Source organism: Taudactylus pleione, unplaced genomic scaffold (assembly GCF_031769625.1).
Source record: "Taudactylus pleione unplaced genomic scaffold, aTauple2 ptg000201l, whole genome shotgun sequence".
In the NCBI taxonomy this organism is placed as follows: Eukaryota; Metazoa; Chordata; class Amphibia; order Anura; family Myobatrachidae; genus Taudactylus; species Taudactylus pleione.
Window position 1 is genome coordinate 15,315,161 of NW_028284603.1, and position 576,716 is coordinate 15,891,876.

At 43.2% G+C, this 576,716-nt stretch overlaps 1 protein-coding gene across 1 annotated transcript; it reads left to right on the forward strand.

Moving 5' to 3' along the window:
- The first annotated feature begins 19,199 nt into the window (after nt 1-19,199).
- SRBD1 (S1 RNA binding domain 1) lies at nt 19,200-285,390 on the forward strand. Its single transcript, XM_088477514.1, has 22 exons — nt 19,200-19,325; nt 26,131-26,204; nt 26,938-27,085; nt 29,165-29,290; nt 38,121-38,465; nt 40,475-40,641; nt 50,974-51,091; nt 51,174-51,312; nt 53,934-54,030; nt 62,799-62,940; nt 69,685-69,788; nt 73,477-73,584; nt 88,931-89,088; nt 101,232-101,328; nt 111,700-111,807; nt 128,331-128,422; nt 184,995-185,077; nt 253,858-253,964; nt 257,471-257,647; nt 264,207-264,380; nt 279,988-280,172; nt 284,575-285,390. The coding sequence occupies exons 2-22, from the start codon at nt 26,131-26,133 to the stop codon at nt 284,862-284,864; spliced, it is 3,039 nt and encodes a 1,012-aa protein (XP_088333640.1). The 5' UTR covers nt 19,200-19,325; the 3' UTR covers nt 284,865-285,390.
- The last annotated feature ends 291,326 nt before the right edge of the window (nt 285,391-576,716 follow it).

The following is a 576,716-nucleotide window of genomic DNA, read 5'->3' on the forward strand; positions in this document are numbered from 1 at the left end:
TGATGATGACTGGCCATCAGCTCTCCACATGGTCAGCCATAAATCATAAGTAGTGAAATGGTATTTCTATTTACCTCACAAAATGAAGCATTTTTTTTCCTTTATATATTTAGGGAGACATTGGGGCTGAGAGTATAGGGATGTATATGCCCACATGGCACTGGCAACACCCACACAGCACTGGTCACATCTCCTCTGCTTCTCATACTAGGCCCCTTCTCATTTTCAGCTCCAGGCCCATGTAGCCCTCAATCCGGCCCTGTATATATATATATATATATATATATATATATATATATATATACGGTATTACGGTATATATTTCACATCCCATCCCATGCTAGGACTGATACAGTGGTTTCAAATAAGGAGAGCGTTGTTCACACCTAAAGCAATCAATTCTGGAACCTGTTCCGTTTTGACATTTTGTAAGAATCTGAATTAACGCACTATTTGTTTGACATAGATAGATAGACATGATATAAATAGATAGATATGAGATAGATAGATAGATAGATAGATAGATAGATAGATAGATAGATAGATAGATTGATCGATAGATATGAGATAGATAGATAGATCTATATGAGACAGATAGATAGATAAATAGATAGATAGATATGTGAGATAGATAGATAGATAATAGATATGTGAGGTAGATAGATAGATCTCTCTATACACACATATTTTCTATAAATAGCATAATCAGCTATAAATAACTAATTACTACATGTGCAACCAACTTACATGTCAGTGTGCATGATACTGAAGTAACACAAACACATAGGACACCTTAAATATATTATTATATGTATGTATGTATATATATATATATATATATATATATATACATATATTAGTATATATTTCACACCCATCTCACAAGTTGTGATAGTTATTTAGGTGATGCCTGGGATGTGATGTGACCATAATATAATATTAACATCATCACATCCTGGGCATCACCTAAATAACTATCACGACACAACTTGCACAACTTGTGGGATGTGATATATATATATATATATTTGAGTCCTATGTCACATCATGTGGATAAGTTGTGACTCGCACAGTTTCACTGCCAGTCGCGGCCGCTCGCGCCAGTCCTGAAACAGCCCTGCCACCCCTGCCCCTTCTCCAATTCCCTTTCTGGCTCCTGCGCTGGACTGGTGGCTGCTGGAGGCGGGGCCGTGAGGTGCCACTCAGGTGCTCCGCAATGCCCCATGGGAGGAGCTGCTGCGGCTCGGCATGCACAGCAGCCCTCCCTCGGCCATTTCACTGCTGAATGAGCTTCTGCGCATGCACAGAAGCTCATTCATGACAACTGCCCGTTCAGAGCTGAGCTTGATCGCGATAGCGCAAGTTTCCCGCAGTCCCGGTGGCCCAATCCGCCCCTGCACAGAGGGAAGGGAAAGTGAGCAAGGAGCATGGAGCAGTGAGCTAGGATGGGAGCGGGAGGCTTTGATGAAGTAATGAGTCTTGAGAGCCCGTGTGAAGTTTTGTAGAGAGGTGGAAATTCTGATAGGGAGATGGAGAGTTCCAATGGCAGGGAGCAGCACGGGCAGAGTCTTGGAGGCGAGAGTGGGAGGAAGTAATCAGTTGGGTGGAGAGGCGACAGTCATTTGTTGAGTGAAGCGGGAGGACAGGAGTGTAAAGGGAGATAAGGTCCAAGATGGAAATGGGAGAGGATTGGGACAGGGCTTTGTATGTATTAATTACACCTCGCTGGGAATACTGCATGTAGCTTTAGTGACCATATTTCACACATCTCTATACACTGTTACAACATAACACAGTGGGCCTGATTCAGATCTGCACCAATGCCGATATTTCGCAGTATGAGTGTTTTTTAGTCATTGCGCATGTGTGAAAGCTGAAATTGTTCTGTGATCACCCACACACAGAGGGTTCACTTGCAAAGTGAGTGACAGATAGTCAGCGTTTGGGGAGGTAACGGAGGGGGTGGTGGTTAAAATAATGCAGAGGTGTCGGGCCGTTTAAACACTGTTCTCAGGGCATGCATAAATTAGCCACTGTGTCATTGCTCACAATAGGAGAGCCCTCTGTGTGTCTGGAGACCTGACACATCTGTGGCACCTTAAACTTACTCAGAAGGCTGATGGCCGAACGATTTGTTTGTGATGTTTCCGGGTTTTGTGCGTGAGCGATGGATTTGAGATGTTTCAGTTGGCGTCTCTAAGCACTGGATGGCGAATGAGTCATTAGCATATTTTCGCTATTGCGATCCGTGAGCTATCACAGCTGCGATGGCATTTGCATACAGATCTGAATCAGGCCCAATGTGTACTATACATGACGCCTGTCCATCATGTTGATAACATAATTCTAAATATTAAATTGAAATTTCGGCCTAACGTTTAAGTCTAAACTGGTGACAATACATTTTTGTAAAAGAGGATGTAAAAAATAATTTGACAGTATCCCTAAAGCTTCTTATTTGGGTTTACACTTTGTTAAACTCAGGGCTCGATTCAGACCTGCTCGCTAGATGCGTTTGCACACTCCCAGCGTATGCAAATCTGGCAAAGGCAGGCGATCGCACGGCAAGGCATTAGGACGCCCACTATGTTTTAGCTAGCAATCGCTCTGTGTATGCAGACGCCCACCAGCCTGTTTTAAGACGCCCACTTTCCCACGTCATCTCCAGGAAGTGTATGCAAACACCGGTAACATTGAGTACCATCGGATGTGATCGCAGCACTTCTGGTTGACCATACCCTGCCGCAAGCACTGCGAGCACTTCAGTGTGAAATACAACCAAGTGATGTGTACTATGATGCTGCGTCTTAATTATGCACGCCTCTAAAATGCCGTTAAGACTCTCAGGCACGCCAGCGTTCGCACCACCACTCCCCGTTTCCATCGACCATCCTCTGTCACCACCCATAAACGGCTTCTCCTGTCACTCATTCTAGCGAGCTGTCTATGTGCAGCGAGCGAACACTGCCCGATCGCACGGACTAGTTCGCGCACGTGCACTGCGATGCGTAGGCATCGCAGATTGCAAAAATCGGTTGCGAGCGGGTCTCTTATCGGGCCCTCAGTACCAATGCAACAATTTTAAGGTGCCATTTTTTTATTTGCCCTGGATATCATCACCCCTTGTTACGCCTCTTAGCTCTATTCTAAATATATTGCAGATCTGTATTTTTCATTGTATGTTAATCCTTCGTAAATCCTCGGAGATCAAAAGGTTAAATGTTGCATTGAAAACTGGTCAATTATTAGAACTGTGCCTGTGTTTCATAAAATAATAAAATGTCACATCCTGAAAGCCTGCCGCTTACTCTTTGTTACTTAGCACAGCTGTATAACTTATGTAGGAGTGAGAAAAATGCTAACACAGAAGGGAGTATGTGTTACATTGTAAAGTACTCTAGTTCTGTGGCTTCACGTAGTGCAGGTACCGGATTATTGGAACGATGATCACAGGAATACTGTTACTCTTTTTAGCTCATGACCTTTAAATGCCCTGAGGTTTCAGAACACTTTACTATAGAGGAATTGCGCAGCCTAGTGGCAGCAATGTGCAACTGCACAAACAAATTCAATGATTTATTTGACTTATAAGAGACCCTTCTACCTATACTCAGCTGAGACAGATGCTTTTTTTGGGGTTGAACCATTACAGCCTCTAAGTTTACTAGGAGTTTTAGTGTCATCATTGAGGCATGAGAAGAGGCAACATGAGGAGTTTCATATGAGGTCTGTAAATTTTCCCAAAGTATTAGTATTCTATTTGTATACAGCCATGGCCAAAAGTTTTAAGAATGACACAAGTATTGGTTTTCACAAAGTCTGCTGCTTCAGTTTTTATGTTGGCAATTTGCATATACTCCAGAATGTCATGAAGAGTGATCAGATGAATTGCAATTAATTGCAAAGTCCCTCTTTCCCCTGACAATGAACTTAATCTCAAAAACATTTCCACTGCATTTCAGCCATTCCAAAAAAGGACCAGCTGACATCATGTCAGTGATTCTCCCGTTAACACAGGTGAGAGTGTTGACGAGGACAAGGCTGGAGATCACTCTGTCATGCTGATTCAGTTAGAATAACAGACTGGAAACGTTAAAAGAAGGGTGGAGCTTGAAATCATTGTTCTTCCTCTGTTAACTATGGTTACCTGTAAGAAAACACGTGCAGTCATCATTGCTTTGCACAAAAAGGGCTTCACTGGCAAGGATATTGCTGCTAGTAAGATTGCACCTAAATCAATCAAGAGCTTCATGGAGAGAGGTTCAATAGTTGTGAAGAAGGCTTCAGGGCGCCCAAGAACATCCAGCAAGCGCCAGGACCATCTCCTAAAGTTGATTCAGCTGTCGGATCAGGGCACAACCAGTGCAGAGCTTGCTCAGGAATGGCAGCAGGCAGGTGTGAGTGCATCTTCAAGCACAGTGAGGCGAAGATTGGAGGATGGCCTGGTGTCAAGAAGGGCAGCAAAGAAGCCACTTCTCTCCAGGAAAAACATCAGGGACAGACTGATATTCTGTAAAAGGTACAGGGATTGGACTGCTGAGGACTGGGGTAAAGTTATTTTCTCTGATGAATCCCCTTTCATATTATTTAGGGCATCTGGAAAAATGATTGTCCAGAGAAATAAAGGTGAGCGCTACCATCAGTCCTATGTCATGCCAACAGTAAAACTTCCTGAGACCATTGATGTATGGAGTTGCTTCTCGGCCAAGAGAGTGGGTTCACTCACAATTTTGCCTAAGAACACAGCTATGAATAAAGAATGGAGCCAAAACAACCTCCAAGAGCAACTTCTCCCTACCATCCAAGAACATTTTGGTGACGAACAATGCCTTTTCCAGCATGATGGAGCACCTTGCCATAAGGCAAAAGTGTAACTACTGTAAGTGGCTCAGGAAAAAAACAACTACTTTTGGGTCCATGGCCAGGAAACCTCCCAGACCTTAATCCCATTGAAAACTTGTGGTCAATCCTCAAGAGGCGGGTGGACAAACTAAAACCCAGAAATTCTGACAAACTCCAAGCATTGATTAGGCAAGAATGGGCGGCCATCAGTCAGTATGTGGCCCAGAAGTTGATTAACAGCATGCTATGGCAAATTGCAGAGGTCTTGAAAAAGAAGGGTCAAAACTGCAAATATTGACTCTTTGCATAAACTTAATGTAATTGTCAATAAAAGTCTTTGACACTTATGAAATGCTTGTAATTTTACTTCAGTATACCATAGTAACATCTGACAAAAAGGTCTAAAAACACTGAAGCAGCAAACTTTGTGAAAACTAATACTCATTCTCAAAACTTGTGGCAATGGATGTAGAGCCTATAGACATTATATATATATATATTGTGATAGGATCACTGGTAAAGTGGTCTGTGGCAGGAACATTTGTCCCAGATTCCTGTCTTTTGTGTTTTAAACCCCCAGGAGAGAGTCTGCAGTGTAGCAGGCTTGAGTTTCGGCTTTTTGAAAAGCCGGTTTGGGACCTGAGGGTTGTGGGTGAGAGGAGAGGGAGGGCTCCACCCACGGCCACTCCAGGTTTTGGTTCTCACAGCCTGGTAACAGGCTTGTTAGTTTTCCACCTGAGAGTGGCTAATATAAGCCTAGTGTGTTGAGGGCTGATTGTCTCACCTGGGAGAGCAGGCAGGGAGTTTGCTCAGAGAAACTTGAAAAGCCTATTTGTGAGTACTGTGCTGTGCTTTGTTGCTGGCGAGGGCATTAGGCCCTGCCAGGTTCTGGTAGTGAGGGAACTACCTGTGAAGTTAGTGCCCCGACAGGGCTAGGATTTATATTTATGTTTTCTTTATATTTCTGTCATTGTACAATAAAGACTGGCGCCGACCAGCTTGTACTTGCATCCAGACTGGTGTGCTGCTTCCCTGCTGCTGTGTGTGTGTAAGGAAGGAGTCCTCTACCCAGGAGAGGGACCCCCTAACCTAACTGTGTCACAATATATATATGTATATATATATATATATATATATATTAGGGATGTACAGGCTCGGATAGGTTCGAGTTTGCACGCCGAGTTCGGATTTTTCCCTCCAAAAAAACGGAACTCAGAAAGAGGCTAAACGTCATCTTGCATGGACAAACATCATCATTCCTGGACTTTTGTCCAGGAATGATGATGTTTGTCCATGCAAGATGACGTTTAGCCTCTTTCTGAGTTCCGTATTTTTGGAGGGAAAAATCCGAACTCGGCGTGCAAACTCGAACCTATCAGAGCCTGCACATCCCTAATATATATATATATAAATATAGTCACTGGCCTGCAAAACAGGAATTAGTTCATTTCTTGATAAATGCAACAAATGGTAGTTCTATAGCTTTCCTTCATAGGTTTAATAGCATTCCTGGTCCAGCTGAGGGTCACGAAAGGCACTTATAATTCCCTCTGCCTTACAAACTAACTTTTCAGTGCACGTGCGTGAGAGGTAGGGATGGCAATCGACCATTAATGATTCATAATCATTGATGGTTTATGGCCGATTTAAAATGTTTTTCCCATTGATGGGGGAGAACCAGATGGTTTCTCTCCATCGATGGAACAGCATAATCATATATTACTTTACAAGGTGCCACCCGACACCCGCGAAGCCCCGCCCGTGGTTCTGATTGGCCCACGGGCCAGTCTGTCAAAAAACAGGGTTGACCTTCGGTTGGTGAAACCATCGATGGCCATCCATTGCATAGTTGATAACCATCGGTGGCCATTTGCTATTTTTTTTTTTTAGAAATTCTTTATTTTCAGAACAAAAACACATTTTTGTAAACGAAAAATCAATACATAACACGGACTGTATATATAAGAAACATTACACACATATACAGACATATCCTTACATACAGACATCTGTTTTTGTAAAGAGAAAAGAAAAAGAAAAATACATACAATAAAATAAAACAGAGAGAGAGTAAGACAATGGGGGAAAAGGGGGAAGGTATGCAGATAGACCCTGAATGCACCGAAATCCGAAATAAGACAATTTATTTCCTTTTTTCCCATAATTAAGAATGTGGAATGAGGGCTGCATATGAGGCAGATGATTTAAAGTCAATCCATTTGGACCAAATAGCAGTAAACTCAGAGTGTTTCTCAGGGGCTGAATAAAGAACATCATCCATTGTCATATAGAAGTCAAGACGTTGACACCATTCCCAGACTGTAGGAGGGGTCCGGGAGCGCCAATGCACTGGGAGTACCGCCCTTGCCGCATTATTAATATGACTAAGGAGGGACTTTTTGTATAGAGAGATCAGGTCAGATGTATGTGAGAGCAACCAAAAATCCGAGCCAGATGGAACAGTGAAGCCTAAGATCTCCGAAGCCAGGGCTATTATTTTACCCCAGAAGGGGATAATTAGTGGACAATCCCACCAGATGTGCATCATCGTACCCGTTTCCCCAAGACATCTCCAACAGAGAGGAGACACCGTGGGATAGCATTTGTGGAGAATGACCGGGCAACGGTACCATCGTGTCATGACCTTATATTGTGTTTCCAAAACCTCTAAACTGTTGGAGCACGCATTAATAACTAGAAACACTCTGTCCCAATTGATATGTATATCTTTTTTAATAAAATCTCTATCCCAGGCCTTTACAAAAAGAGGGTCTCCAGAAAACATGTTATGTAATAAAATCTTATATATACCCGAGATTATATGTGTAGGAGGTTGCCGATGCGAACACATAGATTCAAAGGATGTCATATCTCTAGCAAATACTGAAGGACCCCCCAGAGAAGAGACAAAATGTCGGATCTGAGTGTAGGCCCAGAGAGATTGGGTTGTAAGAGAGGTATTGGCACATAGATCTGAAAAGGGTACGAGTTTACCTTTGGCCACAAGGTGACCAGCTCTAATAATCCCTGCAGCAGACCATATGGAAGAAAACCGCCCAGAATTCCCAGGAGGGAAAAGGGGATTGTATAAGATAGGGGTAAGAGGAGATATCACTGAAGATATTCCGGGTTTTACTCGCAATTTTGTCCACATTTCTAAAGTAGGGCCCACTGTTGGGTGTGCGGAACGAACAATTTTGGAACACCACGGCAAAGTACTCAGATGAAGATTAGACGATTCTGACTCCAGCTCCACCCACTGCTTACCCACTGTACCCCGAGTCCAATCTAGAACTCTACCGAGTATAATGGCCTGATAGTAAGTGGATATCATTGGTAATTGTTGGCCTCCCTGACTTTTCTGCCTAAAAAGCACTTCATGTTTAAATCTGGGCTTCCTACCTCCCCAGACAAATTTTCGGATGAGGGTATGTGCTTCTGACAAGAAGCTTGAGGGAAGAGCAATCGGTGTGGCCTGCAACAAATATAAGAGGCGCGGAAGAATATTCATCTTGATAATATTTAGGCGGCCTAGCCACGAAAACTTTTGCAAACTCCACTTATCCAATTCTTTACGAATAGAAGTGATCAAAGGCGTATGATTAAGGGCAAACAGGTCACATAAACATCTAGGAACAAATATGCCTAAGTATTTAAGAGAAGAAGTCTGCCATTTAAAGGGGAAGGAGGTACCAAGTGCAGACACTGTCTCGACCGAAGCGGTAACATTTAAGGCAACAGACTTACTATAATTAATCTTAAAATTAGAGAGGTCACCAAAACGCTGGAATTCTTTCATTAAATTAGGGAGAGAGGTAACCGGATTAGTTACTATTGCTAGCAGATCATCCGCAAAGAGGGCAAGGCGATAATCCCATGAACCCACCTTAAGACCCGTGATACTAGGATTCGCTCTAATTGCTCTTGCCAAGGCCTCCATGCAAAGTACAAAAACCAAGGGAGAGAGAGGGCAGCCCTGACGAGTACCATTTGATATGTTGACTGGGGCCGACAAGATCCCATTCACTCGTATCTGGGCCGAAGGGGCTCTATATAGGGCCAAAATTTTAGAAAGGAAGCTTGCACCCAACCCTAAGCGATTCAACACCCCTGTCATGAAACCCCAATCCACCCGGTCAAAAGCCTTTTCAGCATCGGTGGAGAGGAGCACCATGGGAATATCAGAGGAGACTGCATGGTGTATTAAATCAAGGACTTTGGTGGTATTGTCCTTCGCCTCCCTACCCGGGACAAAGCCCACCTGGTCAGAATGGATGATAGATGGGAGATGAGGCTTAAGCCGATTAGCTATAAGCTTTGCATAAAGCTTGACATCTACATTTAAGAGAGATATCGGGCGATAACTCGCTGGTAGTGATGGATCCTTGCCCTCCTTAGGGATAACCGTAATGTGTGCTGCAAGCGATTGATCTGAGAAAGGGGTATACTCTGAAACTGCATTACAGGCCCGTAACAAAAGAGGCAAGAGAGTATCTTGGTACGCCTTATAGTATGACAGTGTGAAGCCGTCAGGACCAGGGCTCTTTCCGGATGGGGAAGATTTGATGGCAACAGATAATTCGTCTTCTGTGAAAGGGGAGTCAAGAGCCTGTGTCACCACTTCGGGGAGAATAGGGAAGTCTATTTCTTCCAAATACTTCTGAATCTGCAATACTCGAGCTGCGTGATCTAAATTCGCATTATCCGGACCTAGATTATAGAGGGCAGAGTAAAAAGTCTGAAAGACTGCTGCAATGTCCTTGTCGGTATGACAGAGATTACCTGTATGATCCTTGATACGTTGAAGATAAGTCAGGGATCTCTGAGCTCTAAGAGCCCTTGCCAGCATTTTGCCTGGTTTGTTCCCCCAACGATAATATTTATGGCGGCATCTTCGAAACCCTCTCCTAACCCCTTCATAAAGTAAATCATTAAGAGCGTCTCTAGCCTTTTGAAGTTCTACAAATACATCAGAGGACATAGTAGATTTATGGGTAAGTTCGAGCATCTGGATTTTAGATAACAACGCATCCCTACACTCAGTTTTCTTTTTTTTGAGATAGGACCCCAACTGAATACATTTCCCCCGGACAACACATTTGTGAGCCTCCCAGATTGAGACTGATGAGACATCGTTGGTGACATTATGAGAGATGTACTCTCTTAGGGTTTCCCCAATTTGATCTTTACAGTAAGAGTCTCGAAGGAATTGCTCGTTAAACTTCCAGTTCCACTGGCGAGAAGGGGGATCACGCAGATACAAGGTTAAAAAAACAGGGGCGTGGTCAGAACCAGTAATCTGCCCAATAGCGGCATCTGCCAGGAGATCTAGATGGGAATGATCTACACAAAAATAATCAATGCGTGAATAAGAATTATGAGGGGAAGAATAAAAAGTGTAATCCCTCTCTGATGGATGTAAAAGTCTCCAAGTATCTACCAACTGAAAATCGTGCAGGGTCAGCCTGAATTTCCTAACCTCTCTAAAAGAGGTGCGTGAAGAGCCAGAAGTGGTGTCAAGAGAGGGCTCCAGAGCCCAGTTAAAATCTCCACCAACCACTCGGATGCCCTCCAACTGATCTTCTATCATTTCTAATGACTTACGTAGAAAGCCAGACTGACCTTTATTGGGTACATATAAATTTACCAGAGAATATTTTTGATTAGCTATGGTAACCTTGACCAATAATCCCCTACCGTCCCCAATATGGACCACTGAGGTATCAGAGAGCACCAAATGTTTAGAAAACAATATGGCCACCCCTCTAGCCTTGGCTTCGGAGAAATCATTGAAGTACCCCACTGGGAAATAACGAGATCGTAAAGATGGCGCCACACCTTTCTTAAAATGCGTCTCCTGGAGAAAAGCTATATCCACCTTATCTATATGTAACGTATGCAGAAGACGGGATCTTTTCTCCGGTATATTAAGACCCTTTACATTGTGAGAAAAAATAGTTAACTTAGCCATATTTAAAGTGTGTAGGAGAGTGTCTCATTTGTCGGATACAAGGAACAGTTACCTGCATGCAGAGAGCGTCTACCAGCAAAAAGATATTGGGAGAAGAGGGGACACATAAGAGCCAAAAGGGAAGGAAGACAGGAAGAAAACAAAGGAAATACAAGGAAAACATGGAACAAATCCTAAAAAACAAAGGACATTGTAACATCAGATTAAATCTCAATTCAAAACTGAATATATTAGTGTAGTAAGAACAGAACTCCGTAATAAAGGCCATGGAAGCCCTTAAGGGGTCCATGGACATTGTATACACAACGGAGTAGGGGGAAATAGGAGGGTAATAGTGAACATGACACCCAAATAGGTCCCTTTTTGTTTTAGGACCTATCTAAATTAGAGTAATATTAAAGCCAAGTATTCGCCTAGATCAGTAAAATATATAAAATCAATAGGAAAACATTAATCTAGAATATTAAAAATTAACATGAAATAATCAGGTTAAACAAGAACTGTTCATGGGCCATTGCGACCCACATAGACATCTAGCAGGATCGCATTTAAATGGAAGTGAAAAAGTGTTAAGTGACCTACAATGTATAGGAAAGACAGCAAAGATCAACAAGTAGACCACAAAAATCATCAAGCATAAAATAAAATGTTACGGACCATAATAACTGTCCTGATCAGGTAGTTTCCTCACTTTCAGCTGTAGGATCTCTTCCCGGTCTACGTCTGGAGCCTCGGGCTTGCAGCCAGAACTCCCTACGAGGTGGCACGGGGGCACTGGTATCCAATAAATCCAGCCAATTGGGGACTGAAATAGTAGGCAGACCCAGAGAAGAGCAAAACTGGGGCAATTCAGCAGGTTCTCGAAGAATATGGAGCTTCCCCTCATACATTACTTGCACACTTAGCGGAAAGCCCCATCGGAATTTAATGTCCCGCTTATGTAGTTCCTCTGTGAGAGGACGGAGAAGGCGCCTCTGTTGGAGCGTTGACCACGAAAGGTCCTGGAAAATCTGTACTGGACATCCATTGAAGTCGATCTCCTTTGTTTGTCTGGCATGTCGTAGAATTTGCTCCTTAACCTTATAATAATGCAATCGGCATATAATGTCTCTGGGTCTTTCAGAGGGCATACCTTGAGGGCGCAATGCCCTATGGGCTCGATCAAAATGAATCCGTGCATCAGGATCAGCATGTAAAAGTTCATTAAATATTTTGGTGAGAGCATCTTCAATTCCCGACTGAGGAATATCTTCAGGAACCCCCCGAATCCGCAGATTATTTCGTCTACCCCTATTGTCAATATCGTCCAATCTACGCTGCATCGCCAACAATATACTGGAGTGGCGGGAGAGCAAGGTGTTACATTCGCCAAGCTGGGTATCCACAGATTCCACATGTTCTTCCAAGGCAACCACTCTCTCTGCCACGTGGGTGAGGTCTGAGCGGATGGAGGAGATATGAGTCTGGACTGTTTCCTGAATCCGTTTTTCTAGGGATTGCAGATCTTGTTGAATGTCCTGCCGAGTCGGTAAGGACCGTAAATGTTGCAGAATCTCCCCTATATCGGACGATTGAGAAGAGGCGGGTGGGGTTAAATGAGGTGAATGAGACTCCTGGTTAGAGCCTCCATCTGAGCCCCCCGATGCCATGTGTGGAGAGGCTGAACCTGTTGAAGTACCAGTCGGAGGGGCAGAAACAGCAAATAGAGTATGGAATGCAGAGTTAGATGATTTCCTAACTGGAGTGGCGGCCGGGCGTTTAGCTGTATTCTTCCTCCCCATGAGGATACATATCAGAGCGGATTGGCACAATAAGGAAAAGGCGGAATACCAGGCTTAGCAGAGAGTGGGTGTCATATTTCAGGTTCCCCTCAGTGACATGTTGTTATATCATGGTTGAAGCTGTCAGGGCATGCATTGTAGGGCTTAATATCCACAGAGTGCAAGGAGGCCATCAATCCAGCACACAAGCTCCTTTCATGCAGGTTATCAATTTAAGGCTGATTTGGGCAAGACAGAGTCTCCAAGGGCCAGTACAGGGCTAAGCAGATTGGGCAAGCAGCAACCTGGTCAGGGCTCATATACACCTGCCTGTGCCACAGGCCTTATTCCGAGGAGCTTCTGATTAGCAGTGTAATGTAATATATAGGAGGCCTCAAAATGGCCGCCACCCGCGATTCGCGGCAATCGCGGCAGCTTCCTAGAGGTCTCAGAGGCTCAGGAGGGGTAAGTATAGTCTACCCTGGGGTTCCGGCAAGGCTGTAGAGGGTAGACAAGCGGCGGGCAGAGCGGCAATTCTCCGCGACGGCACTGGTCCAGGACGCGCCGGCGGGGGGGGGCGAAATTTAGCCTGCGGCTTCTGGAGGCGACCTAGGCCGCAGGTGAATCGGCGCCGCGAGTCCGCCCACGGAGCCCAAACAAGAGGGGAGCGGCTCCTCTAGTGAGGAGGAAGAGGCCCAGGCCCCTCAGGGTAACAAGGTGAGACAGGGGGACCTGTATTTAGAGGGACTCTCCAGGGAGCTTAGAGGAGACACATCCACACTGCCCGACAGCTAGGCCACGCCCCGCCATTTGCTATTTTGCCATCGATGGTAACCACACTGATGGCCATCCCTAGAGGAAGGTTTTGCACTCACAGCTCCAGCCGTATTCCCAATGCATCTGATCCTGCCACGTGCAAGGAGGGGAGGGGTTGCATTTGCTAGCTTGCATTGAGGATGGACATTGGAAGCCCACCATCAAATGATGGCTGGACTTCCGCCTTCAAAACTTTTGATGAAATGGTAACTAACCATTGCATCAAAAGAATTAGATGGAAAAAAATATTATTAAGTTTAGCACAAGCACAAAAAAAATGTGTTTGCACATGCCCAATAGCACCCCGCGGCCGTAGACGATTTTAAACAACTGAATTCAGCTATATTTTAACATCGGATGGCCATCGCCTCTACACCACACGATGGCGTCTACCATCGGACAGTCATCATCGAATGGTGAAAAAATTGATAGTAGTGAGACATCAGATGCCGATATCCATCCCAAGCTTGTGTATGTGTATCAATTGTAAAGTCCAACGGAATATGCTGCGCTATATAAGAAACTGTTAATATATAAAGTAAAATAAATGCCTTAAACTCAGATTAGGTTGCAAAATTGCAATATTTTCCCAATACATTTTGCGATTATGTTTGCATCCAACTCTGACAAAGGTCCTAAATGCATATGTGTTTAAAGATTAGTTATTAATAATTGAAAGTGGAACATGGGTACAATCTATTGTGTTAGGTAAATAGTACATTATGTTCTTATTTCAATCTTCTGTAACTAAATTGTTTACCCCAAGCTATAGGGTGCATTGAATGCAGTCAAGAGAGATGGATCTCTCCCATATTGGAAAAGGGTCTCTAAGCTCCAGAGATGAAGGAAAGAAGATCACATCTTATAAGAGAGAGTATAAGTAAGAGAAGGGAACCTGTTTCTACCTTTTGGCTTTGTCATCACTATGATCAGTACTAAAATGACTTAGGTGAAATGAGCAGAAACTAAAAAATTGCAATTGTCTCACATTCTAATGGTGCATAAACACGGTCAGATATGTCAGATGAATGATTTGAACGATTTTACCAACAATTTGCACGATTCAATGATATTAGACTGTATTGAAATGAATGGAATCGTCCAAATCTGACTGCACACACATCAGATGTCAGATATCTTTATCTGACAAGCGGGAACGTGCATCGCGCATCGTTGCAGGCTCACATGTCAGATTTTCTTTCAGATATGAACGATTGAACGAGTTTTTAAATCGTTATCGTTCAGATCTGACAGAAAATCTGACCGTGTGTATGCACCATAACTTCTACGTAACTAAATATAGGTTGACTAGCTGTCCCTCCATTCCTGGCTACATGCAGGAAAATAATAATTGACTGGTGCCACCTGCTGGTCAGAATGTGAACTGTGTATCATATAAAATGGAAGTTTTGGACAATCCAGTCTTCACCTCATTGGTACAATAAGTACATCCATTCCTCTGATGGCAGTGAATACGATCCTACCTAGAACCTAAAGCATTTAATGGTACCTTTACTTGCACTGCTAGTCATCTTGCTGCCAATTCAGTGACTGCATGAGGAAACACAGGTGATTGGTGTCACCCCAAGCTGCTTCATGTAATCAATGTGAAAATGACTGACATACAGACATGTAGGAGCCAGGCAATATGAGGAACAGGAGACATCTGTGCCCCCTCTAGTCCTTTCATTATACAGTGAGCAACTTCATCTGGATTTACACTCATGCTCAGGGCTGTACCTAGGGGTCTGGATGCCCCTGGCAAAGTGAAGGACTTGATGCCCCCCATCATCCATATAATAATTTTTGCTTATAATTTGGCCAGCCATGCCCTATAAGGCAAATTATTAAAGACCCTGCCTGTCAAACCTTAAAATGTAGAAGGGAAAGATACATTAGTGGGAGGTGGGACTGTACAGTAACTGTGGCAGGAGGGAAGGGGTGTTGGGCAGGAAGGATGGGAGAGAAGGGACAGGAGAGGTGTACAGGGTGAGTCTCCCATATCCAAATATTCCAAAATATGGAATATTTTTAGCATGACTGAGATAGTGAAACTTTTGATATTTGATGGTTTAATGTACACAAACTCTATTAAGGCACACAATTATTAAAAATAAAGTATAAAATGACCTATAGGCTGTGTATAATGTGTATATGAAACATAAATGAATTTCATGTATGTACACAAAGTTTGTTTGAGCCACAAAATTATTGAAAATATTGTATAAAATTACTTTCAGGCTATATGTATAAGGTGTATATGATTCATAAATGCATTCTGTGTTTAGATTTGGGCCCTATTCCTAACACATTTCATTATGGTATGCAAATATTCCAAATTACGGAATATTCCGATATCCAAAATACCCCGGGTCCAAAGCATTTTGGATATGGGAGACTCAACATGTAGTAGCAAAGTGGAGATGAGGGGGTAAAGACCGAGGGGCAAGATGTGAGGCCTTGTAGGATCTATGCAAACATGAGGCAAATTATAGAGAATGAAAGGAATGCATGAGCTGAGTTACAGGATAGAGAGTGTACAGCATGACATAAAGCAGAACCAATAAGAGGGGGCATTACCTTATAGCCCAAGCCCATCATGTCTAAGCTATGAAGGCAGTGATGCATCAAGCTGCCCTATATACAGGAGGGAAATGGGATCTTCTAAAACACTAGTCACATCCCTCCATGACCTGGGCATGCCCCCTCTGCAGGGTATAATCAGAACAATATGAGCTTTCTCTTTACTAACAATACCAGTGCATAAATGCCAGTAAGGTAGCTTACCCCCACTGTGGTGATGGGGCACCTCCTGGGGTCCACTGCCCAGTTCTAGTGGTGACAAGGTCACAGATAGCAAGTCATGGGCTCCTCACTTCTAAATCTTCAGTGCACAACCTCCCTGCGATGTGCTGTCTCAGTACAGCTGCCAGATTATATATAAGACCTGCTCATTAAGATACAGAGGCTGCGGTCCGGCATTAGACATGAGATGCTCTGTACCCCTCCCCACCACTGATTGTCAAGAATCCATACATTGTTGAACAGAGCAAATGAAGCTCAATGTAATGAATAATAAAGGTTTAGAATAGGTCATTTGGGTAGCAGGGATTGGTATGAAATACTGCCGGACCTACAGTATGTCCGGTAGTTCAAATCCTGATGCCGGAAGACCGGAAGCAGTGAAGTTCCCGACAGCTCCAAAGGTGAGTATTTACTAACCCTACTCCCCCCCTAACCCTCCCTTAGGGGTGGGTGACTAACTGTAACCTCCCTCCCTAGTGCCTAACCCTAACCCCCCCTTCCCCACAGCCTAAACCTAAGTCTCCCATGGGGGGGAAGGCCTAACCCCCCCGGGGGTGCCTAACCCTAGCCCCCCCTTCCCCTAGCCTAAACCTCTCTCCTGGGGGGTGCCTAACCCTAAGTCCCCCCGGGAGCCCTAAAACCTAACCCCCCCCCCGCGGCTGTCCGCGCCTGGCTTACCTTTGTTCGGTATGCCGGGCGTCGGGCTCCCGGCGTAGGTCTAATGACAGGCGTCGGGTATTTTGACACCTGTCGTTAGTACCTTGCTGAGGTTTGACAGTCGGGAAGCCGGCGGTCGCCATTTGGACCGTCAGCTTCCTGACTGCATCCTGGGTAGCAGGCTGATCCACTAGTGGTGGGAAGGATGAGAATTATACATATATATATATATATTGCTTAATACTGTATAATAATAATTTGGAAGCCTAATGAATAAAACAAAAATTAAAAATACATTTCAAATAGTCAGTAAAAATGAAAAGGTGCTATCCTGGCAAATTTTAAAAGCAAGACTTTCGCCACTAATGACCTTGGCAAAGCACTGTCAGTGCTGGAGGAGGTAGAGGGATCTAAATCGGAACTGGTATGAAATACGGTTCGATTCCCGTCAGCGGCAGCCCGACAGGAGCAGAGTGCGACGCAGCGGAAGCCCGACAGCGCTGGAAATCCTGATCGTGGATAGGTAAGTATTTACTAACCTAATCCCCCTAACCCTCCTTAAGGGTGCCTAACCCTAACTTCCCCCCCAAGTGCCTAACCCTAATCCCCCCTCTAAGTGCCTAACCCTAACCACCCCCTGCCCCGCTGCCTAAACCTAAGTCCCCCGAGGGGGTGCCTAACCCTAAGTTCCCCCCGGGGGTGCCTAACCCTAACCCTCCCTCCCCCTAGCCTAACCCTAACCCCCCCGGGGGCGTGCCTAACGCTAAGTCCCCCCCCGGGAGCCCTAAACCTAACCCTCCCCCCCCGCGGCTGTCCGCTCGCGGCGCCCAGCATCCCTACGATCGGGATGCCGGGCGCCGGTTTCCCGGCGTCGGGGAAATGCGGGCGTCTACATCTAGGCATTTCACCCTTGCCGGGAAATGGCAGTCGGGAAGCCGGCTGCCGGTATTTAGGCAGTCGGCTTCCCGATTGCCTCCCATCTAAATCTATTCCTGTTTACACGCCATACACTTTTTAAATGGGACAGAGTCAGGGGCGGTTTAAGAGAGAAGGGGGCCTGTCTGCAGTCTCCTTGCAAGCCCACTCCTCTCTCGCGGCGCAGTACACTCTGTCGCTGTGCCAGAGTATAATGTGCATGCGCAGGTCTCTGGGAACGCAGCACCCACGCCATGTTCCTCTTACCTACCCCACTGCGTATGTGCCAATCTCCGGGAAAATAGCCACAGCGCCATTTTCAATGTGATTTCTGAATCACTGACCCCGGGACTCCGGAGAGTTGAGTATAATATATGGGTGCAGGGTGTGCAGTGTGGTCCCGTAACCACCGCACGGGGTGGGTGTGTGGCGCCACATTGTGGCCCAGCAACCTGCTGTAGAAATTGGCAATTTACAGCGAGGGACGGGAATAGGATGATCTGATTATATGTGAATTGACTCATCCAACCTCCTGGATCTCACTTCAGTTGTGAAGTGGGCTGCACTGGGAGACTGACTAACTCTGTGGGGTGGCCAGAAAAGTTCACCCCCCACCCCAAAATTAGGTCTCTCCCAGACTTTCCAGGAGAGTCGGCAAGTATGCCGCACACTGTATGGAGGTGGCGATTTGCTCAAATTTTGCCATTAACGCAATATCCCCACCATCATTGGCGCAGCCCTTTTCCTTAATTCAGTGATACGTATCCTGAAATTGCCGCTTGACAAATAGCCCCCCCCAGCTTTAGTTCCAATCTACTTCAATAAAGAGCTACAAAGTACCAAACCCTGTGCTATAAATCCTGCTGTAACGCTGCATACACACGTGAAGATTTTCTGTCCAACCATCCAACTAGTTGATTGGTTGGAATGAAAATCTGGTAACGTATGGGAGTAACTGATCATAAGCAATTTGCTCCTAAATACCAGAAAATGGACAAAAACTGTTTGAACAAATTATTTATATCAAACATTTAACAACTTGTCTGATGTCCATTTTCATCTGTTTTCTGGCATTTAGGAGCAAATTGCTGATCATCATTTACTACCATACGTTACCAGATTTCATTCCAACCAAACAACTAGTTGGATGGTTGGACAGAAAATCTTTACGTGTGTATGCACCTTTAGCAACAAAACCAAACAATAACTGCACATTTACTATTATTGCCAGAATTATGTATTATGCATAGTTTTGTTAGTAATACGCAGGTTATAATTGTAAATACAGTCAGCTTAATTTAAAGCTATACTATCGGCTCGGCTGTAGGGTATGTCATATTTTTTCCCTAATACAGTTGGTATAAGCTAAAGCGCCAAACAATTACAAAAGCGTTCAGAAATGATCGGGCTGTAGTTGAGTTTTGGTCCTCAGGGCGGCCCGTAGGCGAACGCAGCTGGAGAAGGCGGGGCGTGGAGAGAGCAGGGAGATAGAAGGAGCCGAGATACAGCGGCAGTGGCTTCCGCCTTCCGTACACTGGACGTGGCTGCCGTACAGTGAGGTCAGGAACACATCAGTCTGGATCCTGGGCTATATGACTGTGTTATATGTGTGTATGCAGTGCTGTGGCTTCAGTGTACCAAGCTCTGACAATAATAGCGCCATGCCTGGGTAGAGGATGCCCAGCTGCTGCCGTATTGTACCTACCACCAACCCCCATCCTCATTCATACCACCATATGTACTACAGTATATTCAATATCAGGAGCCACTAGTATCCTTTGTCCTCCATAAGTTTATATAGACTTCACATGAGCAGCTGTTCCTCTGGGAATTATAAACCTCTATTAAAATATTTGCTGGGTATGTTGAGTATATCTAGGAAGAATGGTCCCATCCTATAGGGTTACACTTAGAGAACGCTGTCCTTTCTCCATTACTGTAGTGTAATATACAAGGCCGGATGCTGTTTTAAAAAAAAAAAATAATAATTATAAGAACTTTGCCACAAGGGCATCCCATATCGCCGTCGTTGGATAATTTCCAAGAACGCTCTGTTGCTGGGCATGGGTGCGCCCACGTACAACACGTTGCGGGCTGCATCTCCCAGTATAACATGAACTGAGGAACTGGTCATAGGGCAGAGATTTAGTTGAACGATTATCGGTGATCTGCGCAGGCGTCTGTCACACTGCGCATGTGTCACGTTTCATCACCATAGTCGTTCACAGTGTGGATTTATTTTCAAAGTGATTGAAAGGCAGGCAACGTATGTGGGTGGCAACGGGGGGTGGGTATGTGCGTGACAAACGCAGATGTGTGGCGACTGGGCTTGTCACAGCCGGCGTCTGCCATCACGTATGCAGAAAAAATTGCTCCAGCATCTCATTTCCTGCAGCCATTCTGTACTTCCATAGGGTTACTCAGAAGGTCCGATTGCTGACTCATCTGCGCCTGATTCTTTGTATGCAGTTGTTATGATTTGCGAAGCCGCCGGTGGGCGTCTCCAGCCGGCAGCTGCATATTTCCACACAGCCGATGCGTACAAATTTGCAGCATTAGCGTCTATCTCTGAATCAGGCCCATATTGCCATGATAAATTTTAAATAGTCCCCTTGATTATGATCATACTGTATAAGACTCGAAGATGTAAAATGTATCTTAGACACAAATTCTAACTAGATTCCCAAGTAATGGGATTTTTTTTTTTTGTATGAGAACACGGCTTAACTGGTATGGCTAATAGAATCATCTGACTCTGTGTAAGAAACACAAGAGCAGTCACAGGTGACGCTGGTTAGAAATGGGTCCAGGGTCTTCTATCTGAATACTTATGGGTACTGTTGGCACCTTCTTCATAGGGTTAAAAGAAATATGAACTCATAAAACTGTACACACCCTTTCTTCTTGTGACGGCAATGTGAGCCCACTAACCACCAAACATGCATTTGCATACCCGCTCCCCACTGCTGATTATCCTTGTTGGAAGCAAGTATATAACCATCTATAGAAGACAAAGTGCTGTATGTGACACCTTTAATAGTGACGGTATGATAATACAGCACAACGGGCAACGTGAACAACCATAATTTGGAAAATCTAGCATGCGCCGACACACGACATTATAATGTCCTCTGGTAAAGCGCTCACATTATAAAATATATATGGGATAGATGTATGGTAACTGTGTACATCCATTTATGAGTGGGTAATGCTGGCCGTACACCTGCATGATTTCGGGCCGATTGCCCGATTTTCGACGAGTCTTACGATGAATCGTGTAGAAATAGTGTATTTTTGGTGTAGGATATGATCCGATGCGCGCTCCCGCAGCTCTTAAAATGGATCGTATGATGAGATGTGCAGCCCATATTATCCATCGTATCGTGTGTAGATCGTACCTTGTATTTTGTGCATGCGATGCATCGCGTGTCCAATCATGTCATTTCAATAAAGTTTCCCTGATGAGCGCGTGAGGCACACCATCGATCGTACGACAGATCGTGTGCAATGAAAAACAACAAATCGCGCCGCCGGGACTGCCAGGGAGCTCTGGGGAATCGTATGTGAATCTGATCTTATGCTGGTAGTGCAGGCGTATGGCCAGCATTAAACAACTACAAAAGAGCTACTTGTCCATATGTTATGCTTATTATATAAACACTAAGGGGTATATTTACTAAACATCGGTATTTCAAAGCTGCCAATTCTTTGCAACTTTGATTGCTGAATTTATAGAGTGTAGTGTTCTGTGCTGTTAGCAACTTATCACTAAGCTCATTAATGTATTGGTGGATGGTGCAATTTATATAAGGCAATAAAAAGTTGTTTTTTTTTGTTTCACCCATGCAGTTCTAGAGATATACTGTAAGTGTTCCCAAATGCCTGAAACTACCCCACGTTGTGGACGACCTGCATCTATCCAAAGACTATTGTGGCACTAGAATTTCTGAAGTCAATGTTATTTCTGGCTGGTGTGCGAGTACAGATAGATAGCGCTCTGTGCTGACTCCCTATCACACCGCATGCAGCAATGTGACAGCAGCAGTTCTTACCTCTGGGAGCGACAGTTCGAAATTGCATGGAGTTCTATGCAGTTTCGATGGGTGTTTTTGGGAGGTAACTGGGGGGTTGCTAACAGATGCGGATATTCTGCGATGTCTGATCGTGTGGCTATAGTGTGTCTTTGTACACACATTGGCAGATTAATGACTCAGTCGGTGGGCGTCTGCATAACGGTGGGTTTCGTTCTGATCAAAATGAAATAGTACACACATGTGACCAATATGAGTGATGTACAAATGAACACACTTTATTTGCAAGTAACAAACAAACAATTAACAAACAACATACAAAGTATACAGTATACTCAACTTTTGTCTTTGTATTCAAATGACACCGGTAAATCATCATCTTCAGCATAAGATGTACTTCATCTTATCTTCTCTCTGGGGAGCCCATCGTTTCCAACGCCCAGGTTATTCAATTTACACTGGCAGCACCCTACTGCAGACTCAGGTCTACCATGAGCTAAAGGGTCCTTTGTGTACCTCTGGTTTATATACCCTAGTCTGGGGTGTTGGCTTTCCGGATATTAAGCCCATATCAGTTACATACAGTGCTAGGTATCAAGCACTCATTGGTCCAGCATAGCATTGACCAAACTTATCTCTCTTGCACATGCTCCGTAAGGACTAAGATATATACTACCAGACAAAGACATACAGTAATGACGTATCCTAGTATGTATGGAGATGAACTGTTTCAAAGCTCCTTTGTGTGTAGAGTCTGGACATCACTGCTAATTACCCATAATGCTTAACATCTCTACACAGCTTACGATGGTCATTCCAATGGAATGTAGCTAACTGATAAGAACATAGAAGCTATGAATGGCTCATTATACTTCTAGTTGCAATAGAAATGACAGGTAGAGCTAGGCCTCAATTTATGTCTTTTTTGACCCCAAAAGGTCATTTGACCATTCTATGGAAAGACTGCAATTGTATTAAGACAATCTCATTTCAAACCTCAAGAGGCCTAGCAAGGGGTATATTTGTTTGTAACTTATATGCCTATGTAGAAATTAACTATTTAACTCACTGATTACAGCGTCTCAATTCTATGCCCATTGGCTGCGGCATTAGCATAATGACGCAGTAGCAGTCACTTCTGCAATTGCTTCCACCTCCTGAATCACCCCCTCAGTTTTCTTATCTCCTTTGCATGCTACAGTGGATGGAGAGTATACTCTGATTCGCACACAGATACGAATGCTAGCGCATTTTAGGAAACTGCGCATGCGCCATTGCGAACATATGCATCTTTACGTATCTCTGGTAGATTTTCAGTTGGATGGATCTAGGTTATCTCTCTGCATCCTGGGCGTGAACTTGGCAGCAACTTGGCATACGTGTGGGAGAGAACTGTCTTGTGGGAGTGTCGTAGGCATGTAGCCAGAGTTGCACTATATTCTGAGTCATGCTTATGCAGAGGGGTGCCTGTTTAAACATAGAATTTGACGGCAGATAAGAACCACTTGGCCCAACTAGTATGCCCCATTTTTAAACATATTGTTACCTGAACCCTTATTGATCCTTACTTCTTCTGAAGGTTATCCTTATGTCTATCCCATGCATGTTTAAATTGCTCTACTGTCTTAGCCTCTACCACCCCTGATGGGAGACTATTCCACTTGTCCACTACCCTTTCTGTGAAGTAATTTTTCCTCAAATTTCCCCTGAACCTACCACCCTCCAGTTTCAGAACATGTCCTCTTGTTCTAATACTTCTCTTTCTTTGAAGAATGTCTCCTTCCTTTTCCTTGTTACAACCCTTTATATATTTGAATGTTTCTATCACGTCCCCCCTTTCCATTCTCTGCTTCAAACTGTACATATTAAGATATTTTAGTCTTCCCTGGTACGTTTTGTGGTGTAGACCTTGCACCATTTTAGTTGCCCCTCTTTGTACAGTCTCTAATGTATTAATATCCGTCTGGAGATATGGCCTCCAGAATTGAACACAGTATTCGAGATGAGGACGTACCAATGACCTATACAGTGGTATTATCACTTCTTTCTTTCTGCTACTGATTCCTCTCCCTATGCAACCAAGCATCTGACTTGCCTTCCTCATTGCTTTGTTACAATGTTTGCTTGCCTTTAAGTCACCTGAAATAGTGACTCCTAGATCCCTTTCCTCTTCAGTAGTTTCCAGTATAGTACCATTAATACTATATTTAGTCTTTGGATTTTTGAGACCCAAGTGCATGATCTTGCATTTTTTTCATTAAACTGTAGTTGTCACGTTCTTGACCATTCCTCTAGTCTACCTAGATCATCAATCATTTGTTTTACCCCTCCTTGTGTGTCTATCCTGTTGCATACCTTTGTGTCATCTTCAAAAATGACACAAAGGTATGCAACAGGGTAGACATACAAGGAGGGGTAAAACAAATGATGGATCATCTAGGTAGACTATACTATCTAGGTAGACTATACTTTCCCTTTAATACCATTTGCAATGTCACACATAAAGATATTAAAAAGCACTGGTCCAAGTACAGATCCCTGAGGTACTCCACTGGTAACATTTCCATATTGAGATTGCACTGGGGTTAACTACAACTCTCTGTTTCCTATCCTGCAGCCATGATCTTATCCATTCAACTATCTTTGTATCAAATCCCACATTTTCCAGTTTTTTTTTAACAGTCTGCGATGTGGAACAGTGTCAAAAGCCTTACTAAAGTCTAGATAAGCTATATCTATGGCCCCCGCTTTATCTATTTCCTTAGTCACCCAGTCAAAAAAGTAAATAACATTTGTTTGACATGATCTCCCCCCAGTTAATCCATGCTGCATCCATGCTGTTTGGGATCCTGCAAATTGCTGGATTTGAGATAATCTACGACTCTTTCTTTTAAGACTGTTTCCATCAATTTCCCTTCTACTGCTGTAAGGCTCACTGGTCGGTAGTTGCTTGCCTCTTCCTTGCTTCCACTTTTGTGCAGTGGGACAACGTTTGATTTTTTCCAGTCCTGTGGAATTACTCCAGTAGCTAGTGACTGGTTGTCATATCTCTTGCACCTAGCATAGGATAGGTGCAAGTGCCGATAATAGTTATGCCAGCTGCCCTTGCAGATGGAGGGCTTGCAGTGGTGCAGTCTCAGATCCGCGCGACTACAAATTGATACTCTCATTAGACTGGCCCGGACTTTCGTCAGCATTTCGTGCAACTCAGAATTAGTCTATAAGTTGGAAATTCAATTAGCCATGGGGTGTGCTGCTGTGCGGATTTTGATCCCAGGGAGAGTGCTGAGAGTTATTCAGTTAGGAGTCCCCGACTAGCCCAGAGGGAGCACTTCACACAGATTTTTGCTCGCAGCCCCTCGGAGGGCTTAGATTCGATGGAATAATTATGGCCCTGGGGTCGGGATTCAGGGCCTGATTCAGACCCGGTCGCAAGCGCTGAGCGCTCGCAACCGGTTGATGGTGACCCACAGGGCATGACGGAGCCAGCTCTGTCGTGCCCATGCGCAAGATCCGGCTCCGGGTCTCGCACCAAAGGGGGCGAGCTGTCGATGTTGAGTGACAGCTCGCCCCCTTTGGTGAGCGGGCCGGGGGGGTGGCTGCCCAAACGGAGGAGTTCCCATGAGAACGCCTGCCGTTTGGGGGCGGCCCCACTGACATCACAAGTGATGTCAGTGGAGAGCATCCAGCTCTGTTAGAGCCAAAAGCTCTCTGGGGCTTGGGGCTTGCGATGAACGAGACCCTACCACAAGGGTCTCGTCGCAAGCCCGATGGTCTTGACCATTGCGACCATCATCATGGCCGCTCGCTATAGCTGTGGGTGGTCACCCACAGCTATGCGAGTGGCCAAGAGGCCGCACCAAAAAAAAAGCCCGGCCCTTATTCAGAGCGAGCGGCTCTGAATCAGGCCCTCAGTCTTTTTGGCGAATGGCACATTGCATCGTGTGAGCACAAGACTCCTTGCCAAGTGTTACAGCTTCTGATTTTTCTGATTTTTTTTTTTTTTTATGACTTTACGTCAGTATCGAAGCTGGATTTACAGCAGCAAATTTTTGTTTTTAGGGGAAAACCAACCTGGATGTGTTTATTAAAAATATCACACCTTTATATCCAGCTGCTAAATCCCCCAAAAATCTGCACTTTTGACAAATGGTAAACTGTTACATTTGCTACTCTGTCCTTACTAAGTACAGTATGCATCTGTCCATATGTGCTAACATACCATATTAACAAAATAATTTTCTATTGGCTTGGAAGCGATTTGTGTTGTATGTTTCCTCTTCCAATATAACAAGCTCAAAGATCATTATCACCTTTGTGGTTTCACTTTTAGATGTCTGAATTACCCAAAAGAGCGAGACGGACCACTGCGGCCCCAAAGCAGGAACTGTCTTTTCTGAGTGGATTGTGAGTAATCTCTGCAAGTTATATTTATTAGGGCAAATTTTATGAGAACTGGCACAGAGAAAATGTGTTGTCGACCAATAAGCTTCTCTTAATTTTGCACCGCTACGTCTGATTGGTCGCTCATTTCATAAATATTCATGATTGTGTACGAAATGTTATTTCTGCTTACATTTAGCATCGTAATAGTTATTTTGTTCTGTAACATGCGCTGCTTAATTTTAGGGGGCGTGGCCAATTTGCATCCACGCCCTAATGGTACTGCATGGGGTTGTCCCTGATCTGCTCTGAAAAGCAAGACCCAGCTAGCATATATTATGTGGCATCTACCTGTGGCTTTAGTTTATGAACGCAAGGCTTGCGAAATGTCTGACAGGTTTTTGTGTGTGTGATATAAGAATTGATGATCTTTGCGTTTGCTGAATAAATGGTCAAAGCTTGGGAGGGTGATAAATTACGTATTATCATGCTGACATTTCTGGGCTATGGAAAGAGAGTGTCCATTTTAAAGATGGCTTAAAGGACCCTTAAACCTAAAATACATTGCCTTATATTAAAGCACTAAAAGCACTATATGCTATCGGCTAAAGTCTGCAGAATGTGGCTAAAAATCACTGACATTACTGACAGGAAGTCTGCAGCGTTTAGGAAAATAACCCCCCACCCAATGACCACAGTGATGAATTGGCCAAAACAGCAAAGTTTTCCTTTTGTACACGTATAATGTTACTACTAGGTCGGATTCAGAAGAAGACTCTAAAGAGGAGGACGAATGGATGCCAGAAAAAAAAGCCCCTACAGTAAAAAGACAACCAAAGGCGGCTAAAGGGCCTGTAAAGAAGCCTGCAGCAAAACCGAGGACTACAGCTGCCCCTAAACGGAAGGTAAGAGATGGGAACTGTGTAATCCCAGGAAAAATCTCATCTATAGGACCCATGTGAATGTGGGAGTAAATCTGTTAAAATGTTGTCTTGTTACCATGCATCTGTCACCTGCACAACGCGGAAGCGGCCATTTTGTTGCTATGAATATGGAGCCTATAAATACCCTAGATGTCAGTGGCATCACAGTAAATGTAGTGCCTTGCCAAGCATCACATCTTCCAGAGTCTGCAAGGCGGCATTGAACCCCCTTCCTTCCGAAATCTTAGTTACTGTGAGGTATGTCCCAGTGGTGCCACGGGTTTATTGTAATTTGAGAGAATGCGTTCTCAGTGATGGCAGTAGTTCCCTATGGGGGGGGGATTAAATTGCTTCTTGGGCGCCCAAAAGTGCTATTCAATTGTTCAGATCGGGCGCCCATTATTTCTGCTCATCCCCTCCTGAGGTGGCGAGCAGAAATGTGCGAATAGTCTGGCTTTTGGTCGTCCAAACTGCCTTTTTGGCAGCGTGCCCAATAGTTTAGACGGGTTTAGCTGCTTAACCCGTCTAAGCCCCGGTGCATTTGGGCGCAACATGTGGAAAAAGTAATGGGTGCCCAAAACAATTTTGCCCCCCGATTTGCTGTCACTTTAGACAGGAGATCGGTGCGAAAAAACTATTGAAATACCTCCTATGAACTAATCACCTATTGGTTGACCTCATAAAATGGTTGTCTTTGTGTGTAGTCTACAGGTGTTTTACGTTTATCTAACTAATATTGAATGTAATTGTGTGTGACAATGTAATAGCAATGATCAATATTATTACCCTGAGACACAATGATCACCTATATATATTGCTGCACACCATGCAAATAGAAGAAACCCCAATGGACTTGATAGGCTTTGGTTTTCTACATAGAGATCACTTAGTCAATTATTAAGTATTGCTAATTGTTATTCACTGCAATGTGTTGACCATGCAATACATTTTAGTACCCATATTGTATATATTGTTTAAACAAATGCAGAGACATACTGGGAGAAATGCGACTAGTTCTATAAAGACCCGAACAGAATAAATATATATAAAGAAAGAAACATCACTTCTCTCTGCATTTGGAGCCAGTTACTTAAAGAATCTTAGAAATTGTAGTGGTGTATTTGTGCCTAGTGCAGGTGGAAGTCTTAGGGGGGAATTCAGCTGATGTGCCACCACAATGTTTGCCACATGAGTTGGCGCCACAGAATCATTGTATCACCGTAATTGTGACAAAATTCACAATGTTGATGGCTCCCCCAATTACATTCCAAATGCACTTTGTGGACATTGCTGAGAATTGAATCCCCCTTTAGTGTTCTGCTATACGTTTCTATTGGTAATGAGCCTATAGCGTGTACCATGTCTGGGCCCACTGTCATATTATCAGGACGTTTTATTGGTTTCAAACCAGTATAACATCGTCTTTTCTTGAATAGGGCGTAGCCATGTCAGATATTAGTGTTCCCACTAGGCTTTTTCAGCGGGGCTAGTCCGATTTGAAGTAGCTGAAATGCGTCCTGCCCTTATGGCGGCGTTCCGCTGAAACGGTCATCCCCACCAGGGGGGAAGGTTCGGTGAAAGCTTGGGGGCAGCCCAGCACCTCCATCAGTGCTGGGCATGCACTCTACAGTGATGAAAAGAGGGCGTCCTTTTCTAGTGATTACGCCACTTTTTTGGGCTTGTACAATAGCAGCAGCCAATCAGCTTGTACAATAGCTTTCATCTTCTAGAATATACCAGATACATGATAGTAAGAATCCACTTCTCCTTTTTAGACGTTTTAGTAAATCTACCCTATTATATCTGTTAGTCGAGGAAGCATAATGTAAAGCCTTCGCTACCTAATGAGACCTGGGATTCCCCACATTTCCTGTGTAACCCAGTGTCGTACACATGGAATCACCTTCCTAGCTTGCCATCTATTACTTATCAATGAAAGATTGTGGTCTGACTGAGCAGTGTTACAGCTGGCATCGATATGTGAGGCTGGCTATCATATTAAGCTGCCAAACATTCTCTGCTCTTGTTTGTCTAATTGTCTTTCTTTATGATTTTCTCTAGCCCGCCTCCAAAACAATCAGCAAAATCTCCAGCGCTGGTCAAGAAGACACTGGACCAACTTCTCAGGACAATGATAGCAATGTCTCTGAGTTTAAGGAGACCACAGGACCCTTAATCAAACAAGAGGTAACATGTCCACATGCATGAATAATAACAATAGGAAAACTATTTAGTTGTATTTCTTTATTGTTATTGTCATAGTTTATTTTTTAATTTCTACTTCAGGATCCATAGGGTATCCACAGGATACCTTGGGGTATAGGTGATGACGTCAGGCATCGGGCACCATAGAGTTACGTTTTCAGCCTCCCAGGATGCACTAGGGTCCCCCTCCTATACCCCGCCCCCGAGCCAAGGCATCGTGCCCGGACGGAGTCGGATGCACCTGTTTAGAGGGGGGCTAGAATTGGCCCCTGAAGCTTTCTACAAGCAGCTGCGGCTGCTCATCTGGATGTACAGCATGGACAGTCAGTACTGATGTCCATGCTGTCTTCCCTACACCCCCGCAGGTACCAGAACGCGGTACTTACCCGGGGATGCTGGTAAGCATCTGGGGTCACAGCTAGCGGTTACCCCAGATGTTTGGGACCATGGCCGGATTCAAGGGGGCAGCAGGTGGTCCAGAGTCCCCAGGCAGGGGGCTCCCTGGGGACTGGCTGCAGCGTGGAGTCACGTTTCGGACCTGCGCTTCCACTACCCCCCTGGGACAGCGGACCGCAGCTGAGCGGTAGCACTGCGGCGTCCCAGGGGTTAATTGCATGCCAGGGGAGCGCGCCTTCCCTGTAACACAGCCGGCACCTCCCCCGCTGCACACAGCCCTCTCCGCTCTGCTGACTGGCCCTGTGGACGCTGAAGATCGGTGGCATCGCGGTCTGGGGCCCCCGGCATACCTCTCCTCCGTTGGTTCAGGTCTGTGTATGCAGCGCTGTGTCCTACTAGGCCCTGTGTCTGCGTAGTTGAGAATCAGCGCTGATAGTGCAGGAATTGATTTCTTTGCATGGTATGTGACTTCTGCTAGCGTCTGCTATCTGTGCTTTCACTTTCTACTGTCAGCCTTTTCACTGTCCCTGTTCTTCTTCTGCTAAAGCCCTTGCGGTGCGGTGCTTGCAGGGTGGTTCTCCTGCTATACTAACAAGTATCAGTGAGAGGGGTCACATACTTACCATCATGTCTGAGAGTGACTTTCCTCTCCAGCTTTTGTGTACTAAGTGTAAGGTACCAATAGCGGAGGGGGAGGGTAACGCGGAGGGGCTATGTCGGCAGTGTTATGTATTGGCGCGGCCAATTACTGTCACGGCTCCGGTACAGGAGCCGCCCTGGGCTTGTTTCGTCAAAGCGCTTACAACCCTCGTGGGCCAGATAGCTCCGCAGCCTACCTTCCCACAGATGGGATTGTCCCAGCAGTCAGTGGTGTCGTCGCCCATGCAGGGTTTCCCGAGACAATTGATGGTACCCCACAGTCTCCCTATTTCCCCTCCCCAGGTCTCTCAGGTTAATTAGCTGACAAGCTCTGTACAGCATTTGTCGGACGTGTTACAAGGGGAGTCTGTGTTGCGGCCTCACAAGCGTCTGGTGGCGTCTCTGTCTGCTCCTTATGAGGATGACGACGGGACGTCTGATGATGGGGAGATTCTGGATCTTTCTGACCCAGAACCTCCCCGTACTAAAGAGTCGGACGCTAAGTCTAAGGTTTATATTCCTGGCCTTATTCGTGCAGTCTGCACTGCTTTAGTTATTGAGGATGATGAGCCTCCGGTGTCAAAATCCAAATAGGCCTTTTTCAAGGATGTTAAGGGTGACTCCACAGTGTTTCGGGTCAATTAGTGGACCACTTAGAGGAGGCGTGGAAACATCCAGACAAACGGTATCAGCCTCAAAGGCGTTTAGCAGTGGCGTATCCGTTTGCAGACAATTATTTTGCTAAGTGGGAATCCCCGCCACAGGTGGATTCACATGTGACACGCCTGGTCCGAAGTGCCACGTGGCCCATGCCCTTCATGTCCTCCTTAAAGAATGCCACGGACCGTAAGGTGGAAATCTGCCTAAAGTCAGTTTAATCCCTTGCGGGAGGGGGGGGGGGGGGGTAGTCAGGCCGGCTATGGCCATTTGTTGGGTAGCCAGAGCTATGGAGCGCTGGGCAGATACTTTAGAGGCGTCTTTTGATTCCGACTGTTCGGCTGAACAGACCGAGTTGATAGGCAATCTCAGGGATTCGGCCACTTACATTAACGAAGCGGCTTTAGATATCAGTACCCTGACCTCACGGATTTCTTCGGCTGCAGCGGCGGCTCGTCGCACCTTATCTTGGAAGGCGGACGCTGATTCCAAAAAGGGCCTGGAAGCCTTGCCTTTTAATGGAGAAGCCCTATTTGGTCCGGATCTGGACAAAATTTGACTGGCGGCAGTCAAATCGGCATGTCTCCCATCTGCTGCAGTTCCTTCCAGTTCTGGTACGTCGTCCTTTCGGCCTTACAGGGCCCAGGGTAGGCCTAAAGCACAGTCCTTTCCCTGACAGGCTGGCCCCAAGAAGTCGGCCAAGCCCCGGAAGCAGGCCTGGAGTACCAGACGTCCGGCCCCTAAGTCTAATGACAAACCTGCGGCCGGCCTGATGGTCTGGGCCTCCCTTTGGGGGATCCCAAAGTGGGAAGCCGCCTGCTACGGTTCGCCCAGTGTTGGTCGGTAACCACGACAGAAAGTTGGATTCAGGAGGTGGTTTGTCACGGGTATGCCCTCTCCTTCCGGCACAGGCCCCCGTCCCGATTCTTCACCACGGGTCTTCCATCAGACCGGAACAAAGCCACGGAACTGCGGAAGGTTTTGCATACTATGCTCCAGGCTGTAGTTATAGTGCCTGTTCCTTTTACCCAGAGGGGCCTTGGTTTCTATTCCAATCTGTTTTTGGTGCAGAAACCCAATGGGTCGTACCGTACGATACTCAACCTCAAAGCACTCAACAAGTCCTTGCGGGTGCCGAGGTTTCGGATGGAGACCCTACGGTCCATCATTATGGCGCTGGAACCGGGGGATTACATGGTGTCGTTGGACATACAGGACGCTTATCTGCATGCCCCTATTCTTTCGCACCATCAACAGTTCCTCAGGTTTGCAATCCGCAACGATCACTTCCAGTTCCGGGCGTTACCTTTTGGCTTGGCGACAGCATCACGTGTGTTCACCAAGGTGATGGCGGTCATGGCGGCTTCCCTGCGGCTGCAGGGAGTCCGCATGTTGCCGTACTTGGACGACCAACTGTTGGTAGCAGGATCTCCGGAGCTCCTTCTACACCATTTGGATCTGACGATTGCAGTACTGAATCGGCACGGCTGGTTGATAAACTGGCAAAAGTCCACCCTGATCCCGTCTCAGAGGATTCTGCACCTCGGAGCCTTGTTGGACTCCAGTCAGCAGAGGATCTTTGTGACGGGGGAAAAGATCTCTGCCTTGCAATTGAGGGTGCGCAGTTGTCTGCAGTGTCGCCATGTGTCTCTTCACTCAGCAATGAGGTTACTGGGCTCCATGGTGTCCGTATTCGACATGGTGGAATATGCCCAGTTTCACTCCAGACCTCTGCAGCAATTGATCCTGTCCAAATGGAATGGACTGCCTCAGAGTCTGAAATCCCAGACGATGGTGCTCACTCTGGAGGTTTGCCTGGCCCTTGCTTGGTGGTTGCAGATGACCACTCTCAACAAGGGTCGTCCGTTTTGGGTGGCAAACTGGGTCCTGTTGAAAACGGACGCCAGTCTTCGGGGCTGGGGAGCGGTCACGGGTCCACACTTGTTCCAGGGCAGATGGACTCAGGCAGAAAATGAGCTTCCAATAAACATTTTGGAACTCCGCTCCGTTTTCATTGCTCTCCAGCAGGCCCATCGGGTTCTCCAGGGTCTTCCCGTGCAGGTCCAATCGGACAACGCCACAACCGTGGCCTACATAAATCGGCAAGGAGGAACCCGAAGTCGGGCAGCACTCGTAGAGGTGTCCCGCATCCTGATCTGGGCGGAGCGCAATCTCCCGGCCATATCAGCGGTATTCATCCCGGGAGTCCTCAACTGGGAGGCCAACTTTCTCAGTCGCCAAGACGTTCATCCGGGGGAATGGTCCCTGCTCCAGGACGTCTTTCAACTTCTGGTGGACAGGTGGGGTCTTCCAGAGATCGACCTCATGGCGTCACGGCACAACAACAAGTTGCCGATGTACGGGTGTCACACAAGAGACGAAAAGGCGTCTCTGGTGGATGCTCTGTCCGTCCAGTGGAAGTTCCGGTTTGCTTATCTCTTTCCTCCGTTTTTCCTTCTTCCACGGGTAATCCGGAAATTCGAACAGGAAGGAGGGACGCTCCTGTTGATAGCTCCCGCATGGCCCAGACCGCACTGGTTCTGAGACCTTCACTGTCTGTGGACAGTCCTCTGCGGTTGCCGCTATGACTGGACCTTCTGTCACAGGGTCATTGTTTTCACCCGGACCTGACTCGGAAACCGTCTTCAGCAAGAATATACCATCGTGTGTGGCATACATTCTTCCAGTGATGTCGACCGAGAGGTTATGCACCTCGGGAGTTCCGTTTGTCTAGAGTGCTAGCCTTCCTACAAGTGGGACTAGACCATGGGCTTCGCCTTGCTTCTTTGAAGGTTAGGGTTTCTGCCCTGTCTGTCTGGTTCCATCGTAGGATTGCTACAATCCCTGATGTGCGCACCTTTTATGCAGGGTGTTCTTGCAAATTCAGCCGCCATTTGTTCCACCGGTGGCGCCTTGGGATTTGGCGGTGGTCCTGAGGGCTCTCCTGAGACCGCCGTTTGAACCACTGGGCTCAGTGGATCTTAAATGGCTAACAGCTAAAACTGTTTTCCTTCTGGCCATTGCTTCGGCCAGACGTGTTTCTGATTTAGGGTCTCTCTCTTGTAGACCCCCTTTCTTGATTTTTCAGGGGAACAGGGCAGTGCTGCGCACTCGTCCGGATTTTCTTCCCAAAGTTGTTTCCCGTTTTCATATCAACGAGGAGATCGTTGTGCCGGCTTTTAACTCACCTGACCTTTCAGTGGATGAGACTACTTTGGATGTTGTGCGGGCCTTAAGGATTTATGTTGACCGCACTTCTTTGTTTAGGAAGTCGGACGCCTTGTTAGTCCTCTATGGCTTCCGTAGAAAGGGTTGGCCTGCTTCAAAGCAAACTTTGGCAGCTTGGATCCGTATGGCAATTTCAGAAGCTTATCTTCATGAAGGCCTGCCGGTTCCATCTTCTGTGAGGGCTCATTCCACTAGGTCTGTGGGTCCTTCGTGGGCAGCTCGACGTGGTGCCTCTGCAGTCCAGATCTGCAAGGCGGCCACATGGTCCTCTGTCCATACCTTTGTGAGGTATTACGCGTTTGACACCTTTGCCTCTCAGGATGCTTCCTTCGGGCGGCAGATTCTCCTTTCAGCACAGGAGCCTCCCCACCCTTGAAAGATACTGCTTTGGGACATCCCCAAGGTATCCTGTGGATACCCTAAGGACCCTGAAGTAGAAAATATGAGATATGGTAAGAACTTACCTTTGTTATCTCTATTTCTATGAAGTCCATAGGGTTCCACAGGACTCCCGCCCTGTCGCACCTGTGCTGCAGATGGGCTTTACTCTGGTCACCGTTTTTTCCGTCTCCCTCTGGTGAGAATGTGATTCTTGTGTGTGTCCAGATCTTTTTTCTCTCTCTTCCTTCTCCTCCTCCGGCCTATGGCTTGGTACGTAACTGAGATGCTTTGGCTCAGGGGCGGGGTATAGGAGGGGGACCCTAGTGCATTCTGGGAGGCTGAAAACTTAACTCTATGGTGACTGATGCCTGACGTCATCACCTATACCCCAAGGTATCCTGTGGAACCCTATGGACTTCGTAGAGATAACAAAGGTAAGTTCTTACCATATCTCATATTTTCAGAAAGACAAATATGTGTACACACGCACATTTATGTATATGTGTGTGTACGTGTGTATGTATATATATATATATATATATATATATAGTCACAAAACTGCCGGCACTCATTCATCTGACCCCGTTGCCTTAGTCCAATGTATCATAGAAAAATCCAAAGCAAAGAAGGCACTCAGGAGGCACGGTTCATAATACTGCCAATGATGGGGACGGGTGCCCACCAGCCTTTTCAGCTGATCAGTTTTTCTCATAGACCCCTGAGGAAGACCGACAGTGATCAGTTGAATAGGCTGTTCTGCATCTGCCCCCTGTCATTGCCTGTATCATGATGATATACTGAGTAATGCCTTCCATTATCTATTGAAACTGTAAGTGCTGGTCGTACACTTAAAGGGCCTCATTTATCAATGAGTGATATTCTTGTTATCACTCATTACTAATCTTGAGCTGTTTTGCAGCGCCTTATGGAGGTATTGATTCCTAATAGTCGCTAGTCGCTATTTAGCGCTGCAAGTCGCTTAAGAAAGAATAGCTTTCCAGTCCAATCGTGTGGTTCCAAAGCACAAAAAGTTATTTATGTAAAGAAAAATTAACACGATGAAAGATTTAACAATTAGAGTAAAAAGCAATAAAATAGTACAAGCCGATGCATATGCATGCGCACTGGTCCCAGTATACAATTATCAATCCAGAAGTCTGTGATCATCAAAGAGGATGTCTGAACACGGGGATCGGGACACAGCCTATATACCTTACAGAGTTCAGAGTTAACAAAGGGACTAGTTGACGAGTTTCCATTGGTTCTTGCTTCTGGATAATCTGGTCATTGGTTGGTTCATACGGTGTCATCAGGGGCATGGCTCAGTCCTCCAACAGTCTCTTTGTGTAGTTTCCCTCTGAACAACTGGTTAAAACTAGCTACAACACTGCACATATGTAATAACATTCTAAGCAATAACTCCCTATCATCCATAACTACGCATGATGCAACTTCTTTGCCGATAGATACGGATGTCTGCAAATAAACAGGAATTTAGTATGATACCAAACATGACATGTCCACTATATTCTAAACCTTAGATCTCACTTAAGTACATTTTACATCATAATTATTAACCAACAAAACCTTTAATAACTCTGGTTATTAACTTATAGTGTGTGGGAACCATTTTATACATATGCGTTCGCATATGTGCGTCTTTATATTGAAATGGGAAGTGTTCGTATGTATGTATGTGAATACGCATGTGAGCGTCTATGTGTACGCATGTGGATACACATACGAGCGTCTCTGTGTATGCTTATAAGTTTGTGTGTGCGTTATGTACATCAGTGTATGTGTGTGTGGTGGATTTCGCATTTGTGCGCATCAGATTGCGCCGACGCAAAGTAGCGTTGTGGTAACCCATCGTCAGACCATAGACGATTAGATCGTCAGATAATAATTGCAAGCGATCATATCCAATTATTTGACTTTGACAGAGGGTACACGCGGTCAGATATTCTTCACGATATTAACGATGGAAAAAGACCGATGCGCGTGCCCGCATGTCAGATAACGATATCTGAAGTCGTCTGTGTTTGCAGTCCAATTTGGGTAACTTCATCATTTAAATACTATCAGAAATCGTTCGTCGTTAATGAGATCGTTGGTAAAATCGTTCATCGTTGATCTCACAAGTCTGGCCGTGTGTATGCACCATTACACAGTACATAAATGAGCACACAAGAAAACAGTTAATAGTAATACAAAAACTAAACAGGACAAGGACAAGGTTTATACACATAGCTTAGCTGCATAACACAAGCAGCAGGGCCTCAGCAACCAAGTGTTAGGTGCCAATTGGGGAGTTAGGAGTAAATGATAATATAAGTAGGGGGAGGGCCCTGCTCGTGAGAGCTTACATTCTAAAGGGGAGGGGCAGACAGACAGACGCAACACAGATGGGGTAGATAGTGAGGAAGGAGCATGGAGCAGTGGGTTAGGATATGTGCTGTGGAATGTGTGTGATTAAGATGACCTGATGTTATGTCAAAATTAAGTCCTTAATTCATCTATCTCTATGTCAGAATATAGGTGGTTGAGAGTGGAGGAACAGGAAAGGCAGGAGAAAGAAGCAGAGGGTTGGAAAGCAGACTGATGAGAGAATATTTTTTGTTAATATATATCCTTTGTATTAGTGTACAATTGTTTTGTTATCCCTGTACTGCGCTGTGGGCACCTTGTGGCACCATTTGGGTTATTGAAAGACGCATTTTGTGCAGAAGCAAATTATTATTATTATCATTTATTTATATGGCGCTGCAATTGTTCCGCCGTGACTTACAAAGTACATAAACAAATAGGTGACCAGTGACTTACAGTACAATACAATACAGGATGAGGACACGGATAATATACATTGCTACATTAGCGACCATAACACCCACATAAGCAGCATAGCTTAAGCAACCAAGTGTTAGGTGCCCTAGTGGGGAGTAAGAAGTAGATGAAAGTAAAGTAAGGAGAAGCACAAGAGGGTAGAGGGCCCTGCTCATGTGAGCTTACATTCTAAAGGGGAGGGGCAGACAAACAGGTGTGACACAGATGGGGTAGACAGGGGAGGAAGGAGCATATGTAGCAGCAAGTTAAGATGAGAGCTGGAAGGCTTTGATGAAGTAGTGGGTCTTGTGAGCCTGTTTGAAGGATTGTAGAGAGGTGGAGAGTCTGATGGGAAGAGGGCGAGAGATCCAAAGGTGGGGAGCAGTATGGGCAAAATCTTGGAGGCGGGAGTGGGAGGAAGTAATCAATTGGCATGAGAGGCGGCGTGCATTTGTTGAATGAAACACAAGCAAATACAAAAGGGACCATTTGCTGCACTCTTATACAGCAAAGCATCACCCCATCGTCTAAATGATAGGATAGCAGAGGTAGAAGAGTTTCCTACACTGCTGAATAGATTTTTTTCTTTTTTATCGTTCTCTCTGCTCAGTTATGTTAATACTGTAATTTAAATGAAGTACAAAATACCAGTAAAAAAAATCTCACTATGTTTCTTAATTCCTTGCAGAGAAAATCAATATCTCTTGATCAGCCTATTAAACAGGAAAAGCCAAAGAGAGTAAAAGCCAAGAACCCGACCCCGCGGAAGGCTGGTCCAAAGCTGGTTAAAGTGAAGGCGGAACGGAAGAGTTTCGGCATTGAGGAATGCCCATCTACCAGCAGCTTGACCATGGACATACAGGTGAAAGACGAGGGTGCCCCAGTGGAGGAGGAGCCATCGGATGATTTCACGTTTGGCGGCCCACCTGTGAAAAAACTCAAGACGTCAGCTGATCCTGCTGGGAAGCCAGTAAAATACAGGGGAACCAGCTCCGACACTGATAGAATAGACATGAACTGGAACTTTGTAGAGGTATGGATGGAAGTATATTAATGTAGTTCCTACAGTGACTGTAACTCTAGATAATGCATAATAGAAGAATAGGTTGGTATTTAATTGGGCTGTCTGAGCATGGGTGACTTCTTGTCTATTAGTTTATTTTATCTTTGGGTTGGAACTTGTGAAGGATAGACGTCACATTGCTCTAGGTTGTATGGTTAATTGTCACTGGCCACAGAGTTATGTTTCATTAGTCTTGTTTTTTTTCACTTGTCTTGTGTCATTGCATTGTAGTTACCTTTAGAATGTATCACACACAGCCTTTTTTTCATTTATTTATTTAAAGAAACCTCACATTCACCAGTACCATACCACAGATTGTCATATATAAAACAACATCTTTTAACCGCTTAACTTGCGTGGTCACATGGAATGCAACAGCAGCCAGCTAGGCTTTTACTACTAACACGGTGTAATATTACAGGCCATGGGGCCTATGGACACGGGTAGGTCGTGTGACACCCCAACGTATATTTAAAAAAAAAAAAAATTTAAATAGCGTTCCCGCTAGGCTGTTTACCGCCGGTGAATGGATGCCCGGCATTTATTCACAGAGACATGAGCGCTTGGGGGTAGCCCGGCAAGTCCGTAAGTGCACGCCCCCTTTTCCCATGGCCATGCCTCTTTTTTGGGCGCGCCAGAGTGCTTTTTCTCTAGGTACGGAGCCCTGGCCGACGCCGGACCTAGAGGAAACGCTATTAAATACATTTTAAAAATATGTTCTTAACTGATTTAATTAAGAAATCAACCTGACAATTTCTGAGGGGTTTTGTGGGAAAATATTAGCTGGTTAGGTAGTTAAAGTGACGGCCTTCAGGTGCAGCAATGGGACCCAAAACCGATTTTGTTTTCTTTTGGTTGCGATCTTTACAAACTGAACATGGGTTGTGCCATAGAACATGACCAGAGACACATCACTGTGTGACCTGATCGTAGATCTGTAGTCTTCCTGCTAGGCTATTTGAGCAGGGCGCCGGGCCCTGCCTGTTTTAGAAATTTTTCTGGAGCACCTGGGAGGCTGACTCTGTAAGCATGACAACGTTTTCAGATGCTGCGATGGTACACCACACAGCTTTAGCATCACGTCCAAAAGTTTTCCCTTCAAAATGACAAAGTGTTTCCTCCGCAATGTTCAGCCCTCTGCCCGAAAAAGTCAGAGAGTGAACACTAGAATTGTGTCTATCAAGTACAGTCTTGAAGGAGCATTTATTTACTTGTGTTTGTTTTGTGACAGGGTCCATTGTGCATGTAAACCCCAATCATACAGGATGTGATGTACCAGGAAATGATAATGTGTATATGTGTTATTGCATCCTGAGTGGCTACAAAGGTCCTCTTCAGGGGATTTCTCCAGGGCTGAACTCTTATTGAACTAAAGTGATTGTTGATCTGTACACTTGTTGAGAGTTATACACTGAATGCAGCATTTTCACATCTGATTGTAGCTCTGTACACTTGCTGAGAGTTATACACTGTATGCAGCATTTTCACATATGATTGTAGATCTGTACACTTGCTGAGAATTATAAACTGAATGCAGCATTTTCACATCTGATTGTAGCTCTGTACACTTGCTGAGAGTTATACACTGTATGCAGCATTTTCACTTATGATTGTAGATCTGTACACTTGCTGAGAATTATAAATTGAATGCAGCATTTTCACATCTGATTGTAGATCTGTACACTTGCTGAGAGTTATACACTGAATGCAGCATTTACACATCTGATTGTAGATCTGTACACTTGATGAGAGTAATACACTGAATGCAGCATTTTCACATCTGATTGTAGATCTGTACACTTGCTGAGAGTTATACACTGGATGCAGCATTTTCACATCTGATTGTAGGTCTGTACACTTGCTGAGAGTTATACGCTGAATGCATCATTTTCACTTCTGATTGTAGATCTGTACACTTGCTGAGAGTAATACACTGAATGCAGCTTTTTCACATCTAAAAAAAATAAATCTTTCTTCAGGTGTTATCGGAAAGGACAAATGTTGAAGCCTGGGTTTGCTCAAACCTGATCCAGCTCTTTCAGGATGAGAACACAATTCCCTTTATTGCTCGCTATAGAAAGGAGCTGATTAACAATCTAGATGCAGATGCTTTGAGAGAAGTACAGCAGAGCTTGGAGGAGTTACGGTAAGATTTAATTACGGTAAACCAAATTATTGCACCCAGTGTACTAGAGAAGATGTTAGCAGTCCTAGCTGTAGAGAGAGGAGGTTGCTAGTGCCCGTGGTTGCCAGTGTGTGCTGAACAATACATGGTGTGATTTATAGTTCAATGACAGCTGAGTAATAATGCAGAATTATGTGAATATAAAATGGTTTTCTTCAATATTCTATTTCTGCTTTAAACGGAACATCTAGAGTATAGAAATAGAGATAAATCATCTTAAGGTCAGTGGAAAGTTTCTGTGGCAGATGGGAAGCTGCCTGGAAATAACAGCACTAGGCACTGGCACACCTCCATGTTCTTTTTTAGGGAGAAAGCTACAGTACTCCCGGCATATTCTGCAGTGTCCAAGGTCTTCCCAAATTAACTAAATAGTCACATTGAAATGTATTTTGTAAACTTATAAAGTCCTCTCCATTTTCAAGTTTATACAGTGTGGCAATCATTTCTTATTGAAAATTATGATTTTTAACAATTTCGGGGTGATGCAGAGCTGGATTCAATCGAGGTTTGCAGAGAGAACCATGTTCTCCCCATGCTATTTTTCTCTGGCTATATTTCTCTGCTGCCTGACACTGTGACTCTGCCGAAAGTCGCGCTGCACGGATGTTTTATATAGAAACGTTAGCGCAGAGTGACTTATTGGCCACATCACAGTACAGCTCACTGCCCGGAGCAGCCCATGCAGGAAGGATGTTGACGGCTTCCACCTCATGCTAGACCCACCCTGCCCGAGCCACCCCCTGCCGAAAGGAGAGTGCCGGCTGCCTCCTGCACCTCGGCCCAGCTTGAATTGGAGGCAAGAATTCGTACTCCGGTGCAACAGGACATTTACACGTAGGCAAAATTCAGAAAGAGCATGGTGACACTGCGTCGTGCTATGCAGAATTGTGTGTACGCGTAATTACGCCTATTTCCACAAGGTACTTGTGACCCTAGAATAGGGCTGGTGCAAGTGCACACTTATAAATTTAACAGCTATGAAACCAAGTGTATAGATGGGAGCGGACTGGCTGCAGAGATGCGCACACAACTGTGCATATGGGTGACGACTATCTGTATGTAAGAGCTGATTCTGAGCCTGGCACATTTTTCCATCTGTAGCCACAACCGCCATCATTCGTTTCTGGACATGCACCCACTCTATGTTATGAATCTCGCTGTGTGGATAATGATAGCCACTCTGCAGAACCTAAGATACGGGTTGAGCCACCAATGATGCCCCCTGGACTTATATCTCAACAGTGCAAAATTGCCAACCAAATCCGTGAGATAGGGGAGTTGCGATACAGTAACATAAAGGCAACACGCAGACTGGACAGGATAGACCATATCAGGAAGGTCAGAATTCAGGGAGTGGGTCTTGGCAGGCACATATCCAGAAACAGTGGTCAGTAAATGGGCAGGTAGCGGCCAAATGGAGGTCCAAGAAATGTAGCAGAGGTGATACACAACAAAGAAGAACCAAATATCTACAAGGAGCACAACACACCTAACTGACAGGGAAACCTAACACCATCAAAGCTGGAAATGCACTGAGTGTAGTTATGTAGGCTTTACCCAATCAGCTGCTAGGATGGAATCATGTGAGCATCCACATGGAAATAGAGCTTGATTGATCAGCTGTGAAGCAGAAGCCCTGAAAATTTGTGAAATCAGGGCACGTGCTCTGTAATTAATTTCTGAGAACTGCTGAGCTGTAGAACCAGGGTGAAAAGCAGTTGCTTAGTAACCTCAGTACACAAAAAAGAAATCATAGATAACAGACAGATCAGAACAGCAAAACGTAAGGTCCGTCTAAAACAGGCATCACATCTCCATCCACACGCTACAGAAGTTGGCTTACAAGCCCAAGACACTTCCATAACACTCCCACTAAAGGGAACAGTTTACAGACCCTCCAACATGACCCCTTCCACCAGATACAACAGCCTCTGATCCTGAACTTCCTTCTTAATTTATGATGCAGACACCTGTGTAGAAACTCCTTTCGACTCAATTAACTAGTTCAACACAGGTGACTGCAATTATAAATTAGGTGGGAAGTCCAGGAGCAGGGAGCATTTTGTACCTGGTGGAAGGGGTCATGTTGGTAGGCAGTTTTGTGGGATCGCATGGTCGCTACCCAGAAATGATCCTTTTCATGGAAAGAGTGTTCCTATCAATCCTTCCACGATTTCCGTCCATGTGCCTATTACTGATTCGGTGCATGCACAGTCACCGAATTCTTTCCATGGTGCATGCGGGGGATGCTGAATGCATCCGACTCAGGATCAGGCCCTTAGTTCTGTTATGATTTGTATTTGAATGTTGCTGGTGTGATTTGGTTATATGTTTATATTCAGAATCGGATGACTCCACAGGATCTGAACATTTTTCTTTTTCAAAGTAGTGTCCTTCATACTCTATACACTTTTACATTTTTGATGCATTTTCAGTTCCTTCGTCACAATAAGCTGAACCCGTTGGAATGAGATGCCAAGTGAAGGCGAAAGTTTGCGTAAAGTTAGCCTTCTGTAATGTTACAGCGGTGGATGGTCTTCCAGAATGTGCTTAGTCAGTCACTCACGTATTACCCTCTTTAAAGTGCTCCCGCCACTGAAATACGGCAGCACGGCTATTGGTTTCTCCACCGTAGGCTTGCCGTAACATTTCATGAGTTTCATTTCTGCTTTTCCCATGTTTAACACAAAATTCAATCATACATCTGACGTAATCTCACAGACACGTCTTCCTCATCCGCTATGTTGAAACGTACAAAGATCTTCCACTCCCTGTGACCATACAAAGAAGACTACAGCAGTCCAGCTGCAGGTTCAGACACATCGATGTATGAGCTTCACAATAACTAGCATGGCGTTACCACATCTAACTATGGGACAGAAAATCAGAGGCAGTCTCATTACATTTCAATCAGCCCTCGTATATAAAATCAGATGTCCTGACTGATTGACTGACTCATCAAAGCCCAGCCCAAGCCCCTGGACCTAGAAACATGAAAATCGGGGAGTATATTCCTTCCAGGGTGCCCATTCCTAGTAGGTGCCCACTAGGACGTGATTGTTCGGAATTCGACTCCTAAGGGGATGAAAAGGGCTAAAATGTTTTGTCCCCCTGTGCAATGTCCTGTCTGACTGACTCATTATAGCTGTAGCACAGTTCTTATTCAAACACCAACTGTCACCCCAAGTGCTGCCAAACATCACTGGCAGTTGAGGTAGGCTCCTCTATTTGAATAGTGAGGGAAGGGAACGTGTTACTACAGAGGTGAGAGGAAAATGTGTTACTACAGATGTGTCCACATACATCTATCCTCCATGGGCTACAAGTCGCACCACACAACGCGGGAGCTCCGTGTGCCTCGGTAGCGCCGAGCATCTTTCGTGCGACTTTTTACATTCAAATGCGTCTTATTCACACAGTGATATAGCTAGCACAAGCAGTTGATTAAAATGATATCTAGCATGCCTATATTCTTTGTGCATCTGTGGGTGTATCTGACATGTGAAATGCTACGTTACAGTGTAAGCGGCTGTAACACTGTAACGTAGCGTTTTGCATGCAGATACACCCGCAGAAGCACAGAGAACTTGGGCATGCTGCATATCATTTTAATCAGCAGAAACTGCTTGTGCTAGTTATATCACTGTGTGAATAAGACACCTTTTGAAGGTAAAAAGTTGCACGAATGACGCTCTGCGCTACAGAGTCACGCCACGGCATGGCACAATAAGAAGGGCTGATTAACACACAAGGAGGCTAGATGTATGAGGACACATCTGTACACAGGTGAGGGAGGGGAATTTCAAATGTGTTACTACAGAGGTGAGAGAGGAAAAGGTGTTACTACACAGGTGAAGGAGGGGAATGCCAATTGTGTTACTAGAGGGTGAAGGAAGGGAATGTGTTACAATACGGGCGAGGGAGGGGAATATGTTACTCCAGAGGTGTGGAAGGTGGAATATGTTACTCTACAGCTGAGGAAGGGGAATATGTTACTCCAGAGGTGAGGAAGGGGAATAAATTACTACAGGTGTGAGTGAGGGTAATGTGTTACTACAGGTGTGAGGGAGGGGTTGTATTTCTAAACGGGTGAGGGAGGGGAATGTCGAATGTGTTACAACACAGGCGAGGGAGGGAAATGTGTTACTACAGAGGTGAGCGAGGATAATGTTTCACTACAGAGGTGAGAGAGTGGAATGTGTTAGTACGCAGGTGAGGGAGTTTAATGTCTTACCATATCAGTAATGCATTACTATAGAAGTGAAGGATTCACTTGTTACTGGAGAGGTGAAATGGATACAGTAAATATCTAAGGTCTGCCTTGGTAAAACTGGGTACAGCTGCTTATATATATATATTTATATATCAATATCTTTGGTATAATTGGTTAATCATACACCTGACTATAATTCTACAAAATCCCTGACTTTGTGTAAGTGGACATAGAAGAATTTATGCTGTTTTGAAGGCAAAGGGTGATCACACGAAATATTGATTTGATTTAGATTTCTCTTCTGTTTAAACTATATATATATATATATATATATATATATATATATATATATATATATATATAATATACTTCAGGGTCCATAGGGCTCCACGGGAAAACAATTGGGTGTAGGTGGGACCTTGGAGGACTGGACACCAACAGTAAAGCTTTTCAATCCTAGGATGCTCCGGTCCTTCCCCCTATAACCCGCCCACAGCCTGAGGGCAACTCAGTTTCGTTGGTGTCTGGCAGGAGCTGGGTCACCATTTTTAACAGTGGGGCTGCTTCAAGCAGCCCAAGCTTATTTTAATGATTTGAATTTTATTTCAACTATTTTACACTGAGCAGCAGAAAAAGACTGTCCCTTGGACATCTGCGCGACACCAAGGCCCGACTAGGTACTTCTGGTGGGGCTCTGAGGGGCTAGCTAGCAGGCTTCCCCAGCCCGGAAACCAGGGGACAGGTAAGGCGGATCCCCCTTGCGAGGGCCCGCATCTTTATGCAGTCTAGTCTCAGGAGATGGACAGGAGGCGCTGATGTGGACACTGGTGCGCCCACGACTCCACTTGACCACCGGGGCATTATTATACTGGCGCAGAGGCATATTGATAGGCCAGGGGACCCGGTGGTTAACGTCAGCACGGGGAGAAGGCACTCTCCCTGCAGTCCCTCCCCCAGCTCAGGGCGCCATTACACTGAGCTGCTCCTCCCTCACCCTCCGCCCCCTCAGAAACGCACGTCAGCCATATTCTGCTTCACAAGTTTCCGGGAAAGCTGGGTCCAGTCTCCCTGTATACCTCTGCCATGGGCCAGGTTATACAGCGCTATAGCCTACCAGCCACTGCAGTCTGTATAATTGATTGTAGTGCCAGGTGCAGATATATAACGTTTTTCTCTGTGTTTGTATGTGACTTGAGCTAGCGCTGATCTCTACTTTCTATACTGTCAGCTTATACTGTACCTTTCCCTTTATTCAGATTTACCGTGACATACTAAGGTATAGGGAGTTAATTGTACCTCACATCTCCCATATATATTTGTGAGGGCTGTCACATACTATATAGCGTGGTTGCACGCTACACTGCGCCATATTACACATACTGCAGGGTGTTCACTGCCCTGTATCATAATATGTATTTTTTTTTTAACCACTTTTTTCTTTATTGAAGCATCAAACGACACATAATAAATAGATTAAATTATATTATAAAATTACAAAGCATTTTAGAGTCAATTATAACATCACATATTTGTTTACAGTAGAAGAACAAAATGGCCACAGCAGGTACTCCCTGCAAATCCTTTGCCTCCCCCATGAGTAAACGTACTGTCTACCTCAGTACAGAGTTTGGCTAATAACTCAGCAGTTTTTCAGCAAATGCTGCAAAAGGAAAAGCCTTTACCTACTAAACCTACTAAACCTGCTGTGTTATCTTCCCAATACACCTAGTTATCTGATTCTGATATATCATCTGGGGAGGCAGAAGACGCAGACCTCTCTCACTCTGGCTTCATCTCTGGAGACGGGGAGCCACCCTCTAAATTAAATATACCTGCTCTGGTTAGAGCTGTAAAATGTATTTTACAAATAGAAGAAGAAGAACCCGCTCCTAAGACAAAACAACCACTTTTTAAATGACAAAAGCTAGTTTTACCAGAGTTCCCTCATTCTGATCAGCTATCTGATCACATGAGTGAAGCTGGGTGGCAAAAGCCATTGAGAGTTGGGCCGAGGCCCTAGAAGAGACATTTCCCCCTGATGTTGCAAGGGAACAACTATCCTACATATCTCACATTAGAGATGCAGCCTCCTACTTGGGAAGAGCAGCTATGGATACGGCTCTCATGGCCTCCAGGATATCTGCCACTTCGATAGTGGCCCGCTGTATTGTTTGGCTCCATTCCTGGAAAGCAGACTCAGTCTCAAGAAGGGCTCTGGAGTCTCTTCCTTATTCTGGAGATATCCTATTTGGTCCAGAATTAGATATATTTGTGACTACTTTGGCAGCTTCCAAGACGGCGTTCCTGCCCTCTATATATAATACAAAGCTTTGGACGTCATCCTTTCGGTCCTTTCGTCTTAAAGGAAAAGCTAAGGGTCAGTCCTTTCCACGACAGCAGGCATCAACCAAGGCCTCCAAGCCTAGGGCCAAACAAGCCTGGGCCACTAGACGTCCACCTGCCAAGTCTGAAGACAAGCCTACGCTTGAAGGGGCGGGACTCCCCCGGGGGCTCCCAGGGTGGGAGGCTGACTTCTTCAATTCGCCCAGGTCTGGCGTCAGACTACCTCAGACACCTGGGTAAGAGAAGTGGTCTCCCGCGGATATGCTCTATCCTTCCTAAGGTGACCCCCCCCAGCAGTTCTTTTCCACAGGGCCTCCATCGGACCCAAGCAAGGCCCTGCTGCTCCAAAAAGCCATTCTGTCCTTACTGAATTAATAATTCCAGTCCCCTCCTCACAACGAGGCAAAGGCTATTATTCCACCATTTTCCTGGTTCAGAAGCCCAACAGGTCTCATCAGCCAATCCTCAACCTCAAATCTCTGAACAAGTTTATCAGGGTGCCCAGGTTTCGTATGGAAACCCTCTGCTCTATTATCCTGGCTATGCAGCCTGGGGATGTTATGATGTCTCTGGACATTCAGGAAGCTTACCTACATGTACCTATAGCGACTTCTTATCAACAATATCTCCGGTTTGCTATCCTACAGCAGCATTACCAATTTCAGGCCCTACCGTTTGGCCTCTCAACTACTTAGACGACCTCTTGCTGTTGGCCAGCTCCCCAGAGATTCTTCACCTCCATCTGCAGGTCACAATTGCCTTCCTACAAACGTACGGGTCTCTGATCAACTGGAAAAAGTCTTACCTGACACCTTCTCAAAGAATGGTGCATTTAGGAGCCTTCTTAGAATCTCAGGTTCAGAGGATCTTTCTAACAACAGACAAGATATCCTTAATACAACACTGAGGGCCTGATTCAGAGTCGGACGCTCTGAATCAGGGCCGTCCTTCTTGTTTTTCAGAGCGGCCTCCTGGCCGCTCGCATAGCTGTGGGTTACCACCCACAGCTATAGCGAGCGACCATGAAGATGGTCGCGATGGTCAAGCCCATCGCGACCATCGGGCTTGCGACGCGACCCTTGTGGGCTCTCAATTGGGAAGCAGATTTCCTCAGTCGTGACAACGTGCATGCAGGAGAGTGGTCTCTATATCCAGAAGTCTTTCAGCTCCTGGTGGACAAATGGGGTCTGCCGGATGTGGATCTCATGGCCTCAATACACAGCAACAAACTTCCAGTATATGGAACCAGGACAAGGGACCCCTACGCAGCCGTTGTGGACGCCTTGTCAGTGAAATGGACCTTCCATTTGGCATACCTCTTTCCCCCAATATCCCTGCTTCCTCGAGTTCTTCGGAAGTTCAAGCAGGAAGAAGGCACAGTCTTGTTGATAGCTCCGGCTTGGCCCAGACGCCATTGGTACTCTGATATTCAGAGTCTCTCCATAGACGTTACTCTTCAACTTCCTCTACTAGTAGACCTGTTGTCTCAGGGTTCATGTCTACATCCGGACCTAGCCCGTCTGTCTTTAACATCTTGGCTCTTGAGACATCCCTCCTAACGGCGAAGGGATTTTCCAGCTCTGTGGTCCTGACCATGCTCAGAGCACTTATACTGACCTCAGCCAGAATTTATCACTGAATATGGCATACATATTTCCAATGGTGTGCTCCTAGAAACTATGACCCTCAAGTTTTTACGGTTTCTAGAATACTTGCCTTTCTACAGGCTGGATTAGATCTAGGCCGCCGCCTAACATCTCTGAAAGTACACGTCTCTGCTTTGTCCATCTTGTTCCAGCGCAGAATTGATCCTCTACCGGTGTTCACACCTTCCTGCAAGGTGTTCTATGTATACAACCTCCCTTTGTCCCTCCTGTGGCTCCAACCTCCATTCGAACCCCTGGAATCAGCGGATGTCAAGTGGCTCACTGCAAAGACTCTGTTTCTTCTGGTTGTCGCATCTGCCCATAAGGTATTGGATTTAAGGGTGCTTTCATGTCGCTCCCCCTTTCTAATTTTTCATCGGTACAGTGCGGTTCTTAGAACATGCCTGGACTTCCTTCCCAAGGTGGCCTCCCGTTTCCACCTAAATGAGGATATTGTGGTTCCGGCCTTTCAATCACCAGACCTCTCGACAGCTGTGGCCTCTTTGGATGTGGTCCGTGCTCTAAAGATCTACGTCGACCGCACTACTTCCATCAGCCCGACGTGGCGCCTCAGCTGAAAAGCTATGCAGGGCGACCACCTGGTCGTCTGTCCACACCTTTCTTAGGTTTTATGCCTTTGATACATTTGCCTCTCAGGATGCTTTGGAACAATCCCATTGTCACCCTGTGGAGCCCTATGGACCCTGAAGAAGAAAAGGAGAGTTATGATAAAACTTACCTTTGTTAACTCTTTTTTTTTTTTTTTTTAACATTCATAGGGTCCACCGGGCACCCGCCCTGACGCTTCTGGCTTCTATGGGTTTCTCCTCTTGGTAACTTCTTTCCTTCTCAGTGTGTGAGTGTGATTCTTCAGTGTACCAGTTTTCCTTCTCTCTTCTCCTGCTCCTGCCTTGGGCTTGTTAACAAAACTGAGTTGCCCTCAGGCAACTCAGGCGGGGTATAGGGGGATGGACCGGAGCATCCTGGGATTGAAAAGCCTTGCTGTTGGTGTCCGGTCCTCCAAGGTCCCACCTACACCCCATCATCTCCCTGTGGACCCTATGGACTTCGAAGAAAGAGAGTTAACAAAGGTAAGTTTTACCACAACACACACACACACTCTCACTCTCTCACTCTCTCTCTCTCTCGTTTTAGAAAAAGAGTGAACTCACCAGGCTTTTTTTCAAAATAGAAAAGGTATACTCAGCATTTTTTTCTTCGATCTGGCAGTCGTAAATGGTCAACGTTTCAGTCCACGCAGGGACCTTTCACAAGACCCACACTATGTGTGGTTGCTGTACAGGTTGTGGGTCTTGAGAAAGGTCCCTGCGTGGACCGAAACGTTGACAATTTACGACGGGTGTAGTAGGTAATACCGCCGGCCGCATGGTTCAAATCCGGACAGCGGAAGCCCGGCAGAGGTGAAGATCCCGATCGCTAATAAGGTAAGTATTTACTAACCCGGGTTAGTAAACCCTAACCCTCCCTTAGCGTTGCCTAACCCTAACCTCCCCCCGCCCCCAAGTGCCTAACCCCAACCTCCCCCTCCCTGCAGCCTAAACCTAACTCTTTCGGGGGGGGGGGGGGGGTGTCTAACCCTAAGTACCCCCGGGAGCCCTAAAACCTAACCCTACCCAACCGCGGCGGTCGGCGCACGGCTTACCTTCGTTCATTATGTCGGGCTCCCGGTGTAGGTCTAATGACAGGTGTCGGGTTTTCAACGACTGTATTAGTACTTTGCCGGGATTAGACAGTCAGGAAGCCGGCGGTCGGAATTTAGACCGTCGGCTTCCTGACTACTTCCCTTTACGACTGCCAGATGCAGGAATAAAATGCTGAGTTTACCTTCTCTATTTTTAAAAAAAGCCTGGTGAGTGCGCTCTCTTTTCTGAAATGATTTATAGTGGCCCCATCACTGGACTAAAGGCCTGAGTTAGGCACCCCAGCAAAGATGTACAGTATATGCATAAGTGAGTGCTGCTCTATTCCTGATGTGTGTGTGTGTATATATATATATATATATATATATATATATTACCTGTAACGCTGGCTCTAAAATCAATTTCAACAATATTTTATTTTGCCGTTCAGGTCTGTTACCAAAAAAGCTCACACTCTTATAGAGAGACTGAAGAAAGAAGGAAAGCTGAACTCCAGCTTACAGGCGGCCATGCTGAACTGCAGATCTATGGATGAGATTGACCATGTGGTTAGTACACGGCTCTAAGCGCAGCTGATACTCGCCTGTGTATAGTGCTTTACTATAGAACTAACACTTCTCTACTATGCAGTACACTCCATACAAAACTGGAAGCAAAGGAACCAAAGCACAAAGAGCCAGGCAACTGGGACTAGAAACTGCGGCCAAAGCCCTGATTGAAACCCCGCAACAGCTCAACCTGCACATGTACATTAAAAATAACATGGAAGGTAAATATGACATAGCAATTAGGAGACCATTCCCCGCTTTGGTTACGGCTTTGCTCCATGACACAGCTCCACCTAGAGACAGGCTTGAAATCAATATGATAAAGTATTAGTAGCTGATGATCTTTTCTTTTATGTAATTTATTAATATGAACTGTAATGAAATATAATAATACAACATAGACATCCAGCAAGGCTCAAAGTATCTTAAGCTATCAGCGTATAGTATCTTGTTCATATTGGCCTAACTTGTTATAAATATGTTGGCCTGAAATCGCTGTCCTTGGTACTCCGAATTATTGTTAATGTCTTAATGCAGGGGTCAGGGAACTTTTTTTTACCTTTCACCCCAAAATATATTTACATACGCCAACGTTACCCCCTTGATTTGAAAGGAAGGAAATCATATAGTATTGCCCCCATATAATGCCCCTGTAGTAGTTAGTGCCCCCATAGTTATGTCCCTGTAGTAGTGCCCCCATATAATGCTGGAATTAGTAGGCGCACCATTTATTTTGTGATCTGATTAGCTGTCTTGTTTGTCCCCCCACATATGCATAGTGTGGGAATTACTGATGTACAAAACAAGGATTGGCTCCTCTTCCTCTATACATGCAGAATCAGTGCAATATCTGGCTTTTATTTAAGAATTATAGTCATCAAAATACATTTATTTTATGCATTGCTTAAAGTTTGGCTGGTTGCTGTTACTCTGCACTTGAGGTGTACTATAATGTTAGTCACTAGAGGGCAGTGTTGTACAACAAACTGGCAGTGGTACGATTTGCTTATTACAGTACCTTTATCAGAGACCTATATTTCACAGTTAGTTTGTTACTTAATGTATCGTGTTGTTTTCTTGTTTTTGCTGTTTTGCATTTGTGATTATACAGCATAATTTAAATGCTTATTGAGGCCTGCTGTGTGTAGATCACCTGTTTAGATTCTTGTGTGTAATACTTGTCTGCAGTAATTGCAGTCTGATCTCAGTGCTGTAATGCATGATCCATAGTAAAACAAATGACCTGTAGTAGGGCTCAGGGATGGGCCATATGCACAGGTGCTAGGAGCACAATAAGCCATTAGTAAGGCTTAACAAAAAAATATCAAGGGACAATGAGGTTGTAAATAATTCTCCGGCTACAGGTGGGCTGGGAATTGCCTCACAGGTCACCCATAGTTGTGCAGGTGAGGGATGGCACTGCGGACTGAATGCTCCTCACCTTGTGGCTTTGTAATTGTATACCAGGCCTCACTGGTCACATCAGCAGTCATATAGCAGAATTCCCCACAAAGCTTCATGAGAATGAAGGACAGAAAATAGTTTTTAACATTAACGTCCTACGTGAGGTAACATCCACCACCTCAGTATGATCTACTACATCTCCTCTTAATAATGTTCTGCCCGAGGTTTCATCTACCAGCTCAGTATGATCTGCTACATCTTCTCTCATTAATGTTCTGCCTGGGGTATCATCTACCACCTCAGTATGATCTGCTACATCTCCTCTTATTAATGTTCTGCCTGAGGTATCATCTACCACCTCAGTATGACCTGCTACATCTCCTCTTATTAATGTTCTGCCTGAGGTATCATCTACCAGCTCAGTATGATCTGCTACATCTTCTCTCATTAACATCCACCAGCTCAGTATGCTTTGCTACCTCTTCTCTCATTAATGTCTTGCGTGAGGTAACACCTACCAGCTCAGTATGATCTGTTACCTCTCCTCATTAAGATTCTGTGTGAGGTAGCCTCCACCCGCTCAGTATGATCTGTTACCTCTCCTCATTAAGATTCTGTGTGAGGTAGCCTCCACCCGCTCAGTATGATCTGTTACCTCTCCTCATTAAGATTCTGTATGAGGTAGCCTCCACCAGCTCAGTATGATCTGCTATGTCTTGTCCTGCTTGAGGCAACACCCACCAGCTCAGTATAATCTGTTACCTCTCCTCTCATTAATGTCCTGCGTGAGGTAACTCCCACCAGCTCAGTATGATCTGTTACCTCTCCTCTCATGAATATTCTGCAGAAGGTGTCATCCACCAGCTCAGTATGATCTCCTACATCTTCTCTCATTAACACCCACCAGCACAGTGTGATCTGTTACCTCTCCTCTCATTAATGTCCTTCATGAGGTAACACCCACCAGCCCAGTATGATCTGTTACCTCTCCTCTCATTAATGTCCTTCATGAGGTAACACCCACCAGCCCAGTATGATCTGTTACCTCTCCTCTCATTAATGTCCTTCATCCTTCATGAGGTAACACCCACCAGCTCAGTGTGATCTGTTACCTCATGAAGGACAGTAATGAGAGAAGAGGTAACAGATCATACTGAGCTGGTGGGTGTTACCTCATGAAGGACATTAATGAGAGAAGAGGTAGCACCCACCAGCTCAGTATGATCTGTTACCTCTTCTCTCATTAATGTCCTTCATGAGGTAACACCCACCAGCTCAGTATGATCTGTTACCTCTCCTCTCATTAATGTACTGCGTGAAGTAACATCCAGCAAAAATGACCCATAAGGAGTGTGGGGAGGGAATTCTCTGTAGCGGAGTGAATGCTAACATTGTCTCTGTGGAGGCCACTATACCATTTTTTTATTTTCTGTCAAAGGTCTTTCAAAGCTTCAAGATATCGAGACAGGAGTGCAGCACATCTTAGCAGACATGATTGCGAAAGACAAGGACACGCTGGAACACATCAGAAACCTGTAAGTACTAACGCTCACTCTCATTCACCCTGGCACACTAACATTGTCATTCTCACACTCACTCACTCGCTCGCTCACACACACATACACACTCTCACACACTCACTGGGATGTATACCGACATCCGACTCTCGGCAAGGGACTTAAGATAGGCGTCGAAACACCGAAGGACACCAGACCGGACGAGGTAAGTCCGGGGTGGCCTTAGCGTTTGCCACAGAGGGGAGGGTTAGGTTTAGGGAGCGAAGCGGGGTTAGGTTTTGGGGGGGGAGGTTAGCAGTAGGTACCCCTATGGGGGGTTAGGATTAGGATTAGGCACTCCCCGTGGGGAGGTTAGGGCTAGTTACCCTGGCAGAAGGAGCGCACTCTGCCTTGTTCAGGCCATCCTAGGAGGTCATTCATATTCCTGGGATATTGACATTGCACTTACTAAAGCTGGCCACAAGGCAAACATTGTACCTGAAAACCCACTGAGGGACCGGCGCTCAAAAACACATTTAGGACAGACCTAATTTCATGGTTTTTTGTGCCACAGTTTCAATTATGATTTATTAAAACTTTCTGCCAAAGCAAATTTTTTTGGTTCTTTCTATGCATGTAATAGTAATATATTAAAATACACAACTTTCTTCTTCAGGGTCCATAGGGATCCACAGGGATACCATGGGGTGTAGGTGGTTGGAGCTAACCGGGCACCAAACAATCAAAGATTTAGCTCCCAGGATGCCCCAGGCCTCCTCCACATATACCCTGCCCCCATCCAAAGGCAGGTCAGTTTGAGTTTGGTGCTGGCAGGAGCCGGGTCACACCTTTAGACAGGGGGAAGCTTTATTTTTAATATTTTTATTTATTTTTTTTTCTTTAGAGCAAGCAGCGTGGGCGTCCTAATGGGCGCCTGTGCTGCTGCTCCAACAACCTTCGCCGGTGAGCGGTTCGGTGATTACGGCAGGCACCAGCTGGGCTTAGCTATCTGCTTCACTGGGGACCCAGGGCTGCAGTCGGACAAACGGCGAGATAAGGTAAAGTGATTCCCCGCTTGCAGGGAATTGCGTTCTATGCAGTCCTTATATGGAGACTAGCTGGAGGACGCTGCAGTGGGGTGTCCGGTTCACCCACATCCCCACTAGACCACGGGGCATCTAAAAGTCTGGCATCGGGGACTGTTTGTTGAGGCCAGCAGCCCCGGCTATTGATGCAGCACTGGGGAGGTGGGCTCTCCCTTGGCAGCTCCTCCCCCAACTCAGGGCGCGGTCCTTCACAAGAGGTTTCCCGCCTGTGAGCTGTATCTCATCCTCATCCTCCTCCCACTGTGAGACGCTCAGTAGCCATTGTGCAGAGCATTGCTGGGGCTACAGGTCCCAGGAGAATCGGGTCTGGTCTTCTTGTATACCTCTCCCCGGAGCCAGGTTATACAGCGCTCAATCCTACCAGCCTATTAAGGCTTGAGTAGTTGATTCAGTGCCCATTGCAAGTATATTTACAGTGCATCCGGAAAGTATTCACAGCGCTTGACTTTTTCCACATCTTGTTATGTTACAGCCTTATTCCAAAATGGAATAAATAATTTTTTGTCCTCCAAAATTCGACACACAATATCCCATAATGACAATGTGTAAAAAGTTTTATTATTTAGATTTTTCGCAAATTTAATAAAATTAAAAAAACTAAGAAATCACATGTACATAAGTATTTACAGCCTTTGCTCAATACTTTGTTGATGCACCTTTGGCAGCAAATACAGCCTCAAGTCTTTTTGAATATGATGCCACAAGCTTGGCACACTTATCTTTGGGCAGTTTCGCCCATTCCTCTTTGCAGCACCTCTCAAGCTCCATCAGGTTGGATGGGAAGCATCGGTGCACAGCCATTTTCAGATCTCTCCAGAGATGTTCAATCGGATTCAAGTCTGGGCTCTGGCTGGGCCACTCAAGGACATTCACAGAGTTGTCCTGAAGCCACTCCTTTGATATCTTGGCTGTGTACTTAGGGTCGTTGTCCTGCTGAAAGATGAACTGTCGCCCCAGTCTGAGGTCAAGAGCGCTCTGGAGCAGGTTTTCATCCAGGATGTGTCTGTACATTGCTGCATTCATCTTTCCCTCTATCCTGACTAGTCTTCCAGTTCCTGCCGCTGATAAACATCCCCACAGCATGATGCTGCCACCACCATGCTTCACTGTAGGGATGGTATTGGCCTGGTGATGAGCGGTGCCTGGTTTCCTCCAAACATTGACACCAAAGAGTTCAATCTTTTATTTCTCATGGTCTGAGAGTCCTTCAGGTGCATTTTGGCAAACTCCAGGCGAGCTGTCATGTGTTTTTTACTAAGGAGTGGCTTCCGTCTGGCCACTCTACCATACAGGCCTGATTGGTGGATTGCTGCAGAGATAGTTGTCCTTCTGGAAGGTTCTCCTCTCTCCACAGAGGAATGCTGTAGCTCTGACAGAGTGACCATTGGGTTCTTAGTCACCTCCCTGATTAGATGGCTGGCCAACTCTAGGAAGAGTCCTGGTGGTTCCGAACTTCTTCCATTTACGGATGAGGGAGGCCACTGTGCTCATTGGGACCTTCAAAGCAGCAGATAATTTTCTGTACCCTTCCCCGGATTTGTGCCTCGAGACAATCCTGTCTTGGAGGTCTTCCTTGGACGTCATGCTTGGTTTGTGCTCTGACATGCACTGTGAAGTGTGAGATCTTATATAGACAGGTGTATGCCTTTCAAAATCATGTCCAAACAACTGAATTTAGCACAGGTAGAATCCAATTAAGCTGTAGGAACATCTCAAGGATGATCAGTGAAAACAGGATGCACCTGAGCTCAATTTTGAGCTTCATGGCAAAGGCTGTGAATACTTATGTACATGTGATTTCTTAGTTTTTTTTCTTTTTTTTTTTTTTTCTTTTATTAAATTAGCAAAAATCTCAAACTTTTTACACGTTGTCATTATGGGGTATTGTGTGTAGAATTTTGAGGACAAAAATGACTTTATTCCATTTTGGAATAAAGCTGTAACATAACAAAATGTGGAAAAAGTGAAGCGCTGTGAATACTTTCCGGATGCACTGTATATGCATTGTATGTGACTTGTGCTAGCTCTGCTGTTGTGATATAATGTCTTAAACTTTCTGACTGTCAGTTACTGTATATCTATCCCTGCTGCTCTTCTACCTCCTTAACTACCAGGTGTATAGGGGTTCATTATTACTTCACTTTTACCTGTATTTGTGAAGGGTGTCACATTGCATTACTAGCTTTACACTGTGTGCTGCTGGCTGGTTATTACTAGAGGCCCCCATACACCTACGCGATTTTTGGACGATTAGACGTTTTTCGATTTGCAGTACGATCAATCATGTAGAAATCGTGTAATTTTTAACTGTGATATGATACGATGCGCGCTCCCGCTGCTCCTTCAATCGGATCTTATGATCATATGTGCAGCACATATGTTCCATCGTATCGTGCCGTTTATTTTGTTAATGCGATCCATCGTGCAGCAATTCAAGTAATTTTAAAATGACTGTTTCCCTTATGAGCCTGTGAGACACAGGATCGATCTTACGACAGATCCTGTGCTAAGAAAAACAACAAACATGCTGCCGAGACTGCCAGGGAGCTCCGGGGAATCGCAGGGAAATCGTATGATGAATCTAATCTTATGCTGGTCGTGTAGGTGTATGGGCCCTATTAGTCTTCTAAAGGCAAGGGTAAACAGGACTCTGCGGCCACTGTGCTGGTTACTTGCTTATCCTGTTCAGCAGGATTCCGTGCAGGACAGTCTGTGTGCTATTTGTTATATACCACCTCTCCAACCCACCATACCAGCCCCTGTCCAGGAGCCATCTCTGAGTGTCTTCCTTATCCCAGGTTATGACGCAGCTAGTGGACCACTAGTCGGCCCCCACGCTGTCTCCCACCATAGGATACCCACAGCTGTTACAGCCTACTATGTCAGTACCCCTTATGCATCCTCCTTGGATGGATGTTTTTGCCCAATCATTTCAGAATATGGCTCAAACGTCTGCTGCCTATCAGCAAATGTTACAGACAGACAGACAGACCGTTAGCTGCCAAAGCACTCAGTCCACCCAGCTTTTGGATTCTGATGCATTATCTGAGGGGACAGATGATGCACAGGGTTCTGTCCCCCGGTTGCTTTCGGGTGAGGAGGACTGTCATTCAACAGTGGATGTCCCTTCTTTAGTGAAGGTGGTTAAATCAATCCTGAATATAGAGGATGATAAACCGGCCCCTAAGCCTAAAACCCTGGTGTTTAAACGTCAAAAGGTGGTTAAGGCTGAATTCCCTCAATTAGAATAGCTCACTGTGCTCATGGTGGAAGCTTGGCAAACTGTTCCAGGTCCCAAAAAGACTAGCGTCTTTTTATCCTTTCCCTACTGTAGACTGTACTAAGTGGGAAGTCCCTCCCACTGTTGATTCGCATGTGGCACGCTTAGTCAGAAGTTCTACGCTGCCTTTACCATCTACATCCTCCCTTAAGGATACCATGGATAGAAAACTGGAAACTTGTCTCAAGTCAGGCTACTCGCTTTCTGGCACTATTACTCGGCCGGCTATGGCCGTGGCCTGGATAGCTAAGGCTATCGAAGGATGGACAGAGGCCTGCCATCAGACACTATCAGGGAACAACTGGCCTACATCTCTCATATTTAGGAAGTGGCATCTTATTTGGGAGAAGCTGCGTTGCATACTGGACTCCTTGCCTCTAAGGCATCTGCGATCTCGGTAGTCACCAGCCGGGTCCTTTGGCTGCGGTCCTGGCAAGCGGACACTGAATCCATGAAGGCCCTCAAATCCTTACCCTTCTCTGGAGACAGGCTGTTCGGCGCAGAGTTGAACAAGAATATGGCTACTGTGGCAGCCTCAAAATCTGCCTTTCTGCCATCAGCAGCTGCCCCTAAGCCTAGGCTGTCCTCTTTTCGGTCCTTTCGTCCCCAGGGTAAGGCAAAAGGACAGTCGTTTCCCAGGCAGACTAGTTCTCACAAGATCACAAAGCCGCGATCCAAGAAGTCTTGGTCGGTCAGACGTCCAGCTTCCAAGTCTGATGGGGCGGGCCTTCTCCTGGGGGATCCCAGGATGGGAGGCCGACTTGATTGATTTGCCGACTCTTTACATCAAACAGCAACAGACGCCTGGGTCTGAGAAGTGGTCTCTCAGGGGTACGCCCTTACCTTTTTGAGGCATTCTCCCCAGCAATTTTTTTTGTACAGGTCCCCCATCAAAGCCCTTGCCCTCCAGGACGCTATTTACTCCCTGCTACGTTCAGGTGTGATAATACGGTTCCTTCAGCTCAGCGAGGAACTGGTTTTTATTCTACTTTTTTTTTTTTGGTCCAGAAGCCGTACGGGTCTCATCGGCCTATTCTGAATCTCAATCCCTCAACAAATTTATCCGAGTGCCCAAGTTCCGCATGGAAACTCTATGATCAATTGTCCTGGCATTGGAGCCTGGGGTTTTCATGGTTTCTCTGGACATTCAGGATGCATACCTGCATGTGCCTATTACTCCAACCCACCAATGATTCCTTCAGTTTGCTGTTCTGCAGCAACATTACCAGTTTCGGGCGCTGCCCTTTGGTCTCTTAACGGCCCTTCTGTTTTTTACCAAAATAATGGCAGTCATGGCGGCCCACCGCAGGCGTCAGGGAGTCAGAATCCTGCCATACCTAGATGACCTCTCATTCTTGTCACATTCACTGACAGTTTTACAAAACCATCTCCAGCTGACAAATGCCTGTCTGCAAGTACAAGGCTGATCCATCAATTGGAGAAAGTCTTTCATCACAGCGGATGGTACATCTGGGTACACTCCTGGATTCTCGAATACAAAGGATCTTTCTGCCAGCAAACAAAATTTCGGCACTGTACTTGCGCTTGCGCAACTTGCAACACAATCGAAGGGTATCCATTCACTCAGCGATACAGATCCTGGGGTCCATGGTATCCACCTTCGATATGGTGGAATACGCACAGTTCCATTCCAGGCCCCTTCAACAACTGATTCTCTCCTGGTGGAATGGGCAGTATCGTTTGATCCGGTCCCAGACGATCCTCCTCTCTTCGGCTTTCCCTCTCATGGTAGCTACAGACGTCCCATCTGGACAAGGGTCGCCCCTTCTGGATTTCAAATTGGGAGCTTCTCACTACAGCTTCCAGCCTTCGCGGATTGGGCATGGTATCCGGTCATCATACTTTTCAGGGTTGGTGGACAACCCAGGAAAGTCGCCTGCCTATAAACATTCTGGAGCTTCGAGAGTATACAGAACGCTCTCTCTGGTGCAAGACCTTTTCCGCGGCAGACTGGTCCAAATCCAGTCCCGACAACACAACTGCGGTAGCCTACCTGAACCATCAGGGAGACACGCAAAGTCGGGCAGCCATGCGGGAGGGAACACACATACTGGTCTGGGCTGAACGTCATCTTCCGGCAATCTCGGCAGTGTTCATCCCTGGAGTATTTAACTGGGAAGCAGACTTTTTAAGCCATCAGGACATACACAACGGAGAGTGGGCTCTCCACCCGGAGGTCTTTCAACTTCTGGTAAACAAATGGGGCCTACCAGACGTAGACCTCATGGCCTCACGTCACAACCGCAAGGTCCCCAGGTATGGGTCCAGGACCAGAGACCCCCTCAGCCATCTTCGTGGACGCTCTGGCAGTGAGGGCCAACTTCAATCTCACATACCTCTTTCCTTCGATCTCCCTCCTCCCGAGAGTTCTCCGAAAGTTCAAGCAAGAAGGCGTGATAATGATAGCTCCAGTCTGGCCCAAGTGCCATTGGTTCACCAACTTACGGAGTCTCTCCATAGACACTCCCTTTCCACTTCCTCTATGGCAGGATCTGTTAGTGCAGGGCCCTTGCCAGCACTTGGATCTATCTCGTCTGTCTTTGACGGCGTGGCTCTTGAGTCATCCCTCTTAAGAGCCAAGGGCTTCTCTCGCTCTGTGGTCTAGATGATGCTCAGGGCGCATAAGCCTTCCTTAGCCCGCATCTTTTACAGAGTTTGGCACTCATACTTTCAATGGTGCTCCCCCAGATGCTATGACCCTACAGTTTTTAGGGTCTCCCAGGTGCTTGCCTTTCTCCAGGCTAGGTTAGACCTCGGTCTTCACCTGGCCTCCCTTAGAGTTCAGGTTTCTGCATTGTCAGTCTGGTTCTAGGGAAGGATAGCTCCCCTGTCTGATGTTAGAACATTCTTTCAGGGTGTTCTCCACCTTCATACTCACTTTGTCCCTCCGGTGGCCCCGCGGGATTTGTCCTTGGTTCTCCAGGCTTCTCCGTTTGAACCTCTTGACTCAGTAGACCTCTAAAGGCTGACTGCGAAGACGCTCTTTCTCCTTGCTATCTCCTCTGCCCGAAGGGTATCTGATTTGGTATCGCTCTGCTGTTGCTCCTCCTCCTTGATCTTTCATCCGGATAGAGCTACCCTCTGTACCAGGGCTGGTACCTCCCTAAAATGGTATCCGGTTCCATTTGAATGAAGAGAATGTGGTTCCAGCAGTTCATGCTCTTCAGATCTACATGGATCGTACCAACTCCTTTAGGAAATCAGATTCTCTCTTTGTGTTGTATGGCTTTCACAAGCGAGGCTGGCCAGCTAACAAACAGACTTTGGCTCGATGGCTCCGCATGACAATCTCTCAGGCCTGCACGCAAGCTGATCTTCCTGTTCCAAACAGGGTTACAGCACATTCTACTTGGTCTGTGGGACTCTCGTGGGCGGTTCGACTTGGCGCTTCTGCTGAACAATTGTGCAGGGCGGCCACGTGGTCTTCTGTCCACACCTTTCTCAAGTTCTACACCTTTGACATCTTTGCTTCTCAGGCTGCTTCCTTTGGGCGAGGGGTTCTCCTTTCTGCTCAAGAGCGTCCCCACCAATAGGGGAAACTGCTTTAGGACATTCCCATGGTATCCCTGTGGATCCCTATGGACCCTGAAGAAGAAAATAAGAGTTATGGTAGATTTACCTTTGTTAACTCTTTTTCTTCGAGGTCCATAGGATTCACCTGGCTTCAATGGGTATTTATCTCTTGTCACTGATTCCCTCATCTTTTGTGAGAGTGTGTCTAGTGTGTACTGTTCTTCCTTCTCCCCTTTCCTGCTCCTGCCTTGGGCTTGTTCACAAAATTGATCTGTCTTTGGCTGGGGGCGGGGTATATGTGGAGGAGGCCCGGGGCATCCTGGGAGCTAAAGCTTTGACTGGTTGGTGCCCGGTTAGCTCCAACCATCTACACCCCATGGTATCCCTGTGGATCCTATGGACCTCCAAGAAAAATAGTTATCAAAGGTAAGTCCACCATAACCCTTATTTTTTATATTACGTTCACGAACTGTTAAAAAAAAACGGGTAGGGTAGAAGGCCAGTGTTAGCTCCTGGTGGCTAGCAGGAGTCTGGCCATCCCTAGCAGACCTGTATAATGTTTCTTGGCCATTCAGAATTTAATGTTGTTATTCTTTGGCTACTTTTAGGTACATCCTATGCTCATGTAATGTGTATCTTGCATGTAGAAGGGGGAACAGTCACAGTGCAGATAAACTTGAAGTTATAAAGATATCTTATTGGCTTGCAGTGTTCTCGATATTGTAAATTCTCCGTACAGATTGGACAGACGGAGTGATGTCACAGCTGGCATTACATGACCTGCAATTTGCGTGCCGTTCTTCTCCTGTGTACTGAAGTGACTTATGACAGCATGTTTATACAGTTTTTTTGTTCTCAACCATCTATTGTTCTCGTTCTGTTTTTAGCTGTAAACAGAATTACGTCACCATCCATTCCACACTGGCTAAAGCAACAGGAAAGGAGAAGGAAGGAAATGTGAAAGATGTGGACAAATTCCATTTATATCACAACTTTACCTGCTGTATAAATAGAATTCAGCATCATCAGGTAAACACAATATTCTGTTCCAGTTTCTGTATATATTAAATTGGCAAACAGTTGTGTATAATGGTGCATACACACGGTCAGATTTTCTTCAGATCTGAGCGATAATGATTTAAAAAATCATTCATATCTGAAGGAAAATCTGACCTATCTGACATGTCTTAACGATGAACGATGCACGTTCCCGATGGTCAGATAACGATATCTCACATCTGATGTGTCTGCAGTCAAATTTCGACGATTCCATTCATTTTAATGCAGTCAAAAATCGTTCACAGTTCAAATCGTTGGTCAAATTGTTCATCAAATCTTTCAATCGTTCATCTGACAAATCTGACCGTGTGTATGCTATAATGATTGAAAGATTTTGCTGCCTTCTCCTCTTTCACAGATTTGGTGCAGCACAGTTGCGTGTCTTCTGTATAGGATGACACTACAGCTTTCCTGTCATTGGGATGCTCTTACAGTGCAATATATATGAGCTCCAGTGACTGGGAACCAGTCATTGAAGCGTCAGTAAAACATAATGCTTAACAGTCAGTGGTCAAAAAAAATGCTACATCCAGGCAAATTAAAAGCTAGCGCTCCAGACGGGTGCAGCTCATATGTTTATTAAACAAATAACATCCCAGCATGTTCATAGTCATGGATTAGTGTTCCCGCTAGACTGCGGACAGGGCAGGGGGCGTGTCATTGTGACATGCTCCCAATTCATCACACTAGGGGGCATGAATGCTGGGCCTCCCCCAAGCTCTCCTCTCACGTGGCATCTCTTCACCCTGCGCTGATCGGTCACTGCAACTTTTCCCACCCGCGGGACACTCCTGTTTTAGCGAGCAGGGCACATTATGCCCCTTTAAAATCGGGCAGGTTGCGGCGCCTCCGCTAAAGTAACCAGGCGGGAACCCTATGGCTTATCGGCCCCGGTCACCTAGAATTATGGTTAACATGACTGCGTGTGTCCAGCTCGGTGACTTTGAAAGAGGGATAATTGATTCTGTGACAGCTCCACTGGTTCATGTTTCCTGTGCAAAAGTATCCTTGTTGATGTCACTCTGGAACACGGACGGGAAAATATCAGCAAAAGGGAATACTTGGTGGGAGCGTAAACTCCAGGAATGTTATATGCGTGATCTGAGGGATTAGGGGATATCCAGAAAAGACCCCTGGCATAGCGTTTCCTACAACCATCAATCACTTGCAATCCTTGTGAAAGAATGATGCTCCTGCGCCATTCCCGACATTGGTAGACGTATGTCATGATGTATACAGGCTGCCTGGTTGCAAGTGGGAGCTCAACTTCATTTACCAAGTTATATTGGTATATACTCACTAGTGCGTATGCTCCAGATTGTGGCTGATCTAGCTCTGCCCTTCCCAAACCTTAAGTGAAACCACATACAACCTACATAATAGATGTAAAAACATCATTGCACACTAAAACAAATAAATAAAACCACAAATAAAAAAATCAGGAGCTTTTTACCTCTGTGCCGATACATGAAAATATACAGAAGTCACTCTCTTTTTTTCCCCCATGCTATATGAACAAGCTCATATTAAAACATGAATTGCAGATCTCCAAATACCCAGGGGCTGTCACAAAATGTCCATAACTTAGTACAGTTTAGCATCCGCAGCGTATGTGCCGGTTTACACCAGGCATATGGCACAAACGCTCATGCCCTTATCTATCTATCTATCTATCTATCTATCTATCTATCTATCTGTCTGTCTGTCTGTCTGTCTGTCTGTCTGTCTGTCTGTCTGTCTGTCTGTCTGTCTGTCTGTCTGTCTGTCTCTCTGTCTGCCTGCCTGCCTTCATGCTTCTCTGTCTGTCTATCCTATCTATCTATCTATCTGTCTGTCTATCTGTCCCGTCTCCAAGATGCATGCACAGTGGGAGCTGGGACGTGTGCTTGGAGATGGAACAGACCTAGCTGGAGAGTATACACTGTCGGACTGCTGGAAACGGAGTAAGTATGAGAGCATGAGGGCAGGCTAGGGAGGAGATGGGACAGGGCAGAGCGGGCATGACGGGGCAAGACAGAGCAGTACAGAGGGGGGGCAGGAGATAGCAGCACAGAAGGAGTCGGAGTGAGACGGCACACCACGGATGGGGGAGAGGGTTGGCAGACTGGGATACAGCAGCAATATAAGTGGGACGTGGTGGGGGGGGCAGACTGAGGTGATCCGGCATATACCCTTTTCTAGTTCATAATTATTTGTTTTACTTGCAAAATTCTATTTTGATATGATCAATAGCAGGGTCCTCTTGCTTACTTCTTTGTCTGTTACCCCGTCTTGTTTCATTACTGTTTTGCTCCCAAATGTACAGTGCAAAGGAAGATGCTGTCGCTATATAAGTACTGTAAAAAAAAATTATATATGATATATAAAATATCTCTGAATGTGTTTACATTTATGTGTAATTGTGTGTTTATACATATTTATAGGCCAAATGGTTAAATATATACAGATTAGGGGTTTACGGGAATACTGAGAAATCGTAGCGTGTACTTGGTATACAATTCTCTTCATAAAAAGGTACATAATACAATAATGTGGTAAAAAAAACACTGATCTAAAAGAATTATGTTTGTGACTAACACAACAGCAAATATTGCAATACATTCATTTATTTATTTGAGGGTTACACATTAAAATCCCACTTGTAAACCAGCACAATGCATGCATAACCGGTATCAGGGCATGGTTACAAAGAAGACAGAAGTGTAACTTTGACAGATGAGAGCTTTGGGACATAACGGCTGTCTCTTCTAGACACTGAAATGGACTCTGAATTCTTTATCTGTGACCCTGTCTAATCCTTCCTTGCTCGCCCTGTCCTCTCTTTTCTCCTCGCTGGCAAAGTCAAGTGTTGCTGGTGTCAAGACCCATCATCTTTCAAGTAGGTGCCAAGTTGCTGGGCTTAAAGCATTAGGTTTGGTTGCAGTGGCAAACATTTTAGTCTGAGACCCGCACAAAAGAGAGCTTTCTAATTACACTTCAAAATGTATTTTTTTTCCTACCTCACCATATTACATTTCACCTTTTTTTCTGGGAACACTGCCAACTGAAATACATTTAATGTGCAGGTGTTAATAGTATTGACTCATTAGTTTGTGGTATTAGCTTATAGTAAGGAGTTGTTTTTCTCAGACTGCTCACCTCAGACATGACCTCAGTATTATAGATTTTGATTACATTTAATTTAAGGAACAACACGGTTCAGAATCTAACCTCTAACGGCAGATCTTTTACTTTCGCCACAAATAAATCATTACTGCACAGAGAATTGCTGTTTAATTGAAATTCTATATCTTTTTATGTTCTCTTGAATCTTTTCATTATTTTTTTTTTTTATGTTCAAGTTATTTTTTCTAAATGTATTTTTTAATGCAATCGCTATAGTTTATATTCAGGTCTCTTAATTGCTAATAGAATTTATAGATTTTATTTAACGTTGAAATAAAAGGTTCTGCAAGTGCTTGCCCTGGATACAGTTAGGCAAGCTTTTCTTGTTTTTTTTGTAGCAGAAAACACGATATGTCAAGTCATATTGTCATTATTATTATTTATTATAATAGTTTTATTATTATTATTTGCTATTTTGACTGCTATGATATGTTTATACTTTTGAACCTGAGGATAAAAAACGCAGGCAAAAGTATTTTATGAATTTTTTTTTTTTTAAAGCTAATGAATGATTTAATAAAAAAAAATGTGACTGACAGAACTCATATTTCCAAATTTGTAATTATTTAATTCTATTAAAAGCTATGTAGCTGTCATTGGACCAGTGGTGATACTTTTAGATTGTCCAGTGCTAAACCACCTAATATAGACTTTAAATTTACTTTTGGGGATAGGGACTCACAGCACACCTGGTGCCATTTGTTTTTTACATTTTTTTTTTTTTTTTTTTTTTTTTTTAGTAAATACTTGCACCTTCACAGGTACAATCAAAGTCCAAAGGAACATAAAATTTCAGATTTCTCTAGTAAGATTGTAAAAATAAAACATATGTTATTTTTTGTATTTGTTATTTTGTAAGTACTGTATAACCGTGTCGTTTTCCTTTAAGAAATGTGTTGGAAAAATCTCCTTTCAGTTTAAAAACAAAAATAAATAAGTTCAGTCTTTTCATATAAAAAATGTGATCTGGCAATGGTGGTACCCGATGCTATAGAATTTCACATGCATTTTTTACTCTATTTCTTGTTCAGTGATATGTCAGGCTTAGTATGTCACCAGCACTGTAAAGTTGAGGAATATAAATTGTTACTGTGTCCCGAGGTGGTTTAAAAATGTTGCATTTAACATATGTGACATGTCTGAGTTAGCCAGTGATTGAATTAAAGATCTTGATTGACACAGCAATGTTGGTAGTGACAGTGCTTTGGGCCTCTGAGTACAACCACGTGTTAACCAGCAGGGGCAGCGCAGGCAAACTACTTACTGTACTTCCTGTCTGACTGTGGCTGTAATCACTCGTAACAATCTGTTCTCAATCATTATCACGTCCAGAGTAAGTAGTAAGTTACAGTGTGACATAGAATATAGAGACAGGCAAATCAATGTAAATTTAAATACAGATTAAGGTTAATGGTTAAAGAAAAATACATGTATATACATATGTTTGTATATATGTACAATGAACACACACATATATATATTTTATATGTATACGTAGAGTATATATATATATCTATATGTATGTATGTGTGTTTATATTTATTTTATATGAATACCGATACACACCTGTACTTTTACACTGTGGCTTCAGTTGCGCCAAATAGCCAACTCTCTCCGAGCATCTTTCTTATTCGCAATAATAAAACAACTGGGAGCCATAAAACTACATTGCTGGATTGCACTGATCAATTTGATGTGCAACATTTGTACATCTGTGTGCGACTGAGTCTGAATCTGTGTAAATGTGGATGCACTGTGGACGTTTGTGAAACCAATACCTGTGCTGTTAAAGTTACAGCGTAGCGTCCCTAGTACACTGTGAGTGGCTTTTCTCTATGTCTGATGCGACTCACATGCAAAAATATTTCTATCTTGTGGATCTGGACTTGTATGTATATGCACACACGTATATATACACAAATACGTATAATGTGTGTGTGTGTGTGTGTGTATATATATATATATATATATATATATATATATATATATATACACACACACACACGAGTGTGTGTGCTTGTTGCATACAGGGGTTTTTTACTAGTCAGCCAATTAGCAGCGACTTTTGAGTCACTGCAAAATGCGATGTTCATCCTACGACTTTGGCCTCTGAATCGTGGTATATATTAGCCTTATGTGTGAACCCACTCATTGCTGTCGCCTTTTCAGTGATTTTTATGTTTAAAAAAGAAAATAAGGGTCCACCCCCATCCCTCCCCCAAATTAAAACCAGCAATGGTGCCTAGGCTGGTATTTGAAAATGTGGCTGAAAAATGGTATTGCCACGTTTTAAAAATCGAATTCTATGTACATGATATGAAAAGTGCATTAACAGCATTTAGGGATAAATGAACCCTCAACGTTTCCTGTCCCTGGTAAGTAATAATTTCATAAATCCAGTAATGTTAATACTCAAGAGAATCTCTATTGTACCAAAACAGAACGCTCACGTAAACTTGCTACTGAAAAGTGCATAATATTATTGTTTTTGGATTACTTTTTAATGTAAAATTAATTTCCAAATAAAAAAATCACTTTGATATGAAGCCCGATTAAACATTTTCTGAAATTTTTCGAGCGCCATATAATCAAGCTGGGGTAAGACCATTTTATTTAATGAACCATTTCTCCTATTTTACATATTCAGTGTACGGTACATTTTTATTTTGTTTATTTATTTAAAAAAAAATATATGATATATGGAAACCTTCATTGGGCTGTTTTGCTGTGAAGCCTTATTGATGGCCATGTCTGAAAAATCTGATGACCTCATATTTCGTAGTTAGTATTTTCAGCCTGAATTTATGACAGCTGCCAATTAGTGCACTTTACATTTGTATAGATTTGTTTTCATAAGGAAATGTCAGAAAATATGATGATCATAACTGAATTTGTGAAATGTGTTATCACAAAGCTGTTATTGTACCAAGATAATAAACGCTGTCTGCGGGGAGTAGAAACCAATAAAATGTGACTAAGAAGATGGCGCTAAATGTATGTTCTTATCCAAGATCCAAATTACGTTTGTGTATCAGCATCCCAACCCATTCCTTATTATTGCCCTTTCTCTGGATTCATTTACTGTTTCTAAATATGTAATTTATTGTGAAAACGTACAATGAAAATTACATTTGGAAATTGTAAAAGTCTATGCTGATGTATCTGGTAGGTTTGCAAGAGCGAATTATGAGGATCAATCCGAACTGGTTTAGGGTCTGGCCAGTAGGTTATAATCAAAAACTACGATTGGTGGTGACGGACTCGAAGATACCTGACGCTGTAAATATGTTTGAGCATTATTATGTATATATACTGTGGTGTTCTTGTGTAAATTAAAAAAAAAATGCAAAACAAGTTTTTTTTTTCCCCTATTTTACAGATACTCTAATATGATCAGTATTCGTATTCATAGTATTACTTGTGAACCTGAATGTAATCAAAGCGAGCTCCAGCAGAATGTCAGAAAGTGCTTATATGATGTTGACTTGATAAGTTTATCTTTTGGGTATTCGTTTGTCATCTGTCTTTGCCATTTATGTTTGTGCTCAGATTCTGGCCATTAACCGTGGGGAAAATCTGAAAGTCTTGACAGTAAAGGTCAACGTTCCTGACAGGGCGAAGGATGCGTTCTGTAGGTGGTGTGTGAATGAAAGGTCTGTATACATTCAGTCTTATTCAGCTCGTACTGTAAAGCTTCTTCAATGTTCTGGCACATTATAGTGAGAGCGATTTAATACTATTTGTTAGACTAAAAAGCCTTTTTATTTGTTTTAATTGTATGTACTTATTTCATTTTTTAACCTTTTATTCATGTTTTGTGCGGCACGGCCACACTTGTTACGATCTGAGAGAAGACAATGCTCGGCAGCTGTTTAAATAAAAGAAAGCTCGTCTTTTATTTTGAACTGTAGAGTAAAACTACCTATGTAGAGATACTTTGCTTGGTCCAAGGAAAGACCGTTTTATTGATGTATTTTTTATTTTCTTTTAATTAAGCAATTTTAAATAATGGAGGATTCTTCGCTTCTAAGCTAATTTCACCCAAATTTAAGATCTTAAGGTGCCTACACAATTAGCAATTTTTTACACGATCTGTCCGATTCCGACGCATCGGAGTGACAGATCGTGTAAAAAATGCCCAAGTCGTGAGTCCCCACTCATGATGCGATGCGCGTCCCTTGCTGGTCGCACATCGCATCGTCAGATCTGCCGTGCTGTAGGGCAGATCTGCCAATCTGGGACACACATGCACTGGAAAAAGTCTGGATGCACGATAGATCGTTTGTAATTGGACACTTTAAACATCAAATCGCGTGCAGAGCTGCCGGGGAGGACTTTCAAGGGAAATCGTACACATCGAGGGATCGTGTGCAGATCGGTAAGTATGTAGGCACCTTTAGTGTTTGGATGAAATTAGGTGGGATAGAATGTAATGTGAAATGATTGTTTACATGTACTTCAGTGATTAGGTAGTCACCCGATGCATTTTGTGGTCCCGAGCATTAGATCCTCCCTTCTGTTGGGATGAGCCTTGCTCCATTGTCCATTATCAAATCATCTGTCCCGTAAACATCTAAATTGCATAAAAGAACATGAGTTTACAACTCATCTTAGTATGGGCAATACAAGACATAATAGGAGCCTGCAGGATCTGCCGGTGGAGGTATGCAATATGTGGCATTTTATTCTACGTCACCTGATTCCACAAGAAAATAGTGTTAAGTTTACTTTACCTTTTAAAATGGTGTTTTATGTTCCCTTTATACATTGGGATTTTAGAAGTAGGAGATGCCAGCTAAATTTACTTTATAACTGCAGTCTAGCGCTGACAACTAGAGGTAGATTTACTAAAGCTTCGAAAAATAAAAACTTGTGGTGTTGCCCATAGCAACCAATCAGCTTCTGTTTATCGTGTTCTAGGATGCAATAGAGAAATGATAGTTACAGTAGAATCTGGTTGCTATGGGCAACTCCACCACTTTTCTTTTTAGAAGCTTTTGTAAATCTACCCCCCTAGTTTCTCTGCAGCTCGTTTCCTGGCTGTAAGGTTTTACAGTATGTCTACAATCATACACTGTGCACCCACTGCCCTGTGCACCCACTGCCCTGTGCTAACCGACGCCTATGCCTGACTAATGCCCAGTTTTCGAATAACACATTGTAGCAAAGTATATGGTAATTTATTGTAATAGTAAATCACCTTTTCAATTATATAGGTACCAATAATAGGTATAGAAATTAGAATTGTCAACATTGTCAAAGGCTGTAATTCTATTGGCAGGTCTTGGAGAGTTGTAGCTGCCGGCGCTGGACTGTGATTATAAGCTATGGTTAGGAAGAGTCCACCACTAAAGTCTTACTTAACTATGGGGCGATACAGGAAATCGTGACATTGCATGTTCAGTATGCTTGTTTAATAGATTGCCCATGGCCTAGTAGAGGTGGTTCTTTTCCTCCATAACTTTGTTCTGCATGATGAGATCAACCTAATAACACATAGCTCAACAGTTTAAGTTTTCCTCTCAGAGAGGAAAGTTGGGGTTGTGTGGGAATGGAGAGTGTATTTTATTGATCGAAAATATGATAAAGCATTTAGACCTTTACAAATATATTGTGTATGAAAAAAGAAAACTTACAATGAACTAGTCTTCTCTCCAGAAAATGTTGCCAGCCGGGTGGCATTAAGAAGTAGCTGGGTGGGTGTAGTGTAGTCTGGCTGGACACAGATATAATTTTGAAAGACTCTTGCCGATGTTGTCCCTGGCTGGCAGAGCCCAGATGTAATTGTGGCCAGTGCTGCCCGCTGAGACACAGTACTGCCCGCTGAGACACAGTGCAAGTGTGCATTCTCCATCTACCCTCTCTGCAATGTTCCCACTGTCCAAACTGCGCCCTGCCTATTAAATACGGGGAAGGATCTCTCTTAATGTGCCTGTCTCAGTAAAATAGTGCAGCACAATTCTGATTTTGACCGTCAGACCACTGAAGCATGATAGTTTCGGGTGGCATAAAAAAAAGCCAGATGGAGTACGCGTGAAATTGATCCTGCGGAGAACACTGTGAACCCTTGTCATCTAGCTCATGCAAGATATTGTAGTGTTCATTCTAGCACCCTACACCTCTCACAACCCGTGCAGTTCTTCTTTCCTGCCTGGCATGTCGCTCTCTGCTCTGGTGCTACCAGCACCCTCCGGTCTGTATCTATGAAGTTTGTTGCATTAGCTGAGTGTGCTAGAAGCACCAGAGCAGAGAGCGACACCCCATACAGGAAAGAGGCACTGCATGCAATGTGACATGTGCAGGGTGCTAGAATGAACACTACTATTGTGCTCTGAGGTCAACAATTTCAGAAATGCTCCTGGTGATTTTTTTTATTACAACAATGTAATGTGCACGGGGGAGTTAGAAGTTTTGTCTCTCCTTCCTCTTGTTTTTCTTGGAATAACGGAGAAAATACTGAAGCTCACAATAAATTTGATCGGTTTCTATAATGAGCTGCCTGGGATTTGGACTTTACTGTCAGTAGATGACCAATCAGTAATAGGGGGACGTACAACAGTGGTTCTTAATTCCAGTCCTCAAGTACCACCAACAGGCCCCTGTCTTGTGGATTTCTTTATTCATGCACAGGTGAGTTAATATGTTTTTTGGGTCAATAATTATCTCACCTGCTTCCACAGACAGAAATCCTCAAAACATGACCTGTTGGGAATACTTGAGGGTTGTGGTTGGGAACCACTGGGGTAGGGCATACGTTACTTTCCTCTGCCATTGGCCTTGCTAAGACATCTGTGTGACGTGTAACATGTTATAGACTGGGGTCTCCGAATCCAGGAGAACCGACTTCTTCTAGGCTCCATTCCACATCATTGCGGCCACTAAGTCCAAGGTACAAGTTGATTCGATATAGGAGAGTCTTGTAACCATCTCAAGTCTCCATTTACAGTTCCTGTACTGACAGAATAATTGTTATCTCCCTCACTGCAAACTACTATTCTCATTTATCAACGACTTGGGTTTTAAAGAGCTGGCTGTCTGGTGTGCATAGGCACAATGCCTCTTTAGTTAGTATATCTCCCCGAAACAAATATATGCAGGATAGCTGTGAATGGAATAACTTTGCATTGTGGGCTTAGCTGTCCTTTGTTGTGTTGAGATTTCACCTGGTGTGTTCAACTTATGATAAAAGTTTTACATATGTTAATAATTAGTTGACTAGTTTTTTACTTTCTCTTTGTTAAATTCAAAGTAGAGGCAGCTGGACTTACTTGATGAAATAATACGCTCTTAGTCTTACATTGCAACAAGTATTCACTTTTATTTATTCACATGTTTCTGAAGGTGGAGACCAAAGCAGTTTGCTAGACCTGAGCTAATGCAAATACTGCATAATTCAGTGGAAGACTCCTACAAGCGTCTAATTTACCCACTTCTCTGCAGAGAGTACCGGTATGTAACTCCATATAAAAAGAAAATACGTGTGCATTGGCATTTCCAGGTACTGGAGATATATGTGGCTGTGTCTGTACAATGTGGCTTATTTAAATAATCAAAAATTCATTATTGTATTTAGCTGTACAGGTATAATATGTATTAAAGTGTCTGAATCTGAACCCAGTGGTATGAGCTTATGTGATAACTACATTAATATCAGTATTAGTTTTCTTCTGCACTAAATGTATTTATTAATGGTTATTTTATATATCACTCACATACTGTGCGCAGTGCTTAATAGAGAGTATTTAGTCATTGACATTAGTTTCTGACCCAGTGGAGCTTAAAATCTATATTTCCTACCACGTGTGTACACACGGTTTTTGGATTGTGGGAGGGAACCAGAGTCCCCAGGGGAAAACCATGCTAACACGGGGAGACCATACAAGCTAAACACAGATGAGGTTCTTGTTGGAATCAAACCTATGTATCCTGTGCTGTAAGGCAGCAAAGCTGACCATTGTGCTAACATGCTGCCCAACAATATATGTCTGTGGCTTCGATTTTCTGTTTCCAATCATAAGGAAAACAATTGTTTCTTCCAGTTATTCTTTTATATTTTATTTGATAACCATATAGTCTGTTTGCATTATATCCTGTGTTTACTCATAAGGTAATGATATGATAAGTTTCCAGCTCATTTGACTCTATTTTTATCTTCCAGTTCTTAGTAGAGATGTGCAGGTTCGAATTTTCCTGCCAAATTCAGATTTTTTTTTTCCCGCCAAATTTCAGGTTTCAGAAAAAGGCAAAACGTCATCTTTCATTGACAAAAGTCTAGGAAAGATGATGTTCGTCCGTGAAAGATGACATTTCACCTCTTTCTGAGATCCGAACGTTGGCGGGAAAAATGCTAATTTGGCGGGAAAATCTGATCCGAGCCTGCACATAGTTCTTAGTGCATACTTGCAAGATCTATTCGCAGTACATACAGTGCAAAAGTAAAATGTTTTTACTTAAGGGACAAATTGTTCCCTACAGATGAATGTTCTATAAACCAGAAAACACATTGGGCCTGATTTAGAGTTTATGGGGTATATTTAATAAAAGTGAGAGTGTTTAGAAGTGGAGATGTTGCCCATAGCAACTAATCAGATTCTCCTTAACATTTAACTAGCACCTTCTAGAAGATAATAGCTAGAATCTGATTGGTTGCTATGGGGAACACCTCCACTTCTAAAAACTGTAAAAATATACCCCTATGAGTCCAGCTGACCTCCAAAATATCTGCTTTGTCTTTCGGCACAAGGAGGATTTTGAGGTTGATGTAACTTGCGCCTGTGACCTAAAGAGGCAGATTGGGGCCATGCAAGTTAGTTACAGCAGTGGTTTACTTACATAAATGTAGCATGCCCCCTTGAGGTGAGGTCTATTTTTATTAATCTTACATATCCAGATATGCTCTTGGAAAACATAATTTATGGCTCTTGAAGCTGTGGTGTAGATTTGCATGCTGATCATTATTCTTTGTAACTTTACTTGTGAAAGATGACGGTGAGTGCCAGAGTAATAGTGTTAAGTATATTGGTAGAACCTTTAATCTTAGCAAGCCCTGCTAGTCATTGACTTCTTTCCTATTCAAGAAAGTAGGGGGAAAAAACGCTGTACCCTCTACAGATTGGGCCCAGGGCGTAGTAACAAAAATTTTCATTGGGGAAGCAAAAGGCCAAGGACTACTATAGGACCAGGAGCCACTTTTTCCTCACGTTTGGTATCTCGTTTTATGACAGTTAAATTTCGTCAGTGTTTCTGGGGTTGGCCAACCCCAGTTTCATTGTTTGTTTTACTGTAATTGTTTGTTTTATACATTGTTACATAAATATTATTAATATCAACTACCAATTAGTACAATAGCTGTTAGAAAGATAAATCTTTCCAATTGTTCATCTTAAAAATGTTAATCTTTCATACTCATGAACCTAGTTTTTATTCCAATTTCGTTGACAGCCTAATCTCATTTTATTGGGAGTATTTTTAAACCTATAGTCGCTGTCCCTGATTATGGTATGTGCTATAATATCTGGTATGTTCTACAATCTGGCGACAATGAGACTGCAGCTATCGTTTTTAAACAGGCCGCAATCATTCGCCCTCTTTGTTCCATTGTCGTACAACTTACAAGAACAGTCAATGGGAAGTGCAGCTTCCTGGTCTCGTGTGTCTGCTTATGCTTACTGCAAATTGTGATAGCGAATTGAGTGGGGTTTCTAAGAAAGAAAGGAAAAAGCATTTGCAAGAAGAAAATGTACACAGAACAAATGTGAAGATAACATCATTTTTGGAAAACAGTTGGCAAGTTCAAATAAAGTTATTATCGCTTCATCCCCATTTTCATTTAATTCATCCCCATTTGCTTTTGTGTTCATGGGTGGCGGGGTGAAACCACAGTGTTTTGCCACCCGACATATATCATATGGGGGCAACTGCCCCATATGCCGCCTAGTTCCTACGCCACTGGGCCCAAGTCCATCTGGGCCTATAGCTAAGATCTAATTAGATATGGCACATTAATATACTTACATGTATCTGGCAGATAGCAACAATTAACTATGAAGAATCATGCATTGAAAAATGGGAAACAGGGACTTGGCCTGGACGCCATTGTGAGAGACGATGTGTGAACATTGATCACCAGATCTGCATGAAGTTAAGTTGTTTCTGTATGACTCCTTGACCCCCTCCCCCATCCCACCCGGGACACAGAAAACCCTTGTTCCCGAGCTCAGATCTTCATGGCTACTACTACAGCAATTGATCACCGCCCCCACATTTCCAGAGGAGCCGCCATCCATCTTGCAGATGTCTATTCACAATTGACACAGTGCTGGGCATTAGGGTGACGCGCACTGTCTGGGACTCAACATCTACCCCCAATGCCAAAGTTTACCCCTCCCCCCTCATAGGGGAGCTGTTCTGCAGATACTCAACGGTTATTGGCTGCGATTGTGCACTGTTAGATTGGGATCCTTACTGCATATGCTGATGCAGCAGATCCGGAAGAGACCTGCAGTTGCTCTTCCTTCTCACTAGGCAGCAGTGGGAGAGCCCACTGCATGAATCATGGCAGCGTTGCCTCTGCACTCCCACTCTGCAGATCTTGGGCTTCACTATTACTGCCAGACTATAGCTCCTACTTATGGTAGGGGCATATTTATATGCTCCCAGTACTGTTAATACTTTGTCTTCCTCACAGGAACTGCCCATTGCACCTACGGCCACCCTCCACTTGGTCCTCTAATAGCTCGTCGCACTTGAGTAGCATTGCCATCTGCTCTGCACCCTTAGACACTTATGGTTTTATTGTGACAGTATTTTTGTATCGTACTTCTGCTCCCATTTATTGTTTGCCCTACCTTCAGTGTCCTGTGGAGACTTATGCTGCTTTGTTTTCGCCCTATTGCTATTCCACAGTTTATTGTACTCCACTGATGTGCTCCATTCACATCTACTGGTTGCTGGATATTTAAGTGTCTATTTACTAAGCAGTGTTAGGAGAGAGAGTGAAAAGTGATAAGGTGCCAGCAAATCAGCTCCTAACTGCCATCTCACAGGCTGTGTTTGAAAAATGACAGTTGGGAGCTGATTGGCTGGCACCTTATCACTTTTCACACTTAGTAAGTAGACCCCATAATGTTTTACCACTTCTGTTCTCAGTCAATCCTCAGCTCTGTCCCCAACCGTTCTCAATTATAATGGCCTAACCGACTCTGCATGTGACCCATGACCATTGACTCAACCACTATGGAGAATTGTGAGTGACGGCCACTGACTCTGTTCATGATGACAAAAAATAACGCTAAACTGTTTTGCTTGTGATGGCTATGATTGAATCTATCCTGGTCGTCGGGGAGGGTCAATATAGTCAAGTTGAATATCTTACCTAAGGTACAATATGTTTTCCCAACCCCCCAATTTCAAAACAAAGCTCCTCTTCTGATCTTTCTGAGGTGGGGGGGAGGGATATAAATAAAAGATAATACATCATATTCTGAAGCGGTCACAAAGTATGTGAGGAGATGGTGTGTATAGTATACAAATACACATATTACTAACAGACAAAAAGACACATATAGCATCATATTAGTAAAAAAAATAAATGACAATTAATAAAATAACATAAATATAGTTGGTAAAATGTCTGATAGGTGGTAAAGCAAAAATAATTTAAATCCTCGAAACAAGCCATATAAAAAATAAAGTTTGGGTCCTTATAGTAAGTGTCACTAATGGACAGGTAGCTTGGAGCTGTAGTATAGTTTGTACAAATCAATAGTATCTTGTTTGGATATAAAATCCTTCAGCTGTAGGGCTGGGCTTGCAGTCTTTGGCAAGATGTGAGTTGTGGTGAGCTGCTCTATTGCCGTTAACAGTGACAGGTCCCATGCAACCTCCCAGAGTGTCCATCCAGACTTGGTGTAACAAAACAAGCACAAGAGTTCTGTACTGAGCAGAGAGCACCGCAACCCGTGAATGTGGTAGGTTGGATCAGTTCAGTGGAGGCTAGGGGTTATATTTACTAAAGTCTGGGTTGTTAGAAGTGGAGATGTTGCCCATAGCAAGCAATCAGATTCTAGCTATCATCTTCTATAAGGTGCTAGATAAATGTTAAGTAGAATCTGTTTGGTTGCTATGGGCAACATCTCCACTTCTAAAAACCCAGCACTTTAGTAAATATACCCCTCGTTATCCATGGCTGAGAACCTATTGAAGACAATAGAGCAGAGAACTTTACTATCAACTTTATGACTTTATTCTCTCACTTTTGAGTCCTAAGTCTTTCCACTGGAGGCTGTTTGGGGAGGGACCCTCCTTGACGCCTGATCTTCCAACTTTACAAATTATGCCCAAAAGCGTCCTCTCCTCATCTTCTTCCCTTTGCACGAGCCTGGAATAGAGAATTAATATCGAAGAAGAGCAGACATTTCAATTCACATATGCCAGTTCTGTGCCGGTACTGTAGACACAATATAAAATTCTTACCAGGTGGTCCTGCAGCCCAACTCTCCTCAACAGAATGATTTCTAGCCTCTATGATTTCTGTGGGAGGTGTAATCAGCCCCGTGGGTCAGCTCTTCATACCGGTGACAGAGCTACTTGTTGTTGGGTTTTTGGCAAAAAAGAGTGAGACATGTCTGATGCAATAACAGTGCTTCCTCGTCCTTTTACCCCTGAGTTTTGGCTTCTGAACCTAATGGACTCACCTACCTGATGAAGATGGTGAGAGCCATTATTCCTTTTTCTTTGGAGATCAGTGGCCCCATCCCACAATCTTTCAGTGGTTCAAAAGCATTAAAATCTAAATGATAATGGCTGGAGCTCACGTCTTCAACCTTAGACTAAAACTCAGAATTTTCCGTAATATCGTATGACGGCTTGAGAGTTACAGTTTCTGACACAAATAAAACAGGTTTACAGTCGACCCCTAGCAAACGATAAAATAGGGAGTTTACAATACATGAACTAGGCCTACGTGATTACGGCCAAGTAATGTTGGGTGTACTCACAAGACTGTGTTTGAAGAAGGCGTACGTAGGTCAGTATCCTGGATGTGGATACCATGCTGGACATCTAGAGGGAATTTTGCCTCAGTTCTTTCTCATATAAACCAAATTTGACATGGAGAGGTAAGTAGGCCACTTCCAGTTCTCACTGCCGCTCTCCTCCCCTCGTATAACTTGTCTTTGACACATCTTTTTATATCATAGAAGCGCTTATAACAATTCTATACTCCTTTTCACTGTGCCAACTGGATTAACAGCAGCAAGTACACCTGTCAAAAGCTGCTTTTTTGAGGGGCAATAGGTCTTTGCAGCTAGGCTCCCCAATAGGCTCTAATTTGCGTTGATTTTCATTAGCACCATCCAAACCGCTTAGTATTACATCCATCAATTTGAAAGGCAAAATAGCAATCAGTTTGTGAATTCACCAACGTAAAACTCTCCGCAAATATGGAGGTTATTACATTTCCCCTTATGTTTTTTGCCACTTTTCAGTCCCAGCTTTGGCACTTGCAGCTTTTAGGCGGCCGAAACCTGTGACATCAAAGGTGAGCCCCAGCAGTTGGTACAGATATGCCTTGCGCAGACTTATATTCTGCACCATCCCAAATATTGCTCCTATACTTCTACCTCAGTGCTTGGGCTAGTCCATCAGTGTAGGGATAACAGGCAACAGAGCAGACCCAGTCTCCTGGCAGGACACATACAATTCGTGGGTACAGAAACTGTGCATAATATACTATGCCCAAACGCACTGGTTTAATATATGTTTTAGTGTTTGTGGCATTAACCTCATTTACTGTTATTTGCCTATTGATGTGGATTTGTTTCACGGCATTCAGTAAAATTACAAATACAAATACTGTTCTGACATTCCAATTTAGCGTGCTCACATTTATTTAAGGAGGACGCTATATAATCGTTAAGTTGATTTCACAAAACTTTTGGAAGATTATCAAGAATTTTTGTTTGTTTCTGATCTCTTTAAAATTTCTGGAATAATTGAAATGTCATATGTGATAGACATATATATCCAGTAGCCTAAATATGGTGTACATTTTCTGTATGGTGTACCAAATGTCACTCATTGTCAGCTGCTTCGTCCAATTCATCAAAAGGATGCTGTGCTGAGCACCACCCAGATTACAAGCCTCATTGCCAAATATTCATATTTGTGCTCCCTCCAGATGTACTTGTATAACCAAAAAATTCTATCTAAAAGCAGAACATTTCCTTACCCCATAAAACGTAGCCCTGTGGTGCTTTAGAAGCGGACTGCGAACACACAGTACCAGCACAAGCTATCCAAGGTTTCTGGTGCCAGCAAAATAGTTTATTATTTAGTGACAGGTGGGGAAATATTCACATAGATTTGTGGAATTACTGGCCCAGTGCAGCACTTGTTATTGCATTACATTTCATTATCCAACCTTCTAAAACTCATATTGTCTTTCACGTCTGAAAAATCTGCGCTTGTTGCTCTTGGCACTTTGCAACATGTTTTCTTAGGATTTTTTATGCAGATAAGATTATGGAGTTTATGCTGAAATATCTTGGCTTTCAGTTCGACAGAACCTGCCATATTAGCGCCCTTTACTATGTCAATAATGGTGTTACAGGATACAGGCAGACGTTTAGGTATATGGTTAAAATGGTAATATGCAATTTGCAGCTATAATGACTTAAAACTTGAATACTGAAACAGACGATGAAAATGAAATGGGCTGCAGTGTTTAAAGGGGTTTTACGCTTTATTGTTTAAAGTGCTTCATGCATTATAAATAATTATATTTCTACTTCAGGGTACATAGGGGGTCCACAGGGTTGACCTTGGGGTATAGCTGGATCTGGATCCACTGGCACCACGCAGTTAAAGCTTTGCTGCTCCCAGGATGCACTTGGGTCTGTCCTCCTCTATACCCCGCCCCCGAGCCACAACACCTCAGTTTTAGTTGGTGCCCGGCCGGAGTTGGGTCACCCTGGGCAGCCCCTAAGCTTTATTTTATATTATTTTTAAAGAAGATTTTATTTATTTATTTTTTACTATCTTCAGAGCGGCAGCATCAGACTGTCCATCTGGACGTCCACGCTGCCACTCCAACAGCCCCGCTGGCGCTGCAACGCCAGTACTGATCTGGGGATCGCAGCGGGACCCCGGAGTCAGTACTAGCTTGGCTCCGGGACCTCCCACTGACTGCTGCCGGACGCACGGGGCCAGGTAAGCCGCGTGCAGCGCTTTGCGCTGTGCGCGGGGGAAAATGCAATCTTCGGCCAACGATCTCTGGGGACAGACCGGCGGCGCTAGTAGCGGCGGCGGGCTCCCCCTTCATGGCATACCCCGCGTGACCGCAGGACCACCAGGGAGTAATGGCTGGAAGGGAACCAGCGTCCCTGGGGTTAATCACTAGCCAGGGGAGGCAGCCTTCCCTGGTTTAGCGGCTCCTCCCCTCAGCCCAGTGCGCCTTCTCTCATGCGTGCTGGCGTTGTTGGGCTGTTCCTCTTGCGGCCACTCCTCCTCAGAGCTCTCCGGCGGCCATCTTCTTGTGGCTAATGCAAATCTCCCAGGCGGTGCGTGGACCAGTTCCCCTGCGTACCTCTCCCCTGCAAAGGACAGTGTTCGCAGCACTATAGCCCTCCCAGACACTGAATCTGGGAGGTTGATTGTAGCGAAAGGTGCAGTGAGTATAACTTCTCAGCATGGTATGTGACTTTTGCTAGTGCTGCTGTCTGTGCTTATTTCTACTTACTGTCAGCCTATACCTATCCCTTTCCTTCTCCTACGGCCCGCAGGTGCATGGGGGAGGGGTGTTCTTTCTGTGTACCTCATTTATATAGATCTACGTATTTGTGAGGTCCGTCACATACAGTGGTGTGCTACGCAGTACCATATTATGGGCTGTTTGTGTTGCATGCGTGGGTGTTATATGCCTCACCTCTTTTCGGTGATATACTTTTATTGCAAAAGTTATTGTGTCATGTCTGATGAGGAGAATGAGCGCTCCGTGGCTCCTGTGTTGTTTTCCTGCCGGCGCTGTTCGGCAGGGGTTGATAGGGTGGATTTGTCTCAGGACGTTCTGTGCGGGCAGTGCCAGCTGGTACCTGGTCCCTCTAAACCCCCGGTGGCGCAGGATCCTCCTTGGGCGATGTTTACACAAGTGCTGGCGTCAATCGCGCACCGGCTTGCAGTCCCTTCTAGGGCGTTGCCCCAGCCTACCATTCCCCGGGTGTTACGCATCTGGTGCAGTCTCCTCCCGGGTCTCAGACTGTGGGTCCTTATGCGGGATTGCCTGTATACGTGCAGTATCCCACGGTGACGCAGCAGTCAATGGTACCCTTTCAGGGGTATCCTCAGACGGTACTCCCTCCCTGGGTGGATGTCCTCTCCAGCTCTGTTCAGAGCCTCGTCATTGGCTTTTCAGTCAATGTTACACAGTGATTTGCCCCCAAAGGCGTCCAAGCGACCCGTTCCGGCTTCACTGGTGGTGCAGTTCACGGACACGGATGTGTCTTTGGATGACGGAGAGATCCATGAGGACTCTGACTCGGATGCCGGGGCGCAGGAGGTGGAGACTGTCCTCCATTAATGTGCCGGCATTAGTTAGGGCAGTGCGGGCCATCCTTCATATAGAGGAGGATGCGCCGGCTTCCAGGTCTAAGTACCCTAATTTTAAAAAGGCCAAGGTAGCTTCGACTGTTTTTCCCCTGTCCGACCACTTGACGGATCATATGGCAGGGGCCTGGCAGTTGCCCAGCAAGAGATTCCAACCGCAGAAACGGTTGGCATCCAACTATCCTATTCCTGAGGCTCATTGCAGGAAATGGGAAACTCCGCCTGCGGTGGATTCCCACGTCACCCGCTTAATAAAAAGCGCTACGTTGCCTTTACCGTCTATCTCCTCCCTGAAGGATCCCACGGACAGGAAAGTGGAGACTTGTTTAAAGTCTATCTACTCTCTCTCTCTGGGGCTGTGACCCGTCCGTCCATGGCCATCTCTTGGGTGGCTAAGGCCATCGAGAGCTGGGCCAACGCTTTGGAGGATACCTTTCCGGATGATGCTCCGGATATCCAGAGAGCGTTGATTTTACAAATGAGGGATGCGACTTCCTACATTGGGGAAGCATCGTTGGATGCAAGCCTGCTGACCTCTAGGGTGTCGGCTGCAGCTGTGTCGGCGCGTCGGTCCTTGTGGCTGCGGTCCTGGAGAGCTGACGCAGAATCCAAAAAGGGCCTGGAGGCTTTACCTTTTAATGGAGAGTTGCTTTTTGGTCCAGACTTGGACAAACTAGTGGATACTCTGGCTAAGTCTAAATCAGCCTTCCTCCCTTCGGCTTCAGCACCTGCCAAAGTACGGAGCTCTGCCTTTCGGCCTTTTCGAGTTCAGGGCAAGGCCAAGGGTCAGTCCTTCCCGAGGCAGTCGGCGACCAAGACCGCCTCTAAGCCCAAGAAGCAGGCCTGGAGTGCCAGGCGCCCTTCTTCCAAGCAGGAAGATAAACCTTCTGCCTGACGGGACGGGCCTCCCTCTGTGGGACCCCAGAGTGGGAGGCCGACTTCTTCAATTTGCCCAGTGCTGGCACAATACCACCACGGATGCCTGGGTTCGAGAAGTGGTCTCCCAGGGGTACACCCTGTCTTTTCGGCAACAGACCGCCCCACCAGTTTTTCTGCAGGAGTCCTTCTCAGGACAAAACCAAGGCTTTACAGATTCAGGAGGCTATAGAGTCCTTGCTGAAAGCAGGGGTCATTGTTCCCGTTCCTCAATCACAACGAGGGACGGGGTACTATTCTTCTCTGTTTCTGGTTCTCATCGCCCTATCCTCAATTTGAAGTCTCTGAACAAAAACCTCAGAGTTCCCAAATTCAGGATGGAAACATTACGTTCCATCATTCTGGCGATGGAACCTGGGGATTACATGGTGTCCCTGGATATTCAGGACGCCTACCTCCATGTTCCTTCATGCACCTTTGCACCAGTGGTATCTGAGGTTCGCTATCCTTCAGCAGCATTATCAGTTCTGGGCGCTACCCTTTGGCCTCTCCACGGCACCAAGGGTATTCACAAAGGTTATGGCAGTCATGGCCGCACATCTTCGGAACCAGAATGTACGGCTGCTGCCGTATCTGGACGACCTCCTGTTGCTGGCGAGCTCCCCGGAGGTACTGCTTCAACATCTCCACCTGACGATCGCTTGCCTGCAAGCGCTCGGGTGGTTGATAAATTGGAGAAAGTCCTCCCTGATTCCATCACAGCGGATGGTTCATTTGGGAGCCCTGCTGGATTCTCGTCAGCAAAGGATCTTCCTGACTCCGGATAAGGTCTCCTCCCTACAGCTGCGGATACACAGTTGCCTGAGCAGTTGCCGCCTGTCGGTCCATTCGGCTATGAGAGTTCTGGCGTCCATGGTGTCGACATGGTGGAATATGCCCAGTTCCATTCACGGCCCCTGCAGGGGCTGATTCTATCGGAATGGAACGGGTTACCTTACCGGATCCGCTCTCAGATGCTGGTGTTGTCCCGGGAGGTTCGGCAGTCTTTGACTTGGTTGCTTCAGACAGCTCATCTGGTCGAGGGGCGCCCCTTTTGGATCCCGGACTGGGTCCTGCTCACGACGGATGCCAGTCTTCATCCTCGGAGTCCTCAATTGGGATGCGGACTTCCTCAGCCGTCACGACGTGCATCCCGGGGAATGGTCGCTTCACCCAGAGGTGTTTCAGTTACTCGTGAACAGATGGGGGCTGCCGGAGCTGGACTTGATGGCCTCCCGTCACAATCACAAGTTGCCCGTTTACGGGTCAAGGACAAGAGACGCAGACGCATGTCTGGTGGACGCGCTGTCGGTGAAATGGACGTTTCACCTGGTGGATCTGTTTCCTCCGATATCCCTGCTTCCTCGGGTCCTGCGGAAATTCAAGCAGGACGGCGGAACGCTCGTGCTGGTGGCTCCGGCGTGGCCCAGACGTCCTTGGTACTCCGATTTGAGGAGCCTCTCCATCGACGCTCCGTACCTTCTTCCTCAGCGTCAGGACCTATTGTCTCAAGGGCCCTGCCTTTACCCGGATCTGGGTCGGCTGTCTTTGACGGCGTGGCTCTTGAGACAGCCGTCTTGAGGTCTCGGGGCTTCTCGAGTTCGATTATTGGTACCATGCTCAGGGCACGCAAGCCTGCTTCCGCACGGATTTACCACAGGGTGTGGCGCACTTACTTTCAGTGGTGTGAGTCCAAAAGCTATGATCCTCAGGTGTTCTAGGAGTTTCTAGAATCTTGGAATTTCTTCAATCAGGTTTGGACCTTGGGTTACGCCTTGCCTCTCTGAAGGTTCATGTGTCCGCTTTGTCCGTGTGGTTCCAACGACAGATTGCTACACTGACAGATGTTCACACCTTTTTCCAAGGTGTTCTCCGAATCCAGCCTCCCTTCGTGCCTCCTGTGGCTCCTTGGGACTTGGAGGTGGTGCTACGGGTCCTGCAGGGACCTCCTTTTGAGCCTCTTGAGTCAGTGGAACTCAAGTGGTTGACATTTAAGACCGTTTTTCTCCTGGCAATTCAGAGGCACACGCTATTTGCATGCGCTCGCTCTGAATCAGGGCGTTCCTATTTTTTTTATATTCCAGCCTCCAGGACGCTCGCACAGCTGTGGGTTATCGCGACCATCGGCATTGCGAGCAGACCCTTGTGGTAGGGTCCGTCTCAGCACTCGCAATGCCAAGTGGACTTCCAGCTCTAACGAGTGATGTCAGTAGGGCCGCCCACAAACGGCAAGTATTCCTCCGGGAACGCCTACATTTGTTCAGCCACCCCCCCTACCTGCCTACAAAACGGGGAGAGCTGTCGATCAACATCGACAGGCGCCCCGTTTTGCTGCGAGCTCCGGAGCAAGTGAAGGTCTCACTCGTTACGGGGCTCGCGCACTGGGCCACCATCGACCCGCTTGCGAGCGGCTCTGAATCAGACCCTCTGTTCAGTAGATCATGCAGGAAACAAGGGTGTCACATAGAACACAATCAGCCGTCAGTTCTCATAAGTTTGTGTCAAGCGCTTGTTGACAATGGAGCATTTCCTAACGGTTATTTTTGTTCCACTTGGCCAGATCTCAACATTATTATTATTATGGACTAGTAATGCTAATATAAGTATAAACTGTTTTGAAAAATAATTTTGCAGAAGGACGTCGTGCGTGCCTGAAAATGGGGTGTGTCCTTAAGATGCCCCCCCGTTTTGTCACTACAGGCGGGCTTGCCCAGCACTCAGAGATGCTGGGCAGCCCCAAAGCTCTTTCTGCTGAGTGAAAAGATAGAGTGCGCATGCGCACGGGATCTATTCACCCGACGGTGACTGTTGTTTCACCGTAACTTTTCCCACCTGCGGGACACTGGGGCAGCAGCTGGCCGGCTGTTTCAGTGGGGCACCGCCATAAGGGCAGGGCACATATTAGTGTTTCAAAATGCAAGGGTGCGGCAGGAACACTGAGAACCTATGGTACTGTACACAGCAAGCCACCAGAGGGAGTCTGTTATATAGTGGAGCTGGGCTGAAGAGAAGATCATTTTTATTTTACTGTAAATGTTATGGTAATGCTGACACTAAAACAAGCAGCGCTTCAATGAAATTACTGCCGAACTGCTTGGTAAATAAGGTCTTACATAAAGAAGCTTGGGGGCCCGGTCACGTATTCATAGAACTTGATAAGTGAACCCTAAATTTGTTAGCTACAAAAATCTATCAAGCTTTAGCAAACACGCTTTGGACTTCTAATAAATTACTAAAATATAAAAAAATTATTATAATGAAAACATAATCTACTCTACTCTCCTCTCTTCCATGTTGACTGTCTGACATAGACAAACTTTATATTAAATGAAACCAAGGTAAATAACCTAATGGGTGGTTCTCTGTGTGACACACGGGACATTTACATACATTCAAGTACATGAATTGTGTCTAAACCACAATTTCTACAGGTAACCGTTTCTTCTGGAATTTGAAAAATCTCTGCATGATGCACAGGACTCATAATTAATATAATACAAAATTTCCAAAATATTAAAGTAGTTGATGAAATAAAATACAACATGGTCTCACAGTGGCCTTACAATTTGCCTGATATTAAGATTATTATTATTATTACATTTTATTTATAGGGCACCACAAGTGGTCCGCAGCGCCGTACATACAGTAAAGTGTACACAGAACATTACATTACAATACAGTAACCAAAATATAAACAGAACACATGTAACAATTAGCAACACAATTCTCTATACATAGTACAGCTCTGAAGGTGAAGGCTGTCATAGAAGTGCTAGAGAAGAAGGCTGTGAGACATTGGGGAGGAGGACCCTGCTCTTAGGAGCTTACAATCTAGGGGAGATAATTAAGATATAATTAACCATCAGCAGTGACCAGGTATTTGCCTGATTTCAAGCGACATTGCTCAGCTCAGCTGTGCTACACAAGTATCACTGCATCTACACAGACGTGATTGACATTTGCACAGACCTTGCTGAACCCCCTTTGAGTTTAGCAGCAAAATCCTAGGTTATTTCACAAGAACGCGCATCAACCCGGGATTTTGATAGTCTGAAAGGGGTCAGGAAAATTAACCCCGGAAGCGATCTAGGGTTGGACACGAGTCGACTCGGGTCACAGTGTATTGTGAACGGTCCGACCCGGGTTGTGCCGCTTTCCACCCGATTGGCTGCCTTCAGTGGCGCTTGGAGATGATATAATCTCCAAGCGGCCACTTAACGCCGGATAGACCCGGATAATGGAAGATCCTAGATTAACCTGGGTCAGCGCTGCAGTGTGAGTGGGGTCTGACCCGGGTTGCAGCTGTTTTGGACCCGTGTTCAAAATCCCGGGTCGGACACAGCATTTCTAATCTGGAAGTGGTATAACATTGGTTCACACCCCATTACAAAAACCCCCCCTACCATCTGCACTGAATGTTATACAGACACCATTGTCTCCTCATATCAAGCTGTCATTAGCAGCTGAACACCATCCATGAGTTTTTCCAAATTCTCACTGCCCTTCCACCAGTTACTGCTAACTGCACCTACACAAGTCTCCCCCAAATTTCCTCCAGTTAAGGCTCCTTTCTGTGTCCTGTTTAAAAGCACTTTGACTGCGGTGATTTTATGTGGTCATAGAATTTATCCGGAACATCTTACGTATAGTTTACAGTAGGGGCATATTGCACCATATATTTATTTTTATATAGATGGTACAGTTAATATAAGGCACAGTACATAGACTATTTTCATGATTGGTTAGTTTAGAGCAGGGGTCTTCTTTGGAACTACACATCCCATCATGCACTGTCACCTTTTTGATATAACAGCATGTAAAACTATGGCAGTGCATGCTGGGATGTGTAGTACCACAGCAGCTGGAGGGCCAAGGTTGAAGACCCCTGGTTTAGAGAGACAAAGAGACTTGGGCAAAGTCACAGAAAACTGGCCCTGGGATTGGGACGAGGGTCACCAGCGAACCTCCGAATGTCATTACATTTACATCTCCTGTAATAACCACACATGAAAACCCTGCATGTAGTCACATAGAGATGGGGAAGGTTTATACTTGTGAATGTTGCTGCCATGTTGATCCTTACATTTAGATAGCTATATCCATGACAGTCTGATATGCTAGCCTTTTGTAATGCTGCACATAGTTCCGACAGAGTTATTTGCAAGAGTCAAATCCATGAAGTTTGTTAATATGAATTTTTATTATATTCCATCAGTGTGGTAATCTTCAGCTTCAAGTTAAAGTCTTAACCTGTTAGTTTTACTCTGTATTCTTACAGGTCAAAACTAACTTCAGATGCCGAGAAGGAATCCATTATGATGTTCGGAAGAAACCTGCGTCAGTTGCTCCTTGCGAGTCCGGTTAGAGGACGTACTTTATTGGGTGTCGATCCTGGATATAAGCACGGCTGTAAGCTGGCCATCATTTCCCCCACCAGTAAGTTTTTCCGCTGTTATTGTACTTATTCAGACCTGGCATATGCATCCTCGGTGATTGTGATTCTATATTATTTATTTATTACCAGTTACTTACATAGTGCTAACATATTCCTTTGCGCTTTTGGCAGGATCCTTACACTTAGATGCTTGCAGACCACAATTCCAGCTAATGAATGTCCTGGTCACATAATAATTTAGGCATGGTGTCTCTCCAGCATATGCGCTGCCATAGAGCGATAACATTCCATGGTGTGTAAAACTCTTATCGAACCACTCATTTTCTGTTGTTCCTTTACATGACACCCCTTCACTGGGTGCCTTCCACCATACTGGGTAAATAATTGAAATACCCACCCCTACTTTGTTGGCTGACGTTGGGGTATGGAGGAGCTTTTAAAAATTTAATTGAAGAACTTCCTCTGGGCTTCTTGTGATGCTGCCAGTTGCTGCTCCTCCACGTCAGTGGTAGGCTGCTCGCTTCACCCAGGAGAGTGAGGGCATTGTGGGGTGGGAGAAAGTGCAGGAGCTCCTCGCACCCTTCAATTGCCATGTGTCTCTTGTGACTCAGGTATTTACCCTCACTGGGAAGACTTGAAAGGAGTTTATCTTTTTATTTATTCAGAGGCTGTAATGAGTGTTGATGTCAACAAGACACGGGAAAGAATAAAGTGGTTTTAGGTCTCATGTGTGGCTCATCTGTGACCCCCAGAGGCATGTAGGCAGGGTACACACTTCTCTCAGTTCATCTCCCATGTCTGAGCATTCCAGGCTGTGAAAGGCGCATCTGTATATTGATCAGGGGACACGATTGATTGAGCTTCCAGTTTGCTGGAATAAGTATTAAAGATGGGGATTAGGGGGTTATAAACTAGGGTCATGGATTTGTGTTAGGGATTGTGAACCCTGTTTTGAGATTGGGGTCTGATATATGCTGAGGAGAAGGGATTGTGTGTGAAATGTGATGGAAAGGGCTTGAAGTGGCCTAAGGGTCTATTTACTAAGCAGTGTTAGGAGACAGAGTGAAAAGTGATAAGGTGCCAGCCAATCAGCTCCTAACTGTCATCTCACAGGCTGTTTGAAAAATGACAGTTGGGAGCTGATTGGCTGGCACCTTATCACTTTTCACTCTGTCTCCTAACACTGCTTAGTAAATAGACCCCTTAGTGTTATAATGTATATTCTGATAGTGTAGCTGTACAATATGAAATATACTGGGGTGGTCTCTGTGACATATCATCCACATATACTTTATATAATATAATACAGTATTATGTTATGTGATACTGACGAGCTGATATTGGCTTGATGATATAAAATATTATGATCCCTACTGAGTGTTGTAGTCTGGTACCATTTTGGTTGTAGGGAATGTAAAACCATATAACATTTCAATATTGCATTGTTATGCTACATTATTCTTTTTTTCAAGCCTTTAATTCATATAAAACGTACGCAAGCTATGTGATGCTGACTAGGGCTTATTGGCCTTATCATTAGGGGCCTATTTATCAACAAGTTTTACCATTCGCAACGAGTGATAAAACTTGTTTTGTATGATAATGGTGCTCCAGCCAATCAGCTCCCAACTGTCATCTGTTTGAAAAATGACAGTTGGGAGCTAATTGGCTGGAGCACTATTTATCATACACAACAGAGTTTTATCACTCGTGTATGATAAAACTTTTTGATAAATTGGCCCCATAGTGAGATTAGTTCTTGCTGAGCATTATAGTTTAATGCTATTTCATTGGAGGCAATATTGAGCCTTTTGCCATTCTGTTATTAAGTTTTTGCGCTTCATTATTACACTATTATATTATATTTGATACAGTATGAGGTTATGTTATGCTGACAATTTAATCTGGATAGATCATGCAAAATGCTGTGTCCCACTGGGATATTGAACCATTTGTTATTTCACAGTTGTGCTGTCTTGCTTCATTGTTCTAGTCTAATATTACATTTCATTTAATATAGTTTGAATTCTTAACTCAGGTTGGGTACGGGATCCCGGCGGCCAGGATGCCAGCGGTCACAATACTGATAACGGCATCCTGACAGTCAGAATTCCAACGCCTACAGGTAAGTACCCCTACCATAACCCTCCCACCCCATAACCTAACCCTAACCCCCGCTCCCTGCAGCTTAACCCTGACCCTCCCTTTCCGCAGCCTATTCCTGACCCTCCCACCCGCAGCCTCACCCTCCACCTCCCACTCCCCCCCTGCAGCCTAACCCTATCCTTCCCTCTAGTGCCTAACCCCTACCCTAACCCCAAACCTAATACTTACCATTGGTATGCCGGTAGTCAGGATTGTGACCACCGGCGTCCCATCCCCTTATCTCTACCCCACTACACATCCACTCCCAGTTCATGCTCAAATAGTGTACACCAAACATGGCGTTTTAAATATGTGATTATAGTGTGTTATGCAATAGGCTACGTAGGTATTTGCATGTTTGTCAAATTTTACACAGCCCTATAATATATGATGAGTTGCTTTCATGTAGCCCGGTATTCACATCACCTGCTGCAAAATTCAGCACATTGTGCTTAGAAGGGGGACAGATTAAGCTCTTCTGTAGGTCTTGCTTAAATATCCATAAGGACAGAAACTTTCCTTTTTTCCCCCAGTAAATTGAATATTCATGAATAAGTCCCCGTAAGTGCCAGTTTTTTCTCCCTATTTTTTTTTCTGCATTCCCCAAAAAATAAAGGCCCTCATTCAGAGCCGCACGTTAACAACAGTACGCTCGTTGCGTTCCGATGTTGACTAACCGCGCATGCGTCGGTGTTACACTGCGCATGTGCGTACGGCAGATTGCGAGCTTTTTTTCTCTCGTTCCTAAAATAGCGTACAGGAAGTGACATGTCAAATGTGATTGACAGAACAGGGCGTTTTTGGGTGTTGACGGGGGTGGAGATGAAAAAACGCAGGCGTGGCGAGGCGTTTTTGGGGCGTACATACATTAGCAGATGCGAACGTCAAATGTGTTCGGACCGTCTCATACGTCACTGAAACATCCGCTTTCCCTTCAAAATGCTCGCACAGCTTAGGGTCAGGATTACTCGACCACATTGGCGATGGCCTTCTCCTCCGTCCCGGGACTCCACGATGGTGCAGCGATTAATCGCGGCTGGTCAGTAAAGTAATTAGTGTTGGATTGAAATCCGGCTTGGTATGTGTTTGGAAAGCAGTTTATTGGGATAGCACAAAAGCGTACGCAGGTGGAAATCAGAGCTGCTAATGTCATGATTACACAATCAATTAGCGTACATTTTTGGGGTTTTATTTTGGCCACAATTTGTTGGTTATGGCCTATTGTAACAATAATGTCATCATCTTTTAATTAGCTCCCCTTTTTTTTGGTTTACTGTGGAATTTGCATCGCTATGTGATTTTTGAAACGTTCCTTAAAGAGGCCTTTTTTTTTTTTTAAGAGGGTCAGTTTTTGCCTTTAGGGCCAGGATTAAATGTAACCCATTTGTACAATAATGTCACAATACAATGTCAGTTTTTTGTTTTTAATTTATTGTTTAAACACAAACAAATTGGCCTAATATTTTGTTGTCTTTTTTTGTGGCCAAGATATTTGATCCAAAAAAAAAATAACCATAACTGCTAACATAAGCGTAAATACAAAATTTAAAAACATTTCACAAGAAAGGAGAGGGAAGTTTTGACCAGAAAGGAATATGAGCCAAGCACAGAAGGAGTGTGGGAAAAGTCGCCATTGCTGTCACCGTTTTCTCGCCCGTTTGGCTGGGTGAGGGTGGGCGCCAGACCGGGTCCGGGATGCCATCGGGCTGGCCTGTCCAGAGGCAGATGTTGTGGCCTCTGGACTAGGCACAGGGCTAGGCACATTTGGAGGATTGCCTGATGTTGTGCCAGAGGTGGAGGATCCGGATGTTCCGGCAGGAAGGGAGGTCGGCTCCACCATGTGCTGGCGAACGAGCTGCTCCAGGGCATCGGCGATGCGGATGTTGGCCCTGGTATTTTCCGCCAGGGCCTGAGCAATGGTCACGTTGGCCGCAGCATTTTGCTCCAGGGCCTCAGCCACCCGTATCAGACTGGCGTCCATCCTCTGCAGAATCTCCGTATGGCAATCCGATTTGAAATTGAGTTCTGTGAGGAGGCCCACTGCCTGCGAGGGGGCACGCCCTGGACTGGCTTCTGCAGGGTCCTCAGCCGGATGTACTGGTTCCTCCCCTGCAGAGCCAGCAGAAATTCTGCGGCCAAGGCTCCCCTCTGGAGCAGACTCATCCGCCTCTGTCTCTGTTAGGAAATTGGAGAAAAGACTCACATTAGAATCTACATATTGGCACAATAGCATTTCAGAGTTGGTGACATCACAAGACTTACCTTGGCCAACATGAGGAGCCGCAAAGTCTGGCATGTCCGTATCCATGTTGGACACGCCAAACACCTCCACAGCCTGCACACACCCCTGTGCCATCTCTTCTAAGTCTGTCAACTCCAATGACACAGGGGTGGGACCCCCACCTGTCCCCCTTGCATGCCTAGCCCTGTCGGCAAGTTTTTGTTTGAGACGATATTTGAAGTCTGCCCATCTGTGGAATGAATTTGGAACCATTATCCTTTTTTTTACAATGGGGTTTGTTTATAGGATGGGAAAGTGTTTACTTACCGCCGTTTGACATCCCGGGCTAGACGGACATAATCACCCACCCTATTGACAGCAACGGCGACCTCCTCCCACATTCTCCACTTCTGGCTTTGGCTCATATTCCTGGCTGCCTGGGGCAGGATGTCAACGCACTTCTGGATCAAAACCTCCATCTCCTTGCTTGTGAAATGTGGCTGCCTTTTTTTTTTGGCAGCTTTGGCGGGTTGACTGGGGCCAGCAGTCTCTTCCATGTCATCCTCCTCACCTATTTGGGTAAATATTCAGATTTAGCCACTTCACAACTTGACCAATATATTTGTTTGAAAATAATCATGGAGACAAAATGCATGAAGGCCTTACCGCCGGATTTTTGGCCATTGTTGCCCTGGTCTGAAGCCATGTTTCTGCTTCCAGAATGAAAACAACCAGAAATTCAATGTGATTTCGTGACGTATTTATACATGCGTCCTTTGTTTGCGGCCGCATCATTGATTGTGCGTCCCTATGATTCATCCTTAATTTGTGCGGGAAAATAAACACTATTTATGGCTTGGTGTGTGTGGAGTCGAGGTGGGGTTGTTGGAGTGTTGTCGGTTAAGTTGTTTGGATTTGGTTGTTTGCGGTTGGAGGATTTGGCAGAGTTGATTTTTTGTTTGTTTTTGCTACAGTTCTTTTGTTTTTCCGTTGACATTTTTTTCCTTTTTTCCACATCCTTTCCTGATTTGGTAAGTTTTGTGCAGTCAAATTTGTGGCCAATTGGTGTCTTCTTCTGTTTTGTGGTTAGTTAATTTTTTTAACACTCATTTCATCTTTTTTAGTTTTTTTGGTTTTCGGACCCAAAGAAGTTTTTTTGGGAAATCTTATATATTCGAGTTGGGTAAGTCCATTTTTTGTCTTGCATTTGCGAATTAATTACCACATTTTTGACTGTTGGTGTAGTGACTTGCATTTGCGAAATAATTACCGCATTTTTGACTGTTGGTGTAGTGACTTGCATTTGCGAAATAATTTACGCATTTTTGACTGTTGGTGTAGTGACTTGCATTTGCGAATTAATTAACGCATTTTTGGCGGCTTATTCATCATGTAATCCAGTTTTGCTTTTCCCTTTTCCATTTTTTGGGTCCATTTGAACCCTATTTGACGTACGGTGTGCAATGTCGTTTTCATCGATGGCCAAATGTGTGTTTCCGCTATTTTCTGTGTTGTCTTGCAACAATTTGAATAAAAAAAAATCACCCTCTAAATTTTTGAAGTCTCATTGTTGGCTTTTTTACAGTTTATACGTATCATGACAATACCCCGGCATGTAAGCAGCTATGGATGGTATCAGAAAGCTAAGTTGTTTTTTGTTACTTTTGGGGTGGGTCAAAAGCCTTACATTGTAAACTTTGAATTTCAGGTAGATCTGGGGCGAATTGTTCTGGCCCTGCTCCCGGAAGACGACCAAACTCGTCCCAGGCGTAGGCATCGTAGGCATGCAAGGCCCCAGATATTTCGAACACGTGTCACCCTTTTTGGAATGCCCGATGATGAGGTTTTAAGACGCTACCGTCTACCTCCCAAAATCATCATAGACACTCTCTCATTAATAGAAAGTGATCTTGAGCGGCAAATTGACAGTCCAACAGCAATACCACCACTGACGCAATTTATGGCGGTGTTACATTTCTGTGCCTCAGGATCGTTTCAAACAACGGTGGGAATAGTGGCGGGCATCTCCCAATCCTCCTTTTCCAGGATCCTGAGGGCAGTGATGGAGGCACTTTTCAAGCACCTCCATCATTTTATTAAAATGCCTTTGGATATGGGTGCCCTTAGTGTGGCCAAGGCCAATTTTTACCAAATAGCTGGCTTCCCACACATCATAGGGGTTGTGGATGGTACTCACATACCACTTCAGCCTCCAGCACGGCTGGAGGCAATATTTAGAAACAGGAAACACTATCACTCCCTGAATGTAATGGTGGTATGTGATGCCTCCCTCCAGATCCTGTCCCTGAATGCTAAATTACCCGGAAGTGCTCATGACTCCTTCGTCATCCGGCAATCAGGGATATGGCAGAAATTAACCAACCTACAAGCTGGTGATGCGTGGCTTCTGGGTAAGTGGAGACCTTTAGTACATAACAATGTTAAGCTTGATACACAGTGTTCCTGATGTGGTCTATTTTTGTTCACAGGAGACAGTGGATACCCTTGCATGTCCTGGCTGCTCACTCCTTATTTGGCTCCCACACCAGGGCCACAAAGTGCGTATAATTCCGCACTTACAGCCACCAGGCAAGTGGTGGAGCGCTGTATCGGCCTTTTAAAAGGCCGATTCAGATGCCTCCACCGCTCTGGTGGCGAGCTCATGTATGTGCCGGATATGGTGTCGAAAATTGTGGTCCTGTGTGGGATATTTCACAACATTGCCATAAGGAGTGGTGTCCCAATGCAGCCAGAGGATGCCTTACCTGAGGATGGCCCCCCCGAGGTTGGTCGAAGGTCAGTATGTGGGGGGGCCATACGCGATGATGTGGTGGCCAGATTTTTTAGGTAAGTTTGAACAAAACTCCAGTGTTTATACCTAATGTGTTTGTGTTTTTTGGCGAACATCTAATTTATTTATATTTTTCTCACCATCTTCTGTTTGTTCACATAATCTTTGGCACTCCAACGCTCACTACTTCCTGCTACCCTTACCAAACCTGGATCTGGTCCTTTTGGGCATATATTCTGGAACCCATATCGCAACGCCATGTTTGTGGAATCATGTTGGCATGGTCCTTCGTCAACCAGTTCTTGATTTTGTGTTTTTATTTAATTATTTCTTGGTATGTGTTGTATTTGAATTTATCACTGTGTATTTTTTTTGGGAGTGACCACTTTGTTTTCTCTGTTATGTTGTGAATAAATGTTTGAAGAGTGAAATGGTCTTCCTTTTTTGGAACGTTAACAGCAAGTGTAACCAGGTTAACACAAGTTACATTTGACTAAGGGGTAAACCAGTACTGACGCCAGTTGAGCTAAACTGAAATATGTTTTCAGCTTCCCAATCCACACCAAAAGGAAGCCTGGCCCAACCTTGGGATTTGTAAGATTGGCCTAAGCAGCTTGCACACCAAGTAGGAACCTGGAAAATGTAGAAATATGTAATTGACACTACACCCAAAAAGGGAAATGACATTGTTACTGTTATGTGTTTCTTGTGTCTGTTTGACATACAAAGACAAAACACAATCTAACTTTTAAAAAAGGGAAATCCTTGCAGGAACAGTCTACTTATGTCAGGCTAAACTATCTTGGTTTTGGTTTTTAAAAATGAGCCACAACGTATATTTGTCTTAATAAATTTAATTGGAAAATAGAACAAAAATAAAAAAACTAATGCCGAAGGAGGCCAGACAGCCGGTCGAGGGCCACCAGAATGCCGATGACATGTTGGCGCATCTGCCCCACAACATCCGCCACCTCTTGCCGACGCCTCTGTTCCTCTGTGGGTGAGAAAAGTGTGTGGGTTAATACAACAATAGGGAATCCACAGAAAAATAAAAAAAAACAACCAAATCACTCCTAAACCCAAAAACAAAAATAAAAAGGGTGGCCTGGCAAAAATACAAGGCCTAGGTACAAATTCCCACAGGTATGATATGTGTATGTTTAAATCACCAGGAAGAGGTAAAGGCAAACCTTCACAATCAACAAAAGTCAAGCCACAAAAACACGAAGAAAGGCACGACACATGATTACATACAAACACTTTGTGCTTTAAAAAAAAATAAAAAAAAACATACCGGGAGACAAAACGGGAGCTCCGGGCAAACCTCCATGATCCTCCTCGGAGGATCCGTCATTACCCAAAGATTGGGGCGGAGTTATGATGGACTCCGGGGAGGGGGTAATTGGAAGAGGGGTGGGTGGAGGAGAGGGGGAAGTGGGACGGAGGGGAAGGAGGCCCGACATTTCCGGGAGAGGGTCTGGGAAGGATGGGGAGGAGTGGGGAATAGGGGAAAGATTTGGGGTGGAGTGTTGGCTGGGGGTTGGGGATAGTGGGCGGGAACGCCGTCTGGACGGACGGTGACGGCGGAGTCTTGGCTGTCCCCCTAAAATATGTCAAAGAAATTGCGTTTAGTTTATGGACAAATCCGGGCAACCAAACTAAAAAAAAAAAAAAAAAAAAAAAAAAAGCCAAATAGCAGTAGAATTAATAAATCAGAAATAGAGGGGAAACATGCACACGCAGATATGAGTACAAATAATAAATAGAACAGACAGGAAAACATGCACACGCAGATATGAGTACAAATAATAAATAGAACAGACAGGAAAACATGCACACGCAGATATGAGTACAAATAATAAATAGAACAGACAGGAAAACATGCACACGCAGTTTGCCCCACAAACACAAACATTAAAACCACAATACATAACACTTACTTGCCAGGATCTGCATGCGAAAGCATGCCAGCAAGCGGGGCGTTCGCCGTTGCAGGTCGGACCACCTGCGCTCCAGCTGCCCGATGTTGCGGCGTGAGCCGAAGGACCGCAGGCGGGACCGTACCTCCGCATACGCGGAGCGCTTCTGCCGGTTGGTCATGGGTTGAGGCTGGCTGGTGATCCGGCGATCCATGACCTCCGTAAGCACCAGCAGCTCGCGCCTGGTGAATGCGGAGGCTCTCATGATGGCAATGGTGTTTTTCTTAAAAATCATTTTTGATAAAGTGTGTAAAAATTTTCTGATTGGCTAATGTATTTTGGAAATTAACAGGAGCAATTTTATTGGTTAGTGTATGAGTCTTGTGTTCGACAGGGCCAGAAATCTCTGGAGAGTTATGATAGGCTTGATGCAGTGACATGCGTAAGCAAATTTAAATAAAGAAATGAACCCAGGGAAATATGCGGGGATCCACAGCAATAGTACAATTGTTTAATTGTGGTTCACATGTTTTTTGAACAATAAAAGCGAATGTTTCATCCGTACGTATTCTGCGGGTAAACACAAACACGGACAAGAGTAAAGTTTCTTGCATTGTGTTGAAAAAAACAAACAATTAAGCTAATTGATACATTGATTGGCATGATACGATTGATGGAGGTAGGCAGAATAAAGGAGCAGGTAATCGACATCTGACAAGGCCACTTCCTGTTTATACTTGTGCGTGCGTTCCTTTCAAGCCATTTCGGGGATGTACGCTCGCTATTTTGTACGCTCGTTAGTTAGAGGAGGGGTCGTCAGAGTTTTGGGAGGAATTTTAGATGCGAACGAAAATACGAGCGAGCCATTGAATTTAAATATCTTTGTACGTACGCCTAACGTACGTGCGCCCGCTTGCGAGTGGGTCTGAATGAGGGCCAAAGTTCAAACTTTATTGTGTAATCTCCCTCAAACACCTGCTATATAAATATATATATACCATTTACATCAGAGTTTCCCAAACTCTGCCATTACTGTCCAGGTTTTAGTGATAATCCATGCTTGAGTCCAGATGGGTAAATCAAATTGACTGAGGTACTAAATATGTCACCTTAAACCTGTACTCTTAAGAAGGAGTTTGAGAAACTGATCATTTATATCATGACTTACAGGGGGCACACAAGAGCAATATTGCATAGGACTGCCGGCTACCATGGTAAAGTGTTTAGGCCTCGTTTCCGTTGTAAAGCCTTGGTAATGACGCAAGAGATTTCTTATGATGGAATTGAATTCCTCGGCTCCTATCTTTTAACAGGCATCTGGTGTGTTCTGTAACAAGAGGCCTCACACCATGCATCTGGGAGAACTTCCATCAATGTTGTATATGTATACACTGAAGGAGTCCTCCGTGTGCTGGGCTCTATCATTGTTACCATTAGGTGCTGACCAGGGGACCACCTCTTGGGCTTCTCGATTTAGCACCCAGTTTCTGTTTTAGATTATATGGATACTGCTCATTTGGATGCATTTGGACACAATTCAGATTACATGCAAGTCTAATCGTAGTCCCAAACTTGAGTATGCAATGGCATTCCTCAGTCCCTAATTGTATGCCCAGTCCCCAAGCCTAGTTTACAGACCTTACTCCAGTGTCTAATATAGATGTGTCCTTACAAAGCTTTGTTAAAATGGCGCCAAAGACCTTTCAATCTGGTTCCACAATGATGGTTACAGTGGTGCGCCATGTTACTGGTTCATAATGAGCGAGTTCTCTGAAAAGGTTTCTGTTTGTCTAAAATATGCTAGGAAATTTCCGAAAATCCAAACAAAATAACTGAAACCAGCAAAAAAGTTTAAAAATTTAACAGAATATTCGCCAAAAGTACCGAAGAGCCTTAAGACTTCTTGCGGTCCGTTCATACGACTTACTGTGTGACTAAACTTGGAAAATCAAGTTGTAGATATACTGCAGTGATGACATATGTGACAAAGAACAATGTATAACAACACGATTTTCCATCTTTAGCCACAAGTCATGGATGAATCGCAGCATTGACTGTCATAATGTTCTTTGCTGCTTTTTTGTTAATGTGTTGAATGTTTTGCTACTTTTGTGCAAATTTTCGCAGTTGAAAGTTCTTAATTAAGTATAGAGCAGCAGTGTGAAAATACTCTCTGCTAATACCTTAGCACGAGATGGTGTCATTAACAGAATACACCACCTCCTACGTGACCTGGTGCAAAAATTATATTTCTTGTATGGAGTCAAATTACACTGCATTTTTACTGGTATTTCGATTTAAAGAAGAGTACGGTGTTTTGTGGTTAGTTTTACAATGTCAGCACATAGGGCCAATGTAATAGGGTGAGAGTTAGACAATGTGAGCATTTACCAGTTAACTCTCACATTGTTCGAGTGTTATCTTCAAAATGGGAAAACATCTGGATGAGAGTTTAAATCGTGAGAGTTTTTGAGGCTAAAGACATGGGAGTTTGCCGGTTGACTTTATTACATTGGCCGAATTTAAAAAGTGTGAGAGCTTACTGCTAAACTCTCACATTTTTAAACTCTCACCATGTTACATTTGGCACATAGACTTCTTCTTTGTGTATAGTGTTTTATATGGACGTAATATAGCAGTATATAGACATATACCTGCTGTGCATAAACTGCCCCCATCCAACTCACCACTATGGCACCTGTATACAAGAACTCTGGCTGGAACCTGAATGATCGGCTTTCATGAGCTGAACCAAGACATAGCAGGGCCATCATATGTGGTTAGGTGAAGTGGTCATAAAGCTTTAAGTTGAAATGCTTCAGGAATCTCATGAACTCTGTAACACTACAGTTCGGCTTCTGAACGACAACCTCCCAGAGTAGAAGCCAAAGAGAGCATACGGTGTAATTACAGTCACATGTGTGATGGAGCCCAGAGAAGGGGGCAACACACAGGAAATATTATTTCAGTGCAACTTTAACTGGAATAAGTACTTAGTGTTCCCATAATACTGAAACATTCATACAGGTATTAACTATGTTTTAGTTGTTTACAGTTAGGATTCATGTTCATGCATTCCTTCATGCTCATTTGTGTCTTGTTGTTTAGATCAAATCCTGGCCACAGATGTTGTTTATTTGCACACGGGACATGGACGAGGGATGCATGAAGCAGAGAAAATAAAAAGACTTTTGCTGCATTTCAAGTGAGATAATTTAATCCTTCAGTTATTCTTTCACGTTGAAATCATTGATTGGTTGCACGATGAGATTACTATTGTAACTTGCATTGTGTGTGGTTGGTTTATGTCATACTTGCCTACTTTCTCTGAGTGTCCCAGAGACTCTCAAAGTCTAGGACAGGATCATGGTGACGGGAATAGTTTTGCCACATACTTCCATGCTTGATGCTTGGACCTCCCTTCCAGGATCTGGAGGAGAGGTCCAAAAAGTAAATAAGTCCAATAAGTATGCTCATATAGTGGTTTGTGTCGAGAGAAATTTGACATTTTGTACTTTTTGAAAAATATATATTTATTTTTTAATTAGTATTTGGGCTACGAGGCTTTGGGCGCTGACAGTTGGGAATAAATCCTTTATATCTGTACATTGCTGGCTATAGGGCAGATGTATCAAGCTTTGGAGAGAGCTAAAATTGAGAAGTTGTAAAAAGCAACCAATCAGCTTCTGTCATCTATCTTGCACAGTCTATGAAAAGACAATTAGAAACTGATTGGCTGCTTTGGGCAACGTCTCTCTCCAGGGCTTGATACATCGCTCTGTGGAGGAGAAGACAGGGTGTCAAGCAGCCAATGAAAGTTGTATGGGACGGAAAGGGGGTGGGGGGGGGCACTGTAACTGATCATAAAATAGAATCTTTTTTATACTGTACTAATTTGAAGAAAAAAAAGTAGCAATATCTTTGTAAAAGGACTGTGACCTCAAAATGTCGCTCCTTTTCCTGCTGTCAGCTCTGCCAGACCTGACCACACTTACACCCCCATCATTCCACACTACTAAGGGGGTCATATCAAACTCAAGCTGTTGAATTGTAAGAGAATTACCTTAAAATGGTTTATTTGGTTTTATGTGGCGTTAATGGGAGAAAGCCAAAATGTTGGCTTATTGCTGTAGAAATGATCTAAGACATTTTTGTAGAAACTAAAGTGGTTCAGAAAAATATAATTATTTTATTTATATAGCGCCACTAATTTACGCAGCATTGTGCAGAGAATATATTTCAGTCCCTGCCTGTTAGAGGTCAAGGTTACTAAGTTAATGCTGTTTTGGTTTGATCTTCTTTTATATAAAATGCCAGGGATCCTTTAAGGTGTGTACATGTATACATATGCGTATGATATCAGTGTTTACATGTCTGTATTTGTGTGTGGTGAGAGTGAATGGCAAGATGGCCAAAGAGACCAATGGAGGGAGTGAGTGAGTGGCAAGATGGCTGAAGAGACCAATGGAGGGAGTGAAAGTATGGTAAGATGGCCAAACAGACCAATGGAGGGAGTGACTGTATGGCAAGATGGCCGAAGAGACTAATGGAGGGAGTGAAATTGGCAAAGATGGCCAATAGACCAATGGAGAGAGTGAAAGCATGGCAAGATGACCGAAGAGACCAATGGAGGGAGTAAAAGTATGGTAAGATGGCCGAAGAAACCAATGGAGAGAGTGAAAGCGGAAAAGGTGGCCAAAAAGACCAATGGAGGGAGTGAAAGCATGGCAATATGGCTGAAGAAACTAGTGGAGGGAGTGAAAGCAGCAAAGATGACTGAAGAGACCACTGTAGATAGTGAAAGCATGGTAATATGGCCGAAGAGACCAATGGAGGGAGTGAAAGTATGGTAAGATGGCCGAAGAGACCAATGGAGGGAGTGAAAGCAGCAAAGATGGCCGAAGAGACCAATGGATAGAGTGAAAGCATGGCAAATTGGCCGAAGAGACCAAATGAGGGAGTGAAAGCTGGAAAGATGGCTGAAGAGACCAATGGAGGGAGTGAAAGAGTTCAATTTAGTTACTTATAATTAAGCAACTAACAAAAGGGTATTCAGTTATATTTTCACTACATTAATAATATATACATTCATAAGCAATAATAATAATTCAATAATTCCAGAATGATAAGTTAATAAACCTGAGAGTAATTGCAAAACTCAGTAATTTCTTTAGATATTCAGCAAACTGCAGGATAAGACATTTCAAAACACATGGACTATCCAAAGTAGTATATTATCCAGGTGTATATCTGCTAGCAATAAGTATGTAATAGAATGCATCCAGGATACTTAGCAGTTGAAGAAACCAGCAATCCATCCTAGGTAGCTTGGAAACAGTTGGAAAAAGGGACCAGGCAAGACAAGGAATCCTGTGGGAGAGACAGCCAGAACATAACAACCCACACAGGCCCAAGAGCCAGCACCTGAAACTGCTGGCAAACCAATCACTGTCGACCGACCGTGGGGAAGCAGCGACTATTCGTATTTGAGCCCTTTTTGTACAGATTCAGGCTCAGTCACACACAGATGTAAAAATGTCGCAAATCATGGTGGTCCTTGTTTGCTAGCAATACAGCTTTGTTGCTTCCAGCAGTTTTATTTCTGTGAAGAAGATGCACATTTTGAGAGAGAGGCCGGTTGGCGCAGCAGAGTCACCTGGAACCCGGTGTGCTAAGAGGGTCTATTTGGAGTGGCTGAAGCCACAGTGTTAAAGGAAACATCTCTAGTTAGACATGACAAGTGAGGGTTCCCGGCACTCACTACAAATAGAATAGGGGGGTGGGGGAAGGGCTGCAGATGTTAGATTAGATTCCCCAGGATCTAAATATTCTACAGGTATATAAAAGAGTACATATGTGTAACTTACCAGGCACTGTTCCGCAATCCCACCCGCAGCCCGCATTGTCCTGCTAGGGGGTGAAAGGTTGGGAGGATAGCATAGCAGAGCAGTGGTGAATGGATGCATGCAGCAGCCAAACACCAGTGGAAGATGCTGGGGGCAGACCAGCAGCTTGGAAAATGCCCCCAGTGTGAAGAGAAACGGGGACATGATACGTGGACATGCCCCCAGCTCGGTGGTGGCAAAAAACAGAGGGGAGTGAGTAGGGGTCTAGTTGAGCCTGAAGACCTCCCACTCCCATTGTTATCTGCCAGCATGCCTTGGCGGTGGAATAGTTGTTTACATGTGGACATCCTGTAATTCTCTCACAGCCACATGTGCTTACACACATCCATCAGCGTGCGTCTATTAGCTATGTAAGACATTTATCTAAACTATTTGTGTTATAAGTTGTCCAACTATGCAGTAATACATATAATTATAACAATTCTGAAAGTCAAAAATACAGACCAAAACAAGTACACTTATAGCAGAACTGTTTATTGATACATAGTGGAAGCAGCCATTTTGTGGGTCATGTGAATCATAAGAATGCAGCCAGTCTGTTACAGACTGGAATTTTTGTGGACCTGGGGAGGAACCAGGAGTTGAAGCAGGGACAGATTTAAATTGGAAAGTTGGTTGTTTAATATGGATATTAGTTCACATGAAAATATACAGATAGTACAGTAACTAGAGTCCCAATGTAAATAAACTTAGAACCGGGGTATGTGGATGCTAGGAAACTGTAGTGGGAGAGAACAAAGGCAATGTCCAGAAAAGTGGCAGAGATGTTTGAAGTGAAATCCAGAAATTATGTAAATATGGCTGAATGAGATATCCTGTAGAATGACTTAATGAAATATCCAGATATCCTGTAGAATGGCTAAACGAGATATCCAGATATCCTGTAGAATGGTGTTAAATAGAAAGGGGTTAACAACAGGTTCAGAACACAGGAGTGGGTAACCTGTGGGAGACCGAGCAGTAACCACCGGACTGGAGGCTGTGGGACTGGTCAGAGCGGTGCTGGGAGATCTGTGGTGGCCGATTAGCTGACAGGAGGCAGAGGTAGCACCGGAGCAGGAACAAGGCTTAGTAGCACAGGGAACTCTCACAGCAAGCTGTAAACACTGGCAACTACAGGGATCTCCAAACCCCCTTAAGTACCCAGCAGCAGAGCGTGAGTGGCTGGGAGAGATCACCTGATGCATCAGAATATGCTCACTATGTCACATGCCCTGAGACAAGATGGCCGCGCCCAGACACCCGCGGCACTGTGATGCCGATAGTCATACCGCTGCCAGCATGACCCACCGACATAAGACCCCCGCACGCACCCAGCGCCAGTCTCCAAGTGCCAGCTCCCCTGCTGGGAGGACCACGCCACAGCACTGGTAAGCACTGCACTGGTAAGCACCGCAGGCTCCTGGGGAGAGATACCCTGGTTGTGACACAATCATTGCTTTAGTAACGAGTGATGTTGTGAAGAGATCAGGCTTCAGCATGTAACACTGCTTTTTTTAAACTAATATTCAAAAATAATTATAGTACTGTAATAGCCGTTCCTGTCGGAAGGGATGGGAGTGTTTACTACAGTTGATATTTCCAGATGGATTCCATTTTGTGCTTAAATTCTAGTCACAAAGCACAAGACAATGGCAGCAGGTACACTGAAGAGGCAGTAAACGTCTCAGCACGTTTTCTAGCTGATAATTTGAAATAGGTTAATTTGCTGGGCAATACATGATAGATAGCACAGTAATAATTAAATCTGAGGTAATTATCATGTTTCCAGGGCAATACCTGTTAAGTTGTTAAGGGATAATTGGAGAGAAGCTAATTGATCAATTACATGTTAATTGAATTGACCCATAGTTTTGTGGTCTACGGTCCTTGTTATTTGTGTTTTCTCTATTCAGTAATGAAAACTAGGTCAGTTTAGTTGCTTAAAATTGTGTATGGACTGAATTGTTTTGTATTGACAATTGTTTATGAAGGTGAAAGCATCTTCAGGCCATATGCATTTGGGAATGGAAAGTGGCTGTATCACATATAAAACACGCAGCATTAGTGGGTATTCAGCTTTTCATTAGCGAATGTGTCTGTGTGACTTGATGATCATAGCAAATGGAATTTCTGCAATAGCTCTAGCCTTTCAGTTTGACTTGTCTGCATTTCTGGCATATTAGATTTAACTCTTAGTGCCACCATGCTTAGACTCGACATGTACTTGACAGGGAGGAACCACACCATTTACTCAGAAAGAAGAAATACAGGTGCTCAACTTAACCAAATTAACTGATTGTATATAAATAAATACATTTTTGCAATGAATAGAGGTTTTTGGCATAATCTTGGCCAAGGTTATGGGCCTACCCACCACATCCGGGTAACCTCTGTCGGGTAGGTCCCTAACATACTAGGGTTCAAATCCAGAGCACAGGACACCTCCAAGCTGGCCCAGCTAAGCCGCCCCAGGGCACCGCCATAGTAAGAAAAGTGCAGTGTAAAGAGATAGTTAGGAGCAGCCACTGCTGCATATAAGGAATGAAAATAAAAAAGTGAAGTACATGTATAATAAACAAACAGTGAAGGGTTAAAATGTGTTATAATGCGGTGCTCTGAAACAGATCAACCAAAGCAATCCAGGGGGACCCGCACCCCAAAAATGAACCAAAGCTGCACTACACAGTCTAAATATTTGCAGGACTTACCTATATTGTGCCTCTGACTGGTGTGCTCTAAACCAGTGGTTCTCAAACTCTGTCCTCAGGACCCCACACAGGTCACGTTTTCCAGGTCACCCAGCAGTTGCACAGGTGTTTTCATTACTCACTGACACATTTTAAAAGAGCAACAGGTGGAGATAATTATTTCACTTGTGATTCTGTGAGGAGACCTGCAAAACATGCACTGTTTGGGGTCCTGAGGACCGAGTTTGAGAACCTGTGCTCTAAACCAATATAGTAGGGGTGCTAGTGGAAAGTGTCTCAGGCTTTCCAGGTGTGCAAAGCAATGCACTGATTGGATTTATATAGGAAATGGACCTCAGACTGCACACCCTGAACATATATATATAATTGGAGGTGCTACCTGTGGAGACAATTGATATATATGTATATATATAGTGATTGTGCAGAGCGAAAAAATTTGTGGGTCCCAGGGATTCCTCACTTTATAAGATTGGGGTCCTACTCCACTGTTTCTAGAGGTGAGGGCAGGTGGCATTTGGGACAGTGCTGGGGGCTGGTAGCAGTTGGGGTAGAGAGGATTAAGGGCAAGCAGCAGTTTGGGTAGAGCTGGGGGTAAAGGCATGGAGAAGATGGGGAAGAGCTTGGGGTAGAGGGGAGTAAGGTCAGGCAGTGCTGGGGGTAGGGAGGGGTAAGTGCAGAAAGCAGTTGCGGCAGTGCTGTGGGGCAAAGATGAGGCTAGGAGAAGGCAGTGCTGGTGGTAGGAAGAGGGCAAGGCAAGTATATGTGCAGTGGGCATCTGTGCAGTATGTATGTGAACAGTGGGTATGTGTGCAATATGTATATCTGCAGTGGGCATCTGTGCGGCATGCATATGTGCAGTATGTATGTGTAAAGAGGTCTGACAGTGAGGGGAATAGTACTGCAGCAGAGAGCGCTCTCTGTCAAGGTGTCACAGGGGAAAAGATATGGCGCTGATGCAGGCCATTTGGATGGCTTTACAGGCTTTCTGTAGACGCAAGGACGCAACTTTATTAATGGTACAAGAGTCTTGTCAGTACAGGGTCACAGCCTCTCAATATGGAGCTATTTCCTCGGGTCACAGTGGGAGAGGCAGTGGAAGGTGGAGGCAGAGGGTGACAGAGGACATGTATGACAGGGAGAGGCAGTGGGTGAGTCTGGTTTGCTACTATACAACTGAACTATTTTAGTTTAAATGGACTCCCTACACCCAGGGGCTGCACAGTGTCCCCACCCCTGCAGACCCATAGACAAACACCCCCCAACACAGGCACAAGGGTACGTAGGCATGCCAGTACAGAAGCACAACAGTAGCAATATCTGCACTGGATCTTATAGCAGCTGCAGGAGTGCAGACTGTGACACACTTGTCAGACTGTGAATCCAAATAAATCAGCTGCACTCCGGTTCAGTGCCACTATATCACTTCTATCATATATCATGATGATAATGCAGACAGCGGGCTTGGGACTTAGGAAAAGATATGCTACAGGTGGGGGAAAGAGTGTCACGTTAGGGGTAGGGAGAAATGTGTTAAGTACAGGGGCGTTTGTGTTATAGAGGAGAGAGTGAAAAAATGTGTTCTCAAAGACCGTGTTAATTTGTGCTCCCATTAAGTAAGCACAATCTCATACACCCCCCACCTCCGTCGCGGTCTTGACTTGTACCTGCCGAGAGCAGCTTCGGTAAAGTGCGGCATCATGGTGACAGGCGGCAGCGCTGTCCTCCTTGATCTGGCGCCCAGAGGAGTGATGGTAGCGTGGGGAAAGAGAGGCAGCCAGAGGCAGTCTCCAGGCTCAGGGATGAACGGCACTTGATCCGCGAGGAGACAGGAGAGCCTGGCGGCGTCACGTGAGCGGAAGGAGGTCTCAGACGCTTGCGCCAGCGTTAATTGGTTGGGGACTCGGAGACGCTGGGGAGTTTATTGATACGGCTGCTGCTTAGTGCGTCCTGCAGGACCCGCTCACTTTTTAAAAGTGAGTCCCTCACTGCCAATATTGCGTAAATACGCGCTATAGCAAACACTGTGTGTGTGTATGTATATATATATATATATATATGTTCAGGGTGTGCAGTGTGAGGTCCATTTCCTATATCAGTTAAGAACAGCTAAGGTATAAACACATGGTTGGATGAGTTATACCCCTTTTCCACTAACCCGAGTTTTTGCACGTGAGTGTACAGCAACCCGGGTTATTGTGCTGTGTGAAAGGGCAGGGTTGAAATAAGCCGGGTTGAGTGACCCGGCATTTCAACTCTGGTCACGAGAAGGGTTGAACTCGTGTTCAACTCTGCTTGTGATGCAGTGTGAACGGGTAACCCGGGTCGATGCAGCCTGGGTCCCGTTCTCTGAATAGGAAGAGCCAGATGATATAATCTCCAAGCGCCGACTCATCATGTTATCCAGATGACTTCATCGACCTGGCAATATTTATGGGTCTTGCCGTCTGTCTGTAAGGGGTCTCAGCCTGGTTGTACTCGGGATGAGCGAGAGTACATAATCCCGGGTGTGACCCGGCAGTCAGATGGAAAAGTAGTAGTATCCAGGGGAATGTGAGGGAGAGGTTGCACCTCTGGCAGCCCTCTCTATGCTGCACATGCAGAACCCTGACTCTGCTGTGAATACTCTGTTCGTTTGAACTGCTGTTTCATGTAAGCTGAACTGTTGTACTTAAACTGTTGTTTGCCGTGTGTAAGAAGCCATGACACTGACTCTACCATTTCAGTCTGGAATAAAAGCTTACTTGTTTGCAACATCTGAGTCTCCCATTGGTCGTCTGGAACGTACCCGCTACACTTGCCCAGAGAGCCACCTCAAATACAATCTACATGAGGACCTCCCCTCTCATAGAGTGCCACTCCACATACAATCTACATGAGGACCTCAATACTCGCAGATGGCCACTCCACATACAATGAGGACCTCCCCTCTCCCAGAGTGCCACCCCACATATAATCTACATGAGGACCTCCCCTCTCCCAGAGTGCCACCTTGTTTACAATCTAAAAGAGGACCTCCTCTCTCCCAGAGCGCCACCCCACATAGTCTGCAAGAGGATCTCCCCTCTTCCAGAGAGCCGCCCAACATACATACATGAGGACCATAGGCGAAACTAGAGATCTGGTAATGGGTGGTCCCAGTTTTAGCACCATGTCAGATATTGGGAAAAAAAAACACCAGTGGCGTCCTTCCCCATAGTGTCACCCTGTGGAGGGCGTTGCCTTGTGACAGGGGGCGTGGTCACTTGAGAAGGGGGAATGGCTTCGCAGCCCGAACCCCAGTGGTCTGGTGTGTGGAAGAAGTACAGGTGAGCACTGTGCCGGCTCCTTCACACTGTCAGGAGCCGAGTGCTGCATTTAATGCTACAGTGCAGCACCCGGCTCCTGTCACCTTGGTGTCACCCCTAGGCGGGTTTTTGGGACCCCAGTCAGTTTTGAAAGTCTTTTCTTACCTATATGGTGGTTTCTCTACAACAGGGAGGAATTTGAGCATCACTGGGCAGCGTCTTAAGCCGGTATTCACTATTCATGTAAGTGATCACATTATCTGGAAGATGCCTGTTTACGTAGAAATATAACCCATGTCATCATCATAACCAGATAAAATATAGTGTAGTAACAAGCTTTTGTGCAAGAAAAATGTGAATTTCCTTGATCAAACTTCTATCTCTCTCCAGGCTCCCCTGTGTTACTCCAGAACTCCCAATGTCTCCATCCCCAGGCCCCTCTGTGGTTCTCCAGGTTCTCTGTATCTCTTTATCTCCAGGCCCCCTTGTCTCTCTTCATCCCCAAGACACCCTGCGTCTCTCCATCCTCAGGCCCACCTGTGGCTCTCAGTCTTATTCCACCAGCGTCAGTGTGCGTCTCTCTGCCCCATTCCCCCGACCCCAGTGTGCATCGCTCAGCCCCATTCCCCCTGCCCCAGTGTGTGTCTCTCTGTCCCAGTGTGTCTCTAAGCCCCATTTCCCCGACCCCAGTGTACGTCTGTCAGCCCCAGTGTGCACCTATCTGCCCCAGTGCGCCTCTCAGCCCCATTCCCCCGGCCTCAGTGTGTGTCTCTCAGCCCCATTGCCCCAGCCACAGTGTGCATCAGCGTCATTCCCCAGCCCGTGTCACCCCAGCCCTGTGTTAACTGCAACCCCGCCCAGCCCTTTGCGGTCAACTCCAACCTTTCCCCCCAGCCCCCTGTGTAGTCTGCTCCAATCCCCCACAGTATACAGTACATGAGGACCTTCCCCTTCCAGAGTGCCACTCCACATACAATCTACATGAAGACCACCCTTCACCCAGAGTGCTAGCCCACATACATACATGAGGACCTCTCCTTTCCCATAGTGTCACAGCACATACAGTATACATGAGGACCTCCCCCTTCCCTAGAGCCACTCCACATACAATCTACATGAGGACCTCAATACTCGCAGAGGGCCACTCCACATACAGGCTACATGAGGATCACCACTCTCCCAGGTTGCCACCCCAAATACAGTCTGCATGTGGACCTCTCCTCTTCCAGCCTGCCACCGTGTATACAATGTTCACAAGTACCTCTCCTCTACCAGGTTGCCACCCTGCCTACAGTCTTCACGAGTGCCTCTCTTCTCCAACGTACCTTTCCTCCCCAGAGCACCACCTTTCAATAGAAGCTACACAATTTCAAATAATACTACTACCTATTGTAAACCATTGTCACGATCCAGCATTAGCTGCTCCAGGTCCAGCAATCATCCTGGTTCTCCCAGGTTGTCTCTCCTGTTGCCAATAACTTTGTGATATAGTTTATTTTATGTCAGTTTTAAATGTATCCAAAATGAAATATGGATATGATGAAATGTTAAGAGTTTCCATTTACTAAATTTCTTTCTATACATTTTGCAATTACACCCACATACACCACTGCAGAAATCCTGTACCGGCATCTAAGTAGGAGAACTTATTTTTAGGGAATAATTACTATAACTTTGTTTTTCTTTCCATTTCAAGCTGTCATACAATTGCTATTGGGAACGGAACAGCATGCAGGGAAACGGAGAGATATCTTGCTGACCTAATTCAAAGAAAATTCTTTGCACCCCTGAATGTAGTCTATTGGTAAGAATTGTCTTATATAAGTTTGTTTCGTACTTTACTGGTCTAAGAAATACAACAGTGTTCTGCAGAAGTGATAACTTCACAGCAGTGGTGTTGATCCCCTAACGCGTCTGCCATATCATCACCGCACTCTAGGCCAATGTCATTTCATTTTTATTTTTTTGTGCTCCTTTAAGGACAACATCTTGCGCTAAGGTTTCGTAACCCTGTAGTGCATTTTCGCAAAAGCAATACACGTGTTCATACGAGCGCTACCGCTGACCTATGCTAGCAATTGCAAAAATTAGCAAAAGATTAGCAGAAAATTTGCAAAACAATTTAGCAAATAATTTGCAGAATATTAGCAAACTATAAATGTTAGCAAATATTTGTTCTTTGCTTATTGTTGTTTGTCATGTAGGTCATTATGCCGTAGAATCATTGTATGAGGTGTGGTTATTAAATAACCAGATATAATTTTCAGTTTAACATTGGAGAGAACTGCTGTCTATAAACTAGATACATTGCTGCTGTATTGTGATGACGTGGACGACTTGTGCTGTTTTGCCAAACGGATCCATGCATACACTAGAGTACTGACTGGCTTGGCATTGGCGTGCAAATGCTGGTGGGAATTAAAAGCTGCTCTTGATGACATTTTAATTTTAAACAGTTATGTTTTCGTTTCCTTACTATAAGCTGTTTGATTTAGTTGAATAAAGCCAGAATAAGCACCTGTAGGATCGTTCCTTTCAGAGTCCTTGTTTGTTGCTATGGATTGCTGCTAAATCAGGATAAAAGATGGCAATGTGCGCCAGGAGCCCTCCCTTCTCTGCCCGATCTCCTCCTTGATTATTTTCTTGCTAATCACTCCAAAGACTCCTCATATGGGAGAGAGAACTGTGCAGCATGTGCTTAACATATCCCAAAGAGACTTCATGGAATGGGAAAATTGTACTTCACTCTCTGCTTTAATTCCAAACCTTAGCGCAGAATGCTGAATTGCACATCATTTTATTCCAATACAAAATGTGAAGGTCCACCTGTTTCCTGCATGGCAGCTCTCATACATTCCTCTCTTACGTGGATCCTGTGATGTCCTGAATAGTGCTCAACATTGCAGGAAATTCAAGTGCACTGCAGGCTATCCACTGCTTCACAATAGGTCTCTGTTATAAGTCATGGACCAACCTATAATCTTCCATAGTCAGTGGATCTTCATGGAGAGAGCTGAGCTGCGCCAATGGTGATCGACAGAGATCTTTGTTATTTGTGGGTGCTAGGACCCTGATAATACAGCAAAATAATCGGGGTTCCAGAACAGGGATACATCCCAAGTGCTTTTATGGGTAAGAGAGGGATTTAGTAAACACTTTTTTTTTTTTATATATATCCCAGAAATAACATGGCCTTTTCTTTCATTGATGCTCAATAGAGTGTTTTCCTTGAAATATAAAATACACAGTAGCAGTGATAAAAAGTTAAGACATATTGTAATAAATGTTATCTATATAAACAAAAATAAAATCCTAATAAAGCAGGAGAAGGGGCCAGTCACCTGCTAGCTGAACAGATGGAAATAGGAGTACAGCTGTATTCAGTATGAGTCTGAATATAGTATGCCATGTATACATTTGTCTTTCAATAGTTTATCCTTCTAGGGGGCATATTTATAAGCCTTATATAGCAGGAAATCCCCCGAAAACAGACGTTTTTGAGGTATCCCCGCAAAAGGTGAGTATCCCCTGGATGTAAGAAGGAGGCCCACAGCACCTGCCGTGGCCCCTCCATTTCTGATCACAAAAGCAGCCCCGTAGGTTTCTATGGGGCTGCTAAATTATCAGATTTCCTTTGCATTCCGGAGCCTGGCCCCTGTATCTAACGCCATCTTCAGATGGGACTAGCCCATTGTAGCCTCTCTTTTCTGGGATATCCCTCCCAGTCAGGCCCTGGGGACAGAGCTTCTTGGGAAACTCTTTTTCAGCAGCAAAGAAATGGTAAATGCATGTGGTCATTTTCATTACCACACTATGAATTGGGAAGTGATTATCATGTCCCCACTGCAGTTTTTGGTGATAAATACCCCCCTAGGAAAAATAAGGTATCTGGTATTGTATGTTTTCTTTTTAAAGAAACCTTACAGGATTAGGATACCAACACCTGGCAGTAAGTATCCTAAACCTCCCTCCCTGCTGTCTAAACCTAACCCTCCCCCCCAGTGCCTAAACCTAACCCTCCCCCCCAGTGCCTAAACCTAAACCCCCCACCCCACAGCATAAACCTAACCCTACCCCCCCTAGTGCCTAACCCTAAGCTGCCCCTGTGGCCCACCACTCCCCCTGCACACAGTCACGCACACAAGCTGGCACACTGGCAGGCAGTCATGGAGAGACAGCGCCGGTGATCACGAGGCAATCAGAACTCACGGGTTGGTAGCCAATCAGCACTGGTGGCTCCTGATTGGCTGCCAGTCTGCGAGGTCCAATTGGTTCGCAACTGGTGCCAGATAAAAATTGTACCGGTGCTGTCTATCCATGTCTGCCACTGCCTTTCGGTGTGCCAGCTGTGATTAGCTGGTGACCTGTCCTCAAATCCACAACTGCTGGCTGCACAGGGGGAGGTGAGAGGCTGCAGGAGGGACACAGGGAAGTGAGTTTCTGGGGGGGACATAATGTGTAAGGGGCACTACTACTGTGTGGAATAATGTGTTATATAGGATTCTACTACTATATGGTATAATCTGTAAAGGGTATTTCTGTGTGGTATATTGTGTAAGGGGTATTACTGTGTAGTGTAACTGGCATTACTGTGTAGCATTATGTAAAAGGGCCACTACTACTGTGTTTTATGATGTGTATAAGGGGTACTACTGTGTGGCTTAACCTGAATAGGCTCTGTGTGGGGGCAAATGTATGTGTTTTGTTTTTTTTACCTCTGGGGGCGGGGCCTTTATGATCTTGCTATGTGGCCCACAAAGTTATAGTTAAGCCCTTGCATGCAAACACAGGCTCTGGATATAACGGGGTGGCCATATCAGTTCCAATCTTCATTGTTTTTGTTGTTGGAATGTTTAGAGGTATGTTATGAAAAGATTAAAAAATGGTGAATGTCCTACAGCGTTTGTTTAAGCACACTGATTTGCAGCACAATTTTATTCACTTATGTGATATGATCTTCTGCGTATGGCTTTCCTCTTAAATCATTTAGGCACTGTTTTCAAAGCCAGAGCAAAAAAGTAATAGGAAGCAACTTTTATGTTGTTATGGGGTATAGCCAGATGCAAAACTACAGCCAACGCATCCCCTGGGGTACGGAGGTGAGGGGGGCCTGACCATAATGGTCCAACCACAGTCCTGGTCTCTACACTGCTCCTCCAAGCATGAGGCTGCTAAATCTGGCATCGTGGGGCTACTATACGGGGCACTGAAATGTATGTGATGGGCATGCTCAGCTTAAAGCTATATGCGGTGGACAATTGTAAGTGTTAAATAAAACACTGACATCTAGTGGTCACATTAATGTAAAAAATTTAAAAACTCTGGCATTGCATTGTCACGCAGTGGCTTGAATCTTTCTCACGTGGTAGTGCCAAAATAAACATGGGTAGTAAAGCTTACAATTGTACTCGTGATTTTATCCAGTGGTGAAAGAATGGGGGTCAGGTATTAGTAATAAGACTTATTGGAAGTTGTGAATACACACAGATCTGAAATGTCTGTGACTGCATATTAGCCGGTGGACGAACATGAGTATTATGGCCTCTATAGCAGAGCTCGGCTCCTGTTTCTGCACTGTATTTCTATGTATAGTGACTTGCTTTCACGGCTGCTGAAAGTTTTATTAGACTTCAGAGATGTAATGTCTTCTCACCTGACTCTACACGACAGGACCTGTTCTTGCATCCTGTCAATACACAAAGTGGGGGCACCCACAGGTAACTGTCACCTTTAGGCCTGTGAGGTGTCAAAGCAGCTTTTCTCTCCTCTCACCGGTGTCTGAGGACGTACATTTCTCCCCAGGACGAATGTGCAGCAAGCAGCTTTGCTCTGATCGCACAGCCTGGCACTGGGTTGATGTAACAGGCTGTGAGGTTTTGCTCTTTTCAAACGTGCGGTCTCCGTGCAATCCTCTGTGTGGGTCTGACATGAGCACACGCTAGCGTTGTCTTTCCTGCCTCCTAGCATGACGTGTGAAGCTAAAAGTCTCTGACACCTGCCATTTGAACCCTTTTCCTACTGAAAAATGTCATCATTTTCAGACAAGCTAAAGACAGATATCTGATTGTCCTGCCTCTTATAAGGATGTTCTCAGGGCATGGTTTATAGATGAATGGACAGGAGAGACAGCGCTGCACAGACTCGGCATCACATAGTCTCTGGGATCTAAGGCTGCCGTTGTTAGGCTGAGTTACTCTATAAACATTCGGCTTCTCTTTCCACTCAGTGTTTTGTGATTTCCGCTCTCCAGTGGATGTCGGCTTCACCTGTCACAGAAGAAAGTCACACATTATTATTACGGACATGCATGCGGAGGTTGACAGGTGTTAGATATAGCAAGTGCAGTCAGGTCTTCTGAATATCTTTTTGCAGCCTGTTGTTGCTGTATGAAGTAAGCTTTTTTTAGGATAGATTTTATACAACATCTGTGTGGAATTGTTCCATTTCTTGTTTTATTTTACAATACGTTTTACAGTATATAACATACAGTATGTAGGCCCGCAGGTGCCCCTATTGTACCAATCTTGGCCACTACAGTGCATCCGGAAAGTATTCACAACGCTTCACTTTTTCCACATTTTGTTATGTTACAGCCTTATTCCAAAATGAAATAAATTCATTTTAGTCCTCAAAATTCTACACACAATACCCCATAATGACCACGTGTAAAACGTTTTTTTGAGATTTTTGCAAATTTAATAAAAATCGAACAAACAAGTACATAAGTATTCACGGCCTTTGCAATGAAGCTCAAAATTGAGCTCAGGTGCATCCTGTTTCCACTGATCATCCTTGAGATATTCCTACAGCTTAATTGGAGTCCACCTGTGATAAATTCAGTTGATTGGACATGATTTTGAAAGGCATACACCTGTCTATATAAGGTCTCACACTTGACAGTGCATGTCAGAGCACAAACCAAGCATGAAGTCCAAGGAATTGTTTGTAGACCTCCGAGACAGGATTGTCCTGGGGCACAAATCTGGGGAAGGGTACAGAAAAATATCTGCTGCTTTGAAGGTCCCAATGAGGCCTCCAGTTTGGAACCACCAGGACTCTACCTAGAGTTGGCCGGCCGTCTAAACTGAGCGATCGGGGGAGAAGGGCCCAAGTCAGGGAGGTGACCAAGAACCCGATGGTCACTCTGTCCGAGCTACAACATTCCTCTGTGGAGAGAGGAAAACCTTCAGGATAACCATCTCTGCAGCAATCCACCAATCAGGCCTGTATGGTAGAGTGACCAGACGGAAGCCACTTCTTAGTAAAATGCACATGGCAGCCCACCTGGAGTTTGCCAAAATGCACCTTAAGGACTCTCTGGTCTGATGAGACAAAGATTGAACTCTTTGGCGTGAATACCAGTCGTTATGTTTGGAGCAAACCAGGCACCGCTCATCACCAGGCCAATACTATCCTTACAGTGAAGCATGGTGGTGGCAGCATCATGCTGTGGGGATGTTTTTCAGCAGCAGGAACTGGGAGACTAGTCAGGATAGAGGGAAAGATAAATGCAGCAATGTACAGAGACAACCTGGATGAAAACCTGCTCAAGAGCGCTCTTGACCTCAGACTGGGGCGACAGTTCATCTTTCAGCAGGACAACGACCCTAAGCACACAGCCAAGATATCAAAGGAGTGGCTTCAGGACAACTCTGTGAATGTCCTTGAGTGGCCCAGACAGAGCCCAGACTGGAATCCAATTAAACATCTCTGAAGAGATCTGAAAATGGCTGTGCACCGACGCTTCCCATCCAACCTGATGGAGCTTGAGAGGTGCTGCAAAGAGTAATGGGCGAAACTGGCCAAAGATAGGTGTGCCAAGCTTGTGGCATCATATTCAAAAAGCCTTGAGGCTGTAATTGGTGCCAAACGTGCATCAACAAAGTATTGAGCAAAGGTTGTGAATACTTATGTACTTCATTTTTTTTTTTTATTAAATTTGCAAAAATCGCAAAAATTTTTTTACATGTCATGTCACTTGCAATCCTTCCTAAAATAAAAATGAAGCAGCTAACCGCTAAATATACAATATTGTAGTTTCTGTACCTATTCTATAAATCAATGAATGAATCAATCAATCAGTGGTCTTGTTAAAAGACAATTCCGTCTTTCTGTAATATTTTCTATATTAAACTAATTTGCCCAAAATATGTCTGCAGTATGTATGGTCCCTCAGCATGTCTCAACCAGAAGACATATAAAGAACATCCAATGTTTTACACTGATTAAATATAGAACGGAGGTATATTGCTCACCTTAAACTGGTGATGTTATCGGCTTGGAAATTAGAATACATTACCTTATTTATCCAAAAACAGTATTTTGACCATAAGAGCATGTTATATGAACTTAATGCCTAATATAAAGAACATTTGTTTGCACTCACAAAAGTGATACAAAAATCTGAGCTAAAAAAACACCTATAGCATAGGTTTTCAATCCAAAATACAATAAAGATACTGTTCCTCTCCTTCACGTGTAACATCTGATGTCACAGAGCTCCACCTGCTTCTTTAGTCAAGTCCTAAATTGTAAGGACTATCTGAGAAGCAGACTTTGTGAAACGCTTTGAAGGATATGACTAGGACTTGTGTTATGTCTCCGATTGGAAATCTATTTCTGTTGGTTATACAATTTAAAGGAAATATTAGTCCCAGCGCAATCACAATATCAAACCTTATACATGACCATAGAACTCTGATGATTTAGTCCAACAGAAATTCATGTTAAAGTCCTAGTTCAATACAAGGGGTCAGTTCAATTAGCTGCAAGTCTGGCGAAGAGCCAATGCAACGGTGTAGAAACGGACCCTCATCTCACCCGCTTCTCTCCCCTGTCTCATCCTAGACTTGCAGATTTTTATACGGAGCCCTATGGGCTCTAACCAAATATAAGAGAGTCCAGGGCTTCCGTAAGCCAACTCACTGCTACAGTAATTGAATTGACCCCTTGCTGTCTGTTGGGATTAGTTACCACCCTGCTTCCCACCCCTCAGACATTATAGTTACAGAAAATATAGAAAATTTGGGCATATCATAAATTTCTTTCAGTCTTTCAATTCTCATTCTACCATATCAATGGTTGCAGGAATTATACCCAAAGAAATAGAGAATTACTTTGTTGTGTCTCTTGTACAGTAGGATTCTGTTTTCATTTGTGTTCTTTGTGTCTTTTACATGACTTCTTTTGGACTAAATCATCAGATGTGCCCCATTTCTATCATCATGTATGTGGCTTGATGTCATTGGGACCAAGATTTTCTTTATATCATATAAGCTATTGTGTTTAGAAGTGTGCTGGTTTAGGCAGCTATTACTATTCACCACCCCTCACAAACTGTGTCTTCACGTCTCTGTTTTATGAAACGGCCCACCTCCCCGCCCCCAAACTGTGCAGGCTGTCACTAAGCCAATGTCTGCAGCCGCACTTTGTCCACAGACGCAGGACCAGATCTGCACATGTGCAGTGTGGCCCCTGGGCATGGGCTGTTCAAAAAGCATCGTTCACTTGCAGCTCATATCACCCGAACGTCCACCTCTGAATCAGCCCCACTATCACTAGCTTAATATGAGCAATTTACTGTACCTCCGTTCTACATTCCACACTTTGGGCTTGATTCAGAGATGTACATTCATCCGATGATAAACGTACAGTCCTGATGTTGAGTGGTCTGAGCCGGACCCTATACGCATGTTCGGAGCGGGTCCTGCGATCTCGCTCGCAGACCCTCCAGAGTCTGCGTCGGTGAATGCAGATTCCTGCCCTCTTAAGAGTGACAAGCACCCGGCTAGGGTGCGGGAAGCTTCAGCTCCCGCAGCCTGACCAAAGGCGTGGCCGTCAGTCGCGATGGTTGCGATAATGATCGCAAATGCAGCAAGTACAGGTAGGTGTCTGAAAACTCCTTCTGCATTTGCATCTGAGATGGACGGAATTACACAGCCGCTAGTGTGCGGCTGTGTAAATCCGTCCATCTCTGAATCCGTTTTATTCAGTGCACACTATTGAGTGTTTTTCCTGTATTTCTTCTGGCTGAAACATGTTGAAGATGTTCATCAATCACAACTTTCACCTATTATAGGCGAGTATACTGGCACAATCGGTAGAAGAATACAATACATCCTGTTTGTTATGATGGTTCTTTTCCTTAGTATTTCATTTTTTTGTGTCTGCAATAATTGTTGTTTTTGCTGTTATCTATGAAAACATTAAAACAAAATACAAAGTATTGTCAAACTGCATGTCTCTTACTAACACAGATTATTGAATTCAAAAATATGTGTTTACGCACCATATATACAATGCAATTTTTGCTGATTGTCTCCATTTACAGGTGAGTGTATTTTGAAAAGTGGATTTGAGTGACAAATCATGCTTCTTTTATATGTTCACTGTCAACTCGGTGACTTTTACAAGGGATGGCTGAGTTACCTGGTATTACTATTATTTTTTCTGACCAGTAGATGGCGCTAGTGTCATATTTTTTTTCTACTGTGTAGATTTAAATTTTTATATTTTGTTTTTTACCTTGTTTTAGCTGTGTGAACTTTTTCCAAAAATACAACTGCATTCCCTTGATTGTTTAGAAGAGATGGGATAAATTATACAGAAAGTAGTCTGTAGAGTGCATTTAGGATGGAATTCACTGTGATTGTTAAAACAAAAGTACCTCTGCTTGTTCCTTTGCTTTTATCTTGTCTGATTGGCGCTCGCTGCATTAGGTATAGGGGTGTATATTCCTGCACACTATTTTATTCAACATAACGTGTAAAATGTGCATATATAAAAAAAAAACACAGATTCCTAACATTGTTACCAACAGATATTTTAATCGTTACATAACTCATTTCCCACAAAACAAAACTAACTAAACTAAACTGAAGTCACTGTTGGGTTAAAGTTGTTTCACTATCCAATTTTAATATTGAGGTGAAAACTTTGCCTGTAAACTACAGCCTTATCCCGCTGCCAGTCGCTGGGTCGCTCAGCTCTCGCAGCTATTCAATACACCGCGCAGTTTGGGCGCGCTAAGGAATTCTTCTCGCACCCCCCCTGGGGATGCAAGGAGAAATCCGACCAAAGTGCTGGGTGCACGGCTGTTTTTCTACATAGCGCGGCGCTAACAGCCACGTGCCCGGCACTTTGGTCAGAGAATGCCGGTTACTGCGCTTTCACACCCTTGCAAAGGCGCGATGACTGCAATAACCGCCATTTTCTGACCACACAGCGCACTGAATTGAATAGCTCCAGGAGCTCGCTCCCGGCGCTATTCAATTCGCCTTGAATTGAATCGCCCCCATTGTTACCAACAGATATTTTAATTGTTACATAACTCAGTTCAGATTTTTATTTATTTATTTTTAATATCTGTGTTACATAGCGTTTATAGTGGATAGCTGATTTTACCAATAACAATTTGGCACAATTTATTATTATTATCATCTCTGTTTTGTTACTGTTATTGATTTGTCACTTTTAATTGTTGCACACAATAGGCCTTAGTATTATAACTCTATTGGGCCAGGTAGCCACCATTGTTGCGTTACTGCTTGTTATTTGTGTTATTACTAGTCTTTGGAACGCAAACGAAACACTACCACAATGCTAGTAACTAGTTCGCCTGTATTATAGAAAACACTAATAAATTGCTTTTAATTAGGAGCGTTTGAAACCTTGCTCATAGCATTGCCTGTATAGCCTGAGCCCAGATATATGATTGAATGCTACAGGAGATGTATAAAGTGACTATCTGATGATTTAATGAATGGTTCTGTCTCCAAATTCACTTTATACTGAAATACAGAAACAAAGCAGCTTGTACATCTAACACAAGCTAGCATGCTCAGACACTTATTGATTCAGCTTAACCTGTCTGAAATGCTCTTATTGAATTGATCAATTAGCACATACAGTACATGCCCAGATTATTACAGTGTTGTAGTGTCCTGAATTGATTTTTAAAAATTGTTTTACATGTCAAATCTGCCCAAGTACGGTCACTCCAAAACCTGTCCGTTCTTCTAGAAGCATTGTGAATAAAGCAGTTGAGAAAAACATCTTGAATTATTTTTTTCTTGTATTGAATATATATATAATTTTTATTTATTTATTTATTTTTTCATTAAGAAGACTGACATAGCAAGAAAATATTGTAAAATATAATCCCAAATCTGACAGTATAGCAACATAATACTATCTATAATAATGCAGGGATATTCAATTATTTGCAGCCTTTCTGAACCATTTGGTTTCATCGTCCTGTACTAGAGATGGTTCAGGAGATGTCATGGGTTAAATAAATGCAAACGCCTAATTCCAGTGAAAATCTGTTAGTCGTGTTTAGGATTCAGTCTCCTTCTACAGTGGGTGTAAGAATTAAATATAGTACAGTGATATATTTACAACAGTGTTAGAACCTTTTTAGGTTATTTTTAACAACAATAAATCATTTTGAAATTAGGGGCATAAAGTAGCCCCTTCAACTATGGACAATGAAGAGTGATCCATTATTCATTAGCATGTAGCCTTCGTTTAGGAGGGACTAGTTACATCAGTGAGGCACTTTGGATATCTTTAATAAACAAGAATATTACAATTTGTTCAAAATAGTATGGTTGAAGTTTATGGAATGTTAGAAAAATAACTAAAGCATTTTTGGTAGTCCAAGTTCAATTTTACTGAATTTTCTTATGTATTATATTTAATTCGTAATATCACTATTTTATAATTGTATTAATGAAGCACCTAATTCTAATCCTGTCAGTATTGTTTATTGTACATGAGTCAGATTAGCCAATTAAAACAAAACAGACCTTGCAGAATGGAATTGCAGCATCTGCATATTACATCTATTCATTGCTGTGACTCACATCTACTGTATGCTTCTGGTTCTTATAGTAGCCATCTCTCCCTCTGGACACGTCTGGGTCGAATCTGTAAACTAGTATAGCTGTAGGATAGCTGTTTTCTGGCTGGAATCTCAATTGATCCTAATGGGAAGTTTTTGCTGATAGATGTCCTCTATACAATATATGGTATGCAGTCAGAAAGTAGACATTCACAATATCGACAGTTAGATTGTCAGATTTAGGGTTAGACTGCAATTAGGGTTAGATTAGGTTACGTTTACAAGTAAAATCCCATTGCCGACACATTCACAATGTCAACATTATGTCTGTGTCGACATGAATGTTAATATGGTAAATGTTGATATTCAAACCATATCGACATTATGCTGTCGACATTCTGAAAGTGAACATAATATACCACACTAGAGTTTGAGTTCGGCTGTTTCATAAATTCCATAAACATAGAAATGTCATAGAAATGTAAAATCCCCCAACAGAAAAAAACTTTATTTTTTGTGGATGGGGTTAGTTATTTTGTTATTTTTTAAGATTTCACTATAACTCAGTTAATACTTTTGAAACATCTGTCATATCACTTCTGTCCCGTCTCTACTCTAAGTTGTACAAGTTCAACTTGTGAAGTCTTTTTTGATCAGTTTTGTTATGTAGCCTGGGCTCCATCATCAGGGCTGTAGAGAGCAGGGCCGGGTACTGTAGAGGGCATGACCTAAATGTGGAGGCGTGGTTATGCCCTCTACAGCAGGCAGAGGAGACTGCTGCTGCTTAACGGCTACAGCCTACCTGGACCCAGCACAGCAGATGGGGTAGTGGCGACGGACTCGTTCCCCACAAGGCCCCTCCAACAAGCCTGGGCACGGGTAATTAGTACACAATCCCACCCCTTCCCTTCCTCGGCGCCCCTGACCACCATAGTAGACCTTTTCTGAAAGTTTTTTTTTATTTTATTAATAGACTTTCAAGTTAATGTCTCTAGAACTGTACACAGGTCTCCAGGTGAGAGTTTGCTATGGGAATTATACATGCAACACAGTGACATAGTGGTTATCATTGTTGTCTCACAGCACATGGGGCTTGGGTTCGATTTGTGTGTGTGTTTAGACTGTAATCTCCAATGGTGCAGGAAAACTGAGCGTACCCAATGTGGCTGCCTCGCCCTCTGCAATAATGTAAAGTGCTTTGAGGCCTGTTGGAAGATAGGTGCTATATAAATAAGGAATTATTATTGTTTATATATTTATCCTCTTCCTGCTACTAATATCTCTTCCTATTTTACTCGCTATTCCCACTGCTTAGTGACCTCATTTACATTACATAGCAGTAATAATGTTCTACGTCTGGATTTTGTGTCACTTATAACTTATTTTACATTTTGATGTATTCAATTACAAATGCAGTAAGACATCCCTTTCCTTGTAGACCACAAGTAATATCACTAGTGATACATTACACAGAAGATGACCTAGGACTGATCGTTTCAGTTATCCGCCTGTTACCAGTCCTTTCTATGAGCTTACACAATTATCTGCAACTATGTATCCTCAGCCCATTTTTCATTTAGCTATCCTTTAGTGATTTACAAGTATTTTTACTTTCGATATAGTTATTATGGTATTACCCTATTACAGATGTGTCCTTGTGTACCTTTGCTCTAATCATGGCAAATAGCCCCGTTTGATCCGCCACAGACTTGGCAATTTTTTTTGTTAAAATTTGCATCAAAAATACATTGTAGGCATGCACTGACCACTGGGATGGCTGTAGTTGTACTTATGTGTGCCACTAAGTAAAAAATCTGTGTAAAAAAAGACTTTGATACGAGTGGCCACAGCCGTTGCTCCCGCCACGTTTATTATGCATAATCTGCGACTTTATACACATTTTGTACCAATTCCTTTGCAACAAAAGTAGTAACCTAGCGTTGCTGGTACACTGTGAGCGGCTTTGTATGTGGCAACCATGCAACTAAGATGTAATATTTAAGAAAAAATATACTGAGCTAACTGTGGTCAAGCATGTAAGTCGCACCAAGCATCTTGCGCCAAATGACAAAAAGACGCTATGTGTATGAGGACACATCTGTAAATATCTTGACAGAAATCAAAATAAGGTATATCCAGTAATTTATCACTTAAGTTACGACTAGGGAGTTCTATTTACTAAGCAGCGACTTTTGTAATGCTCTTTGTTTGGCTTTTAACTGGATTGCCGTTTTAATTTTCAGGGTTAAGCACTCCGATAATCCGCAGCTTGCAAAGCAGCTGCTTAGTAAATTTTTGCTTAGTTTTGACTGACATGATCCCATAGCAGCAATCCCACACTGCCTTGGACATTGCAAATTGTTTGACTCTACATAGTAAATAGTAATAATTTATTTTTTATTTTTATGATTCCATTCATTTCCATGCTATTGATGCGAGATTCACAGATCTATATTCATAACAGACTGCCTTATTTGTTTGGTGGTATTACATTTGTCAGCCTCAGCACACCACTGTCCTGCAGAGATTGGTTTAAAAGTGTGTTTAATGGTGCTTCAAGTACATTTCTTTGTTTTTTTATTAGTTAATTGTGATATGTATGTTACTTATTGTTGCCTTTTGCTGTAAAATACATGCAGCAGAGATAGGCAACTTGTGTCTGTTCAACTGTTGCTAAACTACAGGCACTGATTGAGCCAATTACATAAAGCCTGCAGTTTTTTCACATGTATTTTGGGATTATTCCAGATTAGTCTTGAAAAACAAATGTTATTTTTGGATGAAAGGTGACCTATGTAACAGGATGGTTAATTCCACCAAGATGTTTCTTCTAATTAGACATTTTCAGTATACTGGCCACCAGAAAGTGGCATATAAAGTACTGTAGCTGTGCAAGTGGTAATAAAGTGAGTGCGGCTCCCTCTACTGGTCTATAACTATTTGTTTTTTTCTGATCACATAATTTTTATTAAAGAATGAAAGAACATCCAAAAATATCGAATAAATCACAGTAAAATAATAGATGTCAGAACCAATATTAAACATTCTACTGGTATACAAAAAATAACACGCTGAATAATAAAACATAACTTGGGAAAAGTTTTAACAATAAATTTTTTTCTAAAATAAACAAAAATATAGAAAAAGAGGGGTAGAAATTGTGAAGCATAAAGGAAAGACAAAATAAGAGGATCACAATATGCAATAGCATATAATTTGTTATTAATCCTCAGAAATCCAGAAGGGTGGAAGGGGCAGGGTCGAAAACGGGGTCTTTAACTATTTTATTTTACATGTTAATGGCTGCAAAGTCAGTTTCCTGCAGGTAAGTTTTCCCTCAGGCTCTTTTTTCTGCTTTAGAACACCATAGATCTAACGCAAATTAATCATTTATTGGTCATGTGTTATATGCAACATATTTTGAAGATGTAAGGGATGGGAGGTGGTCATAGAAGCTGAAGCCGAGGACCCTGTCAGACCGAATCTAATTCTTATCTTGCTGAGCACCAAGTTGCGGGTGGTTTGTACTTATATTTTTTAAACAAATTGGAAGTGAGAAATGGTTTTAAGATACCATAAAAGTCTGAGAAACCCTTTGAAAGATTGCCTTAATCGATTGGCTTGTTGTAGCAGAACCATAGGCTCCATATTTGTGAGACATTGTGGAAACTTCTGTTTAGATAAATGGATGCGTTCTCCATTAATACCTTTTCTCTCATTGTGGACTATGAGTGGCGTCCCAGCTCATATCTTGGTGTAGCAGGTTGCTTTGTGGTCACCAATAGAGCGAAAAATAATTTTTTTGTTGAAGGACCCCTGATGGTTCACATTGACCATAAATAAGGTTGTGATGCCCTCTTGAAACTAGAATAAAAATGAGACTAGGACATTTAAAGTTGTCCCTTAGGAAGGTATGAAGGGAGGGGAGAGAGATCGTTTTAAAGGGATGCCTACAGTGATTCTAAATGCGGCAGGAAAAGGTTAGGACAGAGTTGAAACCATCAGGGCAGTTGTCAACTTAGCCGGGACACCAACAATCAAGAACAGGGAAAGTTTATCCAACATGATTTGATGTAAAGCAGTCTTTTGCCTGACTTTGGTCAGATGCTAAAGAATGATGTTTAATATCCAGAAAACCCCTTTCTCCATTGTAAGTAGCAAGTCTTAAGTTTGTAAAGTTTGTTTTCCAGACAAACTGGACAAAACATCTTTGCAACTGAGGTAAGGTGGATACAGGTACCTGGATCGGTATCGTCTGGAACAATAGCAATACAGAGATCTCTGTTCGTTGGCTTATCTAAAATGGGTGCAGGGTGAGTGGTGCACACAGGCCTCTGGGTCCAGGGGGCCCCACACTGCACACCCTGCACCATATAATTATAATTACTCCCTGCCTCGGCCAGTGCTACAAACAGAAATCATAGGAAAATATTGCGGCGCCCATTTTTCCGGAGATTTGCACAGTAGAGAAATCTCCAGAAACACAGATAGGCCTGAGCATGCACAAAGGCAGTGTCTACTGCGCTACTAGAGACTAGCCCACACGAAGGCTGCACACGGGCCCTCCCCTCTCTTAAACCAATTATCTCAGTTACATATATTTGCAGGCATATGGAAAGCCAACAGCAATTGCAAGGTGTCTCTGCTGTTGTGTTGCTACGCTACCAGATAATAGCACCAATTTGGGTGCCATATGGTTACAAATGTATAACTGAAATCTTTGCATTGCTATTATCAAGTAGGATGTAAGGGGTATATTTACTAAAGTGCAGGTATTTTGAAGTGGAGATGTCGTCCATAGCAACCAATCAGATTCTAGCTATTTATCTTCTAGTAGGTGCTATATAAATGTTAAGTAGAATCTGATTGGTTGCTATGGGCAACATCTCCATTCTAAAAACCTGCACTTTAGTAAATATACTAAAGTCTTAAGTCTCTTTAGCTGGGCTGTTGCAGTGTGCTGAGCGAACTTTCCTGTGTAGATTAGCCCCTCCCTTACATGCACCTGTGATGGACCAATAAATTGATTGAGCAACTTCCATTCTGAATTAAAAAACTGGAAATGTATATGAGGGGCAAGAAAATGTAATTCATGATTTAATGTTGGTCTGAAAATTACAGTAACACACAAATGATTTGATAAATTCCTTAAGTACTTATTCTTCGGTGTTAGAGATATGTGTCTCTAAGCGCGTCATCACATTTGTGCTTTTCTTCGCTGTGTTGCTGTCGCACTTTTTTTCAAACAATTCTTGTTTCATTTTCTATATTGGATCTAGACAGTAATAGCTAAATTGCAGATAAGAATACACATCAAGCATACATCACATGCATTTTACTTTCATCTTTAATAGCATTTTTTTCTTGAGCTGAAGACAAACTCTGAAATGCCAGTGGATATTTACCCTTAAAGAGCAAGAAAGTAATCAGTGCCCAGAATATGGGGCTGTATTAACTAATATACCTATTATTTTATTTTGCAGCATTACTAATGAAGCCGGTGCATCTATCTATAGTGTAAGCCCAGAAGCTGCCAAGGAGATGCCAGATCTAGACCCTAATCTACGAAGTGCAGGTACGATTCCTTGTACGATTCCTTACAGCTCAATAATTTGGTTGCTTCCTCCAATGTTCTCAACTGCCTGCTTATATTGCACACCGTAGACATAATGGGATATAGGGCCTGATTCAGAGCTGGACGCTATTTGCGCTCGCTCGTTCAGAAAAAGGGGCTGGCTATTTAAATGAACCGTTCGCTCTTTGCTGTCTGTTCACGCCTCTATGTCTGAACGAGCGAACAAAACATGCAAACGTAATTTTGAAAAAAAACGCCCCCTGACCGCTCGCATCATACGTCATGTCCGCTATTTATTAGATTAATCGAAAGGCGTCTGAACTGCTCGCTATTCTTGTGGTTGTTTTTTCCTACCACAATCATGCGAGCAGTTCTGACTATAAAACAACCAAGTGACGTGGTCAATGACGCTGCTTTGTTAATTATGCACACCCTTAAAACGCCCGTTTTGACCTTTAAGCACGCCTGCATTCGGATTTTCAAGCACCTTCCCCTGTTACCACCCACAAACGCCTCATTCTGTCACTCAAAATAGCAGGCATTCGCTATTTAGCGCGCACACGATTTTCGGCCGCACTGACTGGTTCGCGCATGCGTATTAAAATCCGTACGCATGCGCAGTTGTGCGAACATCGGTAGGAACAAACGAGCGCCCGCTTACGAGCGGCTCTGAATCAGGCCCATAGTCAGGATCCTGGCAGTCAGAATCCCGACGGTCATAACACTGCCTCCGGAATCCCAATGGTCATCACAACACTGGCTCCGGAATCCCAATGGTGAGGTATAGGGTTATGCTGCGGGAGGGGGCAGTTAGGGTTAGGCTGCGGGATGGGTTGGTTAGGGGTAGGGTTAGGGTTAGAATAGTCAACAACGTATGTCAGGATTTTGACTACTGGTATATCGTACCCAACCTGCAAAAATATACCAATAGTTTACTGTATAGAATGCAAGTATGTCTGTTATAAGAGATTCGCCTCTGAGGCATCACAAGTGGGCACAAAAAATTTAGCTTTTAAATACTATTGATGGCTACTGAGTCTAAACACCAATGCCCAGTCATTTCGTGTTAGAACAGGCCGTGGATGATTTGACATCATAGCTACCATTATCCAACATTCAAATATTTGGTTCAAGTGCCTTATTTCATGAGCCCAGTACTGCTAAAGTAATTGTTCTTTGCAAGTAAGCAGGCTGAATAAACAATAGGAAGATTTTTTACATTTGTACTTGCAGATCTGTAACTATTGGTGAACACATATGCAACCACCCTATACAAACATAATACATGTTACTGTAAAATAGCATCACAATTACTTACTACTTGAGCCCATCCTAGGTGTTATTCTTTATGGACACACTCTAGTAGATAATATGTTTCTTCTTATCTTATTGACAACTAGGCAGTTATCCAGCCCTGGCATCACCCCGATTTTGGCGGGCACACACTGATGCAATGGCAACATAGTTTGGGAATGGTAGAATAACACATGGTCTTTCCTTTAATCATCGAGAGTTCAGCGGGAACCACAATCCTTGGATGAGATCTGTGTATTCTCTTCTGGATCCTCTGCTGATTGTGGCTAGGCAGTGAAGACCTGAATTGCCTGACCTGCCAAATACTATTATGTCCAGTTTACATATCATCTATAAGTGCTAGCAATGCGGGTAACATACTGGAGGCTGTTATAAGAGAAAAATTATTGCTTTTCTCCCCTATGCAAATATATCAAATGTTTGATGCGCTCTACCATGGAAAATGATTGAAATCCTATTACTATACTCTTTATTTTGATATTATCGTTAAAGTAACGTTTCTCATAATTAAAAAAATAGCTTTTTTAAAAAACATTTTTTTTATTGATTTTCAAAAGTGTATGTGAAAGGGTTACAGAAAGAGAAAAACAAAGAGGGTGCGGGTAGGTAGGGGATTCAGTATATACTCGTAGTTCACTCATGACTTTATAAAGTACAGCAATAATAGAATGTCCAGTTTGTCAGGCTGCGAAGTGGAGGGAGGAAAGGGATTGGGTCCAGGAAGGCATTTTTAGAGAAGGCCAATGCAGGAGAGGAGGCCAGCAGAAGTATTAAAGTAAGAGTGAGTATTTATGTGCTGGGAAGACTGAAGGATCATAGGGGCTTAAAAAGTAACACCTACAAGAACCAAATTGCTCTCTGTACACCATTATTACTATAAGGCATAGATTTCTATAATTGATATATGAAGAAATACAGTATGCAAGTTAAAGGATAATGTGCCTCCTACTGGGAAATATAGGAATATACAGTGCATCTGGAAAGTATTCACAGCGCTATTCACTTTTTCCACACTTTGTTATGTTACAGCCTTATTCCAAAATGGAATAAATTAATTTTTGTCCTCAAAATTCTACACACAATACCCCATAATGACAACGTGTAAAAAGTTTTTTGGCGATTTTTACAAATTTAATTAAAAAACAACAACTAAGAAATCACATGTACATAAGAATTCACAGCCTGTGCTTTATACTTTGTTGATGCACCGTTGGTAGCAATTACAGCCTCAAGTCTTTTTGAAAATGATGCCACAAGCTTGGCACACCTATTTTTGGGCAGTTTTGCCCATTCCTCTTTGCAGCACCTCTCAAGCTCCATCAGGTTGGATGGGAAGCATCGGTGCACAGCCATTTTCAGATCTCTCCAGAGATGTTCAATTGGATTCAAGTCTGTGCTCTGGCTGGACCACTCAAGGACATTCACAGAGTTGTCCTGAAGCCACTCCTTTGATATCTTGGCTGTGTGCTTAGGGCCGTTGTCCTGCTGAAAGATGAACCGTTGCTCCAGTCTGAGGTCAAGAGCATTCTGGAGCAGGTTTTCATCCAGGATGTCTCTGTACATTGCTGCATTCATCTTTCTCTCTATCCAGACTAGTCTCCTAGTTCCTGCCGCTGAAAAACATCCCCACAGCATGATGCTGCCACCACCATGCTTCACTGTAGGGATGATATTGGCCTGGTGATGAGCGGTGCCTGGTTTCTTCCAAACATAACGCGTGGCAATCACTGAAGAGTGTTCAATCTTTGTCTCATCATGGTCTGAGAGTCCTTCAGGTGCATTTTGGCAAACTCCAGGCAGGCTGCCATGTGCTTTTGTGGCTTCTGTCTGGCCACTCTACCATACAGGCCTGATTGGTGGATTGCTGCAGAGATGGTTTTCCTCTCTCCACAGAGGAATGCTGTATCTCTGACAGAGTGACCATCGGGTTCTTGGTCACCTCCCTGATTAGGGCCCTTCTCCCCCGATCCCTCAGTTTAGACGGCCGGCCGACTCTAGGAAGAGTTTTGGTGGTTCCAAACTTCTTCCATTTATGGATGATGGAGGCCACTGTGCTCATTGGGACCATCAAAGCAGCAGATATTCTTCTGTACCCTTCCCCAAATTTGTGCCTTGAGATAATCCTGTCTCGGAGGTCTACAGACAATTCCTTGGACTTCATGCTTGGTTTGTGCTCTGACATGTACTGTCAAGTGTGGGACCTTATATAGACAGGTGTATGCCTTTCAAAATCATGTCCAATCAACTGAATTTACCACAGGTGGACTCCATTTAAGCTGTAGGAACATCTCAAAGATGATCAGTGGAAGCAGGATGCACCTGAGCTCGATTTTGAGCTTCATGGCAAAGGCCGTGAATACTTATGTACATGTGATTTCTTAGGGCCAAATGTAATAGGGTGTCAGTTTTGGTAAATTGCGAGTTTGGTGCTAAACTCGCAATTTTACACAACTCTCCAATGTAATAGGGTGTCTGTTCACTAAAACCCACATTTTTCAGAGTTACTAAAACTCCCCATTCTCAAACTCACATCCAGATGTTTTCATATTGAAAACAATCAACTCGCCCAATGTAATAGAGTGTCTGTTTTAGACTCGCAAATAAAAGATTACCAAAACTCCCCAAATATTAGACCTGCTTCAGGATAGCGAGTACATCCTGAGCAGGTCAGATTAACACAGAAACATGCACATATCCATGAGATACGTGAAAGTTTTTGTGTGCACTATGTTAAAGGTTGTAAATGTAAAAAAAAAATTACGCGCACCACCCTCCCCAAAAGCATAACCAGCCCCTGGCTTTATAAAGCATGTTCTGGTTCTGAAAATACAGGGGCCAAATTGCGTAGGGGGCCCCTGTATATTAAGAACCAGCACAGGGCTTTGTAGAGCTGGTTCTGGAAAATCAGGGGACAAAACGAGTAGGGGTCCCCTGAAAATTCCAAAACCAGCACCGAACTCTTTCTAGCGGGGGGATAATGCCACAGCCAGGGAAAAGCTTTCACCAGTTTCCCCGGCCAAAGCATAATCCCTGACCGCTAATCAGTCCAGGCCGGGGATCCCTGGGGAGTTGGGTACCCCCCCAATAAAGGGGTACCCCTCTCCTGGGAACCCCAGGCCTAGACTGATAGCCCGGGACTATCCCCGGCACCCTAGGGCGGTGGGTGCCGGGTTGATAGTGTAAAGTGTAAAATAAAGGTTTCCATATTGTCTTTAGTTGTAGAACCACAAGTACCAGCAAGCCTCCCCCGCATGCTGGTGTTTGGAGAACCACAAATACCAGCATGCGGGGCATTACGGGCCCGCTGGCACTTGTAGTTCCACAACTAAAGGAATACGTAAATAAACAAACATACACCGTGAAAGTAAAATTTTAATAAAACATACATGCACACTCACACATACTCACCTAGTATCCGAAGTAATCTATAGGGGCACCTGAAAAAAAATCCATACTCACCTTTCCTATGCGTAGATCGCATCCAGTTGTCCAAGTAGGCATTCCAGGGGTTAAAAAAAAAACATCGCAAAAATATCTGATCCATGCCGGACACAGCAAAGGTATGTGTGTACACATACCTTTGCTCCGCGTAAATGACCAGGGCACACGTGTTCCCCGTCATTGAAGAGGCCGCCAGCCAATCAGGGAGCATCTCCGTCGGAGCAGCTCCCTGATTAGCTGAATGCGGCCAGGCTGTGTGTCCCATAGACTTCAGTGGTGAGAAATCCCCTTTGAAGTCTATGGTGGGAACCGCTACATCGTAGCCGCAAGGTTAACTCAGGTTAATCTTGTGGTTACATCACTGATACAATGTACCCAACTCCCTAGGGATCCCCGGCCTGGACTGACTAGCGGTCAGGGATAATGCTTTGGCCGGGGAAACTGGTGAAAGGTTTTCCCTGGCTGTGGCATTATCCCCCCGCTAGAAAGAGTTCGGTGCTGGATTTGGAATTTTCAGGGGACCCCTACTTGTTTTGTCCCCTGATTTTCCAGAACCAGCACCAGCTCTACAAAGCCCTGTGCTGGTTCTTAATAGGGGTGAGCGGGTTCGGATTTCTGAAATCTGAACCCCCCCCGACCCCCCCCGATCCAAGTCATGCTCGACTTTTTCCGCCTGACTCGGATCTGAAATCGAGGCAAAACGTCATCATCCCGCCTTCCGGGTCTCACGGGTTTTGGATTCTATATAAGGTACCTGCGTCGGCGCCATTTTCTCACTCGGCTGTGGACAGTGAAGAGGGAGGGTGGGAGTTAGGGCTGGCTGGGCTGTGTAGTGTAGTGTAGTGCAGAGTAGTGTTGTGCTGCGCTGCGCTGTGCTGCTGTTGTCCATAGGCGCTGTGTCCACTACTTCAAAGTCCATAGGGGCTGGCTGGACTGTGTTGTGCAGTCAGTTGTCCATAGGGGCTGTGTCCACTCCAAAGTCCTGTGCAGTGTCCCAGTCCTAAAGGGGTGCTGTAGTGTTGTCCAGGGGGTGCTCAGTCCGTCAGGGGTGCTCCCCCCGAGTGCAAAAATAAATATTTTTTCTGTGTTTGTGAATTGTGTGCACTGTGGCTGCACGTGCATCAACAAAGGAGCAGCGCCAAGTGTGCGCCTGTGTCCCATAAGTAAAAGGCCGGCTGGCTTGTCCGTTAAAGGGTGCTGTAACCCCCAAAGGGCACTCCAAACAAAATAAAAAAAAATATTTTTTTGTGTTTGTGAATTGTGTGCGCAGTAGCCGCACGTGCATCAACAAAGTAGTGCCAAGCGTGCGCCTGTGTCCCATAAATAAAGGGCCGGCTGGATTGACCGCTAAAGGGTGCTGTAACCCCCAAAGGGCACTCCAAACAAAATAAAAAAATATTTTCTGTGTTTGTGAATTGTGTGGGCTGTAGCTGCACGTGCATAAACAAAGGAGCAGCGCCAAGCGTGCGCCTGTGTCCCATAAGTAAAGGGCCGGCAGGCTAATTTCTTAAAGGGTGGTGTAACCCACAAAGTGTACTAGTCTACAACAAAAATAAAAAATTATTTTCTGTGTTTGTGTGCGCCTTAGCCGCACGTATATATCAATATAACATAAATGGAGGACCAAACTTTCTCCGATACAAATAAAATAGGGAAAGATCAAGAACCACTTCCTCCTAGTGCTGAAGCTGCTGCCACTAGTCCATGACATAGACGATAACATGCCATCAACGTCGTCTGCCAAGGCCGATGCCCAATGTCATAGTAGAGGGCACATACAATCCCAAATGACAAAGTTCAGGAAAATGACCTTGAAAAAAACATTTAAATCATCTGAAGAGAAACGTAAACTTGCCAATATGCCATTTACGACACGGAGTGGAAAGGCAAGGAATGGCTAAGGTCTTTCCCTATGTTCATGACTAGTGGTTCAGCTTCACATGACAATGGAAGCCCTCCTCCCACTAAAAAAATCAAACGAGTTAAGCTGGCAAAAGCACAGCGAAGAACTGTGCGTTTTAAGAAGATATCACAAATCCCCAAGGAGAGTCCAAGTGTGGTGGTGGTTGCGATGCCTGACCTTCCCAGCACTGGACGGAAAGAGGTGGCTCTTTCCACCATTTGCACGCCCCCTGCAAGTGCTGAAAGGAGCACCCACAGTCCACTTGCTGATAAGCAAATTGAAGATGTCACTGTTGAAGTACAACAGGATCAGGATACTGGTGTAGCTGGCGCTGAGGAGGAAGTTGGCAAGGAGGATTCTGATGGTGATGTGGTTTGTTTAGATCAGGCTCCGGGGGAGACAGTTGTTGTCCGTGGGATGAAAAAGCCCATCACGTTCATGCCTGGGCAGAAGACCAAACATTCCACCTCTTTGGTCTGGCAATATTTCTATCCAAATCCGGACAACAACTGTCTTGCCATATGTACCATATGTAAAGGTGAAATAAGTAGGGGTAGGGACATTAACCACCTAGGAACATCCTCCCTTATACGGCACCTGCAGCGCGTTCATAAAAAGTTACTGTCAAGTTCAGAAACTTTGGCTGAGACCGTAAGCAGTCCAGGGACATCTAAATCCCGTTGTCCTGTTGTATCCAAGCGCCTGCAAACCACACCGTCAACTCCCTCCTCGTCAATTTCCTCCTTAGGATCGGCAGTAGTCGTGCAGGCCATGTCACTGGCATGACTGACTCTCCTATCCGGGATTCCTCCGGAGGATCCTGCATTGCTACGCCTCCTGCTGCTGCTGTTGCTGCTGCTGGGAGTCGTTCTTCATCCCAGAGAGGAAGTAGGATCACCACTACTTTTACTAAACAATTGACCCTCCAACAGTCCTTAGCGAGGAGTATGAAGTACGACAGCAGTCATCCTGAAGCAAAACGTATAACTGAGGCCTTGACTGCTATGTTGGTGTTAGACGTGCGTCCAGTGTCCGCCATTAGTGCAGTGGGATTTAGACAATTGATGGAGGTAGTGTGTCCCCGGTTCCAAATCCCGTCTAGATTCCACTTCACTAGGCAGGCGATACAGAGACTGTACAGAAACGTCAGAAAAAGTGTCCTCAGTGTCCTGAAAAATGCCGTTGTACCCAATGTCCACTTAACCACGGACATGTGGACAAGTGGAACAGGGCAGACTAAGGACTATATGACTGTGACAGCCCACTGGGTAGATGTATCACCTTACGCAGCAACAGCAGCAGCGTCACCAGTAGCAGCATCTCAGAAACGCCAGCTCGTTCCAAGGCAGGCTACGCTGTGTATCACCGGTTTCAGTAAGAGGCACACCGCCGACAACCTCTTAGAGAAACTGAGGGAAATCATCGCCGAGTGGCTTACCCCACTTAGACTTTCCTGGGGATTTGTGATATCTGACAACGCCCCCAATATTGTGCGGGCATTACATCTGGGCAAATTCCAGCACGTCCCATGTTTTGCTCACACAATAAACTTGGTGGTGCAGAATTTTCTGAAAAGCGACAGGGGCGTGCAGGAGATGCTTTGGGTGGTCCGAAAAATTTCTGGCCACTTTCGCCATTCAGCGACTGCGTGCCGAAGACTGGAGCGCCAGCAAACACTCTTGAACCTGCCCCGCCATCACCTGAAGCAAGAGGTTGTGACGCGGTGGAACTCAACCCTCTATATGCTTCAGAGGATGGAGGAGCAGCAAAAGGCCATTCAAGCCTATACATCCACCTATGACATAGGCAAAGGAGGGGGTATGCACCTGACTCAAGCGCAGTGGAGAATGATTTCCGTGTTGTGCAAGTCAGTTCAGACACTGCCAGCTTGAGTCAGGTCATTCCCCTCATCAGGCTTTTGCAGAAGCAGCTGGAGAAAGTGAAGGAGGAGCTAAGACGGAGCGATTCCACTCGGCATGTGGGACTTGTGGATGAAGCCCTTCATTCGCTTTGCCAGGATTCCAGGGTGGTCAATCTGTTGAAATCAGACCACTACATTTTGGCCACCGTGCTCGATCCTAGGTTTAAAGCCTATGTGGTGTCTCTCTTTCCGGCCGACACAAGCCTGCAGAGGTGCAAAGACCTGCTGGTGAAAACACTGTCAGCTGAAGCGGAACGTGACACGTCAACAGCTCCTTCTTCATTTTCTCCCACAACTGGGGGCTGCCAGGAAAAAACTTAGGTTTCTACTTCAGGGTCCATAGGGTATCCACAGGATACCTTGGGGTATAGGTGTGACGTCAGTCGCTGGGCACCATAGATTTAAGCTTTTCAGCCTCCCAGGATGCACTAGGGTCCCCCTCCTATACCCCGCCCCCGAGCCAAGGCACCCCAGTTTAGTTGGGTGCCCGGCCGGCGTCGGGTGCACCTGTCGGAGTGGGGGCTAGAAGAGCCCCTGAAGCTTTCTTCAGTGCAGCTGTGGCTGCACATCTGGATGTACAGCATGGACAGTCAGTCCTGACGTCCATGCTGTCTTCCCTACACCCCCGCCGGTACCAGAACGCCGGTACCGATCCGGGGATGCTGGTGAGCATCTGGGGTCACAGCTAGCGGTGACCCCAGATGTTCCGGACCATGGCCGGATCCAAGGGGGACAAAGGTAAGCAGCGGGGTCCCGCGGTGGGTCCCCGCTGGTCACATGGTCCTAAGTCCCCAGGCAGGGGGCTCCCTGGGGACTGGCTGCAGCGTGGAGCCAGGCGACCAACCTGCGCTTTCCACTACCCCCTGGGACAGCGGACCGCAGCAGAGCGGTAGCGCTGCGGCGTCCCAGGGGTTAAATGCATGCCAGGGGAGCGCGCCTTCCCTGTCTCACAGCCGGCGCTTCCCCCGCTGCACACAGCCCTCTCTGCATGCTGCCGACTGGTCCTGTGGCAGCGCTCCTCCCCCAGGCCAGCCTCCTCTCTGCTCCTCGGCGGCCATCTTCTCCAGAACGCATGGTGAACGCTGCTGGAAGCGCTGGACGGAAGCATCGTGGTCTGGGTCCCCCCGCATACCTCTCCTCCGCTGTGGCTCAGGTCTGTGTATGCAGCGCTGTGTCCTACCAGGCCCTGTGTCTGTGTAGTTGAGTGATCAGCGCTGTTAGTGCAGGAATTGTTATTTCTCTGCATTGTATGTGACTGTGCTAGCGCTGCCTGTAACTTTACTTCTCTAAACTGTCAGCTTTATTACTGTCCCTGTTCTTTCTGCTAAAGCCCTTGCGGTGCCGTGCTGCAGGGTGGTCTCTCGCCTATTTAATACTTAATTGGTGAGAGAGGTCACATACGTGGTGCCATCATGTCTGAAAGTGATTTTCCCCTCCGGCTACAGTGTACCACGTGCAAAGTACCGTTAGCGGAGGGGGAGGGTAGCGCGGAGGGCCTTTGCCGGCAGTGTTTGTCCATGGCGCGGCCTATTACGGTTACAGCACCGGTACAGGAGCCGCCCTGGGCTTGTTTCGCTCAGGCGTTAACAGCTTTAGTGGGCCAGTTAGCTCCGCAGCCCGCGTTTACTCCGATGGGTTTGTCCCAGCAGTCTGTGGTGTCGTCACCCATGCAGGGGTTCCCACGACAATTGGTGGTACCCCACAGTCTCCCTATTTCCCCGCTCCCGGGTTCTCAGGAGCCAGCGTGGGTTAACTCCCTGACGAGTTCTGTACAGCACTTGTCGGATGTGTTGCAAGGGGAGTCTGTAATGCGGCCTCATAAAAGGCCGGTGGCGTCTCTGTCCGCTCCTTATGAGGATGACGAAGGGACGTCTGATGATGGGGAGATTCTGGATCCTTACGATCAGGAACCTCTCCATACTAAGGACGCTGATGCTAAGTCCAAAGTATATATTCCTGGACTTATTCGGGCAGTCCGCACAGCCTTGGTGATTGAGGACGAAGTTCCCCCAGCGGCTAAATCTAAGTATGCCTTTTTCAAAGATGTGAAGGGCGATGCCACAGTCTTTCCTCTTTCGGGTCAGTTGGTGGACCATTTAGAGGAGGCGTGGAAACAACCTGGCAAAAGATACCAGCCGCAGAGACGCCTGGCGGTGGCTTATCCGTTCGCGGATAATTATTTTGCTAAGTGTGAATCCCCTCCACAGGTGGATTCTCACGTGACCCGTCTTGTCCGTAGTGCCACATTGCCGATGCCATCCATGTCCTCCCTTAAGGATGCTACGGACCGCAAGGTAGAAATCTGCCTGAAGTCCGCTTATTCCCTTGCAGGGGGGGCAGCACGGCCGGCTATGGCCATTTGCTGGGTTGCCAGAGCGATGGAGCGCTGGGCGGATTCATTAGAGGCTTCTTTTGAATCCGACTGTCCAGCAGAACAGGCGAAGTTGATTGGCAATCTCCGTGATTCGGCCACCTACATCAACGAGGCGGCTCTAGACATTAGTACTCTGGTGTCTAGAATCTCTTCAGCAGCGGTAGCTGCTCGTCGCACCTTGTGGCTGCGATCCTGGAAGGCGGACGCAGATTCCAAGAAAGGTCTGGAAGCGTTGCCGTTTACCGGAGAAGTTCTCTTCGGTCCGGCTCTGGATAAACCGATTGTGGCCACTGGATTGTCCGGATTGTCCGGCTCTGGATTGTGGCCACGCTGGCGGCAGCCAAATCTGCTTGTCTCCCGTCGTCCTTTCGGTCATCTAGGGCCCAGGGCAGGCCCAAACTACAGTCGTTTCCTCGACAGGCTGGCCCTAAGAAATCGGTCAAGCCCCGGAAGCAGGCATGGAGTACCAGACGTCCGGCCCCCAAGCCAGATGACAAGCCTGCGGCCTGACGGTCCGGGCCTCCCTTTGGGGGATCCCAGGGTGGGAGGCCGCCTGCTACAGTTCGCCCAGTGTTGGTCGACCACTACGACAGACACTTGGGTTCTGGAGGTGGTTTCCCACGGATACGCCCTCTCCTTCCGGCACAGACCCCCGGCTCGATTCTTCACCACGGGTCTACCATCAGACCGGAACAAGGCTACGGAGCTGCGGAAGGTATTGCACACTATGCTCCAGGCTGGAGTTATAGTGCCTGTTCCATTCTCCCAGAGGGGCCAGGGTTTCTATTCAAATCTATTTTTGGTACAGAAACCCAATGGGTCATATCGTCCGATTCTCAACCTCAAAGCACTCAACAAGTCTTTGCGGGTCCCGAAGTTTCGGATGGAGACCCTACGGTTCATCATTCTGGCGCTGGAACCTGGGGACTACATGGTGTCATTGGACATACAGGACGCTTACCTGCATGTCCCTATTTTTTTGCGCCATCAACAGTTCCTCAGGTTTGCAATCCGCAGCGACCACTTCCAGTTTTGGGCGTTACCTTTTGGCCTGGCAACAGCACCACGTGTTTTCACCAAGGTGATGGCGGTCATGGCGGCTTCTCTGCGGCTGCAGGGAGTCCGCATGTTGCCGTATTTGGACGACCTGTTATTGGTGGCAGGATCTCCAGAGCTCCTGTTACGCCACTTGGACCTGACCATTGCACTGCTGCAACGGCACGGCTGGCTAATCAACTGGCAGAAGTGCACTCTAATCCCGTCTCGGAGGATTCTGCATCTTGGAGCCTTATTGGACTCGGGACAGCAAAGGATCTTCGTGACGGAGGACAAGATCTCTGCTTTACAGTCAAGGGTGCGCAGTTGTCTGCACAGCCGCCGGGTGTCCTTACACTCGGCGATGAGGTTACTGGGCTCCATGGTGTCGGTGTTCGACATGGTGGAATACGCCCAGTTTCACTCCAGACCTCTGCAGCACCTGATCCTGTCCAAGTGGAACGGGCTGCCTCAGTCTCTGAAGTCCCAGACGATTGTGCTCACCCCGGAGGTTCGCCTGTCCCTTGCGTGGTGGTTACAGACGACCCACCTCAACAAGGGACGTCCGTTCTGGGTTCCAAATTGGGTCCTGTTGACAACGGACGCCAGTCTTCGGGGCTGGGGAGCAGTTTCGGGTCCACACTTGTTCCAGGGCAGGTGGACGCCGACAGAAGCGGAGCTTCCAATAAATATCTTGGAACTCCGTGCGGTCTTCAATGCTCTCCAGCAGGCACAGCGGTTTCTCCAGGGTCGCCCGGTGCAGGTCCAGTCGGACAACGCTACCACCGTGGCCTACATAAACAGGCAAGGAGGAACTCGCAGTCGGGCGGCTCTCGTAGAGGTCTCTCGGATCCTGGTTTGGGCGGAGCGCAATCTTCCGGCCATATCAGCGGTCTTCATCCCGGGAGTGCTAAATTGGGAGGCGGACTTTCTAAGTCGCCAGGACGTTCATCCGGGGGAATGGTCCCTGCACCCGGACGTTTTTCAACTACTGGTGGACAGGTGGGGTCTTCCAGAAATCGACCTCATGTCGTCCCGGCACAACAACAAGTTGCCGGTGTACGGGTCTCGCACAAGAGACGAAGGGGCGTCTCTGGTGGATGCTCTGTCCGTCCGGTGGACGTTCCGGTTCGCATACTTGTTCCCTCCGGTCTCCCTTCTTCCACGGGTAATCCGGAAATTCAAACAGGAAGGAGGGACGCTCCTGTTGATAGCTCCCGCGTGGCCCAGACGGCACTGGTTCTCAGACCTTCAGGGTCTGTCCGTGGACAGTCCTCTGCGGTTGCCGCTACGACCGGACCTTCTGTCTCAGGGTCCTTGCCTTCACCCGGACCTGACTCGGCTGTCTTTGACGGCGTGGCTGTTGAGACGGCCATGCTGAGGTCCCGGGGGTTTTCCAGCTCTGTGGTGCGTACCATGTTACGAGCTCGGAAACCGTCTTCCGCGAGGATATACCATCGCGTGTGGCATACGTTCTTCCAGTGGTGTCGACCGAGAGGTTATGCACCGCGGGAGTTTCGTCTGTCTCGGATTCTCGCCTTCCTGCAAGCGGGACTAGATCATGGGCTTCGCCTTGCTTCTTTGAAGGTACAGGTTTCGGCCCTATCTGTCTGGTTTCACCGTAGGATTGCTACAATCCCGGATGTGCGCACCTTTATGCAGGGTGTTCTCCGCATTCAGCCGCCCTTTGTTCCACCTGTGGCGCCTTGGGATTTGGCTGTGGTCCTGAGGGCTCTCCAAGGACCGCCGTTTGAACCACTGGGCTCAGTGGATATTAAATGGCTAACAGCTAAGACTGTTTTCCTTCTGGCCATTGCTTCGGCCAGACGTGTTTCTGAGTTAGGGGCTCTTTCTTGTAGACCCCCTTTCTTGGTTTTTCATGGGAACAGGGCAGTGCTCCGCACTCGGCCCGAGTTTCTTCCCAAAGTTGTTTCCCAGTTTCATGTTAACGAGGAAATAGTTGTTTCGGCCTTTAACTCACCGGGTCTTTCCGTGGGTGAGGCCTCTTTGGATGTTGTGCGGGCCTTAAGGACTTATGTTGACCGCACTTCTTCGTTTAGGAAGTCGGACGCTTTGTTTGTCCTCTATGGCTTCCGTAAAAAGGGTTGGCCTGCTTCAAAGCAAACTTTGGCAGCCTGGATCCGTATGGCTATTTCTGAAGCTTATCTTCATGAAGGCCTACCGGTCCCTCCTTCTCTGAAGGCTCATTCCACTAGGTCTGTGGGTCCTTCGTGGGCAGCTCGACGTGGTGCCTCGGCAGTTCAGATCTGCAAGGCTGCTACGTGGACCTCTGTCCATACCTTCGTGAGGTATTACAGGTTTGACACCTTCGCCTCTCAGGATGCTTCCTTCGGGCGGCGGATTCTCCTTTCTGCACAGGAGCGTCCCCACCCTTAAAGGATACTGCTTTGGGACATCCCCAAGGTATCCTGTGGATACCCTATGGACCCTGAAGTAGAAAATATGAGATATGGTAAGAACTTACCCTTGTTATCTCTATTTCTACGAAGTCCATAGGGTTCCACAGGACTCCCGCCCTGTCGCACCTGTGCTGCAGATGGGCTTTGCTCTGGTCACCGGTTTTCCGTCTCCCTCTGGTGAGAATGTGATTCTTGTATGTGTCCAGATCTTTTTTCTCTCTCTTCCTTCTCCTCCTCCGGCCTATGGCTTGATAACTAACTGAGGTGCCTTGGCTCGGGGGCGGGGTATAGGAGGGGGACCCTAGTGCATCCTGGGAGGCTGAAAAGCTTAAATCTATGGTGCCCAGCGACTGACGTCACACCTATACCCCAAGGTATCCTGTGGAACCCTATGGACTTCGTAGAAATAGAGATAACAAGGGTAAGTTCTTACCATATCTCATATTATCCTAAGCAACCCGCTGGCGGTGATGCAGGGCAGGCAGGACCAAGTTTGGACATCTGGTCCGGACTGAAGGACCTGGCAAAAATTTCTGACATGTCTACTGTCACTGCATATGATACTGTCACCATTGACAGAATGGTGGAGGATTACATCGGTGACAGCATCCAAGTAGGCATGTCAGACAGTCCGTACCTGTACTGGCAGGAAAAAAAGGCAATTTGGAGGCCCCTGTACAAACTGGCTCTATTTTACCTGAGTTGCCCCCCCTCCAGTGTGTACTCCGAAAGAGTGTTTAGTGCAGCCGGGAACCTTGTCAGCAAAAGGCGTAGGAGGTTGCTTCCACAAAATGTGGAGAAGATGATGTTCATAAAAATGAATTATGAACTCTTCCAGGGAGACCAGCCTCCAGAACGTACAGAGAGACCTGTGGTGGTGGATTCCAGCGGGGACGAGTTAATTCTCTGTGAGGATGTACAGAACACTGAAGAGGGTGAGGAATCGGTGGATGAGGAGGATGAGGACGACATCTTGCCTCCGTAGAGCCAGTTTGTGCAGGGACAGATTAATTGCCAGCTTGTTTTGTGGGGGCCCAAACGAACCAATCATTTCAGCCACAGTCGTGTGGCACACCCTAGCGCTGAAATGATTGGTTTGTTAAAGTGTACATGTCCTGTTTATACAACATAAGGGTGGGTGGGAGGGCCCAAGGACAATTCCATCTTGCACCTCTTTTTTTTCTTTGCATTTGCATTATGTACAGTTTGGGGCCTAGTTTTTCAAGCTGCCATCCTGTCTGCCACTGCAGTGCCACTCCTAGATGGGCCACGTGTTTGTGCCGCCCACTCGTATCGCTTAGCATAGTCATCCAGCTACCTCGGTGCAACCTTTTGGACATAAAAACACTATTGTGAGGTGTTCAGAATAGACTGGAAATGAGTGGAAATTAAGGTTATTGAGGTTAATAATAGCATAGGAGCAGAAAAACCCACAAATTCTGTGATTTTAGCTGTTTTTATGCTTTTTAAAAAAAAATAAAAATACAGATCCAAAACACAAAACCCAGAACCCAAAACACGGAAGGGTGGTTTTGGCAAAACCAATCATGATCCAAAACACGAAGAAAGATCCAGATCCAAAACACGAAAAGTGGCCGATGCACACCCCTAGTTCTTAATATACAGGGGCTCCCTACGCATTTTGACCCCTGTATTTTTAGAACCAGTAAGGCTTTTGGGGAGGGGGTGCACGTCTTTTTTTTTTAAAAACACACAGAAGCCATCACGGATCTCACTTATCTGTGATGGTTTCTCTAAAACTCGCTTTTTTTTAATATTAGTCGCATTAAAAGGTGTCATTTTACATAGGGAAAAACTCGCCTACACTCGCAAATGCAGTAGCCTCGAACTGAAAAGTTCGCAGGCTATTGAATTTGCGAGTTTCAGTACAAACTTGCACTTTTTAAAAGTACGAGAGAGTGCGAGTTTGTACTGTTACTAAAACTGACTACCTATTACATTTGGCCCTTAGTGTTTTTTTTTTTAAATTAAATTTGCAAAAATCTCAAAAAAACTTTTTACACGCTGTCATTATGGGGTATTATGTGTAGAATTTTGAGGACAAAAATTTATTTATTCCATTTTGGAATAAGGCTGTAACATAACAAAAGGTGGAAAAAGTGAAGCGCTGTGAACACTTTCCGGATGCATTGTATGTAGTCACGGAGAGCTTTTGTGCTTAAACAAGTACAGCCAGGATGACTATGGGCAAACCAAATTTTACCCCAACACAACTGTCATATGTTTTGAGGAGTTCAAGTAAAGGGGTGGCCTAAGATGGGGAGCCAGCCGTCCCCGGTCCCAACACAACTATCAGATGGTGAGAGGGGCACAATAGCCCGTCTTCCAGTGGCCGATTACCTGGGATAACAGCCCGTCTTCATATTTCACCACAATATCAATGCCAGTGGTTGATATTACCGATCCCCTGGTAGTGTGGTATCAGCAATGCTCTGGTACAGAATGAGGATATACCCCCCGCATACAATCTACCACTTGTACTGGCCGGTCACACTTACCGCCCACCAAACCAAAAGGGAAGGGAGGGAAGATCAGATGAGGGAGAGGCTGATCTTATCACTTGCATTCCCTTTTCCTAATTCAGCTTTCAACCCTGAACAGCAATTAGTTGTTAAAAAAAATTGTAAGCTGTTTACTCTGACTATGCTTAGCCTCAGGGTCCATGTGGAGTACACACTTGGCCGACTAAACGCCTTCCAGCTGACAATCAGGCTTCTGTCCCCATTTATTAACCTTCTTTTTCTCCACATTCCCTTCCTGGCATTTTATTGTAGTCATAAGCAACAAGAAGCTGTGTATAGCCACATTATAAAGCAGGCAGGGTTTATACACACTCAAGAGTGTAAAATACAATTCAAATGTAAAGATTGGATTATAGTAAACCGTGCGCACATATGGGGATACACTGCAAATTATGGATGAATAGTAGGTGTAAGCAGTGAGCCCACGTGGAGATTCTCCGTCTGTAGCATCCACACCCCTTCACATTTTGCAATGGGCCTTGGCTGTTGAGTGCCCTTTGATGTTAGGCAAATTACATATTTTCATACTTGCTAATACTTTTACTTACACCCCAATGCTTATGATAACAGATAAAGAAGATAAAAAATAACTTTCCCAAATGATTCAGCTACAAACGAGTCCTTTTGACATAGGTGATGGAGCTACCTTTACTGCTCTGGGTTTGGCTGCTACAGGGTCTGACTAATGTTGCACACACAGTCAGATTTGTCAGATCATCGATTTCGTTGAACAATAACGATGAATGATTTCATCAACGATTTTGTGAACGATGAACGATTTCTGACAGTATTAAAATGAATGAAATTGTCCAAATCTTACTGCAAACACAGTCGATGTCAGATATCGTTATCTGATATGCGGGAACGCGCATCGTTGGTAGATGCATGCCCAACATGTCAAAGATATCAACGATTGAACGATTTTTACAATCTGACCGTGTGTATGCAGCATATGAGTCATGCAATACTGGGTCATATTCCCAAAACCCCCTTCTCTGTTCTCTTATAAAAACAGAGCTGAGGGCAGAAGGATGGGAACAGCATCGCCAGGCACTCCCCGAAATTTTGTGGTGCGGCCTAAGAATGCTTTTTCCCCACTTTTCTTGTCTCCTAGTCAGCTGTACATTAGAACATACATCAGTGAGTGGCATAATGACAGTTACACATTCAAAGTAAAATTATTTATTACATTTAAAATTGATACAGAATTATTTTAAATAATAATACTACTTTTCCTATTTGGTCAGTGATCCATCTGGTGGTATTTCAAGATATACACTGATTAGGATATTTAATTCAGTTACAACATTTTTTTTACAATGTTGTGTGTATATTTTTTCACTTAAACATATTAAACAAGAGCTTAATGTACATAAAGGATAATCAAAAAAGAAACAAGAAAATCAAGAAAAAAGCAACATTATATGAACAAATATCCATTATGGGGCCCATACATCAGCAATCAGAAAAAATATGATTCTGCGTTTTTTATCCCCTGATTTCGCCATTCTCCAACCCACCAATATGTACCCAAATATTACAGATAGCTTTTAGTGATTTGCAGATCATTTTCAGCAAATAAGAGATCTGCCAATCATGAAGGCTCATCATTTTACTAGTGACGGTCGGCAAATCGACTGATCGTTTACTGATTCCGATCACTTTTTGGTCGGAGAACCCCACACATTGCAGATATTTCTACACAATCACCTGCAAAGCGGGGAACTTTCCCAATTGTTGTTGTATCCAAGTTTTCCAGTATCATATAATGAGTATAGAAAGTAAATATGCAAGGGGAGTTAGGGAAAGGACATGGGACACAGGAGAGTTCTCGAAAAAATAGGTAGAAAAAGATTTCCAAACCTTAATCAAAACTTTGGGTTAGGTTTACGGATTGTAATAGCTAATCCCATAGAACTTAAAAAGGCAAACAGAAATTAAATCTTTAGGAAATCAATCTAGTTTAGGAAGTGAAGGGGAACTACATTATACTGTAATTGGAAGGTGCTTTTTTATCATATAAACAATAAACCAGAATGCGATTAGGACAAATTGTAAGAATGGAGTATTTGTTAATTTTTTTATGTTTGTCCTTCAATATTTTTTTTGTTCTTGTGCTACATTTTTTGCAGGGACATATTAATGGGAATCGCTATAAACTGTGACTTGGTGGGAAAATGTATCAAACCTTAAAGTGGAGAAGTTACCCCTAACAACCAATCAGTTTCTAGCTATGATTTAGCTATCACAGTCTATCAAATGACAGTCAGAAGGTTGCTATATGGTCAACTTCTCCACTTTATCTTTCTCTAACCTTTGATACATTTCCCCCTTAGATATTACAGTGTATACACTACATATGCTTTATCTCTTTAGATATTTCTATTATTCTTTATTAATACCAACATAATCCATAGGTAAGGGAATAAATCAAACACATATTGATGTCTTATGTACTATAAACTGTAGCTTATTAAAATAACAATAGATATTGGTTCCGGAATCGGTATGTATGACCACCGGACCTCAGACCGGCGGATCAAATCCCGACGCCGGAAGGCCGGCAGATGAGGTTCCGACTACGGTATGTAGCTACCCTAACCATCCCCTCTCTCCCCCCCTAACCCTAACCCTCCTTTAGGGGTGCCTAACCCTAACCTCCCCCCCCCCTAGTGCCTAATCCTAACCTCCCCCAAGGGGTGCCTAAATCTAACCCCTCCGCGCGCACCATAAACCTAACCGTCCCTGGAGGGGGTGCCTAACCCTAACCTCCCCCCCAGGGGTGCCTGACCCTAACCCCCCCTTCCCCTAGCCTAACCCTCCCGGGGGCTTGCCTAACCCTAAGTCCCCCCGGGAGACCCTAAATCTAACCCCCTCCCCTCGGCTATCTGCTCCCGACGCCCGGCTTACCTACGATCGGTATGCTGGGTGTCTGGATTTCGGCGTGGGGCTAATGATAGGCGTCGGTATATAGACGCCTATCATTAATCCCATGCCGAGATTTCAGTATTGGGAAGACGGCGGTCAGCATTTCGACCGTCGGCTTCCTAACTACATCCCATTGGTTCCATTACAATACCGTCTGCTACAGACTTTTTCTTAAATTAATTTTTTGTTACATGTACTCAAATCAGTGATCTTTGGTCAATCAGACTTTCTAGCAGTGTGTATCTAATGGGCACTAAGGGATCATCTTCAGGGGACGGGTGTATGTAGCCCACTGCCTCCACTTCCACATCATAATGCCAGTTACATACTGTATATGGAGGTTCACATAGGTTAAAGGACAAATGGGCAGCTCAAGATAATGTCTTCTATTGTCTTACTAAATGTTTTTACAGTTTGCCATTAACTCACCGTTTTAAATACATTGATTATAGTTATAACCATGATTTCCCCGATGCTTTTAGTTTTACCAATAACAATGGAGTGTTTAGTTAAGCTTCCAAAAGTTGATAAATAGGTAACAAATGGTTATTTGGCTCTGTAAAGTAGGTAGCTTGTTAAAAGTGCAGTGGTATTACATTGTCACCTTCTATTTGCTGGTGGCGTGTAACAGACACTGGGGAATTATTTATTTCAAGGTGCAAACTTTAGAAATGCCATTTTGTGTCACTTTGCAGATGAGTGCCTTAGGACACAGTGGGACATTAGGCCGACTTCAGTAAATAATAAGTTGCAGGTAGAGATGCAAAGTCCAGAACTGTCACTGTGACAAAGAAAATTAAACCTGGTGATATCATGCAGTTTAATGTATTGCGATGTTTTCTTGGGGAAAGTCAGCCTAAGTGCGGATTGCATGTGTGGGGCTCAGTGCTTTAATGTCAACTTCAGATAATTTGTTCATCTTTTGTAAAAGAGCACTGTTGCCCTTCAGCTGGTAACGGTGGATTTTCTTTTCTAGCACTTGGTGAATTGTAGTGTCCTTTCTTTACCTCAGTTCTCAGAAAAACTGTCATTACTCATGAAGATATTTATAGTTTTAACTCTTTTCTCTTTGCATGCTGCCATAAGTCTGAAGATGTCCATCCCACTCATGTCCCTGACTTCATGTAAGATAATATACTACTCTGTGTCACTATAGCCTATTTTGTGGCAGTCATTGTGTATAGAGCACAAATATTTCCAAAAAAATTGTCATGAAAAAATGTGTTTGCTTTTACCGTCCACAACACATTGACCCCTGTATAGGGAGCTATCATCTTGGTAATCCTTTGTCTGTGCGTATAAAATGGAAATCTAATCTGTTGAGGACCCATGGAGCGTTAGTCGGAGATTGAAGTCCCAGGACAAATCGCACTATAATTTAAGATGGAAAGATGTCGTTCAGTCCGTTATGTGGGGGTTGTGATCATTTGTGCTTCTAGCATTCCTGAAGAATAGTTTTGAACATATATTGAACGGGTTGGGTACGGGATGCCGGCGGTCAGAATACTGACACTGGCATCCCGATAGTCAGAATCCCAACGCTCAAAGGTAAGTTACCTAACTCTCCCCCTAACTCACATCCTAACCCTCCCCTCCCGCAGCCTAGCCCTAACCCTAATACTTACCATCGGGATCCTGGTGCTGTGAATCCAACTGCTTTTGGTAGTATGTTAGTAAATGAGCCTCCAGGACTGCTTAAAATCAGTATTCTATTTGATAGGAAGGGCTGGAAGATCATAAAACGATTGTACTGGGGCTGAGATGGGTCGGGGTGAAAGAGGGTCATCATCACAAGATGAAATTTGGGATAATATGAAGCAAATGTGTTTGCAGTATCTTGATATTTTATACCTTAAGTCGTTTATTGGTCCGTGAATCCGGCTTCTAGCATGTTGTTCTCTGAGTTTGCGGACTTGATGTTTATTTGCCCTATTGCCTTATGTATAGATCTAACGATAAAATCTGTTAAGAGCTTTCTTAGCCTGAAGCAAGCACAGAGTGCGAAGTTGGTCTCCAAGGTACTTCATCTCCTTCCTTCTTCCTTTGAAAAAACATAATGTTATTTTGGACCGTAATGTGAACATACAAAGATTTGTTTCTTCTGTACAATTAACCAGGCCTTCTTATTTTAGTCGTCGTTATGGTAAGAACTATAATAATGCAGATAATCGTGCAGAAAATATACAACCACAATTAGCAATTATAATTATTTGTGTGACATTTTTGCTAAGGTTTCTACATGCGAAGAGCGACGTTACAGTGTCACATCCGCTGACACTGTAACGTCGCATTTAGCATGCAGATACACCCGCAGTTTCACACAGAACATAGGCATGCCACATATCATTTTAATCAGCAGAAGCTGCTGTGCAAATAAGACACATTTGAAGGTAAAACGTTCAGCGCTACCGAGTCACACGGCACTCACTTGTTATGTGTATTCAGTGTTCCGCCATATTCAGTGCTCCGCCGGACACAGCAGGTACCCCCAATGTCTTCCGTAATCCAGTGATGCTCTTGTTGTTCCCACTGAAGCAGTCTTTTATATACGGGCACATTCTTGGCAGTTAGCAAACACTTCTGATAAGAGCAAGAAGATCATTACTTGACCATGGCAGTCATCTACTCGCTGGGTCTGGTGGAACACCAGTCCCTGAATGATTAACGTTTAAGTTATGGAACCAACCAGAACTGAAACAGTTTGGATTGGGGTGAGGAATCCTTTCAAGAGAATCATATACATCCTGTACTTGAGGGAAGCATTTATGTTATATGTTTCTAGATCAGATATTGTGGAAACAAATCCTAACTCCATAAAGTAGACTTCCTGAGGGGCCACAGAAAAGTTGTAGCTGTCCTCATCTGATCTGTGATCTGTGTACTGGCTGGACACGCATGTGCTGAATACTGCGTAAATGTGTTTGCTGTGATGAAGCACTTTTTATGTCTCCTGAGAAGTGTAAGTAGTTGCAGTCAAAAAAATTAAATATGGTACTGGCCCCTGGAGCCATAGCAGCTGTCTACAACTGCGTACATATACACCGCATCGGACACAGATCACTCAGATAGGCTGGCGTAACTGAGACGCCGGAACCATGTTTCCTCCATATGGGATCGCAGACATAGGATGTGCACCCCCGAGACGGTTGAAAGATGCCTGATTTTTTTTAGCCGACACTCCCCGTTGCCTCCCTCAAATGCACCCTGACTGTCAATCACACTTCAAATAAAGTCTTTCAGTGTGCGACTACATTAATGTACCCAAGCGCATGCACAGTAGCAAAAAATTTCTCCATTTGTGAAAACTCTACATAGCGTAAAACCCTGAATTGGGACTATTATTTTTATATTGATATTGTTTTCAGGAAAGGCAAATGAAAATAAATCTTATGATCATTATTATCATTAATTGGTATAACAGCACCATACTAAGCAGCCCTTTCAAGAGAATATTTAAACATTCACAACAGCCACTTCCAGCAGGTGGGAGCTTGTTTTCCGGCAGAAAGAGGAAGTGCTGTGTGCACGGGAGCTCCGAGAAAACATCCATTTACAGGCTGGTAGACTTCCGCTGTCCCAGCCGTATGATAGTCCCAGGGTGACATTTATTTGCAGGCTGGTGCTTTTACTGCATGGAATATCATGTTTCCTAGAAAGTCCGGTGAGCTCAATAAGTTATTCTGACTTATGTATGACTGGCTGTTATGAGGAATGTATGCACCTCTTAAGAAGAGCTTTTTTGGGGATTTTTTTTAATAAAGGAAAAGTCTTTTTAATATACATCTGGCATGTCAGTAACTGTTTTTCCCAAATGTGGGTGAAACATTTGAATATTTTGGTCTTTTTGCTCTGGACATGCAGTATATGTATACCAGGTTGAAGTAAGTACAGATACTCCTTTGGATTTTATCCCTTTTTTGTCTTGGATGGATATATACATATATATATATATATATATATATATATATATATATACACACAGTATATACTATGTTGAACTAAGTACATACATTCCTTTCTGGATATGAACCACATTTTCTCTTGGGGACTTGTTTTGAGAGATATATCATGCTGAATTAAGTACATAATTTTTTTGTGGATTTTCCCTTGGGATATGATCTAATTTTTAAATAATAGAAATCTGAACAGGGAAGCAGAGCTGTTTTATTTTATTTTTTTTAGTTTTTACCGGTGTTATTTGACAGAGGGGTTGGACTGTCCTCTATGAGAAAAGACAGCTGCAGCTACTTAAGAAGCACTTTTATTTGGAGAGTTATTATTGTATTTGGTGTTTCTGTGTTTTCTCCAACCATTTGATTCTCCGGAGAGCGGCATCATAATGTTCAGTTTTCATGAAAAACGAAAGAATCTTGTAAAAGACATATTTAAAGTAACAAATGTGTCCAATAATTAAATGGATGAAGATTTGGATGGGATAATAAAGAAACTACAAAAATTATTATTGAAGGAGAGTAGACTGCATTTAAAGAAATTACCCACCTTTAATACCAGTTCAGAAGCATTTAAGCAGGAGTGGTACAAATATTGGACTCTTGTTCTTTTGCCCCTTGCAGTTGATCGTGAAAGATAGAAGAGAACATTTACAGAGAATAGAAAAGGAAATAGATATTTTAAGTAGTTTGATCCATCCATTTAGAGAGTTAAAGGACGGTAAAGAGATGGAGAGAAAAATAGTGAATAGAATGAAAAAGAATGAACAGAAATTTATAAAGAAAAATCTGAAAAAATTCTGAGATAACGAGGACTTCTCAAAGGGCTTACATCTTCAAGAATTTGAAACATATGATAGACCCTCTATGAGTTTAGATATGGAGGAAATTTCACCTGTAAATGAGACCAGTAATAGATAAAAGGATAGTATACAACCCTCTTGCTATGTAACTCCAAAATAGAAATATAGAAAACATTGTAGAGAAGATTTAGGTAGAAAAAATGAATGGATACAAAGAGGGAATGAAATGGTATAGAGATCATCGTACAGATGGCAAGATGCGGAACATTTTAGTTTCCAAAGAGTTAGATTCATCTGCCTCCCGAACAGCGAGGCATCATTACCGCCAGTCAGGGATTACAGTATACAATCGGTATGAACCATTAAGAACTTTAGGGAGAAATATAGTGGTAAAAATATGTCCCCTTTTTTAGGAAGAAACACAGCAACCAGATTTGCTCAATGGAGGTTCTGGAAATAGCCTTAAAAATGCAGAAGAGAAAACGGGGCAAGAGGGAGGTCTTGTTAAGAAAAATTTTTAAATAAACTGCAGTGGAAGGAGAACAACAAAAGTTTAAAAGGAAGAAGCTCAGACTAAGATATATAATATTAGTCCCCATAAATTATCAGATATAGAGGACCAAATATTGATGAAAGGTTAAAAGTTTGCCCATATCAATTCTGCTAAACCTTTTGAATTGTGGATACACAAAGATTCCTTAGGAAATTATGGTTCAAGCGTTGTTTTTTCCATAAGGATAATATGGAAGTAGAAGATGGAGAGGAATAGCCTAATGCCTGTTTAAATAAATCAAAATTTCACAAAAAAATCCACTTTTAATTAAAGTAGAGGGTGTTTTGTAGAAACATATGGAAAATTAGTGTTGAAAGATTTTGAAAAAATGTGTGAACAAGAAAATATGGGAAAAAATATAAGTATAATTTAAATAAAGCTGAAAAAGAGGCTATGAAAAAGTTGAAAAATAACCGAAGTATCACAAATAAACCCTGTGATGGGGGGTGGTAATGGATACAGATAGTTATGAAAATAAGGTTAAACTTCTATTGTCAGATACAGAAATGTATATCCCTTTAAGAAAAAATCCAAGTCATAATATAAAGAAGAATCTGTATGCTTTTGTAGATAAGTATAATTAGAAGGGAGTATTGTCAGAAAAAGAAAAAGATTTCTTGAAGATTGATGATCCAGTGTTACCAGTTATATATGGACTTCCAAAAATCCATGACAGGGGCCTCCAAGCAGTTAGACATGTCTTATTAACTGAACAGATGGATTTAGAGCTACAACAGTTCATTTTGGAAGGAATAGATTTTATTCTAAAAAATAAAAAAATTTTCTTGAAGGATACGTATTATTTACAGTGGTATGGGATAGCGATGGGCACGAGGTTCGCCCCCAGTTTCACAAACATATTCATGAGCTTGTGGGAGGAGCTTCGTATGTGGCGAGAGCTGGGGGCGGGCCTCGTATTCTATTACCTCTACATAGATTATGTAATTTTTGTGTGGAGGAGAGGTGAAGATACACTTTTGATATTTCAGGAAAGGTTAAACAATAATGATTTTGGAGTGGTACTTACGCTTTTATAAAGTGAGAATATGGTAAATTATTTGGATTTGACAATATATATTGAGGATTTGAAAATATGTACAAAGAATTTTAATAAACCCACAGACAGTAACTTCTTCATAAGTATGGATAGCAAGCACCACCCAAGCTGGTTGAAGGGGGTACCCGGTAGTCAATTCCGTCAGGTAAAAAGGAATTGTACGAATGATGGTATACATAAAGAACAGGTGGATGATTTGAAATATCTATTTTTATGTAAGGGATATAAAGAGGAAAATTTAGAAGCAAGCCTTCAACTGTAGATGAGATTTAACGAAAGTAAAAAATGAGAAACAACAGAGTTTTCATGTTTATTTGTGACCACTTTTAACAGTGATTATAAGAAAATTTAAATTATTTTAAGGAAACACTGGCATTTTTTGAAAACTGACCCAGTATTAAAAGAAATAATATCAGAGTGTTTGTAATATGTAAAAGTTCCCAATCTTTCAAAAATATTCTAGTGAGAAGTGCGTTTCCTCCAATACAAACCTTAACAACACAAATAAAGTCAAAGGGTATTTTCAGGTGCGGCCTGTGTGTGGGCTGCAGGAATTGTAGAAGTAGTGAAAGAAACAAAATGACAACTTTTGTATCTAAGTTTACAAAAAAGCAATATAACATCAACCAATGTGTAACATGTAACAGTTGTAATGTGGTTTATCTGATACAATGCAAATGTAGGAAACAATAGGTAGGGTGGACCAGCAGACCTATTAAAGTACGTTTAGGAGAACATTTAAGAAATATTCGTAATGGATTTCAAAAACATTGTATGTCCGCACATTTCAAGGCTAACCATTTGTGTTTTATTAATGATGTAATAAGTTTTAAGATTATTGAACAGGTTAAAGGGAATTTCAGAAGAAATGATAGTAATATTGCATTAGCCCGTGCTGACATGCGCTGGATATACGAATTACATACTGTACGTTACAACCAAAAGGCCTGAATAGTGAATTTGAGTTGAAATGGTTCCTTTGATGTTTAGAATTGTTTCTTTTTTGTAATGCTAGTATGTGAATAAGACTTTTATATGAGTAGAGTATATAAATTAACACATAAAAATGTGTATGAAGTAATTTTTTAAGGCGTGTATATGTTTTTAAATGTTTACGGCAATATGTATGACAATATAATGACCTGGTACGAGCATACCAGATTTTTTAGACAGTGCATAAATTAGGGTATAAACCACATCCACTTGTGCCTTGGCAAAGACCTGATTCAGGGTGGAAACGCGTCGGCAGCAGGTGGAAGTGGGTTTTCCGGCAGAAGGAGGGAGTGCTGTGTGCTAATTATCAAGCCAAGTCAGCGTTTTACACGCCAGGAGCCACACTATAGGAAGGCCAGCGGTCTCTGCCGCACGGGAGCTCCGGGAAAACAACAGTTTACAGGCTGTATGAAGGTCCCAGGGTGACATTTATTTGCAGGCTGGTGCTTTTACCGCATGGAATATCAGGCTTCCTAGAAGGTCTGTTGAGCTCAATAAGTAATTCTGTCTGACTTATGTATGACTGGTTGACATGAAGAATGTATGCACGCCTTAAGAAGAGCTTTTTTGTAATTTTTTAATAAAGGAAAATTCTTTTTAATATACATCTGGCATGTCAGTGACTGTTTTTCCCAAATGTGGGTGAAACATTTGAATGTTATGATCTTTTTGCTCTCTACATAAGTGTATACCAGGTTGAACTAAGTACAGATACTCCTTTGGATTTTATCCCTTTTTTTGTCTTGGATGGACGCATGGAATATCAGGCTTCCTAGAAGGTCCGGTGAGCTCAATAAGTAATTCTGTCTGACTTATGTATGACTGGTTGATATGTGGAATGTATGCACCCCTTATGGAGAGATTTTTTTAATAAAGGAAAAGTCTTTTTAATATACTGTACATCTGGTGTGTTAGTGACTGTTTTTTCCAAGTGTGGGTGAAACATTTGAATGTTATGGTCTTTTTGCACTGGACATATATGTATAATAGGTTGAACTAAGGGCCTGATTCAGGTTGGTTCGCAAGGCTGTGTTCGCACATACCCCGCTCACTGCAAAAATTTGCTAATGGATGCAATCGCAGCACTATACCAAGATGCCCATAACTGTATAAAACCTGCCCTCTTCCTATGATATGCATCCGCAAGTCGGCAAAAACATCGGTACCATCGAGTATCATCGGAACCATCCACACAGTTGTGGTTGACCTGACCCTAACGCAGAAACTGCTAAACTTCCTGTCGCCGTCTAGACTTCTGCCAGCGTATGCTATCGGAGGGGCTTAATTATGCACACCCCTGTAACGGCGTTTAAACGCTCAGGCATACCTGCATTCTCTGACCACCCCCCATCACCACCCTCAAACGGTCACTTCCTGTCAATCACTGTGTGAAGACTCAGCGTGCTCACTGAGATCGCTTCCCGATCGCTGTGGCTGGTTCGCTCACGTGCACTGCTTCTTATACGTATGCGCAGAATGCAACCATCGGCTGGCTGCTTGCGAACCAACCTGAATCAGGCCCTATGTACAGATACTCCTTTGAATTTTATCCCTTTTTTGTCGTGCATATATAGATATGCTACGTTGTACTAAGTATATAGATTCCTTTCTGGATATGAACTACATTTGTTGTTTTGAGAGATATATCATGCTGAATTAAGGGCCTGATTCGTAGCCGCTCGCTATTTGCGAGTGCACGCTCTGAATCAGGGCGGGGAATATTTATTTTTTATTTTTCTCCTGTCCACTCTCTAAGCTGTGGGTGCCCACCCACAGCTAGTGCGAGCGGGCTGGAGATGGTCGCGATTATCGCGACCATCGGCATTGCGAGGAGACCCTAAGTTAGGGTCTCAGCACTCGTAATGCCGAGTGGACTTCCAGCTCTAATAGAGCCGGAAGTGCACTACTGACATCACGAGTGATGTCAGTAGGGACGCCCCCCCTACCCGCCTACAAAACGGTCAATGAGCAACATTGACAGCCGCCCCGTTTTGCTGTGAGCTCTGGAACGAGTGAAGGTCTCACTCGCTACGGGACTCGCGCATGCGCGGCGTGCGCACTGGGCCACCATCGACCCGTTTATGAGCGGGTCTGAATCAGGCCCTAAGTACATATATTTTTCATGGATTTCCCCTTGGGATATGAACTCATTTTAAATAATAGAAATCTGAACAGGGAAGCAGCACTGTTTTATATTTAATTTTTTTTATTTTATACCACATTGGAGTCTGTGTCCCTTTGGGCCTTATTTAGAGGTGGATGTAGACACTGCCACGTCTGCATCTATATGCTAATGCTTAACCAAGTATTTTGTACGGATATGCCCACTTGCAGACGTGCTAAACCATCTCAGTGCATCTTTAAACACACCATCTGTCGAAGGTTGCACCAGCCCTATTGCAGGTGCATCCTATGTCAGTTCTACTGCATCTTCAGAAGCAGTCGCTGTCGGCGTCTCCCCCCCATCTGCCTAACTACTTTGTTACCAGGAATTACCACTGAAAACCATGAAGCTTGCATCCAAGTTTGTTCCGCGTCTCCCAGTGGTAACCATAGGGATGCATGCACGGTGCCACTCGAATGCATGCGCGTTACTTCCAACATCAGGTCAGATCCTATATATCTAGTTGCTTGAAATCATGTAGTGGCACGAGATAAAGGCTCATCTGCTTATGCTCCTGGACCCTCTTCTCCCTCGGTCTCTATGACTCTGTCCTCTCCTGGCTGACCACCTATCTAACCATTCCTTCTCTGACTCCACCTCACTCCCTCTACCTGTCAGTGTCCCACAAGGGTCTGTTCTTGGTCCACATTGTTTATTAAAGTTTTCCGGCCCTCGTAACTTTCCCTCGTCTCTATCCCTCCACCATGTATTCATCCCAGTTCACCCTCCAACTGTTTACACCCTTCACACCACCACTGCTCCGCTTATTTCTTTCCTATTTCCCTTTCAGTGACTGCTGAATTTAGTCCCCATGCAACTCTCCAATGCATGCAATATCAGCAGTGAGTTACTCTACCCTTGCCCCTGTTCCCAATCTGTGTTGTTACAGTAATGCTATGTACTTTGCTATGGTTAGCTGTTGTGTATTGTAATTATGGTCTGTTATTTACAATGCTTTTATGTTTACTGTCTTGTCCGGTGATGCGGACACTTTGTGGTGCCATGTAAACAAAAGATGATGATAATCTACATGTGATTAGACCACTAATGATGGTTTGAAGAGGAGTGGATCCTCGATTTGTAACAAAATATGTAGAGACACTGCTTATGTCAAGTTGAGAATATGACTTTTATTACTTTATTTAGTCATGGTTTATCATCAGGAAAAAAAACAGTGGCTATATATAGTGTTTTCAGTATAGGATTTCTAGGGTCTTATTACAATCCCTACTAGCACCCAACTCACTGTGCTGTGACTAAGGGTGCCCTGCAGTATATCACAAAGGAAGTCTAGAACTTCTGTGCGTCTGTACCCATAGGATAAAGGGACCGATTGACTATATTTTAATCTGATAGGATAGCGCAGGCCTAGCCAACCTGTGGCTCTCCAACTGTTGTGAAACTGAGTCCCAGCATAGCCCATCTGCTATATTTTATATTTATAGGATAGAGCAGTGGTTCCCAAACTGTGCGCCGTGGCACCCTGGGGTACCTCGGGACACTTGCAGGGATGCCTCAGGTTAGTGGTCCAACGCCAAATCAATTTATTTATGGTCAATGCAATGTAAATATGTGTACAAACAGAAGCTCAAACCTGTCCACCACCAAATAACTGAACCTAAGGATGACAAGTTAGCACAATTATTTCACTTTACTAAATTTTTTTCTGAATTTCTCAATGTCAAAATTTTGGCTTAGGGGTGCCGTGAAAAGAATGCCGATACTCTAGGGCGCCGTGTTTCAAAAAATTTTGGGAACCACTGGGGTAGTGTTACAAGTCGCTGTCACGACTTGACCCTTTCAGACAACTTTTCAAGGCAGGACTGGGTTACTCATGTTTTTCCTGTTGCTAGGCGATCAGCATGCCTCAGGAAGTGATGTCGCTCCACTAGTGCAGCTTGATTAATGCTTCAGCCTATTTAACCTCACTGAACTATTGCACCTGTGCCGACTATATTGGATTTGTCTCTCCTTCGGCAGCTGCATGGTCAGCATTTCTTACCTGCTACAGGGACTCCGAGGCTTCTTCTAACGCCCGACGGCTCCTGGTCATCCTCCGCTCCTGTTGTCCTCGTGTTGCCTCGGGTTCTCCTAGCCGCTGCACCAGCTGGATTCCGCTGACACCTGACGCTGGAGGAAGCATCCGTGTGCAGATCAGCTTCTCAGAGGACCCCCGTATCACTGCTGCTTCAGTTTCTCCGTGCTGGCTTCAGCTCATGTAATCGCAGCGCTAGCAGCAAAACGTCACAGGAACATCGGCTGCCTATACTGCTTTCTCCTCAGCTCCTAGTTCCTGGCTTGCTGGGGAATTCCACAACCTCCTGCATTATCTGAGCTGTCTTCGGCTCAGCTAGCCGCAGCTCCCATCGCTCCCCAGCTTCATCAGCCTGTTGGCTGCTCCAGCTACCTTTTGACAGCATCATCGGCTAAGTTAGCCGCACCATCGGTCCACTGACCACAACATTGGCCTAAAGGCTGCATCATCGGCAAAGTTAGCCGCACTATTAGTCCACTGACCGCATCATTGGCCTAGAGCCTGCATCATCGGCTAAATTAGCTGCACCATCGGTCCACTGACCGCATCATCGGCCCAGAGGCCGCACCATCGGCCCATTGGTCATACCATTAGTCCACTAACTATATTATCGGCCCAGAGGCCGCACCATCGGCACAGTAGCCGCACCATCGGCTCACCAGCTGCAACTAAGACAATTGGCCACACCGTCGGTATCTAACTACTGAAACAACCAGACCCCATCTCTCCACTCTTCTGGACTTTAAACATTACCCTTTTAGGTATAGCAGCATACTGTAACATTATAGTCGGCCTGAAAAATTTTGAGAGAACTTTGGGGTTATCATCATCCTTATTATGGAGCAGGGACTGAATCCTGCCTAGGTTCTGGCTGCTCAGATTCAAGTTCTTACCCAGAAAGTGCAGGAACTTTCTTTACGGGTTGAAGAGAATCGTCCACCAGTATATCCAGTTTCTCCACTAGAACCTAAAATGAATTTACCTGATCGCTTCTCTGGAGATCGTCGACAGTTTTTAAACTTTCGGGAAAGTTGTAAACTTTATTTTCGACTTCCTTCCAGTCTCTTCAGGTACCCAATTACAAAGAGTGGGATTAGTCATTTCTTTCCTTCAGGGGTATCCACAAACCTGGGCCTTGGATTGCCTTCAACGCATACTGCATTGCAGTCCGTGGATTCTTTCTTTACGGCATTAGGTCTATTATATGACGACCCAGACCGCCCTGCTTTAGCAGAGTCTAAATTACGCACTCTCAAACAGGGTCAGAAAGCAGCAGAGAATTATTCCTCAGAATTCCGTAGATGGGCCACTGATTCTGGCTGGAATGATCCGGCTCTGCGTAGCCAGTGTCGTCTCGGTCTTTCGGACGCAATCAAGGACATCCTGGTCCAACATTCACCTTCGGAGTCTTTGGATGATCTAATGCAGCAAGCCATCAGAATTGATCGGCGCCTACGGGAACGTAGGCGTGAACAAAACCTCCCTACTAAGTTTCCCTGGGTTTTCTCATGGATTCCATCTCCGGACACAGAGGAGCCCATGCAGATCAGGGCTTCTCGCCTGTCACCGGAGGAAAGAAGAAAGTCTTTAGGCCTTTGTATGTACTGCCATGACAAGGGTCATTCTGTCAACAGTTGTCCACTCAAGCCAGTAAAACATAAGGCCTAGGTGTTCGGGAGGATTTGCACTTGGGCCTAGCATCCATTTCCTCCAAAAATTCTATTCTGATTCCTACCACCATCCAGCTCGCAAATTCCATCCTTACTACTTCAGCTTTTTGGATAGCAGGGCAGCTGGAAATTTTATGGACATTCTCTTCTTCCCCACTCTGGGAGTTCCAGCTATTCCTCTGGAACAGAAGATTTCTATTTGTGGTTTAGATGGAGGTTTAATCTCCTCAGGCCATGTTGAATTCATAACACCTCCTCTCCGGTTCTCCGTTGGTATTCTGCACTCCGAGACTTTGTCATGTTATCTTCTCCATTGTCCTTTAGCTCCAGTTGTTCTTGGTTTCCCATGGCTTAGGGACCATAACCCTGTAATTGATTGGCAGTCTGGGGAGATTGTGAAATGGAGTCTGGGTATTCCATTTCAGTCTGTTCGTTCTACAGTTGCAGAGGTCCATCCGGATATTCCATCACAATACCAAGATTATGCTGACGTTTTTTCCAAAAGAACTTGCGGATGTCCTTCCTCCACATAGACCCTATGACTGTGCAATCAACTTACTTCCTAACGCTAAATTACCAAAAGGACGGTAATATTCCCATTCAGTGCTAGAGGAAAGAGCTATGAGAGAGTACATCGAGGATGCCTTGTCTAAAGGTTTTATACGTCCGTTCAGATCGCCTGTAGGAGCTGGATTCTTCTTTGTTGGGAAGAAGGATGGATCCCTTCGTCCCTGCATAGATTATCGAGGACTTAATAACATCACAGTGAAAAATTCTTGTCCTCTACCTCTCATTCCTGTGCTATTTGATCAACTACATCAAACTAATATCCTTTCTAAGATTGATCTTCGTGGTGCATATAATTTAATTCGTATCAAAGAAGGGGATGAGTAGAACACAGCTTTCAGTACTCACTCTGGGCATTATGAGTACCTGATTATCCAATGTATAAAAAAATATATAACAAAAAGCTTGCGCTCCAAATTCACTGGTGCTGCACTGACGGCGAGGATGGTCACCAACAACCTCTAAATCAATCACAGTCAAAAATACAGTACTTGCAGTCAGTTGCGCTCCTCTAGTATACAGGGAACCGAATTCCAATGCCTTTTCGGTTTTGCTAGTAGAACCGTTATCTAAAAAATACTTCTACGGTATTTCCAATATAGTCCACCTTCTTAAAATCGAACCATTTCTTCAACAGGGTATAAACATATTCTTGTCACCTCAAAAAAAGAATATATAGGCCAAGAATAGTGAAGCACAGTTTATTCATTAAAATACACTTAAAAATGAACAGCCCATCAGCAAAGCAGCGTACCACAAAGTGTGGGGTGCAGATCAACACACACCCAAACTAGCCAGAAAACAGTCACCTCCCGGGTAAACAGATTACTGCAATTCCCCTTGGTCACCTTCCTTCATACAGTGTCACTTTGATCAAATGCTGCTCCTTCTATGGACCCACCACCGACGCGTTTCTGCTCCTTACGAGCCTTTAGCAAGGTGTAAATGTTACACTTCCCTTCACTATGGCACTATATGATGTTAGGAACCATAGAGAATATAGTGTCCGGATCATGGTGGTTATCGACTAAAAGGTCTGGAGGTCTAGGAGTAGATTGAGTTGTTGAAGTACTGTGCGCTCCATTACTTGGAACACACACCGGGATATAGAAGCCAGAGTTATGGTCAGAGGTTGTTAAAGTCACTAGCGGTGTGCGTCCAGCTGATAGTGTGTGATGCGCCCGCTGGGAAGAGAGGGTGATCCCCGACTACGAACTCTGTGAGTAGAAATATAATGTTATGAGGAACTCGGAACCGGAAGTAACGTGCGTTCCACCGAATGGAACGCACGCGAGTACATGTGGTATTTTAATACGGATATTTTAATGTGTATTTCTAAGATTAAGCGTCGACTGGTATGAAGTATGTATCCAATATAAGAGGACAACAAGGTAATATCATTGGGGTATCAGTATTTAGATATCAGAAAGTTGATCAGATAGAAGGGTCAATTAACCAATGGGGAGTTGGTGCAGGGTATATATCGGAGTGAAGGGAAGTGTAACATTTACACCTTGCTAAAGGCTCGTAAGGAGCAGAAACGCGTCGGTGGTGGGTCCATAGAAGGAGCAGCATTTGATCAAAGTGACACTGTATGAAGGAAGGTGACCAAGGGGAATTGCAGTAATCTGTTTACCCGGGAGGTGACTGTTTGTTTCCTGGCTAGTTTGGGTGTGTGTTGATCTGCACCCCACACTTTGTGGTACGCTGCTTTGCTGAATAAACTGTGCTTCACTATTCTTGGCCTATATATTCTTTTTTTTGAGGTGACAAGAATATGTTTATACCCTGTTGAAGAAATGGTTCGATTTTAAGAAGGTGGACTATATTGGAAATACCGTAGAAGTATTTTTTAGATAACGGTTCTACTAGCAAAACCGAAAAGGCATTGGAATTCGGTACTCTGTATACTAGAGGAGCGCAACTGACTGCAAGTACTGTATTTTTGACTGTGATTTATTGTTGTATACCTGGACGACATTTTGATTTTTTCTCAATCACCTAATCAGCATTATTGGCACGTCCGTCAGGTACTTCAAAAGCTGCTAGAGAATCATTTGTACGCTAAATTACAGAAATGTGACTTCGATGTTTCGCAAGTTTCCTTCCTAGGATATATCATCTCTTCTCAGGGTTTTTCTATGGATCTTCAGACGGTCGAAGCTATACTGAACTGGGTTCAACCAACCTCCCATAAAGCCATCCAGTGGTTCCTTGGGTTTTCGAATTATTACCGCCGATTCATTAAATCATTCTCTAGCATTGTGGCACCCATTGTAGACCTGACCAAAAATGGAGCAGACACTCTAAATTGGTCAGATAAGGCGATCCAATCTTTCAAAACCCTCAAGATTGCTTTCACCCGGGCACCAGTTCTTCGACACCCTAATCTGGATCTTCCGTTTGTCTGAAGTGGGAGCTGGAGCAGTGTTGTCACAAAGGGACCCTGTTGATGATGAATGTCACCAATGTGCTTTTTTCTCTCGCAAATTTTCTTCTGCTGAACGCAACTACGACGTGGGTAATAGAGAGTTGTTGGCAATCAAATGGGCTTTTGGGGATTGGAGACATTGTCTGGAGGGGCCAAGCATCGGATTTCTGTTTTAACAGACCATAAAAATCTATCCTATATTCAGTCTGCCAAAAGGTTGAACTCACGCCAGGCACGTTGGGCATTATTTTTTACGCGGTTTAATTTTCTCATTTCTTTCAGGCCCGGTTCGAAGAACATCAAGGCTGATGCCCTGTCCAGAAGTTTCGAGCCTATTCAGCAGACTTCTTGTTCTAATGAAGATATCTTTCCAAATTCTCTCTTTCATTTTGACTTAATCAAAATTTAGTGGACCTTATTCAAGCCTGTCAGTCAGAATCACCTCCGAAGAAGCCATCGGGTCGATTGTTTGTCCCAGAGAGGTTCAGCAAAGTTGTTTTATTGAATTTTCACGCTTGTAGGACTTCTGGACACCCGGGCATCAATAAAACATGTGAATTACTCTCTCGCTCTGTTTGGTGGCCGTCATTGACCCAGGATGTGCGAGAATTTTTTTCTGTCATGTGAGATTTGTGCTCGAAATAAGACACCTCGGACTGCTCCTTTTGGCTTATTACTTCCACTTTCTATACCTAAAGACCGTGGACCCACATCGCCATGGATTTTATCATCGATCTTCCCATCTCTGCCCCGATGTTTTGTGGTCTGGACGGTGGTGAACCGATTCAGTAAGATGGCTCATTTTATACCATTACAAAAACTTCCCTCTGCCAAGGAGCTTTCCAGTTTATTTCTTCAACACTTCTTTCGGTTACATGGCTTACCGTTCCACATCGTATCAGATCGGGGAACACAATTCGTCGCACAGTTCTGGAAGGTGTTCTGTGCTGCGTTGGGCATTGACCTCAGCCTCTCCTCGGTTACCAACCTCAATCTAATGGACAAACTGAATGTGTCAACCAGTGTCTCGAACAATATCTACGTTGCTATATTTCCAAGTGTTACAATGATTGGATATCGCATTTGCTTTTAATAACTTGTGCCATTCTGCATCTACGGTATCTCCTTTTTTTGTGTTACTGGACAACACCCAAGGTCTAACGCGTTTGACTCCTGTTCACCAGTCACCTCGTCTGTCTCACGGCTTCGTAATATTTGGAGGAAAGTTCATCTAAGTCTTCAAAAGGGTTCTCTTCGCTCCAAGAGAAATGCGGACAAACATCGAAGACCATGTGAATTTAAGAGGGGGGATTTGGTGTGGCTCTCCACCAAGAATATCAGGCTCCGTCAACCTACAGTACTCAGAAGTTGGGGCCTAGATTTATTGGTCCATTCCGTATTATCTCACAGGTGAATCCGGTAACCTTCAAACTTCAGCTACCCGGATCTGCCCGTATCAATAATACCTTCCACTGTTCCTTACTTAAACCAGTTTTCTCTTCTGCTAGATTTAGAGCTAGATACTCCTCCAAACCTACACCTGTTCTAATTCACGGTCAACATGAGTTCATTGTGGAGAGGATCCTGGACTCCAGAATATCCAGAGGTCGTCTTCAATTTTTATTCCACTCGAAGGGCTATGGTCCGGAGGAACGTTCCTGGGTTCCTGATACTGCATTACATGCTCCCAGGTTGAGAAGATGTTTCTTTCTGGATTTTCCGGATAAACCAGGTTCTGGGGGTTCTTTAACCCCGCGTCACGGGGGGGGTACTGTTACAGGTCGCGGTCACGACTTGACCATTTCTGACAACTTTCCCAGGCAGGACGGGGATACTTCTGTTGTTCCTGTTGCTAGGCGATGGGCACGCCTCAGGAAGTGATTTAACCTCACTGAACTATTGCACCTGTGCCGACTATATTGGATTTGTCTCTCCTTCGGCAGCTGCATGGTCAGCATTTCTTACCTGCTACAGGGACTCCGTGGCTTCTCCTACCACCCGACGGCTCCTGGTCATCCTCCGCTCCTGTCGACCTCATGCTGCCTCGGGTTCTCCTAGCCACAGCACCAGCTGGATTCCGCTGACACCTGACGCTGTCACAGGAACATTGGCTGCCTCTACTGCTTTGTCCTCAGCTCCTAGTTCCGGGCTTGCTGGGGAATTCCACAAACTCCTGCATTATCTGAGCTGTCTTCGGCTCAGCTAGCCGCAGCTCCGATCGCTCCCCAGATTCATCAGCCTATTGGCTGCTCCAGCTACCTTTTGACAGCACCATCGGCTAAGTTAGCCGCACTATCGGTCCACTGACCGCAACATCGGCCTAAGGGCTTCATCATCGGCTAAGTTAGCTGCATCATTGGTCCATTGACCGCATCATTGGCCTAGAACCTGCATCATCGGCTAAATTAGCTGCACCATCGGCCCATTGGCCATACCATTAGTCCACTAACTATATTATCGGCCCAGAGGCCGCACCATCAGCTCACCAACCGCGACTAAGACTGTTGACTATACCATCTGTCCACTAATCAAATTATCGGCCGCATCATCGGCACAGTAGCCGCACCATCGGCTCACCAACCGCAACTAAGACCATTTGCCACATCGTCGGTATCTAACTACCGCAACAACCAGACCCCATCTCTCCACTCTTCTGGACTCTAGACATTACCCTTTTAGGTATAGCAGCATACCGTAACAGGTAGAGAGTCTCTCAGATATATTTCATTTTCATAGGTTAGAGAGTATCTCAGTTACATTTTATCCTTCTAGGACAGATGTACTCATGGCTATTTTTATCTTCATTGGATAGAGGATCTTTCTGCTATATTTATGTTTTTAGGCTAGAGCAGTGTTTTTCAACCACTGCTGTGGCACACTAATGTGCCGCAAGCGATTGTGAAGTGTGCCGTGGTGGTCAGCTCAGCACACTTGTACTGTACTGTGTTTTTGTCCCGAGAAGGCCACTGTAGTGTGTTTTATTCTTGTGGAGGCCAATGTAGTGTGTTTTATTCCTGTGGAGGCCAATGTAGTGTGTTTTATTCCTGTGGATACCAATTTGTGTGTATTATTTTATGTGGGAGCCAATGTGCATGTTTTTTCATTGGTCATGCATGCCGCATCCCTGGATAGTGTGCCTTGGCGATTTCAAATCTTATGTAGTGTGCCTCGAGTTGAAAAAGGTTTAAAATAACTGGGCTAGAGGGTCTTTCAGCTACTTTTTTTGTAGGCTAGAGAGTATCTTGGTTGGTATTTATCCTTTTCTCTATATTTATTCCTCCTAATGTAGAATGTCCCTTGGCTATATTTTATCCTCATAGAATATAGGTTCTCTCAGCTATCTTTTATCATAGGATAGAGGGTCTTTTGGCTATATATTAACCTTATATGATAAATGCATTATATGCTCTATTCCATCCTCATAGGTTAATGGATCTCTCTGCTGTATTTTATACTCTAGGATAGAGGTCTCTCGGCTATATTTTATGCACATAGGATAAAGGATATCTCAATTATATTTTATCATCACAGGACGGATGCATTCATGACTATTTTTTATCTTCTTAAGATTGAGCATGTTTCGGATATATTTTATCCTCATGGGATAGTTGTACTGTATGCTGTATTCTTCGTAAAATTTAGCATCTCTCGGCTTTATTTTATCTTCATAAGATAGATCCACTGTATGCTGTATTCTTCATAAGATAGACATTGCTCAGCTTTATTATATCCTCATAGGAGAGATGCACTGTTGGCTAAATGTTGTCCTCATAGGATAGAGCAATTCTAGGTTTTATTTTATTCTCACAGGACATGCAATCGCAACTATTTTTTTTATCTTCATAAGAAAGGGCATCTCTTGGCTATATTTTTTCTTTATGGGATTTATGCTATATTTTATGCTCATAGGGTAGGGGGTCTCAGCTATATTTTATTCTCAAAGATGTATGCACTCTGCTATATTTTATCCTCATAGGATTTATGTACTCTGCTATATTTTATCCTCATAGGATTTATGCACTCTGCTATATTTTATCCTCATAGGATTTATGCACTATGCTATATTTTATCTTCATAGGGTAGGGGGTCCCTCGGCTATATTTTATCCTCATAGGTTTTATGCACTCTGTTACATTTTATCCTCACAGGGTCGCGGGTTTCTCGGCTATATTTTATCCTAATATGATAATTGCCCTATTGGTTATATTTTATCCTTCTACCCTCATGGTTTAGATGCACTCTGTTATATTTTTTGTCTCATAGGATAAAAGGTTGTTCCATTATATGTTATCCTTATAAGATAGAACATCTCAGCAATATTTTATCCTCATAGGATAGAGTAGGATCTCTGCACTGTATATTATCCTCGTAGGTTAAAGGGTCTCTCAGTTTTACTTAATCCTCATAGGATAGATGCACTCTATGCTATAACTCACACTCATAGAATAGAGAGTCTCTCATGTACATTTTATACTACAGTATTTATTTGATAAATGCACTCTATGCTATATTTTGCCTTCATAGGGTAGGATGTCTCTCAGCGATTTAGGATATCTCTCAGCGATGTCTCTCAGCGATTTATTATCCTCACAAGACAAGACGGTCTCCTGGCTATGTTTTATCTTTAATATCTCAACTGAAACATTTCCTAAGAAGATAAGAAGTAAAAGTCTGGGTTCATGTTAAGACGGCCTAGAACTAAATATCACGTTTAATTTAATGCAGTTATAACGTATATTTTTGCATCAGTCATAACAAGATTTTGTGCTGCAAATAGAAGAACGCTTTTTTTTTCTTACCACGGACGAGTCAATTCTGGTATTTTCTTTTGGAGTAATTTGGAAGTGGGATCAATTTTTCCAGTAATTACATACATGAAGCAAATAAATGTAGTGGTCTTTATTTAGTAAGATTTCCTTCACGCTTTCATACAATACTCTAGTTATACTGGCCAACGCAGTTCAAGACTGCCAGACCTGTGAAATGTTTGCCCTGGCGTGCAATCAGAGAGAAAAAAACAAGTAATCTCAATCCTGCTTCGTTATGTTTCTGTCCTTAGCTTCGGAATGTGTTTTATCCTGGCAGCTGAAACTCTGGTGGTGCTAAAACATTCAGACATGGCATGTTCCTGGTTGTGGCAGACTGAGGTGATGAAATATATGGGGCAACTCTCTGTCTACTTTAGTTGTTGTCTTTTTTTTATTATTTTTTTTTATTTATAAAAACATTTTTTTAAGGTCATTTTGATCAGGAATTTTTCTTAGCATTATTACTGCTAACACATGCCAAAGTAACAGTTTATAGTTAGTTAATATTACCAACACTCGTGATTTATTTTGTCAGCAGCCAATTAACCTACCAGTATATTTTTGGACTGTGGGTAGAAACCGGAGCTGTGAGAGGAAACCCACGCAAGCTTGGGAAGTTAAGAGAAGCTCCTTCCAGAAAGATAGGGACCTTGTTGGAATTGAACTCCTGATCTCAGCTCTGTTAGGCAACAGTGCTAACCACTGTCCCACACTGAGGCACCAAATGCATATTTTAAGATCCAGTCGAATGATTTACCTTTTCAGAAAAGAATTGGCCCAATACAGAACAGTATTTTTTTTGCTATGAAAATTAGCAGTTGTCTGGCGATTGCTGCTTGAATCCTAAGATTAGGACGAATTGTAATCTTGATAAAAACCCTTAGGATTTAACCAAGTATTGAATCCATAATTCTGTACTTCTGTTTATTTTCTTTTCAATTAAAGTTTTGTCTGTAAATTTTCTGTTCCTGCTTGTTCCTGCCCCGTAGTAGTCAAAAACATGGCAACCGCCAATATCACGTCACTGACTAGGGAGTTTTCACACCACGTTGATGCACTGTGGCATTGAGATTGCCAATGCTTGAAATTGTGCAGGAGATATTCTGAACCATTCCTCCACAAGAAAGTCCCTGAACTAATAGTGGTGGAATATGCTCTCTCAGACTTCATTCCAGAATATCCCATAGCTACTCGGTTGAGTTAAGACCTGTTTACTGATGAGGTCATGACATTAGTATCAAGCTCGCCAAACCATTAAGAGGCTACATGTGCTATGGAAGGGGGTATTCTCACTATGGGCCATACTCAGTTAGCCAAGAAAAGTGCAGTTTGGAGAAAAGTTTTCGCCGATTTGGACTTTTCGCCTCTCCAACTTATTTCCGTATTCAATTACAGGAGTTTTTGTGGAAAAAAAACAGGAGAAAAGTTTTCTCTATGTATAGGCAGGCGAATTGGAAGTGCAAAATCGCTATTTTGGGGAGAGAATGTGGTGATTTGGTCCAGAACCCTTTGGACATCCCCCCTAATGACTAATCAGTCCAAAAAATGTGGAGAAAATGAAAAAAGTGTTGGAAAATGGGTAAAAAGTGGGGGGGCCTGGTACTTTCGGGGTTGTATGGATGGGACAGGTGTTTCTTGGATTGCACGAGGCTGCAGCAGGTGTATTTTTAAGATATTTTAAATCTTCACTTTAGAGACTTCAAAATATGCTATTACCCATTTTCATGTACTCCAAATTTGACCTTGGTACTTATTTTTACCCAAAAAATTGCTTTCTATAATTTTTCGGCACTTATGCATATAAGCATGTAACAGCCAATTCTGACACTTTAAGAAATGACAAAACACTATTATTAGGGCTATTAGAACACATCTGTATTGATTTATAATGTTAACACAGCTTTTTCTGGGGTGCAGACTGATTTCCCCCCAAATCTTAGGGACTTTTCGCCAGTTTCGCATTTCGCCTGTTTGCCTTTTCACTTCTTTTAGAATGGAATACGGAGATAATCGGGAGCACGCAGGGAAAAAGTATCGCCTAAAAACACGCGAATGCGGCGAAAACATTGCGGCTCGGCTTTTCGCGGCTAATTGAATTCGTCCCTAAGTAAGAAAGAAATGCTACTACATGCAGTCATTCCACATTAAGGGGAGTATCCAATTAGGTGTGAGGAGAGACTTTAAAGTTCCACACTCCCAGAGTTACTAAATTATCCAGATAGATATTTAGATTGGGGTATTTTCTTACCCATCATCTGCAGGTAATATTGCACACATATTGAAGTTGCGATTATACTGCATTAAAAATTAATGGTAAGGTCAAAATCCACATTAAGGGGCGTATCCAATTAGGTGCGAGGAGAAACTCTGAGTTCCACACTCCCAGAGTTACTAAATTATGTGTGTGTTAAATCCTTATGCAATGTGCGGTAACTCATAGATTACACATTTTCCACATTTGTCTGTGTGTTTTTCCAAGAGGGTGCATTTTGACAGAGACGTTTCATCGTAGCTCCTGAGGTTGTAAGGAAAAGTGCACCCTCGGCGCATAACGCACGGGAAGGATACCTAATTAAATAGGTCTGAGCTGCCAATTAGCGGCAAATTGCCCCTAAGTAGCGATTATTATTGACTTTTAAGGGAGTGACTTTACAAAATCCAGGGATGGTAAGGAATAGACAACTACAAACAAAATGCAAACTAAAACATTAACCAAACAAATACTCAAGACGATAGAAAACAAATGAGTGCATATGTGATGCCAGCCTAAGTCTGAATCTGTATACGAAGCACGGAACAGAACTTGCATACAGATATACAAGTGACACATATCAAATTAATCAGTGCAGTCTCGTAAAGTGGGTTTGTCCATTGCATTGCAACTAATATGCATTTTCACGCGAAAAAGGATGCTCAGTTCAAGCTGAATCGCATGACACCTGGCGCACAGAGTAAGACTGTTTGACGCCAATGCAGCATTAGTGTATGAGGACACATCTGGATCTATTTTATTCAGCAAAATGATACACAGCCTTCAATATAAATGACAAAAGTTGGCTTTGCGTGCTCTTTTACAGGCAACATAACTTTGCTGCAATCTTTGTCATTTTGGAATTGTAATTTTTTCTTGTATTATTCAATTAAATTACATATTCAATAGTAGCATCCGATCATAAAATCAGCAGATGTAAAATATTGCCATGCATAAGTAAACCTTGTAACTAATACTAATAGAGCCTAATAAATAAAATAAATGATAATATTGGGTTAGCTTGAGTAGGTTCTATTATGCCACTTTGTCACTAGATATTCTCAGTAATCTCAACACTGGTAAAATAACAGTAGGAGATTGGTACCTACCAGGTGATACTGTATGTATAAAGTTAAGACTGACATTGAATTGGTACAAAAAAGTCATATTTAATAATATACTAAAGTCCAATACCATATAACTAAAAAGACTACTGGAAAAAAAAGTTGTTGTTTTTTCTGAAATACTTCACAAACATATGTATTAAAAGTGATCCTAAACAATAAAAAATATGTTAACACAGATAGATATTTATGTTGGGGTATTTTCTTACCTTTCGTCTGCAGGTAATATTGCACGCAAATTACAGTTATCATTATACTGTATTAAAAATGAATGGTAAGGTCAAAATCCAAAGAGATAAGAGTACTTTATTTTATCTGCATAAACATATGGCCACTGTACAACGTATGTGACATTTGTGGACAGAGATGCTTGTCAACAAAGGATCCTTGTAAATTATATTAAAATCCTGGCAACTATGATATTCAGGTAAACATGCAGAAAATACATATTTTCTCTAGTCAATAATTTGTTGCTGCCATTTAAGGGAAAATAAACAGTCTCTTATTCTGTGGTTATGGAGCGCCTACATTTAAACATTTCAGGGTCATGTAGCCTTATATGCACTTTCATTGAGCAGACGTACAATTTCATAGACCTAGTGTTCTATCACCAGCAATAGGGAACTATACATGTCTCTACATTAATAGACTCCAGGGATTAAATCACAATGTTGAGCTTAGAAGAATGTTTTATTCTTTTTTTTTTTGTTCACCTGGAGTTTGGATTCAGCTAAGATCTTATTCACTTTCTCTGCAAATCAGTATCAGATTCTTAAATTTCAGTGTATCTTACATAGAACCGCTTGTCACTTCCAGTACTGTAAATTATATGAATACGGAGGGAAGATATTGCAAATCTAATCTAAGCATTTGCTTGATTTAATATGTAACCAGGATCCACGTTGTAAGTTATTGTGCCATGCTCCGTTTATTTATTATCTTGGGCTTTTTAGTAAAATTGTAAATGTAACCAGTGAACACAACACTTGGACAGTTTGTAAGCAGTGCTCCCTTGCATCAGTGACTTACAGTAGCTAAAGGCCAATCATTTTGTTTTGAGGCCCCCCCTCACATTTCCTTATCGCTAATGACCCCTACCATACGCACAAACAGCAACATATTACACCTAATTTATTTGCAGCTGTTTCATACATACTCCTTGTCTTTCTGTTTTTTTTCTGCAAATTGTTTATTGTATGTTGTCTTACCCATGTGGCTGTCCACCCATGTATTTTGCCTACTTTGTCATACCTGTTCACCCCCTGGTGTCTTGCCTACTTCCTCTTGCCTGTCCACCTTTGCTTGCTTCCTAATGCCTGTCTACCCTTGCTTCCTAATGTCTATTCACCCTTGCTTGCTTTTTTGTGCCTGTCCACCCTTGTTTGCTTCCTAATGCCTGTCTACCCTTGCTTCCTAATGTCTATTCACCCTTGCTTGCTTTTTTGTGCCTGTCCACCCTTGTTTGCTTCCTAATGTCTGTCCACCCTTGCTTGCTTCCTAATGTCTGTCGTACTAATGTCTGTCCACCCTTGCTTGCTTCCAAATGCCTGTGCACCCTTGTTTGCTTCCTCATGCCTATCCACCCTGATCTCTAGCTTGCTTTCTAATGCCTGCCCACCCTTGTCTGCTTCCTAATGCCTGTCCATGCTTGTTTCTTGCCTGCATCCTCATGGCTGTCCATACTTGTCTCTTGGCTGCTTCATCACACTTGTTTTTTGCCTCCTTACTAATGGCTGCCTACACTAGTCTCTTGTCTGAATCCTTTTTCTGTCTATACTTTTATGTGGCCTGCTTCATCTTGCCTGCCCTCCCATGTCTCTTGCCTGCTTGCTTATGACTTTCCACATTTGTCTTTTCTATCTTCCTCATGAATGCATTGAGTAGCATATCGGTGCGTATTTGGGCATGGTGGCATTTGATAGTTCTTCTACATCTTATACTTTGTCAGAGTCTACAGCTGATTTAGAAGAAATAACGTTCTGTTCCAGGGGCTCAGTAAGTAAGCGACTGGCTGGGGATTGGGCCATTGAGGTGTAGGTGGTAATAAAAGCCTGTATTATTGAGGCACGGTAATCAGTAGTGATGCCTCACAGTGCTGGGGTCTTGAGTTTGGTTATGATCAGTGGCAGATTTTAACTAGTAGAATCTGCCGCCCCCATTGAGCTGGAGATCTAGCACTGGCTTCACTGGAAGTGGAATCTCATTAGAAGCACTATCTGCTAATCACACACAGGACAGTCCCAGGAGGAGGCTTTTTCTACCCCTGGGACTGCCAGCCCAGACTGCAATCAGCAGATAGCGCTTCCAATGTGCAACCACTCCCCTGCCTTTCCGTCAGCCCTACCTGGCTTCTGGGAGCTGCAGCCAATGCAGTCTCTAGAAGGTTGGTATTTGTGCTGATGTGCTGGTCCCAACATCTGCCAGGTGCCGGAACAGTTGGAACGCCAAACTTCAGTATGGGCAGCCCCCCTCACCGAAACAGGGTAGGATCTGCAACTGGTTACGACCAGGGCCATATTTCTATATTTTGTTCAACCTGTGTGTGGATTTTCTCTGAGTGTGTCGGTTTTCGCCCACACACCAAAGACATACTCGTAGGGACAGAAGATTTTAAGTTCCATACAATGCCAGCGCTGGTGTCCAGGTTACCCATCCATTTATCGCATTAGCGACATACGCATATTATATGAAAAAGTCGGTGGCAAGTCACATGGTGAGTCTTAGTTGCAAAGTCCGATGCGCACCAAGCCAGCCTACTTGGCACGATTTGAGGATGAGAGAATGTGGAAACATCTGTAGACAGCAAAATCAGTCTGCTTTACTTCGGCACTGTGTACTGGGAAGTGAGTAAACACAGTGTCAGATTTACAGATATTCGAAGGGACTCGCCATTCGGAGGTCGAGCCACCGCTGTGATAGTTCTAGCAGAGCAGTGATTTTCAACTCGCAGCACACCGTACAAGATGTTAATATTGCCAAGGCACACCAATAATGCCACGCCGCCTCGTCTCCATTGGTACGGCAGAGCCATCCGGAAGAGCCCAGCGCTGCAAGGGCACGAAGTTAGGATTTAAACTGCAGGGGGCGTTTCTGAGCGGTGCTTCTCTGGCGGCACACAGAGTTACCATTGTCTAACACATCCAGCAGCAATCAAACAGCTTTAAAAGACTACTGTGAAAATCAAGCACACGATTGATGTGGAAATACTCAATATTGTCTCAAAGTGAAGTAAGCATTGAAGAGACTGACTGCCATTACAGTAATGCTATATCTGGTATGGGATAGGAAAAGCCAGGGGGGCTTCCCCGTAGTTGCAGCAGCCACAATTTTAAAGAAGCAACTTTTGTGGTGCTTGAGTAATAGAGACAGACATCGGGAAAACATTTACCACCATTAGAGGAGGTGCTTCTCCAATTCATAAGGCTTTTTCTTGGGGGTTGTCTGCTTCACATATGTATCTGGGTCAAGTTGGGTTTAGGCACTGGGATGGACAATCTCTTTTAGACCCATAATTCTCCAAAGCCTCAAAATAAATAGCTTCTACCATCTGAGCATGTCCATGTAATGGATCGAATGACAAATGGGATATTCTCTTTGCAAAGAGTGTCATAAGACCGGCTAACATAAATCTCAAAGTATTTGACTTTGGAAGCTAACCACATACACATAAAACACTTTAATACATTTATTTTTAGATTAATATTCCAACCAGGGATGTAACAGGGCCCGTACGGGGGACATACCAGATTGTGGTTTGTGGTATGTTTGCAGGATTCTTGTCTTATGTGACCCCCATGCTGTTCTGTACAGTAGAGTTGTGGGGGGGGGGGCTGTGGAGGGGAATGCTACTCTGCAACTTACCTCGGTGGCCTGTAGCTAGTTTAGAACAACTAAGGGCAATGGCAAGACAAGGAGGGAGTATGGCTGGAGATGTGTTGAGGGTTTATAGGTGTGTATGAAATTGGGAAGAGGAGGGCTGTTTTTTTTATTTTAGAAATGTGTATGTTGGGTTCACAGCAATTCAGCACCTGAAATTATGACGTAAAGGAACTAAAAATAGCGATTGACTCTACCATATAAGTTGTGTGATCACATTTACATGGCTGGACACATTTTTGCATAAGAAAAATCACGTTATACAATTTTATTTGTCACTCAAGCCACCTTCTCGGACTAAAATTCTGGGTATTACAAATATATATATATATATATATATATATATATAAATCCAGATATTACATACTAATAGAACATGTTTGTATACATCTTGCTTTTGTGTTATATGTTTAATAGTGTGTGGTGCCTCATTAAGCCCTCATTAAATTGTGTATATGTCTATTATGTGCTGAGCAGCTTTATCATCATTCTTTGTAATGTTTTCTTTTATAATTTATTTGTAAGGAGCCATAAATTCCGTAGTGTTGAGTGTATAGGATTATTTGGGTATACAGTTAACAATGCAGACAGAAAAAAATGCATTATTACATAACAAGACTTGAGAAGAGATATCCCTGCTTTCAAGAGCTTACATTCTAAAAGGGTAATAAGGGGACACAGAGAGGGCATGTGGGTGCACAATTTGGAGATTTAGGAGGAGGTGTGGCAGGCTTCAGTGAAAAGGTGAGTTTTCAGGTCACGTGTAAACCCTGGGAGGCTTGGCGAAAGTCAGATTGTGGGAGAAGCACTGCAGGCGGGAGTTAGAGGAAGTGATCAGGGTGTTGGAGAGGAGGCTGTCGTTGGACTAGCGGATCATGCAAAAGAGAGTGTGAGTGGAGATGAGGTTGAAGATGTAGAGGGGGGTATATATATTGTCTCACTTTCTCTTACCACATTGGAGAATAACATAAACATTATAGTAAGATACAGTACCTTGGATTACATACAGTAGATGAAGTCTGATGCTGTTTGTCGGTTCTTAAGTCTCAACGTCATTTTACAAATACTTTAAATGTCTTGTTAGTAACAGAAGTGCAGGAAACAGTTTTCCAGAAAATAGCGTCTTTGGAGGGTTTATCCTATTGTGCGTTAGAGATAAAGTACATTTAAATAGCTTTGTGTTGTATATTTAGTGAAAAGGCAGGTTTTTGTCTTAAGACCTGTCTAGAGGCTGCCACTATCACTGTTTGTTACACCAACAATGAGAACTGCAGAAATTCCCCTCTGACCAAATACTGAAATAGTAGCATTCCTGTATTAATGCATAGTGGAGCTTTCTGCTAAGTAAATCATGTCAGGCATAGCTGTCACCATCCTTTATTTTTATTGCAATTCCTATTCCATAAATTTGTTACTGGCATTGTCCATGTTTTGGGTGCTCCTGTATAGAGTTAATGAACCTACTGCGTGTACAGTAGGTTAAAACTGGACATGTAAACAAGCAGGAAATGAATGGACAGAATATAACATAAACTAGCCAATCAGACCATTAAACTGCTGAGAGTGGCAGTTTACTTAACCTCATCCAGGTTCTTCTTACCTATGTACGAGCATGATTTAAGAAGAAAAGAACTATAACTGTATGAGACAACAGCACAGGGCAGTGATATAAGGCTTCGATCAGACTGGTATATGAAAATTGTCGTGACAAGTTTCAACTTACAAAGTGAAAAATGCAGATAGCTTATAATTAAAAAAATTTTTCAATTAAAACATATATAAATAAAAAAAATAAACATAACAATTTAACACAGTATTAAATTAACACCATAATAGCAGCCACTATACCATAGTGAATATACCAATTGCTGTATTATACCAGTCTTAGCAGTGTCTAACAAGACCCAGAAAAGTATACACAAATAACAACAATGTAGATCTAATAACTGCACTCTCCTTAACCTGCCAATAAGACCCCTTGGTGTAGTAGTGTCACCTTACACCCCAAAATAATTCCGATAATGAAACAATATCACCAATATAATCCACAAGACTATATTGGTGTATTGTTTCATTATCTGAAGACCCAGAAAAGTAACTGTATATGTACCTTCAGAAAAATGTTACCAGTTCAAATGATCTCAATTGGGGTAATTCCAGGAGGTCCAATTGCTGTTCCTGGTGAAATTTCCTATTAGGACAAATGCAGGAGTTTGTAGAAACTATTATCCCAATAAAAACAAACATCCCCAAATGGACAGTATTATCACCAAGGCACTTACAACCATCTCTCAGGACGGGGATTCAGTGTAAGAAGGTGTGACAGGTCCCACGGATCCCTCAGACATATTGAGGTTGGAGCCAGAGTTGTTCCAATGTCCACATGCATACAGCAACAGTTAGTGTAAGATCACCGGTCCTGCAAACACAGTAGTGTTAAGACCGGAATCAAAAGTAGGATCAAGTAGTAACACTGTCAATTTGTATACAGCAGCATTTAGTTTTAGTTCACAAGTCATTTTAATCTGCGGCAATGTGAGAAGTAAGCATCAAGTAACGCGTTTTGTTACAATGTTCATGTGACTTGTTCAGATGCCTCTGAGACCAAGTTCCACTTACAAATTGAAAAATGTCCATTGTTTTGCTGGGTGCAGTTCACTCTCTGTGCACTCTCCAAAATGGCAGATTAAAAAATTAATACATTAAATATATCTAATGTAAAAAGTTATAAAAGAGTCTATTTTGAAATATTTTTTCTTTAACAAAAAAATCATAAATAACTCACAAATATGAAAGTCAGTTTGGAAATGTACTTCGAAACAGCTGTTGACCAATTATATTTAACAAAGACTTTGAGAATAGTTTCTTAACATATGTTTTATTGACATCTGAAATTACATTTCTACAGTTAAAAGTGCTTTTTTTAGGACAATTATTTGGGTGTGCTATGTGCTAATTTTAATAAGTTTACAAGCCTTTAAAATTTGTTTTTTTGTTTACCAATTCAATAAAATTGTTAGTTGAGGAAAAGGAAAAAAAAACAATTTATGTTTAAAATGTCAGTTTTAATTTTTAGAATTGTTTAAAAGAGTATATTTGATTATTTATAAATGAATAACAATCATTATTACTTTATTATACGAGAACATTTTTATTAATTCTGCCAAAAAACAAACAAACTCCACAATTTTCAGATATGCCTGGTTTCATGTTTGCATACAATCTTTTGAAGCCTCCCTACTTCTTCACATAATTACTTTTCTGGTGTATTGTTGTTTTATTTTTTTAATATATTGTCATTTTTTGGGGGGAAGATTTTTGTCAAGCTGATCTTATGTAGTACCATTTGACACAGCACAAAACAGTTATTTTTTTTTTAGTGACATTGTCATTTATATTGTTTTTGAAATGCGTTAGATTAGTATCATGCTTTGATCCCATCCAATGGTCCTTTCCTGCTGGTTGGTATTTCTACTATTCATTATGTACCATAAGATGTGCATGCAAAAATCTATTCCGGATATACCAACGTAAAGAAGATTCACTGATGGCTGTTCATTATTTTGATGACTATAATGTAAATTTGTAATATTACACCAATACATAATGTTATTATTATGCTTCTAATACACTGCAGAAACATTTGTACAGAACCTGTGTATTAAGCAAAGAAATCTTTAACATAAAATTTAACATAGAAGTTTTCCCTTTGTTTTTTATATCAAACAGTAAACTGGATGAGTCTATGATTTTTCAAATGGATGCAACATATTTTTAAAATTAGTTGCGTTTTATGATTTTTAATTAGAAATAATGTCAGAGTAAGTGTTCAATGTAACAAGGTTATTGTTTTTATTTTTTTTTGGATGGGGTGGAGTTGACAATAATTTTAGAGAAACTGTGAAAAATAAATATTGTGCAGCAGGAACACAGGTGAGTTTAGCTATAGAGTTATGCTTGCGTATTGTGGCTGGCGCTGACCCTCAATCTGTTTAATTCATCATGCTCGAACAAAGAACGTGTGCGAATGTTTCAGTTCACTGTGTTTTATGAAACTTTTAAAGATGAAAAAAAATCTCTCCCTGTGCCAGAATAGAAGACTACACTCTGACAACATCTCCTATTGGTGGTTACCTGGATTCATAAGAAGACAAGGATTTTTTCCAGTTCAGTTACAGGGTTAAAGAGCTTAGCCAGATTGCAAGAGCTGGAACTGCTCACATTACTCTGCGCTCCTTCCAAACATGCTAATTTAACGTAATCTAAAATCATGTAGCACACACTAAATAACTTAATCTAACATCATCTTACATCTGGTAAAGTTTATAACAATCCATATGTTCCCCCATAGTTACAATGCATTGACACACTGAGGACTGAAGGGCAGTAGACTCCACATTTAAAACCACTTCAAACTAAAGAGTTGCTCATACAATAGGAGGAAAGTGTAAAAGTTCCTGGTTACTTGCTTATTTATTGATTTTTTCCAAATATTTTACGAAGCTCTTAGTTTTGGATTAGAACAGATATTGCACACTGGGATTTATTTAATGGAACACTTTATTAATCATGGATTCCAATACGTGACAAGACTCTTATTTGTTTAAATTGGATTTGTTATAAAACAGCCTATGTACAGGAAGTATGTCAAATGAAGTTAGGAATATGGTTCTTCAGTCCCTGATATTTTATAAGCAATGTTACATTCCTACAATCGCTTAAAGGGCTTGTTCACACATTTTTATGTTCCTCTGATGCCTTTGTTAGCATTAAAATGACAATACATTGCATACCTAAGTTATGCGAACAGATGTAAGAAGAAGAAAAACTAGCTCATAACCTCTTTTATGGTAATTGTGCTTTAAACAAGATTGCGGAAATAACCACAGCTACGTTAGAACACTTACCCCTCACAATATATAACCCTCACTAGTATGCTATCATGCAGACCAACCTGGAGTTGGCTAATGTTAAGGGGATCTGATAGAGGGCAAAAAGCACAGTTAAGAATAGAGCAGCAGTATTTCCAGCTGCACCATGCAAATAGTATCTGACACATAAGTTATGCACGATTGAGTACAAGTTAAGTCACACATATAATTGCCCAATTTGGATGTCACTAGTTGCTCTAAGCAGGGTCGTAACTACCAATTGGCCACCCTGGCACTCTTGGTGGGTGCCTTTCTTGTGGGAGGGGGGGGCTACGTTCAGCCACCCACAGATTTCAACCCCTGAAGGGCCCCTTCCTGAGGCAGGGAAGACTCTCTGCAAATACCCCACCCATGCCTTTTTTTTCCGAGCTACAGACTCTAGGCTCTGTAACTGAACTTCCATGTTGTGGCCCAGAAGTATAGCATGTGACATCCTTCACTTTGCCAGGGCAACTAGACCCCTAGATACGCTACTATCTGTAAGTAGAGTTACAGCCATACACATTCTATAAATCATAACATTTTAAACACATTTACTAACATATAATGTATTGATCCAATCAATTTAGACTGTCTTAGGTTTATCAAGGGGAGATATTAGTCCATTTGCAGAAGGTCACTGGAGAAAATGCAGCATGTGGCCTGTATTACAGAGGAGACTAGAATGATAACCCCCCCAGAGAAATGTAAAGCATGTCCCTCCTAAGAAATGGCAGCATGATGTAATGGATTCCTAGCTCTCTGAGCAGAATTACTTTGGAAGAGAAACAACAGTTATTTTGTAATATTTATGTAGAACGGTCTTCACTTGTTTACTAAGCCCAAAGCCCTTCACACAGCCTGAACTTCTTTTGTGTTAAGTACTATCCCTGAGATGTTCAAGCTTTGCAAATTGTAAGGGAAAGATTCCAAAGGAAATATGATTTTAAATTCCTTGTAGTGTTTTGATTGTAAAATGATGTGTAAATTAGGGAATTGTTGGTATAATACTTTGTTTTGATTGACATAAACCATCAAATATTTAAAAGGTTTCAATGTTTTAAATATAACACCTATTCCTCAAGTCTTAACTATCCTTGGTAACAGCATATCTGTCACCAATATTCTTTAGAAAGTAACCCAAGATAGTGAGTTCACTGAGAAGGAGACCTGTAAATTAAATTAGGAGCTAGTGATATCATTATAAAGGATCCCTTCTATTATCTTAGGTGCTACTGACTGACACCACTGAGAAAGCAACCCGTCAGTTTATTTAGTTGTTGGTGACATCTCTGGGAAAGTGGCCCTTCAATTCACTTAGGCGCAAGTGACATAACTGAGAAAAGGGCACATCATTTTCAGTCAGGTGCTAGTGACATCAGCGAGCTATAAAGTAGCTGCTAGTGAGTTGATGAACAGAGTATAGGTCAGTCTACTAGATCATCCCTCCCAACATTTTGAAAAGCAAAATCTGGACAAAATAAGCTGTGCCCACAATCCACCAAGAAACAACTAACTGTAGCTACATGCATGGTCACTTCCAAAAGACCACTCCTTTTAGGTAATCTGTTGCTCATGCGTTAATGTCACCAGGTCTTTGTGAATTGATAGGCTACATCCATTGTATGTTGGTGATAGGTACTCTATATTGGGTGAGCTATACATATGCGTTTGTCAGTTCTGATGGTACAATGACAAGATATACAGAGTGAAGCGATTATTTTGAATGTAGAAACTAATTTTCGGTGCCAGATTAAGAATTTGTCCTTGCTATTCTGCAAATCAATTAAACAGAGCCAGGGTGATTTGGGTCAGAAAGAGGGGGGTATGTTTGTCTCAAAGTTTTTACCATATTGTAATGCCGCTGTTGTTTATTGAATTTGAACATAATATGCAAGGTCATTGAAGGATTGGTGGGACACAATGTCAAGTTAATTGTGCCCTCATTTTTGTATATCCAATTGTTTTTGAAATGTATACAGTTTATTGCAAATTGTTTGGGTTATTAATTGTGAAGCTGCTGAAATATCCAAATGCATAAACTAAAGTTTTATATATGGTCAGATCATTTTGTATGGGCTATTGGGAAGCTGTTAATTATCTCTGAATCTCATTTAGTTTTAAGAGTGTTAATCGTTGTTTAGTGTTTTTATGAGGATACAAGTTGGGTTTATAATTATTATTTATTTTTTTAAAGCCTTTTTAAATATTTGAGCAATTGTGCAAGTATTTGCAATTGAATTTCATATGAACACTGCAGTGTTGTTCCTGTACAGAACTTATTCTATTAGAAAGTGTAATTCAAAAGTGAAGTGTTTAATGTAAACAAATATTACCTAGTCTGGTAAAAAAAAAAAAAAAAAGTACAAGTTGCTTGCACGGTTCCTTCCCCCATGTACACACCCAACACCTCAGCAAGTCTACTCCTAAATTTACTCCCATGCAGACTAATCCACTCTTCAGCCTATCCAAAACTTCCATGTAAGCCCCTGCTTCATCAAACAGCCTAAACTTAACCTTTCAAAAATTTGCTTGTAAGAAATAAAATACATTCACTGTGAGCTAATTTCCTAGGGTGAAAAAAATTATCTGCATGATGTCTTATCAATGTGTTGAATCTGCAAAATGCCATATCCATGCTTTAAATCTTTAGGTAAAAAATATATTTTGGGGTATCTGTGCCACGTAATTGCCATTGCTCCCAACATGCTTGCTGGGAAAAAAAACTTGCAGTCTGGGAGCTTAGGTTTAGCCCGCAGAAGGGGAAAATGCCCCATTTAGTACACCATGAAATGGTTTGTGTATCATTCTGTACGTGTATGGGCATTCCACCCAAAATGAGATACTTCGTTTTGGATATAATTATATGAGATATGTTAAACACCTGAATTTATGGTCCAATGGGCTTTGCAATACCTCTTATGGAATAGTGGCCTAGATACAAATATAGCCTGCTTAGACCTTAGAGGTGTTGTGGTAACCACCGGATGAGGAAGTGCAGTTGCCACCAAAAACTTTTATTTTGTTTTGGTTGAAGTTGTTTAACATTTTAGTAATGTTTAGTGGCATGCTGAGAGCATTTTATCAACAATTGATGATATTTGTTTGATTTATTTATTGTTTTCAAATTGTACTGGTTGTTATGTTTAAAATATCGAGATTTAAAAACAATTTTTACTCTAGAAAGCGTACATATTTTTACATAGTATTCTACATTTACAACAGCTGTATTTAGTGTGCTAAATATAATACACCAATGAAGATATAAATTGCTTCAGGTATGTGGGATTTTTTTTAAACATATTTATAAAGTGACCTTACATTTTTCTATACAATTTTTTAGACAAAAGGGGGTAATTCCCAAATATTTGTCTGCTTTAAATGAACTCCTTCAGTGAAATGACATAAAGTAATATGAACTAGGAAATCACAAACTGCTGTAATTATATGGTACCAACTTTTGCATAAAACCACGTTTGTTTGCCTATTGTTTTTCTTTAGTTTCCATAGCAAGACGTGTACAAGATCCATTAGCTGAGCTTGTGAAAATTGAACCCAAACACATTGGTGTTGGAATGTACCAGGTAAGGCAGTGTTGACTATTTAATCTCAGTAATCCATCATTTTTGGAGTAGCTACTAAAACATTGCTTTTTAATTAATAGAGAAGTGTCGCAAACATAATTCTTGATATTTAGTGTAAGTTATTATACTAACTTGTATTTTAGTGGTTTTACAATTTAGTATTTTGAATTACTACTTCAAATGATATAGAAAAAAAATTACATATTTCTTAATATTTTGTATTTGTGTGTACATTTGTGGAATTATTTTATTTTAAACTCAAATTAGTAACTTGCAATAGAAACATTTTATAACCTTCAAAACAATCTAATTAGATGTTTACAGTAAGGTGATTCTATGAGCTACCATTATCTAAATCTGTTGTGTTTGAATTCTGTAATGTGCTATTTAAAACAAATATCAGCCTGTTTATGGCTAAATATACACAAATAAATGCTCCTTTTTATTCTAGAAATCTTTAAAAGTTTTATGCACAGGTATGTGGAACAATTTTATGTGCCAGTTGCATGAATAATTAGATCTATTGCTTGCAAGTCTTAGAACCATATTTTGTAAGAATTTCTGCAGAGACATTTTATTTTTTAAACCACTAAAAAATATATTAAAAAAATAAACACTTTTATGAATTCTATGGTGGACACTTAAAATACAAAGATGTCGGAAACAAAATTCAGTACAATCCAGAGACCAACTGTCCATTTAATTTACTACAGTCTGTGTAGTTTTGTTGAAAGGATCTGATTTCATTGGAGTGTGGACATATGATATCGTGGTGATGTTCAGTAATGCTAATTGATTAATGACTGGACACTTTTATGTAATCCTGCACAGTTGTTAACATATTTATTATATATATACCGGTCATTTGCAGCATTAAATGGCATACTTGTTCACATGGTTTATTAATTCAGTTAACTTAATATTTAACCTCTCAGGACTTTGCTCTATTTTCAAGAATGCAGGATTTGATTCTACATGTTAGACAAATGTCAGTGTCGGGTATTTTTGCAGATCTGCACATTTCAGTATTCAGGTTCAGTTACCCTAAATGAACATGTAATGCAATAAATTATTATTTATTGCATTATCTATCTATCTATCTATCTATCTATCTATCTATCTATCTATCTCATTATTAACCAGCAATAAGTCTTGCTGGTTAATAATGAGATTCCACAAGAAACGTGTATTTCTCATATACCGCAACAATTATCTTTTCGCATCTTAAAAGGTAGGGTTTTTTTTGTCACCTTGTTTCCTAAATATATAAGTAGCTGCATAAACCCCATGCACGGGTAGTTATTAGTAATTTAGAAAAGCAAAGTTGAGTGTCTGTGAATTATGCAGGGGGGCAATTTATAAAAAAGTGTGAAATTGCCATGACCCATAAAAACTCATTCTTTTTTTTTCTAGTATATGTTAGGGAATTAAACCAAATATCCGTACATCAGAAATAATAAATGTTTCCAGTATCGTTGCTGGTAGGGAGACATTTCATATGTTTCAAGTGATGTTTTAATGTGGTACTTGAAACATCACAAACTAGATCACATAGTTGCAGGAGACTATGAGACTAATCTAACATAACCGATGAATAGTATTTTGTGTAAAAGAAAGTTAAAACATATTCGAGCATTGAAGAGTTACGTACAACAGTTATTGTTTTAGATTTCTGTCTTTGCAACATCCCCTGTTGCAGAAGTAGATTCTGCCGAAACACCTTAGTTGGTGATATTTGGCATCTCGCCCAGAACACTTCACTTTAGTAAAATGTAGGGTGAGGGACACAGCTGCCTTCTAGCAGTGTACTGTGTGGATGTATTGTCTGTTTCCCAAAGGAACATTAGGTTGGAATAATAGTTTGTAGTATTTGCAGATCTCATCGTCTGCGTTAAGGATACAGGACCTCATTCAGAGGCAGTCGTTAGTTGCAAGCGGTCGCACTGAATCAGGGTGGCCGCTTGCATCCTGAACGGCCACCTCCTTGTCGATCGTTAAGCTGTGGGTTACCACCCACAGCTTAACGACCGACCATCGGGGCTTACGACCAGACCCTAAGGTTGGGTCTGGGCACTTGTAAGCCCCAGGGAGCTTTCTGCTCTGATGGAGCAGGAAGCTCCCCACTGACATCACTGATGATGTCAGTGCGGCCGCCAACAAAACGGTAGGCGTCCGTTTTGGAAAACACCCCCCCCCGGCCCGCCTACCAAACGGGGGGCAGCTGTCGATCAACATCGACAGCCGCCCCTTTGGTAGCTAGCTCCGGAGCGACAGAGTTTCTCTGTCGCTCTGGGGCTTGCGCACGCGCAGTGTGGCCGCTGCGCGTGCGCAGGCCTAACCATCGAGTCGGTTACAAGTGCATTGGCGCTCGCGACCGACTCTGAATAAGGTCTATTGTCTCTTGTTCAATGGTTGCAGTAGGATTGGTACTGTTGCCGGTGCAGTTTGAGAGAAGGGGGCCCATGTGCAGTCTCCATGCAACATCCCCCCCTCCTCCCCACTCTGGCAACACTGTAGACTCTGGAAATGCGCCACGTTCTTGGTGACTTCTATACTGAGCATGCGCAAATCTCTTTGAAAGTGTTTTTAACATGCACCATTTTCCGGATGATTTCTGCAGCGCCAGCACGAGATGAGTACAGTGCATCCGGAAAGTATTCACAGCGCTTCACTTTTTCCACATTTTGTAATGTTACAGCCTTATTCCAATATGGAATAAATACATTTTTGTCCTCAAATTTCTACACACAATACCCCATAATGATAACATGTAAAAAGTTTTTTTGAGATTTTTGCAAATTTAATTAAAAAAAAAAAAAACCTAAAAAACCTAAGAAATCACATGTACATAAGTTACTCAATACTTTGTTGATGCACCTTTGGCAGCGATTACAGCCTCAAGTCTTTTTGAATATGATGCCACAAGCTTAGCACACCTATCTTTGGTCAGTTTCGCCCATTCCTCTTTGCAGCACCTCTCAAGCTCCATCAGGTTGGATGGGAAGCGTCGGTGCACAGCCATTTTCAGATCTCTCCAGAGATGTTCAATCGGATTCAAGTCTGGGCTCTGGCTGGGCCACTCAAGGACATTCACAGAGTTGTCCTGAAGCCACTCCTTTGATGTCTTGGCTGTGTGCTTAGGGTCATTGTCCTGCTGAAAAATGAACCGTCACCCTAGTCTGAGGTCAAGAGCACTCTGGAGCAGGTTTTCATCAAGGATGTCTCTGTACATTGCTGCATTTATCTTTCCCTCTATCCTGACTAGTCTCCCAGCTCCTGCCGCTGAAAAACATCCCCACAACATGATTCTGTCACCACCATGCTTCACTGTAGGGATGGTATTGGCCTGGTGATGAGCGGTGCCTGGTTTCCTCCAAACATAACGCCTGACATTGACGCCAAAGAGTTCAATCTTTGTCTCATCAGACCAGATCATTTTGTTTCTCATGGTCATGAGTTTCTTCATGTGTATTTTGGCAAACTCCAGGCAGGCTGCCATGTGCTTTTTACTGAGGAGTGGCTTCCGTCTGGCCACTCTACCATACAGGCCTGATTGGTGGATTGCTGCAGAGATGGTTGTCCATCTGGAAGGTTCTCCTCTTTCCACAGAGGAATGCTGTAGCTCTGTTCGAAAAGAAATCCATCATGAGTATCATGTTAACAGGTGAAGAGACACTGTTAACGCATAAGCCTGTGAACTTATAATGGATTTTATGTGTTAACGCATGTTAACATGTTAATTTAACAGGTGTTAAAAAGGGTCTCGGGTGAAAAGGGCTGGACTTGAATAGCCCTAGGCTACCACCCTTTTTCATCCTCTGTAAATTAACTGGGCTAATTGAATTCGGCCCATAGTATTGTACAGAGTTTCCCAAACTCCACCATTACACTACGGGTTTTAAGGCTATACATGCTTGAGCACAAGGCGACTTAATTAGTGCCTCAGTCAATTTGATTTAACCATCTGGACTTAAACATGTCTATCCTTAAAACCTGGACTGTAATGGTGGAGATTGGGAAACTCTTGTATAGTATATCCACACAAGTAATTTTTTTTATAAATGGAGACATATGGAAACAATAAAAAACAGATTATCTTAGATCTCTTCTGTCATGGAGTAAATGAGGTCAAGCAATATCCAATGCTGTCTTCATAACAATACACGGACGGTCATCGAATTGAAACATAGCCCCAAAGCGTTTCATCCTTGGTCACACAGGCGTAAATAAGACTTCATTAGTGGCCTTATATACATATATACACACCATCTACATAAAAAATATCATACAAACTCGGCACTCACTTGTTTTTCAAACTGCAACTCCTTTGAATACAGGGAATGTTGGTTCCAAAATACTGCAACAATTTGTCAAGCTGACCACCACTTCACGGTCATTCCCACCTGGCCAATCCCTACACTGATTCTCAGATAAATGTAAATAAAAAACAAGTGAGTGCCGAGTTTGTATGATATTTTTTATGTAGATGGTGCGGTCACATACCAAGGGCACCCCAGATGGTTGAGTGCTGTGGATTAAGCCTGTCATTTATTTAAATTTTGCGGTCACACTTGCTAGGGCACCGTTTTTCAAATGTTAGGCAAACTTTTTTTTGTCTATATTTTGTCTCTTTAAGCCAGGACCCATATTCGTGTTTAAAATGTATGCAAGCTTGAGCCCAAGATGGCAGACCAAGATCATTTATCTGAGAATCAGTGTAGGGACTGGCCAGATGGGAATGACCGTGAAGTGGTAGTCAGCTTGACAAATTGTTGCAGTATTTTGGAACCAACATTCCCTGTATTCAAAGGAGTTGCAGTTTGAAAAACAAGTGCATGCCGAGTTTGTATGATATTTTGTATATATATACACTGAACTAAGTATAAAGTTTTTGGGTTCACTTTTACTCTGAGGACCATACCCCTTGAGACTCTTCCAGTGCTGCTGTTTGTAGTCACCTGACACTCTCTTAAATCCTCCCAATCCTATTGTTTTTTTTGTGGTTGAAGGAATAATAGGAAAATATATATAAAGAAAAAAACTGTGCTCTCTCTTATTAATTACTGTAAAAAGATAGACTGGATTATGAATATTATTTCATGAAAAAAAACACCTAAAATCAATATACAATAATATCATGCATAAACCAATATGTAGCCAAGTTTTCAATATAAACATAAATAAACTGAAAAATAAATATATATAAAAACACTGTACAGCAGCTGGCAATTAGCGTTTGTTCAATTGTCCAGTAAAATGCACTAGTGCAAAGTAACCTTTTCCTATTATAGCCGCCTGCAAATAACCAGCAATTTTTGGAATATCACATTAGTTACATTAGGAGTTGCAAATCATTTAAGCCATATATTTACCACCGTGAAGTCCAAAAGCTAGAGGGTTCCTTAGCAGAGTAGAGTCATAGAGCAATATTGGATCCCTTGATTTTGGTGGACTTGCATTATCTGTGATGGTAGGTATGTAGTAAGTAGTGTTTCCCATGTAGTGTCCAATTAAAAGTTCCAGGGCTTGGTCCAGGTATTATAGATGTGGCCTGGGCTTGGCAGATGACAGGAGAATCCATCAAACCCGAATGAGTACTGCTACCTGTAATGTTTGTTGTAGTGGAATAATGATCTGTGGCTGTTTTTCATGGTCTGGCCACCTGTGTTCCACTGAAGGGAAAGTATAATGCTATAACTTACAGTGATATTCTAGAGATTTCTGTGCTTCCAAATTTGTGGCAACTGGGGAAGGTGCTTTCTTGTTTCAGTATGACAATGCCCCCTTGCACAAAATTAGGTCCATCAAAAAATAGTTAAATGAGTTTGGTGTGGAAGAGACTTGATCTCAGTCCAATGGAACACTTTTAAGATTAATTGAAATGGCAGCTGCAAGCCATCAGTGCCTGACCTCACTAATGCTATTGTAGCTGAATTCATCCCTGCAGCCATGTTCCAAAATCTAATGGAAAGTCTATTTATTGGAGACTGCTATAGCACCAAAGGAATGGACCAAGGGCCTGATTCAGTATGGATCGCAACTGCGATTGCAATAGTGATTACGCACATGCAGTGTCACTGCGAAGATATGCTAATTCACTGCGATCGCTATGCCGTCGCAGCACAACATAAGGACGCCCACCTTACCTTACACACATTCGTAATACTTAGCAAGACTGCAAAACCATCGGTAACATCGAGTACCATCGCAGCCGCACACACTTGCACAAGCTCTGACCTTACTCAGGAATTGCTAACCTCGTCGCACGCAGTGAGTACACAAGCTGCATATGGCATGGCAGTGGATAATTTACGCATGCCCCTGTAATGGCGTTCAAACGCTCTGGCACACCTGCATTTCGCCGACCACCCCCCCATCACCACCCCCAAATGGTACTTCCTGTCAATCACTCCGTGATGGGTCTGCGTAGTTACTGCAATCGCAATCCCAATAGCAGTGAAATGTTCTCGCACTGCGATGCATGTGCAGAACGCAACAATCGGCCTATTGCTTGTGTAATCGCAGTTTCGATCCTTGCTGAAACAGGCCCCAAGCCCACAATAATGCTTATGGTTTTAGAATGAGAGCTTTATGAAGCATATATGGGTGTGTTGTTCAGGTATCCACATGTAGATTTGGTCATATAGAATGTATATGGTACTGTGAAGCCATGAGTATATTGATATGTTCGGTTTTCACTTGGTTCTTTTCTCCAAGTTCGGATTAATCTTATTGACTTTCTAAATCACGTGAGAGCTGTATCCAAACACAACCAAGTAAAACAGAACTGCTCATCTCTAAAATGTTTACCTTCCCCTCTTCCTCCCATCTCTTTTTCCCTCTTCTTACCTTGTCTTTCTCTCCCTGTTCATCCCATCTGTCTCCCTTCTCTTCTACCTACTGTATCTCCTTTCTCCCATCTCTTTCCCTCTTATCCATTTTTTCCTCCCATCTCTCTCCCGTCTCCGCCTCTTCCTTACATGGTCTCCCCATCTTTCTCCCCTTTCTCTCTCACCTGTCTTCCACCCATCTTTCTCCCCTTCTTCTCATCTCTAGCTATCCTCCTCTTCCTCCTGCCTTTTGCTTTCTCCTCCTCTTCCTCCCATCTCTAGCTTTCGCCCCCTCTTTCTACCATCTCTCTACCCCTATTCCTACCATGTCCCTCATCCTTTTCCTCCCATCTCTTTCCCTGACTTCCTCCCATCTATCTCCCCTTCTTCCTCCTATCTCTCCCACCCTCTTTTTCCCTTCTCTATCTCCCATTTATCTTTCTCTTCCTTCCTTCCTTGCACTTGGAGGGAAAGGGAAGGAAGAAGAGAGTTAGAGCAATAGCTTAAGAAACAGGGTCGGATTAAGGGTTGTGGCTGCCCTAGGCTAATATACTTATAGCATCTCCCTTCCCTGTGCTTTGAAATACAGAGAGAATCCCAGTGACCACAATACGAGAAAATGAGCAACCTCATGGACATGTTTAATTACCATCACATCATCAACAATTCCATTCATGCTCATTAACCCCAAAATTACTGCCCTTGATCTCATCTAAAAAAAACATTTTCATATTACACCATAAGACCATTTACCTCTTCTCTCTTATAACAGAAGCCAATAATCATAACACACTCATTCTTAACATAAATTTACGTTAATTAAACTTTATCCAGCCCCACTCACATGTTCCCGTTAAGATGTCCAACAGCACAGCTTTTAGTGTTCATTCTAGCACCCTGCACCTGTCACAACCTGTTCAGTTTCTCTTTCCTGTCTAGGGTGTCGCTCTCTGCTCTGGTGTTTCTAGCACACTCAGATAATGCAATAAACTGCTTAGATACAGACCAGTGTGTGCTAGAAAAGTTTTTTTTATGGCCTATGGCGAATCTGTGGCATAATCCAAGTTCCGACACACTCCAGTTCAAACTGATCAGTCTATTGATTAGGCGCTGCTTTGTACAATTTAAAAAGTGTACGTTATCCCCTTGCACCTATGTAGAGCTAGCCTTTACACATACAGGGATATTCAATATGGGAGCGAAAACATAGTTTTTGCATTAATATCGGAGGTATGACGTCATTATCGCAGGTTTGACTTTTACCCCGTATTCAATTTCAAAGACTTATCGCAGTTTTGAAAAGTCTTTGATAAAAAACGGGGATAACTTTTCACCATTGAATAGGTGTCGAAAAAAAGTGCAGAATTGGGGTTTAGGGGTGCAGGCTTAAAAAAAATAGCCTGCACCCCTGGGAATGACATTTAAAAAAGAACTGTGTCAAAAAAAGTTTTTTAAAAAAATATAGGGACACCCCAAAAAATTAATTTAAAAATTGGGGTGAAAAAAAAAAAATGGGAAAAAATTGTTTAAGAATAGGGAAATAGGTTCAGGGCTCTTCTGCAAGTATGCGGCAGGTGTTTTGAAGAATAGAATTATAGCGGCAGGTGCACAAATGCAGAATTTTTAAAAACTTACTTTAGGGACATCAAAATATGCTAGTACCCATTTTCATGTACCCCAAATTTGATGGGACCACTTAAAACAACGAAAAAAATAACCTAAGTGCTCTTCTGCATCACTTCTTCAATGTCGGGAAAAAAACACCTGCTGCGGCTATTTAAATCCCCGACTTTCAATTAAAGGCTAAAATGGGGGTACCCATAGTGATCCCCCATGTTTTTACAACTTTAGGGGGGTCATACAATTTTTTTAAGGAAAGATTCGTCACTTTACGCAAATCCATCTTCGGAGTTTTTCGTTAATTTTATATTGAATACGGGGATAAGCGGGAGCGCGCCCGATACTTTAACGCAGGCAAAAACTCCGATATGAAACGTTAACTTCGACAGTGAAGTTAACGTTTCATATTGAATACCCCTCATAATCAGAATGTGTGAGTATTATTTATACACTATAAATTTTATATACCTGACAGAAACACATTCTAGGCTCAGAAAGTGTTGGCCTACTCTTCTAGATTATATTAAGCAAATGTTTAAAATTCATATTGAACCCCCATCTGACAATTGTATCATCTCAGCTGTGTCTGTTCAACAGACTCTGTTGTGCTTATAAATTTCCACTGTAGCCACTATTAATTCTAGCAAGCAGGGGCTGGCTGGCAACTTTTAGCCTGGGGGGCAAATGCATGCAGGCGGCCCTGGCAGAGGAGTAGCGTGTAGCCAGGGTGTCCGAAGAATATGCGTGCTACGGCGTCCCCCCCCCTCAAGTGTTCCAGGGAGGAGGCGGGTCCATATGGGATTAATGTAAGGTAAAAATAAAGATTAGGGCAGCCCCCTGTCGTAGTGCCCCCAGTAGTAGTAGTCCCCCCCTTTGTAGTGCCCCCATTAGTAGTAGTCCCCCCTTGTAGTGCCCCCAGTAGTAGTAGTGTCCCCCCTGTAGTGCCCCCAGTAGTAGTTCCCCCTTGTAGTGTCCCCAGTAGTAGTAGTCCCCCCCTTGTAGTGTCCCCAGTAGTAGTAGTCCCCAGTAGTAGTAGTCCCTCACCCCCCTTGTAGTGCCCCCATTAATAGTAGTAGTAGTCCCCTTATAGTGCCCGCAGTAGTTGTAGTCCCCCATCCCCCTTGTAATGCCCCCAGTAGTAGTAGTCCCCCCCTTTATAGTGCCCCCAGTAGTGCCAGGACCCCCCCCCCCCCCGGTAGACACACATAATACAATAAACACTTACCTGAATCCCCGCTCCCGCCGCCATCTGCTCCTCCGTCTGTCCTCCCGGGCCGGGCCGCTCTGCATTATGGGAGAGACGTCATATGACATCATGACGTCTCTCCCATTGCCCACTGCGGGAGCCGGAAGATGGAACGACTCCCGCAGTGGGCGCAGCAGCAGCTAATGAGAGTCTGACAGACTCTCATTGGCTGCTGCTTACAACAAACACACAGCTGCCGGAGCCGGCGGCTGTGTGTTTGTCAGTGTAGCGCTGACCGAACTCCGTCCGGTCAGCGCTACACACGCGGTGCAGTCTGTGTCACAGTGACACAGACTGCACCGGCCCGCGGCCCGCATGACGCTGCGCCACTGCTAGCCAGTAAAGTTAAAGCTCATTACTGGTCGTGCAAATAAAAGAAAAAAGAAATTAGCTGATTTCCCCTCGTTTACCAAGTGGGAATGAGTCAATAAACTCTGTAATCATATCTCTACAAGATCATTAGATTCAAGTACCATGTTATGTTCTGTGCTGAACAGAGCATTTGTTAAATGTGCCATATCTCTTGTAACTCCATCCAATCTCATCAGAGAAACCCTGAGAGTTTGCTCTACATGTCTGAGTGACTCACCTCTCTATAGCAGTGACTTATTTGTGTCTATATACAGATCCAGAAGTTCATTTGCATTTTAGATGAGATCAAGGGCAGTAATTTTGGGGTTAATGAGCATGAATGGAATTGTTGATGATGTGATGGTAATTAAACATGTCCATGAGGTTGCTCATTTTCTCGTATTGTGGTCACTGGGATTCTCTCTGTATTTCAAAGCACAGGGAAGGGAGATGCTATAAGTATATTAGCCTAGGGCAGCCACAACCCTTAATCCGACCCTGTTTCTTAAGCTATTGCTCTAACTCTCTTCTTCCTTCCCTTTCCCTCCAAGTTCAATCAAATACTCCAATAGGCTGTGCCATGAATCTCTACATTCATGTGAGTGGAAGCAGTCTTACCTCAGAGTGTAAGGGGATGGGCACCAGGAGGGGGCAGGAGCCATGTATACTACAGCTACAGTGCATGGCCCCTACAAGAAGTGGGATCAGGACCCCAAACAGTTCATATTTTCCAGGTCAACTAGCAGGTGCACAGGTGTATTCATTACTCACTGACACATTTTAAAAGATCCACAGGGGGTGCTAATTATTTCACTTATGATTCTGTGAGGAAACCTAGAAAACATGCACTGTTTAGGTTCCTGAGGACCGAGTTTGAGAACCTGTGCTCTATATGACCGCCTTCCCTCAGTATTACATCTCTGCCTCCCTGCTTGGAATTAAAAAACATAAAAAAGTCAGAAAAAAGTCAGGTGGCCCAGTAAGGTGAACGAGTAATCAGCTTCTATGGTGCCACCAACTCCTGACACCCTAAGCTGCAGCCTGATTAGACTATTGGTTGATCAGTCGCTATTAAGAAAGAATCAGGGTCTAGAGAAGGTTTCTAAAGGATGATTGAGACAAGGGTATTTTTGAAGGAGGAAGGAACTAAGCCAGCATAGAAGGATAGGTTAGGGAGATGAGCGTGGTAGGCAAACAGCAGATGAGTAAGAAAGCAGAAGATGGAAGGAAATGATATTGAGGTGGCTGATGGTAAGGGGATGCTGACTTTATATAATTGTTTAGCATGGGGTTGGGTGGATCTGTGGGAGGAAAGCATGAATTTGAAGTGAAGGGAGTCTGTGAGTGCATTACTTCCTCCAGTATCGTTCAGCTGTGCAGACACAATTCTGGAGGTAGCGAGTGAGTTTAAAAACCAGTGCTAGAGTTTAAAGCTATGTAGTCTGAGGGTGACAGCTGGAGCGGAAGACTGAATAGCAGATGTGAGGTTGAAATTATAAAGTGACAGCTTGTTCAGGAGAAAAGGGTGTCTAGGGAGGATGATATAAAGACAGTTTCAAGGTTGCACTCGTTGAGTGTTACCTTGTGGGAGGGAGTAATGACAGAGGGAAAGGCCAATGGAGAGAAAATGGTAGTAGGAATGAGGGGATGGGAAATTAGTAGTGTCAGAGGGCCTGATTCAGTTTTGATCGCAACAGCGATTACACATGTAGTGCATGTGCGTGAGCCGGCCACTGCGATCGTTCACAGTGGTGAGAGAAAACCAAATCCAGAAAGTGACCACTCTGAAGGAGCTCAACCGCCCCCACAGCCTGCAGTCTTTACTCTAAATATCACCGGAGCCTCATTGGACATTGTGGTCAGCCAGGAGCCGTCAATAACGCTACCTACATACTGCATACCGCTGCCTCTCACTCCAGGCCCAGCCGCTGATCAGATGCCGGACCACAGTGTCTCCTTCCACCACGCAGGAGTCTCTGTGCTGCAGGGATGGCTGGTCCATTACCCTGCTTGCTGATTCAGACAGGCGGTGTCTTCTTCAGCCCTAGTCACAGCGATCACTGGGGAGTTCAAACTGCCGGAACATGCTGCAGATATCAGATGTCAGCCCTAATCCCAGATGAACGTCTGGCAGACATTTTGTAGTGCAGGAGCTCCCAACGTTTTCCACCTGGGTTGACCAAGTAACACATTCAGAAAACTTACTGTTCTGCTTTATAATCTCTCTAAGCAGCTTTTATATTTTTTTGCTTTTTAAGTGACTTTAGGTAATGCGGGCTTTCCCACCTGCTCTACAACACTTTTCCATGGAAGACTGATTTTTTTCTGTTATCTGTACATTTTTCCTCTGACTCTCATTTTACTAGTGTATTTGTCCATCTTGCTATATTGGGGACTTATTTTTCTCCGTTACCTACACCTTAAGAGGGTTATGGATACATTCATTATGCCACCTAAACCGAGCAAGATCCCAGCATCCTAAAACTGGCAAGAAAGAAGATCCCCCCCCTGCATGCTGAAACATTGGCTGTCATCCTCCGCTGTCTCCAATAGTGCAGCTTTGCCCTCTCCACCTATATCTCAATCATGCACTATGTCTCCTGTTTTCCTGTTAACATATGCTGACATGGTCCAAGAGGGGGTTTCAAGTCTCACACCCCAAGAGGGGTTTCCCAGAATTATGCCTCAGGAGGAAGCTTTGAGTAGCCTACCTGTTCCTGATGGGAATTTTCATTTGTCCACTTTTGAATACGCTTCACAAGCTTCAATTTATCAGAAGATCACTCCTAAAGTTTCTTGTATTAAGCAAATTCCTCAGGGAGCAGATAATTGCATGGAAGGTTTAACCTTTGTAATCACAGGAGTCTTGCAATCTATTAAGAATGATGAAGCCAAGTTATTAATAGAGAGCTATGGGGGCAAAGTTACAGGAAATATTGCAGAAAGACCAACTACCTTAACATGGGTCGCGATAGTGCAGAATCCAAGCGAGTGAAAGCAGTGAATCTTGGAGTCAAGCTTATTGATGTGGACGGCTTGTTTAAATTAATTGACACCTCATCTGACAAGGAGTCATCTTCTGAGCATAGCATCTTGATGAACAACTGTTTGTGTAACATTAATTCTACCCTGTCGTTGGATTCTAACAATTCTCTAACGCAGGACTCGCCTGATACTTTGTCGTCCATAATTTTGGATGGAGAAGTGACCCAGTACACCGCATTACTTAAGCTATATGAAGCCCTAATGAGAGCCGATCCGTCTTGTGGTATTACTTCCACCAATCTTGTCAAGTTCCTTATCTTGAACTTTGGAGGAAAAGCTTTGGAGTGGGCTAACCCACTCATTGAGTCCAAGGATCCTATCCTACTAGATGTGATGCCCTTCAGTGCAGCTCTGATTAAAGATTTTCATGATAGTTCTATTCCTGCTCGTGAGCATAATCTACTTCTCAGGATTCTTTGAACACTCCTGTATACATTCTTTTTGATGGAGACATGGACTCAATATTATGCACTACTTGAACAATATATGGCCTTAATGGGAGCGAATCCTTCATGCGGTATTACAACCTCCAACCTTGTTAAATTCCTCCTTCTTAACTTCAGAGAAAAAGCGTTAGAGTGGGTTAATCCACTCATAGAGTCCAAAAACCCTATACTTTTAAATCTGAGGGCTTTCAGTATGGTTCTCTCTAAAGAATTTTCTCCCTCATGTCTGCCTTCTGGTATCTCCTCTGACGAAATTTCTAGTGCAAGTTTTCCACCCTCAGAACTCGGATACACCACTCCCTTCTCAAGATTGTACAGTATAGGATCAATCAGTCTGAAAGAAGAAGGCTCGAAGGAATATTAAGAATCAACAATCTGACACTATCAGGGTTGGTTATGCTGCCCTCTGTTCATCTCCAGAGTCCTCCATGATTTCTAGTCATTTCAATTCTTCCATTCTTCCATTAGATACGGACTTGGAGTCAGAATTCGACCCTACACAAGGCAATGTCCCGTTTCCTAAGGATCCTTTGTTTTCTGAGCCTATTCTTCCGAGCCATATATTCCCCAAGGAGTTGCCTATGAGAACGAAGACTGTTCAGAAGAAAAATCCACCCTTTCATACTAGATATCAACTGAAGATTGGTAAATCTACAAGTTCCTCATACTGAGGGTCTGAACATTTTTATTTTTTTTCAGTTTTTCTGGTGTCTCAAGTTTCGATTTCTTGACATTTTTCTGAAGACTGATAAATCTACAAGTTCCTCATACTGAGTCTGAACATTTTTTTTTTCAGTTTTTCTGATGCCTCAAGTTTCAAGTTCTTGAATTTTTTCTAGTGCATTCCTAGGTGTCCGGAGTGCACCCTGAAAGGGGGGTGTGTGGCCTGGGATAGGCCGCGACTCCACCTCCACGCCGGCATCCTTGGGCTTAGGCGTTCAGTCGCTGACAGTGGAGGTGAGTGGTGACTGAGTATTCTCCCCGGGGTCTGCTAGGGCTTCCGTGCATGCATCCTGGTTCCTGTGATAGTGGGCATGGGCGCAGCCATGTTGGTCCATATCACCTGACTAGTCTATCCCAATGGTAGTCCTGCAGTCACTCAACTGATCTTCTGATCAACTGCCTAGGGCTATTTAGGTTTGACTCCAGGAAAAGGAAGTTGCCTGATCAACGTCATCTCCTCATTTACTTCAAGTCTTCAGGGTTCCAGAGACTGAGTACTACTACTTCACTCCAGGCATCCTATTGTTTTCAACTTTCAGTGTTTTTCAGCGATTCTCTCTTCAGAGTGTAGTTCAGCTATTCATGCTGATTCCCTGAGTTATAAGTATGTTCTCTCATGCTGAATTCAGGTGTGCTATCCAGCGCTCTCCCTGTGTTACATGTTTCAGCTGTTAAGCTGATTACCAGTATTCTGAGTTTCCCTTCTCATGCTGATTTTCCTGAGTTACATGTTCACCTCTCACATAGTTACAGAGCAAGCCTGCGATTGGGTCTCTATCAACTCTCAGTACACTCCTGTATCTACATTCCCTGTGTTCCTTACAGCAAGTCAGTCTCAGGATCTCCTGTGTCTCCCAGAGCAAGCCTGCGTCTGGTTCATTTTCAGCGTTTCCAGTACCACTCCATTTCCAGTGTTTCCCAGTGCCCATTCCATTTCTACTAATCCCCAGTTAGTCTCATTGCTAGTAATCTCCAGTGCACAGCTTCCAGTAACTTCCAGTGTTATTACATTTTGAAAAAATTCTAAGAGCTATTTTCTAGTATTATATTCCTGTCTTCTGCCACTCCCAGGGGGCCGCAACCTGCTCACTTGTGCGGCGACACCCAAATCCGAATAGGAGGGGTCACTGGTGAAGACCACCAAGTGGGTTAGACTCCGCGCCTCTGGGCAGGTCTAGCCAAACCTGGGTTTGGCCGCAATAAGAAGACCTTTTCACTGTCACCCCCATCTGTTGCTGTCCCTAGTGCCCGGTTGTGACACCTACATACTGTACAACACTGGATGTCTCTCCCTTTATTTTTAGCCGTCATCAAATTGTATTGTTCCCTAAAACTAGCTTATCCTCTCCAGGTGCTTCCTTGCTTTTTATCTAAATCAGATACTACGGAATGTACTAAATCTTTCCAATAATTTATATGGAATCGCAGGAAACCATGGATAACTAGGAACAGATTAATTCAACCCATGAATAGAGTTGGCCTAGGTCTACCTGACATAACTACATTCTCTCAAGCAGCAGCTTTTCCATATATATTTCTGATTGGTGTTTGGGTTATGCTCATTTTACTAATCCACTTTTGGAGGAAGCCTTGTTCTCTCCCTACTCCCCTGTAGCCCTCTTACATATATCTCGCTCTAAACTTCCCAACATATTGGTAAATAATCTTTCATTTAGAGACACCTATGCGGCTTGGCTCATAATACATAAACATTTGGGTTCTAATCCTTACTTTACCAAGTACTTACTGTTGTGGGGCAATTTTTGCCATATCTCAGCATATTTCATTACACTTCATGGAGAAAAAGATGAATTGCAGCAATCCGTGACATATTTGATCCTGGGGGATGAATTTACTCCTTTCAGGAACTTGCAAATCTGTTCACTATTCCCAACTGCAGGCTAGACATTATGCATTTAGTAAGTTACCCCACAACACCTTCTGCCTTTCTCTGACTTGGTTTCCCATTTGTTTTCTTTTAACTCTCTGTAATTCTCGTAAATTTAAATTATAATTTGTGTACTATGATTTGTTACCAACTAATTTTGAGAAGTTGTGGTCTCGGGTGTGGACAGCTTAGTCTCAAGACTTCCTGGATTTCTATTCCTCAGATCGCATTTTGTCATTGATTCCATCCACTATGCATTATGTAGGCTCTGCTAACCTACAGGAAATCCACATCACATTCCTTAAAAGGGCTTAGATTTTACGGGCGAGATGTAATCGCACACATTTTCAGAACTCTCCCTATGTAATAGGGTGTGAGAACATGCAAACTCACATGTTTCTCACTCCTCCGCAACTCGCAACGGCAAAACACGAATCCAGATGTTTTGCCATTGTAAGCTTAGAACTCTTGGGAGGTTTTTTCGTTCGCAAACTTTGACTCATGGATGCCCACACTTATTTCTTCCACACATGCCCCCTTTCTTTCAGTATTCATTATGCTGGATAGGGAAGTTATGTTGAGGAAATGGTTCTCTCCAAACTCTCCTTCATTGGAAATGGTTTAAGCCGATCTACTTTTCATACTATACTTTAACAGACGTACAGCAATGCTCGATATTGAAATGGGCATAGTCAGATTAAAAAAACTGGCACCACAACCACATCTGCACAAATCATGAAAGTCTTTGAAAACACCATATGGTCCTTATTATGTAATCTTACTTAAGATGTTTCTCTACTTCTTACACTTTTGTATGCTTCAGGTCAGGACTTGACAAATACTGGGGGCCAGGTTGCCATGGCGACCAGATTTTGCTCCCTGGCAACAAGATTATTTGGGTTGGGAGGAAGCAGATCCTTGTCAGCCCCAGCGGAGATTCGTGGGCGTGACTGTAATGTGGAGGACAGACACGTGCAGAGTGCATGCACCAATTCTGCTGAGCTGACTCTTCCTTCTCCAAACTCCGGCTGTATAGTTCTCGCCGGTAAAAGGATCTATTTGTGGTCAGGTAAGGGGGTTTCAGAAGGGGTGGCGTAGCCTAGCAGAGACATGGACGCTCAGGGGGGCTTAGCTGAGGAGTGGCTGCAGGGAGTTGTTTGAAACCGCATCTCCTTTCCACAACATGGTGCTGCTGACGATGATCACCCAGGTGGCGGACGGGCTGCTTTTTAGCGGCCTCAGTGTAGGAGGATAAGCAAGTAGGTGATGGTTACAGAGGGAGGACGTGGAGACGTGTTACATGGATGGGAATGTATGTATCTGTCCAGTGTAAGTTGGGATCCGCCTGACATGTCTTTGGCAGTTGCAAGTTTTGCAGGAGCACGTGTGTCTGATGGTAGAGGTAGCCGAGCAGTGGTGTGTGGCTTCGGGGGGTAGGGGTGATTTGCCAGAGGCAGCAGAGCAGTACACCACTGCGGGGGGTGGTTTGTTTGGGTGTAGTAGAGCAGCGGTGTGACTGGGGGGGTGGTGTGCCTGGGGGTAGCTGAGCTGTGGTATGGCAGTGGGGAGTGGTTTGTCCAGGTGTATTTCTGACACCATTTTTTTTAAAGTAATGTAGTCCATTATAAGATTTGGGGGGGGGGGGGCTGTGCAGGGTAGTGGGCGTGGCTAGGTGAGGGCCGGACCATAGTGTGTGTACTGTAGCTGCAGCAGCTGAGTAGCACACAAAGAGAAGCGCTGCTTACTCCACTGTCATTTCATTAATAAGACTCCTGCACCTTTCTCCAGGGTCATATACTTTTGTCCAAATGCTATTTTTTTATTATGATGTGTGCATTTGGGTCCTACTGTGGCATAATAAGAATTGTGGTTCTACTGTGTTGCATAATGTGCATTTGGGCCCCACTGAATAGCCTATTTTGAATTGGGGGCAGGTATGGGCACGGGGCAGAATCTGATGACCATTGAAGAGGCATGTGTGGTGGTAACGGATGATGGTCTGGCTCCTAAACTTTTAAGCTGGCTCCTAGATTTTTAAAAAAAATTGTCGAGCCCTGCTTTAGGTAGCATATAAAACTTATCTTTTTAGTTGCTGAACGATGTGGTTATCTTCCCCTCCTCTCCAACCACCCGCTCCTGATCCTACACTTGTCTCCTTTTCACCATATATATATATATATATATATATATATATATTAGGGATGAGCGGGTTCGGTTCCCTGAGAACCGAACCCACCCGAACTTCGGGGATCCGGGGCGATCCGAGCCCAAGCTCGGATCTCCCTGTCTGCCCCGGATCCCTCTCCCGAGGCAAAACCTCGAGATCTGCTGTCGGATCTCGAGGTTTTGCCTCGAGCGGCCATTTAAAAAAAAATGCCTTTGCCTTTAATGGGCAAAGTGCTGATTGGCTGACAGAGCCGTCTGTCACGGCTCTCAGCCAATCAGCATTATGGTGCTCATTTGCATGTAGCACGGACTCGTGAGATCCGTGCTACATGCATCTGTGTGATTGACAGTGACACAGAGCACAGATGGGTCAGTGAGACCCGTCTGTGCTGCTGTGTATTTCAATGACACAGATGCACGCACGGACCAGGAGATCCGTGCTACTTGCATCTGTGTCATTGACACAGAGCACTAACGGGTCCGTGAGACCCGTCTGTGCTGCTGTGGTAAATAAAAAAAAAAAAACCTGTGTAAAAAGAGAAAAAAATGGCGTCCTCCCCCCCAAAAAAAGAGCAACCAGCCCCGGGCATTAGTGACCCAGTGCTGGGTGTGCTTAAATACAGGGGACAAACGACATAGGGGTCCCCTGTACTTAAACACAACCAGCACCGGGCTAGTCAGAACCAGAGCTGGTTGCCAAAATACGGGGGACAAACGACGTAGGGGTCCCCCGTATTCTGCGCAACCAGCTCTGGGCTCTGATCCGGTCCTGGTTCTGGAAATACAGGGGAAAAAAATGAGTAGGGTTCCCCTGTATGTTCCAGAACCAGCACTGGACTTTTTCTAGCGGGGGGCTGATGCCACAGCCAGGGGAGCCCTTTCACCGGGCCCCCCAGCCGCAGCATCAGCCCTGACCGCTAGTCAGCCCAGGCCGGGGATCCCTGGAGAGCTGGGGACCCCCCCAATAAAGGGGTCACCCTCTCCAGGGCACCCCAGGCCCAGGCTGATAGCCCGGGGCTATCCCCGCCACCCCTGGTGGCGGTGGGTGGCGGGTTGATTGTGTGGTGTGGTGTAAATAAAGAATATCAAACATTGTCTTTACAAGTAGAACTGCAAGTCCCAGCAAGCCTGCCCCGCATGCTGGTACTTGGAGAACCACAAGTACCAGCATGCAGGGCATTAAGGGCCCACTAGTACCTGTAGTTCACCTGTAAAAAAATGTTTAAAAAAAACACAGGACACACACACCGTGACAGTATAAGTTTATTAAACATACATACACACACACACATGTACACATACTCACCTATGTAACCCTGTAGCATCGGTCCACTTGTCCGGTAAAGTATCCATAGGGGACCTGTGAAAAAAAACATACTCACCATCTCCTATGCGAGGTTCTGTCCTCTTCGTTCCAAAGTAGGCATCCCCGGACTTGGCAAAAAAAAAAAACGAAAACGCGATCCACGAACTTAGTACCGTTCTATAGAACGGTACTTCCCGAATGAGAGCTTAGCGGCGGGGTATCACCATGGAAACCCCGCTGCTAAGCGTTCATTGGCTGAGAGAGGCCATCTCCCGTCTCTCTCAGCCAATGAACGGCTCCCTCCATTGTAGTCAATGCTGGGAGCCGCAAGGTTATTAAAGTTTACCCTGCGGTTCCCACCATTGACTACAATGGAGGGAGCCGTTCATTGGCTGAGAGACGGGAGATGACCTCTCTCAGCCAATGAACGCTTAGCAGCGGGGTTTCCATGGTGATACCCCGCCGCTAAGCTCTCATTCGGGAAGTACCGTTCTATAGAACGGTACTAAGTTCGTGGATCGCGTTTTCGTTTTTTTTTTTTTGCCAAGTCCGGGGATGCCTACTTTGGAACGAAGAGGACAGAACCTCGCATAGGAGATGGTGAGTATGTTTTTTTTCACAGGTCCCCTAGGGATACTTTACCGGACAAGTGGACCGATGCTACAGGGTTACATAGGTGAGTATGTGTACATGTGTGTGTGTGTATGTATGTTTAATAAACTTATACTGTCACGGTGTGTGTGTCCTGTGTTTTTTTAAACATTTTTTTTACAGGTGAACTACAGGTACTAGTGGGCCCTTAATGCCCTGCATGCTGGTACTTGTGGTTCTCCAAGTACCAGCATGCGGGGCAGGCTAGCTGGGACTTGCAGTTCTACTTGTAAAGACAATGTTTGATATTCTTTATTTACACCACACCACACAATCAACCCGCCACCCACCGCCACCAGGGGTGGCGGGGATAGCCCCGGGCTATCAGCCTGGGCCTGGGGTGCCCTGGAGAGGGTGACCCCTTTATTGGGGGGGTCCCCAGCTCTCCAGGGATCCCCGGCCTGGGCTGACTAGCGGTCAGGGTTGATGCTGCGGCTGGGGGGCCCGGTGAAAGGGCTCCCCTGGCTGTGGCATCAGCCCCCCGCTAGAAAAAGTCCAGTGCTGGTTCTGGAACATACAGGGGAACCCTACTCATTTTTTGTCCCCTATATTTCCAGAACCAGGACCGGATCAGAGCCCAGAGCTGGTTGCGCAGAATACAGGGGACCCCTACGTCGTTTGTCCCCCGTATTTTGGCAACCAGCGCTGGTTCTGACTAGCCCGGTGCTGGTTGTGCTTAAGTACAGGGGACCCCTACGTCGTTTGTCCCCTGTATTTAAGCACACCCAGCACTGGGTTACTAATGCCCGGGGCTGGTTGCTCTTTTTTGGGGGGGTGCACGCCATTTTTTTCTTTTTTTACACAGGTTTTTTTTTTTTTTTTTACCACAGCAGCACAGACGGGTCTCACGGACCTGTCATTGCTCTGTGCCAATCACACAGATGCATGTAGCACGGATCTCCCGGGTTCGTGCTACATGCAAATGGGCACCATAACGCTGATTGGCTTCCTGTCTGCCACTGCAGTGCCACTCCTAGATGGGCCACGTGTTTGTGCCGCCCCCTTGTGTCGCTTAGCATAGTCATCCAGCTTCCTCGGTACAACCTTTTGGCCTAAAAACAATATTGTGAGGTGTGAGGTGTTCAGAATAGAGTGGAAATGAGTGGAAATTAATGTTATTGGGGTTATTAATAGCGTAGGAACAAAAAAAGGCCCATTTATGTGATTTTAGCGGGTTTTTTTTATTTTTTAAGAAAAAATCCAGATCCAAAACACAAAACCCAGAACCCAAAACACGGAAGGGTGGTTTTGGCAAAACCAATCCAGATCCAAAACACGAAGAAAGATCCAGATCCAAAACCAAAACACAAAACACGAAAAGTGTCCGGTGCACACCCCTAATATATATATATATATATATATATATATGTCTTTTCTATTTTTTCTTTTCTTCTCTCTGCTATTCTTCTTCCCATTCTAACTATAACATTTTTTTTTCTATAATTGTTAAAATTGCGGATTTATTTCAACCGTTGCTTCTGTGTATTGCTAATCTAATTTAGACTACTGTTTATTTCTGTCTCCCAGTTTATTATGCTCTATTTTGATGCATGTTCCTACAGATGATGACTAATCCTATGCAACTTTATTTCATCTGGAATTCATGCTTCCTTGTATCTGTAACCACCGATGTTTATACTTTACATCAGTATGTCACTTTTGTTTGCATTTACATTCTTTACTATGAATAAAAAAAAGAAAAGAGGAGGAAGATAGAGACCTGCATAGAAGCACCAGCATCCATGGGTTTGTCAACTGACACCCAGGATGAGAAAGGGAATGTCAGGGTAGTGGGGTTGCGAAGTTCTCAAGAAAGTGAGGTACCATGGAGATGACACCATGACATGAATGTATATGTGTATATATATATATATATATATATATATATACACACACACACACACACACACGCGATAGCTTTATGTATATTGCATTATGATCCTCTGGGTACTTATTATACATTGTATTTTTTGCTTGGAATGTATAACCTTTTTTTTTTCATCTGTGCCTCCTGCTTTAGTTATATAACATCATTATTTTCTTTTTGCCTTGTTGATGGTGGTAATGTCTGTTCCACAAAGTTGAAAAAAGTCCAAACCAAATATCTTGCCAGAATCTGAAGCTCTGCTGTGTCTCCTTTCAAACCCAGGAAATGGACTGTATATTATATTACAGTCTGTATATTCTATAAGCACCTACTATACGTATGTAATGCTTTCCTTGCAGTAACTGGAAGCTTGACAGATGTGTAAAATAACTAGAAGAGATGAGTTTTGTCCATTAGGGCTCATTTCAGTTGTGACTCTGATATTTTGGAACCACACATGATTAATGTAGGTCCTACTCTATGATGATTATTCCTTTTTTACTCAAATCACTAATGTAAATCAACTGGGCATTGTTTGTGCTTATTAAAGAGTATTAGGTTATGACACGTCTCATGAGCAGGGGCCTCACTTCGCTTAGTTTTCTCGTCCGCATTTATTTTGTTACACCTTGTATGGCCCTATTTTATGTGTATCCTTACAAGTCAACTGCAATAATTATAGTACAGTTCAATATTTGTTTTAGCATCCTACATGATGTTGTATTTTGGGGGCTCTCTCAGTTAATAAAGATGGTGATAGCTGTGGTTCTGCATTGTATAGAAGTAACATTTTTGCAAATTCTGTTAAAAATAAAAAACATTTTTTAACACTATAATTACAATGGCTGTATATTAATCTATGGGACTTTGAACTAAAATGTTTAGCTATTTAAAAAGGGCAAAACATAATTACAAATTGGGCAAGTGTTAACAAATATTTTTCTCGCTGTATTTTGTGACAAATTGTATTTTACTAATGGGATTATCAAGTTCAGTTTTCAGTCCATTATCTGGGCAAAATTTCTCTCATTTTTTTATTTTTTATTTGTATCTTGTCCATACTCTTTCCAGCCTAATCGATCTTCCTACTTGGCCAACCTCTTCTCATCTTTAGTTGTCTCACCAGGTTTATGCTATTCTCTCCTTCGTTATTCTCGTCTATGTCCAGCCTCTTCCGATCTTCGGTTATCTCATTAGGTTTACTTTCTCCCATTCTCATTGATATTTCACCGAGTCCACATTATTCCCATCTTCTATTCCTCCTACGAGTTTTACACTGCCCAAATGAGGTTTACACTGCCCAAACTCCAGTCAGCTCCCTACAGGTCCACCTTCTTCCCATCTCCTGTCATCTCAGTCTTACACTCTCTCATCCTTAGTCAGCTCCTTCCAGGTCCATATTCTTCCCATCTCACAGGCTTACTCTCGTCCATCCTCAGTCAGCTCCCTCCTGGTCCACCACTATCCCATCTCCTGTCATCTCACAGGCGTACACTCTCCCAACCTCCGTCAGCCCCCACCCCTGGGTCCACCCTCTTCTCATCTCCTGTCATCTCACAGGCTTACATTCATCCATCCTCAGTCAAACTCCAACCCCTGGGTCCACCCTCTTCTCATCTCCGGTCATCTAACAGGCTTACACTCTCCCATCCTCAGTCAGCCCCCCACCCCTAGTTCCATCCTCTTCTAATCTGTCATCTCACAGGCTTACACTCTCCCATCCTCAGTCATCTCCCCCGGGTCCACCCTCTTCTCATCTGTTATCTCAGCAGGTGTACACTATTATAGTCTTGACCACCTGTATACATAAACAGTCTTCAAACCATCAGCTATCTCTCTATTTACAACTTATACACAACCTCTGTTATCTGCACAGCTTCAAACTCTTCACAACATTTAATTCCACACTCTAGAGCCTCACTGCTTAGCTTCAGTTATCTCCTCTGGTCCATACTCTACTCTTCAATTATCTCTTTCCAAGTTTACAATTACCACATTATTATTATTATTATTATTATTATTATCCTTTATTTATGTGGGGCCACAAGGGTTCCGCAGCGCCTCATAAAGTACATTAACAAATGAGCAAACTCGTAAAACAGCGACTTTACAGTACAAGACAATACAGAATAAGAACATGGTTTATAAACATTGCTGCAGCGATCATAACGCTCAAAAAAGCAGTAGGGCGTCAGCTACCAAGTGTTAAGTGCCCTTGTGGAGAGTTTTGAGTAGATGATCGTATGAGTGAGGGAAGGAAAAGCACATAAGGGAAGAGGGCCCTGCTCGTGAGAGCTTACATTGTATAGGGGGGGCAGACAGACAAGGGTGACACAGATAGGGTAGACAGTGAGGAAGAAGCATATAAGCAGCAGGTTAGGATGAGAGCTGGAAGGCTTTGAACTAGTGAGTCTTTAGAGCCCGTTTGAAGATTTGTAGAGAGGTGGAGAGTCTTATAGGGTGGAGAGCGTTCCAGAGGTAGGGAGCAGCAAGGCGAGATCATGGAGGCAGGAGTGGAAGGAAGTGGGGGCGTGTAGGGGGCGTGGCCTAATCTTGAAAGGCATGGCCACGCCCCCTTTGGAAAAAACCCATTTGCGACGCAGCGCTGCGCGCTGGGGAGGGGGCGCTGTGTGCCCCTCAGCCCGGCACACAGCCAATGGGCACGATCAGCGTGATCGCTCCCCCCTTTGGCATAGGAGACTGCTCGGGCTGCTGCTTTAGCAGCCTCGGACAGTCTCAGTGCAGCCCAGCACACAGCAGCGTGTGCTGGGCTGCTGTGGATGGGGAGCTGTGTCAGACCCGGGTAAGTAGTACCCGCTCGCGGCTTCCCTCCCCCCACTCGGCGCCCCTGTGTACGGGCGATCGTCTGATTGCCCGTACATTCTTGCCGATGGACAGATATGTCTGCAGACATATCTGTTCATTGGCTGTGCATCACAGCCGATGCGATATGTCTGTGAACAACGTTGTTCACAGACATATCGTCTGTACACACTGGCCGACGATATATTGGCCGATCAATTGATCAGCAAGTGTGTACCCAGCATACATAAGAGTGATCCCTATGTTCACACTATACCCATCTCCTCTGGTTCAAACTAAACTCAGCCTTACTGTAAATGTCTTTCCAGCTAGAAGATGCAATTTTGTACCATGGGGGTCAGATGTAAAACATGTGGTCAGATTTGTGGTTGAAAGGAGTCTGGATTTAACTTTACATTGCAATATAAAAATAAAGCTATCCAGTATTTTTTATGCCCCATGCAAAAGCAGCCAGCACTTTCCCTGCATGCAAAACAAAAAATACATTTATGCATTTATACAACCTACACTCACATTTATCAAGGTGCAAATTTGCATTCCTTATTTGCTTTGGTCCTAACGGTAAGGGCCGTATTCAATTAGCGGCGAAAACGTCCGGTTTTTTTTTCGCCAAAAAAAGGGGCGAAAACGGCAACAGGTGAAAAAAAACTGGAGAAAAGTTTTCTCCATCCCAGACCAGGTGAAAAAAAATGCTAAATCCCTATTTTTGGCTAAAAATTTAAGGATTTCCTTCAGAACCCTTTGGACACCCCCCCCCCCCCCCCCTAATAATAAATTACCGGGAAAAAAAATCGTAAATTGCGTACTTAAAAGAAGAAAAACGACTGCACAAGTTTTTGGCGCAAAAAGCTACCGATTTCACAGCTAATAGAATACAGCCCTAAATGAGGCTAACAAGGTGCATATATGTAGGGGAAGCAGTCGGGAAGCCGACAGACGTAATCCCGACTGCTGGCTTCCCGACTGTCTAATCCCAGCAAGGCACTAATGACAGGCGTCGAAATCCCAACGCCTGTCATTAGACCTACGCCGGGAGCCCAACACCCGGCTTACAGATCGAAGGTAGGCCGGGCATGGACAGCCGCGGGGGGAGAGGGTTAGGTTAGGGGCTCCCGGAGGGGAGTTAGGGTTAGGCACCCCCATCGGAAGGTTAGGGTTAGGCTAGGGGAAGGGGTGTTAGGGTTAGGCACCCCCCCTGGAGACTTAGGTTTAGGCTGCGGGGAGGAGGGGGTTAGGTTTAGGCACTTAGAGGGTGGTTAGGGTTAGGCATCCCTAAAGGAGGGTTAGGGTTAAGGGGTAGAATAGGGTTAGTTAATACTTACCTTTGTACGTTCGGGATCTTCAACCCTGCCGGCCTTCCGCTTTCGGGATTGGGAATCACACTGATTCCATATGTAGAATATATGTCATCCAGCCGTACCTGCACATTATAGGCCAGGAATGGGGAACCAGATTTCATCCGGCCCGGCCAGCTGTGGTGCTCTCCCCCTCAGCTGCGCTCTCTCCCTCAGCTGCGCCGGCTTACATTGCTTGCTCACAGTCCACTGCCTACTGGAGGATGTCATCCTGCCAGCTGTGGCGCTCTCCCCCTCAGCTGCGCTAGTTTACATTGCCTGCTCACAGTCCATTGCCTATTAGAGGATTTCATCCGGCCCGCCCAGCTGTGGTGCTCTTCCCCTCAGTTGCTCTCTCTCCCTCAGCCGCGCCGACTTACATTGCCTGCTCCACAGTCCACTGTCTGTTGACTCGGCTTCCGAAATTTGCGTTCCGCTGTGGAATGCAACACGGAAGCTGTTATCTGCTCCTGCTAGTGGGCACTTCCAGGTGCTGTTAGCTGGGAGAGATGGACCACCAGGACCGGCTGCTGCTGACAGTGACCGTTTCTACCCAACGTAACACAGCCGCGGCCGCTGCTGACACTGATTCCTCCCTCCCTCACTCAGACTCTGACAGCCTGCCGCTGTTCAGGGGAAAGAGGAGGACTAAGCATCAACACCTGCAAGAAGCTAAAAACGCTTGGATCCAGGGGCTGTGGGCAGACTGCGTAATCTCCATAGGTCAGTACCACTGCAAGACTGGCTGATGTACTCACCCTGCCCGGTAAGTGTCCTAATACCTCCATTCCTCCCCAGTACTATTTAATATAAATGATTGCAAGCCCACTAGGCCAATCTTTGTCACATCTTTGCAGCTGTATCCTATAGTAGGAGCTATATGTAATCTCCATTATCTGTCCTGTCTAAAGTCAGAACTTCAGCATCTTAAATAAAAATGAAAATTTTTCAAGTTCTAAGTAAATTATTATTGTTTTTATCATGTGAAGCCTTATGTACGTTATGTTTTTTTCCTGTGGGGGCCAATGTGCTTAATTTTTTTCCTGTCATTGCCAATCTGTAAGTTTGTATGGCCCCGAATGATTTTATAAAAATCACAATGGCCCTTGGCAGAAAAAAGGTTCCCCACCCCTGTTATAGGCTATATATTTATTTGTACTATTATGTCACTGGGCACATTTTAGTCTGGGGGAAAGTACAAATTACTGGCCAGTGAGCAGCAGCTCATATTTAAAAGGTAATGTTAGGTATAGAATACTGTCGCTGTAATCCTCTTCGTGTTATCACCATCTCAAAATGGCAATAAAAGGGTATCAGTTATGGAAAAATAAAGCTGTTTTTCCAAAAGTTAGAACGTTTTTTTTTCCTCTGTGTTTTTAATTATTATTATTTTATTTGTTATTTAATACCCAAGATTCGGCTTTTTAATTTTCTAAACATGAGCCAAAGGACAAAAGACTGACTGACAAAGTGGTAATTTCCAATGTTCAGCCGCACGGGAATTTTTATTGGGAAATTGTAGCAATAAAGTATTTTCAATTGCTGTTATAAGTAGCCATTGAAATGTTTTGCTGCTGCTGCATATTGATAAATATACCCCTAAATCTCCCAGAAATTCCAATAACTGTAATAACCTGCCTGCCATTTTCCACTGCTACAAAAGCAACTATTTTTATAGACCACTTTAATAGCACACAGCAAGTATTCAGTGGCGGTTCTAGGTGCGGGCAAGCAGGGCAACCGCCCGGAGCGCTGCACGCTGGGGGCGCAGCAGCAGTCACCCCGTCGGCGCCTGCTCGCCGGGCCGCTCTGACCCGCCCGGCCGCTGCCATATTTACAAACTGTACTGCTCAGCAGCACTAACTTCGTGCAATTCAGCAAGAAAAACGCCTTCTTACCTATTTTGACCCATGCAGGACACCGTAGTTGTAGTCCTTCTGCCGAGACTCTTGGTGTGGGCATTGGCATGAGCAGGTAGTACACTGCACAGTCACTCCATCGTGCCTCACAGCACTGGCACTGCAGGTCATACAGAAATCGGGACAGCTGGAGTGGACAGATCACATACTGCCTGGCTCCCTGCTGATTGCACAACACAATTACTGCTCACTGAGTATTATATTATGAGTGCTCTGAATGCTGTGGAATTAGCATACTTAAGTTATACCATGAGCATTCAGTAGTCCCTGCTTCAAAAGTTGGGGCAGTGGTATCTGCCAACTTATGATGGACAACGTGCAAAATGCTTTTTTTTTGGGGGGGGGGGGGGGGAGAAACTTTTTTTTTTTATGTATAAGGCTTGCTGCATTGTGAAATATAGTGTTTGCCTTTTTTTAAGTGATTATTCCATCCCCTTGTGCAGCAATTATTTGGGTAGATGTATGAAGGCGGCACTCTAAGTGCCGCTATAACGCTTCCTGCTTCGCCTCTTTACCGAGGCGCAGCAGGAAGCACTACCGATGGGATGTAAGAACATCTCATCGGCCGGAGAGGGGGAGCGTTAACTCCCCCTTCCAGCGCTACCCGCTAGACACAGCAGCGCATCAGCCTAGTGCTGATGCGCTGTGTCTCTGTCCCGGCCGGCTCCACTGAGCATGCGCGGGATCTCGCAAGTATCGCGAGATCCCCGCGTGCAGCCTGGAGCCGGCAGCAGGGACAGCGCTGTCCCTGCTGTGGGGATAGGCTAGCGCCAGGCTGTAGCTGTCGATAACGACAGCTACAGCCGGCCGAACGGTCATGCGGTATGACCGTTTGTACATGGCCCTGCCGCTCGGTGCTGCTATCGTGTAGATAGCAGCGCCGATAATGACAGGGACGCATAGCGCCGCTGTCATTTACCACCCAGACCCCCGATCATACATCAGGGAGAAGCGGTATCAGCGCACATAACGTGCGCTGATACAGCTTCTGGGCTTCATACATCTACCCAATTATTCGGTAAGATCCACTGTCCTCCAGCATGTTCAGTAGATAGCATTGTGTAGTACAAACTGCTTATTTCTAGAGCCAATATTGTATGTATGACAATATCACGCCCTTAGAGAGTTCGCAGAAACGTAACATTTATTTATTAACAGTTATTTATACTTCGCACATATATTCCTCAGCGCTTTCCAGTGAATATTTTAGTCTCTGCCCCAGTACAGTTTATAATCTATATTCCCTAACACATGCTCACACACATTCACTAGGGTTAATTGTTTTTGTCAGAAGCCGACCAGTATGTTTTTGGAGTGTGGGAGGAAACTCATGCGAACACAGGGAGAACATACAAACTTCACACAGATAGTGCATTGGTCAGGAATTGAACTCATAACCTCAGTAATGTGATGCTAATAACGACGCCATCCATGCAATGTCTTTTCTTTTTTGTGCCCATAGCCACGCCCCCTATCAGGTCACACCCCCTGAGCTCAGGGCGCCAAAGGAAACTTTCACCCTGAGCTCCGAAAAGTCTAGAACCGCCCCCTGCAAGTATTGCCTTTCATTCATATTGCCGTGTGCTTGCATTTTAATGAAGCTTCAGTTTCCACATTGTGTGGCGGCCATTTTAATGTGATCTGAAGCTATGGAGGTTCTAGTAATGTACAGACACTGAACCTGTGAAAGAAAAAATCCCAGAGGGTTCAATAGCCTTTACATTTTGATGATCGGTAAATTAGTTTTAGACTAAATTGGCACCAATACACAGGGCCTAAAATGGAGTTAAAACAGACGTTGGTTGGTATGGACAGATCTTGTATGTGGTCATTGTCCAGCTGCACTAATGGTATTCAGCAGGGTTCAGCTAGATTTAGCCATACACTAGTATATACTTATATCGAGAAAGTTGAAAGAAGTCCAGTTGTCTATGTATTGTGCGGACATCTTTAGAACGTTTCTCTGAGTGCAGTTGCATCGAAGGCAGCGAGAGTACAGCACATCAGGGGAATAAACATAAGCATTCTAATGGTACAAAGACGAGACCGAAAAACTTGGAGGACACCCAGAAAGATAAATCAGAGTATTTAGCAAAAGGTATGTAAGAGATAATAACTAAAAGTCATCTGAAGGAGTAATACCCATTTAGTATCTGGTTACGTTTGCTAGGTAATATGCTTGGTAATCTTTTACATTTGGACATGTACCAGAGTGTGAATTTGTCTCGGAGTGTCTATAAACCCAGATGCACATGACAAGGTTTTGCTTTCATTTTGCAGTTTGCTGTAGTCTAAATCTGGCCACAGTCAATGGTCTTTAGCAAGTATAGGAAATATTGTTTTAGAAACTCAAATCAAGTTTTATTAGATAATGATTAATATCTGTGACCTTTTCCTGCATTTGCTCTATAAATACACAATCTTCAGTGTCACTCATTGTCTAGGGTTTCATCGTTGCCCCCGCTTTCCATGACATAGTTTGATTTATATGAAATCAATTTAATAGCTACTCCAAGCAGAAATTAAAAGTCTCTTAATCCAGACTTACGCTGTTTGCTTTCACAACTGTAAGTCATAAGTAATTAATTTTCTTTGGAAAATTAGTTCAGTAACCATTCCCAGTAGCATCATTTGTTGACATAAGGTTATAGATAGTTTAATATTTTTCTTCTGCACATAGGCCTCAACCTTGCAAGACCTTAATTCAAAACAAATATACATTCGCTCAGCTGCAAATAATTCAGGCTTATTTCAGATGAATGTTGTCTTTATTTTTATCATACAAAATATAATTTCTAGAATGACGTGAAAACCGGAGGATTGAACTTCCAACCTGCAAGGAAATAGTTGTTTTTTTTTTGTCTTCTGTTATGATTGAAAAGCTACAGAAATCTGTCAGTTGTAGCTTTCATACAACCTTTTCACGTGTTTGTTATTCTAGTAGCTTGAAGGATTGGAGGTCCTTTTGTTTTGTGATTTAGTGGGGAATTTTGTTCATCATGTCACTTGTCCACCATCCCACACTGAAATGTTGCAGGATAATTTCGAGTTTTACAAATAACAGAAATACTATGTTATTTATGGATTAGATATTTAGATTAGTCACCTGAAATCACTAGATGGTATAAATTAGAGACAGGTAACTTGTGACTTCTAATGGTTGTGGAAGAAGAGGTTGACAATTCATACTAGGACCTGTAGGTGCACTGGATAGTCATTGGTTGTCCACGTTTGTTGTAAGGCATATACAGACACACACACACACACACACACACATACATATGTGTGTGTGTTGACAGGCCATAATAATACACACTGAGTGATGATATACGCATGCCTTCAGTGGACAGCCAGTACATTGAAGTACTGAGAGGGAAGGATCACTTCTGTAGACAATAATAGTTTAAGCAAGTGAGGAAAGGTAACATACAGGAGTGTTGAATCGTAAATTGAGAAGAGCTTTGGATGTTGCCATGACAGGCCCAAAGGAAGACATAATGGATCAATGTCAGTGGTAGGCAACCTGAAACATTAAATTAATCAATTTATTCAATGAAAGACACCATTCTGTGTTAGCATTTCAGAAAGCATTTTAACCCCTTGCTAAGGACTAGTGGGACTCATCCTTGCTTAAAAGGTCCCTCCCTATAGTTGCTGTTGCTCAGACCTGGGAATGGGCTGTGCTAGATTACATCATTGCGCTGTGACACAATGATGCCATTAATCCCTGCCCTTCCAATCAAAACACTACAGAAAATGTTAAAAGCCAGGAAATAAAGGAGGAAGTATTAAATGTCCCCTATCTGCCCCATCCTAGCACTCCTTGCTTCAAGAAATTTGTGGATGCAAATATCACCACAACCGTATCTTTAATTCCTTTCCCTCTTGGTATTGCACGTACAAGCGCTTTAAAGAATCACACATGTATCACTCCTCTGTGTTAGGACTCCTCAATTCCATCAGCAGGAACCCTCTCCCCTCGTGGCCAAATGGACAGTATATTTCCAAATGTAAAACCTTTTTTATTAAAACATAAAAGCAAACATGCATAGGTAAGTATTTGAACATAGTGTAAAAATGACCTACTACTGAAAAAACATTTGAAAAACTGAGCCTGTAGTAAGATGGGAATCCTTATGATATAATGTCACAGGTACAGGTCCCAGAGCACATCCTGTCTTTGAGAGTCCCACTGTAGGAGTATACAGAAAATGCTCACCTCCTGCCAATGCATTTTGACTTGGTCAGTCTTTGACAAAGTGTGTTTGTTTTTTAGATTTTTTTTTTTTGTACATGCATGTCAGGAACGTACGTAAGAAGTTAATTAGAATTCAGTGATCCTGCACCCAACAAGGTAGTACTTCCAATAGGAAGCCACTACAAGTGACAGTGTATCCAATGCAGTCACAGACTGCACTGACTACACTGAGGTGGTGGATTTTACCTGGGGGGCTGCAGCCTCACAGCCCCTAGGCAAAATCTACCACTGATCCATACCTATAAATAAAACCTATTCTTTAAGTCTAACTATCTTTGTCAATATCAACATGTAAAAGAAGGAAGCAAGATGGTGTAGTTGTTTTGAATCAAGTCACCCTCCGTGAAAGAAACATAAAGGCGGCAGTCCTGGTCACCTTATTATAAACCTGTGTACAGAATAAACATTTTTATTTAATACTATAATAAACTGTCAGTTGTAATAGGAACACTAAGGATTAATGTGGAAAAAAATCACATTTCTAGACAATCCCAAATGAATACAGTAAGTAAATATATATATATAAAAAAACACATTTTGTTTCTAAATCACAATTCAATCCATGTTGAATCATTGCATTAAATTGATATATCCATTTAATCTCGCATTTAGCCAACTTGATATCAATATTTGTATTCTCTTTCATTTCAGCAATGCCAGAATATTCTTAATATACTATGCTGAGCACCCTTGGTTTGTTTTAAGATGGGATAACAAAAAATGGCTTAGAAGACCCTTTTTGTTATTCCTGATAGGCTCTTCTAAGTGAGTTTTTAAAGGTTTAGAGATTTTTCCAATATAACACAAACTGCAGAAATATTCCGTAGCATATATGACATTTTTTGTATTTCATAAGCACTTTTCATTTATTTATTATATAGGTTTGGGGCTATTCTATAAATAAATTTAGGTCTGTCGGGTAAAATTTCCTTTTTAAAAAAAAAAAAATGTATCATCAAAATCGGTCAATGCGTTTTAAAAAAGTTATACTTTTTAGCATTGTTTGTTAGATTTTTCATTATAAATGGATACATCTGAACAAATCCTTTGTAGCCAATTAAATTGACTAAAATCTTTCACATAGCTTACATATATGAATAGGTCGTTTTTATATAATTTTTAGTGTGAATCAATTCATCTTTAACATAACTTTAAAATTGGATTGTTATTGAAACGAGTACAAAATTATTAAGTCCTGTTTTTTGCCCTTCCACCAGAACACTAGCTTTGTCCCATAGCTATTACCACTTCAAACATACAAGTTCTCCCAATGGTCCCTGAGTAGAATAGTTTATCTAGGGGTAAGCCTGGTGCCCATTACATCCCCAACTTGTGTATGTAATATAGGGTCTGATTCCAGTGTGTCATACACCTCCTGCTGCATTTGCATATTAGCAAGGAAGGAATTGCAAAGCTGCCTGCATGCAGCTTTGCAATTCTGTCCTAAACTGAATCAATCCCATAGTTTGTTAAAATGAAAATAGTTATTCAAAAATAAAGGGGATGCTTTCAATAATGAATCTCTTTAACTGCTTATCCTTAATGCTTATATTTATTTTTTTGCATGCATTTAATTCTTGCTTAATTAACATGTATAATGACATTTCATCTGCTTTGAGTAGGAAATCATGATTCTTCCAGAACCACTTCACGAGACTGCACTGACTAATTTGATATGTGACACTTGTATATCTGTGTGAGTCTGAATCTGTATACATAGTGCTACAATGCCGCAGATTCTTTTCACACCAAGTTTCGTTGTACAGATTCAGAGTCAGTCGCACACAGATATACAAGTGTAGCATATCAGATTAATCAGTGCAGTCTCTTGAAGCGGTTTTGTTGCATTGAGTTACGACTAAGACGCATATTTGAGTGAAGAAAATGCTGCAACGCTCGGTGCAGCTCACTCGCGGCTAAGTGTGCAAGGTCACATTTGTAACATGCAGTCTCCGATCCTGGTGTCCAGTATACAGTGTAGTGTAGAGTCTATATTGCAGTATGTAATGCAGCATCCCCACCTGGAGATCATTATATCATGCATGCAGATGGTGGCACCTTGAGTAAAGATCTCACCTTTGAGCAGACAAAATTGGTCTGGACAGTGACTGGTACAGTACGATTCTGTCAGTTATCTGGTTGGGCATATCGTGTATTGTTAGCTTTGTGAATTCCATGCAGAGGATACCTGTAAAATGTTACACAGAAACATTACAAATAAGTAAAATACATGTATAAATTAAGTAGGCTGCTTATGGTTTAAATCTTATCTATGCCCCTTATCACTATACAGTTTGAATCCAAAAAAAGTTAATTTGTCACTGTGATGGATAAATCTCCATAGCAAACAGAGTGGGTTATAATAAACACTTCTTCCAAATCAGGTTTGAAAAGCATTAGGTGCTCCTTTCTTGTTCTGGAATAGAAGGCCCTTGCCATGTAATAAAATGTATTATAGCACACAGAACTGTTTGTGGGCACCAGAGCAATACTTTTATGTGCTTACGGTTTCCTCCTTATTGCATTTTGGCATGGTGCACCTCACCTGCTATGGTTGTTGGGCCCAGTGTAATAGACTGAGCTTAACTATGAAACACCCCTTGTGATGCTGCATGGGATGTTTCACGCTCTTCTAATCAAGAACATTATTGTGTAATTACACCGTGTTGCAGCTCATAGTGGTTGTTGTGTGTTTAAGAAGACTGTCCCCTACAGGTCTGGTAAATTTGGTGTCACTTTTGGGGGATGTTTTTACTAAAGGTACTTTTTTTTGCTCCAGAAACACAACATCCTTGTTTATCGATTTTGATCGATTTTAAATTGATTAAAATCGAGCTTTAGTAAATATACCAGCTTTCTTTACAAATGAGAAACTGATTCTGAGAATGGTTTATTATCAAGTTTAGAGCATTTTAAAGCTGGTGCGTGCTTTTAATTAAATTGTAGCAACTATGTTATTTGCTATGCTGTTTAGTGATTAAAGACTCGGTGGAGAATGGGTGCATGATTTTATCCAGAAAAAGTTTATTAATACCCCTTTGGAGATGTAAAATCCCGTCTTCAACCTGGCTCGGACCCGTGACACTGAGCACGGATTCAAGCTGGGCTACCCCTTTTACAGAAGGGTGTCAACCTTGGTCGTCGTGCTTCACACTGGACCCGGGTCTTACAGTCGTCCGGCATGTCATCTCCAAGAATTACTGTCTCTGGCCAATCAGGTTTTTTTTAGGCGTGACCTGGGTCATCAAGACCCACGTCACACCTTTCAGACTTGAGCCAAACTGAGTTGCATGTCTTGGGACTGTCAACCCGGGTCAGACCTATCACACATATGCCAGACTCGGATCCATGCGCGTTCACATGCAAACACCCGGGTTTTTGGCTTATGTGTGACGGGTAATATTGTAAATAAAAATGAGAGCACAATGCAATGTATAAGCTTACCCCCACTTTCCGCTGCGCTCCTGTTAAAAAGTAGTGTGCCAGAATAGCCTGCAATCACAAGCAGCAAATCACAAGTCTCACAGGAAACAGCAGCTGAACAGCTGTGGAGCTAGGTCAAAAAGTTTAAATGGCAAAGCATGGCATGTCACTTTCATTATCAGTGGCCACATGCACCAATTCGCAATTTCTAATAGTGAGTTTCATTAATATTAAAAATGGTATCTTACATTTTCCTGTCCAAAATCAAGTGTAGTCTATCCTGGCCTGAAATATAAAAATACACAGTGATACATGCCACAGATCTGTGGTTTATATTAATATTATAATAATGTCCTAGATGAAGTCAATAGACTTGTTTCATTGGCGGCATTGAGAAATGACCCAGGTCATAAACTATTTTGGTACACACTGACCTACATTGTGTCGAGGCATTAAGAAAGTTTCATAACTTTTTTTTTTTCAATGTCATAGCATCATATATTATGCTGGCTACACTTGTCCTTAAAATGAATCATGTGTATGTCAGTTTCTATATATGGAATGCATTACTTCTTTCAGCACATGCAGTTGTCACATTAACACAGCGCAGGCTGTTTCTGGAGTTCCGTTAGTGCCAGATGTCACTGCAGTGTTACAGGCCCTCAAACACCAAGAGAATTACAAAGAAAATATCTAATGACAAATGGGAAACATTTTTCTTGCTGATAAATCTTTTGCCGTTAAATGCATTTAAATAACTAGTGGGTACAATAAATTCTACTCGTAACCAAAAGCTGTATTTTAAAAGCGGAGTAACATCAAGGACGTTTATTAGTGGGTTTTCACTGGTGTGTGTAAAATAAAATTACATATTGAATAACGCAAGTTATAAAAGTTGTATTGCTCCTATTGACTTTATTGCTACTGTGGTCGTTTCTTATATAATTGGTTCATATAATAAACACCAAACATAAACTATTGGGAAAATAAAGGTGTTTTTTTTCCCAACTTTGGATAGCTTTAAATTATTGGTTTAATTATGTAAACTTTTGCAACTTTTCCGAAATATGTTAGCGATAAAACAGCAATCTGTGTTGTTATTGCCTTGTGTCAAACCCTACAGCAAAAATAACCAACTATGCTATAAACAAGTATATGTAGAAAAAAATAAAAAGCATTTAATTTTGAGTTGTACTAGAGCATGCGTGAGAAAATGAATTAAAATTACCTGAGGGTGGGAAATCCACGTTTGGTCTTATGCCCAACCCTCTGCCAATTCTTCTGCCTCTCCTCCTCGACAAACATCCCAATTTACGCCTTAAAATTACTCTAAACCAATAACTATAGTCAAGTTATCATAGGAGTCCTGTCACTGTTAGATTTACCAGGTGCAGTAGATTTAAGTAAATAGCTGCTGATATTTATGGGCATATTTATCACAATCCGCATCTCAGATTGTGATGGGATATGAAAATTTTGCCCAAATTGCGATATTGAAATACATTGCAAGGATGTCTGCGAAAAAGCTCTGTTTCTGCGAATCCTCTCCGCGCACTTCTGAGGATATTTTTTGCAAAAAATACCCTGACACCATGCCTGCACCGCCCACAAAAGCCCCCCCCCTTCAGTGCCAATATCCCATTTCCCCCGTCCCGCGATTTCCCCTCTTAGCTAACACTTACAGTACCTGCATGGTGATCAGTGATCTCCATATCTCCGATCAGCTGACCTCCTGCATCCAGCAACTTAAATTCCAGCACAGTACTTGCATAACTCCATCTCCAGATAGTGTTATTATCACAGGGCTCCATCTGAAACAGATCGCATTACCCATTACAGGAAAATGCGATCTGCTTACTAAGAGAATGCAAATTTAAGGGCTCTGAGTCGTTTTTTTACGGAAACTGTTCCAAATGCCCTTTAATACATTTAAGTGATACTAGGGTGTGAAAACACCCATTCTCACATTATTTTAGTAAAAATAATATTGATAAATATAGTGTTCACTCTAGCTCCGGCGGCAGGCAGGGCGCCGGAGCCAGAGAAGGCAACTTTGTACGCGCGTACGAAAAGGGGGCGTGGCCATTGAAAAGGGGGCGTGTCAATAAGACGCGTCCCCTTTTCGTCACTCTTGGGGGCTTGCCCAGCACTTACGGACACCCCGGGCAGGCCCCAAGCGCTCATGCGCCCGGCGTCTATTCTCCGGTGGTGGCAGGGTCACTGCACATTTCTCCACCCACAGGACACTGCGACCCGCGGGTGAAGACGGCACCCGCAGGCTGTGAGGGCAGGGCGCTTTTTGCCCTCCTTCTGGAGGTCAGGGTGCTTTTTGCGCCGCGCTCCGCTAAAACAGCCTAGCGGAAACGCTATAAATATGCCCTTAAAGTTTTTGATTATATTCAGTATTTTTTTTGTAGCTTTCTTTCTCTTTTTTTTAGTATGTTGCTCTCTATAGCCACAGTGACACCTACAGGTTGTAAAAGGTAGTTAGCACAATAACTCCCAATATTCTGCATTCAATAGCTGGGACAAATAAGAACATTTCCCTGAAAACAACCAGTATCTTCCTCACACAATAAGCAAACCTTATTACATGTATGGTGTAGCTGCAGTGACCATCTGAAATTGAGGCTGTTTTAAGATATAGCGTTTTTGTCGTGTTATATTTACATATATTTGTGCTCAGTATATTGTTTTGTTTATAGAACCTCTGTTTATTTTCCATCTATTTTATAATAATTTATGTTTACACTTCAGTACTGCTACAGTACAGTCTGGATATATAATATGTATATATTACGTGCCAGGAGACAGGGAAGTGCTGTGCCGATTTTTAATGTTCAGTTATTTGCAGAGAGTACACTAAAATGCTCATGAGGAATTATCTGTAATGCCAGAAAGATAACACCACAGAAAATGCGCTAACAAGTGCCCAGGAAGACATATTTTTGGCTACGCAGAGGCCACCAAGAAGTCTATTATAACTGACACTTATTCTGTTGAGTTTTTCTTTCTCAATCCTATAGTCAGTCTAAGTAGATAGACAAAGCCAAGTGAAAACCAGTTTCCTCAGCACGGGGGCTATTTTTTCAGGGAATCTAATACAAACCAGATGTCCTGAGGAGACCCAGAGTTTTCTCTCTGCCAAGCATCTCATCAGAGGTCATGGTTCTGGGCTCAGGGCCCTGCTCGAATTCTTTCACAAATTGCTATTCGTTGAGGTTTTTAATCCTAATGGAAAGAATAATGTGCTTGTAAAATCTGCAGTTATTAAAAACACAGCCCAGGTACCGAGGACATCAAATCACTGCATATTTCATTTCAATAAACAGATTGCTGATGAACACAGCAAGGTTCCTCGGAGAACTGCAATTGTGTGAATTGGAGTATTATCACTGGGTGACTCCCATTGAGGTCAGTTGAAGTGTGCAGTGTACCTCCATGACTGACAGTGTCAGGGTTTAACAAATGCTCCCACTGTGTCTGGCTTCCGCTCTCCCTTTACTACAACATACTGCTCAATATAATATTTTATTTCAATGTAAACTATGAATTAAATGAAAAGGTAAAAATAGGCATTTAAAAATGTGAATGCCTTTTTTACGGACTCTTGTGTTAAATGTGCAGACCACTAACGTACAGTATAACCTGACAGTTATTTTACAGTATAACCTGACAGTTATTGTGGAACTACAAGTCCCATCATTTCCTACTGAAACCTGTAGCACAATAGCTGGAAAAGGGATCTTTTGACTCCCTCGGCAGGCTCAGCTACACGTTATCATAGCTGCCAAAGGATCATGGGAGTTGCAGTTTGGAAAACGAAAGGTCATCATAGTCATGTTTGTGTATATAATTATTTTCCATATATGGTGTTGTGTTAGGATTGTGGGGTGTGGAGGGCTCATTATCCCCAGTATTTCAATATATAGTCGGAGAAAAAAGGTAGAATAGTATAATTCTGTATTATGAGTGGTGTGAGTGATCAAATGGTGTAACAAAGAAAATTTCTATATTCTGCAAACAACATACCATAGAAAAATGCTATATTCTGTAAACAACATACCATAGAGAAATTATGTATTCTGCAAATGGCATACCAGAGAAAAATGATAGATTCTGCAAATGGCGTACCAAAGAAAAATGATAGATTCTGCAAAAAGTACCATAGAAAATTTATAGATTCTGCAAATAGCGTACCATAGAAACATGATAGATTCTGCAAATGGCGTACCAGAGAACAATGATAGATTCTGAAAACAATGTACCAGAGAAAAATGAAAGATTCTGCAAACAACGTACCAAAAAAAATTATAGATTCTGCAAACAACGTACCAAAAAAAATTATAGATTCTGCAAACAACGTACCAAAAAAAATTATAGATTCTGCAAACGGCGTACCAGAATTTTTTTTAATATTGTGTTCAGGTACCATATTTAATGGTATCTTTTTGCAACACTCAGATAACAGACATAGCATAGTATTTTACACAGAGTTCAGTAAAAAGTACATACATAAAATAAAAATGTAAAGGTTTGTCTGTAAGTCCACCAAAAGCATCACACACACAGTTTATAATCATAATTTTTCCAACAAATGTTTTAATGTACAACTGACTAATGGAGAGACATGTTGAAAGTAACATTATTCCAGCAAATATAATAATCCCAGAATATATATATATAGAAGCCTAGGACAGAATAGAGGTGAGACATGAGCGAAGCATCAGGCATTAATAGAGCTGTGCATGAATTTGGAATCCTCTTATATGGAGATCTATCCCATGTGACCAGGTTTATAGCAAACTGAAGGTTAAGAGCAGATAATGGAAATCGCATCTACAACAAGGCAAGTGGCACAGTGTACAACATTTACATCATGACGTTAAAATGGCTACTACCTGTCTGCCCGTTTCCCAGCGTCACAGCTTAATACATAATGTGGGCCTAATTCAGAGATGGACGCAATGCCGATATTTACGCAGAACGAGCGATTGCTTGCTAATGCACATACGCGAATGCCGCACTGCACACATGCAGCGATTGTGTTGCGACTATGATCATATAGAGGAACCATTCGCAAAGTGAGTGACAGGTAGTCAGCATTTGGGTTGATGATTGCTTGAACCAGATCAGCCAGTTATAAGAGTCTTTAGGAAGCAGGCACTGCATACTTCTCCCCCTACAATGTGCTGAACATTTGGGGGCTGTAAAGTACAATGCATTGTTGCAGTTCTTACTAAACCAATATAATGATCAATGCTAGTTAAATCTAATGTATTTAGCAGCCATGTACTCTTAATCTTTTTTTATTTTAAAATATGCTTTAATTTTTACAAGACCCAGTAAACCAAAATTACGGTGTCACTCCAATTAATTGCAAAGGGTACGAGTTGCCATTGCCACGGTGTTAAAACGCCGGCAACGGAACCGCATCTTGCACCCCTTGCGGTCCTCTCTCGAATTCGCTCATTTTTGCTTACAGCACTATGGGGCTGCGAGCAGCTTTCAGCGATTTCAGGCTGCCGTAAAGCGTGGCTGTTGCTTTGCTGACTCGCACCCGCGATGAATTCGCAGGTAATTGGATTGACCCCTATCTGTCCCATTCCCATGCTAAAGGCTGCCATGTTTAAAAACCTGTTTAATTAACTGGACAATTCCTCACCCTCCTAGAACCATGAAGAAGATGAGGACAATCTTACAAAGAAAATGCTTTGAAGGCAAATAAATATCCCTGTAGCAAGTTGAAATGGCAGACTACAGGGAAGGTTTCTTTCATGCTACCAGTAGCAATAAGGAAGAATTCTTGATCAGCTGAAAAAAAACTTTTTTTTTTTTTTTTTAAATAAATTAATAGACTTGTTCCCAAAGGACTTCACATGCACTCAGCAGACAGATGTCTTTACTTCCTTTATACAAGGAAAATAGTTGGACTGTCCTCTGATTGGAATGATGTTAATTTTGTGCCTTTGGTAGTCTGTTTATTACAGTGGAGAAAGTGACAGGTTTCTGGCCACAGCTCTAACACAAAGAGAAATTGGAAGGGATTAGTCAAATATAACACCTACAATGTACAGAGAACACAGAGGTTATTTCTAACCCCATCATAAAGATCCTTTATTCAGCAAAATGTAAGTGTAAAGTTCAGTATTGTGTTTTATCATTTAGAAATTTCTGCTAACACCAGGTCAGTAAATTACATTTATCCAAATAGTCAGATTCACATCATACAGTTTAATCCACATTTAGGAGTAATGAAATCAGTAAACATTTGGGGGTAACTTTACTAAATTTAGGTTGATTTTAATTGATTAAAAAGCGATCTAAAGCCATCAACATCAGTATGTTTTCAGGGGCTAAATCACACATTTGCTAATACTTAAAAATAAGATATAAAAAATCATATGTTAGTAAATGTGTCATTTAGCCCCTGAAACACAACATCGATGTTGATCGATCTATGGATTTTTAATCGATTAAAAACAACATTTAGTAAATTTACCCATTAAGCTGCATACACACACAACGATTTAGTAAATGAACGATTTTAGTAAACGATTTTCGTTAATTTTTCCCTTGAAAAAATGAACGAAAATCGTTTACTAAAATCGTTAATTTACTAAATGTAATGAACTATTTTTTTGAAGTACAAACGATTTTTGCATATTCCCTTACAGAAAATCGTTGAGTTGGTCAGTCTGACTGAACTACAAAAAATAAACGTGAACACGCATTAACGATAATTCGTTCATCGTTTTAACTCAGGTGAACGATTTTTTCAACGATTGAACGATAAACAATATCGTTCTCGATAATCGTTCAAAAAATCGTTGTGTATGTATGCACCTTATGTGTTGCCTGAGCATATTTATCCTCCAAAAGAAAATACTGTTCTGGGACAATTTGGGGAAGTGATGAAGAACAGCATACAACTTCCAGTGATCGTTGCTGATGGATGGGTGAATGTATGTATGCTGCCTAAATGGGGCTCGATACTCTCCCTCCCTATCCCTCCCCCGATACTTGATCTAAACAATCGAAATCTTCATAATAGCAAGAGTTATCCGAGATTAGAGTTAGTCAGAATACACATACCAAATGAGGAAATTGTTACTCTTCAATTGTCCATATATACAGGTAAACAACATATCGTGTGTATTGCATCTAGTACAAGCGAATTGGTACTGTGTGCAGTGGTTATAAATATATTCAACTCTTGTGGAAAAGTTAATTTCTAAGCGCACCTCAAACAGGTAATAAAAACCACCAAAACACAAACGTGACACATGATAAAGACAGTTCTAATAAAGTGCAATAAAGACCGTCTTCATGACTTAAATGAAGTTGGACCCAGCAGAATATTAGAAGGAATAATTTTATATTTTAAATGAATGAAGGCGTGCTCCTAAGGGGGACGTATGTTTGACTTTAATGTAAATGATGTACAGATCTATCTTACAGTGGGGTGTCCACCCCTAGGGAAGTGAAATGCACCAGATGCACAGTTAGTACACTTTCTTCAGTTTAGTGATCCTAACAATGACATCAAGGGTGAAAACTTCAGCAATAGTTATTAAAACCTAGATGCTTCATGGTTATGAGAGACAACAGGCTGCTGTGCAGAGTGAGTACCTCCCAACTGTACCATTTTAGGCTGGCAGGTACGCCATACGGCATTACTCCCTATATCAGGTCACCTGTGTTTTCAGGTTAGAGGAGGCCCATTACGTGAGGGGAGGTCCCTTCGTTTTCTGTTCCTCTTTTCAGCTGGACACTGTTGCCAGGTACCTGTGTGTATACAGGCGTGTTAAGACTGCTAACACAGAGCGGAATTCAATTGTATTCGCGGCCCGCATCTCCCATCTAAAGTGACAGGAGATCGCGGGCCGCTATGCAATTGTCCAAGATGTTCGTGCTGATCGTGCCCATAGAGGTCAGGTTTAGCCGCGTAAAGCAGCTAAACCCGACCAAAGTGCTGGGCGCTATCGCGAAAAGTGATGTTTGGGCGCCCAAACATGTCACTTTTCGCACATTTCAGCTCTCATCCCCCAGGGGCTGCGAGCTGAAATGTAGCGCTGGCAGCTCATCGTGCCCAACAGGAGCAAAAATTGAATAGCTCCGTCGGGCGCGATAGGGGCTAGAAAGGATTGAATTCCGCCCACAGTCTTTTATCTATGCAGATTTGGTGGTAAATAATTATTAAGCTGCATACACACATAACGATTTTTTGAACGATTATCGTTAAACAATATCGTTTAACAATAATCGTTTGAAAAAATCGTTCACTTTCTGAATCAAACGATGAACGATTGTCGTTCATGCGCATTCACGTTTGGAGTTCAGTCAGACTTGTCAATTCAACGATTTTCATTAAGGGAATATGCAAAAATCGTTGTTCAAAAAAATCGTTCACTACACTTTAAAAATCTGACAGAAAATCGTTCAGAAAATCGTTGGAAACAAAATCTTTGTGTGTGTATGCAGCTTTAAACATATATCATTAGCTGGTAGGACTGGACTTGGATAAGATATTAGCAAACTCATTGGCAAGACTCTGCAATCTAGCAGAATCCACCACCAAACAGGATCCATAAATCTATTCTGGCTGCTCTTTTCTTGTACAGCAGTACCCACTCCCATTCCAGATCATTAACTTGCTTCTATTTCAGTAAGAAATTATTTTAGAGGCAATGCAGAGCTTCCTAGACTAGAACAAACATCTTTTTGTCATTATGTATTGCATCTTTATACTGTAACTATCAAACCCTGGCCAAGTGAAGTGAAGTAGCTGTGTCCAAGTTACCGCAATGTTCTTAAAAACAGTTTTTACAAGTCTTTTTGGTTCTTTATAGTACCAAACAAACAGCAGAAACAGCCACTTTACTATTTGGAAGTTAAGTACAGTACCCAATGAATCTCTGTTCTGCTAATGGAGGCCCGAGAATGCAGCCTGTCAGCTCACTTGTGATTTAATAGGCTACATTCTCAGGGACATGTGTACAAACACAAAATTGCCGCCTCTCTAAAGTGAATGACATTACATTATTTAGAAATGAGGTGTCCTCTTACTAAAGGGTATTAATATCCACTATAGCAACATGCCGCTGAGTGCAGAGGTAGTTTACTAAACAGGGTTGGCCAAGCAAATTAGGAGTGTATGCTGATAAGTGGCAGATGCTATGTTAAAGAAATAAACCTGCATAATGCCTCTTTCTAACCTACTGCCTGTCTTCCTCTTACTGACTTGCGGTATATGAGGTCCAGCTGCTGAAGGGAATACCCAGCTACTTTACTTGCACTGTGACGGGCGGCACAATAAATTATCCCATAACCTAATCCTAGGTCCCTCAAGTGCATTTGGGACCCAGGGCCTACTCTACTCGTTGTGTCAGCTGACCTTTGAGTGTTGGTGCAATATTCTCCCAAAGGTAAATGGCTGCAAACAATGTGTCAGGATGCAGCCTGGGATCGGCCGTTACTCACGTCTGTGATGGCGTCTTCAGGCTCCTAAGCGTCCGGACGTCGGCCGCGGAGACAGGTAGTGGCTGAGTATTCTGCCCAGGGAATGCTAGAGCTTTTCATGTGTGCATCCTGGTTCCTGCAGGTGCAGTCCTGGGTGCCGCCATGTTGGTTCATATCATCTGATCAGTATCCTCGTATGGTAGTACTGCGGTCGGTCAGCTGATGTCTCTGGCCAATGACCAGCTACCAAGGGATATTTTAAGGCATTTCCTGCAGCAGGAGGTTGCCTGTACAACTTCGCTCCTATAGTGGTTTCCTTCCCAGTGAACCCTCCTTGTGACTACCATCGCTATTCAGCTATTCATTCCCAGCGCTGACTACCACCGCTGTTCAGTGTTTCATACCAAGTGCTGACTACCATCGATTCCCAGTGTTTCATATAAAGTGCTGGCTACCATCGCCACTCAGCATCATAGGGCAGCATAGACGGTGTAATGGTTTGCATTACTGACGGCCCTAACTGTGTGGAGTTTGTATATTCTCCCTGTGCTTGCGTGGGTTTCCTCCCACATTCCAAAAATATACTGGTAGGTGAAATGGCTCCCAACAAACATTAACCCTAATGTGTATGTGTGTGAGCATGTGATAGGGAATATAGGCCCTCATTCAGAGCCACTCGCTAGCAGCAGTACGCTCGTTCCGAGCGATGTTCGCACATCTGCGCATGCGTACGATTTTTAGTACGCATGCGCGAACCAGTCAGTGCGGCCAAAAATCGTTTGTACGCAATATAGCGTGTGCCTGCTATTTTGAGTGACAGAATGAGGCGTATGTGGGTGGTAACAGGGGAAGGTGCTTGAAAACGGGGAGTGGAGATCCGAACGCAGGCGTGCTTAAAGGTCAAAACGGGCGTTTTATGGGTGTGCATAATTAATATAGCAGCGTCATTGACCACGTCACTTGTTTTTTTTTTAACTCAGAACTGCTCGCAAAATAGCGGTTGAAAAAACCAACCACAAGAATAGCGAGCAGTTCATATCCTGCTCGATGTACTCGATTAATCTAATATATAGCGGACATGACGTATGGTGCGAGTGGCCACGGGGCGTTTTTAACAAATAAACGAGCGTATGTTTTGCTCGCTCGTTCAGACTTAGAGGTGTGAACAGACTGCAATGTGCGAACGGATCATTTGAATAGCCACCCCTTGTTTTTGAACGAACGAACGCAAATAGCGAACGGCTCTGAATGAGGGCCATAGAGTGTAAGCTCCACTGGGGCAGGGATGGATGTGAATGGCCAAAATACTTTGTCCAGGAATGATGATGTTTGTCCATGCAAGATGACATTTTGCCTCTTTCTGAGTTCCGTTTTTTTGGAGGGAAAAATCCGAACTCGGTGTGCAAACTCTAACCTATGCGAGCCTGCACATCCCTAATATATATATATATACTTCTTAGTAAATGGTCCGGCTCTCCCTGGAGGAAGGAGTTACAGCCTGGTGCCCGCACGAGCAGGGGACAATGCAAAGCATACAGGTTAAGTGCAGCACTCCTGGCTAAAATAGAATGCACAGTCTTACAGCGGCATGGTAATCAACGTTTCAGTGCTTTATTTACAGTAGCACTTTCATCAGGACTAAAGACATATACACATAACTCACCTTATAACCCACACCAAGTGCACGTCATAGCCCGTGAGTTATGTGTATATGTCTTTAGTCCTGATGAAAGTGCTACTGTAAATAAAGCACTGAAACGTTGATAACCATGCCGCTGTAAGACTGTGCATTCTATTTTAGACAGGAGTGCTGCACTTAACCTGTATGCTTTATACATATATATATATATATATATATATATATGAAATTTATTTTATTTTTTTTACTTGCCCCTGAAATTTATCATGTCACAGATACACCCACCATTTTACACAGCCATGTCCCACTTAAAAAACTTAAGACTACCATTAATCATTGCTGACAGTTTTACTCATCAGAGACCAACTCTGCTCACGCATTTCAAAAATGGTAGGTTGCCCTGGTTAGGTGAGTGTACATGCCTGCTCCTAAGCATCATCATAGACTATTGCAGCTTAGCATGAAGTTGCCTTATGCTTCAGACTTTGTATTGCAATATTTTTTTTTCTTTAATTTGGTGACTCAAAGTGAACACGCAAATGTTTTTTTTTTTCTCTACCCTCCTTTGAGAATATGACCCAGTGAGTGTTTACGAGTTCATTACTACCGGCCTAATTGCGGGTGACTTGTAAATTGCAGGAATAATTCAGCCATTTTATTTGTCTGTAGTTTGTAATTGCCGATTTATGAGGGGTTTCTTGTAAAGTGCCTGCCAAATTTGCATGACTTCAAGGAAGGATTTCTCTTTCTTTTCTATTACGGTTCTGAAATTGGCTGGAGCATTATACATCTCTGATTTCAGGATCCCTTGAGGAGTCTCTTACTGTGTCTAATATTTTTGCAAATCACATTTTTTTTGAAGGTATTCTCATCTGTCACTATAAGCATTACATTTAGTGTCAAGGTGCTTTTTGAAAATCCCGTTCGTACCCTTAAATCTTTTATACAATATAACTGAGTGCCACTTTGAAAAGAAATGCATACTTTGGCCAGGTAGTTAATATGCCGGTGACGGGATGCCAGCCGCCAATATACCGTTGCCGGAATCCCACCGCCCGGCAAAATGCCGATGCTGCTATCCCGAAGGGGATCAGGATACCGGTGTCGGCATCCCGACCTCCGGAATCTCGAAAGAAGGATTCGGGTAAGTATCAGTGTTAGCCCGGGGATGGGGTGTTAGGTTTAGGGACCCCTGGGGGGAATAAGGGTTAGACCCCCCCCCCCGGGGAGGGTTAGGGTTAGGCTGCGGGGAGGGGAGTTAGGGTCAGGCACCCCCTGGGGATGGTTAGGGTTAGACTGCGGGGCGGGGGGTTATGGTCAGGCACCCTTCCGGGAGGGTTAGGTTTAGGGTGCGGTAAGGCATTACCGGGGCGAGGTTAGGGTTAGTCACCCCCCCAGGAAGGTTAGGGTAGGCACCACTAAGGGAGGGTTAGGGTTAAGGGACGGAGAGGGTACTTACCTGCCCCTATCGGGATGTTCACACATCAGGCTTTTATTCAGCTGCCGGTATATCATACCCATTCCCTTTGGCCTCTGGGCTCCATGGCATTAAGTGTAGGAATATCTGGAATTGTGCCGAAGTGGCGCGGTGCCATTCCTCCACATGATAGCACTCAACTGATGCCTGCTTGATGATATCCTGCTCTATGGGGTTCTGGTAGGACCATATTTGGTGACACTGACTGCTAGCATCATACCACAGAGTTGTTTGCTTGTAAATAATGTATGGATATCATGACGCCAGTGTATGCTCTTCTGCCCTTTGCAGTAGATGTTTTTTTCCTCTGGAGTTCCACACCATTAGGAGCCTGATTCTGAGTTGTACGCTTCTTGCTAAATTTCAGCATAATGCGCATGTGTCGCAGAAAGTAATTGGCGACTGCTCATGCGTCGGATCAGGCATACCTAACTGGACAGAGATCGCACATGCAGACAGAGTGATCGGACCACTTTACATTAAATGGGCATTTCTAGGCAGTAACTGGATGGTGATCATGTGAACACACAGAACTGTTCCGTCTTGTGGGAGTGCCATGGAGGGTTGTGAGCATGGAAGCCAACTTCCTTGCTCGATCGTAGCAAGCAGAAAGAGGTAGGACGTATGTTCCAGATAGAATTTTGCATCCAGCATGGTCTGGATGAAAGTCCAGATACTAATGATTATGGTTGTAGACAGAAAAACAGTGGGCTGGATAGCGACTATTCGACATACATAAGCAGATTCTCGCAATAGTATAAGGAAGTAAGAAGCCTGCCTCTGCCATATGGAAAAGCTGCTCAGAATAAGGTCCTAGATGTATGGTTTCCCTGCCCTTCATCTTACATGCAGTTACAAACAAATGCGGCTAGAAAAATTGTGTGTCATACAAATCCACTGATCCTTATGCCGCACTGACTAGCGGCGAAATACATGGTTTACTCTGTCATCCACACTAATAGCAGCGATATACATGGTATACTCTGTCATCCACACTAATAGCAGCGATGTACATGGTATACTCTGTCATCCACACTAATAGCAGTGATGTACATGGTATACTCTGTCATCCTCACTAATAGCAGCGATGTACATGGTATACTCTGTCATCCACACTAATAGCAGCGATGTACATGGTATACTCTGTCATCCACACTAATAGCAGCGATGTACATGGTATACTCTGTCATCCACACTAATAGCAGCGATGTACATGGTATACTCTGTCATCCACACTAATAGCAGTGATGTACATGGTATACTCTGTCATCCTCACTAATAGCAGCGATGTACATGGTATACTCTGTCATCCACACTAATAGCAGCGATGTACATGGTATACTCTGTCATCCTCACTAATAGCAGCGATGTACATGGTATACTCTGTCATCCACACTAATAGCAGAGATGTACATGGTATACTCTGTCATCCACACTAATAGCAGCGATGTACATGGTATACTCTGTCATCCTCACTAATAACAGCGATGTACATGGTATACTCTGTCATCCACACTAATAGCAGTGATGTACATGGTATACTCTGTCATCCTCACTAATAGCAGCGATATACATGGTATACTCTGTCATCCTCACTAATAGCAGCGATGTACATGGTATACTCTGTCATCCACACTAATAGCAGCGATATACATGGTATACTCTGTCATCCACACTAATAGCAGTGATGTACATGGTATACTCTGTCATCCACACTAATAGCAGTGATGTACATGGTATACTCTGTCATCCACACTAATAGCAGCGATGTACATGGTATACTCTGTCATCCACACTAATAGCAGCGATGTACATGGTATACTCTGTCATCCACACTAATAGCAGCGATGTACATGGTATACTCTGTCATCCACACTAATAGCAGCGATGTACATGGTATACTCTGTCGTGCACACTAATAGCAGCTATATAGATGGTTTACATGCTGCTGAGAGAAAATTATGTCAGTTCCATTTTCCTGCAGTCATCTCAGGCTGTATATTTTAGTGCTTTCCCTGTGGACAGCAGATGCAGTGCAGCATACTGTATACTGTAGAGGTATACTGGAGAGTTCTTGTAATGCACAGTTCTTTAATGGTTGTAAAAAGAACATTTGTGAGGCAGGGGCGTATTTATAATGGGTGAAGGGTGTGCGGTGCACACGCGCCCCTGGGTCCAGGGGTGGCCCGTACCGCACACCTTGCACCTATATTATACTTACCTGTTTGGAGTCCCACGTCGGCGACGGTGTCTGCGCTGTAAAAACAGCTGGAAAGTGGCCGCCGCGGCCATTTTCCCATCGTTTTGCATATGCGCAGTACAGGGAGAATGGCCGCCGTAGCCATTTTCCCGGTGACCTGCGCATGCGCTATAAACTCTGGGCACACTCTAGTGCCCAGAGTCTATCAGTGCGGCGCTGGCCGTGCTGCGCTGAGTACGCTGGCGGCCGCCGGACTGAGAGGAGGGGGCCCATGATAGAAACTGCACACAGGCCCCCTCCCTCTTGAACCGCCCCTGTTGTGAGGGATGGGGGAGTCTCATGAAATACATCCTAATTTAGTTATACAAGATAATAAATGATAGGTCAACCTGCTAGGTGAGATATTATACTTTTGATATATTTTTAATTACGTGTGGTGGCTCAGTGAGCAAATTCATAGCGTTAGGCACCAAATGCAAGTGCACAGTACCAAGTAACTCTTTGTCGCAATTGCTGTTGCAATACAGCTACTGTATATGATTTTTTTTTGCTAATATTAACTGAAAATTAGACTGCTCATAATGTTTTCTTACTGCATATTTTATTAAATAGTGTTTATTTATACATGGTCAATCATATCATGCAGCAATATACAATATGCAAAGACCATGCAATATTGTACTACCATACTAACCCATTACTTGCGCAACCATATATTTTACATTGGAAGTTTAAGCTTAAGTGACTGTGCCCTAATATATTATCATTCTCATCTGTCCTGATCTTATGGTCTAAATTCCCTAAAACATGGGTAGCAGGGCGAAAATGTGCCCTGGGCTGGGCCCACCACCCAAATATGATGTCACAATGAGAGGCAGTGCAGTCGGGCCCAAGGAGTAACAGTTGGGAGGTATGGCTATACAGGTTGAGGATGGGATGCGAGCTCTCAGGATCCCCGCGGTCAGAATCGCGACAGGGTTAGGATGCTGACACCTGTCAGTAAGTATCTTACCCCTAAAACTATCCCTCTCTCCCTGCTGCCTAAACCTAACCTACCCCCAAGTGCCCAACCCTAACCCTCCCCCTAGTGCCTAACCCCACTACTTACCATCGGGATGCTGGCACCGGGATTCTGACTGGTGTAGCGATACCGGTGCCAGCATTTTAAGTGCAGACATCCTGACTGCCGGGATTTAAACTGCATCCCGGCTGTATAACTTTTTGATAAAGCCTCATATTGTGGGAGCGAAATATGTCAGAAGATTATTATCACGCTGCTACTGTACTTTTTTCTACAAGATGTTTGCTGTGAGCATCACCCTTGTTCTTTCTGGAGATCATAAGCATCGGTGCACCTTGCATAGTACTTCAGTCTGAGAGGGAGGTGCCGCAGCTGTGAGCTTCAGAGAAACATTACAATCCGGGTGGCCACCTGCATATTCACCGGACTTGGGATGTCAGTATACAGCCAGAGCTTGTGGTAATAAAGTGTCCATCACTCATTCATCAGTCTGAGACTGTACTCCTAGTATATAACACACTATGGGACTTGTTCATTTAACTCTTTTGATACCTCGGAATCCTGAGGACCTTAACCGGCTTCTATAATAGCTTTGGCAGTATGCTATACTTTTAAAGGGGCATTAACCCTATTAATAACCTCAACTGTGCTTTCTTATGTGTTTATATATTTGTAGTGATTATTGCAGATTTTTTATTTTTACAGGTATGATACATATTCATTAAATTGCTTAACTTAAAAATAGCGTTCCTGACATTCTATTTCTGCCATACTAATCAACATGGTATTTTTTATGAACGCAGTTCCTTATACATTCATTTGTAATGATATTTAGGTGTCTTTATTTGTCACTGAATTTTTTACTGACTGCTTACCTGAGTTGTCATTTGCATGGTTGTAGAGATTTATATGCTGAATACAGTGCTGGGATGGAGGCAGTCCTGGCCCCTGTGACATAAAAAAACTATTTCCAATTAAACTGGCTGATTTTGGTACCAGTTGCAACATATTAGATTCTATTGTACAGTGCTTATTGCTGCCACTAGAATCGGCACTAAATTGCATCGCCCATTCCCTTATTGTGACCTGTTGTAGCTGGTTACTTCCTATTTGGAGGGCTACATCTATCAGACTAGACACCCTAGGGGCAGTACTGAGGAGCTCATTCAGACCCGGACGCAACACAGCGCACTTTCGCAGCCGTCAGGGCCCGGGTATGCAAATTCCGCGATCGCACGGCCAGGCTTATGAGAGAGACGGCAGAGTGATCGCACGCCGGTGTAATGACGCCCACTCTTCTTTCTTAGCACACGTCATCTCCAGGAAGTGTATGATTATTCAGTAACATCGAGAGCCATCCCCGCCGCAAGCACTGCGATAACTGCAGGCTGAAATAAAACCGGGGGATGTGTACAATGACGCCTTCATGCTAATTATGCACGCCCATGAAACGCTGTTAGAACACACAGGCACGCCATCGTTCACACATCCACACCCCCGTTTTCATAGACCATCCCCTGACACCACCCACAAACGGCACTATATGTCACTCAATTTATTATTATTATTATTATTACCAGTTATTTATATAGCGCACACATATTCCGCAGCGCTTTACAGAGAATATTTGTCCATTCACATCAGTCCCCGCCCCAGTGGAGCTTACAATCTATGTTCCCTATCACATGCACACACACATACACACTAGGGTCAATTTTTGTTGGGAGCCAATTAACCTACCAGTATATTTTTGGAGTGTGGGAGGAAACCGGAGTACCCGGAGGAAACCCACGCAAGCACAGGGAGAATATACAAACTCCACACAGTTAGGGCCGTGGTGGGAATTGAACCCACGACCTCAGTGGTGTGAGGCAGTAATGCTAACCATTACACCGTCTTTAGCGCTCAGTCTGTGTACTTCCAGCGACCGATTCCCGATCGCTAAGACTGGCTTGCGCACTGCGGCTTATACGCATACGCAGAATGTGAAAATCAACCAGCTACAAGCGAACGCCGCGTTGCGTCCGGGTCTGAATTGGGCCCTGAGTACCTATAGTGGGGCACTACTATTACAGTTACCCTCACACTTCATCATGTGACTTCAGCTGTGTACTACGGTTACTATACTGTTGGATACAAGGAGTGTGGCACTTAAAGTAATCTGCGTATGGATATCCAAAACGGCTGTTCAGAACATTGTGCACCCATGGAGATAGGGGTGCCAGTCGAATATTGGAATTTTGCATCCTTATGGCACAATAGAGTTGTTAATGGTCAACTTTATAATCTGCCTTTATTTTATTGGCAACTGTTTCAGCCTCAAACAGTTACCCATTTTGTTATTTTAAGTACCTATTTGCAGTTTTGTCCCCCGTTTTGTCATTGATATTGTAAAAAGAAAAAAAAAATGTCCATCTAAAATTTCACAAATGAAAAAAAGATCCCGTTCAAACAAAATTTGTGTTTCCACTTTCAGTACAAAAAAAAAAAAAACACTCTTACTTTTTAAACCTGCAGCTGGTTATGTCTGCAGGAGTTCCCACTTATGGGCAGCTTTGATTGACATCTTGAAATGGCAGCTTTTCATGAATAGCTGTTAACTTGTAGAATTCACTTATGGCTCTCAGACAGACTTACTTTGTTCTACTGTTGGGGGCTGTCCAATATAAACAGGACCTTGCATCTGAATTTAATAATGCTGCAAAGTCCATAGAGAAAACTTTTTTTTTAATTTTTTACACTTAAACTTCTGATGCGTTTTTGAACCTGAGATTTAACCTAACATGCTTACTGCGTGATAATTGCTTTAATTGCCCCTGTCACACTTGTGATATTTTCCTGTAAATTGCTTAGGCCAGTCTTTGTAGTGATATCTTTTTGTAGCTTTCCTTGCTCAGTGCAGTTTATTTTACATCACCCGGCCTGGCAGGGAGGTGTCAGTAACTTACTACAATGTGATGTCTGTTTGATATTGCTATACCAATTGACTTAAACGCTCTTGGTAAAATGTTTCAAAGCTACAATTTTCTGTTCATTGCTAAATCCAAGCTGTAACCATAGTTGAGGTTGCCTGGCCTGTCATGTATATGTGCTCCATAAGCAAGCTTTACCCAGTGATGTACTCTGCCCTGTTGATTATCTAGCAGATTGTGATATCTGGATAAAGCGTCCAAAATTTTAGAAATCATTTTTTATTTGATATTATTTCTGAAGTGTGTAGTCTTCTAATTGTCATCCATTGTAAGATCAAGCTTTGTTTATTCATCTAAATAAAAACAAAACTACTTTACAGATCTTGAGGGTGTGCGGCTAAAATAGTATAGTAAGTTGAATCCGTTTATAGATCAGCATGATTTTAGGTTTTAGATGTTCATTGTGATATTAGCCCATACTTGCCGTCTTTTCAAAGCAGCTGGCCACTTCAGGGGGCGGAGCCACACTCCTATGTCATTAGGCCCCGCCCCCATCAGGCAAAATGCAGTGAGGAGGGGGCAGAGCAAAATGACACCCCTGGGGGCTCACTTAGCATTTATGAAGTGCTAAGCCTCTTCACTGCCTAGAAAACTACCATTTTATTGCTGCACGCAGTGGAGGCACTTGTCAACTACAAATCATTCCTGTCCTTGCAAGATCAGGACAGTTGGGAAGAATGATTCTGATGTTTCCACCATCTTCTGTTTGTTTTGTGTGGAATGCAGTCAAATATTAGGTTTCAACCAGGTCCCAAGTATAATCATTAGTGGATCTGAAATTGGAATATAAGTTACAGCTGTATGACAAACAGCCACCTTTAGCCTAGACTTGGTAGTGGAGATGTGCATTGTAATCTGTGGGCAAAGTTCCTCTGGTTTCTTAAGGGCTGTGATATACAAGCGTGATGTATCTACATTGCTCAGCATACTACTGTTACTATCCAAACACTCATTGCAGCTTCCCAGTGACTAGATTGGTGAAAACTATGGTCATATATATATGGACATCCAAATTGAAAAACAAATTGGTGCTAGACCAAACAGGATTGCAGTACATTTGAAGGCGACTAAGATTTTGCTAGACTGGCGCGCTATGGCAATTTAGTCGGTGTTGCCTATGTAGATCAAATTGGCCATACACGTCTTGGATTGCTAAGATCACGCATATTTTAAACTTTCCCAGCTGTCAATGCAAAACTCTATATGTACAGTTCCCACATGTGACCACATTGATGTGGTATCATGAGCAATAACCTTTCCATCTCACTAGCGAGCAGGTGGGAATTTCACCACAGATATAGACACATGATCAGACCAAATGTTTTACTATTAATGTGCTGTAAGCTTAAACTTGTGAAATAGAGCATCAGTAGCACAGACGGTGTAATGGTTACCATTACTGCCTCACAGCACTGAGGTCGTGGGTTCGATTCCCACTACGGTCCTAACTGTGTGGAGTTTGTATATTCTCCCTGTGCTTGCGTGGGTTTCCTCGGAGAGCTCTGTTTTCCTCCCACACTCCAAAAATATACTGGTAGGGTAATCGGCTCCAGACAAAAAAATTTACCCTAGTGTGTATGTGGTAGGGAATATAGATTGTAGGCGCCACTATGGCAGGGACTGATGTGAATCAGGCAGGGACAAGTATTCTCTGTAAAGCGCTGCGGAATATGTGTGTGCTATATAAATAACTGGCAATAATAATCAGTATTAGATGCAGTAATGGCAATGGGTGTGTGTTTCTCCAAAGCTACAAGCATGCCAGGGAACGGTCCAGTTGAGTTTGTCAGACGATCACCATCTGTCTCCATGTGTGGGTATCTGCCAAACACAATGACAGGCAGTCCTGTGACCCAGATCCTGGCACTAAAGAAGATACAACGTACTAGCCTGTGTGTGGCCAACATGTCTCTGCCGGTTAATCAACATCCAAATAGATTGCTTTCTAATTTATAAGTGTTGATTCTGAGTTATATAAAGTTAAGGATGTTCTGTCTGAGTGTTGGCAGCCTGCAGCTCCAGTTATAATTGACCCATCATTGTTAAAAAAATAAATAAATAAAACCCCCACCAATGTATAATTTGTGGTGTATAGCACTAGATTAAGTTATAGGGTTTATTACACTTCAGTTTTAAAAATTGTTGATGGGGTTTCAAAAAGTAGCTTTTACCAACGTCACTGGTTTAACTATTGAAGATCCATTCATAGTCACCCTTTTTCGCTTTCTTTTTGGAAAAAAAAAAAACATTTGAGCAAATTTAATAGATCACAGATGTTACTACAGCCTCATGAAATAACATCCGTTTAAAATGTTATGCTCACTGTTTTTCTGATTTATAAAATACAAGAGAACACTCTTCTGAGTGGCAGAGCAGCCTGTACCTGGTGCACTAACCCCTTTGAAGTATTTTACTAGGTTCTAGCTGAATACATTTCCTCACATTGTAGATGCTGAATTTCCAGATGTGGCCAAGCTTTTGCGAATGTGTGTTAAATATTGGGGGGGCTCTGGTGAAGCCGAACTATATGACTGGCATTCTGCTCACTTTATACATCCATAAACAGTTTATTGTTATGGTTCTTTCAAAGATATTTTATATATATTAAGTTGCCTTCTAATGCAACAGTGTAACATTTCATTGATGAATGTGTACATTAAAAGTTCCTGCCGTGTTTGACTTCTGTTGCCTGAAAAATGCGCCCAATATAAATATTATATCAACATTATTATGCCGCCATTGGCTCTGTACATCTGTTACATTGATACACGAGAAGAATGTAAGCATTGACTTTTGTACAAGCCTTTTATTACTGTGATAATAATGACACAGATATAATATATACATTTATGTATTACAGCAGCAATTTTCATGTCCTTGTACTAACCCTTACATAGCCAAAGACCCTCCTTCTGTACCCAGGACTCGGGTCTAATCGTCTACGTCCGGTTGTTCACTGACGTTGTGGCTGTGTAAAAACACAAGTGCTATCAGCACGTCAAACCGTACAGTATATAAGCATGATGCATCTGCACATGCTTATGTGGTTCAGCTTTGTTTTACCTATGGTTGGTATGTTCTGGATGCGTTTGCACATGTGTGTCTACAATTGAAGTGATACAGAGGTTTTTCCCATTCATGTCAATGGGTTTCCCAGCTTTTGAATTGCATGTAGAAATACAAATAAAATGAGTGTGCTAAGCTGTTCAAGTTAATTTGAGAAGCTTCGCACATTAAATAAATGGATTAATTATAATTGGTTAGACCACAAGTGAGGAGTGCCTCTTCTATATTGATTATCACCCCAAGCAAGACAGTATATGCAGGTTCCCACTAAAGCAGAGGGAAATGGAGTGTGGGTTACCCCTATAGGTGTGGAGACCAGGGTGGACAGCCTGTACGGGTTCCTACTATTAACATGAAAACCCACAGTGTGGAGTCACCTGGTCAGTGCGGTGATAGAACGTCTGTGTGTGCGGGGTGCCATAAACACAGGTTGGTCCTACCTCTCACAGACTATCACTGAAAAATTCTATTATGTGTAATGTCCTTTGCATTTGTAATGCAGTTGGAAAGAATTGTAGTCTGAATGGATTTTTTTCATAATTAGCAGATGATGTGCTTAATTTGTAATCCAAAGGGACCGGACTCTGACACAGGGCCAAAAAGCTGAAGTTTCTGGTTACTTTCAGCAGCAATCACAGACTGCGCAAGCTGGACGGAGGATAGGAAATTGGGCTGCACTCTCCATCGATCACTATCTCTGTGAATTGGGTGTTTCTGTGCAGCTAACTTGTGAACACATCGAAAAGATCCATCTTTTGAGATTGTCATGGGAGTCTCCTGGGCATGTAACCAGGCTACCATTCTTAGTTTGTGGTATATGCGTACAAAGAAGGGAATGCCCATTTCTGATAGATCTTTTGCACTCATCATGGAGCGGGTGATACCAATTATGAGGTCGCGCCTATGGATGAAGAAACAGTGGGCGGTGTGAACATATGAAGACGGAGAGATGCTCGCATTATCATAAGATAGTAAATCTGGCTGCCATGGACCTCTGCACTTCCAGCTGTAATCCAGTTGGATCTTCTGTAGAGCCTCTATGTATGGCGTTATGGAACCCTTATAAATACAAAATAATAATTTCCTTGTAATTCAGCAGAATTATTCTCCATGTAACACAAATTAATTCTTCTTGTAATCCACTGGATTTTTGTGACCTTCGGGCACCTGAGTAACCCTCAGGTTACTCAGGATGTCTGGGAAATTCACGTTGCCAGGGCCAGTGATGCTGCGTTCAAGTATGCAGCCACTGCCTTTAGCATGCCCAGAAAACGCAGCCCCATTGCTGCCCCCCAAATGCCAGTAGCATGTCAGTCATGTTGTTACGTTTGAGGCACTGCACGCAACATCACAGCCCCAGATTGCATGTGCGCAATGTGGCTCCTGCGCTGATCTAAAAACATTGGAGATGTAAGTAAACATTGGGTTTACATACATTTATGAATTAAGCCCATAGTACCAACGATACAGTAGCTTATAAGTGTGTTTTTTAATCTTCACACGAATGGAATTTTTTTTAAAGACTCTCCAAGATCTGTCTACCACGTACACTGATGGCGATACCTCAGAGAAGACCCAAGGGGTGTAAGCTCAGCATATTATTTAGAGACCAGTGGGTAAATTTACTAAAGTTCGATTAGAGATTCATTTTTCTGAATCTCTGAAATCTCCTGAGTTCGAATTGAACTCGAACAGCAAACTCCCTTAGCAAATCTCAAATTTACTAATAATGGATTTTGCTCTAGATTTTCAACTCAAATTCGATCTTGTTTTAGTTTAAGAAGAACCTGCTGTTCGATTTTGCATTTTTATTTCCAAATCGAACAGCAAATCCCAATCGAACTTCAAATACCCAAATGAATAGACCTGCTTCATGATTTAATTTTCAGCATGAGCAGTTCTATTTGACACGGATACTGTACATGCATACATCAGTGAGATGCATGCATGTATCTTATTGTAAAAAGCTTGTTTAGAGTTAATGTTTTTTTAAAAAAATGACGTTTGGTCCCCCTCTAAAAACAGAACCAGTCCCGGACTTTTCATAGCCAGTCCTGGTTGTGTAAGTACAGGGGAAAAATTGCATAGGGTTCCCCTGTACTTAGGGCCTGATTCAGAGCTGAACGCTCTGACCAGAGCGCTCGCTCTGAATCAGGGCCCTCCTCCATGAAAATGGAGCGGCCTCCTGGCCGCCCGTATAGCTGTGGGTGGCCACCTACAGCATATGCGAGCGGCCAAAAAGATGGTTGCGATGGTCTTGACCATCGCGACCATCGGACTTGCGACGGAGACCCTGCGGTAGGGTCTCCCTGCCACAAGCCCTGGAGTGATTTTGGCTCTATCAGAGCCAAAATCACTCCCACTGACATCACTAGTGATGTCAGTGGGGCCGGCTTCAGACGGTAGGCGTTCCCATGGGAACGCCTCCGTCTGGCAGGCATGCCCACCAAAGGGGGCGTGCTGTCAATCAACATCGACAGCACGCCCCCTATGGTGCGAGACCTGGAGCGATGGAAAGCCCGTCGCTCCCCGGGTCTCGCGCATGCGCACGATGGAGCTCCCTCCGTCGTGCGCATGCGCAGTGGGGAACATCGACCCGCTTGCGAGCGTCCTGACGCTCACGAGCGGGTCTGAATGACCCCCTTAGTGCAATCAGCACCAGGCTCTGATCCGGTCCTTGTTCTGGAATTACAGGAGAAAAAATGCGTAGGGTGCCCCTGTAATTTCCACAACCAGCACCGGACCCTTTCTAGCAGAGGGGTAATGTCACAACCAGGGAAACCCTATCACCGGTTCCCCAGCCGAAGCATTACTCCTGACCACTAGTCAGCCCAGGCCAGGGATCCCTGGGGAGTTGGGGACCTCCCCAATAAAGGGGTCCCTCTCTCCAGGGCACCCTAGGCTGATAGCCCGGGGCTATCCCCGACACCGCTGGAGTGGTGGGTGCCGGGTTGATAGTGTAAAAGTGTAGTGTAAAAAGATAAGTGTAACCATTGTCTTCACGAGTATAACTCAGGTCCCAGCAAGCCTCCGCCGCATGCAGATACTTGGAGATCCACAAGTACCAGCATGCAGGGCATTAAGGGCCCGCTGGTACCTGTAGTTCACCTGTAAAGAAATGTTTAAATGAAGAAAATACACACACATACTCCCCTACATTACCTGGACAGGTCCTCTTCTCCCTGTAGGCATCCTTGGTCTTCGTAAAATAAAAAAAACAAAAAAAAAACTGACCAGCGAACTAGATACCAACCGCGATGGTTGATACCTCCCGAATGAAGAGCTCAGATGTGGCTTTTCCCTTTGTAGTGCCGTGTCTGAGCGTTCATTGGCTGAGAGAGGTCAGCCCCCGCCTCTCTCAGCTTATTTTCTGCTGGATGCCCCTGCTATCACCTATCCTGAGGTGGCGATATCAATAACATGATCCTTTTTAAATAGATTAACTCCCATGCAAAGCCAGTGAACCTGATACGCAGTGACGGCTATCCCCAGCCCTGGGTTTGTTAAATAAAATAATGGCCTATCTTTAGGAAAAAAGCCAGTTTTCATCGGACATAGGGCTTATCTATCTTTATTATGTATACCCCTATATTTTTTATACTTTTATATTTTATAAAGAACATGTGAGGTAAGTTGAGGCCTTGGAGTTCTATGGTGATGAGAATGAGGAGTTGGCAAATATGGCAGTGTGCAGATGGATAGAAAACTTAATTACAGCCCTGCATTGGGGTCGTAGGGCTTTGTCAGATTGGTCAATATTTCTGAGAATGCTGCCTATCAATTCAGTGGCATCACTGAAGCAAAGTATTCACACATGAGAGCAGCCATTTTCTAGGATAAAGCTTTAATCCATGAGAAAGCTTTAATCAACAGGTTCTTCAAGAAATAAATGTCTGCACTCTCAGTCATGTCAGTAGTTCCTTGTTAATTATTAAGTTGCATTCTCATAAATATTAGAATAGCCTACTATGGATGCACCCACTCTGCATAGAAGACGGGGGCATTATAAGCCATAGACAACATCTGTCCTGTTTTTCCTTTTCAGTACATTGATATGTTGTGTAGTTGTGGAACACAGATCTAAATGTATGTTTTTACTGGTATTTTAGGGCAAATAGAATGAAACTCAGAGTTTGTGCAGTCTCCTGTCTGGTCTGTGCATTTCATGGGTCACTCGCCATGTGCCATCGTTGATTAGTGCTTTGAACTGCCACATGCCAATCAAAAGGAAGAGGATATTTTATATACGCACACGGGTAGAAGAAATGCCCTTTATTTGAAATCACATGTGCTTTCCATGAAACTCCTCCTGCAACCTTTTTACTTTCCATGTCTATGCTTTCTCTTGCCTCCAGCTATTGCTCCTGATAAAAGACTTAGCGACCACTTAGAAGGAATTCATGTTACTTTTAAAATCTCTAAGGATGGTTAAGCCATTTTATCCAGACCCTACTGAGGGTGATCTTAACATTAGTTCATTATAATAATGCATTTTATTTCTGTGTCTTAACTATTAATATTCCACAGTATGTTTGGAAAATAGGAGTGTTCATGTACTTGCTGAAAAAAAACATATTTACTCTTTAATGGTAACATAAACTGAGTCTTGCATCAAATAGATATACATTGGTCTAACCATTTCTAATTGTCTTGGCTGCCAAAGTGGATATTTGCTGTATTGAGTAAGTAATGGTAATCTGCCATGAGAAGAAGTGATCACCAGAAGACATCAGTACGCCAGTTATGCACTGCTCATCCTCCGGAACCTGGCGCATTCAGGAACGAGCGTTGCAGTGTTCTGCATTTCATTCTCCTCTCCAGTTGCCACTAAAGGGGTGTAACTGGGCTGTAATGGGGTATTCACATGTTACTGAGGCACAGCATTGATGCAACATACCATGGTGAAAGTGGGACATAATTGGCATGGCCCATGTTCCAGTCTGGCCATTCCCATTCTGTCCAAACCACACCACAGTTTGATGAGGTTGCACCAAAATGTGTATAAGCCACATCCTTTTTTGACCTAAAAAATCAGGATAGTCTTGTGAAAATTACTATTTCGGATTATGCTGTAGACAGACATTTTGTGTGCTGGAGTAATATTAATAAGAAAGTGAAAAAGAAGCGTCTACTAGTGTCAAAAAATTGAATCAAACACAAGAGTGAAAAAAACTGGTGATAGATCCACTACTTATCTGGTAAGATGTTCTACGGTCATATGACCATTAATGAAGGATATGAAAAAGAAAAATAACAGTGTGTACTATACCACACTGTGTTTTACTTCATACAGCCCAATAAACAATTAGACCCTTTTTGGGATCATTTCTTTCCCAATGGAAGAAGATTTTTTAAAGACACATTCCAGGGTCAAAATAAATTTAAAAAACCAGGTTTAATGATACAGTGACAAACAATGGTAAAAAAACACACACATGCAAGAATTAAAAATAGTAAATGCTTATCTGTCTCTTTAAGGGGGGGGTCAAGATACAAAAATCCCAACGCGTTTCGTCTAAGACCTCATCAAGGGGATAGAGACAATGTATCAAGGTGCTGTGTTTATACCTTTGCACGCCGGTACGCTCAGCCTGGACGTGGGTCTAGTTTAGGCTGTATTTGGTCTGCAGTGAAGAAGCGGTGATTTTTTGGAGCTGTCATACATGCAGCGCACAGGTAACAGCCTTATCATATAACAGGCAGCGCTTCAATGACATGTACAATTGTACAGTGCATACAGGGGGAGCAAGGAAGGAGAGGTGGAAGGAGGGGTGCTGCTCTCTCCAAACTGTGGCGTGTTCCTGTCACTCTGCCTGCCTTTTACTTTTTTTAAAAAGCGCTGCTTGTTATATGATTGGGAAAGAAATGTTCCCCAAAAGGGTCTAATTGTTTACTGGGCTGTATCCCACATTAATTGTCATATGACTGAAGAACATCTTACCAGATAAGTAGTGGATCTATCACCAGTTTTTTTCACTCTTGTGTTTGATTCAATTTTTTGACACTAGTAGGCGCTTCTTTTTCACTTTTTTACAATTGTTTGTTGTGGGTGCCATACTCTTTCACTATATTGGAACTGCCACTCAATTATTTTTTGAGGTGTGTCACATATAGTAATTTATTTATTTAATTTCTATTTTATATATATTTGAGTGTTACACTATAATCAGTGCCCCTCTATATCCCCTACACTATATAATATTTATAAGAAGTAAGCATGGTTTAGTGCAGTGATCCCCAACCCGTAGCTCGCAAGCTACTGGTATCTTGCAGTCTTAATTTTAGTAGCTCGCCTAGCTGCAGTACAGCCGGGTCAGTTAGGAGGGTTGCTTTCCTAGCTGCAGTACTGATGAGTCAGCTAGGAGTCCACTAGGTGGAAGTGGCCTCTGATGCATGCTCCCCTGTGGCATCGACACCGTGGGTGGAGCCACTGGGAAGCGAGTCAAGTAATTGCCATAGCCGCTGTGATCACCTGACGTGCTTCCCCGTGGTTCCACCCATGGCGTCTACGCCATGGTGAAGTGGCATAATACGTAACAAACACCTCGAGTGACTCCTGCTCAGCCCTCCCGTAAATCACACAGCAGCCCTGCCTATATCTTTTGCTCCTCTACTGCACTTACCTCCTTGGAGCTGGTAATTAACAGTGAAATGTGCCTGTTCTTTAAACTTTATTTACAAATTGCAACAATATCACTGTATTAATTAAATGCATTGTTGTTTTTTATGAAACATTTTTTTTAATTTTCATTAAATGACCTACAATTGTCCGGTTACTAGCCAGATTTTTTAGTAGCTCTTTAGGAGGTATACTGTAATTTGTCTCGAGTAGCTCACACCCCAATTAAGGTTGGCAGCCACTGGTTTAGTGGTTAGCATTACTGCCTTACAGCACTGAAGTCTTGTGTTCGATTCCCACCACGGCCCTAATTGTTTGGAGTTTGTATATTCTCCCTGTGCTTCCATGGGTTTCTTCCAGGTACTCGTTTCCTCCTACAAGTCAAAAATATACTGTTAGATTAATTGGCTCCTGACAAAAATTAACCCTAATGAAGCGCCTACTAGTGTCAAAAAATGTAATCAAACACAAGAGTGAAAAACACTGGTGATAGATCCACTTCTTATCTGGTATGTCATATGACCGTTAATGAGGGATATTAAAAATAAAAACAACATAGTGTGTACTATACCGCACTGTGTATTACTTCATACAGCCCAGTAAACAATTAGACCCTTTTGGGGATCATTTCTTTCCCAATAGGAAAAGATTTTTTAAAGCCACATTCCAGGGTCTAATGTGTATGTACATGTGGTAGGGAATATAGATCACATAGGACTGATGTGAATGGTCACCTCTTCTCTGTAAAGTGCTGCGGAATATATGTGTGCGCTATATAAATAACTGGCATTAAATAAATGACTAGAAACCACTAATATAAGTCATCAGCTGAAATTCAAAAATGACAGTTACAGAATTTCTTATTTGTTTTAGTTAATGTGCTCAGTTTCCTGCCAGAGTCAAGACTGAGTACTTCACCCCTCCACCAGCTGATATATTACATTAGCAAATGGAAGTGATTATCTGGTTCAGTATTATAGTGCCATCAGACTTTGGCTAGGGGGAAAATAACATACAAGTACAACTTTGTAGTAGATGTAGTGATTAGCACAAATTTGGATTTATCATATAGGCAAACCGAAGCACGTGAGAGCCGGATAGCCAATAAGATGGCATTTTTGAGATCCAAACACAACTGAGTAAAATTAACCTCTCGTCTCATATATATATATCGAATTAGTATGTACTGCTGGCTGTCTGGATGCCTCCTGTCAAAATACTGCCAGCGGCATCCCAGTGGTTGGTATCCCAACAGGGGTCGGGTAAGTATACTTACCCTTCTCCCTTCTAACCCTCCCTTGTTGTGGCCTAATCCTAACCCTCCCCACCCCGCACCCTAACCTTCCACGTTAGTGCCTAAACCTAAGTCTCCCCCTTTGTGCCGAAACCTAATCATCCCCCCTTGGTGCCTAGCCCTAACTCCTCCCCAAATCTAAACCTAACCCTGCTCCGCTCCGCTCCGTCCTTCTGGATTCTGGTGTCGGGATTATCGTCTACGTCAGGGCTGGGGAACCTTTTTTCTGCCAAGGGCCATTTTGATTTTTAGAAAATCATTCGGGGGCCATACAAAATTATTAACTTTAAATTTGCCTCCTATATTTGGTTAAAAACTTTATTAACTCACCCTTAATGCGATGGCTGTAAGTAACTGCTTCTCTGTGGTATGTTGCCAGGCAGAGTCTGGAGGGGCAGTCCCTATGGATGTGTGACAGGCAGATTGATCAGGCAGCCCTGGGGTCCTCTCAGTCCTAACCAGCCTGATGACAGCACTGACTATACGCACCCCCTGCTGTGCCACCACTGCCTGCTTGCCCGCGCTGTTAGGATGAGACCCTGCACTAACCAGCTCAATGGCAGCCATATGACAGCCCTGATTCTCTCCCCCCCCCGCCCCCCCCCCCCCCGTGTGCTGCCTGCCTGTCGCCGCTGATGGGGAGAGAGCCCTGCATGGCACTCAATGACAACTCTGGCACCCTGATCCCCCCCCTGTGCTACCTGCCGCCGCTGATAGGGAGAGAGCCCCTGCACTAATCCACCCGATGACAGTCCTGACACCCTCCACCGCTGCGCTACCTCCCGCCGCTGATAGCCGATGACAGCCCTGACACACACACCCTCCCCCCGCTGTGCTACCTGCCGCCGCTGATAGCGCAGCGGGGGGAAGGGGTGTGTCAGGGCTGTCATTGGCTACCAGCCGCCGATGACAATCCTGACATCCCCTCTCCCCCGCTGCGCTATCTGCCGCCGATGACAATCCTGACATTCCCGCTGCGCTACCTGCCGCCGTAACATCCGCTACACTACGCTGATTCTGCTGCTGCCACTGAAAGCTGGGCCGGGCTGTATACGGCCCGCGGGCCGGAGGTTCACCACCCCTGGTCTATGTCTATCTTAAATCCCGTGTCGGACTTTCAGTGTCGGGATTCAGACCGGCGGCATGCCGTCCACCGATCTGATAACTGCATCCCATATATAGATAGATTGTAACATTTAGTTTTGCTAAATATTACACAGCATTACTGTTTCTCCACCTATGTCCCTAAAAGTTCATGTTGTCTTTACCAGTTACCTCCTACTTCCCATTTATACTGTATGTGTTTCTATATTCATTACAGGAAAAGCTTTTCCAGGTATTTGTATTTAGCAAAATAGATGCCAAAGTACAGTCTGGGAATTAGAAGACTATGAATTAAATGCAAATATTTGCAAGAGGTATAGACATTTTTTTATTAAAACGAAGAGGCATGTTGCCAGGTATTTGCCTTTCTAATCGGGCCAGTATCTGCCGCGGAGTGGCTGAGTTGCTGTACAGACTATTGAGCATAGGTAGACAGACAAGGGGCCTTCTCCACGCTCCAGTTGCTCATAAACACTGACGTTGCTGATAGATACTAGCACCTTGTGTTGAGTGATGTGTGAACCGCTGTTGTTGCGCAGACACAGCATCAGCGCAGCTTTGAGGTGTGGCCGGATTACCATGGTGATGGAGACTGGCTGAGGCTGATCTAAGGGAGCTTTGTTCACAAGTGTCACGGCAAGGAAACCCAGGCATGCATTTGTTAGAAGTGCAATTCTTTACTAATTATATAAATATTTGCCAGCTCAGTGACTTAGTTCTGATCGACTGTAGAATGGATATGACCTTAGAATATACTACTTTGTAATTAAATAGGATGTGCAGCTTTAAGGGGTCTACACAAATTCTACACCCACTTACCAGTAAGGTGGCAGCTAAAACTGCCCTGAGCGATACACTCGCCCACCATGCACCCACTTCAGGAGTCACTACATAAAGGGCTCAATACAACTTTGAGATTGCTGTGACTGTGAGAAATACATTTCATGGATGCTGTACCTGTCAGAGTGGGTTCAAGTTGGTGGGGTTAGCTGAATTGCTGTATAATTATGTGGCTGACAGAAAAGAATCAGCGCATGGTTTCTGGGAGTAATGGGCAACAGACGGCCCTTCGAGCCTTCACCTGTGGCCCCCATCTCTTTCCACTCCTTTTCTCTGCTGTACGCTCTGTGGGCTAGCATAACTGCCATGTACCTGAAGCCTAACTCGTGGCTCCAGCTCCTTTTGAATAGGAGTGCTCACAGGGGGTGAAGCTTCAATGGATCATAAAAGAAGAGAGAATGATCTGACTGAACTTGATATTATTTGCTGCCTGGAGCAACTATCACCTAACCTCCTCTGTGAGATGTGCCGTTCTCCACACGATGCAAGGAGGTCACATAGCACACCTGAGACCTGAGAAGGAGGAGCATGTGGTCTTCTTACTCCAGGGCAGGCCTGTCCAACCTCTGGTTATGAAACTACAATTGCCCGCATGCCCTGCCACAGTTTTAGCATTCCCTAATAACAAAACTGTGGCAGGGCATGCTGGGACTTGTAGTTTCACAGCAGCTTTAGAGCCACAGGTTGGCCTGGTCTGTCCATTTTTCCTAAGGCTACAGGCCTGCATATGATGCCCTTGAAGTGTATCAGGTTGCCCATCACTGGTATTGGGGGGGGGGCTTGTGCTTACAACTGCACCATGAAGACGGATGTCTACAGACACAGCTGGAAGCAAAAGGAATCCTGCTTCCTGTTTTTCAATGTACCTCCGTCCTATCTTGGGTTTACTTTCTGCTTAACCAGATTGCCAAACTTAAAGAGTAAGGTCATCAGTAACCAACAGAAATCCGATTGAAAACCAAATGAAAGTCAAAACAGCAGAGGTGTAAAGTGATATTATAGCTATAAAACCACCAGAATAAATGGTTTTCCAGGATTTCCACTGAAACTTGCTGCAAACTAAATGTAGAGCTCTTTGTGGTCTGTCACCAGCCCTTGCTGTCCAGGAGCTAATAGGTTAATTATGCAGGTTCATTGTCACTGTCATTATAACACAGCCTGTAAAGTTAATCTCTACCTCTGTCTTCCAGCATGACGTCTCGCAGGTGCTGCTTAAAGGCACCCTGGACAGTGTGGTGGAGGAGTGTGTCAGCTTTGTGGGGGTGGATATAAACATCTGCTCTGAAACTCTATTGAGGTAAACACAGCCTTGTACATTGCTTCACCTTTAAATTTACTTTGAGCTTCCCAGCATGGGAGGAGTAATACTGCAAACACCCCGATGCTAGCACCTGCTGCCGGGACTCTTCTATTGAAGCCACACAATGATGATGTACTTTGTGCACTGCAAGCTATTAGTTTAATGCTGTTTGTCTTTCTCCAAGGTACATGATATTTAGCGAGAACACACAGGCACTGGTTTATCCACTGATCCTATGAATGAATTTATATTACAATTTCTCCGTCACTTATTCACTATGGAAGAGACAAACATGCTTCACGTCTATATTTTGATATAGAAAGGTTTATTTAGATACCAAACAAAATCATCTTATTGGTTTTAACAAGCAGGGGCGATAACCTATGGAGAAAATATAAGTGGCATCTAATTATGTTCTTTCCTTCAATATTTCCTGTTACTGTCTTGCACAGCCACCCTTATTCCCCTACAGACCCACCCTTATACATTTTCAGTTGCATTTAGTTACGGTAGAGCTGTGCTGTCAGCATGTTAAACCTATGGTTTAATATAAAGGCCCGTATTCAATATGTTTCACATCCGCAATACTTTTTCGCTTGGTGGACTTTTCGCCTACATCGCGTGTTTTGGGTGCAAAAACTTTTTGCGTGTGTCCCCACGATTCCCCATATTCAATATGAAAGTACGCGAAAACGGCACCCGGCCATACTTGAACAGGCGGAAACTCCTCTCCAAAATGGGGTAATTAGCCTGGCAGCCCCCAAAAGATGCACTGACATGGGGGATCACTATGTATACCCCCGAATTGGCCTGCTGAAGGTATTTGGTATTTTTAAATAGTCTCAATAGGCGCTGTTTTGCGTATTTGCATAAGTGGTGAAGAATAGCATTTTATTTTATTTTCTGGAGACATTAACTAGTCCCTGCAAATTTTAGGTACCTGAAATGGGGGGTAGCATATTTTAAAGTTGCTAAAGTATCGTTTTAAAATACGTAAAAAATCCACCTGCCGCAAATGCCAGCAATCAAAAAAACATATGGGGTTTACTTGGGGAACCCCCTGGAGTCTAGTTCGCTAGTTTTTAACTTTGTCTCCCAACTTTTTTTTTTGCCCCCAAAATGAAAGTAAAAATTTGGGGTGTTCTTAAGTCTTTTTTGTTTACCTCTGGGGGACTGTCTGAAGGCTGCACGGGGGTTCCCGCAACGTTGCACCCCAAAACCCCAATTTTGCACTTTTTTCCGCTTGCTATTCATAAGCGAAACTTTTTTGCCTATTACATTGCATTGACTTTCCGCCTAGGCGAAAGTCTTTCAAATTGAATATGGCGATACTTTTCCGCCTGGCGAAAGGACGTCATTGGCGAAACTTTTTCGCCGATCTCGGTTTTTCGCTCCAAATTGAATAAGGGCCATCCATAGTTGGCAAAAGAAAAACATATTTTTACCAAACATTAAGCTGGATCCAATCTCTGTTTTTTGTTTTTTTTCTGAAACTGTATTTTGTTTTTAGATGCTGGAGGTGTTAAGTCTATGTCCATTGTATGTCTTGTATATTACAATCACATGTATATTTGGATTCCCCTGAATCTTGGTTAAAAGTATTGCTATTACTATTAGTCCCGAATGAATCCTTTTAGCACTCTGAGCATAGATTATAGCATGTACAGTGGTAACTGCCAGTCCAGAGTATTTTAGATTTTTGTTTGGTGTAATCAATCTGTCTGTCTGTCTGTCTATCTATCTATCTATCTATCTATCTATCTATCTATCTATCTATCTATCTATCTATCTATCTATCAATCTCTTTGTGTTTCCATCTTTATCTAGTCATCTATCTATATTCATCTTTGAATATCTGTCTATATATCTCCTTGTCTATCTATTGTCTGTCTATCTGTTTATCTATCTATTGCTGGGCATACACTGTCAGATAAAATGCATATCAGACCTACAGACATTTGATCTGAAAGCCAGATTTTGTGGCCGTGCATTGTGAGATGTGGGGAGGAGATATATTCACAGAGAAGGAACAGGACAAATGCTAGCCGGTCCACTGCTGCAGCGTATACACTTCCAGATGCTGACGACCAATTATCGGATCTATCGGACATGCTGGATGATTCGGCATGTCCTACCTACAGATAAGTGATCGGTCGTACAAATCCACTGTACAGTTAAGTGGCCGATCAGCCGATACTGGCGGATTGACCAGATAATTGCATAATGTATGCCCAGGATATCTATGTATCTCTGTCTAGTCAATCTATCATCTATTTTTGTCTATCACTATCTATCTATTGACATCTGTCTCTGTCTATATTTCTATCTATCTGTACACAAGTCATTTTTGAGTGACACCAGTGTGCTCCGTCCCTTTCCTACTACGCATGTTGAGCTGGTCCTCCCTCCTCTTTCCCTTACAGTGGAGGCTTTATTCGTCACTCTGGAATCTAGACCTCCTCATACCAGATAAGCCAAGCACTGCAACTGTTATCTGCTTTTGGTGCAAGTTATAATTGTGAGCAAGACTTCAAGACAAACAAAACATAGTTCGTCCTGCTCGCAGTAAATTAACATTACAAAATTCTGAAGCAGGTCTTATGCTGGGCATTCATTATCACAGGGGTGGGGAACCTTTCTTCTGCTGAGGGCCATTTTGATATATATAACATTATTCGTGGACCTGGTGCAGGCCAGGCCCCCTCTGTGTGATGTCACACAGGGCAGGGTCACAATCGCCAGTGATTACAACAATGCCTGGAGCATTCTGGGAATGCTTCGGAGAGCTGTAAGGGCAGCGGTGTGATGGTCTGAAGAGTCCTAAGGACGCTCCAGGCAGCACTACTGCATAGATTCTGGCTGCAGTGTGCCATTCTAGGCACCCAGCTAGCCAGATGAGGTTAGCAGAAATGTCTTGTCAGACCGAGAGATATATTATCTGACAGCCTGAATCCAGCAGATCTCGTGGCCATACACTGAGAGATATTTCAGTGTGTATGGCCACAATATCTGCTTTCCTCCCCTGTGAAGGAACCGGGGAAATGTGGGGCGGTCAGACGCAGCAGTGCAATGACTGCCTGATGCTGCTGACCAATCATCAGACCAGTCGGGCACGTTGGAAAGTTTTTCATACCCGACCATCTAATCATCGCTGATCGGTCGCAGACATACACTATGCAGTGGATCTGCCCGTTCCACCAATAATCTGCGGGTCAGGACGATAATTGCATAATGTATGCCGGGCTTTAGTTGCCAGACTATAAATTACCAACCTTATCTGAGCAAACTGACTTCAATTAAGGAAGGGCCAGGAAAACACCAACATTTTTTGTCCCCATCTGCTACTGGTCTAATTGTTTATACTGTGTATGTTGTAGTGGTGGTGGCAGTCTGGAACGTTTTTTGGCTTGTAATGTTAAATGTTTGGCACAAAAAGAGAAAAACATTGGTGTAGGAAATAACTTTGTTTTAATATGATTTTTTTCTTTCTTTTGCGGTCACAGGCACATTGCAGGGTTGAATGCAGTTAGGGCTAAGAATATAATTGAATGGAGAGAGACAAATGGATCTTTTATGAACAGAGAGCAGCTCAAATGTGTAAAAGGGCTGGGTCCAAAATCCTTCCAACAATGTGCTGGCTTCATTAGGATTAACCAGGAGTACGTCAAGAACCTTTCCAGGTAGGTTTCCAGGTCACCGGAGTGTGCCTACGGACTACGCCAAGCTGTTCTCCAATTCCGAACACCATAATGAAAACCAGTGTATTCCTTACAGGCAGATTAATGTCCTGCACCGCCCCTCAGTATGTGAAATAGGTCCTAAATATTACATTTAGTTTTGACTGCAATAATGTATTGGCTAACCCAACCTGTTCCAACTGCATAAACTGTGGGCTTTACAGCTCATCTGGCTAGTCTAAGGCTGTAAATGTGGTTTCATGTATTGTGCTATAGGAATCCCCAAATATGCCATTTTATTATGTATATATTACAGCCCTTTACCATTCATTAAACATGTGCTGGTGTATGTACATTAGGTGTAATAAATACATATGTATTGTCCAGGTGCATGACACCCAACCAATGTTGTGATGCACAGTCCTTTAAACTTTTGGTTTGAAATGGACATAAGAGTTTGATATTGAAGTTTCAGTTTACATCTCTCTTTCCATGTAATGTTTATAAATCGTGCATCATTTAATGCTTAACTAAACATTAGAAATAAAATGTATTATGATTGTTGCCGTATTGCAAGTTCAAAGCCATAAGTTACCGCAGCGCTGTAGTGGAAATCCCTAGTCACCAAACAAATTTTGGTCATACTGTACTGAAAAAAACTAAATGGCTGCAGTGGCTTCATCCAGGGTCTTAGTCAAATTGTTTCATGATTTATGATGCAGCAGAGATTAACACGGTGTCTAAATTCTACAGCACACCTATGTCATTGTCTAAATAAGTGATCATATATGATAATCAGCTGTCACTCACATTATCAACCTCTGACCTGGTAGAGAGAATCCTGGGATGACGCTGTGCATATTGTTTGATTAGGTGACAGACCTATGGGAGATGTATCAAGCCTTCTTAGGCGGACAGATGGAGAAGTTGCCCATAGCAGCCAGTCTATAGACTTCTATCTATCATTGTATAGAATGTACCTGATGAATGATAGCGGGAAGCTATGGGCAACGTCTTCACTTGTCCTCTTTGTCTTCCCCTCTAATATTCAAAATAGACCTTTACAATATTTAGTCCAATTTAGTTTCCTTCCTTCTGCTACATTACCCCCCCATCCTGTGCCCCCCACCCTTCCTCCCCAAATATTGGTTCTATGCCCCTTAATGTTTGAACCTTTTCTGTTTATTCCTGGTTTCTAATATGGCAATTTTTTGCTTTGTCTCGTTTTCTTATATGTACCATGTGTTCTTTTTCTCCATATGTTTTGGTCTCATGTTTTTGTATTATGTTCACACGTATAACTATTCTTTGTCTTCTGTCAATAAAACATTGTTTAAAAAAATTAAATAAATAGAAATTCACAGGGTTTACAATGTGTTAGGACACTCTCGTTTATGTTTATTTTGAAGTAGGTTTCTTGAGTTTTAGAAGCTTCTTTGTTGTTTTATTTTTTTTTCTCCTGACAGTGTGACACAGCTGCACAGGGGTGCAAACTTGTTGCGCACAAATTAGGAAGACTGTTTGGAAGACAGTGGTATGACCAGAGGTGGGAAGCCAAACATTAGCTTTATATCTTAGTTGCAGAGCAGCCCTGTACTTGTGTGATACCCATGGTATGACCACAGGTGGGAAGCCAAACGTTAGCTTTATTTCTTAGTTGCAGAGCAGCCCTGTACTTGTGTGATACCCATGGTATGACCAGAGGTGGGAAGCCAAACGTTAGCTTTATTTCTTAGTTGTAGGGCAGCCCTGTACTTGTGTGATACCCATGGTATGACCAGAGGTGGGAAGCCAAACGTTAGCTTTATTTCTTACCTGTAGCGGAGCCCTGTACTTGTGTGATACCCATGGTATGACCAGAGGTGGGAAGCCAAACGTTAGCTTTATATCTTAGTTGTAGGGCAGCCCTGTACTTGTGTGATACCCATGGTATGACCAGAGGTGGGAAGCCAAACGTTAGCTTTATATCTTAGTTGTAGGGCAGCCCTGTACTTGTGTGATACCCATGGTATGACCAGAGGTGGGAAGCCAAACGTTAGCTTTATATCTTAGTTGTAGGGCAGCCCTGTACTTGTGTGATACCCATGGTATGACCAGAGGTGGGAAGCCAAACGTTAGCTTTATATCTTATTTGTAGGGCAGCCCTGTACTTGTGTGATATCCATGGTATGAGCAGAGGTGGGAAGCCAAACGTTAGCTTTATTTCTTAGTTGTAGAGCAGTCCTGTACTTGTGTGATATCCATGGTATGAGCAGAGGTGGGAAGCCAAACGTTAGCTTTATTTCTTAGTTGTAGAGCAGTCCTGTACTTGTGTGATATCCATGGTATGACCAGAGGTGGGAAGCCAAACATTAGCTTTATTTCTTAGTTGTAGGGCAGCCCTGTACTTGTGTGATATCCATGGTATGACCAGAGGTAGGAAGCCAAACATTAGCTTTATTTCTTAGTTGTAGGGCAGCCCTGTACTTGTGTGATACCCATGGTATGACCAGAGGTGGGAAGCCAAACATTAGCTTTATATCTTAGTTGTAGGGCAGCCCTGTACTTGTGTGATACCCATGGTATGACCAGAGGTGGGAAGCCAAATGTTAGCTTTATATCTTAGTTGTAGTGCAGCCCTGTACTTGTGTGATACCCATGGTATGACCAGAGGTGGGAAGCCAAACGTTACCTTTATTTCTTAGTTGTAGGGCAGTCCTGTACTTGTGTGATATCCATGGTATAAGCAGAGGTGGGAAGCCAAACGTTAGCATTATTTCTTAGTTGTAGGGCAGCCCTGTACTTGTGTGATACCCATGGTATGACCAGAGGTGGGAAGCCAAACGTTAGCTTTATTTCTTAGCTGTAGCGGAGCCCTGTACTTGTGTGATACCCATGGTATGACCAGAGGTGGGAAGCCAAACGTTAGCTTTATATCTTAGTTGTAGGGCAGCCCTGTACTTGTGTGATACCCATGGTATGACCAGAGGTGGGAAGCCAAACGTTAGCTTTATATCTTAGTTGTAGGGCAGCCCTGTACTTGTGTGATACCCATGGTATGACCAGAGGTGGGAAGCCAAACGTTAGCTTTATATCTTAGTTGTAGGGCAGCCCTGTACTTGTGTGATACCCATGGTATGACCAGAGGTGGGAAGCCAAACGTTAGCTTTATATCTTATTTGTAGGGCAGCCCTGTACTTGTGTGATATCCATGGTATGAGCAGAGGTGGGAAGCCAAACGTTAGCTTTATTTCTTAGTTGTAGAGCAGTCCTGTACTTGTGTGATATCCATGGTATGAGCAGAGGTGGGAAGCCAAACGTTAGCTTTATTTCTTAGTTGTAGAGCAGTCCTGTACTTGTGTGATATCCATGGTATGACCAGAGGTGGGAAGCCAAACATTAGCTTTATTTCTTAGTTGTAGGGCAGCCCTGTACTTGTGTGATATCCATGGTATGACCAGAGGTAGGAAGCCAAACATTAGCTTTATTTCTTAGTTGTAGGGCAGCCCTGTACTTGTGTGATACCCATGGTATGACCAGAGGTGGGAAGCCAAACATTAGCTTTATATCTTAGTTGTAGGGCAGCCCTGTACTTGTGTGATACCCATGGTATGACCAGAGGTGGGAAGCCAAATGTTAGCTTTATATCTTAGTTGTAGTGCAGCCCTGTACTTGTGTGATACCCATGGTATGACCAGAGGTGGGAAGCCAAACGTTACCTTTATTTCTTAGTTGTAGGGCAGTCCTGTACTTGTGTGATATCCATGGTATAAGCAGAGGTGGGAAGCCAAACGTTAGCATTATTTCTTAGTTGTAGGGCAGCCCTGTACTTGTGTGATACCCATGGTATGACCAGAGGTGGGAAGCCAAACATTAGCTTTATTTCTTAGTTGTAGGGCAGCCCTGTACTTGTGTGATACCCATGGTATGACCAGAGGTGGGAAGCCAAACGTTACCTTTATTTCTTAGTTGTAGGGCAGCCCTGTACTTGTGTGATATCCATGGTATAAGCAGAGGTGGGAAGCCAAACGTTAGCGTTATTTCTTAGTTGTAGGGCAGCCCTGTACTTGTGTGATACCCATGGTATGACCAGAGGTGGGAAGTCAAACATTAGCTTTATTTCTTAGTTGTAGGGCAGCCCTGTACTTGTGTGATACCCATGGTATGACCAGAGGTGGGAAGCCAAACGTTACCTTTATTTCTTAGTTGTAGGGCAGCCCTGTACTTGTGTGATACCCATGGTATGACCAGAGGTGGGAAGCCAAACATTAGCTTTATTTCTTTGTTGTAGGGCAGCCCTGTACTTGTGTGATACCCATGGTATGACCAGAGGTGGGAAGCCAAACGTTACCTTTATTTCTTAGTTGTAGGGCAGCCCTGTACTTGTGTGATACCCATGGTATGACCAGAGGTGGGAAGCCAAACGTTAGCTTTATATCTTAGTTGTAGGGCAGCCCTGTACTTGTGTGATACCCATGGTATGACCAGAGGTGGGAAGCCAAACATTAGCTTTATATCTTAGTTGTAGGGCAGCCCTGTACTTGTGTGATATCCATGGTATGACCAGAGGTGGGAAGCCAAGCGTTAGCTTTATTTCTTAGTTGTAGAGCAGTCCTGTACTTGTGTGATATCCATGGTGTAAGCAGAGGTGGGAAGCCAAACGTTAGCTTTATTTCTTAGTTGTAGTGCAGCCCTGTACTTGTGTGATACCCATGGTATGACCAGAGGTGGGAAGCCAAACGTTAGCTTTATTTCTTAGTTGTAGTGCAGCCCTGTACTTGTGTGATACCCATGGTATGAACAGAGGTGGGAAGCCAAACATTACCTTTATTTCTTAGTTGTAGGGCAGCCCTGTACTTGTGTGATACCCATGGTATGACCAGAGGTGGGAAGCCAAACGTTAGCTTTATTTCTTAGTTGTAGGGCAGCCCTGTACTTGTGTGATACCCATGGTATGACCAGAGGTGGGAAGCCAAACGTTACCTTTATTTCTTAGTTGTAGAGCAGTCCTGTACTTGTGTGAAATCCATGGTGTAAGCAGAGGTGGGAAGCCAAACGTTAGCTTTATATCTTAGTTGTAGGGCAGCCCTGTACTTGTGTGATACCCATGGTATGACCATAGGTGGGAAGCCAAACATTAGCTTTATCTCTTAGTTGTAGAGTAGCCCCATACTTGTGTGATATCCATGCAGTTTTGCATGGCTGTATTGCACTCATGTAGAATACACGAGCATCAAATAGAAAGGTTTACGTTGTCAATGTATTTTAGCTCTAATAAAATAAGTAAAAAGGCCTTTGTTTTATGGTCCAAATGCAGCCTACAATACTGCTGCTACTTATAAAAAGTGAGAGGTTCCAGCTGGCTATTGAGTGCATGCAGTAATGCCTAGGGGACTGCAAGAGGTATTCAGCAATGCTAGTCACTGGGTTCCTGTTGAGTGATGCTTCATATTTTTACTAATGATGTTGGTGTATATTATTTTCATGGGCGAGTGTTGGTATGGTCCTATCAGAATTTGTGTCCTAAGAGTTCCAGTTTGTCTTAAGTACCAGAATGCTATATTTTCTAATAACGCAGCAATTTTTATACACTTACAGAACACCTTGATGGCTTCTAGTGCCCATATGATTCACAGCAGCGAGTGCATTATCCCATATGTAACACACCGTTCTGGATACATTGTAACCTATATTATGAGTTTGGCTGTGACTTTAGCGGGACAGACTTAAGGCCTCATTTATCAATGAGTTTTATCATTCTCAACAAGTGATAAATCTTGTTGCGTATGATAATGGTGCTCCAGCCAATCAGCTCCCTACTGTTAGATGACAGCTGGGAGCTGATTGGCTGGAACACCATGATCATACTCAACAAATTTTATCACTCATTGTGAATTATAAAACTCATTGATAAATGAGGCCCTTTGTCAGTTATCTCAGCACCCGGTAAAAGGTAGGTTAAACTAATGAATGACTCTGATCAATACTCATATTAGAGCGATTTTGGGGGAACTTTGTGGTGCTGATTCCGAATATGACATCGGTTTTGCTAGATTGGTTTTAATGTTTGAGATACACAGATGAGAAACAAGAAAAACACAATCGACAACTGTCCTCTAAACTGCTGGTTGGGCGACCAATCATTTCTATATGGAAGGGGAATATTCTACAATGATCGCGGAGTGAACACCTAGAATTTTTTCGTGTCTCACCTAGAATATGCTGATAGATTCCCATATGCACACCTTATGGCTATGTTCCCTATTACATGAGGGTATCCATTATCGTAAAATACCCTAAATTGGTTCCAATACCCTTGGCAACTAAATAACATTTCTTTATTTGTTGGTCTGCGTTATTTTTATAATGATTATAACATTTACTGTACAGAAAATGCTTTATACAGCAGGCATAGGTAACCTATGGCTCTCTTGCTGCTGTGGCACTACAAGTTCCAGCTTGCCGTTAGCCCCTGACCTCTGATATGGATTGAAGTTTGATGTAGCTCATGTAATAACACACTTGTGGTGGAATGACGAATAGTCAAACATGTAATCATTGAGTGATTGTTTTGCTTTCTAAGGGACCCGTCAGGCTGCCAGGCCTCAAACCGTGCTGGATCAAGTGTATCAGTCACCCAGGGCACCGTATCAAAACAAGGCAAAAAGACAGCAAAATCTGCAGCGAACGTGCCTGCCAGGCCTAACCCACTGGATCAAACCTGCGTACACCCCGAGTCATATGGCATAGCAATGAGGTAAGGAGTCATATTGAGGGGAGGCTGCTTAAACACACAGCCAGCTCAATTTTACAGTCTGCAAATGTTTCCTTCAGTTTAATTTTCTGCCCTTTTCATTTTGCAGAAATATGATTTCGGGAGAATGACACATTTAATATTTTGAACAGTAAAACTCTACATTACACTGGAAATTATTTCCAGTAGACATTACAAGTCAGTGTATATTGTTAAAACCGAGGTGTAACTGGAGCTTTTTGGACGGCAGTGCAGAATGTATACTTGGATCCTCCAGAAGAACGCTTATGGTGTAAAGCAGCGTATATGGTGTTAGCAATTAGATGGTAGCGATACAGGGACACTTTAAAGCTTTATTTTATAACCAAAGAGCTGTAATGCATGACTGTATATGGCATCACAGAGTAGTACATAGTCATACCCCGTAGTTACACTAGACATTTGAGGCATTAGAGTTCAAGGACATTATCACATCCAGTTTTGATTTCACTAGATTAAGATTGATCTATTTCTCTTTTGCGACTGTATAACTTTCTCTTTCGGAATGTAACTATCAGTTTTACCAGTCAGTAAATATACAGTAACATATTTATGTGTAAGGTCTGATCAGAGCCGGCCCCAGGTCTACTAGCAATCTGTGCAAGAAATTTTGGAGCCCATTAATCACTTAGCTGACAATGGGCCTGATTCAGAGCCGTTCGCTATTTGCGGTCGTTCGTTCAAAAACAAGGGGTGGCTATTCAAATGATCCGTTCGCAAATTGCAGTCTGTTCACACCTCTAAGTCTGAACGAGCGAGCAAAACATACGCTCGTTTATTTGATAAAAACGCCCCCTGGCCGCACGCACCATACGTCATGTCCGCTATTTATTAGATTAATCGAGTACATCGTACAGCGTATGAACTGCTCGCTATTCTTGTGGTTGGTGTTTTCAACCGCTATTTTGCGAGCAGTTCTGGCTATAAAATAACCCAGTGACGTCAATGACGCTGCTGTATTAATTATGCACACCCATAAAACGCCCGTTTTGACCTTTAAGCACGCCTGCGTTCGGATCTCCACTCCCCATTTTCAAGCACCTTCCCCTGTTACCACCCACATACGCCTCATTCTGTCACTCAAAATAGCAGGCATTCGCTATATTGCGAGCACATGAATTTCGGCCGCACTGACTGGTTCGCGCATGCGTATAACGATCCGTACGCATGCGCAGATGTGCGAACATCGCTCGGAACGAGCGTACTGCCGCTAGCGAGTGGCTCTGAATGAGGGCCAATGTTTTTTCGAAAAACCGCTCAGAAATTGTCTTTTTTTTTTTTTTTTAATGAATGAATTAAGTGAAGAACATGTATTTCAACTTATCCAAAATAATTTAATTTAATAAAAAAATTTGTTTTTTAAAACATCGGAACATTAGATCACCACCATCGGAACATCGCGACCATTGCGACTTTCATTTTCACAACCGCTTCAGGCACCAGGTACACTTTTGGCAGTAAGGGGGAGTTAATTTACTTTTTCCCAACAGCTGCTAATCATTGCAACCGCTGGGTGGGGGTCCTGCTGTGCTGACTGATCTCTTCCTGCAGCCGCCCACACTGTATATCTGACTGGTCGTGTTATTGCGACCAGATCAGATAACGCACAGCCTGGTGTGGTCAGTAAAATGAGACCAGGCCAGGCAAGTGGTTAAGTACAGATCTGTCTTCACTCTTCTTTGTCGCAGAACATTTGTCTGAGTCACAATGCGATGCGAGTCGGACGCCCCAGCAGACTGTGCTGATTAATTTGATATGTGGCACTGTATATCTGTCACGCCAGGCATATCGCGCTGCATGGTGTATTGAGGCTAAATGAGCAAGGACACAGCTGTATATCCATAATTAATACTTTTATTATTTAAATTTTTATTATTACAAAAAACAGACATTGGCCTCCACAGGGAAAAATATAACACACTAATCTTGATAGGAAAAGAAAACATTCACATATTCCTGACAGGAAATAAAATACATTGGCCCCCACAGTTAAAAAAAAAACTGGTGGCTGGTGCAGAAGTTGACGCCAGTCTTGATCAGTCGGGAACCTGGCAGCGGCCATGCTACGCCCTCTGTGGGGTGGTGCCCCTGTTCGGCCCTCAGTAGGAACAGCCCTTTTATTATGGTGATATGAAATCCCAGTGCTGTAGATTACTGGTTACCTATAACATGCATAGATGTAGTATATAATAGTACAGTCTCTGTCAGGCATAATGTTTCCTCAGCTGACTGGCTACATGTACCACTTAATTATACACTGTGGCATAAGTTGTGCCATACAGACCCTCTCAGCTAGACAGGTCCCAGACGACTTATTCGCGCCGAGCATATATTTCATTCAAAATGTCCGTCTTAGTTGCGTAAATAAAACAGCTGGTAGTGACAAAACTCCTCTGCTAGATTACACTGATCAGTTTGTTGTGCGACATTTGTACATCTGTCTGCAAATGAGTCTGATCTGTGTACGGAGGGCCAGGATGCAGCCGCTGCGGCTTTTTCTCATCCATCTTCTGTTGCGCTTTATCTTTGTATGTGTGTAAATGTATTTCCTGTGCGGTTAAAGTCGCAGCCCCGCGTCTTCAGTAAAGTGGTGTTTTGCAAGTTGTAACATGTAAAGAAATAAACACTTGGCTACACCACTCAGGGCCGCTCTGTCACGCCGGGCGTCTTGCGCTTTATGGCGTGTTTAGGGTAGGTGTATCAGGACACATCTGTATATCAATCAATCAATCTTATCTATAGAGTACAGTGGTGCTAATGCCTCTATCTACACTTCTCTGTTAGGATGTATTTCCTCACCAGCACTGAAGCTTGCTGACTAGTATTGGTCTTTAGCTGGACATACATTCTTTCATACAGTGTAAGACATAGGGGTACATTTACTAAAGTGAGAGTTTTTAGAAGTGGAGATGTTGCCCCTAGCAACTAATGAGATTCTAGCTATTATCTTCTAGAAGGTGCTAGTTAAATGTTAAGTAGAATCTGATTGGTTGCTAGGGGCAACATCTCCACTTTCTAAAAACTCTCACTTTAATAAATATACCCCTTAGGGAGAGTTATTGGCAGCTTACATTACACTTTCTCCATCTCGTTACGCTGTTACATAGTGCTGCTAGGGCATGATTCGGAGTCCGATACAGTCATGTCCGAATTTGCGTCCGGCCACGGCAACCTACAGGATAAGATATGCTAATTAAGCCATCTGTCCGTCGATTTCATGCGTCCTTGTCGCAGCGCCCACTGGTTTTTTTTTGCATCCACACTTCAGCCGTCATTATTAGTATCGTGACGAGAGATCCGTCAAAAACAGGCATCCCAACACCTAAATCAAGCACGGAAGTTTGGTTACACGCCCGTGACACTCCCATCGCAGCCGCTCCATGCGTCTTAACACTCACCGCCCAGAAACGTCCAATTGATGTTAGTCACTGTTCGCTCGAGATCCAACACAGGGCCTGATTCAGAGATGTTCGGTGTTGCAGTCACAGCTGCAATTATGTATGCTGCGGGGGGAGTGATTGTTTGTAAAATAGCCCCCTCCCCTAACAGTACTTAGATGTCCACCGGAGCCATTGCAAACAGCACCGCAACTGCGTGCACATTCGTAGTCCATACTAATAATCGCCCATGTGAATAACCCTATGGTGACGCAGCACGGGCGCCTGGACTGAGGAGCTGGAGCCAACTCATATACGTAGGAGATCGCAGACGCCTGCCGCGACCGTCCATGAAAACGCCACTAACCCGCCTGCATTTTGCAGACCACTCCTCTGTTTCCTTCCAGAGGAATTTTCTTTTTTGAAGCATCATTTGCTGAGAGTACACGGGAAGAGAGGGACCATAGATCCAATATGTTGAGCATTCGGCTTTATTGTCCTGGCTGTGTTACACATCCTATAAAGCCTGCTGGCAGATCCCTGCACAATTCATTTCACTATAGTAGAGGAGTGTGTGAGCGTATAGCTGAGTAGCCCAGGTTCCCTTGCACTGGTTCCCTTGACTTCCATAGAGATTGTTAGTATATAAAGTGTCTGATTTCGTGGACATCTGTAGCTGAAAATGATTTAACACACAGTACGCCATTTCTAGAAGTTAGATCCATAGAAAAGACAAGTGGATGTTTCTTGCTGTATGTGATATTATCATGGATGTACACAAGTATTTCCACACTTAAGGACATCTGCAGAGATATGTCTGTGTAATGAGGTTTATGTTCTGTATGGTTTTAAAAACTAAAAGAAACCTTGTAAAATTAGCTCAAAATGCATATCTAGTTCACACATACTGCAGGTGTCTGTCAGTGTGTAAGGGGTGCTGCAGGTGTCTGTCAGTGTGTAAGGGCTGCTGCAGGTGTCTGTCAGTGTGTAAGGGCTGCTGCAGGTGTCTGTCAGTGTGTAAGGTTGTGCTGCAGGTGTCTGTCAGTGTGTAAGGGCTGCTGCAGGTGTCTGTCAGTGTGTAAGGTTGTGCTGCAGGTGTCTGTCAGTGTGTAAGGGCTGCTACAGGTGTCTGTCAGTGTGTAAGGGCTGCTGCAGGTGTCTGTCGGTGTGTAAGGTTGTGCTGCAGGTGTCTTGTCAGTGTGTAAGGTTGTGCTGCAGGTGTCTGTCAGTGTGTAAGGGCTGCTGCAGGTGTCTGTCAGTGTGTAAGGTTGTGCTGCAGGTGTCTGTCAGTGTGTAAGGGCTGCTGCAGGTGTCTGTCAGTGTGTAAGGTTGTGCTGCAGGTGTCTGTCAGTGTGTAAGGTTGTGCTGCAGGTGTCTTGTCAGTGTGTAAGGTTGTGCTGCAGGTGTCTTGTCAGTGTGTAAGGTTATGCTGCAGGTATCTGTCAGTGTGTAAGGTTGTGCTGCAGGTGTCCGTCAGTGTGTAAGGGCTGCTGCAGGTGTCCGTCAGTGTGTAAGGGCTGCTGCAGGTGTCTGTCAGTGTGTAAGGTTGTGCTGCAGGTGTCCGTCAGTGTGTAAGGGCTGCTGCAGGTGTCCGTCAGTGTGTAAGGTTGTGCTGCAGGTGTCTGTCAGTGTGTAAGGTTGTGCTGCAGGTGTCCGTCAGTGTGTAAGGAGTGCTGCCGGTGTCTTGTCAGTGTGTAAGGTTGTGCTGCAGGTGTCTTGTCAGTGTGTAAGGTTGTGCTGCAGGTGTCTGTCAGTGTGTAAGGGCTGCTGCAGGTGTCTGTCAGTGTGTAAGGTTGTGCTGCAGGTGTCCGTCAGTGTGTAAGGTTGTGCTGCAGGTGTCTGTCAGTGTGTAAGGTTGTGCTGCAGGTGTCTGTCAGTGTGTAAGGGGTGCTGCCGGTGTCTGTTTATGTGTGGAGGGTGCTGCTGGTGTCTGTCAGTGTGTAAGGGGTACTGCTGGTGTCTGTCAGTGTGTAAGGGGTACTGCAGGTGTCTGTCAGTGTGTAAGGTTGTGCTGCAGGTGTCTTGTCAGTGTGTAAGGTTATGCTGCAGGTATCTGTCAGTGTGTAAGGTTGTGCTGCAGGTGTCTGTCAGTGTGTAAGGTTGTGCTGCAGGTGTCTGTCAGTGTGTAAGGTTGTGCTGCAGGTGTCTGTCAGTGTGTAAGGGGTGCTGCCGGTCTCTGTTTATGTGTGGAGGGTGCTGCAGGTGTCTGTCAGTGTGTAAGGGGTACTGCTGGTGTCTGTCAGTGTGTAAGGTTGTGCTGCAGGTGTCTGTCAGTGTGTAAGGTTGTGCTGCAGGTGTCTGTCAGTGTGTAAGGGCTGCTGCAGGTGTCTGTCAGTGTGTAAGGTTGTGCTGCAGGTGTCTGTCAGTGTGCAAGGTTGTGCTGCAGGTGTCTGTCAGTGTGTAAGGGCTGCTGCAGGTGTCTGTCAGTGTGTAAGGTTGTGCTGCAGGTGTCCGTCAGTGTGTAAGGGGTGCTGCCGGTGTCTTGTCAGTGTGTAAGGTTGTGCTGCAGGTGTCTTGTCAGTGTGTAAGGTTGTGCTGCAGGTGTCTTGTCAGTGTGTAAGGTTGTGCTGCAGGTGTCTTGTCAGTGTGTAAGGTTGTGCTGCAGGTGTCTGTCAGTGTGTAAGGGCTGCTGCAGGTGTCTGTCAGTGTGTAAGGTTGTGCTGCAGGTGTCCGTCAGTGTGTAAGGGGTGCTGCCGGTGTCTTGTCAGTGTGTAAGGTTGTGCTGCAGGTGTCTTGTCATTGTGTAAGGTTGTGCTGCAGGTGTCTGTCAGTGTGTAAGGTTGTGCTGCAGGTGTCTGTCAGTGTGTAAGGTTGTGCTGCAGGTGTCTGTCAGTGTGTAAGGGGTGCTGCCGGTGTCTGTTTATGTGTGGAGGGTGCTGCTGGTGTCTGTCAGTGTGTAAGGGGTACTGCTGGTGTCTGTCAGTGTGTAAGGTTGTACTGCAGGTGTCTGTCAGTGTGTAAGTTTGTGCTGCAGGTGTTGGTCAGTGTGTAAGGGGTGCTGCCGGTCTCTGTTTATGTGTGGAGGGTACTGCAGGTGTCTGTCAGTGTGTAAGTTTGTGCTGCAGGTGTCGGTCAGTGTGTAAGGGGTGCTGCCGGTCTCTGTTTATGTGTGGAGGGTGCTGCTGGTGTCTGACAGTGTGAAGGGTACTGGCGTTGTTGTGAGGAGAGTCAGTGTGTGTATCTGGACGTGTGTGAGACCCTGTGTCAGTAGTGTGTGTGTTCCCTGAGTGTGTGGGTTGTGTGTAGAGCATGTTGCAGCCGGGAGAAGAGCACTGGAACACAGGTGAGTGCCCACAAAAAAACCCAGCAACCATTTTTATTAATTTGATACCATGGGTATTGGGAGCATGCATGCCCACTGTAATCCAAAAGTGGTCACGAGGTCTGCCTAATTTTTAGCAGCCAACTGAAGACCCATTTTTAAGAGTCTTAGCCTCTGTCCTCCCTTCATAGAGTCAGTAGACTGGACAAGTCACAGTCACATCAGTATCTCCCTTCTATCACCTAGTTAGGAGCTGTCCAGTTATGTGCTACCTACACTGTGGGCTTGAGTCATTACGGATCGCAACTGCGATTGGAATAGCGATTACGCAGGCAGCATCACTGCGATAGTATGCTAATCCATTGCAGCCGTTATGCCGTCGCAGCACAACATAAGGACGTCCACTTTACCTTACACACATCTGTAATCCTTAGCAAGACTGTGAAACCATCGGTAACATCGAGTACCATCGCACCCTTGCACAAGCTCTGACCTTACTTAGAAATTGCTAACTTCCTCGTACACCATGAGGCCTACGGCTGCGTATGGCATAGCAGTGGATAGTTTATGCACGCCCTTGCAATGGCGTTCAAACACACTGGCATGCCTGCATTTCGCCTAACGCTCCCCCCCCCTGCCCCGTCACCTCCCACAAACGGCACTCCCTGTCACTCACTCTGCGATGGGACTGCGTAGTCACTGCATCGCAGTGGCTGATGCGTGTGCAGAATGCAACATCGGTGTTCCCACACCTCTTAGTAGGCACACTAACATGGGTAGATTGTATTGTTTGTGTATTGTATTTACAATATTAAATAGGGAGTGTGGTAGAATATGTTGACATGTTCTGAATGTCAACATGCAGGGCCGGACTGGCCATTTGGCACTTCTGGCAAATGCCAGAGGGGCCAATAGCTAGGTGGGTGGTCTTGAACGCTTGGCAGGCGATCTGCTCGGCCAGCATGCAGAAGGGGACGTGCTGTGATGCCACACCTCCCATAACTCGCAACACACCCCTGTGTGGATACGCCATAGTTGGGTTGACACGTGTAATGTTGGAATTCACAATGTCAACATTGTCAGAATGTTGACATATTGACCATGCGTATTTCCATTGCGGAGGTGAGTATGCCTAACCTTAACCCTAATCGCAGCCTAACCCCTACATCGTCAAAAATTTGTCTGTCGTAATTCTATTGTCGACATTCACAATGTTGACTTCCTGTCATTGTCAACATTATGAATGTCAATATTTTGATAGTCAACATACACTATCTCGGCCATTCTTACACTGCCCCTCCCTCATTATTATTTCATGGTGCTGCAGTGTTGTGGAGCTACAGCCCCAAGCATACAGCCCCAAGCATACAGCCCCAAACATACAGCCCCAAGCATACAGCCCCAAACATACAGCCCCAAGCATACAGCCCCAAACATACAGCCCCAAACATACAGCCCCAAACATACAGCCCCAAACATACAGCCCCAAACATACAGCCCCAAGCATATTTTACTGGTTGATAATGTTATGAATATAAATGTCACAGGGAGAAAGTGCTGTCACTGTGCAGTTCCCGGGGCTCGGCTAATGGAAAGGAGCCCCCCAGTAATGTTATACTGCCGGTTATTTTATGTCCCAGAACCCTGCACTAGGAATCAAGCTAGAGACTTGTGGTGTACAGTAGCTTTAGAGTTATTGTGTAGTTTCTATTGAATCCCTTTGTTATTACTTACGAGTAACAGTTATTATTTTTGCTAGAATGTAGCAAAACAACTTAAATATATCATGAATTAGTTTAGTAATTGTTAGGATTGAATTCTGGGGACCCACCCTAAATATCGGGTCACAGGTTTTACTCGTTTAGTCACTAAGTGATTCCTTCCATGAGAAAATGAATTTCACATATCTCAATAATATGTATAATTTAGGTGCTGGCATTTATTAAACACTGTCAACATTAATAACAAGTAATTAAAATATGTGATATATTCACGATGCCAAATATTTTCTGTTTCTTACATCTTTTTTATCCCTTTAGCGTGGTACATTAATAGCTAATACATATTTTACACCACATAACAGCTTATAATGATTTTTGTTGTGTTTTGCAAGAGCTAGTGTTGCACCACCATTAATCTTGGGGCATTGGAACAGAATGTAATGGGGGTATCGCATTGCATTACTGTAACACATGATACTGTTTACTCCTGAGTCATGACTTGAGCTTACTTTGCAGTGTACAGGGTAACCACACAAGGATGTCTCCTGTTAACCCTTAAGCTGCATCATTCTGAGATATAAAAGATATGGAAGCATGAGGTGATCATGACAGACCAGTAGATTACAAACTACCTAATCACTCAGTTCCTGGCTTATTCTCAGTCTGTTAAGATTTACAGCAGTTGTTTCTACCAGATTTTCTATACGTCTTTTGACTTTACCTATCAAAATGTCAGTAATAGCGTACATATTAACATCGAAATGTATTCACAGGTTTTTAAGGGTCCTCGATAGTGTCAGGCGTGCCTCTTCTTTACATGTGCTTGTTTTCTTAATCATAAGTCCCCATTTTCTTCTCGCCCCTGACCGCACAGAATAATCTCCTTGCCAAGCTCAAACGGTTTAATTCACCAATACAGAAACTCATTAATTATTACGTATTGATGGATAACGCCACCCAAAACTCCGTTTTGAGCTAAGTGCAAAGTTTAATTCACAGCTGAACACTTCTGTACTTGCTACGCTCTACTTTCTGGGTTTAACTCCACACCAAGTTCACCCTCCGCTCTCCTTTACGCACTTCCAGTGGAAACAAGCCTGACAGGTTTTCATTCACCTGAATTGGAACTTCATGGGGGAGGGGCATCGACAACTGCCTGGTTGAGAAGGGGAGATGTGGGACAGGTAAATCCTTCAGGGACCCTGTTGGGTGCAACAAACAGACTGTAGCTGCCTGATATATATATATATATATATATATATATATATATATATATATATATAATCTTTTGCTTAGAATGGCTTTCTTCCTTAAACTGATCATCACTTTAGTTCTACGCAATTTATGTTTTTAGGCTGAAAACAATCTGTAGATCAATTCTGTGGCTGCCCAAAAATGTAATCTGCTGCAACAAATATCAAGCATCGCATGCAGTTATCATAGAGGACATCTGCCTGCTCAACGCATTTACATATATATGTGTGTGTGTGTGTTTGTCATTTTTTTCTTATTCGCCTTTGTCATACATTTTTATGTTACTTGACAGTTTTTTGTAATTCAGGAGCATTAGTGGTAGAATTAGATATCATGAGAATAAATATAAGAGAAATTAATGTTTATTTTGTTATTTAATAACTTGCACATTTTGGCGTACACGCAGAAATTAATAATTACACATAAAACTGCAGATGTAGACTTGACTTCATTTATTAATACAGGATTACTAGCAGAAATGGAGATCTAAGATAAGGTGATTTTGTTCATTTTAGTTTTCCTGCCTATGTATAAAATGTTCTTAGGTTTTGGTGTTTCTTAAACAAATGACACTATAAAATAACAGCAGTCAAGTTCTGGTCAAGTAGATAATTATATCACATCTTCAAGTAATGTATACAGCTCGAGATTTCTCCAGCCTCACTGCTGTCTAACTACTCTATGCAGACCAGGTATATTTAGAACTAAACAAGGACAGTGTATCCCATTTCAGCAAGTTCACAGTCTAGGCCATAAGCATAAGATATCAGATTCCTGCTCTGTCACTCATCCTTCCTTCCTACCACTAAGCTGTCCCTTGCCTTCTTATGTCCCTTGCTATAGTCTCCCTACATTAAGTGCTTTTCACACTTTCTTTCTTATACTTACCATTAATTTCTTTTATTTATATGGTGCCACCAAGTGTCCGTAGCGCCGTACAGGGAGAAATACAATGATATGACGAAACAATACAATATAAAAGGTTTAACAAACAATACAAGGGGAAAAATAAAACACTGATATAATAAGCATTCGGTATGAAATACCGGCTGACGCATGGCCGGCAGTTCAATTCCCGGCAGCATCAGCCCGACAGATGCAGAGATCCCGGCAGCGGCAGCCCGACAGCGCTGGAAATCCCTATCGTCCCTAGGTAAGTACAAACTAACCTAACACCCTAACCCTCCTTAGGGGTGCCTAACCCTAACCTCCCCCCCGTGCCTAACCCTAATCCCCCTCTAAGTTCCTAAACCTGACCCCCCCCCTTCCCCGCTGCCTAAACCCAAGTCCCCCGGGGGGGTGCCAAACCCTAACCTCCCCCCGGGGGGGTGCCTAACCCTAACTCCCCCTTCTCCTAGCCTAACCCTCCCGAGGGGGTGCCCAACCCTAAATCCTCCGCGGGTGCCCTAAATCTAACCCTCCCCCAAACACCCCCCCGGCGCCCGGCATCCCTTCGAACGTGATGCCAGGCGCCGGTCTCCCAGCGTCAGAAAAATTGCAGGTGTCTAGATTTAGACGCCTGTCATTTAACCCTCGCTGGGCTATAGCAATCGGGAAGCCGGCTGTCGGGCTTACGTCAGCCGGGCTCCCGATTGAATCCTTATAATAATACACCTGAGTGACAATAATTAACAGTAGCACTCAGCGAGCCAGTGCCCTCGTAGAGGAGTCACGAAGAATCAGCGTTGCTGACAGTGAGTGGGAGTGCATTTTAAGAATGGGATAGTGCAGGGCGAGAACAAGAGGGCAGAGGGCCCTGCTTAATGACAGCCAACAGTATAGGGCAGGGGTAGGCAATGTGTGGACTCCAGTTGCTGTGGAACTACACATCCCAGCATGCTCTGCCACAGTCTTTCTGTTAGGGCATGCTAAAACGGTGGCAGTGCATGCTGGGTTATGTAGTTTCACAGCTGCTAGAGTGCTTCATATTGCCTGCCTTTTGTCTAAGGGATGACACTCTTTACTATCCTGCAATAAGTTGTCCATTGACCATTCACTCCTGCACTAAGTTGCTGCATTCAGCCTTCTTGCTCATTTATCCTGCTATCTATGACCAGCCCAGCAGGAGCATGTTACAGGAAAGGGCAGGTACTTGTGTTGGGAATGGGAATTAGTGAGTTTTTGTTTTTTGGAAAGCTATAATAGCACACTTGGGATGACTGACTGCAGCTTTCCCAGTGTGCTGAACCGCAAGCGACCTGCCGGAAATGTCCATAATACGGATTTAAATGGAAAAAAAGCCCCTTGGCAACAATCTAATTTATGTCATCTTCCTTCGTAATATCCTCACCTTGAAGTGCTCTCAAAATCAAGTCATTATTTAACTGTCTTCTTAACATTGACTTTTAAAAATAGAGCCAATCGATACAATGCATTATCAGTAAAGCATTACATGGTGCTACTTATTGATTGCTCTCCTGTCTTCAACTTTATCCTAGGCATCCTCAATTCATGTTTGAGCAGAAACTGGATATTGGATATCCAGCCATATTCAAGTTCCTCAAAGTCTGGAAACAAGCAGGGTCTGGCAACATCCTGTTTTAAACTGGCCGGTTCTGTTGGTAGCAATTTTGCAATCGATAGCTTAGTGTTAATGCTGGTTTTCCCTGTATAAAATATGACCCTGTTTGAAGGTGGATAATCTTTTCAAGTAAACTCTGTGTATGGACGTAAAACTTGCATTTTAAAAGCAAGAGACAGTTTTCAAAGACTTCACCGTTTTTTTGTTTTTTTTCTCCTGATGTGTAAGGATATTGTAGAATCAGAATTTCATTGATGTTTTCCTGGCGATGACTTATCCATCCGGTAATTTAGTTACAGTGCTTATATCTCTCAGTGTATGTAACGCAATGATGTTTTTAGCATTCTTCATCATCTTTAGATGTGGTGGAGCAACAGTCATGTTTTAGTAATACTTATAGTAAAACGTATGACTAGCCATTAAATCAGACATTTTCAGATCTGTCGAGGCTTGAAAAAGAATGAGAGTATACAAATTGTTGGTAAATGTATTTATTTTTTAATAATATACATAGTAAGAATAGTCATGTGATTAAAATGAGGTTTCCTGCTGGGCCTGTTTCCAGCAACATTTGCAATACGCCAGTATAAGAAGATCGCAGGGTAAGATAATCAGACAACTAATTGTGTCTGTAAAATGCTGTAGGATTGTAGTGTTATGTTTATGATCTCTGAGCCACCAGAAATGCAGAAGTTTAGAGCCACAGTAGGACAGTAATAATAAAACTACACAGGTAAGAATTGTCATGTGCATGGCCCTGTTGCACAGAGCATGATCATTATGGGTCATTTCAATTAGCAGAATATAGGAGCACAAACATGAATCATATCCTACTCAGCTAATCATGTTCAAACACCAATTGTAGTTTCTGCTGCCTCTAGGCATAAGCCTACTTTGCCTTATGCTAAATCTGACCCTGTCCTTGTATACATATATTTGGAAAGAAGATTTGCTTTATACTGTGTGCATAGTACCCAAGCGCATTAAAGTAGGCCATGAACAAGTCTTCTGTTGAGGTATGTCATTCGTGCATCCATTAATTAGCACAATGCACCACTATTAGGTTAAAGACTTAGGGGCCTCTTCATTAACACATAAAATTCTCTGGAGTTAATTAGGTTTAGAACTCACATGAAATTCTACCTAATTACTGGAGGAATTCATCATTCCTCCTCTCCATAAGTATCTATTCCGAAAAGCTGTAATTTTTGTGATGACAGCTTTTCGGGAAATAAGATACTTTTCCCTGCCTGCTCTAACTTACCGCAGCTGTAATCAGTGCTGCGCATGCGCTGTTACACCCGTTTAAGCAGCACTGCCTACAGCTGTGGTAATTCTGTCTCCCCCTTTCCCCCGACACTCACCTCCCCCCTGTCCCCCACTTACCTGGAAACTGCAGCCGCCTCCGGCTCCGTCTGCTGTGCGGACATTGTGTTCTCCCGGCAGAGCTCAGTAAAGTTTAGAAAAAAAGATTTTTATTTTTTTTTCTAAACTTTACTGTGTCCTGCCGGGAGAACACAATGTCCGCACAGCAGACGGAGCCTGAGAAGCGACCAGAGTGACAGAGGGAGCCTGCTAGGAAGTGTTACCTGCTATTCACCACCTGACAGTGGCGTATAGTAACACCATCAAATTTCAAAAATACATAATTTTCAGAATTTGATGAATAGCATATAATTTTCCATATCCCCATACTAGTGTATGGGGAGTGTGGAAATTAACGCAGGCGGACTTAGCCAGGAGATATTAGTGATATCTCCTGTGTTAAGTGTCTTCATGAATACTAAAGTAATGGTAATTAAGGAAAATGTCCTTAAAAACTTTATTTTAGTGTTGATGAATAGGCCCCTTAGCGTAAACTCCATTTATTTATGCATCATGGTGTTGAGGACCTGGAACTCACATGAACAGTAGTAAGGTGTTTTTATTTCATGTAAGATAATTACCATTGTCCCATGTAAAGGAATACAGTCTATGTACCACTGTTTCATCAGTAACAAAGATTCCACCAACTTATTTAGCCTAAGTAAAATCATTTCATTGCTAAAATAATGAAGAGTAAATAAGAGTAATACAAATTAAGAGCATTGTATAGGACTCATATGAAAAGTAAATATTTGAGTCTTATATGTAGACAAATGACTCCTACACAAGGTGAGATTTAGCATTTGGCACAGAGGTCCTGTGCATATTATGGCAGATGAGATGCAGCCCTATCCAGTGTATCTACCAGTTATCGGGAATTGATCCTGATGATTATAAATTCTTATTGATGCTTACTGCGGCAATAAGGAATTAAGGATCTCTGGAATTCACCAAACACACATGCAGGGACAGGGACTCTAATCGCATCTCGTCCCAGCAATGTGTAAGAATTAAAGTTATTACTATTGTGACCACTTTACTTCTGTGCATGTACGGAGATTACCGGCTTAGGATACCTCTCCTGGAATATGTTGCAATGTCTAGTTTTTAGGCTAAAGTAGCTAACACCATCGTCAGACCACACATGTGCAAACAAGGATAACTGGGGAGGCCTCTCCTGATATATGTTGCAATGTGTAGCCCTTAGGCTAAAGTAGCTAACACCATCATCAGACCTTACATGTTGTAGTGGAGATACCGGTGGGATCCTTCATATCCCTCTCCAGAAAATTGTTGCGGTTTGTAGCCCAAAAGCTACAGTAGTTAATGCCAACTAGGGATGGCGCTAGCTATCAGTGCTTGGTAAATTTGGCATTTTAGCGGTGCCATTAGAAAACTATGGGGGTTGCTGTTGCAGTCGAAAATGGAGGGTTTGCAGCAGAATGCAGAGATGTATGCTGCAGTTCTCCCCCTTTTAAATCCTTTGGATAGTTTTTGCAGGTATTTCCCAAAAATAGCTGCTTTCAGGGGATTTCCCACAAAATCCCCTTGGTAAATATGCCCCACAATGTGTATGTGAAACGTGTCCCTATTTCATCAGTTGTGTAATATTGACAGAGGGAAAGACACATTTCAACAGATGTATATCAGTTCAATTTTGTTCAAATACAATAATGTAGGCTCTCGGGCTTTATGGTGGAGAGAAGACCTGGGCTTATAGAAGCTTGCACCAGTGTATGGATGTTATGTGTTACTCATATCAACCAATCAGATTCTAGCTATCATTTATCTGGTATATTCTGTCAAATGATAGCTAGAATCTGATTGTTTGTTATGACCAGCACCTCCATTATTCTCTTTAGGAGACCTAATAGATATCCGCCATTGGTGTGAGTGCTTCCTTTCTCTCATCAATAGTTACACTCTTTGTGAATATCTAACACTTCATCTTTCCATTACTGTATAGTGTCAATTTTCTGTATATATTTCCTATGATCTGTGCTACCTGTTATATAACATACATCTATAGCTGGCTCCAGCCCTTCAGTAAACTAGTGTTTGCCCATTACAGGTTTCTAGTCGTGGTGGGTGGATGTGCTGATAACATCGGGACAGAGAACCTACAGAAGCAAATTAACGGATTCATTCAAAGAGAAGGTATCAATACTGTCGCTGAAAAACTGAAGACAACAGAGCTCACATTACAGCTTATCATCGATGGCCTCTGCCAGCCTGAAGGCTACGACCTCCGTACAGGTACCATAAACAGCTTTCATGCTTCTAATTACACTGACTGCAACCTCAACACTTTGCTTTGCCGAATTGCTGCTAGCATACGGGAAAGTATACCATAGACATAAACTATGGTATAGTGGTATCTGTCACCTGTCTGCCTGCTCCTGTCACATGTTCAGTACTTTCCAGACCTCACTGTGTCTCTATTGATGCCTTTTGCCATTAGACCACTCCATGCATTTTATAGATACGGAATTATTACACTTGAATAAAGCTGAACAATAGGCTCCAAGGAAAGGTAAAATGGTAATGGGGAAGAATAGTGAATTCATTGCATCTCTTCTCAATGGTGAGATCCTCATGTAGTCCCGCGAGTACCATCGTAACAAGTAGATTAATATAACAACATTTCTTTACAGTCATCCCCTAATGGTAACATTTGACAAATAGAAATGGGAAATAATAGGGTTGAACTGTCATTCTGTGCATCACATGAAGCAGGTCCGTTTACATTTTAGATTTCCCTAGTTGAGACAGGACAAATCAATGTATAGTGATCCCAACATTAACCAGTCCAAGTTTTATAATTATCCACAAAGACCTATTTCTCCCAGGGGATGCAGTCGGCATCCCGGCGTGCGGGATGCCGACGGTCTAAATACCGGCACTGATTCCCGACAGGTCGGGATCCCGGCACTAGTATCACGACCGTCGGCATCCCGAATGGTAAGTATCGGGGTGCACCGGTAGGGTAGCGTTAGGTAGCAGGGTTAGGTTTAGGCATTAGGGGGAGGGTTAGGATTAGGGTGCGGGGAGAGGGAGGTTAAGTTAGGCACTAGGGGGAGGTTAGGATTAGGCATTAGGGGGAGGGTTAGGATTAGGGTGCGGGGAGAGGGAGGTTAGGTTAGGCACTAGGGGGAGGTTAGGTTTAGGCACCGGGGAGGGGGTCTTAGGTTTAGGGTGCGGGAGGGGGAGGTTAGGTTTAGGCACTAGGAAGGGGTGGGGGTTAGGTTTAGGCACCGGGGAGGGAGGGAGGGTAGGGGTAGGGAAAAGACTTACCTTGCGTTCCTATGGGTGTCGGTATTCTGGCTGTCGGGATACCGCTGTCGGTATTCTGAACACTGGCATGCCGACAGCCGGGATATCATACCCAACCCCCTCCAGAGCATTTCCCTGTACATGAGAAGCTGGGGCTCAGTGCAGGAGACGGTCACATCCAGTATGAGTATGAACGAGTTTTCTTGCTGCAAGTTTGTACGCAGCGGCTGTGTGAAATATGAGGATGTTGCAGCCACCGGGATTTGTATTGAGACACCGCCGGCTTTGCAAGTCAAAGTGACTGCGTACAATAACACAGCATCAGTTTACTAACATTCGCTAAATACCGACACATTCAAATTTGCGTTGCCACTCAGACATGTACCATATGCCAACCACAGTCACTATCTTACATACATATCACAACATGTTTTACGGCTTCTGTAGAGAAAAGTAATTATACTTTATAGAATGTATGTACATTACAGGGCCGTATACATAACCTTAAAGCCCTTGGGTATGACATAGTAACAGTATAAGATCGCAGGTATCATACATTGGACCAACATAGCAAAGCTGTGACCACTTCACCAGGGAGATCGGTCAGGGCCGCCTGTATTCACATTCAGATTTGCATTTATGAAAACAGTAATATTAGATTATACCTTTCATTGCCTAATATCAGAGCCATAGTATACATAAGAACAAATAATAACAACAATATGGAAATTACATTTATAATTGTTCGTTAGTGTTGCCATTGGTTATAAAATAATAACATGTACAAATAAAACATTCCCAACAGTTATAATTAGGTAAATAGCTGCTCTAGTACTAGAAGCAATCCTAGAAATCGGCGAATACAGGTAGACTATACATTAGAGATTTTCTTTTGAATTATTTCTAGGCTTTTAATACTCTTATAATATACATTAATTCCAGCACCATATGAAGCTCTATGTACACGTATATTTTTTTATAATAATACTTATTTAGCATTTTTTTTCTTCTTTATAACCTTTATATGGTGTTTATCTTTGGGCTATACAAAGGGATCTTCTCTGTACAAGTATTTAGAAGAAAGTAATTTTTCATGAGAAGCTTCAAAAAGAAAACGGCGTTAGACTAAAATAATAATAATCCCTATTTTAATATTAGTCTTGTAGCAGGACACCATATCCTCTCAATCTGAACTTTTACAAAGACTTTGATTGAAGAGATCAGTGAAAACTGTATTTCTTTTTCTTGATCGCTCTCATAAATCACCCATTTATCACATTCAGCATCAACCGTCCCAAGAAATAACATTTATTCCTTGAAGTCTGCCCTGTCATAAGCTAACCACAGTCTTCCAACCGTCTCTGGTGGCTTTATTTAATAAGTGCGCATTTCTTGATTCACAATTTATATGGCATGTAATTTATTTTCAGATTTGAATTCATTTCCTGAATATGTGGTCGCCTGACCACAAAAATGAGTTGTTTCACAGCACAGCTTTCCTCCTTGTGCACTTATGATTTGTGTTTCTTTATAGATGGTCCCTAGATGATTACAATTATTTTTTTTTTGTTATAGGATTTATAACGATTATTGTGGCGGTATTAATATTCAGTCTCTGCTAAAGGGAAATGATGTGTTTTAAGAGAAATGTCAAGTTTTCTGTATTTTCTTATTTCTATATATAATATAATGCTAAAAAGGGTAACCATCTACCTTTAGTTCTCTAACTGGACTACAACTCTCAGCATGCCTTATCTGCCTCTGAGTCAATGTGTGGTTCTCTAGTGACCTACTAGTATGAGCATGCATTAAGTGCTTAGCTTTTGGTAAAGAAGAGTTGGAATGTGTATGGAAATACTGTAGATATTTTGTGTAGCTGTGAGCCAGGAGAAGTGGGCAGTACTTTGAGTAGATCCTCTTGTCGTCTAGGATTAAGTTTAACAATTCAGTGATACTGTAGGTGTGTTCCTTTTGCCTAAGAATGCAAAGTGCTTTTAAAGGTTATTGCAGCCAGTTAGAATTTGAGCTATGACTAACCTCCATTATTAATTGCACCGAAGTTTCTATTTTATACTCAGTACCTTCAAAAGGTCACCAGTCTGCCCACCTTTTTGATCAACAACGACCCTATCTCTGTTCATAGTCTACAATTTTCTACCACATTCTTCTGTAAAATGAATGGCAGCACCCTGCCATCTGCTAACATAAAAATAATCACCTAATCACAGCCTATTTAATTTGTTTCCTAATAATAACCAAGTTACCTATCCCCCTCCTCTCATTATTCTATGTCTGTGTGTTCCTCCAAGTTCGTTCACTATTGTCTTTCCAGTGACACTTACCTATCTCCATTCTCAGTTACACAACATGAGTATATGATTGTCCATATTTCAAAAGTATTCACTCTTCCATTTCTTCCATCTTCCCTCCTTTACTCTGATCCACCCTCCCTTTCTTTCGTCCACCCTCCCTTTCTCTCGTCCACCCTCCTTTTCTCTCATCCATTCTCTCATCCACCCTCCTTTTCTCTCATCCATTCTTTCATTCACCCTCCCTTTTTCTCATCCATTACCCCCCACCCTCCCTTTCTCCCATCTGTGCTCCAATTCTCTCATCCACCGTCCCTTTCTTCCATCCACCCTTCCTTTGTCCCATTCTCCCTCCCTTTACACATCCACCGTCTCTTTCTTCCATCCACCCTCCCTTTCTCTCGTCCACCCTCCTTTTCTCCCATCCACACTCCCTTTCTCCCATCCATTCTCTCATTCACCCTCCCTTTTTCTCAACCATTACCTCTCCACCCTCCCTTTCTCCCATCTGTCCTCCCATTTCCTCATCCACCCTCCCTTTCTCCCATCCAACCATACATCTCCATTCTCCCATCCACCCTCTCTCTTCTATTGGGTATGGTATGAAATGTTGACATTCAGAATGTTGATATGGTGCATGTCAGCATTACATTTTTTATACTGTTAGTGCCCTACCTAACCCTAAACCTGGAATGTTGACATTGTGACTATCGACAGCCACCATGTCGACATAATGGACATGTTGACATTATGTCCATGTCGACATTGTGATTGTAGACACGTTCACTGTCGACATGTCGGCCATGTTAACATTCTGGTGTGGACATTTCTTTTCTCCCATCCACCTTCCCGTTTCCATCCTCATTCCAATTCTCCCATCCACCTCCTCCTTCCAATTCTCCCATCCACTCTTTCATTCTCTCGTCCATCTTCCCTTTCTCCCGTCCGCTCTCACCTTCTCTTTTCCATCTTTATCCCATTCATTCTCCAGTCCATCATCCCGCCTCTCCAAACAAAATAATAATGGGGGAAAGTTCTGATTTATAGAAGCAATCATCATTTTGTTCTTTTTACAGAATTTGACAAAACAGATTTCAAAACCAATATTGTCTGTCTGGAAGACCTGAAGGTCGGGACCATCCTAACCGGGAAAGTAGAAAACGCAACATTGTTTGGTGTTTTCGTTGATATTGGTGTGGGCAAAGCTGGTTTAATCCCCATGAGATATATATCGGAGGAAAAACTCTCTAAGGAGAAGAGGAGAAGAAGTCTCGGATTAGGACCTGGAGAACGAGTGGAAGTTAGAGTACTAAATATCGACATTAGACAGTCGAGGATATCTCTGGAACTTTTGCGTGTTTTATAATGTTGTTGGATGTTTTCAGCTGCTACTAGTAGAAATTGTGCTGTTCTGACATCTAAAGTGCCTCCGTGATTTAGGATTTGGAGCAGACATGCCAGTCAGAAATAAACTCTGGCAGGATACATTGTTATTTTTGTAACGCCAATATTTAATCTCACATCACCATCACACATGTCTGAAATGTCCTCTCCGTGCTTTTTATTTCCCTCTATTATTAGCAGAACCATTGAGACTGGGAGCTTTTGAACCCTCCAACTATTAATATTAATTGCAGCACAGCAAGACCTTAGTTCATGATAATGTTACCGATACATTCCCACTAATGTTATCCCAAATAATATTGTGATTTTTTTTTTTTTATTTGAGACCGGTTCTCTTAGTTGTTATTTTTTTATATATATATATGAGCAAGTAAAACCTAGTTTTTCTTATGGGGAGTTTATAATGGAATGTGCACATTCTGCTGTATATCTGCAGTGTTGCTCAATGTGATAAAGGTGATTTATCCTACTTTTTATGTTTCCTTTGTGTCTGTATAATGTTATAGAGTAGATATTAACAGGTGACAAATTGTTCAGGTGGTGAGTATCAGGGAATATTTAGCACCTGTGAGGGTATGCAGTCGGGAAGCCGGCGGACCTAATCCCGACAGCTGGCTTCCCGACTGCTTAATCCCAGCGAGGGTTAAATGACAGGTGTCTAAATCTAGACGCCTGTCATTTTACCAACGCCAGGAGACCGGCGCCCGGCATACTGATCGAAGGGATGCTGAGCACGGATAGTCGCGGGGGGGAAGGGTTAGGTTTAGGGTTCCGGGGGGGGGACTTAGGGTTAGGCACCCCCCCGGGAGATTAGGGTTAGGCTAGGGGAAGGGGGGTTAGGGTTAGGCACCCTCGGGGTGGATTTAGGTTTAGGCGGCGGGGAAGGGGGGGTTAGGTTTTAGGCACTTAGAAGGGGGATTAGGGTTAGGCACCCCAAAGGGAGGGTTAGGGTTAAGGGGGGGGGAATTAGGCTTGTTTATACTTACCTTAGGACGATTGGGATTTCCTCCTCTGCCGGGCTGCTGGTGTCGGGATTCCACCGACGGTAGATCATACCGATTCCCCATCAGGTTATAATGCCCAAAGTGTTGTTGGACAAAAGGTGTGGCTGGTATATGATGCCTTCCCCAGCACACGTACCTTTCCAATTTCCGCCATTTAAATAATCCGGCATTTTGGTGGAGGGGATGAGGGTGGTAGGAAATAAATGACCACGTGTTATGCAATAACACTGATGATGGATTTTATGTCATGCACTAAAACATTAATGTTTGCAGGTTGCGGTTTATGTAAGGTATATCAGTAGACTGTCTGATATTTATAAATGTATAAGGTATTGTTTCAGTATTATGTTTTATTAATGAAGTACATTTTTTTGCAGCCATAGCAATAAATACACGTGCTTTCACAAAGAGTCTTAGCAGGGTGGCAAAGATGCCCAATAATCAGTATCTATAATGGGTGCACACAGGCTTTGCACCCATTTATATATTTACATCTCTGGCGTCAGTGCAGCACAGATTTGCACATGCACAGTACAGAAGTCACTGGGAACGTGGCACGGAGGCCATGTACCCGGAGACCTGCACATGCGCATTACACCATGGCAGGCCAGAGTCTACTCGCAACTGTGCAGTGCTGAGAGCAGGAGACCCTTTCATGATGATGCAGCCTATCAATTCACTAGGAAGTAGTGACATCACTGAAGCATGATGGCAGTGATGTCAGACGGCACGCTTATATAAAATGCTAGTCACCATCTGCTTATAAATAATAATAATACTGGAAACTCATTAAAAAACTTTTTTAAAACAATAAACACATGGGGGCATATTCAGTTATGTGAAGAAGTCGCCGTAACGGATCCCGGCGGTTTCTGCTCGTTACCTGCAGATTTACTATCTTCTCTGTCACTTTCTGTCAACCCTTTATTTAAATATATGGCATTTACTAATCAAAAAAATACAGCCTAAAGTAATGAGGCACTTTCTCACTAATGCTAGTTCACCTCACAAAATGGCTGTTTCCACAGTGTGTGGGCAGTAGGTCCCCTATAAAGACACTGCAATCATGCTGTAGAGTCAAAGCAAATTGCAGGCTATGGCGCTGATTCAGATTTGGGAGCAAAGCAAAAGAGCAGGTAACTGTGTCATGTGGGGCAGATATAAAATGTGCAGAGAGATTTAGATTTGAGCAGTGGTGGCTTTTACCTAGGGGCTGCAGTTCTCCCCCCCCCCCCCCCCTCCCAGGAAAATCTGCCACCTCAGTGAGCCAGTTGCAGTCTGTGACTGGCTACACTGCGACTGGCAGTGGCTTCCCATTGGAAGTGCTAACTGCCAGTCACATAAACAACAGGCAGTCTCAGGGGCAGAGTGTCTCCTTCCCCTGGGACTGCAAGTCCAGGCTGCTATTAGCAGAGAGCAGTTTCCAGTAGGAAGCCGCTCCTCTGCCTTTTCTGCCAGCCCTACTCGGCTCTTAGGGGCTGCAGACAATGCAGCCCTCATGTGTGGCTCCCTGCCGCTACTGCGCATACGCCGGTTCCGGCACCTGTCAGATCGCAGGCCAGGAGGCAGGAGCCGGTGAGTGTTGTTTCTTCTGTACCCTCTCCATCTTGGCAGCGACAGCCCTCTCATCTAAGACGGTAGGAGCCGCCGCTGGATTTGGGAGGGGTGTGTCCAAGCGCAAATCTAAATTGCAGTGTAAAAATAAATCTGTCCAGCATTTGCGGGCTATATGCAAAAGCAGCCAGGATTTACGCATAAAAAAATAAATATGTGCACCTCTTGCATTGTAATGTAGTTTTGCCCAGGTGCAAAATGACTTTTATTTGCTTTGATCATAACCCAGAAACAAATATAGGAATGAGATATTTTCTCCAGGAACCATTATACAGAATTATCTGAATTCACCAAAGGGAAAAAGTAAATGAATTACTGCTGCTTGGTGATCATTATTACCAAATAACTACTTGTACAGTCACTGTGAGGAGCACTGCTAGATAAGATAATAAGGATTGGAATGTAATAGTGTTCCCTCAAATTATGCTGAGGAACAATTTTAATGAGGAATAGGGGGAAAAAAATCCTAAATGTTTCTAGGCTACAGTACTTTTTTGTTGATGATTGAATTGTGTTAGCCAGGCTAAGACAAGATAACCTATGTTGCAATTGTTGCTCTATGTAATATTATTGATGGGACACAATGTGCCTCACAGCTTACATGTAATTACATAAAGTACAATGTCATAACATGACAATCTTTCTACGCATAGGCGAGCAGATGCATTTTGATGCTTGTGAATACCACCAGACAGCTTACTTTTCGGATTGTGTAGAGCACAGGTTCTCAAACTCGGTCCTCAGGAACCCAAACAGTGCATGTTTTCCAGGTCTCCTCACAGAATAACAAATGAAATAATTAGCTCCACCTGTGGATCTTTTAAAATGTGTCAGGGACTAATGACTACACCTGTGCACCTGCTGGGCGACCTGGAAAACGTGACCTGTGTGGGGTCCTGAGGACCGAGTTTGAGAACCACTGGTGTAGAGTATGGAGTTCCCTAATATGGGTGCTGTATAGCAGAACACCTAAGCTCCAAAGGGTTTTAGGTGGACAGTGGGGGTGCCTTTAGTTTCTCTGTTCTCGTGGATCATGGTGGTTTCAGGGACTAAAATACTGTATCTCTGATGTAACTGGGACTCCATTATGTCCAGCCTGAAAGTGAGCAAATCAGAATTATAAGAAATATTCCATTTTACAGGCAAGTAGCAAGGGAAAAAGTACTAATGACATGTAGCCATACTAAAGGCTTGTTGTGGATTACAGATGTGTCCTCATAAATCTAGCCTCAATATGCCATGAGACGCCAGACATCTTTTCTTCCCGAACTTGCGTCTCAGTCACAATGCAATGCGATTAAGATGTACCAGGATACTGTGCTGATTAATTTGATATGCGACACTGGTATATCTGTGTGTGGGTCTGTATACGAAGCACAACAGAACTTGGCGTGGAATAAAAGCAGTGCTCGCTTTGTCATAGTATTTTGTATATAGATTCGCACAAATATATACAAATGTCACATATCATTTTAATCCATGCAGTCTCCCGGTGCATCTTAAGGGGCACATCCACTAGACGATCTACTCCCTGTCCAATCTAAACGATTTTCCCTTGATTTTTTTCCCTTGAAATTTTATCTTTCAGTCTGAACGATTTGCAAAATATTTGTAAACGATCTTTAATAGATCAAGTGAAATTGACCTGCATGTTCGGTCGACTGATGAGACGATCAAACGACCAGCGGGATCGTTAATGACCAAACACTGCACGATTTATAAATGATTGAACGATAACAACGTCGTTATCGTTCAATCACCTGCTAAAATCGTGTAGTGGATGCCCCCCTTAAGTCACATTGCATTGCGACTAAGATGCATTTCTGGGCACAAAAGATGCAAAAAATGTGCAAGCAGAGTAGTACGGGACCTGGTGCGCTGAAAGGGGCTGTTTGTTATTGCAGCAACAATGTACGAAGACACAACTGTAGCTACCTGCAAGCTCTTCGTCTAGCATGCCTTGGTATAGGGGACATTGCAGTAATCCAGCTGTGAACATACGTAGGTAAAAATATAATCCTCAATGGGAATCAAGTGTTTTATTCTAGCACAATTTTTCAATGATAAATGTTAGCATAAAGCACAAATTAATATCATATCCAGGTACTGCTCTTCATTTCTGTACACTATACTTCTAGGTCCACTCCCTTGTTAATTCTGTTATCAGCCTCTGTTCTTCAACCACACCCCTTCCTGTCATCCAGCTGCCGCTCACCAGATTACACTTTTGCACTTGTAGATCAGTTTAGCAGATGATGAATATTCATTTTGGATCTATAGGACAAATACAGGTGGTGCCTAAACCTAACCCCCATGTCCGCAGCCTAACCCTAAACTCCCTATGGTGCCTAAGCCTAACCCTCCCCCCTCCTGCGGCTAACGGCACACTATACTTACGTTCGGGATGCCGGCTGTCGAGATTCCGGCAGCGGCAGCTCAGCTGATGTCAGGATTCCCAACTGATGTTCTGGCCACGGGTCGAGATTCCGGCGCTGGGTTTTTGACCACCGGCATCCCATGCGGCATTAAGCTGACTACATCCCATATTAAACAGCTGTCATTCATATACCCTTTCTCCTATTTGGATGTGAATACCCTAAAATTAAAGATGATACTCAGCACTATAAAGCCATATTTAGTATAAAAATATACCTTGAATATGTTTTGTTAAACAGTTAAAGTAACAAAAATTGTGTCAGTGTCCAAACAGAGCCGGCCATAGGCATTCTAAGTAAATGCCTAGAGCATCTGGAATGCCTAGGGGCATTCCACGGCTCTGTAGCACCCACCCCCCTGCTGCCGCGATCAGAGCTCAGCTCCGATCTGTCAGTGCAGCAGTCAGCCAGTCAGGTGCATGTCAGAATGAGCTTCTGCACAGGAGACGGGGAAGATGGCCGTGGCCACTCCTCCCATGGTCCTTTGCGGAGCAGACAACTCACGGCTCCGTCTCCATATTAGCCAGCGCCCACTGCCCATCGGACCAGGCATTAGAAGAGAAGACAAGACACCAGTCCACTGGCCCAGGAGTCAAGACAGTCCCGGCGACTCACACTCCAGCCTGGCTAACCAGAGACCACCTGATAAGAGTAAAGTCTAAGGGTCAGTTAGCTCAGGCTGTAAGAGGGGCGGAGCACTCACTGGGCAGAGAGGGGTGCAGGCTATATGTGTGTGTGTAAAATATATGTGTGGGATGAGTATGAAATACCGATAGTCAGGATCCTGGCGCTTGTTGGTTGATATGCTAACCCTCTCTCTACCCTAACCCTCCTTCTTTGGTGTCTAACCCAACGTCCCCCCCTAGTGCCTGAACCTAACCTCCCCTTCCCCGCCCCCTAAACCTAACCCTCCCCCTTAGTGCCTAACCCCCTAACCCTCCCCCCAACCCCGCTATTTATCTAGAGCATCCCGGCGGTATGGATGCTGATGCTGAATGGTGTCGGTATGCCAAACACATCACATATATGTATATATATATATGTGTGTGTATATAGGTGTGTATGTGTGTATATATATGTATAGAGAGAGAGGACATCGGGGACAGAGGCTGCAGGAATAGAGCAGAGGGATAGGAGACATTAAGGACAGAGGCTGCGGGCACAGGGAGAGGAGATACCTGGGACAGAGGCTGCGGGCGCAGGAAGAGGAGACACAAGGGACAGAGGCAGGGAGGGGAGACACAAGGGACAGGCTGCAGGCATGGAGAAGAGACCCCGGGAAACACAGGTTGCGGGAAGGGAGAGGAGACACGGGACAGAGGTTGCGGGTACAGAGAGGAGACATTGGGTACAGAGAGGAGACATTGGGGACAGAGGCTGCGGGCGCAGGGAAAGGAGACACCAGGTCCAGAGGCTGTGGGAACGGAGACTAGACACTGGGGACAGAGGCTGTGGCCGCAGGCGAGAGACACCGGGGACAGAGGCTGTGGGCACTGGGAGAGGAGACACAGGACAGAGGCTGCGGGCATGGAGAGCAGACACCGGGGACAGGTGCTGCGGGCACAGTAAGGAGACACCAGGGACAGGCTGCAGGCGCAGGGAGAGGAGACATCGGGGACATTTAGATGAAAGCCATGTTCAATTCTGCTCTAAACTCTTGTGAATCATTACAGAAAACATAAAATAAATTAAATATTTCCAATTTTTTAAAAATAGAAATTAAAATAACTTTACAAATGCAGCCTCAGGTGACAGAACACCCCTGCGATATATACACTTGCTGATATTGTAATCAATAGACAATAATTAAATGTTACAAATCTAATAAAGCAGATCATGCTTTCCCATTATCTCATGTTATTTGCATTATTGATCAAATCATTAACCTGCACTTTCCATGAATTCAGAACTGTACTCAATTCACTTTTAACAAACTCCAATCTGGCCGCAAGCCTGTGCATTCAACCCCCTCCATGGTGGGGATCGGTATGAAATCCTGCCAGACGTCAGCCCGGCGGATGTAATATCGACGCTGGAAGCTAGACAGGACTAGATCCCGACACGGTAAGTATCTAATCTATCCCTAACCTTCCCCCCCCCAACCCTCCTTTAGGGGTGCCTAAACCTAACCTCCCCCCCAAGTGCCTAAACCTAATCTCCCCCCAGGGGTGCCTAAATCTAACCCACCCTCCCCGCATCCTAAACCTAACCCGGGGGGGGTGCCTAATCCTAACCTCCCCCCGGGGGTGCCTAACCCACCCTTCTCTTAGCCTAACCCTAAGTCCCCAATGATAGGCATCAGGATTTCGATGCCTATCATTTGTACCTTGCCGGGATATGACAGTCGGGAAGCCAGCAGTCAGCATTTCGACCGTTGGCTTCCTGACTGCATACCGCATGGACTGTAGCACAGGTTTGTGAATGGCATCCCAGAGTTGTGCACACCCAATGTTCACAAGTACATATATGCAAATTGTGCAGAAGAAAGTGAATTATACTTTCATGTTATCCGGCAGCCGCACAGGTTTCAGGTTCTCATACATATTGCTTTGTTTAATCATCTGCCTCAGCAGGCTGGAAATTGTGTCTCCCAAATGGCCCTCACAGCTGCAAGAGCTGATTGACAGGCCCATTCGGGAGGTGCCATTGCCAGACTCCAATAAAGAAGGGTCTTGGGAAAATCTTAAGGTAATTATTGATGGGCAACAATACACTAATCAGACAATTTGCAAAATGAATCCCACATTCCCTTATTATATTAGCTTTCTTCCCTGTTTGTGTTTGTAGGGAAAATGTACAACTTCAGTAACCTCCTGTTTCCCCACAGTCCAATTACATTTCCCAAAGGGTCATACATTAGAGGGAAGTAATATTGGTAGTGGCTTGTAATTAGTTTTCTTCTTGTCTTTGCCACATTCGCTTGCTGGTTGAGTTTTAAACTGATAAAAGCAGAAAAAAGCATTAAATGTAATGTAGTGTTATTATTACACAGTAGAACATAAACGTGTTATGTACATAGTTTTCTTACTTGTTCCTCAGCCTTTTAGCTATAGATTGTTTAATTAGTCTGTGATGTGAGATTGGTGCTGTTACACTAATTAATATGACCAGGCCAATGCCTTCTGTTATATTTCCTTCTCATCCATTATCAACTATCTCATGGAAACAACTACAGTACTACTAAACATACCGGTATCTGTGATATCTTCCATACTGTTACAGGACACCTCCCATGATGCATCCTTCGGCTGAGGTGGGCACACATCTTCAGTGGTGGTTGGGTATGAGATCCCAGCAGTTGAGATGCCGCTGGTCAGAATACCGACAGCGGCATCCCGACACCCATAAGGAAAGAATGTAAGACTAACCCTTACCCCTAACCCTCCTTCCCAGGTGCTTAACCCTAACCTCCCTCCTAGTGCCTAAACCTAACCTCCCTGCACCCTAGACCTAACACTCCCTTCCCGGTGCCTAAACCTAACCCTCCCCCCTAGTGCCTAAACCTAACCTCCCCCTCCCCGCATTCTAAACCGAACTCTCCTCCATAGTGCCTAAACCTAACCTCCCCCTCCCCGTATCCTAAACCTAACCCTCCCCCCTAGTGCCTAAACCTAACCTCCCCCTCCCCGCATTCTAAACCTAACCTCCCCCTCCCCGTATCCTAAACCTAACCCTCCCCCCTAGTGCCTAAACCTAACCTCCCCCTCCCCGCATTCTAAACCTAACTCTCCTCCATAGTGCCTAAACCTAACCTCCCCCTCCCCGCATCCTAAACCTAACCCTCCCCCCTAGTGCCTAAACCTAACCTCCCCCTCCCCGCATTCTAAACCTAACTCTCCTCCATAGTGCCTAAACCTAACCTCCCCCTCCCCGCATCCTAAACCTAACCCTCCCCCCTAGTGCCTAAATCTAACCCCCCCAAACCCTCCCCTCTAGTGCCTACCCTCCCCCTAATGCCTAACCCTGTATCCTATCCCTCCCCCTAACTCCTGTCGAAGCTGGATTATTGGCTGAGACAAGATCAGTTTAAAATTGAATCGCAGCGACACCATCTTGCGATTGGCCGCAAGACGCCATTTTGCGAAGTGGCCGCCTAGGCGCCATTTTGGATGGACTCACATTTTAGTACATGTGGCGATGTTGCCATTAGCGTCATGCGAATGCATCTGTGACCATCATCATATGTTGCGGCGATTCACTAAAAGCCTATTTCATTACTTCATTACGTATTATAAGGGATATATTCCAGAAATGGCTTTACAGTATTGCATTAAGCAAGTGGCCAGGTGACAACTGGCTTGTGTAGATAAGCTTCCTGCATAGTGTTTGCCCACTACGGGTGGTCTGGCTAGAATAAATAAGCAGGCTTCCTGCAATGACGTGATTTCGGGGGCTGGAGTGTCACCTTGGGTCTGTCTCTTGTAGTTGGGATATTTTGCATTTTCACACAAGAGACCGACAGAGGTATCTTTCCTTTGAACACAGGAAAGGTGGGAGAGCCTGTTGACAGGACATGTAGAACAATCTAGAAAATGTTAGAGACAAATGCACTCATCTTCATACACACATTAAATATGTCTTTATATCAAACCCCGAATACTCACACATTTCATATTCACACATAAGGTTCAATAAGCATCAAAATGTATGATTTAAGTTGGTTAAGTTAGTTTAAATGCTGAGAAATAAAGGTATTTGATAACTAAGGTATTATACATGATAAGCAAGTTGTGTTTGGTTTTGTTCTGATGCGTACGCTTTTTACAGCATTCTGGTGTTATCGGTGGAGAGATCGCATCATGCAAACTCAAGTTATGGATCGCAGAACTTACAAGCAACAAAATGTTTAAATGTTACAGAGGGCATTACTAGAAAGATTCCCCTGTTGTTAGAGGCAGGGAGAGTCTATTTGAACTAGCCTGTTAAATGTGCTGTAACATATGCTTGTCCTCTGGGAACCAATGACATCAGCAAGAAACTTCCACATTGTCCTGTTTTAGTCTGGGGGGGATAAATATGTGTGCCCGGATACTGTTTTTTTAGTCCATGCTGAATGTTGTATGAACTGAAGGTCTCTTACTGATGCCTATCTCCGTGTCTGGAGGCGCAGCGTATGTATACTGTACTTGGGTCTGTATTATTTCCTTTTACGCCTAAATTGTGTATGTATCAATTGCGTGTAACTGACTGAACTTTTACCTGAATAATACTTGTGCTTTGGAACCACAGATTCCACTCCTGTCTTTATTTGTGGTCAGACTGCGTACGCAAATTGGCGTTATTCTTAGAGGTTTATAGGAAGGATTTTAGAAAGGTATAGGCAGGGGTATATAGAGGGATCCTGACAATGTCGGGAATTTGGCGCCAGTATTTTCCTCGTCGGCATCCCACACACCGAGATGCTGACAACACCCCCTCCTGTGATACCCTTCCCAGGTGTTTTAGAACTATGAGGGGAATGTATAGAACCTTCTAAAGACTGGACATATAGAGAAGTTATTCATATCAACCAATCAGCTAGTACTTATCAAGGTATTGAATACTACATGTCAATAAGCATAATGTTGTCATGTGAATGTCGATATCATCATGTCAACGTTGACTACTGTATGTCGACATTTATCATGTAGACAGTGATGAAATGTGGACATGGAAGTGTGGACATGTTTATAATGTCGACATTTCATCCTGGTGGCCCAGCAGTGACTTACCTGCTCCTAAAGGGCGCAGCGGCTCCAGCATAATCTTCCGGGTCCCATCGGTCATGTGACTGACAATTTCAAGCCCAGGGTTGAAATTGTGTCTCCCAAATTGCCCCCCCAGCTGCAAGAGCTCTGTGCGGCCGCAGTGCTTGCACACCCCTAGTTACGGCCCCGCTCAGTGGTTTGCATTTATTCCCATCAAGGGGGATGCGTTCGGCATGCCGGCGGTTGGGATGCCAATGCTTACATTACCGGCGCCAGAATACCGACACTGGTCAGAATCCTGACCGCTGGGATGCCGAAAGGTAAGTAGCGAGGCTGGGGGGAGGGTTATGTTTAGGGTTAGGCACTAGGGGGAGGGTTAGGATTAGGCACTAAGGGGGGTGGGTTAGGTTTAGGGTGCGGGGAGGGGGAGGTTAGTTTCAAGCACTAGAGGGGGAGGTTAGGGTTAGGCACCAAAGGAGGAGGGTTAGGGTTAGGCACCAAAGAAGGAGGGTTAGCATACCGACCAACAAATGTCAGTATGTTAACCCTATCAGTATCCCGGCGTCGGTACTCTGCCCGCCAGGATCCCGACTGTCGGTATTTCATACCGATCCCCATCAAGGTCCTTGTCTGTGTGTGTGTGGTGTTTGTATTTTCTCCATGTATCTTGTTTCCTCCCATATTCCAAAGCCATACTGGTAGTATAAATAGCAAATTAACGCCTGTGTGTGTGTCCTGTAGGGAATAGATTGTACACTCCACTGCGGCAGGATATAACGTGTCAGTCATAGTATGTACAAATTCATTGTCATACAATACTAACCAATTTACAGTCCTTAAATACACTTCCAAGTTAAACACCAACAGTAATCCAAGAAAGATGCGTTCCTTTCACTGTGCCAGCACAAATTAAACGTCACTTCAAAAGATAATGCTGGGTATTTACTAAGATTACATTAAAATGCGTAATTGCAGTATACCAGACATTTGCTTTTATTATTTACTAAAGCTTTTTTTTTTTATGTAAGTATTCCCCTAAATACATGGAACAGTCCTCAATACCTCTTTTCTCCCTGTATCTAACGTGAGTAATGTCGTTCTAACTATTTACCCGATACTTTCAAACATCTGCAAATGCAACTTGGAATAATAGTAACATATTGATAAAATATTTGGATTCCAGCATCTCATTGTATTTGTCTAATACGGTCCATTAATCCAGGAAAAACAAATACAGCTAAATAATTGACATGCAAATTTATTTCTTATTATTTTTTTATTTACTGTTAATAAAACACGTATCCAATTGATAAAATATTATTAAAGCTGACAGCCCTTAAGTGATCAAAGTAATAAATATTAAAATGAGATTGCAGGCATTGCAGAGTGTCGTGGTAAGCCTGCAGCAGCAATAAGAGGTACAGGTCTCCAGCCCCCAGATGGGGTTGTGAGTACATTTCCTTCTAAATAATTAACCCCCGATTCAAAGGAGCTGATTTTGCACTTTTGTAGTCACTTGTTCAAGTTCAGAAGATTTTACAGATTAAGTAGATGCACCCTGCAGCAAGGCAGCTAAAGCGTTCTGAGGAGAAAACATCACTGGAGGCCTCTGGGATGTTCCCCAGAGCTGACAATAAGCATATTTCTGTTACTATTTGTAATGTAAACAGGCACTTGTCCCCTCAAGCCCGGGAATCGCTGATGAGGAGAGGATTCCATTGAGTGTAGATTTTATTAGCGGAATTCATAATAAAACAAAAATAAATTAAAGGAAAAAAAACCCATGACATCAGGATAATGTGATAATTAGACATGCTGCAGGGAAAAAAAACAACCTTGGTGCTGTAAAATAAGCAAGCCTTCTATATGAATGCAATCGGTCACAAGCGTTCACCTGTAAATGCTTTTATTTTCCAAAATATGGGCAGTTGTCAGGGCTATTTTTAAAAGAAATCCCAAAACATAGGGCCTCGGTTTTCCTATCCACAGCTAGTTTTATTAGCAGCACGAAAATAAACAAAACATAAAAGTAAATCATGATCTGTCCGGCTCTAACTAAACAAAATGATTCCCTGTCTCAGAGTGAAGGGACCCAACGTTCCTTTCACAAAATAGAAGTCTTAAGTACAGCACTTACTATAATCAATTTCTTTTTTTTTCTGTAGTTCAGAGTAAGCCCCTCCCTTTACAAGCACCTGTGAAAAACCATTAAGTTGATATGAGCAACCACTATTTTGTATTGCTGTTCTTAGAGGCATGGATGGGACCAGCATTGGGAGGGTGTGCTGGTTCCTGTAGTACTATTTGGAGGTTTCTGGGGTACCGCCTAGTTGAATTGGCTCTCTACTTAAATATATTTATGTGTGTGCTGTTATTATGCGGCACAACAGTATGCAATTATATGGACCAGATTGGGTGCTATTATTATGTTGCATTAGAGATTCCAGTACAGAGGAGCCTTGATGCGGCCCGGTGCTTAACCATGTATTTACAAATATATGCAACAAAGACCTCTGGATTTCTATTATCATGTAGTATTTAAACCTTTTTGCTGTTTTTTTTTGCAGTGTGCTGGAGGTAAACCTTTTTATCTTTTTCTATATTCACTGTCTCAACAGGTCACTGAACTGTTCCCCAGGCAGTGAGAGACTAACTACAAAGACTAACACACCCTTTATCAGCATCTCACAGGTGGTCTGGCAATCAAGGCTGATAATCATTTTCTGTCCACTAGTCAGAAGCTAAAAACCTGGGGTATATACACTGAAGTGCCAAAGGTCATGGGGTAGATTCCTAATATCATGTAGGGCCCTCTATAGCCCGGCAAAGTGCAGCAACTTGACGTGGCATAGATTTCACAAGTGGATGGAAGACCTCTGGGGAGACATTTACCCATGCTGTCTGGATAGCTTTTCAAAGCCCCCTAATATTTTTTGGTGCAGGGGTGCGAATGGACCTCTCCACCATGTCCCATAAATGCTTGGTTGGGTTCATGTTGGGGAAACGTGGTGGCCATACCATTCATTGGAAATCTCCAAAATGCTCCACAAACCAATTCTGGACAACTTGGGACCCATGGCAGTTTATTATCCTACTGGAATATCCTATCATTGTGGGGGTACATAAAGTTCATGAAGGTCTGCAAATGGTCATCAAGCAACGCAACATAGCGGTTACCAGTCAATGACGTGTTCAGGTGGACTAGCCATGTGAACACACCATTAGGGAACCACCACCAGCCTGCACGGTGCATTGCGGTAACAATGAATGCTGAATGACCGCACAACTTCGGAAATGGAATGTCCTATCCGTCAGGCACCCACTATCATGCCCCGTTCGAACTCCCGATAATTCACGCCACCTTGCCATGAGCAGCCTAGCCGGTGTTCAAACTGACTCACAAGATGTCAGATTACAACTGATGCAGGTCTGTCATTACAAAGATGTCACAGTATGGTGACACCATCTACCATTACCTTTACCTACTGCTATCCCATGACTTTTGGCACTTCAATGTATATCTGCCCTTGACAAAGTTTCCAGTTTCTTTGTCACATATCTTCCCTATTCTGTTTTGGCCTATGGGATGAAACACCTGTAGCCCCAAAGCAAAAACAATGGGACAAAGGATCTGCATTGGCCAGGTGGATTCCTGGCTATACTGAAAACTTTAAATTATGCAATGCCAAGAACTATCCTGTTATTTTCCCATTGATCTCTTCATTTTCAGCTATCCATGTCAATGGAGCATGATCATTAATCTAAATTTGCCCCCAACAGGTAGTCCCTTAGTGTTTCTTATGCCCACTTAATTGCCAGTGCTTCTTTTTCAACAGTGGCATAACTTCTCCTATGTATATTCAGTCTCCTTCATAAATAAGAGGATGCTCTTCACCATCTTGCTTTAGGACAAAGCACCTAATCCCTACATCTGAAGCTTCTGTCTTCATGATAAATTCAGGTGTCATCAAAACTGGTTGAGTGCACAATGCTACTTACAGCACCTAAAAGCTTTTTCTGCCTTAGGATTCCACTTAACCAGAGCCGTAACTAGACTTTTTGGTGCCCTGTGCCAGAAAGAGCATTGGCGCCCCCCTCATTTTTCAAAGGCACATAATACACCCAAAACCTGGGAATGGCCTCATGGGGGAGGGCCAGGGAAGAGATGGGGGAGGCCAGGAGATGCTGGGGATGAAATAAGAGGAAGCTAAGTGAGAATGATAATAAACAGAAATTTAACAGGCCCAAACAGCGCCCCTGAACTGGCCGCACTACCCTAGCTACGGCCCTGCTCTTAACTATAACTGACTGTTTCCCCTTGGTAATGTCAGTCAGAGGGACAGCAATGATGGCTACATAGGGTGTAAACCTTCTATAATAACCCGTGATTCATAAGAATGCTCTCACCTGCTTCTTATTTAGGTGTTGTGGACAATTTTGTATTGCTTCAGTTTTATTAAGTTGGGGCTTTATCAAACCTCTGCCTATGGTGTATCTAAGATACTTCACCTTTTCCATCCCTAAGCAACAATTTTTGGGTTTGCTGTCAATGGTGCATCACAGACAGATTCCAACACTGCTTGTTGTAACCGGGGCAAGTGAGACTGCTAATCAGGACTATAGATGACTATATCAGAGATAAGCAGCAGCACACTGTCTATGAGACCTTAGATTGTATCCATCATCATTTGAGAAGTGATGGGTGCCCCATATAACCCAAATGACAACATCTTATATTGGAACACACCCACCGGTGCAAAATAAAAAACTGTCTTTCCTTTTGCGTTGTCTGTAAATGGCACTTTGGTACCCTTTGGTTAAGTCTAGAGCAGGGCTCGACAAATACCGGGGGCCAGGTCGCCATGGCTACCAGATTTTGCTGCCTGGCTACTAGATTTTGCAGTGAGGGAGGAAGCAGATCCTCATCAGCTCTGGCAGAGATTCGTGCCTATAGTATTGCGGTGTTCATATCATGCACAGAAGCACATGTGCTGAGTGTCGCCTGCGGTGACTGCTGTGCATCTGTCCGTCCCGGCCTGCGCTGACGACTCCTCTCCATCCTGGCTTGCTCTGATCCCTGCTGTCTGTCCCAGTCTACGCTGAGCTTTCTGTACATCCTTGCTGTCTACTGTCTCCTATCTCCGGCTGCATAGAGCTCTCCGGTAGTAGGGTCTATGGTGTGACCACGAGGGAAGGGGGTTTTGTTGTACTTTCTGGCACCATTATTTTATGCGAAATGTGGTGCGTTATTACTGGAGGGTGGGGGGTGGAGCAGGGGAGCTGTGTAGAGCAGTGAGGGGGGCCTCCATTTTACTGTATCCATTCAACTGTGACCATTTTGTGGACTAGTATAGTGTGTATAACAGTTGCATAACACACAGAGCTGTGCTCCTCACTCCTGTAATTTTTTTTGAGGGGACGGTGGTCTGGCTCCTACACTTTCATCCTGGCTCCTAGATTTTAGACAAATTTGTCAAGCCCTGGTTTAGAGTGGTTAAGTGCCATGCTGTTTCCAGCCTTTCAATAATTTCATCCACACAAAGCATTGAGTACTCATCAAACAGATACACTATTTAACTTACAGCAATCATTGCCGAAAAATAAGCTCCTGCCAGGTTTCAGAATGAGTACAATGGGACTTGACCATTCACTTTATGACTCTTCCAACATTTTTACATTTCTTTAGACTCCAATTCCTATTGGGCTTCTGGTATTGTATATGGCTTTAGGTTAACCTTAACTCATGGTTCAGTGATTATGGGCCTGATTCAGTGAAGTGCGCTAATGGCATTGCAGCTGAGTCAGTGTACGCAGCTGCTATGTGAAAATATGCAAATGCCGCAGCTGTCGGGAGATTTACTGAGGCTGCCCACCTGCAGCTTTGCAAATCCAGGCATCTGCTTACACAGACACAGCATCATTCAATTGTCACAGTCAGAGGCAGGCTGGGCCAAGGGGCAGGGTGACATCTGCCCCCCAGGCCGCTACAATTAAGTTAGGGGACCGCCGGGTGGCTGCAGCCACATCACATACTCTGCGGCCAGGAGACAGAGAGAAGAAATTCCCCAACTGCTCCTTTTATGTTATTCATACAGCCAGAGCGACTGGGGAGCATCTTCTCTCTGTCTCCCGGCCTCTTGTCACATACCTGTGATGTAGCCACAGCATCCAGCTGTGTTTCGCAGGATGCTGATTGGTGGATGGCTCTAGTCCCATTCACAGTGGTGGGATGTCTCCCTACACTGATTGGTGGATAGCTCCAGACATCCACCAATCAGAATTCAGAAGGCTGCAGGAGGACTAGACAACGAGAGGGACTGATTGCAGCAGGTAAGTATGCTGAAGGTTCAGAGTTCTATGGTTGGGTTACTTCACAGATCTGAGGTCTAGGTACTATGGGAGAGAGAATAGATTTGCACCATAACTTTTAATAAGAAGGGCAGGCAGATTTTGGGGAAGATGTTTAATAAGAGGCTATTTGTGGCATTATTTTTAATTATGGAGTTGTTTGCTTGTGTGCATGTGTTGGGGGGGTCGTCTAGTGCATTATTTGTATTAAGGGAATTGTGTGTGGCAAATCTGTGGTTTGATTTTTTCATGAGGGAGGAGGGGGATTATCAAATTTGAGGTACAGCTTTTAATCAGGTGCGTGGGGGGTCATATCTGGGGTAGGAATTTTAATAATGAAGGTTTGTATCTTTAAATTCTGGGATCTGATTTTAATCAAAGGTTGGTTACATCTGGTATAACATTTTTAATGAGTGAGGAGAGGTGGTCAGATTTGGGGGTTTATTTACTAAATGTCGGGTTCTAAACCCAGCGCTTTTGATTGTGTAAATGGCCAAAATATAAAAGGGCAATGCTTATTACTACAGGTGTTGTAGTTAATTTACCGGCGGCCGGGGTGCTGGCCGTCAGAATCCCGACATTGAAAGGTCGACTCGGGATTAAAGATAGGCGTCGAAATCCAGACGCCTATCTTTAGCCCGACACCAAAATCCTGACAGCCGTCATCCCGAACGAAGGTAAGCGGGGTATGTTAGATGTTAGCCGTATAGGTTTAGGGACCCTCAGGGGGAGATTAGGGTTAGGCACCACCAAGGGGACGTTAGGGTTAGGCACCACCCTCGGGAGAATTATGTTTAGGGTGTGGGAAGGGGGGTTAGGTTAGATATTTGATACAACAAATCTTGACGTACTGCCGTGTGAGGTTATTACAACTGACTATCAGGCTCTACTGGGTTTCCATCACCCACTTTTAGATTCTCTCTAGTCTTTATCAGAGTAGGGTCTTTTATTGTTCCGAGGCAAATATATATTTTCTCACTTCAAGATCAGCTGGTCCAATAATATTTTCTACTTCATTAGGAGGTACATCATTCTGTGCCCCACTGCTGTTATCCTCATTTTCTGACTCCCCAACCATGCTTGGAAAAGGGAACACTTCAGATTCAGGGAACTTTCCCACCGCCACTGTATCAGTAACATTAAGAAACTGATCTAGGTTATCTACTTCTGTCATAAATTGGGTTTCCCACTGCTTCCAGTAGTGGGAAAAAAAATCTCTCCCCAATATACCATTATACATCAAAGAAGGAACCAATCCCACAATGACTACAGGACCACACTGTGTTTCTATGTTCACTTCAGCAGTATCATAATGCCAAGTAGATTAGACCCTTGAATACAGATTACACTAAGTTTTTCCCTGACGTTTTGAGGGGTTCACCAACTCGACTTTTATAAGATAAACCAGGCTACCAGAACCTAACAGAGCTTTTACCCATTTGCCTTCTACAGTAATTATATACATTTGTTTATCTGGCTCAGCCTGTCGGGCTGCAAGAAATATACTCTGCGGTTTACATAAGCAGTAGCACATTGCATAGGTTCAGAGGTAAGTGGACAATTAGAAGCAATATGGCTCAGGCCACCCCATCGAAAACATCTGGTCATATTTTTATTCAGTCTTTTATGAGGCGCGAACACTCCTGGCACAATTGGCCAATCTCCGGGTTCCTACCGCCTCTGGATTTTTAAGTTCATTCCAACACTTACCACCATTTTTCTCTGGAATAGTTTCACCAGAATTTACTGGAGATCGCCGTTGTGGGACTAGGGGCCATTGGACTATATTCAACAGTTTTTGCTGCCACATACCTCTCCACCATTTTAACCAGCTGGACTGCTGATTAGGGTCCCTTTGGTTCACCCACTTGCGCAGAACTGCAGGGAGTGACCATAGATATCAGTCCATTAAAACTCTTTCCATGATCTGGGGCTATATTAAAGTCTCTGGTTAGATGTATTATTCGTTTGGTATCCCCAGCAATTAACTCATTGTGACACCCAAATGAGTTAAAATATGCTATTTGCAGTTCCCCTGACAGTGCCAAAAGGCCTGACTACTGATGTTTAGGCGAACGTTCATTCTCCGCTGTTCTTTCGATACTTGTTAGATAGGCTTCAACATCATCACTATTGTCATCGGCTTCAACATCATCACTCTGTCATCTTTTGCAAAATATGACTGGCCCGTATAGAGATGGAGCTAGTTGTGACATCCATAGAAGCATTTCCATACAGTGCTGCAGAAGCATTTCCATACAGTGCTGCACCACCTTTTTCAAGGCTCCTCTTTCTTAGCACTGCCTTCTCCGGGTCTCCTCAGCATCCAATTTTTGTTGCCCTCGTCCATTCTCAAAGGCTAATTACTGCACCCTAATAACTTCTTCCTGAGCCACTGTAGCCTGTAGCAGCAACTTGACTTTGTCTTCCATGGTATCTCGTGGTGTAGGTGAGAAGGAGAATCTGGCTCCCCTAAGCATCTGACGATGACACCACCTGGAATTTCACAACATACAATTTTTTTGCTGTTGGGAAAAACTTGTCTGTCGCTTTACATTTTTCTATAAAAAATTTTTGACAGCAATTTAGATGCAGTTCTTGCATTCTCCACCATGTGTGGCAAAATCAGGGTAAGCGTGCCGTATCCTGGGGTAAACACTTTCACTTGTCATGCAGCAGCCAAATAGTACACCCATTCAGGGCACTTGGTACAAGTAACCACAGCTTGTTTTATTAGCAGCACAAAAATAAATAAAATATCAAAGTAAATATTGGCCTGTTCAGCTCTAAATAAACAAAATGATTCCCTCTTTTAGAGTGGAGGAACTTAACGTCCCTCATGCAAAACCTTAGTCTTTAGCACAGCTCTTACATTCAGTAATCACAGTGCTTCTAAACAGGCCTCTGACATGTTCCCCAGGCAGTGTGAGACTGACTACATAGACTGTACATAGACTGGCCTATCCTTTATCAGCCTAGTCTGGCAATCGAAGCTGCTAATCAGCTTTTGTCTGAGACAGAAGCTAAAAACATGGGGCATATATATCTTGACAATCTTTCCAGTGTTTTTGTCACTCCACCATTTGTAGAAAAACACCAATGTGTTTATTATTAGGCCTAAAACAAAGCCAAAAATAGCAGCAATGTTTTGAGCATAGTTCTGCCCTTTATCAAGGCTTGAGAAAGGGCAGACCTTTGCTAAAAACATTGCTGCTATATGTGGCTTTGCTTTAACCACTTAACTAGCAAAATATTTTTTCCAAAAATTTTGCCAATAAGATTTTTTTTATTATCAAATTATGAAAGTTATAGCTACTGTAAGAAGGGGTTGGATGTGAGGCCTGAGCCTTGGCGGCTGCCGGGTGATTGCCTTCCAGCAGATGCCACAGGCATCTCTGACAAGTTCACATCAGATGCAGCTGCGTCAGTGACAGCACAGTTTGGCATGGTCACAATAGAAGTCAAGATTCGTCAGAGCAGAAATGTTTTTGCAGTCTTTAGGTGTCCATCCAGGTTTGGTGATCCTATGCCCACTGTAGTCTCAGGGCCTGATTCAGACCTGCTCGCGAGCGCTCGCATGCGGGTCGATGTTGCCCAAGTGCGCATGCGCACGATGGAGGCGGCTCCGTCGTGCGCATGTGCGAGATCCGAATAACGATGGCCAAGCCGTCGTTATGGGTCTCGCACCAAAGGGGGTGTGCTGTCGATGGTGATTGACAACACGCCCCCTTTGGTGGGCGTGCCGGGGGCATGGCTGGCCAGACGGAGGCGTTCCCATGGGAACGCCTACAGTCTGGGGCCGGCCCCACTGACATCACTAGTGATGTCAGTGGGAGTGCTTTTGGCTCTGATAGAGCCAAAAGCACTCCAGGGCTTGCGGCAGCGAGATCCTACCGCAAGGGTCTCGTCGCAAGCCCGATGGTTGCGATGGTCTTGATGGTCATGCACATCATTTTGGCCGCTCGCTATAGCTGTGGGTGGTTACCCACAGCTATGCGAGCGGCCAGGAGGCCGCTCCAAAAAGTAAGAGGGACGGCCCTGATTCAGAGCGAGCGCTCTGTCAGAGCGTCCGGCTCTGAATCAGGGCCTCAGTTTCTGGTTCTTCGCTGACAGAAGTGGAACTCGGTCTGGTCTTCTGCTGCAGTCAGGTATCATAATATATGTATTATAAAACTCAAGAACTGGGATCACATATGTACAATTGCTAAATCACAGACATATTTAAAAAGCACATAAGTGTTTAGAAAAAAGTGTCACTCATGAGGAGTAAATCTAAATAACTTTTTGGTATAGAAAGCATAAAACTACATAAGCACAAAGCTCAGTAGGTACTGTGACATCATTCCTTTGAAATTACAACTATGATGGAACTAAACTTGGCCATATAAACAACTGGGTCTAATAATGTGATAGAAATAGCAGAGTTGTCTGCAGAGGTCAGAAATAATGTAGATGTCTCATATAAATTAAGTATTGGGTGGATGGCCAGTTCTTTTGGTGTCCTGAATGGCATTAGCAGACAAGTCACATTCTGGAAATACAATACAGTGCTTGCCTCCTTTTTCTTCACCTCCAGAGAGAAGATGCACCTGACCACTTTGGTGGCGGAGCTGGGACCTTTAAGTCATCAGGTCCCATCCTGGTGTGACAAAATGCAGTGATGCACTGCATTTTAGCCCTACACCCTCCCTACGGACCGGCGATTATGTCCCTATCCTTCCCACTTCACTAGGAAGTTGGTGAGATGCAGGAGTTGCTCCCACTCTTCAGAGGGTGCTCAGCTGCAGTAGCAGTCTGCCTGGACCTACCGCAGCCCAGCACACAGCAGCAGTAGTCAGTCCTCTCTCTCACTGCCCGATGTGCCACTGCCTGTTAAAGGGGGGAGGGGAAGGGGGGGGGATGGACCCAGGCCGACGTAGGGCCCCTCCAGCAAGCCTGGGCCCATATAAAGAGTACTCCTTTCTCGCCACCCCTGTGAGCAACTTCTCCACTGTATCTGTCTCAAAGGTTTTATACATCTGCCCACAGAGGAGATGGATAAAATAAATCCACAGAATACTGGAAGATGGTAGACTAACTCAGAATTAGGTAGTCCAAATGTAGTGGTGTGATAGTCGATAATGATAGTGGTGGGGAGCCACATTTGTGAGCTTAGGGCTGGAAATGGGTTGTATATGAGAAATTTGCCATAACCTGTACATGAATTGATTGGACGTGTTACTTATGTTGGATGCAATTTGTAGTACTTGCTCTTGGGGCTCACATGCACTTAAAACGCACTTTGTTCACACTGTGCGCTTAACGCTGTATCGGCCACATGGTGGGTGCAGCTAGTACTCCTGCTTTCATATGTGTTCTCTACAGTACATTTATCTTCCATACTTATATTACAGATGTTCATGTAATATAGACGGTTCTATTGTTGGTGCTTCACGCGCTTCAGAGAGCATGTATATTTTTATCAATAAGAGCAATGACCTTGTTATGTGAGAACATGCGTTCTTAGTAGAGATGTGCGCAGATTTCCGTGTTTTGCTTTTGGCAAAACCACCCTCTAGTGCTATGATTCCCAACCTCGGTTCCTCAAGGCATGCTAACAGCCTGGTTTTAGTGAAATCCATGCTAAAGCACAGACGGTTAAATCAAAATAACTGAGGTACTAATTAAGTCACCTGTGCTCAAGTATGGATATCCTTAAAATCTGGACTGTTAGTGTGCCTTGAAGACCGTGGTTGGGAACCCTTGCTCTAGTGTATTGGTACTTATTTGGATTTGTTTTTTTTTAATTTATTAAAATGGCTAAAATCATGTAAATTGGACATGTTTGGACCATACTTGCCTTCTTTTGAAAAAGCATTTCAGGGAGATTGTGAAAGCAACACCTATGAGCGCGACTGTAAAGTGGACGTGTACTGCTACATCTGAGAGGCGTGATATAACATGGCCTTGCAGCCAAATGTAAACGAGCCCCAAAGCAGTTAGTAAGATCTACTTGTTGATGAAAACATACTGATACTTTTCAGAAAATGCATGTAGCCATAGGGATCATATATGATACTAATGATCCCATTTGAATGTATATATCTGTTTTTTAATATATAACAGCTTCATAATGCTTGTAAGGTGCAATCAGGGAGATTGTTAGGGAGTCAGGGAGATTGGTACTATGTCAGGGAGTCTCCCTGACAATCAGGGAGAGTTGGTAAGTATGGTTTGGACCTGTTTACATGCAATCCAAAACCGAGATTCGGTTTTTAAACCCAAGTCCAAAACGTACAGCAGACCCAAACCTGGACTCTGTTCTACTCGGAGTCCCAAAAGTGATCGGAGATGGGACTCAACTTAACTCAGAACCCCTAAGTTTGGGTGTGTTTGTTTTTCAGGAAACCCGAACCGCACATCTCTAATTCTCAGTAGCTGCTGTAATAATATGTATTGTGTAATAGTGCTAAATCTCTGTATAAAGTGCAGTGTTGGTATTTTTGGTTCAGTAGTAAGTGCAGCAATATGTGCCTGATTCAGAGATGAGATCGCAGATGCGTTTTCGTACACAACGCAGCTGCGAAAATATGCTAATGTCTGCAAAGAACACCCAAGCATAAATACGCCGACTGCTGCCTTCTTACCTGCGTGCGACGACGCATACCTGCAAAAAATCGCTACCATCTATACACATCTGCAGCCATATTGCCCTTGCGGTAGGTCTGAGAAGTCGCAGACTCAGTAGCTCTCCTCTCATGCAGAGGGCTCTCATGCTGCGTATGCACTCGCAGTGGCTGGTTTATGCACGCCCATGTAACGGTGTTTGGACGGACAGGCACGTCTGCGTTTTTCAAAACACACCCTCGTCACCCCCCCAAATTCCTGTCAGTCACTGTGCGATGTATTCCGATGTGCGACCGTAATCGCAGTGCGAATGCAGTGCAGCTTGTACGCAAGTGCACTGGTAAACAATCACTCCAGCTGCATACGTAATCGCCATTGTGTTCATCTCTGATCCGGCCCTATGTCCAGAGTTAATAGTATTAAGGCATCTTTCTTCATCTTTGCCCTTAGTCTGCATTTGTCAAAAATCAGCCCAGCTAAATCCATCATGTTTATCCCCCTATTTGCCCTCGCTTCCGGAATGCCCAGGAGACGCACAACATTCAGACAGGTCTTCCTGATGCCTGAGAGAGCGCGGAGCCTTCCTGGATCCCTCCCACTTCTATAGTGAAAAGGGATGAGGAGTGATGACGCGATCCACTGCAATGCCCCAGATATGCTGCGTCATTCTGCGATTTGTGGCATTACGCCATGTGGGACTTGGACATGTTTGTACAAACATTATTTACTGATCTCTGGGCCTGATTCATCATGGATCGCAATTGCAACAGCGTACGGTCCGGCCGATGGTGCGTACTGCGCATTCATAAGCAACGCAGTGTGCGTAGGCCAGGATTGTGATAGCACTGCGATTACGAACGCAGGCAGAAAGCCACTGCAGAGTGAATGATGGGACATCAGCATTTGGGGGTGGTGACGGGGGAGTGGTCAGAGAAACGTAGGCGTGCCTGTCCGTTTGAACGCCGTTTCCTGGGCATGCATAAATTTGCCACTGCGACGGCATACGCAGCTTGAGTACTCACTGCTGTGTGCGACAAGACTTACAATTTCTGAGACAGGTCAGACCTTCTGTAATTCTGCGCGAGAGGCCGGTGTCACTTGATGTTACTGATGTTTACGCAGGATTGCGAGGTCTTACGGATGTGAGAAAGCAGTAGTGGGTGCCTCTATGCTGACTGAGCGGTTGCAAACATTAGCATATTTTTGCAGCAGAACTGCGTGCGTAATCGTAACTGCAATTGCAATAGCAATCCGTAATGAATCAGACTCTCTATTCATATATTATTATCATTTGTGTATATGTAAAAATAAAATACATTGCACGTGTATATAGGGATCATTGTATTCGTATGGACTGGTTCATCCATTTTAAAGTACATTTTTTTTATTCTGAAGGTCTGCTGTAATATAAAAGTGTACTGATTTGCTGATAACATTTAAACGCCAACCTAGTTATTTAATATTAAGAATCATGTTAGTTTATTTGAATTATGTCTTGTCAAGCTAAATCTCATTACACCACTCATTTTATAATAATTTTAAGTGGTATAAATGCATAATTCTCCAGGGAAATGGCTGATTGTCGAAAGACACTCTGTTATATAATACCATTACATTAATTTTATTAACGCACACTGAAAAATCATAACCAAGCAAATGGACTAGCTCATTCCACTAAACAAGATACACTAAGTTCTGATTGATGGAAAATTATTTCTTTCCACTTGCCAGAAATGATTGATTCTCCAATACTTATGTAACAGCTGCTCTACAGATTCATTTTTACATTTAGCACTAAAGCAGTTAAGATTTTAATTATCCGAGAGAGGGTGAGATCTGTATTTAGTATATAATTATTATGTATTATCATGTACCGGTAAAAGTTAGGATAGTTAACAGGCAGTGGAAGTTTGTATTTTATGCTTCCTGATTTAAAATAAATTATTTGCTTTATTTTGCACTTTACTTTCAGTGAGTGGCTGTTAATGGAATGTAGTTACCATCCCGGTGGTCGGGAATCAGAATACCAGTCCGGGAATCCCAACAGCAGCCGGTATCCCGGCTCCAAAATCCTGAACGCCGACATCCCGTCGGAATGTATTAGGGTTAGATTTAGGGGTTAGGATTAGGCACTAGGGGGAGGGTTAGGCTTAGGCTGTGGAGGCGGGGGGTGTTAGGCTGCAGGAAAGGTCGGTTAGGGGGAGGGTTAGAGTACTTACCTTCAGGTGTCGAGATTCTGACCGCCGGCATTCTGACCGCCAGAAACCCATACTCAACCCGTTACTAGTAGAAGTTCTTGGCAACAACGGTCAGTGAGGACTGTGCTACTGGCAATGTGTGGTGACTCTCTTGGGCTGAGATAACATTTGGGCACTCGTTTTCACCTGAGATGTATTGGGCTATATTTCCTACCTCCCCCGAGGGATGTTGGCGCTCCTGTAGCCAGCAGGTGGTCCATCCTGACAACTTAAACATACTGTCAGAGCACGCATGATCTCACAGGAATTCAGATTTGGAGTCTCCCCTCTATTTCTTACTCCCCAAACCTATTTCCCACATATCTCGCCCCACACAGAAACTTATTAAATATATTTTAAATGCATCCAAATTGCCTTCCACTGGAAAATGATTTATTCCGGCCACTATTTCCACCACCGGGGCAGTATTCTGTATGGAATGTATCACTGCCACCTTACATGACACCCCAGAACACTTAACAGCAGTGACGTGCAATGAGGTCAATGGCTGGGGGGCAGACATGGAGATGGGTATGAGTGCTGGGAACATGTCTCACCCCCTACTCACCGTAACTCTCTGCTCACTATACTAGGCTTCAGTGTCCATTGATTCTCCTACCTGCATCACTGTGACAGCTCTGATCTAAATACTGCAGTGCACTTCCTGGTCACATGACACATCCAAGGTGTCCATCAGTGCTCAAGGCAGACCCCCCATACTCAGAGGCATGCCTCTGTTAGCTCTCTTTCTGTGCAGCTTACTGCCAATGGTGTGGCCCCGCCCCGAGCTCTGCAAGCAGTGCCTGACTATACAGAAGCGAGGCTGAGCTGTTGCTGCCTTATCTCTTGTCTCCCTGTAGTCCCAAAGAGCACCACAAGGCTGGTGACTGTTAACTATAAAAATGATTACAATAAACAAAGAAGATATTTATAAGGTATAAATATATTGTTTGTATTATTCTAATAATTTTTATATCAAATCTCAGGAGTATGATAGGGGAGGCTCAGCCTCCCCTGTCTACCTTGACTGCACATCCCTGCTTCACAAAGGTTTGGCACATTTTGAGGCCAAACCCCCACTGTCCACTGTCTATTGCTATTTCTCAATAAATGCAGAGACTATCCTGCCTCCCACCTACCCCTATACACCCAAGGCATGCAGATATTATATTATTGTTGATTTACTGAGGACTATGTCTTACTTCTGAAGGCTTAAGGTGCCTACACACTGTATGATATTTTAAACGATATTGCCGTTTACCACCGATAGGAATGACAAATCTTTTAAAATCTGCCGTGTGTACACACGATAACGATGCTGATGCGCGCTCACGCTGGTCGTTGGTCGCGGTCTGTGATCTTTTGAACATGCAGAAAGATCACGACCTGTCTTTCACGATTTGTCACACATTGTTCCGTGTGTATGCACGATGAACGATTTAATGGATGACAAACAATTTGTGCCAGACGATGACGGACAGAGACAGCAGCGTTGGATTGTGTTGGTTTCCCTGATTGATTATGTGAGTATACACACCAATGTTTATTTCACAAAGCATCAATGTATTCCTCTGGCCCAGCAATGTTATGCTACTGCCCACCAATGTTTATTCCACTGCCCACCAATGTTATTATTTTCCAACATCCACCAATGTTATGCCACTACCCGCCAATGTTATTATTTTCCAACATCCACCAATGTTATTACACTGCCCACCAATTTTAATTTCATTCACACACAGGTCACTGTTTTTTTTTATAGTTAATTTTTTTTAGTGAGTTTCTTTTTAAGAAACAGTGACCTTTTGTGTGAAAGAATTTGGTATTTTCTTCTTTTTGTTTTCTTTTACCTTAAACCTTAAAATGCAATGCAAAGAGTTAAACAAAAATAACTACATTTTAATGTATTAAAAAATATAATAAACAATAAACAGGTTAACATTTTAAAATTTTAAAACATTAAACCAGTAAAAACATTAAAATAGCAAGTGTATATAAAACCTTTTTTTAAAATTTTTTTAACAGAGATATGGCTCGTGAAATCCTGCGGGAATTTCTGGAAAATTACCCTGAGCCACTCTATGGTATATGGGTCTTGCACAAGAAAAAATGTGTAGTGTTTTTACTTACCCTACAATACTGGTACTTCAGCAAATTCAGTCTGCAGTCTCAGGAATGATGTTCCCCAAAGTCTGAGGGGAGATGAGGGTCCCAAACTTCAGGTCTTCAAGTGACCTCCTTGTAACTAGGAACCTCAGGGTAGCCACCAGCCTCTCCTCAGCAGGAATGACCCTCAGCATATTAGTATTCTCCCTCCAGATGCAAGGAGTAACCAGACCAAGCAACTCCTAGAAGGCAGCGTCATCCATGCGCAGGAAGTTGCGGTAGTTATCAACAGCGGAATGTGGGAGCAAGTGTCCCTCCTCATCAGCCACTCCTTCGTCCAGCAGGACCTCACCCTCCTCCTTTGCTGAGCCCTCTCAGCTTCACACCAACATAGGCTAGCAGAAGTGTATAGCGATAGGAATCCGGAATGCAGGATAGAATGCAGAACAAACACACTTTGTTAAGGCAAGCCAAAAACAAAGCAGCGCAGTAAAGCAATGTACAGTGTTCAGCAGGTATACACCAAGCCTCACTAGTCACAGAGCAGAACTGCACAGAGGCGAAATGGTGCCTGCTTTATATACCCTCTTGATAGTACCATCCTTTATTTACATTTCCAGAAGATGCATTGTGAGTTTGTTTGCTGCCAAACGATATATTGTTAACGATCCATCTATATCTTTTGATTGGTGGTACAATCCTTCCATGTGTATGCACAATATCGTTTGTCCGGGTGTGTTCAGGAGTTCAAGGGAAATCGCTAACGAGATCGTATCGTTGCCTACATCGTACAGTGTGTTGGGGCCTTAAGTCATTTTCCCAATGCTGTATTGTTATCTCTCCTTTGTAAGTCTGTTGTGATCCTTGTCATATCCCCCTCTCGCTTCCTCCTTTTTCCTCTCCCTCCCACCCGTCCTCCTTATTTTTTTGCTGTTTTGTTCTCATGTAAATCATCCGCTTTGTTTTACTATAAAAAACATTCCATAAAAGTTTATTAATTATTATAAAAAAAATTTTTTAAAGGAATTGCTGAGCTACACCTATGCTATGTTGTGGCTCCTGGCCTACTTCTACTTGTTAACAAGGCAGTTTCCTCCACTCTAATTAAATATGTTTTCAAAGTAATGAAGGGCTGCATTGTGGGTTTGTTGTACACCATGTAGGTGTAGGATTGTAGAGGACGACCGACCACAATGTAGGTCTACTGTTAGTATATATATTGCTCTGCTGTCTGCACAATTCTATATGTTAAAGGGTGTGGATAATCAACTAGGAAGTAATTCTACCATTTGGACAATGTTTTAGGGGTTTCCAACCCTGAATATTATCCTTTACTTATATGATGCCACAAGGGTTCCACAGCGCCTAACAAAGTACAAAAACAAATGTGCAGAACAAGACAACAGTGACTTGCAGGACAAGTGCATGGTTTATAAACATTGCTGCATCTGTGATCGTAACACTCAAATATGCAGCAGGGTAGCAAAATCAGGTGCTGTTGTAGGGCCTATGCAGTAGATGATAGTATAAGGGAAGGAGAAGCACTTCAGGGAAGAGGGCCCTGCTCATGTGAGCTTACATTCTAAAGGGGAGGGGCAGACAGATGGGTTACACAGATGGGGAAGACAGTGAGCAAGGGACAGAGGGAGGATGTAGTTATGAAGTCTCGATCCCGACAACGTAATCTCGGCAAGGGATTTAACATACGTGTCGAAATACCGTTGCCTATGTTAATCCCGATGCCGGAACGCTGAGGACCCCAGACCGATCGTTCTCTCTGCCGGGTAAGTATACACTTAGCCCGGGGATGGGGGGGGTTAGGTTTAGGGACCCCCGGGGGAACTGGGTTAGCCTAGGGGAAGGGGGGGTTAGGGTGAGGCACTAGGTGGGGGGAGGTTAGGGTTAGGCACTAGGGCGGAGGTTAGTGTTAGGCACCACTAAGGGAGGGTTGAGGGGGGGGAGGGGGAAGGTTAGAATACTTACCACCAGGCGTCGGGATCTTCACCTGTCGGCCTGTCACTGTTGGGATTTTGACGGCATTTCAATCCCATTGCACAGAGATTTAGTATGAGAGATGGATGGCTTCGCTGAAGTGGGTTTTGAGAGCCCATTTTAAATTTTTGTAGAGAGGTGGAGAGTCTGATAGGGAGAGAATTCCAGAGGTAAGGAACAACATGTGCAAAATCTTGGAAGCGGGAATTGGGAGGAAGTAATCAGTTGGCAGGATAGGTGGATGGGAGTGTGAAGGATGATAAGGTCAGAGATGCAATTGGGTGAGGGCTTTGAAAGTCAGTGTGAGAAGCTTGAATTGGGTTCTGAAGGGGAAAGGAAGCCAATGTAGGGCTTGTAGGAGAGAGGAGGCAGATGTAGCACATTTAGAGAGGAGACAAACCGGGCAGCAGCATTGAGGACAGTTTGGAGTGGAGAGAGGTGGAGTCAGGGAGGCCAGAAAGGAGATTACAGTAGTCCAATCTAGAGATGATCAGTGAGTGGATGAGAGTCTTTGTAGCATCCAGAGTGAGAGAGGGTCTGATCCTGGAAATATTTTTGAGATGGAAATGGCAGGACTGTGAGAGGTACTGAATGTGTAGTTTGAAGTAGAGGGAGAATTTCAGGATAACTTAAAGACAGCAGACTTGGGGGGATGTGCCGTCAATAGATAATTAAATTGTGGAAAGTGGTTATGAAGGAGGGTGGGAAGATGATCAGTTCAGCCTTATACAAGTTAAGTTTAAGAAAGCACTGGTACAGTGATAGCAAAAGGGACAGTTGGAGATACGAGTGAGGAGATAGGGGAGGAAAGGTAGATCTTAGTATCATCAGCATAGAGCTGATATTGAATTTTCAAAAGAGCTGATGAACTCACCTAAAGAGAACGCATTGAGGGAGAATAGGAGAAGTCCAAGAACAGAACCTTGGGAGATACCTAATGTTAGTGGAAATTGGAGGGAAGTGGGGTCATGAGAGGAGACAGAGAGGTAGGAGGACAGCCAGGAGAGGGCAGTATCACGTAAACCAAGGGAGTGAAGGATTTGCAAGACGAGGTCTTCTCCAGTAGGAATCCATAGGGGTACCTGTAATAAAAAGTCCATACTCACCACTCCTATGCGATGTTCTTGTCCTCTTCAGGCCCTGTAGGCATCCAGGGAGTTAAAACGAAAAACCTGAAACCATGCCGGACAGGAGGTAAGGTATGTACATGTTTACACATACCTTTCCTCCGCATGAATGACTGGGGCACACGTGTGCCCAGTCATTGCAGGAGCTGCCAGCCAATCGGTGGGTTTCTCCGTCGGAGTTGCTCGCTGATTGTGTGTGGTCAGCCTGTCTGCTCCATAGACTTTAATGGTGTGAAATCTTCCATTGAAGTCTATGGTGGGAACAGCTACATTGTATCCAATGATGTAACCACAAGATTCACCTCAAGTAACTTTGCGGTTACATCATTGGATACAATGTAGCGGTTCCAGAGCCGGATTTAGACCTCATGGGGCCCTAGGCAAGTTACTGGTTTGGGGCCCCCCTCCCACGAACAATCCATATCACTATATACATATTCCTTTCATAAACATGTTTGTATACACAGTTGGCTTAATGTACATATTTAGAACATGATATAATATAAATATATTTAATGTGATCTAGTGACACCTACTGTAATAATAGTGCATATATTACAGTAGGTGTTTCTGAAGCAAGATCTATCTATCTATCTTGCTTCAGAAACACCTACTGTAATATATGCACAGTTATTACAGTAGGTGTCATTAGATCACACATATATATTGTCCCTCCAGCCAGCCCCTACAGTGTTCCTCCTCCCAGCCCCTACAGTGTTCCTCCTCCCAGCCCCCACAGTGTCCCTCCTACGAGGTTCCGTATTGTCACCCCAGTCAGCCCCCGCAGTGTCCCTCTGGTATTGGCGGCACTCACAGGACTCTCATCTTTTATAAAGAAACACACTCACAAGAATTGAAACCAACGTTTCAATTCTTTTTCTATCACTAGCGAAACTTCTTATAATGTATTGAATCGGTTTATATTATGCGTGTGAGAGATTGTTTCTTTATATGAGAGTTCTGGAGACTATAATATACAGTACAAATGATACATATGTGAAGGGTATCTAGGCACATTGTCTAATCTTGGTAATTGCTTGTCGATTTGGGACTAGGTAGATAGATACAAGATAGATCTACTATACCCAATCTATTTAGATATATAGATATGTACATATCTATCTATATAGCTATATAGACACACACATATATATATATATATATATATATATATATATAGTGTGTGTACCTTGTTGCTGCAACATCTACTGTAATTTATGCAGTTATTACAGTAGGAGTCCTAGATCCTATAATATATATATATATATATATATATATACATACATATATACATATACAAACTCCACGTGGTGCAACACTCCAGGCTAGTAAATAAATTACACATACAGCAGCATACCGTGTGGCAACGTTGTAGTGCCCTATATGTGTGTCCTGACGAAAGTGTCACATATATAGGGCACGGCAACGTTGCCACACGGTATGCTGCTGTATGTGTAATACTCTGCGGGCACCCGGTGTAGAACTTATGTAATGAATACACACATATTTATGAAATTTTATATATATATATACACACACTCTCTGCTTCCTTAAATATGTGTATATCCATAACTTAGTATTTTTCAACAAAGACTCTCATGTGTAAAACATCAGTTCATCCCTAACCTGTTCTCTCTTCTCACACACTGTCTGCAGCACAGTCTCCAGTCCTTCTGCTCAGACTCCTCCTCAATGTGAGCTGGGGCTGTGCCAGGGCCGGGCTGGCTGAGCCGGGCTTGCATGCTGTATCACAGGGGGCAATTGATGTCATGAAGCGGCGGAGCCGTGTGACGTCATGAAGGGGCGGAGCCGTGCGACGTCATGACGTCGCGTGGTGCTCTGTTGGGAGCTACATTTGCAGAGGCTGAGTACGGAGCCCAGCTCAGGGCCAGTATTAGCGCTATTATTGACCTGAGCACTGTGCTCAAGCCAGTAATAGCAGCAAGACTGATGCCTGCCTTTGTAATTGTCAGGGCCGGATTTCATAGGGCCGCGGGCCCCCTGGGTCCCGCCGGGCCCTAGGCAGGCGCCTAGGTTGCCTAGCGGTAAATCCGGCCCTGAGCGGTTCCCACTATAGACTTCAATGGAGATTTCACACCATTGAAGTCTATGGAGGAGATGGGCTGACCACACACAGCCAATCAGCGAGCAGTTCTGACGGAGATGCCCTATGATTGGCTAGTGGCTCCTGCAATGACTGGGCACACGTGTGCCCCAGTCATTCACGCGGAGGAATGGTATGTGTAAACACATACCTTTCCTCCTGTCCGGCATGGTTTCAAGTTTTTCAGGTTTTTTTGTTTAAACCCCCTGGATACCTACAGGGACCGAAGAGGACAGGAACATCGCATATGAGAGGTGAGTATGGATTTTTTATTGCAGGTACCCCTATGGATTCATACGGGAGAAGGGGAGATGATGGCATCAGGGATACTAGGTGAGTATGTGTGTCAGTGAGTGTGCATGTGTGTTTTAATAATATTGTACTTTCAGGGTGTCTTGTCTTTATTTTAATATTTATTTTGCAGTGGAACTACAGGTACCAGTGGGTCCGTAATGCCCAGCATGCTGGTACTTGTGGTTCTCCAAGTACCAGCATGCGGGGGACGCATGCTGTGACATGTAGTACCACAGCTAAAGACAATATTAACACTTCTAATTTTTACACAACACTACACTATCAACCCGAAACCCACCGGCCAGGGGTGCCGGGGATAACCCCGGGCTATCAGCCTAGGGTGCCCTGGAGAGGAGGACCCCTTTATTGGGGGGTCACCACCTCCCCAGGGATCCCCAGCCTGGGCTGATTAGTGGTCAGGGGTAATGCTTAGGCCGGGGAAAATAAAAATAATTTTCATATGTACACACAGAAACATGCACGTATCTCATGGATATGTGCATGTTTCTGTGTTACTCTGACCTGCTCAGGATAATCTCACTATCCTAAAGCTGGTCTATTGTTTTTGCGAGTTCTCAGTATGAAGTACTCGCACAATTACATTGCCCGAGTTCTATCTAGAGAATGGGAAAACATCTGGATGCGAGATGTTTTTTGCGAGTTGTAGCAAAGCCCGACAAAATGTGAGTTTTACTATAGTCGCACCCTATTGCATTTGCGAGTGAGAAAAAAATACGAGTTTAGCAGTAAACTTGCATTTTTTTACAAATTCGCAACCTATTAAATTTGGCCCTTCATGTCTGTTAGAGAAAACTTTAAAAATGATTAGGGTTGCTCACATTGGCCCACACCTCCTACTCTATGACATAAAAATCCCTTGCATGCTTGTGCCCAAAGAGTTGGCTCCTATGACTGTGTCTATATAAGGCTGATTGTTGAAGTATTCACATAACTTTGAGAGTTGTTCTCCTCTGGCCATTCTCTGTGTACACTATATGATTTACAGTCAATATTTGTACCACTATTGAGATAATGTTACATACAAGCATTTCTATTACATAATTTTTACGTAGAAATTTTTTTTTTATTTGCATATGAAGGGTAGCAATATATGAACACCTTGTGTTAATGACATTTATTATTTAAAATAAAGTATTTAATAAGAGGATTTACAATTTTTATTGAAAAATTTAAGTTTTTTCTTTTTACAATTTTTAAAAAGTTTAAAAACAAAACAACAACAACAACATCCCAAATAGTGATTGACAAAACCCCCCACATATTTAAATATAAAAAATCTGGACAATAATGTGCATTTCAGGCCCTTTTGTAATTATGGGGTAAAAAACCAAAATGCTTTTCCACAAGCAGTAGATTAAGCGAAATTGGCAGGACCTATTAATGATATTCAAACAATGATGATTTTTTTTGCAGTATGAAAATATCTAGACATATGTGTATGATCATGTTGAAAACTGCATTTTCAAATGTGCATATAAAGCCAATAGTGATTTTTTTTTCTTATTGCTACTAACCAGGAAATGAAATTGGAAAAAAATATATATAATTTTCTCTGCGCAGGCCTTTGGGGATACCTTATGACTATTTTAATCTTTTGCTTATAAAATAGTTGGCTCACCAGTATTCAAGCATATGGCTTATCAATCTAACTTCACATTTTAAATCTATAGACATTTATTGCATTTACAGTTACTCAGTTACAAGATTTAATTTTATTTCTATAATTAGTTTTGTACTGGAGAGATATTTTTATTTTACCATAAATAATTGTTTCCTATTATGTATTTACTTCAATAGAAATTATATTCAATGAGAATTACTCCTTCATGGAAGGCAGGAATTTTTGACAAATAACTGTTCATATTTCTGTCTAATTCCTCAGGCCTTTGTCTAACTTTAAACATGATTGATCATAGATTTATTTTAATTAAACACATCATCAAGAAATAAAAATAAGTATTCGTAAAGTTTACATCAATTGTCAGACTTTTTACATCAAGCGTCTGTATCCAAAAACAATTAATTTTTTTTACCAGCCTTTAAAAATACATTTATACAACTGAAAAGTCATCCAAAAATATAGCTTACCACATAATTATTTTCTTGTAGCAATCAAGTGTGTGTTGATGGACAGATGTCTACTATTAATATCTAAAGGCAGTACTAAAGGAAGGTAATTTCCGAAGTGCACGGCAAGATGCCTTGGGTTTATACTCAAGGTGCAAGCTTATTCTCCACACGGTGGGCCTGATTCAGTGGTGGATGCAGTTGCCAGAGCCGTAACTAGACATTTTGGTGCCCTGTGCCAGAAAGAGCATTGGTGCCCCCCCACCCCATATTGTAAACAGGAACAGCGTGCATCGTGTCCTCGTAGGGAAAGGGCATGGCCATACTATAGTACCCCCAATTATGAGATACAGTAGTGCCCTTTATTCACATTACATTGCATAGTAGTATCCCTTTTACACATTACGCTACACAGTAGTAATGCCTTTCTTACAGATTATGCCACACAGTAGTATCGCCCCTTGCACATTATGCCCACAGTAGTAATGCTCCTTACACTTTGTCAACAGTAGTAATGCTCAATACACATTATACCACACAGTGCAAATCCCCCCTGCCCCCTCCCCTTACACATTATGCCATATATTGCAAATCCCCCTGCCCCTCCCCTTACACATTATGCCAGCCAGTACAAATGCCCCCTCCCCTTACACATTATGCCAGCGAGTACATATCCCCCCTGCCCCATCCCCTTACACAGTATGCCAGCCAGTACAAATCCCCCCTGCCCCCTTCCCTTACATATTATGCCAGCTGGCACAAATCCAGAACAATACAGCACACTTACCTGTATACCTAAGTTCCTCAGAGCGTTACTACGGGAGCCGGGGGGAAGCCACAGTCTGTGTCTGGCACTGGTAGTTGCAGGCATGACCCCAGCACCATGGGAAAGGCTCCTCAGCAGCTCAGCTGGTGCAGGGCACTCTGGGACTGGATTAGGTCTCTCCCGACCCAGCCCTTTCCAGATGACACTCACTAGCACTGACTACAGCAGATGGGGAGGGGGCGGACCACAAGTGAAAGGCTGCTGCAGCGCTGCCCACTGAAATGTGTATTTGTAGCGGTGCATCTGGCAGATCAGGAGCCGGGCACTCCGCTATTACACATTGTAGCGGGCAGTACTTTGCTGTTATTGCAGGTGGTGGCGGCCAGCTCCGCCCACAGGGCATGTGCTCTCTGTGAAGGCGAACCGGCTGCAACACCCTAGTTACGGCACTGGCAGTTGCATTTGCGACTAGGATTTCTGGACGCAAAAATATACTAATGATTCTGCCTGTCTTGGGTACAGAGACGCCAACCATTGACGTCTCTGATCCTCACACGTATGTATAAAAGATGCAACATTGGTCGCACATCGGTCGCACCATGGAACTTCTAAGCAGCTCTATGGTGTCTCAGAATGTCTGTCCCCTTAACTTAACTATTTATCACTCACTTTGCGAATAAAACCTCACTGCATCTGTCAGTAACCAATCGCCGCAAGAGTGGTACAATAATGAGTGTCTACAGGCAACAGAGAAGCATGGTGGAGGTTCTTGAAACTTTGGATCTGCACTTCAGCAAATGGAGTTGGGGATTTGGTCAGGATTAATGGTGTCCTCAATGCTGAGGAATACAGGTAGGTACTTATCCATTATGCACAGGCCCAGCGACAGGCGGGGACAAATGGAACACGTACCAGGCCCTTAGATTGCAAGGGGCCCCGCCACCTCAGGAATCTCGGAAACCCAGTTAATGTGTCCCCCTTGCCTCTGCTGTATTCAGAGGAGACAGAGTAGAGGGAGGCAGGTAGCCGGCAGCCTGGAACAATAAAGTTTATTTTGTCCCAGCGCAGTATGCGTGGCGTCACGCCACTGGATCTTAGAGGAACAGGGTCCAAGCTGTCAGGAAACAGGAGCAGGCTGCAGGTAAGTGGTGGCGGGGAAAGAAAGAAAGACACAGGTCGGGCAGTGGTTTTTGGGGCTGGGGAGACATGGTTCGGGTGGTGGTTGGGGAAGCTGGAGATGAAGTGGCAGGCAGAATAGAGATTAAGAAGACACAGGGCTGGAGAGGCACAGGAGCTGGAGCTGTGAGACACTGCCTGGGATTGTGAGGTATAGGGGCTGAGGTTGCTGTGAGACTCTGGGGTTGTGATACTGGAGTTGTGAGATGCTGGGGCTGGGGTTGTGAGGCACAGGGGCTGGGACACACATGGGCCGGGTTTGAGACTGATAGACACAGGGGCCGAGGCTATGAGACACAGTGGCCAACCTGCATGTACTGTACCTACTGGAAGAGGATGGGGGGGCCAAAAACATGAGTGTGCCAGGCCCCAACATTTTTGTTGCCGGCCCTGATTATGCAATACCATCAGGGAGGCGTCTGATTGGCTCTAAATTTATTCTGCAACAGGACAACTCCGAACATACAGCCAATGTCATTAAGACTCAGGTTCGTAACTAGGGTGGTGCGACATGTGCCATCGCACAGGGCAGGGGGTGCTCTTCAGGTCTGTATATTATCTGTTTATAATCATTCTCACTTGTAGCTTCCTCTTCTTCTTTTATCCCCAGCATCTCCTGGCTGCCCTTATGTCCTCCCTAACGGACTTCCCCTCCATCTGTCCACCTCCCCAAGCACCTTCAGTCACATCCTCTTTTATCTAGCACACACATTACAAAATACTGCCATACCCAGGACTCAAACTGATCACCTCTCACATGGCAGTCAGACACCTTACACTTGGAGCTATCAGCCCTACAATTTCTGATGGCAGCCCTGAACACAGCCACAGATGTCCGACCCAGGTGTTACCAGTACACCAAGAGTACCCTTGCTGGTGAGTTCAGCTGCCGGCGCAGGTTATATACACAGATCTCCCTGCCGCTGATATATGCTGCATATACACTACAAGTAGCACTCTTTCTATACCTTTAGTCGGTGATCTACATTGTCAGCTCCAGGCTTGTACACAGCTGTTCTAATGGACAAATCCTGCTGCAGTTGCAGCTTCGCCAGTGCTCTCCTACATCTAGAGCTGGTGAGCTATACTGCATAATTATTATGTATCATAATTGCGGCCATTGGATTCACCCTGCATTTGCCAGTGACACCTGGATAACAGTGGTGTAAAGAGATCTTCATCCCTTCATCATTGCATGGGACAAATCAGGTTTGTCATCGCCCTTCCCCATGAGGGCACGTCCCTTTTTCAGACGTGCATCTTATGTCTCTTTTTGAAGGGGGGGGAGGTATAATGTCCCTTTCTGGCCCAGGGCACCAAAAAGTCTAGTTAGGGCTATGTAAGAACTATCTTCAGCGTAGATCAAGGAGTCCTGGAAGTTATGATATGGCCCTCACAGAGCCATGATCTCAACATCATCGAATCTGTCTGGGTTTACATGAAGAGACAGAAGGATTTCAGCAAGCCTACATCCACAGAAGATCTGTGGTTAGTTCTCCAAGATGTTTGGAACAACCTCCCTGCCGAGTTCCTTCAAAAACTGTATGCAAGTGTACCTAGAAGAATTTATGCTGTTTTGAGGGCAAAGGGTGGTCATACCAAATATTGATGTAATTTAGATTTCTCTTCTGGACTTAGATTTCTCTTTACTTTGCAGCATTTTTTGCACACCTGCCTTTTGCACAGTACTGTGTGTGTGTATATATATATATATATATATATATATATATACACTCATACTTTTATATTTACTCTTTTCATGGTCAATAACATATAAAAAAATCCACAATTTTAAAGAAGAAAATAATATATAACTATTCAAAACCTGCAGAAGTAGGCAGAACCTGTCCGCCTACTTCTGTGACCTCACAAGTTGGCGAGAAGTTGTCTGGTTTGATTCAAAATTTGTCAGGTCTAAGGAAAAAGTTGGTTAGATGTGTGGGGCAGCATTTTAGTTGGACAGACAAGTTGGACGGTTGGTCAGTTGGATGGTTGGAGGAAAGTTGATCTGGTGTATAGGCCATACAGCTTAAGGGATTACTGTATTAACTATGGGAAATGTCGCCCTAGATTTATGTATTTGCAGCATGCCACTGCAGTTCATGACAATTACTTCTGATGAAAAACCAACCCCTAGAGTACGATGGATGCAAAGTAAAAAGATGGGAGACATTTATTTATATTCACACCACCTCCAGTTTTTATTAATATATTCTAGCATATAACTCCCTATGTTTTATGACTATTTTTTCTTGTTCAGTTTGAAAGTTTCCACATGAAGAACCTTGTTACTTGCAATTGTTGTGAATGAGAAACCTAAGTGCAGTCAGGAAGTGAGTGACTAACATTGGAAACACTAATATTTCATCTAAACCATAGTATTGCTGCCGTGTACATTTTCCTCCCTTCACTGCCAATTTTTTTTAATATAATTTAGCATTACCCAAATAATGCAACACATATTAAACAACGGACAAAATACATTTGTGAAAGTTGACTCATCTCTAGTTATTGATATTCTTACCCATTAGATAAAACAAGTCACATAAATGGCAGCAACATTGGGCAATAGTTTGTAAAATCAACTTTTTTTCATTAATGCTGTTTTATGTACATATGGGGTGTGGTATGATTGGTCGACAGTTATCATGTTGACATACATGAGAATGTCAACATGAGCATATGCACTTAGCATGTCAGCAGTGACCATGGGCTTGATTCAGAGATGAACGCTATTGCACAGCCGCTGCGACTTTATACGCAGAGGCTCTGCAATAATATGCTAATGCTGTAAGAGACGCCTACTCTGCGTGTACATCGCTCATCTGAGTAACCCTCCGGCAGGGGCTGGCTGGCAACTTTTAGCCTGGTGGGTAAATTAAGTCAATTGGACCCGGCTTTTCTACCAGTGCACGGCAACAGAAAATGGACGTGGCAAGAAAACTGCTGCCATGGTTTATCTTATAGGGATGCGTGTCATTATGCTAAGACTCTAAGGGCCCCATTTAAGAACATACCTATATGCCAGCAGCATATTTAGTTCAGTATTGCAGTGATAGTAACGAATATGCCACTTGTATTCATCATTACATACCTTGCCGGCGAAGTCCAGTGACGATCCCCCTCCTCAGCAGTGTCTTCTGCTGTTGCTGGCAGCCTATCAGGTGCATCAGCCCTGGGTGAAGGGGGTGTGGCCTAATCGTGGGAGGTGTGGCCATGCCCCCTTAGAAAAAAATTATAATTTTTGCACGTTGGGGAGGGGGGCACTGTCAGCACCTCAGCCCGGCACCTAGCCAGTAGGGGGCATGATCAATGTGATCGCTCCCCCCACAGGCATAGGAAACTGCTGCTGCTTAGCAGCTGCCAGCAGTCTCCCAGTACAGAGTAGCAGCTGCAGCAGTCTCTTATGCCTGTGGGGGGGAGTGCCCCCCTGGATTTGCGGTGGGCTGAGGGGTTCACAGCGCCACCATCCGCAGTGCCGCTTTGAGATGCAACTGGTTTTTTTTCCCGGGACCAGGATGGCTGTTAGCGGCCCTGGTCATGCGTATGACACTTTCACCTGACGGGGATCCCGGCAGTACCTAATAAGCGCTGAAACCAGAAAGGCTGCTGCCAGGTTCCCATTGCTGGCAATGGGGACCGTATCGCTCTCTGTATCTAAAGATGGTGTAAACAATACAGTGACAAACAGCAGTAAACTTAGATTACTGCGTTTTTTAAATATTGAAAGGAGAACATTACCCGTTTAGTGAGTGCCAAACGGGTCATGTCTCGTTAATAAATGGAGCCCTTAGTTCCACACCAACACACTTTCTCTGCAACAACACAATGGTGGGCTTGCAGTGGCTTTCCTCCACCACCCTGGTGCACTCCACATCTCTGGCATTTCCTCATTTGGCACCATAAAATCTCTTTTTTCAGTTCCTCTTCTCCTAACTGCCCCAATAAGCCAATGACTTTTAACACACTTTTAGATTCCTGGGAAAGGAAACCTGACTACCCATTGGTCAACTGCGGCCATCTTTTTGTAGTCTGCTATGGGGACAGCCATTTTCTGTTAGCCCTGCTGCTCAGCTAGATCTCTATAGCTGTGGAACAGCAGCCAGGGAGAAGATGCCTCCCACAGCCAGGCGGCCCCGGAATACTTAAATTGTACCAGTCCACGGGGCAGATGACCCTTAGGTTACTCAGGATGGCCAGTGTTTTCATGCTGCTGGGGCCAGGGAATCTGTGTGGAAAGATGTAGACACTGGCCTCGGCACTCCTCGATAATGGGGCCAACACGCCTCGTTTTCAAGAACGCTGTTGGTCACCACCCAGTGCCCGTCCCAAATGACCGCAGCATGCCAATCATGCTGCAGCTGAGGGGGCACTATGATCTTGCAGAACGAGATCTGACATGCGCAGATCTCACACCATCGGAGAAGTACGTAAACCTTCCGGTTTACATACATTCATAATGTTGACATTCATCATGTATGATATGTCGACATGATGAACTGTTGACAAATCACCCCTGGTAGTCTACTGGAGTCTTACCTTCTCTCAGTGGCAGCAGTGTACATCTTCTCCCCCCGCAGCCTAACCCTAACCCTTCACATGGCGACATTGCAGTTGTTGACATCAAGGAACCATGTTGACATTCTAGTGTCGACTTTTTAGAGTCAACATTACGAAAGTCGACATGTTAACTGTCGATTGTGTGAATGGCTTCCGTACGCATGCACATTTTATTTATTAACCGTATTTATATAGCGCACACGTATTCCACAGCATTTTACATATAATATTTAGTCTTTCACATCAGTCCCTGCCTCAATGAAGCTTACAATCTGCATTACCTTTGTCGAAGCTGAGACAGGATCGGTTTAAAATTAAATCTGTGCAACGCCATTTTGCGAATGGCAATGAGACGCCATTTTGCGACTGGCCGCCCAGCGCCATTTTAGTGAATTCACCCATTAGAAGTACATACGGCGATGCTATTATATAGCGTCGTGCGATTCCCATGCAATAGAAAGAAGTTAAAAGTCCTCACCACATAAATACAGTCACTAAAACATATAAAATGATTATCCCTGCAAAACACGTACCATGGTGCACTCCACAAACACGTAGTCGCACAGCGCTAACTAGCGTCTTTTCTGAATTCCCCAATACTTACACACTGCACACTTACATAATAGGTTCCCTAGCATTAAACTGTAATATTCAAGGTTTATTCAGTAATTATTAATGTTGTGTAATAAAGGTTATTTGATATCTAAGGTTTAGTACATGGTAAGCAGACCGTGTTTGGTGTTGTACTGATCCACTCTGTATCAACAGATTTCCGGTATCATCGGTGAGAAGATCGCAACATGCGTCTGCAAACTATGGACTATAGAGAGTTAAACATTAAAATGTACTCAGTAATGTTATCAGCTTAGATTAGCATGCAGCGGGAAAAAGGACACAAAGGGCTGTTGGAGGCTGTTTGTGTCCATTCGAATTGACCTATGAACTATACTGTAACAGAAGAACCAGAAAGAAGAACCAATGGAATCATGCCAAACTGTTCTATTGTATTGCCTATCCCTGTAAGAGTATAAACTTGGATGCCAGTCTTCTTGCTTTGCTGTTGATGGAGGTTTCTATACTGATGCCGGTATCTGGGTCCAGAGCGCGTGCATATGTAACAACTGTACCTTGGGTCTGTATGATTTATTTGCGCTAATTGTCTTTAGATCACAGCGTGTAACCATCTGTTTTTATATTGAATAATAACTTTTTGTGCTTTGGAACCACACTCAAAGTCTGAAAGCATTTATTTCTTGTGCGACTCATAACGCTAAATAGCGACAATTATTAGAAGGCATAGGCAGGATAGTAGAAGGTATAAGCAGGATTTTAGAAGGTATAGACAGACAGGAATCGGTACCTTCCACATATAAACACATATATACACTAGGATTATTTTTTGTTAGAAGCCAGTTAGTCTATCAGTATGTTTTTGAGAGGAAACCGGTGTAACTGGAGGAAACTGGCGCAAACATGGGAAACATGCAGACTCCACACAGATAGGGCCTTGATGGTAATCAAACCCAAGACCTCATTGCTGTGAGGCAGCAAGCTAACCATTGTACCACCATTCTGCCTGTCTTTATAAAAACTGGTGATGCTATCTAGCCACGATACTAAAATCCACATACTACTGAGTAGGTAATGTCTAGTGAAAATGAAAGTAATTGATTCTTCAGGTAACAGGAATAGCAGGTGCACACACTATAGGTTCATATGAATTCAGGAGGACATGTATCAAACTTTTTAAAGAGGTAAGATGGAGAAGTTTCCTATAGCAACCTATCAGCTTCTAGCTACCATTTTATAGAATGTACTTGGATAATGATAGCTAGAAGCTGATTGGTTGCTATGGGCAAATTCTCTACTTGTACTCTTTAGAAAGTTTAATACATCTCCCCCTTAGTCCTTATGCCATGCAATGAAAAAAAAAGGCTTCATATCACGATGGAACGTTTTCATTGCCCAACATTCCTAAAACGTGTTATGCTAGTTCACATAGTTGCCTGAGACTGAATAACGTGTCTCAGGCAACATGTACTGTAGTTTGTATATTTGCTGTAGCTCCTTCCGCCCCATTGTTAATCCGGCCCTGAGGTTAGAATAAGCATACCTTACATTGCAGCATTTCACATCAGCAGATAAAGTTGATAACTGACAGTTCTCTACAAAATGGTGACTGTTCTACTAAAGCTCAGTGACATCACAAAGGCTGTTTTATGATGTAACAAATCACATGGTCAGTATACTGAAGTGAAGAAAATCACCTTCTATATGCATTTTGCCATTGCTATATATCTATAATCTATTTATAATCAATCCTTATTTAGGTTAAATTTATTTTACGTTAAAAGGTCAGTAGACATATTAATAGATACAATCGATAACTGACAGTTCTATAGCAACTAACATGATCAGTTGATTGAGATTGTTCAAAACATTCTAACTGCATTTCACCATTGATATCTATCTATCTATCTATCTATCTATCTAATAGAGATTAGAGATGAGCGGGTCCGGTTCTCAGAGAACCAGACCCACCTGAACTTCGCGATCCGGGACGGTTTTGGATACTATAAAAGGTACCTGGTGATCGGCACCATTTCACTCCGACTGTGGAGAGTGAAGTGAGCAGACAAGCTGTGTCTGTCCAGGGGGTCTGTGTCTGTCCAGGAGCTGCTGTGTCCATCCAGGACAGGGTCTGCTCTGTCCATCCAGGGATTACTGTGTCCATCCAGGGGTTGCTGTGTCCATCCAGGGGCAGGTGCTGTTGTGTTCATTCAGGGCAGAGGCTGCTGTGTTCATTCAGGACAGGGGCTTCTGTGTCCATTCAGGGCAGGGGCTGGTGTGTCCATCCAGGGGCTGCTGTGTCCATCCAAGGGCAGTGGCTGCTGTGTCCATACAGGGCAAGGGCTGCTGTGTCCTTCCAGGGGTTGCTGTGTCCACCCAGGGGCAGGGGCTGCTGTGTCCATCCAGGGGCTGCTGTGTCCATATAGGGCAAGGGCTGCTGTGTCCATCCAGGGGTTGCTGTGTCCATCCAGGGGCTGCTGTGTCCATTCAGGGGCTGCTGTGTCCATCCAAAGGTGCCCAGTGTAAAAAAAATAAAAGCTAAATAATATAAAAAAAAATGTGTGCTATACCCAGTATACTATATATATATATATATTTTTTGCTGTGTTGCTGCCAGTTAGACCGCAGTGTAATATTCATACACGTATTGTGACACTATAAGTTGTAGTACAGTGTAATTTTCATACATGTAATGTGACACTGTAAGTGTAACCGCAGTGTAATATACACATATTGTGATACTAAGTGGAAATGCAGTGTAATATTCAACACGTATTGTGTGACACTGTAAGTGGTAGTGCAGTGTATTCATAAAAAATATTTTGACACTAAGTGGAAACAGTGTAATATTCAACTAGTATTATGAGTCACTGTAAGTGGTAGCGCACTGTATTCATAAAATATATTGTGACACTAAGTGGTAGCGCAGTGTTTTACTCAAAAAATCTTGTGACACTAAGTGGTAGCACAGTGTGTTATTCTTTTCTTATTCATAAACAATATTGTAACACTATAAGTGGTAGTGCAGTGTTTTACTCTTAAAAAATCTTGTGACACTGTAAGAGGTAGTGCAGTGTTTTACTCATAAAAAAATCTTGTCACACTAAGTGGTAGTGTAGTGTTATTCATTTCTTATTTATAAAAAAATCTTGTGACACTAAGTGGTAGTGCAGTGTTTTACTCTTAAAAAATCTTGTGACACTGTAAGTGGTAGTACAGTGTTTTACTCACAAAAATCTTGTGACACTGTAAGTGGAAGCGCAGATTGTTATTTTTTTCTTATTTATGAAAAATAGTGACCCTGTAAGTGGTAGCACAGTGTTATTCTTTTCATATTCATAAAAAATCTTGTGACACTGTAAGGGGTAGCGCAGTGTTTTACTCAAAAAATCTTGTGACATTGTAAGAGGTAGCGCAGTATGTTATTCTTTTCTTATTTATAAAAAATAGTGACACTGTAAGTGGTAGCGCAGTGTTATTCTTTTCTTATTCATAAAAATATTGTGACACTGTAAGTGGTAGCACAGTGTTTTACTCTTAAAAAATCTTGTGACACTGTAAGAGGTAGCGCAGTATGTTATTCTTTTCTCATTCATAAAAAATATTGTGACACTAAGTGGTAGCGCAGTGTTTTGCTCTTAAAAAATCTTGTGACACTGTAAGTGGTAGTACAGTGTTTTACTCACAAAAAAATCTTGTGACACTAAGTGGTAGCGCAGTTTATTTTTTTATTATTTATAAAAAATAGTGACACTGTAAGTGGTAGCGCAGTGTTATTCTTTTCTTATTCATAAAAATATTGTGACACTGTAAGTGGTAGCACAGTGTTAGTCTTTTCTTATTCATAAAAAATCTAGTGACACTAAGTGGTAGCGCTGTGTTTTACTCACAAAAAATGTATGACACTAAGTGGTAGCGCAGTATGTTATTCTTTTCTTATTTTTAAAAAATAGTGACACTGTAAGTGGTAGCACAGTGTTATTCTTTTCTTATTCATAAAAAATCTTGTGACACTAAGCGGTAGTGCAGTGTTATTAATTTCTTATTCATAAAAAATCTTGTGACACTAAGCGGTAGTGCAGTGTTATTAATTTCTTATTCATAAAAAATCTTGTGACACTAAGTGGTAGCGCAGTGTTTTACTCTTAAAAAATCTTGTGACACTGTAAGAGGTAGCGCAGTATGTTATTCTTTTCTTATTCATAAAAAATATTGTGACACTGTACGTGGTAGCACAGTGTGTTATTCTTTAGTGTTTTACTCTTAAAAAATCTTGTGACACTGTAAGAGGTAGCGCAGTATGTTATTCTTTTCTTACTCATAAAAAATCTTGTGACACTAAGTGGTAGCGCAGTGTTTTACTCTTAAAAAATCTTGTGACACTGTAAGAGGTAGCGCAGTTTGTTATTTTTTTCTTATTTATGAAAAATAGTGACACTAAGTGGTAGCGCTGTGTTATTCTTTTCATATTCATAAAAAATAGTGACACTGTAAGAGGTAGCACAGTGTTATTCTTTTCTTATTCATAAAAAATATTGTGACACTAAGCGGTAGCGCAGTGTGTTCTTTTCTTATTCATAAAAAAATATAGTGACACTAAGTGGTAGCAGAGTGTTATTCTTTTCTTATTTATAAAAAAATATTTTGACACTGTAAGTGGTAGCACAGTGTGTTATTCTTTTCTTATTCATAAAACATATTGTGACACTGTAGGTCATTGATACCACAGTGTTATATTTAAAAATGAATGATTAGTTGAGAGGAGAGCAGGAACCACATACTAGTGCTGGAGCTGCTGCCAGTGCCACCAGTCATGACGATACTAGTCCGTCTACATCATCTACTAAAGCCGATGCTAAAATCAAAGAACCAATCTTTTACAGTGGTAAAGAGAAAACTTCAAAAGGAAAGTTAGCTGCAGAAAGACCAAAAGGAAAGTTAGCTGCAGAAAGACATAAAATTGGCAATATGCTTTTCACCACATGAAATGGCAAGGAAAGGCTAAGGTCTTGGCCTTTATTTATGACTGTTGGGTCTGCCACTTATGATGATGTAAGCCCTTCTCCCTGTAGACATTTAAAAAAAATTAAAATCGTTAAGGCATAGGAACCAACTGTGCGCTCAGAAATGTCACAAAGCCATGAGGAGAGTCTAAGTGTGTCAGTGGGTGCCATGTGTGAGCCTGACCTTTTCCAAAACTGTACTCGAAGAGGAGCTTCCTTCCACAACTTGTGCATCCTCTGCAATGTGGGGATGAGCAGCACAAGTCAACATGCTGGCATAGAAATTGAGGATGCTTCTGTGGAAGTGCACTAGGATGAGAAGGATATTTGACGCTAGTAAGGATGTTGATAATGAGGATGTAGCTGATGAGGATGTTATTTGTGCAAATCAGGCCCCAGTGGAAACGGTTGTTGCCCATCATAAGGAAAAGCCCATTGTCATGCCTGGGCATAAAACAAAAAAATCCACTTTTTATGTGTGGAATCATTTCTACCCAAATCCAGACAATTGTCAAGCCATCTGTACCTGTTGTCATGCCAGGGATCCTAACCATCTAGGAACCTCCTCCCTGTTACGTTATCTACAGCGCATCCATAAAAAGTGTTTGCAAAATTCACAAACTTTGGCTAAAAAAGTCACAACAAGCAGTCCAGCATCAGCTAGCTCCCTGATCCAAGCACCTGCCATCTTCACCACCAACACCTTCATCAACAATATCCTCAATCATGATCGTAAATAGTCCTGCATCCAGTTTGATAAGGCTAACTTAGTCCTCCCTTATTCTTGATTCCTCAGAGGAATCCTTGAACACTACACCTGCTGCTGCTGGGAGTGGATCTTCATCCCAGAATGGGACCAGGATAACTACTAGTAGTAGTAGTAGATCTAAAACAACAATTGACTGCTAAAAAAATCCTTTACAAGGGGGAACAAGTATGACAGCAGTCACCCAGTTGCACAGCGGATCACTGACGCCATAACATCTATGCTGGTATTAGATGTACGTCCGATATCCGCCATTTGTGCAGTGGGTTTTAGACAGTTAATTGAGGTCCTGTGTCCCCGCTACCAAATCCCATCGAGATTCCACTTCACTAGAAAAGCAATTCCCAGCCTGAACAGGGATGTTAAAAAAAACTTAATTAGCGTCCTCCAAACCACTGTCCACTTAACTACAGATATGTGGACAAGTGGAACAGGACAAATGCAAGATTACATGACTGTAACAGCCTACTGGGTGGGTGTATTGCCTTCAGCACCACCAACAGCAGCATCTAAGAAACAGCAGCTCATTCAAAGGCAGGCTACTCTGTGTTGTTACACCGGTTTTACTAAGAGGCATACTGCTGACTACCTAATATTGTGTGAAGATGATGTTCACACTGATGAGGGTAAGGAATCGGATGATGATGGGGACAACATCTTGCTTCTGTAAAGCCAGTTTGTGCACAGAGAGATCATTGCCAGCAATGTCAGCTGCCCATTGGTAGCTTGTTTTGTTGGGGCCCAAACAAACCAATCACTTCAGTCACAATTGGCAGTCCCTGTCGCTGAAGTGATTGGTTTTTTAAGCTGTGCATGTCCTGTTTACTATATACAACAGAAGGGTGGGTGGAAGGGCCCAAGGACAATTCCATCTTGCACCTCTTTTGTGACGCTGCTCTGATGCTTCCTTTTTTTTAAATTTTGTTTCAGACTGTATTTATTTCAACTAAAATCACAAATAGGTACTGTATACTTGCAAAAGACTCATGCCATTTTTCAACCTTGATTTTTAGATACCAACCTGGTGGGCTTGGCTTTCCTTGATCATAACAGCCATATTTGGTCAGATGCAACTCAAACACCAAATGGAGAGGATATTTTGTCATGGTACCTGGAGATGTTCCCCCTCCTCCTCTCCCAACCTTCCCAAGCACAATGATAGGAGATGTTTAGTATCAGACTTTAAAATCCATCTGCCCCCTTCCTGTTCACTTCCATTTTGTGTGCTGTCATAGACATCATCTCCTGCATGCCCGTTTGATTCTTTGGAACCAGCGAGAAGTTCCACTGGGGCAAGGACTGATGTGAATGAGTAAAATATTTTTTGTAAATGCCTCCCCTCCTCCCTCATAAATTTGCTTCGCAATCAAAAAATGAAATTAAATTTACTACTAATCAACCCTTCCTTTCCCTGCCATCGGCTACATACATACTCCAGCTCCCTCAGGCCTCTTGAATAATAAAAACATTTGTTTCTTGATATGCCATGTTGGAAGTTGAACAGCTACAGCTGCTGCAATCTTTGACATTCGGTTGCTGAATTCTGAAAATGTCCAGAAATGTTTATGGCCACAGACAGCATTTCCTGCATGCCCCTTTAAGTTTAAAAAATATTCTGAACCACCAAGTTTATTTTGTGGGAAAAACATGGGACATATTGTTCACCCATGCTCTCCCCTCCTCCCTCATAAATTTGCTTCGAAATTAAAAAATGTAATTAAATATACAATGAATCAACTCTTCCTTTCCCTGTTTTTAACTACATTCATACTCTATCTCCCTCAGGCCTTTTGATTAATGAAAACATATGTTTCCTTATGTGCCATGTTGGGGTTGAACTACCACATGTTTGTGCCGCCCACTGCTGAAGCTTAGCTTAGTCAGCCAGCTAGCTTGGTGCAACTTTTGGCCCTAAACTGGATGAAAACAATATTACGAGCTGTGAGGTGGTCAAAATTGACTGGAAATTAGTGGAAATTAATGTTATTAAGGTTAGTAATACTGTAGGAACAAAAAAGCCCAAATTATGTGATTTTAGCAGTTTTTATCAATTTTATAAAGAAAATACAGATTCAAAACCAAATCCAGATCCAAAATCTTGAAGGCGTTATAGATCCAAAACCAAAACACAGGAGTCGGCGCATATCCCTACTATCTATCTATGTTCAAATAAGCTTGCTATACATAGGTAATAGGAATTGTAGCAAGGTCGGGGAACTGGTATCATCTCCTGGGGTAAATGGCACTGCGCAGCAGCTGAGAAATCACACAAAGTCCACTGGTCTGGTGCAACTGGTCTCCGCCAGTTTTATTAGGCAAACAAACAAAATAAACAGAAATAAACACCTTGCCGTCTGGCACTAACTATACAGAAGTGATCCTAGCTCACTAATAAACAAGGTATTAGAAGGGTTTTTCAGGTTTCATTTACCTGCTTTCATCAACCTCATTCTCACACAGAGACACGAAAGTCTGTCCTTTCCCCAGGCAGTGCCTCCCTGTAATGATCAGCCTCACAGCACTAAAAACAGCCACACAGCTGAAAACCCTAATTAGCCTCCTGTTAAGCTACTAACTCAAAAAGCTCCTAACACAAACACCTTCGTGAGGTTTCAAAAGACATAGGTCAGGAATCTGGGGCAAATATACCTGCCTTCCGATATGATGCCAGTGACCTTGTCACATATCCCCCTCCCCTGTTTCGACCCAGGGGGTGGAACACTTGCAGCCCCCAAAACAAAAGATGCAGGACAACACATCTGCATTAGCTAGTTCGTACCCAGGCCTATGTTCCACAGTAAATGTAAATTCCTGGAAAGCTAAAAACCATCTTGTTACCCTGGCATTTTGGCCTCGCTTTACAGACATCCATTTTAATGGTGCATGATCCGTTACAAGCTTAAACCCTCTGCCCACTTGATGGCCAATGCCTCTTTTTCAACAACAGCGTACCTTTTTTCATGGTCATTGAGTTTTCTGCTCAGATAAACAATGGGGTGCTCCTCCCCATCCCTACTTTGAGACAACACTGCTCCTATGCCTACCTCTGAGGCATCTGTCTGAACCACAAACTCTTGAGAAAAGTCTGGTGTTATCAACACAGGTTGTGAACACAAAGACACTTTCAATGTTTGAAACGCTTCTTCAGCCTCAGGGCCCCATTTCACCAAGTTAGACTGTTTCCCTTTTGTAAGGTCTGTTAGTGGCACCACTGTGGTGGCAAAATTTGTGATAAACCGTCTGTAGTACCCAGTAATCCCTAAAAAAAGCTCTAACTTGTTTTTTGTTTACGGGACGGAGCCAGATTTGTATGGCTTAAATTTTGTTTGACTGGGGCTTAATCAAGCCTCTCCCTATGGTGTACCCCAAGTATTGAACCTCTTCCATTGCAAGGCAACATTTCTTAGGGTTGGCTGTCAGGCCGGCCTTCCTAATTGAGTCCAGTACCGCCTGTACTCTGACTAAGTGAGATTCCCAGTCTGGACTGTGGATTACCACATCTTCCAGATAGGCCACTGCATACTGTATGTGGGGTTTCAAAATTCTATCCATTGTATGTTGGAAGGTTGCTGGGGCACCATGCAACCCAAAAGGCAGCATCCTATACTGGAATAGCGCTTCTGGAACAGAAAAGGCTGTTTTCCTTTTGCTTTATCAGTTAATGGTATTTGCCAATAACCTTTTGTCAGGTCCAGTGTGGTGAGATATCTGGCTGTCCCTAGCCTCTCTAGTAACTCATCCACATGTGGCATTGGATACGCATCAAATTTGGAAACTGCATTTAACTTACGAAAATCATTACAGAAGTGTAGGCTGCCATCAGGCTTCGGAATCAGAACTATGGGACTGGACCACTCACTATTAGACTCCTCAATGACACCAAGTTCTAGCATATTCTTAACCTCTTTAGAGACAGCCTCATGCTGTGCTTAAGGAATTCTGTATGACTTTAGATTGACCTGGCTCTGTAATAATATCATGCTTTATTATGGCCGGGCAGTGCTGAAAACAAATCTCTGTTCCTAATAAGCAACTCCTTAGCCTCATTCTTTTGAGCGGCGGACAGGGTTTCGGACACTTTTACTTCTGGAACCAAAGGGACTGACTCTACTGGTGGGCTTGGTTCAGCTAACAGAACTAACCTATCTTTCTAGGATTTGATACGGTTAACATGGCAAATTTGTTCAGGCTTCCTCTTGCCTGGTTGGTATACTTTATAGTGAACTTTACCCCTCTTTGTCATTTGATACAAGAGCTCATTGTTAAGGGCCATGTTTGGAAACATAAGCCTGCTATCTGGGTCTAATGGGTTCCCGTTAACAACTTTCAAATTTTTCTGACTCTTATCAAGGAGGAGTCTTTTAACTGTTCAGAAGCAAACAAATCCTTTCTCACTTCAAGGGGAGGTATGCTTTCCGCCCTATCACCTCTGCCTCCTCTGGAGGAGGTACCTCACTTTGTTTCTCATCATCTACCATTTCCCCAGCCATACTAGCAACAGGGCAAGCTTTTGAGGGTTCCAGGGTCCCACCTACGGTCAGCACATCGCCATGATGGTCTACTGGCTCTATACTGTTCGCCTCTGCAACCACACGGGACTTCCACAATTTCCAAAAATGGGGAAAGTCACTCCCTATTATCACATCATGTACCAAGGAAGGGACCATTCCCACATGAACCACAGCTGAACCACAAGGGATCTTAATATTCACTTCAGCAGTATTATAATATCGGGTGTCACCATGTATGCAAGTTACACCAACAGTTGTTTGCTGGCCCTTTAAAGCATTTACCAACCCATCTTTCACAAGGGTGATTACACTTCCTGAGTCCAACAATGCCTTTACCCGGTTATCTCCCATAACAACCTCACACATTTGTTTTTCTGACTCAGTTGAAGGTGTAACAGTACAGGCTAACCTGGCAAAGAAAGACATTCTGCGACGTTCAAAGATAGCATCACATTGCATAGGTTCTTGAACAACTGGACAATTAGCAACAACATGTCCTGACACACCTAAAACATTTAATCACATAACTGTCAAGTCTTTTAGGCATGTGAGACCTTTCTGGCCCCACTGACCCATCTTTAAACCGAGCACTCACAGTCTCTTCAGTTTTAAGTTCTCTTAACCGCCCAGGACCCTTTTCCCACAGAACAGTCTTACACGGTTTCAATGCAGTGTACTGTCGTAGATCTGGGGGCTGCTGAGGCATAGACAACAGTTCCTCTGCTGCCAGATACCTTTCTACCATCTCCACTATCTGGTCAGCTGTCTTAGGATTCCCGTGGCTCACCCACTTGCATAAAGCCGTGGGCAGGGACCTCAAGTAACGGTCCATGACAACTCTTTCAACCATCTGAGGTCCAGTTAACGTCTCTGGTTGTAACCATTTTTTGGTTAGGTGAATTAGGTTGTGTATTTGTGAGCAGGGAGGTTTATCCAAGTAGTACACCCAGCAATGCACACGTTGCACTCGGACCAACAAGATATCTCCCAGGCGAGTCAGAATTTCTGCTTTTAGCTTTTCATAGTTCAAAGCATCCACCGTGCTTAAGGCAAAGTATGCTTTTTGAGGCTCGCCGGAGAGAAAGGGGGCCAGCAATCCAGCCCACTGATCCTTAGGCCAACTCTCCCGCTTGGCCGTCCTCTCAAAGGCAGTCAAGTATGCCTCCACATCATCAGTCTCTGTCAATTTTTTAAGGAAATTGCTTGCCCTTATGGAGCCGTTTTGAACATTTGAGAAAGCATTTCCAGGCCGTGCTGCAAGATGCTGCACCACCTCTTTTAGGACCTCACGGTCTTCATGCTGTTGCCGCCGGGTCTCCTCAATATCTAGGTGATGTTACCGCCGTGCCTCCTCAACCTCTAGTTGATGTTACCGCCACCCCTCCTCAACCTCCAGTTGATGGTGCTGCCACGCCTCCTCAGCCTCCAGTTGATATTGCCGCAGTATCTCCTCAATCTCCAGTTGATGTTGCCTGGTAGCTTCTTGCTGTACCCTTGAGGCTTCTTGCTGTACTGATGTTGCTTGTAGCAAAGCCTTGACAATATCCTCCAAATTGTTGGGCTTTTCCAGCAACTTTGTAGCCTGTTTCACTCAGGACATGTATCAGTATTGGTTTCCAGCAAAAAGGAAGGTCTGGCCTTTTAAATGAACCAGATTCCACATCTCTGCAGGCAAATCACCACCTGGACTTGCTTCTATGTGTGAGGCAGCACAGCTTCCAGCATGTCCCACTGTACAAAAACCTCTGAAGAGTATCACACCTGCAGTTTTACTCTGTGCCACATTTAATTTCAGTCCAGACAGACACAGACCTGCTTCCTGCAGAACTCTCAAAGCTGCTGCTGTCTTCACTTATGTGCAGACCATTAATGCCCGCATTCTCCACCACATATAGAAAGGTCAGGGAACTGGTACCATCTCCTGGGGTAAGTGGCACTGCGCAGCAGCTGAGAAATCACACAAAGTCCACTGGTCTGGTGCAACTGATCTCCCCCAGTTTTATTAGGCAAACAAAATAAACAGAAATAAACACCTTGCCGATTGGCACTAACTATACAGAAGTGATCCTAGCTCACTAATAAACAAGGTATTAGAAGGGTTTTTCAGGTTTAATTTATCTGCTTTCATCAACCTGATTCTCACACAGAGACACGAAAGTCTGTCCTTTCCCCAGGCAGTGCCTCCCTGTAATGATCAGCCTCACAGCACTAAAAACAGCCACACAGCTGAAAACCCTAATTAGCCTCCTGTGAAGCTATTAACTTAAAAAGCTCCTAACACAAACACCTTCCCGAGGTTTCAAAAGACATAGGTCAGGAATCTAGGACAAATATACCTGCCTTCCACTATGAAGCCCAGTGACCTAGTCACAGAATATTAACAGATACAGTTGATAACTTACAGGTCTATTGCATACTTTTCAGGGAGATTGTAAAAGCAACACCTATGAGTGCAGCAGTAAAGTGGGCATGTACTGCTACATCTGAGGTCTGAGGGACGTGCCATAAAACTGACTCACATCCAAATACAAACGAGTCCCAGAGCAGTTAGTAAGATCTATTTGTTGATGAAAACATACTGATACTTTTCAGAAAATGCATGTAGCCATGGGGATCATTGAGCCTTATAACCAATACAGGGAAATTATACTAATAATCCCATTTGAATGTATATATCTCTGTTTTTTTAATATATATAACTGCTACAGTACATAATGGGGGTAAGGTGCTATCAGGGAGAATTCTAGACTCTCCGGGGAGACAGGGAGATTGCTTTATTTCAGGGAGTCTCCTTGACAATCAGGGAGAGTTGGCAAGTATGCTTTATTGGCAGTCACATGGTCAGTTTATTGAGGTTATAAATCATATCAACCTACCTGAATTTCACCTCTATCTATCTATCTATCTATCTATCTATCTACAGTATCAATACATCTAGTAGGTTAAAATAAGCTTACACAGGGCCGGTTTCTAGGTGCCCTAGGCAAAACTTCTCATTGCCATCCCTAATTACTTACACTAACTTACATTGCCGTCCCTAAATCCCCAATACACTCTTTTAATTAATTTACATAAAATCAGGGAATTGACATCCAATGGCACTACAGCTGCTGCAATCCACTTCACATAGTACTTACAATGCATTGATGTGTCTTGTTTGTATATGACTGCAGGTGTTAGATACAGTACCCATACAGGACATTTACATATGTATGTGCACACACAACACACAGACCCAAACTGGGCAATTACTTCATGCACTGTGTCTATTCGCTCTACTTGGAAATAGACTACATGCAATGATTAGCCCTTGTGCATGTATATAGAGGAGAATACATGGTGTGCAAAGCAGGAGAGCAAGTGCGGCAAGTGTACAGCACTCAGTGCCAGTGCTGACAGCTTCATGACTAACCCTTCCATGCCAGGCTGTGCAGAGACATGGGGCTGCCGCTAAGACACTAGCTAGGAAACCAAGAGCAACCTATTATACGGGGTGGTTATTCTGAACAGGAGCCCGACACTTACCCCTCATACCAGGCATGTTAAACTCATCTACCCCAGCTGCTTCCCATCTCCCCTGTACTTGGCCAGAGAACCCGGAACACCCCATTACACCCCATTACTCCTTGGCCACCTCTAGTTTGCCCTAGCACCGCAGATTCCAAAGAAGTACAGTGCAGGGCACCCGGCTCCTTCGCGTCATTGACAGCCGGCTGTACAGTATGGAGGCTGCCATGTTTTCTCGGGCAGGCACACCTTGGTATTATTCAGCTTATCGTGCAGGTGCATTCATCCTGATCAAAGAGAGGAGAGTCTAAAGTGCCCACCTGCAGTCAGTGAACTTGTTTGAGTAATGTGGATGTTCTACCCCAAACGTAGGTAGAAAGTCAAACTCTATGGCGCTGGAAACAAGTTCTCGGCTTAATTTATGTCTCTCAGCCAGCCTAAGTGGGCCGCCCGCTCGGGTCATGGTGCCCTTAGGCAGCTGCCCAAAGCTGCTTAATGGTAGCACCGGCCCTGAGCTTACACTGGAAGGTTAGAACACATATTAACAGATATCTATCTATCATCTAAGAATATTTATATCTATCATCTAAGAATATTTTCATATAAAATTTAGGTAACACTAAGTATACCTTACATTGCAGCATTTCACATCAGCAGATAAAGTTGATAACTAACAGTTCTCTACAAAATGGTGACTGTTCTACCAAAGCTCAGTGACATCACAAAGGCTGTTTTATGATGTAACAGGTCACATGGTCAGTATACTGAAGTGAAGAAAATCACATCCTACATTTATTTTGCCATAGCTGTATATCTATAATCTATTTACAATCAATCTATTATTTAGGTTCAATTTATCTTACATTACAAGGTCAGTAGACATTAACAGATATACAGTAAGTGATAACTGACAGTTCTATAGCATCTAATATAATCAGTTGATTGAGATTGTATATCAAACCCTCACTATATTTCACCATTGTTTTCTATCTATCTATCTATCTATTTATCTATCTATCTATATATATATATCTATCTATCTATGTTCAAATAAGCTTATAATACACAGTTAATAGAAATATTAACAGATACAGTAGATAACTTTTGCATCTATTGCAAGTCTATTGCAAGTCACATTTTCAGTTTATTAAGGTTATAAATAACATCAACCAATCTGAATTTCACCTTTGTTAGCTATCTATCTATCTATCTATCTATCTATCTATCTATCTATCTATCTATCTATCTATCTATCAATCATTATTTTTATATATAACAAGGCTGTTTAAGACGTAAAGAAGTCACATGGTAAGCATACTAAGGTGAAAAATCATATCCTGTGTGCATTTTGCCATTGCTATCTATCTATCTATCTATCTATCTATCTATCTATCTATCTATCTATCTATCTATCTATCTATCTAGTAGGTTAAAATATGCTTACACTGCAAGGCTACTTACTACACATATTAACAAAAATCTATCTATCTATCTATCTATCTATCTATCTATCTATCTATCTATCTATCATCTAAGAATATTTTAATATAACATTTAGGTTAGAATAAGCTTACCTTACATTGCAGCATTTCACATCAGCAGATAAAGTTGATAACTGACAGTTCTCTACAAAATGGTGATTGTTCTACTAAAGCTCAGTGACATCACAAAGGCTGTTATATGATGATAAGTCACATGGTCAGTATACAAAAGTGAAGAAAATCACCTCGTGCATGCATTTTGCCATTGCTATATATCTATAATCTATTTACAATCAATCTATTATATAGGTTAAATTTATCTTACATTACAAGGTTACTAGACATATTAATAGATACAATTGATAACTGACAGTTCTATAGCAACTAACACAATCAGTTGATTGAGATGGTATATCACACCCTCACTGTATTTCACCATTGTTATCTATCTATCTATCTATCTATCTATCTATCTATCTATCTTCAAATAAGCTTATAATACACAGTTAATACTAATATTAACAGATACAGTAGATAACTTCAGTGGCGTAACTAGGGCAGGGCGAGCGGGACACGTGCCCTGGGCGCCGTAGGACAGGCGGCGCAGGGGGGAATCACCGCCGGCCATGGTCCAGCCTATCCTAGTTAGGCAGTGTAGCGCTACACATTTACACAGGACCGGCGCTAGGCTTCCCTGCGCCGGTCCTGTGCTGCACAGCCGAGCCCCTTCCCTCCCCCTGAGCGCTTACCCAATAGTGCCAGGAGGAGGGTGGGAGGCAGGAGGAGGGTGGGAGGCGGGCTCAGGCTTTGCAGTTTGACACACACATCGCCGCCAGTGCAGCAGCGATGTGTGTTTTAACCAGCAGCCAATGAGAGTCAGGCAGACTTAGTAAGTCTAACTCCTTGTGAATCAGTCATGCCATGCAGACCTCTACTGACTCAGAATAAAATGAGACCATTACTGTGGTTAGTTAGTGTATAAAAAAATATATTTTTAAAAAGAAAGAAAAAGCACATTACTGCAGACTCTCATTGGTTGCTGCTGCTGCACACACATCACCACCGCGCGGCGGCGGCGATGTGTGTGTTAACCAGCACCCAATGAGAGTCAGACACTCTCATTGACTGCTGCAGCGCCCACTGCAAGAGCCGGGCTGGAGCTCACTCATGAGCTCCGCCTTCCGGCTCCTGTAGTGGGTAATGGGAGAGATGGCCCTGCCTCTCCCATAATGCAGAGCACGCCAGCCTGGGAGACTGCGCGCTCTGCATTATGGGAGAGGCAGGGCCATCTGCTCTGCTCTGCATCTGAGGCAGCGAGAGCAATGACCGGAGCCGGATCGTGGATTCAGGTAAGTGTAATATTTTTTAACATTTTTTAACTTGTGTCTGCACTACAGGGGCGAGGGGAGGGGGCACTGCATTGGGGCGGGGCTACTAGTGGGGGCACCATTACTAGGGGGGACCTCTACTGGGGTGGGGCACTACTGGGGACTACAACTGGGGGGCCACTGCTGGGGGCACTGCATCGGGAAGGGGAACCTCTACTGGGGACTACTACTGGGGGGGAACTACTACTGGGGGCACTATATAAGGGGCTTCCTACTAGGGGCACAAGGGAAACTACTACTGGGGACACTATATAAGGGGCTTACTACTAGGTGACCACTACTGGGGGCACTAAATAGGGAGGACCTCTATAGGGGGCACTGGATAGGGGAGATCACTACTGGGTGCCTGCATAAGAGGGACCACCACTGGGGGCACTGCATTGGGGGGGAACTACTGCTGGGGGCACTATATAAGGGGTTTATTACTAGGGGCACTGAACTTGGGGGACCACTACTGGGGGCACTAAATAGGGGGACCCACTACAGGGGGCACTGTATAAGGGGCACTGGATAGGGGGATCACAGCTGGGGGCCTGCATAAGGGGGTACCTGCAGGGGGGGAACTACTGTTGGGGGCACTATATAAAAGGCACTCCATAGGGGGTACCACTACTGGGGGCACTGCATAGAGGGGACTACTACTGGGGGCACTATATAAGGGGCACTGCATAAAGGGGACCACTACTGGGGGCACTTCATAGGGGGGACCGCTACATGGGGCACTGCATAAGGGGGACCACTACTGGGGGCACTGAATAAGGGGAAATAATGAGGGGCTGCATAAGGGGGACCACTACCGGGGGCATTGTATACTGGGGGTACTGTATAAGGGGAACTAATGGGTTGCTGCATAAGGGTGACCACTACTGGGGGTACTGTATAAGGGGCACTACTATGGGCCTGCATAAGAGAGACCACAACTGGGGACATTGCATACTGTGGGGGTACTGTATAAGGGGCACTACTGGGGTTAAGGTGAATATGGAAAGGAATGTTCAGAGAGACATAAAGGAGGGGGGTGTCATGTTGACACGCCCCATTTTTAAGTGACCACGCCCATTTATTGGCGCACACACATAGGGGGGGCTCCATTGTTAAGTTTGCCCTGGGCTCCAAATACCGTAGTTACGCCACTGGATAACTTACATCAACCTACCTGAATTTCACCTTTGTTATCTATCTATCTATCTATCTATTTATCTATCTATCTATCTAGGAGGTTAAAATATGTTTACACTGCAAGGTTATTTCATATATTAATAACTATCTATCTATTTATCAACTAAGAATATTTTTATCTATCTAAGAATATTTTCATAACATTTAGCTAACACTAAGCATACCTTACATTGCAACATTTCACATCAGCAGATTAAGTTGATAACTGACAGTTCTCTACAAAATGGTGACTGTTCTACTAAAGCTCAGTGACATAACAAAGGCTGTTTTATGATGTAACAAGTCACATGGTCAGTATACTGAAGTGAAGAAAATCACTTCCTGCATGCATTTTGCCATTGCTATATATCTATGATCTATTTACAATCAATGTATTATTTAGGTTAAATTTATCTAACATTACAAGGTCAGTAGACATATTAACAGATAAAATTAATAACTGACAGTTCTATAGCAACCCAATCAGTTGATTGAGATTGTTGATCACACCCTAACTGTATTTAACCATTGTTATCTATCTATTGTGGTAGGGACAGCAGGATTTCACTGGTTTAAATGTGGAACAGCAGTTGAAGATCGATCTAGTCCAGGTTTTCTTTAAGGTCAGAGATGAACTAAAGGTAGGCTGATTAGTAGCACCTGTTAGCTAGCTTTAAAAATGTTGTTTCTGCACAGGGATGATGATCCTGACGGTGAAGTAGTTGCCCAGGTTATAAGCCCGGGGGTGATTAGTGTGCTGTTTGCAAGATTCTGTGTACCAGCCTGTAACATCTTGCCTGTGAACACTGCACTGTCTTATATTCCTACCTGTGGTGAGAAAATAAAAATCTGTTGGATTTTACCAGGTCTATGTGATTCTTGTAACATTTTGCGCCCGAACAGGGACGTTGCTGGATACTACTATGCAGCAAGAGCCCAGATACAGTGACTGGATCCACCCATAGTGGCAGTGAGATGCATTGCAGGACCCTACCCACTGCGCAGCATTTGTGAGTCTGAGTTGCCTTACTAGTAGCTGGCTAGGTGAGTGTGGCAGGCCAGCCATAAAATGGCAGTTGTTCACAGTAATAATCTGTCCATGTGTATATACAAATTGTGCACAATATAAAACTGCTTAATTCCTGTGTATATATCTGGGAGCCCAGTGAATGTAGTGCAGTTTTAAGGGAAGTCAGTTGATATAGATTGTTGGCTTGCAAGAGATAGTTAATTAAGCCTGTTATTTTTGTCCACAAAGTGGAAAAGCAGGGTAATATGGAGGAAGGTATGAAAGTGTTTGCTGAACTGGTTGCAGGGCAACAGGCTCTGGCTGCTGGGCAACAAACTAAAATTCAGATATTACATGCAGAGTTAACTGAAATGAGGAAAGGTGGGCATGAGCGAGAGGTGTTACAGAAGCTTGCCCCATCTGATGACATTGAAGCTTTTCTGTGCACCTTTGAGAGTACTGCTGCACATTTAAATTGGCCTGAGTAGGAGTGGGCTGCCAGACTTGCTCCCTGTCTCACAGGGGAACCTCAGAAAGCATATGTTGATTTAAACGTGACTGAGGCAAACTCCATCTCCTGATGACAGCAGATGGTCCACGTCAGAGTTGTCATAAGAGCCAAGCTCTGGTGTGTCCCAAAGTTTGGTGGCTTTAACACCCTCCTTGGCCAGTGAGCAGCAGGAGGGGAGTGAGATCGAGGCACAGTGGGTTCCTGTTAGCAAGGAAATGTCTTTGCAGGACTTTGGCTAAGACCAACAGAATGATGGGAACTTGATAAATGCATTCGAAAAATTTGGAGAGATAAATGGTAGAGTAATCACGGCTTTACCAGCAGAAGGTGTACCATACTTTGCATTGAAAAATTATTTGTTCTATAGTGTAACATATTTGCAGGGTAAGAGAGTAGACCAATTGTTGGTTCCCCAGCATCACAAGCAGTTGGTATTAAGGGTGGCTCATACACACCTGTGTGATGGCCATTTCAGGGAGGAGAAAACTTTCCAGAGTATTCAGTTAAGATTCTTCTGGCCCGGCATTCATGCAGCAGTGAAAAAGTATTGTCAGGAATGTCCAGTGTGTCAGAAGATAGCACCCTGGCCAGGGTTTCGGGCACCCTTGGTTCCCCACCCTTTCATTTCTGTACCTTTTGAGAGAATTGGTATGGATCTGATGGGGCCGGTGGAAATATCTGCTCATGGGCATCAATACATATTAGTGGTAGTAGATTATGCCACAAGGTACCCGGAGGCCATCCCGCTACGTAACATGAAATCTAGCACTATTGCTCGGGAGTTATTGATACTATATATCTGTCTGGGAATACTAAAAGAGGTTCTGACAGATCAAGGTACCCCTTTTGTATCTAAATTGATGAAAGATTTGTGCCGACTGTTAAGGGTAGATAAGATTATTATCTCAGTTTATCACCCACAAACGGATGACCTAGTGGACAGTTTTAACCAGACCCTTAAACAGATGACAAAGAGAGTGGTGTCACAAGAAAAGTGAGATTGGGATCTACTCCTGCCTTATTTGATGTTTGCAGTTCGTGAGGTGCCCCAATCCTGCAAGGGGTTCTGGACCTCATTCAGAGCCGGTCGTAGCGGCCACACGGTCGTACGGGCTTCGACCGCAAAATCCGATCGTACGGCAGGTCGATCGTAAACAAAGTGACGCCCATTCGTTAGCACTGCACCTCCTCTAGCTACCGACTGATCTGATCGAACCACCGAGACAGTCGTAGTCAGGCGCTGTCAGTCGCTGTATGCTAATTATGTTCTGATGTTTGCGGCCGTATGTGTTGTATTGATGGTCACATGTCATGTTTACCTGGACTATCAATCAGCTTGTTATTAGCTTGTTGTCAATTATCTAATTAAGATTGTTTAACTCTTGCTGTTCTTTTTAACCAGTTTTTTTTCATGTGTCAATAAACTTTATTGTTTTTTTCGTGGGTGTTTTCTCTGTTCTCTTTTTTTTTCAAAATTTCCAAAACAAAGTAATGTTTATTATATGTGAATGTACTGTTGCTAATTGTGTTAACTTTAAAAATGCATGTGCATTTTGCGTTAGGATCATTTGCACTCTTATGTTTGCAATTGCACACTGCGTGTTTTATCCAATCAAATCTGACCTTATTTTTCGGGTCACATGATTAAAGGATTGTCCAATAGTGTTTTTTTTTTAGGAAACTGAGTAAATATTTTAGCCAATCATCTTTATTTTACCCCATGTATATTTCATGTTTTCTGTAAAATCGTCCATTGCCATCATGAGAGCCGCGGCCTTTACCCGTAGGGAATTGATGATCCTCGTTCAGATCATGGACAAGCGGATTACGACAGCCCAGCCTCCAATTTCAAACTGCATAATATGGGCGGCCTATGCGGAGGTGAGGCGAGCCCTTCGCAGTGCGTGATACAGGCGCAATATAGCGCAACTAGAGAGGCGGTGGTCGGACCTGCGCCGCCGGTCACCAGTCCTTTTGAGAAATTTGCGGGCGCGACTATGCAGACATAAGTATGCGTTTGTATAAATGTTATAATTAGTGGACTGTTAAAAATGTATGTTCCTTTTCCAATTCTTTTAGTAAATGTAAAAAAACCCTCCTGAATGTTGTCCCTATTGTCCTGAATGTGTAAAGTGTACTTGTATTGTGTAGCCGAAAGTGAAAACTAAACTTATTTTTTTTTAATATCTTTAAATTTTAGATACACAACGGAGACAGAGAAGGGCCCGCAGATTAGGAGGAAATGCAGGTCCCAACCTGCAGCTCTCCCCCTCACCTTTCCCATCCGCTCAACCCAGCCCTCCCTCCCCACCACCATACTCCCCCAGTAACCCCCCCTCCCTCTTCCAAACCTCCCCTAGTATTCCGCCCTCCCCTGCCCACTGATCCCAAATCTCAACTCCCGTGCCCGAGTCCTCATCCCAAATATCCCCTCCCTTTGATGTTTGCCACTCCATTTCCCCTCCCACCATTCCCCCAACTCCAACTTACTGCCCATCTCCAGCACCATCTCCTGCACCATCTCCATCGGGTGCTTTGTTAGAATGCTCTGATGGTATGTGTTTTTTAATATTTTGGTTTTGGTTTTTTTTGTTTGTAGTGTTGTTGTTATCCTTGTTTTTTTACACGTTTTGGCGGTGTTTTTTTGTTTTTTTTCAGTATGGGTGTCAAAATCATTGCGCAGTAATGCTGTTATTCAATATTTTGTGCTTATGTTTTGTGGCTGGCCCATTTTTTTTGGGGGGGAGCCCAAAAATGTATGCCTTTTGGGGTTTCCAAAATGCTTTTTATTTGGTGTCAAAAATGATTACATTTGTATTTGTATTTTTGAGTTAAATAAAACATGTCACAGAACTTGGAAAGGTGATAGGAACCAGACTAACCTTGTTAATGTTGTGTACACTGTGTTTAAAATGTACTAAGATGTAACTTCTTTAGGAAAAGTGATGTTTGCCATAGCAAACAAACACATTTTAGTTTTGGATTATCAAGAACATTCTAGAAGTGAATACGTGCAGTGTGTTTTAAGGATATGGCCATCATGACTTAAGAATACACCTCCCAGTGTTTTGTTAACATCCTAGGGGTTTTTTGCTTATGCCACATAGTTAGGGTTTCCAATTGTTTTTACACCATAAAAGTTTCAACAGATTAATAATGTTGTGTGGATGAAACTTTCAAACACACCCTTACATCATTGTGTTTTCACACTTTTTGGGACATTGACTAATGTTTAATGTTCAAATGTTGGACATTTTTTAGATGTTTTTAACCTACAAATACATTTTTCTGTCCACAGATCTAACCCACATCATGGTGGACATTCGGGAGGAGCTGAGAAGAACAAGTGGCCATTTGCTGCAGGCCTACTGCTGCCTCCAGTGTATTGTGGGGAGTCTGGAGAGATTTTAATTTTTTTTTGTTGTCTTTGTCCATTTATACATTTTCGTTATTACAGTAAAGTTTATTTTGGAAATACATTTGTCCTCTTTTATTTTAAAAATTAAATGCTGTAATTCAGCATTTCAAATACTTTGTGAACAAAGCTGGGTGCCTTTCCATAGTGTAACAATTTTAAAAATGTTTTGGTAAACCTTAATAACATTTGCAGTAATGTTTTTTAATAGTTTTGTTGGGGGTTGCCCTACATTATCCACCTCAAAATAGCTTTCCCTAAAAATTTACAACAAACATTTTTATTTAGGAACATCATTTATTAACTAATAAACATGTTGCCAACATGCTTTTAAGCGTAAAAAGCATTTCATCACAGAATCACACATAAAAAATGTCCACAGGGTTTTTCAAAATAAAAAATCTGGCTTAGTCAGACATAAAAAAACAATATTATAAAACAAACATAAAATTTTGGGGGAAACACACAAATTAATAAAACAAAAGGCACATTAACTAAACATGTTGTGGTATATCCATGCAAAATTTGTTAGTTGTCCAAAAACAGTACAGGGTATTGCCAATGGGTTCCATTAGTTTTGCAGTTTTGGAAAGTGTTGTGATTTTGGTGGAAGAAAAAAATAAACAAAAATTAGGTACACCTTAAAATACATTTGCTCTAGGTGTTAAAAACAAAATAAATGTATAAATTATTACCTAAAAAATCGAGAAACAACAGAATCGCGTCTGACTCTCCCCGCCAGCATCACAACACCTTCCTCCGGGGGGGCCATCCTCTGGCAAGGCATCCTCTGGCTGCATGGGTACTCGACTCCTTATTGCAATGTTGTGTAAAATCCCACACAGGACCACAATGACAGAAACCATGGCCCTGATTCAGACCCACTCGCAAGCGGGCGCACGTACGTTAGGCGTACGTACAAAAATATTTAAATTCAATGGCTCGCTCGTATTTTCGTTCGCATCTAAAATTCCTCCCTAAACTCTGACGACCCCTCCTCTAACTAACGAGCGTACGAAATAGCGAGCGTACATCCCCGAAATGGCTTGAAAGGAACGCACGCACAAGTATAAACAGGAAGTGGCCTTGTCAGATGTCGATTACCTGCTCCTTTATTCTGCCTACCTCCATCAATCGTATCATGCCAATCAATGTATCAATTAGCTTAATTGTTTGTTTTTTTCAACACAATGCAAGAAACTTTACTCTTGTCCGTGTTTGTGTTTACCCGCAGAATACGTACGGATGAAACATTCGCTTTTATTGTTCAAAAAACATGTGAACCACAATTAAACAATTGTACTATTGCTGTGGATCCCCGCATATTTCCCTGGGTTCATTTCTTTATTTAAATTTGCTTACGCATGTCACTGCATCAAGCCTATCATAACTCTCCAGAGATTTCTGGCCCTGTCGAACACATGACTCATACACTAACCAATAAAATTGCTCCTGTTAATTTCCAAAATACATTAGCCAATCAGAAAATTTTTACACACTTTATCAAAAATGATTTTTAAGAAAAACACCATTGCCATCATGAGAGCCTCTGCATTCACCAGGCGCGAGCTGCTGGTGCTTACGGAGGTCATGGATCGCCGGATCACCAGCCAACCTCAACCCATCACCAACCGGCAGAAGCGCTCCGCGTATGCGGAGGCACGGTCCCGCCTGCGGTCCTTCGGCTAACGCCGCAACATCGGGCAGCTGGAGCGCAGGTGGTCCGACCTGCAACGGCGAACGCCCCGCTTGCTGGCATGCTTTCGCATGCAGATCGAGGAAAGTAAGTGTTATGTATTGTGGTTTTAATGTTTGTGTTTGTGGGGCAAACTGCGTGTGCATGTTTTCCTGTCTGTCCTATTTATTATTTGTACTCATATCTGCATGTGCATGTTTTCCTGTCTGTCCTATTTATTATTTGTACTCATATCTGCGTGTGCATGTTTTCCTGTCTGTCCTATTTATTATTTGTACTCATATCTGCGTGTGCATGTTTTCCTGTCTGTCCTATTTATTATTTGTACTCATATCTGCGTGTGCATGTTTTCCTGTCTGTCCTATTTATTATTTGTACTCATATCTGCGTGTGCATGTTTTCCTGTCTGTCCTATTTATTATTTGTACTCATATCTGCGTGTGCATGTTTTCCTGTCTGTCCTATTTATTATTTGTACTCATATCTGCGTGTGCATGTTTTCCTGTCTGTCCTATTTATTATTTGTACTCATATCTGCGTGTGCATGTTTTCCTGTCTGTCCTATTTATTATTTGTACTCATATCTGCGTGTGCATGTTTTCCTGTCTGTCCTATTTATTATTTGTCCTCATATCTGCGTGTGCATGTTTTCCTGTCTGTCCTATTTATTATTTGTACTCATATCTGCGTGTGCATGTTTTTCTGTCTGTCCTATTTATTATTTGTACTCATATCTGCGTGTGCATGTTTTCCTGTCTGTCCTATTTATTATTTGTACTCATATCTGCGTGTGCATGTTTTCCCTCTATTTCTGATTTATTCATTCTACTCCTATTTGGCTTATTTTTTGGGGTTTTTTTTTTTTTTAGTTTTGGTCCCCGGATTTGTCCATAAACTAACCGCAATTTCTTTGAAATATTTTAGGGGGACAGCCAAGACTCCGCCGTCACCGTCCGTCCAGACGGCGTTCCCGGCCACTATCCCCAACCCCCAGCCAACACTCCACCCCAAATCTTTCCCCTATTCCCCACTCCTCCCCATCCTTCCCAGACCCTCTCCCGGAAATGTCGGGCCTCCTTCCCCTCCGTCCCACTTCCCCCTCTCCTCCACCCACCCCTCTTCCAATTACCCCCTCCCCGGAGTCCATCATAACTCCTCCCCATTCTTTGGGGAATGACGGATCCTCCGAGGAGGATCATGGAGGCATTTCCGGAGCTCCCGTTTTTGCTCCCGGTATGTTTTTATTTTGTTTTATTTTAAAGCACAAACTGTTTGTATGTAATCATGTGTCGTGCCTTTCTTCGTGTTTTTGTGGCTTGACTTTTGGTGATTTTGCAGTTTGCCTTTACCTCTTCCTGGTGATTTCAACATACACATATCACACCTGTGGGAATTTGTACATAGGCCTTGTATTTTTGGCAGCACCCCCTTTTTTTTTTTTTTTTTAGGTTTAGGAGTGATTTCGTTGTGTTTTTGTTTTTTTAATGTGGATTCCCTATTGTTGTATTAACCCACACACTTTTCTCACCCACAGAGGAACAGAGGCGTCGGCAAGAGGTGGCGGATTGTGTTGGCCAGATGCGCCAACATGTAATTGGCATTCTTGTGGCCCTCGACCGGCTGTCTGGCCTCCTTCGCCGGTAGTTTTTTTATTTTTGTTCACTTTTCAAAATAAATTTTTTCAGACAAATACACGTTCTGGCTCATTTTTTAAATCCAAAACCAAGATAGTTTAGCATGACATAAGTAGACTGTTCCTGCAAGGATTTCCCTTTTTTAAAAGTTAGATTGTGTTTTGTCTTTGTATGTCAAACAGACACAAGAAACACATAACAGTAACAATGTCATTTCCCTTTTTGGGTGTAGTGTCAATTACATATTTCTACATTTTACAGGTTCCTAGTTGGTGCGCAAGCTGCTTAGGCCAATCTTACAAATCCCAAGGTTGGGCCAGGCTTCCTTTTGGTGTGGGTTGTGAAGCTGAAAACATATTTCAGTTTAGCTCAACTGGCGTCAGTACTGGATTACCCCTTAGTCAAATGTAACTTGTGTTAACCTGGTTACACTTGCTGTTAACGTCCCAAAAAAGGAAGACCATTTCACTCTCCAAACATTTATTCACAACATAACAGAGAAAACAAAGTGGTCACTCCCAAAAAAAGAACACAGTGATAAATTCAAATACAACACATACCAAGAAATAATTAAATAAAAACAAAAAATCAAGAACTGGTTGACGAAGGACCATGCCAACATGATTCCACAAACATGGCGTTGCGATATGGGTTCCAGAATATATGCCCAAAAGGACCAGATCCAGGTTTGGTAAGGGTAGCAGGAAGTAGTGAGCGTTGGAGTGCCAAAGATTATGTGAACAAACAGAAGATGGTGAGAAAAAAAACACAAAATTAGATGTTCGCAAACAAACACAAACACATTAGGTATAAACACTGTAGTTTTGTTACAACTTACCTAAAAAATCTGGCCACCACATCATCGCGTATGGCCCCCCCACATACTGACCTCCGACCAACCTCGGGGGGGCCATCCTCAGGTAAGGCATCCTCTGGCTGCATTGGGACACCACTCCTTATGGCAATGTTGTGAAATATCCCACACAGGACCACAATTTTAGACACCATATCCGGCACATACATGAGCTCGCCACCAGAGCGGTGGAGACATCTGAATCGGCCTTTTAAAAGGCCGATACAGCGCTCCACCACTTGCCTGGTGGCTGTAAGTGCGGAATTATATGCACTTTGTGGCCCTGGTGTGGGAGCCAAATAAGGAGTGAGCAGCCAGGACATGCAAGGGTATCCACTGTCTCCTGTGAAAAAAAATAGACAACATCAGGAACACTGTGTATCAAGCTTAACATTGTTATGTACTAAAGGTCTCCACTTACCCAGAAGCCACGCATCACCAGCTTGTAGGTTGGTTAATTTCTGCCATATCCCTGATTGCCGGATGACAAAGGAGTCATGAGCACTTCCTGGTAATTTAGCATTCAGGGACAGGATCTGGAGGGAGGCATCACATACCACCATTACATTCAGGGAGTGATAGTGTTTACGGTTTCTAAATATTGCCTCCAGCCGTGCTGGAGGCTGAAGTGGTATGTGAGTACCATCCACAACCCCTATGATGTGTGGGAAGCCAGCTATTTGGTAAAAATTGGCCTTGGCCACACTAAGGGCACCCATATCCAAAGGCATTTTAATAAAATGATGGAGGTGCTTGAAAAGTGCCTCCATCACTGCCCTCAGGATCCGGGAAAAGGAGGATTGGGAGATGCCCGCCACTATTCCCACCGTTGTTTGAAACGATCCTGAGGCACAGAAATGTAACACCGCCATAAATTGCGTCAGTGGTGGTATTGCTGTTGGACTGTCAATTTGCCGCTCAAGATCACTTTCTATTAATGAGAGAGTGTCTATGATGATTTTGGGAGGTAGACGGTAGCGTCTTAAAACCTCATCATCGGGCATTCCAAAAAGGGTGACACGTGTTCGAAATATCTGGGGCCTTGCATGCCTACGATGCCTACGCCTGGGACGAGTTTGAGGTTGGTCGTCTTCCGGGAGCAGGGCCAGAACAATTCGCCCCAGATCTACCTGAAATTCAAAGTTTACAATGTAAGGCTTTTGAGCCACCCCAAAAGTAACATAAAACAACTTAGCTTTATGATACCATCCATAGCTGCTTACATGCCGGGGTATTGTCATGATACGTATAAACTGTAAAAAAGCCAAAAATGAGACATCAAAAATTTAGAGGGTCATTTTATGTTTGTTAAATTGGTGCAAGCCAACACATAAAATAGGCGAAACACACATTTGGCCATCGATGAAAACGACATTGCACACCGTACGTCAAATAGGGGTCAAATGGACCCCAAAAATGGAAAAGGGAAAAGCAAAACTGGTTTACATGATGAATAAGCCTCGAAAAATGCGTTAATTAGTTCGCAAATGCAAGTCACTACACCAACAGTCAAAAATGCGTTAATTAGTTTGCAAATGCAAGTCACTACACCAACAGTCAAAAATGCGTTAATTAATTCGCAAATGCAAGTCACTACACCAACAGTCAAAAATGCGTTAATTAGTTCGCAAATGCAAGTCACTACACCAACAGTCAAAAATGCGTTAATTAGTTCGCAAATGCAAGTCACTACACCAACAGTCAAAAATGCGTTAATTAGTTCGCAAATGCCAGAAAAATAATGGACTTACCAAAATCGAATATATAAGATTTCCCTCAAAAAGGTCTTTGGGTCCGAAAGCCAAAACAAACTAAAATAGATGAAATTAGTGTAAAAAAAAATATATAAAACAAAAAACCAGAAGTAGACACCAATTGGCCACAAATTAGACTGCACAAAACTTACCAAATCAGGAAACGATGGCAAAAAATAAACCAAAAAAATGCGAACGGAAAACCAAAACAACTGTAGCAAACCAAAAAAAAAACAAACACCGCCAAATCCTCCAACCGCAAACAACCAAATCCAACCAACTTAACCGCCAACAATCCAACAACGCAACCTCGACTCCACACACACCAAGCCATAAATAGTGTTTATTTTCCCGCACAAATTAAGGATGAATCATAGGGACGCACAATCAATGATGCGGCCGCAAACTAAGGACGCATGTATAAATACGTCACGAAATCACATTTAATTTCTGGTTGATTTCATTCTGGAAGCAGAGACATGGCTTCAGACCAGGGAAACAATGGCCAAAATTCCGGCGGTAAGGCCTTCATGCATTTTGTCTCAATGATTCTTTTAAAACATAATATTGTGCAAGTTGTGAAGTGGCTAAATCTGCATATTTACCCAAATAGGTGAGGAGGATGACATGGAAGAGACTGCTGGCCCCAGTCAACCCGCCAAAGCTGCCAAAAAAAAAAAGGCAGCCACATTTCACAAGCAAGGAGATGGAGGTTTTGATCCAGAAGTGCGTTGACATCCTGCCCCAGGCAGCCAGGAATATGAGCCAAAGCCAGAAGTGGAGAATGTGGGAGGAGGTCGCCGTTGCTGTCAATAGGGTGGGTGATTATGTCCGTCTAGCCCGGGATGTCAAACGGCGGTAAGTAAACACTTTCCCATCCTATAAACAAACCCCATTGTAAAAAAAAGGATAATGGTTCCAATTTCATTCCACAGATGGGCAGACTTCAAATATCGTCTCAAGCAAAAACTTGCCGACAGGGCTAGGCATGCAAGGGGGACAGGTGGGGGTCCCACCCCTGTGTCATTGGAGTTGACAGACTTAGAAGAGCTGGCACAGGGGTGTGTGCAGGCTGTGGAGGTGTTTGGCGTGTCCAACATGGATACGGACATGCCAGACTTTGCGGCTCCTCATGTTGGCCAAGGTAAGTCTTGTGATGTCACCAACTCTGAAATGCTATTGTGCCAATATGTAGATTCTAATGTGAGTCTTTTGGCATTTTTCCTAACAGAGACAGAGGCGGATGAGTCTGCTCCAGAGGGGAGCCTTGGCCGCAGAATTTCTGCTGGCTCTGCAGGGGAGGAACCAGTACATCCGGCTGAGGACCCTGCAGAAGCCAGTCCAGGGCGTGCCCCCTCGCAGGCAGTGGGCCTCCTCACAGAACTCAATTTTAAATCGGATTTCCATACGGAGATTCTGCAGAGGATGGACGCCAGTCTGATACGGGTGGCTGAGGCCCTGGAGCAAAATGCTGCGGCCAACGTGGCCATTGCTCAGGCCCTGGCGGAAAATACCAGGGCCAACATCCGCATCGCCGATGCCCTGGAGCAGCTCGTTCGCCAGCACATGGTGGAGCCGACCTCCCTTCCTGCCGGAACATCCGGATCCTCCACCTCTGGCACAACATCAGCCAATCCTCCAAATGTGCCTAGCCCTGTGCCTAGTCCAGAGGCCACAACATCTGCCTCTGGACAGGCCAGCCCGATGGCATCCCGGACCCGGTCTGGCGCCCACCCTCACCCAGCCAAACGGGCGAGAAAACGGTGACAGCAATGGCGACTTTTCCCACACTCCTTCTGTGCTTGGCTCATATTCCTTTCTGGTCAAAACTTCCCTCTCCTTTCTTGTGAAATGTTTTTAATTTTGGTATTTACATTTATGTTACCAGTTATGGCTTTTTTTTTTTTTTTAACAAATATCTTTGCCACAAAAAAAAGGCAACAAAATATTAGGCCAATTTGTTTGTGTTTAAACAATAAATTTAAAACAAAAAACTGACATTGTATTGTGACATTATTGTACAAATGGGTTACATTTAATCCTGGCCCTAAAGGCAAAAACTGACCCTCTTAAAAAAAAAAAAAGGCCTCTTTAAGGAACGTTTAAAAAATCACATAGCGATGCAAATTCCACAGTAAACCAAAAAAAAGGGGAGCTAATTAAAACATGATGACATTATTGTTACAATAGGCCATAACCAACAAATTGTGGCCAAAATAAAACACCAAAAATGTACGCTAATTGATTGTGTAATCATGACATTAGCAGCTCTGAATTCCACCTGCGTACGCTTTTGTGCTATCCCAATAAACTGCTTTCCAAACACATACCAAGCCGGTTTTCAATCCAACACTAATTACTTTACTGACCAGCCGCGATTAATCGCAGCACCATCGTTGAGTCCCGGGACGGAGGAGAAGGCCATCGCCAATGTGGTCGAGTAATCCTGAACCTAAGCTGTGCGAGCATTTTGAAGGGAAAGCGGATGTTCCAGTGACGTATGAGACGGTCCGAACACATTTGACGTTCGCATCTGCTAATGTATGTACGCCCCAAAAACGCCTCGCCACGCCTGCGTTTTTTCATCTCCACCCCCGTCAACACCCAAAAACGCCCTGTTCTGTCAATCACATTTGACATGTCACTTCCTGTACGCTATTTTAGGAACGAGAGAAAAAAAACTCGCAATCTGCCGTACGCACATGCGCAGTGTAACACCGACGCATGCGCTGTTAGTCAACATCGGAACGCAACGAGCGTACTGTTGTTAACGTGCGGCTCTGAATGAGGGCCCATATCCGGCGAGTACATGAGTGCACCACCAGAGTGATGGAGACACCGGAACCAGCCCTTTAAAAGGCCGATACAGTGCTCCACCACCTGCCTGGTGGCAGTAAACTCGGCATTATATTGAGTTTGTGGCGCTGGTGTGGGAGTCAAATAAGGAGTCAGCAGCCAGGGCATGCAAGGATATCCACTGTCACCTGATGGAAATGGGACACCAAAAGATACATAAATTGACCATGAAAACATGTTTACACTATCACTATAGCTACATCCTGGATTTATACTTACCAAGAAGCCACGCATCACCAGCTTGCAGTGTGCTTAATTTTGGCCAAATCCCTGAATGCTGGATCACGTATGCATCATGCTGCAGCCTGGAAATTTGGCATTCAGGGAGAGGATCTGGAGGGAGGCATCACATAGCACCATTACATTTAGTGAATGGAAATGTTTACGGTTCCTATATATTTGTTCCCTGCATGCAGGGGGCTGAAGTGCTATGTGAGTGCCATCCAGTACCCCTATGACATGTGGAAAGCCTGCAATCTCAAAAAACTTCTGCTTTACCACATCAAGGGCTTCAGTATCCAAAGGCATACTAATAAAATGTGCTATATGATTAAAGAATGCATCTAGCACACGCCTCAGGATCTGTGAAAATGAGGGCTGGGAGAGTCCACCCACCAGCCCCACAGTGGTTTGGAAGGACCCTGAGGTGCAGAAATGTAACACTGCCAACAACTGTGTAAGTGGTGAGATTGCTGTTGGAATGTGAATCTGACTTTCTAGATCATTCTTTATTATTGAAAGAGTGTCTAGGATAATATTTGGAGGCAGGCGATAAGTGATTACAACCACATCATCAGGCATTCCAAAAAGGGTGACACGTGTTCTATATATCTTGGACCTTGCACACCTCCTATGCCTACGCCCAGGAGGAGGCTGAGGAAGGTTGGTGGGGGGCAACATGGCCACTATTAGCTGGCCCACATCGCTCTGTAAATGTAAAAATAAAAAATAAAATTTTTTTGAGAATAATCTTTGAATATTTGGCCCCAAATACTTAGCTTTGTAATAATGGTGCATATTCTTACAGGGTCAGACAGTGCCATCTTCGGGAATCCCTACAGGTGTACGTTTTTTTTTTTGGGGAAGAAAAAGAAAATATTATATTTAAAAAAAAACACTATTACTACTATTATTGTTAAAACAAACCTTATCTTTTAAAATGGACAATATTAAATTTTTAAAACTTTATTGCTTTTTCAAAATATTTTAAAACTGCATTATTAAATGTTAAAAAAACTGCAAAAAACACTTCATAATTAAAATAAACAAAATTTTAGGTTTGTATAAATAGACACTTACCTGATTCAAGTACAAAATGGACTGTTAAACACCTTAAAAAATTCTAAAAAATGTATTCATTTTTTTTTTATGTACTTTTTTGGGTTTATATAACAAAAAAAAAAAAAAAAAAACTTGCAGTAGGCTGGCACACTTACTGGGGTCTTCAAATAATGCTGGATTTTTGATCCTCCAAAAGCACGCCCACCCAAACACACCAAGTAACCGGGTTTGGGAAATGTATGCCCCAAACAAAATTAGAAATAAAAAACCAACAACCCAATAAAAAAAAATAAAAAACCACCACCCAAAATCAAATTACAAATAAAAAACCACCACCCAAACCAAAAAATAAACAAAAAACACCCAAAAAATAAACAAAAAACAACCACCCAAAAAAATTAAAACAAAAACCACCACCCAAAATAAAATGACAAATATAAAACCACCACCCAAACCAAAAAATAAAAAAACACCCAAAAAATAAGAAAGAAAAAACAACCACCCCAAAAAAATAAATGAAAAAGAAAACAAAAAAACCACTCAAACAACACACACAAGCACCACTCAAACAACACACACAAGCACCACTCAAACAACACACAAAAGCACCACTCAAACAACACACAAGCACCATTCAAACAACACACAAGCACCACTCAAACAACACAAAAGCACCACTCAAACACACAAAAGCACCATTCAAACAACACACACAAGCACCATTCAAACAACACACACAAGCACCACTCAAACAACACACAAAAGCACCACTCAAACAACACACACAAGCACCACTCAAACAACACACAAGCACCACTCAAACAATACACAAAAGCACCACTCAAACAACACACAAAAGCATCCACTCAAACAACACACACAAGCACCACTCAAACAACACACACAAGCACCACTCAAACAACATACAAAAGCACCACTCAAACAACACACAAGCACCACTCAAACAACACAAAAGCACCACTCAAACAACTCCAAACAATGTAACCACTAGCAATCCCTTCCTGCACCACAAATCACTCCAACTATAACCCACAAGTAAGGGAACATTTGGCTTTGCCTTAAATAAGGAAAAAAAAAACACAATTATTGATTCATGCAGGCAAGGTGTGCATTGTACTTAGGCAAATAGGGATGCACGGGTAACCAATCCAGGGATGCGCTCACATCTAGCCCAACCCACGCAGTAATTACGGAATGCAGGCAAGGTGTGCATTGTACTTAGACAAATAGGGATGCTCGGGTAACCAATCCAGGGATGCGCTCACATCTAGCCCAACCCACGCAGTGATTACGGAATGCAGGCAAGGTGTGCATTATAAGTAGGCAAATAGGGATGCGTGGGTAACCAATCCAGGAATGCGCTCACATCTAGCCCAACCCACGCAGTGATTATGGAATGCAGGCAAGGTGTGCATTGTACTTAGACAAACAGGGATGCACGGGTAACCAATCCATGGATGCGCTCACATCTATAAAAAAGTCTGCACAAGCAGTATTCTTCATGCTCTCTCACATGTTTGTAAAATGTCAAGCGAGGAGCATGGTGAGCAAAGGCCAACTGAGGCAGGTAAGTGTGAATCACATTTTTTTAAAAAAAACAAGAACAGTTCATATTTCCAAAATTATAGGTTTTTTATTTTATCTAATTTTAAAAATGTTGTAGGTGCTGGGATTCCAATTCCACCACTAGAGGAGGAGGAGGCGGGCCCAAGCAGGCCAAGGCCAAGAAACCCTCTGTTTTCACGGATCGAGCTTGAAACATTGGTGACCATGACAATGGATAACCTTGTCCATGCCCCAAGAAATATGGTGGCTGGAGCCAAAGACAGGATTTGGGAGGAGATATCCAGGGCTGTTAATGCTGTGGGGACAACCCACAGATTATGAAAGTCGTTAAAAAATGGTAAGAAAATGATATTGCGAGTGTACTGAAGTCAAAAGCTTAACTAACCCTTAAAAAATGCCAAATCAAATTGACAGCTGGACTAATTTCAAGTACCAACTGAAGAGGAAGCTATGGAGTAGGGTGGACCATGCTGCGGGGACAGGTGGTGGTACCATCCCTGAGGAGCTGGCCTTGACGAGGTTGGAGACGTTGGCTCAGGGATGTGTGACGGAAGAGGAGATAGTCGGCGTGTCCACTATGGACACTGACATGGCCGACTTCAACGCTCCACATGTGCAAGAATGTAAATATTTTTAAGACTCAAAAAACTATAAAGCTAAAACGTGTATGCGGTTTTTTTTTTAAAGAAAAATACAAATGTTTTTTTTTTTTTTCCTAGACTCAGAGGAGGTAGTGCCTGCTCCTGATGTCAGGTCTGGGTCCAGCACAGATGGAGACTCTGCAGGGGAGGATCCAAGTACTCCATCTGGGGACCCTGTGGAGTCTACTCCAGGGCAACCATCAGAGCGAGCAGTGCCTCTCCTCACCAGGTTGGTCTCCCAAACTCAGGAGAACAGATGTGTTCTTCTGAGGATGGAGACCACTCTGGTGAGAGTAGCGGTGGCCCTGGAGACCATTGCTGGGGCCTTTGATCGTTGGGCCAATACCCAGGAGCAGGCAAACCCACCTGCCATGATGGAGGAAGACTCCCTTCCTCCCAGGACCACCACCTCTGGCAGCCCAACAGCCACCCCCGCAAGTATGGAGAGCCCTATGCCTAGGCCTGAGGAAATCCCATCTACCTCTGGCCACGCCAGTCGGCATGTTACACGCCAGTTGGCTGTCCGTAGCTTACTTCTTCCTCCGAGCCGGCCAAAATGACGAAAGTAGCCCTGGATATCTCCTCCCTCACCTGTTGTCCAGTCCCCATATTTCTTGTCACCAATGTCTCAAGCTCTTTTTTTTATTTTTTTATTTATTTATTCTGAATTGTGTTTTTTTTTTTTTAAATTATTTTAATTATACGCAAATGTTGCCCTAACAATTGTTAGTTAAATTGTGCTGAAAGGTGAATTTAAAAAAATATATATTTTTTTAATCAAAAATGTCTATATTTAACTAAATCAATGTATACAAGGTTTAAAAAGTATGGTATCTGAAAAGGCTGCTACGGAAAACACAATGCTAGATGTTTTAAAAACTGTTTTAATTTTTTTTTAAAAAAAGCACAAATAAACATTTGTGTTACGAATTCCCTAATGCACACGCAAGTGAAATCAGTTACAAGGTAATTAGCAGTGTTAATAGTTACAAAGCACCAATCTTAGCTGCTTGGTTTGTGTGGTTCCAATTAGAAACATCGCAAGTAACATCGGATTAACGATTGTACTATTGTGGCTTACGGACGCTTCTTGCCTACCTTAGCCTGGACGATCATCCTGTTCGTAGAGTGACGTTGTCATGCATCCGCAATTCTTGGTCGTACGAAGTAGATAATTTATGCACTCCCCTAAAACGCCTGGAAACGCTGAAGAACGCCTCTGTTTGCAGACCACCACCCACGGATACTCCCACAAACGGACTTTCCTGTCAATCAACTTTAGCAATCCACTTCCGTGTCGGAAGCCCTACGACCGACAGTATTTTTCATCGGTAGAGCTCGTACGCACAGCTAGCCGTGCGCAGGCACAGAAAGAAAAACATCGGATGCGTATGACCGTGCGGCCGCTACGACCGACTCTGAATGAGGTCTTCAGTCCCTTTGAATTCCTCTATAGGAGGCAACCTAGAGGGATTTTGGAGGTGATAAAAGAAGGGTGAAAGTAACAGCCATGACAAGATCCTAATATCATTTAGTTGTATCCCAATTTTATGGCCGGTTAAGGCAGATTGCGCCACTGCTGAACGAACATATGGACAGAGCTCAACAGCGTCAGAAACTCAATTATGATGTTACCACAGTCGATCGGTCTTTCAAACCAGGAGACCAGGTACTAGTGCTTGTGCCTACTACTGAAAGCAAATTTTATGCTCAATGGCGAGGCCCTTATGACATCATAGAGGTGGTGGGACCTGTAAACTACAGGGTACAACAGGAGGGTAGAAGGAAGGAGGCACAAATTTATCATGTAAATCTATTAAAACCTTGGAAAGAAAGTGCCAGTCAGACCTCATTAGAGGCAAAGAAAACCCCAGACTGTCAGGTACCCATAGAAGTCACCCTCAGTCTTAGCCAAAAAGAGGAAGTGGTGAGCTTCGTAGCTCGAAAACCAAGATGTATTCTCTGCTATTCCAGGAAAGACCCAAATCATACAGCATTATATTGTTACTCCTCCAGGAGTGATAATAAAGCAGAGACCGTGTCGCATAGCCGAGGCAAAACGGGCAGCGGTAAAACAAGAGGTGGAGGAGATGCTGCACATAGAGGTCATAGAGGAGTCGACCAGTGAATGGGATAACCCCATTGTCTTAGTGCCTAAGCCTTTGGGGCTTTAAGATTCTGTAATGACTTTTGCAAGTTAAATAAAGTTTCTCAGTTTGCCCCGAGTTGACGAGCTGGTGGAGAATCTAGCAAAAATCCAGTATCTCACCACTCTTGATTTACCAAAAGGGTATTGGCAGATTCCTTTGACTGAAGCTGCTAAAGCAAAAACAGCCTTCTCTACCCCAGAGGGTTTGTTCCAGTACAAAATGCTGCATTTTGGTTTGCATGGAGCCCCAGCAACTTTCCAGGGGCTGTGAATAAGTTGCTTCAGCCCCACAGGGAGTAAGCAGCTGCATATTTAGACGACATCAACATCTTTAGCTCTGACTGGGAGTCACACCTATCAAGGGTAGAGGCAGTGTTACAGTCTTTACAGGCACATGGTTTTACCGCTAACCCTGAGAAATGTGCCATTGGAATGGTGGAGGTGAAATACTTCGGTTATATCATAGGCAGAGGGCAGGTTAAACCTCAGCCCAGTAAGGTGGAAGTAGTCCTCATGTGGTCTAAACCTAAATGTAAATCACAACTGAGAACATTCCTTGGTCTGGTGGGTTATTACCACAGATTCATACATGATTTTGCCATTAGGTCGGCTCCAATAAGTGCCTTAAGAAACAATCTCCAGATCAGATACTGTGGTCTAGAACAGCAGAGGCTGCTTGGCAGGACTTAAGATGAGCTTTGTGTGTAGAGCCTGCTTTGCAAGCTCCTGACTTTAAGATCAGTTTGTTGTGCAGACTGATGCCTCTGGGACAGGCTTAGGAGTCGTCCTTTCCCAGGAGGTAGACAGGGAGAAGAAACCCATACTGTGTCACGATCCGGTGCAAGTGTTCCTGTGGAGGACGGTGAGCCGGGGGGTTCGGATGACTAGGGAAGTGACTGTAACTAGTCTCCTAGTTGTGTCCGAACCCAGGTTTGGCTAGACCTGCCCAGAGGTGCTGAGTCTAACACACTTGGTGGTTTTCTCCAGTGACCCCTCCAATTGGGATTTGGTTTTCGCCGCACCAAGTGAGCAGGTCGCGGCCCTCTGGACAGGTGCCTGGGAATGTCAGAAAACCATAAACTATAGTAAATGAAGTAAATGCTAGAACACTGTTAGAGATCCTAATCACAGGCTTGCTAGAAAATACTAGAAAATGTACTGGGAATTGCTAGAAATCCAGGTGCTGATTTGCACAGAGAAATGTGGACACATGTATATACTGGGAATTGCTAGATGTCCAGCTGGGAGCTAACTAGTGATTAGCAGGAAACCTGACACCACAGTAACATAGAGAAGATGCAATAGAACTAGCAGCACATTACAAGACACAAACGAATAGAAACATAAAAGACAATAGTACTGGAAAAGAACTAACTCTCAGACTGTGAGAATAGCACGAAAGCTAATGCAGGAAATTCCAGAGATATGTAAGTAGGCTGAATCAACACTCTGAAGGAAAAAACACAGAGCAACACTGGTGAGAATCACAGACACTGGAACAGCGAAGTTGAACAGCAGTTTCCTGTTCATGAAGTCAGACTTAAATACCCCTGGGTAGCTGATCAGAGGATCAGCTGAGTGACAACAGGACTACCATTGGGAGAGACTAGTCAGGTGATATGAACCAATATGGTTGCACCCATGCCTGGCACCACGGAACCCAGGATGCACGCACGGAAGCCCTAGCGGACCCCAGGGAGAATACTCAGTCACCACTCACCTCCACTCCCAGCATCTGGACACCTAAGCCCAAGGACGCCAGCACAAAGGTGAGTAGTGGCTGATCCCAGTGCACATCCTGACATACTGTATCTTAGCCGGAAATTACTGCCCAGAGAACGCAAGTACTCAACTGTGGAACAGGAGTGCAAGGCGATTAAGTGGGCAGTGGAGTCACTTAAATACTATCTGTTGGGGTGAGAATTTCAGCTAGTCACAGACCATGCACCCTTAAAATTGATGCACACGAAGAAGGAAGTGAATGCTCACGTGACCCGTTGGTTTTTGGCTTTACAGCCATTTAAATTTGTTGTGCAGCATCGCCCTGGGAAACAACACCTAAATGCCGATGCTCTGTCCAGAAGGTTTGTGGGTCCCGATCTTCCTCACAAGAAAGAAGGGGAACTCTGGAGGGTGGTGGAGTGGTGTCATTCTGGGCAGATGGCACCAATAGATGTAGGCGAGGCAAGTAACTCGCCTGGAAAGGGGAGAGGAGTGTGGCAGGGACAGCAGGATTTCACTGGTTTTAAAAATGTTGTTTGTGCACAGGGATTATGATCCTGACGGTAAAGTAGTCGCCCAGGTTATAGGCCCGGGGGTGACTAATGTTAGGGATCCTGGACCTGTGAGTCCACTAAAGAACTGTGTTGCTGTTTGGAAGATTCTGTATACCAGCCTGTAACATCTTTCTTGTGAACACTGCACTGTCCTGTATTCCTGCGTGTTGTGAGAAAATCCAACAGATGTTTATTTTATCAGGTCTATGTGATTATTGTCACTCTATCTATCTATCTATCTATCTATCTATCTATCTATCTATCTATCTATCTATCTATCTATCAGGTTAAAATAAGCTTACACTGCAAGGTTAGTACACATAATATCTATCTATCATCTAAGAATATTTTTATCATCTAAGAATATTTTAATATAACATTTAGGTAACACTAAGCATATGTTACATTGCAGCATTTCACATCAGCAGAATAAGGGCCGTATTCAATTTGGAACGAAAAAGCCGAGATCCGCGAAAAATTATCGCCAATTGCAACTTTTCGCCAGTTGGAAACTTATCTCTGTTTTCAATTGCAAACACTTTTCGTATACGCGAAAATGCAATGCAATGTAATAGACTATGAATAGGTGGAAAAAAAAAGTGCAAAATCACTATTTAGGGGTACAAAGGTGGGAAAATCCCTCAGCACCCTTGGGACAGCCCCGCAAATGGGTGAGGATTTTTTTTGATCGCAGGTGTTTGCTGAAGGAACATTTTTTAAGTTTCTTATATCTTCACCAAAATGACTTTTAAATATGCTTGCAACCATTTTCAAGTACCCCAAATGTGACAGGACTACTTATTTTCTCCTAAAAATACTGCTTTATGCTAATTAGAGGCAATTGTGCGAACTTAAGTACCCCAAACTGTTTCATTAGGGTTAAACGGGCACTACTACATTGATCCCCGATGTTTCCGCATCTTTTTTGGGGGTTCAGGCTGATTTCCCCGATTCAGACACCACTGTCGCCTGTTCTGACTTTGCGTGTCTCTGTTTTCGTGGTTTTTTTTTAAAACAAAATATTTTATTGGAAAACATTATAAGTTTGCATAAAGAAAAACAGATAAACAAAACATTGTATTGAATATGTGATAAATTAGAACACATTCAAACTATATACTTATACAGAAATAAGTAAATAATACCAATAAACCCATCTCGGTATTTAATAAATTAGCCAAAGTCAACACAAATAATACCGATCGTTTACTAAGCATTATTAACCATAACATCTCAATAATTTTGTATTTTATAACACAAAAGAGAAATAGAAAGAAAAAGGAAAAAAGAAAAGAGGAGAAGGAACAAAAAAAAAAAAAAGGGGGGGGGGGGTTCGGAGGGGAAAGAAGGGAGGGAGTTTTAGGGTAAAGTATTCAACGGACTCCAGGAGCAGGACGAGTCTGAGAGTGAAACCATGGTAACCAAATCAGATGATATTTTGCTACCGAATTATTTTGTAAACTGGAAATATATTCCATTGATGCAATGACTCTGTTTTCGTGTTTTTTGTAATTGAATAGGGCGAATAGCGGGTACGCGGCTAAAATACGTGATGTAGGCGAAAACTCTGGCATGCAAAACTTTATCGCGTACACGAAACTAACTGAAAACGGGCCTAAGTTGATAACTGACAGTTCTCTACAAAATGGTGACTGTTCTACTAAAGCTCAGTGACATCACAAAGGCTGTTTTATGATGTAACAAGTCACATGGTCAGTATATCACATCCTAACTGTATTTCACCATTGTTATCTATCTATCTATCTATCTATCTATCTATCTATCTTCAAATAAGCTAATAAAACACAGGTAATAGGAATATTAGCAGATACAGTAGATAACTTACAGTTCTATAGCAAATCACATGATCAGTTTATTAAGATTATAAATAACATCAACCTTCCTGAATATCACCTTTGCTATCTATCTATCTATCTATCTATCTATCTATCTATCTATCTATCTATCTCTCTATCTAGTTAAAATAAGTTTACACTGCAAGGTTAGTACACATATTACCTGATGTCTGTCTTGTCTCTCTGTCTATCTATCTGTCTGTCTATCTATCATCTAAGAATATTTCTATCATCTAAGAATATTTTCCTATAACATATAGGTTACAATAAGCTAGGGGAGTGCACCGGCCACTTTTCTTGTTTTGTGTTTTGGTTTTGGATCTGGATCTTTCTTCGTGTTTTGGATCTGGATTGGTTTTGCCAAAACCACCCTTCCATGTTTTGGGTTCTGGGTTTTGTGTTTTGGATCTGTATTTTTTTGAAAAAAAGCATAAAAACAGCTAAAATCACAGAATGTGTGGGTTTTTCTGCTCCTATGCTATTATTAACCTCAATAACCTTAATTTATACTCATTTCCAGTCTATTCTGAACACCTCCCACCTCACAATAGTGTGTTTATGTCCAAAAGGTTGCACCGAGGTAGCTGGATGACTATGCTAAGCGACACGAACACGTGGCCCATCTAGGAGTGACACTGCAGTGGCAGACAGGATGGCAGTTTGAAAAACTAGGCCCCAAACAGTACATAATTCAAAGAAAAAAAAGAGGTGCAAGATGTAATTGTCCTTGGGCCCTCCCACCCACCCTTATGTTGTATAAACAGGACATGCACACTTTAACAAACCAATCATTTCAGCGCCAGGGTCTGCCACACGACTGTGGCTGAAATGATTGGTTCGTTTGGGCCCCCACAAAACAAGCTGGCAATTAATCTGTCCCTGCACAAACTGGCTCTACGGAGGCAAGATGTCGTCCTCATCCTCCTCATTCACCGATTCCTCACCCTCTTCAGTGTTGTGTACATCCTCATCCTCACAGAGTATTAATTTGTCCCGCTGGAATCCACCACCACAGGTCCCTCTGTACGTTCTGGAGGCTGGTCTCCCTGGAAGAGTTGATAAATCATTTTTGTGAACATCATCTTCTCCACATTTTGTGGAAGCAACCTCCTACGCCTTTTGCTGACAAGGTTTCCGGCTGCACTAAACACTCTTTCGTAGTGCACACTGGAGGGGGGGCAACTCAGGTAAAATAAAGCCAGTTTGTACAGGGGCCTCCAAATTGCCTCTTTTTCCTGCCAGTACATGTACGGACTGTCTGATATGCCTACTTGGATGCTGTCACCGATGTAATCCTTTAACAGACAGACGCACGCTTGTCGCTGCTGCTTTAAGGATGCAGGTGCGGTTACAGCCCACACATTTCACAAAGACAGAAAAAAAGAATTTTTTTATTGTTTGTGGAGCGCACTTTGAGGGTTACACCACCCTTTAACAGACAAACGCATGCTTGTCGCTGCTGCTTTAAGGATGCAGGTGCGGTTACAGCCCACACATTTCACAAAGACAGAAAAAAAGAATTTTTTTATTGTTTGTGGAGCGCACTTTGAGGGTTACACCACCCTTTAACAGACAAACGCATGCTTGTCGCTGCTGCTTTAAGGATGCAGGTGCGGCTACAGCCCACACATTTCACAAAGACAGAAAAAAAGAATTTTTTTATTGTTTGTGGAGCGCACTTTGAGGGTTACACTACCCTTTAACAGACAGACACACGCTTGTCGCTGCTGCTTTGAGGATGCAGGTGGAATCTAGACGGGATTTGGAACCGGACGACATACGTTTTGCTTCAGGATGACTGCTGTCGTACTTCATCCTCCTCGCTAAGGACTGTTGGAGGGTCAATTGTTTAGTAAAAGTAGTGGTGTTCCTACTTCCTCTCTGGGATGATGAACAACTCCCAGCAGCAGCAACAGCACTAGGAGGAAGTGGTTCTTGATCTTTCCCTATTTTATTTTTATCGGAGAAAGTTTGGTCCTCCATTTATGTTATATTGATATATACGTGCGGCTAAGGCGCACACAAACACAGAAAATATTTTTTTATTTTTGCTGGAGAGTAGTGCACTTTGTGGGTTACACCACCCTTTAAGAAATGAGCCAGCTGGCTCTTTACTTACGGGACACAGGCGCACGCTTGGCGCTGCTCCTTTGTTGATGCACGTGCGGCTACAGTGCACACAATTCACAAACACAGAAAATATTTTTTTATTTTGTTAGGAGTGCCCTTTGGGGGTTACAGCACGCTTTAGCGGTCAATCCAGCCAGCCCTTTATTTATGGGACACAGGCGCACGCTTGGCACTACTTTGTTGATGCACGTGCGGCTACTGCGCACACAATTCACAAACACAGAAAATATTTTTTTATTTTGTTTGGAGTGTATTTTGGGGGTTACAGCACCCTTTAATGGTCAAGCCAGCCGGCCCTTTACTTATGACACAGGTGCACGCTTGGCACTACTTTGTTGATGCACGTGCGGCTACTGCGCACACAATTCACAAACTTCAAAAAAAAAAATATTTTTATTTTGTTTGGAGTGCCCTTTGGGGGTTACAGCACCCTTTAACGGACAAGCCAGCTGTCCTTTTACTTATGGGACACAGGCGCACGCTTGGCGCTGCTCCTTCATTGATGCACGTGCAGCCACAGTGCACACAATTCACAAACACAGAAATTTTTTTTTTATTTTATTTGGAGTGCCCTTTGGGGGTTACAGCACCCTTTAGCGGTCAATCCAGCCGGCCCTTTATTTATGGGATACAGGCGCACGCTTGGCACTACTTTGTTGATGCATGTGCGGCTACTGCGCACACAATTCACAAACACAAAAAAATATATTTTTTTATTTTGTTTGGAGTGCCCTTTGGGGGTTACAGCACCCTTTAACGGACAAGCCAGCCGGCCTTTTACTTATGGGACACAGGCGCACGCTTGGCGCTGCTCCTTTGTTGATTCACGTGCAGCCACAGTGCACACAATTCACAAACACAGAAAAATTATTTTTTTTTTTTGCACTTTGGGGGAGCACCCCTGACGGACAGAGCACCCCCTGGACAACACTACAGCACCCCTTTAGGACTGGGACACTGCACAGGACTTTGGAGTGGACACAGCCCCTATGGACAACCGACTGCACAACACAGTCCAGCCAGCCCCTATGGACTTTGAAGTAGTGGACACAGCGGCTATGGACAACAGCAGCACAGCACAGCACTGCACTACACTACACTACACAGCCCAGAGAGCCCTAACTCCCACCCTCCCTCTTCACTGTCCACAGCCGAGTGAGAAAATGGCGCCGACGCGGGTACCTTATATAGGATCCAAAACCCGCGAGACCCGGAAGGCGGGATGATGACATTTTGCTTCGATTTCAGATCCGAGTCAGGCAGGAAAAGTCGAGCCTGACTCGGATCGGCCTCGGATCGGGGGGGTTCGGATTTCAGAAATCCGAACCCGCTCACCCTTACAATAAGCATACCTTACATTGCAGCATTTCACATGTAAATATATGTAGGAAGAGTACTCCCACAGGGAACCAAAAGAAGGAGTCTGTAGGGATACTCAATCATTGGGGGAACTGCTTCAAATAAAGTATTGGTATGATTAAAACATAACTTTTAATACACTAAAGAATAGAAGAAGAAAAAAAACCCAGCAACACATAATTCCTAGGATAAATAAAGCCTAGTATCAGTCAATATTCCTCAGCAAAAGAAAAAGACACCCTCATGTCTCAAAAAAAGATAGTATCACAAAAAAAATAAAAAATAAATAAAGGGTAAGACATCAACTCTTTTTATAAATAATGGTTGGTGTCACATAAGGCTTTATTTCTCCTAGTAATTATGTGTTGCTGTTTTTTATTTTCTATCCTTTAGTGTATTAAAAGTTATGTTTTAATCATACCTATACGTTATTTGAAGCAGTGCCCCCAAACAAGGTGTTTTCTCCTTTGAGTATCCCTACAGACTCCTTTAGGTTCCCTGTGGGAGTACTCTTCCTATGTATATTTACAGTGCTGTTAAATCTGTGGAGCACCACCAACAATTTTGGATTCTACTTATGGGACCATATATGTCTGTATATATCTCTTTAATAGTTGGTTTTGAAAAATATTAAAACTATTATTTGTGCTATTCATAGGGCCGGCATCAGAAATCACGGGGCCCGGTACACACATTTGTTCAGCCCCCCCCCCATTCCAGGATGAGAGGCAGTGGGTGAAGGGTAGGAGGTATGTGAGGCCTCTGTAGGAGGGTGTACAGGCGGTTAACTGGGTTGGCAGAGTTTATTGGGTGGGTGTGGGGGGAAAAGAGAGAGAGAGAGAAAAAAAAGAAACTCACCTTTCACCCAGTAGCTATCTGCAGCAGGCTTCCTCCCCTGGCCGGCAAAGCCGGAGCCCTATGAGTGACGGAGGATACCAGGACCATAGATAGGCCAGACTCCTCACATGATCGTATCTGCTTCTTGCGCTGGGGTCGGTCACTAGCAATGTCAGAGAGGAGAAGCTTCAAGGTAAGAGGAGGGGAGGGGAGAGGGGTCGGCTTGGCACCCTCGTTACGCCACTGACTCCGTATGCACTTACAGCTGGGTTTACAGCTGGGTTTGTCTCTGGGCCCCCTCAGGGCCCCCGGAATCTCAGGACCCGGTATAGCTGTGCCCCTAGTCCCCCCCCTTGTCGCCGGGCCTGGCTATTTGCCTAAAGCCTGCGCAGGATTTTCTTATACCTATATTCATTGCAGCTTTTACATCAGCAGATAAAGTTGATAACTGACAGTTCTCTAAAAATGGTGACTGTTCTACTAAAGCTCAGTGACATCACAAAGGCTGTTTTATGATGTAACAAGTCACATGGTCAGTATACTGAAGTGAGGAAAATCACCTCCTGCATGCATTTTGCCAATGCAATATATCTGTCAGGATTCTGCACGGGATCGGCTGTTACTTACCGTAGCGCCGGCTTTCCCTCACTAGCGTGAGCAGTGAGACGTCAGGAGCAGCGGTAGGTGACTTGCTGAGTATTCTCCCCGGGGCCCAGGTGACTGTCACGTAATCCTCCATATCGGAGTACCTGCAGCGATGGTCATGGGCGTAGCCATCTTTGCTGAATTACCTAATAGATCCTTATCCAGTGGTAGCTGTGTCAGTTCTCAGCTGACTTGCTCATCCAATGGACAGTTACCTGCGGGTATAAACAGGACTCCAGGTGAACAGGAAATTGCCTGATCAACTTTGTTATTCCCACATGGTTGCTGTTTGCTTTGTTCCAGGCTTCAAATGCAATCTTTCAGAGACTCTTCCCAGTGGTATTTCCAGTATATCCTCAGTACATCTCTTATGTACTGAGTCCTAGTGATTATTTCAAGTGCCTTTACCTGTGTGTTATTTACAAGTGCCATATCCTGGTACAACAGAGCTACAGAACACCTTATGCCTGTGTGTGTTATTTCAAGTGCCTTTACCTGTGTATTATTTACAAGTGCCATGCCCTGGTACACCAGAGCTACAGAACACCTCTTGCCTGTGTGTGCTATTTCAAGTGCCTTTGCCTGTGTAATATTTACAAGTGCCATATCCTTGTCTTTGTCTATGTACAACTCCAAGTGCCACCTTTTGGTGCAGCAGTGCACCAGAATACCTTTGACTGTGTACTCGGTATGTACAGTGGTGTACAGGTACAGATCCTCCTTCTCCTCGAGTCAGCAGCATATCCTTATTCTCCAGTGTTAGCTACAGGACATACTGTACTCCTCAGTGGATTTCCTTTCTCTGGTCTCCCACAGCATTTCTTCAGGAAACATTTCTATTGTGCTTACTCTGTACTAGTGGTACAGAGATTATATTTCCAGTGGGCCAAAGAGGTGTGTCTTTTTCCATTCCCACTCACATCGGATCCCTGACTTGGGGACCTGCTTGCCGGGTGCAGCTGAAACCCATATCCCGCTTGGAGGGGGTCACTGGTGAACACCTCCCAGCAGGTTAGACTCCGCACCCTTTGTCAGGTCTCGCCAACATCCGATGCTTGTGGACAAGGAGACTGAACATCCAGGCCCCTCGCTCCTGACTCCTTCCTTGACCCGGTACCACAACTTCCAGCCCCTCAGTAGGGGACTCCAGAACGCTAAATGTGACAATATCTATAATCTGTATACAATCAATCTATTATTTAGGTTACATTTATCTTGCATTACAAGGTCAGTAGACATTAATAGATAAAATTGGAAATTGACAGTTCTATAGCAACTAACATGCGCTTTCTCTCTCTCTCTCTCTCTCTCTCTCTCTCTCTCTCTTTATCTATCATTATTTTTATATATAACGATTAGATTGACAGAACATACCTTACATTGTGACATGTCATATCACCAGATACAGTTGATAACTGACAGTTCTCTACAAACTGGTGATCATTCTACCAAACCTTAGTGACATCACAAAGGCTGTTTAAGACCTAAACAAGTCACATGGTCAGCATGCTAAGGTGAAAAATCCTATTTTGTGTACATTTTGCTATTGCTGTCTATCTATCTATCTACTGTATCATCTAAGAATGTTTCTATCATCTAAGAATATGTTCATATAAAATTTAGGTAACACTAAGCATACCTTACATTGCAGCATTTCACATCAGCAGATAAAGTTGATAACTGACAGTTCTCTACACAATGGTGACTGTTCTACCAAAGCTCAGTGACATCACAAAGGCTGTTATATGATGTAAAAAGTCACATGAAAGTATACTTAAGTGAAAAAACTCACCACCTGCATGCACTATGCCTTTGCTATATATCTATAATCTATTTATAATCATCTATTTTTTAGGTTAAATTTATCTTACATTACAAGGTCAGTAGACATTAATAGATAAAGTTGGCAATTGACAGCTCTATAGCAACTACCATGATCAGTTGATAGAGATTGTTCATCACATCCCCCTAACTGTATTTCACCATTGTGCTCTCTCTCTCTCTCTCTCTCTCTCTCTCTCTCTCTATGGGGCCTATTCATTAACACATGATAATTAGGTTTAGAACTCACATGGAGTTCTACCTATCGGAGGAATTGATCATTCCTCCTCTCCATAAGTATCTATTCCAAAAAGCTATCATTTTTGCAATGACAGCTTTTTGGCAACTAGATACTTTTCCCTACCTACATCCCCATCCTCCGTCTTCATCACCCACCTCTGCACTGCACTGTCAGTGCTCTGCAGGGAACTGTCCCCCGGTGGCATGTCTGGCTCCCCTCCGCTGCCTGCTCCATCAACTGTTGCTGGTGGCAGCTCAGCTGCGCCCCTCTCCCTCCTGCCCCCGGATCTTATGTCCCCTGACCCCCGCAGGAAACTGTCCCCCGGCAGCATGATGGGCTCCCCTCTTTGCTCCATGCAATGTTGCCACCCCTCCACTTCCTGGAAGGTAGCAGGTCCCCTGACCACCCCTCACAGGAAAATTTCCACCGGTGGTCTCCCCTCCACTGCCCGCTCCATGCAATATTGACGCCCTCCCCCTTCCCAGAAGGTAGCAGGTCCCCCAACCCCGCCCAGTCTACCTGGAAATGCAGGGAATTTTCTCCAATGCAGCCAGCAGTGAGATGTTTTCTCTGCACCGACTGAGGCTCCGTGCTGTGTCTCCGGTGCAGTTGGAGCTGGGCACTGGGGAATGGAGGCTTCAAGCAGGAGCTGGGGGCAGAGGGTGCTGCTTATATATATATATATATATATATATATATATATTTAAAATACTATTCTATGTTCTCCCACTTCTACATGCTGCTGCTGCCAGGAAGAGTCTCTCCTTTGTTTCCCTGTGGCACTTATAAGTGCTTCATCAATCAAATGTTTATAGTAAATAAACAGTGGGATCAGTATGATTTTCCACCGGCCGCATTTTTGTTGTTAAGTAATTATTTAGGGGTTGAGGTGATAGATATTGGGGGCATAGGTGTTTTGGGATTTCTTTAATAGCTTTTATGAAAGGTGTGTATAAAGATATGAATCTGTTTATGTGGGAGTTGCAGGGGTAATATAGACAGAGAAGTGAAGTCCATGGCTGTGGCTATATAGTGTGAAAAGAGTTTGCAGATATCTGATAAGATAATATTGATGTGAAGGTGTTAATCTGATAATGATGGACAGATGGCACAGGGTAGGCTTTTAGTTATAGGTGCTGTGAAGGTGTTAGAGGCCTATTTACTAAGCAGTGTTAGGAGACAGAGTGAAAAGTGATAAGAATGTGATAAGGTGCCAGCCAATCCGCTCCCAACTGTCATTTTTCAAACACAGCCTGTGAGATGGCAGTTAGGAGCTGATTGGCTAGCACCTTATCACTTTTCACTGTCTCCTAACACTGCTTAGTAAATAGACCCCTTAATCTGACAGGTAACATGGGTAGGGGTTTTTTTTATTTTGACTGACGTGTCACAATTTTACAGTGAAAAAAAAAGAGTTAATCTCAGTTATTTTTAAGGGGCAACACTGTCTAAGTATTTGTATGGGATTGAAGAGAGTTTATGTAAGTGATATAAAGGGTATGAGCAAGTAATTCAAATGTGCAGAGGTAGTTGACTGTAGCCTGCAATAAAACTACAGAGTATAGGGGCAGGGCGTGTGAAGCACCTGGATGGTAATGGTTGTTTGAATAAAGGTGAAGGAATTGGTTTGGTGAAATGGTTAATGATACACGGTTAATATACCACAAATTGTATAGTGTCCCACTAACAAACCTTTTACTAAGAAAGAATGTCATGTTTCTCATTGCAAGTGTAAAACTTTTTTGAGACTAAAAAGAGTGTTCCCATTTCAAGGTCAAGAGATTAGCTATTTGAGGGAAAAAAAAGGAGTTTTATTTTGCAGCAGAAAAAAAGAAAGACATTTCTTGTGCATGGCATCGAGTGAGTTGCCAAGAGTTAAGGGGTTAACCAAGTCATTTACAAAAAAATGTCTTGGCAGCAGAGAATGGGGAATGAAGTTAGCGCAATGCGGGATCTAGGGATAATAAATAAATGCACATGTGATTAGGAATAACAAGTATGTATGTGATTATGAAATACTTGTATGATGATGAAAATGTGAAATTTGTTTCTAAATTATGTGAATATGTCCAAAATGGTCACCGGAACCTTTCCCAATGTCAAGTACATTTAATCTGTCTGTTTATGAAGCTTTTAGAGCAACAATTATTTTATCCAAATTGGCCAAAAATAGTCAAACAATTGTAATTTCTCACAGTGTGGCAACAAGAAGCTACACAATGACATCTACGGTGCAGGATGGCAGTCAGCCAACGGCACCCCCTGTTTTTTTTTTTTTTATTTTGTTTTATTCAAGATTTGCACCTCAGAGACTGCTGTCTCTGATGATGACAATGCTGATGTAATGCCTAAGTTTACTGCTATATTTATGCTTGCTTTCCTAATCAACAATACCAAAATTTGTACCTCACAGACTATTGTCTCTGAAGACACTGATTTAATGTCTAAACTTACTGTTATAGTTATGTCTGCTTATTCTAATCAACAATTTATTTATGAACATTCCCCAGAAGTGAACTGTTAAATCTGGTTCAGCTGATTCAATTGATGATTATTACTGATGTCCATATCCCTCCTGCAACTAATCTCACTATCTTTAGCAGGTTCTATGTGTCCTGGATACCTTGCATTTATCTAACCATTTATTGTTTGTGAGTACTTCAGTTTCCTGATGAAGTTACCAGGATGCTGTCACAGGAATCCTACATCATGTACAGCATCATTCACAGCAAAGAAACTGTAACAGGAATATGTGCACAGATATGGTATACCATGTGTTATTAAAAGTGATAGGGTTACATTTTACAGGGAAGGTATTCCAAGCAATGTGTCAATATATGGATATAAAAAGCAAAATTGAATATGTAAACATTAACATTAAGTACAAGTTAGCTAAGGTGGGTATGGAGACTACCATGAGTTGGCTGGGGGATTTACTTCTGGTTTTGTATAGCATTCGCACCACTCCAAAGCGGCCACTTAACCTGTCCCCCTATGAGCTACTTTTTGGAAAACTGCCTATCTTCATTGTAAATCCAGCAACAGACTTGTCACTGTCATATGATTTAACTACGGACTATTAGATACAATTCTCACAGCATCTGAAGAATTTACAAGCAAAGCATGGAAAGCTTATGAAGAGACTCTCAGAGGGACCTTGTCATGGAGTCCAGACTGGAGACTATGTAATGGTGAGAAATTTCTTACGTTCTGGTTGTCTCATAGATCGATGGTAAGGCCCGTTCCAGGTTCTGCTAACAACCTCGACATCCATAGAGTAGCTGAAAAGAACAATTGGATTCACGCATCTCACAGCAAGAAGGTTTCCAACCGGGTGGTGAGGTCAGTTGAAGCAAGAGAAGATGCAGATAAAGACATTGACTGTGACTTAAATCTAACAAACTTATTTGATGATGGACCTGATCAGAGCCACAGTACAGACCAAGATAAGGTCCACAGAATCGGGGACATTTTTAGTGGTGTTCTGCGGATTGTGGGCAAAGAAAAAGAAAGATGGCTATTGGTGATCAAGTCTCTGTGTATCCATTGATTGAGGCAATTATTTTTGTTGCATTTTTACATTTTTTTATTTTTTCTAGTGAATGAGGGCTGTGAAGGACTGGTGGCTGACCAGGACGGTGGGGAGAGTTATCCTAGGAGTACGGCTGGGGTCATAATGGTAGACTCCAGTCCTGTTATAATAATGTTGTTGATTTTCTATATATTAGTGAAATGTTTCAAAGAGGTTTTCCAATGTATTAAGATGAAATCAAACGATGCAATTTATGAGGGTTATGAACTTTCTTCGGAGTTATGTTTAGAATGTTCAGAGGATGGAACTGATAAAACAGGAATATCTGGATGTACATATTCATTCAGCATCAAACGAATATATGCATGCTTATGTTACTTTATTTCTCTGAACTGCAATTTAGAGTATATAGAAATGATTGAGAATATATATATTTGTTGTGCGAGTTGCGGAAGGCCGCACTTGTCGAATGGCCTCAGGCCTAGAGAGGATTAGGCCTTCCCTTTCCTCTCTAAAGTAAGCAAGTGTGTGTCTGATATGGCAGCCATCTTGTTTAATATTTTAGCTAAAAGCATGTTAAATGATGTATTAAAAAGTATGTAGAGATTAGTGTTCTATTTCTCTGCAGGTGTGATTAACTGCAGAGATATGTAGGTTAAACTGCTATCTACATTGTTCTAGCAATAAGAATTATAGGTTTAAAATGTATAAATTTTAACGTGTCCAGAACATCTGACAGCAAGTCTCAGTTTTCATATAAACAAATGACCTAACTGAAGGTAGCATTTAACTGCAATAAGCAGAAATGATGGTTAAATGGGAGACCATGTCAGATTTCTACATGGGAACAAAAAGATAACACAGAATAGTGTCAATATTATGGTTAAAGCACAGATGACCAATGAGAGCCTAGTATTTACAAATATTAATTAAATTAATTGTACTAATTGGATTAACTGGAGGTATAGACAAAATTATAGTATAAAACTCACCAGAGAAAGAGGGAGGGGGGGAGCAGTCGGAGAACAGAGGAGAGAGCACAGGACAAGGTTCGTGGGTGCCTGTGCCGTTATGTATGTATGAACTATTGGCTGGCTGCTATTCTGTACTGGGTGTCACACATTTATTTTACAAGTATTCCATATTGCTGTTGGTATAACTTATGTTTTTTGCTGTAAGTCTGCATTGGCAAAATATATGTATGATTAAGCTGCCTTTTAAGTAAAAGCATTGTCATTTATTTTAGAATCTGTATTTGTGTGAATTATTTCAGTACTTTTATAACAAGTAAGGTTTGTAAGTAATCCAGAAGAACTATCGCATTATCACTATCTATCTACCATCTAAGAATAATTCTATATATCTAAAAATATTTTAATATAACATTTAGGTGACACTAAGCATACCTTACATTGCGGCATTTCACATCAGCAGATTAAGTTGATAACTGACAGTTCTCTACAAAATAGTGACTGTTCTACTAAAGCTCAGTGACATCACAAAGGCTGTTTTATGATGATAAGTCACATGGTCAGTATACAAAAGTGAAGAAAATCACCTCGTGCATGCATTTTGCCATTGCTATATATCTATAATCTATTTACAATCAATCTATTATTTAAGTTAAATTTATCTTACGTTACAAGGTCAGTAGACATTAATAGATAAAATTAAAAAGTGACAGTTCTACAGCAGCTAACATGATCAGTTGATATAGATTGTTCATCACATCCTAAGTGCATTTCATCATTTCTCTCTCTCTCTCTCTCTCTCTCTCTCTCTCTCTCTCTCTCTCTCTCTCTCTCTTGACTATCATTCTGTTTTTTATCTATCTATCATTATCTGTATATATAATATTTAGGTTAAAAGAACATACCTTACATTATGACATGTCATATCACCAGATACAGTTGATAACTGACAATTCTCTAAAACAGGGTGATCATTCTACCAAAGCTTAGTGACATCACAAAGGCTGTTTAAGAAGTAAACAAGTCACATGGTCAGCATGCTAAGGTGAAAAATCCTGTGTGCATTTTCTCATTTCTATCTATCTATCTATCTATTTATCTATCTATCTATGGGTGTGATATGTATTACCGCCGGCCGCATGGCAGCGGCTGCCCAACAAAGGAGGAAATCCCGACGGTCCTAAAGGTAAGTATTTACTAACCTAACCTAACCCCCCTAACCCTAACCCTCCTTAGGGGTGCCTAACCCTCACCCCCCCTCTTAGTGCCTAAACCTAACCCCCCCTTCCCCGCTGCCTAATCCTAAGTCCCCTGTGGGGGGTGTCTAACCCACCCTCCCCCTAGCCTAACCCTAACCTCCCAGGGGGGTGCCTAACCCTAAGTACCCCCGGGAGCCCTAAACCTAACCCTCCCCCCCTGCGGCTGTCCGCTGCGGCTCCCAGCATCCGTTCGATCGGGATGCCGGGCGCTGGTCTCCCGACATTGGGCAAATGACAGGCGTCTAGATTTAGACGCCTGTCATTCGTCCCTAGTCGGGATAAAGCAGTCTGGAAGCCAGCGGTCAGCATTTAGACCGTCGGCTTCCAGACTACATCCTCTATCTATCTATCTATCTATCTATCTATCTTCATATAGGTTTACAATACACAGTTAAAAGTAATATTATCAGATACAGTTAACTTACAATTCTATTGGCAGTCATATGATCAGTTTATTGAGGTTATAAATCACATCAACCTACCTGAATATAACCTTTGTTATCTATCTATCTATCTATCTATCATCTAAGAATATTTCTATCTATCTAAGAATATTTTCAAAAAACATTTAGGTAACACTAAGCATACCTTACATTGCAGCATTTCACATCAGCAGATTAAGTTGATAACTGACAGTTCTCTACAAAAATATGAGATATGGTAAGAACTTACCCTTGTTATCTCTATTTCTACGAAGTCCATAGGGTTCCACATACCTTAGGGGTATAGGCGATGGTGGCAGACATCCAGGCACCATAGAGTTAAAAACTTCTCCATCCTCCCAGGATGCACTGGGGTCCCTCTCCTATACCCCGCCTCCGAGCCTCAGGCACTCAGTTTTGTCACAAGCCATAGGCCGGAGGAGGATAAATATAGAGAGAAGAAAGTCTGGAACACACAAGAATCACATTCTCACCAGAGGGAGACGGAAAAACCGGTGACCAGAATCACAGCCCATCTGCAGTACAGGTGCAACAGGGTGGGAGTCCTGTGGAACCCTGTGGACTTAGTAGAAATAGAGATAACAAGGGTAAGTTCTTACCATATCTCATATTTTCTACTTCAGGGTCCATAGGATATCCACAGGATACCTTGGGGATGTCCCAAAGCAGTATCCTTCAAGGGTGGGGACGCTCCTGTGCTGAGAGGAGAATCCGTTGCCCGAAGGAAGCATCCTGAGAGGCGTAAGTATCAAAAGTATAATACCGTACGAAAGTATGGACAGATGACCACGTGGCTACCTAGCAAAGCTGAACAGCTGAGGCGCCACATCGAGCTGCCCACGAAGGACCCACAGACCTAGTGGAATGAGCCTTAACAGAAGATGGAACAGGAAGGCCCTCGTGAGCAAAAGCTTCAGAGATAGCCAGTCGAATCCATCCTGCCAATGTTTCTTTAGTGGCAGGCCAACCTCTGTTATGGAAGCCATAAATGACAAACAAAGAGTCTGACTTCCAATAGACAGAAGTGCGGTCCACATAGATTTTCAAGGCCCGCACCACATCCAAGGTGGCCTCACCAACTGAAAGGTCCGGTGAAGTAAACGATGGTACAATAATTTTCTCGTTGATATGGAAACTAGATACCACCTTTGGAAGACACCCAGGACGAGTGCGCAGCACAGCCCTGTTTCTATGAAAAATTAGAAATAGAGGTCTACATGACAGCGCTCCTAAACCCGAAACGCTTCTGGCCGAAGCAATAGCCAGAAGGAATACAGTCTTAATGGTTAGCCATTTCAAATCCACTGAGCCCAGTGGCTCAAATGGCGGTCCTTGAAGAGTCTTGAAGACCACAGCCAGATCCCATGGTGCCACAGGTGGAACAAAGGGAGGCTGAATAAGAAGCACCCTTTGCATAATGGTGCGGACATCAGGAAGCATAGCAATCCTATGATGAAACCACACTGAAAGTGCAGACACCGGTACCTTCAGGGAAGCTAGGCGAAGACCCTGGTCTAAACCCGCCTGTAGAAAGGCCAGAACCCTGGACAATCTGAACACCTGAGGAACATAACCTCTAGTGCGACACCACTGGAAGAAAGCTCGCCACACTCTATGGTAGATGTTGGCAGATGAAGGCTTCCGAGCTCTCAGCATGGTGTTGACCACCGAACTGGAGAAACCTCTGGACCTCAAGAGGGCAGTCTCAATAGCCACGCCATCAAAGACAGCCGACTCAGGTCCGGATGAAGGCAAGGACCCTGAGATAGCAGGTCCTGATGTTGAGGCAACAACAGCGGAGTGTCCACTGAGAGACTCTGAAGATCCGTGTACCAGTGCCGCCTGGGCCACGCTGGAGCAATCAGCAGTAGCGTGCCGCCTTCTTGCTTGAATTTGCGTATCACTCGAGGAAGAAGGGAGAACGGAGGGAAGAGGTACGCATACTGGAAGGTCCATTTGACCGCCAGAGTGTCCACTAGACAAGCCTTTGCGTCTCTTGTTCTTGACCCGAACATTGGCAGTTTGTTGTTGTGTCATGAGGCCATGAGATCTATCTCTGGAAGGCCCCACTTGTTCACCAGTAGCTGACACACCTCCTGGTGAAGAGACCACTCTCCTGGATGCACATCTTGATGGCTGAGAAAGTTTGCTTCCCAGTTGAGAACTCCTGGTATGAACACTGCTGATATTGCGGTGAGATGCTATTCCACCCATACTAGAATGCGGGACACCTCTGTCAGAGCCGCCTGACTGCGAGTCCCTCCTTGGTGGTTTATGTATGCCACCGTGGTGGCGTTGTCCAACTGTACATGCACAGGTTTACCCTGCAGGACCTGTCTTGCTTGCTGGAGAGCCTTGAATACTGCCCGCAGTTCCAATATGTTTATTGGAAGAGCAGCTTCTACCGATGTCCACCTTCCCTGAAAGAAGTGTGGCCCCATCGCCGCTCCCCAGCCTCGGAGACTGGCATCCGTCATCAGAAGGGCCCAGTCTGCATTCCAAAAGGGGCTCCCCTTGTTCAGGTGAGGCGTCTGTAGCCACCAGGCCAGAGATAATCGCACCTCTGGGGAAAGCACCATAGTTTGTGTCTTTATCCTTTGGGGCGACCCATTCCATCCGGAGAGGATCAGCTTCTGCAGAGGTCTTGAGTGAAACTGGGCAAACTCCACCATGTCAAACATGGATACCATGGACCCCAGTAACCTCATTGCCGAGTGAATAGACACCCGGTGACTCTGCAAGCAAAGACGGACCTTTGCCTGTAACGCAGAGATCTTTTTTCCCGTCACCAAGATCCTCTGATGTTGGGAATCCAACAGAGCTCCTAGATGGAGCATCCTCTGTGATGGTACCAGGGAGGACCAATTTATCAGCCAGCCGAGAGACTGCAATACAGAGACTGTTAGTTGCAGATGGCGCTGAAGTTTCTCTGAGGACTCCACCAGTAACAGGAGATCGTCCAGATAAGGTAACAGGCAGACTCCCTGCAACCGCAGGTGGGCTGCCATGACGGCCATAATTTTGGTGAACACCCGAGGTACTGTAGCCAGACCGAAGGGCAGAGCCTGAAACTGGAAGTGGTCCTTGACCACTGCAAATCTGAGGAAGCACTGGTGTGCTGGGACAATAGGGATATGCAGGTAAGCATCCTGAATATCCAGCGACACCATGAAATCCCCAGGATCCATTGCTAAAATAATGGAATGCAGGGTCTCCATCCTGAACCAAGGAACCCTCAGAAATTTGTTGAGGGATTTGAGGTTGAGTATTGGCCGGTAGGACCCATTGGGTTTCTGCACCAGAAAAAGATTGGAGTAATACCCCAATCCCTTCTGAGACAAAGGAACTGGCACTATAACTCCATTCTGGAGCATCGAGTGCATTACCTTCTTGAGTTCCCAGGCCTTGTCCTGATTGGACGGAAGGCCCATGGTGAAAACTGGCTGGGAGGCTTCCTGCGGAAGAGGGCGTACCCCCTGAGAGACCACTTCTCTGACACATGTGTCTGAAGTGGTCAGACACCAGCTTTGGGCGAATTTTAGAAGTCGGCCTCCCACTTTGAGGTCCCCCAAAGAGAGGCCCGTCAGGCCGAAGGTTTGTCATCGGACTTGGGAGTGGGACGTCTGGTACTCCAGGCCTGCTTCCTGGGCTTTGCAGGTTTCTTGGCGGCAGTCCTCCTAGGAAAGGACTGTACCCTGGGTCTGTTCTGTGTTCTGTAGGGCTGAAATGGCGAAGAACCCGCTCCTGAAGGGACAGTAGTGGAAAACAGACATGCAGACTTAGCTGCTGCCGAAGTATCCACAATTTTGTCTAGCTCAGGGCCAAACATCACTTCTCCATTGAAGGGTAACCCCTCCAAACCCTTTTTGGAATCAGCATCCGCCTTCCAAGAACGCAGCCACAGGATACAATGAGCCGCCACTGCTGCCGAGGAGATCTTGGACGCCATAAGGCCCATATCTAAAGCTGCCTCATTAATGAAGGTAGCTGAGTCCCTTAAATTACCCACCAACTCCACCTGTTAAGTTGACGAGTCTGGGTCCAGGAATGCCTCCAAGGTATCAGCCCAGTGCTCCATAGCTCTTGCCACCCAGCACACGGCCAAAGCCGGTCTGGTCACACCACCTGCAAGGGAATAAATCATTTTCAAACATATTTCTACCCTGCGATCCGTTGGATCCTTTAAGGAGGACATAGAGGGCATAGGCAACTTAGCACTCTTTACTAGACGTGTGAATCCACTTGTGGCGGGTTATCCCATTTTGCAAAATAATTATCTGCAAAAGGGTATGCCACTGCAAACCGTCTAGGGGGCTGGTAACGCTTACCCAGCGTTTTCCACGCCTCCTCTAAATGATCCACTAGCTGATCAGATAGGGGAAACACCGTAGCATCACTTTTAATATCCTTTAAAAAGGCATATTTTGATTTAGCTACAGGAGGAGCATCATCTTCAATAACCAAGGCCGTGCGCACCGCACGTATGAGCCATCAACTGTCGTCACAGCATCCTGATCTTGATGAGGTTGCAGCTGACGCTTCTGCGCCCGCACAGAAGACTCGCTCTGTAACACCGCTGATTGCTGTTGTACTGAGGTAGACAGTGAATTAGCCCACGCAGGTTCATGGATGACCTGAAGGGGCGACAACGGGAAACTCTAAGGTACTATTAACTGTTTAGGAAACCCCTAGACACCATAGACTGCTGTGAGACCCCCATCTGGGGACACACAGGGGTTGTCGTTAACTGGCCCACTAGGATAGTAAGTGTCATAGCAAAACAAGCCCATGGTAGCTCCTGCCAGGTGTAGTGACAGAAGTCGGCCGTGCCAACCGCAGGCACGCCATACATAATCCATGAGAGTTACCATCTCCCTCTGCCAATGGTACCTTGCATACAGTACACTTAGGCGGAATGGGGAAATCGTGCTCACTGTCAGACATACTGAGTGTGTGAACCAGAGCTGTATGTAACCACCGCACTTCACAACAAGTTGTATAGTGAGGTATAAATCCCCCTTGCAACACCGCACCGCAAGGGCTTGTTAGCAGAGAAGAAGAAAGGGATAGGGAAAATAGCTGACAGTAACAGTGAAAGTGAAAGTAACAGACAGCAGCGCTAGCCCAAAGTCACATACAATGCAGAATATTGAAAACCCTGCAGTATCTGCACTTCATCAACTAACCAGACCTCAGCCTGGTAGGAAACAGCGCTGCATACACTGACCTTGCACCGGAGGAGAGGTATGCAGGGGGACCCAAACCACGATGCCCGCGTTAACAGCTTCCAGCAGCGTTTGCCACATGTATTAAAATGGCCACCGAGGAGCAGAGGGAGGGCTGGTCCGGGGGCGGAGCGTATGCAGATGCCTAACCACCTTGTGGAGAGGCCGTGTGCAGCGGGGGAGGCGCCGGCTGCTTAGCAGGGAAAGCGCTCTCCCCTGGCATGCATTTAACCCCTGGGACGCTGGACATTTACTGTTTCTGTCCAGTCCTCAGTCCCAGGGGGTAGTGGAAAGCGCAGGGATCAGTAGCCTGGTTCCACACTGCAGCCAGTCCCCAGGGAGCCCCCTGCCTGGGGACTAAGGACTGTGCTATTCGGCTGGGACCCACCGCGGGACCTTGCCGCTTACCTGAACCCCCATAAATTCGGCCACAGTCCGGGCAACCGGGGCCACCGCTAGCTGTGACCCCAGTCACCCACCAGCATCCCCGGATCAGTACCGGCGTTCTGGTACCAGCGGGGTGTAGGAGGGATGACATGGACGTCAGTACAGACTGTCCATGTTGTCTGCTCATTAGATGTGCAGCCACAGCTGCACTGAAGAACTTCAGGGGCCGTGCAGCCCCCACTCTGTACGGTGCATCCGACTTCGCGCCAGGCACCGACGAAAACTGAGTGCCTGAGGCTCGGGGGTGGGGTATAGGAGAGGGACCCCAGTGCATCCTGGGAGGATGGAGAAGTTTTTAACTCTGTAGTGCCTGGATGTCTGCCGCCATCGCCTATACCCCCAAGGTATCCTGTGGATACCCTATGGACCCTGAAGTAGAAATGGTGACTGTTCTACTAAAGCTCAGTGACATCACAAAGGCTGTTTTATAATGTAACCGGTCACATGGTCAGTATACTGAAGTGAAGAAAATCACCTCCAGCATGCATTTTGCCAATGCTATATATCTATAATCTATTTACAATCAATCTATTATTTTGTTTTAATTTATCTTATGTTACAAGGTCAGTAGACATACTAATAGATAAAATTGAAAACGGACAGATCTATAGCAACTAACATGATCAGTTGATAAAGATTGTTCAACACATCCTAACTGCATTTCACCATTGCTCTCTCTCTCTATAAATATTTATCTATCTATCTGTATCTCTATCTATCTATCTATGTATCTTTCCATCTATCATTATTTTTATATAAAACATTTTAGGTTAAAAGAACATACCGTATATACTCGAGTATAAGTCGACCCGAATATAAGCCGAGGTACCTAATTTTACCACAAAAAACTGGGAAAACTTATTGACTCGAGTATAAGCCTAGGTTGGGAAATGCAGCAGCTACTGGTAGTAATCCCCCCTCTGGTACTGTCCCCAGTAGTAATCCCCCCCTGGTAGTGCCCCCAGTAGTAATCCCCCCCTGGTAGTGCCCCCAGTAGTAATATCCCCCCCATGTAGTGCCCCCAGTAGTAATATCCCCCCTGGTAGTGCCCCCAGTAGTAATACCCCCCTGGTAGTGCCCCCAGTAGCAATATCCCCCCCTGGTAGTGCCCCCAGTATTAATCCCCCCCCTGGTAGTGCATTTTGCCATTGCTACATATCTATAATCTATTTACAATCAATCTATTATTTAGTTTAAATATATCTTACGTTACAAGGTCAGTAGACATAATAATAGATACAATTAAAAAGTGACAGTTCTACAGCAACTAACATTGATCAGTTGATAGAGATTGTTCATTACATCCTAACTGCATTTCACCATTGCTCTCTCTCTCTCTCTATCTCTATCTATCTATTTATCTTTCCATTTATCATTGTTTGTATATATAACATTTAGGTTAAAAGAACATACCTTACATTGTGACATGTCATATCACCAGATATAGTTGATAACTGACAGTTCTCTACAAAATGATGACCATGCTATTAAAGCTTAGTGACATCACAAAGGCTGTTTAAGACGTAAACAAGTCGCATGGTCAGCATGTTAAGGTGAAAAATCTATCTATCTATTTTTAAATAGGCTTACAATAGACAGTTAATAGAAATATTAACAGAAACAGTTAATAACTTAACATTCTATTGGCAGTCATATGATCAGTTTATTGAGGTTATAATTCACATCAAATTACCTGAATTTAACCTTTGTTTTCTATCTATCTATCTATCTATCTATCTATCTATCTATCTATCTATCTATATATATATCTTGTAGGTTAAAACAAGTTTACACTGCAAGATTATTACATCTATCTATCTATCTATCTATGAATATTTCCATATATCTAAGAATATTGTCATATAACATTTAGGTAACACTAACGAGGGAATTGAAAAATTTGCCTAAAAAAAAATTCGCCAAATTCAATTCCAGGACAATTTCGTCTAAGTGGAAACAATTCTCCAAAAATGATTCTCCAATCAATAGCTGGTGAAAAGAAATGCAAAATCTTTATTTTGGGGTGCAAACGTGGGGAAACAACTCAGACCCCTTGGGGCAGCCCCCCAAAGGACAAATACGCAAAAAAAACAGAAACTAAAACCTAAGAACACCCCAAAAAAGACATATAATTTTTGGGGTGTAAATTTAAAAAAGTGGGGGGATAAACATTAAAAGTAGCAAAAAAGACTTCTTGGGGGTCCACAAGTATGGGTCAGGTGTTTTTGGGATTGCAGGTGCATGCAGCAGGTGGATTTTTCACGTTTTTTAAAAGTTCACTTTAGAGACATAAAAACATGCTTGCACCCATTTTCAAGCACCCCAAATTTGACAGGAATTCTTATTTTTCTCCAAAAACTACAGCTTTATACCATTCTTCACCACTTTTACAAAAACGCTAATAGCAAGCAATTTACACAACTTAAGTACACAAAATAGCTTTATTAGGGCTATTAGTACACATCTATACTGATTTCCTATGTTAGTGCATCTTTTTCTGTGGTACAGACTGATTTACCCAATTCTTTCAATACTTTTCACCTGTTCCATATTCGCCTGTTTCCGTGTTCACCTGTTTTGCAATTGAATTAGGCGAAAAGCGGGGACGAGCACGGAATAAATTCGCCTCTGAAACAGGCGAATGAAGCGAACAGTCGGACAGGCGAAAACTTCGCCTGTAATTAAATATGGCTCTAAGTATACCTTACATTTTAGCATTTCACATCAGCAGATTAAGTTAATAACTGACAGCTCTCTACAAAATGGTGACTGTTCTACTAAAGCTCAGTGACATCACAAAGGCTGTTTTATGATGTAACAACTAACATTTTCAGTATACTGAAGTGAAGAAAATACCTCCTGCATGCATTTTACCATTGCTATATATCTATAATCTATTTACAATCAATCTATTATTTAGGATAAATCATACCTGCCGACTTTCTGGCTACTCCTTCCGGGAGGGAGCAGCCAGATCGGCTGGACAGGGGGGGCGTGGCCGAGACCAGGGGGAGTGGCCGGCTGGGTGACATCACCTGTAGGCGTGGCGGGGGCGGAGAAACGGGATCGCGTCAGTTTGGCCCCGCCCCCGCTACACAATGCCGATAAAATAGGCATTGTGAAGCAGGGGCGGGGCCAAAATGACGCGAATCGCGTCACCGCCCCCCCCCGCTGCGGGGGCTGCAGGAGTTATAGCGGGGGGATAGGAAGGGCGAGCGGCAGCCGGGAGAATTGCCTGCCTTCCCGGGAGGTCGGGAGCGGCACCCGATTTTCGGGAGGCTCCCGACCAAATCGGGAGGGTAGGCAAGTATGGGATAAATTTATCTTACATTACAAGGTCAGTAGATATTAATATATAAAACTAATAGCTGGGAGTTCTACAGCAACTAACATGATCAGTTGATAGAGATTGTTTATCACATCCTAACTTCATTTCACCATTGCTCTCTCTCTCTCTCTCTCTCTATCGTAATATCTATCATTATTTTTATATATAATATTTATTTTAAAAGAACATACCTTACATTATGACATGTCATATCTCCAGATACAGTTGATAACTGACAGTTCTCTACAAAATGGTGATCATTCTACCAAAGCTTAGTGACATCACAAAGACTGTTTAAGATGTAAACAAGTCACATGGTTAGCATGCTAAGGTGAAAAATCCTTTCCTGTGTGCATTTTTCCATTGCTATCTGTCTATCTCTATCTCTCTATCTATCTATGTTCAAATAGGCTAACAATACACAGTTATTAGAAATATTAACAGATACAGTTAATAACTTACAATTATATTGGCAGTCACATGATCAGTTTATTGAGGTTGTAAGTCACATCAACTTGTCTGAATGTAACCTTTGCTTTCTATCTATCTATCTATCTATCTATCTATCTATCTATCTATCTATATACGGTATCATCTAAGAATATTTATATTATGTAAGAATATTTTCATATAACATTTAGGTAACACTAAGCATACCTTACATTGCAGCATTTCACTTCAGAAGTTTAGGTTGATAACTGACAGTTCTCTACAAAGTGGTGACTGTTCTACTAAAGCTCAGTGACATCACAAAGGCTGCTTTATGATGTAACAGGTCACATGGTCAGTATACTGAAGTGAAGGAAATCACCTCCAGCATGCATTTTGTTCATCACATCCTAACTGCATTTCACCATTGCTCTCTCTATCTCTCTCTCTATATTGCACCAAACGCAGGTTGCGCTTGTTCAAGCTGACATCAAGCATCTAGGTTCCCACATCGGTACCTTGGAAGAGGACAGAGAGTCTGCTAATGAACAACTATCCCTATTGTGAGACCAGGATTGTGAGACCAGGTCTCCCAACAAGCGGCAGATATGAGAGCCTTACAGAACAGGGTAGATGACCTTGACAATAGAGGCCGCAGGAATAATATTAAGATAAGAGGCCTTCCAGAAGATATCCCATCATCGGGTTTGCTCGACGCTCTCACAAAAATCTTTGGTGAAATTTTGGAGCTAGGCCCAAATGGCTCTATTGAGATTGATCGAGCACACAGCCCTGCGTCTGAAGGGTCCTGCATCTGACTGTCCTAGAGAAGTCATATGCAGAGCCCATTATTTCTCTGAGAAGGATGAAATAATTAGAAGGATTCGCAATATGAAGGGAGTGGAATTCAATGGGACGCGTTTACAGATTTTTCAAGATCTCTCCTGGTGCACCCTTCAACAAAGATAATTGCTGAAACCCCTGACAGAGTCCCTACGTAGTTTTGTGTGTAGTAATATTCCGGCGCTCCCAAGGATCAATGTTGCCTAGTATCCCGGACAACCGCTCCACCTATAGGAATGCTGGGCGCATCTTTTTACATATGTATGAGGTCATCTGTTTACCATTTCTATGGTTACCAATTGCGCTGATGGTTTACAGACTACAGCGTTGATCGAAGTGTTTAAAACATCTTCAGTGTCATACAATCAGGAGGGCTACCCACACAGATATTTTTGTATGTGCTCATATATGGATCTCATCGTGCTGATCATCATCTTGCTGCTAATTATCTAATTTGCTGGCTTAACTCCTCCGCTCTTCATATGAACTTTTGGGATTTCTTTTAAACATTGTTTAAATCACTCTTATGTATCATTCTTTGATTTGCGGTATGTCTTTTATTGTTTTTCCATGTATTTTGATGTATATTTTAAGTTGTTTAATCATATGTCAATCATCAATTGTCTGAACCTCAGTCTCCTATTTAAGGGCTGGAAGGTTCATTTTCAAGTTGTCAGCCTGAGGAAACAGACACAGGGTCTGTGAAATGAATTGCTGTTATTAGTGTCTTCACCACATTTTTATATTATGGTCTGGCACTATTTATTTTTATTTTAGTATTTTATTCTATATATATTCTATATTTTTTCTCAATTTTCTTTTTTTGTATGGCCATACATGATATTTATTCTATTGGAAAGTAAATAAAATAATTCTTACAATATATATCTTCAATTCATACCGACGGACATCGGGATTTAAAATGAATGTCTAACGTGCTTACGAAATTGGAATAAGGTGAGCAGGATATCATTTACTATTATTCTGATTTGATGACATCTGATTTGCACTATGGAGGCATGTTTTATTTTCTCCACATAACGATTACTGTCAGGATTTGAGGTCTATCCAGATCAATTCCTCGTTGCAATTGCAACCACCGTAGGACCACGGTTATGATTTGTGTCCATTACACTAATCTCACCTGTAAAGGGTGAGTATGTGATTATATACTTTCTATTTGGTTTTTTAATACAGATTTACACTATATTTTTCTATTTTTTCATTCTCTCATTTTTAAAACATCGATCCTTGGGAGCGCCGGAATATTTCTACGCACAAAACTATTTTCATCCGGATCTCTGTTGAAAGTTCCGATCATTCCAGACTGCACCTTTTTTTTTGGTTCATCTATAGACTGCAGAAGGAAAGTAGCGCCAATCATCCAAACCTATTTTTATCAGTCCCTATGTAAGCAAGATATTAAATATAGATGGGGGCTTTCCTCTCTCCCTACAAGTATCCCATGCTGGGAAAACCCTATCCCTTCAGTCTCTTGAGGACCTACCTTCTTTTTGTTCCAAACTTGGTCTGGAGCTTGTCTCACTACCAGATTGGCAAACATTCACACTGCCTGTTCTACCACCACCGAATCGTCTAAAGAGAGACCATGGCAATGAGTTCAAAACCAGAAGAGGAAATCAAGGGAGCTGGACTCCCCAGAGACTCTTGATCCTACTTGAACTTTGTCCTGAGCTTTAAAGTGGTTCTATTATTTGACAGATAACAAGTATCTTTCTGAGAGACATCTGACTGGAATTGAAGATATTTGACGTGGGTTCCTGCCAGCCTACCCTCCTATATGTTCTGAAATTCAGGTTCCTTATTTTCATGATAATAGTATATTTTCTGTTTTTTCTGGTAGTTCTTTTACAATTCCCAGTATCTATTTATTTTTCTTTGTGTGTAGTATATGTTTACACTTTTTCTGAATTAGCCCAGTTAACTATTTCAACTAGACTATTATAGAGTCAATCCATAAACAATGTGTAGCTTTATTCATCAATCCCTATAAATATCAACAGCTTACACATAATGGCCCTCATTCAGAGGCGATCGCTAAATGCGAGCACTCGTTCTGAATGTGGGCGGCCGCTTGTATTTTGAAGTGCGGCCTCCTGGTCGCTAGTTAAGCTGTGGGTTACCACCCACAGCTTTAGCGACTGACCAGGTTGATGGTCATGATGGTCAAGACCATCGCGACTTGCAACAAGACCCTAAGGTTGGGTCTCGGCAACTGCAAGCCCCAGGGAGCTTCCTGCTCTGATCACTGTGCCTCAGTTTGTGAAACCACCCCCCGCCATGCCTACAAAACGGGGCAAGCTGTCGATCAACATCGACAGCCGCCCCTTTTGTAGTGAGCTCCGGAGCGAGAGAATTTCTCTTTCGCTCCGGGGGTTGCACACGCGCAGTGCGGCCGCTGCACATGCGAATGGCCTAAATATCGACCCACTTGCGAGCAGGTCTGAATGAGGTCCCCCAGAGCTTATTTTTTTTTCCAAGACATGGGGGTACCCCTGAGGTTTCCCAATGGTCCAGTAGCGGTTTATTGTTCTCATTAATGTCATATGATATTGTTCATGCATTATTCTTTTTTCTCTCTCTACATATATTTTATCAGTTCTCTTTGTTACTTTTCTTTTTTTCCCTGATTTCTATTTTTTCATTATTTGCTCCAATGGTCTATATTGAATCTCCAGCTCAGTTATGATGCACTCTATGTCCCCCTTCTGTTTATTCATTTATGACTACCTCACTTTGTATAATTTCCATCAATGCTAGAGGACTTAATGTACCTGAAAAAAGATCACAGGCCTTACATTCCTTTTGGTACAGGACATTGTTTTGGTACAGGAGACTCATTTTCGCCAATCCCCTTCATCTCCATGACTTAGCAACCAATCCTATCCTATGGCCTTTTAAAGCAATGTGCCTCAATCAAAGTCCAAAGGAGTAGTGATTCTGTTTGCTAGACATATACCAGTCTTAGACTCTGTGTTCCATGTGTTGGATGAGAGGAGGTCCTTACTCATTAACTGTAAAATCTTTAACCAATGCTATACATTTGTTAATATTTATGCTCCAAATCAGGGCCAACCGGCTTTATTTGAGAGGGTTCTGGATAAGGTTGGCTTGCTTCAGAAGGGGATCCTGATAGTCGGTGGAGACTTCAACTGGTCTTGGACCACCTCCAAGACTCTTCATTGGGCTCTACTATGAACACACACCACTTTTCACGCAAGGTAAGACACTGCATTCACATTTGGTGTATTTCCACCCGACAGAAAGAGATTACTCTTATTACTCTAGCTCCCATAAGACCTACTCTAGAATAGACTATATTTAAATTGGATATAGACATTTACATTTGGTGTGTGACTCTTCTATCAGGGTCAAAACCTGGTCTGACCACGCCCCTGTAAGCTTAGATATATCCCTTTGATTGCAGGACCCGGCCCATAGGTCTTGGCGTTTTAACGAATCCTTTTTGTCAGACTCCTACTTTAATTCCCAAATAGACAAAGAACTTGCTTTCTATATAGACTGTATGTCACCCCAGAAGTATCTGACCTAACTATTTGGGAAGCTCACAAGTGTGGGCTACAGGGGAAATGTATTCAGTTTGGTTCCTTTATGAAGAAACAACGTTTAGGAGAGATGGATATTTTATTAAAGAAACTCTAAGTTTTGGAGACCGCCCATAAAGCCTCCCTTTCCCCTGATTTATATGTAAAACTGACCCAAACCTGGGCAGCATTAAATAAATTACTATTAGGCAAAGTCAAATATTCTTTTAGGAAGTGTCAGAGTCGTTATTACCACTGGGGTAATAAACCCAGCAAAATGTTGGCTAGGGCCTTGCGAGCCAAGAGGGTATGTTCCTTTATTCCCACTATTAAAGATGGAGGGGGTGCAAGTCTTCCATGATCCCTGCAAAATTGCGAGTTCCTTTTGCTCCTACTACTCCTCGTTGTACAACTTGCCTGCTTCTGCGGCTTTCCCTGACCTCCCAAAAAAGCAACAGTCAATTAAGGTGTACTTTTTAAAAATTGGGTTTCCTAAGCTTGAGGAAGTGTCTAGTGCATGTCACATTCCGGTGCAAGTGTTCCTCTGTGGAGGACGGTGAACCGGGGGGTTCGGGTGACTATGGGAGTGACTGGACTAGGTCTCCTAGTTGCGGCCGAACCCAGGTTTGACTAGACCTGCCCAGAGGCGCGGAGTCTAACTCACTTGATGGTTTTCTCCAGTGACCCCTCCAATTGGGATTTGGTTTTCCGCTGCACCAAGTGAGCAGGTCGCGGCCCTCTAGACAGGTACCTGGGAATGGCAGAAGACCGAGACTATAATGAATGCTATAATACTGGAGGTGAACGGAATGCTACAACTCTGGAGATGGATCTGAATGCTAGAAGACAGGCATGGACTGGAAACAGTTAAATATGTTGGTGCTGATTTGCACAGACAAGACACAGAGCAGAATGGACAAAGGCAAATACTGGGAAAGTGCTGGGAGGACCAGCTGAGAGCTAACTAGTAATTAGCACAGAGAGACACAGAAAGAAGTGGACACAGGCACATGTACTGGGAATAGTTACAAAGCTGGTGCACATTTGCACAGAAATACACAGAGATGTAAACAGGCATATACCGGGAATGTAAAAAGATGCAGCTGGAAGCTAATTAGTAATAGCAGGTAATCTGACACCTTAGAAACACAGAAAGCTGCAATAGAACTAGCAGCACATATACAAAACACACAGACATAGAAAACATGAGAGACCGAATACTGGGAGAGAACTAATCTCTCAGACTGAGAATAGCATGGAAGCTAATACTGGAAACTGGAGAACTGTGAGCAGGCTGAAGCAACTCTCTGAAGGAATAGCACAGAGATACACTGGTATCACAGGCACTAGAACAAAGAAGTTGAACAGCAGTTACTTGTTCCTGGAGTCAGACTAAAATACCCCTGGGTGGCTGATCCATTGGATCAGCTGAGTGATCACAGGACTAGTCAGGTGATATGAGTCAACATGGCTGCGCCCATGCCCGGCACCCTGGAAATCAGGAGGCACGCACGGAAGCCCTAGCGGACCCCAGGGAGAATACTCAGTCACCACTCACCTCCACTTCCAGCATCTGGACACCTAAGCCCAAGGACACCAGCGCAGAGGTGAGTAGCGGCCGATCCCAGGCCGCATCCTGACAACGCAGAATTGGAAAGTACCTTCACCTTGTCAGGAGAGGCCATTAAATCTATCCCTCGGGGAAAAGTCCTGGCCCTGATGGATTTTCAATTAACTACTATAAAGCTTTTAAGGATAAATTAGCCCCCCTACTTTTGAGAGCCTTTAATACTGTCTTGGACGATTCCCCTTTCTCTCGACAGTCTTTGGAGACCCATATCTCCGTTATCCCTAAAGAAGGCAAAGATCACTCCATGTGTCCTAGCTATAACCCTATTTCCCTCCTTAACATTGATGTTAAGCTATATGCCAAGTTACTGGCAAATAGATTGAAGCTCTTTTTGCCTTCATTAATACACAACGACCAAGTAGGATATATTCCAGGTTGTGAAGCTAAGGACAACACCTTCAAACTTTTAGCTCTTATTCACCAAATCCAGTCTACAAACGTCCCAGCCAATCTCTTCTCGACCTATGCCAAAAAAACGTTTGAGAGTTGACTGGAACTTTATATCAAGCGTCTTGAGACATATAGTACTAGGACCGATTTGCTTCCAGTGTATACTTGCCCTCTATAGCTCCCCCTCTGCGCGAATCCATATAAATGGCACTCTCTCTGATCCCTTTATGATTACGAATGGGACTAGACAGGGATGCCCTCTGTCCCTCCTGATTTTTGTCCTTTGTTTTGAGGCTCTGGCACGGTCAATTAGATTGAACGCGGATATCTCAGGTTTCAGGTTGTTTAGCGGGGACTATAAATTAGCCCTCTTCGTGGATGATCTGTTAGCTACAATAACAAACCAATTATTTCCCTGCCAAATTTGTTGGAAGAGTTTCGGTCTTTTGGAGAGTTATCTAACTTTAAGGTCAACTATTCCAAGTTAGTCACGCTGAATATCACAGCCCCCCCACAGATGGTTATAGGCCTTAAAGCAGCATTTCCTTTTACATGGCATTCTTCTCAGCTAAAATATTTGGGGGTAGTTATTACTAGGGACCTCTCTCGACTATTTGATGTAAATTCTCCCCCCCCCCCCTCTTGAGCAAACTGTGAACAGATTTACAATCTTGGAAGACAAAACCTTTTTCATGGTTTGGGAGATTGGAGATTCTTAAAATGAATTTCCTCCCTAGGATTTTATACCAACTACAGACATTACCAATCATTACCCCCTGGGTGGTTCCTAGAGGTACAATCCCTAATCAGAGACTTTATTTGGGAGGGGCAACAGACCCCAATTGAAATTAGAATTAATGTTTCAAAATAAAGATAAAGGTGTTCTTCGTCTCCCAAATATCAAAGGCTACCACCAGGCATGCATGTTGCATAGAATCCTGATGTGGTCTGAACTAAATGGTCTCAAGCAGTGGGTCCATATTGAAAATCAGACACTAGATCTCCCAATATCGATAGTACCTTGGCTCCCGACCCTTCCGAATATTGCCCACCCCACTATTACACCGACCTTAAGCTGCTGGAAAACTTTACGCAAATTCCCTTCGATATTGTCTTTATACTCGCCATTTATGTCTTTCCTTTTTAATGAAAATTCCCACCGGGCATGGACTCTAAAGCATTTGCCCTTTGGTTCAAGTCAGATTTATATAGGATTGGTCAGCTAAGACGTGGTAAAGATATAGGAAAAAATAAGCGATCACTAGTAAACTGCTGACCACACCTGGCGCTTAATGAGTGAGGGTGAAAAAAATGATTAAATAAAAAAGTGTTTTGCAGCAAGTAATTAAGGGTTTAGTTAGAACCCTGGAGACTGCAGTCTCTATGTAGTAAAAGAGGGAAATATACTGCGCCAAACACTGTATTTCATGAATGAATACAAAATTAAATATAAATCGGTTTGCTGTCTGATTAAACAGGAAGCTTGAATAGAATAAAACGTATACATATACCACATATAAACAATAGACATACAACAAATACCATACAACAATGAGTAATTGAGTATAACCACAATAGTATAAAGAATCTCTGACTAGGAGACTGGGTAGAAATATAATCGTGTTGTACAGGTTATTAAATGTAACAGGGTCCCTAAAAATGATGTGTAATCACAAATTTCTCATGAAATGAAAAGCGACGGCTATTTTTCATGAGAAATTTGTGATTACACATTGTTATATGGTATTTGTTGTATGTCTATTGTTTATATGTGGTATATATATTAAAATTTGGTAAAGATATAATTCCTTTTGCTGAGATTTGCACAAAATGGAACCTGCCTTCAAGAGAACACTGGCGCCACCTCCAAGTTAAACATTTCTTGCAGACTTCGGTCCCCTCTGAGGGGTTTAGTCTATCTAATACTCCCTTCGAGTTGCTTTGTGCGAATGCACCCTTTCCATATTTGGTGGCAATGTCCTGTTCTACAACCATTTTGGAGTGAGGTGCTCAGATCCTAGACGAAGCAATTCAATCAGACCCTCTGTTCTGGCTGTTCCACCTGTCGTCCAGGCCCCTCTCAAGATACAAAAAAATCACTAATATTCCGCTTAAATAATGTGGCTAAAGCAGTTATTCCAGTGAGATAGGAGGTCCTCCTCTCCTCCAATGGTGATTGACTGGTTTACTAGGATTGACCTGTATATGTGTATGGTAGACATAATGACCTCTGCTTATGGAAACTATGAGTCTTTTAGGAACACTTGGCTTCGTTGGATGCTCTTCAAAGACTCCCAGATTTACAAACAGATTGTCTCTTCTACCTGTCCTTGTCCCCCAGTTTAATTAGGTGTTTTATTTTATCCCATTCTAATTGGTAATAGAGCTGTATGGTACATTGCTCTTTTGGAGCTCTTACATAGGCACTAGTATCCCGAGGTTTTTTTCTTTTTTGAGGGTAAATAACTCTGCTACTTGATCTGGAGCCCCTTGTTTTGTCCCCTTTTCTTTTCCTTACCCCGCTTCTCTAAATTTCTCTTTTTTTCTTTTTTCTCTCTTCTCTCTTTTTTATGGTAACATTTAATGTTCAATTTTATAGATGAATGGTTATTTCACTGAGTAAATAAAATGTGATTTGGAATGCTCCAATTGCTATGGAATTTGTTTCCTTTAATATGTACCGTTTGTATAAATTTTGTTTTGTACTTTTCTCAAATAAACAAAATTTGCATTAAAAATAATGATGGATAGAAAGATAGAAAGATAGGTGGTGAAATGCCGTTAGGATGTGATGAACAATCTCTATCAACTGATTATGTTAGGTGCTGTAGAACAGTCACTTGTTAATTTGATCTATTAATATGTTTACTGACCTTGTAATGTAAGATACATTTAACCTAATTAATAGATTGATTGTAAATAGATTACAGATATATAGCAATGGCAAAATAAATGCAGAAGGTGATTTTCTTCACTTCAATATACTGACCATGTGACTTGTTACGTCATAAAACAGCCTTTGTGATGTCACTGAGCTTTGGTAGAACAGTCATCATTTTGTAGAGAACAGTCAGTTATCAACTTAATATGCTGATGGGAAATGCTACAATGTAAGGTATGCTTAGTGTTACCTTAATGTTACATGAAAAGTAGATAGATAGATATACGTGTAATAACCTTGCAGGGTAAACTTATTTTAACCTACTAGATAGATAGATAGATAGAAATGGCAAAATGCTCATAGGAAAGGATTTTTCACCTTCGTATGCTGAACATGTGACTTGTTTACATCTTAAAAAGCCTTTGTGATGTCACTAAGCTTTGGTAGAACGGTCAACATTTTGTAGAGAACTGTCAGTTATCAAATGTATCTGGTGATATGACATGTCACAATGTAAGGTATGTTCTTTTAACCTAAATGTTATAGTTAAAAATAATGATAGAAAGATAGAGAGAGAGAGAGAGAGAGAGAGAGAGAGAGAGAGAGAGAGAGAGAGAGAGAGAGCAATGATGGAATGCAGTTAGGATGTGATGAACAATCTCTATCAACTGATTGTGTTGCTGTAGAACTTTCACTTTTTAATTTTATCTATTAATAAAATACTGACCTTGTAATGTAAGATCAATTTAACCTAAAAACTAGATTGATTGTAAATAGATTATAGATATATAGCAATGGCAAAATGCATGCTGGAGTTGATTTTCTTCACTTCAGTATACTGACCATGTGACCTGTTACATCATAAAACAGCCTTTGTGATGTCACTGAGCTTTGATAGAACAGTCACCATTTTGTAGAGAACTGTCAATTATCAACTTTATCTGCTGATGTGAAATGCTGCAATGTAAGGTATGCTTAGTGTTACCTAAATTTTATATGAAAATATTCTTACATAATATAAATATTGTTAGATGATACAGTAGATAGATAGATAGATAGATAGATAGATAGATAGATAGATAGATAGATAGATAGATAGATAGATAGAAATACGTGTAATAACCTAGCAGTGTAAACTTATTTTAACCTACATGATAGATAGATAGATAGATAGATAGATAGATAGATAGATAGATAGAAAACAAAGGTTAAATTCAGGTAGGTTGATGTGATTTCAAACCTCAATAAACTGATCATTTGACTGCCATTAGAATTGTAAGTTATCAACTGTATCTGTTTATATTACTATTAACTGTGTATTGTAAGCCTATTTGAACAAATATAGATAGATACTTTATATAGATACAGTAGATAGAGAGAGAGAGAGAGAGAGAGAGACAGCAATGGCAAAATGCACACAGGAAATGATTTTTCACCTTAGTATGCTGACCATGTGACTTGTTTACATGTTAAACAGTCTTTGTGATGTCACTAAGCTTTGGTAGAACGGTCACCATTTGTAGAGAACTGTCAGTTATCAAATGTATCTGGTGATATGATGTCAAAATCTAAGGTATGTTCTTTTAACCTAAATGTTATATATATTTATAAATGTTATATATATAAAAATAATGAAAGATAGATAGATAAATAGAGAGGTAAAGAGAGCAATGGTGAAATGCAGATAGGATGTGATGAACAATATCTATCAACTGATTATGTTAGTTGCTGTAGAACTGTCACTTTTTAATTTTATCTATTAACCACTTAACTGACGAATTCTTTTTCCAAAAACCACTCCAAAATTGACCATCGATGGTCAGTTGCCATCCCTAATCAGAGGCTCTGCGAGATTGATCAATCGATATATATATATATATATATATATATATATATATATCGGTCGAACATTATTTATATATGTATATATATATAGAGACATATACATATATATATACACACACACACATGTATATACATACATATATATATACACATATATATATATATACGTATACATTTCACCTAAAAAATAGATTGATTGTAAATAGATTATAGATATATAGCAATGGCAAAATAAATGCAGGAGGTGATTTTCAGTTATGAAATGTATCTGGTGATATGACATGTCATAATGTAAGGTATGTTATTTTAACCTAAATGTTATATATAAAAATAATGATAGATAGATAAACAGATATATAGAAATATATTTATATATTGAGCAATGGTGAAATGCAGTTAGGATGTGATGAACAATCTCTATCAACTGATCATGTTAGTTGCTATAGAACTGTCACTTTTTAATTGTATCTATTAATATGTCTACTGACCTTGTAATGTAAGATAAATTTAACCTAAATAATAGATTGATTGTAAATAGATTATAGATATATAGCAATGGCAAAATGCCTATCTATCTATCTATCTATCTATCTATATATCATGTAGGTTAAAAACAGCCTTTGTGATGTCACTGAGCTGGGCCTGCATGTCAAGTTTAGAAGGGAGGGATAGCACATGAGTTAGGATTAAGGTGATTTCTCCCCTTAATTGAGACAGTTACGTGTGAGAATCTCCTGGTGGGAGAGAGAGGGCCATATTTGGAAAGGCTTGGGGCGCAATAGGAGGGTCACCTATTGGAGAGTCTATTATGTTTGAGATTCGAGATTTAGAGATACGAGCGATGATTTGGCTAAAATAGATTAGATCTTGGAGTCCGAGATTCCTTTCTTTGGGTGTCTTCTTTGTTCTTGCCCATTAGTAACACTTTTTGAGATGAGTCATAAGGTTAGATGACATAGTAGGTGAGCAGATGGCGGAGGGCACAGTTCCCTAATGAAGAGTCTACACAGCAGGCAGAGAGCTCTCACATGGAGTAATTGGTATTAGAGAATGTACTCCTTTAACTACCAAAGAGTGGATGCTCACCGGTGAAAACAGTATTATAATGGATGCTATGTCTTAAGTATGTGAGATAATTTGCAAATATAAATTACAGCAAGCTGTCACCAGAGGGAGCCAATCCCTTAGCAAGGAAACTCCACGAGAGATGCTGTGGAGGAGAGAGGCTACTCCTTAATCTTACCGACAGCAGCATCAACAGGAACCCCAAAATTCCCACTGGCACAACAGGCACTAAAGATGTCACCTTATGGGAGGCTTGACCCTCCAGACCAGTAAGTCAGCAAATGGCAGGGGAATCAGGTCGCCAGCAGTCCCCTGTGGTAGGGTCCCTGTCGCAGTAACAGCCGGCACCAAGAGGGCTGAGCAGCTGCCTTTATATACTAAGCTGCAGTGTCAGCGGGCCTGCAGGGAGAGGAGGTGGTCATGTGCTGGCCACGGGAGCAGCTGTGGATAAAGGGTGGCGATGCAGCTGTAACCTACAGCAGCGTGCAGGCACTGGGCAAGCGGAGAGCAGGCAGTCATGTGCCAACGGGAGATGCTGCGGAGGGATCTTCAGCGGCATCTGGGCACTCAGCCACGGCCACGAGCAGGGGAGTCTGAGACAGGTAAGTGAGCGCAGGCAACAGGGGACTCTGGATTCCTCCCCACCAGTGCCAGATAGATCAGGCCGGGTAGGAGTCCTCACACGAGGTCCTGGCTTTCCCATGCCAACCATGCCTCAGCATGCGAGTGGCAGACACAGGGTCCCCCGCTCAGCCACCACAGACCGCACAGTTACCGGAGAACAGCCAGAGTCCAGACAGGTATGCTGGTACACTGTAAGGTTCACTGCAGACTCCCGGTGTAAAGTTAATTCCGCCGTCAGTCAGGTGCCCATGTGAAACACGTCCAGCTAATATAGCTGCCAAGCTACACCCCCTCTATCATTATTTTTAAATATAACATTTAGGTTAAAAGAACATACCTTACATTGTGGCATGTCATATCACCAGATACAGTTGATAACTGACAGTTCTCTACAAATGGTCACCATTCTACCAAAGCTTAGTGACATCACAAAGACTGTTTAAGATGTAAACAAGTCACATGGGCAGCATACTAAGGTGAAAAATCCTTTCCTGTGTGCATTTTGACATTGCTATCTGTCTCTTTCTCTCTCTCTTTCTATCTATCTATATGCAGTATCTATCTATCTATGTTCAAATAGGCACACAATACACAGTTAATAGTAATATTAACAGATACAGTGGATAACTTACAATTCTTTTGGCAGTCACATGATCAGTTTTTTGAGGTTATAAATCACATCAACTTACCCATCTATCTATCATGTAGGTTAAAATAAGTTTACACTGCAAGGTTATTACATGTGTTTCTATCTATCTACTGTATCATCTATCTATCTATCTATCTATCTATCTATCTATCTATCTACTTTATCATCTAAGGATATTTATATTATGTAAGAATATTTTCATATAACATATAGGTAACACTAAGCATACCTTACATTGTAGCATTTCACATCAGCAGATTAAGTTGATAACTAACAGTTCTCTACAAAATGGTGACTGTTCTACCAAAGCTCAGTGACATCACAAAGGCTGTTTTATGATGTAACAGGTTACATGGTCAGTATACTGAAGTGAGAAAATCACCTCCAGCATGTATTTTGCCATTGCTATATATCTATAATCAATTTACAATCAATCTATTATTTAGGTTAAATTTATCTTACATTACAAGGTCAGTAGACATATTAATAGATAAAATTAAAAAGTGAAAGTTCTACAGCAACATAATCAGTTGATAGAGATTGTTCATCACATCTTAACTGCATTTCACCATTGCCCTCTCTCTCTCACTCTCACTCTCTTTCTATCATTATTTTAAGTATAACATTTAGATTAACAGAACATACCTTACATTGTGACATGTCATATCACCAGATGCAGTTGATAACTGACAGCTCTCTACAAATGGTGACCGTTCTACCAAAGCTTAGTGACATCACAAAGGCTGTTTAGGATGCAAGTCACATGGTGAGCATGCTAAAGTGAGAAATCCTATCCTGTATGCATTTTTGCCATTGCTATTTGTCTCTATCTATCTATGTTAAAATATGCTTACAATACACAGTCAATAGGAATATTAACAGATACAGTTGATAACTTACAATTATATTGGCAGTCATATGATCAGTTTATTCAGGTTATAAATCACATCAACCTACCTGAATTTAACCTTTATTTTCTATCTATCTATCTATCTATCTATCTATCTATCTATCTATCTATCTACATTGCAGCATTTCACATCAGTAGATAAAACTGATAACTGACAGTTTTCTAAAAATGGTGACTGTCCTACTAAAGCTCAGTGACATCACAAAGGCTGTTTTATGATGTAAAAGTGACATTGTCAGTATACTGAAGTGTAGACATTAATAGATACAGAAACTGTATTTCACCATTGCTCTCTCTCGCTCTATCTATCTATCTATCTATCTATCTATCTATCTATCTATCTATCTATCTATATACAGATTGAGTCTCCCAAATCCCAAATACTTGGGACCAGGGGTATTTTGGTTAACAGAACATTCCGTATTTTGGAATAATTGCATACCATAATAAAATATCTTGGGAATAGGACCCAAATATAAACACAGAATGCATTTATGTCAGGACTGCGACTATTTAAGTACATAAAGATAGATTACTTTTTCCAAAGTTCCTATGTGATCGTTGGAGGAGCTATCCTGCTTGCTGGCGTTCTTCACATACAGGAAATAGAGAGTTAAAGTGATCATCTGTTTCCAAGGTGTTGTCAGGTTGTGGGATTCCTAGATTGCTCATTATTTCAAACCTGATTTCATTTGGGTCACATGTTCTGAAACTTCCTATTGATCACAGTCCTCTAGTATAAAGCCTGTTACTGTGTCTCAGTGTCTGTGCAACGTTACTTTCAGGTCTTTCTTGGACTCCTGCCAGACCCCTGCTGTGCCTGTGGATTGCTGTGGACTTTACTATATCTCCGCTCATGTTCCAGCTAAACTTCTGATGCCAGTTACCAGCCGCACTATAGAGCCCAGCATAGCCATTGCCTAAGTATTGTTTTCTGCTCCACTGCTGTGGTTTCACCTTTTGCTGCACTATTTACTTTCCCTAGTTGCCTCTCACTCCTGTGGACATCGTATCCATCTTCGTTACAGTTGTCAACTGCACCGTTACAGTTTTCATCACCACATTGCGGGGCTCAACCCCGTTCCGGATTCTAGTCACACTGCAGGGCTCAACCCTGCTTCAGCCTCATCACATCACAGGGCTCAACCCTGCTCCGACCTCACTGCTTCACAGGGCTCAACCCTGCTCCGACCTACCTGCTTCACAGGGCTCAACCCTGCTCCAATCTCATCGCATCACAGGGCTCAACCCTGCTCCGACCGCATCGCATCACAGTGCTCAACCCTGCTTCAACCTTACAGCATCACATGGCTCAACCCTGCTCCGTCTTTCACCGCATCACAGGGCTCACTCTGCTCCAGATCTCCATCTCTACAGGGTTCCACCCAGGTGAAGCTCCTCTATACCATCCTGAGGTGTTAGCCTCATACTGGACTCGTTGTCCCCAACCATATTACTTTTCTGTGTTAAAGACTATATGGCGGGTTTTCTCCTATACTCATTATTGCTTATGTGAACCTCAGTGTTGTTGAGACTTTATGTGAGACGTTGCTATTATATTTCTCCTGTGAATAAATTCTATTTACTTTTACTCCGTGCTATCGAGATTTCATAAAAAGGTCAATCCTAAAGCCACCCCAGTTTATTGTGCCTAGTAGGCCTGCTTCCTCCCAGGAGTCTCAAGTGTCAGCAGCCCTGCCAGTTTGCACAGACCTAAAAATGAATTTACATTTACCAACTCCAACCTCTTATGATGGTAATCCAAAAACATGTAGAGGATGTCTCAACCAATGTGAGATTAATTTTGAATTGTTACCTTAAATTTTTACCACCTCTCATGTTAAAGTGGCTTGTATTATGACAATATTATCGGGTGCTGCTCTTGAGTGGGCCTCTCCTTTATGGGAGAGAAATGATGCCTTAATTCTAATTACCAAGCTTTTGTTTCTACTTTCAAAAGGATATTTGATGAACCTGGAAGATCAGTCTGTGGATATTTTGCAAGTAAAGCAAGGAACAGCTCCAGTTGGTCAGTATGTGGTTCTTCTTCTAACTATAGCTGCAGAACTTAAATGGAATAATGAGGCATTAAGAGCAGCATATTGGAATGGTCTCTCTGAGAGACTTAAAGATGAGTTGGTGACTCGGGATCTTCCTGAGAATTTGGATGAGTTAATTTCATTGACTGTTAAAATTGATCTGCGTATGCGAGAACGAGGGGTTCAGAGTAGTCGCTCTGAGTGTTCTAAAAGCTCTTTTCCCCAGTCTCGCTCTTTTCATAGTACATCTGATGAGCCTATGCAAATTAATAAAGCTAAATTGTCTGAAGTTGAGAAGCAACGTAGGAGGCGTTCTAATTTGTGCTTGTATTGTGCATTCTCAGAACATTTCTTGGCTAAATGTCCAATAAGGCCGGGAAAATGATTGTCCCTAGTTGATGGAGGGGAAATCAAACTAGGGGTATTTTCTAAAGTTTCCCCCAAAAAGGATTGTTTAATTTCTGTGAGCATTCCTGATTTTGGTTCTTCGTGACAAGAGTTTTCTGCATTGCTAGATTCTGGAGCAGCTGGCAATTTTATTTCATTGTCCTTGGTTCAGAAATTAGAAATTCCTGTTGTCAAATTAACCCATTCTTTTTCCCTTTCTGCAGTTAATAGGACTAGAATTTCTAATGGATATGTTACTCATCAAACAAAGTCTATGAAATTGAGGGTAGGAGCTTTTGCATGAAGAAAGTTTAGAGTTTTTGGTATTAGGGAAAGTATACTGGACCCGCACTGAGAAAATTCTGCTGGAGTGTAATAAATAATGTTGGATCTGTGAGCAAGCCTATTAGCGGCGAAACGCGCGTCAGACCTACACTTCCGGGTCACGTGATGCGCACACGTGACACCGGCTTTTCCAGCTTCACACAGCGGCATGCACCGGCACTTTTTACAGCACTAACAGACTACAAATCAGGACTGCACGCTGATCAGGTAAGTGGCGCATACCCCCTGCATGGCCCAGCGCATCAGGGCAGACGGCCACCTAACCTGACAGCTTATCTTATTTCACATCGTACATATACTCACTGGACCCTTGTCTGTAACCTTGTAGCACTACAGTTTATTAACTAGAGGGACAAGCGATTAACTGCTTTGATTTTTCATTTATCAACTACATACCCTCATGCTATACATTTAATTAACAACATCAGTCATCAGTTTAGTTATTGATACTAATTAGGTCCGTCCTGATGTCCTTAGTGCTGTTGTTTATCATACTCTGTGTATTTTCTCTTTGGGAGATTTATTGACAAATTATATTTTTTCTCTGTATTAAATCTCCAGTGCATGTGGGCATACATACAAATGCTTATATGATAATCTATGGGAATTTATCCCATCAGCAGAGAGACACCATTATTTAAAGTGACCTTTCTTGATACAATATGCCCATACTGTGTTAACAATATTATATTGTGGCCAATAGGCACATATTCTATATTTATGCTATCATAGCATTATCTCGCCCGGCTTTTTTTCAGTCCACAGTGGAGAATACATCTCCCTTGAGGAAAATATATCTTCTTTGATTTATGTATACATGTATTTTTTGTCTTGTTTGTTGAATTTTTTTCTGTGTGCCTATTTCTTTCAATACCACATAGAGAGACCTTGATATCATAGACGAATTCATTTGTGGAGAATGCATCTCCCTTTATTTAAGCATATACGCATAATCTGCTGTACACGCTAATACGGTGTAACTGTGAATTAATAGGTATGAAATTTTGTATTGTGGCCAAAGGCACATATTTAATATTTATATCGTCACAGTATTTTCCTATTAGGTTCATGCAGTGGAATATGCATCTCCCCTGATTTATTTATACACGTCTTATCCATCTCTTCTAATATCATAAAGAGAGATATTAGTATCAGAGGTGAATTTCCTTGTGGAGAATGCATCTCCCTTGAATCATGGATATATGTATTTAGGCAAGCACGCCGTAATTATGAACTAATTGGTACCAATATTATATTGTGGTTATAGGCACATATTAGTATTTATAGCATCACAGTATTATTTTGCCTGGCTTTTTTAGTGGAGAATTTATCTCCCTTGATTTATTCATATATGTATTGTCTGTTTTTCTCTTTGTTATATTGTCTTTAGTTGCTCATCTTTTTAATACCATATTGAATAAAGGTTAATTTTTAAATTCGCTGATATCAGCTATATCTCCATACCTATTGTGTGCCCCCACAAAGAGTCCCTTTTTTCCTTTTCTCTGTAGTTTTTGGTATTACCCATTTCTATGTATGATATAGTTCTTGGTTTACCATGGTTAACTCTTCATAACCCTCATATTGACTGGACTTGTTCTCAAAATCTTTCTTGGAGTCCTAAATGGAAATTAAATTGTTTGATTCCTGTGATACCATTGGCTGAAGTGAAAGTAGATTTTCCACCTTCTCTCCCATAGCCTTATCATGAATTTGCTGATGTCTTTTCTGAGCAGGTGGCAGACGAACTTCCACCGCATCGTCCCTGGGATTGTCCTATTGAACTTATTCCTGGTAAAATGCCATCCAAAGGTCGAGTATACCCTCTCTCTGTTCCTGAGACTCAAGCCATGTCGGAATATGTGCAAGATAACCTACGAAAGGGGTTTATCAGGCCTTCTTCATCTCCCGCTGGAGCAGGCTTCTTTCTTGTAAAGAAAAAAGATGGTGGTCTTCATCTATGTATCGACTTTAGATGTCTAAATGAGATCACGGTAAAAAATAAATATCCTTTGCCTCTCATTACAGAATTGTTTGACAGAGTTAAGGAGTCTCGACTGTTTACTAAACTTGATCTAAAGGGAGTTTACAACTTGATCAGAGTTAAAGAGGATGATGAGTGGAAAACTGCGTTTAATACGCGAGATGGCCATTATGAGAACCTCGTCATGCCTTTTGGCTTATGTAATGCTCCTGCGGTGTTCCAGGAGTTCGTGAATGAAGTTTTCCGAGATATACTTTGTAAGTTTGTTATTGTTTATCTTGATGATATTTTGATTTTTTCCAGAAATCTTTCTGATCATTGTACGTAAAGAAGTATTAAGTCGTCTTCGAGCTAATAAGCTTTATGGTAAGATCTCCAAGTTTGTTTTTGAAGTCCCAGTGATACCCTTTTTGGGGTATATCATTTCCGGTTCTGAACTTCAGATGGATCCTGAGAAGTTAAAGGCTATTCAAGACTGGGTTTTGCCCACTTCATTAAAGTCTATTCAGAGATTTTTAGGCTTTGCCAATTATTACAGAACATTTATCAAAGTGTTTTCAACGATTGTAGCTCCTATTACAGCCATGACAAAAAAAGGGGCTAATCCCAAAGTATGGTCCCCAGAGACATTGGATGCCTTTCAGAAAATGAAAGATGCATTTTCCGCGGCCCCCATTCTAGTTCCACCTGATGTTGAGAAGCCATTTATGCTAGAAGTGGATGCCTCCACTTATGAAGTTGGGGCTACTTTGTCTCAAGTGGCTGCAGATGGGAGAACAGTGTCTTTTGGATTCTTTTTATGAAAGTTTTCTAGTGCTGAGAGTAATTACTCCATCGGGGACCAAGAGTTGTTAGCTATTAAGTTAGCTTTGGAGGAATGGAGGTATTTATTAGAAGGCGCAAAGCACCCTGTTACTATTTTTACAGACCATAAAAATTTGTTATATTTGAAAACTGCCCATTGTCTGAACCCACGACAAGCTCGTTGGGCACTCTTTTTTTCTCGGTTTGATTTTGTCCAGGCTCATTGAATAAAAAGACAGATGCACTTTCACGCTCAATGTTGGAAGAAAAAGAACAAAATGAGGATCAAAGGTACACTATAATAATCCCTCTGGCTTTTTCTTCAATTTCCATCTCTCCTGATCCTCCTCCTGAGAAGATATTTGTGGCACCAGAGTTACAAGGTAAACTTCTTTCCTGGGCTCATAATTCTCATTTCTCTGGACATCCAGGGGTTCGTAAAATGTACTAATTTTTGCAACGTTCCTATTGGTGGCCTTCCATGAAAAAAGATGTCCAAGAGTTTATACTTTCTTGTTCTAAGTGTGTACAACATAAATCCTCCCGGCAGTCTCCAGTTGGTCCTCTCCATCCACTACCCATTCCCACCCAACCATGGACCCATCTTTCCATGGATTCTATTACAGATCTTCCTGAGAATAGGGGGTGTACAGTTATTTGGGTAGTGGTGGATCATTTTACCAAGATGGCTCATTTTTGTCCTTTGGCTCGAATTCCATCAGCCCCCAAATTGGCACAAATATTTATCAAAGAGATATTTTGTCTTCATGGACTTCCTTCTGAATTAATGTCTGATCGAGGTGTCTAGTTGTTGCTCGGTTTTGGAGGGCTTTATGTTCATCATTGCAAATTAAATTACAGTTTTCTTCTGCATATCACCCTCAGTCAAATGGACAAACTGAAAGAGTGAACCAGGAGTTGGAGATCTTCTTGAGAATGTATATTTCTTCTTCTCAAGATGATTGGATGGATTTCTTGCCTTGGGCTGAGGGCCTGATTCAGAGCTTAACGCTCTGACCAGAGCGCTCCCTCTGAATCAGGGCCCTCCTACCTTTTTTTGGAGCGTCCTCATGGACGCTCGCATAGCTGTGGGTTACCACCCATAGCTATAGCGAGCGTCCATGATGATGGTCGCGATGGTCTTGACCATCGCGGCCATCGGGCTTGCGACAGAGACCCTGCGGTAGGGTCTCGCTGCCACAAGCCCTGGAGTGATTTTGGCTCTATCAGAGCCAAAATCACTCCCACTGACATCACTAGTGATGTCAGTGGGGCCAGCATGAGATGGTAGGCGTTCCCATGGGAACGCCTCCGTCTTGCAGGCATGCCCCCGGCCACCCACCAAAGGGGGCGTGCTGTCAATCAACATCGACAGCATACCCCCTTTGGTGCGAGACCCGGAGCGATGGTGAGCCCGTCGCTCGCCGGGTCTCGCGCATGCGCACGACGGAGCTCCCTCCATAGTGCGCATGAACAGTGGGGAACATCGACCCGCTTGTGAGCGTCCTGCCGCTCATGAGCAGGTCTAAATGACCCCCTGAGTTTGCTCATAACTTTCATTATTCATCTGCTACAGGTGTAAGTCCTTTTTCGCCAATTATGGTTGGCATCCTCGAGTTCCTGAGCTTCAATCAATTCCTACAGTGGACGTTCCAGCAGCCAAAGCTACCCTCCAACATTTTTCTGGAATTTGGAGACAGGTACATAAGTGTCTTAGGAAAGCCTCTCATAACTATAAGGTCTTTGCTGATAGAAAACGTTCGGCTGTTCCTAAATACTCTGTTGGGGATCGTGTCTGGTTGTCTACTAGAAATCGTCGACTTAAAGTACCTACTATGAAGTTTGCTCCCAGGTATATTGGTCCTTTTGGTATAATAAAACTTTTCAACCCAGTGACATGTAAGTTACAGTTGCCTCCAACTATGCGTGTACCTAACTCCTTTCATGTCTCCTTGCTTAGACCATTGATTCTTAATCGATTTCATGACAGCTTGCCTAAAGTATCTCCCATAACAACTGCTCGAGGTGTGGAGTTTGAGATCGATAAGACTCTGGATTCACGTAAGCATCAAAATCAATTACAATACCTTGTAGACTGGAAGGGTTACGGCCCGGAGGAGGAGAGGTCTTGGATTAAAGACTCTGATGTCCATGCTCCTAAGTCGATATATAATTTTCATGCTAACTTCTCTTCAAAACCTGGTGGGTGTTCGGAGACCACCCAAAAAGGTGGGGGTACTGTCAGGACTGCGACTATTTCAGTACATAAAGATAGATTACTTTTTCCAAAGTTCCTTTGTGGTCGCTGGAGGAGCTATCCTGCTTGCTGGCATTCTTCACATACAGGGAATAGAGAGTTAAAGTGATCACCTGTTTCCAAGGTGTTGTCAGGTTGTGGGATTCCTAGATTGCTCATTATTTCAAACCTGATTTCATTTGGGTCACATGTTCTGAAACTTCCTATGGATCACAGACCTCTAGTATAAAGCCTGTTACTAACTGTGTCTCATTGTCTGTGCAACGTTACTTTCAGGTCTTTCTTGGACTCCTGCAAGATCCCGGCTGTGCCTGTGGGTTGCTGTGGACTTTACCATATCTCCGCTCATGTTCCAGCTAAACTTCTGATGCCAGTTACCAGCCACACTATAGAGCCCAGCATAGCCATTGCCTAAGTATTGTTTTCTGCTACACTGCTGTGGTTTCACCTTTTGCTGCACTATTTACTTTCCCTATTTGCCTCTCACTCCTGTAGACATCATATCCATTTTCGTTACAGTTGTCAACTGCACCGTTACAATTTTCATCACCGCATCGCGGGGCTCAACCCCGTTCCGGATTCTAGTCACACTGCAGGGCTCAACCCTGTTCCGGAAACCACACCACTTCACAGGGCTCAACCCAGCTTCAACTTTCATTGCATCACGGGGCTCAACCCCACTCCGGATTCTAGTTACACCTCAGGGCTCAACCCTGTTCCGGAAACCACACAGCTTCACAGGACTCAACCCTGCTTCAACTTTCATTGCATCACGGTGCTCAACCCCACTCCGGATTCTAGTTACACTGCAGGGCTCAACCCTGTTCCGGAAACACACTACTTCACAGGGCTCAACCCTGCTTCAGCCTCATAGCATCACAGGGCTAAACCCTGCTCCAATCTCAACACTTCACAGGGCTCAACCCTGCTCCGACCTCATTGCATCACAGGGCTCAACCCTGCTCCGACCTCACCGCTTCACAGGTCTCAACCCTGCTTCAACCTTACAGCATTACAGGGCTCAACCCTTCTCCGACCTCATCGCATCACAGGGCTCAACCCTTTTCCGACCTCATTGCATCACAGGGCTCAACCCTGCTCCGACCTCATCGCATCACAGGGCTTAACCCTTCTTCAACCTTACAGCATCACAGGGCTTAACCCTGCTCCATCTTTCACCGCATCACAGGGCTCACTCTGCTCTGGATCTCCATCACTACAGGGTTCCACCCAGGTGAGGCTCCTCTATACCATCCTGAGGTGTTAGCCTCATACTGGGCTCGGGGTCCCCAACCATATTACTTTTCTGTGTTAAAGACTATATTGGGGATTTTCTCCTATACTCATTATTGCTTATGTGAACCTCAGTGTTGTTGAGACTTTATGTGAGACGTTGCTATTATATTTCTCCTGTGAATAAATTCTATTTACTTTTACTTTGTGTTATCGAGATTTCATGAAAAGGTCAATCCTAAAGCCACCCCAGTTTATTGTGCCTAGTAGGCCTGCCTCCTCCCAGGAGTCTCAAGTGTCAGCAGCCATGACAATTTATGTGTTATATACACCTTATACACACAGCCTGCAGGTAATTTTATACAATATATTCAATAATTTTGTGTCTCAAACAAAGTTTGTGTACAGAAATGAAATTCATTTATGTTTCATATACACCCTATACACACAGCCTGAAGGTAATTGTACACAATATTTTTAATAATTTGTGCCTTAGACAAAGTTTGTGTACATTGAACCATCAAAAATCAAAGGTTTCATTATCTCAGTCATGCCAAAAAGAATCGGTATTTTGGAATATTTGGATATGGGAGACTCAACTTCTATCTATCTATCTATGTTCAAATAGGCTTACAATACACAGTTAATAGTAATATTAACAGAGTCATGAATGTAAAAGGTATTCATGACCCAACCCAGTCATTTATTTTCGCTAAGCTCTTACAGGTTGGGTGAATGGGGTTCCCCGCTCGCGCCGACTCCCGGCGGCCCATTGATGTGCAGTTTTTGACAGCATGTTTGTGGTTATGGGGCAGGTGGCTTCTGACGGGTTTGGGGCCTCTATTTTTCATTGGACCTTTTTGGCTGCATTTTTTGGGGCATTTAGGTTGAGAGAGTTGGTGGCTGCCGATAAGGCATCTTCATCGTCAGGGTTTTGTTTAAAGATATTGTATTTAGGAGATCAGTGGTGCTTTGCAAGCTTCGGTGGTCGGTAATAGACCAAACAGGTTAAGGTAGAGGGGTTACCCTTTCTCAACATCCTGAGGTTTTTATTTACCCAGTATGCCTTGCGGTGCATTTTAGAGGCGGCACCCTGTTGGTGGGACATAATAGTGGTTGGCATGCCTATCTTACCCTGCTTACCAAGTTTCAGTTCGCTGCTGTTTTGGACATGGTTTGGATGGGTTAGGTTTATATGCTTCAGCTTCTGGTATTTAGGAGCATCTCCCGCGTATATGCAGAGTTTAGGGAGTTGAAAGTCGGCTGCCTACGAGACATACACATTGCAACAAGTGGTAGTTGCGCACCTGATGCCAACCCGAAAACGTTGTTTACCAATCAATCGTCGAATGACTAGCGGTCAACAATTGGGGGGTGGTGAAGGGATTTTTTGATTTTTCCTCCCGGGAGCCTTGATCTGGCCCAATTTGGTGCACGGGTAGGTGTTATAGTTTTTCCTCTTCATTCAGGTTACTTGTTTTACCTCTTATGCATCCCTGCTAGTTAGTTGCTATGTGTTCTTCTTAAAGTTGTGTCATGTTGGTTTTGGTTTGGTGAGGTACTCATGGTACGGAATTTTGTTTCACACTGTGATTGCAGTGGAAGACAGTCTGGATTGGCTTGTGGGCCACTCCTATATTTTTTGGGTAGAGCGGCATGGTCTGGCCATGTGGTGGTTTTATCGTTTGGTGGGCAACAGGTGGAAGGAAGGTGTGCAAGGTTTGCATTAGAGTCCGTGCTTGATTTGCTGGTGTTCTCAGTGGTTAAAAGGGGTGTGCCTGACTAGTTGGTGTGGCCTGTCGGGGGTATGACGTGGTGCATCTGAAAATGTGGAGTTGATTGTTCGTTGTGAGAGGTTTTGTTGAGGTAAAGGACAGATGTGAGGATTGTGTGGTTTGTAATGGTGCCTCGTTTGACTTGCAGAGTGGCGCGTAAGCATGGTGTTTTGGACAGGGCGAGGAAGAATGTGAATGTGTCAGTAGCCAGTCATGCTGTGTCGCTGGGTGGCTTGGTTGTGAGTCATGTCTTTTAGTTGGTGATTTAACTTGGTTTTGTTTGTACTGACGGTGTGCATCTTAATGGCCTTGGTCTGTATGCTCATTAAGGATTCGTTGTTCTTGGGTTAGGTCGTGTTGGGTGGCGGGCCAGTTTCCTTTGGAGTCTAGCTTTGGTGGGAGTACGTTGCAGCTCAGTGTCTTTATGTGGTGCAAGATAACTTTGTGGGGGCACTTGCCCTCGATGTCCCTGACGAAATGATCCTTTTCCGTGCGGGGGGGGACCCGGGCGCTTTTGTACGGAAGCGTCTCAGATTGGCCCAGGAGGGAAGTGGGACGCTCACAGCGTTAATGCATCTAGAGGGGGGATGTTTCAGTCACTTCCTTAGAAATGAGTGAGGTGAAAGCTGGAACTGAGCCTGCAGCAGGGGCGTTTCTAGAGAGGAGGGGGCCCATGTGCAGTCTCCGACATGGGCCCCCCTCCTCTCCGCCCAGCGGCCAGCAGCACACTGAGCTGTGCGCGGCCAGCGCAGGAGTTATAGACTCTGGGCACTAGAGTGTGCCCAAAGTCTGTAGTGTATGCACAGGTCACCAGGAAAATTTTCCAATCGTTTTATAGCACCGGACACCTGCGCTGATGTGGGACTCCGGAGAGGTAAGTAAGATTTATGGGTGCAGGTTGTGCGGTGCGGGGCCCCTCTGGACCCTTGTTCCCCGCACACCCTGCACCCATTATAAATACGCCCCTGGCCTGCAGCGTCTCTTTGCCACCATGGTTAGGTTAATTAATTAATTATAAATAAAAAGCTGTGACCTTTTAGCCAAGCTCTGGTTGTCTGTGTCGTTATTTATTAGTTTAAGTTAAGTAAGCTAGTCAAGGTTGTTAAGGGTTAGAAGGAATAAACCAATATATATCTTAAAATTTTACCTAAATAATATATTGATTGTAAATAGATTATAGATATGTAGCAATGGCAAAACTCATGCAGGAGGTGATTTTCTTCAATTCAGTATACTGACCATGTGACTTGTTATATCATAAACAGCCTTTGTGATGTCACTGAGCTTTAGTAGAACAGTCACCATTTTGTAGAGAACAGTCAGTTATCAACTTTATCTGCATATATGAAATGCTGCAATGTAAGGTATGCTTAGTGTTACATAAATATTATATGAAAATATTCTTAGATGATATACAAAAATATTCTAAGATAGATAGATAGATATATGGGTATCTGTTAATATGTGTACTAACCTTGCAGTATAGGGTTATTTTAACCTACACGATAGATTGAAAGATAGATAGACAGATAACAAAGGTGAAATTCAGGTAGGTTGATGTGATTTAAACCCTCAATAAACTGATCATGTGACTGCCAATAGAACTGTAAGTTATCTACTGTATCTGTTAATATTACTATTAACTGTGTATTGTAAGCCTATTTGAACATAGATAGATAGATACAGGTTGAGTCTCCCATATCCAAATATTCCGAAATACAGAATTTTTTTGGCATGACTGAGATAATGAAACCTTTGATTTTTGATGGTTCAATTTACACAAACCATTGGCACAAATTATTCAAAATACAATTACCTTCAGGCTGTGTGTACATGAAACATAAATGAATTTCATTTCTGTACACAAACTTTGTTTGAGCTACAAAATTATTGAATATATTGTATAAAATTACCTGCAGGCTGTGTGTATAAGGTGTATATAACACATAAATTGTCATGGCTGCTGACACTTGAGACTCCTGGGAGGAGGCAGGCCTACTAGGCACAATAAACTGGGGTAGCTTTAGGATTGACCTTTTCATGAAATCTCGATAGCACGGAGTAAAAGTAAATAGGTCCAATGAAAAAGAGAGGCCTCAAACCCGTCAGAAGCCACCTGCCCCATAACCACAAGCATGCTGTCAAAAACTGCACATCAATGGGCCGCCGGGAGTCGGCGCGAGCGGGGAACCCCATTCACCCAACCTGTAAGAGCTTAGCGAAAATAAATGACTGGGTTGGGTCATGAATACCTTTAAGCTTACAACAGAATGAGATCCCTGCTGGTGCAGCCTCAAAGAGGCTTTGGACCAACCCTGCTACTAATGGTTGAAAACAAAGAAGTAAAGCAAACACCTTGAAGACTTATCCTCTGTAGATGGCTGAACACCATAAGCTCGCCAAACCTGCCAGGCAGACTATTACGTCCGGAGTGTCATTGGGACGAGAGACCGCAGCGCCAAACTGTATGTTCGAAATCTAAAAATTTGATACCGAACCGCACAAAACTAAATGACACAGCAAACACAGCTAAAAGCGAAGACAAGCTTTGGTTGTTGATGGCATGAGCTAAACCCAATTTGTCACACCAGAAATTAACTTGATGAAAACTTAGTCGCACTGACCAGAATACTTCGGCCACGACAATTGGGAACAATTCCAACAGCAACAAATTACTCATAAGACCTACATCGCGCCAAACCCAGGGCCAAGGAGCGACACACGAATTCCCCAAAAAATATGACCCAAAGACCCGGCGAGCCAGTCGCATTGGTGGACAGCGGCAGAGACAAATTTGCCTCTGAAGGCCAAGGCCAAATGCGTTCCCCATTAAATTGAACCAAAAACCTGGCCCAACTATGGAGTTTGTCTTTAAACTCCACTGACAAACGAACAGGATGATGAGGCTGGCTTGCCCCGGCAGTGGCCTGCTCCAACTACCTGTAGACAACTTGCCCTATGGGAATGATACAGAAAGCAAAGTTAAAGGAGCCTAGTAAATAACTGAACCACGCTCACTCTAACAGTGTCAAACCTCTAAGCAAACCGCAATTTGAGCAAGCAACCTACAAACCCAACGACCACAACCTGCTATCGCATCTATTTCGATCCCCAAAAGACAAACAGGAAACGGGACCTACAGTCTTGTCATGTGCAACTGGAACCCTCAAAACATGAAAAAACGGGCTGCGCAGAAAAGAGGAGGTCTGAACAGACGTCACTCCTTCCAGGACCTATGCAGAGAGAGTCGACCAGATAATGTGCTACACCAACCTGTCCAGTGTCGGCATGAACACAGCAATGCAAAAGAAACTGGATTCCTCGAAATAGGCACAGGAAACCGCACAGCCCATAGGCAAACATTATTTACCAAATCACCAGAAACCCACTGAAACCCCATGAAATGCACAGCCTCCGGGTACAAAACAACCAATGAACAGTCGACCCGGAATCAAACATGGCCAGCAAGGCACCATAACCAAAACTGCGCACTTTAAACCCTAATCCTCGCAAAAAAATGGATAAACTGTTCTGAAGGACCTACGGGGATGGCATAATTAATGGAACTCCCCGATGGATAGGATAAATACTGTATTAACCTAAACTGACCGGCCACCTGCGTAGAAACCACACCCACTGGAGAGATACAGAGATCCTGCAAGGGGGAACGAGGAAAAGGAACCTCCATCCACCCCCGCAACACATCTGCCCCAACCTTGGTCCGCAAAACCTCAGCATATGAAAAACCCAGCAACAAAAACAAAGAATCCTACCTACCAGGGTAGCTATAACCATACAGAAAAACACAGCCACACAAAACAGGCGACTGAGCCTTAACTGGCTCCCTTGGAGCTGATTCCTTAGTCTGGAGCTGAACCCCCCAATTAATGTCGGCAATCCTTGGCTAGGAGCTCACCTCCGTAGAGACGACAGGAGAGGTGAAAACGACAGCCTGACACCCGAGTGCATCGGGAATCATAACAGGCAAAACGTTTACCTTTCGCCATCTCCGTCAAACCAGGCTTACCAGCAGAAGATGTTCTGCGAGGCGGACCCATAACCAAGGTGGGTCGATGTTGCAGTGACACTTCTAACCAAACCTAAGCATCCTAATGACATGGTTCCGACCGAACAGGGCTTCAAACTCGCCTCATGCCAAATTTCAGGACCGGACAAACATGTCAAGCACCAAACAAATGTATTAATAATATACCCATGCTCCACAGCCCATTCACCAAATAGCATGCGTCGAAGATGAGCATGCCCTTCAACCAATTATTATAGTCACAAAAATGCTTCTAACCCATGACACTCGCCTCCGTAGTCTGATTCCACCCTAGTACATCTCATCAGTGAGTGAGAAAAAAATCTACAAATTTACCTTTGCGGATCCTTACTCGCACGCTGATGTGCAAAGAGCGCCGAAACGCTGTATTCGCACAATGTACAGTATCCTTGTTTCCTAATCCCTATTACCTGCGTCCTCAACCTTCCTAGAAGTATCGCCTGACCTCTTGGCTAAACGCCAATCAACCCTCCTGTCAATCTTACGTGGGCAAAGAGTGTGAAACAATACATCCCGGGACCACCTCTTCAATGCTTTCAACAGCCGTATGAGCCACCAATTCTTCTCCCAAAACTCCTCCTGCAACCACGAAAACCTGCAACTACAGGAGACAGGTGAGGAAATAGCAAAGGATGCACCGCTTTGGGAGCAGGGAGGTAGGGGGGGTGTGTGGCCAGGGAACGTGTGATAGAGGTGGAAGGCCAGACCTGGATTGCGTGGGCAAACCAAGTGAGAACCAGGAGCTGACAGTGGCCGCAGGTGAAGGGGGGGGGCACCTGGTAGAATTGAGGTGGGAGCTGAGGGGTAATGCAGCCGTAGGGGGGGCAATTGTGAAGGAGAAATTCAGTGGTAATGGAGTGGGGGAAAGACAAAAAGGTGGGGGAGTGAGGAGTAAAAGAATAAGTGGAAAATGAAGGATAAATGCGGGAGGGGTGCCGCACAGTGGGAGGGTAAACGGGTGCAAACATAGAGCCCTCTGGTGCCTGACCAGGAAGGTCCAGCCACAGAAACCCCTTGCGCAGAATTGTACAGTGAAATTGACCCGCTAGCAGCAGAGTACCAGGGCCTCTGCGGAGGAGCGGCATGCAGAAAACTGCCAAGCCCACTGACACTGTGGCAATTTGCCAAAGTGCAAGGGGACATTTGGGCCATTAAGAGGATGGCAGCCTGGCTGCCCTGACTAGCCAGTGTTTTAGGAGCACCGCCCAAAATGGCAACCGGGTTTAAGATGGCCGCTGGGTCCGCCGCAAGAGCAGGGCTTCAGGACACCCACCACTAGTGGGCCAGTGCATCACGATGGCACTAACCACCGGAGGAGGAATGGTGAATACTGCAGAGTGACCAGCGGGAGCCACAGAAGAGGGCGCTCCTGCTGGCGCAGTGGAGGCAAGTGTGCTGCCAGGGCCTGTACAGGAGACCCCTCAGACCAGGGGAAGACTGAGCAGGAGGGGGTGAGACCGTGCAGGAGATGCGCATAGCGGGTAGGCGAACTAAGCCCACCGGCAGGGAGGGCGTAATGGCGTAGATGGGGTTTTGTGGGATAAAGGATGGAACCAGTGCCAAAGAAAATAAACAGGAGAAGCAAGGAAAAGCATAATGAAACTGGGCATACAAAGTAAGAAGAGATTTACAAAAGGGGAAAGATACTCAGCTTGATCCTGTTTCAAAGATCCAGAAAAAGAGGCTGTCTTCATGCAAACGAGCCAATATATATTGTTCATCTGACCACTCCCTCAATCAATATCATTGGCTCTACCAAGCAGCTGACCAGACACTAAATAACTGCCCAGCAACAAGGTTGTCATCAACAGATAAATCTATCTATCTATCTATCTATCTATCTATCTATCTAGTAGGTTAAAATAAGCTTATACTGCAAGGTTAGTACACATATTATTAACAGATATCTATCTATCGGAATCATGTTCATGTTCAAATCCCGACGCCAGCAGGCCAATGGAGGAGAACCCGACAGCGGAGATAAGTTTACTATTCCTAACCCTCTCCCCCCCCACCCACCTTTATGTTAACCTGCCCCCTTAGTGCCTAACCCTAATTCCCCCCTTAGTGCCTAAACCTAACCCCCCCTTCCCCTAGCCTAACCCTAACCCTCCCCGGGGGGTGCCTAACCCTAAGTCCCCCCGGGGGGGGTCCCTAAACCTAACTCCCCCATCCCCGGTGGCTACGTGGATACTTACCCCTGGCGTTGGACGATCGGTCCGGCGTCCTGGCGGTGTTCCATCGTCAGGATTAATATAGGCGTCGGTATTTCGACGCCTATGTTAGATCCCTTGCCGGGTCTACACTGTCGGTATTGAGACCGGCAGCCATGCGTACGCCGGTCTCATAACTACAAACCTATCTATCTATCTATCTATCTATCTATCTATCTATCTATCTATCTATCTATCTATCTATCATCTAAGAATATTTCTATATATCATCTAATATTTTCATACATTTAGGTAACACTAAGAATACCTTACATTGCAGCATTTCACATATGCAGATAAAGTTGATAACTGACAGTTCTCTACAAAATGGTGACTGTTCTACTAAAGCTCAGTGACATCACAAAGGCTGTTTTATGATGTAACCGGTCACATGGTCAGTATACTGAAGTGAAGAAAATCACCTCGTGCATGCATTTTGCCATTGCTTTATATCTATAATCTATTTGCAATCAATCTATTATTTAGGGTAAATGTATCTTACATTACAAGGTCAGTAGACATATTAATAGATAAAATTAATAACTGACTGTTCTATAGCAACTAAGATGATCAGTTGATTAAGATTGTTCATCACATCCTAACTATATTTCACCATTGTTATCTATCTATCATTATTTGTAAATATAACATTTATGTTAAAAGAACATACCTTACATTGTGACATGTCATATCACCAGATACAGTTGATAACTGACAGTTCTCTACAAAATGGTGACCATTCTACCAAAGCTTAGTGACATCACAAAGACTGTTTAAGACGTATCTGTCTGTCTGTCTGTCTGTCTGTCTGTCTGTCTTTCTATGTTCAAATAATCTTACAATACACATTTAATAGGAATAATAACAGATAAAGTTGATAACTTACAATTCTATTTGCGGTCACATTATTAGTTTATTGAGGTTATAAATCACATCAACCAACCTGAATGTCACCATTGTTATCTATCTATCCATGGGAAGGAACACAGGAAATGTCTGTCTGGGCATACACTGCATCGCATCGGATGGGCATGCTAGACAAAAGTGAAGAAAATCACCTGCTGCATGCATTTTGCCATTGCTATATATCTGTAATCTATTTACAATCAATCTATTATTTAGGTTAAATGTATCTTACATTACAAGGTCAGTAGACAAATTAATAGATACAATTGATAAATGACAGTTCTACAGCAACTAACATGATCAGTTGATTGAGATTCACCATTGTTATCTATCTATCTATCTATCTATCTATCTATCTATCTGTCTGTCTGTCTGTCTGTCTGTCTGTCTATCCATCCATCCATCCAGCCATCCATCCATCCAAGGGATACGGTCATAATCCTGACTGCGGGGATTCCGGCGCTCAGAATGCCGGTGCTGGAATCCTGACACCTGTTAGGGGTTAGGGGGAGGTTAGCGTTAGGTTTAGGCACTAAGGGGAGGGTTAGGGTTAGGCACTAAGGGGAGGGTTAGGGTTAGGCACTAAGGTTGGATGGTTAGGTTTAGGGTGCGGGGAGGTGGAGGTTAGGTTCAGGCACCGGGGAGGGAAGGTTAGGGTAGGGAGAGGGGGAGGATTAGGATACCGATCTACACTGTGTCAGTATCCTAACAATGTTGGGGTGCGGGTGTTGGGATTCCCTATAAAATGGTAAACTTTCTACCAAATCTGAATTACATCACAAAGGCTGTTTATGGTGTAACAAGCCACTTGGCCAGTATACTAAAAGGAAATATCATCTCCTACATGCATATTGTCATTGCTATCTATTTGTAATCAATCTATCATTTAGGTTAAAATAAGTTTACAGTACACAGTTAGTATAGATATAAACAGATACAGTTGATACCTGACAGTTTTATAACAAGTCACATTTTCAACCAATTGAGGTTATAAATCACATCCTACCTGCATTTCACAACTGTTATCTATCTATCTATGTCACAGCTATCTATAGGTAGTCATTACGTCGACATTCAGAATTGTCAGCACCAGAATGTCACCAGTCACAATGCGACAGTACGTGTCAGTGTGTAAAGGTTAGGGTTAGAGCTCTAACCATGTTGACATTGTGGATGTGGATATGTCAACATAACTTCCATCTATCTATCTATCTATCTATCTATCTATCTATCTATCTATCTATCATTATTTCCATATATAACATTTAGGTTTAAAATAAATAAGCATACCTCGCATTTTGACATTTCATATCCTCAAATATAGTTGATAACTGACAGTTATTTACAAATAGTGACCTTTCTACCAAAGCTGAGTGACATCACAAAGACTGTTTATGATGTAGCAAGTCACATGGTCAGTATACTCAGGTGAAAAATCACATCCTGCATGCATTTTGCCATTGCTATCTATTTATAATCTCCCTATCTATCCATCTGTCTATCATCTAAGATTATTTTCAGATACATTTATGTTAAATTAAGCATATCTTACAATTTGACATTTCATATAATCAGATAGAGGGCCTGATTCACTACCGAATGCAACTGCAATTGCTATAGCGATTACGCACGCAGTCTCACTGCGATAGTATGCTAATCCATTATGATCGCTATGCTGTCACAGCACAACACAAGGACGCCCACTTTACCTTACATACATCCGTAATCCTTAGCAAGACTGCACAACCATCGGTAACATTGGGTACCATCGCAGCCTCACGCACACTTGCACAAGCCCTGACCTTACTCAGGAATTGCTAACCTCGTCGCACGCTATGAGTACTCAGGCTGTGTAAGGCATGGATAATTTATGCATGCCCATGCAACAGCGTTCAAACGCTATGGCACGTCTGCGTTTCCTGGCCACCTTCCCATCACCACCCACAAATGGAACTTTCTGTCAATCACTCTGCAATGGGCCTGCGTAGTCACTGTGATCGCAGTGGCCGGTTCGTGCACACGCATTGTTGTGATGCATGAGCATGCGCAGAACACAACAATCGGCCGATTGTGCGCGTAATCGCAGTTGCGATCGGTAGAGAATCTGGCCCGGAGAGATCTGAGGGGGGGTGGAACCTCCTCTCATTTCTAGTGTGAAGCTGCTAAATAGACATATAATACACCCCAAGCTGCTTGGAATGGAGAGTAAATAAGAGACAATGAGGAAGGAAGGGGAGGGAGTTATTGGCACATATAACATCAATAATAACTACATTTGCAAAACATTAAAAACTTGAACAGAATATGATTAAGGATGATGTTGAATTGCCCATAAGTTGATAAGATAAAGGACAACTGTTACTTAGATAGAGGGGGTGTCCACCGCCATATTAGTGACAGTTCCAGTGGTCCAGAATGTTACATTCATTCACTTGTTAGCTGCAACCAGGAGGTTGGTTGTTTTGTCCCAATTTCCTTAATTTACAAAATAATTGAAATTCTATATATATGTGAGCACTGGACCAAGATTTTTATGAGTAGAATGCCGGCAGAGAGGGGATTGTCCTATATAAAAATATATATTAAGAACAATAAAGTAGTAAGTATTAATTATTGATAGGATGCCACAAAGTGTACTCTGTGTTGAACAAGAATTACAATAGGAGAGAGAAAAAAAAATGAATATAAATTTAGAGGGGATAAATCAGAGATAATGAGCAAAAACAAAACTGAGAAAAATTATACAACCAAATGAGAAATAACTCATAGGAGAAGCCCGCAGCGACATATGGGATTCAAAGTCACTCACTATATCTCAAACTGGGAGCAGACAGGAGATCAGGGAACAGTGGGGTGAGAACAAAGAGGTTGAAGTGCCCTGCTTGTGAGAGCTTATAGTGTAAAGGATTAGGGGTTAAGTTAGAGGTGAACTGGGAAGAGATGAAGAGGGAGGATGGTGGATGATATGATAGAGTAAGGAGGGCTGGTAGGCTTTAATGAACAGGTGCTTTTAGGGCACATTTGATCCTTTAAATTGGTAGACACCCAAATAGAAGATGAGTTCCAGAGGATGGGAGCAGCATGGGAGAAGTCTTTGATGCAGGAGAGGGAGGAGGTAATCCGTAAGGAGACAAGGCGGCAATCAAAGTAAGCACGAAAAGGGCGAGAGGGTATGTGGATTGAGATGAGGTCAGAGATGTAGGAGGGTAGAAGTGGTTGAGAGGCATATTTATTTATATGTCCCTAATGACCCCGTTATCTAAGTATCTGGCTCACCACCAGTTTTGGTGTCAGATACCAAATTACCTGAGCAATTCAATATTGCTTCGGTACAGGGACTGCGGCTCTTCAGAGCCCGATCAATGCTATTTTAGTTCACTCATGCACACAACCAGAGGGGATGCAGTGTGAATGGATTCAAATAGATACCTCCTCACAACCCGGACCTTCTTCCCATAGGGACTTCGGGAACCAATGGCATCTATAATTGGAATAGGTTCCCGCAGTCATACTCCGAAAAGGTGTATTCACAAAGTTTGATCAATGCAGCCAGGATTGGACCTGAGAGTAATCAGGAGATACCAGTGATATCTTCTGCACTATCACTGTGCTGACATTGAGGACAGATACGAGAGGAATGAGGCGAGAGAGAGGATGTTACAATATATAATTATATTAAAGAAATATATGGAACACCCAATAAGTTTCTAGGATATAATAATTATTATTAGAAATAAATATATATACACACATCAATAATTTATCAAAAAATATACAGTGTATATATATATATATATATATATATATATGATGTTATGTACAATACTTATAATGGTCTATGGGGTACTTGCTCATGATTCTAAAAATAAGTTAATGGTTTGAAAATGTTTCTGTCTCAACTACTATGGCCCTGATTCAGAGCCAGACGCTCTGACCAGAGCGCTCGCTCTGAATCAGGGCCCACCTCCATTAAAATGGAGCGTCCTCCTGGACGCTCGTATAGCTGTGGGTCACCACCCACAGCATATACGAGCGTCCAACAAGATGGTCGCGATGGTCTTGACCATCGCGACCATCGGACTTGCGAGTGATACCCTGTGGTCGGGTTTCTCAACCGCAAGGCCAGGAGTGATTTTGGCTCTATCAGAGCCAAAATCTCTCCCACTGACATCACTAGTGATGTCAGTGGGGCCGGCTTCAGATGGTAGGCATTCCCATAGGAACGCCTCCATCTGGCAGGCACGCCCCCGGAATGCCCACCAAAGGGGGCGTGCTGTCAATCAACATCGACAGCACGCCCCCTTTGGTGCGAGACCTGGAGCGATGGAAAGTCCTTCGCTCGCCGAGTCTCGCGCATGCGCACGACGGAGCTCCCTCCTTCGTGCGCATGCGCAGTGGGGAACATCGACCCACTTGCGAGCGTACTGACGCTGGCGAGTGGGTCTGAATGACCCCCTATGTGCGGAGTTTATATATACTGTACACTATGTTTAGTTATATCCTAGATGTCTGCGTATCAAATTCTGTGGTTCTATATGAGTAATGGTTATTTCTGGCTATGTTATATTATTCACTTTTGTGTGATGAATAAGACATGAGAAAATTACTATTTCTTGGATATAAAATAAAATATAACAAACGAGAAGGTTTCTGGAAGAGATTAAATTGTATTATAGTAGAAAATGTTTACTATGTTATATGTTAAAAAGGCTATTTAGAGGTTAATAATTCAGTTACACAGATGCAAAGAAATCCTAGTTGGACTTGGCAGCGCGGTGTATTGAATAGCTCCGGGAGCTCACTCCCGGCGCTGTTCACATCGCATAGAATAGAATCGTGCCCTTTGGCCAATATAAACATGCAAACGGCAAAGGGACATTGGACCTCATTCAGAGTCGGTCGTTGCGGCCGCACGGTCTTACGCCACCGATGTTCGCTAAACTGCATGTGTGCAAACTAGCTATTATGATCAGAAATTGCTCTCTCCTTCAACTTGGCCAGGTCGTTAGTTTGAGTGACAGGATGAGGTGTTTGTGGGTGGTAACAGGGGAAAGTGCTTGTGAACGGGGGAGTGGAGATCCGAACACAGGCGTGCCTGACTATACAAACGGCGTTTTATGGGAGTGCATAATTAACTAAATAGTGTCATGGCACATGTGACATGGGAGGTTTTTACACTGACTTGATCGTAGTGCTTAAGAGAGGGTATGGTTAACCTTAAGGTCTACGACCAGCTCCGATGGTTCCCGATGGTCTCGATTAATCCTTATATGCCCGGAGATGACGTGTAATGGGAACAAAGGGGGCGTATTTTTAGTCTTACGGCCGCATCCTCCCCTCGCTCGTCCAGCTAATGAGCCCATCTTAACGATCCAACTTGCGAGTGCTTCATTTGCATATCCAGCCCCTTTTACCTTACGACCGTGCGGCCGCAATGACCGACTCTGAATGAGGTCCATTGTCTTGAAAAAGTTCTATGTATAGAACGAAACGCGTCGACGACTATTACTTGCCTGGCAATAATTGCTCTTTCTGAGAACGGGGCCTTTGTTTCACTCCCTGTTGAACCGCCCTGATGGACATTGATAGTGGTGCACTCGGATGCAACAGCATATACAGAGGATTTATACCACTTCTCCTAATACATTTTGGAATTAATCCAAGATATTTAGCCCAACATTACTCTATTAATGTGACACAAGGGATTATTTCCTCAAAGGTATCTCAAGTTTCGGTTACTGTCTATGGATATGGGTTCTGATTATTTAATTTATCAAGCTGATATACTGTATACTAGCTGTTTCTTCTAACAATCCACTTGATACTTGATATTGGGTGTGAACACAAAATAGTTGTGTGGCAGTAGTTAGTTACAGTCAAAAAACATTGTGTCTATTGTGCTTACTAAGTCTATACTACCAGTTTATGTGATACAGCATCAATTTTTATGCTCTATTATATATTTTAGACATTTTTTTTAATAGATTCTTGTAGATCATCTCCTGTGTTTGTATTACTGAAACCTGCAGTACACATAGTTTTCCAATATAGGGGTGGTACGGCTGTATAGATGTGGCCAACTCAGAGAACAGTGAGAGCAGGCAGTGCGGCTGAATTTAGTGTGACTTTCAATAAGCCCCAGAGTGTCGTATCAGCTTCCTCACACATCATTTGCAAATTAAGCCTCAGTCATAAAGAACAGACACCAGCACTGATTAGAGATGTATGCCGACCCCCATGTTTTGGTTTTGAATCCGTATTCATCTTACTGTTTTGTTTATGCATTTTATTTTGACCTGTTGGCAGGCAAACCAAGACCTGAGTTTGTTTTTTAAATCCGAGTTCTGAATCGCTGGAAGATCCGAACCAGGACTCTGTTCGACCAGGTACCCAAAAGTGATTCCGAACTCAGACTCGTTTTGACTTGGAACCCTTAAATTTGGTTGTTCTCGGTTCACTGAGAACCGGACCCGCACATCTCTAGCATTGATCAATATACTCAAACACCAAGTGCCTTGTCAACTTATCATCACATCAACTAGGAAGCAGACTAGGCAACATTGTGACAGTTAAACTTGAGTAGTTGATAAAATCAAGGACCCAATAATATTGAACAGTCTGCTCTCTGTTGGAAAGGGAAGTCCTAGCACAGGTTTCTCCTCTGATGGAAAGATCCTCTGACCAATTTTAACAGGGTCATAGCTAGACTGATGGGGGCCAAATAGCAAAATTTCCACATGTCAAGATCTCAGAGTCCGATATTGGGCCCATGCAAGTAGCATTAGAGAACCATTTTCCATTCAAGAAAGGATGAGAAGGAAACTGTTGTGGATAATACCTGAGCAGAAGTAATAATTAGTAACCACTAATACAAGGCTCGACAACTGCCGGGGGCCAGGTCGTCATGGCTACCAGATTTTGCTGCCTGGCTACTAGATTTTGCAGTGAGGGAGGAAGCAGATCCTCATCAGCTCCAGCGGAGATTCATGCCTATAGTATTATGGTGTTTATATCATGCACAGGAGTGCATGTGCTGAGTGTCGCCTGCGGTGATTGCTGTGCCTCTGTCCGTCCCGGCCTGCACTGACGACTCTTCTCCATGCTGGCCTGCTCTGATCCCTGCTGTCTGTCCCAGTCTACGCTGATCCTCCTGTACCTCCCGACTGTCTACTATCTCCTATCTCCGGCTGCATAGAGCTCTCCGGTAGTAGGGTCTATGCGTGGCCAGGGATTGCAGAGTGGCTTCAGAGGGATAGTGGTGTGACCACGAGGGGAGGGGGTTTTGTTGTACTTTCTGACACCATTATTTTATTTGAAATATGGTCCGTTATTACTGGAGGGTGGAGCAAGGGAGCAGTGTAGAGCAGTGAGGGGGCCTCCATTTTATTGTATCCATTCAACTGTGACCATTTTGTGGGTTAGTATAGTGTGTATAACAGTTGCATAACACACAGAGCTGTGCTTCTCACTCACTCTTGTAATTTTTTTGGGGGGGACGGTGGTCTGGCTCCTACACGTTCATCCTGGCTGCTAGATTTTAGAATCATTTGTCAAGCCCTGCACTATTAAAGGTCTTCTATACCAGCCACTCTGAATCAGTCCCTACGGTCAGATGTGGGTCATCCATTATAACATCAAACTGCAGAAGTGGCAAACGCAGGATTTCTAGAGGGGGGTTTCCAAATCCATGAAGAATGCAGAATTAGCACTTATCCAGCTTTAATATGAATCATACAAAGTTTTTGTGTATCATAATTCCAGCATATACAGGGCAGCATATACAGGACCAGCAATTCACAGTAAGCATTAAATGAAGCAGTAGGACCATCATTCCTGGGCTGAATATTTTTTCATTTCAGATGTGGGCTCCATTCCAGAGCAATGGAGCAAGTTTGTGAGTCTGCAGGATCAGCAGAAGAACCTAGCACTGCCCTGGACATATATGTACATATTGGTCTCCTTATGCACTGGATAGTGTATTATTATACAGTATTAAATAATTTGCCCTATTGATGGTCTATAGTAGTGACCAAAACATGCCAGATGCATGCACAATTTGCAAGCGATTGCACGATAACAACGTCATTAATGTGCAATCGCTTGCAAAAATCGCCTAGTGCATGTTTTCTAGATATCCTAGTTGGTATACAGGTGTAGTTATTACTGGCTGAAACATGTTAAAAGATCCACAGGTGGTTATTTTTATTTAATTTGTGATACTGAGAAGAACATGCAGTGCTAGTAAAATTCTATTATATTACTATTGTGGTCATGGTGTGGACTGGGGGGCAAGATATTTTATTTTGGCAGCAATAAATTGCCGAATGACGACCCTTCCGGGGCAGCTGGAAAAACCCGCCACACCACCTACCTGATGACAGAGATCAGTAAGCCTGAGGAGTCTTCGCTTTTGCTGATTTGGCCTCTACATGCGGACATCACTGCCAGTCTCCTCACTCACAGACGCAACACTACCGCACAGCTCTGGGAGCATATGCAGCCAAAAGAACATCCCTGTACATAACATGTATCCAACTAGCACCAGTAGAAGAGGGAGAGTTGCAGTTTGGAATAGGAGCTTATCACTACAGTGTACTGAACCTTCCTCTAGGACTATAGAGACCATCATGCAATGAGAGTTTCTTTGTGAGAATGGCTCGCAGGACCCTACTCGCACTTAACAGAATTGAGCCCAGTGTATGCACTCTGCTATTCCCTGTACTATACACAAACCACTGCAAAATTCTGTAGGTATAAAACAAAAAAATTAACGGATGAAAAACAATTATAGATATCAAATGCTGCAAACTTTGCTCCATCTGGCTGCCTTATGTACAGTACAGACATGACCACACACATATAGGGGTCTATTTATTAAGTAGTGTTAGGAGACAGAGTGAAAAGTGATAAGGTGCCAGCCAATCAGCTCCTAACTGCCATCTCACAGGCTGTGTTTGAAAAATGACAGTCGGGAGCGGATTGGCTGGCACCTAATCACTTTCTTATCACTTTTCACTCTGTCTCTTATCACTGCTTAGTAAATAGACCCCTTAGTGACTACAACGTCAGACTCCACCCAAATACAGACATACAGTAGGAACTCCAAATCCCTCCAATCCAGCAATTCATGCAACAATTAATAATGCATTAAGTTTAGCACAATAGGTGCAGTACCCATTGCATCTCCATGCCACACATGGGAATTATAATCAGACACCACTAGACACTATGCTGGGCTGGTTACACCCAGAGAAGGAAGACTGTCTCAAACTTCATCTTATAATGACCAAAGACCAACAACAATAAAAGTACTAATTACTATAGGAGGTGTCTAATAAGTCAGATGTTACATACAGGTGTGTGTGTGTATCCAACATAGTAATTACCTTATCCCAGCTGGCAATGAACTGCTGCCTGGCTCTGATGCATACCTCCCATGAGGCTGCTGCTGATCTCCTCCATGGGTCAGAGAAGCATGTGATCAGCTCCACCAATCAGAGCTCAGCACATACCTCTCTGACCTTTTGTGGTGTCTCATGGGACTTTGCTCCCAGTAATGCACTGCACTTATGCACTCAGTATGCTCCTGGCACCTCTCTCAAAGGTTGGGGGGGCAAGTCACATCCTTGCCCCCCTCCCCACCACCCTGTTTCCCGCACCTATGTCAAACAGATATGTATGGTCAGGGATAAAGCACCAGAGCAAAGGACCATCAGTGGCATTTTGTCTGTTCCTGATCTGACTGCTGAAGTCTGACCTAAGTTATTTATTTTTGACAACAACAAGAGTAGGAGAGAGTTATGACGGCTTCTGGAGGACCAGAGAAGGTGGAGTGCACATGGTGATTTTGGTAAGTGAAATGTTTGGGGAACTAAAACCTATTTAAGACAAGTTATTGTGTGTGTCATATGTATGGTAGTTAAAGTTATCTGCTCAGCTTTATAACCCATAGGGGTGCATAGGAAAGTAATGATGGTAATGTCTGGCTTCACATCACACTGAACTGAATTCACCCTTAACACTATTAACAGATATTAAATCAAATTATTATTGCTACAACTCATCTTATTAATCAACATTAATTGATATTTACATATTATCTGTTGGTAATTATTATAGCTACAATATAACATATTTTTTTTAGTTGCATCTTATCAGACCACCATCCAGGAGAGACTGCGTTCAGCATGCAGAAGGCATGAGAACAAGAGAACAAGACCATAGGCAGAAAAAGGGACTCAGAGACATAGAACACGGAGGCGGAGGAGTGAGAGGAGAGGAGTACTTTACGTGCTCAGAGGTCTAATATTACGGTGCCTCTAAGACCAAATGTCATCATTGGTCAAAGATATCCTTCCCGTCAGCAACAGGCCTTCAACCACATAAGAGACAGACTGTCGTGTCACCATTACATTACAGTCTGTCTCCTGTGTTATCTGCATCTTGGGCTATGAAAATGGTGATGAAGTCTCTCAGCTGCCCTGTTCACATCTTCCATCTCTCATGCCTTGCACAGTGAATACAGTGAAACACCCAACTGTCCTCTGTGCCACAGCATATGTTTTCCACCACGTACATGGAGACCTGGCTGTCCAGTATCGTGAGTGCTTGACACCACACACATAGGGATCTTGCGGTAAATTGTGCAATGATTGTCATTCTCCCACCAGGTCCTTATCCATCAAGGAGTCTTTTGACAATGTGGAAATTAGTATTTTTGTATGTTCTGTTTGTATATTCCACATAATAAAATAGTGATATAATAGAATAACTGGTGTGTTGGAATCATTACCACCCAAAGACTACATAGTTATCCTATGAATTAACTGATTTATAATACCAAGAAGATCACCCTTCCAGTTTAATTATCCTTCATTCATATAGCAGCCCCTGCACCAATGGGCAAGCACAGTGTCACACCACCTTGTTACAGCATTATAGTGCGAGGGAGACGTTTGACAACAGGACTCATACGGAAAGCAGGACCCCTAAATGAGCTGATTCACCTCCCAGTAACCACCTAATCACCACTGCAGATGCCACATTGAAAGTTGTCACACTACAGGTGTACTTAGGGAAACATAGATACACAGAATACTATGGAAAGAAGCACCCTAAAGGAGCTGACTTACCTCCCAGGCAAGTACTCTACCTTAACACGTGTATCTCAGGCTGTATATAGATGCTAAAATGTAACACACAAATTAAAGTGCTTCTACTTTACTTTGTACATCTCTCATGTAAATAACACAAACAATCTATTTTCTATCATAGAGATAGATGTATGAAGGACTTAATTTTTACATAACATCAGGTCGTCTTATACACACACATTCCGCAGCACATATCCTAACCCACTGCTCCATGCTCCTTCTTCACTATCTACCCCTCTGTGTCGCCCCTGTCTGTCTGCCCTTCCCCTTTAGAATGTAAGCTCTCACGAGCAGGGCCCTCATCCTCACGTGCTTCTCCTCCCCCTACTTATAGTATAATTTACTCCTAACTCCCTACAATGGCACCTACCACCTGGTTGCTCATGTCCTGCTGCTTGTGTTTTGCAGCTGAGTTTATAACCTTGTCCTTGTCCTGCATTGTTTTGTATTACTATTAACTGTTTTTCTTGTGTGCTCATTTATGTACTGTGTAAGGCGCTGCGGAACCTTTGTGGCGCCATATAAATAAAGGATAATAATAATAATACCCACAGAGGTAGCAACTATAAGCATCCATCCTTTTATATCCACTCATTGCCACCATATTATGTGCAGGAGCACTGTGTCTCCAATCAGGAGTATAGAATAAACGAGTGGTCCAAAATAATACTCCGGGAGGGGGCAGGTCGAGAGAGAGCAGGAAAGTAGATGGGGCATGGTGGCACGATTCCATCATTGTGGCCTTGCCCCTGCTATACAGTGGTGAGAAAACAGGCATGGTATAGCAGGAGGCGGGGCTACAATGACGTGATTCACTACAAAACGCATCATCACCCCCTCCAGAACACCCACTTGTTCTCTGTAAGTGGGTGGCCATGGGAATGGGTGGAGGGGGGCGCATGGGGGTGTGGGCAGTGGAGGAGGGTGCGGGAGGCTTGCCTACTTTTACGGGTGGCCCGGGAGCGCCATTCAATTTTTTTGGGAGCCTCCAGGCCATTCTGGGAGAGTAGGCAGGTATGGTCCGAAATTATATAATTTATAATAAGTATAATTTATTTAGTATTTTTGGTTTGGATTTTGTTTATTATATAGTAATAAACTATAAGTGCAGGCGACAGGTAGATGACTTTCTGTATTAAATCCACAAAAGTTTTTACAGTTTTCTTTTATACCGAAACATATAGAATTGGTGGCAGCATTTTGTCTGATTTAATCCCAGCTCTTACCATCCAAAGTCTCTCTTATACAGTAACCCTCCTACCAAGTCCCTTCTTGAAGGTCTCTTACAACAGAGCTAGGCGGTTTAAATTCATATAAAGACCCATGGTGGAGGAATCTCTGAACGATAAGGTTTGAAAAGAGGTGAGACGTGTAGAGGGAAGTCTGTACTTCATGGGGAATTAAAGTATATATTTATACCTGCAACTACTGGAAAAATAACTTATTTGGAATGAGAAACATGTCAATGACATCAGAATAGGAGAAAAAAGAATCTTGAGAGTTATAATTTAGATGTTTAATCTCCGCATCAGAATACGCATACACTTTTCTGGGCACCCATCAATCCATTCACTACACTGACCATGCCTCCTGTCACAGTTCACTTCTGTTGGGGTGGGGAGGTGAAAGGCACCATAATATGTGCTTGTTCCAGGTGGCATGGCTTAGTCTCTGAGTGACATAAGATTACATTGTGGGGATTACACGTGGGAATCCAGAGAGGGGAGGAGAGGGACCATCTCCCAATGCTCTGCTTTAATAAATTACCAGACCCTAGTACAGTATATTGAGGAATGTTCCAGATAACCCACTGGTTGATTTGCGCTGCCAAATGGTAATATTTGAAGTTTGGGATGCTAAGGTCCCCTCCCTGCACTGAGAGCAGGAGGACATGAAGCTTGATCCTAGGCTGTCTATTTTTCCAGATGAAAAGCAATGTATAGTTTTGCAGGAATATGAAAATGTATAGCGGGATCCAGATTGGGAAGGTTTGAAACATGTAAAGCAAGCATGGTAGAATGTTTATTATAACAGCTGTAGTATTGACCCAGCAAGGAAATGTAGAGGGGTTTCCATTTGTCTAAATTCGCTTTGACACTAGAGAGGAGTCGAGAGAAAGTGTCTTGGAAAAGTCCCAGTCATTCTACAAAATATGATTTAGATTAGAAATCAAGGGGTTGAATGTTGTTAATACTACTAAACAGAAGTGTTCACAGCAGTGGCAAATCTATAATGGGTACAGGGTGTGAAGTGCGCATGGGTCCATGCAGGGGTGTAATTAGGTATTTGAAGGCCCTGTAGCAAAAGTTTGTAAGGGCCTCTATGTACCACCCAATGGTAAAAAATGTATATAACACATGTAACTTTGAATAGGATGATGGGCCCCCTTAGGCTCTGGGCCCTATAGCAGCTGCACCCCTTGCATCTATGGTAGTTACGCCCATTGGTCCAGGGCCTCCTCTCCCAATATTTGCATCAAGTGGTTCCATTTTTCTGACTAGATATTTGGAAAGATGGTGCCTGCACATGCATTAGCAAAGACTGGGCCTCTGTACCAGAGCCTTTGCTCTCCTCTGTGCATACACCATGTTTCAGAATATATCACTGGAAAAATGAAGTCTCCTGGAAGATGTATGGGGGAAAGGGGGCTATCTCTCTTAATATGTCTCTAGTTTACAGGTGTTTAAATTCTTTTCAAAAACTCCCAAAGTTTTGTGCTTTACTAACCTAGGAGTAGTAGAAACTATTATGAAAATGCTGGTTATTGTAGTTCCTCTTTTGCTATATCAGAATAGCTGTGTGGAAAGTAGAGATGTGCAGCCTCAGATTAATTCGGATTTTACCACCAAATTCCAATTTTTCCCCGCCAAAAATAGGGTCTCAGAAAGAGGCAAAATGTCATCTTTCATGGACAAGCATCATCTTTTATGGACTTTTGTCTAGGAAAGCTGATGTTTGTACATGACAGATGACGTTTTGCTTCTTTCTGAGACCTAATTTTTGGCGGGAAAAAAAATAATGTGGAGGGAAAATCCAAACTAAACCGAGCCTGCACATCTCTAGTAGAAAGCGCTTATTACTAGGGGTGAGCGGGTTCGGATTTCTGAAATCCGAACCCCCCCGAGCCCCCCCGATCCGAGGCCGATCCGAGTCAGGCTCGACTTTTCCCGCCTGGCTCGGATCTGAAATCGAGGCAAAACGTCATAATCCCGCCTTCCGGGTCTCGCGGGTTTTGGATCCTATATAAGGTACCCGCGTCGGTGCCATTTTCTCACTCAGCTGTGGACAGTGAAGAGGGAGGGTGGGAGTTAGGGCTGGCTGGGCTGTGTAGTGTAGTGTAGTGCAGAGTAGTGTTGTGCTGTGCTGCTGTTGTCCATAGGGGCTGTGTCCACTACTTCAAAGTCCATAGGGGCTGGCTGTGTTGTGCTGTGCTGCTGTTGTTAATAGGGGCTGTGTCCACTACTTCAAAGTCCATAGGGGCTGGCTGGACTGTGGTGTGCAGTCAGTTGTCCATAGGGGCTGTGTCCACTCCAAAGTCCTGTGCAGTGTCCCAGTCCTAAAGGGGTGCTGTAGTGTTGTCCAGGGGGTGCTCTGTCCGTCAGGGGTGCTCCCCCCAAGTGCTAAAAAAAATATATTTTTTCTGTGTTTGTGAATTGTGTGCGCAGTAGCCGCATGTGCATCAACAAAGTAATGCCAAGCGTGCGCCTGTGTCATAAGTAGAAGGCCGGCTGGCTTGACCGTTAAAGGGTGCTGTAACCCCCAAAGTACACTCCAAACCAAATAAAAAAATATTTTCTGTGTTTGTGAATTGTGTGCGCAGTAGCCGCACGGGCATCAACAAAGTAGTGCCAAGGGTCCGCCTGGGTCACAAGTAAAGGGCCGGCTGGCTTGACCGTTAAAGGGTGCTGTAACCCCCAAAGTACACTCCAAACCAAATTAAAAAATATTTTCTGTGTTTGTGAATTGTGTGCGCAGTAGCCGCACGTGCATCAACAAAGTAGTGCCAAGCGTGCGCCTGTGTCATAAGTAAAGGGCCGCAGGTTTGACCATTAAAGGGTGCTGTAACCCCCAAAGTACACTCCAAACCAAATAAAATAATATTTTCTGTGTTTGTGAATTGTGTGCGCAGTAGCCGCACGGGCATCAACAAAGTAGTGCCAAGGGTCCGCCTGGGTCACAAGTAAAGGGCCGGCTGGCTTGACCGTTAAAGGGTGCTGTAACCCCCAAAGTACACTCCAAACCAAATTAAAAAATATTTTCTGTGTTTGTGAATTGTGTGCGCAGTAGCCGCACGTGCATCAACAAAGTAGTGCCAAGCGTGCGCCTGTGTCATAAGTAAAGGGCCGCAGGTTTGACCATTAAAGGGTGCTGTAACCCCCAAAGTACACTCCAAACCAAATAAAATAATATTTTCTGTGTTTGTGAATTGTGTGCGCAGTAGCCGCACGTGCATCAACAAAGTAGTGCCAAGCGTGCGCCTGTGTCATAAGTAAAGGGCCGGCTGGCTTGACCGTTAAAGGGTGCTGTAACCCCCAAAGTACACTCCAAACCAAATAAAAAAATATTTTCTGTGTTTGTGAATTGTGTGCGCAGTAGCCGCACGTGCATCAACAAAGTAGTGCCAAGCGTGCGCCTGTGTCATAAGTAAAGGGCCGGCTGGCTTGACCGTTAAAGGGTGCTGTAACCCCCAAAGTACACTCCAAACCAAATAAAAAAATATTTTCTGTGTTTGTGAATTGTGTGCGCAGTAGCCGCACGTGCATCAACAAAGTAGTGCCAAGCGTGCGCCTGTGTCATAAGTAAAGGGCCAGCTGGCTTGACTGTTAAAGGGTGCTGTAACCCCCAAAGTACACTCCAAACCAAATAAAAAAATATTTTCTGTGTTTGTGAATTGTGTGCGCAGTAGCCGCACGTGCATCAACAAAGTAGTGCCAAGCGTGCGCCTGTGTCATAAGTAAAGGGCCGGCTGGCTTGACCGTTAAAGGGTGCTGTAACCCCCAAAGTACACTCCAAACCAAATAAAAATTTTTTTTCTGTGTTTGTGAATTGTGTGCGCAGTAGCCACACGTGCATCAACAAAGGAGCAGCGCCAAGCGTGCGCCTGTGTCCCATAAGTAAAGAGCCGGCTGGCTCATTTCTTAAAGGGTGGTGTAACCCACAAAGTGCACTACTCTCCAGCAAAAATAAAAAAATATTTTCTGTGTTTGTGTGTGCCTTATCCGCACGTATATATCAAATCGATATAACATAAATGGAGGACCAAACTTTCTCCGATAAAAATAAAATAGAGAAAGATCAAGAACCACTTCCTCCTAGTGCTGAAGCTGCTGCCACTAGTCATGACATAGACGATAACATGCCATCAACGTCGTCTGCCAAGGCCGATGCCCAATGTCATAGTAGAGGGCACATATAATCCCAAATGGCAAACTTCAGGAAAGTGACCTTGAAAAAAACATTTAAATCATCTGAAGAGAAATGTAAACTTGCCAATATGCCATTTACGACACGGAGTGGCAAGAAATGACTAAGGTCTTTCCCTATGTTCATGACTAGTGGTGCAGCTTCACATGACGATGGAAGCCCTCCTCCCACTAAAAAAATCAAAAGAGTTAAGCTGGCAAAAGCACAGCGAAGAACTGTGCATTCTAAGAAGATATCACAAATCCCCAAGGGGAGTCCAAGTGTGGTGGTGGTTGCGATGCCTGACCTTCCCAGCACTGGACGGGAAGAGGTGGCTCTTTCCACCATTTGCACGCCCCCTGCAAGTGCTGAAAGGAGCACCCACAGTCCACTTGCTGATATGCAAATTGAAGATGTCACTGTTGAAGTACAACAGAATGAGGATACTGGTGTAGCTGGCGCTGAGGAGGAAGTTGGCGAGGAGGATTCTGATGGTGATGTGGTTTGTTTAAATCAGGCTCCGGGGGAGACAGTTGTCCGTGGGATGAAAAAGCCCATCACGGTCATGCCTGGGCAGAAGACCAAACATTCCACCTCTTTGGTCTGGCAATATTTCTATCCAAATCCAGACAACAACTGTCTTGCCATATGTACCATATGTAAAGGTGAAATAAGTAGGGGTAGGGACGTTAACCACCTAGGAACATCCTCCCTTATACGGCACCTGCAGCGCGTTCATAAAAAGTTACTGTCAAGTTCAGAAACTTTGGCTAAGACCGTAAGCAGTCCAGGGACACCTAAATCCCGTTGTCCTGTTGTATCCAAGTGCCTGCAAACCACACCGTCAACTCCCTCCTCGTCAATTTCCTCCTTAGTCAGGATCGGAAGTAGTCCTGCAGGCCATATCACTGGCATGACTGACTCTCCTATCCGGGATTCCTCCGGAGGATCCTGCATTGCTACGCCTCCTGCTGCCGCTGCTGCTGTTGCTGCTGCTGGGAGTCGTTAGTGCCAAGCGTACGCCTGTGTCATAAGTAAAGGGCCAGCTGGCTTGTCCGTTAAAGGGTGCTGTAACCCCCAAAGTATACTCCAAACAAAATAAAAAGATATTTTCTGTGTTTGTGAATTGTGTGCGCAGTAGCCGCACGTGCATCAACAAAGTAGTGCCAAGCGTGCGCCTGTGTCCCATAAATAAAGGGCTGGCTGGATTGACCGCTAAAGGGTGCTGTAACCCCCAAAGGGCACTCCAAACAAAATAAAAAAATATTTTCTGTGTTTGTGAATTGTGTGTACTGTGGCCACACGTGCATCAACAAAGGAGCAGCGCCAAGCGTGCGCCTGTGTCCCGTAAGTAAAGAGCCGGCTGGCTCATTTCTTAAAGGGTGGTGTAACCCACAAAGTGCACTACTCTCCAGCAAAAATAAAAAAATATTTTCTGTGTTTGTGTGCGCCTTAGCCACACGTATATATCAATATAACATAAATGGAGGACCAAACTTTCTCCGATAAAAATAAAATAGGGAAAGATCAAGAACCACTTCCTCCTAGTGCTGTTGCTGCTGCTGGGAGTTGTTCATCATCCCAGAGAGGAAGTAGGAACACCACTACTTTTACTAAACAATTGACCCTCCAACAGTCCTTAGCGAGGAGGATGAAGTACGACAGCAGTCATCCTGAAGCAAAACGTATAACTGAGGCCTTGACTGCTATGTTGGTGTTAGACGTGCGTCCGGTATCCGCCATTAGTGCAGTGGGATTTAGACAATTGATGGAGGTAGTGTGTCCCCGGTTCCAAATCCCATCTAGATTCCACTTCACTAGGCAGGCGATACCGAGACTGTACAAAAACGTCAGAAAAAGTGTCCTCAGTGTCCTGAAAAATGCCGTTGTACCCAATGTCCACTTAACCACGGACATGTGGACAAGTGGAACAGGGCAGACTAAGGACTATATGACTGTGACAGCCCACTGGGTAGATGTATCACCTTACGCAGCAACAGCAGCAGCGTCACCAGTCGCAGCATCTCAGAAACGCCAGCTCGTTCCAAGGCAGGCTACGCTGTGTATCACCGGTTTCAGTAAGAGGCACACCACCGACAACCTCTTAGAGAAACTGAGGGAAATCATCGCCCAGTGGCTTACCCCACTTAGACTCTCCTGGGGATTTGTGATATCTGACAACGCCACCAATATTGTGCGGGCATTACATCTGGGCAAATTCCAGCACGTCCAATGTTTTGCTCACACAATAAACTTGGTGGTGCAGAATTTTCTGAAAAGCGACAGGGGCGTTCAGGAGACGCTTTGGGTGGCCCGAAAAATTTATGGGCACTTTCGCCATTCAGCGACTGCGTGCCAAAGACTGGAGCGCCAGCAAACACTCTTGAACCTGCCCCGCCATCACCTGAAGCAAGAGGTTGTGACGTGGTGGAACTCAACCCTCTATATGCTTTAGAGGATGGAGGAGCAGCAAAAGGCCATATAAGCCTATACATCCACCTATGACATAGGCAAAGGAGGGGGTATGCACCTGACTCAAGCGCAGTGGAGAATGATTACCGTGTTGTGCAAGGTTCTCCAGCCCTTCGAACTTGCCACACGTGAAGTCAGTTCAGACACTGCCAGCTTGAGTCAGGTCATTCCCCTCATCAGGCTTTTGCAGAAGCAGCTGGAGAAAGTGAAGGAGGAGCTAAGACGGAGCGATTCCGCTCGGCATGTGGGACTTGTGGATGAAGCCCTTCATTCTCTTTGCCAGGATTCCAGGGTGGTCAATCTGTTGAAATCAGACCACTACATTTTTCCCACCGTGCTCGATCCTAGGTTTAAAGCATATGTGGTGTCTCTCTTTCCGGTTGACACAAGCCTGCAGAGGTGCAAAGACCTGCTGGTGAACACACTGTCAGCTGAAGCGGAACGTGACACGTCAACAGCTCCTTCATTTTCTCCCGCAACTGGGGCTGCCAGGAAAAAACTTAGCTATACTAAGCAACCCGCTGGCGGTGATGCAGGGCAGGCAGGACCAAGTTTGGACATCTGGTCCGGACTGAAGGACCTGGCAACAATTTCTGACATGTCTACTGTCACTACATATGATACTGTCACCATTGACAGAATGGTGGAGGATTACATCGGTGACAGCATCCAAGTAGGCATGTCAGACAGTCCATACCTGTACTGGCAGGAAAAAGAGGCAATTTGGAGGCCCCTGTACAAACTGGCTCTATTTTACCTGAGTTGCCCCCCCTCCAGTGTGTACTCCGAAAGAGTGTTTAGTGCAGCCGGGAACCTTGTCAGCGAAAGGCGTAGGAGGTTGCTTCCACAAAATGTGGAGAAGATGATGTTCATCAAAATTAATTATCAACTCTTCCAGGGAGACCAGCCTCCAGAACGTACAGAGGGACCTGTGGTGGTGGATTCCAGTGGGGACGAGTTAATACTCTGTGAGGATGAGGATGTACACAACACTGAAGAGTGTGAGGAATCGGTGGATGAGGAGGATGAGGACGACATCTTGCCTCCGTACAGCCAGTTTGTGCAGGGACAGATTAATTGCCAGCTTGTTTTGTGGGGGCCCAAACGAACCAATCATTTCAGCCACAGTCGTGTGGCAGACCCTGGCGCTGAAATGATTGCTTTGTTAAAGTGTGCATGTCCTCTTTATACAACATAAGGGTGGGTGGGAGCCAACCATTAAATGGACAATGGATAAGTTGTATCTCTGGGTTTTGGTGCCATAAGACAACAAGAGCCCCTTGTTATAAATAGAATGGTCTCTTTTTTTAAAGTTGACTACGGTAGTGCTGTGACCAACTAGGCTGAAGTAAAAACTAAACACACTAAGCTGAACCCCACTATTACTGTGACCGTTGTACAGTCCCAAAACTTAAGTCAGAAACGATCCTAAGGGAGAGATGCCTGTGACGGGTGGGTGGGAGGGCCCAAGGACAATTCCATCTTGCACCTCTTTTTTTTCTTTGCATTATATACAGTTTGGGGCCTAGTTTTTCAAACTGCCATCCTGTCTGCCACTGCAGTGTCACTCCTAGATGGGCCACATGTTTGTGCCGCCCACTCGTGTCGCTTAGCATAGTCATCCAGCTACCTCGGTGCAACCTTTTGGACATAAAAACACTATTGTGAGGTGTGAGGTGTTCAGAATAGACTGGAAATTAAGGTTATTGAGGTTAATAATAGCATAGGAGCAGAAAAACCAACACATTCTGTGATTTTAGCTGTTTTTATCCTTTTTTAAAAAAAAATACAGATCCAAAACCCAGAACCCAAAACACGGAAGGGTGGTTTTGGCAAAACCAATCCAGATCCAAAACACGAAGAAAGATCCAGATCCAAAACCAAAACACAAAACACGAAAAGGGGCCGCTGCACACCCCTACTTATTACAGTTTGCAGCTGTTTAAGCTAAAGGTAAAAACATTACCTAAGCATATTTTGTCCAGGTAAAACATCAAGAAGAAAAGGAAAATTGCAGTTTGCAAGATCTCAAACTGGTTTTCTTCAGTTTTGTCTGTACCACAGCCTACACGCAGAGAGGTGCAAAACTGGACTGGAGTCTGTAGATTGTAAGTAATGCTCATGTGTTGCATTGAATGTAATTTGACATTTTTGGATATCCTCTGTGCTATGATGGAATTTCATATTGTACAGTACAGTGTGCTGAGTTGTATAATGTTGAATGCAAGAGTGATATAATATGGTATGAAAGAGGAGATTAAAACCATAAGGAGACTGAATGAAGAAGAAATATTTGATTGGAGGTGGTGACTTGCTGTTTCAGGTTGACATTACCACACAAGCTAAACATGCAGTGAAAAGTTTACTCTGTTGCTTAGAGGAACATTATAGACCAATGCGCAAGAGCAGATGATTGAAAAGGATAATCATGTAATACAGACCAATAAGAATATCTATTAGGATTGACAAGTGGCATTGGTAAGCATACCAAGCAGTGGCTCTGTTGGTGAATGCATTGCCCGTTTTAGCTGTAAATTGGTGGTGGAAAACATCATTACTCAGTCATTGTTCCGGACCTGTTCTAATTGAAAAAGTTTGGCCATGACCAGCCCAATGATGCCACCCTCACAAATATATCTTAGGCTAGGTACACATCAGAATGATGTACAAATATACAATGGTCGTTCCAATTTCCTTCATCCCAGAACACATGATATAGAGCATGTACACTATGCAATCTTCAGAACGATGGCCTGATATATCATATCAGAGCATTGTATCCAATTAATCTCTTCTCCTGTATACACTAAGCAATCACCATGTACTGTAGATCACTGGCAGTTCAGGTGATGTCTTCAGATGACAGATTGGACCAATATATCTTGTGGTCTTCTGGTTGAGCATACGCAATGCACGATATGCACCACATTGTTCATGACATCTTCCATCTGACGTGCAGCACATGAACAATACATATGAATGTTGTTCGATGCAATATAAAAGAGATGTCATCCCAATTTGCCTCAAAACGACATATTGTCCAATATATATTGCCTAATGTGTACCCAGACTTAGATGGGGGAGAAATTTAATAGGGATGTAATACAGAAGAAATAGGGAATGTTCCATGTTATGTATCTGAGAATAATGTGTACTAAGCTCTGGAATGAGATAAATTGGAAAGTGATAAACTACCAACCAATCAGCTCCTGTCATTTTTCAAACACAGTCTGTAACAAGACAGTTAGGAGCTATTTGGTTGGTAGTTTATCACTTTCCAATTAATCACTTTCCAGAGCTTAGTACATCTCATCTTAGTATGGTCATGATATGAGGCTGTCAGATAAATTGCCTGTCGGTCTGACAGGCATTTTATATGAATGTCTATACTCAGTATAGGAATCTCTGAAACAAAACACTTTCTGTACTTCTGCACTTTATAAAGAGAGTCATATTTTCTGTCCAGTAATACTGGGCTAGTCTTCTCATTTCAGTGCAGATTTAATCATGTATCAAGGGAATTCATGTCTTAAACACATCAATACAGTTCAGAGATTTTCTTTTAGAAATAGATGTAATGTCCTTTCTTCCAATGCAAACCTGTAGAGTGAAGCTAAAGCTGCGTACACACTTGCCGATATTTTGAACGATATCATTATTGTTCAATCGTTCACAATATCGGCAAATATGTATGCTAAAAGCGACCAGCGATGCACGCTCTCGCTGGTCATTTATGATATCCCCAGTCAGCTGTACAAGTAGCCCAATCTGGGGATATTGTGAGCGATGCCATGCTGCCAGGGGCGGATTTGGCATTACTTTCTGCGGGAAAAATCCCGGTGGGCTGATTGGTTGTGGGGCCACTTGTTAACTGAAGCCCCCCCCCCCCCCCCTCCCCCGATTCATGTTACCTGGCTGGCTCCTGTGTGTTTAACACAGGCAGCCCGGCTTCCTGTCAGTACTGCCTGGCCGCGTCTGAGCTCTCTCGCGAGAAGAGAGGCCTGTGGCCTATTAAAGCCCCACCCAGCGTACAGCCCGCACGGTGCAGCGCCATCAAGGAGTGAGGAGGTGAAGTGCCGTGGGACCGCGGGGGACAGTGTCGGTTGGCGTGGCCGTGGTGGGGGTAAGTTGAGGGGGGGGGCTGGGGGGCCGGGTCAGGGCAGTCTGTCAGCCTGATCATCTCCTCTCCACTCTCCCCTCCCAAGGCTGTGAAGTGTCAAGTTTTTAAGTTTCATTTCACAGCCTGGGGAGGGGGCAAGGTGGAGAGGATACAATCGGGTTGGCTGTAGTCCAGGGGGAGATGATCTGTCTGTGGGGGAGGGGGTGTCTGCTATACTAGGGGCATGGGAGATGATGTTCTGTCTGTGGGGAGGGGGAGTCTTTTATACTAGGGGCGGGGGATGGGGAGTCTGCTATACTAGGGCGGGGGAGATGATCTGACTGGTGGAGGGGGGTCTGCTATACTAAGGGTGGGGGAGATGATGATCTGTCTGCAGGGAGGGGGGTATTCTGTGCTAAGGAGAGATGATCTGTGTGTGAGAAAGAAGGGCTATTCTGTGCAAGGGCAGGAGGATGCCACTGAGGAGATGCAGGATGATGGCGCTGGGGACAGGGCCATAACTAGGGCAGGGCACCGCAGGACAGGGGGCACTGTTTGGGCCTGTCAATTTTCCAGTTTATTATCATTCTCACTTGTAGCTTCCTCTTCTTTTATCCCCAGCATCTCCTTGCTGCCCCATAAGTACAGAAAAAAGAAAATTGCCCCCCAGCACACTGCAGATAAATCAAAAATACTTGAATCCTACATAATAATAGAAATTCAGAGGTATTGGTTTACATACATTTGCAAATATATGAATAAGCGCTGGGCCAACGTCAAGGCTCCTCTATACCAGCGTCCCTAACATTAAGGGGTTCACGTCCGAGAAGCAAAGCACCCCAAAAAATTCCAGCCAAGGACCATCCCCAGGGCATCACACGAAAAGGGGAAAAAAGGTGATAGTGAAGTGTAAAAAGGATACTATTAGGAGAAAACACTGGGGCACAGTAATCTTCAGTAAGATAACAATTCTAATGAAACCATATTCTGATGCAAATGATACCAAATGAGCAAATATATTTTGAACCTGTGTTGCATGTTGATGACATGTGATCTCCTGCATGAATAGTGATCACCGACACAAGAAACTGCCTGTCCAAGAAGGATCAATTTCTTCAGAGGTTCCCAGCTGCAGAGAAATCATATAGGTAAGAAAAAACTCATTCACATGCTTGCTGTGCTTATTCACTGGAGAGAGGGATTGGGGGCATGGCTATCATCTCCTGGAGCGGCGGGCATGCACCCAGCATGAAAAAATGGGGAGTGGCTAGAGGGCATGGCATTTCACATTAGGCCACACCCCTTGCAAGTAGGCCCCACCCACTTTTCCGGGCGCACATAGGGCATCTACCGCATTTTTTTCCAGGGCCACTTTAAATTCCCAATCCGCCCATGCATGCTGCTGAACGCTGCATGGCCCCGCTGCCCCCCCCCCCCCGCCGTCGTCCGTCGCTGGCCGGCATCGTCAACTGTGTATACACTTGCCGATGCCGGCACCCCTGCCGGGCCCGCTGATGTCGATATCGCCGCATACACACATCGTCTAGTGTGTATGTGGCATTAGACCTCTATACTTATATGGTAATCACGGGAGACGTAACTTTGATTTCTCAGCTTTTAAATGTTTAATTAGTTGCACATGTGCTACATGCCAAGCGCACAAATAACCCAACTTTGTGAATAGTGTTTGCTTAGATTTACCAAGAGTGACTTCAATGAAAATTTGTTAAAATGTCACATTTAAAATGCATTTTCATTCCAGTTGTTATTCCATTTGATAGCTGTGTTTTACACTGCGCTGAAAAAATATTTACTTATTCTGAATCTTTGCAGAATGTAAATAATATAGTGGCTGAAGCTATGAATATCAGCAATGGGATTGGATAAGGCAGACATCTTTCTTCCTTGCCACTGACAAGTGACATGTACAATACAGGGGAATATATCTTCCAATGGTGATTGGGAAATACATGAGCTTAGTGTAAACATATGCCATTATACTTCAGTTCAGCTATATACCTACATGTTCATACACTATGACAGAGTATTAAGGCCCCTACACACTACACGATATTGCTAACGATTTTGCCGATTCTGAGGCAAGGGAACAAATCATTGATATCGTGCACTGTGTATGCACTACATCATGTAGTACACACTCTCGTGGGGTCATCAGCCACATCACCTGATCTTTTGGACATGCAGGAAGATCAGGCGATGTGGCTGACAATCCCATGCAGCGCTATGCGGCAGGGGCTGGCATATCGGCTGGTGGGACATTGGCTTGCCCAAAGTGTACGGATCGCCCCGATATGTTGGTCTGTCGGTGCTGGGATCGTGGGTACCCAGCTTAAATCAGTGATGGGTAGCAGGCAGCCCTAGGGTCTAAGGGCCTCATTCAGAGGCGGTCGTTAGATGCAAGCGGTCGCTCTGAATCAGGGCGGCCGCTTGCATCCTGAACGGCTGCCTCCTTGTCGATCGTTAAGCTGTGGGTTAACACCCACAGCTCTAACGACCGACATGGGTGATGGTCGCAATGGTCAAGACCATCGCGACCATCGGGACTTATGACCAGACCCTAGGGTAGGGTCTGGGCACTCGTAAGCCACAGGGAGCTTCCTGCTCTGTTCGAGCAGGAAGTTCCCCACTGACATCAGCAATGATGTCAGTGGGGCCGCCCCCAAACGGTAAGCGTTCCCACTTGGACGCCTCCGTTTGGCCGGGCACGCCCACTGGCCGCCCAGCAAACGGGGCGAGCTGTCACTCAACATCGACAGCTCGCCCCGTCTGCTACAAGACCCCTAACGACGGAGCGCCCGTCGTTAGCCGGGTCTCGCGCATGCGCACAACGGAGCCGGCTCCGTCGTGCGCATGCACTGTGGGCCAACATTGACTCAGTTGTGAGCGGTCAGCGCTCACGACCGACTCTGAATGAGCTCCTAACTACCTACTGATATGTTATTACAGGTGGGTGTCTCTTTATTTAATTACATGTATTGTTATTATACATAACTGAGATTGAGGGTAATGTGCAACCATGAAGGTTAAGGGGCTGAAAGTATGACCTTTGAAGTATTTAAATTTTGCCCATCATCACTGTATTAAATGAACAAAAATATACAGCTCCCTATATGAAAACACAATAACATACATCTCTTTCCTTATATGAAAACACAATAGCATACACCCCAACAGTACTGATTTTAGTGGGACAGTCCCAATTTGAGGGCTTGTCAAAACTGGATTATTGGCTGAGACAAGATCAGTTTAAAATTGAAGCGTGCGCGACGCCATCTTGCAAATGGCAGCTAGACTCCATTTTAGAAACAAGAATCTGCAAGACGACATTTTGTGACTAGCGTCACTTCAAGTTACAACTCAGGAGCTAAGAACAGATGGCAATGTTTTTGTTAGTCTACCAAGGGCAACTGAAAGAACAAGCTTTCTGAGTAAAAGTAAATAGAATAGACAATGGGTATTTTTACATACAAATTGGGAATCCCTGGATGCAGATAAAGTATAGTTGTGGCAATTGTAATATAATCCAGGCATTGATCTACACAATTGGATTTGTCTGAGTCCTAAACAGGTCTTAGCCCCACACACAGACAGGATGGCCCCAACTTCACAGCTTGATTCACAGTTCACACAAGAGTCTGGGAGAACAAAAGAGTTTTTTTTTCCTTTGAACACAGGACAGGTGGGGGCCTGCTGACAGAGGGCATGTGGAACTACAATGCTCAGCAATCCACACTGCTGGATGTTCATTTTGTGTATGAGAAATTATGCACTTAAATCTCACCCATTAATAACTAGCGTCCTTATATCAAACCCCAAATACCCACACATTACATATTCACACATAAGGTTCAATAAGCTCTAAAGTGTATGATTTAAGTTGGTTCAGTTAGTTAAATGCTGAGAAATAAAGATATTTGATAACTAAGGTATTATACATGCTAAACAAGTCGTGTTTGGAGTTGTACTGATGCATACTCTTTTTACAGTATTCCGGTGTTATCGGTGGGGAGATCGCATCATGCATTCTCCAGTTATGGATCGCAGAGCCTACAAGCAACAAAATGTATATTTTAGGAACAGCTGTTAGGATGTTGCAGGGGGCGTGAAGAGGAAGATCCCCAGCTGTTAGAGGCAGGGAGAGTCTGTTTGAACCAGCCTGTTAAATGTGCTGTAACAGATGCTTCTCCCCTGGGAACCAATGATATCAGCAACAGACTTCCCTATTGTCCTGTTTATTCTGGGGGGTATAAATATGAGTTCATGAACGCTGGTTCTCAGTCTTCATGCTGAATGCTGTATGACTAGGGGTCTCTTGCTGATGCCTATCTCCGGCCCCGGAAGCGCCTGCGTATGTATACTGTACTTGGGGTCTGTATAATTTCCTTTTGCGCCTAAATTGTGTCTTGATCAATTGCGTGTAACTGTCTGAACTTTTACCTGAATATCACTTGTGCTTTGGAACCACAGATTCCACGTCTAAGTCTTTATTTATGGTATGACTGCGTATGCAAATTAGCGTCATCCTTAGAGGTTTATAGGAAGGGTTTTAGACGGTACAGGCAGGGGTATATAGAGGTTAATTTTAATATTAACAGATGGGGGCTCATCGAGTGAAGTCACTTACCTACTCACACGGCACATACGGCTATCGATGTCTCAGCAAAGGGTGGAGTGGCCACATGCAGGGTTTTCCTGCAACCGCTTTGTGCTGAAAAATCGCTATCCGTTTTCGTGTGAGCAAAGGAAGCTGACTAGAATCCAGGGACAAGAAAGGAAAAAGTTTGTTTTCCTTTGCTGATAGAACCTAGCGTTTAAAGGGGTGCCGTAGTATTGAGTATGCGGCTGAGTCGCAGTTTTGTGCACAGAAAAGACGAACTTTTGCGTACACAGTTAAAAAGTCATTATACGGTTGTGTGGTAGTCACATTATTTTTTTATGTGGCTGGTCGCACAATAGCGTATACGTACTTCCGGTCGTGCTGCCATGGTGTTTAAACAAAGCCATTGAGGTTTACATTTTTTTTCTATTACCAATATCTGGGTTAACGTGTATTTTTCTGCGCAGTTAAAAAGTGTGTAACAGTGAATATTTGTTGAACAAAGTTAAGGGTATCATATGATCCTTAATGGCTAGGTGCAAGGGTTAGTCTAGCCGCTCGGTAAGCAGCTTTACCGTTCTATAAACAGTAGCAGGTGTACATGTTGTCTTTGTTGTAGAGAGGTGCGTGAGAGTAGCTGACATATAAACTCTCATAGGTGTGGAAGTCGCCTTACTAAATCTTATCCGGGTGTGGAAGTTGCCTTTTTCAAATCTTATCCAGGTGTGGAAGTTGCCTTACTAATCTTATCCAGGTATGTGGGCGCCGCCGACTTAAATCGTCCACAGGTAAGTGAAAGTGTCTTGATTGTCTTTCACCGGTCTAAATCTTTATTGAAAAGCGTAGGAGTTGTCTCAGAATGGGAGCCACGCAAACAGTAGAGATGTTAGGCAATTATGTCCTGCTAATGGAGGCGCCAATTGGATCGGCCCGTCGTATCATGCATACCAAGTATGGTACTTATGCAATAAGGTATTGTGATTTATGGTGTAATATGATGAGGAAGAGTGTTAGACCTTTTCCCCGAATTGGTAGTTTTGATAAAAATGTGTTAGATAATGTCCGGGATCACATCAGTTTGATGCGCTCCCGAGAGAAAAAGGTTAAATATTTTGAATGTTCAAAACTGTGGCAGCATGAAGGGGATGCGTGGCTTAAAAATGTGCAAGCGAAGCAAACTAGGGTCGCGAGCGCATTGCCAGAAAATACATCCGCGAAGCTAAATTGCAATACGGGCGAGCCGCTTATTGGCTCGCACATGCAGCAAGGTAGTGTTGTGGAGAGTATTGCCAGCAGTTCACGCTCACCTCCCCCACCTTATGTGGATGGAGGTGCAAGTACAGTTACCAAAAATACCCATAAAAATGTAACAAGCAATTTGTACCCTCTCTTAAGCAACCATAAAGAAAATGTTTATGATATGGATGATGAGCCTATTGTAATGTCTGCCATTTCCCATGCTGTGCAAAAGATAGTTGCTGCATCACCACAATCACAGGTGGTGCCGCCATCTCCATCGGTAACAGCAAGGGAAGTGTTAACACACTCTGCACCCGTAGAGTAAGTTGTTAATACCATACATAGCAGCAGCAGATTAAACCCCCAGCCAGGTAACCAGGTCAAAGGTAGCAGCGCTACCGGTCTGCATCCCATTCGGATGATAACTGTTCCGAACGAAAATGCAGATGCGAACGGTATAGTGCCCACGAGGGAAGTAGTAATGCATTGTCCTTGGACAAGAGCAGAACTAAATTCCATCATAAATGATTTCCCCGATCCCAAAAAGGAACTAGCCAAATGTCAAAGATTTTTGAGAAATTTGGGTAGTTCTCATGAGCCAACTAATAAAGATTGGCGTGTGGTGTTAAGGGCCTGTCTACCATGCGATACCGACGTGACAAAATTTATGGCGATTGTGTATTGGATGGTGACGTTCCATTAACAGACCAAGTAAACCAAGGTCACCATTAAGCAGAAGGAGAGTGAAACTGCAGAAGATTATTGCGATCGGGCTCTGCAGGCTATCACCCAGTACACTGGGATAGAGGATATTAAAGATAGCACTCACCACAGGGGAATGATAGTCACGGTACTCATGGACGGTCTGAAAGACGACTTAAAGACTCGGGTTCAGACCTCACAACCTGGCTGGAGGGGAATCACAATAGATAACCTCATAGAGTCTGCCATAGAACATGATAAAAATATCACAAAAAGAGAGAGACCCAGAGCGAAAAACTAATGGCTGTCAGTATCCAAGCTCTGGAAGGAATGACAATAAGATCACAGCCAACCGACACAACTGCACCCACACACATACCTGCACCTGAACAATTACACGTCCTCACCAATCCCACTCCACAGCAAACACATCCTTACCCCACATATCATACACAACCACAGGTCCCATACTCATATCCCCCACAATATCCTTACCCTCCCTATCCTTACCCATACCCACCACCTTTCCCTCTTGCTCAAATCCCACAACAATCTTTTCATCCACCCCGTTCAAAATTATGTTTTAACTGTCACCAAGTGGGACACATAAGTAAGTACTGCAAAGTGAAGAACACCACACAGGAACACGAGTTTCCCATGGGTTCATAGGTAACCCCAGTATCTTCTCCCAGGCCTTATATGACTGTTTACAATCTTTTCAACCTGCCAATGTATCTGTTCTAATGTAAAATGTGGACGATTTACTGTTGTATGTTAGGTCATGTTTAAATGATATTAAACTGTTGTGCTTTATCTCCCACTCATAGGACGCAAGGTTGCTAAGGATAAACGGCAGCCATGCCAGGCTGAGGTCGACTACTCAGAATACTATCTAACCCAGTGGCACAGACATTATTTAGAGCAGTAGCTATTAATAACAAGATTTAATTGCAGGAACCTGTATGCAGATACTATATCCCTAGAATTATTAAAAATGATAGGGGGACTTATTTTACAGGTGACGTTTCCAAGAACATGTGTAAGATGATGGGTAACAACACTAAGATTATCCCAGACTGTCTTTTCCTTTATTTGCCCCCCCTTTGAGATACTGTTCAAACAGGCAGCCTCATGTGAAAATATGATAATGAGGTTACTGTGCAGGGTCTCACGAAGATGAATGAGAATAACCAAAATTGAAAGTGTTATTAATTAACATGTCTAATGCAACCTGTCATGATGTCAAATCTGGAAGAATTTGTTATGATCCAAATTTTTTTTTAGCTCAGGTTGTTTGACTGATCGATGGAAAGGTCCGTATCTGACGATATAACATCCTCAAAGGGTGGCCGGGGAAGATACGTGGGTCCATTCCACTTACTATAGGGAGGTTAACCAACCGGTGGAGATACAAGGCAGAGACAAGGCCAATAACGTGGACCTGTCGATTGCGAGCTTGTGCCGGAAGGATTAAAAAGGTGACGGTGAGATATCTGAGCTAAAGAAATGTGTAGATCAGTGCTTCCAGCAATAGAGTGGTCTGCTGTGGTCATCCTAGTTATTTTTCGTTCCAGAGTTTTTGTCATGATGATCTGTTTGGGGATACTCAGTGTCTGTGATGGGGACCGATAAAGGAGATGTGAGCTGATGGCGGAGCTGATGGAGTGGAGTCAGGAGGAGGAGTGCAATGCCAATCAGGGGAGTGTCTGACCAATTTTAGTATTGTAGTTGTTATGTTATTTGGGAAAAATACTTCCAGAAGTTATGACCCTTACACATGTTGAAATGCTGGGTATACATAAAAACACACAGTCACCCTATCTTCACACACAATATGAACACAGAGGCAAAATAAATATGATGCGTCCGGTGTGTTCCTATTGTGTTGAAGTGTGGAAAATGTAAAAATAGAGTAAAACGAAAGAATGAAATTATGATAGTGGCGAGTATGAATACCGAGGTAAATACAGAACTGCATTACAACCCTGAGCTAGGAAATACCATCATTTAGCCATGCATAAAAAAATGTATTATTGAAATGTTGTTATTTTTTTTTTAAAAACACCCCAAATAATGTAAAGTCTAAATTCCCCTTCACGACTGCTTTTATAAGACTGGTGCATCCCCACACCTTTCACATGATCTTCCAAGATCTGCGGTGTGCGTATAATAGTAGTTTTATGTCCCCACTCAGAGACACATTATTGATGGATTAAGAACCACCTTGTGCCATCCCATGATAACACTAAATAATATGTAAATGTAAGCCTAACTTAAATTCTAATAGCAGATTGTGATAGCATGTTGTTCGCTATCAAAGGGTGGACTGTCAAAACTGGATTAATGGCTGAGACAAGATCAGTTTAAAATTGAAGCGTGCGCGATGCCATCTTGCAAATGGCAGCTAGACTCCATTTTAGAAACAAGAATCTGCAAGATGCCATTTTGTGACCAGCGTCACTTCAAGTTACAACTCAGGAGCTAAGAACAGATGGCAATGTTTTTGTTAATCTACCAAGGGCAACTGGAAGAGCAAGCTTTCTGAGTAAAAGTAAATAGAATAGACAATGGGTATTTTTACATACAAATTGGGAATCCCTGGATGCAGATAAAGTATAGTTGTGGCAATTGTAATATAATCCAGGCATTGATCTACACAATTGGATTTGTCTGAGTCCTAAACAGGTCTTAGCCCCACACACAGACAGGATGGCCCCAACTTCACAGCTTGATTCACAGTTCACACAAGAGTCTGGGAGAACAAAAGAGTTTTTTTTTCCTTTGAACACAGGACAGGTGGGGGCCTGCTGACAGAGGGCATGTGGAACTACAATGCTCAGCAATCCACACTGCTGGATGTTCATTTTGTGTATGAGAAATTATGCACTTAAATCTCACCCATTAATAACTAGCATCATTATATCAAACCCCGAATACCCACACATTACATATTCACACATAAGGTTCAAAAAGCTCTAAAGTGTATGATTTAAGTTGGTTCAGTTAGTTAAATGCTGAGAAATAAAGATATTTGATAACTAAGGTATTATACATGCTAAACAAGTCATGTTTGGAGTTGTACTGATGCGTACTCTTTTTACAGTATTCCGGTGTTATCGGTGGGGAGATCGCATCATGCATTCTCCAGTTATGGATCGCAGAGCCTACAAGCAACAAAATGTATATTTTAGTAACAGCTGTTAGAATGTTGCAGGGGGCGTGAAGAGGAAGATCCCCAGCTGTTAGAGGCAGGGAGAGTCTGTTTGAACCAGCCTGTTAAATGTGCTGTAACAGATGCTTCTCCCCTGGGAACCAATGATATCAACAACAGACTTCCCTATTGTCCTGTTTATTCTGGGGGGTATAAATATGAGTGCACGAATGCTGGTTCTCAGTCTTCATGCTGAACGCTGTATGACTAGGGGTCTCTTGCTGATGCCTATCTCCGGGTCCGGAAGCGCCTGCGTATGTATACTGTACTTGGGGTCTGTATAATTTCCTTTTGCGCCTAAATTGTGTCTTGATCGATTGCGTGTAACTGTCTGAACTTTTACCTGAATATCACTTGTGCTTTGGAACCACAGATTCCACGTCTAAGTCTTTATTTATGGTATGACTGCGTACGCAAATTAGCGTCATCCTTAGAGGTTTATAGGAAGGGTTTTAGAAGGTACAGGCAGGGTATATAGAGGTTCATTTTAATATTAACAGCTCCTCTGCCCCATTGTCACGGTGGGGTCTGCATTGTACTGACTGCCAGGCAGTTGGGGAGGAATAACTGTTTGCTGCGGGCAACTGACACTGATGCGTGCAGTAGTTAAAGGGTGTCAGGAGAGGCAAAAAATGGGCGACCTAGGCACGCACCTTCATGACACAGACGTGCCCCCTCTGTGAAATGGTAATGCCCCCTTTCCCAGTCTGCTCACCTTCTGTTGGGACTGGAAGCATGAAATATCACAAAGCATTCTTTGTAATATACAAACACGGTATATTTGTTATGTTAAATGTCCTATTAAGAAAGTCTACACTTTAATTATCTAACTGGCTCAGCTTATGTTCACTTCCTTCCCTATATAATTCAAGGTATTATTAACCTGTCTATTGATAGTTTCACTAGAAAATTGTTGCGGTTCTCGCACGGTTGAGTAAGACCTCTAGAGCCAGGGAGAGGATCTCCCACCAATAACAGCCGCCCGCTGTTCCATTAGTGATTTACTTACACACCGGTATTTAGCTGGCGGTCTGTACTTACGCCTCCAGCAGTAGAGGCTTACACAACCAATGAGAGACTGTGGGACTGCTGACCAAGAACACGACAGAGATAAGGAGTGGCAGTCCTTCCACTACTGGTACTGGAGTGCGACTGCGAGTGAATGGTACAAGAACTGAAGATATGGACTCAGTACTAAAGCAGCGACAGATGACAAGATCTCAGGAATGTCTTGGGACTTATGGTGCAGCTGGGTTGTTTAGACAAGAAGCAAGGTGACAAACAATACAGGATGTGCAGCAGGAGTGACCTGAACTGTGTTATTTATTGCAGGATTTAGACAGGACTCGACCAGACAGGACAAGTAAATAAGAAACCTAGACTAAATAGGCAAGAGAACTGACAAGGACAAGACAGGTCAATAACAGACATAAACCAGACATACAAAAACTAATAAGGACTAATTACAAGATGCAGACTTGCAGGCCGAGGTATGACAGAAACAACACGGAGCGGCCTTGAGGGCCGTGGTGTGGCTTTGAGAGCTGAAGTACGGCTGGAGAGCTAATAGATGTACAAGCTGTGATGCAGACTTGAGGGCCGAGGTATGACAGAAACAACACGGAGTGGCCTTGGGGGCCGTGGTGTGGCTTTGAGAGCCAAAGTGCGGCTGGAGAGCTAATAGATGTACAAGCTGTGATGCGGCCTTGTGGGCTGAGGTATGACAGAAACAACATGGAGCGGCCTTGAGGGCCATGGTGTGGCTTTGAGAGCCGAATTGCAGCTGGAGAGCTAATAGATGTACAAGCTGTGATGCAGACTAGAGGGCCGAGGTATGACAGAAACAACACGGAGCAGCCTTAAGGGCCTTGGTGTGGCTTTGAGAGCCGAAGTGTGGCTGGGGAGCTAATAGATGTACAAGCTGTGATGCGGACTTGAGGGCCGAGGTATGACAGAAACAACACGGAGCGGCCTTGAGGGACGTGGTGTGGCTTTGAGAGCCGAAGTGCGGCTGGGGAGCTAATAGATGTACAAGCTGTGATGCGGCCTTACGGGCCGAGGTGCGGCTATGACCACCAAGATGCGGCTTGAGAGCCAATAGATGTACAGGCTATGGAGATGTCGCGGGCAGCAGAGAGATTAACTGCAGCAGCAGAGTAACTGCTTTGGAGAGTTAAAACTGTGAGAACATATACAGATGGATACATGGCTGCAAAACACACTGACAGATACAGATCAAACTGGCAGGTACAGGACACCATAACTGCAGAACTAGGAAAACAGGCTAGAACTCAGGCTTCTAAGAACAGACCAACAAACATAGCATGCACAGAAACAGACAAATCTCAGGTGTACAACTCCAAATTACTGATAATATATAAATGCAATAAAATTTTGCATTCAATAGAGGTTATTCAGGGTGTGCAGTCCAGGAACCTTTCCTATATACTCCATTTAATGTGCTTTATTGCACATATGAATATGGGCGATAGAACTGCACTCTCGTTGACTAGGGGGTGGTGTGTTGTGGTTTCGGGGTGCTGCACCTTTGTGTGGGAGTACCTTTCCCGCACTGAATACGTATGGGGGTGCTCTTCCTGCTAGTAGTGGTGATGGTGATGACTTGTGTGTGTTTGTGAGTGGTGTTGATTGGATGTTTCTTCTGGTGGTGGTATTTTGGGAGTGATAAGGGGGGTGTGATTGGGTATGGAGTGTAGTTTGGAGTAATGTGAAAAGGGGAATAAGATATGATCAAAATGAGGCCAACGAGACACAGTAGTTTGGGGCAAAATCTTTTATTGCGCAGTCACAATGCTGCTCTGTTGAGATCCCGGGCAGGTGGGTAGGGTTCAGTGATGAGTGGTGATGAGACTGGGGAGGTAGGTGGACCCTTTCAGGGGGCTCCTTCCCATGCGGTTCAGTGACCTTGCATGTCACCCCTGCTGGACCTATGGTCGACAGTCTAGGAAGTCTCAGGGGGTGGGGGATGTGCAGAGTGGGTTGGAACACCTGTGCGGCATCCCGCATGTTGGTGCGAGTCTTGGCAGTACTTACCTACTGGTAGTTTTTTTGTTATGGTGATGTAGGTCGACGTTGCGGCCGTTGCAGATAGGTTAGAAGCTGCAGGTTTGTTGGTGAGCTGGATCAGCGTGTTGCTGGTGTGCTGCAGGTGTACGGCTGTACTGATTGGTCTGTGGAGGTCAGCGACCGGAGTGTGCAGCTGGGATTGGCTCTTGGTCATGCCGCTGGTGGTGCGGAGCCATAGGTGTGGATGGGTGAGCCACTGGGAGGCTGGGTTGCAGCGTGTGTGCTAGCACCACCCCTGGGAGGTGGGGGTGGTCTGCCCAGGATACTGATTGGAAAAAAGCCAGGGAGGAGGGGGGGATATGGAAGGTGTGACCGGGATGGAGCTGGTCACTGGCGATGTTGGCTGTGCAGACTTGCGGCTGGATGTGCGGGGTGCTCTATGCACTAACGGTCCCTCGTGGAAATGGGGATCGACGGTGGAGACAACCCTGGCCAGGAGTCAGTTGTTGAGCACGCCTTTTAAGGGGGGGGGGAGGCTGGTCCGGGGTGGAGCTGGTCACTGGAGGTGTGAGCTGTGCAGACCAGCGGGCGGGTGGGCTGAGAGCTTTCTGCACTGGCGGTCCCTGGTGGGGATGGGGATCTTTAGTGGAAGTCAGCCTGGATCGGTGTCGGGTTTGATGTGAGGGTCTCTAACGCGTTTTGGCACAGGTGCCTTCTTCAAGGAGGTGTGTGCTTTATTGCACACCTGAGGGAAAGGAGATGCCCTCAGTCTGGATTAGCACCCCTTCCTTATTGGTTTAGAAGAATGGAGTCTGGTAATGTATATGCACTCTAGTATTAGGCACAATTCTAGGTAAGTCCTACAAGTTATATACTGTAGTTTAACTTTGGTTCATTTTTGGGGCGTGGGTCCCCCTGGATTGCTTTGGTTGATCTGTTTCAGGGCACCGCATATAACACATTTTTCTTTTATAACACATTTTAAACCTTCACTGTTTGTTTATTATAGATGTACTTCACTTTTATATGTTCATTCTTTATATGCAGCTGTGGTTGCTCTTAACTATCTCTTTTACACTGCACTTTTCTTACTATGGCAGTGCCCTGGGGTGGCTTAGCTGGGCTAGTTTGGGGGTGTCGTGTGCTCTGGATTTGAACTCTAGTATGTTAGGGACCTACCCTAAAGAGGTTACCTGGATATGGTGGGTAGGCCCATAACCTTGGCCATGCTTATGCTAAAAACCTCTATTGATTGCAACATTTTATTGCATTTGTATATTATCAGTAATTTGGAGTTGTGCACCTGAGATTTGTCTGTTTCTGTGCCTGCAATTAGTCTCATCAGGTAGCACCTCCCATTATATATATTCAGGGTGTGCAGTCCAGGAACCTTTCCTATATACAACAAACATGGCATGTCAGACAATATCACCGGCATGGAGTGAAGGGCTAGCTGTAACAAGGAATACAGGGTCCAATCAAAGCCATTTTCTGCAGAGAGCTATTCCTAATCACAAGCTAGTGTGCACCTGAGCTGCACAGACAGATGGTGATTAGTGAGCACCTGAGACAAACACACAGACAGACAGGAATGACAGGCTATGAGCTAAACACAGATAAGACAGGAATCCGGCTGCCTGCAACAGCCGGAACATGGATCATGACAAGGTGCAGTGTCCCAGTGACAAGTATAGCTGAGACCTGCCACCAAGATGATCCGCTGCCGCGGATCCTAACAAGAATAGAGTGTTTTGCTAGAAAGTTCAGTGTTTGAAAGAAAGTTGGAATATCTGGGACTCTTCCATCAAGAATACCCATATATATCCTAATATGTCCTAAAACTGTACTAGGTTATGCAACACAATTATCAGAGTTGCTGTTGTTGTTCCTATGCAAGGTTTGTGTTACTAGTACATGGGTTAGGGTTATGCACTTGCCCTCACAGTTGGGGTTAGGCACCAGGAGGAAGGGTTAAGGTTAGGCACCAGAAGGGAGGGTTAGGGTTAGACGCCAGGAGGGAGGGTTAGAGTTAGGCAACAAGGGGTGGGTCAGCGTTAGGGTGAAGATTAGGGTTAGAAAAATCAAATGTGTAGACCATTTTTGTGTCAATTATTTTTGTGTCGACCTTTTGTATCTGTTTATCTTCATACATGTTGACCTTTTGTACCTGTCAACCTTTTGTCCCTGTCTACCTATTCCGCAGCGCCTTTCAAAGTACATAAACAAGTAGGTGACCAGTGACTTACAGTACAATACAGTACAATGCAGGACAAGGACATCGATAATATACATTGCTACATTAGCGACCATAACACCCACATAGGCAGCAGATCATAAGCAACTGTTAGTTGCCCTAGTGGGGAGTAAGAAGTAGATGAAAGTAAAGTAAGGAGAAGCCCAAGAGGGTAGAGGACCCTGCTCGTAAGAGCTTACATTCTAAAAGGGAGGGGCAGACAAACAGTTGTGACACAGATGGGGCAGATGGTAAGGAAGGAACATGTAGACGCAAGTTAGGATGAGAGCTGGAAGGCTTTAATAAAATAGTGGGTCTTGAGAGCCCATTTGAATAATCGTGGAGAGTCTGATGGGGAGAGGGAGAGAGTTCCAAAGGAGGGGAGCAGCACAGGCCAAATTCTTGGAGGCAGGAGTGGGAGGAAGTAATCAGTTGGCATGAAAGGCGGCATGCATGAGATGAGCAAAGAGGGCGGACAGGAGAGTGAAGGGAGATGAGATCAAAGATATAAATGGGAGAAGATTGGGTTAGGGCTTAAAAGCATGTGTGAGAACCTTGAATTGGGTTCTGAAAGGGAAGGGGAGTCAGTGGTGGCTTGTAGAAGAGGGGGGCAGATGTAGAGCATTTGGAGAGAAAAATTAGCTGAGCAGCAGCATTGAGGACAGATTGGAGATAAAAGAGATGGGATTTGGGGAGGCTAGATAGGAGGAGGTTACAGTTGTCCAGTCTGGAGATGACCAGCGAGTGTGTGAGGGTTTTAGTGGCATCCTGGGTGAGATAGGGTCTGATCTTGGAAATATTTTTGAGATGGAAATGACAGGACTGCCAGAGGTTCTGGATATGTGGCTTGAAGGAAAAGGACGAGTCCAGGATTACTCCAAGACAGTGCACTATGGGGCTAGATTAGATAGTTGTGCCATCAATTGATAAATAAATAGTGGGAAGTGAGGTTATGTGGGAGGGTGGGAGGATGATCAGCTCAGTATTAGACATGTTAGGTTTAGGAAATCACTGGAACATCTAGGAAGAGATAGCAGAGAGACAGTTGAAGATACAAGTCAGTAGAGAGGGGGAAAGATTAGGTGAGGAAAGGTAGATCTGAGTATAATCAGCATAGAGATGATAATGGAGTTCAAAAGAGCTGATGAGTTCACCTAGAGAGGATGTATAGAGGGAGAGGTCCAAGAACAGAACCTTTCAGACACCTACTGTAAGAGGCTATGGGGGGGAAGAGGAGTCATGAGAGGAAACAGAAGGATCGGTCAGAGAGGTAAGAGGACTGCCAGGAGAGGGCATTATCATGTAGACCACGGGATTGAAGGATTTGCAGCATGGAGAGGGTGGTCCACAGTGTCACAAGCACCAGAGAGGTCAAGGAGAATGAGCAGAGTGTAGTGGCCCTTGGCAGCAAGGAGGTCATTGCTGACTTTCGTGAGGGCAGTTTCAGTGGAGTGGAGAGAACTGAAGCCAGACTGAGAGGGGTCAAGGAGGGAATGAGAGGAAAGAAAAGAGGTAAAGCGGTTGTAAACAATACGCTCATGGAATTTGAAGGCAAAAGGGAGGAGAGAGATGGGTCGGTAGTTAGAGAGAATGTTAGGATCAAGGATAGGTTTTTTTAAGAATGGGGGAGACAAGGGCATGCTTGAATGCAGAAGGGGCAGTACCTGATGAGAGGGAGAGAAAGTAGATGGGCAAGATGGGAGCAGGCAGAAGGAGAGAGGTAGCAGAGGAGATGGGAGGGGATAGGGTCAAGGGGGAGGTGGATTGGGGGAGGACAAGATGAGGGCCATGACTTCCTCTCCAGATACAGGAGAGAAGGATGTCAGAGTCGGTAAAATGGATGGGATGGGGTAATCCGGGAAAGGAGGAGGTGGAGAGCTGGGGGACTGGTTGGATATGACGTCTTGACGTATGGAATCAATTTTAGATGTAAAGTAGGTAGCAAAGTCAAGGGCAGAGAGCAAGGAGGGGAGACAAAGAGGGGTGGGCAGAGGAGGGAGTTAAAGGTGGTGAAGAGACGCTTGGGATTTGAGGACTGGGAGAAGATGAGGTTCTTGAAATATGACTGTTTTCAGAGGGAAAGGGCAGCACTGTAGGATGTAAGCATAAATTTGAAATGGAGAAAATCTGCCTTAGTGTGTGATCTTCTCCACTATCGCTCGGGTGTTCGTGAACTCTTATGCAGGTATCTGGCGCATTTGAAATGCCAAAATTGAGTTGTGGATCTGCAAGGGTGAGTAGTGTTCGCCGGAGCAACAGAGTCAAGAGCAGAAAGGAGGCATTGTATAGGGAAGCAGCTTTTTTAGGGCAGGATAAAGAGAGTATAGGGGACAGGAGTGAGTCAAGCAGGGAAGCGAAAAGGAAACGGTGTCGATAGCCTCAATGTTACAGTTAGTAATGGTGGCTTTAGGAGGTAGAGGAGGAGAAGGAGAGAGGGATAGTTTAAAAGAGAGGTGATGGTCAGAGGGAGAATGGAGAATTGGAGTAATCAGAAATATCACACCGGTCAGTGAAGACCAGATCAAGCAAATGCCCACTCAAATGGGAGGGTGAGGAGGCCCATTGGGAGAGGCCAAATGAAGATGTGAGGGTGAGGACTTTGGAGGCAGAGGATTCTGTGGGGATATCAATTGGAATATTGAAGTCACCTAGGATAATAGAAGGAAGGTCTGAGGAGAGAAAGTGAGGGAGCCAGTTGTCAAGGAACTTGGAAGGAGGGCCAGAGGGGATGGTAAATGTCAGCTACTCAGAGGTGTACTGGTTGGAAGAGGTGTATAGCATGAAATTCAAATGTAGAGAATGTAATGGATGGTTCTGAGGGTATGAGTTGGTATGAGTAACCGGGGGATAGAAGGACCCCAACACCACCATCATGGTGACCCCCAGACCTGGGGCTGTTGGAGAAGGTGAGGCCCCCAGAGGAGAGAGCTGCAGGAGAAGTGGTGTCAGAGGGTGAAATCCATGTTTCAGTAATGGCTAGGAGATTCAGGGAGTTGGAGATGAAAAGGTCATGGGTGGGGACCAGTTTATTACAGACTGACCTGGCATTTCAGAGGGCACAGGATAGAGGAACAGAGTTTGTGGGAGATATGTGAATGAGATTATCAGGGTTGTTGTAGCATGGAGGTGAGATCAATTTGGGGGACCAAGATGAATAGAGTGTAGTGATCGTGTGTGCTCCATTTCTAGGAGGGGAACTTGTAGGAGGATGCACAGAGAGGGGGAATAATGAGATGTGGATGGTGGTGGGGAGAAGTGATTGGGAGAGGAGGATGGGAGGAGAGAATAGCAGTGGGGTAGTAGGATCCTGGTGGGGTGTAAGAGAGTGAAAGTGGAGTAATGGGAGAAGAGGGGAAGGAAGGCAGACAGAGGAGGGGAGATAAGGGGAGGAGGGTGGAGGAGACCAGGGAGAAAGGATAAAGGTGGAAGCAGGGGGTAGAACAAAATATTAGGTAGAGTGAAGGGGGAGTTGAAGAAAACATGGTCATGGTATGGTTGAGGCAAATATGGGAAGGATAGGTTGAAAGTAGGAATGAAGAAAGAATGTAAGAGAAGTGCAGTTTTCTAGAAATTGAAGTAAAAGTACAGCGTGGGAAAAAGTATCTGGACAACAAAAATTTATTATTGAGTATAATAGAAGTGGAAATTTGATGGGAGCAGAAATTGAATTTTAAAGCAGACAGTGGTAATAGCTAGATGATGTAAGACTAGGCAAAAGAGCCAAAGTAAAGAGACATTATTAGAGAGGTAAACAGATATTCACACAAATACAGTATGCATTAAGATTATATGTAAAGCACAGAGCCAGAACAAATAGTAGCAAGTGAGGCACAAGGTTTTTGTAGCGACCAGACAGGGAGTCCAGAATTGAAAGTCCAGAGTATGTAGTCAGCAGGATCTTGTAGTGAGGAGATTGTGAACTCACATGTGTTGATCCAACTTTGTCCAAAATAGTTTAGGTTGTTGATAGAGTGTAGATAGGTTGTTTTCCTTCTGTTTCACTTCAGTTTAATGCCGGTATAATGCCAAAATTATATTTAAAATGTAAAGTGCACTTTTGAATTTGGCACTTCTGATATTCAGCACTCCAGCCTACAAATGAACCTTACATAGGAGACCTGGCATGTGAAACCATTGTAGATCTTTTATACCAAACCCCAAAAAAGTATACATGCATTGGTACCATTCATGTACCCACTGTCCTACCCACCCCGCAGCCTGGGTAGTACTGTACTGGGAATACTAGAGCGACATCTGGAGATGCTTTAGGGCTGTGACTTGTAGATTCCTGTTTCTTTCTGTTTTGACTTTTCATTTACATTTTGGTCCAATAACTGTAGGACAGAAAACTAGACACCTTTTACATTCTTTGGTGTCATATACTGTAAAATTGGTAATTTTAGTACCATATAATTCTAAATTCTAGATAACCAATAAAAAGGACAGCTGGGTGGCAACCAGTGGCGTCCCTCCCTGTGGTGACACCCAGTGCAAACAGGCATGTAGCCATACGCCAGCAAAAGGGGGCGTGGCTTTTCAGGTGGGGGTGTGGCTTCGGGGGGTAGGGGTGTTGCCTCGTGGCCAAAACACCCATTTTAGTTACTGCCGAGTCAGCTCAGGAGCAGGTGCTGAAGGTAATGCTACAGTGCAGCACCCAGCTCCTGTCACTGATGAGGAGTCAGCACTTTGGTGCCACCCCTCAGCAGGTGACACCCGGGTGCGGCCAGTACCCCCCACACACTCCTCGTGGCAACCACTGGTGGCAACTATATTGGATTTTGGACATCTCCAGGTGGAACAATGTAACAATAAACACTTAACTACTGCACCCTTATAGCAGGAACTAAGAAGGAAAGTGCGTAACAGACTGAGTTTATGTCTACGGCTGCGAGGCTGCTATTATTTATTGATCTAAAACTAGTATGTCAGGCAGCACTGATCAGGCAGTAATTGTAGTGTTCAGACAATTAATTTCCTCTCTCACACAGTAATAGAGGCCAGTCTGGAAAAAAACAAGATAATTTACCATTGTGTATGAATAGCTTTAGATATTGGCAGCAAGTATATACAGGGGTCCATTATAGGGAGCCAGTGAGAGGGCTGTGAAAACACCTTTAACACATTGAATTTAGTTGTAAAATGCCACTGAAATGTTACATATCATTGCTTGTATATAACCACTAGTTATCTTATATTTTCCATTTAACTATGTAAGCAAATATCTGGTTGTACACTCTTTTAATGATATACTATATATAAGAAAAATCAACGAAAGGTGCTTAAATGAAGAACTCCATCTAGCAAACATTGGGCCTGATCCAGGTATTTCCGAGACTCCAATGTTCATGAAAATCTCCGATGATTAAAAATCTGCTTATGTGCAGGAGATGCACTGCGCATGTGTAGATCAAGTCTTGCCATGTCTCTATTGGGCCCCACAAGCCTAAGCATGATTGACGTGCTCCTAGTGTTTTGGGGTGGCGACGGGGCAGCGAAGGGCAAAGTTCCAAAAAACTAGGGCGTGTCGGCCCTGTTTTCTGGGTATGATGAAGTCAGTGGACACAGCAACACTGGCAGTGGCTGCTTGATTTTGCTAGACAGCATGAGTAACCTGAAGGTCATGCAGTTGATCTAATGCTGCGGCTTTGGACACATCCATAGGATCAAAAAAGCTGGCAGTGGGCTACTTTTAATTTAAAAATGTAAAACCCATCCTGTGGCTTTTGCATATGGTAGTATAACCACAGTGCCTGTGCTATAGTGCAGGGACGTGCAGTCAGGGGAGGCGGAGCCTCCCCTGTCATACTCCTTCCCCTATCATACTCCCTGTCATGCTCCAGAGTTTTGTTATAAATACTGTGTTATTATACATGTGTGCCTCCCCAGCCATTCACCTGACCGCACGTCACTGCTATAGTGTACATTTCAGAATCAGGCCCACAGTTTGCAACTAACCCTTCTTCCCACATTAGAAGATTTCCATAGGTCTCATGCTTGTGAGGAGACACTCAGCTCCACCAGGGTTTTTAAAGGTCACATATCCCTAGGGCAATAGTCAGGAAACACTGGAATGTAAACTACAATTATTGAACAGTTGTCCATCAAGAATTAGCTGTCTCCGATTGGTTGGCTGCCTTTAATGTGCTTCAAACTTTTCCTGGACATCAGCCAGGAAGTGACTTTTACTGCGGGTATCAGTGTGTTCTCAACCACATGGGTCCCTGACATGACTAAAATATGTAAAATATAGACATAGCTAGTGGCAGGACAAGGATGCTCAAGGACCCACAGCACCCACAGAGCTGACATCTATGGTCCTAAACATGGGACAATAGCAGACATTTTATAGCTGACAACCTGGCTCATTGGATGTCTTCTGCTGGTGTGATCGGCTCCATTGAAAATGGCCAAAAGACCACAAGTTGCTTTTCAAACTTGTCCCAGGGAAGTGCGATTATTATTACAGGTATCACCACAAGTGACAATTTCATCAGCTTCATGTGTCTGGCATGTGGGACACTTGTGGTTTTACTATTGGGAATTAGTGGGAGTAATTTCAAATGTAATGCATACTTGGAGTACTCCTCTAAATATATGTTTAGTGACTGAGAGGAGCTCGATATAATTTAGTTAGCTGTTCATCAAAAATGTAAAGTGTATGCGCTATTATTTAATAATATACAGTGTGTAAGGTGATTTATGTTAGCTGGCTGGAAAAATATTTAGCATAACATCAGTTGGAAAACGCAGCCATTCCCGGAGGTGCAAATCCTCCAGATTTGTATTCTCCAGACATCTAAAGAGTTTTATTTTGGGTGCAGACCGTCTGCCTAGGGGACCACACTGCTCCACCATAAAGGCAAAGGAAAAATTAAAACTTGACTGTACTCTCCTGGTGGCTACATTTGTGTAACCGTCATAACCAATAGACATGCAATTACAGGGTGAAAAATTCCGGAATGGAACAAGAATTTTAATTTTTATTGGTGTATATGTTTATTTTTTATTCAACAATATTAAGATGTAGACTATATTCTAAATGTTTGCCGAAGTGCTAAAAATCTCACAATTTTCTCTTTATTTGCAATAAAGCTCTCAAAGCTGGGGATGAAATTATTAAATAGGACAACGTAGTTGGGGAAATTCAGGTCAGAGAACCTGTTTGCTTAACTAAGGAAGTCTTTGAGGCTGGCTATAAAAATGCAGCTGGTTTTAAAAAAAGGTTCTTAAAATCAGTGTTTCATGTTTATATCTTTGAGGTTGAAGTGTGATGAAATGAATTACAGGACTTTCAAGTGATCTAAGAAACATTTTGTGTAATTATCAACCCATATAAAATAAATGCAAGTGTTCACTGACAATGCTGCGTGCACTTACTGTATATTTGTTGTAAAGAGACCTGTAGTAGAGGTTTGGGCAGCATTCACCTCTCCTGCCGCAGTATTACTAAAATAGAATAGTTGTCAACCAACAGTTGGATAGAGGAGACCAATGATGTTGATGATAAATGATTACTATATTCACTAGTTTTTAGATCCTGTGACTCCCACCCCTGTGGTACAAACGTGTTATCACGCACCTCATCCAGCCCATTACATGAGGGAGTGGGAAGGATACTGGAGGATGAGATGCTCTCCTAGGAGTCTAGGAGTTTTCTGTGACTCCCTCAGAGGTTCTGGGAGAGTAGGCAAGTATGGTTTGGGAGGTTTCTGTATGGGATATGGTTCATGGAAGAAAGTTTGGTGAGAGCAAAGGTGACAATGAAGGAAACAATACAGGACAGTCAGTACTATATAATATGATTATATAAAATCACAAAGATACAAAGACAAACTATGGTAGGAAGAAGGTCCTGTCTGGCAGCAAGGATCAAGGTGAAGTCAGGTTAAATTAAATTGAGCAACAACAGCCAACAACTATAACTGTAATAACACCAAGATATCACAACAAAGACCTATAATTGGGCGCAATATCTGTGGCAGAAGTATTTCAGTAGAGGATGTGATGGAAGCCCAATGCATGCAAGCGTGTAACTAGATGGGGAGCTACATGACCATCTCAGAGGAGTCTCAGGGGCTCACTTAGGAGGAGATGTATTAAACCTTCGAGAGAGATAAAGTGAAGAAATTGCCCATAGCAACCAATCAGCTTCTAGTTGTCATGTTATAGACTATGCTAGATAATGATAGTTAGTAGCTGATTTGCTGCTATGGGCAGTCTCTCCACTTTGTCTCTCTCGAAGGTTTAATATGGATGTAATTGCAGTTTGAGTTTTTCCCACCCTGCAAAATGCATCTATGTCAGCTGCGAATGCCAAATGGGGAGTGCCTCATGATTATTACAATTTAGGTTAATTGCAAACTATACTAGATAGGTTATAAGATTGTTTTTGCTTTTATCTATATAAGTGAGAAAGTGTGTCTGTCTGTCTTTTTGTCCTTTATGCACGGCCAGAGTTTTTGATCAGGCTCCAATAAATTTGGCATGGTGGTGTAATTTGAACAGGATTAGATATCTAACTAGGTTTGAACTTTGTCAGGGCCACACACTGTCACACAATCCTTAAAAATGGGGACACAGGGGAAAACTGTGAAAAAGCTACAAAAGTATCCTTTTAACCTCAGTCTGAGCAAACTTGATGACGCATGCAAGTATACATTAAATCCAGAGCTTCTGTGTAATCAGCTAGCGGGCTGGCACCAAATAAACATCGCTGACACTTTGGCCCTCCTCAACGGCCCTGACTAGACCGGACCACCTTGTGTGCATGACTGGGTGCAGTGGGGGCAGCGACCACAGAGGCAGCTCAGGCACCATAGCAGTCCCACCCCTTGCACCCATGATAGTTACACCACTTTTTGCATGCATGTTATCAAGGAGAGGGATCCTTTTCAGGATCAATGGAATGGTGTTATAGACGAGGACAATGTAAAGGCTGCAGATGTACTTCAGGGTCCAGTCTTCAACCTGGGCAATGCCGGGTATCCCAGCTAGTAGTTAATCATTAGAGTTCTGTCATTTTAGATATAGTAAATATTATGGCCAAATTAATGTATTATTATAAGCAGCATCACTGCCAGCATAAAAATGTAGATTGGCAGTTTACACCTATGACGTACCCGATGATAACACGCTGCGTGCACACTCGCTCTCTGTGTGTTAGTGCTGTGCCCAAGAAGAGGAGCAATGCAGGAGCTGCCTCAACTGTGCACCACAATGCCAGGAGGAGGACTCGCCTAACAGTGAGTGAGAGAGAGACAGCTGCCAGCTGCCTGTTCCTGACGGAGGTGAGGAGTGTACACATTTATAGTTTGCAGGGGTGCACCGAACACCCTAGCACCAGCCCTGCTCTCTCACATCCCTCCCATTTCCTATTTAAATGGACAGGATGGGGATAATAATGCAGTGAATCACAGGTCCCTGGTGAAGGGATAGCTCCAATATAATGCAATTATATGACAATCACATAATTTTGGCACCGCCCCCTCTTTGTAGGGAATCGGTTTGTAATGCCAGCTGTCAGGATGCCTCCTGTCAGAATACTGACAGCGGCATCCAGATGGTTGGTATCCCGAAAGAGGTCGGGTAAGTATACATACCCTCTTACCTCCCCCCCCTAACCCTCCCTTCTTGTAGCCTAACCCTCTCTACCCCACACCCTAACCCTCCCCATTAGTGCCTAAACCTAACCCTCCCCCCTTAGTGCCTAACCTCCCCCCAGGGGTGCCTAACCCTAAACTGCCCCGTAGGGGTAACTAACCCCAACCACCCCCTCCAAAACCTAACCCTAACCCCACTACGCTTTCTAATCTTAACCCTCCCACCCCACGGCTAATGCTAAGGGCGCCCCGGACTTACCTAGTTCAGGTTGGCATCCTTCGGTGTTCCGGCGTCGGGATTAAGATAGGCGTTGATGCCTATCTTAAATCCCTTGTCAGGATTTCCCTGTCGGTATTGAGACCCACGGCATCGCGGCCACCGATCTCAGAACTACATCCTCTTTGTAGACATGATTTGCAGCATTATGGTGCCAGGGGTGTGGCCTAATAATGAGACGTACCTGCCCTGCCCCCATTAGCAATCAACTTATCTGAGAGGGGTAAAGAAAAAAGGCAAGTAAGAAATAAGCTTAAAGGTGAAATTTTGCAATCTTGAGCTGCAGGAGGCATTGTGTCATAGCTCAAATCTAAATCACAATGTAATACAAAGCTGGCCAGAATTTATGTCCAAAAATCTCTCATTTCCTCTTTTCATCAAATTGTATATTTTGTTAAAAATTACATTATGCATTGCTCGTATTTTCCAGGTTAAATTATCTAAAAAAATGATAAAAAAATCAGACTTCTTAATTAAAAAGAAAGGAAAATGTAAGGCAAACATAACCTGTGTAATGAGATCCGTGGCATCAGCATTAATGAAAGTGTGCGCTCATTGAATGGGAATGGTAAACACTGAGGCATATGTGCAGTGTCAGACATGACCCCTGTGTCTTCAGTAGCACATTACAGTAACGTCTGTAGCTACCTACTGACAGCATGTATAGCAGGAGAGACTTTTGTACCATCACAGACACTTTTTTAATGCAAAAATGTAAACTCTAACTAGAATAGTGAAAAATATATATTGTGTGAACTTAGGGCCTGATTCAGACCCGGTCGCAAGCGCTGAGCGCTCGCAACCGGGTCGATGTTTGCCCACTGGGCATGCGCACGACAGAGCTGGCTCCGTCATGCGCATGCGCGAGACCCGGCTAGCGACGGGTGCTCTGTCGCTCCGGGTCTTGCACCAAAGGGGGCGAGCTGTCGATGGTGAGTGACAGCTCGCCCTGTTTGGTGGTCGGGCTGGGGGGGTGGCCGGCCAAATGGAGGCGTTCCCAACGGAACGCTTGCCGTTTGGGGGCGACCCCACTGACATCACCAGCGATGTCACTGGGAGAGCTTCCAGCTCTATTAGAGCCAGAAGCTCTCTGCGGCTTGCGGCCATGAGACCCTACCACAAGGGTCTCGTTGCAAACCCGATGGTCGTGATGGTCTTGACCATCGCAACCATCAACCTGGCCGCTCGCTATAGCTGTGGGTGGTAACCCACAGCTATGCGAGTGGCCAGGAGGCCACTCAAAAAAAAAAAAACACGCCCTGATTCAGTGCGAGCGTCCGTCTCTGAATCAGGCCCTTAGTACGGTTCGCATAAAAATTGTGTTTATTTATTTATTTCTCTTTTTACCTTTTGGGACACTTCTACTAAATGACTGGAACCAAGGTGCATGATTTTCCAAGATGAGTGAAACATAATTTCCCAATTGCCCCAAATGTGCCAGCCTCTATGAAATAGTTTCCTGTAACTAGCACACTTTCATTTTTATTACATTGTTTAGAAGACCGACTTGATGTCCAGCATTTCTATATAATAGTTCACCAAGACCTGTGCATGCACAATGGGAGCCAGGATGCGCGTTGGAGCGATGGAGCAGGGAGGGGGGTGGGACAGCAATGATGGAAAGGCCAGTCGGCAGTGAGGGGACCCGGGTCTCTTTACTAGTATAATAAAATGTTTTCAGATAAAAATTGATAAACTCAGCTCGTTAATGAGAATCACAATGATTTTGTGGGATGAAGCAATCAAAACATAGTTGCATATTTATTAAGCACTTATTGTGGAACATTCTCTGAAATTAGCTATTTTTGGACAATTTATCCATGACTTAAGTAATTAAGTAGCCCCCTGTTGTATTAAGTGGGTACCTCTAACTACCTCTAACTAATGTATATCGGCCATGATTCATGAAATGTATCTCCTTTTTGCTCAAGTTTCCATCTTGCTTCTTTCTCTGGTATAATCATATAAAGCGTGAGCTCAGCTATTTAGAAACCGTGACGTTTCCGGGTGATTCTGTGATGCAAAATATATATACAGTAAATTTCAAAAGCAGAAAAGCAAATATGGCTGAGGCCCTCGTCACATCGTATTTCTACACATGCAGCTCTGCATCACACGTGTCGCCGAGGGACAGCTCATGTTCAATCAAACACTGTGATGTGTGACTAAGTACACAGGACAGGGGAGGAAACATTTCACACTGACATATTTACAATGTGTTGTAGGCTGGTGTTTCGTTTACGTGGGCTCGAAGCTTCATCTGGTTTGAGTTTGAAAGCTGATGAAGTAGATATTAATGCTTTGTGTAGATGAACAAGTGGTCATAAGCTATTAATGACCTGGTAGGAGGAAGCTGTAGAATTTTTTCATGTATTAAGATTCATAGGAAATGTCCACATAGAATGAAAATAATGATGTTTATTAATGTCATCTACTATTTCCAGACTGCCCCATACCCACCATCGTGCAGTGTATTTGTTGCTGCCTAATACATTATTAACTGTACCCTAACACAAACACATGATGGCACCATAAGTTCTTTGTGATGTCATATGAAGGTATGTTCTGTGCATACTATGCAGTGGGTTGTGAGAACCATACATGAGTTTCACCAGACCTCTGTGTTCTACGCCTCATATCCACCCATCAATGCATGACCACATTTAGGGATGGCATTTAGATTACACTCATTTTATGTGCTAATGGGCAGAGCCTGGTCTCCACAGGGAAATCAGTGTGACTTTCGGTTGCTTATGAATGGTTCATGCAGTTGCTACTGTACTTATTGTGCCAGATATAATAGCGGATGCCAGTGGTGGGTTTCTTTATTGAGGCTGTGAAGGGTGGTCTCATTTCTGTTCTCCTAGTTATGGGGTTATTATAAGTAGTGAAGGCAGGTTTATACATGCGGGCATCACACTGCATTTGATGGACATATGGTTGCTATGGTGGTATAAATGAGGATTGCACAAAGCTGTATATTGTGAGTGTGGGACTGTGTATGGTGCACATGGAACTAGATATACATAAGGGGGCATAATATGGGAAATATTTACTTTTTTCTGTTCCAGACATGCTAAGAAATCTTGCTGTGCTGTGTGTTGTGCATAGCCTGCTACACTAGGTATATCCATTTTTGCCATTTAGTGCCCACTAAATATTTATTAGTATCATGTACATTTCTCAACAAGCTGGTACAAAGAGGGGCACCACTAAGATCCCAGGGGAATTAGCAGCAAAGCCAAGTGATCTGCAGTGAGCTGAGTCTAACCTCAATTCTTAAGGAAACATCTTGAGCTTGTATATCTTATTAGGCGGGATACATCAATAATCGCATTTTGCATGTGATGCATTCCGCCACTCATCGCATGCATGCCTGCGTTAATAACACCGGTATGCATGAAAAATCCCCCGCAAATTACCGCTCTCCCGATGACAGCTGTCCTTTGCGATAGAAGGACTTCCGAGCTTATGATCCAGAAGTTCCTCTGTGCATGCGCAGAACAATGAGCACGCCATCGGGGATGCTGGGAGGGAATCAGTTTGATCCTTCTCACAACACTTTGCGGAAAGAAGCCCATAGGTTCATGGTCTTTGCATTCTGAAGCTTGGTGCATATCAGAAATGTGTTCAAACCCCCAAAAACTGGATTTCCAGAGGTTTGGCTGCATTATTGATGCTAGTGTATCCTGCCCATTAACTTGTGATATGCTGTTCAGTTGGTGAAGTTGGACAGAGTGGTGTAAACAGGGTTATGCTGGGCAGCATAATAGAATTAAACAACCTAGTTTTGGGGGCTATAATCCCAGGTATCCCTAGTACAGTCTGGATCTGGGGATATGTCTAGCTGCCATCCTTTAGTGGTGAGGCCTCACAATGAAATGATCACCAGATTGGCTGATGTAATAAAATGTGGTAATAATAAAGTTAAGCTTTTTCTTTGGGGATTCCCTCACCTGTGTAGTGGTGCAGGTAACAAAAAAATAAATAGCCTTCATGGGGTGGGCTTCTTTGCATTTAGTAAAGTAAGGGGCTGGGACAATGTCTACTCATCTGCAGGGGTGTATCTAGGGATCCAAGCGCCCCTGGCAGTGTAATGGACTGGCGCCCTCTCCCACCTATGCAGTGCCCCCAGTAGTAATCCCCCCTATGCAGTGTCCCCAGTAGTAATCCACACTATCCTGCATTGCCCCCAGTAGTAGTCCCTACTGTACAGTTCCCCCAGTAGTAGTCCCCCCTATACAGTGCCCCCAGTAGTAGTCCCCCCCTATTCAGTGCCCCCAGTAGTAGTCCCCCCTTTACAGTGTCCCCTGTAGTAGTCCCCCCTATACAGTGCGCCCAGTAGTAGTCCCCCCTATACAATGCCTCCAGTAGCGGCCACCCCTCCTTAAAGTGCCCCCAGTAGCGGCCACCCCGTATACAGTGCACCCCCCTGCTGTGCCAGGCTTACACACACAGAAGAAAACAAAAATACAACTTACCCGATCCCCGCTCCTGACGCTACTGCCACTGTCCGTTCCGAGTCCTGGCTCTTCTCTTGCACTATGGGAGAGATGTCATGATGTCTCTCCCATCACCCACTGTGGGGGGAGCCGGAAGACGGAGCTCATGAGTGATCTTCAGCCGTCTCCCTCCGTGGACGACGCAGCAGCCAATGAGAGTCTGTCTGACTATCATTGGTTGGCTGCTATAACAAACACAAGCCACCGCTGGCAGCTGTGTGTTTGTAAACTGTGTAGGACAGACCTCTCTCACTGCAGTCTGCCCTACACTTGTGGGGCTGGGGGACTAGTGGGGTAGTCCACCCCTTGGCTGCTCGTGACACTGCCGGACGGAGACCCCCCTTTGGTCGGCGCCCCTGGCGAGTGCCATCCTGGCCAATGGCGAGATACGCCCCTGCTCATCTGTACTTGCGTTGGTGAAAAGGAAAGATAATATGTTCCTCATTGACTTAGGCAAGTTTTTATAACTAGAGATGATCGGTTTGGTTTTGCTGACAATTGAACACACCTGAACTTCAGTGTAACGAGTCAAACAAGGTGTGCCTTGGTTCTCCCAGCCAAATTCAGTTCTCAAATCGAGGCAAAATGTCATAATCCCAGTAATATCCGATCTTGCGTCTACTTCCTAGTTCCTATTCCTGCCTGAAGCAGTTCCGCCTTTGTGGGCTGGCTGAAAGCACAGCACAGCTCAGTAACTAAAGAAAACTTTGGAATCTCAGTCTGAGTACTGGAGGTCTTTAATATTGTCCAATTATATTACAAAGAATCGTCCTCAATCAGACTCCTTCCTCCCTCAACCGCCAAGTGTGTCTCTTTACTTAAACTTTCTATTTAAATGTGACACCTGGGGCCAGATGTACTAAGCTCTGAAAAGTGATAAAGTGGAGAGTGATAAACCACCAGCCAATCAGCTCCCAACTGTCATTTTTCAAACACAGCCTGTAACATGACAGTTAGGAGCTGAGTGGCTGCTCGTTTATCACTCTCCAGTTTATCACTTTTCAGAGCTTACAGTAATACATCTCCCCCCTGGTATGTTGTAACTCATCAACTAAAGATTATACTGATTACTCCTTCCCTCAGTCACACTTCTAGGCATGTAAAATTGGGCCAAAATCAGCCTCATTTCTCTCTAATGAAACATGAACCTCAGCTGTCCTCCGCTAACATTACTCTACTTTCCTGGTCTGAATATCTGGCGGTGTACATTTACTGTACTTAGGGTGGGTACACACCTGCACGCTATTGGCCCGATTTGGCTCATTTAACCAAATTGGAATGACAAATCGGCCATATCGTGCAAAGTGTATGCTCGATTTGCGCGCTTCCGCAGTCTCATGCATTATCGTGTGGTTGGCTGTGAATCATAGCTGATTGAAAATCTACTTCTTCTTACCATTTCATTTCATTTGAAAAGATTTGGCTTACTTATCGGATGGCATACATAATGCGCATTATATAAATTGCTTGCAGTCCTACTGCAAAATATGGAACCCTAGGACACTCATTACAATGTTCATTCAATAAATACATATCAGTAGTACTCCATCCTATTGACCATGTATTAACCTCTTAAATCCATTACCTCTTCATCCATTTCATTCCTTTCATTTCCTTTACATCTTTCCTTGATGTAAAGGAAATACGCGAGACACTGGGAAAATGTCCGCTGCCATTTTCCCAGTGATCTTTGCTGCTCTGCAGCGCCGATCCAGCGCTGGAGACAACGCATGGGTAAGTATAAAGACTAAATGGGTGGAGGGTGTGCGGTGTGAGCTCCCGTGGACCCAGGGGCCCGTGTGCCCCGCTCACCCTGCACAATTTATAGATACGCCCTGACCTCATGTACAGAGACAGTGCAGGCCTTTTTTCATTCCATGCATACAACACTGTTTTTTAATTGTACTGTTGCTTTAAGTTTGTGTCTACAGATTACATAAAGAGAAAGTGAACACAACAAACTGTACCACATAGTGTAATGGAAACATTTGGCAGATCTTATTTTAGTTATGCTTGCAACATAAGATGCCACATTCCATTATTGCACTTAAACTGCTCTCACCATAATAAAATTAAATACATAGACAAATGGTATTTATTATGCTGATCTAATTTAATCAATTGATTGATACGTTCTCTTGTTTAAAGCAAATATACTTTGGTAACGTGAGAAGGTGTCACCTAATCAACATAAAGATGGTAGCAGATAAATTACATTTCATTACATTACAGTCATTTTCAACCACTGCAGAACTCTGCACTAATGGCACTTTTCTCTGTTTGTTTTAGAGTAGGTCACCTATAATCTATTCCCAGTCAAACAAAGGCTTTACACAAATACAGTGCATTAGAACAAGTATTAGATAACTTCGCCCTTACCAAAGTCATTGGCTGCAGGTGAGATTGGGGTCTGCTTTATGTCACAGGCAGTCAGCTCTTACAGGCCACTGTGTGCTCCTAATTATACATTTCAATGCAAATAAAGGTCTTGGAGATTAATTACTTTGATACATCAAGTAGCTCAAGTGTACTAACAGACTCCAGTGTATAAAAGCACATGTGGGTGGTTCAAGATGTATAATACATCATATAATGGCATGTAACAAATATATACATATATTCATACATATATCCCTATATAAGGGCTACTAAAAGAAAAAGAACAACCCTAACAATGTAAGTTAATTAATAAAATACGAGTGAATAATAACATTGGCAAATATATGTAGGAGCTTATTACAACCAAATATATGTCTGATAAAATTGTGCTTGCATGGTTGGGTGTGGGGAGGGGTGTGTGTGGGGGCCTGGGGGGCAGATATTTTCCTATAGACACCAGACTCTATCAGTAATCCCTTTGAAGGACTATAAACAAGGCCATAACTAGGGAGGTGCGACTGGTGCCCCACAGCCTTGGCTTCTGGCCAGCAGGGTGCCTGGAACAGTACCCTTCAGCCGTACTGCCCATAGCGTCCTTTGGATGCTACAAGTAGGCACGTAGCCATGTGTACAGCTACCCGGAGCATCAAGATGCTCCAGGCAATGTACTTCACCCGCCGCCGGCTGTTAGCGGCCCCTTATGTGTGGACGGAGCCTGCACAGGGAGCTGTTAAGCCCTGTGCCTGACTATATTTTAGCCAGCTTTTGTTGAAACATGGTGTTAGAGCTGTAGAGAGCAATGACAGGACCGGGTGATGGGGAGGTGTGATGAAATCATGGGGATGCGTCCGCGACAGCCTGAGAACAGAAATGAGTGAGAACTACTATGGACGCTGAAGAGGGGGCATTCTACCAAATGCATAGCTGGCCCCTTAAACTAGCTCTGGTAATTATAATCTGCTCCCCCCTCTCTGCAACCCTGCATAGCTGATAAAAGTGTACATTGGCCAGTACTAATATCAGCATCACAGTAAGTGTAATAAATTGTCAAACATTACCGTAAATCGGTGGCAGCCACCAGCAGGCCTCCAAGCCTACCCTGTGACACTGCGCTTTGTACTCTGCTCTGACTTATTGTTTTCTTATAAAGGCGAGAATATGACTGAACCTTCATTCTGCTTTATAAGAAAGTCTGAATGGCGTCTGTGTCATGTGTTCACACTGCAGGAAACTCACAGCACATCCAGTCCTAGGAAACTGCAGTGTATTCTGAACACTGGGGGAGATGTATGAATATATATATATATATATATATACATATATATATGGTGGAGGAGTGGTATCAGCGCACGTTATGCGCGCTGATATGGCTTCTCACCCATGTGTTATTGTGGGGTTCAGTTTGAAATGACAGTGGCACTATGTGCACTGTCATTATTGGCGCTGCTATCTACAAGATAGTGTTGATGCGCAGGTCAACGTATGAACAGTCAGTGGCACTAACCGTTCCGACAGCTGCAGCTATCGATATCGACAGATGCAGCTGTCATTACCCTATCACCATAGCAGGGACAGCAGGAAGTGGGCTCATGAATCTCGTTTCACTGGCCACGGGGTTCAAGAAAACCTTGGGCTTGATTCTTAGACAGTACTGGTGGCCGCCTGTTAGGAAGGATGTTAAGAATTTCGTAGCAGCTTGTTCCATCTGTGCTCAACATAAAATCCAGCCTCAAGTTCCTTGTAGACCTTTACACCCCTTATCCACGCCAAGTAGACCATGGACCTATATGTCTATGGACTTCATTACAGAATTACCCTCAGGTCAGGGATTCAATACCATATGGGTAGTGGTGGCAGTGGTGTAAGTTCATTCCAGACGCCCGGAGGCAAGCTATAATTTAGTGCCCCCCCCCTCCCCCGTCACAGCCACTGACACTGTAATGTAGCAATTCGCATGCAGATAGGCTATAGATAGAGGAAGGCGGCAGCTGATGGTATGACTTGGAGCTCTCCACTAGTGTATGGTGGCTTCTCAGGTGCCGGGAAGGGGTGCCATGTATTGGGCGGCCATGGACGGTACACTCCGGGTACATAGTTACAGCCCTAAGTGGGGTGAATATGTTGTGGACAATTGAGGAGGTGCCTCTTCAGTGCTGGAGCCCGGAGGCAGGCGCCTCCATTGTCTCCCATAGTTCTGCCCCTGAGTGGTGGACAGGTTTTCAAAGGCAGCTCATTTTGTTCCTTTGAAAGGTCAGACAGTTTCATTAAAGAAATCTTTAGGCTGCATGGATTTCCCAAGGAAATCGTTTCCGATCAAGGAGTGCAGTTTGCATCCAAGTTTTGCAGAACACTCTGCAAGTGTTTTAATGCCCGTCTGAACTTTTTCTCTGCATATCACCCCCAGTGTAACGGACAGACAGAATGTGTAAATCAGGGTCTTCAGAAATTCATCAGAATTTATGTCTCCACTAATCAGTTCGACGGGGTCTCTCTGTTACCATGGGATGAATTTGCCCATAATAATCTTTTTCATGAAGCGTCTGGGTTCTCTCCCTTTTTCATACAGAATGCTTTCCATCCTGTTTTGCCAGAACTACCCTCTTGAAGTTGCCAGTCAGTTCACCTTCCAGCAGTTCGGGCTACACGAGCGGTTTGTCAAAATTTGTAGCGAAATAAGAAATAATCTGTGCAAAGCTTCTTCGAGGTAAAAATTATTTGCTGACAGGAAGAGGATGGGGGTTCCTATACTGAGGCCTGGTGTCAATAGGTGGTTGTCAATAAAACATTTGCAATTGAAGGTTCCCACTATGAAACCCGCCCCCAGATTCAGTGCTCCCTTCAGATCCTCTAGACGATGAATGCAGTGACATTTTGGGCCTGATTCAGACCCGCTCGCTAGATGCGATCGCTCGCATCCAGCTTATGCAAATTTGTCAAAGTGACGGCATGGGAAGCGATCGCTCGCCAAGGCATAAGCACACCCACTTTGGCTGTGCGAGCGATCGCTCTGTGTATGCAGACACCCATTAGCGTATGCAGACGCCCACAAACGCACGTCATCTCCAGGAAGTGTATTAAAACATTGGTACATTGAGCACCATCGGATGCGATCGCAGCGCTTGTGGTTGCCTTACACTGCCGCAAGCACTGCGAGGACTTCAGTGTAAAAAACAGGCATGTGACGTGTACTATGACGCTGCCTGTTAATTATGCACGCCTTAAGAACGGCGTTAAAACACCTCCACGCGCCTGCGTTTGCACCTCCACACCTCCGTTAATAGTGTCCTGCCCCTGTTACCACCCACAAATGGCCTCTCCTGTCACTCATTTCACTGGGCTGTCTTTGCTGGGCGAGCAAGTGGCCTGCGATCGCACAGAGTAGTTCACACATGCGCAGAACGAAGCGTGTGCATGCGCGTTCGCAAACCATCGGGCCGCTTGTGATCGCACAGCGCTAGCGAGTGGGCCTGAATCGGGCCCTTTGTCTGAAGCTTCCAGGCACAATACCTAATGTGTTTCAAGTTTCCTTTCTCAAACCTCTTGTAATTAACTGATTTTCCGCATCCTGTAGTCCTCCCTCTGTGACTCCAGTGGATCATCAGGAGGAATACAAGGTAAGGCAGATCTTGGAGTACAGGATTTCTAGAGGATCTGTTAAATTTCTGGTTCGGCCCGAGGAGCGCTGTTGGGTTAAGGCTTTGGATGTTCATGCTCCCTGATTTCTTTAGAAGTTCCACCAAAAATTTCCTGAGAAACCATTTTCTGGTGTTCGGTGCCCACCCCTAGAGGGGGGGGGGGTGATGTCAAAGCAAGCTGGATGCTCGCTGCCACTTACTGGGTCCTGAGTTGCTAGGGACCTGGACGATGGCAGGCAGCGGGTGTCCAGTTTCCAGCGTCCGCTGCTGACAGCCTTGGCTCCGACTCTTCATTTGCTCCACCTTCGGCGAGTCTGAAACACAGGGCTGCCTGTGCTTGTGCAAAATTTAAAGGAGCAGACTCATTACGTCTGGTGCAGATTTTGAACTTCTAGCCTATAAAAGGGGGTCTCTGAGCACAATCCAGTGTCAGAGTATAGGCTTATACCTTGCTCCCGTGTACTTGATCTGTATCCCTTGTCTGTTCATTGTTTCTGACCTCGGCTATTCTCCTTAACCTGATTTTATCTCATCCCTAGTACTGTGCAGCTCGGCTGGTTCTAACTCAAATTGTTGACCTCTCTTTTACATCTTCCTCCTGACACACTAATTCCACACACCATTGTATACCAGCGCCTGTAGAGGGAACCCAGACAGAGGGCTGAGACCTCCGTGTCGGGCGCAGCTAAGTCCATGCATGTACCTCCTTGCGGGATTCCCTGGTGAAAACCACCGACACGTTAGATTCCGCGTCTGTGTACTGAGTCTCTGCCTTTCCCAAGTACGGGCAAGCACCATTGTTCTCCTAAGTACTGTGACAGATCCCCTGTGGGGAGGTCTAAATGGCACTTGGGAAGTTCTCTGTGGTGGCATGTGGGGAGCTATGAGGACATGTGCAGAAATCTGAATGGCATGTGGAGGCAAAATGCAAAAATATAAGTGGTCCGTGGGAAGGTCTGAGTGACGCGTGGTGGGCAACTGCAAAAGTTGAGTGGCATGTAGGGAGGTATGCATGACATGTGTGGAGGTCTGTGGCATGGTGTCGAAGCTGGATAATTGGCTGAGACAAGATCAGTTGGATCGCAGCGACGCCATCTTGCGACTGGCCGCAAGACGCCATCTTGGAAATGAGATCGCAAGGCGCCATTTTGTGAATGGCCGCCCAAGCACCATTTTGGATAAACTCACACTTTAGTACATGTGGCGATATAACTATTAGCATCATGCGATTGCATCTTTCACCATTTCTCATACACACATTAATATGCACAATTGCGCTGTTAACTAGTCACATATTAGCGAATGCATAAGATCCTGTATGAAAACACTGAATATTAGCTACATGCACACGCATCTGCCCCAAGTTAACTAGCGTCTTTACATCAAACCCCACATACTCACACATTACATATTCACATACAAGGTTCCATAAGCTTTAAGGTATAAGATTCACGTATGCACATTTATTATAATTGCTAGGAAATAAAGATTATTTCGTAACTAAGGTTTTATACGTGATAAGTAAGCCATGTTTGGTATTGTACCGATGCGTACTCTCTCAACAGTATTCCGGTAATATCGATGGAGAGATCGCAACATGCATTCTCAACTTATGGACCGCAGAGACTTCATGCAACAAAATGTACATTATATGACCAACTGTTAGGATTTGCATGAGGTGGGAAACCAGAGACCACCAGTTGTTAGAGGCTGGACTGTGTCTATTTGAACCAACCTGTTAAATGCCTTGTAACATATGCCCTCTCCTTTAGGACCAATGGTATTAGCAACAAACTTCTCTATTGTGTTGTTTTATTTCTGGGGGGTATAAATATGTGTGCTCTGACCCTGGGTTCCTAGTCTTCGTGCTGAATGCTGATTGACGGGGGTTTCTTGCTGATGCCTACATCTGGACCAGAGAGCGCTGCGTATGTATAACTGTACTTGGGTCTGTATAATTTCTTTGCACTAAGATTATATGAGGATCATAGCGTGTAACTGCTGTACTTTTACTTGAATAATACTTTGTGCTTTGGAACCACAGGTTCTAGGTCTGGAGTCTTTATTTACTGTATGCTGCATACGCAAATTAGCGTCATCCTTAGAGGTTTATAGGAAGGATATTAGAAGGTATAGGCAGGGGTATTTATAAGGTTCAAAGGCATTATCGTTAATGGGGAAAGTCTGAGTGGCATGTGGGATAGTATGAGAACACATGTAGGATCTGAGGATAGGATTTTATGGCAAGAGGGTTTGAGTGCTTGTGGGGACACATTATGGCATATTTTGTAGCATGTGGGGGACATTCTAGTCTGTCAAGTTGTTTTGGAGCTTTTTTTTATCTCTTAAAAGTGTCACTTTTATACAGTTAACACTTCTATCACATGCCCACAACATTCACACTGCGGGGTTCGGCAGATGTGTCACAATTTACTTGAAATATTTTATAGATGTAAGCTAAGGTTGGCACTACCCAGAACAGAGGCACATAATCTAATGCATTGGAGGCACTACCCAGAACAGAGGCACATAATCTAATACATTGGAGGCACTACCCAGAACAGAGGCACATAATCTAATGCATTGGAGGCACTACCCAGAACAGAGGCACATAATCTAATGCATTGGAGGCACTTCCCAGAACAGAGGCACATCATCATATGCATTGGAGGCACTACCCAGAACAGAGGCACATAATCTAATGCATTGGAGGTCTCCACATGGGGATTTGGATTTTGCTGCTTCCTGAAATAACAGACTGGTGTTAACAAGGAGAATGGGTGGACAGACACAGGTACTAGCAGGGACATGCAGTCTGAACCTCCCGTCATACTCCTGAGATCTGATATAAAAATGATTAGAATAATACAAAGAAGATATTTATAACTTATGCTGGCCATACACTATACAATTATCTGGGTGATCCTGCCGATATCCGCGGATCGCCCCGATAATTGTACTGTGCGTGGGGGTGACCAAGAGCAAAATATCGATTGGTCCGGCATGCCGAATCGACCAGCATGTTGGAATGATGTGATATTTGCAAGTTTGTAGTCGGCCGCATCGGGCAGTGTATGCGGTCACTGCCCAAGCGACCAACTTTACCCCCAGTTTTGTGCAAGTGCATGGACTCACCTTCCTATCCCCAGCGACTGCAGAGCTGCGCGCTGAGCCTGATGAACTTCCGGGTAGCCGCTATACACTTCTGGCTTGATAGGTTGGTTGCAGTCTCTAGTGTCTAGGCAGTGAGCAGTTTGATAATACACGCTGTTCTGTAAATGGAAACAGCGCTGATAAGTAGGACTTGTAGCTGCCATATTTTTTCAGTAGATGTTGAGCTTGCACATTTTATTAGTATATTAAAACACATAACCACTTATTTTTTACACTAATATTTGCACATCATGACTTAAGAAATTAGCTAATATAGCACAATGGGGTAGATGTATGAAGCCCAGAAGCGGTATCAGCGCACGTTATGTGCGCTGATACCTCTTCTCCCCGATGTATGATCGGGGGTCTGGGCGGTAAATGACAGGGGCACTATGCGCCCCTGTCATTATCAGCACTGCTATCTAAAAGATAGCAGCGCCGATAGCCTGGGCCATCTACGAACAGTCATACAGCATGACTGTTCGGCCGGCTGTAGCTGTCGTTATCGACAGCTACAGCCTGGCGCTAGCCTATCCCCACAGCAGGGACAGCGCTGTCCCTGCTGCGGCGCCTGCCGGCTCCAGGGCTCCATGTGGGGATCTCGCGATACTTGCGAGATCCCGCGCATGCTCAGTGGAGCCGGCCGGGACAGAGACACAGGGCATTAGCACTAGGCTGATGCGCTGCTGTCTCTTAACGGGTAGCGCCGGAGGGGGGAGTTAACGCTCCCCCTCTCCGGCCGATGAGATGTACATACATCTCATCGGTAGTGCTTCCTGCTTCACCTCGGTAAAGAGGCGAAGCGGGAAGCATTATAGCGGACGTTAAGTGCCACTATAATACATCTACCCCATTATTTGTTAACAAAAAATATGCTTTATTATCTTATTTTTATTATTCAATATGCAGAGTTTAGTGTTGTAACAAATAGTGCTAGAGATGTAAGAAGCGCTGAAGCGTGATCAGCGCACGTTATGTGCGCTAATACCGCTTCTCCCCGATGTATGATCGGGGGGTTGCGCAGTAAATGACAGGGGTGCGGCTGTGTGTTTGTGCTGTGTAGTGCTGACTGAACTCCGTCCGGTCAGCACTACACACGCGGTGCAGTCTGTGTCACAGTGACACAGACTGCACCGGCCCGCGGCCCGTATGATGCTGCGGCCCGGGGGGCACATGGCACCCTGCCCGCCACTGGATGCCGCTATAATACATCTCCTTTAATGTGTTTTATTACCTTAGAAAATAATAAGGTTAAAAATGTAGTGCTGTAACAAATGTGTTATATTACCTTATTTCTAAAGCTGGTTACACCTTTAATGATGCGTACCCAGCCGACCAATTGTGCAATGGGACCCAGCTGGGATCCTTGCATCGACAAGTGCACACACACTTGCCGATGTCAAGAGCAAAGTTGCGGCAGTGGGTGCCATGCTGCATTTGGCAGCATGTTCCTCGCTGATGATGACACCCGTTGGACCAGCATGCAGGTCCGTCAGCCAATGTTGTTGATGATGTGTGGGAACATACATCGGCAGCGACATAGTAGGTACACATTAGACGATGTTCCCGATATGTTATCCGATCCGCCAACATCAGACGACATATCATCTAGTGTGTACCCAGCGTTGTAGATATATTTGCAGATCGAGTGATCTGCAGATGATGGTTGTTCATAAACTATGAACAACCATCATCTGTCCTCTGCTGCATAACTTATCCAATGCTGTGTCCAAGGACGCAGCATTGGATAATCTGCAATCCCATTGGCCTGCTGAGTGACACATAGGCTCACGCAAGCCGGCCTCTGCAGATACACCCATGAGGTCTAGAAATCTCCCTTAGCCAACGGAGATCCTTGACTCTTCCCTCCCCCGAATGATGGTGACACGTCTCCGTTTTGGGAAATGGAGGCTGCTAACGCCCACTCCCCACCCACATATGAGAGAAAACTAAGCTCCTGGTGGCTTTGAAAAGCTGACCGCATTTGAAGCCCCCATTCAAACATAAGGAGCCTTCAGCTGCTCACTTAAAAGGAGGGTCCGCAGCAGATATCTGCTCCAGAGCCTTCAAACATTTGGGTTATACTTGTATTTGCGGGTATCCCCTGTTAAATTTAAGGTAATAGGTGGCAAATATTTAATGTAAAATAGGCCCTTCTTAACCATTTATCCAAATAAGGTTGTGATTCAATACGGATTGCAATTGCAACTGCTATCAGCTGATGTTGCATGTGTGCATGCGCGAGTTAGCATTGTGATGGCACTGCGATCACATACGTAGATACGAAGCCTTCGCAGATCAAGCGATGGGGCGTCAGGGTTTGGGAGTGGTGACGGGGGAGCGCTTGCAACCGAGTCGATGGTGGCCCAGAGTGCATGCGCACAACGGAGCCAGCTCCGTCATGCGCATGCGCGAGACCTGGATAGCGATGGGCAGTCCGTCGCTCCAGGTCTCGCACCAAAGGGGGCGTGCTGTCGATGTTGAGTGACAGCATACCCCTTTGGTGGGCAGGCCGGGGGGGTGGCTGCCCAAACGGAGGCATTCCCATGAGAACACCTACCGTTTGGGGCCGGCCCCACTGACATCACCAGTGATGTCAATGGAGAGATTCCGGCTCTGTTAGAGCCGAAATCTCTCTGGGGCTTGCGGCAACGAGACCACAAGGGTCTCATCGCAAGCCCGATGGTCGCGATGGTCTTGACCATCGCGACCATCATCATGGCCGCTCGCTATAGCTAGGCGAGCGGACAGGAGGTCGTTCTATAAAAAAAGAGAGACCGGCCCTGATTCAGAGTGAGCGCTCTGTCAGAGCGACCGGCTCTGAATCAGGGCCATAGTTATTAAGTCATGCAAACTATTTACAGTGCAAGTGTTGTACAACAGCTAAAATTTTTTATTTTTTTAACAGAGATCATGGCTACTGAAAATTCCAATAAATTTATAATAGAATTTATAGCTGTATATCGTGCACATCCATGCCTATGGAAGTGCAAGGGCGACTGTTATATGAACCGGGAAAAAAGTGCATTGGCATATAATGCCCTCATTGAGGTTGCCAAGACCAAAATACCTAATGCCAATCTGACATGGGTCAAAAACAAAATAGCTAATTTACGCACTGTGTTCAAGAAGGAACACAATAAATGGTTGGATTCACATAGATCTTGTGAATCCACTGACCAGATATACACACCACGGCTGTGGTATTATAACCTTTTGACATTCACTTTGGATCAAGAGCTGCCAAGGGAGTCATTTCATACCCTGGATGAAGAGGATGATGAAGCATCAGCGTCTCATTCCGCAGTGGCCACGGACAACATGGTAAGTGTACTCTAAATAATGTTGTTGTAGCAATGCTTTCCAAACTTTGCCCAATCATGGCACCCTAGAGTATCAGCTTTATATCCATGGCATCCCTGGGCTAAAATTTTTGGATTGTTAAAAATTGCAAAAACTAAATGCAGTAAATTGTGGTTATATGTCAATCTTAGGTTCAGTTATGTAGTCGTTGACAGGGCTGCACTTTATTTGTTCCACATATTTTTCATTTGGCAGCTGTTGGTACTGGTTCTGCCTCTAACACTTTTTTTTTTTTTTTTTTTTGGGACTTGACCATGAACCTAAAGCAACCTTGGAAGTGCCCTGAGGCACCCCAGGTTGCCACGCCACCCAATTTGTGAACCAGTGTGTTACAGCACAAGGTTACCTTATTGAGTTTATATGTGTCCCTTTCAAACCTAACTACAAAAATTTCGACAAACAGTCGAAGAAATGTGTTTAGGATTTTGGAAAAAATGTTTAAAAAAATATATACCTAAAACCAAATTAATTTAACCAACACAATTTTTGTACATTTCAAACATTTATTACACAAAAAAAACAAACACATGTCACACTATTATTACAAAAACAGGAGACAGAATCATTAATGATGTAATTTATAAACAAATGACCTAGCAGTGTACAAATTACTTAAGTTTAAAAAAAACACAACACACATACGTAATGTCAACTTGCCCCTTAAACGCATCATTCAGAATTTTCAGTAGTTAAAATCAATGCAAGATATTATTTTGCCAAGCAACACCACCCACACCATTGAAATATGTTAGGTAATTATCCCTTGTGAGTTTGGCCAGCTCACAAGCATTTTTGGGTGGTGCAGATTCAAGTGGCGTCCATCTTGCTGCTTCATCTGTGTAATCCACAGTGTCTGAAAAATCAGTTATATTTTGAAGGGAACATTGACCTGATTTAGTTTGTAAAAAATTATGCAAAAAACATGCCATAACCACTGTGTCTATTTTCTCAGGCTGGAGATTAATGGCAGAATGAAATATCCGGAACCTGTTGCTCAACATGCCAAAAGCATTTTCAACTACACGTCTTACTCTAGAGAGACGGTAGTTGAAAATTCTTTTGTCCTGTGAAAGCCCTCTCTGTGGGAAAGGTTTCAGAACATGACTATTTAGTGCAAAGGCATCATCTGCCACAAATACGAAATTCAGGACACACTTTGCTCCACAGAAGGTAAATGAAGTGTATCATTGGTGAGTCTGCGATGAAAGGCGGTCTGTTCAAAAACTCCACCATCAGACACTCGCCCATTTTTACCAATATCCAGATACAGAAATTGATAATTAGCATCTACAATAGCCATTAAAATCACACTAAAAAACCTTTATAATTAAAATAATAGGAACCAGAGTTGGCAGGTGGGATAATTCTGACATATTTCCCATCTATCGCTCCTCCACAATTTGGGAAATTCCAGTGTTCTTCAAATTTCTGACCAATATCCATCCAATCTTCTGGTGTAGATGGGAACTAGCAAAAAAAAAAGAAAAGAGTAGTTTAATTAAAATCCAAAAGTGAAAATTAACATTATTTTACATTTTAACTTTTTACCACTCTCACATTCAGATGGAGGATTCTGCAGGTTTACACCAAAGCAACATTGATGAACCAAGTACAAGCACTAACACAGGGAATCAAGACACAAACCCAACCATCCAACCTACGCAGACATCTCCAACTATTCCAAATGAACCAGCTAACACCAGCATCTCCAGTTCACAAGGTCGCAACAGCATCAGTTTCCAGAGAAGACTTCGGAAAAGAAATCATGATGGTGGACCAAGTGATCCCGTGGTGGAAAGTATACTGGCCACTGCAAGGAATTTAATGGCAACAACCATGGATGAGTATGATGCTATTGGAGTGAATGCAGCAGCAAAACTAAAGAAAATTGATCCAAGCTACAGGGAGGATGTTGAACGTCTGATTTATGAAATCCTGTTTATGGGACGGCGTGGGGAAGTGGGTCGTCACACTATCATATGTCCTGATCCATCAAGACACCAACACCAGCAATATCAACAAAACCCAGCCTCCACCACAGTATTTTAACCCTCAGCTGGACGGACACAGCTTCCAGGGTAACCATGTTTATAATCGATCATCTTCACTCGCATTGGGGGGTGAAAGGCAGCCAAAGGCAGCAATATAGTACTACCCCTTCCCCTTCAGAAAGTATTTCTCCTCAGCAATATGGCCATTATGCTGAATTATAATTTGGTTATCATAATAATATTATTAGTTTTTTAAAGTTAAAATCACTATGTTCTTTTTACAAATAACTATCCCAATAACCAACCCTTCCCCTCAAACCACAATTGTTTAGTTTTTTTTTTTTAACATGTATCCCATTAAAATGTGTAAAATTAAACATTGTTATTTTGAAAATGTAGTTGGTGTTTGGGCCACTATTTTTGAAAGGTTAATAAAGTTTGAAAAGTGGTGTGAAAAAAACATCTACAAATAAAGTAAAATTGCTGATTACAAATGACTTTACTCATTTTTGAAAACTATATTACCTTAAAATATTCCCCTTTAAGAACTTTGATTATTGCCAGACAGGTCTCAGGTATAATACGACCCAATAATTGTGCCGAAATTACAGTTGTAAATTTCAAATCTTCCAAAGATCTACCAGTTGCCAAGAAGCGCAACGTTGCCACTAGTCTTTGGTCCACGGGGATGGTTTTTCGACATAGTGTATCTTGTTTTGCTATTAATGGTGTAACAAGATGCAGCAACTCCATGAAACTTTGCTCAGTCATACGTAAGTAGTTACGATAATCATCAGGATTATTTTCACGTATTTCATGTAGTAGAGGCATGTGAGAGAAATGTTCTCTTCTAAGTAGCCATTCCTTCGTCCAGCAACTCCGTTTTTTGGGAATCTTCTTGCACTTCAAGCTTTTATAACGACAAATACAAGCGGCAGCAATGAGAGCAACTGCTTGATTGTGACGTTTATCCATCTGATAAAAAAACACAGTAAAAAATAATTTAGTTAAAGGTGAAAAATACAATACTCCTACCGTCAACCCACCACTGACATAAGTGTCTAAATCTTGTGGGTACTATCCATGAGTACAGTGTGAAATAATGGCTTCAAAATGCAGTAGGGGGAATTGTGATAAGTATATGTCCTGCCAACGTGGTATGGTGGTAGTTACCGTCACTTGGGGTTCTATTGCTTGTGGAGGAGAACAGGTATCCTTACAATGGTGGCCTAAAGGGATGTTATACTGTGAGGTACCACTACTGTATTTCTAATTTGTTACTTCCAAATTTTTGTTTGTTCATTTTTTTGTAGGGTGTCCCGATTTAGTTTTTTACATTTTTTTTGGAACATTTCGTTTTAAGGGGACATTCCCAAAAGTACAGGCTATTTTTTATAAGCCTACACCCCCAAACCCCTATTCTGCATTTATTTCACTTGCTATAGTGATTTGAAAAATTATCCCTGTTTTTTTAAAAATGACCCTTGACCCCATTTAAGGAAGAAAACGGGAATTTTCGGGAAATATGCCTGGGACCCCCCTAAAGATGTCCAGACATGGGGATCACTATGGGAACCCTGGTTTTTGCCTGCAAAAGAAAGTCGGGTTTTTAAATTTGCCAGGTGTTTTTTCAAGTCGGTCAGCGCAAGCCGTTGATCTCGGGGGAGTCTGGGACCCCCCCAAAAAGGGTCCCCCCCTCTCCTGAGCACCACAGGCTTTTGCTGAAGCCTGGGGCTCATCCCCATACCCCTGGAGCGGTGGATATGGGGGTAATAGGGGGGCCAAATAATGTAACACTATTGTACTTTACAGTGGAACTACAAGTGCCAGCATGGCTGCCATTTTGCACTTGTGGAACTACAAGTGCCAGCAGACATGCGGCACCTGTAATTTCACTGTAAAATAAATAGTTAAAAAAAGACAAAATACACACACCGTGACAGTATAACTTTATTACACACACCTACCCATTCACACATACTTACCTATACCAGATGTTCGGTCCCCTTCTCCATGTTGAATATCCAAAAAACATGGCTCTGCAAAGAAAGATTTCATACTCACCTACATCCAGCGCTGGTCTCCACAGTAATCCATGGCAGTTTAAAAACAATAAAAACAGTTACCCGATCCACGCAACACAGCTATCTGTATATGCAGGTAGCTCCCGAATGGCAGCTATCGGCACTTCACGGAGCTGGCAGTCCCAAGAGCCAATCAGCGGCCACTCTGACTGTAGAGCGGCCACTGATTGGCTCCGACTACTGACAGTTCCCACGTGGGCTGACTTGGGGTAAATACGTTTGCCAGTGAAATTTGTGGTACCTGAAAATGGGTGCTAGCATCTTTTAATGTTTGTAAAGTGATGTTTTAATAAAAGTGAAAAGCCAACCCCATAAAAGCAACCCCAATAACACTTGACCCCTTCTTAGTGCACCCCCAGAACCTTTTTTTCACTAGTTTGGAATGGAACCGCTAGAGAGAGGAGGGGGCTGGCACTGAGTCTGCACACAGGCCTCCACCTCTTTTAAAACATCCCTGGTTATATGAAATATTAATTACTGAACTTACATTGTGTACGTGGTCATAAATAAGGTAAGTAAAAATATGTGTTGTATTTATGACATTACTGGTCTCTGGCTTGCCCTTACACAATACATTTTAAAAGGCTTTCTGGCACTTGTAGTGCCTACACTTTTAACATTGGAGTCCATTATCTCGGAGGAGGGAGGAAACACCTTAATCTTAGGTTAAATTTAATGTTCTCTGATTGGAAAATGACACATGTCAGAAGCATGCTGACTCTCACCTTGTCCACGTCTGCAGAGCACTTCCTCTGTAGTCATTTGGAAGCCAGCCTACTATGCAAATTCTTTTGTCCCTCCCCTGTCCCTCCCCTGTGAGGGAACAAACATATGACAGGGACTGGCAGATTTTTGTTTGAAAAAATCTGTTGGTTGTGTTAAAATATCTGTCAGTGTATGGGCAAGATATCTGTTGCATTTAAATTGGTCTTTTGGTCAGACAGATATTTTTATCTGTCAGTGTATGGGCAAGATATCTGTTGCTTTTAAATTGGTCTGTCGGTCAGACAGATATTTTTATCTGACAGTGTATGGCCAGCATTAGAAACATCTTCTTTGTTTATTGTAATAATTTTTATAGTCAACACTCACCAGCTTTGAGGACAAGGACAAGAGGTTAGGCAGCAACAGTTCAGCCAGACTTCTGTATAGTGGGGTCTTCAACCTTTGGCCCTCCAGCTGCTGTGGAACTACACATCCCTGCATGCCCTGCCACCGTTTTGATATAACAGCATGCTAAAACTGTGGCAGGGCATCCTGGGACCTGTAGTTCCACAGCAGCTGGAGAGCCAAAGGTTGAAGACCCACTATAGTCAGACACTGCTTACAGAGCTGGGGGCGGAGCCACACCATGGGTAGTAAGCTGCACAGAGAGGGTTAATAGAGGAATGCACTGATGGACACTTAGGATGTGTCATGTGACCAGGAAGGGCACTGCAGTGTTTAGAGATCGGATTTTAGTCAACAGCAGCAAGAGAAGAAACAGTGATGCAGGTAGGAGAATCAATGGACACTGAAGCTTAGTGTAGAGAGGGGAGAGTTAGAGAGTCGGAGGGGGGGGGTGAGACAGGCTCCCAGCACTCAGACCCATCTCCATGTGTGCCTCCCCAGCAATTGACCGCCTGTCACTGGGTACCAGGCAGTAGGCAGTAGCAGGTCAGAGGCATGAAATCACTGGAAATGGTACATGTGGTCACGCCCCCCAAAACATCATGCACCAGGGGGCATGTCCTAGTAAATACTCCGCCTCCTATTCATAGATGTTTTTTGAGGGCCTAATGACATTTGTGGGGTCCATCCACGCCCCCGCCACCATCATCGGCCACTTATAACTCCTCTCACAATAGACAAGCATGCTTTGAACATGACTTTGATTTTGATTGGTTACCTCTGAAACTTATGAATGGGTGTGTACACTTTTGCAACTAGGGAATTGTAGGTTTTATATTTTATTTATTTTTAATAAAAATTGTCTCTTTGTATTCACTTGCTTCTTGTCGGTTACAAGGTCACATGAAAGGTGTAAGAAGGTCTGATCTGATGTATCTAGATATCAGGTGTTACAACACAAATTCCTGCCATTTCAATAAGGGTGTGCAGACTTTTTATGTCCACTGTATTTATATATTGTGTTCAGACACAAGTCTCACAATCAATGCCATTATAAACAACCCAATGCATACAAATTGCTTACAATAAATTTTTCCCGTTGTTTTGTAAAGAAAGCATGTTATTATGTTTGTCATACACTTATACTTAGCAGACTTTTGGATGGGATAGATCTGTTTAACTGAAAATAATCCAAGATTAAAGATTTGCTATTATAGTCGTATTACGAGAATTAGAAACAGAGAGAACAAGAATTAGTTAAAATGAAACCATGGCTTGTATAACTTACAAGACAAGGTTGTTTGTGCCAAAGTTAAAAATGTTGTTTTCAGCTCAAATCTGTAGTACATTTGAAACCATAGTAGAAGAAATTAGACACGTACAATTAGCACAACATTTGGGTATAAAAAACATCAACTGTTGGGTGGTGGCGAAGTTTTTTGAGGGAAAAAATACAGGCAAAACATTCATGCTTCAGGTTAGATTTGTTAGATAATGTATGTTTGAAGGAAGTATGCTTATAAAGGATTTTCCACAGTTATAAGAATACAAAACAAAGACATTCAACCCTAAAGCAGTGTAATCTCAGCTGCTTGAGGAAACCCAATCCGAGGACACTGGCAATGCAAGCTGTCTGGTCATGTTTAGAGTTTGTTGAAAGGATAATGAGATGTTCGACGTGTAGGTTATTTAAATTGAATTTGGTATTGTATAAATCTTTTTCCTTTGCACCTTTAGGCTCCTTCCTGTCTCTGTGAGTCATGTATTCGGTGTCTGAAACTCTAGACAGTTTCTATGATAGACAAGTCCTGGAAATGAAATTGGATATATTACGTTGGTTTGTATGAATAGTTCTCAAAATCTATGTTACTTATCTTTAGTGTGCATTTATGTGGGAATAAATATCCATAATTCAGACGGGCACTAAGTGGTATTATGCATGCTGGGGTAAGGAATACAGTTGTTGAAGGTACCTGATATTTGATACTGTGGGGTCTATTTACTAAGCCTTGGATGGAGATAAGGTGAATGGAGATAAAGTACCAGCCAATCAGGTCCTAACTGCCATGTCACAGGCTGTGTTTGAAAAATGACAGTTAGGAGTTGGTTGGTTGGCACTTTATCTCCGTCCACTTAATCTCTATCCAAGGCTTAGTATATAGACACCTATATTATTAGGTCATGAGGAATTCCATCAGCAAGATGCAAAAAATTCAAAGAGCAATAAAATAGTCGGTTTGGTCTCTTAGTAAACACTTGATACATTTAGAATGCCCAAACGCAAGACAGTAACTAGGGGTGAGTGAGTGGTGCAGCTACTAGGGGACAGCACTGTCGCTGCCCAGCAACACCTGGATTCGGTTTGCAGAGAGCCTAAAAAAGCCTGAAGAGCTTCTGCCACGGAACCCAGAGTATCCTTAGAATGCTCTCGGTAATCAGCTTCATCCTGGTCCAGACGACCCCGTCTCCTCATCGTGATGCCATGATGTCACATTTTCAAGGGGCAGTGTGGATTTCCCCCTGCTACGGCCCTGCCTCTGCAATTCTAAAATATTCCAATTAAACATCTTTTTAGCCATAAGTGGCTACATACATATTTAAGTATGGATATGCCATGTAAATATTGAATAGGGATGCGGTCATGTAAAATAATAGATGTGATAATGGAAGTGATGACCTAACAGTCAGAGAGGGCTTACACTAAGGTGACACACTCTGTGAATCGTTACAACATGCTCCACTTGCTGGAACAATAAAAATAATGACCAGCATATAGTAATTAAATAATATGTGTCTATAGTCTAATAGAACTTAAATGAACAACATGCAAGTAGAACCCAGCAGTTATCCTACATGAGATGCAGTTTATATATCCTGACACGAGAAGCCTGACAGAGGACTTCAGATAGGCGTCAAAATACTGATGCCTATCTGAATCCCGTCGCCGGAAGGCCGAAGGACAACAGTCCGAACGAGGTTAGTCCGGGACACCCTTAGCATTAGCCAAGGGGGGGGGTTAGGTTTAGAGAGTATAGTGGGGTTAGGTTTTGGTTGGGAAGATTAGGGTTAGGCACTCCTAAGGGGGAGGGTTAGGGTTAGGCACTCACGGGGGTTTAGGCACCCCCCGGGAGGGTTAGGTTTAGGGTGTGGGAATGGGGGGTTAGGTTTAGGCACCCCTGGGGGGGACTTAGGGTTAGGCACCATCCCGGGAGTTTTAGGGTTAGGCACCCATAAGGGAGGGTTAGGGGGGGAGAGGGGAGGGTTAGGGTACTTACCAGCTGGCATTGGGATCTCCTGCTGTCGGGCTTCTCCTGTCGGGATTTACATACTAATTCCTCCTACATATAATACAGACCACAATTTTGTCCAACATATAATGTATCTTAAATGGTGAAATATATAATACATGCCCTTATTTTCCAGTATTTTATACAATTCTATAGGAAGAGGTGTGGCAGACGTGGCTTCCCCAAGCCCTGAGATCACTCTTAGGGCTGTATTCAATTAGGTGCGAAAAGCCCTTTTCGGCGATAAAGTTTCGCGAGTGACGTCATTTCGCCATGTGAAAGTTTCCTTTCACCGGTGCGGAAACTCAATGCAATGGAACCAGCAAAAAAGTTTTGCCTATGAACAGGTGTCGAAAAAAAGTGCAGATTTGGGGTTTTGGGGTGCAAACTTCAGAAAACCCCCCTGCACCCTTGGGACAGTCCCCAAAAGGTAAACTGCATTAAAAAAAAGTGAAAAAAGTACTTTCATTTTGGGGGTGAAAAAGTACAAAGTTGAGGGACAAACTTAAAAACTAGCAAAATAGACTCCAGGGGGCCCTAAGTATGCCCCAGGTGTTTGTAAGTTTGCAGGTGGTTACGGCAGGTGAATTTTTATCGTTTTTTAAACGTTCACTTTAGCAACTTTAAAATATGCTAGCACCCATTTCATTTACCCCAAATTTGCTGGGACTACTTATTTCCTGCCAAAAAAATGGCTAAATGCTATTCTTCACCATTTATGCAAATATGCTAAATAGCAGCTAATGAGAGCATTTAAGTACCCCAAATACCTTCAGCAGGAATATTCGGGGTTATCTAAAGTGATCCCCAATGTCAGTGCACTTTTGTGGGAGTCAGGATGATTTCCACAGATCTTACAGCACTTTTCGCCTGTTTGCGTTTCACCGGCTCCTGTTTTCGCCGATTTCTAATTGAAGACGGGGATAAGCGGGAACGAGCGCAATAATTTTTCGCATGGAAAACCAGTGATGTCGGCAAAGAGTCCGGCATGCGAAAACTACTGGACTTTTCACTCCTTATTGAATATGTCCCTGAGTGTCCTACAGTTGTTGTCAACGCAAACACAGTACAGTATTGTTTGGTTTTGTGCTACAGTTGCAAGTTATTTCTCATGATTTACAGGGAATTATAAATATCATTAATGAGGGATACAGCTATAAGGGGATATAAGGGATATATAGGTTTTCAAGACGTGATATATTGTTATTATAGCTATTTATTTTGATGATCTTGTACTTGTCTTATTTGTCTTATGGAGAGTTTTTACAGTAAGATAAAATGTTTTCTTTTTTAAAGCAATTTGCTGATTTCATCAAAGTGTAATTTTGCACAAAACATTCAAATTAAACTTGATAATAGCTTCACTTGTATATTCCTAATATTCCATGCTTTTGATTAGTTGGAAAGCAGTGTAAATGTATCACTTGGTTTCCTGTTTGACACAAACTGAAATGAAATGCAGTGGAAAACAGTGATAATACTGACTAATGTTGCTCCACATATTATATTTATTGACTCACATTTCCTTACTTGACAAGTTGCACATTATTTTTTTCCTTAACTTTTTGACCCACTACATTATAGTACTAAGCTGTTAATCAAAATATAACACACCAGTGGAATACTATTTATAGGCAGTAATTAACAATTTCACTTAAATTAAGAAATAGGAGAATAATGCACATCAGTCCCATATACTAAAAATGTATATAATAAAATTGACTGCTGATAAAAATTGTCATCACTTTGGCATGTAATAACAGTTGGTATGAACTCTGAACCCTCTCACTGAGTCAGAGATGTTACAGTTGAGATTGAGGGGACGGTGATACAGACAGTGGGGGGGAGGAAGAAGGAGAGGTGGCGAGAAAGTGTTGGTGTGGGATAGAGAGGGAAAGATTAATAGGAGACAGACTGAGAGAGAGGATAGAGAGATGTGGGGAGAAAGTGCTGGGGTTGGGTACAGAGAGAATAGATGGATGGGAGACAGAGACAGGAGAGAGATCTGTGGGGAGAAAGTGTTGGGAGCAGAAATAGAAAGTGGGGAGGGGGATTAGGGAGGTGGAGACTGAGAAAAAAAATACAGTATAAAAGGCAGGCAAGGCTAGGCATTACAACTAGTTATACACCAAAGCACAGTTAACAGTTGACAGGGGATGAGCATGCCGCTATTTTCAAGAAGATCTTCATATTAAATCTTGGTGTTACATACTATTACTGGTTCCCAAGTATATTTACTGCAAATATATAAATATGTATATAGTGTTTGTTGATAAAGCAACATATTTTTTTCCATATTTAATATATTTGAAACAATTTTACTTTGTTTAAACTAAGGCATATGTCGTGTTTATGTTATGATCACGAGATATTAGGCAACATGTAACCCTTTATGTTTATTAAGTGTATTTTTTTAATTACCAGCATGGTGACCTGTGATTGACCCTTGATGTGTCTGAGAAGATACCATGTGCAGGGGAGGCTGGCAGATATATGTATAGCCCATTAGGACTGCCACCAAATGATCTAAGAGGCAGATAATGATAAAATTATGAGGTCTTATACATTCTGCACTAGCCTTTCTCACCAACATGAGGTAAGCATGGGAGGCGTTGCACTGGGCAAACCCCCCACTAAAAGAATGTTAAGTTGACAAGAAGGATCTTGGCTATTTTGCATTGATACAGAAAGGTAAGGAAAGGGGTGGGGTGGTGGTGGGTACAGCCTCACACCCAGATAGGGATAAATACTATACCCCACATGCAGATCTTTGGAGCCAATCTGACATTGGGAATTGCTCTATCTTCTTGTCTCTCCCCACAAACGGATTCATGCAAGTTGACTGTTCTATTCATTTTTATTTTTGTTTATAAGAAAATTAATTGCCTAAGACTATCTTTGTATGTCATTCTTATTAATTGTTTTTGTTTATACTTTAAGCATTGTGAGTATCTTTTTCATTTTAAACTTCATTTTAATAAGACTGGTCTCTGTGATTCTTATCAGATCCATTTGTGGATTTGGCTTATCCATGGTACATATTTGTACTACAGGTTATTATTTGGGTAATGATAACTTGGACTGAATTGTAGTTGTATGGAGGACTTAACTAATCCTATTTAAAGTGAGTTGCTCCTGAATCAACCTGAAGTGGTGGTAGAATCTGAGAAATAACAGTGAGTGGGAGAGATAATGGGGAGTGTAATCATTAATGTATTATCTTACTGTATGTTCATTCTAGTCATGATTATAGTCATGAGTTTTTCAGCACATAAAGAAGTTTAGATGGGGGAGGGGGTACAAAGGGCCCAAGTCAGCTTTGGGGCCTAGTGATGGTGAACTATAATGGAGGCACTCTTGCCCCATGCTACCATTAGTGTCCCTATTGGGGTTCGTTTATGCTTGGATGATCCATTGGCACAGTGGCTGTGCAGACCACTCGCGTCTTTTAGTCTGCATGCAACACTAGCTTTTGCTTACTTTATAATTTACATTGGCTATTACTTGTACTTTACTGAAATCTTTATCTACAGATTAGAAAATTGTGGAAAAAAGTGACTGCTGTTGTCTATTACTATACTGTATACAGAAATGCAAATAATCTTGTACAATGATTTCATAAATAAAATAATTCTTACAGTTATTTTTAAGTGTCAGACTACATTTTTCTATATAGTACATGGATGTTGGAAGAATGCATTGTACACATATCTAAAGTGGATAATGGTCTCAGAATCAGTATATTATATATATATATATATATATATATATATATATGTATATATATATATATATATATATATATATATATATCACACCCCAGCTTATAGATAGTACAAAAACCATGAAGGGGATTGCCATATAGAAGAGGGGGTGATCGCAATAGGAATCTTCTGCAATGTGAAAGTAGATGGATTTACAACTTAAAATCGATATCTCCTATTTTTTTAAATGAGGAGTTTAGTTTGTCCTGTTTTTTATAACCTGTGATTTTTTTCATATATGTGTTTTCTTTATTATTTGGTTTGTTTCTTTTTATTAATGTACAGTATGCATATGTTATACGATGCCTGTTCATCTGATTACCTCCCTTGTTCCTATGACATCATGCGCTCTAACTGTGTAATGTATAATGATTACTTTATTGTTTACAGTAGAATCTTAGCACTTTAGCAATGCCAGATTTGGCTTGAGTTTACTAGCCTGATGTTGCTTAGCAACGCTGGCTTTAGCTTGTGTTCCAGCTTAGAGGAAGTCCGGCAGCGTGTCACTTCCGGTTTCGGAGTGGACGCGATGCAGCCTGGATTAGGCTCCCGGTGCTTGATGGCATTCCACAGGTAAGCGCATGTTGGAGGATTGCTGTGGGAGGAAACAGGTGGCCAGGTAAGTATATTAAGCAGAGTTGGCTTGTTGCATAACACGCTGCCCCAGGAAGAAGGTGCGTGTGTGCACCAAAACGGCTGTCGGGCATTGGGCTGCTCACCCCATTCTTTGTTCCTGTCATGGAGTGATGAGTATTATGTGCCTATATGATTATATGAAGAATCTTCTTTGAAAATTGCACTTTATGCGGCATTTGCACTTTTGTGGAACTGATTGTGGGACATATGCCTTGTACAATATAAATACAATTTTTTGCATTCAAACTGGTGTGCTGATCATCTACTTTGGACTGCTGCTATATTTAATTCTACTTTTTCTACTTTTCTATATATATATAAATATATATGTATGTAAATAACAATGTAACAAACCCTCAATGCGCTATTGATCATACACTCAAATAAATATATCACTGCTCCTCTTGTGCGATCCTTGCCAGCCAATGGATCTAAGAAAGATACAAACAACAAGACAAGAAGTATTTTCAAAACCTGTTTGGCTATTATGGTAAGTATTGTGCGTACGTTAGATAAGAATATTTAAGCTTATCTCAATTCCACTTTGATCAATGGTATGATGAATCAAGACCCAATGCTTCTTTAAAGCCTCCAATATCGGAATGCAGCCCACCACCAAAACAAGATCAGAAAAAACTCATAGGGTAGTATGTATCGACTTTATCAAAAAAGTAAAGATTAATAACACGTACATGAAAACCACTTGACACAATGCATGTAATCAAATATGAATCACCCAACCCGGATCTGGATGGTCCAACTAAAATGGTACCGAATTCAGGGAACTCCAGACAGCCGTGGTATTTCTTCAATGGGTGCAAGCTTTGGAAAACCGTGAGCAGGAACTTCCAACGCATTTCGTTTGAACCAAACTTCCTGAGAGAGTTATATATATATATATATATATATATATATATATAGCACACAACAGCTTATACATAGTACAAAAACCATGAACAGGATTGCTCTTTAGAAGAGGAACTGTGAGGTTCTGTATGGTACAAATTTAGTTGCTTATTTTCATTTGCCATAAGAGAAAATGGTTTAATTAATACAGGCTGCATTTGAAATATTTTCTTATTTTGTTCTAAAGTAAAGTTTTAGTTTTGTTCTAGTTATCTAAATACATTTTATAATGTTTTTTTAACTATTTGTGAATATACAGTAACTACACTTAGATCAGTTTAAAAATATTATTTTTTTTTGCCAACAAAACACCACTTTTATGAATTTTTCCTGAAATCTACAGGCGTACCTGAACCAAATAATTCAAATTACTTTCTAAATTACCGAAAAAAGAAAAGTGTTATAATTTAATTTATTATCCTTTTTTCATTTTTAATTATGTACCAATCACTTGACAGACAGTCTCATGTGAATCTTTTACAAATAAGTTACTGAGAGCTAATAATTATCACTGTCATCATATATATGCCAATTGACTTATGTTGGACAAACATTTATTCACTCACAGTGTTGCAAAGTAGGTAACATTATCTCCTGGCACTATCCCAGCAACGTGGCATCTGTTGGCCTCTTCATCATATATGTATTTTTAGCCATAACACATGCAAGCGTGACAAGGGGCTGCATTCACTACCATCAGGCAACTGCGAAGGGAAATTGAAATTTAATGACAATAGGATCTATAATTAATTCCATGGTTATAAAAAGTAACTAAGGGCCAGATTCAGAGCTGAACGCTCTGACCAGAGCGCTCGCTCTGAATCAGGGCTCTCCTCCATGAAAATGGAGCGGCCTCCTGGCCGCTCGTATAGCTGTGGGTGATATGCATATGCGAGCGGCCAAAAAGATGGTCGCGATGGTCTTGACCATCACGACCATCGGACTTGCGACGGAGACCCTGCGGTAGGGTCTCCCTGCCACAAGCCCTGGAGTGATTTTGGCTCTATCAGAGCCAAAATCACTCCCACTGACATCACTAGTGATGTCAGTGGGGCCGGCTTCAGATGGTAGGTGTTCCCATGGGATCAACATCGACAGCACGCCCCCTTTGGTGCGAGACCCGGAGCGATGGAAAGCCCGTCGCTCCACCGGGTCTTGCGCATGCGCACGACAGAGCTCCCTCCGTCATGCGCATGCACAGTGGGGAACATCGACCTGCTTGCGAGCGTACTGACGCTCACGAGCGGGTTTGAATGACCCCCTAAGTTAAGATGACACTTTTTGTTTTCTTATATTTAAAGATAAAGAGTTTGGAAGGTATTCTGTATTCTTTACGTAAAACAAAACAGGCTTGCACAAAGCGCTTTCATCCAAATATAATAGCTTGTAATTTAGGTGCAGCGGCACAATTTTGGCAAGATAGCTGCTAGATTTAAAATGGCAACTAGTTTTAAGTCATGTAGCCGAGAAATGCTGGACAGCTTTATTTTTACACTGCAATTATGTTTGGACACGCCCCTCCCAAATCTAAATCTCTCTGCACATTTTAGCTTTGCTCCCAACTCTGAGTCAGCTCACAGATGTGCAGCAAGGTTCCTTTTTACGTAGATTACTGTTAAAAGCTAGAACCCCTAAGATCAGGATCATAATTGATGGTGACTTCAATACTACAGTATAATAATGCTAAATCTTGACCGCTCTACCTCAAAAAGCTTATATCCAGTTAATGTACCAGTTACCCACACAGAAAACATCCCATATCTCCGGTACAGAGCACTGCTCCACAGGAAGCTTAATTAGATGTTCAAGAAAGAACATATCACAGAAGTATCACGTGTAATCAAAACTTTGCATTGATTATTGCCTCAGCTGACAGCTCACATTCTATTCTCTGAGAGCCCATAAGGCCACATTGCTGTTCACAGGCAAACATAGGGGTTGTCCAGTTGCCCAAAAAGCCATCTCCTTCCCGGTCAGTGGCTCAAATCATAACCTTAATAGCAGTGGTATATTCAGGGCCTTAGTAAGGATTTCTGGGCCCCTGTTATTTTTTTGGGCGTGGCCTAATGGCAGTAGGTGTGGCTACGCATCCTTAAAAAAATAAGTTATGAAAGAAAGATTTTTTTGCTGTGTTGCTTCACTGCACAGGGTAAGAGTGCTGTGTGCCCCTCAGCCAGGGGCAAATATGAGGGGGGGCGCGATCAGTGTAATCGCTTTCCCCCTTCCACCCCACACTGCCAGAGAAGACTGCTGCTGCTGATCAGCGGCAAAAGCCTCTCTGGTCCCACTGCAGCCCAGCATGTGCTGGGTTGGGGAGTGACAGGTAAGTGAGAGGGGGAGGTGATTTGCGGACCCGGGCCCCCACCTTGCCCCTCTATCAAGCACAGGCCTCTGTAATTAGTACCCCTCCCCCCCTCTCGGCACCCCTAAGTATATTATACAATTTTGCAAGAGTTGTGGCCAAAACATGTAGTTTAAGAGATGGAACAGAGGGCCTGATTCAGAGCCGGAAGCTCTTTCAGAGCGCTCGCTCTGAATCAGGGCACTCCCTCTCTTTTTTTAGAGCGGCCTCCTGGCCACTTGCATAGCTGTGGGAGACCACCCACAGCTATAGCGAGCAGCCAAAAAGGTGGTCGCGATGGTCAAGACCATTGCGACCATCAGGCTTGCGACGAGACCCTTGTGGTAGGATATCATCTGCCGCAAGCCCTGGAGTGCTTTTGGCTCTTTCAGAGCCAAAAGCACTCCCACTGACATCATTTGTGATGTCAGTGGGGCCGGCCCCAGACGGTAGGTGTTCCGTAGGGAACGCCTCTGTCTGGGCAGCCACGCCCCTGGCATGTCCACCAAAGGGGGTGTGCTGTCACTCAACATCGACAGCACGCCCCCTTTGCAGTGAGACCCATAGGCTCCCTCGTGCGCAAGTACACTTGGCCAACATCGACCAGGTTGCGAGCGCTCAGCGTTCGCGAGCGGGTCTGAATCAGGCCCAGAGCACATATCCAGTAACAGAGGTTTCTTTGATCAAGTCTGCTGTTTGTGGATCAGTGTACTGATGTAGTGAGAGAAGAGAGCAGCTGCCAGCAAAAGGAGACAGGTGTCTTAACACGAGGTGGGAGAATGTGTGCTTAGATAGCTCAGTTCCGTCTCCTACTGGTTATATTGCTGTATTTATGTATATTATTATGATTAACTTTTTATGTTATTTGTACATTGTACCTTGTACCTTGAGGCAGACTAGTCCCCCCTCTTGAAATTCTACGTTTGCCCCTGTGGTGTGTCCATAAGTTTAACTTCAACCCCCCCCAAAGCAAAAGCAGAGAAAGAGCGCAAAACAACAACAAATGATTCTCAATACCCCCTCTCCCTATTAAACTCTAGCGGATTCGTAAGAAAAATACCTATTTATTCTCAACATCCTCTATATCAAGAGTCAGCTTTTGTCAAAGAGGACATATAAAACCTTTTTATGTAAAAAAAAATATGATGGGAAAGGCAATCTAGCTGATACTATGCTTACTCAAAAATTAAGTGCCAAACGCACTCGAATATGATCACTTCTCTTTACTGTAAACTAATATTTCACCCCAAAATAATTGACCAACAGTTTAGCAACTACTAAATGTCTCATTTATGCTCTGCATCCTGACACTCTGGACCTAGAACAACTTGAGCAAAATGTAAAAAAAATTGCTCCAAATGTGTCACCTTCTCAAATTATCCACTGTACCTCACTTAGCTCATCCCTTCATAAAGAAATGACTCCAGAAGAGATATCAAATGTGTGTAAAAAAAATCTGAAATGGACATTAGCCCCAGCCTCAGATGGGTTTACATCCTATTATTAAAAAAAATGTGTTAACTCTTTGAACAATGTGTTTGTAGGTTTATTGAACTCCATGCTGGGGGATGGAAAATGTGACCAGGCCAACACCAAAGCTGAGATAATAGATATACCGAAACCGGATTGTGACCCCAAAAATGCCAGTAGCTATAGACCAATCCCCATTCTGAATGTTGATTTAAAAATATTTGCAAGGAAGAGATTGGGATCAGTAACATTGGTTAGGTCTAAGGTGAAGTACACTGAAAGACCTCTGATGTCACAACCATGTGATCCTTGATGGCAAGGGGAGGAGCAACGTTCAGAACATGGGACTCCAAGTGTACCCTTGCGGGCTCGCTTTGCTCACCATGCTTTAATCGCCACACTTTGGGCATGGTGGCTCGCTTTGCTCACCACTATTCCTACTCTATGTCCATGTGGATAGTAAAACTGCTAGCTCACCGGCATTGCCCCTCCCCCTGCTGTAGTAGGTCACATAGTTGTGACGTCAGAGGTCCTTCTGCCCATTTGGATTTAGCATCAAGCCTTTAATATCCTCTCTCCCCCGACCAAGTAGGCTTCATTCCTTATAGAGAAGCTTCAGGCAATATGAGGAGACATGTTGATCTAATTCATGTACCTAATTGTAGAAACCTTCCAGCACTGGTTGTGTCCTCGATACAGAAAAAGTCTTTTTTACAGAGTGACAAAGCCATTCATACAGCAAACCCTAGAGAGCAAGGGCATTAGGGAAGTTTTGTATTATAAACACCACTCTATCGCACCTCTTCTGCTTCAGTACTAGCCAAAAGTTTTATGTACACCCATTTTGAAATGGTACCTTTTGCCTCTGATAATTGCCTCAATAATGGAACATCTTGCAGTTGCACATGTGCAAGAGTCCTGACATTTTGGGTATAACAGTCAGCTCTGGGGAACACAATAGCTTTGTAAGATGACAATGTACTATTAAAGATAACTAAACCCCACATTAGTTTACCAAATTTGCTAAAATGGATTCAAACATATCGAAACCTCTCTAATAATAAGATTGTCAGATCTGCTGTCAGATTTTGATGGGTTTTTGTCACTGACGAGGTGAGGGTAGTAGTGGGAGAGTCTCTAGCAGATGAGAGTAAACTAGGAGGTAATATATAATTTCTCCTCATATATTATATTAACTGTGTGTATGAAGTATGAATAGAAACCGGACATCATGGGTAGCAGGTGTGTATGGAACCAGTATAATAGATGTTGTTGGGATCAGGTGAGTATAAGAGCTGTAGAGTATCCTAGATGGAGAAGTTCATTAGATTCACTGCATGTTGATAAAAGTTTAGTACTAGAGATGATGCTGGAATGTGGAGCCGTACCAGCTATACAGGATGTGCTGAGTTGCAGAGCAGAACCAGCTATACAGGATAAGCTGGGATGTGGAGCAGAACCAGCTATACAGAATATGCTGGGATGTGGAGCAGAACCAGCTAGACAAGATATGCTCGGATGCAGAGCAAAACCAGCTTTACAGAATGTGCTGGGATGTGGAGCAGAACCAGCTATATAGGTTATGCTGGGATGCGGAACAGAAGCAGCTATTTGGGATGTGCTGGGATGCAGAGCACAACCAGCTATACAGGATGTGCTAGGATGCAGAGGAGAACCAGCTATTCGGGATTTGCTGGAGTGCGGAGCAGAACCAGCAATACAGGTGTCACTAGACCGAACGTGGTCAGCAGAGGTAAACAATAGGATCAACAGTATAGACACAGGAGAACTGAGACTCAACCATGTACTAGCAGAGCACACTACCAATATGGGTTGCCACAGGGCACTAGGACCGAACCAACAACCACAGAAGGGAGCAGAGTAACAAGCAGCTTACAGGAGCAGTAACTTGTTGCACTGGCAATTCCCCTCTGGGCCAGACTGGCTTTATAGGCATAGCAGCGGACTGATTGGTCCAGGAAGTCCCTCTGGCTGACCATTGGATTACTGTTAGTCAGGTGATGGTCTGCAACATGGCGGCGCCCTCCATGCAGGCACACAGGAACATCAGCCACATGGAACACACACCAAACTATCCCAGGTCCCCAGCCACCGTTACACTAGCCAGTGCTGCCAGCCGTCTCACCCACCATCCATGAGGACCCCGCATTCCACACCATCGCACCCCCAACGCCCAGATAGGTAACCCCTGCAAACCAGCGCTAAACACCCACAAAGTCCTGACAAAGATAAATTAAGAAATGTCTGAGATTCTTGATTAGAATGTCCCAACTGATGGTATACAATTGGGAAACCGGCTGCCTTAATACCGACAGCCGGCTTCCGACTGTCATATCCCGGTGAGGGTGAAATGCCGGGTGTCTAGATGTAGACACCTGACATTTCCCCGACGCCGGGAGACCGGCAACCGGCATCCCGATCGAAGGGATGCTGGGCGCAGAGAGCAGACAGCCGTGGGGGAGGAGGGTTAGGTTTAGGGCACCCGGGGGCGACTTAGGGTTAGCCACCCCCCCAGGAGGGTTAGGCTAGGGGGAGGGAGGATTAGGGTTACGCACCCCCCCAGGGGTCTTTGGGTTAGGCACCCCCCCAGGGGACTTAGGTTTAGGCAGCAGGGAAGGGGGGTTAGGGTTAGGCACTTAGAGAAGGGATTAGGGTTAGGCACTTACCTTAGCGACGATCGGGATTTCTAGCGCTATCGGGCCATGCGGCCGGCGGTATTTCATACCGATTCCCAACTGATACCATGCAGTCCTTTAAACTCATTTCTAATTTTTATTGACAAATTTCGAATGATAGCTTCCCCATATTATTTGAACAATCAAATTGGATCTCATTAATTGTAACAAATTTATAATTTCATGCTTTGGCCGCATAGCCTCTATAAAAATGAACACTGTCCCCAAACTTCTATACTTATGGCAAACCCTCCCAATACATATGCCCCTTCCAGGTCCTCAACACTCTATTTCTAAATGTATTTGGGCTGGCTGAAAGCCCAGAGTAAAAATGCAAATCATGTACAAAACCCCACATTAATGGAAGACTAATGGAATCTTTCACAATAATATCTAGCAACTCAATGTGTCATCTGTCACTCACCCCCACACAGCAGTGTATGGACATCAATAGAAGTAACATTTCTTAATCTATACTGATCTATCAGACTTCTCCGTATACTATTATATGACCTTCAGAAAACCAAGTATCAGAGAGCCCATCTCCCTCCCGCCCTGCTGCCGTCTCCGTTGGTGCTTAGTGTCTGATGCAGTGGCGTAACTATAAATTTTGCTCCCCCCTGCCAAAATTTTTTCTGATGCCTCACCCCCTCCCCATGGCATTTTAGTAAAATCATTAGAGGGCCATTTATACTCAATTTGGCTCTCAGTGCAAAAGTTAAAAATGTGCCACCCCCTCTAGACAGTTTACAGTATTTTTCCTCCTTGCAGTAATACCCATTATACTTTATGCCACACACCGTAATGCCCCTTACACATTATTCCACACACCATAATACCCTTTAAACATTATGCCACACACTGTAATGCCTATTACCAAAGTGCCACTTACATATTTGCCCCTGACTACATTTTATGCCCCACAGTAAGGCTTCTAATTACTTTTAAATGACCTGCTCATTGTCAGGGGTCTTATACAGTGCCCCCAGTGGTGCCCCTTATACAGGGCCCCCAGTAGTGGTCCCCCTTACATAATGCCCTCAGTAGTAGTCCCCCTTATATAGTGCCTCCAGTAGTAGTCCTCCCCCAGCAATGCCCCCAGTAGTAGTCCCCACCAGTAATCCCCACCTATGCAGTGCCCCCAGAAGTAATCCCCACCTATGCAGTGCCCTCAGTTGTGGTCCCACCAGTGCAGTGCCCCCAGTAGTGGTCCCACCAGTGGAGTGCCGCCAGGAGTAGTCCCCCCCCAGCAATGCCTCCAGTAGTCCCCCCCAGAAATGCCTCCAGTAGTAGTCCCCCCACAGCAACGCCCCCAGTAATAGCCCCCCCAGCAATGCCCCCAGTAGTAATCCCCCCCAGCAGTGCCCCGAGTAGCCCCCCTTAGCAGTGGTAGTCCCCCCCAGTGCCCTTAGTAGTAGTCCGTCCTCCCCCCCAGCAGTGCCCTTAGTGGTAGTAGTCCCCTCCTCCCCCAGTGCCCTTAGTAGTAGTCGATCCCCCCCCCAGCAGTGCCCTTAGTGGTAGTCCACCCAGCAGTGCCCCCCGCCCGGCCCGACACACACACACACACACACAAAGAAAAGAAAAAGAAGACTCTGCTTACCTTGAACCCTGCTCCGCCATGCTCCTCCGTGCAGCGTCCTCCCGGGCCGGCCCGCTCTGCATGATGGGAGTCTCTCCCATCACTCACTGCAGGAGCCGGAAGCCCGGCTCCCACAGTGGGTGCAGCAGCTGATGAGAGTCTGACAGACTCTCATCGGCTGCTAAAACAAACACACAGCTGCCGGTGGCTGTTTGTTGTTGCTAGTAGTGTAGTGCGGATGGCACATATGTACCATCCACACTATCGCCCTGCCTGGGTGACTAACAAATGCTAGAGGTCCAGTAGGACCTCTAGCATATGTCTCCTCCTAGGCGGCTGCCATTTTGTGAGGGCTGTTCTCTGCAGATTTCATGCGGACAGCTAGTCCGCATGGAATCTGCAGCCACCTCGCCCCACAAGCCTTCGCGCCCCCAAGCCACCGCGGGGGCAGTAGTTACGCCACTGGTCTGATGCTCTGATGCAAAGACTGGTCCTTCGCCCAGGACCAGCCACCCGTGGGCTGCTGTGCTGCAGAGGAGAGAGAGATGTCTCGAGTAGTTCTTAGCACTCCCACCCTTCCAGCTCCTCTACTCTCCTCGACTTCTCTATTCTTCTACTCCTCCCATCCTCAGTGCAGTCATGGAGTGTGTGGAGGTAGTGCAGTGATATAGTGCAGGGATATATCAAAGTGATGTAGTGTGGGGAGGTAGTGCAGTGATATAGTACAGGGATATATCAAAGTGATGTGTGGGGAGGTAGTGCAGTGACATAGTATGGGGATATATCAAAGTGATGTAGTGTGGGGAGGTAGTGCAGTGATATAGTGCAGGGATATATAAAAGTGATGTAGTGTGGGGAGGTAGTGCAGTGATATAGTGCGGGGATATATCAAAGTGATGTAGTGTGTGGAGGTAGTGCAGTGATATAGTGCGGGAATATATCAAAGTGATGTAGTGTGTGGAGGTAGTGCAGTGATATAGTACAGGGATATATCAAAGTGATGTAGTGTGGGGAGGTAGTGCAGTGATATAGTGCGGGGATATATTAAAGTGATGTAGTGTGTGGAGGTAGTTCAGTGATATAGTGCAGGGATATAATAAAGTGATGTAGTGTGGTGAGGTAGTTCAGTGATATAGTATGGGGATATATCAAAGTGATGTAGTGTGGTTAGGTAGTGCAGTGATATAGTGCAGGGATATATAAAAGTGATGTAGTGCGGGGATATATAAAAGTGATGTAGTGTCGGGAGGTAGTGCAGTGATATAGTGCAGGGATATATCAAAGTGATGTAGAGTGTGGAGGTAGTGCAGTGATATAGTACAGGGATATATCAAAGTGATGTGGTGTGGGGAGGTAGTGCAGTGACATAGTGCGGGGATATATTAAAGTGTTGTAGTGTGGGGAGGTAGTGCAGTGATATAGTGCGGGGATATAGTAAAGTGATGTAGTGTGGGGAGGTAGTTCAGTGATATAGTATGGGGATATATCAAAGTGATGTAGAGTGGGGAGGTAGTGCAGTGGTATAGTATGGGGATATATCAAAGTGATGTAGTGTGGGGACGAAGAGCAGAGATATAGTGCGGGGATATATTAAAGTGATGTAGTGTGTGGAGGTAGTTCAGTGATATAGTGCGGGGATATATTAAAGTGATGTAGTGTGTGGAGGTAGTGCAGTGATATAGTATCGGGATATATCAAAGTGATGTAGTGTGGGGAGGTAGTTCAGTGATATAGTATGGGGATATATTAAAGTGATGTAGTGTGGGGAGGTAGTTCAGTGATATAGGGCGGTGATATATTAAAGTGATGTAGTGTGTGGAAGTAGTGCAGTGATATAGTGCAGGGATATATCAAAGTGATGTAGTGTGGGGATATATTAAAGTGATGTAGTGTGGGGAGGTAGTGCAGTGATATAGTGCGGGGATATATAAAAGTGATGTAGTGTGGGGAGGTAGTGCAGTGCTATAGTGCGGGGATATATCAAAGTGATGTAGTGTGTGGAGGTAGTGCAGTGATATAGTACAGGGATATATCAAAGTGATGTAGTGTGGGGAGGTAATGCAGTGATATAGTGCAGGGATATATTAAAGTGATGTAGTGTGGGGAGGTAGTTCAGTGATATAGTATGGTGATATATCAAAGTGATGTAGTGTGGGAAGGTAGTGCAGTGATATAGTGTGGGGATATATTAAAGTGATGTAGTGTGTGGAGGTAGTGCAGTGATATAGTGCAGGGATATATAAAAGTGATGTAGTGTGGGGAGGTAGTTCAGTGATTTAGTATGGGGATATATTAAAGTGATGTAGCTTGTGGAGGTAGCTCAGTGGTATAGTATGGGGATATATCAAAGTGATGTAGTGTGGGTAGATAGTGCAGTGATATAGTACAGGGATATATTAAAGTAATGTAGTGTGGGGAGGTAGTGCAGTGATATAGTACAGGGATATATCAAAGTGATGTAGTGTGGGGAGGTAGTGCAGTGATATAATACAGGGATTTATCAAAGTGATGTAGTGTGTGGAGGTAGTGCAGTGATATAATACAGGGATTTATCAAAGTGATGTAGTGTGTGGAGGTAGTGCAGTGATATAGTGCAGGGATATATCAAAGTGATGTAGTGTGGTTAGGTAGTTCAGTGATATAGTATGGGGATATATTAAAGTGATGTAGTGTGGGGAGGTAGTTCAGTGATATAGTATGGGGATATATAAAGTGATGAAGTGTGGGGAGGTAATGCAGTGATATAGTGCGGGGATATATCAAAGTGATGTAGTGTGGGGAGGTAGTGCAGTGATATAATACAGGGATATATCAAAGTGATGTAGTGTGGGGAGGTAGTGCAGTGATATAGTATGGTGATATATTAAAGTGATGTAGTGTGTGGAGGTAGTGCAGTGATATAGTGCAGGGATATATCAAAGTGATGTAGTGTGTGGAGGTAGTGCAGTGATATAGTATGGTGATATATTAAAGTGATGTAGTGTGTGGAGGTAGTGCAGTGATATAGTGCAGGGATATATAAAAGTGATGTAGTGTGGGGAGGTAGTGCAGTGATATAGTGCAGGGATATAGGAGAGTGATGTAGTGTGGGGAGGTAGTGCAGTGATATAGTGCAGGGATATATAAAAGTGATGTAGTGTGGGGAGATAGTGCAGTGATATAGTGCGGGGATATATTAAAGTGATGTAGTGTGTGGAGGTAGTGCAGTGATATAGTACAGGGATATATCAAAGTGATGTAGTGTGGGGAGGTAGTGCAGTGATATAGTAAGGGGATATATTAAAGTGATGTAGTGTGGGGAGGTAGTGCAGTGATATAGTGCGGGGATATATCAAAGTGATGTAGCGTGGGGAGGTAGTGCAGTGATATAGTGCGGGGATATATTAAAGTGATGTAGTGTGGGGAGGTAGTTCAGTGATATAGTATGAAGATATATTAAAGTGATGTAGTGTGGGGAAGTAGTTCAGTGATATAGTGTGGGGATATAATAAAGTGATGTAGTGTGGGGAGGCAGTGCAGTGATATAGTGCAGGGATATATAAGAGTGATGTAGTGTGGGGAGATAGTGCAGTGATATAGTGCGGGGATATATTAAAGTGATGTAGCTTGTGGAGGTAGTTCAGTGATATAGTGCGGGGATATATCAAAGTGATGTAATGTGGGGAGGTAGTGCAGTTATATATTGCGGGGATATATTAAAGTGATGTAGCTTGTGGAGGTAGTTCAGTGATATAGTGCGGGGATATAATAAAGTGATGTAGTGTGGGGAGGTAGTTCAGTGATATAGTATGGGGATATATCAAAGTGATGTAGTGTGGGGAGGTAGTTCAGTGGTATAGTATGGGGCTATATTAAAGTGATGTAGTGTGGGGAGGTAGTTCAGTGATATTGTATGGGGATATATTAAAGTGATGTAGTGTGTGGAAGTAGTGCAGTGATATAGAATGGGGATATATTAAAGTGATGTAGTGTGGGGAGGTAGTGCAGTGATATAGTGCAGGGATATATTAAAGTAATGTAGTATGTGGAGGTAGTGCAGTGATATAGTACAGGGATATATCAAAGTGATGTAGTGTGGGGAGGTAGTGCAGGGATATATTAAAGTTATGTAGTGTGGGGAGGTGGTTCAGTGATATAGTATGGGGATATATCAAAGTGATGTAGTGTGGGGAGGTAGTGTAGTGATATAATATTGGGATATATTAAAGTGATGTAGTGTGGGGAGGTAGTGCAGTGATATAGTGCGGGGATATATAAAAGTGATGTAATGTGGGGAGGTAGTGCAGTGTTATAGTGCTGGGATATATCAAAGTGATGTAGTGAGTGGAGGTAGTGCAGTGATATAGTACAGGGATATATCAATGTGATGTAGTGTGGGGAGGTAGTGCAATGATATAGTGCGGGGATATATTAAAGTGATGTAGTGTGGGGAGGTAGTTCAGTGATATAGTATGAAGATATATTAAAGTGATGTAGTGTGGGGAAGTAGTTCAGTGATATAGTGTGGGGATATATTAAAGTGATGTAGTGTGGGGAGGTAGTGCAGTGATATAGTGCAGGGATATATCAGAGTGATGTAGTGTGGGGAGGTAGTGCAGTGATATAGTGCAGGGATATATAAAAGTGATGTAGTGTGGGGAGATAGTGCAGTGATATAGTGCGGGGATATATAAAACTGATGTAGTGTGGGGAGGTAGTGCAGTGATATAGTGCGGGGATATATCAAAGTGATGTAGCGTGGGGAGATAGTGCAGTGATATAGTGCGGGGATATATTAAAGTGATGTAGTGTGGGGAGGTAGTTCAGTGATATAGTATGAAGATATATTAAAGTGATGTAGTGTGGGGAAGTAGTTCAGTGATATAGTGTGGGGATATAATAAAGTGATGTAGTGTGGGGAGGCAGTGCAGTGATATAGTGCAGGGATATATAAGAGTGATGTAGTGTGGGGAGATAGTGCAGTGATATAGTGTGGGGATATATTAAAGTGATGTAGCTTGTGGAGGTAGTTCAGTGATATAGTGCGGGGATATATCAAAGTGATGTAATGTGGGGAGGTAGTGCAGTTATATATTGCGGGGATATATTAAAGTGATGTAGCTTGTGGAGGTAGTTCAGTGATATAGTGCGGGGATATAATAAAGTGATGTAGTGTGGGGAGGTAGTTCAGTGATATAGTATGGGGATATATCAAAGTGATGTAGTGTGGGGAGGTAGTTCAGTGGTATAGTATGGGGCTATATTAAAGTGATGTAGTGTGGGGAGGTAGTTCAGTGATATTGTATGGGGATATATTAAAGTGATGTAGTGTGTGGAAGTAGTGCAGTGATATAGAATGGGGATATATTAAAGTGATGTAGTGTGGGGAGGTAGTGCAGTGATATAGTGCAGGGATATATTAAAGTAATGTAGTGTGTGGAGGTAGTGCAGTGATATAGTACAGGGATATATCAAAGTGATGTAGTGTGGGGAGGTAGTGCAGGGATATATTAAAGTTATGTAGTGTGGGGAGGTGGTTCAGTGATATAGTATGGGGATATATCAAAGTGATGTAGTGTGGGGAGGTAGTGTAGTGATATAATATTGGGATATATTAAAGTGATGTAGTGTGGGGAGGTAGTGCAGTGATATAGTGCGGGGATATATAAAAGTGATGTAATGTGGGGAGGTAGTGCAGTGTTATAGTGCTGGGATATATCAAAGTGATGTAGTGAGTGGAGGTAGTGCAGTGATATAGTACAGGGATATATCAATGTGATGTAGTGTGGGGAGGTAGTGCAGTGATATAGTGCGGGGATATATTAAAGTGATGTAGTGTGGGGAGGTAGTTCAGTGATATAGTATGAAGATATATTAAAGTGATGTAGTGTGGGGAAGTAGTTCAGTGATATAGTGAGGGGATATATTAAAGTGATGTGGTGTGGGGAGGTAGTGCAGTGATATAGTGCAGGGATATATCAGAGTGATGTAGTGTGGGGAGGTAGTGCAGTGATATAGTGCAGGGATATATAAAAGTGATGTAGTGTGGGGAGATAGTGCAGTGATATAGTGCGGGGATATATAAAACTGATGTAGTGTGGGGAGGTAGTGCAGTGATATAGTGCGGGGATATATCAAAGTGATGTAGTGTGTGGAGGTAGTGCAGTGATATAGTACAGGGATATATCAAAGTGATGTAGTGTGGGGAAGTAGTGGAGTGATATAGTGCGGCGATATATTAAAGTGATGTAGTGTGGGGAGGTAGTTCATTGATATAGTATGGGGATATATCAAAGTGATGTAATGTGGGGAGGTAGTGCAGTTATATATTGCGGGGATATATTAAAGTGATGTAGCTTGTGGAGGTAGTTCAGTGATATAGTGCGGGGATATAATAAAGTGATGAAGTGTGGGGAGGTAGTTCAGTGATATAGTATGGGGATATATCAAAGTGATGTAGTGTGGGGAGGTAGTTCAGTGGTATAGTATGGGGCTATATTAAAGTGATGTAGTGTGGGGAGGTAGTTCAGTGATATAGTGCAGGGATATATTAAAGTGATGTAGTGTGTGGAAGTAGTGCAGTGATATAGTACAGGGATATATCAAAGTGATGTAGTGTGGGGAGGTAGTGCAGTGATATAGAATGGGGATATATTAAAGTGATGTAGTGTGGGGAGGTAGTGCAGTGATATGGGGCGGGGATATATTAAAGTGATGTAGTGTGGGGAGGTAGTGCAGTGATATAATATTGGGATATATTAAAGTGATGTAGTGTGGGGAGGTAGTGCAGTGATATAGTGCGGGGATATATAAAAGTGATGTAATGTGGGGAGGTAGTGCAGTGATATAGTGCTGGGATATATCAAAGTGATGTAGTGTGTGGAGGTAGTGCAGTGATATAGTACAGGGATATATCATTGTGATGTAGTGTGGGGAGGTAGTGCAGTGATATAGTGCGGGGATATATTAAAGTGATGTAGTGTGGGGAGATAGTTCAGTGATATAGTATGGGGATATATCAAAGTGATCTAGTTTGGGGAGGTAGTGCAGTGATATAGTGCGGGGATATATTAAAGTGATGTAGTGTGTGGAGGTAGTTCAGTGATATAGTGCGGGGATATATTAAAGTGATGTAGTGTGGGGAGGTAGTTCAGTGATATAGTATGAAGATATATTAAAGTGATGTAGTGTGGGGAAGTAGTTCAGTGATATAGTATGGGGATATATTAAAGTGATGTAGTGTGGGGAGGTAGTGCAGAGATATAGTGCGGAGATATGTTAAAGTGATGTAGTGTTTGGAGGTAGTTCAGTGATATAGTGCGGGGATACATTAAAGTGATGTAGTGTGGGGAGGTAGTGCAGTGATATAGTATGGGGATATATCAAAGTGATGTAGTGTGGGGAGATAGTTCAGTGATATAGTATGGGGATATATTAAAGTGATGTAGTGTGGGATGGTAGTTCAGTGATATAGTATGGGGATATATTAAAGTGATGTAGTGTGTGGAGGTAGTTCAGTGATATATTATGCGGATATATCAAAGTAATGTAGTATGGGGTGGTAGTGTTGTGATAAACTGAACCACTACACTGAGAGAACTTATTTGCAGTGCTGATCACACCCTCAGCGGCGGCACACAATAGGCCCTTCATAAATTTCAGTTCTATGCCCATTTGAACCTTATTCTGGAACTCTAAGTGTAAACAATGAAGTAGCACCTTGATTCTCCTCTTAGACTTTTAATGTCAAATATCTCCTTTTCTCAATGTTAAAATGCACACCTTCACTTTGAACCCAGGGCCTTATTCAGCAGTGCAAGTTAGTGCACTGCTGAACGCAGATTTCCGATGATCGGGAATCTGCGCAGGTGCCTGACCCGTTCTGCGCATGTGCAGAACAGGTCTGCGATCCCACTCGCAGACTGGCAGCAGACTTTCATTGATTGTCAGTCTGCTGCCGTTTGTGGGTGGGGAGGGGGCGTCGATAGCCTAGGTTTCCCGAAATGAAGGCGTGTCGCCATCGTTGGGGGGGAGGGAAGACACCAGGATCTCCGTCAGCTGAAGGAGATTTCCTGCCCTCTTCCTCTCATCTGTGCCGGCCGTTGGACAACGCAGCCTGGATAAGTAATGTAGGAGGCAAAGCTTCGCAATTGCAAAGCTGCCCGCATGAAGCTTTGCTATTGTGATCCTTGCTAAATCAGGCCCACAGTCTATAGTGTTTGGTTGATAAACTCATCTGTCCAATCTTGGTCTACTTTGCAATGCAATGTTGTCTTTGGTTTGTTGATTTGGAATTACTGGGTGTGTCTTACTAAAGCACATTTCTCCCACTGATATCCTTATCTGTTGTCTCATCCAGCTCAGTTCAGGCTACCATGAATGCACATTATTGATGAATGATCAACCTTTTGTCTTACTAATTAATCCAAATCCTGTTTATGTTTGTAATTGTTTTTAAACCATCCTATTATAAGAGTACCTCTTTATGTTTATAAATATACCAGTTCAATTCTCCAAATATTTAGTTGTATTATTTCAGATGTTTGTAGTTTGTATTACTTTCTAGTTAATGTAGCAAACTATTATCAACAATAAGATCTAGTAGGATCTCCTAGAATCGGCCACACATCAGTTACTTGGTGATAATAGGAGATCCTGAGTTGTCCTGTTATTAAGTTGCCGCATAGTGGATTATTACTAATACTTCTCTCTTCAATGGCAGGAGGCCAGTACTGGGTAGCTGTACTGTGTATCGTATGCTGGATGAGGGACAGTGTGCATCTCATAACCAGCAGCCTAGTCCTGTTGACCCTACTGTTCACCATGTGCATATGTAGGCAATGGCCTAATACCCCCCTGATAAAAGTTTGCATCAGGATGTATGAATTGGGTCCTAGCCTAGTGAAATATATGTGCCTTGATGTCATATGTGGAAACGCAGAGTACTATACTCCACCCTGGATGTTACATTGAATGTCACCTACAGAGTCGACCCCATTTCCTATGCTGTTGAGGGAATTTTTTTTTCCATATTGGCCAAATAGTCCTTTAAACCCCTGACCAAGGTGCATCTGTAAAAAGATGATAATAAAACTTACGTGAAAAGCAGAATGCTAACACAATTAATCAAAATCTGTATTAGACTCTAGTATGCACCACTAGTTACTCTTTACATAGTCAACTGATATGTTGGTTCTCAAACTTGATCAGAAACATTGCACAGTGAATCTTAATTGAAGACTTTGATAATCCTCTTGGAATTTTCAGCTACACGGGAACTATTTGCGTCAATGCTTTACCTAGTTTGAGGCTCATTTACAGTATTGTTGGATATACAGTCAGGTCCATAAATATTGGGACATTGACAGAATTTTCAGATTTTGGCCTCTATTCACCACCACAATGGTTTTGAAATTAAACAAACAAGATGTGATTTAACTGCAGACTTTCAGATTTAATTTGAGGGTAATTACATCCAAATCAGGTGAACGGTGTAGGAATTACAATGGTTTCTGTATGTGCCTCCCAATTTTTAAGGGGCCAAAAGTAATGGGACAAACTAATCAATCCTAAATCTAACATTCACTTTTTAATACTTTGTTGCAATTCCTTTGCAGGCAATTACAGCCTGAAGTCTGGAACGCATAGACATCACCAGACGCTGGGTTTCATTCCTGGTGGTGCTCTGCCAGGCCTCTACTGCAAATGTCTTCAGTTCCTACTTGTTCATTGGGGCATTTTCCCTTCAGTTTTGTCTTCATCAAGTGAAATGCATGCTCAATCGGATTCAGGTCAGGGGATTGACTTGGCCATTGCATAACATTCCTCTTTTTAGCCTTAAAAAACTCTTTGGTTGCATTTGCAGTATGCTTCGGGTCATTGTCCATCTGCACTATGAAGCGCCGTCCAATGAGTTCTGAGGCATTTGACTGAATATGAGCATATAATATTGCCCGAAACACTTCAGAATTCATTCTGCTGCTTTTGTCAGCAGTCACATCATCAATAAATACAAGGGAACCAGTTCCATTGGCAGCCATACATGCCCACGCCATGACACTACCACCACCATGCTTCACTGATGAGGTGGTATGTTTTGGATCATGAGCAGTTCCTTTCCTTCTCTTCTCTTCCCATCACTCTGGTACAAGTTGATCTTTGTCTCATCTGTCCATAGGATGTTGTTCCAGAACTGTAATGGCTTTATTAGATGTTGTTTGGCAAACTCTAATCTGGTCTTCCTGTTTTTGTGGCTCACCAATGGTTTGCATCTTGTGGTGAACCCTCTATATTCACTCTTGTGAACTCTTCTCTTAATTGTAGACTTTGACACCTATGCATCTACCTCCTGGAGAGTGTTCTTGATTTGGCCAACTGTCGTGAAGGGGTTTTTCTTCGCCAGAGAAATAATTATTTTGTCATCCACCACAGTTGTTTTTCATGGTCTTCCAGGTCTTTTGGTGTTGCTGAGCTCTCCGGGGCGTTCTTTCTTTTTAAGAATGTTCCAAACAGTTGATTTGGCCACACCTAATGTTTTTGCTATCTCTCTGATGGGTTTGTTTTGATTTTTCAGCCTAATGATAGCTTGCTTCACTGATAGTGACAGCTCTTTGGATCTCATATTGAGAGTCGACAGCAACTGATTCCAAATTCAAATGTCACACCTAGAATCAACTCCAGACCTTTTACCTGCTTAATTGATAATGAAATAACGAGGGAATAGCCCACACCTGTCCATGAAATAGCTTTTGAGTTGATAGTCCCATTACTTTTGGCCCCTTAAAAAGTGGGAGGCACATATTGAAACTGTTGTAATTCCTACACCGTTCAACCGATTTGGATGTAATTACCCTCAAATTAAATCTGAAAGTCTGCAGTTAAAGCACATCTTGTTTGTTTCATTTCAAAACCATTGTGGTGGTGAATAGAGGCCAAAATCTGAAAATTCTGTCAATGTCCCAATATTTATGGACCTGACTGTATGTAAAAATTACAATTGCACACCAAAAATATGTATACATACTGTATATCTGTAGTGAAATATTTGCATGTAATTGAATTGCATCCCTTTATGCATGGGGAAGAGGAATAGGGGCCAGTAAGCATAGGTTAGACACAGCACAAGCATATTCCTGCAGTTGTTACACAATTACACATGGATGTGTCCACATATACAGCGCTCAGGCATCATATCATATAATTAAACTTTTGCTTGTGTGATTCTAAAGATGCAGCAGTCCAAGAAGTGCTTCTTTCGGCTTAGTTGCTCCGTCATCCCAAAGCCTAAAATTTATTGGTCATGAGATAAAGGTGCCTACACGCTTGGCGATGTGCTCACGATCCGACATCGTGTACAATTTCCCTTGAACTTCTCCCTGGCAGTCCTGCACACGATTTGGTGTAAAAATGTGTCCAATGTGACAAACGATCTATCGTGCATCCTTCTTTTTCCAGTGCATCGTGTCCCAGATTGGCAGATCTGCCCTACAGCACGGCAGATCTGAAGATGCAATGTGCGACCAGTGGGGACGCGCATCGGCATTGTGCTCTTGAGTGGAGACTCATGATTAGGACATATTTTACACGGTCTGTCGTTTTGATGCGTCGGAATAAGGCAGATTGTGTAAAAAATCGCTAAGTGTATAGGCACCTTTAGCTTCTCACAAACTTCAAATTAGATTTTTAAGAACATTGTAAGGATCTTGAAATTCTTTGTTTTGATCCGAGCTATATTGCATAGCAGGGCAGTATGGTGCATGTCACCTCTCTGGAAACATCCTGAAAGGCAGCACTGGTCCTGGCAGTGAGTCTTAGGGGTATATTTACTAAGAATCATGTTTTGGCGAGATTAAACACAAAGGGGGTCATTCAGACCCACTCGCGAGCGGCAGTACGCTCGCAAGTGGGTCGATGTTCCCCACTGCGCATGCGCACGACGGAGGGAGCTCTGTCGTGCGCATGCGCGAGACCCGGCGAGCGAAGGGCTTTCCATCGCTCGGGGCATCGCACCAAAGGGGGCGTGCTGTCGATGTTGATTGACAGCACGCCCCCTTTTGTGGGCGTGCCGGGGGCGTGCCTGCCAGACGGAGGCGTTCCCATGGGAATGCCTACCATCTGAAGCCGTCCCCACTGACATCACTAGTGATGTCAGTGGGAGTGATTTTGGCTCTGATAGAGCCAAAATCACTCCTGGCCTTGCGGCTGGGAATCCCTCGCAAGTCCGATGGTCGCGATGGTCAAGACCATCGTGACCATCTTTTTGCACGCTCGTATATGCTGTGGGTGGTGACCCACAGCTATACGAGCGTCCAGGACGACGCTCCATTTTAATGGAGGAGGGCCCTGATTCAGAGCGAGCGCTCTGGTCAGAGCGTCCGACTCTGAATCAGGCCCTATCTTTTTTTGAAAGCTTGAGTTTGTCCAAATCAGACTCTCAAATTTACCAAGAATCATGTTTCACTAAATCATGTTTTCCGATGGTGTATGGGATTGTGTTTTCTACCCGTGCTGACCGCAGCCAAACATTTCCGAGCATGCAGCCTGCACAGATCAGTGAGATATGTGCAGGCTGCATGTGTGTATTGTGTATTAAAAAAGTTTTCAAAAATATGAAAAAAAAATGTCGTGGGGTCCTGGGCTCTGTGAATTGGTCCTGGTTCAAAAAATATGGGAAACAAAATGTGGAGGATTTTTAAAGAGCCAGCACTAGGCACTATGAACTGGTCATATTTTACAGGGAAAAAATGGTGTGGGGTCCACTGTATTTTTAGAACCAGCAGCTGGCACCACTTCTAATGCAGCCGGTGGACACACTTGAAGTGATCTCCCATCCAAAGGAATTGCACCCCACACTAGTCAGCCCAGGCCGGGATCCCTGGGGAGGTGGGCCCACCCTCTATTTTATTATGCATAAACTCATTGAATCACTCACTCACGCTCACCCACACTCACACTACATACTTACCTTGTCCCTAGCGCTGTCCTGTCACCTCGTCCAGTAGAATCCATGATTAGTCCCTATAAAAAAAATTCCATACTCACCCATCCCTTAGTTCAGGTCCTTTTTGTTCCATGTAAGCAGACTTGGAAAAATAAAAAAACAGAAATGCGGAGCCCACCAGAGTTCTGTCCTCTAAGGATAGTAGTTACCGAATGCCGGACATCGGTGAGCCTCTGCCTCTCATCCAATGAGCTGTTCCCCCATAGACTTCAATGGTGGGAACCGCAGGGTTATAAAAGTGCATTTCCACCATTGAAACCGGGGGATCCCGTCAAGTGTGTCCCTTGGCTGCAGCATTACACCCCTGCTAGTGGAGACTGGTGATGGTTCTAAAAATACAGGGGAGCCCACACCATTTTTTTCCCCATAATTTTAGAACCAGAACAGACTCACAGAGCCCCGTACTGGTTTATTAAATATGGGAGAATCCTACACATTTTGTTTCCTGAATTTTTTTTAACCAGGACCAGCTCATAGAGCCCGAGCTGGTTATGCCTTTTGTTACTTAAAATCTGTTACAAACATGCACGGATCACACTGATCTGTGTATGTTTTTGCAGAACATGCTGCTTAGGATGTACTCTATTTGAAAAGCATTTTTGGTGCGAATTTTCCAGGTGACTTTGAAAACACGATTCTTGGTTTTATTATTTCCTATGGAAAGCAATGTACCTGCGAGTTGGCTCTATGGTATAATTTTGCATTTGCACATGTTTGGCTGTTCGATTCCTGCAGGCTAAATACCCGATATAGCAATCTTGCCGAAACACGATTCTTAGATTACAACTTAGTAAATTTACCCCTTACTATGTAGAATACAAGTCCAATTATCTTCCAGGATCTTAACTGTTTCCAAATAGACATCAAAGCTGCAAAGCTTTTTTTTTTTTCTTTCCGGGAAGGGGGCGTGTTACCCGGGGCCGCCGCGGCTCTTGGCGGGCCTGGCTGCCCCAGCTCTTGCTTCTCAGTTATGGTCAAATTATTTCTATTAGCTCCAGTTTTTTGGAAATTGTTATTCCTACCCCCAGCAACTCCAGTATTCTTTGTAAGAAGCAAATTATTCCTCAACATAGACAATTTACCCACAGCAGTGAGTAGCTATACTCTATGGGCCTGATTCATTAAGGATCACTATTGCTAAAGTGTACGCAGACGGCCGATTGTTGCGTACTGCGCATTCGTATACATCGCAGTGCGTGAAGGCACCACTGTGATCACACTGAGGGCCCGATTCAGACCCGCTCGCTAGGATGCGTTCATACGCAGCCTGCCGATGTTTGCAATGTGCGCATGCGTACGCATGCTCCCCACCCGAGCGCCCGGCACTGCAATTTTTTTTGTAATCCTAAGGGGGCGTGGCCACGCCTCCCACAATTTGGCAACACCCACTTTCACCCGGGCCCAACGTGGCTCTCAGCGCGCCTGTATATGAGGACACATCTGTACAAGTTGAAAAACTGGAAGCGAACAGCAAAGCCTCTCTGATTCTAAACATTGGGCTGGTACTAACTGCCAACCTCAACTATCTCCATTCCATCAAATGAATTAGCTACATATATGCTGTATATAAAATGTAGAGTGTTTGCATTGGACATGGCACCTTCATCATTGCTAGAGTAAGACATTTGATGCATAAAGGGCCTGATTCAGCTTAGATCGCACGGCTGCGTTCGCACGCACCCGCTAGCTGTGAAATTATGCTAATGAATGCAATCACACGGCAACCGCAGTACTATACCAAGACGCCCATCACTGTATAAAGCCGGTCACTACCCATCCGCAAGTCGGCGAAAACATCGGTAACATCGAGCAACACTGGAACCATTCGCACAGTTGTGGTTGACCTGACCCTACCTCACAAACTGCTAAACTTCCTGTCGCCATCTAGACCTCTGCCAGCATATGCAATCGCAGGGGCTTAATTATGCATGCCCCTGTAACGGCATTCAAATGCTCAGGCACGCCTGCGTTCCTTTGACCACCCCCCCCCTCCACCCTCAAACGGTCATTTCATGTCAATCACTATGCGATTGGACTGTGTGCTCACTGCGATCACTTCGCGATCGCAGCTGCTGGTATGCACTGCGATACATACACATGCGTAGAGCACAAACATCGACCGGCTGCATGAGAACGCAGCCATGTGATCTAAGCTGAATCAGACCCAAAGCCCTAGAAACCATAAAGACAAAATAATTTTCTGTAATTAGACAAATGCTCTCATTTGTAGTGATTATGTTACAAAATAGCATAGCATAATACATTATATTGTGCGATAATAATAGCATATAAACAGTTTTTATTGAGACTAGCATAAGTTATATTGAAAAGTGTGAATTGTAGTAATCTGCAGATTGTAATTTAACATAAGTACATTGGATTTGAGTTGATGTTTGGGAATTTTGGAATAAGTGCAAACAAAAACCCTCAGCAATTGGCAGTTAAATTACACTAAACGGCGCAAGGCAAAGAAAATGTTAATCCAGTGCGACAGGATAATGGTTTGAAGTTTCAAAACTCCCGGAGTGTCCTGACTTTTGGTCTGTTTTCAAGCTGACTTACTTGCCAGCCACCTACAGGTCTGTTGTGTTTCCAATTTTCACTGCGGACTTCTATACCAAAAGCCAACTTTTCAGTAATAAAATCTTGTACCTACATTCATGATAATCTGATTTGCATATCTGTGCGTGGAACATAATTGAATTAAAAGTATCCAGTTTCGTTCTTAATGCATATAATTATTTGCATATGTAATATACTTGAATCCAACAAATTTTCTTTCTTACAGTTTACTAACCAATCAAGTGCTACCATTTCTTGGCACGTCTACTTGTTTATATTTTTCCTCTAAACACAATGCCTTAAAATAATCAATAAAAAAAGGGGGCAAATATTTTTTAAAGCATTTTTTTCACCTCATTTTTTATTGCGTTTTCTTTTTTTTTTTAGCTTGCATTATTCTTTTTTTGTGAAACCATATATAGGATATTCTGGCACAGCGAGGATTGATGTGTATTCTTTGGACGTTACGTTCATCCCCGTTGCCAAGTGGATTAAATGCCTCCTGGATTTTACATCTTTTATGAATCTGCCGGGTTCCAAGTTTGTGAAATCATCCTCCACATGACCTTTGTGGTAGCAACTGTTTCTATATGATGGAATAGATGCTGATGATGAGTTTTGTGGTCCTCTAATCACATGTATGTGGAGGTGTTCATAGGAACATTAAACCCTGGCAGGTTATTTTTCCATGAAAAACACGCCAACATGACAGATTGAAATGTCTTTTTTGTGGGATCTTTTTTTTTGTCCTGAATGAAAAAAAATTAAAAAAACTTGTGCTTGTCAACTTCGTGCTAATAACAGCTGAAAAATGATCCTTTTCCTCCCCACATTTACGGTTATATTCTTTAATAATACAGATTGCTGAACTAAAATTTGAGATATAAAGTAAAGTAGGCAATGAATAGTTATAGGTAACTTTCATTTACTAATAAGTGGAATAATGGAGACATTTACTTAAAAGTGTAGCTTAAGAAGGGAATGCTATATATTTTCTTAAATACACATATCCCAGTTGATACCAGTTGCAAATTATTATTATTTATTTTTCTGCTGCCAGTTGATTGTTATGTATCTCCATGTGAGCTGTATATTTCAGCTGGCATGTGTCAGTTCTGTTTGAGAAGATATCAGTTGGGGCTGGCAGTTGTCCCATTCTTGATGGTTCAATACGATAGACCTTAGCAGAAAGTCACAAGCACAATTTTAGGCTTTGTTGCAACAATGTTGCTCTACACTGCCAAACACCCAGCGTGGAAGTTACTATATGAAATGTGTTTTCCGATGGAAACATAGCAATAAAACAATGTGTGTAGTTGAGTATATGGATTTGCTTAAAAAAACAAACAAAAAACAAAACAAGAACAAATACAAAAAAAATCCCCACAATTTTATTCCCCTTCATCAGGGCCAGATTAAAAGCAGGGCGACAGGGGCGGTCGTCCAGGGACCCCCACACATAGGGGGCCCCCACACACTGCCCCGACCCCTGGCCACATGCCTCAGGTCAGGTCCGGCTAAGGTTGGTCGCGATCTACTAGAAGCTCGCGGAGCTCCTGCATGTAGATCGTGACCAACTAACTGGGAATGCTGGCCTCTGATCGCTTCAGAGGCCAGCGTTCCCAGTGATTCATTGCGCGGGTGACGTCATGACGGCACCCGCGCGATGAGAGGAGCCTGCGCGCCTTTACTGGATCCAGTTAGATCCAGCAGGCAGCGGCAGCCGCGATGGCGGGACCCGGGAGCCCTGACAGGTAAGTTTTTCACAGGTGTGTGGGCGCGGAGGGGGAGTTAATACTGGGGGCACTACTTTAGGGTGCACAACTACAGGGGGCATTGCAGGGGGCACAACTACTGGGAGCATCGGACAAGTGGCACAACTACCGGGAGCATTGAATAAGAGACACAACTATTGGGGGCATTGCAGGGGGCACAACTACTGGGGGCATTAGAGAAGGGGCACAACTACAGGGAGCATTGAAGAAGAGGCACAACTACTGGGGGTATTGCAGGGGGCACAATTACTGTGGGTATCGGACAAGGGGCACAACTACAGGGTGCATTGAATAAGAGGCACAACTACTGGGGGCATTGCAGGGGGCACAACTACCAGGGGCATTAGAGAAGGGGCACAACTATTGGGGGCATTGGAGAAGGGGCACAACCTCAGGGGCATTGCAGAAGGGGTACTATATGTGTGTATATATGTATATATGTATATATATATATATTTATATATATATATATATATATATATATAACCTTTATTGATAGGGGCCCCCACATGTTTGTTGCCCAGGGGCCCCCACAGAGCTTAATCCGGCCCTGCCTTTCATGCAATATATGTCAAGATTACTAATGGAATAGATAATAGGTAATGTGGTTGTGTCTTAGTTCAAGTGAGTCAAAAACTACATCGCTGCACAAAAATATAATTAAGGGGCATGTTGGCCCCACAAATGTGATTGAGTTTAGCTTCAATATTTTTCTAATGCCTGACACTCTTACTGAGTGGCCGGATTTTTATGTTGTTGCAAACTAGCACTCATTTTAGGCTATGATATGTTGGCTGGATTGCCTTTCAATACACTCAGGAAGTCTGGTGTACACAGGAAAACATTTTGTTTACATTTTAGGTTTACCTGTCCTTTAACCCCTTCAGTGTTTTGGTAAAGTGTGACTCATCCTCAGCATATACCTGATAAGTGTTAAGGCTGGGCTCACTTGTCCTTAGCACTGAATAAGTTAAGATGGGAAAAAAAAACATATTTACTGTACCTATCATCCACATTGCCGATGGGGCCTGAAGAAGAAGATGGCAGAATGATGACATTATTGCACCAATGCACAATGACATCACTTTATTCACCTGTGCTCACCACAGTGCACTACAGAAAGAAATACAGAGCATGGGGATGGGGAGTGCACTTATAGTGACCGATCCACTCCCTATATCCTTAGTAATTATTGTAACCCTCTATCTTACAGAAGTAATTAAGAAGTCTAGAGATGGGGAAGCTCTCCCCAATCATTACTTCAGTAAAGTAATGGCCACTCTCATTTTAATGACTGGAATCGTATCTTTCAAATGTTGCAGCACCATAGTAGTTATTGTCTGGTGCTGACATGTGAGTAGGTGGGCACTAAAAGAACACAATGTCTCGAATCCTTACATCTGCACACTTGGGGTATCTTCTGAGTAGTTATTCCAGAAGGGCGCTCAGAATGCCGGTGCTGAAATTTCGACACTAGTCCGAATCTTGGAGCCAGCATCCCGACTGCTGACATTCCAACGGTAAGTATTGGGGTTAGGGGTTAGGGTTAGGCATTAGGGGGAGGGTTAGGGTTAGGCTGTGAGGGGTGAAAGGGTTAGAGTTAGACTACGGGGGGGGGGGTTAGGTTTAGCCTGCTGGGTGAGGGTTAGGTTTAGGCTGCTGGGAGGGAGGGTTAGGTGTAGGGTTAGGGTACTTACTGGCAGGTGGCGGAATTCTAACCCAGTCAGGATGCCCCCCCAAAAATGCCAAAAATAGGCTCAGCATGGGGGTGAGAAAAGTCTCAGCATCAAAGGGACTAAGAATCCATTGAAACGCCTTAAATGTCCACTAATCTAAGTTGTCATATATAAAAGAACAACTAATACATTTGCAAATATACTGTACATGCAAAAGTTTCATTACCCTTTCAGAAATGTAGACAGCAAACTTCCTACTTGTAATCCTTTTAAAGAGCACTGCAGCCTCTTCAGTCAGAAATGATGGAAAACAGAGGAATGTCTTGCTCTCATCTTGAATGTAAATAGAATGTTAAACATTTAAAGTTCTGCCAAGGTACGGGAACTTTCACATAAATATTTGTTAATGCCACTAGTACCTAAAGCAACTGACTTTGCAGGTTGAATGTTCCTTTAAGACAGTAACCTGCATTCTATTCCTTTAATGTTTTTTTTTTTACGGCAGTTTTTCTTAATAAAGTAATGTTATTTAAAACTACTTTATTTGTAAAACACCAAATCTCTGAAAGTTTAGGCTCATTTTTCTGACTTTAAATTTTTTTTTTATACAATACCTTCCGAGAACATTGGCCGTAGAATTCTAATATCACATTTAACATAATAAAGAAATGGGGACATTAAAGACAAAACTGCATTTCATACAATTAGTGGATACATAAGACTTTTGCTTGTTTACTTAATTTTTATAATTATGAGTCATGGTTTTTGGCAAATATTCGCACACAAATGCAAAAAGAATAAAAAAATTCAATCTATTTAAGAAAAACTAATATAGACATTATACGTGTGATCTTAGAACATTCACTATGTGTCAGATGTAGACGTGTTTTTATTATGTGTCTATGATGGATGATACCGGACCCTGTGTAGGACATGAGCTGGTTTGTTTTATTTGCAGATTACATCCACATTCTTCATTAAGTCTGACTTTGCTTTTCCAAATTTTTTGAGTTTGAAGGTTTCCATATGTCAGAGGCACAGAATTAAAGTGAAAGTGGCAGCAGCACCATTCTGTGGCACAGTTGCTGGCCAGCTGATGTGTGCTCCTTCCATCCCTCATTGGGCAGTGTCTGTGACTGGAGAACTGGGAGGAATGTTATAGAAAATGTTCTAGATGTTACAGGCGGTTTCACTTATGTATTATTAAATTAATCTATCCAGTCTTGACAGTATTTAGTGTATACATAACATAACTGAGAATAGTTCCATTTTGAACAAGACAGTCCCAATTTTCTGCCAGCACAATGGGGTGGGGTCTACTGGAGAGAAGATGCAATACTTCATTTACAAATGGTATTTTCACTCTTTGGGGGATTAAATCTGAGATTTATCCTTTAAACCAGTGGTTTCCAAACTGGGGGCTCTATTTACTAAGCCTTGGATGTGGATAAAGTGAAGGGAGATAAAGTACCAGCCAGCAGCTCCTAACTGCCATGTCACAGGCTATGTTTGAAAAATGACAGGAGCTGATTCGCTGGGACTTTATCGCTGTTCACATTATCTCCATCCAAGGCTTAGTAAATAGACCCCTGGGTGCTGTGGCAGCACACTTGCAGTGGTATCGCCAGGAATTGATCTGGTCCTGATTTATTACCATATATAGCGAACACAGTCCCTGCCCCAGTGGAGCTTACAATCTATGTTCCCTGTCACATGTACACACACACTTACACACTTACACACTAGGGTTAATTTGTTGTGGGAGCCAATTAACCTACCAGTATATTTTTGGAGTGTGGGAGGAAACCGGAATGGTAATATACAAAGATCTGGTCAGGCAAATTTGTATGCTGGGCCATGTGGTGCCTGTTGCAGCATGCAACCATTTACACAGGCTGAACTGCTTAATAGGCACCTGTACTTCCCAGCACTTCCCCTCCATTCTACTCTTCCACTTACACAGAGGGGGTCATTCAGACCCGGTCGTTAGCGCCGATGCGCTCGGACCGGGTCGATGGCCCCCCACAGAGCATGCACACGACTGCGCCGGCGCTAGTGGTGTCAGTGGAGAGCTTCCGGCTCAGACAGAGCCAGAAGCTCTCCGGGGCTTACGACAAGGGACACCCTACCCTAGGGTCTCGTCGTAAGCCCCAATGGTCGTGATGGTCTCTGACCATCGCGACCATCACCGGAGCGGTCGTTAGAGCTGTGGGTGTTAACCCAGAGCCTAACGACCGCAACAGAGGCAGGCGGTCAGGATGCAAACAGCCGCCTCTGTTTCTGAGCGACCGCTTGCATCCTCCGACCGCCTCTGAATGAGGCCCAGAGTTCCAGCAGATCTCATTGTAAGTAGGGTCCCCTCGCCTTCCCTGACTTTCCCCCTTCCTCATGTTTGTCTGAGGCTCTCTCTGGGACTTTGCCATCTCTGTATGGGCGGGATGCAGTAAGGGGACACGTTGGCACTGGTGTCAGCACTGTAAAAGATGCCTGGAAAATGGCCGCCCTGGCCAGTTTCCCATTGTTTTGCAAATGTGCAATATGGAAAACACCGGCTGTCGCTCCATTTTCCTGGCAACCTGCGCATGCGCTGTAGACTCTGGGGACAGTGCGCTGCCGGCCGACGGAGAGAGAGGAGGGGGCCTTGTACCGAGACTGCACACGGGCCCCCTCCTCTCTAGAAATTCCCCTGTGCGGTGGGTAATGCCATCTTCAGTTGGTGTTACCCTATAGAAGCCTATGGGCTTATATCGTGAGAGTGCAGTGAGAAGAATCCCTCCCAGCACTCCCCGTGGTGCGTGCATCCTTCTGCGAGTGCACAGAAGGATGCCAGAGGGACTAATGGGTCTTAGACCCGGAAGTCCCTCATTCGCAAAGGGCAGCTCTTACTGAGAGCGCGGTCCTTTGCGCATTCCTTCATGCATATCGGCGTTACCAACACCGGCATGCATGCGAAGAGCGGTGGGATACATTGCATCCTGAATGCGATACGTCATGCATCCTGCCCTATATATGTCACCATCTCTGTATCCAACCGGTATATCTATCTGTCACATGTGTGCCCCTATCTCCTTCCCCTCCTTTTTCTCCCAACTGTTCCCACAACCCTCTGTCTGCTTGCACCAATGCTGATGACTGCCAATTAAAACCAATCTGGACAATCAGAAGCACAGCAGTGCCTGCTATCACACAATTGTACCTAAGGATAACCGGAAAGCACCACTTTTATATTTTAACAGTTTCTCCTGAGTATCTCAATAGAAAACCTTTGGCCTAGGGGTGCGGTGAAAAGAATGCCGAGACTCTAGGATGCAGTGAATCAAGAAAGTTTGGGAACCATTACCTTACACTAAGGGAGACAAGATTAAAGTGATCTTGGGGTAAATTTATCAAAGGTACATTTGGCATTCTGAGTGATTTGAGGTGTGATTTTCATTTGATTTGTATTCGATTTTGCTTTTGGGTATTTACTAAAGGCCAAATCGAATGTAAACTCGAAATTCAAATCGAATTTTTAGTCAAATCGGCCTCAAAGCGACCATCGGAAAAACATTGGTATTTTTACATAGCCCAACACACATAACTCTTATATACTATCATTCAATTTGAAATCGACCTCAAAATCGGACTTCAAATCGAACTTCAAATCACCAAATGAATGGACCTGCTTCATGCTTTCGATTTGAGCATGAGCAGGTCGGATTGACACAGATACATGCAGACATTAGTGAGATGCCTGCATGTTTCTGACTGTAAAAAGTAATTAAACAGTTAAAAGTAAAAAAAAATTGACGTGAGGTTCCCCCCCCAAAACAGAACCAGCCCTGGACTGTTCAAACCCAGGTCTGGTTGACTAAGTACAGAGAAAAAATTACATAGGGTCTCCCTGTACTCAGTACAACCAGCACTGGGCTATGGGAAGCAGGGCTGGTTCTGGAATTACAGGGAAAAATTGGCGTAGCGTCTCCCTGTAATTCCTGGACCCTTTCTAACGGGGGACTGATGCCACAGTCAGGGGAGCCCTATCACCGGGCCCCCCAGCTGCAACATCAGTCCTGACCACTAGTCAGCCCAGGCCAGGGATCCCTGGGGAGTTGGAGACCTCTCCAATAAAGGGTCTCCCTCTCCAGGGCACCCCTAGCCTAGGCTGATAGTCTGGGGCTATCCCCGCCACCCCTGGGCGGTGGGTGGCGGGTTGATTGTGTTAGTGTAGTGTAAAATTAGAAGAATACAAACATTGGCCCTCATTCAGAGCCGGACGCTCTGAGCAGAGTGCACGCTCTGAATTAGGGCCGTCCTCTATAATAATGGAGCGTCCTCCTGGACGCTCGTATAGCTGTGGGTCACCACCCACAGCCTATACGAGCGTGCAGGTTGATGGCCGCGATGGTCTTGTCCATCGCGACCATCGCCACTGCGAGCCGGAGCCTGCGGTCGCTCGTCGCATCTGGCGCATGCGCACGACGGAGCTCCCTCCGTCGTGCGCATGCACAGTGCACACCATCGACCCACTTGCGAGCGGACAGCCGCTTGCGAGTGGGTCTGAATCAGGCCCATTGTCTTTACAGTAGAACTGCAGGTCCCAGCAAGCCTCCCCCGCATGCTGGTACTTGGAGAACCACAAGTACCAGCATGCAGGGCATTAAGGGCCCACTGGGACCTGTAGTTCACCTGTAAAGAAATGTTGAAAGAAACACACATACCTTACACATTATAAGTTTAATCCATACATACATACACATTCACACATACCTATATTACCTCGAGTGGTCCCCTTGTCCAGTAGGCATCCATGGGTCTTCTTAAAATAACAAATAAATAACAAAACCATATATATATATATATATATATATATATATATATATATATATATATATATATATATATATATATATTGCTCTCCAACTTTTTCCCATCCTCCCCCCTCTTTAAATACCTATCGACTACGAAACAGCTAGGAGGAAAGGGGAAAATAATAACAGTAACTTTAACTGTGGACCAGGGCAACATTGAAGCAATAAATTAGCTTACAATGTTGCAAATGCTCTAATACTATCTGAGAGTAAAAATCTCTGTCTTTCTGAGGACAAATACTGTGCAGTCACACAAATTTACTGCTCTATTCTGTGAATATGTGAATATACAGAACATTTTTGCAGACTCTGTGAACAATATACATAGGACATAAATAATACATCAGAGCTACAGTATCAATTCAACTGTGATTCAGTGGAACGAATTACCTTATTTTTAATACACCTTTTTCTTTTCTTTAAGCACATTTTCCTATTATCTATATTTTAATATGTTATACGTGATCTTTTATAATATTATCATTAAAGGTTATGTTTTATGAATATAACTTAAGCAGAAACTACTCGCATATGGTGTTGGAGTGCACCTTTAAAGTCTCACACTGTGTTCTTCTTTGGTTTGATTCTACTTAGTCAAGCAGACCTGGGTTTGCAAAGTCCGGGGCTGGTTCTGTTTTGGGGGGGAACCTTACGTCATTTTTTTTTTAAGTTTTAACTCTTTATTTACTTTTTATAGTCAGATACATGCAGGCATCTCACTGATGTCTGCATGTATCTGTGTGAGAATGAACTGCTCATGCTGAAAGTGAAACCATGAAGAAGTTCTATGTTGTCTGGGATTTGCAGTTCATTTTGAAGTGAGATTTGCTCTTCGATTTGTACATGAACATGTCAAATCGAACAACAACAACAACAACAAATCACTTTCACAAATTGACCTAAATCGAATTCGATTTGCAAATTGAACACCAAATTGAATAATAGTAAATCTGACAAAATCACTGGTTTCTCTACATTCGATTTGAGTCAGTTTGAGAAGAGCTAAATCACTCCTCAAATCGACCTGCAAATCGACCTTTGATAAATGTACCCCCTTGTGTGCAAATGTCTCACCTAAATTAAGTATGCAATATACCTTGCACAGTATTATAGTATTTAATTTTATACTGTACACATTATATTATTTATATTTCTTTTGAGTCCTTTTTGTGTCAAAGTGTCAAATTATCAAGTTCATTATTTGGAAATGAAACACTGAGATAAATATATCTCATACAGTAGAATTCAGCCTGACATGTATACATTTGTATTCACAGTAAAAAAAATAATAATATGTGCAATAGCCAATTACATTGTTGGCTGCTATTCACCATCCAGCCATGTGCCCTAGATAAAATGTAACCATTCTTCTAATTTGCGTAGTTAAAACTCCCCAGGTGAACAAGATTAAAACTTAATCAGTCCATTCAAATGCTATTAAATCAGTCCTTTCATCATTAAATTTTGAGAGTCAGGTAGTGATGACAGGATCGGCTGTACACTAAAGAGCTGTCAAACTATTTTATACTTAAGAATGTGGAAAAACAATTACAGGTGATTAAATCACGTTGGGACGCTCTAGGAAGCGGTGAGGCTATGAGGATAACCAATATTTTTCTTCAGAGGGAGTGGAGAACATTATTGTAGGAGCAGCACATTTTAATAAAACATTGGCAGATGTACAGGATTCAGGGCATCTAAATTGTCAACTTCACTGTTTTACACGAATACTGTATACTATATACATAAATATATTAAAGCTGTAAAGAGTTGTATAAATTGATGTTAATATACTATATTAATTGTTGAAATATGGAGTGTGCTACTGCACAGTCTCCATGATGCTCCTTTAGGGAAGCATCAGTACCTTACCAAGATGGCCACCATTTGGTCTTCTACTCATGCGTGTCGCCACCTTGTCACTGCGTTAGAGTGACACATAGATGGACACACACATGTTCCACTTAGTTCCTCTGAGACTGTATGATATATCCACAGTATACCTGATATCACCGCGTTTATATGCACCGCTACCCACATACATCACCGGCTGATGCTCTGTATGTTCTGCTCAAGCTTCCTCCATCCAGATACTGAGTGTATGTAACAGTGAGTACAGCTGTATACACATATTATCACTCAATAAACCACATTAGTGGTTAAGTCCTGGGCTGTTTAGTGACTTTGAGGATCCGCTGATGTATACTATTAGAATGCTTGGCAAATCTCAAGATATAAAATGCGCCCAGAAACCACTTTATGTGTATGTTTGAAATGAAACAGAAGGATGTATAATCACAATATGTAGTATTTAATTCTAGATATCACACAAGATCAAAAGGTAATTGAAATTAAAGTATATAAACAGCCCAAAATATTGGCCTCCACTTATGTAAGCAGAAATTGTCCACTAGGATAATAATGGTCATTTAAGGTGCTGATGCGCTCCCCTTCGTAAAGAGAGTCAAACAATTAAACAGGTTGTGTTGAAATCTCTTGGTGGATGGGTAATGATTTTAAATAAATCCAAATAGTCACTGTAGTAAATGATAATGTGATCAAATACACATGCGGCGTCCCGCTAGGTACCTTTGATCTTGTGTGATATCTAGAATTAAATACTACATATTGTGATTATACATCCCTCTGTTTCATTTCAAACATACACATAGGGGTTTCTGAGCGCATTTTATATCTTGAGATTTTCTATTCTATAGAAGGCCAGACACCCTTCTCTATAAGTGCAGCCCACCCCACCCACTCTTCCTTTCTCCAGTACTATCTAGTCCAGTGCGCAACAGACCCCTCTGTTTATTTATTACTCTGCTTATACCATTGCCAAATAGTACACACATCTTCAACATTAATGAGTTTGATTAAATAAAAGTTCATTACAAGAAGTTCAGCACAGTTTTTTAATGTGCACAAGTGTAATTACTTGTCCATTTATCTCTATTCAAGGTGCAAGCAAACTTCTTGATTCCTGAACTTGTTTTCTACTTTCAAGACAGGAACTTAAGTGACTTAGGGCCTGATTCAGATGTGGACAGTATTGCACAGCTGCAAGGAAGTGAGTGTGTAATACCGTCAAGACATAGCACCGTCCAAGTGTCCGTAGACGTTGCTGCAGATCACCATCGTGACCATTGATGCTTTGGCCAGGCTGCCTAAGCTGAAGCTTCATCCTTGTGAGCATTGATGTTGTGGCCAGGCTGCCTAAGCTGAAGCTTCACAATCGTGACCATTGATGCTGCAGCCAGGCTGCCTAAACTGAAGCTTCGCCATCATAACCATTGATGCTTTGGCCAGGCTGCCTAAGCTGAAGCTTCACCATCATGACCATTGATGCTATGGCCAGGCTGCCTAAGCTGAAGCTTCACCATCGTGACCATTGATGCTTTGGCCAGGCTGCCTAAGCTGAAGCTTCACCATAGTTACCATTGATGCTTTGGCCAGGCTGCCTAAGCTGAAGATTCACCATCGTGACCATTGATGCTTTGGCCAGGCTGCCTAAGCTGAGGCTTCACCATCGTGACCATTGATGCTATGCCCAGGCTGCCTAAGCTGAAGCTTCACCATCATGACCATTGATGCTATGGCAAAGCTGCCTAAGCTGAAGCTTCACCATCATGACCTTTGCTGCTTTGAGCAGGCTGCATAAACTAAAGCGTACACAGCCTGCCTGGCTCCTGGCTATTTGCGAGGCCAATAAATTTACATTCTATGACTCAGGCTCTGACATCGGCACTCCCAGGAAGTGGGGGCAACACATGCCCGTTTCCAAGAACGCAGCCCGGCGCCAAACCCCTCCCTGCCCCCAAACGGCCACCACATGTCAACAATGTTGTGGCTTAAGGAGCACTGCGACTGTGATCGCAGGACCCATTCTGAACCTGCACAGACACCCCACCATCGGATAGATTTGTAAACCCATTACAAATAGTTATGTTGGGCAGACTGGGAGTGATGTGTAGCGTTTAAGCAAAACACTTTTTATTCTAAAAGATTGTGGTTCCAAAAGTGACGAGACCTAATTCATTTCCAATGGTCTACTGCTAGGTCATTTTTTTTTAAGAAGTCTTGAAATGATATCACTTTACTGAATTCTCTTCCAAGAATTTTATAGGGACAATTTGGCAAGTGCTTCCCTGGATTGTTCTTTCTGCCCTTCAATGATTCAGACACTTACATCATTTTCAGCAGGGATTGCAGAGTGAATATTTGATGTTATACCCAGAGCTTCATACTTTATTTTTAAATGCTCCTGCTTTTATTATTTTATATTTATGTGACACTTCTTAAGTACAGCGGACGTTTAATAACCAGCGAGGACAACCTCTAAGAAACATTAGTAATTCTATAATATAAATGTGATGTTAATATATTTATAAACTCCTGTAGATAATATGTATGTACAGTAAGTTTTGTCATCACATCATATTTGGAAATATAATACATTATATACTAACTCCTATGATTATTAACTTCACCACTGATTCTGTGAGCTGTATATGATAATAGAATCTCCTCAGTGGTTATTACCATATAATTTGCTTTAGGGATGGCATATATACAGCAAGTGCACCACAATGGGAACCCGGGGACTAAGGGGTCAGCTGCAGCACAGACCAGAACCTGCAGTGACTTCAGGATTCCTGATTGTCCCTGACCTTGTTCATTTTTTTCCTGTCCTGCCGCAGAACTATAGGTGTTGTGAGATGATGTCATCAATTTCAGGAGACCAGCACTGTGTCAGTGACACAGCCCGGGAAAATGCAGCGCGGAGTAGCCGCCTGCTACTATCACAGCTTAAGATACAGGTAAGTGAAATGTGAGGCATTTTAGACACTGTGCCACTACTGTGGGATATTTTAGGTACTTGGCACCACTGTGGGGCATTTTAGGTACTTGGGACACTGTTGTGGGGCATTTTAGGTGCTTGGGCCACTACTGTGGATCATTTTAGGTATTGGGACACTACTCTGGGGCATTTTAGGTACTTGGGGCACAACTGTGGGGCATTTTAGGTACTTGGGGCACTACTGTGGGGCATTTTAGGTACTTTGGGAACTACTGTGGGACATTTGAGGTACTTGGCACACTACTGTGAGGTATTTTAGGTACTTGGGGCACTATTGTGGGGTATTTTATATACTTGGGGCACTACTGTGGGGTATTTTAGGTACTGGAGACACTACTGTGGAACATTTTAGGTAGTGGACCCATTACTTATAAGCATTTTAGGTACTTTGGGCATTTTAGGTACTGGGGCACTACTGTTAAGAATTTTAGATACTGGGGCATTACTGTAGGGCCATACTTGCTGACTTCAAATTACTTCTCTCTGGGAGAAGCCCGGAGAAGAGATGGAGCTGACAGCTTCAGGGATGGGGCCGATTGCTCCACATCATTTTAGCCCCTCCCCTCCCTACAGACCCGCAAATTCCCTGTATAATCTCTCCATCCTGCCCACCTCACTAGGAAGTGGGCAGGATATGGGAGATCCGCCTACTCTTCCAGAGGTGCAGGGGGGCTAACCAAAATATCAGGATCAACCCCTGGGATTGTCAGGATATAGCTTACACCACCGCCCCATTGCGATATTCGGCTGGCTTACCTGGTGGTCACTCCGAAAAACAGTCGCTGCACAAGCATCAGGTGGTCACATTCACGCTCCTGCCTGCACAGTCATTTGAGTCTGCGGGAGCTGAGAGGACGGGGATCCACTCCACACCTGACGGCGCTGGCTATAGAGAGCAGGAGCACGAGGTACGCTCTGGGGAACTCCTGGGAATTGTCCACTCACTCTGCTGTAGGAGACTGGATAGCATGGAGGTATATCCTATAAACACAGCACGTTTCTACAATTTTCTATACACATACAAAGTCACTGCCCGCTAGTCGGGTTGAGCGCAGTACCAGGGAGGTACTGGGGTGAACATATCCCCCTCATCACTTTCTGCGAAGTGTTGGAGCCTGCAGACCATTATTTTGGGATATCCTGCTCTACCAGCCTTTTAAATATCAGGGGATTGAATCATTGTAGCAACACATGTACATTTTAGTGTTGTTGGAGGAACAGTGCAATAATAATCTCTTTTTGAGATCACCAGTGTTGTTTTCATTGTAATTATATGTATTGTTATATATTGGGTGATTATCCCATTTTTCCTGTGGTATATGCTAGATCACAGGTGTGATTTGCCTTTTATGAATAAATAATATAGGTTATTAATCTGGTGTATTGACTCAAGTACTTAATTGCTACCCTTCAATCTCCACGACTGCCTGTGTTTATCAAAAAATATGGACCCTCCCACAACTTGTTTGTTGTGGGACCCAAAGCATATTTGTGCTCTGACTCACTAAATCTGTCACTGTTTCTATGGGTGGGAGACAAATACTGAATTTCTAATGTATGAGTACAATATAAACATTAATTAAGAGTTCACCTTTAGTTACCCTGTGGCTCTCAACTTTGACTTCAATGGTGGGAGCCATTCATTGGCTAAGAGAGGCGGGGTCTGACCTGTCTCAGCCAATGAACGCTCAGACTTGGCACTATAGGGAAAAGCTGCATCTGAGCCCTTCATTCGGGAGGTATCTACCATCGTGGTTTTTATCTAGTTCGTGGGTCATTTTTTTTTTTCATTTTTTTATTTTACGAAGACCAAGGATGCCTACAGGGAGAAGAAGACCGCTCCAGGTAATGTAGGTGAGTATGTGTGAGTGAGTGTGTATGTATGTATTAAACGTATACTGTCATGGTGTGTGTATTGTCTTTATTTAAACATTTCTTTACAGGTGAACTACAGGTACCAGTGGGCCCTTAATTCCCTGCATGCTGGTACTTGTGGATCTCTAAGTACCAGCATGTGGGGGAGGCTTGCTGGGACCTGCAGTTCTACTCGTAAAGACAATGTTTACACTTATCTTTTTACACTACACTTTTACACTATCAACCCGGCACCCACAGCCCACGTGTGCCGGGGATAGCCCCGGGCTATCAGCCTAGGCCTGGGGTGCCCTGGAGAGGGGGATCCCTTTATTGGGGGTTCCTCAACTCCCCAGGGATCCCCAGCCTGGGCTGATTAGCGGTCAGGAGTAATGTTTTGGCTGGGGAACCGGTGATAGGGTTTCCCTGGCTGTGACATTCCCCCCCTCCCCCCCTGCTAGAAAGGGTCCGGTGCTGGTTGTGGAAATTACAGGGGAACCCTAGGCAATTTTTCCCCTGTACTGTACTTACACAATCAGGACTGGCTATGCAAAGTCCGGGGCTGGTTGTGCTTTTAGGGGAAAACCCCACGTAATTTCTTTTTTTTAAATTAACACTTAACAAGCATTTTACAATAAGATACATGCTAGTATCTCACTGATGTATGCATGCATATGTGGCAACCCAACCTGCTTATGCTAAAATCAAAAGCATAAAGCAGGTCTATTCATTTGGGGATATGAAGTTCGAATTCAAATCGAATAATAGTAAATAAGGGATTTTTGTGTTGCTCTATGTAAAAGTAGTCATGTTTTTCAGATGTTCGATTTTAAGTGAGATTTGAGTGAAATTCGGTTTTATGTTCGATTTGACATTCGATTTTGAATTTAGTAAATCTCCAAATGCAAAATCGAATGTGAGATCACACTAAGGCCCTCATTCAGAGCCGTTCGTTAGCATCAGTACGCTCGTTGCGTTCCGATGTTGTGAAACCACGCATGCGCCGGTGTTACACTGCGCATGTGCATATGGCAGATTGCGAGCTTTTTTTGACTCGTTCGTCAAATTGCGAACAGGAAGTGACATGTGAAATGTGATTGACAGAACAGGCCGTTTTTGGGCGTTGACGGGGGTGGAGATGGGAAAACGCAGGCGTGGCGAGGCGTTTTTGGGGCGTACATAAATTAGCTCATGCGAACGTCAAATGTGTTCGTACCAAGTCATACGTCACTGGCTGATCCTCTCCGTTCAAACTGCACGCACAGCTTGGGGTGTGAATTACTCGACCACAATGGCGATGGGCTTGTCCTCCGGTCCGGGTCTCCTCGATGTTTCATTGATTTATCACGGCTTGTCAGAAAAACAATCAACTTTGAATTGCAAACCAGCTTGTAATGTGTTTTGAAAAGAGATTTTTGGTTAGCACAAAACCGTACGCAGGTGAAAATCTCAGCTGCTAATTTCAGGATTACACAATCAATTAGCGTACATTTTTAGGAATGTTCTTTTTTATTTTTTTTTGGTTTTGTGCTATTGTAACAATAATGTCATCATGTTTGTGTGTATTTTACCATTTTGCTTTTGGATGGCGAATTTGCATCCTTTTTTTATTTTCAAAGTGTTCCTTAAAGAAACCTTTTTTTTTAACCCTTTGTTTTTTTTTGTGGATTTCGTTTTTGGCTTGTGGGCCAGGATTAACTCTAAACCATTTTTCAAATAATGTCACAATACAATGGAGAACATTTGTCAATTTTTTTATTTACTACACACATTTTTAACGATTTCAGGTGCATTTGGCAAATACAGTTTTTGGGCAGTGTTAGCCAATAATAACGGAAAGAATTATGTCAAAAATATTGCCAGTGTTGGCAAACTTAAAAAAACACATTAAAAACAATTCACAAGGAAGGAGAGGGAAGTTTTGGCCCTAAAGGAATATGGGGCAAGCACAGAAGGAGTGTGGGAAAAGTAGCCAGTGCTGTCATCGTTTTTTTCCCCGTTTGGCTGGGGTAGGGTGGGTGCCAGACCGGGTCCGGGATGTCCTCTGGCTGGCCTGTCCAGAGGCAGATGTTGTGGCCTCTGGACTAGGCACAGGGCTAGGCACATTTGGAGGAATGGCTGTTGTTGGGCCAGAGGTGGAGGATCCTGATGTTCCGCAGGAAGGGAGGTCGGCTCCACCATGTGCTGGCGAACGAGCTGCTCCAGGGCATTGGCTATTCTGATGTTGGCCCTGGTATTTTCAGCCAGGGCCTGACCAATGGTCACGTTGGCCGCAGCATTTTGCTCCAGGGCCTCAGCCACCCGTAGCAGCCTGGTGTCCATCCTCTGCAGAATCTCCGTATGGTAATCCGATTTAAAATTGAGTTCTGTGAGGAGTGCCACTGCCTGCGAGGGGGATTGCCCTGGACTGGCTTCTGCAGGGTCCTCAGCCGGATGTACTGGTTCCTCCCCTGTAGAGCCAGCAGAAATTCTGTGGCCAAGGCTCCCCTCTGGAGCAGACTCATCCGCCTGTGTCTCTGTGAGAAAAAAGAGAAAAGAGTCACATTAGAATCTGCATATTGTCTCAAAAACATTTCAGAGTTGGTTACATCACAACATTTTCCTGGGACAACATGAGGAGCCGCAAAGTCTGGCATGTCCGTATCCATGTTGGACACGCCAAACACCTCCACAGCCTGCACACACCCCTGTGCCAGCTCTTCCAAATCAGTCAGCTCCAATGACACAGGGGTGGGACCCCCACCTGTCCCCCTTGCATGCCTAGACCTGTCAGCCAGTTTTTGCTTCAGCCGATATTTGAAGTCTTGCCATCTGTAGGTGAAAAAGTTGGCATTATTCCTGCATTATTTGGCCCTGTATCCACTTTTTCTTTTGGTTTAACTTACCTGCGTTTGACATCCCGGGCTAGACGGACAAAATCACCCACCCTATTGACAGCACTGGCTATCTCCTCCCACATTCTCCACTTCTGGCTTACACCCATATTCCTGTCTGCCTGTGGCAGGATGTCCACACACTTCTGAATCAAAACCTCCATCTCCTTTCTTGTGAATTGTGGCTGCCTTTTCTTTTTGCCAGCTTTGGCCGGAATACAGGGCCCAGCAGCCTCTTCCATGTCATCCTCAACACCTATTTACATTAAATGTTTGGCAATTTAGATGTCAATCTTTCATTCTATTCTGGTTCTAAATAATCCTTGAATAGAAATGAGAGAAATACTTACCGGCCGCCTCTTGGCCATTGTTTGACTGGTCTGTAGCCATTTTGCTTGTTAAAACTTGAACTACACCAGACCGTTTGTGTTTTTCCGTGACGTATTTATAGATGCGTCCTTATTATTCGACCGCATCATTGATTGTGCGTTCCTATGATCCGTCCTTAATTTGAGCGGGAAACGAAACACTATTTATGGCTTTTGGCGACTTGAGTCGAGGTGGCGGGTGTTGTTTGTTGGAGGTTGCGTGGTTCGGAGTGTATTGTTGGAGGGAGTAGTGTTTGGAGGCGGATTTTTGGAGTGTGTTCGAGGTGTATTTTTTTACAAACTTTCCGTTCGCATTTTTTGGTGTGGTTATTTTATTTGTGGTTTATTTTTGGTCCTATTTACATATCCTGTGACAATATATAATGTCACCTCCTTTATAAATTGCGGTGCTCGTCAGTTGTTTGAATCAGTAGCTCATAAATCAACAGTATCCTATTGAGCTGCTGAATATAACTGTTGCTGTGTATAAATTATTGATACATTTTATCTTCTCACATTATACTGTCTCAAATATATAACCACATGCGGCAATGCTATATTGTATATCACTGCGTTTTCTCCATTTATTGGTATAGGTAAGTATTTTCATTTGTTCACATCAGTAATTTGAATAAAAATAGTAAAGATTTATTGTTCATCACTGCCTATATCCATTTCAGCAGTGTCACATTCGATTATTCCTCATATAATGAGAACAATATTTTCACCAATGATGAACGATATAGATTCTTATTTTAATTATGATATGCAATAAAATTAGGTTAATGTGAGTTGTATCATCCACAGCACTATGTATTGAAAGCTGATTATCCTGTATTCGGCTATCACTACCACGTGTGTCTTAATCGGCAGAAATAAGTCTGAATAGTGTCCACCAGTTTGTATACAATGTATTTAAGTTGATATAAGTTGTGTCATCCACAACGCTATATACTGAAAATGATTATACTATACTCAGCTTATTCAGATCAATCACGTGTGTCTTAATCGGCAATTATGCACCTAGATAATCCCCACACGCTGATAGTGTCTTTTAATACATATACCCCGTCTCTAGTATAATCACTTCACTTAGCGATATTACATGGTGGCAATTGATTCTCCCTTATATTATTGTAAAGGATGACAGGCTATACAAGTTCAACTTTCAATATAATTCAATGACAATATGATATACTATGTATTTAAGTTAGCATAAGTTGTATCATCCACAGCACTACACACTGAAATTTGATTATCATATATTCAGCTTTCACTGCCACACGTGTTTTAGCCGGCAATAATGCACTTAGATAATCTCCACACGCTGATAGTGTCTTTTTTTATGGCATAAATATACAAGATTAACCCTTATGATCACTTCACTTAGCAATATTGTATAGTGGTAACTGATTCTCGCTTGTGATAGACAGTTATAAAGGATGACAGGCTGTGCAGGTTCAGCTTTTAATATCACATGAATCTTTCCATTTTAATCAATGACATGATGTCGTATTACATGCTCCACATGTATTGACAATAACAAAGAGTATTCAGCGGTATCGTGTAGAATGAACTTTTCAATACAACATAGGTTTTGTCTCTTAAAACGGAGGAGACGCCAAGTAGCGTGTCCTCCCTACCCTAACGCGCGTTTCGCCAGTGGCTTAGTCATAGGGGCCAACCCCTATTCAGCAGCTCAATAGGATACTGTTGATTTATAAGCTACTGATTCAAACAAGTGACGAGCACCGCAATTTATAAAGGAGGTGACATTATATATTGTCACAGGATATGTAAATAGGAGCAAATTCAACAGCTGATTTCCACATTGGTAAAAAAAGTGACAACAGATTGATGCTATTAAATATCTTTAATGAAGTATGCGGACAATATAAGAATAAATAGAGAAATAATACACGTAATAGGTTTTGTCAATATTTTTAATCATTTTTCTTATAAACACTTTTTTATATATTTCACCTTAATAAAAGTTATGTTTTAATTTAGAATCCAGGCTCTCAATGTACTGTATTTATATTTACTGAATATAATCTGTGTGTGCCCGTTATGAGAATACTTTTTTCTTTATTTGGTTTGAGTCATGTTATGCTTACTCTCTGGTGCACCTCCCCAAAATATTGAATTATATTTAAAGATTGTGTAATTTAGGGGAATAGATTTATAAATAATAAAAGTTCCTGTGCGGATATTTCTGTACCTAATTTGGTTTATTTTTGGTGTAAGTTTTTTCCCGTCATCCTTGTTTAAATTATGGATCTAAAAATAGATGTTTTTTTTCCAAAAATAATATGTGTTTTTTTGTTGTAGGTTTTTTTTGGCTGGGCCCCAACTACGTTTTTGGATTGTGACTTATTTATCGTGTATTGGTAAGTTTTGTTTATAACTGGATTTTAAAATGTTCATGTATTGTTCTTTGCATATTTAGGACTCAGTAAGGTTTTTTTTGGGGTTGTTAAAAATGCGAACTATTTAGCGCACTTTTGTTGGCTTCTTCCCCCTTGTAAAAATGCGAACCATTTAGCGCACTTTTGTTGGCTTCTTCCCCCTTGTAAAAATGCGAACCATTTAGCGCACTTTTGTTGGCTTCTTCCCCCTTGTAAAAATGCGAACCAATTAGCGTTCAAATTTTGGGGGGTTTTTTTTGGGGCAAATTGTGGAAGTCCTCTCAATGTAGGTTTTCAATTGTTTGAAATGTGTGTTCCACCCCTATATTTTGGCCCATTTTCTAAAATCAGAAGATTAGAAAATGAGCACCCCAAATTCTAAACTAATTTTTTGATTTTGAAATGTAGGTTTTTGAAATCATGACAATACCCCGGCATGTAAGCATCATTGGATTTTAACGGAAAGATAAGTATTTTTTTGTAAATTATTTTTGCAACATACCTTAACTACATTACTTACCATTTCAGGTTGATGTTGGTCGTATTATTTTGGCCATGCTGCCAGAAGCTGACCAACCTCAATCTCGTCCCAGGCGTAGGCATCATAGGCGTGCAAGGCCCCAGATATATAGAACATGTGTCACCCTTTTTGGAATGCCAGATGAGGTAATAAGGCGCTACCGTCTTCCGCCCCAAATCATCATAGACACTCTCTCATTAATAGAGAGTGATCTTGAGCGGCAAATTGACAGTCCTACAGCAATACCACCACTTACACAATTAATGGCGGTGTTACATTTCTGTGCCTCAGGATCCTTTCAAACCACGGTGGGAATAGTTGCGGGAATCTCCCAATCCTCCTTTTCAAGGATCCTGAGGGCAGTGATGGAGGCCCTTTTCAAGCACCTCCATCATTTTATTAAAATGCCTTTGGATATGGCTTCCCTTAGTGTGGCAAAGGCCAATTTTTACCAAATAGCTGGCTTCCCACACATCATAGGGGTTGTGGATGGTACTCACATACCACTTCAGCCTCCAGCACGGCTGGAGGCCATTTTTCAGAACCAAAAACACTATCACTCACTGAATGTAATGGTGGTATGTGATGCCTCCCTCCAGATCCTGTCCCTGATTGCAAAATTACCCGGGAGTGCACATGACTCATTCGTCATCCGGCAATCAGGGATTTGGCATAAATTAAACAACCTACAAGCTGGTGATGCGTGGCTTCTGGGTAAGTGGAGACCTTTATTAGATACCAATGCAAAGCTTGATACACAGTGATCCTGATTTTGTAACTTCTTTTTCACAGGAGACAGTGGCTACCCTTGCACGCCCTGGCTGCTCACTCCTTATTTGGCTCCCACACCAGGCCCACAAAGTGAGTATAATTCCACACTTACAGCCACCAGGCAAGTGGTGGAGCGCTGTATCGGCCTTTTAAAAGGCCGATTCAGATGCCTCCACCGCTCTGGTGGCGAGTTCATGTATTTGCCGGATATGGTTTCGAAAATTGTGGTCCTGTGTGGGATATTTCACAACATCGCCATAAGGAGTGGTGTCCCAATGCAGCCAGAGGATGCCTTGCCTGAGGATGGCCCCCCCGAGGTTGGTCGGAGGTCAGTATGTGGGGGGGCCATACGCGATGATGTGGTGGCCAGATTTTTTAGGTAATTATTGTCCCAAATGAAGTTAGATGACACAATGTAGACATGTAATAATTTAATTAAAAATGTTAACATTTTTTTTTATCTTTTTGTAATTTATTCCATAATATTTTTCGGAAAAACGATGACTACTACCTGATCCTAAAAATTGACTTCATGTGGACACATTGGATTTAACTTCTGGACCAAATTTGTCGTCGACTCATTTGTGGAATCATGTTGGCATGCTACTTCGTCAAACAGTTCTTGATTGTTTTTTTTATTTTATTTTTGGGTGTAGGCTGTTTTTTTGAGAGTGTTTTCACTGTGTGTATTGATTGTGAAAAATCACTTTGTGTTTCTTATTTGTGATTAAAATATTTTTTGTTACGTTTAAACATTTCCTTTCTAAATTACATGCAAGTGTAACCTGGTTCAAAAAAGGAAAACTTGCTTAAGGGCTAATCCTGTAATGATTAAAAATTTCCAGTATTTTACCATGCTTAGTGGCTAAAAACAAACACCCAAAGGTATTATGGTGAATCAGTATGTTTTCTAATCTCGGCCTAAACAGGTTTCATTTAATATTTACCTTACCCCCCCAAAAAAAACAAAAACAAATGCTGCTAATTCTACAAACCTATTGGTATTGTTAGGTGTTGAATGTGCCAGCTTACATAATTCAGCTTTCTACAATCTAAGTTACATTACTTTAAAAAACTTGCTGCAATAGTCGACTTATGTAAGGTTAAACAATATAATATTTACAGAGAAGGAATGAGACTTTAAACAAAACTTTTTTTAATTTTTTAAAACATGTCAAAGTTTTGGGCAAAGAAAAAAATTAGTGGCTCAGGATCCCCGCCATCTGATCGAGGACCACCAGCATGCCTATAACATGGCCCCTCAGCCTCTGCACACAAGCTGCTACCTCGGTCAGCCGCCTCTGGTCCTCTGTGGGTTAAAAAATTGAGGTGCTTAATAAAATGAAACCTTAATTTTGTTTGACAAACAACTTCAAAAGGAAATTCGACTTTACAAAAAGTGACAATTTTGACAAACATTAAAATTCAAATCCTAAAATTCTTGGCCAAAGTAAATTTCCAAAAATGACTCATAAATCTAAAAAATGTAAAAATGGAGAAGTACGCCCAAAAACTACATTTGTTGGTACCGTTAACAAGAGATACAAGTATGAGTGTTTGGACATGTGTGATATGTGTAAGGGGAAAACATCATAGACATTTTTAAACCATTTTATTTCTGAAGGTGGTGAGGGGGTGTAAAAGAGAGAGGTGGTTGGAGGGGAGGGTGATGAAAAGAGAGAGGGGGGTTGAGGGGAGGGGGAATTTTGAGTGATGGGAATTATCCTAGAGGGAAGGGCGTCCGGGTCTGGCCAGGCTGGGTTGGAGGGTGAATTAGGGGTAAGTTGGGGAGAGGAGGATTGGCTGGGAGTTGGGGATAGGGGACGAGGCCGACGTCGTCGCTGGCGATGACGGCGTAGTCTGCGCTCTGCCCCTAAATGATGGATAACAATTTAAGTTTTGTTTAATTTTTTACCTTGAAAACATCCAAAAATATTCTTAAAAATAAAAACAAAAAAAAGCGGAAAACATGCACACGCAGATATGGACTAAATAAACAAACAGGGCAAGAATGAAAACATGCTCACGCAGATATGTAGTAAATAAACAAACAGGCCAAGAATGAAAACATGCACACGCAGATATGGACTAAAAAAACAAACAGGGCAAGAATGAAAACATGCACACGCAGATATGTAGTAAATAAACAAACTGGTCAAGAATGAAAACATGCACACGCAGATAGGGCCACAAAAAAAAGGAAACCCCCAAAAAATAGACTTACTTTCAGCTATACGCTGTCTAAAACATGCCAGCAAGCGTGGCGTGCGGCGTTGCAGATCCGACCACCTGCGCTCCAGCTGGCTGATCTGTCGGCGTGAGCCGAAGGAGCGCAGGCGGCGGCGAACCTCCGCATAGGAGGAACACTTCTCTCTATTGCTGATGGGGGGAGGCTGGCTGGTTATCCGCCGGTCCATAACCTCCGTAAGTACAAGAAGCTCCCGCCTGGTGAACGCAGAGGCTCTCATGATGGCAATGGTGGATTTTTGAAAAAACAGTTTTAATAAAGACCAGATAATAATTTTGATTGGCTAATGTATTTGGAAAATTAACAGGAACCATTCTATTGGTTAGTGTATGAGTCATGTGTTCGACAGGCTAAAAAATCTAATGTGAGTTATGATAGGCTTAATGCAGTGACATGCGTTAGCTAATTTAAATAAAAAAATGAAACAAGTAAAATATGCGTCAGACAAAACACGGAAAACAATAGGAAAATTGGCAAAAACATGTATTTTGGATAAAGGAAACCATTGTTTAAACCGTACGTATTCTGCGTGAAAAAACAAACACGGACAAGAGTAAAGTTTACTGAAAATGAAAAAAAAACGAATTCCAAACATGTGAAGAGCAATTAAGCTAATTGATATATTGATTGGCATGATACGATTGAAGTAGGCATGCAGAATGAACGAGCAGGTAATCGAAATCTGACAGGCCCACTTCCGGTTTGTACTTGTGCAAGCGTTCCCTGCATGCAAAATTGGAGATGTACGGTCGCAATTTGGCTCGCTCGTTAGCTAGAGGAGGGGTTGGGAGACTATGGGGCGGAAGATTAGCTGCGTACGAAATTACGAGCGAGCGCTTGAATTTACATTTTTCGGCACGTACGCCGAACGTGTGAACGGCCACTTGCGTCCGGGTCTGAATCAGGGCCTAAATTCAAAATCGAACATTAGTAAATATAACCACAAATATGAGTGAGTAGCTTCAAATATTACATTATGAAAATAAAGATATACTACAATATTAAAATAAAAGAAGTCACATTGATTCACAGGTTTATCTAGGCTGAAAGTACGGTAATATTCATACCTGTTTTAAGTATGTGTGTGAAATGTTTTGTTTTTATTTAATGTATTGTAAATTCTCTGCCAAGCGTTATATAAAACAAACCACTCTGCCTAATAAAGTGTCAGATATAAAACTTATTTATTACACTTGGCATCGACGAGGGAAAAATTGTGTTTTGCATCTAGTTGATTGTAACTTTTTTTACATTGTCCTATTTCTTTGTAATTTCCTTAGTGTATTAAATCCAGGTGAATACCTCTAGGGTCTAATACAGAGGTTCCCAATCTCAAGACACCCTAATGCTCCAGGTTTTAAGGATAATCATGCTTGGGCACAGGTGGCTATTTTAGTACCTCAGTCTTTTGATTTAACGATCTGTGCTCAACCATGGATATCCTAAAAAACCTGGACTGTAAGGGTGCCTTGAGGACTAAGGGCCTGAGTCAGCAAGGATCGCAGATGCGATTGCAATAGCAATTACGCATGCAGTCTCACTGTCCCACTTATCGATATATGCCGTCACAGCACAACATAAGGTCGCCCATCTTACCTTACACACATCCAGAATACTTAGCAAGACTACGAAACCTTCAGTAACATCGAGTATAATCGCAGCCTCACACACACTTGCACAAGGTCAGAACTTACTCATTCAGCCCAGGCTGCATAAGGCATCACAGTGAATAATTTATGCACATCCCTGCAACAGCGTTCAAACACACTGGCACGCCTGCATTTCGCTGACCACCCCCATCACCACCACCAAATGGTACTTCCTGTCAATGGATCTGCATAGTCACTGCGATCGCAGTCCCGATCGCAGTGGAGTGTTCGCATACGTGCACTGCAATGCACAGGCATGCTCAGTACGCAACAATCGGCCGATTGCGTGCGTAATCGCAGTCTCGATCCATGTTGAATCAGGCCCTGAGTTTGGGAACCTCTGGTCTAGTACATACAGAATGTAAAGGTTATATTGTTTCATGCTAACTGCTAGTATCCAAGTTGATTCACCTTTGTCATCCATTAATCACAAGGCTAAGAATGTATGGGTATTGTACCTTTGATTTTCTCCTTTGTATTTAATAAACATAATTCCTCATACACAGAGACCTTCCATATTTTGCAGGAAAAAAAATTCAACACCTAAATCCCAGTTAAAAGTTATCCCAGTTGTCTAGCAATGGTCAGGGAAGGACTAGCAACTATTGTCCTGTGTGAGGAATCACAAGTAAGTAGGACAGATATGTTAAGCTGCTCTAATTTGAATATCGTCCACAAAAAAAAGGGTATTGTAAAAATAAAAATAGTTTAACTTAGTTCTCAGATAAAGGATACAATTGAAGTACAGTTACTACATATTCTCTGTTATAGCAATTTTGGATTATTTTGGTACACCTTAAATCCAGCCTTAGAGCTGTATAAATTGTCTTCTTTGTAATGTTTATGCCTTTATTTCTCTAAATATGAGACTATCCAATGTGTTATACTATTATGTGCAATTTACTTCAATGCTTCCTTGGCAGAACTAGTCAAACCAGTTACTATATATAGAGAGTGTTCTAGTCACCTGTATACAAAAAAAGAGCGTTCTACTGACATTTAAACAATGTAGATATTGTTATAGTGACTTTTATACAATGCAGAGTGTTCTAGTGACCTTTATTCAATGTAGATAATATTCTAGTGACCAGTACATAATGCAGAGAGTGTTCTAGTGACCTTTATATAATGTAGATAGTGTTATCATGACCTTTATACAATGCAGAGTGTTCAACTGACCTGTACACAATGCAGACAGATAGTGTTCTAGTGACCTTTAAACAATGCAGAGTGTTCTAGTGACCTTTATGAAATACAGAGAGTGTTGTAATGATCTTTATACAATGCAGAGAGTGTATAGTGATTGGTACACAATGCAGAGAGTGTTCTAGTGAACTGTACACAATGCAGAGAGTGTTCTAGTGACCTTTACACAATGCAGAGAGTGTTCTAGTGACCTATATACATTGCAGAGTATTCTAGTGACCTTTATACAATGCAGAGAGTATTCTAATGACCTTTACACAATAGAGAGTGTTCTAGTGACCTTTATACAATACGGAGAGTATTCTAGTGATCTTTATACCAGGCAGAGAGTGTTCTAGTGACTGGTACACAATGCAGAGTGTTCTAGCAACTTGTACACAATGCAGACAGTGTTCTAGTGACTGATACATAATGCAGCAAGTGTTCTAGTGACTGGTTCACAATTCAGAGAGTGTTCTAGTGACTTGTATACAATTCAGAGAGTGCTCTAGTGACCGGTACATAATGCAGAAAGTGTTCTAGTGACTGGTACATAATGCAGAGAGTGTTCTATTGACCGGCAAATAATGCAGAGAGTGTTACATTGACTTGTACATAATGCAGAGAGTGTTCTAGTGACCTGTAACAATGCAGAAAGTGTTCTAGTGGCCTGTACACAATGCAGAGAGTGTCCTAGTGGCCTGTACACAATGCAGAGAGTGTTCTGGTGACCTAGATACAATGCAGAGAGTGTTCTAGTGACCTGTACACAATGCAGAGAGTGTTCTAGTGACTTCAATACAATATATGCAGAGAGTGTTCTAGTGACCTTTATTACAATGCAGAGAGTGTTCTAGTGACTTCAATACAATATAGAGAGTGTTCTAGTGACCAGTACTATATGCAGAGTATTCAAGTGACCTTTATACAATGTAAATAGTGTTCTAGTGTCCGGTACTAAATACATATAGTGGTCTAGTGACCTTTATACAATGCAGAGTGTGTTCTAGTGAGCTTTATACAATGCAGAGAGTGTTCTAGTGACCTGCACACAATGCAGAGAGTGTTCTAGTGACCTGCACAGAATGCAGAGAGTGTTCTAGTGACCAGTACACAATGCATATGGTAAGTGCCAGGATGTATAGATACTTAGGGGTAAATTTACTAAAATTTGTGTTGATCCGAGATTGCTATCTCGGGTGAAAATATAACGTTTTTACAAATCGGGAATTTACTATCATTAAAGTCAGGTGATTTGTTCATCTTTTGGGGTTCCATTTTTTTTCAATTAAAATGAATTCCCCATTGGCTCAAATCGGAAGTACTTTTCATTCATTTCAGCCTAAATCGGGAATTTATCATTATTCGTTTTGCTATATTCGTCCATTTTTACAGCCAAATCGGGGAGTCAATAGAAGTTTCAAATGCACCACCTCCTGAGCTGTCAGTTGCCATCAAACATACACAAATCAGTGTGATTTGTGTATGTTTACTAATGAATAGTGTGTTTTTAGGGTTATTTTTTGGGAAAAAATTTATATGGGGTCTCCCCTAATAGCCTAACTTCCCCAGACTGGTCAGCCAGTCCTGGTTCCTAAAATTACGGGGAACAAAACGTGTAGGGTTCCACCGTAATTTAAGAATCAGCACCTGGCTACAGGGCCAGTGCTGGTTTTAAATATAGAGGCAAAAAAATGCATAGTGTTCCCCCTATATTTAAAACCAGCACCGGACCCAAACCGACCGGGGTGTAATGCCACAGCCAGGGACCCTATTACAGGGTTTCCATGGCCAAAGCATTCTCACCCCAAGCCAGTCAGGCCTAGCCAGGGATATCAGGGGAGATGGGGACCCACCAAAAAAGGGATCCCCCCTCTCCCAAAACCCCAGGCTTGGTCTGAAACCCGGGGCTCTTCCCTGCACCCCTGGAGTGGTGGGTACAGGGGTAATAAAGTGTTAAATAGTATTAAACTATTGTATTTTACAGTGGAACTACAGGTGCCAGCATGCCTGCCCTTTGGTACTTGTGAAACTGCAAGTGGCAGCAGGCAGCCGGCACTCGTACATGCTGCCATGGGGGACCCCATGTACATTTTTACATAAAAATTTATACTTAAAATAAAAAATAAAAAACAAGCAGCCTACTGTATTTCACTGATATGTGCAGGCTGCTTGTTCAGGAGAGAACGTCGGGCAGGGAACTCGGACACGGACAGGATCGATCAAATACCCCAAAAATGATCCTGACAAAATCGGGAGCTTGGTAAAATCCCGATTTTTTAAGTGAAAAAAATGTCGGGTTTTGATCGATCATATCCGAATTGAAAAACGGGACAAATTGGGACCGACACGAATCTTAGTAAATTTACCCCTTAGTGTTCTTGTGATCCGTACACATTACAAAGAGTGTTCTAGGGACCTGTATTCAATATGGAGACTGTGCTAGTGATATTTACACAATGCTGTGAACTGTATACAATACAGTGTTTTAGTGAATGGATACCATACATAGAGATCTCTAGTGTGCAATTTACAGAGCATGTTAGTAATTTATACAAGCCAAAGGGCAATCTAGTGACAACTATACTACTCAAAGAGCATTTTATTTAAAAGGAGAAAAATGAACGCTAATCCCAGGGGTTACATAAGAAATGAGTGTGAAGAAGTGAGAAAGTGTCTGAAATAAGAAAAAAACTAATAAACAAACTCAAACTAGAAATAAATATAATGAAAATAAAATAAAACAGAGAAAACACAAATAAAAATAAAAATAAAAATGTATGCACCACTGAAACCATAAGAAATGTTTAAGCTCTTTTGTAAAACATGTGAGGCAGGTCCGGGTACTCGTACAATGGCATTTTAGTCCAGAGCAAATTGCCCTAACTGTCCCTACCTGAATCTTCGGTTCCAAATGCTGGCAGTGTGTCCTCACTCTGCCTGTTATGCACGGGAACTCACACGATGTGTTGGTGGGGTAACGGCGGCTGTACACAGCGGCCAGGAATGACGTCAGAGGGTCTGCAAGGATCGTGACAGCTGTTCCGCTGGTAGTTCGCTTTCTCCTCCACCTTCTTACAGGCCCAACGCGTTTCGTACCTGCCTAGGTACTTTTTCAAGGAATCCCCTGGGATTAGCACTCGTTTTTGTCCTTTTAAATATCATGTCTTTTTATAACTGAGCAACTTTTGAATCAAAATGCTTAGCGCAGTTCATTCAACTTATTTATACAAAGAACATTTTGGTCACTGATATACCATATAGTTCATTCTAGTGTCCGATATATAATACAGAAAGCATTATATAAAGCAGACATATAAAAAGTGTTCTAGCTGACAAACAAACAATGCATACAATATTTACTAATATACAACAAAGTGCATATTAGTGACAACTGTACAATGCCAACCAAGACTTTGCTTTCTAGAACATGCAGACCGCATCCAAATCCCTGAACGCTTTATAATGGACACTAAGGGCCAGTTTCAATTAGGTGTGAAATCGGACGATTTTATCGCCGGCAATGAAATCAGATGATTTTATTGCCGGTGATAAAATCGGCCGTTTTCACGACTAATTGAATAAGCTCCTAAATTAACCTCTGGTGGCTAGAAAATGCAGACTCTTGAGTTTATTATTCAGATTCCAGTTTTCTTGGGGCCAAAACTTTAAATCTCTGTTTGCTATACAAATAAGACTCCACCTTCCCCCCCCCCTAAAAAAAAAAAAAAAAACCCAAACTAAACAAAACAAAAAAAAACAAAAACAGACACTGAGATTGTACTAGTACTGTGGATACATATAAAGTAAAAAATCATAAAAATATATATTTTAAAAGACCTCATAAACTATCAAATACCGGATGAATTTAAAATTTTACTTATTTTTTATTTGATTTGTTTTGCTCTAGTTAGCTTTAGTGTAGATAAGAATGGGAATGGAAAATAACCTTCTGTATTATCATTAAACTGCATAATAGCTGCATCCATCAGGGTTCCTTAATACCCCCTGCTCTCTTGACAATCAATAACATCCTGTAATGTCTCAAGAAACTGAGAGTGTCAAAGGTCAATTTATTGTGACATAATTTACCTAATTACTTGTCAAAAAAGCATTTCTAAATGTGCACATAACCATTCTTTAAAACACTTAGATCAATGTATCATTAGCACTAACCTGATGTAGTAAATAACTTTAATAACTTCCAAAACAGTGATGCACATTATTGAGGACAGATGAGGGTGTATTTAATTTGCAATAACATATAATATTCTCTTTGGAATACCACATAATTTACTGTCATATATATTTGCTTGTGTACGCAATTGTTTATTTTTTTTACTTTAAATATTCTCATTTTCTATATATTATATAATACCTTGGGGATCGTTTACATACAGTAGGGTAGCACAAACCAATGCAACAGCAATTTTCCCCATGATGACCTATTATTTTGCGGTTGCACTAGATTACATGTCTCTGGAATCAGCATTGTCTAGCAATAAAGCAGCTTTTGGGGATATGCATATTTTTGTATTCTTCTTAAATGAGAAAGTTTATGCAAATTATACACAGTGCTTCACTTTTCCACATTTAGTTATGTTACAGCCTTATTCCAAAATGGAATAAATTAATTTTTGGCCTCAAAATTCTACATACAATAACCCATAATGACAACGTGTACAAAGTATTTTTTGAGATTTTTGCAAATTCAATTAAAAAAAAAACCTAAGAAATCACATGTACATAAGTATTCACACTCACAGCCTTGATCAATACTATGTTGATGCACCTTTGCCAACAATTATAGCCTCAAGTCTTTTTGAATATGATGCCACAAGCTTGGCACACCTATCTTTGGGCAGTGTCGCCAATTCCTCTTTGCAGCACCTCTCAAGCTCCATCAGGTTGGATGGGAAGCGTCGGTGCACAGCCATTTTCAGATCTCTCAAGAGATGTTCAATCGGATTCAAGTCTGGGCTCTGGCTGGGCCACTCAAGGACATTCACAGAGTTGTCCTGAAGCCACTCCTTTGATATATTTGCTGTGTGCTTAGGGTCGTTGTGCTGCTGATATCTGCCATGTGCCGTCTGGCCACTCTACCATACAGGCCTGATTGGTTTATTACTGCAGAGATGGTTGTCCTTCTGGAAGGTTCTCCTCTCTCCACAGAGGGATGCTGTAGCTCTGACAGAGTGACCATCGGGTTCTTGGCCACCTTCCTGACTAGGGCCCTTCTCCCACGATCGCTCAGTTTAGATGGCCGGCCAACTCTAGGAAGAGTCCTGGTGGTTCAGAACTTCTTCCATTTATGCTACTGTGCTCATTGGGACCTTCAAAGCAGCAGATATTTTTCTGTACCTTTGTCCAGATTTGTGCCTCGAGACAATCCTGTCTCGGAGGTCTATAGACAATTCCTTGGACTTTATGCTTGGTGTATGCCTTTCAAAATCATGTCCAAACAACTGAATTTACCACAGGTGGACTCCAAGTAAGCTGTAGGAACATCTCAAGAATGATCAGTGGAAACAGGATGCACCTGAGCTCAATTTTGAGCTTCATGGCAAAGGCTGTGAATACTTATGTACATGTGATTTCTTAGGTTTTTTTTTTTTAATAAATGTGCAAAAATCTCAAAAAAACTTTTTACACGTTGTCATTATGGGGTATTGTGTGTAGAATTTTGAGGACAAAAATGAATTTATTCCATTTTGGAAAAAGGCTGTAAAATAACAAAATGTGGAAAAAGCGACGCGCTGTGAATACTTTCCGGATGCACTGTATGTCCAATCCATATATACATTTTGGTGTAGCATTGACCGTTGTCTCCCGGTAGGTAGGAGCGGGCCAGCATAGTTTGAATACAATAAGGACATGCATTTGTAACACAATTAGACAGCCTTTTTCACAGATGGGGGCTGAAGGGCTGGAGCTACTATATTCAATGAAAATGATGGCTATCAGCTAAACTAGGTAGCCTCTTTTGATTGGCTGATACTGATCCCTCCAAAAGATTTTACTTAATTCATTAATGTTTCCTCTATATTATAGGATATTGCGAATGTCTAATGCACCTCTGAATGGGTCTCAAAAAATTTTTTATGCTTCCTGAGTTACTATTGCTCTCCATCTATGCAGCTTATTTTACGTGAGGTAATTTATGACTGACAATATAGACAATCCTTGCAACAACAATTGCTTCACGTTCCAAGCCATGTTACGTTGACAGCGCTCTCCTTCTTCTTCAGGACACTATATTCGGCAGCCAGGAGAGAGTAAAAACAATCTAGTATTATTATAAATTTAAAATATATTATTCAAAATGTTTCTTTCGGGACAGTCCAAAAGCTGGTAGGGACGGCCTCATTATCTTCAATTGCATCATACTTGTGGAAAATTCAGTCTATTTGCAACTATTGAGCTGCACACGATGTACAGCTTTTGCGCCTATTCACTATGGGCCTGATTCAGAGGTGCGCGCAGATCGAAAGCAATGCCCACGTTCACATAGTTGGGCATTTATTTATCACTACGCATTTGTGAAAAGCTCAGAGAACCCCTACAACGCCTGTGTTACACAGTGCGTACGCAGGGCTGCCGACAGCTTTGCCGGGTCTAGGTACAAGGAGGGGGCGTGGTCAGCCCGGGGAGGTGTGGCCAGACCCCCTCCTTACAAAAGATAAAAAAAAAACATCTTCGCGCCCGCGGACGCCGCACAGGAAGGGGGAGGCAGTGTCTGGGAAAGGGGGCACAATTGCTCCCCTCCTCCGTATATAATGCTGGGAGAGAGAGAACCGACTGCTGCAGCAGTCTCATTCCATAGCCCAGCACACAGTGGTGGGCCGGGGAAAGAGGCTACTGCAGCAGCAGCCAGTCCTCTCTCTCTCCCTGTCTGAGCTACAGTAAGTAGCGGCGGCAAGGGGAGGCGGGTGGGAGGTGGGATGCAGGACCCAGGCCCCCGGCAGGCCCCTCCAACAGGACCGGGCCCGGGCAAATAGCACCCGCCCCCCTCCCCCTCTTGGTGCCTCTGAGTGTACGCATAGACATGCTGTTGGAATCGGGACAGATGGTAACAGATAAAAATGTGGCCTCTTCCATCCTTGCCGCTCGTTCTGCAAACGTGCGCACACTCCACGGTATGTCATGCTGCGTGTTAAGTTTGCACCGTGCAATCCTATGGGCCGTGGGTGCGAACACACTCTTTCGCGGATGCGCGACTCGAGCCATATGTATCGTGATTTGCCGCACAGGTGCCAAATATGCAACTGGACATATCTGTATGGGACGGCAAAGTGATGGGCGTTTGTCTCATGCCCATGTTATGGGAGTGTCGGTGTCAGCGGCTGTGTTCTCAGGCCTTGTTCACACAGAGAAACTGCACTTGCCCTGATGGTGCATGTCATGAATCACCGGTGTGTTACAGTGAGCAGAGACATTGAAAGGGGGCGTTTCAGTGGTTTCTGATTCAGACACAGGCTACTACCCCAGGGGAAGTACTGAAACTAACATTTGCATATTATCGCAGCCGCGAATCATGCAACAGGCACTAAACCATAGCAACCAATAACATGCTGTACAAGCATTATTGAACAATACAACCATCAAAACTAATTATTGATTTGCTACTATGCCCAACTCTACATTACCTACATTACCTCCTTGTAAGCCAATAATTCACTATATATAGAGATGATAATGCTGATTGCCCCGCAGTGGGGCACATTTAATTATATGATGTAATGTATACAATTTGTAACACTTTGGGGGGCGATTCAAATGTTCTGCCAGCGGCTTTTTTTTTAAGACGCCCGACAGAGCAATTCAATTGTTGCTCTGCCAGGGCGCGATAGCCGCCGGCGCCGGCATTTCTGCACGCACTTAGGAGTGCACGAGCAGAAATGTGTCTGAAACACCCTGGTTAGGGCGCGCTAACTGCAGATAGCGCACCCTAACCAGGAATTAAGACGGGTTTAGCCGTTTTAGACGGCTAAACCTCATCTTTTAGGCGGCGAAGAGGGCGATAATTAATGAGCGCCCAGAACAATTGAATATCAAACTGGGCTCTCATTAATTATCACGCCCAAAAAAGTCACTTCAATCGCCCCCTATGAATGATATAATTTGTCTTTACTTTACTTTTGCAATGTCTAACATCTGTATAGTCTTCAGATTAACAGGGAAAGAAAGAAAGAAAGAAAAAGAAAGAGAAAGAAAGAAAGAAAGAAAGAGTTAAAAAAAGAAATAGAAGACAGTTAATTTGCCCAAGGGCCAATATTTCCTTTTGACAATGGCCTTTCACCAAAACCCTTGAGGTACTGATAGATTTAAGAAGTGTCCTGGAGCTGCCTGAAACCCAATCCTTCCTCTTTGACAGGATTAGAGGCATATTGTCAGTATCACGTCACTGTGTAATGGAAACAGCACTGTTTACAAAATTAACAAATGGAATCCACGTTAACCACGGAGCAATTTGTGAGGCTGAGGGGTTTGTTTTAAAAAAAATGACCTGACTCAAGGGACAGGCTGCGTGTTGTGATCCTGCTGTTTGACTACAACAGTGAATGTACATATAATTGCAATGTTTTACCTCTCGTCCCTGCATTCTCTATGGTAATAGAGCCTAAAAGAGTTTTCAGGTGTGCTCCATACTAGTGGCCACTTAACTTCCCCTTTTCTCGCTGATAAGATGAGGCAAATGTGGAGCTTAAAATGAGGTGATTCTTGGGACTCATGTAACAAATGTTACACGTTCAAACTGAATTTTGTACTAAGCAACATATGTAAAGGCTTGTGGAACCGTAGAGATAAAATGTTTTTATGTACCTGTGATGCTGGTGTACTGTAGTCCCTCTTTATACTGCCAAATGCATGGGGTCCCCCTGAAAGCTATTAGTAGCACTCGGCTACGGCAATCTGGGCTATTGGCATATTAACAAAGAAACCTGCAGTTTGGGGTTCAACTGTATTAATCTCAACCAATTCTAAGCCTGCTCAGACTGCATTCCCTAGAGGAATCAGGCCTGCAAACAACATGTAGGCATCTTCCCATATTAATAAAGCCCCACACTGAAGCACTAGAGCTTTTCCAACACCTCTGCCAATAGGTGTTGAAGTAATAGACAATAGATATATTCAAAAAATGTTCCTGGTGCACTACTAGACTAAACTACCAGAACATGTATTGCATTTGCAGCAGTAAAAAATACTGTTTAAAAACACAAAGAGGCACAACTCAGAGATAAGCAAATACTGTAGTGTAATTTGGACACACAGATGCACTGTCTAGACTGCCCCTTTCCCTGGCAAACTAGATATATATATATATATATAATATATACATATATATATATATGTATATATATATATATGTATATAGAGGCGTATTAATGGATAGGGGAGTGGCACACTGGGTGTGTTATTTCAGAAAGTTGACGCATGAGCAGAAGATAGCAAAGGCTCTGGCACAGTGCCGGAAACTTTGAGATCTACTGTGTCATCACCATCTTTACTAATAAATCACCCAAGGTATGATATGGGGTGCCCACAACTTTGTTGCATCTTTTGCCACAGCTGCGTCTGCATCTTTTGCTAATGCTGTGCTCAATTTCATTAATACCCAGAGTCCCACTTGCAGCATTCTGCGGTGGTGCAGCTCCGTCTCAGTGTGTCTTTAGGTGCACCATCAGAAGCACCAGCTAAACTTGCACAATCCCTCTGGGAGGTGCAGTTCCTGCATCTGAGTATAGATGTCCATGACATACCCGTAGGACAATTACATACTTCAAACATTGGCCAACTGTGTGCAGCATCAACACTGCGTGTGTCTCAGCATCAGGCCCATAGTGGGATCTAGTCTGGGTGCAGCGTGTACGGCATGGGTTCCCCCTTGAAACATAGAAAGAATGGTGCTCTCCATATTGAAACTGATGGAATCGGTATGAATCACCGCCAGACCTAAGCCCGGCGGATGAAATAACGACGCCAGATGGCCGGCAGCTGAAGATCCCGACGGGGAAGGTAAGTAGGCTATTGCTAACCCTCTCCCCCCTTAACCCTAACCCTCCATTAGGGGTACAAAAAAAATAAAAAATCAAGCGCTTCTGGATAAACTATAGAAAAGACAGACTTTCCAAAATCGTCAAACATAGGTCTATGTTGAGTATAACAGTGACTGATGGATATGAGCGCTGTAAATTAATATTTATGCATATGATGTTTATAGTCTTTACAGACTAATTGGAGGAATGGGTGATTATAGCAACAATGTCCCAATGGTAATAGTCCGTATGAACAGCCCTAAACTGTCCTTACCTTACTGCCAGTGCTGGGTTTCTCCCTCCTGGGTTTTCCTCTTCCTCACCGGCTGTGTATGCAGTGACCGCGACGTGTGATGTAAATAACAGCCGTCACGCGGCTGAACACTCGCAGGGGATCGCTGACTGTTTTCTCCCTCCGGGGATTCCTCTTCCCAGCACGGCTCTTGTTGTATATAGAGCCCGCGGCGCTGGGTAATGATGTCAGACGCTGACGAAACTTTCCGGACCTGGTGACAATCGTGCTGTAAATGTTCCCTTTGTCCTCCTTAACTTCTCCTGGAAGTTATTTAACTGCCTTTAAATACTAAATTTCATTCTCCAAAACAGGAAGGGGTAAAACCGGAAATCCTCCAAAAATAGCGGCAACCGCATGTTTTTGGAAATCCATTAAAAATCTTTAAAACTTATTTAGGGTCTGTCTTTTCTAATAATAGAGTAAAATATAAATAAATCAGTATGTTAAAAAATGTGTATTGGAGGGATATTCTAAAAATAATATTTTATAAAAAGGCTTTCAATTCTATATCTATATTTAACACATTGGGTTTCTGCTTTTTTTAACTTGTTTACCAGATCTTCCCCTCTCCAATTGGTAGTTATTTTTTGGATACCAAGGAATTTTAATCCTTTTGGGTTCTTGTCATGGTATTTAAGAAAGTGGGCTGAGACACTATGCGTACTTAATCCTCTCTTGATATTATAAATGTGCTCTGAGATTCTAGTTTTGATTTTTTGTTTAGTTTGCCCGATATATTGAAAACCACACGGGCACTCAAGCATATATATGGCTCCTTCTGTCTCACATGAAATATTCTCTCTAATTGTAAAGGTTGCTTTTGTTTCCTTAGACTGGAATTCCAATGTGGGTTTAGTACTACTAAACTGTTGTTTGGAACCCATACATTTGGTACAGTAGTAGAAGCCATTTTTGTTGACTTTTTGAATATTCTTCTCCACAGGTAGAAAACTTTGTGTTTAGATGTTGTTTTAAACATTTGGCTTTACGGTAGATGATTTTTGGCTTTGGGGCTATGCAATCTGTTAGCTCTTGATCCAATTGTAGTATATGCCTATGTCTGGTCAGTATATTTTCTATTTCTTTATGATTGCCATTGAATTGTGTAATAAAGAGTGGTTGTGTCTCCTTTTGTTCTATATTAATTGATTTGTATGTTAAAAGTTATTTACGGTCTAAAGTAGATATATTTTGAATTTCCTCTTCTAATTTATGTTCCTGGTAGCCTTTTTCCATAAATTTCCTTTTCAGCTCTCCACTCTGTTTTTCCACCCATTAGGGGTGCCTAACCCTAACCTCCCCGCCTAGTGTATAACTCTAACCTCCCCCCAGGGGTGCCTAAACCTAACAACCCTCTCCGCACCCTAAACCTAACCCTCCCGGGGGGGTGCCTATACCTAAGCTCCCCCTGGTGGTGCCTGACCCTAAACTCCCTTCCCCTAACCTAAACCTAACCCTCCCGGTGGGGTGCCTAACCATAAATCCCCCCGGGAGTCCCTAACCCTCGCTCCCACAGCTAAGCGCTCCTGACGACCGGCTTACCTACGATCGGCATGCCGGACGTCGGGATTTCAGCGTGGGGCTGATGATAGGCATCGGTACTTAGATGCCTGTCATCAGTCCCATGCCGGGATTTCACAGTCGGGAAGCTGGTGGTCGGCGTTTTGACCGAGGGCTTCCTAACTACATCCCGAAATGGATGCAGTGTCTTTTAGTCTTTACGTTTTGATAAATGCTCAGACATTTCACGGACTGAAGTAGACATCCCCTATATTTCTAGATGTCAAAGCATAACTCCATCAATTATACCCGTGCCTTATCTATTGTTATCTATATATTCGCAGACAGAAGATTTTAAATATATTTATCACACTTCAAAGTATAATTCTTTATGCTCTGTACCATATTCTTGTGTAAGAGAAATGATTTATGTGTGATGTAGGGAAGTAGTGTGCTTATCAACAAGCATTATGGGAACCACATGTGGCACGCGCCATGATGTCGGCAAGTGTAAAATGCTACGTACAGTATTTTACACCTGCCGGCAGTACTACTGTAAACATGGTGAATTACCGTCATGCTTACAGTTGTACTGTTGATGTGAGTAAAATGATAAAATGGCATTTCACATTTGCTGACATCCCAGCGTCTGCCTTCCACATACTGCTGGTGAACATTGTCGAAAAGCCGCATGTATCCCATTTATTTAGATTAATCACATTGTTGAATGCTTCTCACTTTTTATACCTTTACAAAAGCAGTTCATTTTTTTATACCACTGTAATAAGTACAACACTAGTAAGTTCTAGGTGTATATGGGATGCAGTTTAAATCCCGGCTGTTGGGATGCCAGCACTCAGAATTCCATTGGCGGAATCCTGACACCAGTCATTATCCTGGCACCAGCACTTCCCGACAGTGAGTAGTGGGGTTATAGAGGGTTAGGGGGTAGGGTTAGGCACTAGGGGGAGGGTTATGGTTAGGCACTAGGGTGGAGGGCTGGGCACTAGGAGGGTTAGGTTTAGACTGCAGGGGGGAGATTAGGTTTAGGCTGCGGGGAGGGAGGATTAGGTTTAAGGGTAGGGTTAGGATACTTAACAACAGGTGTCGGAATCCTAACCCTGGCGTGATGCCATGGTCGGGATTCTGACCACTAGGATCTCGAGCGCCAGCATCCTGTACCCAACCCGGTGCATATCTAACATATGGAAATGACAAACTGCTCAGTAACAAAAAGAGATAATTAACTGCAGGTTATTTGAATTGATCAATTATCATAGCAGCTTGTAAGTCTCTACTGGTCTATGTACTAAACCTTGTAAAGTGACAGCTAAGAGCTGATTGGTTGGTACTTTATTTTCTTCCACTTTATCTCTCTCCAAGGCTTAGTACATAGACCCCTTAGTTTGTAATTATGTCTGTACAGAGGGGGTCATTCAGACCCGCTCGTGAGCGCAGGATGCTCGCAAGCGGGTCGATGGTGCGCATGCGCGAGACCCGGCTAGCGACGAGATAGTCGTCGCTCTGGGTCTCGCACCAAAGGGGGCGTGCTGTCGATGTTGATTGACAGCACGCCCCCTTTGATGGGCGTGCTGGGGGCGTGGCTGCCAGACGGAGGCGTTCCCATGGGAACGCCTACCGTCTGAAGCCGGCCCCACAGACATCAGTAGTGATGTCAGTGGGAGTGATTTTGGCTCTGATAGAGCCAAAATCACTCCAGGGCTTGCGGCAGCGAGACCCTACTGCAGGGTCTCCATCGCAAGCCCGATGGTCGCGATGGTCTTGACCATCGCGACCATCATCATGGATGCTCGCTATAGCTGTGGGTGGTCACCCACAGCTATGCGAGCATCCAAGAGGCCGCTCCATTTTCATGTAGGAGGTCCCTGATTCAGAGTGAGCGCTCTGGTCAGAGCGTCCGGCTCTGAATCAGGCCCAGAGTTGCAGTTGAAGTTTCAGATGCACGCCGGGAGTAGTGTAGCGGACGTTCCTGGGCGGTGACAGGGAGGGTACTTAGCGCAAGCACAAAGATGGTCCGTCCAATGTGAGTGACACGGGCATGTCGGTGAAAATGTTTGTGTACACAGATGCACGACTGCTCACATAGAAGGCCATACATGGACAGGGAAACTGCACCTGCCACAGGGCTGGTGTAAGAATTGATGGTGAGACTGATACTGTGTCTAAGGACGCAGCAATTGGTATTGCTGCATGTACGGATGCTGAAAGTGAGCGTCTCAGTCCTTGCACATTCACAGGCACAGATGGGCACAAAGGAAGGACTTTGTATTTGCATAAAGTCACAGGAGGGCGACCGCCAATAGACACAGATGCAGGAGCTTCTGCATCCACCACAGAATCAGCTCCTAATTGTGACTTAATAACGCTGAGACTTAAGACTTAAAATGATACAAAAGAAACTAATAGCTACAAATGTGTAAACTTCATTATATTGACTAAACCTTTAAAACAAAGTTATTTTGTTGCCCAAAACATTAGCTGATGTCTGCAGCGCACACGGTGTCTCTATGTTAGGGCACGAATTCTGGCAGCATTTAGTTAATAGATCTGATGAACTTTTTCTGACACCCAAGTTGGCACGTAAGCGTTGTAAGGTGCGATAGGTGTGGAATATACTTTTCATCAAATGTCCAAGGAAGCACTTAGGTAAATACGTGTCAAAACAAGTGAGTCAAATGATTAGTTCAATGGCTCAAAATGCATTCTTTCTGTAGGAAGAGACAAGCTGTGTTTGTATTACATCATAATCCTCAGTAGTAGGGTTAGTTAGGGGCCACACAATGGACTCAGAGATTCACGTGCTCTCTATGTTAGTGATAATGTAGTAAGTAACTAAATGTCAGTGAGAAAGATGACAGACTGAACAAGCAGGCGTGGAAGCCAGGGATAAGTCATCCATTAGCAGTAAATCATGATCAAATACTATTATATCTCTTTTATGCAGGGCCAATACAAGGAAGTGAGGTGATCTCATTTGTGATGTCACTTCCTGTGGTGTTAATTGACTCATTGAAAAATGTTTTGGTTTCAAATACTTTAGCAGGAAACAGTTGATTAAAGTGTATATATAAGTGTGTGTGTGTATGTGAGTGTGTGTAATAAAAAATAAAATATGCTGTACACAGGGGCGTTTTAAGAGAGGAGGGGGCCCATGTGCAGACTCAGTCCTGATTCAGAGCCGCTCGTAAGCGGCCGCTCGTTCGCTCCGAGCGATGTTTGCACATCTGTGCTTGTGTATGGGTCATAATGCGCATGCGCCAACCAGTCAGTGCGGTCGGAAAACGTGTGTTTGCAAAATTGCGAGTGCCTGCTAATTTGAGTGACAGGATGAGGCGTTTGTGGGTGGTAACAGGGGAAGGTGCTTGAAAACGGGGAGTGGAGATCCGAACGCAGGCATGCCAAACGGTCAAAAACGGGCGTTTTAAGGGTGTGCATTATTAGCAAAGCAGCGTCATCGACCACGTCACTTGGTGGTTTCTTAGCCTGAACTGTTCGCATGATTGCGGTAGGAAAATCCAACCACAAGCACTGCGAGCAGTTCAGACGCCTTTCGATGTACTCGATTAATCTAATAAATAGCGGAGATGACGTATAATGCGAGCGGCCAGGGGGCGTCTTTACAAAATAGCAAGCGCATGTTTCGTTCGCTCGCTCAGACATAGAGGCATCAACAGACCGCAAAGAGCGAGCGCTCAATTTAAATAGCCGGCCCCTTTTTCTGAACGAGCGAACGCAAATAGCGTCCGGCTCTGAATCAGGCCCTCAATGCGGGCCCCCTCCTCTCTCGTGCAGTACCACGGTGGATGGTGCAGCAGTAGATTCTGGCTTAGTGCCAGAATCTACTGTGCATGTGTGGGTCTTCGGGAAAATGGCGCCCGCTCCGTTTTCCCAGGGACAGCAGGACTGCAAATGCGCAGAGTAAGGGGAAAATGTCCGCATCCATTTTCTCTGTGATTCTTACTGCTCTGCAGCGCCGGCCCTGGTGACTACGGATGGGTAAAAGCTGGTGACTACGGATGGGTAAGTATGAAACTATATGGATGCAGGGTGTGCGGTGTGGGGCACCCTGGACCCAGGGACCCGTGTGCACCGCACACTTCTAGCGCACATTATAGATACGCCTCTGGCTGTACAACATCTGCCTGGGTAGGTAAAGAATTTTTTGGAATGTTCTTCATTACTGTCCTCCTCATACACCTAACCTATTTGCGCCATTTGGTGAACGATACCTGCCACGTCTTATTCTCCATATGTAGTGAGTACCATACTTTCAGTACTTTTTTCTGAATTTTGTGTATTATTACATCGTAGATGCACACACATTTTCTTATTCTGTACTATTGTAATTATTGTGATTATGATTAGTATTTTTTGTCACAAAGGAATTGGTATAAATTTGCAGATTAAGCATAACAGTATGTGGTGAGAGGCATGGCACAGACCATTCGTATCGGACCTCCATCTTTTGCCTGTATACCCAGATTAGTGACTAACTAGTCTATTTACTAAGCTTTGCATGGAGATAAAGTGAACGGAGATAAGGTACCAGCCAATCAGCTCCTAACTGCCATGTCACATGCTGTGTTTGAAAAATGACAGTTAGGAGCTGGCTGGTTGGTACTTTATCTCTGTCCACTTTATCTCCATCTAAGCCTTAGTAAATAGACCCCTAAGTCGCACACAGAATCTGTATGAATTGTACTCATGCATTGTTCTTTTGCTGCGTTAGCTATACAAATAAATGCATATTTTGTGGAAATATACTGGCGGGACACTTAGCACAGTTAAGTTGCAAAGTCCATAATGCGCCCAACAAGGCTATTTGGTGCGATTTGAGGATAGGTGTATGTGGTCATATCTGTAAATCAATGTGCAGCACAACTCTGATAGAATATGCAATCCACTTCTGGTCTTGAATGGGTTAATCTGCTGGTCATCTGACCCTTTAAGTCAATCCTCAGAGTCATAGATGAAAACATTGACTTTCTTCTTATAGCAGTTTTTATACATCACTGTCAAAAAAGAACATTATTATTAGTAAAGGTGCCAGTATAATCCTCAATTAATTACCTGCAAAATTATTTAGTCATTTGTGAGGGTTTGTGGAATTGAACAGAACCACGTAATCACATCATCTGACTATAATTATACAGTATATACAATACTATGATAAGAACAATGCAGTTTAAGTTTGAAGACGATTTCACGCAGAGACACATAAATGCATCGGTCTATCCTGGACCTTTATCTAATCTATTAAATGTTCTGCTTGCAAGTACACTCAAGTGCCTGGGTCTGTTTATTTGTCTTTGTGGATGAAGGAAAAAAATTGCAGTGTGTCAGAAATATTGTAATTTATATACCATTCAAAGATTTATCATTGTATATGGCCAAGAATTCTGAATTTGTTTTCCCGGGAATCGGGTACATATTCTCTCACAAATTCTCAAATGTTCGTGTCTTCAGTTTCGGAATTGTGGAATTCCATAAATTATTTCATATGGGGGTTCCCTGATGCCTATGTCGCTCTGGCCATGCTTTTATCACACATGTTGAGCCTGCTTTTTATCTTCTGATTTCTCGATCAACAACGAATTTTAATCAAAAGTGTTTAAAGCAGAAATCGGGAGATCATAGGCGGAACGTCAGACTCACGTAAGGATTAGTGTGTAATAATGTATAAATCAATTTTTTTACTTTTTGGTGTAGTCAGGGCCATCTCTACCATTAGGCAAACCTAGTTGATTTTCTGTGGTGCTAGTAGTTAAGGGGAGATGTACTAAGCTCTGTAAAGTTATAAATTGAAACTGAAAAAACTACCAGCCAATCAGCTCCTAACTGTCATGTTACAGGCTGTGTTTAAAAAATGACAGTTAGGAGCTGATTGGTTGGTAGTTTATTGCGCTTCAATTTATCACTTTCCAGAGCTTAGTGCATCTGCCTCTGAATGAGTCAAATTATGCTGCACCGACTCATACCTGTTAAAATAGGAAGTGGGATGAGCATACAATGCCCATGGGGGGAGGGGAATTTCTGGGGTGATGTTTGGAGGTAGCTGGCCTCTGGAAGAGGATTGAGGATCCACTGGTCCTATATGAAGGTATCCTGTAATTTGTTGGGAATTTATGAATGCCTTCTTTTTTAAAGAATATCTTTAATGTGTCTATATCTTCCTGTCAATTATTAACAAATGAGAAAGAAATTCTACATTTTTCTTTGTAGTTATAGCTTTCATGAAATTAAAATTGATATTTTATAATTAGTTGTAATTAGCTTCTAAAACAAACTAATCAGATAATAAAAAGAAGGTTTTTAGCATAAAACAAAAACAGAAAGCTTAAGCTCTGGATAGTTGTTTAAAAAATAATGACATCGATACAGTAATTATAAACTTTATTACTGGAAGGTCTGAAACAAATCTTCTTATTATTCTAGTAATAACATACAGTATGTCTTTGCTTTCACTGAAGGTGGCGAATGTTATTTGTAGTAGAAATAGGTTGATTAATTTGTTTAACCCAAGAACTGAAACCTATTGTAAAAAAATTATTAGTGAGATTTATAAAAAGAGAAAATCATAAAACATTTGTGAATCTGCCAAAATAAACGTAATTCAGAAAAGACTTCTAATGCTTCTTATTATATCATCAAGTACATGCCTTTTATGTTAAAGTGGATATTTATTGTAGATATAAATTGTTCACATATTATTGTACTGTTCAGTTCAATTAAGAGCAGATTCCACCACAAAAGTGTAAATAAAAAATAAATGTAGTCGTTTATTTAAAGGTACAAAGAAAACTGAGCACATATTCATACATTCCTTGTAAAATAGACACTAACACATATTAAAATTTGGTTGATCTAGTGATCAAAAGAGTCTTAGATGAAGTTACATACATTGCTTGTCATTGGTACTTAGGTAAAGAAGGAAGGCAACAGATGGGAGGCATATGTACACTGCTTTCCAGTTTGATCCTTACATGGTCAGGCAGAAGGAAATCCTGCAAGGCACTGAAAAGTGCAAAGTTGTCATCAGGGAATACAGTAGGATGTCTGGGTGTTTTGGTGCAAACAAATATACATGATTTCCTAATTTCTCTTGCTATGATTTATTTGTACTTTTATTTTATTTTTACTAGAACATTTATACTTTTAGTTTGAATAATAAGATGATTGTTTTAATATATTTACAGGTATCTGTATTTAGAAAATAAAACACTTAAGGTTGATCATGATTACAATAGTAATAATAATAACAATAGTAGTAGTAGTAGAAGTAGTACTAGTAATAATAATAAAATAATAATAATAATAATACAGAAGCAATAATGTTAATTCAATGCATAATAAATCTAGTCAAAATATTTACACAAAATTATAATGGTGGTAATAGAAAGTATTAATTACTGTTAAACATGATGATGATAATAATAATAATAATAATGATGAAAATAAAGTAATAAATAATAAATCTAAGGAAAATATTTGCACAATAAGACAATAATAGTGATATCAAGTATATTATTCTAAAATACTAAAAGAACAATGTACAGTATTCCGACTGGAATTTAATTAATCTGTATTATTTCTTTATTTATGATAGTGCTCTTTAGATTGCTTATTCAGTTAATGTTTTAGCCTTAATATAATCCCAAGGTTTGATCCTATTAATTATTATTTTCTGCAATGTGTACCACACTGTTAAGAGTCTGAAGTATATTACTGTAGATTCTTCATATTGAACAACACTCAAGCTTCTAGTCTGTATTGAAGTAACCTGTACTTTGGGAAGCAGAGATATGCTGTATGGACTATTGTAGCTTCTTGTCTCTTCAATATGAAAGCTGCATGGCCGCCTACTTTATAAATGTTACTAACCTTATTCTCCCTTGAGCTGGATCTTCCAGGATGCTCAATGTAGTCATTATTCTTGGGGCTTCTACAGTTCCTCTCATAGCCATTGCCAAAACCACTGTTGATGACAGGATTGGTCCTCCCACTCACCTCCACCCATTATAAAGTGGCAAACAAAATTGATACACCTATTCTATATTTTGTCAATGCACTAATTGTTAACTGAACTCCAGCTAGGGAAATAAGAATATTATATAATTTTTATCTAGTTGGTGATATTGCAGTTTTAAGTACACAATTGATTCAGAAGTGTTGCTGGCAAAATATTAGCCAATTTGATTTATATTTTAGGAAACATTTGTAATTCACATTAAATAAAAAATGTCATCATAGTAAACTTATTTTTTTAAATTGTTTTTTTTCTTCTATTAGTTTATGATTCTAATTGTGCACTGCTTTTAATCATTGATATATACCCCATTTACAGAAGAAGTAATATGAGTGGGATAAGCCAAAATAATAATAATAATAATAGTAATAATAATAATAATAATAATAATAATATTTATGTTGCAATGGATTGTGTGTTATAAAATGGATGTTGAGCCAAGACATTATTATAGAACTCTGCTTCCCTCCACAGACTTTGTTGTATGATATGTTGTGAGAAAACATCCCTAAAACCTATGTATGACATATCTGATAGCCTTCCAATAAAAGACTTGTAAGGCCATTCATCAATCTCTTTTGGCAACCTTGAAGCAATGTTGATGTAGAAAAAATGATGGGTATGAAGGAAATTGTGAATAGGCTCTCTGTACAAATGCACTTTACCGTAAATTAATTAATAATATATAATTCTTACTCAAAAATTATTTGATTATTTTCTTCCTTGGTCATACAGTATATTATTATTATATTTTTCAGAGCACTGACAGTTGCCTATCAGTTCTAGTGTTATAGCTACACGAGATTTGGTAATAAATATTGTATTGTAAATGTTTCAGGACCATACCAATTAAACAGAACTATGTAAGCTTAATTAACCTTCAAGACACTTAAAGGGTCATTGATAAAATATACAGCTAAATGTCTTTTGTTTCCTCATATTGTTTTAAGATCATTCATAGAGACTAATTTGAATGCCCTGTTATGTTGGAAGTTGGAAAGGGCAGAGCAAAGAGTGATGAATTTGGTTTCAATATGAGTGGTGCTTAAAGATATGTCTTATTAAAACTAACATTTTAGTAGTAGAAATTACACTTACTCGGAACAAGCTTCTACAGTAGTGATTTTAAATATTCCAGAGTCGCCATTAATACGGACCACTCACATTGTTTACATATGGATTTCAGATCAAAATTAATGAAGTGTTTATGTGACAGAAATGTAGGAGGGATTTCAAATATAATCATCATCAATCTGGGTTCAGCCAAAATAAATTTTGTGAAAAGAAAAACAAACTATTGTGCAGACAAAGTGGCCCTTGGGGGACTTGTGTAATAATCATTGTTATTCCTTGCTCTTTTTCCTATAGAACTGTCTGTGCATTTCTTCTACAAATAGAATAATGTTTATTTGCAGCTGCAGTTATATTGAGTCAGTAAATGATCTTACTTGGTAATGTAAAAAGTAACTGAGACATTTTCTTTTGTTTGGGAAATTCCTGGTTTTGAGGTGATTATGGCATACCACAAAAATGGGAACAGTTCGTACTGAATATATAAGAGTTTAGCTTCTGAAAATTCGAGATAAGGGTCAGGCTGCAGCATTATTTGACAATTTAAAGGCACAAAAATATAATTTTTTTTAAATGTTCCAAATAATTTCTGTAATAAAAATATAAAGAAACATATTTTTATAAATAAAAGTCAATAAATGCTTCATAAACATTTTTGCAAGTTTTAATGCAGAAAATAGTTACAGTAAATAGCCCATTTGAAGCATCGCCTTTGTTCTTCATGTCTATTCAAATAAGTCCTACATCTGTATGTGTGAGCCTACACTTCCCACCCTTCACCCTCTATCTTGCCTACTGCACATATAATTATTTAACTCACTAATGAGACATTTGGTTAGAGCATAGATAATTATAGTAAGTGTAGAGGTGGAGGAAGCAGAAGGGACTTCCAAGGACCAATCAGGCTCCTTGGTTTGTTACACAAACAAAAATAAAAGGATGAGAGGACCAATCATAAGTCACAATTGCAGAGATCACTTGCACACCACACTCTATTGTAATTTTAAAGTGGTCTAAATTACAGAAGCCAGGAACCCTTAGAAATGGTTGCAAGGTTTAGGTGGTAATTTACTTTTAAATATTATAGCACTAATTTGTAAATATTTGCCTTTTCTCTGGTATTCTGCATTCTGTCAACATTTTCCTGATTTACACCAGTACTGCTGCATAGGACATATCTGATTGGCTGCTTGACTGTTGAGAATGTCTTCTGATAATCCACAAACACTGCACAGCCACACACAACTTAATACTCTTATCAGTAGTTATATATATCGCTGACAATCACTGACAATTTATATACCAAAATGCATGAGTCCTCCTATATGACCTGCAGAGATGGGGATCCTATACTTAGATCGGAGGTAAACATTTCATCTACTAAATATATTATTATTATCTGTTTGTCACGACCTGGCCATTGAGGTTTCCAGTCAGAAGACTGGGAGTCAGGGTGCCTAGGTGGGGAGGCAGCAGTAAATGAGTAAGAAGTACATACGACTTCTTTAATGGCTAATTCCGGGTGTTGATGAGACCTGACCAGAAGCACAGAGTCTAACTCATTGATAGTTTTCACTAGTGACCCCTCCAAATGGGATATGGATTTTAGCTGCGTCCAATGAGCATGTCGTTGCCCTCTGGTCAGGGACCCAGTAATTAGCAACTGACAGGGAGATAAGACAACTGAGTGGCTGGAGATTATCAGTGGTGACTATCGGTAATCACTGATGTTAGTAATACTGAAGTATATTGGTAGAGACCGATGTAGAATATTACTGGAAAAATATCGGTAGTGACCGATGTTGAATACCACTGGTAGTGACTGATGTTGAATTTCACTGAAGTGACTGATGTTGAGTATCACTAAAGAATATTGATAGTGACCAATGTTGAAGAATGTCGGTATTGACCGATGCTGAACGTCACTGGTAGTGACTGATGTTGAATATCACTGAACTGACTGATGTCGAATATCACTGAAGAATATTGGTAGTGAGTGACTGATGTTGAGTATCACTGGTAATGACTGATGTTGAATATCACTGAAGAATATTGGTAGTGATCGATGTTGAATATCACTGGAGAATAACAGTAGTAACTGAAGTGAAATATCACAGAGACTGGTGAAGCGTACTGAGGATACAACAGTGTGGAGCCTGGAACAGCGATCCTAAGCTAGTTGTTCAGGCGACTTCCTATTTCCTGGAATCCTGCTTCCTACCCTTAGGCAG

Bases quoted from the DNA above. Each gene is read 5' to 3' on its own strand.
- SRBD1 (XM_088477514.1), top strand. From the start codon at position 26,131: ATGTCTGAATTACCCAAAAGAGCGAGACGGACCACTGCGGCCCCAAAG. The intron at 101,329-111,699 runs GTGAGATAATTT...TTCCATTTCAAG, and splicing joins AGACTTTTGCTGCATTTCAA to CTGTCATACAATTGCTATTG. The intron at 264,381-279,987 runs GTAAGGAGTCAT...TGCCCATTACAG, and splicing joins TCATATGGCATAGCAATGAG to GTTTCTAGTCGTGGTGGGTG.